This window comes from Rhinopithecus roxellana, chromosome 9 (genome assembly GCF_007565055.1).
Source record: "Rhinopithecus roxellana isolate Shanxi Qingling chromosome 9, ASM756505v1, whole genome shotgun sequence".
Lineage (NCBI taxonomy): Eukaryota > Metazoa > Chordata > Mammalia > Primates > Cercopithecidae > Rhinopithecus > Rhinopithecus roxellana.
In genome coordinates this window covers 116738422-117301806 of record NC_044557.1, presented here as the reverse complement: position 1 = coordinate 117301806, position 563385 = coordinate 116738422, and the positions used below count along the sequence as shown (strand labels likewise).

At 39.6% G+C, this 563385-nt stretch overlaps 2 protein-coding genes, 1 long non-coding RNA gene and 1 pseudogene across 18 annotated transcripts; 2 read left to right on the top strand and 2 right to left on the bottom strand.

Moving 5' to 3' along the window:
* Positions 1-22419: 22419 nt before the first annotated feature.
* Positions 22420-26301, bottom strand: LOC115899682. The gene is made up of 3 exons (XR_004059305.1): positions 24595-26301; positions 23335-23483; positions 22420-23167 (listed from the first exon to the last, which is right to left on the bottom strand). It is a non-coding gene; the product is annotated as an uncharacterized LOC115899682 (long non-coding RNA).
* Positions 26302-26372: 71 nt separating this feature from the next.
* Positions 26373-110069, top strand: UBE2W (ubiquitin conjugating enzyme E2 W). Of its 3 annotated transcripts, XM_030937280.1 has the most exons (7): positions 26414-26475; positions 35272-35304; positions 64311-64402; positions 69529-69631; positions 84399-84554; positions 89388-89463; positions 96069-99575. In XM_030937280.1, the coding sequence occupies exons 1-7, from the start codon at positions 26461-26463 to the stop codon at positions 96080-96082; spliced, it is 489 nt and encodes a 162-aa protein (XP_030793140.1). In that variant the 5' UTR covers positions 26414-26460; the 3' UTR covers positions 96083-99575. The 3 variants fall into 3 exon arrangements, with proteins under 3 accessions (XP_010364291.1, XP_010364290.2, XP_030793140.1); XM_010365989.2 differs by lacking the exon at positions 35272-35304 and having other exon boundaries at positions 26373-26475; XM_010365988.2 differs by lacking the exons at positions 35272-35304; positions 96069-99575 and adding an exon at positions 109649-110069 and having other exon boundaries at positions 26380-26475.
* A 33448-nt stretch (positions 110070-143517) lies between these two features.
* STAU2 (staufen double-stranded RNA binding protein 2) lies at positions 143518-492508 on the top strand. 14 transcript variants are annotated; one of them, XM_030937273.1, is made up of 16 exons: positions 144067-144221; positions 150532-150644; positions 152058-152123; positions 181784-181914; positions 203145-203304; positions 222249-222384; positions 278634-278793; positions 280348-280455; positions 282915-283127; positions 292546-292683; positions 300966-301097; positions 321669-321729; positions 359235-359542; positions 384014-384127; positions 490168-490256; positions 491411-492508. In XM_030937273.1, the coding sequence occupies exons 4-16, from the start codon at positions 181801-181803 to the stop codon at positions 491502-491504; spliced, it is 1827 nt and encodes a 608-aa protein (XP_030793133.1). In that variant the 5' UTR covers positions 144067-144221; positions 150532-150644; positions 152058-152123; positions 181784-181800; the 3' UTR covers positions 491505-492508. The 14 variants fall into 14 exon arrangements, with proteins under 14 accessions (XP_030793130.1, XP_030793126.1, XP_030793133.1 ...); XM_030937267.1 differs by lacking the exons at positions 490168-490256; positions 491411-492508 and adding exons at positions 156203-156258; positions 426425-426861 and having other exon boundaries at positions 144119-144221; XM_030937266.1 differs by lacking the exons at positions 144067-144221; positions 490168-490256; positions 491411-492508 and adding exons at positions 143526-143619; positions 426425-426861.
* On the bottom strand, positions 244018-276461 carry LOC104664492 (annotated as a pseudogene).
* Positions 492509-563385: the final 70877 nt, after the last annotated feature.

Genomic DNA, 563385 nt, shown 5'->3' with positions numbered 1-563385 from the left:
GGAAACTCAATATTAAGCTGTTAAGATGACTATTATCAGTTCTTAAAATCTGCAGAGCGTGGTTCCAAATCACTCACTCCCTTTGGAAGCAGACATGGCATTTATCCTTTGCTTGCTTGCTGGTTGTACCTACTTTTCATTAGACCTGCATATTAGAATTGCCCAATGCTGCCAGAGTGAGTAATTGTAATTCTGCTTTCAGGTAAAGATAGCCTATATTAACACTGTTGAGTGATTCAAAAACATTATCAACAAATAGTATTCACTCACTTTATTTCCTGGTCTTAGTTTCTGAAGATGTTCACCAGTTTTCTATGTACAGTAAGACACCATGCTAAAATGCTTTTGTTCAGTTCTGTATATTTGAAAATAGCAAATTCAGTTCTCTGATGGTTACCTGCAGTGGCACCCTGTATGAAAAATGAAGAAAAATAAAATAAAGGATATGTCTCTCATTTTGTAGAGATGCTAAATAATTAAGCTTGTTTGATGTATTAAATGTATAGAAAGTCATTATTACTGTCAAATAATAAGTCATACTAGGTTTTTTTCTGTTACATTTATGGGTATATTATTGATATAAATTTTCTAGAGTAATATAGAATTCTTAAAAATCTAGTATATTATCAGTCATGATTTTGGTTATTAGATTGTATGTCTCAAAAATAAATACATTTACTTGTCAATTGCTGATTATAATAAATGTTCATCAGATTTTAAACATGGCTAATTTGTCTCTATCATCCAGGGTTTTCATTTTTCTCTAGTGGCATCTAATCAGATTCATGGAAAAGATTCTAACAAGTACTCCTAAAACAAGTTTCTAATAACTTTAAGATCAATAGACTAAAAGTTTTCCAAAACTCTGATAAATTCAAAAAACTGCTAATTAAGATCAAAGGAAACAAAAATTAATTTCATGAAATTGAATAACTGATGAAGATGTTTTTATGACTTTTATTTTAAAACTTGATTTTTTACTTAAATGTTTTGTTTTCCAGATTTAAAGAAATTTTCTCTTAAGCTATCTATAGTTTACAGCAATTTGGTAAAGTATACTTTTGTGAACAAAGGTGGAAGCATGTGCTTTTCCTCCCTACTTGATCGCTCCAAAATTCAGAAGTTATTTGTGAATTTTCTTATAGCAATATGGTTATTTGCATAAGTTCAGTAAAAATCTGTTCTCTCTTTATAACAGGATACAATTGGAAACATGGGTTATATTACCAATGCCTTGAATAAAATATAGTATTTGAAAGCGTGAATAGAACACCTGGTTTCAAGAGTTCTCAGTCTTACAGTGATGTGAGTAAACTCTTATCACTTCCTGGCAGGCCCAGGAACCTTCACGCTGTAGGAAAATCTAAAGTCTTCCTTGGTTTTGGCTTCCTAGCCCCAAGAAGTTTTTAAATCTGACATTTCTATTGATCAATGTAGAGAGAAACTATTTCTAAAAGAAAAACTATAATACACCTGTTATTAGATTGTAGCCCTGTGCATTGTTTTTGAGTTCTTATTATCCACCTATAGCCAGGATTAGATTCTAAATTCTTCTGCATCCCTCCAATCCAACTTTCCTCCATGAGAATACTAAAAACAGGGCCAAGTGTAATAGTTCATGCCTGTAATCCCAGCACTTTGTGAGGCCAAGGTGGGTGGATCACTTGAAGTCAGGAGTTCAAGACCAGCCTGGCCAACATGGTGAAACCCGATCTTGACCTAAAAAAAAAAAAAAAAAGAACAATTAGCAGGGTAGCAGAGCATGGTAGTGTGTGCCTGTAATTCCAACGGCGACTTGGGAAGCTAAGGCAGAAGAATCGCTTGAGCCCAGAAGGCAGAGGTTTCAGTGAGCCGAGATTGCGCCACTGCTCCAGCCTGGGAGACAAAGCGACACTCTGTCTCAGAAAAAAGAAAAGAAAAAAAAAAGTAAAGAAAATACTAAAAATGGGAACCGTTTTGTTCCTGAAGCCCTATAATTCAAAACTAGATGAATTTTAAAGAATAAGTCTTATGCTTGATATATGGACCACATAAAAATCACACCACACTGCTCAATGCCATCATCAGAGATATTCATACTGCAAACCAGGACATTTTCATGCTATAGACAGCTTTTCTCAAGAGGTCAGAACAACACTCCATATCATGAGACTCTTTCCTTTTTTAGACAGGGTCTCATTTTGTGGCCCAGGCTGGAGTGCTGTCGTGTGGTGTGATCTTGACTCACTGCAACCTCTGATTGTCAGGCTCAGGTGATCCTCCCACCTCAGCTTACCCAGTAGCTGAGACTACAGGTGTACACCACCATGCCCTGCTAATTTTTCTATTTTTAGTAGAGATGGGGTTTCTCCATGTTGCCCAGGCTGGTCTTGAACTCCTGGGCTCAAGCGATCCACCCACCTTGGCCTCAAAAAATGCTGGGATTATAGGTGTGAGCCAGTGCGCCCGGCCCATGAGACTCTTAATGCTTACCTTTCCACTTGACAGGATAACAGTCGTTTGATTCACTCAATTGTCATTCACTAGGATTGTCATAACACTATTAGTTTTACTTTATATTTTACCTTTTAAAATTTGTATCTGTTATCTGTTAAACTTTTGAAGAAGTACAACTCCTAACAGAATAATTCTGGTCCTGAACTTTGAGATTATAGCAAAAACTACAGAACAGACAAAATTGGATTTAACAATAAACGCCAGGTACACTTAGCCTGACAGCCACTCTATTCAAACCTCCCTTGTTGCTCAAATGTGCCTTCAAAGGTTTTGACACCGACTCCTAGTCACCAATCACTTCTTCAACATGGGACCAGACCAGCAACCTGGGGCAGGTCCATCCTGGCACCAAGGGACAATCAAAACCTACCTACAGGAAGATTGCTCAGCGATGCTTTTGGAGAAAGATCTTTCTCAAAGGGGGGAATGTAAAAGTGCTCAGAATTAAAATAGAGTCACTTATATTGAAACAAAACAAAGACCTGACAAATAGAGCCAGGGAAGACCATGAAGGGAGGGTTCTCATGTACATATGCCTAACTATTACAGGCAGTGGCTCACACCTGTAATCCCAGCTTTGGGAGGCTGAGGCAGGTGGATCACAAGCTCAGGAGATTGAGACCATCCTGCCTAGCATGGTGAAACCTCGTCTCTACTAAAAATACAAAAAAATTAGCCGGACTTGGTGGCAGGCACCTGTAGTCCCAGCTACTCAGGAGGCTGAGGCAGGAGAATGGCGTGAACCCAGGAGGCGGAGCTTGCAGTGAGCCGAGATCGCAGCCACTGCACTCCAGCCTGGGTGACAGAGCGAGACTCCATCTCAAAAAAAAAAAAAAAAAGCCTAACTACAAGAATTACCACAAAAGATTGCTAAACCCACAACCATACACAAAGGCCAGTCACAACTTTACACAAAAATATACTTCTGTGAGGCTATCTGCCCAGCAACTGCCTAACCATTTGCAGGCATTACCCTGGTTATTGATTGGACTGGCATCACCCTTGTTATTGATTCTTGTAGCCAAGGATAATCATCTCAAAACTACTATGTAATCATCTTCTTCACTTTTCCTTTACACCTTTTCCCTATTTAGAAAACAAAAGGTGCAGCTTGCTGCCAGCACTCATTTAATTTTACATAAACACACTCATTGGGGCTGAAGCAAATCTGACTGATTTTCAATGTGAAAATAAAACATAAAAAGCATTCTTGGAGTTATTTCTAAACAGAACTAACTCAGAATCGTCTGAATCACCAGAATCATCTATTTAGGAAAAATCAGATTCACCAAATAACTCTTTGGTCAACAACTGTTTGAGAACAACTAACATCACGTAAAGGAATGCTGCGTTTTCTAGGATTTGATTTTCAGCCATCGAGAATTACTGTTGTGTAAATCGAACTACCACTGTTAAAAACAGAATGCTACAGATAGAATGATGTCTTTTGTTTTCAAAATCAATACATTGGAGTGATGCAAACATAATAATATTAATAAAAGCCAGATATTTTGTGGCAAAGTTATCTTGGGGTATGCTCCAGCTGCAAGCACTACTGGCAAGTATTCTCAGGCCAAATGGGAAAAGAATTTAAAAACCTTTGTGTTCCTTTACCTCCCTGAATACACATACAGTTTACTCTGGTACATGTATTCCCATTGCAATGCCTGATTCCAAAATAAACATTTTCTTTTTTTTTTTTTTTTTTTTTTTGAGACAGAGTTTTGCTCTTGTTGCCCAGGCTGGAATGGCACCATCTTGACTCACCGCAACCCCTGCCTCTCGGGTTCAAGCAATTGTCCTGCCTTGGCCTCCCAAGTAGCTGGGATTACAGGCATGCACCACCACGCCCAGGTAATTTTTGTATTTTTAGTAGAGATGGGGTTTCTCCGTGTTGGTCAGGCTGGTCTCGAACTCCCGACCTCAGGTGATCCACCTGCCTTGGCCTCCCAAAGGGCTGGGATTACAGGCATAAGCCACCGTGCCTGGCCACATTTTCTTTTAAAGAACTTCTCTCTATTATTTAGGTTGATAGCATTTACCATGAATGGAATTTGCAGGATTGAAAGTTGCTCTATGTGACTCAATGAGGGTTGAGTGAATGTGAAGGCCTAGGGTATTGCTATACTTTTTTTTTTTTAATTTTTGACACAGAGTCTTACTTTGTTGCCCAGGCTGGACTGCAGTGGTGTGATCTTGGCTTACTACCACCTCTACCTCCTGGTTTCAAGCGATTCTCCTGCCTCAGCCTCCCAAGTAGCTGGGATTACAGGCATGCACCACCATGCCTGGCTAATTTTTGTATTTTTAGTAGAGACAGGGTTTCGCCATGTTGGCCAGGCTGGTCTTGAACTCCTGACTGCAAGTGATCCGCCCACCTCAGCCTCCCAAAGTGCTTGGATTACAGGCATGAGCCACCGCACCCAGCCTGGCTGCTATACAATAGACATTTTATTTTATTTTATTTTATTTATTTCATTTCATTTCATTTCATTTTGAGAGAGAGTCTCACTCTGTCACCCAGGCTGGAGTGCAATGGCGTGATCTCGGCTCACTGCAACCTTTGCCTCCTGGGTTCATGCCATTCTCCTGCCTCAGCCTCCCTAGTAGCTGAGACTATAGGCGCCCACCATCATGCCTGGCTAATTTTTTGTATTTTTAGTAGAGATGGGGTTTCAGTGTGTTAGCCAGGATGGTCTCGATCTCCTGACCTCGTGATCTGCCCGCCTCGGCCTCCCAAAGTGCTGGGATTACAGACGTAAACCACCATGCCCGGCCTACTATACACTTTCATATGACAGCACAATAGATTTATTTATACTAGCATCACCACAAACATGAGTAATCCATTGAGATACAAAGTTACAATGGCTACAACATCACTAGATGGTAGGAATTTTTCAGCTTCATTATAATCTTATGGGACCATGATCATTCGTGCAGTTCATCATTAACCAAAACGTTGTTATGCAGCATGACTGTCTTTTTGTAATTGGCTTATTTCACTTAGCATAATGTCTTCAAAGTTTATCCATGTTGTAGGCATATGTCAGAATTTCCTTTCTTTTTAGGGCTAAATAATATTCCATTGTACGTGTACACCACATTTTCCTTGTCTATTCATCTGTTAATGAACACTTGGGTTGCTTCTACATTTTAGTTTTTGTGAATAATGCTGCTATGAATGTGAGCGTACAACTTATCTTTGAGACCTTGCTTTCAATAATTCTTTTTTTTTTTTCTTTTTTTTTGACACGGGGGTCTCACTTTGTCACCCAGGCTGGAGTGCAGTGATGCAATCTCTGCTCACTGCAACCTCCACCAGCCTGGGCTCAAGCAATCCTCCCACCTCAGCCTCCCGAGTAACTGGGACTACAAGGATGTGACAACATGTGCAGCTAAATTTTTGTATTTTTTGGTAGAGACAGGGTTTTGCCATTTTGCCCAGGCTGGTCTTGAACTCATGAGCTCAAGTAATCTACCCAATTTGGCTTCCCAAAGTGCTGGGATTACAGGCATGAGGCACTGCATCCGGCCTGAGACCCTGCTTTCAATTGGGTATATACCCAGAAGCCGAGTAGCTGCATCATATGGTAATTTTATGTATGTATACAAATATATATACATATATGTTTTTATGTATGTATATAAACATATATACATATATGTATGTATTTTAATATATATACACATATATATGTACGTATTTTTTTTTAATAGAGACAGGTTCTTGCTCTGTTACCCAGGCTAGAGTGCAGTGGCGAGATAATAGCTCACTGTAACCTTGCCTGCCAGGCTCATGTAATCTTCCGGCCTCAGCCTCCTGAGTAAGTAGTACTATATGTGCATGCTATCATACTCAGCTAAGTTTTTAAACTTTTTGTAGAGATGAGATCTCACTATGTTGGCCAGACTGGTCTTGATCTCTTTCCTTCAAGCGACTCTCCTGCCTCCACCTCACAAAATGCTGGGATTACAGCATGAGCTGCTGCATTTGGCCTATATTTTTAATTTATGGAAAAAACATCATATTGTTTTCCAAAGTTAACTAGTTATTTTTTGCATATGTGAAGGTATGAATAGTTGTATGTCGCTCTTCTATTCTTCTAGCTTACTAAATTACTTTATTCTGCTTTATCTTGAATTATCTCGGGTTGTTGGGGATGCCATTATATCATCTACACATAGAAAGTTTAAACTTTTTCTATTCAATTATTATGCAAAATTAGGCCAGGCGAGGTAACTCATGCCTGTAATCCCTGCATTTTGGGAGGCCGAGGCAGGCAGATCACGAGTTCAGGAGTTTGAGACCAGCCTGGTCAATGTGGTAAAACCCCATCTCTACTAAAAACACAAAAATTAGCCAGGCGTGGTGGCAGGCACCTGTAATCCCAGCTACTTAGGAGGCTGAGGCAGGAGAATCACTTGAACCCGGGAGGCAGAGGTTGCAGTAAGCTGAGATCGTGCCATTGCACTCCAGCCTGAGCGACAACAACGAAACTTCGTCTCAAAAAAAAAAAAAAATTCTTATCCAAAATTAAAACAGTTAGAATTGCCTTCTTGTCTGATTAAACTGGCTAATACCTCAAATACAATGTTAAGTAGTAATAGAGATGGGGGCATCTTGTGCCTGTTCCAGATCTTGGTGGGATTCCCTCTAGCATTTTTCCTATTTCCTTGGGTGCTAGTTTTATGACTAAGGGATATATAATTTGTTATGTTACTCTGGGATGTTTTCTGGTACCAACAACCAATTCTCCGATTCTCTGGGTACCAAGCAAATGTTCAACAACTCAATTTTGACAGTGACTATCCTGAGTTACTGCAGACACCACAGATTGAAGTCTCAGTCCCATGACACTGCCCCCACTTCTAATGCCAGTCACACGTCCCAGGCCTCCTGTCCTTCTGACCAACTGACTGTAAATCAGGGGGTCCTATGACCCCCCCTTTCATGTTTTCTTCTTCTTTTTTTCTTATTTTCAGAGACAGGGTCTTGCTTTGTTACCCAGGCTGGAGTGCATTGGCACGATCGTAGCTCACTGCAGCCTCAAACTCCTGAGCTCAAGCAATTCTCCAACTTCAGCCTTCCTAAGTGCTGGAATTACAGGCATAAGCCACCTCCCCTGGCCTCCCTTCATGTTTTATAATTTGCTATAAGGACTCACAGAATTCAGAACACATCTTAATTATGTTTACCAATTTATTACAAAGGATACAAATGAACAGCCAGATGCAAGGTCCGGAATGGTCCGAGAACAGGAGCCTTTGTCCTGTGGAGTTGGGGTGTGCCACCTTCCCAGAATACGGATGAAAATTTGGAAGTTCTCTGATCCCCATCGTTTAGGACTTTTTATGGAGGTTTTACCATGCAGCCATAATCAATTATTAACTCAATCTCCGGCTTCTCTCCTTTCCCTATAGGTTTGGGAGTAAAGGGGGGCTGAAAATTCCAGGATTCTAATCAAGGTGACATCTTTCTTTTTTTTTTTTTTTGAGACAGAGTCTCGCTCTGTTGACCAGGCTGGAGTGCAGTGATGCCATCTTGGCTCACTGCAACCTCCACCTCCCAGGTTCAACTGATTCTCCTGCCTCAGCCTCCCAAGTAGCTGGGATCACAGCCATGCACCACCACGTCCAGCTAATTTTTGTATTTTTAGTATAGACAGGGTTTCACCATGTTGGCCAGGATGGTCTCAATCTTCTGACCTCGTGATCTGCCCACCTCGGCCTCCCAAAGTGCTGGGATTACAGGCATGAGCCACTGTGCCCGGCCAAGGTGCCATCTTTCTAGCCTCCAACCTGAAGCTATCTAGGGGCCTGCTAAGAGTCACAATATCAGAACAAACGATGCTCCTATCACTCAGGAAATTAGGAGTTTTAGGAGCTCTGTGTCAGGAACTGAGGACAAAGATCAAATACATATTTCTTATTATGCCACAAATCTTTTATATATTTTTTTCTGTTCCATTCATGCTCTTTTTCTGCAGAAACCATCATCTATGCCTATATATTTAATAGCACTTTTATGACTTCCATATCTATCATATCTAATGTTCTTTTACTCTGTCTTTTCAAACTATATCCAGTCTATGTTGAAATTTCTCCTGTTGGCCAGGCACGGTGGCTCACGCCTGTAATGCCAGCATTTTGGGAGTCCGAGGTGGGTGAATCATTTGAGATAAGGAATTCGCAACCAGCCTGACCAACATGGTGAAAACCCGTTTCTACCAAAAATACAAAACATTAGCCGGGCGTGGCGGCGCCTGACTATAGTCCCAGCTACTTGGAAGGCTGAGGCAGGAGAATAGTTTGAACGCAGGAGGCGGAGGTTGCACTGAGCTGAGATCACACCACTGCCCTCCAGCCTGGGTGACAGAGTGAGACTCCATCTCAAAAAAAAAAAGAAAAAAAAGAAAAAAAAAAAAGAAATTTCTCCTGTTGTTTTAAAAACATATTTTTACAGTTAGTTCATTTGCGTCAGGATCCAAATGAGGTTAACATATTGCATTTGTTTAATATGTCTCTTAGGTATCTTTTAATCTATGACAGTTTCCCTCGATCTCCCTTTTATGCCATTTATTGAAGAAACTAAGTCATTTGTTCTGTAGAATTTCGTATAATCTGACTTTGGCTGTTTGCAGCCTCTTGATGTGGTTTTACAAGTTCCTCTATTTTGCACTCCACTCACTCTGTATTTCCTATAAACTGATCATGAGATACAGGTCTTGATTACATTCTTTTGGCAAGAGTGCTTAATCTGTTACTTCCTATCATACCACCTTCAGGAAGCACATAATATCTGGCTGTCCCACTTTTGCTGACATTAAAATTAATCAATAAATTTATGTGTGCCCGTGTGATTCATCCATTATTAGGCTCTTCCTCAACTTTTCATCTAATGGTTTTAATACAAATTGAAGATCAATGCCAGACTCCAGTATTTTACTAGGGTTTGCAATGTTATTATTCTTTAAATCTCTCATTGCTTTTATGTGCAATACATATTTATATTATGTATATATATTTCTATGTATATAGTTATGTGTTTCATTTTATCACAATCCTTACTTGTTTTGCTGCTCAAACCATCTTGTCTTCAGCCAGTAAGATCCCCCTTCAAGGCTGGCTTCTCTAATCCTTTTAAACTGTTATTTTTCATTTCATTTGACACAGCCAATTAAGTAAAAGGAAGCAACATTATGAAATTTAACATCTACCTCAATGATTCTCAATTTCCACTGGAGTAATCCTAAGTGTGAATTTCAGAGTCTGAAGAACACTCTGTTTTAAATAACTTACCAAACAGTAAAATTCTTGTTCTACGGAGATGTTCCATGTCTATCTTGTGGTTTTATAGATCTTTTATCATATCATAGGAGAATACGCCCCTCAGTCCTATGGTATTATAACATAAAAAGCTATTAGGAGTCTTCCTTCACCTCAAAACCAATATACATCACTCATACAGCCTTTCATCTTCAAACTCCTAGCATTTTGAAACACTTCTCTTTCTCCTGTAGTCTTTGACCTCTCAGACTCCCTTTAGCCAATGAAAATGCTCAAATCTCTTTCTAAAGTAAGCAAATAAAAAACAAAAGTGTTCCCTACTCTTGACTTTGCATTTATCTCATTTCCCACTTTAAAAAGGTTAGGCTTTTTTTTTTTTTTTTTTTTTTTTTTTTTTTGAGACAAAGTCTTGCTCAGTTGCCGGGGCTGGACAGCAGTGAGGTGCCCTGGTGCAAACCTAGCTCACTGCAGCCTTAAATGCCTGGGCTCAAGGGATCCTCCTAACTCAGCCTCTAAAGTAGCTAGGACTACAGGTACGCACCACCATGCCCAGCTAATTTTTTTATTTGTTGTACACAGAGATGAGGAGAGGGAGCTCTCCCTATGTTGCCCAGGCTAGTCTCAAACTCCTGGCCTCAAGCAATCCTCCCCTTCCAGCTTCTTTTTTTTTTTTTTTAACAGAGTCTTGCTCTGTTGCCCAGGCTGCAGTGCAGCGGCAAGATCTCGCTCACTGCAGCCCCCGCCTCCCAGGTTCAAGCGATTCTCCTGCCTCAGCCTCCCCCGTAGCTGGGATTTCTGGCTCTCACCAATATGCCCAGCTAATCTTTGTACTTTTTTAGTACAGACAGGGTTTCCCCATGTTGGCCAGGCTGGTCTCAAACTCCTGACCTCAAGTGATCCATCCACCTTGGCCTCCCACAGTGCTGGCATTACGGGCGTGAGCCACTGCACCTAGCCCCCGCCCTGCTTTTTAAACTGTTGAATTTTAGGTGTGAGCCACCGCAGCTGGCTTCGGTTAAGTTTCTTGATGTATCTATTTCTTCAGTTACCAGTTCACTCCACAACTCATTCCATAACAGAAAGTATGGTACTCATTACTGACTACTGACTCCTGAAGACCGTTTTTTTTTGGCTTCCAGGCACTCTCCTCGTCTTAAATGTTGATATTCCCCTAGCTTCTGACTTCAGCATCATGTTCTTCTCTTTCCTAATATGTCTTGGGGTGATCTCTTTATTTTTCTGGTTTAAATGTAATCATTTTACTGAATGTGCTGGACTCCATGTGGTGCTGTTGCCTGTTGTCCTTTCAAACCTGCTTGATGGGCTTTCTCTGCCCTGGATGAAATCTCAGAAAGTTGCCAGAACTGCTCTAGTCCCTCTGACACAAGAACAGCCTCTTATCAGACATGAAAACGTTCAAGCCATCTAATGTTATCACAATCAAAAACTTCCACTTAAATGAGAGTTTCTCCCCACCTTCTCTCAGCTTAGGGCCTGGAAACCTGTGGTGTAGAATTGTCTGCTGAATATACTGAATATATTCCTTGTAGTAGTGGACATCTGTAGTTTATGTTTCTCTGGCATCTCTTATCTCCTCCCATTTTATTTTAAGAAGCTTCTTCCTTATTAGATGTCTCATTACACGTGACCTGCAGCCACAATGCTGTAAGAGTCAGCCAAGACCTAACCAATCAGAGTAAGTACCTCACTTCCTTCATTACTGATGATTAGTTGAGAGATGGAGCTGATTAAAGCAACCAGATCTTTGTAGCTAGAACTGTCCCTGGGTTTGCTGAGCTGGTAGGAGGGATATGAGCCTGGAAACTGGGGGTTATTTTGTTCACCACAGAGACAGACAGAAAAAGTGGCCCTCCACTTCAGCTAAGCTTCTGTTCCCACAATTGCTTAAGACATTTATTTTCCCCTCCCTATTTGAATTCATTTGAGATAGCTTTTACAACTTACACTTGAAAAAGACCTAACTGAAACAGATGACCTATAGGAAACTTGAAAATCTCAAACATGTCCAAAAGGGAATTCTTTTTTCTTCCTCTTCTACTTTCATTGCCTCCATTTCTACCAACTCCTCTATTTTCAAACAAGAAATCTAGCACTCAACTCTTTCCTCCTCCTCATCCCCTACAAACAACAGATCTCTCAGTCCTGTCTGCTCTCCTTCCTGTCACTAGAGCCCTTCCCTTCCTTTCCATACATGTCCTAGTCCATCCTCACTTTCTCACTCCCTGGCAATAGCTTCCTTTCCTGATTTTTCTTTGCTGACTTTACCTGATCAAATCTGTTCATCCACCAGAACAATCATTCTAAAACACAAGTCTGGTTTACTGTTTTTGTTGTTGGTGGTGGTGGTTTGTTTTTTGAGACAGAGTCTTGTTCTGTCACCCAGGCTGGAATACAGTGGCACGATCTCGGCTCACTGCACCCTCCACTTCCCGGGTTCAAGTGATTCTCCTGCCTCAGCCTCCTGAGTAGCTGGGATTACAAGCATGCACCACCATGCCTGGCTAATTTTTGTATTTTTAGTAGAGACAGGGTTTCACCATGTTGGCCAGTCTGGTCTCAAACTCCTGACCTCAGGTGATCCACCCGCCTCAGCCTCTCAAAGTGCTGGGATTACAGGCGTGAGCCATCACACCCAACCTGGTTTACCACTTTCTATTTAGAAATACCTCGATGTGCCAAATGATCTCTAAGGTCAAGTCCAGCCCCCTCATTAGCCAACAGAACCTTCCATGAGGGGCACATATTCTGAGAATCACCTCGAGGCTGTGTCACAGGCTAAATATATAAATTCTTCCATGACCTGGTCTTACTTGCTTCTTTGGTCGCATCTTCCACCCTGTCTTTACAATTTCTGTTAGGCAATACCAATCTGTTTGTCATCGCTTGTAAACACCAATCACCTGGTTATGCTTCCTCTCCCCATTCCTTTCCTCTACCCCTTTGCACCTCTGCTAAGATGTCGGCTCTTCCAGACAGATGTCCTTAGCTCCCAGGTGGGGTCAAATGCTCCTACTGTTTGCTTCCATCATAGCCAGTAAGTAACTTTTCCCATATTCTGTTAAATCCTTTCTTAGATCCATCATCCTGAGTATAAGCAATGTGAGGGCAGGGACTATATCTTATTCATCTCTATATCTCTTGTGTCTGGCATTCAATATAGACTTATTGGACAAAATTACATTTTTCATAATTTTGTTGAACTGAAAATTCACCAGTTAGATATATTTGGGGGCATAGATATTCTTGGTAAAATGTAAAATCCATTTTACCTTAAGTTTAACTTAAGTTTCATAGTTCCAAATGAATAAACTTGATCAGTATTACTTTTTTTCTAAAACCTATTGATATGGGTCATTAAATGAAAGGATTCTGAAAGATAATATGTGCACTGGTTGGAGAATTCAATTTTTACAGTCCTAGAGTTAGAATTCCCAAGGTAGATCCTTTGTGTGGACATCATTACAATCAAAAGCAACATAAAAAAAAATACTAGAATTCCCAAGGTAGAATTTGTATTTTTCTATTCGTAAACTGGATGACTTTAGCAAATTATTTAGCCTCTCTAAGCCTGTTTCCTTATTTTTAAGAAGGAAATCATTGTATGTACTTCATAGTACTATTTTAAAGATAAAATACTTGGCTGGGACGGTGGCTCAGGCCTGTAATCCCAGCACTTTGGGAGGCCTAGGCAGGCTGATTGCTTGAGCTTAGGAAATTCGAGACCAGCCTGTGCAACACAGAGAAACCCTGTCTCTACCAAAACTACAAAAACTTAGCTGGGTGTGGTAGTACGCCCTGTAGTCCCAGCTACTTGGGAGGTTGAGGCAGGAAAATTGTTTGAACCCGGGAGGGAGAGGTGGAGGTTGCAGTGAGCAGAGATTGCACCACTGCACTCCAGCCTGGGTGACAGGGAGAGACTCCATCTCAAAAAAATAAAAAATAGGCTGGGGGTGGTGGCTCACGCCTGTAATCCCAGCACTTTGGGAAGCCGAGGCAGGTGGATTACCTGGGGTCAGGAGTCTGAGACCAGCCTGGCCAACATGGTGAAACCCCGTCTCTACTAAAAGTGCAAACAATTAGCCAGGTGTGGTGGTGGGCGCCTGTAATCCCAGCTACTCAGGAGGCTAAAGCAGGAGAATTGCTTGAACCTGGGAGGTGGAGGTTACAATGACCTGAGATCGTGCCACTGCACACCATCTTTTGCGACAGAGCAACACTCTGTCTCAAAAAAATTAATTAATTAATTAAGATAAAATAATTCAAGGGATAGGGTTTAGGACCTGCCACTCTGAAATATGACTGTAGGAGACCAGAATATGCCACCCTAAAATAGACTGTGGTTTTTTTTTTTTTTTTTTAAGCATATTGATTATTTCGGAGAACTGCAGACACAGAAGCTCTAAAAGGTTACCATTTGGTAAAGGAAATACAAAGTAAATTTTCATTTACAAACACATCTGTACCAGGAAGAGAGCAACTCTGAAACAACTTTTATCACATGAGAGACTTAGCTGTATAACAAGGCAACCTTTGTTCACATGTTTCCTCCTCTCACCCTCCCATAATTTGTCTCCATTCTCCCCACCAACCACCAGAAACCTCAGACCCTTTTTGTAGCTCAGCATTACATATAAGCTTCAATCATCTGGCCACTTCTTTAAGTCTCATTTTGGCAGGACTCCTGTGTGCAGGTGTGTAATTAAAATGGTTTTCTGACCAGGCGAGGTGGCTCATGCTTGTAATCACAGCACTTTGGGAGGCTGAGGCGGGCAGATCACCTGAGGTCAGGAGTTCGAGACCAGCCTGGTCAACATGGTGAAAACCCTGTCTCTACTAAAAATACAAAAATTAGCTGGGTGTGGTGGCAGACACCTGTAATCCCAGCTACTCAAGGGGCTGAGGCAGGAGAATCTCAGCTACTCAGGTGGCTGAGGCAGGAGAATCTCTTGAATCTGGGAGGTATAGGTTACAGTGAGCCCAGATCACACCATTGCACTCTACCCTAGGTGACAAGAGTGAAACTCCATCTCAATAAATAAATAAATATAAAATAAAATGGTTTTCTTTCTGTTAATCTGCCTTGTGTCCATTTAATTTGCAGACCAGCCAAAGAATCTGAACCCAGGAGGGTAAAAGGATGCACTTTTTTACACCTACACAAGAAATACAAAGGGTCTCTCACAGTGCTTATGTGGCATATATAAATATTCAATCCAAGTTTGCTTTTATCATTTTCATTAATAAAGGCGGGTCTGGGAAGATGACATATATAGGGAAGGTAGAAAAATCATGAGGCCACCTTTGCACACTGGTGGGTAAGGAGAGGCAACATTCCAACCTTAAATTTCTTTGTTTTGTTTTATTGTATTCTTTATTTATTTTTGAGACAGGGTCTCTTTCTGTCACCCAGGCTGGAGTAGGGTGGCACAATCTTGGCTCACTGCAACCTCCACCTTCTAGGCTGAAGCAATCCTCCCACTGCAGCCTTCTTGGTAGCTGGGACTACAGGCACACACCACCACACCTGGCTAATCATTGCATTTTTAGTAGAGACAAGGTTCTGCCATGTTGCCTAGGCTGGTCTCAAAGTCCGGAGCTCAAACGATCCTCCCATTTTGGCCTCCCAAAGTGCTGGGATCACAAGCATGAGCCACCACACCTAGTCTGTTTTATTGTTTTTAAAATTGGCAAATAATAATTGCACATATACGTGGAGTACGTAGTGATGTTTTAATGCATATACTGCATAGCGATCAGATCATAGGAATTAGCATATCCATCATCTCAAACATTTATCGTTTTTTGTGTTGAGAACATTTAATATCCTCCTCCTAGCTATCTGAAACTGTTAGCAGTGGAGAATCCATAAGGGTTTGCAGCAACCTCAATTCTTACCTCCTCAAAATAAAGAATTCAGTTGAGGAGCATAAGGTAGAGTGAGAGTCTGAGGCAAGTTTTATTTTATTTTTATTTCATTTTATATTTTGAGACAGTCTCACCTTGTCGCTCAGGCTGGAGTGCAGTGGCGTGATCTCGGCTCACTGCAGTCTCCACCTCCTGGGTTCAGGTGATTCTCATGTCTCAGCCTCCTGAGTAGCTGGAATTACAGGCACTGACCACCACACCTGGCTAATTTTTGTATTTTTAGTAGTGACGGGGTTTCACCATGTTGGTCAGGCTGGTCTCAAACTCTTGACCTCAAGTGATCCACCCGCCTCAGCCTCCCAAAGGGCTGGGATTAGAGGTGTGAGCTACCGTGCCTGGCCCTTCCTTCTATTTTTTTTTTTTTTTTTTTTTTTCTTTTGAGAGGCAAGTTTTAGACCAGGAGTGAAAGTTTGTTTAAAGGTTTTAGAGCAGGAACAAAAGGAAGTAAAGTACACTTGGAAGAGGACCAAGCAGGCCACTTGAGAGATTCAAGTGCATGGTCTGACCTTTGACTAGGGGTTTTTTACATTGACATTCTCTGGGAAGGTTGCATCCTTTCTCCCGATTCTTCCCTTGGGGTGGGCTATCCACATGTACTGCAGCCTGCCAGCACTTGGGAGGGGGCACAGGCACAGTATTTACTGAAATTGTGCACATGCTCCCTTGAGGCATTTTTGCCTTATCAGTCAAGTGTTCCCAGAAGAAAGTCGTATACCAGTTAAATACTCCCATTTTGCCCCTTAGTGTGCATGCTTGAGCCTACTTGCCCAACTCCTGAGATCTTATCAGGAAGCTACTGATCACCAGTTTCAGGAGGCTGCCTTTCCCTGGCTCTGGCTGCGACCAATTATTAGTTTAGAGAGACAGTTTAACAATGGCCTGACCATCACCTGATGGTTGCCTGACATTCCTGGTGGGGTTGGGGAGCCCTTTCCTGCCCTGCTCTTGTCTGACTACCCACTGTAACAAAACTATATAATATTGTTAACTATAGTCACCCTACAATGCTATAGAACACGAGAATGTATTCCTCCTATCCAACTGTAATTTTGTATCTTTTAGCAGATCCCTCCCTCCTTTCCTCCTACCCTTCCCAGCCTGTAGTATCCTCTGTTCTACTTTCTACTTCTGAAATCAATTTTTTTAGCTTCCACATATATATGAGTGAGAACATGCATTGTTTAACATTCTGTTCCTGGCTTATTTCACTTAACATAATGTCCTTCAGTTCTATCCATGTTGCCATGAATGACAGGATTTCATCCTTTTTTATGGCTGAATAGTATTCTGTGGCATATATGTACCATATTTTCTTTATCAAGTCGTCTGTTGTTGGACACCTAGCTTGATTCCCTATCTGGGCTCTGGTGAATAGTGCTGCAATAAACATGGGGGTGCAGATGTCTCTTTGCTGAAATGACTTCCTTTCTTTTGGATAAATTCCCAGTAGAGGGATTGCTGGATCATATGTTAGTTCTATTTTTGTTTTTTTGAGGGACTTCCATCCTGTTCTCCATAGTGGTTATATTAGTTTGTATTCCCACCAACAGTGTATAAAAGTTCCCCTTTCTCTGCATTTTTACTAGTGTTTGTTACTTTTTGTCTTTGATAGCCATTGTAACTGTGGTGAGTTGTTACTTCATTGTGGTTTTGATTTGCATTTCCCTGATGATTAATGATGCTGAGCATTTTTTAATATATGTGTTGGCCATTTCTTCTTTTGTGAAATGTTTGTTTAGATCATTTGCTCATTTAAAAAATCAGATTGTTTGGGGGTTTTTTGCTGTTGAGATGTTTCCATTTCTGCTGGGCATGGTAACTCACACCTATAATCCCAGCACTTTGGGAGGCTGAGACAGGAGAATTGCTTGTGTCAAGGAGTTGAAGATCAGCCTGGGCAACATAGTAAGACTCGTCTCTACCAAAAAAAAAAAAAAAAAAAAAAAAAAAAATTAGCCAGGTGCAGCAGTGTGCACCTGTAGTCTCAGCTACTCAAGAGGCTGAGGTGGGAGGATTGCTTGACCCTGGGAGGTTGGTGAGCCGTGATCGTGCCACCACACTCCAGCTTGGATGACAGAGTGAGACCCTGTCTCAAAAAATAAAATAAAATTAAGTTAAAAAATTTGTTTCTTATATATTCTAGATATTAATCCTCTGTCAATGATTAGTTTGCAAATATTTTCTTCCATTTTGTAGGTTGTCTTTTAACTCTGTTGATTGCTTTCTTTGCTGTGCAGAAGCTTTGTAGTTTATATTATCACATTTGTTTATTTTTGCTTTTGTTACCTGTGCTTTTGAGGTCTTATTCCCAGACCAATTTCTGGGAATTCCCAGACCTTTTCCCAGACCAATGTTCTGAAGCAGTTCCACTATGTCTTCTTCTAGTAGTTTTATGATATTGAATCTTACATTTTGGTCTTTGATCCATTTTGAGTTAATTTTATAGGGTAAAAGGTGGGGATCTAATTTCATAATTTCATTCATGTATTTTTTTTCTTTTTCTTTTTGAGACAGGCTCTCACTCTGTTGCCCAGGCTGGAGTGCAGCAGCACAGTCATGGCTCACTGCAGCCTCAACTTCCTGGGCCCAAGCCATCCTCCTACCTCAGCTTCTCAAGAAGCTGAGACCACAGACATGTGCCACCATGCCTGGGTGATTTTTTATTTTTGTGGTGACAGGGTCTCTCTGCGTTGCCCAGCCTGGTCTCAAACTCTTGGGCTCAACTGATCCTCCTGCCTCACCCTTTCAAAGTCCTCGGATTACAGGTGTGAGCCACTGTGCCCAGCCTAGTTTCACTTTTTTGCATGTGGATATCCAGTTTCCCCAGCACCATTTACTGAAGAGACTGGCCTTTCCTTGGTGAGTATTCTTGGCACCTTTGTCAATAATAAGTTGGTTGTAGGTATGTGGATTAATTTCTGGGTTCTCTATTCTGTTCTATTGGTCTGTGTGTCTGTTTTTATGCCAGTACCATGCTGTTTTCATTACTACAACTTTGTAGTATATTTTGAGGTCTGGTAGTATGGATACTTCTAGCTTTGTTCTTTTTGCTCAAGATTCCCTTGGTATTTGGGGTCTTTTGTGGTTCCATACAAATTTTAGAGCTTTTCCCCGTATTTCTGTGAAGAATGCCTGTTGGGATTTTGATAGGGATTGCACTGACACTGAAGATTGCTTTGAGTAGTATGGTCATTTCAATAATATTAATTCTTCTGATCCATGAGCATGGGATGTCTCTCAATTTGTTTGTATACTCTTCAGTTTCTTCTGTTTGTGTTTTGTAGTTTTCCCTGTAGAGGCCTCTCACTCATTGGTTAAATTTATTCCCAGGTATTTTATTTTATTTTTTGTAGCTACTATAAATGGGATTGCTTTCTTTTTTTTTTTTTTTTTTTTTTTGAGACGGAGTCTCGCTCTGTCGCCCGGGCTGGAGTGCAGTGGCCGGATCTCAGCTCACTGCAAGCTCCGCCTCCCGGGTTTACGCCATTCTCCTGCCTCAGCCTCCCGAGTAGCTGGGACTACAGGCTCCCGCCACCTCGCCCGGCTAGTTTTTTGTATTTTTTAGTAGAGACGGGGTTTCACTGTGTTAGCCAGGATGGTCTCGATCTCCTAACCTCGTGATCCACCCGTCTCGGCCTCCCAAAGTGCTGGGATTACAGGCTTGAGCCACCACGCCCGGCCGGGATTGCTTTCTTGACTTCCTTTTCAGCTAGTTGATTGTTCATGTATAGAAACACTACTGATTTTTGTATATTTATTTTGTGTCCTATAACTTTAATGTACCAGTTCTAAGAGTTTTTTGGTAGAGTCTTTAGGTTTTATTGATATATAAGATCATGTCATCTGCAAACAGGGACAATTTGACTTCCTCTTTTCCAGTTTGGATGCCTTTTATTTATTTCTCTTGCCTAACTGCTCTGGCTCTAACCTTGAAATTTTGTCTATAGCAAGCTCTCTGTTCAAAGTGTCTCAGTCCATTTGAGCTTTTATAACAAAATACCATCAACTAGGCAGCCTATAAACAACAGAAACTTATTTCTCACAGTTCTGGAGGTTGGGAAATCTAAGATCAAGGCACTGGAAGGTTCAGTGTCTAATGAGGGCTCACTTACTGGTTCATGGACAGCTGTCTTTCCTCTATGCCTCACACAGTGGGCATTATGAGGGTCTTTATGGGGTCTTTTTTTTTTTTTTTTTTTGAAATGGAGTTTCCCTCTTATTGCCCAGGCTGGAGTGCAGTGGCACCATTTCAGCTCACTGCAACCTCTGCCTCCTGGGTTCAAGCGATTTTTCTGCCTCAGCCTCCGGAGTAGCTGGGATTACAGGCACACACCACCACACCCGGCTAATTTTGTATTTTTAGTAGAGACGTGGTTTGTCCATGTTAGTCAGGCTGGTCTTGAACTCCTGACCTCAGGTGATCACCCACCTTGGCCTCTCAAAGTGCTGGGATTACAGGCGTGAGCCACCATGCCTGGCCTGCCCAGACTCTTCTATGTTCATAAGTGATATGAAATTTGAGAATATTGGCAGAGGTATTTCTCAGTCACTGTCATATACTCTATTCCTTATCTCCAGTCAACATTGCACCTGCTTACTGGACAGAGAGCACTGAGTAATGGGAAGGAAAATTAGATATCGCTTCTTGTCAATGTGGTGCTATGCAATTCACAAAGATCCTTCACATCCATGATCTTTTTTAGACCCCACCATAAACCATGTGTTGGAAATTTTGTTCTCACTTTACAAATATGGAAGCTAAAGTTTAAAGAAGTTAAATGACCAATTCATTTGGTGTGATATTTCCATCACATCAAAAAGAAAACAGTAAAATAGTTCTACAGTGGTGAGTAAATTGCTGTTGATCTCAGACTCCCAAAGAACCTCCTATCCATAGCCTCTCAACTACCCCTGAAACCTGGAATTCCCCATGATCTAACTAAAGATACCCAGCCCACTCAGCAGAGACTTTTCAGGACCCCACAGAGGTAATAAGAAGCCTTGTTCTGAATGGTTGGTACCTGCACCACACCTGTTGTTAAACAAGTTTAGTATCACTCCTGGGAAGGATCAAGATGAGCACTCAGCTCTTCTGGTTCCCAATCCAGGGTTTTTCACACAGCATCTTGATTTTCAGGAAGACCAGAAAACAAACAACTGAACAAGAAGAGAACAAGTGTTACAAAATTATGTCTCAAAAAAAAAAAAAAAAAAAAAAGAAAGAAAGAAAGAAAAAAAAGAAAAGAAAATTTTAGAAGGGCAAGATACTGAGCTGGTATCTATCTTCATCTCTTCATGAAAAGTTGTTTTTTTTTCCCCCTATAATCCGGCTTTTTTTGTTTGTTTTTTGTTTTGAGATGGAGTCTCACTCTGTCACCCAGGCTGGAGTGCAGTGGCACCATCTTTGCTCACTGCAACCTCTGCCTCCTGGGTTCAAGCCATTCTCCTGTCTCAGCCTCTCGAGTAGCTAGCATTACAAGTGCTCTCACCATGCTTGGCTAATTTTTTGTAATTTTAGTAGAGGTGGGGTTTCAGTGTGTTGCCCAGGCTGGTCTCGAACTCCTGACTTCAAGTGATCTGCCTGCCTCGGCCTCCCAAAGTGCTGGGATTACAGATGTGAGCCACCATGCCTGGCCTAAAATCCAGCTTCTGTACAAGGGAAAAGTGATTTTTTTTTTTTTTTTTGAGAAAGAGTCTCCCTCTGTCACTCAGACTGGAGTGCAGTGGCATGATCTTGGCTCACTGCAACCTCTGCCTCCCGGGTTCAAACTATCCTCCTGCCTTAGCCACCCAAGTAACTGGGATTACAGGGATGTGCCACCACGTCTGGCTAATTTTTGTATTTTTAGCAGAGACAGGGTTTCACCATGTTGGCCAGGCTGGTCTTGAACTCCTGACCTCAGGTGATCTGCCCCCCTCAGCCTCCCAAAGTGCTGGGATTACAGGTGTGAGCCACCAAGTCCTGCCTTATCTTGAGGTTTATATACCTCTGCTGCTGATCTGATGGATAAACTTTTTTTGGGGGATTGGGGGACAGGGCCTCACTCTCACCTAGGCTGGAGCATAGTAGCATGATCACAGTTCACTGCCGCCTTGACGACCTTGGCTCAAGTGATCCTCTCAGCTCAGCCTCCCAGGTAGTAGGCATGCGCCACCATGCCCAGCTAATTTTTTTGTAGAGATGGGGTCTCACTATATTGCCCAGGCTAGTCTCAAATTCCTGGGCACAAGTGATCCTCCTGCCTCACCATCCCAAAATGCTGGGATTATAGGCATGAGCCACCATGCCTGACCCTGATGGATGAACTTCTAAGGGTCCAGTAACTTCCTGAAATACAAATTTTCATGGGTATATGTATTTGTTTGTGGAGTGGGTCCATGGCTTTCATTTGATTTTTAATGAGATCCATGTCAAAAATAAAAAATAAAAAGAAACCACAGTCTTTTCAAGTAATGGCTTGCTATGAACATGTTTGGTAAGAGGTCTAGGTGAGAAATAAGCAGGGAATATCAAGGGCTGCCGACATGGATAAAAGAACTCTTGCTAGAGAAGGGTAAAAATGGGGGAATAAAGTAAAACTTTTCCTGGTAGACAATTTTCTTTGCAAACTATATAGGTATATAAATCAACTGTTTTTGACATGTAGAATAAGTTACACTCAAAATAAGTCACATGTACAAACCATTGTTATTTTGTTCATTTTCTTCGTCCTTTATTAGAAGACTTAAATGAAATGACTGGTTGGGATTTAAAATTATTTTTAAAAATACTCTTTTGCTTTATAGATATGCATTTGTTATCACTCTGAATTATGAATATAGAATTTTTGCTACTTTATGAAATCCCATCTATATTTTGACTGGATTGCATTAGCATTTTAAAATTGTTAACCAAACCCCCTACACTTCCCAGTATTTCTACATAAATTGCAATGAAGCCAAGTTCGTTCCTTAATATATTTACAAAAGTGATTTTTAAACTCAAAATGCTATGTAATTCCCATTGCATTTTATGTTAGACTTTTTAACATGGTATTTTAGACAAATCATGTACAATTTTGATTCTCTCTAATAGACGCACAGAATTTGAAATGTGGAAGAAACCATAAAGATTATGCAGTCTGACTTGCTCATTTTATTGATGAGGAAAGAAACCCAGAAAGATTAGAAGCCTTACCCAAGCTTGTTAATGACAGAGCTAAGATAAGAATACAAGCCTTGGATTCTTAGTTTGGTGTCTTTTCCAAAATCCAGTAACAAACTGTTGGTGACTGAACTGTCTCCATTTCTCTGCTGAGATCAGCCCCTAGGAGACTAAGAACAAACTACTAGGTGGAGGCATAGACTCCAGCAAGGACTTGTCAGCTCTGCCTTTTCATGCTTCAACAAACAAATGTTCACAGGACTGCTTCTGACTTTCCAGTTTAATAAATCACTAGAACAAAAGCATTCACCAATCACATTACATTATTCTTTGTAACATTTACCCAGTAGTCCCTTTGTAGGTCCTTTAATGTTACTATTTAGTTTCCCATATTCCCTTTTCTTTACTAGCAGAAAGTCCAGATGGTAATGTAGACCTGTCTCAGGCTCTCTCTTTACCTTGGAAGGGAAGATCTCAGGCACATGCACAGCTCAGGGATGTCCAGTTTTGTTTTGTTTTGTTTTTTTCTTCCAGGGAAGTGGAGATGCAGGTAGTTTGTGAGATGAGGGAGAATCTCCTCCTTGTAAACTGAGGTCATTTCTAATTGCTGTGGAAATGAAAAAGTGAACATCATTATCAAATCTAACAAAAATAACAATTCCTTAATATCTTCTAATATCTACTCTAATTTTCTCCAGGTGTCTCAAAAATATCTTTTTTACAGTTTGTTTGAATCTAGATCCAAACAATGTTAACATATGCATTTGCTCAATATATCTCTTACGTGGCCAAGCATGGCCTGTAATCCCAGCACTTTGGAAGGCCAAGGCAGGTGGATCACTTGAGGCCAGGAGTTCGAGACCAGACAAAACCCCGTCTCTACTAAAAATACAAATATATATATATATATTTGTATTTATATATATATATATATAAAATTACATATGATGTTATTGAGAAGATCCACTAAGGATATGGGAAACTTTATTATTGCTGAACTGTGAACTGTTTTCCAAAGTGATTGCACCAGTGTCACTCCTATAGAGTTTATGAGAGCTCCACTTCCTCTCTCACTTTTGGTATTGTCAGATTTTTTTTTTTTTTGAGACAACAGGGTCTTGCTCTGTCACCTACACTGGAGTGCACTGGCATTATGCTGTCAGACATTTTAACTTTTGCCTATCTGATAGTAATGATAGTAACGCTTGCTCTGTAGAGATATGAGCCTAGTCTTCAAACATTGCATAATAGTGTTTTAGATATGAACATTATATGCTCACTGGAGATAATTATATACTCCTCACACCATCTGTAAGTCACTATTTTGGCTCCTATGTCGTGATCTTTTTTATTAAATATTAACAAAAGAATGGCTGGGCGCAGTGGTTCACACCTGTAATCCCAGCACTTTGAGAGGCTAAGGCGGGTGGATTACGAGGTCAGGAGTTCAAGACCAGCCTGGCCAACATGGTGAAACCTCATCTCTACTAAAGATACAAAAAATTACAAAAAATCAGCTGGGCGTGGTGGTGTATACCTGTAATCCCACCTACTTGGGAGGCTGAGAGAGGAGAATCACTTGAACCTGGGAGGCGGAGGTTGCAGTGAGCCAAGATCGTGCCATTGCACTCCAGCCTGGGTGACAGAGTGAGACTCCGTCTCAAAAAAAAAAAAAAAAAAAAAAAGAAGACAGGTTATTATGTGCTATTTAGTATTACCTAGAAAGGATATTACTGGCATTGACCTTTCCCTCTTGTGAAGATACTTCTAACATATATGAAACCCAAGGGACCAGATACTGGTTCCACTGTGATGAGTGTCAGAATTCTTGTAACCTCTTTTTTCCTCATTAGTATCTGTCATGGCAGGTTGTTGGCTCTGACGATGTCATAATGCTTTGTTTGTAGGGTCATCCGACCCTACTTTTTCCATAGGAACAATCAGCTTTTAGGCAAAGTGAACCCTGGACAGTAAAACCTGATCTTCTGAGGTCATAGAAATAAAGACATCTCAAAGAAAATATACTGGAAACTTCTTTAAGTTTTCCTTTCACTGGGATACGTGGGTTTCCTCACTGTTGTAATGTTGATGACACAACAGGACTAACACCGGATATGCTTCTGGTTGATTCCGGTTTACCAAGAGCATCCAAACATCCCTCAAGGACACAGTCATTTTGCACAACAAAGGGAAACTCTGCTCATTTCTGGCATTAGGGTGGACATCTGAGAGAGGGGAGGGCATACCACCATATCTTCTTCTCTAGTGATGAGTAGTGTTTAATATTATGCCAGAGACTAAGTGGCGTATTTTAAAGATCTTTTTCCTTTTTGAACACATTTCAGATTAGAGAACTTCCAGAGAACGTAATCTATTTTAAGAGTGTGAAAGAGTGATATTCTACATTGCTTTTATATCTTAAAGAAATTGCTAAAAAGAAAGCCGAGTCAATAAAATGACAGATTTTAAGCTTTCATTCTGGTAACATAAAAGCCTTCTACTCATTGTGTCTGCCACCTTAATTTTTAAAGATAGAGCATGAGGTGCAAGCTTTTGGCTTCCATTTTCCTCTTATAAACCAATGACATCTTCAGTTCCAGAATAGCTTTTTAAAAACGTGACTTCTGATAAATGTTGGCAGAACTGGTGCATTCCTAAAATAAATTATGTATGCTCAGCTTTCCCTACCCAAGTTCATCCCTAAATGACCACAAAACTGCCCACCACGAAATAGGCTTAAGAGAAGTCTGGACATAATGGTCTAAGTGTATATAACACGACATTGGTATATTTAAAAAAATTCATGTCTAGGGTCAATTCTGATAATCAAATTTAGACTGCCGCAACAACCGTAACTATTGTTGATACATGCGAAGTTTAAAACTGAAGGGCTGGGGTAAGGGGCAGAAACTGCACACAACAAACTTCCAAATTTTCTCTCCCCTTTCAGGCAAGTTTCAGCTCCACAAATCTAAATACCCTGGCCTTTAAAATATCAGTGTCGTTTTGCTCTTAAATCCTCATCCCGTTGTACAAGGAAACCTATGTCTCTCTTCCCCAGATTAAGAATACAAGAAGCTTTCCAGGTCTACAAAGACCAGAAAGCAGCTGCGCGGGAAGTTTTATGGGGCCCCAAGGCTCTCAGAGTGGGCTTGACGGTATGGAAAACACATCCCAAGAGAAAAATCTGTGAATCGCACAGCTGTGGTTGGAAAAACAAAATGAAACAGACAAAAAACTGAGCTGATCCGGACGGCATCAGGATTACGCGGTACACAAGAAGAAAACAACCGTAGCCGGGTCAAAACTCCTCAGTAACGAGAGTAAAAGGAAACCCGACGCGGGAGCGGCTAGCCGAACTGAGACCGAAGGTACTCGGAGCGCCATTTACCGCGTCCTCGCCCCGCCCCCTAGCCCCTCCTCCCGTCCGCCCTGCGCGCCAGCCAATCCCCTCGCGCCATCCCCTTCCCATCGTAGGCCCCGCCTCCGCGCCCGGGATGTTGAGCCCCCGTGGCGTGACGCGAGCACGGCAGCTCCTCCCCCTGCGTCTCTGGCCTCGCCGGTCTTGCGGGGATGGTTCCATCATGGCGTCAATGCAGGTGAGAGGAGTTTGCTGCATCTGGGCGGGCCAGGGAGCCGCCGAGAGAGTGCCAGCGTTCGGGCGGGGGTGGCGTCCGCGATTCGGGGACACCCGGGCGGGTTCGGGATCGGCCTGGGTGGCTTGTTTTCCTTCAGCTCGGGGTGTCGGGGGAGGGGTAAGAGGCGGCGAGAGGCGTTGGGGGGTGCGGTATCCGTCGGTCGAAGCGGACACCAGCCGGCCGGGAAGTTGGGTGATAAAGGAGGCTTGAGGGAGAAAGGGGAAGTCTGGTGTTGGCAGCCTCAGAATCGGCTCCCTGCACACACACACACACGGCCGCTGCCAGTCTGCTGCCCGCCAGTCCTAGGGTTGCCTTTACCCCCGCTGTCCCTGGCCCGACGGAAACAGCTGCGCCCGCGGTTGTTGCCGGGGCAGGGGCGGCGAGGGGCTGAGTGTGGGGGAGCCGAGAAGGCGTCTCCGGAGAAAGCAGCTGGCTGCGGACGGCGCTTAGCGGCCTCTGCTCCGGCCTCCCACGCCGGGCCCCCCAGACTGCTTGGCCCCGTCTCTCTCTTCTTCCCTTTGACTCAATTCTGTGCCCGTGGGTATCTTCTCTTTCCATCAGCCTCGGCATTCTCGCGGACATTCCTTCAGCAGTCCAGTGTCTCCTTCCTCTCGAAGCTGCCCCAAGTCCACCGCTTGATGGGCGATCTCCCGAGAGCCAAGTCCTCAGCCCCCTTAAACCTTTCCGGATAGCTCGCCCTCTATTTTGTTTCCCCCTACAAGGCCCCACCCTTGCGGTCGCGATAAGGCTATACATCTCTTTGCCCTTATTCGCAGACCTTTAGTGGAACCTTAGTTTGGTAGGAGGCGTTTGTTAACCTGTGCCATATCCACCCGACTTAGCAAGGCGTGGTTTTCTGGCTTTCCAACTTAATTTACTCCTTTTTCTAGAATTCAGGGAGTTGTGGGTTTTTTGTTTTTTTGTTTTCAGGCAAAGATGGCAACCACAACTGTAGTTTTGTAGAGATTGGCTGCGTTATCTATAGCCTGCATTTAATTCATAGGTGAAGACTAGCGGTATCAAAGACATTGGAAGAGAAAGTAGAACACTCAATAGGAGTGTCAGCTGAATACTCTTTAGCGTTTTAATAATATCCCCTTGGGTAAAGAGACCACGTTTTCTTAGAAGTGTTTTTTGCTTTTGTTTCTGGAAGAAGCAAGTCTCTGTTCCTCCTCCATTTTTTTTTTCTTTTCTCTGCTAAAAGTGTTTTTCTTCCCTTTTCTGCAACTTCTTCCTCTTTTGTACAAATATATCTTTGCTTCACATTTACTCCTGTGCTTTTATGTTATTTCAACCTGTTTTCCTTACAATATTCTCTTTACCTTTGCTTCTCCCTCTGGACTTGCCTGCAGAACAGAAAAGTTTTATGTAACATTTCTAGTTGAAGAGATGTCACGAATGGTGCAGGGAAAAAAACAGGAACAATTTCAGGAAACATTATACTTTACACTAGTCTCCCCAGAGACGTTAGAGAAGTTTCGTCATTTGAGGCCAAAAAAAGGAACTGTGGAATGCTAGTTGAACAGTAGATGCAATAGGCTACATGACCACTTAAAGATTTTTATCTGTGTTAAGATTAAAACATTTTTTATGACAAGTTTAAGATTATTATCTGTATTAAGATTAAAACATTATTTGAGGGTAAAAATTAAGATTAAAATCCACAACACTTGTGATAATATTTGACAAGAGAACGTAGTGTGCCATCTGGTTAGATTTAGTATCTGGAAAAGGCAGATTTGTTTGTAAGAGAGAGGTTGGTAATGTTGAACTTTACATGGTGTCTTTTTTTTTTTTTTTTGAGACGGAGTTTCGCTCTTGTTGTCCAGGCTGGAGTGCAATGGGGCGATCTCGGCTCACTGCAGCCTCCGCCTCCCGGGTTCAAGTGATTCTCCTGCCTCAGCCTCCCGAGTGGCTGGGATTACAGGCATGCCCCCAGCTAATTTTGTATTTTTAGTAGAGACGGGGGTTTCTCCATGTTGGTCAGGCTGGACTTGAACTCCCGACCTCAGGTGATCTGCCCACTTCGGCCTCCCAAAGTGCTGGGATTACAGGTGTGAGCCACTGTGCCCGGCCTACATGATGTCTTATGCAATGGAAACAAATTCTTGATTGATAGTGCAATAGTGCATTTTTCTGTGCCCTAAGTATTACCTCAGACTGTCTTACCACTCTTTTAAGTTTTTCCTTCACCTTGTTCCATCTAAATCTTATCACTCTCTATTCTTCTGTGTTTTCTGGTTAGAGGAATGGAAAACAGATGCTTAACTCTTTTTATTAAAATAAAAAGTCTTTTCCTTTTGTTTGTATTTTAAAATATCTAGTGCAGATTTTCTGGTAGTATCTTTAAGAATATTTAAATATATATAAGTCAAGCTTTTTGAAAGACAGCCCTACTTTCTGTGTGGTTATTCTGTATCTTTGTTGTACAGAATTTATATCCTGACTATCTTAATGGCAACATCTGGCTCTTTTAAGACAACTAGATTATATATAAATCTTCAATCAAATTATCAAATTTGTTTATTCACTGAACCAGTTACCTTTTGGGGGCCCTCTGTGTGTCAGACACTTATCTAGGTGCCACGGTTATAGCAATGAACAAAAGTGAACAAGATTTTTGCCTTCATGGATTTAATAATAAATAGTCTGGTAAGAAGAGACAGATAATAACAACATATTTAAGTTAATTGTTTTTTGTTTTCTGTGTTGAGATGGAGTCTTGCTGTGTTGCCCATTCTGGAGTGTAGTGGTGCGATCACGGCTCACTGCAACCTCCGCTCCCAGGGTTCTAGCAATTCTCCTCCTCAGCCTCCTGAGTAGCTGGGCTTACGGGTACTGGCCACCACGACCAGGTAATTTTTTTGTGTTTTTCGTAGAGACTGGGTTTCGCTGTGTTGGCCAGGCTGGTCTTGAACTCCTGACCTCAGGTGATCCACTCGCTTCGGCCTCCCAAAGTGCTGGGATTACAAGTGTGAGCCACTGCACCTGGCCAAGTGTGTTATTATATTAGAAGGTGATAGTGCAGTGGAGAAAAAACATGGAAGGCTAGGAAATTGATCATTTGGGGATTTCGATTAGGAAGAAATAAACTGTAACATGGAATGACCATGTCCTTACTCAAGAAGCTTTTAGTAGATTTCTTTGTCTTACCCACACCAGGATGTTGCTGCTGCTGAAGGAGTTACTTAAGCTGTAAGAGGAACTGTATTTTTTTTAATGCCATATTATATACATGTAACATGGGATTTCATTACTTGATAAAAATTAAATAGTCTTTAGGATCAATGCAGTAAAACAAGTAAGACTTTGAATTTCTTATTGGAGAGTATGTATTTAAAGTTGAGCTAGTAACTGCTTTAATGTATTCTGTCAGTGCATCTCAACCATCTTTTAGGTTCTGTCCACATAGAAAGTAAGTTTCGAATAGTACACTAAAGTAGATGATGAAATTGGGAGGCTAGAAGCACCTGGCAGGCAGCTCCTCATGAAACTCCTGGGATGGGAGATCAATATCCTGGCACACCTGTAAATGCTGGAGACGCTCTGCTCCCTCAGATTGCTAGAGTTCTGCCATATACAATTCAAGATAATGGTTTTCAGACTTACGTGATCCCTTTGAGACATTCTTTACTTGTTTTCTTTTTTTCTTTTCCTTCCTATTTCTTCCTAGAAAAAAGTAATGTATCACTAAGTAAGATTACAGTTAAATTACATTTTAAGAAACCTTTTCTTTTTTGGAGACAGGGTCTCACTGTGTCACCCAGACTGGAGTGCAGTGGCACAGTCTTGGCATGCTGCAGTTTCAACCTCCCTGGGCTCAAGTGATCCTTCCATCTCAGCCTCCTGAGTAGCTGTGACTACGGGTTTTTGTATTTTGTAGAGACAGGTTTCACCATGTTGCCCAGGCTGGTCTGGAACTCCTGGGCTCAAGCAGTCACCTGCCTTGGCCTCCCCAAATCCTGGGATTACAGGTGTGAGCCAATGTGCCCAGCCTTAAGAAATCATTATTAAGAGAATGTTGTATTTGTGGTGATACCTAAAATTGACAGGAGTTAAACAGATCTACATTTAGTTTTGGTAATTCTAAAAAACTTTTTTTTTTTTTTTGAGACAGAGTCTCGCTCTGTCGCCCAGGCTGGAGTGCAGTGGCACAATCTCGGCTCACTGCAAGCGCCGCCTCCTGGATTCACCACATTCTCCTGCCTCAGCCTCCCAAGCAGCAGCTGAGACTACAGGCGCCCGCCTTTTTTGTATTTTTAGTAGAGACAGGGTTTCACTGTGTTCGCCAGGATGGTCTCGATCTGCTGACCTCGTGATCTACCATCTCGGCCTCCCAAAGTGCTAGGATTACAGGCGTGAGCCACCGTGCCCTAAAAATCTTAAAATATTACGTGGAAAGTTTCTTGTAGCAAATTTTTAGTTTTAGCATTTTAGGGACTCTGATTATTTGGTAGAAACTTTCATTTCCAAACTACAGAAGCATTATTTTGTTGAAGTGAATTTTTATGTGATTCTAAACATTTTTGAAAATGTAGCAGTATTGAGGTATTCTTTTCTCAGGTGAATCCTTAAATTGTATTTTTTTGTTGTTGTTAAATGCTTTTTTTTTAAAATTTTATAACCTTTTTTTCTTTCCTGTGGAGTAATGTTATGAAATACTTGACCTCCTGGATATAATTTCTGATTTTAGAATTTAACTGCTTCAGACTTCTCCTGAGTTAGCAATTTTAACGTATACCCTGTATACTTTTCTAATTTGACATTCTAGAATTTTTTTTTTTTTTGAGACAAAGTTTCGCTGTGTCGTCCATGCTGGAGTGCAGTGGCGCGATCTGGGCTCACTACAAGCTCCGCCTCCTGGGTTCATGCCATTCTCCTGCCTCAGCCTCCCGAGTAGTGGGACCACAGGTGCGCACCACCACCCCTGGCCGATTTTTGTGTGTGTGTATGTATTTTTTTTTTAATAGAAATGGAGTTTCACCGTGTTAGCCAGGATGGTCTCGATCTCCTGACCTCGTGATCTGCCTTTCTTGGCCTCCCAAAGTGCTGGGATTATAGGAGTGAGCCACCGTGCCCGGCCAGAATTGTTAATTTTAGATACAGCCTCCTGTTACGTTGTGTCTTAAGATCTTAGAAAGTCAGTGCATAGTAGTTGATGTTTGTCAACTCTAAAAACAGTGATATAATTGAAATGGTCAGTTGAATTACCCTTGTGAATTTTCTGCCTTTAACTTCCTCTCTTACCTAGCTGGGTCTTAGACTATTAACTGTCAATTTGGCGGGATGGAAGGAGGTTGAGATTTAATAACAGGAGATAAAGTATGAATGTGTGCTTATTTTCAGACTTAGAAATAATGCATTATTTTGGATTATTCACAACTTTTAAAATTTTTTCTCTCTGAAACAGGGTCTTACTCTGTCACCTAGGCTGGAGTGCAGTGACACGGTCTTGGCTTACTGGACCCTTGTCCTCCCAGGCTCAGGTGATCCTCCCACTTCAGACACCCAAGCAGCTGGGACTATAGACACGCCACCATGCCTGGCTAATTTTTGTATTTTTTGTAGAGATGGGTTTTTGCCCTGTTGCTCAAGTTGGCCTTGAACTCCGGGACTCAGCCATCTGTCCATCTTGGCCTCCTAAAGTGCTGGGATTATTACAGGATGAGCCGTTGCCCCCAGCCCACAGCTCTTTACTCAAATAATTGGTTATAGTGATTTAGAGAGATGGAATATGGACCCTTAAGACATTACTATTACAGAATTCATGTTGCCTTGACGATACCATATCTGTTTAATGATGTCATTATGAAAGGGTTACAACATAATGAAAAGTTAGAAAATGGGCTGGGCATGGTAGCTCAAGCCTGTAATCCCAGCACTTTGGGAGGCTTAGTTGGGTGGATCACCTGAGATCAAGAGATCGAGACCAGCCCGGCCAACATGGTGAAACCTAGTCTCTACTAAAAATACAAAAACAATTAGCCAGGCGTGGTAGAGCACATCTGTAATCCCAGCTATTTGGAGGCTGAGGCAGGAGAATCCCTTGAGCCCAGGAGGTGGAGACGCCTGGCAGTGAGCCGAGATCATGCCACTGCACTCCAGCATGGGTGACAAAGTGAGACTCTGGCTCAAAAAAAAAAAAAAGGAAAAAGGATTATCTTTGAACAGTAAAAATTTACCATCATAATTTTACTTAGTAGACAAGTATACACATGAGAACATCTTTTTAAAATCTGATATATAAAGTAACCTTGTATTGTAAACTCAGGAATATTTCTTCTTATTTTGTTAGCTATAAAAACTATAAATAGTTTAGTAAATGCTTAATTCTTGACTGAAAAGTTACATAATTACACCAATGATTTCTCTATGATGCCAAACTGTGTTCATTGCTTACATCTTCACAGCATCAACAGATTTCAGAGCTTAGTTTCTAATCCTAGCTTCACTACTCAGTTACTATGTAATTTTGAGTAAGTCACTTTCCAAATAAGTACGTACTTATCAGAAGTTACTGCTACATCTCTATTAGAATGAAATTAGGTTAGTTGACTTCCTCTTTTATAAAGAATGTGAAGATACTGTGAAGAACATTAAACTTATGGCAAACACATGCAGCAGGAAAATAAGCCACTTTTTTGGTGCATTATATAAATATGAATTTTAAATTATCCCTTTATAGGTACTGAAGCTTACTATCATAGAATTGCTTAATAGACTGACCTAAAATAGAATTAAACTAATGCAGAATTTGCTATTTAGGAATGCTTTTTGAAGTGTTAAGTAATGGACAAATATTTACTGCAGTCACTATGTGCACACTGAAGAGATAGAGGGAAAGTATTTTTTCCTGCCTTCATGAAGCAGGAAATCTAAAGCAGAAAGTAATGTCAGATTATCCTTGAAGGCTGGCCACCATGCCTGGCCTTCAAAGATAATCTTCATTATCAAGGAGAATTTTTAAGGTGGGGTGATCCCACCGTGGGACAAAAATTAGCTGGCTGTGGTGGCACATGCCTGTGGTCCCAGCTACTTGGGGAGCTGAGGTGGGAGGATCACCTGAGCTCAGGGAGTTCAAGGCTGCAGCGATCCAGGATTGTGCCACTGTACTCCAGCATGGGTGACAGAGCGAGACCCTGTCTCAAAAAATTTATATAAAAATAATAAGGTACCACTGCACTCCAGCCTGGGCGACAGAGTGAGACCCTGTCTCAAAAAATATATATAAAAATAAAATATAAAGTGGGATGATCTGGGATCTCTCTGAAAATATAGTTCTCCTTAGTATTTACCTAAATTGAGCATTTGTTAGATGAATTTTATTCCATCTTTATGTCATTGCTGTCTGCTTCATTATGAGTAGTATCTGCAAAATACTTGTTCATGTTTGTCAGGTATTAAAATGTCCTCATTTGAAAGCCTTTATTTGTGAATGTAGTTCTTGGATCACCAAGAAACAGTGCATGGTTTTGAGGTGTTTTATTCTAAGAAAAGACTCTACCTTCATTTAGCAGCTTTGGTAAAAGTTCATTAGAGATAACGCAGGCTCTATAATCAAAAGACCCAGATTCAAGTCCTGTTTCACTACTTTTTAAAAAGCTATATTGCACAAAAATCAGTATGGAGTGTAGTGGGTAAGACAAAAACAGATTAACAGATAGGTAAACATATAAAACTGTGTTTTTTATTTACCTTACCCAAACTTGTTTTCTATAGTATTTCCCATGTTCGTATATGGGCAATCTCATTCCATTTGCTCAGCCAGAAACCTTGGGTTCATTCTACCCTATAGTCAAACCATTAGCAAATCATTAGCAAATTTCCATCCGCTCTGCTTTCAAAATATATCCGGAATCAACTGTTTTTTTGAATTCCTGATGTAAATACAGTTGACATCCTCATTTCTTGCCTGGATTATATTAGCAGTGTCATACTGGTTTTGCTACTTCTGCCCTCATCTGTTTACTTATCCCTTTAGATTCCCAATATATTCTTTCAAAACAAAAGTCATGTCATTTCACTCATAATCCTACTATGGCTTCCCTCTCTTCCTCAGAATATAATCCAAATTTCATGTTACGGCCTAGGAGGCCTTAACCTCTCCCAGGTACTCCTGTCTCTGTAGCCTTATTGGCCTTCTTGCTACTCCTGCTTGTTATTTTCTCTATTTGGAATGCTCTTCTCGCACATCTGGATGGCTTCCTTTTTTTTTTTCTTTCTTTCTTTTCACTCAGAGCTTTGTTCAAATATCTTTTTTTATATATATATAAAGAGAGCCCTTTCTGACCACCCAATATAAAATAGCTCTCCCATCCTAGCACTAATAATTTCCTTTACCTTGATAAATTCTTCATACCTTTGGCTATTATTTATTAATTAGATTATTTACTATTTTCTTGGATGTAACCTAGTGCCTGACATGTAGAAGGGTTCAGTAAATGTTGAATAAATGAATAAGCACAGCTTTTGGAATCAGGTGACCATGGGTTTGAATTCTAGTTTTGTTGCTTAATAGCTGTGTAACCTCCCACCCCCCAAACATAAAATAGGGATGATAAATGGGTTATTTCATTTCCTAGATCTTTGGAATTAGTGAGTTATCTTTTAGTGCCCTACACTTCCCATTTTAAGCCAACTCTACTAGATGCTTTTTTTTTTTTTTTCTGATTTCTGGTCCTTGTACTAGCTATCAATGGAAAAAATAGATTTCCTTTATGAACATGTGTTACATGAGGTCTTTCTTTGTATTTTCAGACCACAGGAAGGAGGGTGGAAGTATGGTTTCCAGTAAGTGTGTGTTTTTTGCCAATCCTCTTCAAAACTTGAGAATTAGTCAAATAAAATTGTGAGCTTTTAACATCCTTTTAATGCACATTTTTTTCTTCTAATAGAAATATCCACATATCATAAAACTTACCCTTTTAAAGTGTACAATTCAGTGGTTTTTAATATATTTAGAACCATCACTGCTGTCTGCAGAACATTTTCATCACCCCAGAAAGAAACTCCTTATCCATTAGCAGTCACTCCCTATTTCCCCTTTTCCCAGTGTCTGGAAACCACTCATCTATCTTTCGTCTCTGGATTGGTCTATTCTGGGTATTTTGTGAGTGGAATTATATATAACCTTTTGTGCCTGGCTTCTTTCACTTAGCTGTTTGTTTGAGACAGGTGAGACAGGGTCTCATTTTGTCGCCCAGGCTGGAGTGCAGTGGCACCATAGGCTCACTGCAACCTCTGCCTCCTGGGTTCAAGCGATCCTCCTGCCTCAGCCTCCCTAGTAGCTGGTACTACAGGCATGCACCACCATACCTGGCTAATTTTTGTAGTCCCCGCCCGCCTCACCCCCGAGACAGAGTCTTGCTCTGTCTCCCAGACTGGAGTGCAGTGGCACTATCTCAGCTCACTGCGACCTCTGCCTCCCAGGTTTAAGCAATTCTTTTGCCTCAGCCTCCCGAGTAGCTGGGACTGCAGGCGTGAGCCACCATACCTGGCTATACTTTTTTTTGTATTTTTAGTAAGACGTGGTTTCACCGTGTTGGCCAATCTGGTCTCTAACTCCTGACCTCAAGAGATCCACCTGTCTCGGCCTCTTAAAATGCTGGGATTACAGGTGTGAGCCGTTGTGCACAGCTAATTTTTGTATTTTTATAGAGATAGGGTTTTACCATGTTGGCCAGGCTGGTCTTGAACTCCTAGACCTCATGATCTGCCTGCCTCAGCCTCCCAAAGTGCTGGGATTACAGGCGTGAGCCACTGTGCCCAGCTAATTTTTGTATTTTTGTAGAGACGGGGTTTCACCATGTTGGCCAGGCTGGTCTCGAACTCCTAGACCTCATGATCCACCTGCCTCGGCCTCCCAGAGTGCTGGGATTACAGGCGTGAGCCACTGCACTCGGCCTTAAAAAAATTTTTATATAGACAGTTTCACTGTGTTGCCCAGGCTGATTTTGAAACTTCCAGTCTCAGCAGCCCTTCTCCCTGGGCTTCCCAAAGTGTTGCAGTTACTGGCCTGAGCCACCATGCCCAGTTCATAATGTTTCTGAGGTTCATCCATGTTGTATCTTGTATGAATACTTCATTCCTTTGTGTAGCCAAGTAATGGCCCATTTTTTGGTTATACCACAGTTTATCCATTCACCAGTTATTTAAATATCAGATATTTGGGTTTCCTGTTTTCATTCATCAATGGATTAATTGACAGTTTGGATTGTTTCCCCTTTTTAGTTAGTATGAATAATGCTGTGAACATATATGTACAGGTTTTTATGTAGGCTTGTGTTTTAATTTGTTTTTGTTATATACCTTGCATGTAGGAGGACCTCAATAAATGTTGAACGAATGGTCATACAGTAACTCTGTGTTTAAACTTTCTAAGTCTGTAGAGAAAGAACAATGATTTTTCTCCTGTACTCGCCCACAACACTTGATTCTCTTTTTCTGACACCAGATATGTGGGGTTTTTTTTTTTTTCACACCAAGCAGTTTTTCAACACCAGCTCGGTGTTCTATAAATCATTTCTAGTACTAACCAGAGTTAAGCGTTCAGTCTCACAGGACTGGCCCCCGCTTTAGACACCAGTCACAAGTTGTGGGTTCCCAGGTTACCCACAACTTGTGTCCGACTTGGCTACAAATTGGAGGTTCCCACAACCCCCTTCTTGGGGTCATTAATTTGCTAGATCAGCTCACAGAAATCAGGGAAGACAGTATACTCACAATTGCCAATGTATTACAAAGGATATTGTAAAGGATACAATTGAACAGCCAGATGAAGCTATGCATGTGTGAGGTTTATAAGGGTCATGAACCCAGAAACCTTTGGCCCCATGGAGTATGTGGCTATGTTCTTACTCACCAATTCAAAAGCTCTCCAAACTCTCTTTTCGGGTTTTTATGAGGCTTCATTACTTATGCATGATTGATTAAATCATTGGCTATTGGTGTTTGATTCAACCCTGAGCCCCTCCCTTCTTCCCCAAAGCTTCGTGGGGTGAGGCTGAATGTTTCCACCCTCTAATCACATAGTTGGTTCCTTTGGCTGCCAGTCCCCATTCTGAGGCTCTCCAGGAGCCCCCAGCCATGAGTCATGGTATTAACATATAAAAAAGATTCCAAGGATTTTAGGAGCCAGATGAAGACCAAATACGTATTTCTTGTTGTAAATCACAATACCGCACTAAGGAATTGCCAGACTTTTCCACGGCAACTGCAGCATCATGCATTCGTGTGAGCAGGGTGCAAGAACTCCAATTTCTATGTTTGGCCAGTGTTTATTATGGTGGTTTTTTGATGATGGCATCCTAGTGTGAAGTGGCATCTCATTGTGGTTTTGGTTTGCATTTCACTAATGACTAATGATGTATTAAGTGTCTTTTCTTGTGCTTATTGGTATTTCGGTGGAGAAATATCTATTCAAATTTTTTGCCCATTAAAATTTTTTGTTGTTGTTGAGACGGAGCCTCACTCTGTCACTCACGCTGGAGTGGCTGTGGCATGATCTTGGCTCACTGAAACCTTCACCTCCCAGGTTCAAGCGATTCTCCTGCCTCAGCCTCCTGAGTAGCTGGGAATACCGGCATGTGCTACCATGCCCAGCTAATTTTTTTGTTTGTTTGTTATTTGAGACAGAGTCTCGCCCTGTCGCCAGACTGGAGTACAGTGGCGCGATCTCGGCTCACTGTAGCCTCTGCCTCCCGGATTCAAGTGATTCTCCTGCTTCAGCCTTCCGAGTAGCTGGGATTACAGGTGTGCGCCACCACGCCTGGCTAATTTTTGTAGTTTTAGTAGAGATGGGGTTTCACCGTGTTGGCCAGGATAGTCTCCATCTCTTGACCTCGTGATCTGTCCACCTCAGTCTTCCCAAGTGCCGGGATTGCAGGTGTGAGCCACTGCACCCGGCCCTAGTTTTTATATTTTAGTAGAGATGGAGTTTTGCCATGTTGGCCAGGCTGGTCTCAAACTCCTGGCCTCAAGTGATCTACCAGCCTCAGCCTCCCAATGTGCTGAGATTACAGGCATGAGCCACCGCACCTGGTCCTAAACAATTTGTCATTTTGTTGAATTGTAAGAATTCTTTATATATTTAGACTACATGTCCTTTATTAGACATTATTTATTACATTTGCAAAAATTTCCTCTTTTTTTTTTTTTGAGACGGAGTCTCGCTCTGTCACCAGGCTGGAATGCAGTGGCGTGATCTCAGCTCATTGCAACCTCTGCCTCCTGGGTTCAAGCGATTCTCCTGCCTCAGCCTCCTGAGTAGCTGGGACTACAGGTGCGTGCCACCACACCTAGCTAATTTTGTGTTTTTAGTAGAGATGAGGTTTCACCATATTGGCCAGTATGGTCTTGATTTCCTGACCTCATGGATCTGCCCACCTCGGCCTCCCAAAGTGCTGGAATTACAGGCATGAGCCACCGCACCCAGCCAATTTCCTTTTCTTCTGTGGGCCGTGTTTTCGTCATCTTGATAGTGTCATTTGAAGCACAAAAATTAATTTTGGCAAAATTTATGTTTTTTTCTTTGTGTATTTGTGTCATATCTACGAAATCATTGCCTAATCCAGGGGGTCATGGAGATTTGCATCTAAGTGTTTTTCTGAAAATATAATAATTCTAGCTTTTACATTTGGATCTTTGATACATTTTGAATTCATTTTTGCATATAATGTAGGGATTATTTAGTTTCATAGCATTAATATGGCAGCTTATTTTCCATTTGAAGTTGTATAGGACCAAGCTGAGAGTCCATCAGGTTTGATAGTATCAAGTTGGATTCAGGTTACTTCTCTGGGTGAGTGGAGAGCTATTTTTCACATAGGAATTTATATTGCAGTCCTACTACTAAAAAATGTGATTCTAGTATAAAATATTGCTGACTCTCTCTCTCTCTATATATATATATATGTATATATATACATATATACATATATACATATAATTTTTTGTTTTGTTTTGTTTTTTTGAGACTAAGTCTTGCTCTGTCACTAGGCTGGAGTGCAGTGGCGCAATCTTGGGTCACTGCAACCTCTGCCGGGTTCAAGCAGTTCTCCTGCCTCAGCCTCCTGAGTAGCTGGGACTATAGGCGTGCGCTGCCACACCTGGCTAATTTTTGTATATTTAATAGAGATGAGGTTTCACCATGTTGGCCAGGATGGTCTCGATCTCTTGACCTCATGATCTGCCTACCTCAGCCTTCCAAAGTTCTGGGATTACAGGCATGAACCACCGCTCCTGGCCTGCTGAGAATTTTTTTTTTTTTTTTTTTTTTGAGACAGAGTCTTGCTGTGTGGCCCAGGCTGGAGTGCAGTGGCCGGATCTCAGCTCACTGCAAGCTCCGCCTCCCGGGTTCATGCCATTCTCCTGCCTCAGCCTCCCCTGTAGCTGGGACCACAGATGCCCGCTGCCACGCCTGGCTAATTTTTTTTTTGTATTTTTAGTGGAGGCGGGGTTTCACCGTGTTAGCCAGGATGGTCTTGATCTCCTGACCTCGTGATCTGCCCGTCTCGGCCTCCCAAAGTGCTGGGATTACAGGCGTGAGTCACTGCGCCCGGCCTGCTGAGAATATTTTTATGTTCACCTATAAGCCTTTATTGTAATTAAAAGAGGCATGTCAACTTCAGTCTTTAGATTTAGAAAATCTTCAAGCCGGGGGCATCTCAGGTGTCATCTAGTCTAACCATCTTGCCTTTTCTTTAAATATTGCTGCATTTTATGATTAGAGATAGTTCATAAAATAAAATTTTAAAAATTTTAAAATCTTTTGTACTACATAAAAGGCACATATATTAAGGAAATCGAGCAATAGATTTTAAAAATATTGAGATCTGATAAAAGAAAACTTGTTATATTCTTAGGAAAACAATTTAAGGATTCCAGTGGAGAAAATTACCTTGCTGGGCATATTTTTGGTTTGTTTTGAGACAAAGTTTTACTCTCGCCCAGGCAGTAGTGCAGTCACGGCTCACTGCAGCCTTGACCTCCTGGACCCAAGCAATTCTCCCACCTTAGCCTGCTGAGTAATGCCACTACGCCTGGCTAATTTTTGTATTTTTGGTAGAGATGAGGTTTTGCCATGTTGCCTAGGCTGGTCTTGAACTCCTGGGCTCAAACAGTCCTCCTGCCTCAGCCTCCCAAAGTGCTGGGATTACAGACACAGAATTCATTTCTTTATAACAATTAGTTTAGGTTACCTTGATTTGTTTCTGTAGTCCAGCCTCATTATTCATGAATTCTATATTTGTGAATTCACGTCTTCGTAAAACTTATTTGTAACTCTAAAGTTGATACTTGCAGTGCCTTTTTTTTTTTTTTTTTTTTTTTTTTTTTTTGCCTTTGCACACTTAAAGAGCAGTGAAGAATTTGTCATTCTATGCACACATTCCCAGCTGAGGTCAAACAATACTACACTCAGCTCATATTCAGTTATTTTTGAGGTCTGTTTTGTGTCACATTGTTTAGCTTTTTTGTGCTTTTTGTTGGTGATTTCACTGTTTAACTTATGTGCTGTCTAGTGTTCCTGTGTATACATGAAGGCTGTGCTGTGCCTTTTGGAGAAAATTTGTTCAGGCATACATTATAGTGCTGTTGGCTGTAGGTTTGATATTAATCAACAATATATAGTAAATAAGAGGCTGGGCATGGTGGCTCATTCCTGTAATCCCGGCACTTTGGGAGGCTGAGGTAGGTGGATAACTTGTCGGGAGTTTGAGACCAGCTTCAACATGACAAAACCTCGTCTCTACTAAAAATACCCCCCACCACCACACCCCAAAAATTTGCTGGGCATGGTGGTGTGCACCTGTAATCCCAGCTACTCGGGAGGCTAAGGCAGGAGAATTGTTTGAACCTGGGAGGTGGAGGTTGGGTTGCAGTGAGCCAAGATCATGCCATTGCACTCCATCCTGGGCCATAGAGTGAGACTCTTTCTCAAAAAACAAAGTCTTTAGAGAAACACAAATTACTTTTGATTGGTTGAAGAAAATAATGTGACCAGAAGCTGGCAGGAATCTAACCCTATATTTCCTCTAACTGTGGATTCCATATTTACTAATTCAGTGTTTGCCACAACTTTGTAGAGAACTTAACGACTGTGAATAATGAGAATTGACTGTATTTTAATTTTTAAAAAGTTTTTTTAGAGACAGTCTCACTCTGTCACCCGGTGCAGTAGCATGATCTTATCTCTGCAACCTCTCAGATTCAAGTGATTCTTGTGCCTTAGCCTTCCAAGTAGCTGGGATTACAGTCATGCATCACCATGCCTGGCTAATTTTTGTATTTTTAGTGGAGACGAGGTTTTACCATGTTGGCCAGGCTGGTCTTGAACTCCTGACCTCAAGTGATCTGCCTGTCTCAGCCTCCCAAAGTGCAGGGATTACGGGTGTGAACCACTGTCCCCAGCTGTATTTTAAGTTTCAGTATACTTTTGATTTGAAAGTGTTGAAGTCCAGTTAAAACTAGTAAAAGGTAATGTTGTTACATCCAGGTTTCTTGTTTGATTCTGATTTAATTTTCTACTATAGATCATACCTTCCTCCTTTTTTTTTTTTTGAGTTAATCATGCAGTTCAAACCAGTGGTTTTCAGCTTTGATATCACATCAAAATCACCTGGGAAACTTTAAAAAAATACTATCCCCAGGTTATGATTTAATTGCTCTGGAGTGCATTCTGGGTATTGTAATTTTTCTTAGCTCTTCAGGTAATTTTTTTTTTTTTTTTTTTTTTTTTTTGAGATGATGTCTCTGTCACCCAGGCTGGAGTGCCCTGACATGATCTCAGCTCACTGCACCCTCCGCCTCTCAGGTTCAAGTGATTCTTTTGCCTCAGCCTCCCGAGTAGCTGGGATTACAGGCATCACAACCCCTGGCTATTTTTTGTATTTTTAATAGAGACGGGTTTCATCATGTTGGCCAGGCTAGTCTGAAATCCTGACCTCACATGATCTGCCCGTCTTGGCCTCCCGAAGTGCTAGGATTACAGGCGTGAGCCACTGCGCCTGGCCTTCAGGTAATTTTAATGTGCAGCCAAAGTTGTAGACTCATCTTCACTACAATGCAGGAATTTAGGTGTGCCAATTTTGTAAATTGGATAAGTTGTAATACATCTCCTTGTATCTGTTTTAGAGTTCAGGAGACATTTCAAAGTTTAATCCTCCTGAAAGATTTAAGAATCTAATTTAGGATTGGAAATATCTGTAGTTGTTTTGTTCCTACATAATTATAGTTCTGTCAAAGACCACCCGTTTCCTGTACATATCTGAGCACTTATTGACTGTCTTATCAACTTTAGTAAAATGTTTTGTTTGATAGCTGTTTTATACAACTAAGTATCTGTCATGAGAATTTTTTGTGGAGCAGTTTTAGTGAACTGAGTACATTAAGATGTGGTTATGGGGTGGTTCCATAGGCTCATTATGAGCTCAGTGATTCTTCTTTCATGCCAATGGAGTCCACCTAAACAAAATTTAAAAACATTTTATTATATCATGAATCGTTGGAGTTGAATATGCATAAAAATCTCATTTAAAACATAATCTGGGCTGGTCATGGTGGCTCACACCTGGGATCCCAGCACTTTGGGAGGCCAAGGTGGGAGGATTGCTTGGAGCCAGGAGTTGAGACCAACCTGGGCAATGGCAGGACTCCATCTCTACAAAAAGTAGTAACACAAGTAATCTTAGGGGCCTGTGTCAAACCATATCAGGGCCCTATATTTAAAAAAGAATAGTCCCTTCTAGGTACTTGGAATGATATTCTTGTTTTTAAGTCTTTTTGCCCTTCATTGGGGTCGTCATTATTGCTAGTCCTTGTATCTCCCATTCTATGACCTATGCTGAACTTATCAGTCCCCTAAAATTCCTGAGAATCAAATTGTTTATGACTCTGACCCCTGGGCTTATATCTCTCTTGTCCTTATGGATATTACTATATATGTGGAGATTCTGTCAGTATCCTTTACTTGCTAGGAATATTTATCAACTATTATTAGTGACTTTTTATGTTGAATTTCCATTTTATTTTTATTATTTTTTTAGAAATAGGACCTCACTCTGTTGCCCAGGATGGAATGCAGTGGTACAACTGTACCTTACTGTAACATTGAACTTCTAGGATCAAGGGATCCTTCTGCCTCAGTCTTCCAAGTAGCTAGGACTACAGGTACATGCCACCATGCTCAACTAATTTCTAAAATTTTTTGTAATGTTGCCCAAGTTGGTCTCAAACTCTGCCTCAAGTGATCCTCCTCCCTTGGCCTCCTAAGGTGCTGGGGTTACAGGCATGAGCCACCATGTCTAGCCTGAATTTCCATTTTGAATTCTGGGCAGTTTCCATAGCTCCCCATCTTGTTTTTTGTTTTTGTTTTATTGTTCTAGGTTTTTTGTTTGTTTTTAAAACTTACCTAGCAGGTAATTTAGTTAGCCCCCCCACTCTTTGAACTTTCTTCCTGAATTCAAATTTTAGTCAAAATCCTCTTTAGTTCTTTGTAACTCTATACTTTGACATCATAAATCCACCAACCTTAGACTCATCCTCACAGCTGTACATACTTTTTAGTACCTTGTGTGCCCCCATATCATGTTTTACCTCTTTCATAGGGTTTTTCACTTCTGCCTTGTAGCTATTGTAAAGACACTTTGTCTTTATTAGATTTTTAATGAGGGCAGTGCTTACTGGCAATAATCACTCAAATGTTTTCTGGGTTAATAAATACAAGAAAGATAAATAGTGCTGTTTTCAAAATAGGCCAGAAGTGATAGGAAAACGCAGTTGAGTATATTGCCTTCTTGCCTTATCTCTGATTCCATTGCTGTCTATCTTTTGCTTCTGCCTTGGCCCAGTTAGAGAAAGTCAAGAATTGGGTTGAATAGGAAAATTTATACAGCGTTTAAAAGTCAGGATAAGCTTCCTGTTAATGATGCACGTCTTTCAGCTCAGTTAATATTTGTTTGGTAATTTTTTCACTTTGCAGATAATGCTTCAATGAGAGTATCTTTTCTTCCCTCCCACCACTGCTCCCTGCTCCTGGTGGTAGATTTTTTTCTTAAGATTCCTGTATGTAACCCTTACTGACAGCAAGTAATTTTAGGTCTTGCTTCATTAAGATTATGTGATTGCTTTCTTTCCAAACTCAAATATGTTGTGTCTCTGTATACTTTTCCTCATTTCTGAAATTGTATTGTTTTTCCAAATGTTTTATTTATTTGTCTGGGAGTAGAACTGTGTGTGCTTAGGGAAGATGGGAGTATTTTGGTATAGGCAGCTTGTGTTTGATTCTTTTAGATGTTGCAGAGGACAGAACATCTGTTAATGTCTGTGAAATACAGATTGCATTTCTGAAACATAGTTACAGCTTTTGCATGCTAACAGAGCTTTACTTCAGATTCTTCTAATTTACAGTTAACCCTTGAACAACAGGAAGCCAACCACTGCTATTCGTAAAGTGCTCTGTCACCCAGGCTGGAGTGCAGTGGCATGATCTCAGCTCACTGCAGCCTCTACCTCCTGGGTTCAAGTGATTCTCCTGCTTCAGCTGGGATTACGGACTAGCGCCACTACGCCCAGCTGATTGTTGTATTTTTAGTAGAAATGAGGTTTTACCATGTTGGCCAGGCTGGTCTCAAACTCTGGGCTTCAAGTGATCCCCCTGCCTCAACCTCCCACAGTGCTGGCATTACAGGCTTGAGCCACCATTCCCAGCTAGTCACAAAAATCTTAATCCTTGTTATAGGCTGAGAAGAGGAAGAGGAGGGTTTGGTCTTGCTGTCTCAGGAGTGACAAAGGCAGAAGAAAATCCATGTATAAGTGGACATGTGCACTTCACACCTGTGTTGTTGAGGGTCAACTGTACTTGAAGAAATTGCTCAGTTTAGAAGACTCTCACCAAAAAGAAAACAAAAAAACCACCCCACACACACACACACACACACACACACACACACACACACGCACACCCCCTCCAATGATAGGGAAGATTGGTTCAGTCCTTGCAAGCCTTGCAAGTTTGTGATGAAAATGATACAAGTAACAGAAAGTTAAGACAGTTAATGGTGATGGCTTGGAAAGGATTACCCATGATCCTAAAAAGTAAAAATAGTGTTAAAAGGTACTAGCTGCTGCTGTTTTTCAGCACCTTTTCTAACGTTGACTTTTTTTTTTTGTATCTGCTTATGACTGAAGTCAGAGTTTTCTTTTAAAAATGTGTTACATTTTAAAATTATTTTAAATCTTCATGAACTGGCAACAGTTAATATACTGAATTTTTAAAAATTCAGCTACTGTAGTTTTCATAATTGAAAACGATTGAAAGTTAAACTGATAATTTCTTAAATTGGCAACATAGGATGCCAAAATTGATTTTATAAATCAGTATTTGTACTTTTCGTATTTCTTAATTCCTTCTTAGAATGAAACTTGTCATAAATACATTTTATGTTCTTTTTTTTTTTTTTTTCCTTGAGATGAAGTCTTGCTCTATCACCCAGGCGGTAGTGCAATGGCGCAATCTTGGCTCACTGCAGCCTCCGCCGCCGGGGTTCAAGCAATTCTCCTGCTCAGTCTCCCAAGTAGCTGGGACTACAGGCGTGTACCACCACACCTGGCTAATTTTTGTGTTTTTAGTAGAAACTGGGTCTCACCATGTTGGCCAGACTGCTCTCAAACTCCTGACCTCAGGTGATCCACCCATCTCGGCCTCCCAAAGTGCTGGGATTACAGGTGTGAGCCACCACGCCTTGCCTAACTTTTGGATTTTTAGTAGAGATGGTTCTCACCATGTTGGCCAGCCTGGTCTCGAACTCCTGACTTTGTGATCTGCCCATCTCGGCCTCCTAAAGTGCTGGGATTACAGGCGTGAGCCACTGTGCTCGGCCCAAAAGTTGTTTTTAAGAAGGCTTAGAAGATTGAACTTGCTCTTTATCAAAATACTGGTCTTACATACTTGCAGTCTTTTGTAATACATTATTATATTTTAGAACACATACATTGAAACTATTCTAGTGAAAAAAGTTGGTATTTTTATTTTGGTCAGTTCTCTGTATATGAGATACTTTGTTATCTACCTTAAGTGCCAGGGTTTAAACATTTTTGCTGTATTTTTCACCTTAGAAAATCTTCCTATAAGAATTAAATGTGATTTTTTTTTCTACTTGTTAATGACTCTGACCAGCATTATATAAGTTTCCACCTAGTATGTCAGGAGAAGGAATTGATAAAATCCCTAAAATCACAGTATAGTGTACCTGAGCATGCTAAAGAAGAAAACAAATCACTCTCTTCCTTGAATTAAAAAGTTGCCCAAACTGTCTTGTGTTATTATGTGTATATTCGGACTTGACAAAGTAACTATCCTGGAACCATAAAGTTAGTAGTTCATTTTAAGATTTTAGGCTGGGAATGGTGGCTCACGTCTATTATCCCAGCACTTTGGGAAGCCAAGGTGGGCAGATCACTTGAGGCCAGGAGTTTGAGACCAGTCTGGCCAACATGGCAAAACCGCCTTTCTACTAAAAATACAAAAATTAGCCAGGCGTGGTGGCATGTGCCAATAGTCCCAGCTACTTGGGAGGCTGAGGCACAAGAATGAATTGAACCCGGGAGGTGGAGACTGCAGTGAGCCAAGATCACAGCACTGTACTCCAGTCTGGGTGATAGAGCAAGACCCTGTCTCAAAAAAAAAAAATTATTCCTGCTGATGGAAATCTTCTGTGTAAATAGTGCTTAGAAATGCTTAAGTGTGGCCAGGTGCTGCAGTGGCTCATGCCTATAATCTCAGCATTTTGGGAGGCCAGGGTGGACAGATCACTTGAGGTCAGGAGTTCGACACCAGACCAACGAGACCCTGTCTCTACTAAAAATACAAAAATTAGCCAGGCCTGGTAGTGCCCACCTGTAATCCCAGCTACTGGGGAGGCTGAGGCAAGAGAATTGCTTGAACCTGTGAGGTGGAGATTGCGATGAGCTGAGATCATGCTACTGCACTCCAGCCTGGGCGACACAGCAAGGCTCCATCTCAAAAAAAAAAAAAAAAAAAAATGCATAAGTGTATATAATTTGTCTATGTTTAAGTGGGTAAAAGAGAGTGGGGAGGGGGGAATTGTTTATACCGAATAGCATTTCCTACAATGTGAAATTGAAAATTGGTAATAGGACAAGATACAAGGTAATGATGACATGAGTTTTAACCTATTTGTTATCAAAATGGTAATTTGTTTATTTGGTTGACTGAAACAGTTTGTACTAAAGCCAAATTTATTTTATTAGTTTTTTGGAACATTGTAAACCATTATAGTTGTTTAGGGATACGGATATATGGAAATAACACTAGCATTAGACGAAGATAATATAGAAAAGTACTAAAAACATAATGTGAATATAAACTATATATAAAACTATAGAAAAGTAATTACAGATGCATGATTGAATTAGGCTGAGCAGTATGTAAAAAGACTCCTAATATAGCTTTAACTTGTGAAAATGAGTAGAATAACCTAGGTTCTGGGATTTTTAAAAGGAACTTTATAAATCATTCAATAAGTAATGATTTAATTAATAATTAATTGATTTTTTTATTAACAAAAAAATAAGTCCAGAAGGTAACAAAACTTTCATACCTACACACTTACAGACCATATTATACAGCACTGTTCACAGTCAAGAAATGTGAACAGGGCTGGGTGAGGTGGCTCACGCCTGTAATCCTAGCACTTTGGGAGGCCAAGATGGAATTGCTTGAGGTCAGAAGTTTGAGACCAGCCTGGTCAACATAGTGAAACTCCATCTCTACCAAAAAATACAAAAAAATTTAGCTGGGTGTGGTGGCATGTGTCTGTAAGCCCAGCTGCTTGGGAGGCTGACGCAGGACTATTGCTTGAACCCGGGAGGTGGAGGTTGCAGTGAGCCAAGATTACGCCACTGCACTCTAGCATGGGTGACAGTGAGACCTTGTCTCAAAAAAAAAAAAAAAAGTAAATATGAAGATGAAGTATCAAATCATAACTGCATAAAATTTCATAATCACTTTCTGTTGCTATTGCTGTGAGCTCAGGTGTTGGGAATATCTGCTTAACATGCTGTATGACCCTCTGCATGAGCAGTTTGTCTCGCCTTTAAATTGCCTATTGCAGTAAAAAGTGATCTCTCACTATTCTAGTGTGTTTTTCATTGTGTTTTAGTGCAATACCGCAAACTTTGAATCAAACACCATGGAATCCATACAAAATGCCACTAGTGGTGCTGGAAGTACTCCAAAGAAGTAGAGAAAAGTCATGACATTACCATAAACAGTTGAACTGCTTGATATGTACTGTAGATTTGCAGTTGCGGTTGCCCACCATTTCAGATAGATGATTTCTCTTATAAACAGATGACATAAATTTATGGGATTGATAAATACAGCATAGTGCTGTAAATGTATCTCTTCCTTAATGATTTTCTTAACATTTTATTTTCTGTAGCTTACTTTATTGTAAGAACACACTATATAATATACACAACATGTTAATTGACTTTATGTAACTGACAAATAACGTAAGACTTCCGGTCAACAGGTTTATTAGTAGCTAAGTTTTGGGGGAGTCAGAAATTACATGTGGGTTTTCGACTGCTTGGGGCTTGGTTCCCCAACTCCCAAATTATTCAGCGGTTAACGGTATTTGTAATTCATACTTTTCAGAGAACTCTACTTGACAGAAGAAAACTATTCTCAGCGAATCTATGGTATCAATTGTATCCATCTGAGATGAGTTTATTAGAAAACTAGATTTTATGTTCACTGGAAAATATTGACCTCAGCAATAAAAATGGCAATGACAATGCAGTACATCTTTTCTAAAAAATACATTTATTAGAAGAATGTTCTAATAGTAATGCTCATTATATTACAAATCGCCAGATGTTTATTCCTTTGAGACTAAATCTGTTAGAAGGAAAGATTTAACCTAGGTATCTTTTTAATTCATAGAACTTAAAAGCTCTGGAAGCTACCTTTTGGTGTAGAGAGTTGAGCATCAATATTTATTCTAACAATATGATCTACTTAGCTATGTACCTGTTGTTTCCTTTTTTTTTTTTTTTTTTTTTTTTTACTCCTAAGCATTTGTATTGCCTCCCCTAATTTTATGGTATTCTTTAGTGTAAATTTTTAAGAATGGTGTTACTAAGTCATAGAATCAATATTTTCCTTTCTTTTTTGAGACAGGGTCTCATGCTGTCACCCATGCTGGAGTGCAGTGGCACAATCAGGGCTCGCTACAGCTTTGACCTTTCAGGCTGAAGCGATCCTCCCGGAGTCCTCAGCCTTCTGAGTAGCTGGGACTACAAGCGTGCACCACCATGCCCAGCTAATTTTTTATTTTTCGTAGAGATGGGGGTCTTAACTGTGTTGCCATAGATGGCCTTGAACTCCTAGACTCAAGCGATCTTCTCACCTTGGCCTCCCAAAATGCTGGGATTACAGGCATGACCCACCATGCCGGCTTTATTTACTTTATAAGAAAGTTGGTTACGGTAAACTGTTTTAGTATCATCTTTTATTGCTTTTTATTTCCCATTTTATTTTTTTCCTTATTGTCATCTGTCAATATTAATACTACTTTAATATGTTTATTTGGAACTTTAAGCTTGAAAATAGTTGTATCTGCCAGCCCATCTCATTGTATTCTTTCAGTAACAATCTGAGGTATTTAATTATGAAGATGCTAAGGTACACATTGTTACTTATCCAAAGTTGCATGTATTATACACTCCTACAAAATCAGAGATTAAGTTTCCAGTTAAATATATCTTGCTGGGCCAGGTGCAATGGTTCATACCTCTAATCCCAGTACATTTTGAGGCTGAGGCAGGAGGATCGCTTAAGGCCAGGAGTTAAATTCCAAACCTGGGCAGTATAGACCCTGTCTCTATAAAAAATAAACTAGCTGGGCATGGCGGCATACACCTGTAGCCCAGCTACTCGAGAGGCTGAGGCGGGAGCATTGCAGGGAGCTATGATTGTGCCACTATGTTCCATCCTGGGCAACTAAGACTTCGCCAAATAAATAGTCTAACCAACTATTTTATCTTTCTTGTCAGGCTGCTATACCTCAGTGCCTTAAACTGAGTAATTATAAACAACAGAAATTTAGTCTTCACAGTTCTGGAGGCTGGGAAGTCCAAGATCCAGGGTGCCAGCAGATTCAATAGTCCAGAATGACACCTTCTGACTGTGTCCTCACGTGGCAGCAAGGCAAATTAACTCTCTGTCTTCTTATAGGCACTAATCCCATTCACCAGTTTTCCACCCTCATGACCTAGTCACCTCCCCTCAAAGGCTCCAGTACCTTGGGAATTAGATTTCAGCATATGAATTTTGGAGGGATGTAAATGTTCAGACCATAGAATATCCCGTACAGCACCTAACTTACAGTCTTAAAGTTTGCATTTTGCTTACATTTTGAAGAAATACATGACATGACATACCCTAGTATACTAACACATAGTTTACATAGTTCTTTTGTGAGATTTGTAGTTCAATTTGTTGGTGAAACCAAACTTCCCACCTTTTGAAGGTGGCATTATCGGTCATTTTATTCAGCATATTTAATACTTTGTGCTAGACCCTGGCTATAGATTTTTCACCACATAACATGCTTTATGACATTTATGTAACTCTTAATTTATATATATACATATCAGAATCTTTGAAGGTAGCTTAGCCTGCCGAAACCTGGAAGGTAAAAAAATATGAATTGCATTTTTACAAGAAAAAAAAATTTATTCTTCCAAAGTAAAATAAAAACGGTTGGCTTAAATGAAACCATTAACTCTGTCAGGCTTAGTGCTAATTACTGCTTTTCATCTATGGCATGAAATGCAGGGATCAATGAGAGAAAGATACAGAACTGTATTTTATTTCATTCTGAGTCAAGGTTTTCAGAAAACAAATATTTCATCTGGAGTATTCATTTCCTGAATGCTAGACACATAACTTCTGAACTAGCTTGAGAAATTAAAATTTGATTCTGGGATTGTAAACTCTTCCCCTTGGAGCCAAGCAGGTTTAAGGTACATGTACATACACTGGATTCATGGTAGAGAGCATACCCACCCTAAAGAGGGCAGCTCTGTTTAAAGGGAATAGTCATTGTTCAGTTCTGGCTGGTTCTGTTGTTTTGTTCTGTCAATCTGAATGTTCACAGAAAACTTGAACTGGTCAGGTCCAAAACTAATCTTAATCTCAGCTGCCTCCAACCCTTCATAAACAGAGCAGCTACCTGTATTGCTCCTCTTTCCTCTCCCCTCCCTCTCCCTTCTTGTTTCTCCCCATCCCTCCTTTTTCCTTCCCCCTTCCTTTTTATCTTCCCCTTCCTCCACCTTTTCTTTCCTTTTTTTAAAAAAAAAAAAAAGACCAGGTCTTATTGTGTCGCCCAGGCTGGTCTTGAACTCCTGCCTCAGCCTCTCAAGTACTTGGGATTATAGGCCAAGAAGTCACCATGCCTGGCTTCTTCCTGTATTTCTTTTATAGTTAAGAACACTGTCATCGATCCAGACTAATACTCTGGGGTCAGCCTCATTTCTTCTCTTTCTCACTTTCCACATCCAGTTATCACCAAATCTAGTTCATTCTGCATCCTAATGAAGTCCTTTGATTCCTCTAGTTGTTCATTAGTAATGTCTCAACTCTAATTTTTTTTCTAGTAGTTTTCAGCCTGTCTTCAGTCTTACCTTCTGCAGTACATCTGCCACACTGTTGTCAGGATGATCATATTTTTATTTTTAAAAAAATTTTACACATGTTTAATGTTGAATATTAGAAAATATAGATTCCTGGAAAGAAAAATCACTGCCCCAAGGAGATCACTGGACGGTGAGATTAAGGGGTGATTTTAATTTTTAAAAATGTGTATTTTTTCCTGTATAGACGTAACACCTGTTGAAAACACAATCGCTTGTAAAGGCTCTAATTCTATACTCAGCATCTAGCTGATCTCTTCTTTCTGATATTTTACATGTCATTTATCACCACCTTTCTCTCACCTTTATCCTTCTCTTCATTATTTACATATGCAGAAGTTTCTCCTGAGAAACACCTGCCTCTGCCTCAGTTCTGCTACCACCCTGTTGCTTTCTTTCTCTTCACAAATGTAAGAGTGTCCAAAAAAGAAAAAAAGATAATGAAACATGCATACAGAAAAATTTAAAAATCATAGGTAAGGCTGGGCATGGTGTCTCACACCTGTAATTTCAGCACTTTGGGAGGCTGAGGTGGAAGGATTGCTTGAGCCCAGGAGTTGAAGACCAGCCTGCGCAACGTGGCGCAACCCTGTCTCTACAAAAATTAGCAGGGTTTGGTGGTACGTGCCTGTGTTTCCAGCTACTTGGGAGACTGAGGTGGGAAGATTACCTGAGCCCAGGAAGCAGAGGTTGCATTAAGCCGAGATTGCGCCACTGTACTCCAGCCTGGGCAACAGAGTGAGACCCTATCTTTAAAAAAGTTAAGTAAAAATATACAAATGAAAATCATAGGTGAATATTTTAAAGAACATTTATAAAATACTCACATTGCTTAAGGAATAAAAGTTGCCATTATCTTTGAAGCCCCTTCTGTGTCCTGCTTTTTTTTTTTTTTTTTAATGTCCTGCTGATTGTACCTCACTACTTCCACAGTAAATTGCAGTCTTGGATTTTATGTTTGTGATCCTTTATTTTTCCTTATAGATTTACTTTGAGCAATATATTTTGTTTGTTTTTAAACTTTAGATAAATGGACTCATACTGTTAGTAATTCTTTGTGACTTTTATCATTTCAAGATTAATCCATCTTTGTAGCAGTACATTTGTAAGGCTAAGTAAGTAGTATTTCATGGTATAAACTATCACACTTGATCAGTTTTACTCCTGACATGTTATGAACAGTCCTGCTTTAAATGTTGTAACACATTTTCATGGTTTTCTCTTAGGGTATTGACCTACAAGTGCAAGTGCTAGGTTATGGCATGTCTGTTCCATTTTACTAGATAATGCCGTACTGTTCCAAAGTAATTACATCAGTTTATGCTCTTACTGGTAGTACCTGAGTTCCAGGGATACCACATCCTCCCCAACACTTGACTTATTTTGGTGAAAGGTACTCCTTATATTTCTATTTTCTATTTCCTTAGCTAATAAGAATAATTGAGTATGATTGTATATGTTTTGGGGCCATTTGTGGCTCTTCTATTAAATGCCCATTCTTACCTTTTGACTGTTTTTCAATTTGGTTATCCTTTTGTTTGCTTTTTGGTCTGCTTGAGCTGTTACTGAGGTGTTAATAATGAAATCTTCTGTGAAGATAGTCTTGTAGATTTTCCTTTGCTTATCTGTTTTGAGTTTGTTATTAAGTGTATACAGGTTTTATGCTCATGGTGACTATATCATTATATAGTTATTCTCTATCTTTTATTATTTTTGACCTTAACATTTATTTCACTTGATACTAATATAACGATGCTAGCTTTGTTTCTTAAAACTTCTAGTATCTTTTTTTTATGCTTTGACTCAGAACCTTTCTGTGCTCTTAACATTTTAGTAATATCTTTTTAAAAATCTCGAATAGCTATACTTTTTAACCAATCTAATATTCTCTACTGTTTACTCAAGAACTTAGTCCAATTTTTAATGAGTAACTGATATAATAGGATTTATTTCTTTCCTTTTAAGTGCTTTTCATTTGTCATTTCTTCCTATGTCTGTGTCTTTCCTTGTTTTGAATTGTTTTCTTTTTCTGTGTTCTCATTCTATTTTTCCTACCTCTACTAGTTTGGAAGTTGCGCACAATTTTTTTTTTTTTTTTTTTTTTTTTGAGACGATGGAGTTTTGCTCTTGTTGCCCAAGCTGTAGTGCAATGGCGCGATCTCGGCTCACTACAATCTCCGCCTCCCAGGTTCAAGCGATTCTCCTGTCTCAGCCTCCCAAGTAGTTGAGATTACAGGCACCCGCCACTACGCCCAGCTGCTTTTTGTATTTTTAGTAGTCAGGGTTTCACCAAGTTGGCCAGGCTGGTCTCAAGCTCCTGACCTCAGGTGATCCACCTGCCTTGGCCTCCCAAAGTGCTGGGATTACATGCGTGAGCCACCGCTCCTGGCCTACAATTTTTTTTAGATGTTACTTTAGCTGTTTTTTTGCATTTATTTTACTGTTTTTTATTGAAAACGTTTTGTTATGAAAAATCTCAAGCGTGCAGAAAAGTAGAAACAATGTAACACCTCTGTAGCTTTTGTGTAGATTCAACAATTAACATTTTCCATATTTGCTTTTTCTTTGTTGTTTAATACACTTTTTTTTGCTTGTGTTGACAGCTTTATTGAGAAATAATTCACATAACATACTCATCCATTTAAAATGACTTAATATATTCGTGGAGTTGTGTAACTATCACCACAGTCAATTTTAGATCAGTTTGATAAATGTTTTTACTGAAATACAACAAACAGGAGTGTGCACAAATCTACATGTAAAGTTCATATATTCACAAAGTGAATACACCTTTGTAATCACCATACATAAAAAAATAGAATGGTAGCTCCACCTTGGAAGCCTCCCTTATGTCCATTCCTAAGCACTGCTTCCTCTCTCTCCTAAAGGTAATCACATCCTGATTTCTTTTTTGTTTTTCTTTTGAGACAGGATCTCACTTTGTCACCCCTGTTGGTGTGCAGTGGTGAGATGACGGCTCACGGCAGCCTCCAATTCCTAGGCTCAGGTGTTCCTCCCACCTTAGTCTCCTGTCTCCTGAGTAATTGAGACCATAGGCACACACCACCATACCTGGCTAATTTTTTTATTATTTGTAGAAACATGGTCTCCCTATGTTGCCCAGGCTAGTTTCAAACTCCTATATATTGTAAGTATTCACATATTTTAGTGCTGAGTACTAATGTGTTTGGTGGTGTGCTGCTTTATAAACGTTTTTTTAAAATCTAAAAAATTTTTAATTTTGAAACATATCTGCCTCAAGAGTTTTTTCTTTTTCTTTTTTTTTTGAGATGGAGTTTCGTTCTTGTTGCCCAGGTTGGAGTGCAGTGGTGCAATATTGGCTCACTGCAACCTCTGCTTCCCAGATTCAAATGATTCTCCTGCCTCCGCCTCCTGAGTAGCTGGGGCTACAGGCATGCGCCACCACACCTGGCTAATTTTGTGTTTTTAGTAGAGACGAGATTTCACCATGTTGGTCATGCTGGTCTCGAACTCCTGACCTCAGGTGATCCACCCACCTCAGCCTCACAAAGTGCTGGGATTATAGGTGTGAGCCACTGTGCCCAGCCAAGAGTTGTTTCATAAGGAACTGTGGGCCTGTATTGTTTTATTCAGTGTTTAGATGTACATACTTTTTTAAGTATCTGCCCACCATTGTTTCATCTCAGATCTGTCCCTTTGTATCATTTTCCAGAAGGAATTCAGGGTTTATTCTTTTGTTGGTTACTGTTGGTAGGAAACTGTTTTGTCTGCACATATCTTTATTTCATCCATTTTTAAAAAAACTTAGTTTTGTTTGGTATAGGAGTTTAAATTGGCGGTTAGTTTTACTTACATAAAATATATTTTTACTGATTTCTAGTGCTGACATCATTGTTCTTAAAATGGTAGCCTTATTTCTATAACTTTGTAGGTAATCTATCTTTTGTCTATGGCAATAGAATTAGCTCTTTTTAATTGGTGTTTTATGCTTTCACAGTGATGTTTAAGTTTAGATGTCTTCTATTTATGCTGCTTAGATTTAATTGGGCTTCATTAACCTGAAGGCTGATGTCTTTAACAATTCTGGGAGATTCTCAGGCATTATTATTATTGTTGTTGTTATTATATTTTTTGAGATGGAGTCTTGCTCTGTCGCCAGGCTGGAGTGCATTTGCGTGATCTTGACTCACTGCAACCTCCGCCTCCTGGGTTCAAGCGATTCCCCTGCCTCAGCCTCCAGAGTAGCTGGGACTACAGGCACGCACCACTACGCATTACTATTTAAGAAGCATTTATAGAAAATGTTGCTTTCTGTTCTCTAACTTGTTTTTTGTGTGTGGTTTTTTTTTTTTTTTTTTTTTTTGGTCTCTCTACCTTTCTTTCATGTTTTCATTATCTATTTCTCTGAGTTACATCCTGGATAATTTCTTCATACCATCTTCCTCAGTAGAAATTCTTTCTTCACCTGTGGTTAGTTTCTTTACCCATTGAGGTTTTCCTTTTTTCTTTTAAAGAGACAGGGTCTCTCTTTCTGTCACTCAGGCTGGAGTGCAGTCGCTAGATCATAGCTCACTATAACCTAAACTCCTGGGCTCAAGAAATCTTCCTGCCTCCGTTTCCTGAGTAGCTAGGACGACAGGCGTATACTACCACCATGCCTGGCTAATTTTTAATTTTTTTGTAGAGATGTGGTCTTGAGGTGTTGCCCAGGTTGGTATTATACACATGGTTGCAACTGATCTTCCTGCCTTGGCCTCCCAAAGTGTTTGGATTACAAGCGCAAGCCATTGTGCTGAGTCAAAAAACTTTTATTTAGATGTAATTTACATGCCATAAAATAGTCCCATTTCTACACTCAATAATTTTAATTTATTTACACTGTTGTGCAACCATACCCATAATTTAACTTTAGAAATCTTTATCATGCCCAAAAAGCAACCTTTGTGTCCATAAGTAGTCACTCTCCATCACCCCATTCTCCTTTCCCAGCCCCTGGCAACCACCAGCTTACCTTCCGTCTCTATAGATTTGTCTATTATGGAATTTTCATATCAGTGGAATCATACAATATGTGGTCTTTTGTGACTGGCTTCATTCAAAAACATAATGTTTTTGAGGTTCATTTGTGTTGTAAAATGCGTCAGTACTTCATTCTTTTTGAAGGTGAAATAATATTCCATTGCGTGGTTGTAACATTTTGTTCATCCATTCTTCAGTTAGCGGGCATTTGGGTTGTTTTTTGGCATTATGAATAATGCTGCTATGAATGTTTGTGTATATGTTTTTGTGTGAATGTGTTTTCGTCATCCATTGAGTAGTTTATTTTTTAATTATACAGAAAATACACTTCTACATTTTTGTAAAAGAGCCAAATAATATAAAGAAAGGTATGTAGTGCATACAGTATGTCTTCTTTCTCCACTGCCATTTCCAACTGTAAAATAATTGAGTGTGCTTTTCTTTGGTCTTTTGTATGCATTTATATATTTGTGTAATTACATCTCTTTTATTTTAAGATAAAATACATGTATTTTTGAGGCTTGCTTTTTCTTTATTTCAGTATGTTTTGGAGTTCTTTATTTTTTTGTCAGTACTCAGGTGCATGTCGTTCTTAGCGGTTGCATAGTCTTAGTTTGCTATGCCATAATTTGTGTAATTTACCTATTGACATATATTTCTAGATGTTGTTTTACAGCGAAGCTATTTTATATGTATCTTTCTGCCATTCTGAGTAGTGAAATTGTTGCCTCAAAGGATAGAACTTGGATTTTTCCAGGATTTATATTTGTATTTGTTTCTGCCAGTTACTTTGAGGCCACCACTTCCTGGACTACTTTTGATTAAATCCTTGCTTAATGTTCTCAGGTAGCAGGAATTCAGGCTATGAATCCATGTGGGTTGAGTTACGAAATTTCAGGGGAGAATTTTTTTCTTCCTTCACCCATTGCTAAGTTTAAAGTAGGCAAATATCATTGTTGTCTCTTTGCCCATTTTCTTGTTGACCTTTACATTGAGGGATCATAGTTTCAGGTAACTCCTCTGTTAGCATCTTCACTTTGGTTTAGTATTGGGTTTGTTTGAAATCTCCATGGCAAAATCCAGTCGTAATCCTTACATTTCAGAGTTCCTGCGTTCACTTTGTCTTTGTTTTCTCTGTAATTATCCACGGTATATACTGTGCCGTTGTGCTGGAAAAGAAAGTCTGGTTAGTCCTTGAAACATATTCTTCCTTGGCTTTCTGCATACCACAGTCCTGGTTTTTCTCCTCTCACCACTCTTCTTTTGGACACTACTGTACTCTGAAAGCATGGAGAAATTATTGGCACATTTGTCTCCTTTTGTGGGCTGCGGGCTTTTACTAGCAGAAATCATTAAGTCCTGACACTTTTTGCATTTCTGTCAGACTTTTGAAAAGTTTAGCTTAAACTAAGAATGAATACCTGTATTGCATTCTCTTTCCTGAAAGGGAAAACAGTTTCATTAAGTAACTGTTAGAAATGTCATCAGAATTCAGTAGGAGGGAAAATGCTTCCTTGCTCTGCATGAGTTTAGTTCTGTTTAAAAAAAAAAAAAGTAAAACTAATTTGTTGCCTCACATTTCCCTCTGAAAGGAGAAATGGCTGCTGTTAGAATTGTTTAATGTTGTTAGGGAAAAATAATATCTACTTATTAGTGCAATGCTATTAATATTAACGTGTATGGTATTCCTGTTTTTTCCATCGTGCTCTCCTGTTTTTAACCTTCCATCTTTAGTTGGTTGTTAGATGAAATTGGAGAAAATGTTCTTGGTCATTTTATATACAGTTGTATTAGCAACCATTATCATATATTCCCACATTTTTAATGTTTTTTCTTCACTTTGTATTTTTTCCTTCCCTGAATGTTTCTACCTTTTAGGATAGTTTCTCAGAGTGTCAAGTTGAGATAAAACTTTACAAAATGTGAGACCTATGTGCCTCCCCTATCCCCTTAATTTGCTTTATTTTTCTTCAAATTTTAATATATCATGTAGTACAGTGGACTTACTACAGGGGTTGAGGAGAAAATTTATGTAACATCAAAAGGATGCTCAAGAGATTAACATACCCACTTTTCCCTGTGTTGCACTGTCACCTGTCCAAGAATCACAGTGAAGGTTGCTTCACATCAAAGGTCAATCAGATGTTTGCATAGGACTGTGACCTTTGTAACAACATCACTTCAGCCTCTGACTGCTTTTTGCAACTAATCAGACTGATTGTGGGCCACCACTTCATTACTTGAAGTGAACACCAAGTTGCCAATGGGAAACCTCTAGGGGGTATTTGAATCCAAGAAGATTCTGTATCTGGGCACCCTTTACCATTATGTTCAGGAGACCAGGGATAATTATACCAATAAAGTGCTTTTTTAGTTTGCTTTTGTTTTCTTGTGTTTTGCTTGGTAGTTAAGCAGATTGATTCTCCTTTATGTTCTTGCTTCTACTAAGAAGGGTTATTCTTCTTGACTTAGTAAAGTTCTCAAGATCTGGAAGATTTCCGTAGCAGTGTTTCCCAAAATGTGGTCCTTGAAACAAGGCTTGAGACGATCTACACTCAAAGGATTCTATTATCTTTGGAAACCTCTTTTTTGTTGTTGGGAGTTTTTTGTTTACTTTATTTTATTGAGATGGAGTCTTGCTCTGTAGCCCAGGCTGCATGCATTCATGTGATCTAGGCTCACTGCAACCTCTGCCTCCCGGGTTCTAGCTATTCTTGTGCCTCAGCCTCCCGAGTAGCTGGGATTACAGGCGCATGCTACCACTCCTGGCTAATTTTTGTATTTGTGGTAGAGACGGGGTTTTGCCATGTTGCCCAGACTGGACTTGAACTCCTGACCTCAGGCATTATATGCTCATTGACCTCCCAAAGTGCTGGAATTACAGGCTTGAGCCACCGTGCCTGGCCTTGTTTAGTTTTATTAGAGACAAGTTCTTGCTGTGTTGTCCAGGCTGGACTCCAACTACTAGACTCAAACGATTCTCCTGCCTCAGCCCCTTGAGTAGCTGGGACTACAGGCATGCATCACTGTGCCCAGCTATTTTTGGAACCTCTTTATGTCATCTTCTTCCCTTTGGACAATCACTGTACAAGTTAGTATATGAAAAGTTTTGTTGAAGAAGCCAGTTCTTCTCTGTTTGACCCAGTTTTTTAAAAAAATGTATGTGATCACAGAACCCTCATTTGTATCAGTAGAAAATAATTAAAACCTTGTTTTAACATAGAAATTTGCTTAAATTTGTCTTTATTCAAAACAAATTAAGCAAATTTGAAGTCCATTACAGTGATGCACAACACAGTTTTCTATCTGTAGTGGTGTTGGACGGCTAAGCTTACTTTAAGTGTCATAAATTGAAGACCTAGAAACATTACTTACTGATAGTAATATTTCACCGTCCAGAAAAAAACAAACCAATTTTTAAGCAGAGAACTCTTAAGAAATGAACAGATATCCATATTCGTCTTCTTCACTTTGAGAAAAGACTTAACGCTGGGTGCAGTGGGTGGTGCCTGTTGTCCCAGCTACTTGGAAAGCTGCGGCAGGAGTTCTGGACTGTAGTGCGCTATGCCATTTGGGTGTCCGCATTGAGTTCAGCATCAATATGGTGACCTCCCAGGAGCAAGGGACCACCAGGTGTGTCTCAGGAGGACGGGTGAACGATCCAGGTCAGAAACAACAGGTCAGATCTCCCATGCCAATCAGTAGTGGGATTGTGCCTGTGTACTCCAGCCTGGGCAACATAGTGAGACCCTGTCTCTGAAGAAAAAAAAAAAGTCATATTAAGAATCTTTATAATCTTGCATGCAATTTTAATAACATTACTTGATTTTAAAATTTATGATCTTGCATGAAATTATAATATTTGGTTTTAAAATTCATAAATTAGGGACTACTGTGTTTTGTTTTTTTTGTTTTTGCCTTGTTGTACCCTGGAAAAGCATGTCCACTGATAACAGGGGAAGAAGTATACAATAAAAGCTGTACAAATAAGTATGCAAAATACATAGCCATTTTAGGATACCTAGTATGTAGGAAGAAAACCTTAACATATCTCAGATCATAATATGTTGTATTTTGATGTTCTACTATAAATGATGAAAACAATAACCTTGAAATATTAAACTATGTGCAGGTGATCCTATTTAAGAAAATGAATAGTAGATTATGTATTAAAATTACTTTAAAAAATTTTATAAGATCTTTTTAAAATTTTATTAATATTTTCTTTTTTCTTCTGATTTCATTATTATCACAAAGCATAAAATTTTTGAAAGGCTTTTTGTATAAAGGGTTACTTTTAGAGTTTCTCTGGAAAGCTTGTCTGTGAAATGACATTCTTTAAGGATTTTGGAGAACTATGGCTTTTTTTTTTTTTTTTTTTTTTTTTTGAGACACAGTCTCACTGTGTCACCCAGGCTGGAGTACAGTGGCGCAATCTCAACTCACTGCAACCTCTGCCTCCTGGGTTCAAGCGATTCTTCTGCCTCCACCTCCTGAGTAGCTGGGACTACAGGCATGCGCCACCACGCCCGGCCAATTTTTTTAGTATTTTTAGTAGAGACAGGGTTTCACCATGTCAGCCAGGCTGGTCTCAAACTCTTGACCTTGCGATCTGCCCACCTTGGCCTCCCAAAGTGCTGGGATTATAGTCATGAACCACCGCGCCCAGCCAAACTATGGCTTTTATAATTAGAAAGCAGCAAAGGAAGCACTGCTAAAACTTTTAAGCACTTTTAACTCAAGCTATTAAGACCTTACGCAAGTTGAGCATCCCCAATCTGAAATGTGAAATGCTCCGAAATCTGAAACATTTTGAGTAGCAATGTGACACTCAAAGGTAATGTTCATTGGAGCATTTCAGATTCTGGCTTTTTAGATTTGGGATGCTCAGCCAGTAAATCCGAAACAGTTCTGGTCACAAGCAGTTCAGATAATGGCTACTTGACCTATAACCTCAATACAGTAGCTATGACGTCTTGATGTTGTATAGGTAACTGCCTATTCTTCATAACTACTTTACAGCATCAGTGTTGAAATATTTTTTCCAGTGTGGAAGAAATCGGTTTGTTTTGTGAACCGAAACTTCAAAGCTTTTTTTTTTTTTTAAGTGTAAGATTAGCCATTATGCAAAACTTACTGGTCAAGCAGTTAATAAAATACACATATTCCATTGAAGAGTTTTGTACCTTTCAGTTTTTGTACATAACAAGGCAATTATAAACTCCGAAAGTTTCTTTGCTTCTTTTGATTATGATTTTTTATTCTATTTTTTGTTGTATTTTTGAGACAGAATCTCACTGTAACTTAGGCTGTAGTGCAGTGGTACAACTATAGTTTACTGCAGCCTTGGCCTCCTGGGCTCAAAAGATCCTCCTACCTTATCCTCTGAAGTAGCTGGGAGTACAGGTGCATGCCCCTACACCTGGCTAATTTTTTATTTTTTATTTTTTTGTAGAGAGAGGGTGTCACTATGTTACCCAGGCTGATCTCAAACTGCTGGGCTCAAGCAGTTTTCCCGCCTCTCCCTCCCAAAGTGCTGAGATTATATTCATGAGCCACCACATGTAGCCTACTTTCTTTCCTTCATAAATCTGCCGGTCTTTGGGAACTCACGTTAAAAAATTCTAAAAGCTTTTCTAGCTGTAGTTTGAGCATCAGACTGAACTTTCTCCTCTTTTGCAGTTTGCTTGTATTTTAAAAGCAAATCAGGACTGACACACTGGCTCACACCTGTAATCTTTTGAGAGGCCAGGGTGGAAGGATCACTTGAGGCCAGGAGTTTAAGACCAGCCTGTGCAACATAGTGAGACCCCGTCTCTACAAAAAAAAAAAAAAAAAAAAAAAATTTTTTAAATTAGCCAAGCATGGTGTTGCACACCTATAGTCCTAGCTACTCAGGAGACTCAGGCAAAAGGATGGCTGGAGCCCAGAAGTTCCAGGCTGCAGTAAGCTAGGATTGTGTCACTGCATGCCTGCCCGAGTGATAGAATGAGGCCCTGTCTCTTAAAAAATAAACAACAACAAACCTACTCAAACTTTAAGCAGCTACTGTAGCTGTTGTACTTGGTGAGATTGAAGATCCAGTCCTGGAGTTCCTGGAACATCAGAGGATGTGATTCTTCCAGAATCTTTTTGTTGAGCAAAGACTGCCTCTTTTTGACTTGTGACGAGGTCTTACTGGAAAGAAAGGTCATGTAGACCTCCTTTGCCTTTTCCTGCATCTGCTTATCTTGCATTAAAAAAAGAAATCTTTACATGCTAGCCAAAACAAAATATTTTCTTCATTGAATTTCTTTTTAAAAAATTTCCTAAATTTTGTCATGGCTTCTAGATCTTCCACCAGATTATCCAGGAAAGCCACCCATTTGGCTGTGCTCTTGAGGCGCTGGTGGCTGCTGCCAGAACTACTATTACTGTCATGGATGTGTTTACTGGTTTATAGGAAAGAATATTATAATGCATACAGATGAAGAGATGCATGAGGGAAGGGATGTGGAGCTTCCATGTCCTTTCCAGGTGTGCCACCCTCCAGGAAACTCCAAATATTCAGCAACCTGGAAGCTCTAGTGTTGAAATAGTTTGACAGTAGATTGTGAATTATAGGACAGGCTATTCAAATTTTGAGCAATATTTGTATAGAATATATAAGGGGCTAGTAAAGAGAAAGGTATGAACATTTGGAGGAAATGTAATTATTTCAGATTGTAGAAGGATATTATCAAGGATAACTAGAAGGATGTTATGTTGTTTTTTTAAAAGTACAGGCTGAGTGTGGTAGCTCACACCTGTAATCTCAGCACTTTGGGAAGCTGAGGTCGGGAGAATTGCTTGAGGCCAGGTGTTCAGTATCAGCCTGAGCAACAAAATGAGACCCCCATCTCTACCAAAAAAAATTAGCCAGGCATTGTGGTGTGTGCCTGTAATCTCAAGCTACTTGGGAGGCTGAGGTGGGAGGATTCCTTGAGCCCAGGAGTTTGAGAATGTGGTGAGCTGTGATCACACCACCGTACTCCAACCTGGTGACACACACCTAGTCTCAAAAAAAAGGACAAATTATTATTGATGTTCTTTTCTAGAAACGACTACAGAAAGAACTGTTGGCTTTGCAAAATGACCCACCTCCTGGGATGACCTTAAATGAAAAAAGTGTTCAAAATTCAATTACACAGTAAGTATTTAATGTTTAAAGTGCTCTTTCTTTCTTTTATTATCAATAATGTATGAATGTTCACCCACTTTTTAAAACTACAAAATTATTTTCACATTTCATTTTATTCTCTTTCACCAAGAGAGAAATACAGTAAACAGATCTTACTCTGTGCATTTATATATATAATCAATTTTGTTTTACAATGTTATAAACATTGTTGCATAATTTGTAAAGCTGTTTTTAGACTATATTTGGTACATTTTTTTAAAGTTTTGTTTAACTGAGTAGCACTGACTTTGTGATGTGATCCTCATCTATAATATTAAAGAACTGTTTGGTGTGAGGTTTTATCAAATTAAAAATATGTATCTATTTAGGCATATGAAGAGAGTAATAGTCAAGAGGTATCCCATGCCCTAAAAACATTAATTGCATCCTGTACAGAAGGGCAGCTAAGTGAAAGTGTGACTCTCAGCAGTCGTTTAATAATTTTGTTAGACAGTGGTAAATGTTCTGAAATCGTGGAGAAATCTAAAATAATTTATCCTCCACTTAGAAAAACCTCTAAAAAGAAAAGGAAAAGTAGCCAATAAGATAAAAATTGACTATAAACCAACTTGTAGGACAAATGAGCCAATTCATATATTTGGTGTAGTCTAGGTCCAGGGAGTAAAAATGACCAAAATTCATATAACTTACCCTTTCAGAAGGAACAGTTTTGGGTACCTTTGACTTTGGCATTTGTATCAGTACTTAAGACAGGGGTCAAAGCTTTAAGAACAAGAATATTACGAATGGATGTATAGACTCTTTTGGAAAAAAAAAAATGTAATACACTTCTTTAACTCTGCAACAATCACTTAAAAATACTGTTGAATTCTAAACTGATTTTTTGTATATATCATACATAGAAAATATAAAACTCTTGTTCTAAAGCAACCAAAAGTGGAGCATACATTTAGAGTGGCATTTGTTGCATATTGTTAAACAAATGAAACTGACTCTTTTTTCATCCCGATGCAGATTATATCCCATTTTAATCTTTTTCCTCTCTCCTTTTATTAATCTACCTCAGAGTATCCTATAACAACTGTCCCTGTAGTTCTCAGGGAAACTGATAATAATGAGATTACTTCTTCTTTCATCCTTTATTTTTTTGGGAGGATGGGGAAACCACATAACATAATAATTTATAAAAAGTTAAACGTTTTAAATTTTTACAAATAGAAATGCTTTAATAGATTACCAGGTAGTTATACCACAAATTATAACAGCCAAAGCAACAATACCTTTGTTGTAGAGTAAATCCTATCATATCAAGATACTGGTCAGGTAAGAATTTTTCTTTTAATTTATTGTAAATGAACCGTAAAATTTTTACCTTTGTGCCATCTTCTAGGCTATAAAAATAGTCTTATAAAGAATCAGATTGTTAAGAGTATATGAAATGTGGATATGGATGTGGAAGATCCATTAAGAGGATGATGATGAAAGCACATTAAGCAGCTTTCTGATGGGCACAAAAAGTAGAATGAAGAAGATCTGGTATTTGAGAGCACAACAGGGTGACTATAGTCAACAGTAATTTATTGTGCATTTTCAAATAGCTAAAAGTATAATTGGATTGTAACAGAAAGGATAACTGCTTGAGGTGATGGATACCTCATTTACCCAGGTGCAATTATTATGCATTGTGTGCTTGTATCAAAATATCTCATGTGCCCCATAGATATATACACCTACTTTGTACCCACAAAAAAATTTTTTTTTTAGTTTTCTGGAAGAAATTTGGTAGCATATATTGAGGCCTTAAAAAATATGAACACTATCCTGTTTGACCCACCACACACCATCCTAAGAAAGTAACGATCTAGAAAAAGACTTAGAACCAGCTATACTAATTTCAATATTACTAATTCTAGGGATAATTTGGGAATAGTGTAAATGTCAATAATATGGAAAAGGTTTGTCAAGGCAGTGCAGTGAAATAGCATCACTTGAATTATAGTCTATAGTCAGCATGTAAGGTAAAAATTTTGTATAGTTATAATTACCTTTGAAAAATCCTTTAAGAAGACCTTATTAGTATGTATCCTCTTTATTAATAAATCCACCAAAGCCAGTTTTTCCTCCAGAGTGGAATAGATGATTGTGTCTTTGATTAACAACCATGATGTGTGAAGAAATAAAAAAATTCTAATGCTTAAACATTAGAATTAGAGTACTAGGTACTCACAGGTGTTGAAGAACTGAGATTAATTGAGAGAACAACATGTGTAGTCTCATTGCATCCTTACTCTGGGGCATATGCTTGTGATTGGAATCATAAACCCTGATGGTTTAAATTGATGTAATTTAAGTGTGCACAAAATGCAGCTACTCGGCTGCCATTTTGTATAGGCTTTGATGGTATAGGAAACAGCAAAATTACTAGAATGAAATATACCTCCAAAAATTTTAACAGTGGTTGTCACTGGGTGATTTTTATTTCTACTTTTCTGAAGTTTCTACAATGAACATATCTTACTTTTTTAACTAATAAAATCTTATTAGGCCTGGCATGGTGGCTCATGTCTGTAATCTCATGCTTTGGGAGGCTGAGGTGGGGCGGGAGGATCCCTTGAGCCCAGGAGTTCAAGACGAGCTGGACAACATAGGGAGATCCCATCTCTAGTGAAAAAAAAATTTTTTTTAAGTTGGCTGGATGTGGTGGTATGTACCTGTGGTCCCAGTTACCTGGGAGTCTGAGGTGGGAGTCACTTGAGCCCAGGAAGTCAAGGCTGCAGTGAGCCCTGATTGCACCACAGTTCTCCAGCCTGGGTGACAGAGTGATACCTTGTCTCAAAAAAAAAGGGTTATTAGAAAGTACCATGCACAGGCCAGGGCGCAGCGGTTCACACCTGTAATTCCAACACTTTGGGAGGCTGAGGCAGGCAGATCACCTGAGTTCAAGAGTTCGAGACCAGCCTGAACAACATGGAGCACCACCCCCTATACTAAAAATACAAAAAATTAGCCGGGCATGGGTGGTGCATGCCTGTAATCCCAGCTACTTGGGAGGCTGAGGCAGGAGAATCACTTGAACCCAGGAGGTGGAGGTTGTGGTGAGCCGAGATTGTGCGATTGCAAACCAGCCTGGGCAATAAGAGCAAAACTCTGTACCAAAAAAAAAAAAAAAAAAAGAAAGTACCATGCACAGCGTTGAAAGTTATGCTGTCTTTGACCTCATGTAGTATCTGCATGTCGTGCAGATATTACGAGGATTGATGAGATACTTGGTTAGCTCTTTATTTTTAAAAGCTGTGCTTGTTTGTATAGGTCACATGTTCATTTATGTTGTGTGTCCTCAAATTGCCATATAAACAGAATGAAAGACCACCATTTTTCCTGGGAATATTACTCTGCCTAGTGGATGTGGGTGGAAAAACAAGAAAGGAATTTCGAAGATTAAGAAGGACCTAATATATAAAGAGATAGTTTTTTGTTTTGTATGCAGCTTTTGCATTGCATGTAATTTACCATGTATTGACTCTGAGTCAGGAATGTGCTAAGTTTTTTACTTATGTAGGGTCGTTTATCTCCAACAACACTATGAGGTGATTATCTTCTGTTTTATTATTGAGGTAGTTAAAACTGGAGAGATAACATAACTTCTCACACAACGAGTTAAGATTAACTATAACTGCCACTTCAGTATAACTTCAGTTATAACTGTCTGATTTCACTATAAAATGTTGTCTCTTGGGTCTGTGGTCGTATCTTTTATTACCATGTATGGTACTCAGCATGCATTCTTAAAATGAATAGCCATGCTCTTAAGAGTCTGTATACTGTAGCTGATTTATTTTAGAGTATAGGTACATTTATTAGTTTACATAATCCTAAGTTCATAGTATGCGTGGTAATGACTAGAATCCCAACACTGTGTTTTCTGTCTTCCTTTTGTTTTCTTGTATTTTAAGTACAAGAAACTTTAATACTTGAAAAGTTCAAGAGAATTGCCTAGGTGTACAATAATTATAAGTGACAGAGCTATAATTAGGAACACATTGTTAATGACTTCAATTCACTTTTGCTTCTAATGCTGCCCTGTTATCTTTGCTGTCATTATCCCTTATTCTTCCCCCCATCTTAAAGAAAATAACAAGAAATAGTGTATACACTATAAATAACAACACATTTATGTTTATGATTGTTATATATGAAAACAAAGTAGGCTTGCATAGATGCCATAGAAATGGGCTTCATTAAACAATTGAAACATAGTGAGAGATAAAGGAAAGGCAGTACAAAGCCTTGCTTAATCGTCAGAGCAAGTGGAATGATGTCAGTTTAGCTCCCTTTACCCTGTTAATCTTCTCTAGAATGTTGATGAGAAAAATAAATCTGACAGCTACGGTTCTCTGTAGTCATTGTCTATACATGTTTCTCCATGGCTTCCACCAGTTATAATCAGAAAGACAGTTGATTAGTTTGATGTTATGTATAGAATACTTAATATCAGCATTGTAGAAATGGTACTTTGAAAAAATAAGGTAATGTAAATCAATTAGGAAGAGCACAGGCTTGGGTGTCAGCGCACCTTAGTTTGAGATTTGTTTGTTCGTTTATTTTGAGACAGTCTTGCTCTGTAGCCCAGGCTGGAGTGCGGTGGCATGATCTTGACTCACTGCAACCTCTGTCTCCTGGGTTCAAGCGATTCTCCTGCCTCAGCCTCCTGAGTAGCTGGGATTACAGGTGCACACCACCACGCCCAGCTAATTTTTGTATTTTTAGTAGAGACCAGTTTCACCATGTTGGTCAGGCTGGTCTCAAACTCCTGACCTTGTGATCCACCTGCCTCAGCCTCCCAAAGTTCTGCAATTACAGGTGTGAGCCACTGCGCCTGGCCTTGGGTTTTTATTTTGTTTGCTTTTTTAGACCTATCTTTTGCTAGCTGTCTGACCTTGATCTGGTGGTTTCACCCCTGAGTGTCAGAGAAGGTCATGAGAATTAACAGTGAGAGAGTTATTGGGAGGCTGGCATGTGCTGTTACACATAAACAACTATTGTCCCAGTGCTTAGTGTATAGGAAGTACTTGGTGTCCTCTTTTCTCCTCCTTACCCCAGTATCTTAAGTTTTTAATTTGCCTTTTCTATTCTAGGTGGATTGTAGACATGGAAGGTGCACCAGGTACCTTATATGAAGGGGAAAAATTTCAACTTCTATTTAAATTTAGTAGTCGATATCCTTTTGACTCTCCTCAGGTAATTGCCTTGCTTTAAATTTTTTTTTTTTTTTTTTTTTTTTTGTATTTTTAGATAGCTAAATGCCAGAGATGTTTGACTCAGTAAAAACATATAAGTCATTTATATGTATGTAGATGGATTTGTTATTTCCTTATTCGTAATATAATCAAGATATGAACATTACACTTTATTGGGATTAGGGCTTTACTACATTTTGCGTCTAAAATTGTTTGTTTCTTATCCATAAATACTAGCAGAAAAGGGAATAGAAATCTAACCAGGCCTCTAGGCCCGGGGTCCCCAACCTCTATGCTGGACTGGTACTGGTCCCTGTCCTGTTAGGAGTCGGGCCACACAGGAGGTGAGCACCATTACTGCCTGAGCTCCGCCTCCTGTCAGATCAGCAGTGACATTAGATTCTCATAGGAGTACAAGCCTTATTGTGAACTGCACATGCGAGGGATCTAGATAGTACGCTCCTTATGAGAATCTAATGCTTGATGATCTGAGATGGAACACTTTCATCCCAAAACCATCATCCAACCCCCAACCCTATCTGTGGAAAAATTGTCTTCCGCCAAACCAGTCCCTTGTGCCAAAAAGATTGGGGACCACTGCTCTAAGCCATTGGAGAAGTTGGCATTTTGGAATAACTGGAGGCACCTCTCCTAGGTCAGATGATAGAATCACATGGTGAAGAGAAAAGTTCTCTGTTGGAAGGAGTACTTTGATTTTGCATTGACATGCTGTCTTTGCAGCCTTTTAGTACTGGAATGGCAGAGTACATCACCAGATGTTAAATTTCTAAACATCGGCCCAAAGTCTGTTTATTACAATTTGATGCCCAGTCAGTTTAGTTAATAACTTAATACTTAGACAAGGGTTAATGGTGGTAGAGGAATGTTTTTTGAGAGCTGTTTAACTATGGTAAATGATTAATCAGAGATTAGAGAAAGGAAGACTCTAGGATGACTTCCAGGTTTCTGGCTTGGTAATATAAGTAAATGAGTTACTATAATTACTTATTCTTCAGAGAATTATTGTAATAAAGCACTTCATTTTTAAAATTTGAGGCTTGTGAGATCCGTTGGCTAAAATGGTAAGATGTAATGCCAGCTCTCTCTAGTATTGCTAGCAAATGAGCTATTCTGTAAAATAGAACCAAATACCTGAAATATTTCCTAGATACTGAAAATTTAGCTTGTAGGTGCTGAAGTGTACTATTTGGGGGAAGATCTTATTTCATTGCCACTTTAAACAATATACCAAACACAGCTTAATCTTTTCTTAGTTATGTAAGAGAAGAGATAGAAGTCAGTTACTGTATCATGCTATAAGTAAAGAGGTAATTGTTTTAAAGCATAGATTTAAATGGATACTGACTCCTTAAGTTCTGAAATTTTCATGTGAGCAGAAAACTACCAAGACTTTTAGGACTTTTTTTTTTATCATTTTCATAAAAATTAAAGTGAAAGGGATTGTGCTATTGTGACCACCTCTAGATGTCTATAGTAAGCATTTGTAGACTGTAATAAAAAGTCAAAACAAATATTTTCTCTCCAGAAGATTGTCATCACTTTTGTTGTTTTCTGGCTGGTCAGCAGCATTTCTGACTATAAATGTGTGGAGACAACTGGATCTCAGTCTGTTTTCATCGATCAGCCTATTTGTCTACATTCATCTAAGTTCATTGATGGTATGGGAAGGAAGAATATTTCACACCAACTCAGAAGCTTTTGACTAGGGAGATATTGGGGGAGGGCTTACTCTGGGAACTTACCAATTTTTCACCAGAGGAAAATAGTATTTCTGTAAGCATGAAACCAAGTCAAAAACGTTTTCTCTAAACTCTTTCCTTAATATTGAATTCTAAATCAAATATCAAACTTAAACATTATGTTGAATTTCTTCTTTAATATTTCTGTAAGTTACAGCATTTGTTATAAATTCTCCCTATCATCCTACTTCAAATTCATTTTATCCTCCTTCCCTGGTTTTATTTCTGCCTGCTCCTCTAACATTGGTGTTATCCAGGTTCTTTATTCAGCACTGTGTTACTCTTCTCACTCTTCTTTCACCTTCAGTCACCTTAAGCAGCTAACTCAGATCTACAGCTCTGGGAACATCTCTTTTTTTAAGGCTTAATTTCATACCGTTGTTGAAATACTTGAGTACCTCCAGACATCTCAAATTTAACACAACTAAATTTGACCTTTCCAATAACGAAGCACATTTTGTTTTTCTTTATCCTGGGTTACTGTCCACCTATCTATCTTGTGTTCAGTTTTTCTCTTTTCCACACCCCTCCTTCCTACATTTGAAAAGTAGCCCACTCTTTTCTTAATGTCAGTGCTATAGTGTGGTTTTTTGTTTGTTTGTTTTTGTTTTGTTGTTTTTGAGACAGAGTCTCACTTTGTCACCCAGGTTGGAGTGCAGTGGTGCAGTCTTGGCTCACTGCAACCGCTGCCACCTGGGTTTAAGTGATCCTCCCATATCAGCTTCCCAAGCAGCTGGGAGTACAGGTGCATGCCACCACACCCAGCTAATTTTTATATTTTTTGTAGAGATGGGGTCTTGCCATGTTGCCCAGACTAGTCTCAAGCTCCTGGGCTCAAGTGATCAGCCCACCTCCTTGGCCTCCCAAAGTGCTGGGATTACATGTGTGAGCCACCATGCCTGGCCTAGTCCAGGTTTTTATCTTTTAATTGAACCATTACAGTAACTTTTAGTTCTTTGGATTCCTATGCATCCTTTCACGGTGCCATTAGATTTCTTTGAAGGCACAGTTATCTCTTTGGTTACATACCACACACATGCACATGCACACACACACAACACACACACAGACACACCCCACTCCACCCCCCCCCCCATATACACACACACAGTCTCACTCCACCATCCCCAGAATTCCCCACCTCCTCACAGTAAAACCTCTTAATGTTTATTTCCTATGGAATCTAGTTTTTAGCCTGGCATTCAAGTCCCTGTGTAGTCACATCCAAACTTGACTTTTTCTGCACCTGCATGCATTCTTTATGGTAATATTTCTATAGTACTTCATAATTTAACTTCCATTCTGATTTTGTCTTCTAACATCTTTTAATGAAGTGGTTAGGGGAGGTAGATTCATCCTCATTTTATATGTGAAGAAATTGAAACTTGTAGAAGTGAAGTGCCTTGTTCATGTTTTAATACCTAGTTTATAGAACAATCAAGACCCAAACCCAAGTCTTTCCTTTCCTCCTTTGCCATACTGCCAATTAGATGAGAGTACCAGTATGGGAAAAAATGCCTATTTATCTATGTAGTAATTTTCTCTCTGAAAGTGAAAGATTATATGTGGAATGAATGATACCTTTGAAAGCTCTAAGCCAGTTATTCTCACTCTTTTTGAAATATAAGGATTCCTTTTTTAATTTACTTTTTGGTGGGGTGGGTGGGGCAGAGACAGAGTCTCCCTCTGTTATCTGCCTGTGCTGTGGTGTAATCATAGCTCACTGCAGCCTCCAACTCCTGGACTCAAATGATCCTTCCACCTCAGCCTCCAGAGTAGCAGGGACACAGCCATGTGCCACCATGCCTAGCTTGGTTTTTTATTTTGTTTTTTTGTTTGTTTGTTTTTATTTTTTTGAGATAGAGTCTCTCTCTGTTGGCCAGGCTGGAGTGCAGTGGTGCTATCTCTGCTCACTGCAACCTCTGCTTCCTGGGCTTAAACCGTCCTCCCACCTCAGCCACTCCGAGTATCTGCAACTACAGGTATGCACCACCATGCCCGGCTAATTTTTTTTGTATTTTTGGTAGTAGAGACAAGGTTTCGCCATGTTGGTCCACCCGGTCTTGAACTCCTGTCCTCAAGTGATCCGCCCGCCTCGGCCTGTCAGAATACTGGTATCATAGGCACGCCCAGTGAGGATTCCTTTTTAATATCAGTTAATTCTGTAGCCCCTCACATGGCATAGAGGTTGTATATTCTAATATCCATTGATTGGGAAAATGGCAGCACTACTCTTAGGCCAGTAATAATTCAAAATTTTTTAAAAGGTATTTATACATAATCTATATAGTTTTAACATAATTATAAGGGGTCAAACATCAATGTTTGATGGGCTTATAGACTTCAAGATTTTTCCAATAACTGAAACTTTCCAGAGATCCACTGCGCTGGGAAAGTGGCTGGAACCAGTCCTCTAGGGCAGTAAAATTCCCCCAAAATTTTATTTGATGAAACTCTGTAGCATTAGCACTTGTTAGATAAATTAGTCTTTCATCTTTCTGACTGGGCATGGTACTCATGCCTGTAATCTAGGCACTTTGAAAGGCCAAGGCAGGTAGATCACTTCAGCCACCTGCTGTTTGAGACCAGCCTGGGCAACGTAGGGCAACCCCATCTCTAAAAAAAAGAAAGAAAGGGGCCGGGCGCGGTGGCTCAAGCCTGTAATCCCAGCACTTTGGGAGGCCGAGACGGGCGGATCACGAGGTCAGGAGATCGAGACCATCCTGGCTAACACGGTGAAACCCCGTCTCTACTAAAAAATACAAAAATCTAGCCAGGCGAGGTGGCGGCGCCTGTAGTCCCAGCTACTCGGGAGGCTGAGGCAGGAGAATGGCGTAAACCCGGGAGGCGGAGCTTGCAGTGAGCTGAGATCCGGCCACTGCACTCCAGCCCGGGCGACAGAGCGAGACTCCGTCTCAAAAAAAAAAAAAAAAAAGAAAGAAAGAAAGAAAGGGCCGGGCGTGGTGGCTCAAGCCTGTAATCCTAGCACTTTGGGAGGCTGAGACGGGCGGATCGTGAGGTCAGGAGATCGAGACCATCCTGGCTAACACGGTGAAACCCCGTCTCTACTAAAAACTACAAAAAACTAGCCGGGCGAGGTGGCGGCGCCTGTAGTCCCAGCTACCTGGCAGGCTGAGGCAGGAGAATGGTGTGAACCCAGGAGGCGGAGCTTGCAGTGAGCTGAGATCCGGCCACTGCACTCCAGCCTGGGTGACAGAGCGAGACTCCGTCTCAAAAAAAAAAGAAAGAAAGAAAGAAAAAGAAGTCTTTCATCTTTCCATGCAATGAGCAGTACTGAGTTTATCACTAGTTACAAAAGTAGAATTTGGAAAATACTTCTAGAATAGATCAATCTCATTGTGAAATTATTGCTTTTGTACCTTTAAATGAGATCGATAAGACTGTTACACATCATTATGGTTTGTTGTGTTTTTCCTCCTACCAGATATATTTTATGTCTCATGTTGTGTCCTGCCTTATAATGAAAAAATTATCTATCTCAAATATGTTTGGCTCAGTCATTTGCCTTAAAAGAAAGAATAACAACAAACAATTTGTCAGTTAATATGGAAACAGAGATGAGGCATCTTTTCATCACTGCTTGCCACTAATGTACATTTACTGTCAGCCATACACAAAGTATCTTTCTGTATACATATTCTGTTTTCTTATGCTAGGATACAGGTAAATGGTTGGTTAATTCAACATGTATTGGGCATGTATTGTGTATCAAGTACTGTTTCTTGAGAGAGGGGAGAGAGTACAGAGATTTAAAAGGCATTGGGCCTGCCTTTAAACAGTTTATAATCTGTTTAGTATTTGGATAGGTAAATACTCATTCCATATTTCTTGAGGATGTATCATGGGACAAACACTGTGCTGGATGCTGGTAATTCAATGAGGACCAAAACTGCAACAGCAGCAACAATCCTGCTTACATGGAGTTTGCGTTCTTGTGGGGAGAGACAGTAAGCAATGAGTAAAATACATATAGTATGGAAGATGGTGGGGAAAGAGTATAGAAGGGGAGACAAGGGTGGTGAAATACTGAACAGAGTCGTTGGGAAAGATTTCACTGAGCAGGTGACATTGGAGAAGAGATCTGAAAGATGTACAGGAGTAAACCATTTGAAAGAGTTGAGAGAAAGAACAGGTGAAGACAAAATGCAAAGGCTCTAAATCTGGAATATGCAGGACAGGTCCCTGGAGTGTTGTATAAACAGGAAGGGGAGTGTAAGGCCGAGGTCAGTGTATTAGGCCATTTTTGCACTGCCATAAAGAAATACCTGATGCTGGGTAATTTATAAAAAAAAGAGGTTAAATTGGTTCACATTTCTGCAGGCTGTACAAGAAGCATAGTGCCACCATCTGCTTCTGGTGATGGCCTCAAGACACTTACTGTCATGGCAGAAGGTGAAGAGGGAGCAGGTGTCTCACATGGCGAGAGTGGGAGCAAGAGTCAGTGGCAAGGTGCCACACATTTTCAAACAACCAGATCTCACGAGAACTCATTCACTGTTGAGGACATCATCAGGCCATTCATGAGAGCACCCACCCCGAGTGACCCAAACACCTCCCACCAGGCCCCACCTCCAACATTGGGGGTTACATTTCAACATGAGATTTGGAGGGGACAAATATCCAAACTGTATTAGTCAGAAAGATCATTTGGGCTGGCGGGGTCATCACGGATTGTATAGGACATTTATAGCCCATTGTAAGAATTTTGACTTTTAGTGAGATGGGGAAGCCTTTGGAAGGTTTTGAGCAGAGGAACGATGTAGTCCTATTTAAGGTTAAAAGGAACAGTCTGGCTGTTGTATGTCATATAAACTGTTCAGGGCATAAAGGTGCAAGGAGATCAGATAGGCCATTAAAGTAACCCAGGTGAGAGATGATGGTGACTTGCACCAGAAGGGTAGCAGTGGACGTTTTGGAAGGTGGTCATGTTTTGAACCTGTTTTAAAGGTTGAATCAACAGGATTTACTAATGGATTAATTTGGAGTATGACTGAAGGAGGAGTCAAGGAAGACTCCATGATTTTTGGCATATGCATCTGTACAGACAATTAACTGAAATGTGAATTGTATGCTTTGGGAGCAAAAGGGAAAGCAACCAATTTAGAATACTCTAAGGGGGCAAAGAAAAACTTATTTGAACTGGTAAAACTGGGTCTTAAAGGACAAAAAGAGTTTATGTGAAAAGTATAGGGCAAGGTGTGAAAGGACTTGGCCTCCTCACATTTGTGAGGATAGGCTCTTGTAGTTTTATGTGTCGATATATGGGGGATTACAGCAGGAGATGAGAGAGGAAGGTTATTTTGGGGCTCATCAAAAAGGATCTTACAGTGTGAAAGAAGCTTGACATTTCTATCATAGGTATTAAGAGGGATGGCCCATCTCCATCAAAACTCTAAAGTCCACAACTGGGCATGGTGGCTCATGCTTATAATCCCAGCACTTTGGGAGGCCAAGGCAGGTCACTTGAGGTCAGAAGTTGGACACCAGCCTGGTCAACATAGTGAAACCCATACTAAAAATGCAAAAATTAGCTGGGCATGGTGGTGTGCACCTGTAGTCCCAGCTATTCGATATCCTGAGGCAGGAGAACTGCTTGAACCTGGAAAGTGGAGGTTGCAGTGAGCCAAGATCGTGCCACTGCATTCCAGCCTGGCGACAGAGGGAGACTCCATTTCCAAACAAAACAAAAAAAATCTCTGAAGTCCTCAGGCTTAGTTTCTTGACTCTTACTACTTTTCGTTTCTACATCCAAGAGAAAGTTCTTCCATTCCTTTACATATCCAGTATTTGTACCCCTTTTCTCTGTTAAAGCATTCTATTTGAGTGAAACAAATCTGAAATACATCTGTATTACATTTATTTATTATTATTATTATTATTATTGAGATGGAGTCTCGCCCTGTCACCCAGGCTTCAGTGCAGTGGCACGATCTTGGCTTATCACAGCCTCTGCCTTCCAAATTCAAGCAATTCTGCCAGTAGCTGGGATTACAGGTGTGCGCCACCACGCCCAGCTAATTTTTTTTTTTTTTGTATCTTTAGTAGAAATGGAGTTTCACCGTGTTGGCCAGGCTGGTCTCGAACTCCTGACCTTGTAATCTGCCCACCTCAGCCTCCCAAAGTGCTGAGATTATAGGCGTGAGCCACCATGCCCGGCCACTTTTATTTATTTTTTATTGAGACAGAGTCTCACTCCATTGCCCAGGCTGGAGTGCAGTGGCGCGATCTTGGCTCACTGCAACCTCTGCCTCCCGGGTTCAAACATTTCTCCTGCCTCAGCCTCCAGAGTAGCTGGGATTACAGGTGCACACACGCCCAGCTCATTTTTGTGTTTTTAGTAGAGACGAGGTTTTGCCATGTTGGCCAGGCTGGTCTGGAACTCCTAACCTCAGGTGATCCACCCGCCTTGGCCTCCCAAAGTGCTGGGATGACAGGCATGAGCCACTGTGCCTGGCTTTATACTACCTTTAAATGTCCCAGTTGTACAGGGTTGTTATTTTTGAGATTTTTTTTTTTTTTTTTTTTTTTTGAGATGAAGTTTTGCTCTTGTTGCTCAGGCTGGAGTGCAATGGCGTGATCTCAGCTCACTGCAACCTTCGCCTCTCAGGTTCAAGCGATTCTCCTGCCTCAGTCTCCTGAGTCCTTGAGATCACAGGTGCCCACCACCATGCTCAGCTAATTTTTTTGTAGTTTTTAGTAAAGACAGGATTTCACCATTTTGGCCAGGCTGGTCCCAAACTCCTGACCTCAGGTTATCCACCCGCCTTGGCCTCGCAAACTGCTGGGATTACAGGCTTGAGACTCCACACCCGGCCTTGTTTTAGAGATTTTTAGCTAATTTTTGATGAAAACGTCTTCAGTATTTTAGAAATAGGGAAAATGTTTATTTTAGAGGGAAGAGAGGGAAGGGGACAGTGTCTCTTTGATTTGAAGCCATTTTGTTGCTAAGAGTGGTGCTGAAAGTACAGTTGTCTTGATTATAAAGCTTTAGAAGTACTGAGGCAAAAGAGTAATTGCCTTCCTCTTCATCCTCATTCCCCACTCCTATTCATGCCTCCTTACCACAGACCCTTTTCTGTTGCTCAAAACTCATTCATTGCAGAGATCCAGAACCTATCTTCATGATGTCCTCATCTTGTCTTTTTTTCCTGGACTGGTTTTCCATGGTTTTCATAGGGTGATGTTCAAGCTTTCCAAAGTCTTTGAATAACAATTTTTATTGCCTTAAATTGTCAAGCATCTTGGACACCTGACAAGAAGGTGAACAGTGAACCCTATTCACTGAAGCCTGGGGGGTCATGGAGAAGGAAGATAGAGGATTAGATTAGTAGGCTAAAAGAACGTAGAATATAAAGGGAAGAGAATGATTACCATCCAAGGCAATCCAAGTTTAGTTTCGTGTGTCCAATAATTTTGTGTTTGCACTATAGCTGCATGACGCTGGTTATTATAGAATATCAGGGAACACTTATGGATGCTTGCTGGTATATATGAGAGGACTAAAAAGAGAGAATTGAATTGAAAGCTATGCTGAGATTCCAATCTCCAGTCATTTTTGTCAAATACCATTTATGGTAGACTACCTATATGTTATGTATAAATATCTGATTTAGTTTCCATTACAACAGTAAACTGATTGCTTGTACTTTCAGTTTATGTAGTTACACATTAAGTACCATCGTCTGCATTAAGTACTATCTTATAATAATTGTAATCAGAGAACATATTTTCCTCATACTGTCCCTGGAAAAACCTTGGTGTCCATATCGTAAATTGGCTTTTATAATTATATTCTGTTTTTTACTGCTCATTTGTATATACTGTGTTTCGACCTAGCTTGACACCATATTAGGTGATTGACTTTCTAACTACCTCTCCACCTCTAGTCTGAACAGTAGGGTGCCTCCTTTGTGGTAAGATCTCAGTACCATAAGGTCTTTCAGTATTGGGCTTGATGTTTGAAAATTCTTGAATTTCATATTAGAAAGTTACCTGATATCCATCCTTTGTTTTGTTCTTAGCAATAATACAGAGATTTTTGGTAAACTGTATTTTCTGTAGAAGTGTACAGTTATTTTATATAGAAGTGTACAATTATAAGTCTACTTTCAATTATTGATTTTTATTAAGTCATTGTAAATATTGGTAACTATAATATTGAGCTATTTCTCCGACTACACCAAATTTGAGCGGGTTTTTTTTGTTGTTGTTGTTCAAGACAGGGTCTCACTGTTGCTCAGGCTGAAGTGCCATAGGCTATCATAACTCAACTGCAACCTCAGACTCCTGGCTCAAACAGTCCTCTCACCTTAGCCTCCTGAGTAGTTGGGACTACACAGTAGCATGCCACCACATGCGGCTAGTTACTATTTTTTTTTTTTTTAGGGATGGGATCTTGCTTTGTTGCCCAGGCTGGTCTTGAACTCCAGGGCTCAAGTGATCCTCCTACATTGACCTCCCAAAGTGCAGGATTACAGGTACGAGTCACCATCCCCAGCCCCTGTTCATTCTTATTTTTGATTTTTATCGCTATGGTGGCTTTCAGTTTAGATTTTAGTAGTTTTATGAAAGGCACTACATTCACAGTACCCAAAAGTTACCCAGAGATTGGCCTGCTTAAAATTTTAGGTTGGTTGTGGGATAAACATACTTATCTCCAAAATGATACATACCCTGAGCACATTTATTTCTCTCTTAGCTCTCACTTACTTTTGAATAAACCGTACTGCTCGGGAGAAGTTTGGAAATGTAGTAATAATTAAAAACTGCTTCTAGTCCAGGTGCAGTGGCTCACACCTGTAATCCCAGCACTCTGGGAGGCTGAGGTGGGCGGATCACGAGGTCATGAGTTTGAGACCAGTCTGGCCAACATATAGTGAAACCCCATCTCTACTAAAAATACAAAAAATTAGCCAGGCGTGGTGGTGTATGCCTGTAATCCCAGCTACTATGGAAGGCTGAGGCAGGAGAATCGTGTGAACCCAGGAGGCAGAGCTTGCAGTGAGCAGAGATGGTGCCATTGCACTCCAGCCTGGGCAACAGTGCGAGACTCCGTCTCAAAAAAAAGACTGTTTCTGATGCATTCAGAACTTCAAACTTGAGTCATATACGTTAGGTCTAAGATCCTTTTGTAAAACTGTATTTCCATCAGATAGTTCCTTAAAAATCTGTAATTCCATTTTACTTAGTGTAATTTATGCAGCGAGGAATGTCTGTGGTCTCCGTTGTTGGCTGTTCATATGACTGCTTTGAATAAATTCGCAAAGTTCCTATGATTTCAAATTTATTGTGTTCAGTTGTTTTGTCACATCAGTTCTAGTTAGTTTTTATCAGCTACTTGAGACTCCAAAAAGTTTTTTTTGAACTTTAGAAACAGTTTAATAATTTCTTGTTTGTAGAAACTACTTGACTGCATTAAAAAACTGAAATGTTCACTTTCTCCTTTGGCTTGTAGTGACTATTAAATAAATGAGGATGACTAACAATATGCATTCGAAGAAATTCTGCCTTGGTTACTCTCCCCATGCAGAGAACCAGATTAGCAAAGTTTACATTAAAACCATCTGTGGTGCCAGGTGCAGTTACTCATGCCTGTAACCCCAGCACTTTGGGAGGCTGAGCTGGGTGGATCACCTGAGTTCAGGAGTTCGAGACCAGCTTGATCAACGTGGTGAAACCCCATCTCTACTAAAAATACAAAAAATTAGCTGGGTGTGGTGGCAGGCACCTGTAATGCCAGCTACTGGAGAGGCTGAGGCAGGAGAATCACTTGAACCTGGGAGGTGGGGGTTGCAGTGAGCCAAGGTCGTACCATTGCACTCCAGCCTGGGCAACAAGAGCAAAACTCTGTCTGGGGGGAAAAAACAAAACAATCAAAAAGTCTGTGGAAACTGTGCTTATTTGTCCCTTGTATGAATGAACTATTGAAAAAAAATTTCCTTTTATTTCAGAAATTCACCTCTGGCATGTAAATTCACCCTTTCTATGTTTAGACAAACTTCTAAAATTCTGTATCTGGCAGGTTAGGTCCTAGGGGTTACCTATTATCTAATAGGTAATAGGTAATATGCAAATAATTAATTCCCCTGGTTTTGGTTGCTAAAAGTTTTAGGGTTGCTGCATTTGCCCTGCATGCAGTATGTTAAAAAGCCCCTGCTGTTTTATTTAAAGGTTATTGAGATCTGAATTATTTTTATCTCATTCCCCTTCTACGTTCACAGTTGTTTCTGTCTTCATTACTGGTTCTAACAGAATGTCTGCTGCATCTGCTGTAGGTGTTTTCTACGGCTACTCATCACTTTTCTTTCTCTTTTCTCCTGAGTTCCTTTTGGTTCATGCCTACTTACTGGCTCTCAGGCCAAGTGATTTAGTTTATAAACATTTCTCTTCAGCAAAAATACGACTTTCCTTGTGCACTGAATTGGCTGGGTGAAACATGGTGTGGTAGCCTTCGTGTTGCTATTTTCTTTAAAGGTTGGTGATTCAGTTTTGCCAAAGAAGATAATTTGACAGTTTTTAGTTTTTTGTTTTTTTGGCACTTTCAGATCACTATTCTTCTTGACTTCTTGATAGAGACCTTACTGGGAAAAATATCTTTTTTTTTTTTTTTTGAAGATGGAGTTTCGCTCTTATCACCCAGGCTGGAGTGCAATGGTGTGATTTCAGTTCACTGTCACCTCTGCCTCCCAGGTTCAAGGGATTCTCCTGCCTCAGCCTCCCAAATAGCTGGGATGACAAGCGCGTGCCACCACTCCCAGCTAGTTTTTTGTATTTTTTAGTAGAGACGGGGTTTCGCCATGTTGGCCAGGCTGGTCTCAAACTCCTGACCTCAGGTGATCCACCCACCTCGGCCTCCCAAAGTGCTGGGATTACAGGCATGAGCCACACCGAAAAATATCTTTAAAAAAAATAATCGTGGCCAAAGAAGAAACTCTTGGGTATTGCTTGTGTTTTAATGAAAATATCCTACTTATCAAATGGCTTTTTATGGCAAAATGAATACCCCAAGGCATATGTCCGTAAGATTTGTTAACTCCCATTCTGTACATCTACAACACATGGGAATATCAGATGCATATGATGTAATAAACTATAGTTCATATTTATTAAAAATAAAATTTCACTAAAAAACACTTGTGGACAGGCTCCAGTGTGGAACTATAAGACCATTTAAGCGTTGTTTTTTTTTTTTACAGAACAATTTTTTTTTAGCAAAAAGTAATTAAGAGGGTACTAGCACCGATAGATGTAATTGAGATAAATGGCATGCTTAGAGCATAGCCATTACAAAGTCAAAGTCCTTTCAGGGAGTCTTCTGCTGTTAGGTAGGGTAAGTGACTTGATTTCTCTTATTTTGAGACGTTACTTTTGTTTTTTAGCTTTTTTTTTAATTAGTGGGAATGGAGGGTTGATGTCCAGAATTTAAAGAAAAGAAATACATGCAAGTATGGAAAATCGTTCCTTTGGGGAAAAAAATGCTTTTTGCTGTCTTATCTAGTCTTAGTCAAGGAAATATGTCCCATAGGTTGATATATCTGAAACATTAGAAGACTCCTACTCATATGAAAGACTGCTTTATTAACATGTAAATCTTTGTAAAATTGTAACAAAATCAGATTCATAGCTAGATATTGAAAATATATATAAAACCTTAGCTTATGGTAATTTCCTATATAACATATTCCATATTAAACTATAGTATACCTTATTCTATTCATATTTACCTCACTGGTTCTTTTTTCTGCTCTATAAAGAGAAAAAAGGGTATGCCTAAAGCAATATTGTATATCTCTTATTGTTTCTGCTACAACTTAAGGTAAGATTTCTCCTTACTGATATTCTGCTGTACTTGGTATGAGGTGTTTTGCAGGGCTGAGAGAGATACTGTAAATCTGATTTAGGAAATATTGGTTTATATTTTTATTATATAAAAATCTCATTATACTTACTAAATCAGAATCTGTGAAAGTAGGACACTGGAATTTGTATTTTTAAGCAGATATTCCAGCTATGTGGTTTTTTTTTGTTTTGTTTTTTTGTTTTTTGTTTTTTTTTGGCAAGGTCAGGAATTAAGAATTACTGCTAACCTGCAGAATAAATACAGTACACAGTGTAAACATAAGACGTCTGCTTTCCTGAGCAACTTTGGACTATGCTTACAGATTCCTCAGGATACATGAATTTATTCTCCTGCCTATTTGCTTAGGTAAATAAGTTTAAGAAAAACTACTGTAAGATATTTGTTGAATTATTAGAGCAAAGGAATGAAATAATAGATTTATTACCATTCAAAACATCGCTGAGACAAGATAGAGAAAGGAAAAGTAGTGTTAGAAGAATTGAGTAAAAAGAAAAGGAGAGTAGAACTGCAGATTGGGAGACTTGGTCAACTTTTGTATTTTTCATCTAGGCACGTAGGTATTTACTGATTAACAGCTAGTAACTTGTGCCCATCATAATGGATGTGTAAGTTTAGACAAGGTGGAATGTATAACAATCATTTCCCTTTGCCACATGCACCTTAGAGCTAACATTGTTAACAGGTAGTAGTAGTAGGAGTGTTCCTACCACCTGTCATTCATATTTTCCCAAAATTGAATATTTTTGTTTGGAATTTTAACATACTTGATTTTTATATGCAGAGAGCAATGAAGAGAATCTGAAAAATCATTCTTATAAATGTAGTTGTCTTTCACTAGTGAAAAATACATAGTAGTTTAGAATTTTTAAGGATAATTTATCAAAAATAACCAAAATAAAAAATAATGTGGCTTCTTTTCCCTACTACGTGGTTATTCATTCAGTGAAACCAATACTTACTGAGTTAATGAGAGTAAACAAATAAGCAGTTGTTTATCATGTTCCTGGCACTGATTTTGGTGGGTTTTTGGTTTTTTTTTATAATCAATACTTGTTATACATGGAGAATATTTTAGTTTTTGGTAATAGAGAATATTTGAGTTTTAATGGAATTTTATTCTCTCTTAGGTCATGTTTACTGGTGAAAATATTCCTGTTCATCCTCATGTTTATAGCAATGGTCATATCTGTTTATCCATTCTAACAGAAGACTGGTCCCCAGCGCTCTCAGTCCAATCAGTTTGTCTTAGCATTATTAGCATGCTTTCCAGCTGCAAGGAAAAGGTAGGACTTTTCAGAATTATTCCAGATAATATCTCTTCTTTCAGTTTAAGTAGATAAACAATTTTAATACGTAATTCTTTTTATTTAGAGGAAGGACTTAATGCTTTTTATTTTAAAATTATGGGGAATTTCATGTTTAGTAATAAATTCAAAAGTTATTTTGATATCTTTCATTCCAAATAGAAGTTTTACATGTTGAATGGGGTAGAAGCCAGATTTACTGTTTTATATTTTTTTAAACAGGAAATGTACGGTATGTTCTTAAATCTGATTTTATTCCCAAAAGTGTGCACAGGGTAAACGTGTACAAGAAGTTCTTTTTGTAGATTTCACAATGGAAAGCCTCAGAAAAGTGCATCATAGCTTCCTTCTCCCTTCTGCCAGCTCCCACCCTATCAACCTGTTTCAGGAAATTTTTCAGGAACCAGAGCTTTCCTGTCCTAATGATTAGGTTGAAGGAGGAAGACTAGTTTACCAGTAGAATTTTCAGGACGTTTCTTCCTGTTCTCCTTTATTAATCCACAGATTCTATGTCTAATGGACATGGGGGGGGGGGGGGGAACAGAAAGAAAAAAATCACTTATTAAATTTAAAATGTAGGCTGGGCATGGTGGCTCAACACCTGTAATCCCAGCACTTTGGGAGGCCTAGGCGGGTGAATCACCTGCGGTCAGGAGTTCAAGACAAACGTGGCCAACATGGTGAAACTTTGTCTGTACTAAAAATATAAAAATTAACTGGGTGTGATGGTGTATGCCTGTAATCCCATCTCCTCAGGAGACTGAGGTAGGAGAATCGCCTGAACCCAAGAGGCGGAGATTGCAGTGAGCCAAGATCACCCCACTACACTCCAGCCTGGGCAACAGAGCGAGGCTCCATCTCAAAAAAATAATAATAAAATAAATTTTAAAAAAATATATGTAAGTTTAGGATACCCTTTAAATGTGTCTGAATCCTCTGTGCACTTCTCACCCTCTTGTCATTCCTGCTAAAGGGTTAGTATAGCATAACATTTATGTATTTCTACATTTTAAAACCCCTCTTAAATCCCCATGAGGGTTTCCTTTTGCATTCTGTTTTAAACAGCTAGGGCAGAGGTTAGGGAGCTCTTTGTGTTTTACAGTTTTCTTCCCTTTTCTCCAAGTTGAATTGAATGTCATTTTTAGTAAACTAGTATTTGGAGAACTTTTAAGATAATAGTTCATTTTTAAATGATAGGTTATTTAGAATCTGAAGCACTCTAAGCCACAGCATGTGAAATAATGGGTTAAATTGGTTTTTTTTTGTTTTTTTTGTTGTTGTTGTTTTTTGTTTGTTTGTTTGTTTTACTCATTTGTTGCTTATTGCTGTTACATTTTCTCCTCTTACCCAGCCCCAACACACAGACACGTTTTAAACTTTTATGTGTAGGGCAAAGCAGTTTGTGGGTACAAGGCCTTCTGTGTTCCTGTTACGCTTAAAGACTGTAGAAAGGTGAGATGGTAACGACAGGATTTAGTAAGAAAGTTATTAAGAGATGAATGTCAGTGATATCTGTACATAGTCTTGCATGTGCCTCATGACTAGATTTTTACATTTCAGTATAATGATTTATTATTAAAAACTAGAGAATGACTATATTCTGTATACTTCCTTCATCTTCCTCTAACCCTCACCATTCCCCTTACATTCTAGTTGTCTGCTACTAGTGTTTCTTGCATACTTAGTATAAGACTAATTATTCCATTTAAAGCAGTAATAAACTATATTTTTACTGTAATAGTTGTATAATATGTTTAATCAAGATGATAATCTGGAAATCAAGATTTCCATGAAATACAATAAAATTCAAAAAACATTTACTAGGTACCCAGTGTGTGCTACTTTTGCTGTGCTAAGTGGTAAGTTACAAAGATGAAGAGGAAAATTTGCTTTGGCATTGAGAGGATCTAGCTCCAAAGAAACCTTAAAAAGTGTTTTAGGCCAGGTGCAGTGGCTCATGCCTGTAATCCTAGCACTCTAGGAGGCCTAGAGGGGTGGAGCACTTGAGGCCAGGAATTTGAGACCAGCCTAGGCAAAATGGCTAAACCCTGTCTACCAAAAATAGAAAAATTAGCAGGGTGTGATGGCGCATGCCTGTAGTCCCAGCTACTTGGGAGGCTGATGCACAAGACTTGCTTAATCCCAGGAGGCTGAAGTTGCAGTAAGCTGATATCATGCCACTGCACTCCAAACTGGGTAACAGAGCAAGAATCTGTCTCAAAAAAAAAAAGAAAGAAAAAAGAAAAGTATTTTAAATACCTACCTACACGTTTTACTATTAAAACAGGTAAACTTTATGCTGTAGTGAACATGGTTCTATGGGCTTTACTTTGTTAATTCTACTACTATTAAAATATTTTACCTTAGGTGTTTGGAATTTTAGTCATAATTCTTTCATTCCATTTTCCTTTTAAACAATCAGGAGTGGTTCCATAAACTGAAGGTATTTAAATCCAGTATGCCATTAGATTGCAGTGGATTAAAGATAATTTCTGATACTGAGATCACAGGCCTTTCAGTAAATTTCACTTTATTCGCATGCCTTTATAATATACTTACATTGTTCAAACTTTTCAGTTTGTATTCCATTCCTAAAACAATTTTGTAAGACATCTTTTGTATAGTTTCTTTTCCAAGAACTGTATCTCCCTGATCACTTGTCAGGGAGATAAATGATTTAAGCAAATAGAAGTGAGTATTTCTTTTTTCTAAATATGTATTTTTTGAAGACTTTTCTGATGATTTTTGGGTTCTAATCAATACATACCTAAAATGAGTTTGTGAAATTATTTGCTCTAGTAATACCAATTCCATATGAACATAGATTTGACTTTGTAGAATTATCCCTTCCTTGAAGTACTCAGGCATCTAATTTTATAATATTCATTTTTGCATCTAATTTTGTAATATTCATTTTTTTAGGAATTTTCTCAAATTGTGTGCACAGATTAACTTGGAACACTTAAATACCTTAAATGTCTTGTGCTCTAATATTTCTTTTTGTTAAATAAAATTACTATTAATATTAACACATAAGAACATTATGAGGCTCAACTAGGCTAATAGTTACATATATGAGTTTTAGAAATGCCAAATGGACTAGCTGTTTTCCTTCTTGCTATCACAGAGTCCTACTCACCATTGCTTTCTGGTTAGACTTTCCTTAAATGATGTCATACCAAATTCACTTATTTTCATTAGCCTCAGGTAGCGGAAAGGATTCCCTTAATCTCTCATTTTCATTAGCTTAACTAAGCAGATTTAAGTCTGAAAATAAATTCTGTATATACACTATAAAATATTTAATGATAGGAAAATAATCAAGTTATTGGAGTGATTCTGAAAGGCATAAAGGAGACTTAAAGATAGCTATCATAGTGTCTATAAACTTTAATATAGCTTTAATATAAATTTGATGTTTCCAAGTCTTTGTAGAGGGTATACATTTTCTTTTCTCTAGTCAGTATCCAACAGATTTCAGGAAAAATGTCTTCCATAATGTATCTTCAGTGTTGTTGGCATCGCTTTATCTGAGGTAGCTCCCTTGCAGAGCTGCCATATATTTCTCATATTGTTCTAGTCAGGGCATATGTTCAGCAGAAAGGCCAATTACAGCAGAAATGCCAATATATATTTTTCCCATTTTTTCTCTTAAATACTGTTTAGAAACTGAATCTTCTGGTCTATCTTTGATGGTATCCTATTACAGTAAAAATATAGTTCTTTGTGGAGGTGTGTACGTTGTTATACTTCTCCAGACAAATCTAGTTTAGTAGACTTTTCTGTTTTTTTGATTTTGTTTTGGTTTGTTTTGAGATGGAGTCTGGTTCTGATGCCCAGGCTGGAGTGCAGTGACGCAATCTCGGCTCACTGCAAGCTCCGACTCCCGGGTGCACGCCATTCTCCTGCCTCAGCCTCCTGAGTTAGCTGGGACTACAAACGCCCACCACCACGCCCAGTTAATTTTTTTTTTTTTTTTGTATTTTTAGTAGAGACAGGGTTTCAGCGTGTTAGCCAGGATGGTCTCGATCTCCTGACCTAGTGATCTGCCCGCTTGGGCCTCCCAAAGTGCTGGGATTACAGGTGTGAGCCACTGCGCCTGGCCCTTTGTTTTGTTTTATTGTTTATTTATTTTTTGAGATGGAGTCTTACTCTGTCACCCAGGCTAGAGTGCAGTGGCACCATCTCGGCTCACTGTAACCTCCACCTTCTGGGTTCAAGCGATTGTCCTGCCCCAGCCTCCCAAGTACCTGAGATTACAGGTGCCCACCACCACTCCCGGCTATGTTTAAATTATGTGAATTTATGTTAAATTATGTGAATTTGCCTTTTCTCATCAGTCCTTCTTAATTCCCCTTATAATTAATTTAATTTTTTTGTTTGGTTGGTTGGTTTTCAGACAAGAGTCTCACTCTGTTGCCAGGCTGGAGTGCAATGGCACGATCTCGGCTCACTGCAACCTCTGCCTCCTGGGTTCGATCGATTCTCCTGCCTCAGCTTCCCAAGTAGCTGGGATTATAGGCATGCACCACCACGCCCAGCTAATTTTTTTGTATTTTTAGTAGAGACTGGGTTTCACCATGTTGGCCAGGCTGGAACCTAACACGGACCACACTCAAACACCCTTATTATTCCTTTTTTAAATTTAGGTGTTAAGCATACACATTTCCTGGAATATATTTATAGTTTTTATTCTTTTAGATATATGTTTTTTATGCATTCTGTTAATTTTGCTTAAGCTTTTATTAAAACTGTCACCCTCTTAGTTTTTCTGTTTTTCGACTTACCTATTTAAATTATTTTTTGTTTCAGAGACGACCACCAGATAATTCTTTTTATGTGCGAACATGTAACAAGAATCCAAAGAAAACAAAATGGTGGTATCATGGTAAGCAGTTTGAATTTGTAGTAACTTTTTAGCATTTTGATTTGAAGATTATATAAATTTGCTGTAAGACTTGGAGAAAAGAAGGGAAGCTATAATTGGTGTTATATTTATGTTATTTATGTAGTTTGGAGACACATAATCTCCAAGTAAGCCAAGAAGTACCAAAAAAATAGATTTTCAAACCAAATTAACCTTTCGCATAATGTAAAATAGTCTGAAGTTCATACAGTAATTTGTTTTTCCAATAAATCAGATTAAAGTTATCCCTTCCTCTTTCACCTCTCCCCTCAATGCAAATGAGCTATTTTTAAAAGGCACTGGATTCTTATGCTCCTGAATTATGACTGTTGTAGTCCAGTCCCCAATCCCGGGTACATAAAACTTTTTTTTTTCGTTTACAGATAATTCTGTTTAAAATATCCTTGGTTCATTGACTTGGCGATGGCCGTTCTTCTCTCTCAATAATTTTCTCCTCTTGCTTGAACACTGAATGTTTGAATCATTCCCCTCCACCATTCTCCCTTTAAGGAACAACTTTGTTTTGAAAGTGAGTTTCATAGCAATCAAGGAATGGAAATATTTGTTATACATTGAGATGGTAAAGCAATTGTTCTGTCATCCAACTAGGATGGCTACAGAGAATCATCTTTGAACTTTTCCTTCACTTTTTTCCTTCACTTAATGCATTTCAGCTGTGTAGCACATGCTGTCTTCTCCTATATATATATCAGAATAGCAGTCACAGTCAATGTGAATAATAGCTTGTCCTGGCATTATAGGTAAATTTGGGTAATCTTATCAAAGATAATCATACACTTATAAAAAGCATAACATTAATTTTTTTATTAGAACTTTCCACAAGTCAGCGTATCTTTTTCTGCTTAGCTCTAAGTGTTATACTGCTTAGTTCCAGTATAACACCTAGTTACCAAGACATACGGACTCTTGATGTTTCTTAGCATCATCTAATTTTCAAAGGATTACAGAACAGGCCAGTTTCCTTATGTGACTTTCAAGGCTAGGCAGAAAGTTCAGAAACTGAACAAAGGCTTACTAAGAATTGGATAAACACTTCTATAGAATTATAAACACTTAGCATTTCAGTTTCTAGAAACTAAGCGGAATTATATACCTCAGGTCTCAAGCTCCACAGTCCTCCTGTGTGGTGCTTCCCGACATACTTGGGTCAAGGTGAGTCGGTGTTTGCCAGATCTAAGCAAAGAGGCAAGAGAGGTTTGATTTAGATTAATGACTATATATATACTTCCTGGATACTGGATGCAGGATGAGTCACAGTTAATGAAAAACAACAAATCTGAAATTCACTTCATTTCCTGGTTTTATAAGAGGAGGACTCTGCTGACATGCTAAAGCTGAGCTGCCAGATACCAGTGTTAAAGTTCTTGAAAGAGACTTCTCTCAGCTTAAATTTGTGGTTTTCTACATTATTAGTTAGAATCCTTTAAGAATTAGGCCAGTCAGTTTATCCCACTACTATTGTCTTTGTATGCATCATAGCTTATATTTATTTCTTTGGAGGTTCTTACTTACCACACAGTGATTTATTACCATGTAAAAAGTCACCTCATTAGTGTTTAGAGGTCTTTGGATATATTAAATAAAAAGTTGTATTGATAGTGACTGCACATTTCTTTATTACTTACTTGAAGTTGACTATCAATGTGTTTTCCAAAATTCCTTTATGGTTTCTGTTCACTAAGAAATTGAAGTCATACCTGCTTTGAAATGCAAATTTATTCATTGCCATTGCCAGTTAAGGCAGTTGGGGAGTGGGAGGGGATTCTTATGCTTTGAATAATCAATTGAGCAGGGAGAATAGGGTTAAAAAAAAATAAAGAAACCTAACCAAAATAGGTATGCAAAATAGACAACTCACCTCAGCATATAGATGGGTTAAGGAATATTTTTTATGATTCAGGGCTAGAATCTTCCTTAGAAAACAGATCTGCTTACAGTTCCATGCGCAAATAAATGAATGATTGAGGCCTCAAAGTTCTATATCATAAAACAGACATGATCATTGTTCTTGGGAAGGATAGAAAGTATCTTTTGAACGTGTCTCTTTGTGAGACCATAAAAATAATTTCAGTGAGGTAGCCAACTAAAGTCCATTAGTTGTATGGTCCATTTGTTTTCTGAGGTCAGTATCAGGCATATACAACTTAATTTCATAAATGATTTGCTTTCCACAGAGGGGAGGACAGATTTGTGGCTGGCTGGAACCATTCTCCTTAAAGTGTTAGAAAATTGAATGGTTAGTTATAAACTATATGTTGAATATCCCTTATTTGAAATGGTTGGTGCCAGAAGTGTTTTGGATTTCTTTTTTTTTCCTCAAATATTTACATATACATAACGAGCTATCTTGGGGATGGGAGCCAAGTCTAAACATGAAATTTATGTATGTTTCACATATACCTTAAACACATAATCTGAGGGTAATTTTATACAAAACTGCATTTTTTTTTTTTTTTTTTTGAGACAGAATCTCTGTCACTTAGGCTGGAGTGCAGTGGTGCGATCATGGCTCACTGCAGCCTCAACTTCCCGGGCTCTGGTGATCCTCCCACCTCAGTGTCCCAAGTAGCTGGGGACTACAGGCAATGTACCACCATGCCTAGCTAATTTTTGTATATTTTGCAGGAGGTATAGGTGGGATTTCACTATGTTGCCCAGATTGGTCTCAAATTCCTGGACTCAAGCAATCTGCCTCAGCCTCCCAAAGTGCTGGGATGGCAGGCATGAGCCACCACACTGGACCTATACAGCATTTTAAATAATTTTTTGCATGAAACAAAGTTCTAACTCTGACCTGTCACATGAGGTCAGGTCTGGAATTTTCCACTTTTGGTGTCATTTTGATGCTTAAAAAGTTTCAGATTTTGGATTTAGGGATGTTCACCCCATGTAACTTAAGGCTCCTGTTGAAGGTTGGTTTCAGAGACCTAGGCTCATAGGAAATGAAATTGGCATAATGTTTAGATGGCATATCCAACAAAATGAGTCTGTAATTTGGGGGAGATGTAGAGGAATACTGGTTTTTAAAAACCATGGACTGCATTCTGATTCTGTTCAGGTGGAGCATTTCTATAGCAGTATAAAGACTACAAGAGGGCAGGAGCATAAAATTGTCTCAGACTAGTAGTATCAAACTCCTTTCTTCCTGCCTTATAGTAGCTGTCCATAGATTTACCTGTGTTGTGAACTTTTTTATTTGTACTACCTTTTGGAGTTACAAAACCATTTACTAAATTCCTGAGTCTAAACTTTTACTCTGTTTGTGCTTCTGTTTCCTGCTGATTAACAAGTCTGTTGTCTGCCTACTTTGAAATATTTCTTCAATTAGTTCATTAAAGGAAAATTTTAATTCCCTAAATTGTTGAGAGACAAAACTAAATATTTTTTCTTTCTTGGAGGTAGCATACACTTCATATCCACTGACCTATATTACTGTGTTCCTTTTTTTTCTAGTCTTCTGTCTCTGGGGATATACAAGGAGATGGGTTTCCATGATAGTTGGAAAACTATATGATAGTTTTTATTCTCAGGAGAAAACTAAATGACCTTCTTCTAATATAGTTCTCTCTCATTTACATTTCTCAGAAGCCCAGTGAAGTTAGCCATGGTAGGTGTCACCTCTTTTAAACTGGTAGTTTGTATGTTATATTTGAAAGTGTAATTTTAGTAAAGGCTTCTGAAGTTCCAGGAAAAATATAAATGGTTAATACTAGATTTTTCTTTAAGCCATTATCTTGTCATAAATACTCTAGCCAAGAGATTAAATACACCATTCTTTTACCACCTTTTGTTGGCCTGTATTTGTCTTGATCCAAAATGGGTTTACTCAGTTATTTATTTATTTATTTAGGTTGGGGGGTTAGTCTGTCCTGGTATCCAATAATACTTTCTTCTGGCTAGCAAACTATGTTCTTTCTACTAATGGATAAGTTTTTTGCTTCTCAGTTATGGCCTGCTATTTAGAAAAAGGACAGCCGTGACTTTGGCTCATACCTGTATCTATACTTAGAATTTGCTTATAAACTCTTGATTACATATAGCCATCATGGATTTGTAATCCTGCAAGTGCCTGTGGATCTAGCTGTTATAGATCGTTTGTTTCTTCAAAACTAGGTGGGTAGTATCATAACAGGGATTGAGATATGGAAAATAGCTTCACAAAGATACCGTAATCATTTTGGTAGCACATTCTACAGAAACCCACTATACTAAAATGAACAAGCTAATAAAGATGCATTTATGCTACCACCTGTCAAAGATGGTATGTGGAGATACAAGTTTATTGGTAGTTAACTAGATAACATTATGTTCAAATTGAATTTTATCTGTCACTTTTCTTATTGTATGCATTGTTATCTTGTATCACCTTAAAATTTATCCCCAGTAGTTTGACATATTAGGTAGAATTTAGTGCCATCTTTTAGCTTAGAGATTTGAGTATGATTAGTTTTAGTGTTAGTTTTAGGGACCAACCCTGTTGTTATACTCTATTGTAGAAGTGATGTTTTAAGGAACTTCTTCATATTCCTAAGTTTGTTTTATATCCATAACAAGTATATGTTCTCTGTTCCAAGTACCACAATAATTTAAAGAACATCCCCTTTTTTTTTTTTTTGGAGACGGTGTTGCCTAGGGATCACGGCTCACTGCAGCCTCAACCTCTTGAGACTCAAGCGATCCTCCCACCTCAGCCTCAGCCTCCCAAGTAGCTGGGACTACAGGCATGCACTACCATGCCAGGCTAATTTTTGTATTTTTTTAGAGGCAAGATTTTGCCATATTGCCTAGGCTGGTCTTGAACTCCTGGGCTCAAGCAGTTCATCCACCTCAGCCTCCCAAAATGCTGGAATTACAGGCGTGAGCCACTTTGCATTGCCAAGAAAATTGTGAGTGAACCTTACAGGATATAAACTACTTGTTTTCTTAAAGATACTATTCTTATTTATTTTAAGGCATCTAATTAATAAGGGATGATTTATTTTTAAACTCCATTCTGTTTGGAATACTCTGAGTTTACCCAGCTTAGAAGTCAGATTTTACTGGTTTTTAATTAGCAGTATATCAATTCTAACATGAGATAGTGTATTAATGTTTTGTGTTGCTCTAAAGAAATACCTGAGACTAATTTATAAGAAGAGAAGTTTATTTGGCTCATAGTTTGGCAGACTGTACAGAAGCATAGTGCCGGCATCTGCTTCTGGTGAGGCCTCAGGAAGCTTTTACTCATGGTAGAAGGTGAAGGGAGAGCAGGCAAGTCACATATGGCAAGAGAGGGAGCAAGAGACAGAGGAAGGAGGTCCTAGACTCTTTAACAGCCAGATCTCATGTGAACTAGTGACTGCAAGGAGGGCACCAAACCATTCCTGAGGGATCTGCCCCCATGACCCAAACACCTCCCCCATTAGGCCCCTCTCCAGCATGGGGGATCACTCATTTCAGCATGAGATTTGAAGGGGCAGATACCCAAACTGTATCAGACAGTTTGTAAAATATTTTGGCTAGGATTTCAGAATTTTTTCCGTGAGTGCTTTCACAACTCTTGGCCACCAGTCTTAGTTTCTTTATGTAGCTTCCTTCTGAAGAATAACATCCTCAGAATAAATGTTTCAGATATGTTTCGTGAAATTTTATAAAATAAATAATGAATTCTAAAGTTGTCTGTGTTACATACATATGTGTTGAAACTACCAGAAGTTATTATTAAATAATGACCCTATTTGCATATGTGTCTATACTTGCTGAAAGCTTATTTTCTTTCCTTTTTTTTTTTTTAAGACAGAGCCTCCCTCTGTCTCCCAGGCTGGAGTGCAGTGGCGCAGTCTTGGGTCACTGCAACCTCTGCCTCCCGGGTTCAAGCAATTCCCTTGCCTCAGCCTCCTGAGTAGCTGGGACCATTGGTGTGTACCACCATGCCCAGCTAATTTTCGTATTTTTAGTAGAGATAGAATTTCACCATGTTGGCCAGGCTGGTCTCAAACTCCTGACCTCAAGTGATCTGCCTGCTTTGGCCTCCCAAAGTGCTGGGATTACAGGTGTGAGCCACCATGTCCGGCCTGAAAGCTTATTTTCTAAAGGGAAATTAATCTTAACTGTTATTGATTTGGAGATTGTATCTCATTGGTAAAGAAAGGTTACTTCCTTCACAGTCTAAAGACAAATTGTGTATTATTCTGTGTTAAATAGCATGGCACTGTTGATCAGGAGTTTACCTCCTATCTCATTACAGTGTGAACTTGTTGCCCATAAAATAATTCTCTTAAGATTAATACATCCTGAATATGTACTAACATGTCATATCAGTTTATTATTTTAAATAGAATGTACTAATAACATATCATTTTAAGGTTTGTGTGAACTATTTTTCTGAAAGAATAAAACTTAATTTGTTTATCACTGTATAATTGAACACAGATTACACTTTGTATTCACAGGTTTGTGGGAGACAGATCAGACATGTAAACTGTGTACTTCTTGCTAATTGAAATTATTTCTACATTAAACAAACTTGTAGAATTTACTTACACATGCTTGACTTTTTAATTATCTTTTTTCTCCTTTTCTTAAAGATGATACTTGTTGATGCCACTGTTATCATCCTCCTAGCAGAAGATAGTCCTACTGAGAAAATGAGCACTTTGATCATTCAGTCTTTGAACTTTAACCTTTGACTGGAAGTGACCTATAGGCAATGAAGACTACTTCCTTTTACTGCATTTTTACTTGTGTGCATTCTGGGCGCATGTTGATCGCTGGTTCAGTCCAGGCAACTGACATGCTTTTATTAGTCATACAGTATTAATGCAGGTGTCAGGAAACGTCAAATATAATTCCATTTTTTATTTTTATTTTTTTAAGCTTTTGGAAAAGCTCCAGGTCCTTATGTAGTGCAATAACAATGACTTCCTTGGCGGTTTTGGTACGTTCATTGCCGGCAATGGACGTTGTAACAGGAAAAGTTTTCATTAACTCCTGCCACTCAATGATTAATGCATGATAGGGCCTATGAAATGAACTTGTCGGTTATAGTGGGAATATAAATAAAGTGAGGGATCCAACATTACTTTAAAAGTCACCCCAACTGTTTATATTTGGATTCTATGCACTGTGATCCTAAGGTTAACAGCATGAATTAACATGCGTCTTTAAAGGACTGTAATGAAAGATCATTGCGTATTTATTGAATTGTTTATATCTACTGTCAAGTTGTTTTGACATGGAAGATTTTCAAGTAACATTGGCAGAGAGGTACAGTATGTTATCCCTATGGTGAAAATAAATTCATTTGTTGTATATAGTTCCTCAATCTCTGAAGTAAAGGTATGAGTAATATAGGGTATGAATGGTTTAATAATGGTTTAATCAAGGCTTTATTTCGGAAGTAAGGAAAATGGCAGTGATGATTAAATTGCTGCAGTCCGTAATTTGGGCTTGTTATTTGTACATTAAAGATTTTTTCCAAGTAGGTTACACTCTGTTCACTTCCTGCTAGCCATCAGCATGAGCCCTACTGCCTAAACACTATTTCATTTATTTATGTTTGGAAAACCCGTAAACATTTTTGTTTGCAATCTTGTTTCTTTTATTATAAGTCAAGTTTGAATGTTACAGTACTTTTATTGAAAAACTTTTGTTAAGTTTTTTCTTGTAAATTTTCTTTACTTGTAAGTATCATCTTGTCCTTTAATCCTGTACCCTAAAATAAGAAATACATTTTTGACAGAGGCTTAATGTTTTAACAAAAGAGTGTGGACATTTTTATTTTAAAATTTAGGCAAAAATCACTATCAAATGGTTGCTTATTTGTCTCACACAGCCATATAGTTTTTCCTGGAGGGTTTTGTTTTGTTGTTGTTGAAAAGACTTTGCTTACAGTTAGATAAAATTTTCTACAGAAAAAAAATTGTTGAAAGGTCCAATTCTCAGTACCATGTGAGTTAATGATACTGCAACTAAGTTCTTTTTAAGAAGTGATTAATGTATTTTATAAATTACCTTTTCACATATGCAAACTCTGTTTCTACTACAGTGTTATTTTTACTAATGCCTTATTGTTGCACTCTTTTTGAAATATCCTACAGTGAATATATGAATCAATTTGGGCTTAAAACTAAAAGCCAGTTGGCTGAAAGGTTTGAAATATGTACCCCAGTAAAACCATTCAATCAATAATTGGTAAATATTTTAAAATTGTTTTTAATCTGTATAGATGACATTTTGTAGCTTTGTACATGTTGTTAATTAAGGGCATATAATTTTACACTCAAAGTATAATTGCTGAACTCAGGGGTGGGTAGACTTCAAAAATATGTCTGCTATAGAAATAACTTGAAAAAAAAAATTAAAACCATGGCCAGCCACCAAATTGTGGACACTGTTTATATACCGCTAGTTAACAATTACCACTTTTAAAAAATTATAAACATTTTTGTTTTGTCTTCACTAGATAAATATAAATTCTCACAGTGATCTCTGTCAGTTTTATTAGTTGACTTGTTTAACCAAGACAGAAAGTCTTTGAATTACTCATAGTTTTAAACTGCTTTTAATATGAAAATTGCAGCTGTAAATTATGTATTTTCATATTTTACATAACTGCTCTACACTACCGTTTGACTTGATCTTTTTCTGGGGGTTGGGGAGAAATCTCTCTCCATATTGCTGGTTCTCTTACTAAAATGCTTTTATAAAGAAATGACCGGTGACATTTATTCACCAAAGGAATTAATATACTGGGTCAAAGATTAACAATGCTATACTATAGAGTAATAGGTCATATATAGCCTCAATTGAGTTTTTTATAACAATATTTTAACATACCTCTCTCTCTACATATAAATACCATAAACTAAAATGAAACAGAGGAAAGTAGAGGAAAATGAAATAATTTCGGTACATCTTACAGTTTAAAGAGAAGAAAATAAGGTGAAATATCCTAAAATATAGGAGCACAAACAGTTAAAATTCATAATCAGGTTAACAACACTCTCTTGAAATTTAGGAATCATTGAAAACTCCTTGCACTTAAATTTAATTTATATGTTAGTTACATTATTAAAAGTCGTAAGACATTTATCTGAGTCATTGCTCTACAGAGCAATTAATGAATGGCTTGTAATCATAAAAAGAATATTTCTCTGTAATGCATTGTTGAAAGACAACCAGAATATCAAGAAAATGTATATAGGGATATGCTACTTGCCTCCTCCCTGCATTTCCTCGTGGGGCACTATTTGCTACATAGGCCTACAGAATTAGACTTTCATACTTAGAAGATAATGTACACTTTTCTTTTTTTATTTATTTATTTATTTATTTTTAGGCCATTCTTCTGGTTTGCCAAATTCTATTAAGACAGTGATACATTTGCTTCCTTATTTATGCATGCTTAGATCATGAACATGGTGCCCTTCCTTTTTTTTTTTTTGGTCAAGTAGGGATTAATGCCATAGGTTTTAAAGAGAAGGATTGTTTTCAGTTTTTAAGAGAATTTTTAAAAAATACATTTTATGGTTGTTCTCTTAAGGAATTAATATTCACTTCTGAAGCACTTACTTGTAATATATAATTTATCATGTTAGCAGGGAAATAAAGCATTTTTAATCCCCAAAAGAAAGTGCTGGAAATAGCTTCTATATAGTCAACAGTTCATCTGGAGAAAGATCTTAATCCTTGTTGTTTTGACTAGGAATATCAATATTTGGTATAAAGTAACTAGAATAGTTTACTACTTTTTCCCTTATGAAATTTTAAATATATGCAAATATATATATCATTAGATTCCTGTGGTGGATAATAATTTCTTCAGATTCTAAAACAGGTGTCTAGTGACTGCTTAATTGTTTCCAAGTTGCGTCAAAGATGAATTGGTAAATAATGGAAATGAGTAGTGATATGAAAATGGTTATGTAACTACATATTACTTGTTTCTGGTAATCAAGTCTTATTTTTTAAAAGCCTATTGTTTTTCAGAATTGAGATATTTAAACTTGTTATAACTTCTTCCTAAAAATAGAAGAGAAGAGGAGGTACTGTGTGTTCAAAAATTTTTTTAAATAAAGAATTCAGTGTCACTAGTTCTAAGCCTTTATGGTGACTGCTGCTTATATTTCTTGATCTCATGTTCATTAATTTTTTTGTACATATCTTAGCTGAATGCTTAAAATTTGCAGTTGTTTGTAATTGTGTATGTAAATTGCTTTTCAATAAGAACTGAAGCTTAATCATATTATTTTCTGAGAATTCATTATCAAAATCAGCTACTATACTGTTCTGTGTTGTAGTAATGCCCTTACTGCCTGTGCATGATTGAGGTCTGTGAAGAAGGTGTCTTTTAATCTGCACCAACTGGCCCCAATCCTCTTTGCAGTCTTTTTTAAATTTTTAAAAATCCGTCCTTTCTTTTTCTTCTTATTTTTCTGTCTCTTCCCACAGATGTCCAGTGTATCAGTCTTCTTCCACAGTTTCCTTTTCTAACTTCTAATTCTCTTTTTTTTCCTGAGGTTAGGGAATCTACAGAAGGAAGATTATTAAAATTATGCCATGAATTTTTGAAAAATTTAAAATGGCTCTCCTTCCTACAAATAAAATACATGTAATTTCTGATACTAATTTCAGTTTGTCAGTAGATGGCTAAATTTGTTGAATAATTGACTGCTTGGCAAATGAGCTGTTAGCTGTAATTAGTTCTTCAGTACTAATATTAAGGAAATTTTATTATTTTTGGATGAGGACTCTCCCAAAGCCAAATTATTGCCCAAGCAAATTATTTATTTTTCCATTTAAATTTCTAAGTCATTTTGAGATGTGGAATGATTATTATTTTTATTATTTATTTATTTATTTATTTATTTATTTTTGAGACGGAGTCTTGTTCTGTCACCTGGGCTTTAGTGCAGTGGCACAATCTGGCTCATTTCAACCTCCGCCTCCTGGGTCTAAGCAATTCTCCTGCCTCGGCCTCCTGAGTAGCTGGGATTACAGGCATGCGCTGCCACACCTAACTAATTTTTGTATTTTTAGTAGAGACAAGGTTTCACCATGTTGGCCAGGCTAGTGTCGAACTCCTGACTTCAAGCTGATCTGCCCACCTCAGCCTCCCAAAGTGTTGCGATTACAGGCATGACCCACTGCACCCAGCCTGGAATCCTTTTTTAAAAATAATTTGTGCGAGACTTGCTTTCTCAACATAAATTGTGTGGGGGTTGTTTTTGTTTTTTGAGACAGGTTCTTTCTCTGTTGCCCAGGCTGGAGTGTGCAGTGGAACAATCATTGCAGCCTTGACCTTCTTGGCTCAAGCAATCCTCCTGCCTCCCGAGTAGCTGAGTGAGTCTACAGGTGTGTGCCACCATGCCTGAATGGATATGTAGTTTTTTTTTTTTTTTTTCTGTTTTTTGTTTTTTGTTTAAGACACGAGGTCTCACCATGTTGCCCAGGCTGATCTTGAATTCCTGGGCTCAGGCATTCCTCCTGCCTCAGCCTCCCAAAGTGCTGGGATTACAGGTGCAAGCCACCATGCCTCATCTGTTTGCTGATTTAAGACAGGTTTATGTGCATTATTATCTTTAGAGGCACATAGAATCTAGACATATACTTGAAACTTGGCTCTCTATCCTGAAAGTTGAAGTTAGAGTTCTTTGATCCTGGTGAGATGTTAATTGTAATTTTAATTTTCACATGTTAATATTGTGACTTGTATTTTGTGGTGAGTCTCTAAAATGATTAAATGACTATTTTTTTTATGAAAAATTTTTTGTTAATAAAATATGAGAGTATTTTGAGTATGTGGAAGGAAAGCCTGAATAGAAGCTGATCTATCTTAACTTACCTCAATAACTCCAGTTTTAATATGGTGAGTGAGGAGTTGACTGGGAAAAGGAGAGATCCAGTTCTTGTTCTAGTCCTTGGCACATACACTCTCTGGGTTTTGAGAAAAGGATGGCCCTACCACAGTTCTAAGTTGTTTTCTCAAAGGCAAAAGCATGATTTTGAAATGACATCACTTGTCAGATTTTCTGATATGTGGATTGAATAATCCTGCATCTTTTGAAGCCTGAAACATACAATTTAAAGCCTGAAATCTACCATAACGAACTTGGTAAATTTTGTCAGATACCATGAAAATGCACCTCTTCATAATTAACCACAGATTGTTTATGTAAAGGCAAATTCGTGGTCAGGCTCAAGGTAAAATAATTATTTGAATGGATTATTGGGTTGATTAGTAGCCAAAAACTAAATGCATGTTCAGGTCAAAATGAATTTGTTCGTTTTAGTTGGTACCATTTTCCTTTTATTATTCAGAACTACAGATTGTGCATTTTATTAATAGGAATGAAAGCTCATGCTTGGAGATTTGAGTAGGGTGGATGTATATATTTTATAAATTCAAGTTGCAAAATATGTAAAGTCACTACTTTTTAAATAGAATATAAATGTTAAAACAGACAAATCTATGTTATATATTTTTTAATACATGTATCAGACTTGTTAGTTGAATGCAGATAACTTTGTGTGCTTTATGGAATTTCATAACTTTTAATAATAAAGCAGTTGTCACTGGATTTTTTTCTGTAAACTTGAATACTAAATGGGATAGATACCAGACCTTTTTGGTTTATGATGTAAAACTTTATTTGTACAGTAGTTTCTTTTCACAAAAGACTGAATTTTAAAGGATTATAGAAACAGGAACATGTCCATTTCCAAAATGAGTGCAACAGAATGAAGATAGTCACTCAAACCATCTATTTAACACATCACCTTTATGTAATATGTAGCTAGTTTTAGTGTTTATGTTTTAATAAGTCCCAATTAAAGACTGAGCGTTTTCAGAGAAGATGGAAATGGAGACCCAGGCACTTGTTTAGAGTTATCGTGAGTCCGATGTTTCTGAACTTCAAGTTGTACAATTAAGGACATACTGTAAGAACTTCTGGATGCTTTCTGGAGTATACAAACAGATCAACTAATGACTTAAATGAGTGACTCTTGAAGCTGCAAGAAGAGGAAGGAAATAACCACAAGAAGGGGCTATCTCAGCGTCTGTTATTTCTGACAGGAAGAATTAAATATACTCTGCTGGTAATTTCTAAGTGTTCTTTTCTACAGGGGATCTGCTTGCCTTAGGAGCACCTTAGTCCTCATTGAGGCAGCCACTCTGCCATAAAAACGATCATGTCTCAAACTGTTCCTGCCGTCCAACACAACTACGTTAGTAGATGGTTAGATAAATATATGAACCATCTTCTTTTGTACTTTGATGGTGCCCTTTTCCTTTATTATAATCCTTAAAGTAATTTCTACTTTCCATAGTGGGATTTGACTTTTCTCCACTACTTTAAGCTACTCTGGATAAGTGATTCTGTTTATGTCCTCCCTGTATTTCTTACTGATTTTCACACTAACATAACACATAACAAAATTAAACATAAGCTAAATTGAAGGATCAAGTGACACAGCTAAGAGTTTTGTGTACTTGGATAATAAAGCTCAAAGCCACAGTGGTTATCTGTCCTGTTGGGAGCCCCTTTCAATCAGTTTTTTAGTTGCCTGTGAGATTTATTTTTAATGTTTGCCTGCATGATGCAGAATACATAAGTGGGAATCCCTACACCCTTTACAGTTAAGTGGATTATGGAAATAATAAGGAAAGTTTATCCTAAGGTAGGAAGTATCTTCTCATGTGTGTACCTGGCCTTCAAGGACTTAATGTGGGTGAATATATATCATCAGACAAGATCCTAATATAGATGGCTGTATCCTGCAGATAGCCAATTCAACATTAAAATTTTATGTCTCCATACCCCAATGAAAACATTTTTTTATCCTGCTATAATTTAATGACATTCCTGTCCAACCTAGTTAACCAAGCAGTGATAGTAGTCCTCTCGTATTTTTCAGGTCCTGTTGAGTGTAACCTTAAAATGTCTCTGAGATTTCTACCTTCTCTCCAGTCTCATTACCATTAGGGCCTTTCACTACCTGGCCTTGGTGTCCCTAGGCTGCTCTTCAGCCATCCACAAACCTTGTTTCATAAGCAGTAGCAATGCAACGCTCCACTGTCCTCTGCTAATGTTCTTCCCTGTTCCTAGAATGTTCATGATGTGCGTTTCTACCTGAAAGGTCTAGTTCAAAGGTAGCTGAAAGGTTATCATCCATGTCCTTTCTTCTCTCCCTACCACTCATCTATCCTGAACTTTTTAACAGTAGGGACGGTGTTGCAATTGTGTTTGTGTCCCTAGCACATAGCACACGGTACCTAGTATACAGTACCTGTAGCACATAGGCATTTAATAAGTGTGTATTGAATTAACTTGGTTATACTTGTATTTTTATCCTAGCTTTCTCAAAGAAACTTAGGTGCTAGCTATTTTGAAACATAATCAAGAACCACCACCTGAGTAAAATGTTACAGCAGAACCCTGCTCTTTCTATCCCAGAGAGTTTGAGTAAATTACTTTTAAATAAATCATTAATCATTCTTCATTGGTTTTGGCTTCTTTTTTATAGGTGTTTCTCATATCTTTATCTCAGGCAAATTGCTTGTCACAAATTAATTGTTTTAAACTAAATACATCTCAGGAACCATAAAATCATAAAGGTAAACCTGATATAAGGTTAAAAACCAACATTAAGCAGATAATTATTGTGTACCTTTCATGTGCCAAGAAGGATGGCAGATAAAGTATATATCTTCAAAGGGCTTATGTAATAAGGGGGATAATAAATAGAAAAGCATATCTCAAAATGTTACAAGCCTTAAGAGGTGCAGATAGTTTCTGATTATCACAGAAACATGTCTGCCAAAAGTATTGTAACGCATAAAGATAGGCTAGGCACAGTGGGCGGGTGGATCACAAGGTCAGGAGCTTGAGACCAGCCTGGCCAACATGGTGAAACCCCGTCTCTACTAAAAATACAAAAATTAATGGTGTCTGTAATCCCAGCTACTTGGGAGACTACGGCAGGAGAATAGCTTGAATCCGGGAGGCAGAGGTTGCCGTGAACTAAGATCACGCCATTGCACTCCAGTCGGACAGCGAGACTCCATCTCCCAAAAAAAAAAAAAAAAAAAAAAAAGAGACACAAAGGGGACTCCAAAAGGGAGCGGGGGATGGGTGCCAGGGTTGGAAAAACTACCCACTGGGTACTGTGTTAGCTATTTGGGCAATGGGTTCAATAGAGCCCAAACCCCCAACATTAGGCAATAGATCTGTGTAACCAACCTGCACGTGTACCCTCTGAATTTGTTTTCTTTTTTTTTGAGACGGAGTCTGGCTCTGTCGCCCAGGCTGGAGTGCAGTGGCCGGATCTCAGCTCACTGCAAGCTCCGCCTCCCGGGTTTACGCCATTCTCCTGCCTCAGCCTCCCGAGTAGCTGGGTCTACAGGCGCCCGCCACCTCACCCGGCTAGTTTTTTGTATTTTTTTTTTTTTTTTTTTTTTTTTTTTTTTTTTTTTTTTTTTTTTTTTTTTTTTTTTGAGACGGAGTCTCGCTCTGTCGCCCAGGCTGGAGTGCAGTGGCCGGATCTCAGCTCACTGCAAGCTCCGCCTCCCGGGTTTTACGCCATTCTCCTGCCTCAGCCTCCCGAGTAGCTGGGACTACAGGCGCCCGCCACCTCGCCCGGCTAGTTTTTTGTATTTTTTAGTAGAGACGGGGTTTCACCATGTTAGCCAGGATGGTCTCGATCTCCTGACCTCGTGATCCGCCCGTCTCGGCCTCCCAAAGTGCTGGGATTACAGGCTTGAGCCACCGCGCCCGGCCAGTTTTTTGTATTTTTTAGTAGAGACGGGGTTTCACCATATTAGCCAGGATGGTCTCGATCTCCTGACCTCGTGACCCGCCCGTCTTGGCCTCCCAAAGTGCTGGGATTACAGGCTTGAGCCACCGCGCCCAGCCTGATGGGCCAGGCATGATGGCTTACACCTGTAATCCCAGCACTTTGGGAGGCCAAGGCAGGTGAGTCATTGAGGCCAGGAGGTCGAGACAAGCCTGGCCAACATGGAGAAACCCCATCTTTACTAAAAATACAAAAAAGCTGGGCATGGTGTCACACGCCTGTAATCCCACTGTTTGGGAGGCTAAGGCACAAGAATCACTTGAACCTGGGAGGCAGAAGTTTCAGTGAGCTGAGACCATGCACTGCACTCCAGCTTGGGTGATAGAGCGAGACTCCATCTCAAAAAAATAAAAATACTGTCATGATCTGAAAAATGTAAACTTTGTAGATGAGTTTCAGGAAAGAACAGAGTTCCCAAGTACAAAATGCTAGGACAGGAGAGGAAGTTGCATGAAGATCAGTACAAAGGACTGTGTGACTGATTGAGGGTGAGCAAGGTATTTGGGATGATATAGGTCCTTGTGAGTCAGGGTAAGACTGAAGTTATTTGGTCCTTCAGTTTCCGCTAGCTGAGAGATGAGCCCAGCAACTAAGAGTTGCTTTTGTCCTCCGGGAATTTATCAATTGGGAAGAAATCGTTATGAAACTAAGCCACTGTGTGGGCAGTATCACAAGGATAGTTGCCCAGGACATGCCTAAAACAAGGAGCCTGAACTACTACCCCAGCATCCCACCCACCAAGAAATAATTTAAAGCTAGACCCAATGGGTCTACTTCATAGTAAAGATCAGCTAAGTAAACCAGCCATGATTCAGATTTGCACCCACTCTAGGGTGGTTCAGGGAATGTCAAGCCTTGGACTTGGATTAAGGTGTGGTCCCTGACTGGCAGTGTCCTCAGGAGATGACATGCGGAAGCAAATGAAAATCCTCTCTGGAGGAAGATACTTTCTTCCTAGGACATAAAGTTATCACATTCTAGGAAATAAGACACCATGATTAACAACCAGCAGAAACAATATAAACAGAACTAGCAAGCATTAGAGGAGTTTGACATGATCTGATAGGGTTTGCTGCTCTGCCTGCCATAACTTGGGATCTTCTGAAGAATGAGAACCTATCTTGTTTGTCTTTATACTCATTTAAATATTGAATGCCTACTGAGTCTCAAGGAACTATGATCAGGCAGGGAAGGCAGACAGGTAATTGAAATACAGTTTGACACTTGGTGTCCTGGGGTAATCACAGAGTACTGGGTGAGCATCAAGGCAGGAAAAATCAACACAGGGAGTCCAAGAAAGAATTCAGGGAATGTGATGAAATGCAGGATGAGTATTTGCCAGGTAAAGCTGGGAGAGTGACGATGAGGGCATGTATAAGTACCCACTGCAAAGGTCCAGGTATGAGAAAGAACAGTGTGGTGGGAGCATTGAATTAGAATGATAAAAAACCATGTTATGGCCAGGTGAAGTGGCTCATGCCTGTAATCCCAACACTTTGGGAGGCCAAGGCAGGCGAATCACCTGAGGTCAGGAGTTTGAGACCAGCCTAGCCAACAGGGTGAAACTCGTCTCTACTAAAATACAAAAATTAGCCAGGCCAGTGGCACGTGCCTGTAATCCCAGCTACTCGGGAGGCTGAGGCAGGAGAATCGCTTGAACCAGGAGACAGAGGTTGCAGTGAGCTGAGATCGCACCACTGCACTCCAGCCTGGGCAACAGAGCAAGCCTCCATCTCAAAAACAAAAACCATGTTATAAAGTTTTGACTTAATATTGTGGGCAAAGGGACTGGTGGAATGAGATTTGCACTTTGGAAAAATTACCTTGGCCTTGGCTGTAGTCTGGAGAATGGATTGGAAGAGTCACAGAGCTGGGAATGTGGGGATGGGAGCAGAACCCAAGAGGCTTTTTCAGTAATCCACAAAAAGGATGATGGCTTGAATTGATTATAATATGAACTATTGGAATAAAGACAGACATAATGGAGCAGAATAGAGAGTCCAGAAATACGGCCAATTGGTTTTCAAAAAAAGATGCCAAGGCAATTCTGGGTGAAGCAACAGTCCATCCAACGAAAGGCATTAGAACATTCGGACAGCCATATGCAAAAAACAAAAATCTTACCTAACACTATATACAGAATTAGCCCAATATGAATCATAGACCTAAATTGAGAGCACAAACAATAAAACTTCAAAAAGGAGAAAATCTGAGGTCTTGGATTTGACAAAGATTTCTTAACTATGACACAAACTCTAAAAGAATGAGTTGGACTCATCAAAATGTAAAACGGGTTCTTCAAAAAACAAACTATAAAAACAAGACAATATCTTTGCAAATTATGTTGATATATCTGATAAAGGATCTATTTATAATTTTTTAAGAACTTAAAATTCAATAACAAAACCCAATGAAGTAATGGGCAATTTTGTTTTTTTACACGAACTGATATGTAACCAAAGAGAATGTAGGAATGGCAAACAAACACGTGGAACGCTGCTCAACACCCTTAGTCCTTAGCAAAATACAAATAAAAACAATGATAAAAACGATGAGATCCCACTACACACCAACTGCATTGACCATACCAAGTTTTGCCAAGGATGTGGAGCAATGGAAACTCTCCTACACTGCAGGTGGGAATTTAGAATTGTATAACCACTTTGGAAAATAATTTGGCAGTTTCTTTAAAAGTTATGCACATACCTACTATACAAATCAGCCATTTCACACCTAGCTATTTGCCCAAGAGAAAAGAAAGCATGTGTCCACAAAAGGCCTCGTACACTAATGTTTATATGAAACATAAAACATTTTATGTTTTATGTAATCTGCCCAAACTAGAAACATCCCAAATGCCCATCAATAGGTGAACAGATAAGCAACTCTCCATACAAGGGAATAATTCAGCAATAAAATAGGAACAAACTATTGATACATGTAATGAAGTTGATGAATCCTGATAAATCTTGGTATGCTGAGTGAATATAGCCAGGCCAAAAAGCATACATCCTGTATGGCTTTATTTACATAAAATTCTAGAAAACGCATCCTTAGTTACAGTGACAGAATTTGATAAATGTTTGCATAGGGAAATGGGACAGTGGGAAGGGGAGATTACAAACGGGAAGAAACAAACTTTTGGGAATGATACATATGTTCATTATTTTGATTGTCTTGGTTTCACAGATGTATATGTCAAATTCATCAAATTATACATTTTATTTGTAAATTATTGTACATTATACCTCAAAAAAAAATTGGTGGCTCATGCCTGTAATCCTAGCACTTTGGGAGGCCAAGGCAGGCAGATCACGAGGTCAAGAGATCGAGACCATCCTGGCCAACATGGTGAAACACCGTCTCTACTAAAAATACAAAAAAAATTAGCCTGGCCTAGTGGCACATGCCTGTAGTTCCAGCTACTCAGGAGGCTGAGGCAGAAGAATCACTTGAACCCAGGAGGGGGAGGTTGCAGTGAGCCAAGATCATGTCACTGCACTACAGCCTGGCAACAGAGCAAGAGTCTGTCTAAAAAAAAAAAAATTAGGAGGCTTTTAGTAATAAAGACAGGATGGTGATGGCTTGAAATAGGGTGTGAGAAAGTGGACAAATTCAGCCATAATCAAATTGCCCAAATTCACACACTTTAAATGTGATGGAGCTAGAATTTAAAACCTGAGTCTAGCCTGGGCAACATGTTGAAACTCCATGTCTGCAAAAATATAAAAATTAGCTAGGCATGGTGCTGTGCACCTGTGGTCCCAACTACTTGGGAGGCTGGGATGGGAAGATCACTGCACTCCAGCCTGGATGACAGAGCGAGACACTGTTTAAAAATTAAAAAAAAATAAAAAAAAAAAACCCAAACCTGAGTCTGACAAATTCCAAAATCCATGCTCAAAGTCAGTACATTTATACTTGAGATAACCACTATGTTTTGGGCTTGGACAAATGAGTTGAGGGTGATAGTTTTCACCAAAGAACAAAGTGAAGAAGCAGGTTTGGGAGAAAAGGAGGTGTGTTTACATTCTCCCATTGTACCAAGTATGGTAGTTTATACAGTCAATTAGTAAGTGGAGACGGGAGCTGAAGTTTTTAGGCAGCAATGGTAGTGAAATATTTAGTGTGATGATGTTAGTCAGTTTGTAGGTTAATTGCCCATTAACTAATCGCTGGAAAATAATTTAATACTTTTTTTTTTTGAAACCAAAAAGAGACTTGGGAGACGGAGGTTGCATTGTGCCACTGCACTCCAACCTGGAGGTAGAGTGACATCCTGTCTCAAAAAAATTAATTTTTTTTTCAGAACTGAAATCTGCCTTCATACTATCTATTACAGATTGAATTGTGTCCTCCAATAAGATGTGTTGAAGTCTTAACTCCCAGTACCTCAAATTGTGACCCTATTTGGAAACAGAGTCATTGCAGATGTCATTAGTTGAGGTGAGGTCATACCGAAGTAGAGTGTGGCCTTAATCCAATAGAATTGGTGTCCTAAGAATTGGAGAAGAGACTCACACACACAGTGGGAGAACACCATGTAGTCATGGAGTCATGTATCAACAAGCCGGCAAATGCCAGGGATTGCTGGGAACATCAGAGGCTGGAAGAAGCAGGGAAAGGTTCTTCCCTGGAGCTGTGGGAGAGACCATGATTCTGCTGATACCTTGATCATGGATTTCCAGCCTCCAGAAATGTGAAACAATAAATGTCTGGTTTCTTTTAAGCCATCCAGTTTCAACTACTTTGTTACAGCCGCCCTAACAAACACACACGCACTATCTCTTTTTTCTAGTTCTGTCTTCTGGAGACACGGAATAAGTCCTGGTTTCTTTTCCAGATATTTGCAGGTGTTTTGAGAACATATTTCAAGAACATATTTCATGACACAGTGAGGAAAACATCTCCTTTACTGGTTTTTAATGAGATACATTTTCAAATCCTTGCATTATGCTTTTGTAGGGTCAAATGATATTCTATAGATGTTTGCATTAGGAGAAAGTGTTTGCTGTTGAAAACAAGCTTGAAAAACATTTTTTTTCTTTTCTTTCTTTCTTTTTTTTTTTTTTTTTTTTTTTTTGAGATAGAGTTTTACTCTTGTCACCCAGGCTGGAGTGCAGTGGTGCCATCTTGGCTCACTGTATCCTCCGCCTCCCGGGTTCAAGCAATTCTCCTGCCTCAGCCTCCCAAGTAGCTGGGATTATAGGCACCCACCACCATGCCCAGCTGAGTTTTGTACTTTTAGTACAGACGAGATTTTGCCATGTTGGCCAGGCTGATCTCCAACTCCTGACCTCAGGTGATCCACCTGCCTCGGCTTCCCAAAGTGCTGGGATTACGGGCATAAGCCACTATGCCCGGCCTGCTTGGCTAATATTTTAATTTATTTGTAGAGGCAAGGATCTCACTGTGTTGCCCAGGCTTGAATTCACGTTTTTTGGCAGCCACATCACACAAGATTTTGATTGGTAAAAGCCACGTCTTTTGTGTTTGTTATATCTGTGTAAATAGTTTTATTTTTGTTTATTTGTTTTGGTCCCAAGTAAAGTATGTTAATTATTCCTATAAGATGTCATCTCACACCAGGCATGGAGGTCCATGCCTGTAGTTCCAGCTACTCGGGACGTTAAAGCCATGGGATAGCTTGAGGCCAGGAGTTTGAGGCCACTGTGTGCTATGATGGAGCCTGTGGATAGCCACTGCACTCCTGCCTGGCAACATAGCGAGATCTTGTCTACAATAAAAGGAAGCTTTCATCTCGTTTGGTTTTACCCTTCTATTGAGACTTTTTGTTTGTTGGTTTTGTTTTCTTTTTTTTTTTTTTCTGACCCTGTATCCAATAGTGTTTAGTTTTCTTATTCTGTCATGCAAACTATTAGCTCTTCGTCTTGCTCCCTCTTGATTAATATCGCATCTAAGCATTTGTTCTACATCTTTTCCGTGTTTTTTTGTTTGTTTGTTTGTTTGTTTGTTTTTTGAGACAGAGTCTCAATCTGTTGCCCAGGCTGGAGTGCAATGGCGCAATCTCAGCTCACTGCAAATTCTGTCTCCCGGGTTCAAGCGATTCTCCTGCCTCAGCCTCCCGAGTAGCTGGGACTACAGGCATGTGCCACCACGCCAGAATAATTTTGTATTTTTAGTAGAGATGGAGTTTCTCCATGTTGGTCAGGCTGGTCTTGAACTCCCAACCTCAGGTGATCCACCTGCCTCGCCCTCCCTGCCCTCCCAAAGTGCTGGGATTACAGGCGTGAGCCACTGCACCCAGCCGGGACAGGGTCTTGTGCTCTGTCACCCAGGCTGGAGTGCAGTGGCATGATCTTGGCTCACTGCAACCTCTGCCTCCTGGGTTCAAGTGATTCGCCTGCCTCAGCCTCCCAAGTAGCTGGGATTACAGGCATGCACCACGTCTGGTTAATTTTTGTATTTTTAGTAGAGACAGGGTTTTGCCATGTTGGCCAGGCAGGCCTCAAACTCCTGACCTTAGGTGATCCATCTGCCTTGCCTTTTCAGTGTTTAAAAGCAAAGTAAAGACATAAGCCTACAGCATACCATTTATTATCTCATTTAGTGTCTTCAGCTCAGCATATTATTTAAGCATTGTAACTACTATCACACATCATGCTACTATCACTCGAGTTATCTTTCTATAAGGTAGCCCCCCTTATTCACGGTTTTGATTCCCGTATTTTCAGTTGTCCACAGTCAAAAATAGGTCCAAAAATAGGTGAATACAATACAATAAAATATTTTGAGAGAGAGACCACATTCACATAACTTTTATTATAGTATATTGTTGTAATTGGCCTATTTTATTATTAGTGATGATTGTTCATCTCTTACTGTGCCTAATGTAGAAGTTAAACTTTACCATAGGTATGTCTATGTAGGAAAAAGCATAGTATATAAGGGATTTGGTACCATTGGCAGTTTCGGCAACTCACTGAGCATTTTGGAACGTATCCCCCGTGGATAAGAGGGAACTGCTATATAAGTTTATCAAAGAAAGGAGATACTGGTTGTTCTGGTGTGACTTGTTTTTGGTGAATTCAAGCAGGTTCCAAATAGTCATTCCTTTGGTTTCTATTTGAATTAGTGAATTCCACACGTATTATTTTCCATTTTCTGGTCTGTTGAAATATACACATTCTAGTCTAAGAGAAAAGTGTCTTGAGTGACTATGAGGCGGGTGCAGCAGCTGTGGGGACCTGCCGTGCCCTGCCTCCATGAAAGAACTTGCTGGAAAGCTGCAGGCAGTGTGGCAGCAGCTGTGGGATCTGCCTCAGTTTCAGAGCCATGGCCACACTTCTTCCACACAGCCCTCAGCCAATGACTGAGCATGGTGGGGGCCTGGCCATTTCTGCTCAGGATGGCACTTCTCTAACACGTAATCCTTGCTCTAAACCTCCACATTGGCTGGCAAGAACTTGTCAGAACTGCCTCCCAGTCCAAAGCTCTGTCTGTCCAAATTTGCCTCTTCTTTACCTTCCCAGGTTTCAGATCTGCATCATTGTTTGGTTTTCTCAGCCCAATCCTCTTCCTCTGTCTTTCACAAACTTACTCCCCTAACAAACCTCTTGCCCTCCTAACTCCAGTGTCTGCTTCCTGGAGGACCCAAATCAACACAGTTGGCACTGGGTGTGGTGCAAGAAGAAGGTACTAAATGGGACATTGAGACCTAATCACTTACTGTCTGTCAGACAGTGAGGACTCCATTCCAGATGGCATGTTTTTAATTACAAACTTCTATATCGAGCTGAGATGAAGCAACAGGGACTGGATTTAAAGAACTAAAAAGCCTGAAAGAACTAACAACTCAGATGAAATATATGAAACAATAGTTTTCAAAACATTGGCTAGCAAGCAAAAAAGGGCGTCAGTCACTGAAAGAAGGAAAACAGACGGAGTGAGCCCTACACCTGTCCTAGCTCCCTGCCTGGACAATGCTCCCGACTGCTGGAGCACAGGGAAGCAGGCATAGCCCAGCCATCCTCCTGACCTGGGGAGACAAAGCCGGAAGTCCAGGGAGGCTCAGGGTGACTGGAGTCCTCAGGTCGGAGTACTAAAGAGGAGAGGGCTTTGTAGAGAGAGGGCCCCAGGGATCTCAGAGGGCAGCCAGTGCGGCTTCAGCATGTGCGGGAGCTGTGAAGCTGGGGAAGGAACCACTGAAAATGAGCCATAGGCAGAGATCACACAAAGCTAGGAAGAGCTTGTGTTCCCTCCAGCCAGAGTGCAAAACCATGCAGTTCAAGGGGCATAAGGTGGAATATTCAGAAAGCATTGCCTATTATTGAGGAAAAATTAATCCTTAATGAATTATCTAAAAAATGTAAAAAGCAGTTTCAAGAGGATTACTCTTTCCACATAACTAGACTACATTGCAGAACAAAGCTCTAGAATATTTCTAACAAGTATTTTATGTATATAATATATAAATAATTATTATATATAATTATATATAAATTCATATATATGTGTGTGTATATATATATGAACTAGCACCCAACATTCCAGCTGATGTCACATTATCTACATTGGGATCCTTTTGTCCTAGAAGGGTGTTGTGGGTTGAACTGTGTGCCCCTCAGATTTGAAGTGAGATGCCTTCTCCATTAGTCCGTGTGGTCCCTGGCTATGCCCTTCAATTTTGTGTGTACCTAGTACCTCAGAATATGATCTTATTTGGAGATAAAGTCTTTACAGAGTTAGTCAAGTTATTATGAAGTCATTAGAACAGCATTAATGTAATGGGACTGGTATTCTTTCTTTTTTGGGGTGGGGGGGACAGGGTCTTGCTCTGTCACCCAGGCTGGAGTACAGTGGCACAATCTAGGCTCACTGCAGCCTTCGACTCCCGGGCTCCAGCAATCCTCCCACCTCAGCCTCACTGGTAGCTGAGACTACAGGTGCGCGTCACCATGCCTGGTTAATTTTTTTTGTAGAGATGGGGTTTTGCCATGTCACCCAGGCTGGTCTTGAACTCCTGGGCTCAAGTGATCCACCCACCTCAGGCTCTCAAAGTGCTGGGACTACAGGCATCAGCTACCATACCCAGCCTGGTGTTCTTACAAACAGAGAAATTTGGATACAGAGACACACACAAAGGGAAGAAGATGTGAAGATTCAGGAAGAATGTGAAGATAGTCTTCTATAAACCAAAGAGAGGCTTGGGACAGACCCTACCCTCTCAGTCTTCACAGGAAACCAACCCTGCCCGCACCTTGAACTTGGACTTCTAGCTTCCAGAGCTGTGAGAAAATAAATGTCTGTTGTTTAAGCCATCCAGTTTGTGGTACTTTATTATACAAACTAGTACAAACAACCCTAGTAAACTAGTACAAAGGGCATGCAATTAATTCTCACTGGAGTAACACGCTCTGTCACTCTCACTGGAATAACACTCTCTGGGTGTTGGTTTACCTTTTCTGCCTGCAAAGTCTATCAGCCAGCATCACTCTCTGGGGTCTTATGCAGTGCCTGATTCACAGGCATGGATCCCACACAACAGAGCATCTGACCAAGAGACCTACTTCACAGCACAACTCCAGAGGTCACATAGCCTATCACACAGCACCACCAAAGTAATCAGCCTGAAAGAACATTAGCACTGCTTACTGGAGGAACAGCTGACTTGTTGGTTTGGAAGCAACACTCTCCAAAGATGGGTGCCATCTTCCGAGATGCTGTATTTGCACTTGACTCACAGGCCTATTTATGGGGCGTCGTTTCTAAGAGGAAGACTATATGGGTCCTGGAACAATGGCCCCCATCCAAGGGGTTCCATTCTTGACAGGAAACACCGCAAGAGTCCCATTGAGGCTGAGTGTGGTGGCTCATGCCTGTAATCCCAGCACTTTGGGAGGCTGAGCCGGGTGGATCATTTGAGGTCAGGAGTTCAAGACCAGCCTGGCCAACATAGTGAAATCTCATCTGTACTAAATATACAAAAACAAAAAAAAGAGTAGCCGGGCTTGGTGGTACACGCTTGTCATCCCAGCTACTTGAGAAGCTGAGGCAGGAGAATTGCTTGAACCTGGGAGGCATAGGTTGCAGTGAGCCGAGATTGTGCCACTGCACTCCAGCCTGGGCAACAGTGCGAGACTCTGTCTCAAAAAAAAAAAAAAAAAAAAAAAAAGAGTCCCATTGAACTCTAAATTTTTGCTACTGTCTTAGTACTTGGATTCCTGTGTCCAGAAGCAGGCTGTAAAGAAGGTCATCTTGGTAGGCGCAACTGACCCTGATTTCCAGAACAGACCACTCAAGGCAATTTCTTATGGATTTAGACTAGAATACATTCTAGTTTTGCTTGAACATATTTTTTTCCCTAAGAAGTAATGTTAAAGACCTTTAGTGATAATTCCTAGCTGTGAACGTAGTTTCTAGAACAGAAAAGAATTTCTTGGAAAACATTGCCTTCTGTAGTACATAAGAAGAGTTGAGTGTCAATAATACATATAACTGAACAGGAGCAAAAATAACAATACTTCTGGAAATTTGACTTAAGTCATGGAAATTTACTTGATTTTGGGCTTGAAGTAAGCAATATGTCTTTCTGCTTTTATCCGCAGTTGCTTGCATGTTTCTTATTATAAATGTTTGTCTAATGATGAAACCAACAAAAGTTCTGAACCTTAAGTTCAAATATCAAATTCCCATTTATTCTCATTTCGGTGTTCCTAAAATTATACCTCTAGCTCAAATTTTTAGATGGCCAAAGTGTTTGCTTTATTCACAAAGTTGAAGAGAGCCTTCCAGGAGCTCAAAGCAAGGAGACAGTGTTTTACATCCCTGTCTCTTCAGGAAAAAAAATTATGACTTTGTTAAATAGAGCATTGCTGAGTGTTGGATCAATTCAACTCAATCTCTTTCCAGTGAGATTTGGAAGGAGGCCAGACTTCATACTTTAGGGGAATGAAACTCCCCCAGCTGATTCTGATCCAGACCCAGGTTTGAGAATGACTGTTTAACTCACTTCCAAGTTTCTTAGGATACAAGTAATATTTCTCTTTCCAACATCAATCCAGGAGGTCAGAAGACAAAAGTGATTTTCAGCTATAATTCAGCATAAGGAATGTCAATAGTTTTTGGGGAGAATACAGCAAGGGAATAACAGCACAGTTTATACATTTTAGTTTATTCTCTTGCATAAAGAGGGGAAGTAAGTTAAGCAACTAATGAAAAATTAAGGGGAAATATGATTTCTATTTAGAATAAAGATGGTATTTTACTGACAGAACTGTTTTGAGATCAGTGGCAAAATATTCCTAGTTTTCAAAAAGAAATTTCAGGTTACAGTACACTTAAAAAAAAAAAAATCAGACAGTCTCACTCTGCCACCTGAGTGCAGTAGCACGATCACACTCACCGCAGCCTCCACTTCCTGAGCTCTAGGAATACACATATTTGTAATGTTCCTAAACATCCACCTGTTTCTCCACATTTCAAGCGGGACCCACTTTGTATTAGGCCTATTGAGGGTTGCAAATAAAACTAATGTAAACTAAAAGAGAGTTGCTTGTTTATAAAACCAGAGAGTTTAGAGGTGGGATTGGCTTCAGAACAGCTGGAGGCAGGAGCTCAAAGAAGGTCACCAGGCTCTGGCTCCCACTCCCAGCTCTGCTTTGCTGTACTCTATAGACAGAGCCTCCAGAAATGGTGGCCAAGAGTGTCCCTGATAGCTCTATCTTCTCAGCCTAGCAACTCAGAAAACAAACATCTCTTTCCCAGCGTTTGTCTATCAACCTCAGAGAAGACACTGGTTGGTCTTCTTTGGAGCCTATGACTGTAGCCTCCCTCAGCCATCGCTGAGGCTGGGGAGATGGGGGCTTTCGCCAGGCCTGGGTCTTAGGGCTGTCTCTGTAGTGGTGGGAATGACAGCCCCATCAGGACCATGTGGAAATGGAGGAGAAGTTTCCCAACACAATGGCAAAGGGGTTGGGGAACTTTGATGAGAAGAGAACATTTATCTTTCCCTACTACTACAGGATTATTGACCAAGTGGAAGCTAATAGATCTAAATTTGTGTGTTTATTTATCTAAAGAATTCTAACCAGGCCAGGTATGGTGACTCATGCCTATAATCCTAGTACTTTGGGAGGCCGAGGCAGGAGGCTGGGTGTGGTGGCAAAAGCTACTACAGTAGCTTGGAGGCCCAGCTACTTAGGAGGCTGAGGTGGGAGGATTACTTGAGCCCAGAAGGTTGAGGCTGCAGTGAGCCATGATAGTACCACTGCACTCCAGCCTGGGCAACAAGTGAGACACTGTCTCAAAATAAATAAATAAATAAATAAATAAAATATTTAAATCAATGAGGTTGTTTTGAAAGTAAAATATCTGGGGAGTGGGGATGGAGGCAGTGGGGTTGTGGATAAGGCAGCCCCACCATCTAGACTGCAGTGGTTTATGCCTACACTTTCTCTACCATATATATACTTTTTTTTCACTATGGGACAATATATAAATATTTGCTAAGTGATACTTAAATGGTGAAGGAAAGCTAGTATTTTTCCTTTTACGTTTGTTGGTAAACATTCATATAGTATGTACGGTAAAGCCTATAGTGAAGCCTGCTCTCTAGCATTTCCTTAACAAACTCACTAGAAACTTCATTTTGTTATCAATTGTTTCTTTTTCTTTCTTTCTTTCTTTCTTTCTTTCTTTCTTTCTTTCTTTCTTTCTTTCTTTCTTTCTTTCTTTCTTTCTTTCTCTCTCTCTCTCTCTCTTTCTTTCTTTCTTTCCCTCTCCCTTCCTCCCTCCCTCCCTCCCTCCTTCCCTCCCCCTCTTCCTTCCTTCTTTCCTTCCTTCCTTCATTCCTTCCTTCCTTCCTTCCTTTTTTTTTTTTTGTTTTCTTTTGACAGAATCTCACTCTTACCCAGGCTGGAGTGCAGTGGCGTGATCTCTCACTGCAACCTCCACCTCCTGGGCTCAAGTGATCCTCCCATCTCAGCCTCCCAAGTAGCTGGGACTACAGGTGCCCGCTAGATGCTCAGCTAATTTTTTGTGTTTTTGGTAGAGACAGGGTTTCTCCATGTTGCCCAGGCTGGTCTCGAACTGTTGGGCTCAAATGATCCACCCACCTCGGTCTCCCACAGTGCTGGGATTACAGATGTGACCCACCGCGCCTGACCATCAATTGTATTTTTTTTTTTTTTTTTTTTTTTTGAGACAGAGTCTTGCTCTGTCACCCAGGAGTGCAATGGCTTGATCTCGGCTCACTGCAAACTCCGCCTCCCGGGTTCAAGCAATTCTTCTGCCTCAGCCTCCCGAGTAGCTGAGATTACAGGTGCCCACCACCTCACCTGGCTAATTTTTGTATTTTTAGTAGAGACGGGGTTTCACCATATTGGCCAGGATGGTCTCGATCTCTTGACCTCAAGTGATCCACCTGCCTCGGCTTCCCAAAGTGCTGGGAGTACAGGCATGAGCCACCGTGCCCAGTCCATTAATTGTACTTTCTATTGAGGAATGTTGGAAAGATGTTGATAATAGACATTGTAAGAGGTATTGATATGTTTCATAAAGAAACATACTGTATATTTTAGGGGGAAATCACATATGTTCGTGTAATATATAATTTAGAGGTAAATTATATGTATTAGTATAATACACACATAATATAATTCGCTTGAATTCTACTATTTAAAAGAATCGATGGATATCCAATGCACACAGCCCTAACTGTTATGGGATATATATTATATATTAAGTTACATAATGATTTAAGTTTCATTTAAATGGTGATTTGAAATTAAAGGTGATGTGACATAAAAGGTTCCTGTAACGTGTTAAAATATAAAACGAATTAAGAGCTTACAGCACATGGAAAGAATAACGTCACTTACAATGGATTAATTTTTATAACCTAAGAATTCAAAGACAAAGAGGTGAAAGCAACGTGTTAATGCAACACTTCAATAAAACCTACAAAGATGCTACTAAAGGCTAATTTAAATTTGAAAATGCACTAATTCAAGTGTATTTTCAAATTTTTGCTGTTCTATCATAAACCTTAGACAAGATAGATTAAATATAGTATACTAACTGAATCTTTTAAGTTATTAAATATATGCTAAATACTAGAGCTTCAATAAAATATAATGTAGAAAATAGGCTATACATTACTTGAGGACTATTTTGTCCTTTGTATCAATCCATGTTGTATAAGCAATTGAGGAAATGACAGGATTTGTGCTAAAGTTAGTAAACTAGAAATAACTTTCAAATGCTACTATGATGATTGAGATTATTTAAATTACACATTATTTCTTCATTCAACATGTTTTGTTTAAAATACTAGAAGGAGGCCAGGTGCAGTCACTCGTGCCTATAATCCCCACACTTTAGGAGGCCAAGGCTGGTGGATCACTTGAGGTCAGGAGTTCGAGACCAGCCTGGGCAACATGGTGAAACCTCATCTCTATTAAAAATACAAAAATTAGCTGGGCGTGGCAGTGGATGCCTGTAATCCCTGCTACTTGGGAGGCTGAGGCAGGAGAATTGCTTGAACCTGGGAAACAGAGGTTGCAGTGAGCCGAGATTGTGCCACTGCACTCTAGCCTGGGTGATACAGTGAGACCATGTCTCAAAAATATGTATATATACACACAGATTTTTCATATATATATATATATATGTATGTATTAAGGAAGTGATTCTGTACATATTAGGAAAGTCACAAAAATGTTGGCTCACTGCAGTGAACATTACAATGATCAGAAGACACTCCTAAAATTTGATTTTGAGATGCTGTGCTCAACTTTTAAAAAGGACAACTGGAAATAATAAACCTTTTATCAACAATATTTAGGAACCTTTGTTAATAAACCAAATGATTTGCAATTAATTAAAAAGAAAAAATAACAACCAGTTACCCAGCATAGATAAATAATAAATCACTAGCCTTAAAAATAATTTTTCCTCTGAAAAAAATTTTTTTCTTTTTTTTCTGTTTGAGACAGAGTCTTCCTCTGTTGCCCAGACTGGAGTGCAGTGGCACAATCACGGCTCACTGCAACCTCCACCTCCCAGGCTCAAGTGATCCTTTCACCTCAGCCTCCCAAATACCTGGGAGTACACATGCACTGCCACTATGCCCAGATATTATTTTTTTTTTTGAGACAGTGTCTTGTTTTGTCAGCCAGGCTGGAGTGCAGTGATACGAACATGGCTCTCTGCAGCCTTGATCTCCTAGGCTCAAGCAGTCCTCCTGCCTCAGCCCCCCAAGTAGCTTGGACTACAGGCATGCGCCACCATGCCAGGCCTTTCTCTCTCTCTCTTTTTTTTTGTAGAGATAGGGTCTCACTATGTTGTCCAGGCTGGTCTCCAACTCTTGAGCTCAATCGATCTGCCTGTCTCAGCTTCTCAAAGTGCTGGTATTACAAGTAGGAGTCACTGCACCTGGCCCCTCTGAAAATCTTAATAAAGCTTGTAATCTGTTACATGCACAGGAGCAAAATGCAATAAGTATAAGGACAATAAAAGCCACCAATAATTCCATTTCTCAGATATAATATCATAAACTTAATATAGAGAGGCAAGTTTATGTACAATTATATACATAAATTTAGTATTGGATTAAAATCAAGCACTAAAAAGCAGTGTGATTCAATATCACGTATCATCAGGGAATTCCAAATTCAAAACAACCACGAGATACCACTACACACCATTAGAATTAACTAAAATCCAGAGCACTGACGCCAAATGCTTGTGATGATGTGGAGCAACAAGAACCCCGTTGCTAGTGGCAATGGAAAATGGTACAGCCACGTTGGAAGACAGTTTGGCAGTTCCTTACAAAACTAAATCATACACTTGCTGTATGATCCAGCAATCTTGTTTTTAGGTGTTTACTCCAATGAGTTGAAAACTTTACATTTACCAAAAAAACCTGCACACAAATGTGCAGCTTTACTTAGAACTTGGAAGCAACCAGGGTGTCTGTCCTTCAGTAAGTGAGTGGATAAACCGTGGTACATCTAGACAAGGGAGTATTATTCAGCATTAAGAAGAAATGAGCTATCCAGCCATAAAAAGACACGGAGGAAACTTAAATGCATATTAATAAGCGAAATAATCCAATCTGAAAAGGCTACACTGTGTATGATTCCAAGTATATAATATTCTGGAAAAGGCAAAACTATGGAGACAATAAAAAAGATAAGTGGTTGTCAGGGGTTGGGATAGGGAAGAATGAATAGGCAGAGCACAGAGGCTTTTTCGGACAATGAAAATACTCTGCAAGATACTGCAATTGTGGTCACATGTCATTATACATTTCTCCAAACCCGTAGGATGTACACCACCAAGAGTGAACCCTAATATATACTATGGATGTTAAATATTGACAATGTGGGCCAGGCATGGTGGCTCCCTCCTGTAATCCCAGCACTTTGGGAGGCTGAGGCGGGCAGATCACTTGAGATCAGGAGTTTGAGACCAGCCTGGCCAACATGGGGAAACCCCATCTTTACCAAAAAATACAAAAATTAGCTGGGCATGGTGGTGTGCGCCTGTAGTCCCAGCTACTCGGGCGACTGAGGTGGGAGGATCACTTGAGCGAGACTCCATCTCAAAAAAAAAAAAAAATTATCTATCTATCTATCTATCTATCTATCTATCTATCTATCTATCTATCTATCATCTATCGAGAGAATGTGTATGGATGTTTGTTCATCGTTTGTAACAAGTGTACCACACTGATGGAAGATGTTCAGCTGGGAGAAGGGAGGAGGGGCATACGGGAAGTCTAATTTTTGTTCAAGTTTTCTGTAAACCTACAACTACTTAAAAAAATGAAGTCTATTGATTTTTGTTTTAAAAAGCAGTGCTATTATCTCTAAAACCCTTGAGAGTGTCCAGAGTTTAAAAAAAAAAAAAAAGGTAAAAAATTCTCTGCAGGCAGGCAGCAGTGGAGTGAGGGGCTCTCAGGTCAAGCTGCCAGGGTTCAGCTATTGGCCCTTTCCCTTTATGCCTGAGTGACTTTAGCCAAGTTACTTAACCTCTGCCCCTTGGATTTTGTTTTTAAATATTGAAAACAGATAGCAGATACTTCCTAGGGCTGTTATAACATGTACATGAGCAAACACATTAAAGCACTTATAGTAAATTGTCTATAAACGTTAGCCATTATTATTATTATTACCATTTTGAGACAGAGTCTTGATCTGTTGCCCAGGCTGGAGTGCAGTGACGCAATCTTGGCTCACCACAACTTCTGCCTCCCAGGTTCAAGTGATTCTCCTGCCTCAGCCTCCCGAGTAGCTCGGACTACAGGCACGCACCACCATGCCCAGCTAATTTTTGTATTTTTAGTAGAGACAGGGTTTCACTATGTTGGCCAGGCTGGTCTTGAACTCTTGACCTCGTGATCCGCCCACCTCGGCCTCCCAAAGTGCTGGCATTATAGGCTGAGCCACTGTGCCCGGCCAGCCATTATTAATTAAACCTGCTCTCCCCCACCCCAACTCTAATAAAGATTAATTAAAATTTTCCTCAATTTTATTCATTTTATGTTTTGTTTTAGTTTTCTGTTTTGTGATGTTTTTTGTTTTTGAGACAGAGTCTTGCTCTGTTGCCCAGGCTGGAGTGCAGTGATGTGATCTCGGCTCACTGTAGCCTCCATCTCCTGGGCCCAAGCAATTCTCATGCCTCAGCCTCCTGAGTAGCTGAACTACAGGAACACACCACCACACCTGACTGACTTATTTATTTATTTATTTATTTTTGAGAAGGAGTCTCACTCTGTTGCCCAGGCTGGATTACAGTGGTGCAGTCTCAGCTCACTGCAAGCTCCACCTCCTGGGTTCAAGCGATTCTCCTGCCTCAGCCTCCTGAGTAGCTGGGATTACAGGCACCCGCCACCACACCCGACAAATTTTTGTATTTTTAGTGGAGATGGTGTATTTTTAGTAGAGACAGTGTTTCTTGGCTTACAGTCGCATCACTCCAGTCTCTGCCTTTGTAGTCACATTGCTTCCTCCTCTTCTGTATGTCTTCTCTGTGTCTATCCCAAAATTTCCCCTCCTTTCTCTTATCCATGTGATTGCTTATAAAGTCTAACTGGATAATCTGGGATAAACTTCTCCTTTCAGGATTTGAGTCACATTTTTTGCCATATACGGTGATATTCACAGGTTCCAGGGATTAGAACACGGAGCTATCATTTTAGCAGCCACCATCTGTTCACTACACATAGCCTTTGAGGATTAAATAGCCTTCTGCAGTCTGGTCTAGGAGCCCAATACCCATTTAGAATATTTGTTTCCATGAGAAAATGAGATCAGAGTTCAAAATGCTATAGAACTTCTACAATGGATCATTTTCTTAATTAGAAAATATTTGAGGCCGGGCACAGTGGCTCACACCTGTAATCCCAGCATTTTGGGAGGCTGAGGCAGGCAGATCACCTGGGGTCAGGAGTTCGAGACCAGCCTGGGCAACATGGTGAAACCCTTCTCTACTAAAAATACAAAAATTAGCGGGCATGGTGGTGTGCGCCTGTAATCCCAGCTACTCAGGAGGCTGAGGCACGATAATCACTTGAACCCAGGAGGTAGAGGTTGCAGTGAGCTGAGATCATGCCACCACATTCCAGTCTGGGTGACAGAGCAAGACTCTTGTCTCCAAAATAATAATAATAATAATAATAATAATAATAATAATAATAATAATAATGATAATAATAATAATAATAATAAAAATGGAAACGTTTTATTGGTTTAAAAAAAATCTAATAGTAGTGGATGCCTGCTGAAGCAGATGTATATACTTGGCACACAGATTACACTTCTCAAGGCTCTTTGCCCATCTCTTCTCATTGTCTTTCTTTCTTTCTTTCTTTGTGACGGAGTCTTGCTCTGTCACCCAGGCTGGAGTGCAATGGTGCGATCTCGGCTCACTGCAACTTCTACCTCCCAGGTTCAAGCAATTCTCCTGCCTCAGCCTCCTGAGTAGCGGGGATTACAGGCATGCGCCACTATGCCCGACTAATTTTTGTATTTTTAGTAGAGACGAGGTTCCGCCATGTTGGCCATGCTGGTCTCCAACTCCTGACCTCCGGTGTTCCACCTACTTCAGCCTCCCGAAGTGCTGGGATTACAGGAGGGAGCCACCGAGCCCAGCCTTCATTGTCCACTTTCTTAGCTCCTATGGCATTTCTCTGATGATGGTGTCTAGACTAGCGCCACTACTTGGTCCCTGCCTTTTTCCCAGTCACTCTTTTTTCCTTTCATTGCTTTGGTTTCAAACCATCTGAAATTTACCCTCCTCCATTCTTCCCTGCCTCCTTGCTTTCTTTCCTTTTACTTCCCTCTCCTCCTTTTCTCTCTCTTCTCCTCTCCTCCCTCCTTCCTCTCCCTTCCCACCTTCCTCCAACGCATTCACTATATACATACTGACATATAGCCAGGCCCACTCTCTAATATGTGGGACAAAATACTCTCTAATGTTCTGGAACTTGCTTTTATTTCCCTTCCCTTCCTCCCTCACCTTTTCCTCTCTCCATCCTGTTTTTCTACATTCCTTCAAGTTCTTTGCTTACTTGATTGTCATCTGTTGTGGTTATTTTCCTGCCACCTAGGGCAGTTGGTGCTCAGTACATGTTTGTCCAATGAATGAACTATTGGTGAAAGTAAAAGGTGAAAGTTTCTCACTTTCTGTCCCTTTTCTCCCAGCTCCTAAGGGTAATGAAGGTATACAGTCTGGTGCGTCTCTTTTCAGGTATTTTTCTACACTTTTGCAATGTAAATATGTACACATAGCCTGGGCTCCCCCTCTAATGTATGGGATTGCATTCTATATACAGTGCTGTGGAACTTGTTTTTGTTTGTGTGTTTTCATTCAATAATGTAACAAGAACATTTTGCCAGGCCAATACCTCTGAATACATCTTCTTTTAAAATCTATGCACGTCAGACGCAATGGCTCACACCTATAATCCCAGCACTTTGGGAGGCCAAGGCAGGTGAATCACTTGAGGTCAAGAGTTCAAGACCAGGCTGACCAACATGGTGAAAACCCATCTCTACAAAAAAACCACAAAAATTGCTGGGTATGGTGGCACGTGCCTGTAATCCCAGCTACTCAGGAGGCTGAGGCAGGAGAATCACTTAAACCTGGGAGGCAGACATTGCAGTGAGCTGAGATGGAGCCACTGTACTCCAGCCTGGGTGACAGAGTGAGACTCAAACTCAGAAAACAAAACAAAAACAAACTAACAAACAAAAACTATGCTGAATTCCATAGTAAAGATGTATTATGACTTTTAACCATCTCTCATTGATGTCCATTTAGCTTGCACCCAGTTTTTGCCATTGTAAAATAATTGCAGCCCTTTCTATAAGTGAATGGTTTTTATTCAATGCTCTGATACAGAACTATTAGACAATTTTATTTTCCTTGCTATTTTTAAATTTTTGGTTCTAGTAGCCTCTTGCTTCTGAAACTATTTTAAGATTTATTCAATAATTGCAAGGATCTAATTCCACAGTTTCTAGAGCTGTGCTTTTCAAAGTTGGTCCATAGCTCTGTGCCATTATATGAACTTTTTTTTTTGAGATGGAGTTTCACTTTTGTTGCCCAGGCTGGAGTGCAGTGGCATGATCTCAGCTCACTGCAACCTCTGCTTCCCAGGTTCAACAGATTCTCCTGCCTCAGCCTCCTGAGTAGTTGGGATTACAGGTGCCCAGCACCACACCCGACTAATTTTTTACATATTTTTTAGTAGAGACAGGGTTTCATCATGTTGGCCAGGCTGGTCTCGAACTCCCGTCCCCAGGAGATCCACCCACATCGGCCTACCAAAGTGCTGGAATTACAGGTGTGAGTCACTGTACCTGGCCTATATGAACCATTTTTTAGCAATTTATAAAGACTGGGCACGGTGGTATGTGCTGTAGTCCCAGATGCTTAGGGGGCTGAGGTGGAAAGATCCTTTGAGTGCAAGAGTTCAAGACCAGCCTGGACAACATAACAAGACCCTGTCCCTAAAAAACAACAAACAGTTTATGAACAGATGAGTACAAAAATTAAGAATACATATTTAGAAACATTTTTAGCAATGTGTCAGAGTAATATTATACCTGTTTAAGCTAAGAATGAAAATTCAGCCTTGTTTGTATGTGTTTGTTTTTTTATTTCATTTTTCTGGTAATTCTTTTTTTTTTTTTTTTTTTTGAGACAGAGTTTCACTCTTGTCACCCAGGCTGGAGTGCAATGGTGTGATCTCAGCTCACTGCAACCTCCACCTCCCCGGTTTAAGTGATTCTCTAGTCTTAGCCTCCCGAGTACCTGGGATTACAGGCGTCTGCCACCATGCCCGGCTAAGTTTTGTATTTTAAGTAGAGACAAGGTTTCTCCGTGTGGCCAGGCTGGTCTGAAACTCCTGACCTCAGGTGATCTGCCCGCCTTGGCCTCCCAAAGTGGTGAGATTACATGTGTGAGCCACTGCACCTGACCTAGTAATTCATTTTTATTGTGTTTTATACAAGTATCAGTCCATGATTGAAAAAAAAAAGTACTTCAGTATAGTTAGTTTAAGACAAACTGTTCTCGGGTGCTTGCTAAGTACTTTATTTCTGATTTCACATTCAATCAGAATATTCCTGTCTTCATTTGGGAAGTGAGTATATTTTACAATTTAATACTTTCCTTTTCTTTGTTTTCAAGCATAAGCGTTTAACCAATTTTATAAGTAAAAAGCTCTTGGCTCAACCTAAGTTTTTCCCTGAATTTAGATTCTTCTTGGCTTAAATTTAACCAGTGCCACCTCTATTTCTGTGCTTCCTTTTCCCAATGCTTTCCTAGATCTTAAATTCAAGAAAATATTGTTCAGGCAGGAAAACAGATTCCAATACTATCCAAAAGTAAAAAGCCATTTTTTGGAAAGGAGTTACATAATTAACTAACATTGTTTTAATTTCAATACTGACTCCATTGAGGCTTGGGGAGACTTGTGATGGTGATTTTCAAAAGTAAGTTTTATTTTTATCAAAGTAATGTATGCATATAGCTTAAAATGTCAAACACAAGACATAAGAAAAAGCAGGAGTTATCAGCTCTATCTCTTCCTATGTGCCAACTGAGCTTTCCAGAGGCTACCACTTTCTCTCTCTCTCTTTTTTTTTTTTTTGAGACAGAGACTCACTTTGTTGCCCAGGCTGGAGTGCAGGGCGGGTTCAAGCAATTTTCCCACCCTCAGCCTCCAAGTAGCTGGAGCCACAGGCACGTGCCACCACGCCTGGCTAATGTTTGTATTTTTAGTAGAGAGGGAGTTTCACCATGTTGGCCAGGGTGGTGTCAAACTCCTGATTTTAAGTGATCTGCCCGCTGCGGCCTCCCAAAGTTTCAAGATTACAGGCGTGAGCCACCACACTGGTCCTTCTCACCTATTTTGGTTATGGCTACTGATACTTAGCTCCATGTATTTTAAAAATTGGGATACAATAATTCACATACCATACAATTCACCCTTTTGAAGTGTACAATGCAGTGTATTTCAGTATGTTGTGCAACCATCACCACAACCTAATTCCAGATCATTTCATCACCTTAGAAAGAAGCTTCCTAATTTGTTATGAAAGTAGTTTTTTTTAAAAAAGAAAAAGGCCAGGCGTCATGGCTCACGCCTGTAATCCCAGAACTTTGGAAGGCTGAGGCAGGTGGATTGCTTGAGGTCAGGAGTTTGAGGCCAGCCTGGGCAACATAGTGAAACCCTGTCTCTACTAAAAATCCAAAAATTAGGCGGATGCCGTGGCTCACACCTGTAATCCCAGAACTTTGGGAGGCTGAGGTGGGTGGATCACCTGAGGTCAGGAGTTTGAGGCCAGCCTGGGCAACATGATGACACCCCATCTCTGCTAAAAATACAAAAAACTAGCTGGGCATGGTGGCACATGCCTGTGATCCCAGCTACTCAGGAGACTGAGGTGGGAGAATCACATGAGCCCAGGAGATCAAGGCAGAGAGCTGAGATCACACCACTGCAGCCAGGGAGAAAGAGTGAGACCCTGTCTCAGAAAAAAAAAAAAAAAAAAAAGGAAGAAAAGAAAAAAGAAAAGAAACACTGCCCTAGGGCATTGTCCTTTTTGTGGTAGAAACAGGGCCTCAGGCTAGCGTATGCTTAGGCTGGAGAAAAGAGGAGCAGGGAGCAATTGAGGAGCAGGAACGTGTCTGTGTCCATTCCTCCGGTGAGTTTCCTTGTGTGGTCACACTTACCCTCAGTGAGCTGGCTGTGTGCTCCCAGCCTGACATCCTATCTACCCAGCTATAACTCAATCATCGTGGAAGACAGGAGAATGAATTTCCGTGGACAACGAGTAGCTGGAGAGGGTGAGGGAAGTTTTCGTGTGTGTGTCAGGTGGGTTCACCTCTACCGAGTCTGTCGTCGGTCTTTTACCTTTGCTGCCAGCTCTCTGCCTGGTGTTTGTGAGTCCTGGGCCTCTTTCCAGGGTCAGTTTCACCAGAAAATAAACCTCCTGTCTGCTTGGGAGGCTGAGACAAGAGAGTTGTTGAGATATTTGCTGCGGGGGTGGAAACTAATTTAACGGTTCCTTATACAGATTTTTCCCTCAGTTATGCTATAAGCCTGATGCCTTATCTCCTCTAAACACTATCTGGTGCCTCCGTTCCTGAGCTTTGCCGGGATTCTTCTTGTAAAGTCAGCTCATTTTGTATTGGTTAGTGAGGCTTCGGCTTTCCAGACTCATTAAGTTCGTTATCATTGCTCCATCACTTTGTTTCTTCTATTTGTTTTTGTGGGCATATGCCTTTTAAATTCTTCACTTCATCGTAATAAGATTTTGGAGGGAGGAGAGATAAATGGATGTGTTCAGTCTGCCATTTTAAGCCAGGAGTACCAATTTGAAAAAGTGATTTCCATATGCCTTTCAAATTTAGGAGAGAGGTTTATATATGGAAGAGGAGCTATCCAAGAAAAGAGAAAGGAAATGATTCATATTACACAGAAATGGCTACAGTACACATAGTATCATTAATTGCATTATTTTCAACTTAGCAAAACTCATTGAAATATGACTTTGAAAAGGACACATATTGAGTTTTGAACTAACATCCCTTTCATTTTCTCTCTCTCTTTTTTTTTTTTTTTGAGATGGAGTCTCACTGTGTCGCCCGGACTGGAGTACAGTGGCGCCATCTCTGCTCACTGCAACTTCTGCCTCCTGGGTTCAAGTGATTCTCCTACCTCAGCCTCCCAAGTAGCTGGGATTAAAGGTGCATGCCGCCATGCCTGGCTAATTTTTGCATTTTTGGGAGAGATGGGGTTTCACCATGTTGGCCAGGCTGGTCTCAAACTCCTGACCTCGAATGATCCACCCGCCTCAGCCTCCCAAAGTGCTGGGATTACAGGTGTGAGCCACCGCACCTGGCCTATTTTCTCTTGTAAGTAGGGGCTGGCAAACTTTTCTATAAGGAGCTATATAGGAAATATTTTTGTTTTGGTGGGGCCCTGGATTCTCTATTAGTACTCAATTCTACAGATTTATAAAACCAGCCATGGACAATGTATAAATGAAAGAACATAGGTATATTTCAAAAACCCTTTATTTACAAAAACAGGCAGCAGACCAGATTTGATTCACTGACCTCTGCTTTACTTTTATTTATTTATGTACTTATTTATTTATTTTTGTGACCTCTGCTTTTTTTTTTCAGACAGAGTCTTGCACTGTCACCCAGGCTGATGTGCAGTGGTGAGATCTCGGCTCACTGCAATCTCCACCTCCCGGGTTCAAGTGAGTCTCCTGCCTCAGCCTCCCGAGTAGCTGAGACTACAGGTGTGCACTACGACGCCTGGGTAATTTTTGTATTTTTAGTAGAGATGGGGTTTCACTATGTTGTCCAGGCTGGTCTAGAACTCCTGACCTTGTGATCCGCCCACCTTGGCCTCCCAAAGTGCTGGGATTATAGGCGTGAGCCACCACGCCCAGCTGGCCTCTACTTTAAAGCATTGAAATCTATGTTTGTAGACATTGTCATGTCTTCTACTTGTCTTGGCTGTTTATTTTCTAATGAAAGGTTGGTGATCACCTGCCTCCAGAGTTGGTGTTGTACATCTTGAATGGACCATCAATAGTCCAAGATGACATTTTAAAGCTAAGCATTAAGAAAGTAGAGCTACTAGAGAACAGAGAGAAAGCCTATAAAAGTCAATTGATGGTTAAAGATGGAGGCAAAATTAGCAATGTAATGATCTTTTTCATTTTACCAGAAATATTCCCATTCTTAGCTGAACATCAGAGACTTCTTTTCCACTACAGGTAGAGTCCTTCTGCTTGATCTCCAACTGTGCCTTTGGGTTTCCCAAAATGTGCTCCACTGACGTGCTTCCTGCCAAAAAGTTCCTATGGTCAAATGGGCCTGGGGTACAGAACAGGTCCTATCCCTTTCTTGCAAACTTCATTTATATTGGCAGAAGATTTTGAGAAGTTCTGCAATTTAAAAAAAAAAAAACTTCTTATTTTATTTTTATAAAGACAGGGTGTTACTGTCACACAGGCTGGAGTGCAGTGGCACACTGCAACCTCCAACTCCTGGGCCCAAGCAATCCTCCCACCTCAGCCTTCCAAGTAGAAGTGATTACAGGCATGCGCTACCATGCCCAGCTATTTTTTAAATTTTTTTTGTAGAGATGGGGTATTACTCTGTTGCTCAGGCTGATCTCTAACTCCTGGGCCTAAAGGATCCTCTCTCCTCAGCTTCCCAACATGTTGGGATTACAGGCATGAGCCACTGCACCAGGCCATGCTTCTTTAACTTTGTTGAATTCACAGCTTCTTGGACGTATTTAATTAAAGAATTCTTTACTGACATAACATCTATTAATGTCCAGTGTAATGACTCCAGGGAATTATGTAACATGACGTTCTGGATCAGTCCTGCTTATGATCTAGAATTTGGGAATCCATAGGTTAAAATTTTCCATGCTTAATATTGCTAGCCCTGTCTTTAGACTGGTTCTGGCTTTGTGTTCTGATTTTAGAGGATCCAAGGATAATTCTGACAGTATTCATTGACCCTGTCGCTAAAGGAAGTGCTGGGAAAATTGTGACCTGATAGGATCTAGTGACGAGTATTTTAATTCCTTCTGTTCTTGTAAGAAGGGGGAGACAGACACTAACTAGAAGTGGAAAAGTGGCACCAACATGGGAGTGAAACAGAAAAGACTAGACCATTTCTGTTTTCCTTTTTTGGAGACAGGGTCGCTCTATCATTCAGGCTGGAGTGCAGTGGCATGATCAGGGCTCACTGTAGCCTCAACTTCCCAGGCTCCAGCAATCCTCCTACCTCAGTCCCCAAAGTAGCTGGCACTACAGGCGTGCACCACCACACCAGGCTATTTTTTTTTCTTTTTAATTTTAGTAGAGATGAAGTCTTGCTATGTCGCCCAGGCTGGTCTCAAACTTCTGGGCTCAAGTGATCCTCCCTCCTTGGCCTCCCAAAGTGCTGGGATTATAAGCATGAGCCACTGTGTCCAGCCTCTAGACCATTTCTAAGGTAAGGGTATTGAGTAAGCTACCAACTAGCTTAAGGGAATTGACCGAGCTTGATAGCCCAAAGACAATATGCGTAGTGTTCTGCATTGTTTGTTCACAAAAGCCCCAGCAAACGGGCTCTCTCTTAGTAAATTTGGGCTGCTATAACAAAATACCTTAGACTGGTTGGACACAGTGGCTCATGCCTGTAATCCCAGCACTTTGAGAGGCTGTGGTGGGTAGATCACTTAAGCTCAAGAGTTTAAGACCAGCCTGGGCAACATGACAAGACCCTGTCTCAACTGAAAAAAAAAAAAAAAAAAAAAAAAAATTTAGCTGGGTGTGGTGGCATGCACCTGTGGTCCCAGCTATGCGGGAGGCTGAGGTGGGAGGATTGCTTGAGCCCAGGAGGTTGAGGCTGCATTGAGCTGTGTTCGTGCAACTGCACTCCAGTCTGGGCAACAGAGCAAGACTCTGTCTCAAAACAAAACAAAATACCTTAGACTGTGCATGTTCTGCTCACTCCTTTTCTCTAGGCACAAAGGTGAGGCTTACTCCACAACACTTGTGCTTAAATATCTGTGACTATCCAGAGAGGCACTTTAAAAAAAATTTTCACAAAGGCACCATATAGCATAGTGGTGATTCGGCCAGAGTGACTTTGGAAAAGTCAAGGGTATACTTCTTAGTGCAGTTCCAAGCAAATTAGGGAGCTAGGAGCAGAGGTCCCCAAAAGGTTAGAACAACTCTGAGGAGGTATCATAAACTCAATTCAAACTAAGTAAAGGTTGGTGGTTAAAGCTGGAGGGGAGGAGGAAAGGAAAAGAGTGGGTCAACATACAAGCCTTAAGGTAGCTGTGGTTTTATTGTTCATGGATGTCTGGAACAACACTTAAACAAAGATGTCCTTAGAGGAGAGGAAGAAGGCACTGGGTTCAGCCCTAGGCATAGAGGCCAGCAGGTCCTAGATAGGAGAAAGTTGTATATTAGATCTTAAAAAATGGTGTGTGTGTGATATACCTTTGTAACAGACCTGTATGTGTACCCCCGATTCTAAAATAAAAGTTGAAAAGGAAAAAAGAGAGGCTGGGCATGGTGGTTCATACCTGTAATCTCAGCATTTTGGGAGGCTGATGTGGGTGGATCACTAGGTCAGGAGTTCGAGACCAGCCTGGTCAACATAGTGAAACCCCATCTCTAATAAAAATAAAAAAATTAGCCAGGTGTGGTGGTGGGCACCTGTAATCCCTGCCACTCGGGAGGCAGGGGGAGGAGAACTGCTTGAACCTGGGAGGTGGAGGTTGCAGTGAGCCGAGATTGCACCACTGCACTCCAGCCTGGGTGACAGAGCAAGACTTTGTCTCGGGAAAAAAAAAAAAGGGAAAAAAACAAATGGTATGTGGGGTGTGTGTGTGTGTGTGTGTGTGTGTGTGTATGTATGTGTGTGTGTGTGTTGGAGAGCAGTCAACAGGATGGAGAAAGCAACAATTCCAGGAACTTGGATGAAGGGGCAGACAAGCAGATTGGCTACACACAGTGGCAGTGATACAGAGAGACTAGAGACAATATCTGAACATACCAGCAGGCCGCACTGCCACTGGCAGACATGTTTATTCAATGAGAAAATGAATGAAGGGCTCAGGCCTGCAGGTGATGCTGGGGTAGGGCTGAGAGAGGAAGGAACAAACCTTGCTCTGGGTACTGAGCACTCTGACACTACTAGCCTGACCCAACCTTGTCAGACAGCCTTCCGTTGGTCCCTCCCTAGGCCATTTCCCTACTGAGATCATGGCCCACTTTCAGCTGCAGCATGTCCCAGAAACAGGCCATGACTAAACTGTTACATATTGCATGTTACTGCCTGGGAGTTTCTTCCAGCTTCCAACTTACTCCTTCATCTCAGCTGCTACTGCAACTACTGACTGTTTCAACTTGCCTGAAGCATCCCCCCTTGACCTGGGAAGAAGAACAGACTAAAAAAGACTAGTAAGGCCTGTTCCACTTCAATCTGGTGTTTGTAATCTCTGTAGTGCAGGTGTGCATATCTGTCTTCAGCACAAGAAAGGTGTTAAATGAATTAAGCCAGCTGAGATGATTCATGCAGACATGTGTAGGTACCAATGGAAGGAAATTTTCTGTGTCACCTGTATATTAACACAGGAGCAATACAGTGAAAAGACACGGTGATATGTTTCAGAGAATGTGTGGAGGTATGTTTTGTTTTTGTTTTTTTGCTTTCTGTTTTTGTTTTTCAGACACAATTTCACTCTGTCACCCAGGCTAGTGTGCAATGGCATGATCTCCGCGCACTGCAACCTCTGCCTCCCAGATTCAAGCGATTCTTGTGCCTCAGCTTCCCGAGTAGCTGGGATTACAGGCGTCTGCTACCATGGGCAGCTAATTTTTGCGTTATTAGTGGAGATAGATTTTCACCATGTGGGCCAGGCTGATCACGAACTCCTGACCTCAAATGATCCGCCTGCCTTGGCCTCCCAAAGTGCTGGGATTACAGGAGAATGTGTGGAGTTTTAAATGTGATTCTAAGATCCTCTGATGTGCCTCCCATGGAAAGAAAGAATCAGGTACCCTCCCCTTGAATCTGGACTGTGTGATTTGACCAGTAGAATATGGCAGAATTCAAAGCATATTTGAATTCTGGGCCAGGCTTTAAGAAAGTGGTGACTTTTACTTCTTGTTTCTTGGAACCCAGCCACCATGCTGTGAGGTGTCCAAACTCAGGGTGTATTCCTTCCTCTCTAAGTCCTACCCCAGCATTATCTGCAGATACATAGAGAAGCCACATGTGGGTGTTCTGGTTGACAGCCCCAGCTGCTGTCCCAGTGGCAAACCATCATCAACTACAGATATGAGTAAGTCCTGGCCGGACGCAGTGGCTCACGCCTGTAATCCCAGCACTTTGGGAGGCCGAGGTGTGCGGATCACGAGGTCAGGAGATCGAGACCATATCCTGACCTGGCAAACACGGTGAAACCCTGTCTCTATTAAAAATACAAAAAATTAGCCAGGCGTGGTGGCAGGCGCCTGTAGTCCCAGCTACTCAGGAGGCTGAGGCAGGAGAATGGCGTGAACCCGGGAGGCGGAGCTTGCAGTGAGCCGAGATCGCGCCACTGCACTCCAGACTGGGCAACAGAGTGAGACTCCGTCTCGAAAAAAAAAAAAAAAAAAAAGATATGAGTAAGTCCTTACATGATTTGGGCTCCCAGCCTTTGAGGTGCCCTTAGCTGACACTGCATGGGGCAGAGACAAGATATTGAGTCCTGCCTGAACTGACAAAATTAAATTGTTGCTTGAAAAGCTGCTACATTTTGGAGTGCCTTATTAAACTGCAATATGTCTCAAATTCAGAATGCCATTGACAATTAGCCAAGAAAAGAAAAAAATGAGAAGCAACAATTCCGGGAACTTGGGATGAAGGGACAGAGAAATATTAATAGATTGGCCACACACAATGGCAGTGATACAGAGAAACGACAGAAAATTGTTCAGATGTTGTCTGTAGTTTCTCTGTATCACTGCCATTGTGTGTGGCCAATCTACTTGTCTGCCCCTTCATCCCCAGTTCCTGGAATTGTTCCTCTTCAATACAGGTATACATAGCCAAAATTTTTAGTTTTTTTCCTCCTTTATAAATGGCAAGAGAAAAAGAATGTTTTATGAAGTTTATAATGAAGTCTTTTGGAAAAGTTATTGGAAAGGAAAGATGAAGTGAAGCTAAGATGATGTCTGCCAAAACAGTCACGATTAAGAAGTGTTTAAATAAGTCATTGTACTTGTTTAAAAAGCAATACTTGCCATCTTTCCCTTCTCCCCTAGCCCCCTCCTCCTTCTCTTGTGTGCAGAGATGTCACAAATTTATTTCCATTGCAAGGACATTTAAATAATAATTAACAAGTTACACTTCTAGGTTTTGTTACATATACAATGTATTGTAAAGTTCAAAGAAAAGTATTAGATATCTAAGGTAAAGAGGGTGGAATAAAACCAGGTTCTAGACCTTTTCCCACTCCTAAAAACTAGTGAAATAAAATCTTATTTTCTCCGAAAGCCCATTAGACTGGGTAAAGCTAAGCTAATAGAGGATCTGGGTACAGTTTTCGAGATTAAATATGAACAAAATAAGAATAAAGTATGTTAAATTATGCCATTATTATAGCTAAATAAATAAATAAATGGAACACTGTATTCAAAAGATCAAGGAAGAACTCAAGTCAAAAGAAAAATACCTCATGGAACAGAAGACTATTTCTATGAAGGCTTTGCACTACAGAAAAATGTAACGTATTTTTCTGATAGGTTTTCTAATGGATGCCATTTTACTCATCCTGAGTCTGGGGAGTACAATACCCTCCATCCTCACATCTCCTAGATGGAGCAGCCACCCTGCTATCGATGCTCCTCTTATGTCTGAACCTATTTCCCAGCTCCACCAATTCCACAGTAGTGTAATCCCACATCGTGGTGTGTTGCAGTCTTTCAGGTGGGGGCAATTCTTGGGGGCTCTCCCCCTGTGGCTGCAGTTGGTTCACTTTTATATTGTTGGTGACCACTGGATGCACAGAGAGGATGAGAACCTCTCTGGGCTTGTCTCAGTCCTCACTCTCCTCCCCACTAGAGTTCTCCATGGGGTCCCAGGATGACTTAGTCATGAAAGTCCTGACTCATTGTTGTGGCAGCTGACGACTCTTCAAACAGGTTACCTGACAAGGACAAGCCAAGGTTTGTAGAATCTGTCTATTCTATTAAAAAACCTTCAACCTACAGATGATAAAACATAGATTGAGTTGAAAGGCAGACTGTAAGCTATCTTATCTTGCATTTTAATTAAGAATGAAATCACAACTTAAACAATGCCATTATAAATTTAAGGAAAAAATTAGAATCAAAATACTAGATAGACTGGCTGATGACCAAATTTCTGGCATGGTGGAAAATGTGAATATCTCCAAGAAAAAAAAAATTCAGAGACAAGATGATAGATATAGAGAAAAAAGAAAAGTCATTACAAGCATAATTGGGTCCCTATTATTTACTTATTTATTTTTTTGAGATAGGGCCTTACTCTGAGGCTGGAGCGCAGTGGCATAATCATGACTCACTGCAGCCTTCAACTCCTAGGCTCAAGAGATCCTCCCACCTCAGCCCGAGTAGCTGGAACTACAGGCGTGCACCATCATGCTTGGCAAATTTTTTCTTTTTATTTATTTTTGTTTTTGATTTAATTTAATTTTATTCTTTAGAGACAGAGTCTCACTCTATCACCCAGGCTGGAGTGCAGTGGTACCATCACAGCTCACTGCAGCCTTGACATCCCAGGCTCAAGGGATCTTCCAACCTCAGCCTCCTGAGTAGCTGGGACTGCAGGTGCATGCCACCATGCCCAGATAATTAAAAACTTTTTTTTTTTTTTTTTTGTAAAGACAGGGTCTCATTATGTTGACCAGGCTGGTTTTGAACTCCTGGTCTCAAGTGATCCTCCTGTCTTGGCCTCCCAAAGTGCTAGGATGACAGATATGAGCCACCACACCCGGTTCCTATTATTTGTATTCAAAAAAACTTATTGAACACCATGTACCATAAGACTTAAAAGAGGACAGGCAGTGTGGCTCACACGTGTAATTCTAGCACTTTGGGAGGTCAAGGCAGGAGGATCACTTGAGCTTGGGATTTCAAGACCAGTCTGGGCAACATAGTGAGACCTTGTCTCTACTAAAAATTTAAAAAATCAGCCAGGCGTGGTGGCACATGCCCATAGTCCCAGCTACTTGGGAGGTTGAGGAGGGAGGATCACTTGAGCCTAGGAGGTCAAGACTGCAGTGAGCCATGATTGTGCCACTGGACTCCAGTCTGGGGAATAGAGCAAGACCCCGTCTCAGGAGGTAAAAAAAGATTTAAAAAAGAATCTTTCCATACTTCATTAAGTATGTTTTTGTTTCCTTATTCTTTTTTTCTTATTAGTTGAGAGTTTTCTTTTTTAATTGATACATGGTATCTGTACATATATAAGGGGTATATGTAATATTTTGACACGTGCATACAATGTATAGTGATCAATCATGGTAATTGGGATATCCATTACCTCAGACATTTATCATTTCTTTGTGTTGAGAACATTTCAGATCTTCTCTGCTAGCAATTTAAAAATATATAATAAATTATTTTTAACTATAGCCACCCTACTGTGCTATTGAACACTAGAACTTATTCTTTCTATCTAACTGTATGTTTGTATCCATTAACCAATCCCTCTTCATTTCCCCCAGTCACCCTTCCCAGCCTCTGGTAACTGTCATTCTACTCTCTATCTCCATGAGATCAGCTTTTTTAGCTCCCACGTATGAGTGAGAACATGTGGTATCTGTCTTTCTGTGTCTGGCTTATTTCACTTAGCATAATATCCTTGATTCATATATTTTGTCTTAAGGGGTAGGATCTCTTTTTATAAGGCTGAAAAATGTTCCATTATACCCATTTATTTGTCTACTCATCCACGGATGGACACTTAGGTTGATTCACATCTTGGCTATTATGAATAGTGCTGCAATGAACATGGAAGTGCAGATATCTCTTCGCTATATATTTTCTTTTCTTTGGATAAATACACAGTGGTGGTTGCTGGGTTGTATGGCAGTTCTATTTTTAGTTGTTTGAGAAACTTCCATACAGTTTTTCATAATGGCTGTAGTAATTTACATTCCCACTATCAGTGCACAAGAGTTTCCTTTTCTCTGCATCCTGGCCAGCATTTATCTTTTGTTTTTTTTGATAACAGGCATTCTAACTGGGGTAAGATGATAGCTCATTGTGGTTTTGATTTGCATTTTCCCGATGATTAGTAATGTTGAGCATTTTTTCATATACCTGCTTGTTTCTTACACATAATTGATTACCTTTTTTTTCTTTTGAGACAGGTTCTCTCTCTGTTGCCCAGGCTGGAGTGCAGTGGTTTGATCACGGCTCACTGCTGCCTTGACCTCCAGGGCTCAAGTGGTCCTCCCACCTCAGCCTCCCAAGTAGCAGGGACTACAGAAACGTACCACTATACTCAGCTACTTTTTTATTTTTTGTAGAGACAGGATTTGGCCATGTTGCTCAAGCTGGTCTTGAACTCCTGGCCTCAATGAATCCTCCTGTCTCTGTCTCTCAAAATGCTGGGGTTACAGGCACAAGCCATGGCACCAGCCTATTTTGTAACATAATTTATTTCTACTGTTTTTTAGCAGTGTTTTAGGTGGCTAATACCCTAATAATTATTTTGACATTATTATGAAAACAAGTTGAGTTTCGAGCAATAATTTTATTAGTAAACACATAAATACATTGGGAATTAAAAAAAAAAAATTTTTTTGAGACACAGTCTTCCTCTGTCTCCCAGGCTGGGGTGCAGTGGAGCGATCTCGGCTTACTGCAACCTCTGCCTCACAGATTCAACTGATTCTCCTGCCTCAGCCTCCCAACTAGCTGAGACTACAGGTGCGTGCCACCACGCCCGGCTAATTTTTTTATATTTTTGGTAGAGACGGGGTTTCACCATGTTGGCCAGGATGGTCTCTATCTTTTGACCTCGTGACCTGCCTGCCTCGGCCTCCTAAAGTGCTGGGATTACAGGCGTGAGCCACTGTGCCCGGCCTCAGAATGGTATTCTAGTAAAGGTAAAATACAATGTTTGGAAGTGCTTATTTCATGCATTTGTTATTCATTCATTCCCCTGTAAGTTCCACGAGGACAAAGATTTTGCAGATTTTTTTCATTGCTATACATCTGTAGGCCAAGAATAGTATTTGGCACATAGTAGGTATTCAGTAAATATTGGTCAAATTTGCTAATCCCTTCATTTGACAAGCATTTAGTGAGCACTGTGCTAAGTCCCAGAGAAACAAAGAAGAGAAAGTCATTGTTGTTGCCTTCAAGGAGCTTAAGATATAGTAGAAGAAACACATAAAGAGTGTGTAGTGACAAAAATAAATTCAGGGCCATGCAGTGGCTCATTCCTGTAATGCCAGCACTTTGGGAGGCCGAGGAGGGCGGATCACTTGAGGCCAGGAGTTCAAGACCAGTCTGGGCAACATGTCAAAACAAACTGTATCTACTAAAAATACAAAAATTAGCCAGGTCTGCTGGCATATGCCTGTAATCCCAGCTACTCAGGAGGCTGAGGCACGAGAATCGCTTGCACCCTGCAGGCAGAGGTTGCAGTGAACCAAGATCGTACCGCTGCACTCTAGCCTGGGCGAGAGCAAGAACTCTGTCTCAAAAAAAAAAAAAAAAAAAAAAAAAAAAAAAAAAAAAAAAATTCAGATATCATCAATAAAGGAGGGTAACTTCTATGGTGGGTGCTGGGGGGCTAGATGAATTTACAGGAAAATAAATATCAGAAAAAGGGCATCATAATATAAGATACAACATAAGAAAGAAGAGGACATAGAAGGAAACTGGAGTTTGTGATTCTGGAATCTGTCCCATTCAAACTGCTCAAATCCAATAATGGTGAATTTGAAAGCATTATCTTTTTCCTGATGCTTGAACATTTCACTGCATGGTAACTGGTAAAAATGTGTTGATAAATCAGATGCTTTTTAAAAAAATTTTTAATTTTAAATTTATTTTTATTAAATGGAGGTGGGGTCTCACTTTGCTGCCCACGCTGGTTTCAAACCCCTGGCTTCAAGAGATCCTCCCACTTCAGCTTTTCAAAGTGCTGGGATTACAGGCATGAGCCACTGTGCCTGGCCTCAGTTGCTTTTAATCAGCTGCCTATTAATAGGTCTACTGTTCTTTATTTATTTATATTTTTTGATATAGGATCTTGCTTTGTTGCCCTGGCTGGAGTGCAGTAATGTGATCTCACTTCACTCCAACCTCTGCCTCCCAGGCTCAAGTGATCCTCCCACCTCAGCCTCCTGAGTAGCTGGGACTACAAGCACACACCACCATGCCCAGGTAGTTTTTCTAATTTTAGTAGAGATGGGGTTTTCACCATTTTGCCCAGGCTGGTCTCGAACTCCTGACTTCAGGTGGTAGGCCAGTCTCCCAAAGTGCTGGGATTATAGGTGTGAGCCACTGTACCCGGCTGGCCCACTGCTCTTTAAATATTCATTATTTTCAACTCCTATACAATTATTTTATTTTAAAGTAAATCCTAAAATGATTGTAGAGTGGTGTGTGGATTTCCATGTCACCCAGGTGATTTCATGTACTGATGCTATATAGCTTGAGCAACTGAAAGTGCTGATTCAAGTTAAAAAACAATTTCCTTTCTGATAATTGTGACTTAGAAAATTTCATTCTATTTGGGGTTTACCAATGATTGAAAATCAGTCATGAGGAACAGTTACAGGAGAGATAAAGTTTTCAATTAACTTTAATGATCCAAATCAAAGAGAATGAAATCTGACCACTTCAGAGTTATTTCCAAAAGTATAAACTCATCCATTTATACCAAAGGATTTACTGTCCACCTACTTGCTGTTGGATGCTGGGACTACAGATATGCATGAGACACAGAGCTTGCCCGTCAACAATGCAATGTTTGGTAGATACAGACAGGCTAGAAAACACAATTCTAACATACCTACAATATCAGAGAAGAGAGGTACAAGAGAAGAGCACTGGCCTGCTTAGAGGAGTGTTAGAGAATGCCTCTCAAGGAGGTGATTTCTTTTCTTTTCTTTCTTTTTCTTGAGATGGAGTCTTGCTCTGTTGCCCAGGCTAGAGTGCAGTGACATGATCTCAGCTCACTGCAACCTCCGCTTCCCGAGTTCAAGCAATTCTCCTGCCTCAGCCTCCCAAGTAGTTGGGATTACAGGTGCGTGCCACCACGCCCAGCTAATTTTTGTATTTTTAGTAGAGATGGGGGTTTCACCATGTTGGCCAGGCTGTTCTCGAACTCATGACCTTGTGGTCTGCCCGCTTTGGCCTTTCAAAGTGCTGAGGTTACAGGTGTGAGTCACCACACCCGGCCAAGAAGGTGATTTTTGAATGCCACGAAAGATTTTTTGTTCACCAGGCGAGAGAAGAGGTAGCCTGAAGGGAGAGAGAATAGCTTATGGAAAGACACAGAGGCAGGTGGCTTGATCCTTCGTATGGCTGGTGGGAAAGTAACGTATTCATTCAAAAGATTCAACAATTTCTGGTCCAACTTCTTTCCGTCAGTGATGGATGGGTGGGCCGCATATACAACAGTGCTCCCATAAGATTATACAGTTCTTTAAGCCGAGGGCAGTGGTTCACCCCTGTAATCCCAGCACTTTGGGAGGCCGAGGTGGGAGGATCACTTGAGGTCAGGAGTTTGAGCCCAGCCTGGCCAACATGGTCAAACCCCGTCTCTACTAAAAATACAAAAATTAGCTGGGCGTGGTGGCATGTGCCTGTAATCCCAGCTACAAGGGAGGCTGAGGCAGGAGAATCGCTTGAACCCGGGAGGTGGAGGTTGCAGTGAGCTGTGATTGCGCTACTGCATTCCAGCCTGGGTGACAGAGCTGAGACTCCGTCTCAAAAAAAGAAAAGAAAGAAAGAAAGAAAGAGATTATACAGTTCTTTTACTGTACGTTTTCTATGTTTAGATACAAATACCTTGTGTTGCAATTGCCTACAGTATTAGCACAGTAACACTCTACAGGTTTGTAGCCTAGGAGCAACAGCCATATACCATATAGCCAAAGCGAGTAGTTGGCTAGACTACCTAGGTTTGCGTAAGAGCACGCTATGATGTGCACAAAACAACAAAAATCGCTCAATGACACGTTCCTCAGAACATCTGCCTATGGCTAGGTAAGGCATGACTGTATTAGAATGCTGACTAGGTGCGTGAACCGCTAGAAGGAGCGCTGCAAATTTAGGAAGGATGCAACATGTTCAATCCGAGGGAACTGGTAGAGGTGAAAAGGAGGGAAAAAGGAGCATAGGAAAGAGTTCTGGGAGGAAAAATACAGCTGTAGCTAACATTGTACCAGGAGAGGTACTACATGCCCGGCCCTGTTTAAAGGGCTTCATATATATTGTCACATTTAAATACAAAATATCACATGTAGTCTCCTCTTGAGGTTCAGGATAAGTAACATGCCGGTAGTCTCCTCTCCAGTTAGTAAGCTGATATCCAGCCTTGGTTATCTGACTCTGGAGCCCTTGCTTTTAACCAGGACACATACTACCTTCCCAAGTGTAGACAGGAGATTGGTTTTAGATGATGACTGAAATCACCGGCCTGGGAGACATTTCTCAGAGAAGTGACACCGGGAAGAAACTCTAGGAATAACGTTGCAAATGAATAAGTTTGTGAAAGCACACTAATAGTTCTATTTAGAAATTTCTTTTATCGTCAGATTATTTTTGGTGCCCGTTACTAAACGAAGTGTTCAATTTCATCGAGCTTAACTGGGTTGAAGTTATCTAGACAAAAGTAATCCACATCAAAACCAGGACGAATCCAGATGTAATTTGTTTTCTGGCACTCCTGCTTCATAAATCTAGGATCTAGGGCATTGTTTTCAATGGTTCTCATTTTTGGCTCCAAGGATTCTTTTTCATGTGACTAATTTTTTCGGTGGAGGAGGAGGTCTGGCCACGCCGCGGGTCTTGGCGAGCAGGTGATTACGGATCCCTGGTGTTTGCTGGGCGAGACGGTAAAGCAACCTCCTTCTCGCCCCCTCCCCCGTCTGGAAAGGTGCAGGATCCGCTAAACCGTGTGTCGCACAGCGGCGGCCGGAGCAGACGCGGGATGGTCGCGCGTCCCCTGCACAGCACAGAGGGGCAGCCTGAGAGCCTGGGAAAGGTACGAGCGGGGAATCAGAGCACAGGGTGCGGACCAGAAAGAGCAGACGGTCAGTCGGGCGGGGAAGGAAGTTGCCGACTGCAGGTGTGGAAGGGGCTGCCCCAGGCCCACCCCTGGCAGACGAGGGGGCGGGGAGCCGCGCCGGGGACGAGGAGACTGCGGACTGGGCGCGCTCCTAGCGCAGTCGCTCGCCCGCTTGCCCAAGGCCCCCGGGAACGGCCCTCGCCCAGGGGCCCAACTCGCCGCCGCTAGCCCCGCAGAGCCTGCAGCTGGGGGGCCCGGCCGCCGCCAGGGGGCGGGAGCTGCGTCGCGAACAATGGCTGCGCTTGGTCGCGGGCCGGCGGGAGGCGGAGTGGAGATAGAGCCGCTGCCGGGCGCGCACGCCGGCCGGGCGTGCTGGGGCACGGGAGCGGCTGCGCAGGCGGGGGCGCGCGGCGCGAGCGCGGGAGGGCGCGGCGGGAGCGCCCGGGAGGCGGGCGGAGGCGGGCGGAGGCGGGGGGCGGGGAGCCAGAGGGGTGGAAGCCGGCGGCGGCCGAGCGGGGTCAGTTCTCTGTAGTGTTTGCCAATGTTGGAGCCGTCTGCAAAGTGTTCCCGGCAAGAAGGTAAATACCCTCATCGGGGGCGCCCGGGAGACCCCGACTTCCGCCCCGCCGGCGGAGGAGGCAGAGGGCGCTGGGGAGCCCTGCAGGTCCGCGGCACGGGGAACCCGGAGAAGAGCGGCCCCCTTCGCGGCCTCCTCTCCCCCGCGCCTTCCCTCCCACCTCGGGCTCTCTCAGGGCAGCAGGGGGGAGGGGAGACCGGCGGGGGAGGGAGGACCGGGAGGCGAAGGATTTGGGGTGGGGGGTGGGGGCGTGTGTGGCGGAGGGGGTGGGACGACACAGGTGTCCTGAGGGGAGGAGCCGGGAGGAAGGCGAGGAGGCCGGGCCAAGTCGGGGTGCTGAGGTGGGGGAGGCAGGAACGCGGCTGCGGGCGCGGGAGGCTGGGGTTCTAGGGGGCCGGGGTGGTAGCGGCCGGAAGAGGGGACGGCGAGTGCAGCCACGGTGTGGCTGCGAGGGAGAGGGAGCGCCTGGGGTAGGGCAGGGGAGGGCGGCCTGGGGAGGGTCTGCGGGGAATGGGCCTGGGGGCGCTGGAGGCGGAGCGGCGGGGCCGGGGCGAGCCGGAGGGTGGCGGCGGCGGCTATTTCTGTAGAATGGGCGAGTGGTAAAGACGTAACTTGCCGAAATGGGAGGGTAGGTGGGGCCGAGGGGACAAAATATATCCTATGACAGGCAAGTTCTGCTGTGGCTCTTACGAACTCCTACCGTGATGGCTCGGCTTAAAGGGGTAGTTGACGGTAGTGACCTTGCCAGGGTGAAGGGAGTTGGGCGAGGAGACAAAGCTCAGTTACGGAATCTGCTGTGTGAGAGCAGGAACTCCAGTCTCTCCGAGGGCGAGCCGGCGGCTGTGGCCTGGGGGCGGGGGTTGCTCCGCAGAGGCTATCGAGGAGCACGCCACGCTGGGATTCTTAGGGAGGGGTGGGGATAATGGCCGTGGGGTTCTGAAAGTCTTTGGACATGTGTGTAGAATTTTGCATTTGTGAATAATTTTCTTTGGTAAGGGTCCATATTTGCTGTGATGTCCCCCTTCCCCTATCCCCACTCCAAAGGGTTAAGAACTGCTTGAGCAGATAGAGAGGGATCATCAATTAGGGTAGACCTGGGAATTTACCAAAGGATTTTAAAGTGGGTGGATCCTGCAGAAAGAAAGGCTAGAGATGATCCTTTAAAGATATTTTACTGTCAACTGAAAACGTCTATTATTTAATGTTTGATTTCACAATTTTGGTGAACTTTCGCTGAGCATTACTTGGCTTCTGATGCATCCTGTGTTTCAGACCAGCATAGTGAATACCTGAAATCAAATTGGGATGGGCAGGCAGGGTGATAGTAACCTTGGAGGAGAAAAGATTTCAACATTTCTCCAGGATATTTCTTCCCCGTCCTTGCTTTCTTTAGATGATTCAAGTATACTGTTGTGAACTGAGCTGCGGTGGAAAAATCTTATTTAATAAAACTACCAAAACCAAGACTTATTCTCCATCTCTGTTTTGTAATATGACCAGGTTTTCATTGTTCAGTTTGTATTTTACTGCAAACAAGAGATATCACATATCACTTTAATTGTAGATTGCTGCTTTTTGCAGCAGGCCTGTATTAAATTTGCGAAGCAGTTATGCAAAACTATGTGGTGTGTTTGTGTTTTCCTGCTATGGTTTCAAGTCAGGTTACCATTGTCACATTTCATTATATGGTAGGCTAGTCTGAAATTTACTCCTAAGTGATAATTAGTTGGTAGGATATGGTACATACTTGCTCACAAATTACTGCATTTTTTCCCGTAAAAACCAGTATTTTGTATTTGTAAGAACGTTGCTGTATAATCCAAGTACGTATTGTTAATTTCAAATAGAATGCTGTGTAATTATTAAATTTTAACTTTATTTGGAAGTAAGTTTAAGCTTACAGAAAAATTGCAAGAATAAGAATAATACAAATAATATCTTTGTAACCTTTATTCAGATTCACCTGTTAACATTTTATGCATTTATTATTGCTCTCTATCACACACAAAATATTTTTCCCCTGGACCATTTAGGAGTAAGTTACATACATTGTGGTCCTTAACTCCTAAACACTTGAGCTTGGAAAACCATGTAAATTTTACATTTTAGCTTAACTTGGCTTGTCTGGAATGAAGTGCTAGGAAGAGTGGCTTGGTTTGCTTTTCAAGAAATAATGTGAATATAAAAAAATCCAAGATAGTCATCAAGCTTTAAATATACAAACAATCCAGAAATCGAGGCAGAGCGGTTTTCCTGTTTAGGTTCTAAAAGATACGGTACGTTTTTTTTTTTTTTCCCTTTGTGCCTACCCTTCTCTTTATTCCTATTATTATCTCCTTTTGTTTTGTACACGTTCGGTGCTGGGATCATTTATGTGTACAGATCATAAAGAGGGAAAACTCTAAACATTGGCCAGGCGCGGTGGCTCATGCCTGTAATCCCAGCACATTGGGAGGCCGAGGCAGGTGGATCAGGAGGTCAGGAGTTCGAGACCAGCCTGGCCAACATGGTGAAACCCCGTCTCTACTAAAAATACAAAAATTAGCCAGGTGTAGTGGTGTGCGCCTGTAATCCCAGCTACTCGGGAGGCTGAGGCAGGAGAATTGCTTGAATCCTGGAGGTGGAGGTTGCAATGAGCTGAGATCGTGCCTTTGCACTCCAGCCTGGGTGACAGACCGAGACTCAGTCTCAGGAAAAAAAAAAAAAAAAAATTTTTAAAAGAAGGCAGGTCGTCTATAATTTGGTGTATAGTGAAGACAAGGGGACTTTGGGCCAGAAAGAACTGGGTTGTAAACCTAGCAGCGTGACTGTAGGCAAATAACCCAACCTCTAGAAAAATGGAGATAATGCCCACATTCCAAGATGATGAGGATTAAATGAGTTGATGTAAAAATGGCAAAATGTGGCACCTAACTTATACAATTGTTGCCTGATAAATGTTAGTTTCCTTTTTTTCCCCTGGCCTGTGGTATTTAGAGTTTTCCACTAGAATAGTTTGTGAAGTAAGACTTCCATTTTCCTTACATAAAAGCAGTGTTTTTGGGTACCTACTTTAAAAAATCAAAATGAAAAACATTTTAAAAAACTATTTAAAGGATGCCATGTCTTTTTTAAAGTAAGAAGCATTGAATTGATAGTTTCATAGCAGTTTGTAGTTTAAGAATAGGGATAGTAAATTTTTTTTGCTTTTCATGTTGTCAAATAAGACATTTAAGTGAGAATTGCCTATCAACTGTAGGATGGGTGCTGATATAAAATTATACATATTTAATAACAGTGCCCTTTTATAAAGTAGTTTAATTATTGGTGATTAGATTTTTGTGCAGCTTTTAATTTCTCAGATGGGCAAGATAATTCATAATTAAAGTACGACTTACATCAGCAGTACATTGCAGTTACAGGTTGGACCATTCTTCATGAGCATCACGCCTTCCCCAGTTTGTAGTGCCCTCTCTCTATAAACTGTCCTGCCTGTTTTCATTTAGTAGTTTGGAATCTAGAATTGCCTGTCCTAATATGCCTGACCAGATAGGGCATTTCTGGGACACGAGGATACATTTCTCTAAAAGTACTTAGTTGTAATTGGAATCAACTGTAGCTGGAAACTTTTTTGATAGAGGAGGTGGATTTTTTTTTTAATTTTTTTTTTTTTTTGAGATGGAGTCTTCACTCTGTCACCCAGGCTGAAGTACAGTGGCGTGACCTCCGCTTACTGCAGCGTCCGCCTCCCGGGTTCAAGTGATTTGCCTGCCTCAGCCTCCCGAGTAGCTGGGACTACAGGTGCATGCCACCACGCCCAGCTAATTTTTGTATTTTTAGTAGAGACGGTTTTGCCATGTTGGCCAGGCTGGTCTCGAACTCCTGACTTCAGTGATCCATCTGCCTCAGCCTCCAAAAGTGCTAGGATTACAGGCGTGAACCACTGCACCCTGCACTGCTGAGGAAGTGGATTTTATGAAACCATAGGTAGTATAAAACTGCTCTGCATGTTATTGATATATCTTGATATTTTAGCAAATTGTTTAAAATATATGACAGTAGACTGGGCATATCTTTAAAGTAGAAACAGAGTCTTAAAGACACTGCGCCACTGTGAGCATTCTGAATTGTCCATGGTATAATTACAATTTTTAAATTGATGTAAGTCTGATATAACTGGTGTGATTAAAAAAGTATAATTTTCAGAATGTTAGCCAATGACAGAGTGCTGTTATAGACATATTAGTTTCATGTGTTTTAATTTATACAGCTCTTTATATTGTGAAGAAAAGGCATACAGAATATTTAAATCGTATGGTTAATTTTATGTTCATAAAGTTTTCTTTTTTGTTACTTCATGGAATATCTTTTCTATGTCAGAAGATTAGAACTTTCAGGCTGGGCGCCGTGGCTCACGCCTGTAATCTCGGCACTTTGAGAGGCCGAGGCGGATGGATCACCCGAGGCCAGGAGTTGGAGACCAGCCTGGCCAACATGGTGAAACCCCCCTCTCTACTAAAAATACAAAAACTAGCCAGGCATGGTGGTGTGTGCCTGTATCTCCAGCTACTGGAGAGGCTGAGGCAGAATTGCTTGAGCGTGAGAGGTGGAGGTTGCAGTGAGCTGAGATGGAGCTCTTGCACTCCAATCTGGGTGACAGGGCGAGACTCCGTCTCAAAAAAAGGATAAAAAAAGTTTAGAACTTTTTTTTTTTTTTTGAGACGGAGTCTCGCTCTGTCATCCAGGCTGGAGTGCAGTGGCCGGATCTCAGCTCACTGCAAGCTCCGCCTTCCGGGTTTACACCATTCCCCTGCCTCAGCCTCCGGAGTAGCTGGGACTACAGGTGCCCGCCACCTCGCCCGGCTAGTTTTTTTGTATTTTTTTTTTAGTAGAGATGGGGTTTCACCATGTTAGCCAGGATGGTCTCGATTTCCTGACCTCGTGATCTGCCCGTCTCGGCCTCCCAAAGTGCTGGGATTATAGGCGTGAGCCATTGCGCCCGGCCAGAACTTTCAAAAAGGTACCCCAATATCTTACTGTGCTTACGTCTTGGAATCAGCCACCAGTGTTACCAGTCTCTGATATTGAAGAAATACATAGAGATCTGTAGATAAGCGTTTGTAACTTTACAAGTTTATACTAATAAAGACAAAATGGAGTTTTTCAAAGTTGGTGAATGCTTAATAATGTTAAATTTTTTTTTTTTTTTGATACGAAGTCTTGTTCTGTTACTTGGGCTGGAGTGCAGTGGCATGATCTTGGCTCACTGCAACCTCGGCCTCCCGGGTTCAAGTGATTCTCCTGCCTCAGCCTCCCGAGTAGCTGGGATTACAGGTGTGTGTTACCATACCCAGCTAATTTTTGTATTTTTAGTAGAGACAGGGGTTCACCATGTTGGCCAGGCTGGTCTCGAACTCCTGCCCTCAGGTGATCCACCCGCCTCGGCCTCCCAGAGTGCTGAGATTACAAGCTGAGCCACTGCACCCGACCAGTAATGTTAAATTCTAGAAAGCAAGGGACACTAAATCACTGAGATGGTTTAGTGGTTATTTACACTTTACTTTTTAAATGAACTGTTTTCAGTTAAAAAAAGATGATTGGTTGTGTTTGTATTTTTAGTTATAGCTAGTGTATTTTTTTAATGAGATACTCCATTCTTATTGAAAGTGCGTGTATTTTAACACCGTATGACTAATGCTACACTTGTTAATAATCTCATTTTTTGAATTGAAAATGTAAATGTTTAAGTTTTATAATTTGCCACTTTGAAGTCCTAATGTTACTCATTTGCTCATGTTGAACAGGGATTTTATTTTGTTTTTTGCCTATCCAAATATTAATACCTAAAACACCATAGGAGTATTGAATTATAGAGTTGGACAGGATTGTCTTATTTATTGTTGCATAGCACATTGCACCAGAATTTAAGGACTGAAGACAGCAAACATTATCTTACAGTTTCTGTGGGTTAGAAATCTGGGTGCAGCTTAGCTGGATGCCTGTGGCTCATGAAAGAGGTGGTAGTCAAGCTGTCAGTTGGGGCTGCAGTCGCATCTGGAAACTTTCCTGGTGGAAGATGTTTCTGAACCCATTCATGTGGCTCTTGCAGGGTTCAGTTTCTTGGGGCTCTTGGACTGAAGAAATCAATTTTTACTGGCTGTTGGCCAGAGGCTTTTCTCAGTTCTTTGCCTTGTGGGCCTCTCCAAAGGGCACCACAGTTTAGCATCTGCTTCCCTCTGAGCAAATGAGTGAGAGAAGGTGACGCCCAATAATTTTTATAACCTAATCTTGGAAGTGGTATCTCATTATTTCTGCTATATTCTATTTGTTAGAGGCTGCCTACCGCAAGGACTTTAGCTTACTTTTTAAAGATTGAAGAAAAAAAAAGAAGAGAGAAAAAGAAGAACTCAAAGATACACAAAGTAATTTGACCAAGGCTCAGAAGGTAATCTCCTGAAGAACTTTGACTAAAACTCAAATTCACCAATACCCAGGCCTTGTGCTCTTTATACAGCATCCCATTCTCATAGGAAATGTGAAAGTAATTAGAAAGAAATAAAAATTGATGCAGATTGCAGATGCTGTGGACACATTGTAAGAAAAATATTAAAAGTTTTCAGAGTCATTTTGAATTGACTCTAGTTTGTCATCTTGAAAAAATGGTAACCAAATATGAGTGTGTGTTTGTGTATGTGTGTGTGTACTTACAAAACATTTGCTTCTAAGGGCAAGTTCAGTATTAAAATTTAACAACATAAAAGTTTCTCCACTAGTGATTAGATATAGGCCTTTTGCTGTGTATCACAATTGTATTGTTGCTTTCTAGATAATTTTTAGGGGAGAGGTCCGTACATAATTTATGTTTTATATGAACTTTTTTTCATTACAAGATCTCATGATTTATTTGTTTATAATTTGGACTTTCCTGCCCTTCATTGGCATCTGTTTTTAAATTAATTTTTTTTTCTTTTTTTTGAGATGGAGTCTTGCTCTATCACCTAGGCTGGAGTGCCATGGCATGATCTTGGCTCACTGCAACCTCTGCCTCCCGGGCTCAAGTGATTCTCTTGCCTCAACCTCCCTAGTAGCTGGGATTACAGGCGCTTGCCACCATGCCCGGCTAATTTTTGTAGTTTTAGTAGAGGCAGGGTTTTCACCATGTTGGCCAGGCTGGTCTCGAACTCCTGACCTCAAATGATCCACCCAACTTGGCCTCCCAAAATGCTGGGATTACTGTGCCCAGCCTGACATTTTATTATGCGTACTATTTTTATACTGATGATAACAGACAAAATGACAGAGAAAAGTAAAGTATTCAGCAAGATAATGGTACTATATGCTCTTTTCCATACCATCTAAGAGAATACTTGTGGTGTTGCATCTTCTTTAGGATTAATTTATCGTATAGAAAATGGGAACAAAGCTGTTTAAAACAGGACTGCAAAAAGAGAGTATATGTTAAATATTAACCTGAAACTCTCAGATTTATTTTTAACAGCTTCACTTTTGCTGGGATTGTCTTAGAAGTCTAGAAGCAGAAGAAGCTTTGTTCAAATCTGTACTGTCCAGTATGGTGGACACTAGTGATGTGCTTATTTAAGTTAACATGAAAGAAAATTAAACGTTTATTTTCTTCACTGCTCTAGCCACATTTCAAGTGCTCAGTAGCTGCATGTGGCTAATGACTACCAGATTGTACAGCACAAGTACAGAACATTTTTATCATCATAGAAAGTTCTACGGAGATCTGGATAAATTACATTTTAAGTTTGATTTTTATCAAGGGCGTGTGTTTAAAATACCAGTCATGGAGGTTGTCAACTAAGTTGAACTTTATTTCTTCATTTTCATTTTCCAGTTTTGGGAGCCGTGAGGGATACAGCAGTTTGGTCAATATTGTCTTAACATGCTTCAAATAAATCAGGTGAGTTTGTGTTAAGACATTTTTCATGCGTACATTGTGCTTTGGCTGTAAATTGTGGAACATTTTAACTCAGCTTTTCTTTTCTATACCTATAACCTGACTCATCACTTTTTAAAACAGTTACCTACTGTATAGTCATCATTGGAGGCTGTGTAGGGCAGGTTGTTTAAGGATTAGAATGATCTTCTAAAAGTTGATAACTTCTGGTTGTGCAAGGCAGAAGGTTTGTCTGTTCTTCTTGATGTCACATCCCTTTAGGACTTGTTAATGTGTTCAGAATGCTTATCATGATATAGCTTCAATAGGTGGCAGTTCTGTAGACTCAAAGCATTTTTAGTGACAAATCTTGTGAAGTAGTTGTATCTGTTTGAAAAAAAAAAGATTCACTTTCCAGGGCACTGGAAAACTCTAGAAGGAAGTGCTCTGATAAACTACAGCATTTAATACTTTAGACTCACTGAAAGAAGTGTTTTTCTTAGTTCTTGAGGTTTTCCCAAGAACTTTATACATTTAATTTTACCTTTCCCAGTTAAATAGAACATTGTATCATAACTATAGTGTTAGAAAATATTTTTGGCCAGGCTGGGTGGCTCACACCTGTAGTCCCAGCATTTTGGGAGGTGAGATGGGAGAATCTCTTGAGCACAGGAGTTCGAGCCAGACTGGGCAACATAGTGAGACCCTGTCTCTTAAAAAAAAAAAAATAGATAAAGAAACAAAGTAATTTTATTTCTTTTGATTGCAAATCAAGAGAGAAGTAATTAAACTTTTTTTTTTTTCCTGTGATTAAAAAAATAATCGGCTGGGCACAGTGGCTCACGCCTATAATCCCAGCACTTTGGGAGGCCGAGGCAGGCAGATCACTTGAGGACGGGAGTTTGAGACCAGCCTGGCCAACATGGAGAAACCCTACTAAAAACCCTCTACTGAAAAATACAAAATTAGCCAGGTGTGGTGGTGCATGCCTGTAATCCCAGCTACTCAGGAGGCTGAGGCAGGAGAATCACTTGAACCCACGAGGCGGAGGTTGTGGTGAGCCAAGATCGTGCCATTGCACTCCAGCCTGGGCAAAAAGAGTGAAATTCCATCTCAAAAAAAAAAAAAAGTAATCTTGGCCAGACGCAGTCACTCAGGCCTGTAATCCTAGCACTTTGAGAGGCCAAGGCAGGTAGATCACCTGAAGTCAGGAGATCAAGACCAGCCTGGCCAACATGGTGAAACCCTATCTCTACTAAAAATACAAAAAAATCAGCCGGTTGTGGTGGTGCATACCTGTAATCCCAGCTACTTGGGAGGCTGAGGCAGGAGAATTGCTTGAATCTAGGAGGCAGAGGTTGCAGTAAACTGAGGTCGCACCATTGCACTCTAGCCTGGGCGACAGGGCAAGACTCCGTTCCAAAAAAAATAAAGAAAGTAATCTTGACCCCCTGCCCTCTGATATATAGTCCTGCTCACCTTGCCTAAGAAATCTCTGGTTCCTGTGCATCCCATGCCACCTCTAAGCTAATGACTTCTAAGTTTATACCTGGCCTAGACCTCTTTTTCTAAGCTCCAGACTCATGTAGCATTTACCACCTTGATCTCTTGGATGTCTTTATACATCTTAGACTTAATGTGTGCCCAAGAAATAATCTCAATGCTTCAGTTATACTGGACTGTTTCAGTTCCTAGATTGGGTAAGGTTGTTCTGGCTGCAGGGATTTGCACAGATTTCCTCTGCCTGGACCTCTCTTCCCCTACCCTGGGTTTGGCTTGCTTGACTGCAGTCCTGCTATATGCTGTAATAGCACTTGCTCTTTAGTTTAATAACATGACATTTGCAGTTATAGTCAAATATGTAATTATTTGTTTTAACATCTGTCTCCCTTGTTAGTATGTTTCATGAAGACAGACAGTGACTTTTCTTGTTTACTGTTATGTCCCCAGGTCCTAGAATAAACAATGTAAATAGTTTTCATACATTTATTTGTTGGGTGTATGAACATATGAATGGTGCTAGAGTTGTCGCTAAAGCAAGGAGATATTTATTTTTCAACAATAAGCACGTAATTATGTCGTCAGTTTTGGTGTTATATGCTGCTGTGTTACACAAATGCAACTAACTCTCCCTCATGTAAAGTTGTTATTTGGTTTTCTAGAAACTTTCCTTGTGCAACAAAAATTAGTTTAATCAAAAACATTACTAATAATTTAAGGAAATCGTAGAGCTGTCCTGTACTTAGTGCTTCCTGTTTCCTCACAGCTGCTCTCAAATCCCAGTGGAAGCATTATGAGACCTTATTTGCAAACTGTTATAGGTGTGAAGTTGCCACTAAAATTATTTGGTTAGAGTTAAAATAATTTTTCATATTCTGCCACAGACATTTGGAAATTATCATTTTATGCCAGCCAACTTCATTGAAAATTATAGTTTATGGATTAGTCCTAATGAGGATTTACTAACTGGCTGTGTTGCAGGTCATGTTGAATCAGGCACTGCAAACAGTTCCTAGGCAATGCTCTACATGGCCACAAGCAATTCCCTGGATGTTGGCTAGAAATTGTACACAGTGCCTGGAGATATACATACTTAACTTGTACAGGTTGAGTATTCCTTATCCAAAATGCTTGGCACCGGAAGTGTTTCCAATTTCAAATTTTTTTAGATTTTGAAATTTTGCCTACCGGTTGAGCATCCCTAATCCAGAAATCCAAAATCCAGAATGCTCCAATGAGCATTTCCTTTGAGCATTATATTGGTACAAAAGAAGTTTGAAATCTTGGAGATTTTGGATTTCAGATTTTTGGATTTGGGATGCTCAACCTTAAGAGACGTGTATTCCTAGAATAATTTAAGAGACCCCTCCATCTTGTTACTGACTATAACTGTCATCCCCCAAACTGTTCAAGTCTGAGATAAAGATTCTCTTCAGCTAAACATAGAGTTGAATTCTTAAACTCATGAGTGATTTTTGAATCTTACTTTCTCGGCAACCACTTTCTCATAACAGTGAAGGTTCTCAAGGTAAATGTGTACAAGGGCCAGGTGTAGTGGCCCATGCCTGTAATCCCAGCACTTTGGGAGGCCGAAGTGGTAGGATTGCTTGAGACCAGGATTTCGAGATCAGCTTGGGCAGCATAGTAGGACTCTTATCTCTACAAAAAATAAAATAAGTTAGATATGGTGACACATGCCTGTAGTCTCAGCTACTTGGGAGGCTGGGGTGGAGGATCACTTGAGCCTGGGAGGTTGAAGCTGCAGTGAACTGTGATCATGCCACTGCACTCCAGTCTGGTTAACAGAATGAGACCCTAGGCATGCAAAGGGGACTTAAGTTGATTCTCAGTTTGAAACAGTTGAGATTTTTACTATGTGATTTTCAACATTGTCTCTAGGATTACTACTACATTTTTGTTTGGAAAGTCTTTTGTTTTCTGAAGACACCTGAATTAGATGCTTGCTATTTATTTATTTATTTATTTGATGGAGTCTCACTCTGTTGCCCAGACTGGAGTGCAGTGGCATGATCTCGCCTCACTGCAACCTCCGCCTTCCGGGTTCAGGCAATTCTCCTGCCTCAGCCACCTGAGTAGCTGGGATCACAAGCGCACGCCACCATGCCTGGCTAAGTTTTGTATTCTTAGTAGAGACGGGGTTTCACCATGTTGGTCACGCTGGTCTTGAACTCCTGACCTCGTGATCTGCCTACCTTGGCCTTTCAAAGTGCTGGGATTACAGGCGTAAGCCACTGCGCCCGGGCTACATAGTTTTTTATTTGTAACAGATTCTTCCATATGTGTTACTAAAACTAATTAAAAACTAGGCTATCGAATACTAGGTTATTTGTTATTAACTTTGCCTAACTTTAGTATTATCATGGAACATGAATGTTCCATGTTCTGTTAAGATAATAGCACTTTTCTGCCTTTAAATTGTGATCGTAGTTATTGTTTTTGCCTTTTAAGAATGTGTGTTATTATCCATCTGCAACTTATGCTTACTATAGAAAATTAGGTGTAATAAGCAAAAAAAAAAAAAAAAAAAAAAAAACCCAAAAAACAAACAAAAAAAGTCACAAAAAATTCCACTTCTTTTACAGAGATAATCACTGGTAACATTTTGGGGTGTATACTTCTAGATTTTTTTTCTATGCAGGTATGTTTTTATGTGAATATATGTTACTTTTTAAAAACTGGGTTTATACAATATGTAATGTTTTGAAGTGATTTAATAATAATTCTTAGTTTGGATGTACTAAAATTTAACAAAGCCCTTATTGTTGGACAGATTTTTGTGTTGTAGTTAGTGCCATAGTGAATTATTGTAATATACATCTGTTTGTCTAATTATTTTCTTAGAATTAATTATTAGAAATGGAAATACTAGTCAAAGATGTATGTGGATTTTAAAGATATTTGGTGTATAGCCCCCCAAAAGACAAAGTTATATCTGCCAGAAGTGTATCTACCTGTTTCCTTACTTCCTTGACAAAATTTCAGTCTTTGCCAATCTGTCTGACAAAAGGTGATATTTTACTTTGTGTTTCTGTAATATTTAAATAGTTCTTGTTCTTTCGTGTTTTGCCTTTTGTGAATTGCTTATATATGTCTACTGTCATCTATTTCTTTTTATTTGTAAATAACATTCTTTGGATTATGTCCCCTGATAATTTTCTGAGTTAGTATTTATAATCATTACTCTATACTTTTTACTCATTATTCAACAGATAACTAATAGGAGTATACTAGTTTCTGGGGTACCATAATGTGTATGAGTATGGTATATTTTGGTCCTTTCTCCCGGATCATTAATTATAGGTCCCCTGGGAAAAGGAACTCATTTTAACAGTAAGCTACAGCAAATGTAAATTACGAAGATACATGCTGTGAATAATATTTTTAAATGAGTAGCTGAAATAGGGCCAAGTTTTGGAGATTAGCTAGTGAGGTAGACTTGACAGGTCAGTGTGTCCTAAGGAATTGGAAAAGTCTATATTAGGCAGTTGTTGTATTGGGAGAGCCTAGCAACTGGGAATTTACAGGGATCAAAGTAGTCTGGTAGTTCTTTTTAGTGAGGTTTGGTAGTAGATGTTGGGAACATGGAAGCTAAGAAGAAGCTTTAAGGCCTAACTGAAGTGGAAGGGATGACGGCAGGACAAGACAGAATTTTTCTGTGTCAAAGGAGTAGGAGAACCCTGTAGGGCAAGAGGGAGCTAGGTGTTACAAAAAAAATAAAAAAAAGACAGTTTTTATTACACTGGATAGTGTGAGACCAGAGTATGATTACCAAGAAACAAAGTCTAGAGTTTAAAGAATAATGATGGCTATCTCAGAGGTTTGTTGTGAGGAGTAATTGAGATAACAAAGGCAAAATGCTTAGCATTGCTCCTGTTACTACTGCTATTAATTTGGCTATTAATATTGCTGTTGGCTATTGCTGCCTGACTCTGGAAATTGGTGGGAAAGGAGGGCAGATGGCAGACATTTAGGTAGATACTTGAGTAAAGTATTTGGGGGAATGAACCACTTTCTCAAGCCCACATTGGCTTCGAGGTCCTCCTGCTTCTTGCCACAAGCACCAGGAACTCTATTCTTTTCTCTTAAAAGTTGCTACTACTTAGTAGTAGTTACTTTTCTTTCCAAGACTGGGTGTGGGGATCTATAATCTGCTCATCTCTCTTGTAGCCATAGGATATAGCCTACAGTTAGGGGATAAGAAAAATAGTAAACATCAGGAGGTTAAAATGTGTAAGAAAGACTTCTACTTTCGCCTATGCTGGTATAATGGGAACTGGATTTGTTTTATGTGTAGCCAGCTTCCAAGATGGCCCCCAATGATCCCTGCATCCCGGTATTTACACCATGGTATAATCCCCAGACACATTATACATTGAGGTTTATCTGTGGAACCAATAGAGCATGATGGAAGTGATAGATCATTTCTTAGGATAGGTTATTTATTTATTTATTTTATTTTATTTTATTTTATTTTTTTTTTTTGAGACGGAGTCTCGCTCTGTCGAGACTCAGCTCACTGCAAGCTCCGCCTCCCGGGTTTACGCCATTCTCCTGCCTCAGCCTCCCAAGTGGCTGGGACTACAGGCGCCTGCCATCTCGCCTGGCTAGTTTTTTTGTATTTTTTTTAGTAGAGACGGGGTTTCACCGTGTTAGCCAGGATGGTCTCGATCTCCTGACCTCGTGATCCACCCGTCTCAGCCTCCCAAAGTGCTGGGATTACAGGCTTGAGCCACCGCGCCCGGCCTTATTTATTTTTTTGAGACAAAGCCTGGCTCTGTCTCCCAGGCTAGAGTGCAGAGGCACGATCTCGGCTCACTGCAACCTCCGCCTCCCGGGTTCACACCATTCTCCTGCCTTAGCCTCTCAAGTAGCTGGGACTACAGGCGCCCACCACCACGCCTGGCTAATTTTTTGTGTTTTTAGTAGAAACAGGGTTTCACCGTGTTCGCCAGGATGGTCTCGATCTCCTGACCTTGTGATCCGCCCGCCTCGGCCTCCCAAGGTGCTGGGATTACAGGCGTGAGCCACCGCGCCCGGCCAGGATAGGTTATTCATAAAACAAATATGACTCCGCCTCCTTCCCTTACTACCCCCAGCCTTGGATTACTCCCTCTGAGGTTAGCTGCCATGTTGTGAACGGCCTGATGGAGAGGCCCATGCTGTGAGAAACTGAGGCCTTCTGCCAACAGCCAACAAGGAACTGAGGCCTCTGGCCAACAGCATGTGAGTGAGCCTTCTTGGAAGCAGATGTCCCAGCTTTAGTCAGGCTTCCAGTCCTAAACATCTGTCCCGCTGACATCTTGACTGCAACCTCATGAGAGATCCTGAGCCAGAACTACCCATCTAAGCAGTTCCCTGACTGCCAACCCTCAGAAACTGTGTGAAAAAAAGAAATTTTTTATTTATTTTTATTTTTTTAGTTTTTTTGAGTTGGAGTCTTGGTCTGTCGCCCAGGCTAGAGTGTAGTGACATGATCTCAGCTCACTGCGACCTCTTGTCTCCCAGGTTCAAGCGATTCTCCTGCCTCAGCCTCCCGAGTAGCTGGGGCTACAGACGTGCACCACCACACCTGGCTAATTTTTGTATTTTTAGTAGAGATAGGGTTTCACCATGTTGGGCAGGCTGGTCTCAAACTCCTGACCTCAGGTGATCCTCCTGTCTCGGCCTCCCAAAGTGCTGGAATTACAGGTGTGAGTCACCGTGCCTGGCCAATGCTTGATTTTTAAAGCCACAAAATTGGAGGTAATTTGTTTTGTAGCAAAAATGTACTCATCCTCCTTAAATAACTTGAGAATTTATAAAATATATAAACAATAGCTTTTAAACATTGGTGACAGGCAGCACCAGACTGTGATCCCTGAGAGAATAGGAACAAATGAGGGTAAAGCCCTTCAATTGTAACAGCTTACTGCAGAGCCTAGAGGCAGTTTATTGGTTGCAGTGCAAGGTGTGGAGGAACCAAAACAGAGCCCAGCAGTCCTACTGAGATAAAAAGACAAAGATAAAAATTTGGGAAGATCAAGGTGGTTAGAATTGCAGGGCAGAGTACCAGAGAAAAAAGAGCTGTGGGGGTTGGGATTGGCATTGGGGAAGCATACACTAAAAAGCAAGAGAGCATGAACAAGTGAGCATGCATTTTGGAAATCTCCAGAGGGTTCTCCTGGAGTCTTTTGCTGAGTTCTGATTTCGTAGATGCTTGACAGGCCCTACCTGAGGCCAGAGAAAAATATAGCACTTCTGGAAAGCACTAAGAAAAACAATTTCCAGAGTTCACATAAGGCTTCAAATAGTCGTGTTCCTATTAAGCACAGTAAAGGATGTCGTAGAATACGTAGGGCACTGGGAAGAGTCCTCAGAGGGCTCCAAATGATTCCAAGTAACTTAATTGCACCGAAACACAGTTTAGAAGAATACAACAAAATTCAGAACCCAACAATGTAAAATTTAGTTTTTGTCATTCAGTCACAAAATGCTTGCTTCGACGTTAGCAATGGATAGAACATCTAGATAGAATATCACTAAGGAACTAGAGGACTTGAACAGCAGTATAAATTAGCTAGACCTAACAGACATACACAGAACATTCAGCAACAGCAAAATATATATTCTTCTTTTTGTTTGTTTGTTTTTATTTTTTTGGGAGATGGAGTCTCGCTCTGTTGCCCAGGCTAGAGTGCAATGTCTTCATCTTGGTTCACTGCAACCTGTGCCTCTGGGGTTCAGGTGATTCCCCTGCCTCAGCCTCCTGAGTAGCTAGGATTACAGGTGTCCACCACCACACTCGGCTATTATTGTATTTTTAGTAGAGACAGGGTTTTGCCGTCTTGGCCAGGCTGGTCTCAGACTCCTGATCTCAGGTGATCCACCTGCCTCGGCCTTCCAAAGTGCGGGGATTATAGGCGTGAGCCACTTGCACCCTGCCAAAATATGTATTCTTTTAAAGTGTACATGAAACATTCTCCAGGCTATATTAGACCACAAAACAAGTTTCAGTAAATTTAAAAAGATTGAAATCATGCTATGCATCTTCTCCAGTCACAGTGGAATGAAGTTAGTAATGATTAACAGAAGGAATACTGGAAAATTTACAAATATATGGAAATTTACGAATATATGAAAATTAGAGAATACTTAGAGGCAAATTAAAATGGAAACAATATATGTGATTTAAATGATGCAGTGAAAACAGTCCTGAGAGGGAAATTATTAGCAATAAACATCTACATAAAAGAATAAGAAATATCTCAAATAAATAACCTTACTTTACATCTTAAAGAAACCAGAAAATGCAAAGCTACCAGAAAAAAGGAAGTAAATAAAGATTAGAGTGGAGATAAATGAAATAGAGAATAGGAAAATAATATAGAGAATTAGTGAAACCAGAAGTTTGATTCTTTGAAAAGATCAATGAAACTGACAAACCTTTTGCTAGACTGACACAGAAAAAGTGCAGAGAGGTATAACTAAAACTAGACGTGAGTACGGGGACATTACTACTGACCTTAAAGAAACAAAAAGGATTAAAGAGAATACTATGAGCAATTTTATGCCATAGATTAGATAACCTACATGAAATGGACACATTTTTAGAAATTTAGAAATGTGAAATGGACACATTTTAGAAATATAAATTACTAAAACTGACTCAGAAGAAGAAATAGAAAATATAACAGACTTACAAGTGAACAGATTGAATTAGTTTAAAAACCTTCCAAACTAAGATTACTTGAGCCTAGGAGGTTGAGACTGCAGTGATCCATGATTATGCCATTGCACTCCAACCTGGGTGATAGAGTGAGACCCTATCTCAAAACAAAACAAAAACTCCCAATCAAAAGTCCAGTACCATATGGCTTCTCTGGTGGATTCTACCAAATATTTAAATATTTGAAGAGTATGAGAATCCTTCTCATACTCTTCCAAAAAATTGGAGAGGAGAGAATAAGAATACTTCCTAACTCACTCTTTGAGGCCGGTATTATTACCCTGATACCAAAGCCAAACAAAGACATAATGAGAAAATTACAGGCCAATATTCCTTATTAATACAGATGCAAAAATCTTCAACAAAATACTAGCAAACTGAATCTAGCAGCATATTTAAAGGAATATGCACCATGGCCAGGTGGGACTTATTCCCAGGAATGTAAGGGTGGTGTAGTACAACACATTAATAGATCGAAGGGGGGAAACCCCCACATGATTGTTTCAATTGATATGGAAGGCACTTGACAAAATTCAGCAGCTGTTCGTGATAGAAGTGCTCAAAATTAGGAATAGTAGGGAACTTTTTTTTTTTAACATTTCCTCAACATTCAGCATTTATGAAAAAACCCACAGCTAATATCCAACTCAATAGTAAAAGACTGAAATCTTTGCCCTTATGATCAGGAACAAGGCATGGATACCCATTCTCACCACAGTTATTCAAATTATAGTGGAAGTTACAGCCAGAACAGTGTGACAAGAAAAGGAAACAAAGACATACAGATTTGGAAGGAAATAAAACTGTCTCTATTTGCAGATGACATAGTCCTGTATATAGAAATCCCAAAGAATCCAGAAAAACCTCTGCTAAAGCTAATAAATAACTTGAGCAAAGTTGTAGGTACAATATAACACACACACACAAAATTTGTGTTTCTATATACCGGCAATGAACAGTCCAAAAAGAAATTTAAAAAGATTGCATTTATAGTAGCATCCAGAAGCCTAAAGGAGTCGACTTCCTTACGAAAGACTTGTGCACTGAAAACTACAAAACATGTTGAAATAAAGAAGACCTAAATAAGTGCAAAGACATTTTGTGTTCACGAATTGGAAGACTTTACATTGCCATTAGGATGGCAGTACTGTCCAAAGCAGTCTCCAAGTTCAATGCAATCTCTTATCAAAATTCCATTGGCCTTTTTTTTTTGCAAAAGTTGGAAAGCTGATCCTCATATTCATATGGAATTGCAACAGATCCAAATAGCCAAAACAGTCTTGAAAAAGAAGAATAAAGCCAGAGGACTTATATTTCTCAATTATGAAACTTACTGCAAAGCTACAATAATCAAAATAGTGTGGTACTGGCATAAGGATAGATGTAGAGACCGATAGAATAAAATTGAGAGTCCAGAATTAATATATCTGTAGGCAAGTGATTTTTAACAAACATGCCGAGATGATTCAGTGGGGAAAGAATACTCTCTTCAACAAATGGTTTGGGGGCCCCTGGAGATGCACATGCAAAACAATAAATTTGGACCCCTACTTCATGCCATGTATAAAAATTAACTTATAATGGACCAATGGCCAAATACAAGAATGAAAACTTAACAGCTCAACAACAACAAAAAGCTCACCTAAAAAATGGGCAAAGGACTTGGAATAGACAGTTACTCTAAGAAGATAAACACATCATTAATGCTCAACATCATTAGTGATCAAGGAGATGCAAACGAAAACCACAGTGAGATACCACTTCACACCTACTAGGATGGCCAGAATCAAAAGACCTGCAGTAACTAGTTTTGAGGATGATGTGGAGGAACTAGAGCCCTTATATGTTGCTGGTGGGAATGTTAAATGGTTCAGCCTCCGTGGGAAAAAAGTTTGACAGTTCCTCAAAGGAACACATAGACTTGTCATATGACTCAACAATTCCACTCATAGGTATATACCCTAAAGAATTGAAAGCAGGTACTCAAACAAATACATGACCACACATGTTCATAGCAGCACTATTTACACTAGCTAAATGGTGGAAACAACCCAAATGTCCATCAGTGTATGAATGAGTAAACAAATTGTAGTAGTCTACATTCCATAAAATATTGTCTAGCGATAAAGAAATGAAGTACAGATATGTGCTACGATGCAGATGGACCTAGAAAACATATTAAGTGAAAGAAGACACACAAATGGTCACATATTGTATGATTCCATTTATGTGAAATATTCACAATAGGTAATCTGTGAGACAGAATGCAGATTGTTGGCTTGCCAGGGCCTGGGGTTAAGGGTGAATGAGAAGCAACTGCCTAATAGATACTGAATTCCCTTTTGGGGTGATAACAGTGTTTTGGAACTAGGTATAGGTGGTAGTTGTACAACACCGTGAATGGATTAAGTACCACAGGAATGTTCGCTTTATTTTTTATTTATTTATTTTTTTGAGACAGAGTCTCCCTCTGTTGCTCAGTCTGGAGTGCAGTGGCGTGATCTCAGCTAACTGCAACCTCCACCTCCTGGGTTCAAGGGATTCTCCTGCCTCAGCCTCCCCAGTAGCTGGGATTACAGGCAGCTGCCGCCATGCCCAGCTAATTTTTGTATTTTTAGTAGAGACATTTCACCATGTTGGCCAGACTGGTCTTGAATTCCTGACCTCAAGTGATCCACCTGCCTCGGCCTCCCAAAGTGCTGGGATTACAGGAGTGAGTCACCGTGCCCAGCCGAATGTTCACTTTAAATGGATTAATTAGATTTTATGTCAATTTTACCTCAATAAAATATTAAAATGCTTACAAAGAAGAATGAAAATATGACCCATAGCCAGGATTTTAAAATTTCCTGAATAGAGACCCAGAAATGATAAAGATGATTGATTTAGCAGACAAAGATATAAAAAGAGTTGCTACCAATGTGCTCTAAATGTTTAAGAAGCGAGGGGAAAACAGAAAGATGATGTGGAAATACATAGAAGATATAAAAATAGAGATGAAGAATGCAATATCTGAAATAAAATATATATTGGATGGGATTAATAGCAGATAAGACACACATCAGTAGGCTTGAATAGGTAACAATAGTGACTATCCAAAATGAAGCACAGGGTGGAAGGACTAAAGAAAAAAACAGAGCATCAATGAGCTGTGGGAAATACCGAGTGGTTTAAGACATGTGTAATTAGAGTCCTAGTAGAAGGGAGGGGCAACAGAAAATATTATAAGAAATAATGACTTTTATTTATTTATTTTATTTCAACAGGTTTTTGGGAAACAGGTGGTATTTGGTTACATGAATAAGTTCTTTAGTGGTGATTTCTGAGACTTTGGTGCACCCATCAGCCAAGCAGTGTACACTGTACTCAATGTGTAGTCTTTTCTACCTCATACCACTTCCACCCTTTCCCCAAGTCCCCAAAGTCCACTGTATCATTCTTGCACCTTTACATCCTCACAAGCTTAGCTCCCACTTATGAGTGAGAACGTATGATGTTTGGTTTTCCATTCCAGAGTTACTTCAGTTAGAATAAGTCTCCAGTTCCATCCAGGTTGCTGCGAATGACATTAAGAAATAATGACTTTGAACCCCTGTTCTCTGTTTAGTGGAAACTATAAACCTGTAGATGATGGTAAGAAGTCAACCTAAAGTAGAAGGAATATTTAAAAAAAAAACAAACAAAGAAAACTGACCAAGCACATCGTAATCAAATAGCTGAAAATTGGTGGTATTGAAATAAACATTTTGTTGTTGTTGAGACAGGGTCTTGCTCTGTCTCCCAGGCTGGAGTGCAGTGGCATGATCATGGCTCACTGCAGCCTTGACCTCCCAGGCTGAAGCAGTCTTCCCACCTCAGCCTCTCAAGTAGCTGGGACTACAGACATGCACCACTATCCTCAGCTAATTTTTGTATATTTTGTTGAGAAGGGATTTTGCCATGTTGCTCAGGTTGGTCTCCCAACTCCTGGACTCAAGTGATTCACCTGCCTCGGCCTCCCAAAGTGCTGGGATTACAGGCGTGAGCCACCATGGTCGGTTAATTTTTGTATTTTTAGTAGAGATGGGGTTTCACCGTGTTGGCCAAGCTGGTCTTGAACTCCTGACCTCAAGTGATCCACCCACCTTGGCCTCCCAAAGTGTTGGGATTACAGCTGTGAGCCACCACACCTGGCCCATTTTTGACTTTTAAAAATATAATTGACTAAAACAGAAGTACTAACAATGCCTTGAGGGCTTATACATAGAAATTAATTGATGTAAGTAGCATAAAGAATGGGGTAAGGGGTAGGGAAGTACAGAATTTTTAGGTGCTTGTATCATACATGAAGTGGTATGATATTTGAAGGTAGGCTGTGTATGTTTTACAATTCCTATATGACAAAATTAGAATAGTAAGCCTATGTAGGATATAAAATGGATACTAAAAAATAATCAGTCTAAAAGAAGATAGATAAAGATGAAGAAAGGAACACATAACAGGACAAAAAATTAGCAAAACAGTAGATATAAATCTAGTAATATTGATAATTATAATAAATGTAAATGACTTAAATGCTCAATTTAAAAGGCAAAGATTGTCGGATTCTATAGAAAAGCAAGACTCAAATACGGATGCTCCTTGACTTATGGTGGTGTTAGGTCCTGATAAACCCATTGTAAGTTGAAAATGTTGAAAGTAAAAAATGTATTTCATACACGTAATTAACTGGGCATGGTGACTCATGCCTGTATCCCAGCACTTTGGGAGGCCAAGGCTGGCAGATCATTTGGACGTAGGAGTTCAAGACCAGCCTGGACAACATGGTGAAAACCTGTTTCTACAAAAAATACAAAAATAAGCTGGATGTGGTGGTGTGCACCTGTAGTCCTAGCTACTCGGGAGGCTGAGGTGGGAGGGTTGTTTGAGCCCAGGAGGTCAAGGCTGCAGTGAGTTATATGTCTTCATTGCATTCTAGTCTGGGTGACAGAGTGGGACCTTGTCTCAAAAAAATATATATACATATATATGTATGCACACACACACACACAACCTACTGAACATCATAGCTTAGCCAGGCCTACCTTAAATATGCTCAGAACACTTAAGTTAGCCTACAGTTGGGTAAAATCATCTAACATACAGCATATTTTATAATAAAGTGTTAAATATGTCATCATTTATTGAACGTGATACTGAAAGTGAAAAATAGAATGCTTGTATAGGTACTTCAGTATGGTTTCTACTGAGTGCATATCATTTTGTCACTATGGTAAAGTTGAATCATAAGGTGAACCATTGTAAGTCAGGGACGTATATTTACGATGTTTATAAGAAACTCATTTTAAATAGACACAGATAGATTAAATATACAAGGACAGATGGGGACTTTTTCATCTGGTCCATGTGGTGTAACAAGGATCGTGTTTACTGTCCTCTTGAAACAATCTTACCCCTCTTCTCCAAAAAAAAAAAAAACAAAATATGTAGAAACAATGATTAAGACATTCAGGTCAGTGAATCTTGAGAGAGAAGAAACAAACAAGGTGAGTCCTACAATTGCCCAGGCCTACTGCAGTGAGAGATTTTCCAGCATGTGACATAGAAAGTAGAAACTGAGTTGTGGAGCCTGGCAGACTCTGAGTTGAGAAGATGTTGCTGCTCTGGAGCGAACTAGTAAATTATAAAAACAAGACTTAAACAAACTATTTCCAAATTACTCAACTGTATCCCTGGACAAAGTCCGAAAAGATAGGAGTCATATAGCAAGGTAAAATTAACAGGGTATGTCATTCAGTGAAAGATCACCAAGTATGCAAAGAAGCATGAAATATGATCCATAATTATGAGAATCATCAATCAAAATTGACACAGAACTGACACAGATGATAGAATTAGCAGAGGGCATTAAAACATTATAACTGTATTCCATATGTTCAAAGAGTTAGAGATATAGAAGAGACAAAAAGACCCATATCAAACTTACAACGATGAAAACTACGACTGAGATGAAAAATACACGGTATGAGATTAATGGTAAATTAGACATTGCAGAAAAAATTACGAATGAACTTGAAGGCAGAACAATAGAAACCATCCAGAATGAAGCATAGAGAAAAAAGAAAAAAAAGTCAGTGAGCTGTGGGACACTCAAGCAGCCAAATAGATGAATAATTATAGTTCTCAAAGGAAGTAATACACAGAAGAATGTATTTTAAGAAATAATGGCCAAAAATGTTTTAGATTTAAGCCATAAACCTACAGATAAATTAAATGAGTTTTAAGTATAAGAAACATAAAACTACACCAAGGTATAGCAGGTCCTCAAATAATGTTACTTTTAACATCATTTTGTCATGATGTTGATGAGAGAAAAAGAATTGATTCCTGGCTGGAGCCACGACTGGTGTGATGTTTGCATGTTCTTCCCATGTCTGCATGGGTTTTCTCCGGGACTTCAGTTTCCTCCCACATTAGGTAGATGTGAGCATTAGGTTAATTGGCTTCTCTCGATTGCCAAAGATGTGCACATTAGGTTAATTGGCTTCTCTAGATTGTTCCAGTATGAGTGAATGAGTCGGTGTGTGTGTGTGTGTGCGTGCGCGTGCACTTTAGTATGGAATAGCATCCTCTCTCTAAGGCTGGTTTCTGCCTTGTGCCCTGAGCGGCTAGGATATGCTCTGACCACCTGTGACCCTGAACTAGAAAAATTGGGTAAATAATTATCTTAGTTGTTTTTGTTAATCTTTCTTAAGTGTATGTGTAGCTCACGTTTATTTCATTGTTTAATATTAGAAGCGTTTTGGTATTTATTTAGAAGTTTGGTGATGTTTTTGTAACTAGAAATACACTGTAGGAACTTAACCCTTGTTTATATCGATTGGACCATGGTAAAATTGGTTCTGTTCTACTTTGTTTCACTTGAAGCTGCAGCTTCCAAGAACCTATTGGCGATGTTAAATGAGGACTTACTGTACATTATAATCAAATTGTTGAAAGCAAATGATAAAGAGAAAATCTCAAAAGCAGTCAGAGAAAGAGGTATGGTCATTTTGTGTGTAGAGGAAGAAAGATAAAGATGATTATCTTAATAGATTTATCAGAAACGATATAAGCAAAAAAACTGGGGGAAGCATCTTTAAAGTACTGAAAGATGAAAAATGCCAATCCATAATTCTATATCTGACAAAAATATGTTTCTAAAGCAAAGATGAGTTAAAGATGTTTACAACACAGAAGCTGAAATAATTTATTGCTAACGTTTCCCCTCTGGAAGAAAATTTAAAAGCAATCCTTCAGACAGTAGGAAAATGATACCAGATGCAAATATGGAGTTACATGAAAGAAAGAACACTGGAAATGGTAACTACTTGGGTAAATACATAATTTTTTTTTTCTTATTAGTTAAATCTCCTTAAAAGATAACTGACTGTTTAAAGCAAAAAATATTAACAAGCTGTTGTGGGGTTTATAACTTACCTAAAAGTAAAATGCATGATAACAATAGCTAAAAGGCAGGGAGAGAGAAATGGAGGTATACTGTTATAAGATTCTTTTGCTCTGTGTGAGGTGATAATATCACTGGAAGGTAAACTGTGGTAAGTTAAAAATGTATACTATAAACTCTAGCCCCTAAAATAGCAAAATAGAGAGTTACAATAATAAGCCAATTAAAGAGAATTACAATAATAAGCTAATAAAAACGAGATAAAATGGAGTCACACAAAATAATTCAACAAAGGTCAAAAAAGAAGAAAAAAGGAACAAACACCAAATATATAATAAATATAAAAAATATAAATAGCAAGAGGATAGAATCAAACCTAACCATATGAATAATCAAACTAAATGTAAATCATGTAAACACTCCAATTTAAAGGCTGAATTTGTCAGATTGGATATAAAAGCAAGATCCAACTATATGCTTGCCTACAAGAAATAGTTTATAAACATAAATAGGTTAAAAGAATGGGAAAAGACATAATATGGTAACCTAGTCAAAAGCAACTTGGAGTGGCTATATTAATATCAAAGTATATTTCAGAGCAAGGAATATTTCCAGGGATAAAGGAGGTCATTTTCATTTATAATGGTAAAGAGGTCAGTTTAGAGGACATAATGATGTTACATGTTTATGCACCTAATAACAAAGCTTCAAAGCACATGAAACAAAAACTAATAGAAATGCAAGGAGAAATTGAGAAATCCAGTCATAATTGGAGATTTTAGTAACCCCTGTCAGTAATTGATATAAGTGGACAGAAAATCATCAAAGATATAGTAGACTTGGATAACTGTTAACCAACCTGACCTGATTGCATTTATAGAACACTCTACGTAAAAAGAGTAGAATACACATTTGTTCACAAGTTTATACAAAACATTTACAATGATAAACCATATTTTGGGCCATAGAGCACCTTTCTTTTTTTTTTTTTTTTGGAGGTGGGGTTTTGCTTTGTTCACACTGTAGTGTAGTGGTACCACTGTGGCTCGCTGCAGCCTTGACCTCCTGGGCTCAAACAGCCCTTCCATTTCAGCTCCCCAAGTATCTAGGACTATAGATGTGTGCCGCCACACCCAGCTAATATTCTTTTTTTTTTTTTTTTTTTTTGGTAGTATTGGGATCTTACTGTGTTTCCCAGACTGGTCTAGAACTCCTGGGTTCAGGTGATCCTCCTGCCTCTGCCTCCCAAACTCCTAGGATTACATGTGTGAGCCACGGTGCCTGGCCATGAAACAGTCTTAAATGAATTCAAAAGGATTCAAGTGATTAAAAAATTTTATCTGATTACAGTGGAATTAGGAATCATTAACAGAAAGATTCTTGGGAAATCTCCAAATATTTGGAAATTAAAAAGTACAAGTAATCTGTGATTTAAAAAGAAGGAAAAGTAAGTTAGAAAGTATTTTACACTAAATGACAACAGCAATACAACATTAGAAGATATTACTAAAACAGTATTTAGGGAGAAATTTATAGCACCAAATGTATATATTTTGAAAGAAGAATGAACTCAAATAACTCAAATGACTTCAGCTTCCATCTTAACAAGAGTAGAAAAAGAAGAGCAAATTAATCCCAAAGGAGGAAGAAGAAAATGGATAACGTGAATAGCTTATTTTTTTTTTTTTTCTTTCTGGGACAGGGTCTCACTTTCGCCCAGGCCTGGAGAGCAGTGGTCTGATGATAGCTTACTGTGGCCTTGACCTCAAGTGATCTTCCTACTTCAGCCTCCTAGCTGGGATATCAGGCACATGCTACCATGCCTGGCTAATTTTTTTATTTTTAATTTTTGTAGAGATAAGGTTTCACCATGTTGCACTGACTGGTCTCCAACTCCTGGGCTCAAGTGATCCTCTTGCCTTGGCCTGAAGTGGTAGGATTACAGACATGAGCTATCATGCCTGGCGCTGAGTAGCTTTTCATGTGTTAAAGAAATAAAAATTGTAGTAAAAGTCTACTTACAAAGAAAACTCTAGGTCCGGATAGTTTCACTGGTGAATTATACCAGTTAAGGAAAAAATAATATCAATTTTATATGCTTTTAAAAATACTGAAGTGGAAGGAATTTTTTACAAGGCTCATGATGCCAGCATTACTGGGATACCAGAATCAGACAAACACATTTTAAGGAAATTACAGACCAGTATGTTTCATAAATATAATTGCAAAAATCTAAACAAAGTTTCAACAGTTTATTAAAATCTAATTCAACAGTTTATTAAATCTAATTCAACAGTTTATTAAAAGGATAATATGTCGTGACGATGTAGGGTTTATCCCAGGAATGTGGGGTTGGTTTAATGTTCAAAAAAATCAGTAGTGTAATTCACTATATTAACGAACTAAAAAGCAAAAATCACATGATCATCTCCATAGATGCAGAAAAATCATTTGATAAAATCCAATATTCAGTATCTTAAAGACTCTCGCCAAACTAGGAGAGGAAGTGAACTTTCCCAGTCTGCTAATGTGCTTCTGTGAAAAACCTTATTAGCTGACGTTGTACTTACTGGTGAAAAACTGTACACTTTTTGTTTTTTTGAGACAGGAGTCTCGCTCTGTAGCCCAGGCTGGAGTGGCGCGATCTCGACTCACTGAAAGCCCCGCCTCCTGGGTTCACGCCATTCTTCTGCCTCAGCCTCCAGAGTAGCTGGGACTACAGGCACCCGCTACTATGCCCGGCTAATTTTTTTGTATTTTTTAGTAGAGATGGGGTTTCACCGGGTTAGCCAGGATGATCTCGATCTCCTGACCTCGTGATCCATCCGTCTTGGCCTTCCAAAGTACTGGGATTACAGGCGTGAGCCACCGCACCAGGCCAAAACTGGACACTTTTTTAAAAAAAGAAGATGGGATGTCCACTTTAACCAGTTCCATTTGACGTTGCCATGGAGGTTTTAGCCCATACCATCATGCAAGAGAAGGAAATACATGGTATTCAGATTGGAAATAAATGAATAAAACTGTCCTTATTCACAGATGACCTGATTGTCTATGTAGAAAATCTGGTGGAATCGTACAAGAACTAATGGATTAGTATAGCAGAGTTGCAGGATAGAAGAGCACTATGCAAAAACCAATTGTGTTTCTATACCTTAGCAGAGAATAGTCGTAAATGAAAATAAAAGAGTAGCATTTTCAAAAGCATCAAAAATATGAACTACTTAGGGATAAGTCTAACAAAATATGTTAAAGAAAATGAGAACTACAAAATACTGCTGCAAGAAATTAAAGGATACCTAAATAAGATACGGTTGATTCTCATTATTCATGGATACCTTACCTGAGAATTGACTTACTACTTTTTATTTGTAACCCCAAAACCAATACTTGCAGTGCTTTTGTGGTCATTCTCAGACACCCGCAGGGGCAAAACATTTTGAATTAACCAGTGCACACATACCCAGATGGGATCGAACAAGACAGTGCTCTGCTTTCTTATTTTAGTTTCATACTGTAAGCAAATAGCCCTTTCTTGGTTTATTTAGTACTGCATTTTTTGCATGTTTGTGCTTTTTGTTGGTTATTTTGATGTTTACAAAGATGGTTTTTTTGATGTTTAAAATGATGTTTAAAATGTAATGTTTAAGTGCCATATAGTGTTTCTAAGTACAAGGATGCTCTGATATGCCTTACGGAGAAAATATGTGTATTAGATAAGCTTTATTCGGGCAAGAGTTAAACAGTACTGTTGGACGTGAGTTCAATGTTAATGAATCAATAACATACGTTAGTAATACATATTAAACAAGAAGTCTTTAAACAGAAACACATAAAACATGACGTATGATCAGTTCAGAAAAATGTGACCAGAAGCTTTCAAGAACCTAATACTTTAGTTTTCCTGGGAGCATTGGTTCAATAATTGCTAATTCACATAACAGTCATTGAGATATTATTATCTCAATACTGAGAAGTGACTGTATGTCCTGTTCATGGGTTGGAAGACTCAACTTTGTTAAAATGTTGATTTTCACCAAATTACTCAATAGATTTAAGAAACATATTACAATCTTTGCAGGCTTTTTTATAGAAATGCACAAGGTGATTCTAAAATTAGTATGGAAATTTAAAGAACTTTAAACAACTGTGAAAAAGAACAGTGTGGGAGCCAATACTACCTAATTTCAAGAATTATAAAGCTGTAGTAAAAATAGTTTGGCATAAAAGTAGGTAAATAGGCGGGAGAATCGCTTGAACCCAGGAGGCGGAGGTTGCAGTGAACCGAGATTATGCCACTGCACTCCAGCCTGGGCGACAGAGTGAGACTCCGTCTCAAAAAAAAAAAAAAAAAAAAAAATCAGTGAAAACAGAATTGGTAGTCCAGAAATAAACTCAGATATATGTAGATAACTAATAATTTTGACAAAGGCATAAAGACAATGTAGTGGGAGAAACGTAGCCTTTTCCACAATGGGAAACAATTGGATATTGATATACGAAAAATGGATTCATACCTTGTACTGTGTATAAAAATAACTCAAAATGGCTTCTGAACTTAAATGTAAAACCTAAAATTATAATGTTCATGGAAAAAAACAGGAGAAAAACATTTTTAGACCTCAGGTAATAATTTCTTAGATATTTGCTAAAAGGACAAACTATAAAAATTGATAAATTAGACTTTATTAAAATTAAAATCTGCTCTTTAAAAGACACTGGCAAGAGAATAGAGAAGCCACAGTTTGGGAAAAAAAATTTTATTTTCTTCCTAGTGATTCCCCTTTATTATTTTCCAAGGTGACTGTCCATTTGCTCCAACATTGTTAGCAATTCATCTTTTTCCTACTACTTTTTTTTTTGGAGACAGAGTCATGCTCTGTTCCCTAGGCTGGAGTGCAGTGGCACCATCTCAGCTCACTGCAGCCCCTCACCTCTTGGGCTCAAGCGATTCTTGTGCCCCAGCTTCCTGAGTAGGTGGGATCACAGGCGCACACTACCATGCCCAGCTAATTTTTGTATTTTTAATAAGAGACGGGGTTTCACCATGTTGCCCAGACTGATTTTGAACTCCTGCCCTGAAATGATCCACCTGTCTCCGCCTCCCAAAGTGCTGGGATTACAAGCGTGAGCCACTGCGCCTGGCCTGGAAGAAAATCTTTACCAAGCATATGTCTAATCAATAACTTGTATGTAGGATGTATAAAGAACTCTTCAAATTCAGCAATAAGAAAAAAAAGACGTGGTAAATATTCAGACACTTCACCACAGGAGATACAGATGGCATATAAGCAAATGAAAAAAAGTTAATTAACAGTATTCGTTAGGGAGATGCAAATTAAAATCTGAGATATCCTTATACACATATTTAGAATGGCTGAAGTTAAGAAGACTGACCAAACTAAATACTGTTAAGGACACACTATGTCTTTGTCCTGTTGAAATCTCTAGATAGCTTCATTCGAAAAGTTGGAGATGGAGGCACAGCATGGCTTACTTTGAATCAGATCCTTGAGCATTATTTTTCTGTTTTTCAGGACAGTGGTGGTACTGTCAAGACTAGAAAGAACTTACTCTGGCCGGGCGTGGTGGCTCACGCCTGTAATTCCAGCACTTTGGGAGGCCGAGGCGGGTGGATCACCTGAGGTCGGGAGTTCGAGACCTGCCTGACCAACATGGAGAAACCCCCTCTCTACTAAAAATACAAAATATTAGCCAGGCGTGGTGGTGGGCGCCTGTAGTCCCAGCTACTCGGGAGGCTGAGGCAGGAGAATGGCTTGAACCCAGGAGGTGGAGCTTGCAGTGAGCCAAGATCGTGCCACTGCACTCCTGCCTGGGCTACAGAGCAAGACTCCGTCTAAAAAAAAAAAAATAAAATAAAAAAAAAATACCCGGGCATGGTGGCGCATGCCTGTAATCCTAGCTACTCAGGAGGCTGAGGCAGGAGGATCGCTTGAGCTTGGGAGGCGGAGCTTGCAGCGAGCCGAGATCACGCCGCACCACTGCACTTTAGCCTCGGCGACAGAGGGAGACTCTGTCTCAAAAAAAAAAAAAAAAAAAAAGATAAATATATGATCAGGCAGTAAGCTGCTGTAACTTTCGTCATTCACGTTTGCAGAGTTTTCCTATGTCGGTTCATAAGCACTGTACCTCTTTCTCTTTTCAAAGCTGCATAATTCATGTAGTTTATTTAATCAATTTTTGGTAAATATTAATATTTATCTTATTTATAGTTTTTGCTATTGTGGTCTAGTTTTCCAGATTATCATTGCAAACATCTTCCTGTAGTATGAATCCTCAGATTAATAATTGCTGTTTTAAAGATAGGTACAATTGAAACTAATCAGTGTTGCGCATCAAAAATTTTGTACTAATTTGTATTTGCACCAACAGAATTCACACACATTTTCCCCACATACTTGTTAATACTTAAATGATTATTTAAAAAAAAAAACTTTTATCAGTCTTAATAGGGGAAAATTATATATCATTGGAATTTGAATTTTTCTTTCTTTTTTTTTTTTTTTTAAGACAGTCTCACTCTGTTGCCCAGGCTGGAGTGTAGTGGTGCCATCTTGGTTCACTGCAACTTCCACCTCCCAGGTTCAAGCGATTCTGGTGCCTCAGCCTCCCAAGTAGCTGGGACTATAGGCATGCGCCACCATGCCTGGCTGATTTTTTTATTTTTAATAGAAACAGGGTTTTACCATGTTGGCCAGGCTCTTTAACATTCTTTTGAATAGGTATGTTTACTCAAGAAATTGTGTGAATTAATTGTGTGTATCTTTGTCCTTTTTTCCTATTGGCTTTAAAAAAATTGATTTATATTATCTTTTTATTTTATGAATGTTAACAATTGGTCTTCACTTTTTTTTTTTTTTTTTTGAGACGGAGTCTCGCTCTGTTGCCCAGGGTGGAGTGCAGTGGTGCGATCTTGGCTCACTGCAGCCACCAACCACTTCCCAGGTTCAAGTGATTCTCTCGCCTCAGCCTCCCGAGTAGCTGGGATTACAGGCATCCGCCATCATGCCTGGCTAATTTGTGTATTTTTGTAGAGACAGGGTTTCACCATGTTGGCCAGGCTGGTCTGGAACTCCTGACCTCAGGTGATCTGCCCGCCTTGACCTCCCAAAGTGCTGGGATTCCAGACATGAGCCACCACGCCCAGCCTTTGTTCACATATTGCAAGTATTTCTTCCCCAGCACATAGATTCTTTTTTAGTGTCATAGGTGGTATGGTTTTTTTAATAGAGGTTTTATATTTTTATGTTGTTAACTATCAGTTTTTGCCTTTATGGCTTCTAGGTTCCTTTTCATATCTAGGAAGGCCTTCTGTGTTACAGGAGTATGACAGATATTTAGCCAAGTTTCCTTTAGTTTTTGTGATATTTTTGTATTTTGCATTTTAATATTTCTGAAATTTATCTTTGTGTTTATGTGAGAGAGGAACTGAAATTTTTTCCTAATGGACAGACTGTTAAAAATGGAGCAGTTTGATGCCTGGGTAATTTCATCGATAATTTTGCTTGGACAGCCTTATGTTAGGGTCTAATTAGAAAACAGAAGGTTTGTTTTAGTTAATAGCTGTGGACATACCTGTCACATTGCTCCTAGAAGGCAAGAGCCCATGAACAGGGTCCTTTGCTCTTTTGACTTTTTTCTTTCTTATTTTACTTGGGAATTAGGATGAGTTCACTCCAATAGCAGAGAATAGACAAAGGGGAACCAGTAAGGAGACATAGAAACTGTGTTTAAGGCTGGGTGTGGTGGCTTATGCCTGTAGTCCCAGCACTTTGGGAGGCCGAGGTGGGCGGATCACCCAAGGTCAGGAGTTCGAGACCAGCCTGACCGACACAGAGAAACCCCGTCACTACTAAAAGTACAAAATTAGCCGGGCATGGTGGCACTTGCCTGTAATTCCAGCCTGCTCGGAAGGCTGAGGCAGGAGAATCACTTGAACCCAGGAGGCGGAGGTTGCGGTGAGCTGAGATCGCGCCGAGCTGAGATCGCGCCATTGCACTCCAGCCTGGGCAATAAGAGTGAAACTCTGTCTGAAAGAAAGAAAGAGAGAGAGAGAGAGGAGAGAGAGAGAGGGAGAGGTGAGAGAGAGAAAGGAAGGAAGGAAGGAAGGAAAGAAGGAGGGAGGGAGAGAGGGAGGGAGAGAGAGAGAGGAAGGAAAGAAGAAAGGAAGGAAAGGAGGGAGGGAGGAAGGGAGGAAGGAAGGAAGGAAGGAAGGAAGGAAAGAAAGAAAGAAAAATAAAAGAAACTGTGTTGAAGTCATTTCTGGGACCAAGGATGGAAAGGATTCCTCGGAATGATTTGCTTTGCGAAGTGAGGTAGTCTGTGACCTCACTAGCAATAGTTCTGGCTGGAATATAGCTACTACAAGAAATGTTTGCTACTTTAAGTTCTGGTTTAGGAAACTTTTAGTGTTCTAGTGAATTCCGGTCACATAGTTTTATTCTACTGTTCTTCCTCACGCGTTCTGTATTCTGCCAGTGGTCTGCTTGCATTTACCAGAAAGTTATGTGTTTTATGTGCTTTCTCCTGTGTCTATACTTCTTGAAAAACTTGGACTGTCTCTCATCTTCCCTTCTTACCTAAGTGAACTTTTGCTTTCCTTATCTAATCACTACCTCTTAAAATTTGCCTTTCCATACCGCCTTTGTCTAAGGAGTTTCTGTAACAGCCTTATTATAGTACTTATATTATGATTTATTGTGTTTGTCTATTGTCTGTGTCTGTTTCTTCTACAGACTGAACTCCTTTGGGTACAGATCATTTTGCCTGTTCATTGAAAACTGAGCTACATTATTTTGTAGCTTGTTCAATGACTTGAACACAGTTTCTGTGTTTGTTCACTGGTTCCTACACATACAAATGAACAGGCAGAATGAAGATTCACATTCCAGAGAGTCCAGGACATTTTGTGGAAACATGAAAATAGAGTGAATCTAAAAATAGAATATATTTATGTTTTTGTTGGCTGTGCAAATACTGTTATTATAAATATGTATTTTACCAGTGTTTCTTATCAAAGTTGTAAGTTACATCTAATCAAGTTTCATATCAGTGAAGGTACAATATTTCCTAGCACACATAAACCTTTAATATAATTTATATCATATTTGAGAATTTTTTAGTGGAAACAAGCTTATGGGTTTATAAGTCAGTGGAAAAAATAATAACAAATACATGCTTTTCACAGACTACTACAGAAATATATTTGTTTTTTGTTTTATTTTGTTTTGAGAGAGGATTTCACTCTGTCACCCAGGCTGGATTGCAGTCTGGAACTCCTGGGCTGAAGCAGTCCTTCTATCTCAGCCTTCTGAGTATCAAGAATTATAGGCATGTACCATGACATATGGCTAATATTTTTATTTTTTTGTAGAGATGAGGTCTCACTGTGTTGTCCAGGCTGTTCTCAAATCCCTGGCCTTAAGTGATTCTCCTGCCTCTGCCTCCCAAAGTAGCTGGGATTACAGATGTGAGGCACTACGCCCAGCCAAGAAGTTTATTTGTATGAATAAAATCAATTTATCCTAACAGAATATTTTAGCTAAGAATATTTTTACTTAGTTTTACAAACTCTTTTTTCATGACTTTCTATGTCACTGGTTTAATATTTGATGATAGTGTAATTGTTGTAACAAATGTTTAAATCAGAATAATTTTTAATCATTGTTAGCAGTGTTTGGTATCATCTTATTCAATCCATACAATTATCCAGTGAGATAAGAACAACTATTATCTCTATTTTACTCTGTGGAAAAGTGAGATTTAAGTACTTTCTCAAGGTCACACAGATATTAGTAAGTGACAGAGATATCCAAAACAGGCTCTTAACCATCATGTGGCAGTTGCTCTTTCAAAGTGGCAGAGTCTGAGATTGTGAATCCATTTTTATTAATTTTATTTACTTCTAAGTAGGTCTCTACTATTCCAGCCACCAAACTGACTTGAAGCCTATTTCAAAATATCTTCAGTGATAGCATCTATAGGTCTTTGAAAATGTCTGCCTATGTAACATTATATGCATTTCTAACTTTTTTGCACTGTTGACTTCTCTAAAAAAGATTTATATAGCTTATGTGTCTCAGATTTTATAGACCAGTTTGTTTTTATAGATGCTCTATCCAAATTTTTGTGTAATTTAAAAGTTATTGCTGTATTACTGAGCTCTGTCAAGTAGGAATGCTGTTAAGATTTCTCATTAAGTAAAGGAACAACTATTTGTTTTAATCTGTTTTAAAAATAAAACGTTACAACTATAACTAATTATTTCCTAATTTATCGACTTTAAACATTTTGATTTTAATTATGAAGCTTCATCAAAGTGGGATCTTGGACACTTCTCACACCAAAACTTCAGTCACCCATTAAAATGTGTTATTGGATTCATGTTAACTTTTATGAAGCAGGAAGTCAGAATTAATGGAATATAAGTTTTATACCGTGTTATTTGTTAACATTTTCGTTAAAAGGATTTAGATTAGGTTTTCATATCAAACAGGGTTTCATTATAAATGAACCATTTAAATCGCTTTTTAATATGTTTAGAACCTATGCTATTAGCAATTTTCATAGTATAAAACTTTCACGCTATGTTTGTATGCTTCTAATATTTTTTGCATTGTAGCAGATGAATATTCAGCATTATTGAATTTTGAAAATTACACAGTGGTAGTATAAATACTATTTGTGTTATGCAAAATTGGCAGATTTTTATCAGACTTTAATATTTTCTCATTTTTAACCAATTATTCTGCTTTTGCTCTTTGATATTAAATTGGCTGTGCTGTCGGTTGCACGTGAATTCATGCGATGGTGTGTAAAAGCCAAAACTGATTAGAGTCTCAGGTTACCTTTTATTTTCTTATATCGACTGACTTTCCAAATTGAACAGAATGTTTTATAAACTTTGTGTGATACACAATGGAATAGGTAAAATGCAGGTTTTCTCAAAACTGTCTTGACTTTTTTTTTGTACTTTTCCCAAAGGTAATAATTACTAGGTTTTTTTTGTTTTTGTTTTTGTTTTTGTTTTTTAGTTTGGAAACCACTTAAAATGGCTTAATTGTAGAATCTGCTGTCAGCTGTCTTGGCCCTACAATTCGTTGCTTAGAGTCTCTTTCTTTTTACTTATGTCTTACCAGGTGCTTATGTAGTTTTCATGTAAAATAGTTTCTTAATCATAATGATCACAATCAAGCCATTGTACAAATTATTGGGCCTGTTAAGAGTATTAGAAATGTAAAAGAATATTATTTTTAATATTAAATTTTGGCCTAGGAAGTTTGTAGATGAAGTTCCTAAAGCCAGCCATTTTCATTCATTTTAAGTATTCTCATTGTGAGTACAATTGAACTGTATTTATTGTGACTATAGTTTAAATGAGCAGGAAGGAATCCACTTGTATGTTTCATGCTTAGATTTTAAAATATTTTTTGGCTTTTTTTTATGGGAAGTGAAAGAAAAAAGTAAGTGTGTCTATAAATGAGAGAAAGGAAAAATATAGGATAAAATAATGTGGTATTAGAAAAATATTCTGAAGCTATAATAGTACCTTGTATTTGCGATATAGTTTAGAACCACATCATACATTTACAACTCTTAATCTCACAACTTTGGGACTTAAGCGGGTTAGATTTATTTCCCTTATTTTATGGAAAGAAAGCTTAGTGAGTTTAAGTAAAATCATTGAGACCTTTTTGGTTAGAGAGGACTTCCTAAACAAGACGTAAAAAGCACAGACCATAAAAGGAAAAGTTGAAAACTATAATACAAAAGAAAAACAAAACAAAAAAAACAAAGGATAGAAGCCTGTAGTTCCAGCTACTTGGGAGGCTGATTAGGGAGAATAGCTTGAGCCCGGGGTTTTAGTCCAGCCTGGGTAACGTAGTGAGACTCTGTCTCCGAACAAAAAAACCCCAAACAAACAAAAAATAGTAGTGGAGAAAAATATCCAAAGAACAATAATGGAATACTATTTGTCAAATATCAAATTATCAGAAATTAAAATACTTGATTATATTCCATGTTTTTGAGCTTGAGGAGAAATGGTAGGGGAAGGTAATTTGGTATAGTCATTTTGAGAGCTATTTGACAGCATGCTCTCTTTAAGAATGAAGAATTGGAAACAACCCAGTGTCTCAGTAGAGGAGTGATAAGAAAACTGGTGCAATATTGCAATAGAAATTCTATGGTAGTTAAAATTAATGTGCTAGATCTATATAAGTAAAAGTCTTGAGAACACAATGAAGAGTGAAGAAAGTAAACTGTGAGAATGTTTATTATAATACTATAATACCATTTATGTGAGTATAGAACCACATACATCAATAATCTATAAAAGATATAAGGAACTTAACAGGAATGGAATATCATCTTTTTTTTAATAGGAGTTAAACATGGAACATGGTTAATAAGCACTGGGTGTTAGCTACATGGGCACTTGTTAAATTATTCTTTTTACAACTTTGAAAATTTATTTTAAAAAACAGAAAGAAAGGGAAGTTAATTTGCTTAGAGTTACCGAAAAATTGTAGTTGGAAGAGCTAGTACTTAAACTTAGGACCTGATTCCCAAGTCTAGAGCTTTTTCTAACATGCTGCCTCATAATGAGAAGGAAAAAAATTGAGATGAAAGGATCAAGAAGGTAGACAAAATCTAGTTTCATAGTAATAAGAACCAGGAAACATGTGTTTCTAGTAAAGTTTTTGAGGGGAAAGTTTATAAGATAAATAAAAAATTATAAATTTACTTTAAAATCTTTAAGCATGCTGTTATATACATAGAACAACTTAGGTATTTAGGAAAAATTTTACCTTAATTTATCGTTTAAACTGTGATACCTATTTTTGTTGCATGTAATGGAAGACGTTAGGTAATTTGAATTTTTAAAATACAACATTCATGAAAATAATTTAAATATACAATCTGCCTTCAATCTAACAAAGTCAAAACTAGTTTTTCTTCCATTTTGTAAAGTCATTCTTCACAAAAACTTTATAGCCTTTTTATTTACAGCTTCTCTCCAAGATAAAATGGCAAACCCAAAAGAGAAAACTGCAATGTGTCTGGTAAATGAGTTAGCCCGTTTCAATAGAGTCCAACCCCAGTATAAACTTCTGAATGAAAGAGGGCCTGCTCATTCAAAGGTAAGGTTATGAAGAGAGGTGGTGAGACATACTTAATCAAACTAACAGATTTATCATCTCAGATTTTAATTGTGCTTTATTTTGGGGAGTGGGGGTTTGGCGGATGGCTTGAAGGCTTTTAGTTCTACATTAATAATATTTCAAAGTATGTAACTAAACTATTTTGTAGTTCACTATGGTTTACAAAGCTCTTTTAGATGTGGTACTTCATATAAATCTTAATAAAGCCACATGAGATATGGATTTTTGATTTCTATTTTGTAAATTAAACTCAGGCACAGGAAAGTTAAGTGACTTGCTTAATAGTTCACAAGTGCCAGTGCCAGTACTTGAATGTATTTTCTTTGGCTCTCAAGTATGGTGTGCTTTCCATTAAATCACAGCTGCTAAAGTAGAAATGGAGACAGAGTAAATATACCAACAGTTACCTAGTGAAATATTTTTTCCAATGTGATATTTAGTTCTAACATTAATCATTTATAAAAGTGGTATATACCACGGTTGTTATTATCTCTACATTCACTTATATTGTTTTGTTAGATGGAAAGCAATTTTTATTTATAGCTGTATGCATTTATGTTTGCATATATACATGTTACAAATCTACAACTAATGTATTTATGTTTGAGCTCTTCAGTTGCTTAAAATATCTTAGTTGTGCATAATTTCCTGTAGCACATTTAAATCTTGGCTATTGGAGATTATCATAATGATCATAAAATTTGTGTATAATGTGGCAGCATTTGTTCTCTAGGGGTTGATAAACTTCTTAAAGCAACTGGCTGTTGGGTTATTTGCATCCTAGCATCTCCTACAAACTAAGGAAAATAAGAGGAAACTACAGTTTATCAATTTTGTTTTCTATTAGTGGTTTTTATGAAGGATTTAGGGGCAACAATTTAATTTGTTCATATCTTTTATTCTTGCTTTAGCAGAAAAGATAGTTGTAGCCTTGGTCTACCTTTCTAGGTATATGTCCTAACTCTCTTTCTGACTCATTCTGCACTTAATCATGTTGAACTGTTTGCATTTCTCAGAATGCTTCATGTTCTTTTCAAATCTCTCTGCCTTTGCCTAAGTTGTATTGTCTTTCTGCCTTGAAGGTCCTTTTGCCCTTATTAATTGTTGAACACTCAGCTCCATGTTACATCTTCCACACGTTTGTGAAACCTCTGATCCCTCTACTGGGCCTCCAGCAGGACCTGTAGTTCTCTGTGGTAGCTGTTACTGTGTTGTAGTACAGTAATATATGTTGGTTATTAGTTTTGTGCTAGACTGAGCTTATTTATGGGTGTGTATTTTACTCTTCTACATTTCTTGGTCCCTGTAGTGTGTACTCTTTGCTCTTCATTGCCAGTTCCAGGTATTCTTCCTTGAGACAATTCCCCAGTTTTGAGTTTCGTGTTAGCAGACATGCCTCATGATGCATACATTGCCTCATGATAGTCACATCTGGGTGATTACATCACATTTCTTATGGCTCACTTTCACTCTCTTCAGCATTTCCCATTTTAATTTTTGGTGATTTCAACACCTAAACAGATGATTGTTCCAATATGTTGACCTTTCAGTTGCTTTAACGTCTCCAGTGATGTTGTTCTCTACTCTCCTTCAGCCACTCATGCCTATAATCACATTCTTGACTTTATCATTACCAATAACTGCATAATGTTAATTTCAGTCTTTCATCTTTCTGTAAACTTGCCTCCTAACTTTCTAGTTCATTCCCTCTAGTAATTTGACTTTCACAGTCCTTTCATACTGCAGATCCATTGATTCTGCCAGCTTTTTACTCTTCCTCACTTTCCCCAATCCTCACATAGCTCTTTAACCTGCTTAAATGTTGTGTGCCTTTTATGTAGGTACCCTCAGCTGACTTGCCCAGCTCCTCCATTGTGTCCTGGATCCCAACCCATTTCACCTCTTCAAGGCCATTTCTCCAGTTTTGCTTCTTCTGCCTTCTTCTCCCAAGAGTGAAGAGCTAGACTACTCTTAACAGTTAGTGACACCATCCCTATCCTCTGTATATGGTAAAGGAAGGCCAGGCTACCTGGGAAGTTTCTGGAGGACTCTTAGGAGGATTTGGATTTCCTTAAAATTCTTTAGGAATCCATTGTAATTTTTAGAAGGGTTTATGAACTGACCTTGTATCTATCTCCTTGTCTCACTGTTGGGGTTTTAAAGGCTAAACAGGTTTGTTGTGATGAAAGTAGACAACAGTGGGTCCCAGGATTCCCTTGGTTTTAAGGAGATTTGGAGATCCCTTTTGCCAACCTGTGCCTGTTGCTATAGGTGCTTTGGTGATAGACCACCCCTCTTAGCCTGTAGCTTGCTTATTTTGTAAAAGAGTACTAGAATAATTGGCATGTTCTTGAGTGAAACATGATATTTATGAGTTTACATAATAATATAGTTAATATTGATCCTAATTGGCTAAGTCTGGATCCTTTTTGTGAAAAGCAAAATCATTTTCATTCATGCATGTCTATCAGTGGCCTTTAGGTGAGACATAAAATGTATTTTAATGAAATTAATGATGATCTCTGGTAAGAAAAATTTAAACCTAGTTTTAACTCATTAATTTTCTTGGGGCGGGGCGTGGTGACTCATGCCTGTAATCCCAGAAATTTGGGAGGGCGAGGCGGGAGGATCACTTGAGGTCAGGAGTTTGAGAACAGCATGGCCAACATGGCAAAACACCGTCTTTGCTAAAAATACAAAAATTAGCCAGGGTGTGGTGGCATGTGCCTATAATCCCACCTACTTGGGAGGCTGAGGCAGGAGAATTGCTTGAACCTGGCAAGTGGAGGTTGCAGTGAGCCAAGATCATACCACTGCACTCCAGTTTGGGCTACAGAGTGAGACTCGGTCTCAAAAAAAATTTTTTTTTTTTTTTTGTTGGTACTTCATTTATATAGCAATTCACACACATACTACACATACGCTGACATATGTGGTAAGTGGTTCTCATCTTTGGCTGTTAATTGGAATCATTTTGGGAGCTTTAAAAAATACTTATGGCCGGGCGCGGTGGCTCAAGCCTGTAATCCCAGCACTTTGGGAGGCCGAGACGGGCGGATCACGAGGTCAGGAGATCGAGACCATCCTGGCTAACACGGTGAAACCCCGTCTCTACTAAAAATACAAAAAATCTAGCCGGGCGAGGTGGCGGGCGCCTGTAGTCCCAGCTACTCGGGAGGCTGAGGCAGGAGAATGGCGTAAACCCGGGAGGCGGAGCTTGCAGTGAGCTGAGATCCGGCCACTGCACTCCAGCCCGGGCGACAGAGCAAGACTCCGTCTCAAAAAAAAAAAAAAAAAAAAAAAAAAAAAAAAAAAAAAAAAAAAAAAAAATACTTATGCCTGAGTCTCATCCCCTTAATTTAATCAGTCTTGGGTGAAGCCCACATATCAGGAATTTTTTAAAGCTCTGAAATGAAAGTACAACCAGAGTTGGGAAACGCAGGACAGAGGTTAATGTCTTCAGTGTGGTATGGAATTATCTTCTCATATATCATGCTGACAGGTAGTGACCTATCTTACATTTATGTGCTTTCCTCTTTCCCCCATTGAGTATCACAGATTCTGAACAACTTTTAATATGTGACTATTAAAAAAATAATTATTTTAATCTTTGCCTTGCCTTCTTTTATTTTTCTGCTCAGTTTTTAATTGAACTCTGAAACAAGTTAGTATACCTTATAATAATGGGAGTTATTATAATATTGCTTTGTTTCCTAGGTACCTGTATACAGTTATTTTTTCTACAGATTATTGTTTTGGTTTGCTCAAATCTCAAAAGAAGGCTGTTTTAATTAGAATATGAGGAAGAGAGCCATGAATAACATACAATGGTATTTTCTTCTTTTCCATTATTTTCCTATTCTGATAATTTGTTGGTAGGCATGGCTAAGTTTCAAGTAAATTGCACTAGTGCTGATACTTTGAGATGGTTTACTTTGGAATGGGTATCACTGAGGGAGGTAGTGTCATTCACCGGCCCTGAAGCCAAATAGTCTTTAAAAAAAAATCTTTGTTAGAGTTGCCCAGCTTGATCTTTGCCCTTCATTGCCCAGCTTGTGTGACCTTGAACAACTAATTTAAAGTCTCAGTTTTCTTATCTGTAAATGGAGTAATATAATACTCATAAAGTGGTATAATGGAGTGACGATTTGTAAGTTCTTAAGCATTGTGTTGATGATGGAGGTACTCAAATAATTATATCATTGCTTATTAGTCATATATAGGACTAAAACAACCACTTAGTAAAAGGTCTGTTGAGTACTTACTATGTGACAGGCACTGTTCCTGCGCTGAAAATAAATAAGGTGCATATCATGCTGTTAGGAGCTTTGTCTCATAACATTCATTATGAAACCCACCAACATCTTAAGATCTTACTTTTGCCTGTAATCCCAGCACTTTGGGAGGCCAAGGTGGGCAGATTATAAGGTCAGGAGATCAAGATGATCCTGGTCAAAATGGTGAAACCCTGTCTCCACTAAAACTATAAAAATTAGCTGGCCATGGTGGCATGCGCCTTTAGTCCCAGCTACTTGGGAGACTGAGGCAGGAGAATTGCTTGAATGTGGGAGGTGGAAGTTGCCGTGAGCCGAGATCGCACCACTGCACTCCAGCCTGGTGACAGAGGGATACTCTATCTCAAACAAACAAACAAACAAACAAAAAACAAAAACAAAAAAATAATTTTAGTTTATTATGAAAAATTTGAAATAGACACCAATGTTAAACTTCAACATTATCAATATTTTGCCAAGATAAATTTATTTACCACCCCCTACCCACTTTTTTCAACTGAAGTTTTTTAAAGAATTATGTCTGTTCACTCATAAGTGCTTTGGTATGCATCTGTAACTGATAAGGACCTTTAAAAAAATTGCCCACTGCACCGTCATTATGAGTAGATTAATAAGCCCAAATATTATGTAATACATCATCTGTATCCATCTTTACTAGACTTAAAAATGTCTTTTTACATTTGCTTTATTCAAATAGGGTCCAAACAAGGATTGTGTATTACATTTGGTAGCTATGTCTCTTTGGACTCTTTTATTTATTAATACTAACACTCCCTTTATCCCCATCCCATCTTTCCTATGACATTGATTTGTTGCAGAAATAGAGTAATTTGTCCTATAAAATGTTCTACATCTTGAATTTGGCTGATTGTATGTAGGGATTGTTATATGAGGGGATTTCATCAATTGGATGCGTATCGAGCTAGAACAGAGATTTTGAGCTGTAGGATGTGCCTCTTGAATACATAATTTTCAGACACGATGAAATCATCATTTTCTTTTTTTTTTTTTTTTTTTTTTTTGAGACGGAGTCTAGCTCTGTCGCCCAGGCTGGAGTGCAGTGGCGCGATCTCGGCTCACTGCAAGCTCCGCCTCCCGGGTTTACGCCATTCTCCTGCCTCAGCCTCCCGAGTAGCTGGGACTACAGGCGCCCGCCTCCTCGCCCGGCTAGTTTTTTTTGTATTTTTTAGTAGAGACGGGGTTTCACCGTGTAGACCAGGATGGTCTCGATCTCCTGACCCTCGTGATCCACCCGTCTCGGCCTCCCACAGTGCTGGGATTACAGGCTTGAGCCACCGCGCCCGGCCCATCATTTTCTTTCTATGTACATTTGCAGTGGAAGTATAGGATAAGAGAGTAAGGATAGTGGAAGGGAAATGTAGTAAAGAGTCGTGAGAGAGAATATACTAAAAAGATGGGAGAACATTTTTTGAAGCAGTGCAAACTGATTTCTTTCATAATTTAACCCATGCCAAAAGTATTGTTTCTGCTTTATATCTATGTGGAAAAAAAAGAACAAACATTTCCAGTGTCCCACAGAATTTTTTTGTTCCTTGTTGTAATCATCTCTCTTTGTACCTGGGACCCCACACAGCTACTAGTCTGCTTTCTGTGACTATAGATTAGTTTGCAGTTTCTATTCTTTCTTTTTTTTTTTTTTTTGAGACGGAGTCTCGCTCTGTCGCCCAGACTGGAGTGCAGTGGCCGGATCTCAGCTCACTGCAAGCTCCACCTCCGGGGTTTACGCCATTCTCTTGCCTCAGCCTCCCGAGTAGCTGGGACTACAGGCGCCCGCCACCTCGCCCGGCTAGTTTTTTGTATTTTTTTTAGTAGAGACGGGGTTTCACCGTGTTAGCCAGGATGGTCTCGATCTCCTGACCTCGTGATCCGCCCGTCTCGGCCTCCCAAAGTGCTGGGATTACAGGCTTGAGCCACCGCGCCCGGCCTAGTTTGCAGTTTCTAAAACTATATAAATGTAATCATATAGTGGTATGTACTCCTACCAGACTATTTTCACTTAGCATAGTTATTTTGAGTTTGCTCATGTTTTTTGTGTGTCAGTATTTCTTCCTTTTTATTATTGAGTAGTAGTCCATTATGTGGATATAGCACACTTCGTTTTTTGGATATTCATCTGTTGATGCATATTTTGATTGTTTTTAGCTTTTAGCTATTATAATAAAGCTAATTTGAACATCTGTATACAAGTCTTCATATAGACATTGTATTAGTCCATTCTTGTGTTGCTATAAATACCTGAGACTGGCTAATTTATAAGAAAAGAGGTTTAGTTAGCTCATGGTTCTGCAGGCTCTACAGGAAGCATAGTAGCATCTGCTTTTGGGGGGGCCTCAGGATGCTTCCAATAATGGTGGAAATAAAAGGCATGTCATATGGTAAAAGCAGGAGCAATGTGGGGATTGGGTGGGGTGGGGGTCCCACACACTTTTATATGACCAGATCTCATGAGAACTCACTATTGTGAGGACAGTAGCAAGGGATGGCACTAAACCATTCATGAGAAATCCACCCCCATGATCCAGTCTCCAGACCCCACCTCCAACATTGGGGATTACAATCCAACATGAAATTTGGTGGGGACACAGACCCAAACCATATCAGACATATATTACCTTTTCTCTTTCTCTATTTTATTTTCTCTGTTTCTTTGGTAATAAGAGTGCCAGGAACATATTGCAGATGCATGTTTAACTTTTTAAGACATTGCCAGATTTTTTTTGCGAAGGTAGTTGTACCATTTTACATTCTCCTCAGCGGTGTATGAGCGTTCTAGTTTTTCTGCCCCCTTGCCTACAGGTTATATAGTCAGCCTTTGTAATTTTAGCCATTCTAATAGATATGTGGTGGTATCTCATTGTGGTTTCAGTTTGCACTTCCGTAGTGACTGATAATGTTGGCCATCTTTTTGTGCGTTTGTCATCAGTGTGTACCTTTAGTGAAGTGTCTCTTCAGATCTTTGCCCATTATTTTTTATTGGGTTGTTTGTTTTATTATTCAGTTTTGAGAGTTCTTTATTCTGTTGTTTGGTGCATATGTTTATAGTTGTTTTATCTTCTTGATGAATTGACCCTTTTATCAGTAATAATGTTCTTTGTCTCTTTTTTAATTAAAAATTATTTTTTAATTTTTGTGGGTACATAGTAGGTATATATATTTATGAGGTGTATATATTTATGTGGTACATGAGATATTTTGGTATCTCATGTATACAATGCATACAATGTATTTGGTACGTTGCATGTACCAAAATATCTATGTGAAAAAAAGACATAGATAAAAAAAAAGACAAACATTTCCATTGTCTCACAAAATTTTCTCATTCTTTGTTGTAATCATCTCTCTTTGTACCTGAGACCCCAGGCAGCTACTAATCTTTTTTTCACATAGATATTTCACATAGATTAGACATGCAGTGCATAACAATCACATAATGGAAATTGGGTATCCAAAGCCTCAAGCATTTATCCTTTGTGTTACAAACAATCTAATTATACTCTTTTCGTTATTTTAAAGTGTAAAATTAAATTATTATTGACTATCGTCCCCCTGTGTGCTGCTGTCAAATATTAGGTCTTATCCATTCTTTCTATTTTTTTTTGGTACCCATTAACCATCATCCCATCCCCTCATCCTCCCTGCTACTTTTCCCAGTCTCTAGTAACCATCCTTCTATTCTCTCTCTCTGTGAATTCAATTGTTTTGATTTTTAGAGCTCACAAATAAGTGAGAACATGCAATGTTTGTCTTTCTGTGCCTGGCTTATTTCACTTAACATAGTGACCTCCAGTTCTATTCATGTTATTGCAAATGACAGGATCTCATTCTTTTTTAATGGCTGAATAGTACTCCATTGTGTATAAATACCACTCTTTATCCATTCATCTGTTGATGGACATTTAGGTTGATTCCAAATCTTAGCTATTGTAAGCACTCCTAACAAACATGGGAGTGCAGATATCTCTTCAATATATGATTTCTTTTCTTTTGGGAATATACTCAGCAGTGGGATTGCTGGGTTGTATGGTAGTTCTATTTTCAGTTTTTTGAGGAACCTCCAAACTGTTCTCTATAATGGTTGTACTAATTTACATTCCTACTAACAACGTATGAGGGTACCCTTTTCTTCACATCCTTGCCAGCATTTATTATTGCCTGACTTTTGGAAAAAGCCATTTTAACTTAAGCAAGATGGTGTCTCAGTGTAGTTTTGTTTTGTATTTCTCTGATGATCAGTGATGTTGAGCATCTTTTCGTATACCTGTTTGCTGTTTAAATTGGATTAGATTTTTTTTTCCTGTAGAGTTATTTGAGCTTCTTATATATTCTGATTATTAATACCTTGTCAGATGGATAGTTTGCACATATTTCTCTCCCATTCTGTGGGTTGTTTCTTCACTTTGTTGACTGTTTCCTTTGCTGTGCAGAAGGTTTTTAACTTGATGTAATCCCATTTGTCCATTTTTGCCTGTGATTGTGGGGTGTTACTCAGGAAATGTTTACTCACTCCCGTGTCCTGAAGATTTTCCCCAATGTTTTCTTGTAATAGTTTCATAGTTTGCGGTCTTAGATTTAAGTCTTTAATCCATTTTGATTTGATTTTTTTGTATATGGCAGTAGATAGGGGTCTAGTTTCATTTTTCTGCATATGGATGTCCAGATTTCCCAGTACTATTTATTGAAGAGACTGTTTTTTCCCCAGTGTATGTTCTTGACACCATTGTCGAAAATGAGTTCATTGTAGGTGTGTGGATTTGTTTCTGGATTCTCTATTCTGTTTCGTCGGTCTGTGTGTCTGTTTTTATGCCAGTACCATTTTGTTTTGGTTTCTATAGCTCTGTAGTGTAATTTGAAGTCAGGTAATGTGGTCCCTCCAGTTATGTTCTTTTTGCTCGGGATAGCTTGGCTATTCTGGGTCTTTTGTGAATTCCATATAAATTTTAGGATTGTGTTTTCTATTTTTCTGAAGAGTGTCATTGATATTTTGATAGAGATTGCGTTGAGTCTATAGGTTGCTTTGATTCTTCCAATTTATTTTTTTGTGTTCTCTTCAGTTTCTTTCATCAGTGTTTTGTAATTTTTATTGTAGAGATTTTGCACTTCCTTGGTTGAGTTAATTCGTAGGTATTAAATTTTATTTAAGGCTATTATAAATGGGATTACTTTTTTGATTTCTTTTTCAGATTGTTCACTGTTGGCATATAGAAATGCTACTGATTTAGTATGTTTATTTTGTATCTTGCAACTTTACTAAATTTGTTTATTTTTCTAATAGTTTTTTGTTGGACTCTTTAGGTTTTTTTAAAATATAAGATCATATCATCTGCAAACAATGATAATTTTACTTCTTCTTTTCCAATTTGGATGCCCTTTCTTTCTTTCTCTTGTCTGATTGCTCTAGCTAGTACTTTCAGTATTATTTTGAATAACAGTGGTGAAAGTGGGCATCTTTGTTGTGTTACAGACCTAAGAGGAAAGGCTCATTATGATACTAGTTGTGGATCTGTCATATATGGCTTTTATTATGTTCAGGCATGTTCCTTTTATACCAGTTATTTGAGAGTTTTCATCACGAAGCGATGTTGAACTTTTATCAGATGCTTTTTTGGCATCAATTGAAATGTATGGTTTTTGTCCTTCATTTTGTTGATATAATTTGTCACATTGATTGGTTTCTTGCATCCCTGTGATAAATCCCACTTGGTAGTGATGAATGATCTTTTAAATGTATTGTTGGATTAGGTTTGCTAGTATTTTGTTGAGAGTTTTGGCATCAATATTCATCAGAGATATTGGTCTATAGGGTTTTTTTTTTTCTTTTTTTCTTTTTTTTTGATGTGTGTTTGGTTTTTGGTATCAGGGTAATACTGGCCTCATAGAATGAGTTTGGGAGCATTCTCTCCTCCTCTGTTTTTCGGAGTAGTTTGAGTAGGATTGGTATTAGTTCCACTTTAAATATTTGATAGAATTCAGCAGTGAAGCTATTGGGTCCCGGCCTTTTCTTTACTGGGAAAGTTTTCATTACTGCTTTGATCTCCTCACTTGTTACTGGTCTGCTCAGGTTTTGGATTTCTTCCTGGTTCAATCTTTGTAGGGTGTATGTGTCTAGGAATTTGTCTGTTTCTTCAAGATTTTTCAATTTTTTGGCATATAGTTGCTCATAGTAGTTGCTAATGATCCTTTGAATTTCTGTTGTATCAGTTGTAATGTCTCCTTTTTCATCTATGGTTTTATTTACTTGGGCCTTCTTTTTTTCTTAGTCTGGCTAAAGGTTTGTCAATTATGTTTATCTTCTCAAACACCAACTTTTTGTTTTATTGATCTTGTATCATTTTTTCATTTCAAATTTATTTCTGCTCTGATCTTTATTATTTCTTTTCTTCTACTAATTTTGAGCTTGGTTTGCTGTTATTTTTCTAGTTTTAACTTTAAGGTGCATTGTTAGATTGTTTGTTTGAAATTTTTCCAGTTTTTTTTTTTTTTTTTTTTTTTTTTTTTTTTTTTTTTTTTTTTGAGACGGAGTCTTGCTCTGCCGCCCAGGTTGGAGTGCAGTGGCCGGCTCTCAGCTCACTGCAAGCTCCGCCTCCCGGGTTCACGCCATTCTCCTGTCTCAGCCTCCCGAGTAGCTGGGACTACAGGCGCCCGCCTCGTCGCCCGGCTAGTTTTTTGTATTTTTTAGTAGAGACGGGGTTTCACCGTATTAGCCAGGATGGTCTCGATCTCCTGACCTCGTGATCCGCCCGTCTCGGCCTCCCAAAGTGCTGGGATTACAGGCTTGAGCCACCGCGCCCGGCCTTTTCCAGTTTTTTGATGTAGGTGCATATAGCTGTAAGCTTCCATCTGAATACTGCCTTTGCTGTATCCTGTAGGCTTTGGTTTATCATTTGTTTCAAGAAATTTTTCAATTCCCTTCTTAATTTCTTCATTGAAGTGGTCATTCAGGAGCATATTGTTTAATTCTCATGTGTTTGTGTAGTTTCCAAAATTCCTCTTGTTACTGATTCGTAGTTTTATTCCATTGCGGTCAGTGAAGATGCTCAATATTAATTCAGGTTTTCTTTCTTTCTCTCTTTCTTTCCTTCTTTCTTTCCTTCCTTCCTTCCTTCCTTCCTTCCTTCCTTCCTTCCTTCCTTCCTTCCTTCCTTCCTTCCTTCCTTCCTTCCTTCCTTTCTTTCTTTCTTTTTCTTTCTTTCTCTTTCTCTCTCTCTTTCTCTCTCTCTCTTTCTCCTTCCTTCCTTCCTTCCTTCCTTCCTTCCTTCCTTCCTTCCTTCCTTCCTTCCTTCCTTCCTCCCTTCCTCCCTTCCTCCCTTCTTCCCTTTCTTTCCTTTCTTTCCTTTTCCTTTCTTCCTTTCTTTCCTTTTCCTTTCTTCCTTTCTTTCCTTTTCCTTTCTTCCTTTCTTTCCTTCCTTTCTTTCTTTTCTGTGTTTTAAGACTTATTTTGTGACCTAACATGGTTTATCCTTGAGAATGATCTATGTGTTGAGGAGAAAAATGTGTATTCTGCAGTCTTTGGATGAAATGTGTAAATATTTATTAGATCCATTTTGTCTAGAGTGCAGAATAACTCTGATGTTTCTTTGTTGATTTTCTTTCTGGGAGTGCAGTGCTGAAAGTGGGGTGTTGAAGTCTCCAGCTGTTGTATTGGGGTCTGTCTTTCTCTTTTGCTCTAATAATATTTGCTTAATGTATCTGAGTGCTCCAGTGTTGGTTGTGTATATATTTACAATTGTTATATCCTCTTGCTGAATTGACCCCTTTATCATTATGTAATGACCTTTTTTTGTCTCTCCTTAGAGTTTTTGTCTTTAAATCTATACTCCTTTTTCTGATACGAGTATAGCTATGTCTGCTCTTTTTTTGTTTCCATTGCCATGGAATATGTTTTTCCATCCCTCTCTTTTCCGTCTATGTGTGTCTTCATAGGTGGGGTGTTTCTTGTAGGCAACAGATCATTTGGATCTTGTTTGTGCCTCCATTCAGCTACTCTTTGTCTTTTGACTGATGAGTTTAGTTCATTTACATTCAGTGTTATTATTGCTGAGTAGGAACTTTCTCCTGCCATTTTGTTACTTGTGTTCTGGTGGTTTTTGGTCTTTTCTTCCTTCTTTCCTTTCTTCCTGTGTTCTTTTTAGTGAAAGGATTTTCTGTGGTGGTATGCTTTAATTTATTGCTTTTTTTTTGTGTGTGTGTATCTGTTGTATGTTTTTTGATTCAACGTTACCATGAGGCTTACAGATGCTATCTTTTTAAAATTAAATTTTTTTATTTTTTTAAAATTTTATTATTATTTTTTTTGAGACAGAGTATTGCTCTGTCTCCCAGGCTGGAGTGCAGTGGCGTGATCTTGGCTCACCGCAATCTCTGCCTCCCAGGTTCAAGTGATTCTCATGCCTCAGCCTCCCGAGTAGCTGGGGTTACATGTGTGCTCCACTACGCCTGACTAATTTTTCTATTTTTAGTAGAGATGGGGTTTCGCTGTGATGGCAAGTCTGGTCTCAAACTCCTGGCCTCAAGCAATCCACCTGCCTCGGCCTCCCAAAGTACTGGGATTACAGGTGTGAGCCACTGCGCCGGTGCAAATACTATCTTATAACCCATTATTTTAAACTGATGACAGCTTAACACAATTGCATAAAGAAACTTGCAAAAAGAAAGTTAATAAAAACTCTACCCTTTAACTTTGTCCCTGCTGTCTGCTTTTTGACTTTTTGTTGTTTCCCTTTATGTCTTACTTCACTATTTCTTGAAAAGTTGTTGTAGCTGTTATTTTTGATTGATTCATTATTTCATCTTTCTACTTCAGTTAAGAGTACTTTATACACCACAGGTACAGTGTTATACTCTTTTGTATTTTTCTATATGCTTACCATTACCAGTGAGTTTTGTACCTTCAGATGATTTCTTCTTTCATTAATATCCTTTTCTTTCAGATTGAAAAATTCCCTTTAGCATTTCTTGTAGAACAAGTCTGGTGTTGATGAAATCCCTGGGATTTTGTTTGTCTGGGGAAGTCTTTATCTCCCCTTCATACTTAAAGGATATTTTCACTAGATATACTATTCTAGGTGAAAGTTTTTTTCCTTCAGCGCTTAAAATATGTCTTGCCACACTCTCCTAACCTTTAAGGTTTCCACTGAAAAGTCTGCTGCCAATTAGCTGGGTGTGGTGGTGCACACCTGTAATTCCAGCTACTCGGGAGGCTGAGGCAGGATAATTGCCTGAACCCGGGAGGTGGAGATTGTAGCGAGCCAAGATCCCAAGATCGTGTCACTGCACTCCAGCCTGGGTGACAGAGTGAGACTCTGTTTCAAAACAAAACAGAACAAACGAAAAAACCAAAGTCTGCTGCCAATTGTATTGGAGCTCCATTGTATGTTATTTATTTCTTTTGTCTGGCTGTTTTTAGGATCCTTTCTTTATCTTTGACCTTTGGGAATTTGATTCTTAAATGCTTTGAGGTAGTCTTCATTGGGTTAAATCTGCTTGGTGTTCTATAACCTTCTTGTATTTGAATGTTGTTATCATTCTGGTTTGGGAAATTCTCTGTTATTATCCCTTTGAATAAACCTTCTACTTTTACCTCTTTTTCTACCTTTTCTTTAAGGCCAGTAAATCTTAGATTTGCCCATTTAGGCTATTTTCTAGATGTTTTTGGTGTGCTTCATTGCTTTTTGTTTTCTTTTGTCTTTTCTAACTGTGTAATTTCAAATAGCCTGTCTTCAAGCTCACTAATTCTTTCTTCTTAATCAGTTCTGTTAAGAGACTTTGATGTAGTCCACATCATGTCAGTTGCATTTTAACAGTTGCATTTTAAGCTTGATTCTTTTTAGTTTTGATCTCTTTGTCAAATTTATCTGATAAAAATTCCGAATTCCCTTTCTGTGTTGTCTTGAATTTTTTTGAGTTTCCTCAAAACAGCTATTTTGAATTATCTGCCTGAAACGTCATATATCTCTCTTTTTCCAGGTTTGATCCCTTGTGCTTTATATTAGTTCGTTTGGTTAGGTCATGTTTTCCTGAATGGTGCTGATGGTTGTAGATACTGGTTGGTGTCTGGGCTTTAGACAGTTAGGTATTTACTGTAGTCTTCGGAGTCTGAGCTTGTTTATGCCTGTCCTTGGGAAGGCTTTCCAGGAATTTGAAGGGACTTGGGCCCCGATCCCAACAATGCTGTGGCTTTTGGAGACTTGTTAGAGGTACAGCCTTGGCAACCTTGGATAAGATCTGGAAGAATTCTCAGGATTACCAGGCAGAGATTGTTGCTCTTTTTCCTTACTTTCTCCCAAACAAGTGCTAAGTCACTTGGAATTGGGGGTGTGGTGATGCAGGCACCTCTGTGGTCATCATCCTGGGATTGCTGTGGGTTAGACCTGAAGCCAGCACAGCACTGGCCTTGCCCAAGGCCCTTCCCTTCAGGGTGGCGGGTTTTTCCCCGGGCTCCAGGTGTGTCCAGAGATGCTGTCTGAGAGCCAGGGATTGGAATCAAAAACCTTAGCAATTTACCTGATGTTTTCTTCTATTGTGGCTAAGCTGGCACTCAATCCATAATACAAAGGTTCTCCCACTCTTCCCTCCCCTTTCCACAGGCACAGGACCCTCTCCTTGTGGCCACCAACACCACCACTGGTCCATGGGCTCACCCTTCAGGGCAGTGGACTCCCTGAAGTAGATCTGGAAATGCTGTCCAGTGTAGATGTGGACTCGGGGACCCCAAGAGCCTGCTTTTTGCTCTTCCCCACTGTGGCTGAGCTGGTACCTAGGGCACAAGACAGTGATCCCTTTACTTTTTCCTCTACTTTTCTTAAACAGGAATCTTTCACCATAGCCACCACAGCTGGGAATGTGCTGGGTCACCCCTGAAACCAGCACATGTCAGAGCCCAGGACCCACTGCATACTCCCTGGGTATCAGTGGTGATTATTCAGGACCCATTGGTTCTTTGGTCAGCAGGTAATGAATCCTGCCAGGATTGAGTTCTTACCTTCAAGGCAGTGGGTTCCTTTCTGGCCCATGGTGTGTCTACAGATGGTGTCTTGGAGCTAGGACCTGGAATGGGGGCCTCACGGCTCTGCCTGGTGCCTTATCCTATGGTGGCTTAGCTGATATCCAAAATGCAAGATAAGGTTCTCTTTTTTCTTTCCTCTCCTTAAGCAGAAGGAAGTAGACACTTTTGCTGTTACAAGTTGCACTGCCTGGGGTTAGGGGAGGGATGGCATAAGCACTCCCTTAGCCATTCCAGCTGGTGTCTCCCTAGGTTGTGTGCCATCCTAGTTCACTGTAAGCCCAGCCTCACACTAGGAGTTGCCTAGAAGTATAGTCTCGTGTCCTAGACTGCCTTTCAAATTTATCTGGGACCCTGGAGCACTTCAGCCTGTGGTGGCAAGTCTTGCCAAGAAATTCAAGTTCCAACTGCTATGATGGGCAATTCCCCTCCGGTTCGTGCTGGTCCAGATCCTCCCTCCCTATGCAGGTGCTGGCTGAGCCCAGCATGTCTTCATTGTCTGCTGTGCCAGGGCAGCACTGAGTTTAATGTACTGTTTTCCAATGCTGTGCTCTCCTTTCTCAAAGTGTACAGATTTTCACTCCACACCACATAGCTGCTGCTGGGAGTGTGGGAGAGGGTTGGTGTTGGCAATTCAGGACTCTCCTACCCTCCTCAATGCCTCTTTTGGCAATATGAAGTTAAAGCCAGGTACTGTTACTGTCCACCTGATTTTTGTTTCTTGTAATGGTGCTTTTCTGTGTCCATAGTTGTTAAAATTTGGTGTTCCAGTGGGAGTGATGAATGGTATAGGCTTCTATTCCATCATCTTGCTCCACCCTCCTCTGTAATTTTACTCTACCCTGCTCTGTAATTTTACCCAGTGAACATACTTTGTGTGTGGTCTGAATTCTTTGTATTTATTGAGACTTATTTTATGGCCCAGAAAATGGTCTGTCTTGGTAAATGCTCTGTGAACAATAGAGAACAAGTGTATATTCTACTTTTCTTGGTTGGAGTATTCTAACAGTGTTGATCAGATTGTGTTAGCTGATGGTGTTGTTCAACTGTACTATATTCTTGGTGATTTTTTTTTTTTTTTGCTTGTATCAGTTTTTGATAAGGAGTATTAAATCTGACTTTAATTGTCAATTTTCTAGTTTAAGTTTTGTCAGTTTTTGCTTCGTTTATTTAAGCTGTGTTATTAGGTGCCTAAATGTTTAGGATAACAATGTCTTCTTAATTACTTTCTTTATTCATATGAAATGACCTTTGTTACCACTGGTAACAGTCTTTACTCTGGAATCCACTTAGTCTGATATATATAGCCATTCTAATTTCTCCTTGATTTATGTGAGTATATGTTTTTTGTCCTATTACTTTAAAACTGTATGTGCTTTTATATTTGAAGTACAGTTTTTTTTAGGTAGCATGTAGTTTGATTTTACATTTTATCTAGTTTGACAATCTCTGACTTTCAAATGGGGGCATTTACACCGTTTTGTCCTAATTTTCACAACTAACCATGTGTTCTTATTGGCCCCATTTCATTAAAGAGGTAAGAAACTGAAAGTTAGAAAGAATAATTGACTGCCCAGTGTTGTACATAGTAAATGGTCAAGCCGTGGCTTAAATTCATAAACAGTGTGTCTCCAGCATTCCGTCTTAAAACTACTAAACTTTTACTGTAGTAGGAATCTTAAGAGAGATTTTTAGAAAAGCTTAGGATTGCCATTGGAAATACTTAAATTTTACAGAAAGTACATGTTGATGGTGGCGAGAATGGTAGTTTTAATGGGAAAGTCTGATATTAAGGGAACTGCTTTAAGATAGTAGAAAGAAATTTTTTTTTCTATACTTTCAACACCGCACTTAAATTTTTTTTTTTTAATTAAAAAATTCGTTTTCGAGATAAGGTCTTGCTCTGTTGCCCAGGCTGGAGTACAGTTGTGCAGTCATAGCTCACTGCAGCGTTGATCTCCTGGGCTCAAGGGATCCCCCTACTTCAGCCTTCTCAGCAGCCAATACTACAGGTGCACACCACCATGCCTGGAGAATATTTTACATTTTTAGTAGGGCCAAGCTCTTTCTGTGTTACCCAGGCTGGTCTCGAACTTCTGAGCTCAAGTGATCCTCCCACCTTGGCCTCCCAAAGTGCTAGGATTCCAGGCATAAGCCACCACACCTGGCTGTAACACTTCATTTCTGACACTAAATATGTGGGGTTTCTTCCCACGCCAGCAAATTCTCCAATTGTCCCCATACACTGACTGGATGGTCCTACTGTTTAACTAAATTCTGACACTAACCTCCCATGGTTAGTGTAGACCCTGCAGGTTAAGGGCTCAGTCCCACAACACTGCTCTCACCTCACATGACAGTCACAAATCTGGGTCTTCTAAACTTGTGACCAACTGGCTGTAAACCGGGGGTTCCCAGCACCCTCTTCTCAGGTTCCATAATTTGTTATGACAGCTCGCAAGACTCAGGGGGATGCATACTTATATTTGCTAGTTTTGTTATAAAGAATATTCTAAAGTATATAGGTGAACAGCCAGATAAAGAATACATAGAAGGGCTGGGCGCAGTGGCTCACGCCTGTAATCCCAGCACTTTGGGAGGCTGAGGCAGGTGGATCACGAGGTCAAGAGTTCGAGACCAGTCTGGCCAACATGGTGAAACCCCATCTGTACTAAAAATACAAAAATTAGCCGGGCGTGGTGGCGTGTGCCTGTGATCCCAGCTACTTGGGGGGCTGAGGCAGGAGAATCGCTTGAACCTGGGAGGTGGAGGTTGCAGTGAGCCGAGATTGTGCCACTGCACTCCTCCAGCCTGGGTGACAGAGCAAGACTCTATCTCTGGGGAAAAAAAAAAAGAAAAAGTACATAGGATGAAGTGTGTGAGAAGGGAAATGGAGCTTCCAAGCCCTGTCTGGGTGTGCCACCCTGCAGCACCTCAGTGTATTCACCAGCCTGCAAGCTTTTTGAACCCTATCTTTTAGGGATATTTATGGAGGCTCCATCACATAGTCATGATCGATTATTAACTCAGTTTCCAGCCCCTCTTTCCTCCATGGCGGATAGGAATGGAGTGGGGCTAAAAATGAAGTTTCTAACCATGGTTTCGTTTTTCTGGTGACTAGCCCTCAGACTAGCTCTCTATCCAGGGGCCTACCAAGAGTTGGCTCATTAGAATACAAATTTCCTATCACCCGGGAAATTCCAAGGAATTTAAGAGCTCTGTGTTAGAAATTGGGATCAAAGACCAAATATTAGAACAAAAATGCTCCTAGCTCTCCTGTCCCTCGAGAAATTACAAGGTTTTGGGAGCTCTGTGTTAGGAACCAGGGCTACAGACCAAATACATATTTCTTATATGCCACAGCTGGTGTTGTGATAGTTTAGGGGAGAGGTACTGATATTCTCCACTAAGACATTGGTGCATGTATATATCTTAGTATAAAGAAAGGAGGCCAGGTCTGAAAAACATTTAAGTTGAATCAATAGTTGTTAATTGGAAACAGGAGAGCAGGGAAGACCTCTCAAAGGTGTCTGGCTCATGAGATTGGGAAAATGGTGACATCTGGATGATTAGGAGGCAGGAAAGATTAGAGACAGGAGCTAAATGAAGTATACTGAGTCTGAGTATATAGGAGCCTTAGACTAAGGAGGTGACAATAGAAATTACAAGGAGAGTTATGAGATGTTAAATAAGCCTTTGGAAGGCAAGGATAAAGGAAACTAATGAGGTTTGAACCTGAACTGTTGGGAGATAATGGATGAAACATTTTGAGGTATGAACTGATTTGGACCGGGTAGAGTGGAGGAGGCAATGTTTTGTTTGACCTTTTACCTCTTGAGTTTCTGGAAATACCAAGTAGACAATTAGATTTATGTGATTGTTGTTTAGCAGAGGTCAGATCTGGAGACATGCAGAGTAAATTTAATATGCTTTCCTGATGCAATCAGGAATCTCAAGGTCATTTATTTGGGTATTTCTGTTTTCAAGCATATGAGCTATATGTAAGATTATATATATTATATATATCATGTGAAACCTTCAAACTTTCTTATTTTTGGCAAAGTTCTTTGTTAAATACCAAAATTTGAAGGAAAACAAAGAGCTAGTCATTGAAAAATCATTGTGAAACCAGAGAGATATCAAAGATACATTTTAGATATATATTTTAAACTGAATTAGAATAAAAGAAAAATTAATCACTTTAAACAGGTATGTTTATGTTGTGAATTTCAAATGACAAATCCCAATTCTCTATTTTGAATAATTAAAAATCTACAAAAAAAAATGGAAAGGGGGTGTAATAGACACTCATGTATGTTTTAGATTCACTGATTGTTAATTTATTTGCCACATTTGCTACATTACTTTATTTCTGGCTCCCTCTATATTGACATACACTTTTTCCTTGAACAATTTGAAAGTAAATTTCAGCTACCATGACACTTCACTCTTAAATACTTACATATCTATCTTGTAAGACTAAAGGCGTTCTTCTTCATAACCACAGTACTATTAATCACACAAGAAATTTAATGCTGGCTAAACCTATTACTTAATATATAGTTCTTAGTCACATTTCCCCAATTGTCCTCTAAATGTCCTTTATAGCTTTTTTTCCCCTTCCCATTTCAGATATAATCAAGGATCATGAGTTATATTTATCATGTCTTTTCATGTCTCTTTAATGTCCTCCCTGCCTTTTTTTTTTTTTTTTTTTTTTTTAAACCTTTTATGACATTGACATTTTTGGAGCCTAGGCCATTTGTTTTATAGAATATCCTGTAATTTAGATCTCTCTGATTGTTTCCCTATGATTAGATTCAGATTAAACATTTTTGGCCAAGATTACTACATGGTTATTGATGTGTACTTCTCATTGGATCGTATCGGGGGTACATGATGTCAATTTGCATGATTATTGGTGATGCTGACTTAGTAAAGGTATCTGATCTCCTTTCTGCAATAATACATATTTTTTGTAATTAATAAGTAATTTTAAGTTAATCCCTAGTATTCCTAGAAAGTAATAAGCAGTCTGGAGTAAAACCAATTATGTGCATATCATGTAACTTGATTCTAAATTTTAAAGGTGAAGAATAGGTTTGGGGGCTCATATGGAAATAGAGTGAGAATGGAATGTAGGACATGTGAGAGGAAGGATGTGTGTGAGATGAGGATGCACAGGTAGAGCCTTTGTGCCATGCTAAAACAGGAACAGTTGAAGGGTTTTAACCTGCTGTTAATTGGGGTGATGAAATTGGATTTGCGTTTTAGAAAGATAGTTTTAGCAGTAGGAAGAATATTATGTCCAAGCTAAAGATGATGAAAGGCTGGATCCAGTTGGCAGAGAGAGAAAGATTTGAGAAATATTTATGATGTTAAAATGGACAGAATTTAGTGATTGGCTCAATGTTTGTTGTGGAGATTCAGAGTTTTTTGTAGTATAATATTTAATAGAATTGCCTGACTCATTGCCTAGATTGTGCTAAATGTAACATTCAAGGAATTAGATTTTATAAATTATAGACACATGGTCTTTTGGCTTCTTTTACAGTTTTCTCTTATTCTTTGTACTTATTCTACTTTTTTGAGGACCATTTGAAGGACATTAACATTGTGATTCCATTTAGAGGAAAGATTGCTTCTCGATTTATTCTACCCAAAATGTACACCTAGGTCTGCTACTAAGCTTTTGGATAGGATAGAACAGAATTTGGTACTCTCTTAAAATTTCTTCACTAGGTAGAGTAAGATTTTGTTGCATATGATCTGTGTGTAAGGTCACCTCTAGCTCTAAAATTCTGATTCTATGATGTTTATTTTTCTCTCAGATAGCCCATTTTATTTCTTGGAAAATTCTTAATGTTTTCTTTGTCCATTTATGTTTTTCTAAGATGTTCTCAGTGCAGCTGAGTCTTGGTGAGCAGACATGGGAATCCGAAGGCAGCAGTATAAAGAAGGCTCAACAGGCTGTTGCCAATAAAGCTTTGACTGAATCTACGCTTCCCAAACCGGTTCAGAAGCCACCCAAAAGTAATGTTAACAATAACCCAGGTATGGCATTGACTCCTTCTGTTATGTTGTGTGCTATGTGTTCTGCTCGTTGTATGTTTCATTTATAGCAGGCCAGTAACAGAGTGAGCAAGTATTAATAGTACACATATGCCCATGCCTATACACACACACAGGCGGTAGCATAAAAATAACTGAAGGAGGTTTGGTGTGTTGGCTCATGCTTGTAATCCCAGCACTTTGGGAGGCCGAGGTGGGTGGATCACGTGAGGTCACGAGTTCGAGACCAGCCTGGCCAACATGGTGAAACCCTGTCTCTACTAAAAATCTCAGGTGGTCTGCCCACCTCGGCCTCCCAAAGTGCTGGGATTATAGGTGTGAGTCACCGAGCTTGGCTCTTGATATTCAGTTTAGAACATTTATTTGACATTTATTAAGAAACCCACAAATTTGGCTGGGAGCAGTGGCTCATGCCTGTAATCCTAGCACTTTGGGAGGCCGAGGTTGGCGGATCACAAGGTGAGGATTCCGAGACCAGTCTGGCCAGCATGGTGAAACCCCGTCTCTACTAAAAATACAAAAATTAGCTGGGCATGGTGGTGTGCACCCGTAGTCCCTGCTACTCAGGAGGCTGAGGCAGGAGAATTGCTTGAACCTGGCAGGCGGGGGTTGGAGTGAGCCGAGATCGCACCACTAGGCTCCAGGCTGGGTGACAGAGCAAGACTCTGTCTCAGAAAAAAAGAAACCCCACCACAAACTCCCCAAACCACCTGCATGTAAAATACTGCTAAGTAAATGACTGTTCTCATTTTAAGCTCCTAAGAATAATTTTCAAGAGTTGTTCTCATTGTATACAATACCAACAACATTATATATATATATATTTTTTAAATTATTTCTATAGTTTTTGGGGAACAGGTGGTGTTTGGTTATATTGATAAATTCTTCAGTGATGATTTCTGAGATTTTGTTGCACCCATCACCCATGCAGTGTATGCTGCACCCAATGCATAGTCTTTTACTCCTCATCCCTCTCCCAACCTTCCCTCAGAGTCCCCAAAGTCCATTGTATCTTTTTTTTTTGAGATGGAGTCTCGCTCTGTCACCAGGCTGGAGCGTAGTTGTGCGATCTTGGCTCACTGCAGCCTCTGCCTCCTGGGTTCAAGCAATTCTTCTGCCTCAGCCTCCCAAGTAGCTGGGACTAAAGGCATGTGCTCCCATGCCTGGCTGATTTTTTTTATTTTTAGTAGAGACGGAGTTTCACTGTTTTAGCCAGGATGGTCTCAATCTCCTGACCTCATGATCCACACACCCCGGCCTCCCAAAGTGCTGGGATTACAGGCGTGAGCCACTATGCCGGGCCTAATTTTTTTCGTATTTTTAGTAGAGACGGGGTTTCACCATGTTAGCCAGGATGGTCTCGATCTCCTGACCTTGTGATCCACCCACTTCGGCCTCCCAAAATGTTGGGATTACAGGTGTGAGCCACCATGCCTGACCCACTGTATCATTCTCAGTGCCTTTGTGTCCTTATAGCTTACCTTCCATTTATAAGTGAGAACATACTACATTTGGTTTTCCATTCCTGAGTTACTTTACTTAGAATAATGGTCTCCAACTCCATCCAGGTGGCTGTAAATGCCATTATTTCATTCCTTTTTATGGCTGAGTAGTATTCTGTGGTATATATGTACACCACATTTTCTTTATCCGTTCATTGATTGGTGGGCATTTGGGCTGGTTTTATGTTTTTGCAATTGTGAATTGTGCTGCTATAAACATGTATATACAAGTGTCTTTTTCATATGACTTCTTTTCCTCGGGTGGATGCCCAGTAGTGGGATTGCTGAATCAAACGGTAGTTCTCCTTTTAGTTCTTTAAAGATAATCTCCTTACTGTTTTCCATAGTGGTTGTACTAGCTGACATTCCCACCAGCAGTATAAAAGTGTTCCTTTTCGGCCGGGCATGGTGGCTCACGCCTGTAATCCCAGCACTTTGGGAGGCCGAGGTGGGTGGATCACGAGGTCAGGAGATCGAGACCATCCTGCCTAACATGGTGAAACCCCGTCTCTACTAAAAATACAAAAATAATTAGCCGGGCATGGTGGCGGGCGCCTGTAGTCCCAGCAACTTGGGAGGCTGAGGCAGGAGAATGGCGTGAACCTGGGAGGCGGAGCTTGCAGTGAGCTGAGATCTGGCCACTGCGCTCCAGCCAGCGACAGAGCGAGACTCCCTCTCAAAAAAAGAAAAAAAAGTGTTTCTTTTCACCACATCCACACCAACATCCATTATTTTTTTATTTTTAAATTATGGCCATTCTTGTAGGAGTAAGGTGGTGTATTAGTCTGTTCTCACACTGCTATAAAGAACTTCCTGAGACTGAGTAATTTATAAAGGAAAGGAAGTTTAATTGACTCACAGTTCTGTATGGCTGGGGAGGCCTCAGGAAACTTACAGTCATGGTGAAAGGTGAAGGGGAGGCAGGCACCTTCTTCATAAGGTGGCAAGAAAGAAAGTGACTGAAGGAGGAACTTGCCAAACGTACAAAAAATCAGATCTCATGAGAACTCAGTCACTACCATGAGAACAGCAAGGGGGAAACCGCCCCCATGATTCAAATTCCCTCCACCTTGTCTCTCCCTTGACACATGGGAATTATGGGGATTGCAATTCAAGATGAGATTTGGTTGGGGACACAGCCAAACCATATCAGCTGGTTTTGCATTGTGGTTTTGATTTACATTTCCCTGATAATTTGTGATGTTGAACACTTTTTCATATGTTTGTTGGCCGTTTGTGTATTTTCTTTTGAGAACTGTCTATTCATATCCTTAGCTCACTTTTCGATGGCATTATTTTTTTCTTGCTGATTTGAGTTCCTTGTAGATTCTGGGTATTAGTCCTTTGTCAGATACATATTTTGTGAAGATTTTCTCCCACTCTATGGGTTGTGTGTTTACTCTGCTGATTATTTATTTTACTGTGCAGAAACTTTTTAGTTTAACTAAGTCCCATCTGTTTATCTTTGTTTTTGTTGCATTTGCTTTTGGGTTCTTGGTCATGAAGCTTTTGCCTAAGCCAGTGTCTAGAAGAGTTTTTCCAATGTTGTCTTCTAGAATTTTTATGGTTTCAGGTCTTAGAAAGTCTTTGATCCATCTTGAGTTGATTTTTGTATAAGGTGAGAAATGAGGATCCAGTTTCATTCTTCTCCATGTGACTTGCCAATTATCCCAGCACCATTTGTTGAAAATATAAAGTGGGGAAAGTGTCCTTTCCCCACTTTATATTTTTTGTTTGCTGTGATGAAAATCAGTTGGCTGTAAGTATTGGGCTTTATTTCTGAGTTCTCTATTCAGTGCCATTGGTCTATATGCCTATTTTTATAGCAGTATAGTGCTGTTTTGGAGACTATAGCCTTATAATATAGTATCAAGTCAGGTAATGTGATGCTTCCAGATTTGCTCATTATGCTTAGTCTTGCTTTGGTTATGTGGGCTCTTTTTTGGTTCCATATGAATTGTTTTTTCTAGTTTTGTTGTTTTTTCTAGTTCTGTGAAAAATGATGATGGTATTTCGATGGGAATTGAATAGAATTTGTAGATTGCTTTTGGCAGTATGGTATTTCCACAATATTGATTCTACCCATCCAAGAGTTGGGGATGTGTTTCTATTTGTTTGTATCCTCTGTGATTTCTTTCAGCGGTATTTTGTAGTTTTGTTGTAGCGTTCTTTCCACTTTCTTTGTTAGGTATATTCCTAAGTATTTTATTTTTTTTGGCAGCTATTGTGAAAGGGATTGAGTTCTTGATTTGATTCTCAGCTTGGTCACTTTTGGTGTATAGCGGAGCTACTGATTTGTGTACATTTATTTTGTATCTTGAAACTTTACTGAATTCATTTATCAGATCTAGGAGCTTTTTGGTTGAGTCTTTACGGTTTCCTAGGTATACAATCATATCATCAGTGAACAGCAACAGTTTGACTTCTTCTTTATCGATTTGGGTGCCCTTTATTTCTTTCTCTTGTCGATTGTTCCAGCTAGGACTTCCAGTACTGTGTTGAATAGAAGTGGTAAAATTGGGCATCCTTGTTTTGTTCCAGTTCTCAGGGGGAATGCTTTCAACTTGTCCCCTGTTCAGTATAATGTTGGCTGTGGATTTGTTATAGATGCTTTTATTACCTTAAGGTATGTCCCTTCTATGCCGATTCTGCTGAGGATTTTAATCATATAGGGATGCTGGATTTTGTCAAATGTTTTTTCTTTGTTGAGATGATCATGTGGTTTTTGTTTTTAATTCTGTTTATGTGGTGTATCACCTTTATTAACTTGTGGACATTAAACTATCCCTGCATCCCTGGTATGAAACCCACTTGTTCATGGTGAATTACCTTTTTTATATGCTATTGGATTCAGTTATCTTATATTTTGTTGAGGATTTTTGCATCTCTGTTCATCAGGGATATTGGTCTGTGGCTTTCTTTTTTTGTTACGTCCTTTCCTGTTTTTGGTATTAGGGTGATAATGACTTCATTGAATGATTTAGGGAGGATTTCTTCTTTCTCTGTCTTTTGGAATAGTGCCAATAAAATTAATACCATTTCTTTTTTGAAAGTCTGTTAGAATTCAGTTGTGAATCCGTCTGGTCCAAGGCTTTTTTTTATTGTTGCTGGCAGTTTTAAAATTACCATTTCAGTCTTGCTGTGGTCAGTTCAGAGTTTCTGTTTCTTCCTGGTTAATCTAGAAGAGTTGTATATTTCCAGGAATTTATCCAGCTCCTCTAGGTTTTCTAGTTTGTGTGTATAAAGGTGTTCATAGTAGCCTTGAATGATATTTTGTATTTCTGTGGTATCAGTTGTTATATCTCCTGTTTGTTTCTAATTGAGTTTATTTGGATCTTCTGTCTTCTTTTTTTGGTTAATCTTGCTAATGTTCTATCAATTTTGTTTATCTTTTCAAAGAACCAGCTTTTTGTTTTATTTATCTTTTGTATTTCTTTGTTTCAATTTCATTTAGTTCTGCTCTCATCTTTGTTATTTCTTTTCTTCTGCTGGGTTTGGTTTATTGTTTCTCTAGTTCTTGAGGTGTGACCTTAGATTGTCTTATTCGTGCTCTTTCAGACTTTTTCATGTAGGCGTTCAGTGCTGTAAACTTTGCTCTTAGCACCGCTTTTTCTGTGTCCCAGAGGTTTTGATAAACTGTGTCACGATTACCGTTCAGTTCAAATTTTTAAATTTCCATTTTGATTTCGTTGTTGACCCAACAATCATTCAGAAGCAGGTTATTTAATTTCCATGTATTTGCATGCTTTTGAGTGTTCCTTTTGCAGTTGATGTCCAATTTTATGCCACTGTGGTCTGAGAGGAGTACTTGATATAATTTTGATTTTCTTAAATATACTGTGACTTGTTTTGTGGCTTATCATGTGGTCTAACTTGGAATATGTTCCATGTGCTGATGAATAGATGGTGCATTCTGCAGTTGTTGGGTAGAATGTTCTGTATGTATCTGTTAAATCCATTTGTTGTAGGATATAGTTTAAGTCTGTTGTTTCTTTGTTGACTTTCTGTCTTGACGACCTGTCTGGTGCTGTCGGTGGAGTATTGAAGTCCCCCACTATTATTATGTTGCCCTCTGTCTCATTTATTAAGGTCTAGTAGTAATTGTTTTATAAATTGGGAGCTCCAGTGTTAGGTGCATTTATATTTAGGATTGTGATATTTTCCTGTTGGACTAGTCCTTTTATCATTATGTCATGTCCCTCTTTGTCTCTTTTAACTGCTGTTGCTTTAAAGTCTGTTTTATCTGATGTAAGAATAGCTACTCCTGCTGGCTTTTGGTGTCTGTTTGCATGAAATATCTCTTTCTACCCCTTTACCTTCAGTTTATGTGAGTCCTTATGTGTTAGGTGAGTGCCTTGAAAAAAGCAGATACTTGGTTGGTGGATTCTTATCCGTTCTGCCATTCTGTATCTTTTAAGTGGAGCATTTAGGCCATTTACATTCAACATTAGTATTGAGATGTGAGGTACTGTTTATTCTATTCATTGTGCTAGTTGTTGCCTGAATACCTTTTGTTTGTTTGTTTGTTTGTTTTTTCTCATTGTGTTATTGCTTTATAGACCCTGTGAGATTTGTGCTTTAAGGAGGTTCCATTTTGGTGTATTCTGAGGCTTTGTTTCAAGATTTAATAACTTCTTTAACAATTCTTGTAGTGCTGGCTTGGTAGTGGCAAATTCTCTCAGCGTTTGTTTGCCTGAAAAAGACTTTATCTTTCCTTCATGAATGAAGCTTAGTTTCACTGGATGTAAAATTCTTGACTGATAATTATTTTATTTAAGGAGGCTAAAGATAGGACCTCAGTCCCTTCTGACTTATAGATTTTATGCTGAGAAAGCTGCTATTTATTGGATAGGTTTTTCTTTATAGGTTAGCTGGTGCTTTTGCCTCACAGCTCTTAAGATTATTTCCTCTGACTTGAGTTTAGATAACCTGATTGACTGTGTGCCTAGGTGATGATCTTTTTGCGATGAATTCCTCGGGTGTTCCTTGACCTTCTTGTATTTGGATGTCTAGAGCTCTAGCAAGGCCAGGCAAGTTTTCCTCAATTATTCCCTCAAATAAGTTTTCCAAACTTTTAGATTTTTCTTCTTCTTCAGGAACACCAGTTATTCTTAGGTTTGGTCGTTTAACATAATCCTAAACTTCTTGGAGGCTTTGTTCATTTTTTTTAAAAATTATTTTTCCTGTGTCTGTGTCAGATTGGGTTAATTTGATTGGGCCTTGTCTTTGAGCTCTGAAGTTCTTTCTTCTGCTTGTTTAATTCTATTGGTGAAACTTTGCAGTATATTTTGCATGCCTCTAAGTTTGTCTTTCATTTTCAGAAGTTGTGACTGTTTTTTATTTATGGTTCTATTTCTCTGGAACTTTTTTTCATCCATATCTTGTATTATTTTAAAAATTTCTTTAAGTTACTTTTCACCTTTTTCTAGTGCCTCCTTGAGCTACTTAATAATCAACCTACCGAATTCTTTTTCTGGTAATTCAGATATTTATTCTTGGTTTCAGAGGCAAGATCTTGGACTCAGTGGCCGCTGTTCAGATTCTTTTATCCCACGGGGTGATCCCTTGATGTGGTTCTGTCCCCCTTCCCCTCTGAATGGGGCTTCCTGAGAGCTGGACTGCAGCGATGGTTATTTTTCTTCTGGGTCTAGGTACCCAGTGGAGCTATTGGACTCCAGGCTGGTATTGGGTAGTGTCTGCAGAAAAAGCATTTGCCCTAGGCTACAAGCCTTCCTGCTGAGAAAGCAAGCAGGGCTTTCAGGCCTTGCCCCTCCCTGCCTGCCATGGCTTCTGTTCTCATATCTGTACTTTCCATTGGCACCTTATTCCCCCCAACCCCGCCCAGATTCTGCCCAAGAAAATTTGCATTCGGTCAAAATTATTACAGCATTCAGCTAGAAGTCTTTCTCACTGTGGTACTTCCCCACTTCCACTGACTGCCCTCCCCAAAGACCCCTGTGAGATAAAAGTAAGAAAAAAAAATGGCTTCCCTGGGGACTGGAAGTGCCTACAGGGCTCTCTTACCACTGCTGCTTCTAGTTTTTTTGTTGGTTTTTTTTTTTTTTTTTTAGATGGAGTCTTGGTCTGTCGCCCAGGTTGGAGTGCAGTGGCGTTGATCTTGGCTCACTGCAGCCTCCGCCTCCTGGGCTCAAGCAATTCTCCTACCTCAGACTCCCAAGTAGCTGGGATTACAGGTGTGCACCACCATGCCCAGCTAATATATTTTTTTTTTTTTGTATTTTTAGTAGAGACAGGGTTTCACTATGTTTGGCCAGGCTTGTCTCAAACTCCTGGGCTCAAGCGATCCACTAACCTTGGCCTCCCAAAGTTTTGGGATTGCAGGCATGAGCCACCACACCTGACCTACTGCTTCTATTTTTATATTTCACTCGGCTCTCTAAATTTGTTTCAGCCCTAGGTAAGGTTAAATTCTTCTCCTGTGATCTGGATTTTTAGGTTCCCCAGTGAAGATGTGTGTTTGGAGGCAGACTTTCCCCCTCTCACACTTCGGGCACTCACAGTGTTTCATGGAGTAGTGGCTGTGCATTCTTTTGGTTTTCCTGGTATGTTCTTGTGGTGGTTCTTGGAGCAGAGTTTACATTGTGAGTCTCCACGTGCTGTTTTGTCCCCACGAGTGGGAGCTGCAAGTTAGTCCTGCCTGATACCCACCATTTTCTCCAGGTGACCTCAGTGAATCCATATGTCTCGCTATCTGTTGGGAAAGGCAAACCTGTATTTTGGACATAGTGTATTAATTGATAACATTAGGTTAATGGAATTCCTATAACTTTAGTACCTGCTATATATCCATTTTCTCATTCATTTGTTAACTGATTAATTCAAGTGGTTACCTTCTAGTCAATATTAATTTTGCCTTAGGCATTTTTGTTATGGAGGTTAGAAAAAAGATTTTGTGCCTGTCAACAATAACTCTAAAATCTATTTAATCATTGTCTACTTGCTTATATTCATAATCAAATCACATTGACACTTGTTTCACTCTCATGTGGTCTGTGCTAGGTTGGCATACTCTGTTCTTTCAAGGACTACTCTGCAGAATCCATGGCTTTCTGATTACAAGTCTCTTTGCTTCTGTTCAACTGATTGCCGTATTTATGAAGCTTAAATAAGCCAAAATATTACAATAGAAAAAAAAAAAACTTATTCTCTTCATTTTGAAGTTCCTAAAAGATTGTCTACATCTTTAATTTTTAAAAGCCTCTTTAGAATACTGGTTGATCATTAGTAGCATACCACCACCATGATTTATTTAACACTTGCTTTTTACATATCTAAGAGGTATACAACATTGTGCTTTTCAGTGAGGGTCTTACAATCTTACATATGAACACAGAACTGGATGGTAAAGATTAAGTGCCAAGTAGACAATAACAGCCATCAGTATTACAGGTAATGATAAACATGGACTGAAGTAGTTGAAGTAAGATACAGGTCTTGAACGAAAAGTAGGCAATTATAGAGGAGAAGAAAGAATATTATAGCCAGAGAGAATACTATGAGGAAGGGCTTTGAAGTAGGAATCTGGACAATGGATTTGGTAAAAAAAAAAAAAAAAAAAAAATTGTTATAGACGGTTTTTAGTTAGAGCAGGTAAATGACTAGTAGGAGGTAAGACTGGAGACGTAGTTAATGAATTGGGACAATTTGAATGCCAACTTTACGAGATTAAGTTTTATATGTAGTTGGGAGGAATTTATATTCATGAGTAGTGCATGATACATTTAAAGGAGTATTTTAGGAAGCTCAGTTTGACATGTAAAGGGAAGGTGGGAGATATTAAAAGCAAAGAAACCATTGCCATAGTTTATGGGTGAAGAAAGAAAGAGACTCATATACATTGAGTACTGTATGCCTCCCGCTCTGCAGGAGTGTTGAGAGTGGCATTTGGAATGGAACAGAACAAGCTGTCTAAGGCATATAATGTAAAGCAAGAGCAGTTTATTGTATGCTGAGCTCTGGGTCAAGTCCATATTTAGAGGATTATAGCAGGAAGTAAACCAGCAAGAGTCAAAGGAAGGAAACAGGAGAGTGTCTGAAAGGCCCCAGTGGAGATAAGAATTTCCATGGTTGAGTGTTGTAGTGAGCTGAGAGAATGAATAAATTATTTGGTGTAAACTTTTAAAATAAAGTATAATATTATATACAGACAAGGGCACATTACAATTATAGAGCTTGATGAATTTTTATGCTGTGAATACTTTACCACATGTTTTACTAGTGCTGTGGAAGCTTCCCTCATGCTCACTTCAATCGGTTAAACAACTCTGAAGGAAACCACTATTCTGATTTCTACCAAATTAGTTGTGCCTTCTTGTTGGAATCAGACAGTAGACTCTTGTGGTAACTCATTTTTCTCAATATTGTTTGTGACAGTCATCTATGTTGCATTTATTGGTACATTATTTCATTGCTATGTAGTATTCTATTGTGTAAGTATACCATAATTTACATATTCATTTTACTGTTATACATACTTGAATTGTTTCCAGTTTTGAGCTATTAGAAATGATACTACTTTGAACAGTATTCTTACATGCATACATTTCTCTTGGGAATATATCTAGGATTGGAGCTGTTGGGTCATAGATATGAATGTATTTGGTATTAATACATAATGTCAAAGAATGTCAGTTTACCTTCCCACCAGCAGTATGAGAGCTCTTCACATCCTCATCAGCATTGGATATCTCCAGCTTTCAAAATTTTAGCTATTATGCTGAGAAGTATAATAGTAATTCATTGTGTTTTTAATTTGCATTTCTCTAATAACGAATGCAGGTGAGCATCTTTTCATTTGCTTGTTGGCATTAGGCTAGCCTCTATTGTAAAGTGCTGCTTGGAATGTTTTTCCCACTTAAAAATCTGAATTGTCTGTTTTAAATTTTTTTCTACTTTTTATTGACTTGTAGGGTGCTTACATATTCTGGATTCATATCATTTGTCAGCTATGTATATTCCAAATATCTTTCTATACTCCTAAGGGTGCATTTTGGTGGATAGAAGTTCTTTTCAATGAGGCCAGGTGTGGTGGCTCACACCTGTAATCCCAGCACTTTGGGAGGCCAAGGTGGGTGGATCACTTGAGGTTAGGAGTTTGAGACCAGCCGGGCCAACATGGTGAAACCCCAACTTTACTAAAAATAGAAAAATTAGCCAGGCGTGATGCTGCGCACCTGTAATTCCAGCTACTCAGGAGACTGAGGCAGAAGAATCGCTTGAACCTGGGAGGCGGAGGTTGCAGTGAGCTGAGATTGAGCCACTGCACTCTAGCCTGGGCGACAGAGCAGAACTCCATCTCAAAAAAAAAAAAAAAAAAAGAAAATCTTGTTTAATGGAAGCTAATTTATTAATCTTTTCCTTTATGGTTAATGGTTTTTTGGTGTGCCATTTAATACACCTGTGTCTCCTACAAGTTTATGAAGATAACCTCATATTGGTTTTAGAAGCAGTATTTTTAGATCTTTACAGTTTAGATCTACAATCTGTCAGGAATTGAGTTTAATGTATGATGTGAGGTAGAGTTCAATATTTTTCTTCATTTTAAAAATATATGGACATTCGTTTAATCCATCACCATTTATTGAAAAGATAGTCCATTCCCCTCTGCAGTATTGTGGCACCTTTGTTGTAAATCTGGTGACTGTAACTCAGTACTGAGAAGTAATAGGTCTGTGGAGGAAAGATCCAGTCTTGACTCCACAGTGTATAGATGGGTCATAAAAAGAAGTTATATCCTAACAAGGAGTTAAGTTCATTTACAGCATGGTTGATCTGTTAGTAGTAGGGAATATATTACAGAACTGTTTTGCTTTCTCCCTTTTATTTTTTTTTAAACTATGGAAGTAATTTCAGATTTATATAAAATTTGTGGAAATAGTACATAGACTTCCCATGTATCCTTCACCCTTATTCCGCATTGATAGCATTTCTGAACCATCTGGGAATAAGTTGTAGACATGATGTCCCATTGCCCCTTAATATTTCAGTGTGTATTTCTTAAGGACACGTACACTGTTCTATCAGGAAGTTAACTTTGATCCATATTACCATTTAATCCACAGACTCCATTTCAGATTTCATCCGAGTCATCCCAAACCTAATCATCCCAAACCTTTACAGCTCCAGGATCTAATCAAAACCATGTGTTGGCCGGGCGCGGTGGCTCAAGCCTGTAATCCCAGCACTTTGGGAGGCCGAGACGGGCGGATCACAAGGTCAGGAGATCGAGACCATCCTCGCGACACAGTGAAACCCCGTCTCTACTAAAAATACAAAAATCTAGCCGGGCGAGGTGGCGGGCGCCTGTAGTCCCAGCTACTTGGGAGGCTGAGGCAGGAGAATGGCGGGAACCCAGGAGGCGGAGCTTGCAGTGAGCTGAGATCCGGCCACTGCACTCCAGCCTGGGAGACAGAGCAAGACTCCGCCTCAAAAAAAAAAAAAAAAAAAAAAAAACCATGTGTTACATGTACTTAACATTTCTCTTCATTCCACTTCAATCTGTAACAAACAGTTCCTCAGTCTTTCTTACCTTTTATGACCATAACATTTATGAAGAGTACAGAACCACAGAGTTTGTAGAATGCCCCTCAATTGAGTTTGTCTGGTGTTTCCTCATGATTTATGCATTTTAGCATGAATACCACAAAAATGACTTGGACTTACCTTAGTGCTTTGTATCAGGAGACACCTGAGATTGACTTGTCCCATCGGTGATGACTTTTGTCATGTGGTGAGGAGTAGGCCAGGCTTCTTTGCTGTAAAGTTAATTAATCTGTATGTTTTGTTATTGAATAGTAAGTGATAAGTATTTTCTGAGGAGACATTTTGTGCCTGTGTGTGTGTGTGTGTGTATATATATATGTATGTATAAATATTCTGCTCCTCATCAAGCTTTCTTTCGCCTTCCAGATTTAGCATCTGTTGATGATTCTTGTCTGAATCTGTTATGACCCTGAAGGTTGCCAAAGGGGGATTTTAAAAATTCCACTTTCTTTTTTATATTTGTTAATTGGCATTGTACCCAATTAACTTTTGTACTTTTGCTTTTCCCTCATCTTTTTGTTTGCTTATTTATATCACTCTAGCCTCTTGGATTCCTGTTCTACTTACAGGTTTATAATTTGTTGCTATTGTTATCTATTTTGTTGCTTAAATTATTCCAGGTTTGGCTGCTGGTACAGACCCTCCAATTGACTCTTTTGCCCTTTTGATATTTCTTCATCATGCTGTGGACATTTTTATTTTCGGGCATAATAAAGTGTTGCTAGGTCATCTTTTATTTTGCTTGCCCCAGCCTTGGAGCCAGCCATTTCTCCATGGAGCTCTGGTTTCTCAATTAATCACTGGTTTCTCAGTTAATCAATTTATTTATTCAACAAATATTTATTCAGTGACTGCTATTTTCCTGGAATTTTTTTTAACTTTCTACAGAGCTGTTCTAAGTGTTAGTAACATGTTCCTTTTTGAAAACTAGTTGTAGCATTTTGTTTTACACTCCACATATAGGAATCTGAAATTCTTACGCACATTTGTACTCCTTTTTTTTTTTTTTTTTCTGAGACGGAGTCTCGCTCTGTCGCCCAGGCTGGAGTGCAGTGGCCGGATCTCAGCTCACTGCAAGCTCCGCCTCCCAGGTTCACGCCATTCTCCTGCCTCAGCCTCCCGAGTAGCTGGGACTACAGGCGCCCGCCACCTCGCCCGGCTAGTTTTTTGTAGTTTTTAGTAGAGACGGGGTTTCACTGTGTTAGCCAGGATGGTCTCGATCTCCTGACCTCGTGATCCGCCCGTCTCGGCCTCCCAAAGTGCTGGGATTACAGGCTTGAGCCACTGCGCCCGGCCGCACATTTGTACTCCTAATTAGCCTTTTTGTATTTATCACTGGTAAATATAGAAATTTCCTTTAATATATCTAAGAACCACAAAAAAAATTGATGGTGTGTTTATAGTGTCAACACAATAGCCTTGGCCGGTAGAGGTGGCGCACCCTGTTATCCCAGCGCTTTGGGAGGTTGAGGCAGGAGGATCACTTGAGCCTAGGAGTTCAAGACCTGCCTGGGTGGCATAACAAGACCTTGTCTCAAAAAACAAACAAACAAACAAACCAAAAAACCCAAAACAAAATAACATTATAGCCGTATAATACACAAGACACCCTATGTGATGATTATCTTTATGAAGCCTGAATCCAACTCTCACACACTCAAAATAATAGTATTTAACGTTACTTGGAGGCATCTCATAGTTTGAAGTTACTCTGTAAATGTTTTCTATGAAAGCATTATTGTATATATAAAGTACTTATATTGTATATATAAAGTATGCACATGTGGGGGTGTCAGTCTAGTTCTGTGTGAAAGAGATGGAGATACTTTGCTTTAGGAGTTGGAAATCTTTCAGCATGGTTTTTGCTCTTCTGCTTCTCTTCTACTTTCCTTCACTAAGACCAGTTTGTAACATTTCTAAGAAAATGCACTTTAGTCTTCCTTTCTAATGAGGAATGTATATGAGGTTATTTATTTAAATGATATAAATACAACACTTTTATCTATTTTAAAATACAATTCATGGTATGAGTGGCAGACAGTACATCTCAACAGTGCATTCAAATCACCTCATTGGTGATTTTCATACATATTTCTTATTTTGCCTTCCTTAAATGATGAAATCTTTCAAGCTTTTCATTTTCTTATTTTTTCCCATTTGAATCTTATGCTATTTGTGACTGTGTGATTATTGCAAAGTAGAATTCAAAGTGACATAAATCTTGGACAACAGATTAGCATGTTAATTAAACTGAAATCTTTATGAAATCTAAAATTTTAACTTTTAAAGGCATAGACAGCTCTGGTGTTTAAAAAATACATTTGGAAAGCTGTTAGGCAGTTTCTAATAAAGTTAAACATAAACCTACTCTGTGACCCAGCATTTTTTTGTTGTTATTTTTTTTTTCCTCATCTAAAACTAAAAGACTTATTAAAGAATGTTCAAGGTAGCTTTATATATAATAGCTCCAAACTAGAAACAACCCAAATGTTCCATCAACACCAAAATACAAATCGTGGTATTTCATTCGGTAGAATACTATTTAGTGATTTTTTTTTTTTTGAGATGGAGTCTAGCTCTGTCGCCCAGGCTGGAGTGTAGTGGCGCAATCTTAGCTCACTGCAAGCTCCGCCTCCCAGGTTCACGCCGTTCTCCTGCCTCAGCCTCCCGAGTAGCTGGGACTGCAGGCACCCGCCACTACACCTGGCTAATTTTTTGTATTTTTTAGTAGAGTCAGGGTTTCACCGTGTTAGCCAGGATGGTCTCGATCTCCTGACCTCGTGATCCGCCCGCCTCGACTTCCCAAAGTGCTGGGATTACAGGCATGAGCCACCGCACCCGGCCTGTTTAGTGATTTAAAAAGCTTAAAATACTAATATATGCAAACAAAATTATGTTGAGTGAAAGAAGCAAGATGGAAAGTGGTGCATGTTTAGATGTGAAGAAGAGACAAACAAATCTATAATGCCTGAAGTCAGAATGGGTAACCTGGGAAGGTGGATATTGACTTGGAAAGAGGCTGAAGGCACCTTCTGGGTAATGGAAATGTTCATATCTTGATCTGACAGTAGTCATAAGTGTTTACATATGTACTAATTCATTGAGCTATATACTTAAGGTTTGTGCATTTTACTTAGCCTGGAGTAAAATTCTGTAAGAAAGAAAGAAAAAGAAAGAACAGAGAGTCTCTTTAGGCTTGACTTTGATTTGCCGTTAAGTGTGTATATTAAATTAGGGATTTGGACTAATTGGACTTAATATTCATTAGGTTAACTTTTCTTTGCTGTTCTTCTTTCCTCCTCCTCGGCTATCTTCTTTCTTGCTTTATTTTTCCCTTTTTCCTTTTCTTAACCTTGATTTTATTCCTGATATTATACTCTTCAGTGCTTTCACATTAATTCTTTAGAAATGAGATGAGCAATGTGTTGACTCTTGATGGGTTGCTTATAATCTGGATGCCAATTTTACATTTGTGTCAGTCTCTGCCTCCCCTTGGCTGGTACTTTATGCCACCCCAGTTTCTTTGGTGCAATAAGTGGACCCATTTTTGTATGTAATGAATGGGATCTTAAGTGTGTGGTACAAAGGCATGATTCAAATGAAATATTACAGAATTTACAATGAATTTCACTTCCTGTAAAAGCTTTATATTCATCTGCATGATTTGTTAGAACATATATACATATGTTTTACTAAATATGCTTTTGGTACTTAAAATATTTTGACATAATTTTACATTTTTAAAAAAATTATGGCATTTTTCGAGTTTTACACAAGTAAAGAGAATAAGATAGTGAATGTCCCTAGGACCCCTCACCAGCTTCAGCAATTATCAACTCACTGGGGCTGGCCAGTCTTGTTTCTCTTCTGTCTCTCCCTGGATTACTTTGAAGCAAATCTCAGATATATTACTTCATCTGTAAATGTATCTTTAAAGATACATACTGCATTTTAAGATAACTCTTAAAAAACTAATCCCAATATCAAGCAAACAAAACAGTAACTCCTTAATAATAAAAAATATCTAGAGTTCAGATTGACTCATTAAAATTAAAAAATTTTATGACTTTTAAATTTTGACTCATTAAATTAACTTTTATTTAAATAAAATAAATATTTTGACTATTGACTCATTAAAATTGAGTTTTATTCTTATTGACTCATTAAAATTAAAAAAAAATATGTTTTTAGAGACAGGTCTCGCTCAGTCACTCAGGCTAGAGTGCAGTGTTATGATCATAGTTCACTATAACCTCAAACTCCTAGTCTCAGGTGATCTCTTTGCCCCCTTCCCCCAATGCAGCCTCCCAAAGTGCTGGGATTATAGGCATGAGCCACCATGTCTGACCTCGCTTTTTTCATAATTCATTTACTTAAATAAAGATTAAAATGAGGATTATTTATTACATTTGGTTGATAACATCTGTTTAGTTTGTTTAGTATTTTTAAGATACAGAATCCTTTTTCATCTTTATTTTTCTACATCGATTATTTGTTTAAGAAACCAGGTCACTAGTCCTTTAAAATTTCTATGGTTTTGCTGATGGTATACTTGTGGTGGTGTACGGTCTATTTGCCTGTGCCCTGTATTTCTTGTAAACGGATAACCTAGAGGCTATATAGATTCAGATTTGAAGTTTTTGGTAATTGTTTTATAGGTAGTTTTGTCTACTTCCTATTGTACTACATCAGAAGGCATTTAATTTCTTGTTTTTATTTTGTGATTTTTAAGTAGATCAGTAGGTCCAGTTATCCTAGCCTGGTTCATCCATTATCATGTTTCCCATAAAGTTCCCTAGTTGGTCTAATGGTTGTAGAAGCCTGCCGATGCTCATTGCTGAGAAGATCCATTATTTTATCAGTAGTTGCCAGATGGGAGGGTCATTTCTTCTGCATTTATTAGCTGCAGTCCTTCTAGCTAACAGATGAAGAACATTTCCCTCATTATCTGTTTTCTCTGAGTTTGATTATTCTGTAAATTCAAGGTAAGTATTTAGTTCTTTCCCTTTATTTGTCAGTATCATGCTTGGGAAGCAGCCATTTCTTCAAGAATTGTTGTTTTTTTAAAAAAATTGGGAAATGATAATGATAAAGCAAACTGGATTCTGGCCATCCTCATTGTTTAATGGATTGGTTATGGCTTTTAGGCCTCTTAAGTGGATATTTAAGCTAGGAAATACCTAGTACTTTTTTTTTTTTTTTAAGAGAAAATACATCATGAATTCATTCTGATATTTTCAGTTAGGATTTAAGACTACAGGGTTTTATGTAATGTATTTGATTTTATATTTGTGTCTCTTTATACTAAAAATCTTTGTTTCTGACATTAATTCTTTAATCTGTTTTGTGTGTGTGTGTGTGTGTGTGTGTGTGTGTGTGTATGTATATATATAATAATTTTGTAATAGCAATTGCACTGAGACAGGGACACCAGTATTACTAACAGCATGAATACTGAAAACAGTTTATGATTTAATTGCAGGGTTTAAAAAAACTTTAGAATATGTGGTTATTTGACTGTATTTTAAAGTTATTTGAAATAACTATGTTTTGTATGATTAGGGCCACCAATCTGATTCACTATTAGCTTTTAATTGCTTCATTTTCTTTTTAGAGATTACGTTGTCTCCATTTCTATTTAATTTTGTTTGACTTAAGTAAAAGCATATTACTTGTTACTAACAATGTGATTACTGAAAACAGTTTAAGATTTTTTTTTCTCTTTAGGATCTCATGGCTATTTTACAGTGTTTAAAGTCTTTTGAAATAATTCTCTCTGTGGTTAAGTCACTGTAGATAGATGTAGTTTCAGTTTTCTTTTGATTTTAGAGATTGCTCCCCCACCCCTTTTGGATGAAATTTTGATTTCTATAATTATGCAAAAATATCCATGTTTTCCAAATAAAATCTATGAAACAGTGTACATTCAGAGACACACAGCTTCCATTCCTAAGTAATTTTTTTTTCTCTTTTAGTTTTGGGTTTATTCTTTAAAAAAAGTAAGCAAATACGTATTTATATTTTCATTTTCACCTTTCTTAGACAAAAGATAATGTAAAGCACACACTATTTGGTACCTTGCTTTTTTTCATTTAATATTATACCCTACACGGTTAAGGTATAACCTCTAAGGTACATTAAGTGAAATAAAGAAAAAAAAGCAAGGTTGTAGTAGTCTTTCTCCTTTATAGCTGTTCAGTGTTTTATGCTGTGGACGTTTATATAACTGTTGCTGCATTGATGGTTGTTTGGGTTGTTTTCAGTCTTTTGCTTTTATCGATAATGCTGCTTGTACGTGTCTTTAATATTTGCTAGGAATACATTCGATGACATTTTTCTTTCAGGAAGCATTGCTTATATTTACTCTGTTTTGTTGGTTATAGAAAAAATTCAAAAAGCTCTTTTCATTAGATAAGTCCAAGAACCACTGATGACTTTATTGCCAATGCTTAGTTATTTAATTACGAAAGTATAAATAAAAATATTCACAGATGATGTTTTTAATGATTCAATACATGCAAGCTTTCTGGGGTAAGTAATGGTGAAGTTCAGTACTTTAAAAAATAATATTCATGGTTAGCAATCTAAGAATCTTCTTTTTATTATGTTTTAATAGTAGTGATTGCACACTCAATTTTGTTGTCATTAATGTACAGAAAACATTGCAAAATCCCAAGATTTTATTAGAAGCAATATTCTTGGTTTTTTACTTTGTTTATGCAGTTTCTTAGAAAATCATACAGGTGGTCCATCCATTCTTACCTTCTTCCATGGTAATTAAGCATAGTATAAATATAACTTGCATGTTTTATTGTAAAGATATTTCACTTGTGTGCCTTTAATGTTTTTTTTTTTAAACAGGCAGTATAACTCCAACTGTGGAACTGAATGGGCTTGCTATGAAAAGGGGAGAGCCTGCCATCTACAGGCCATTAGATCCAAAGCCATTCCCAAATTATAGAGCTAATTACAACTTTCGGGGCATGTACAATCAGAGGTTTGTATGTCTTTTTTGGTTTTGTTCTTAATTATTATGCATGTTGTAAAAGTTTCTCAAACTCAAAAGAATATTTCATTGTAAATCTAATTGACCTTGGGCATTTTGCATGGAATTTAGATAAAGCAAGTTCACAAGGAATAACTTAAAAAAGTACCAGTTTTAAAAAAAAACCCAGTTTTCAGGAACTACTTTTTTTTTTTTTCCCCTACCCCTACAAACGTAAAAGATCTGAAGGAACTAGTTTTTATTGTGTCATGAGGGCCCTGTATTTGTTGCAGGGAAGACTAAGTCTTAAAGTCATTTCACAGTTTATAGTGTTGACTTCCCAGTTGACTTTCTCATTCATTTACCAGGCAGAGCTCAGTTTTTTTCTTGATTTGTCTAAATACATTAATGAACATGAATGTTTGTAATTTATAGGGAAAAAAGAAAAAATGTAAATAGTGTAATCCTAGAATTTGCTGCCTTTTATATTTTCATGTACTTTACATTCTTTTTTCTTTGCATTTAAATATATTTAACCAAGTAGAAGTTGTCCTTTATGTGCAATTTTTGTACTACTTTATGAAGGTGTGATAGACATACAGTAAAATGTACAAATCTTAAGTATACCTCTTGATGACTTTATTTTATTTATGTATATATGTATTTATACTTTATTTGATGACTTTTTACATACATATATCCTCATGTGATCACCACTCAGATCAAGATACAGAATGTTCCCATCACCTCTGAGAGTTTCCTCAGACCTCTTTGTCCTTGGCACACCCTTCTCCCAGAAATAATCACTCTTTTATTATCATCGACTAGTTTTTTGCCTGTTAATGAACTTTTTATAACTAGATTCATACAGTATTTATGTGCGTCTGGCTTCTTTTACCTTGTATAATGATTTTCTTGTTTTGGGATTCATCCATGTCGCTTATATCTGGGTTTTGCCCTTTTTTATTGCTGGATAGTGTACTTTGTATGGATATATCATAATTTGTGTATCTTGTATATATAATACAGTGCTCTCTTTTCACTTAATATATTGGCCATTTGTCAAATATTTAAGAATTTTTTTTCTTTTTTCTTTTTTTTTTTTTGAGATGGAGTCTCACTCTGTCACCCAGGCTGGAGTACAGTGATGTGATCTTGGCTCACTGCACCCTCCGCCTCCCTGGTTCAAGTGATTCTTGTGCGTCAGCCTTCCAAGCAGCTGGGATTACAGGCACATGCCACCATGCCTGGCTGATTTTTGTATTTTAGTAGATATGGGGTTTCACTATGTTGGCCACGCTGGTCTTGAACTTCTGACCTCAAGTGATCTGTCCACCTCGGGCTTCCAAAGTGCTGGGGTTACAGGCGTTAGCCCCTGTGCCTGGCATGAAATATTTTTGATGGCTACATAATGCTTCATATGGCTTCATAAGTTATATAAATGTATGCCTATTTTTTTATCTAGGTTGTTCATGCCCTGCCCCCCCCCCCCCGCCACTTTTTTTTTTTTTTTGTGAGAGGGAGTCTTGCTCTTTCGCCCAGGCTGGAGTGCAGTGGCGCAATCTTGGCTCACTGCAAGCTCCGCCTCCCGGGTTTACGCTATTCTCCTGCCTCAGCCTCCTGAGTAGCTGGGACTACAGGCACTGGCCACCAAGCCTGGCTAATTTTTTGTATTTTTAGTAGAGACGGGGTTTCACCGTGTTAACCAGGATGGTCTCGATCTCCTGACCTCATGATCTCCTACTTCGGCCTCCCAAAGTGTTGGGATTACAGGCGTGAGCCCCTGCGCCCGGCCTCATGCCCCCTTTTTTGTTAAGATAGCTGCAGTAAATAATCATTATGTAAATCTTTGTTCACGACACTGATTATTTCCTTCCTTATATTACTATAAGGGGAATATTCTTTAAAAAGAATAAAGCATTGCCCAATTGCACTAAAGTTTGTACTAATTTCTTACAGTATGTGAGGATGCTTATTCTACTCTGACAACACTGAGTTAAAAAGGTTTTTGTCTTCTTTGATAGTTAAAAAGTAGTTTTTGTTTGTTTGTTTTTTGAGATGAAGTCTCACTCTGTCACCCAGGCTGGAGTGCCACGGCACGGTCTCAGCTCACTGCAACCTCTGCCTCCTGGGTTCAAGTGATTTCTGGCTAATTTTTGTATTTTTAGTAGAAACGGGGTTTTACCATGTTAGCAAGGCTGATCTCAAACTCCTGACCTCAAGTAATCCGCCTCTCTTGGCCTCTCAAAGTGTTAGGATTGTAGGCATGAGTCACTGCACCTGGCCATCAAGTAGTAGTTTTTAAAATTCAATTTTATTGATTATTAGCGAGGCTGAACAGTTTTTTTTAGATGTTTGTTAGTTATTTATCCTTTTTGATTTGTCTATTTTAATTGCTAATTTTTATTCCATTGCCTCACCAGTTTTCAAATGTTTATGTATTGAGGATGTTAACCTTCAGTCTATTTTATTTGTTGTAATTTTCCTGCTTTAAAAAATTTGGCTTTTAATTGTGTATTTGTTTTTAATATCCTATAGTTTTAAAATTTTATGTGGTCTAATCTATTGTTTTTTCTTTATTTCTGTCACTTCTTTTATGCCTAAGAAATTCTTTCCTACATTTGATCAGATATTTGCTGATGCTTTTGTTATGATTTTGTGTATTTACTGATATGACGTAGGTATGTAGAGAAAATATTTATTGAGTCCATAAATAATCTGATACTTTTTGGTTTCTTGCTTGCTAGGGGAAAAATTAGCTTTAATTGTATCCGTTTAAAACTTAGTCCTACTCAATTGTAAATAGTTCCTTTAAATATTGTTTAGGTTATCTAAGAAGAATTTGCACACTGTATTAGACTTCTGCCCTTACCTTTTCCTCTCAGGTATGCCTGGGGGAGCTGTCTGTATGCTAGGAAGGAAGAGGCACCTATATACCTCACCTCTGTAGAGGCATCTTGTGTTGTCCTTTAGTTCCTCTCTTCTTTGTGGTCATGTCCTTTGTCCAACAGGCATGGAAACTTGGCAGTTGGTGGTGTCTGGTGCATTTTTTCTCCCTCAGGTAACGCTTCCAGAGTGTATCTACCATCTTCCCCTTGCTAACTGGCCTAAACCCTCAGCTTTTCTTGGCTTCCTTGGTATATTTCATTCTCTCCTGTAACATCGCTGCTTCTAATTGTGATGCATCCAATGGCAGGCTTCCCAGCCCTCAGCTCGGTGTCTACACCATACAGGAGGCACAAAGGACCACACATTTCTCTTGTAGTTGTTTTATTTTCTCTTTTTCTGTATAATATACCCATTGCCTTTATGTTTAGTCTGAGGTTCCCCAATGTAAATAAATAAAGCTAGTTGCCCACTTCAGCACAATAGATATCTTTAGTCACCTGAGTAAGGAACACTTCGGCTATTGTATACTTATTTTATTGCTAATGTACTCTAGTAAATAGATTTATGAGAGTATTACATCTTTATATTTGTTGTATTTTGATATCTATGGTCCTTTGTTGAATTTTGCTACAGTTCTGACTAGTGAATTTATTACTTTTAAATGGAAATAAACTACTTTTATTACTTCTAAATCTATTACTTTTAAAAAGTCTGGTGCTAAAGCAATGAAAAGTCAGACACTAATCCCTGTCCTTGTGGAGCTCATGTTCTTGTAGGGGAGGTAGTCAGTCAATAAGAAGTGGTTAGTCACTGAGAAGGTTGCTTTTGATAAAGACCTCAAAGGAAGAGAGAGAAAAAGCAGTGTGAATTTTGAGAGAGAGAGAGAGAGAGAAAGGGAAAGTATTCCAGGCTCAAGAAATAGCAAGTACAAAGCCCCTGCAGTAGGAGTATGCCTGGCATGGCCTCAAGAGGCTAGTGTGGCTTGATCAGAGTGAACCAAGGGAGAGAGGAGTTAGTATGTGAAATTAGACAGGGATCATGTGGTTTTGATTTTCTTTTTTTCTTTTCTAGATTTTCTGTTAAGAATGTTGGCATTTTTTCTTTGTTGGCAGTTTCTAGTTCCAAGATCTAATTCTTATGGTTGTCGTGAGGGGTACAGTAATTTTATTTATGACTTCTCCAAAGTCATAAATAACGGGCGTGCCTTGGGCCATTCCATGAATAGATAATGTGGACTTTCCCTTCAATTCTTTGGAGTGTCTTTATGATTTTCTGTAGATCACAAAAAAGGGTAAAAAGAATATCAGAAAGTACTAGTAAGCTACCAAGCCATGTTTCAACTGAAAAGCTCTTTCTGTTCACAAAAGTGCAGACCTAACCGTTACTCAGTAGGCTATTAAACCATGATTTCTCATATGACCTTAATTTATAGATGACAACACTTGATTGGATTACAGGGACTCTGGAGCCAAAGATCCAAGGAGATGCTCTTCTCCTTGTCAGAACCCAGATTAATAATTTGCTTCTTAAGGCAGGGAATGAAAGGTGAAGTCCAAGAAACAGGTATCATTTAGAGGGATTTTTGATTTTTTTTTTTTTTTTTTTTTTTTTTTTTTGAGACGGAGTCTCGCTCTGTCACCCAGGCTGGAGTGCAGTGGCCAGATCTCAGCTCACTGCAAGCTCCGCCTCCCGGGTTCACGCCATTCTCCTGCCTCAGCCTCCCGAGTAGCTGGGACTACAGGCGCCGCCACCTCGCCCAGCTAGTTTTTTGTATTTTTAGTAGAGACGGGGTTTCACCTGTTAGCCAGGATGGTCTCGATCTCCTGACCTCGTGATCCGCCCGTCTCGGCCTCCCAAAGTGCTGGGGATTACAGGCTTGAGCCACCGCGCCCGGCCTAGAGGGATTTTTGAAAAGGTTCTTTTATTTTCTACTTAAAGTAATATTAAGCAAAATCAGGTATTACCTATACTGTTTTTCCCCGTCTTCTTCACTGATGCAGTTTCTCCACTGGAACTCATTCAAAGGCCTAAGAAGAACTGAATTTTTCTTTTTTAATGATGAGTGGAGAAAAAAGCATTTATCCATGAGCAAACTCTGTAGATACAACTTGGATTCTGAAGTACCTGTCTCCTTTTATTATGCCCAAGATGTTTGACAATAATTACATCCGGTTATGTATTTTTCTTTATCATTTCAGGTACTTTTCAGTCACAGATATATTATAAAGCAGAAAACATATAAAAATTCATTTGACAAAGTACAAGGTAAAGTTTGGAGAACACTTTGTGCTTTTGTTCTCCCATCTTTCTTATAAAAATTATGTACAGTAGAGAAATAGAATGGCTGAAATTAGACAATTTTTCAATTTTGTATATTCATAGATGAAAAAAGTATTATTGCTTGGCAAATGACCAGAATGACAGACCAGCAGATCAAATGGCCCCTTGGTCTGCTGGTGCAGATTTCCAAAGGGCCACAACTCAAACTAGGTTATGTGAAAATGGGAATTTTTGACCTACGTAACTGGGATATCTCTTGGGGAGAGATTCAGGCATGGTTGGATGTAGGACTTTAGTGTTCTTCTTCCTCATTTTCTATTTCTCTCTTTCTAGCTCTTGCTTCTTTTTTTCTCTACTTTGTTTTCAAATAAGCTGATTCCCATTTGCTGTACTTCATACACTGTATAGTCTGTAGACTTGTACTGAAGAAGGTGCAGTTTTTGTTTTTTGGGTTTTTTTTGATAGTCATTAGAGAAGTCCCCCCAAATACTTTGGAGTAAACTGTCCATCCTGGAATTACTCATTCAAACTCGGTTGGGGGTAGGGAGATACTTTACTTTAGCCAAGCCTGGGTTATATGTCCAACCTGGAGAAACAGGTTAGCCCCATCCAAACTACTCTTCAGGGTACAATTATTTTATGGAGTGGTTCCTCAAAAGCAAATATTTTGAGAGAAAATTATTTCCATTACAGTCAGAACATTTGGTTCAGTTCCTAGTTCTGATGCTTTTAGTTAAGTGATCTTGCACAAGGCTCTGGACCTCCATTAATTTCCTCATTTGCAAAACAGAGATAGTAATAGCAAATGAAGGACTTTCGTGAGGTCATCTTCATTCAGCAGACATTTATTGCATGCCTACTCATTGCCACATGTTGTGTTTGAGTAGAGACTTTGAGGAAAGACAGGCAGTCTAATAGACTAAGTTTAGTAGAAGAGGAAAACAAAAGAAAGAATGATAGATGTGCCCTAATGGTGCTATGGAAGCATTAGGAAGGAACTAAGCACCCCACCCAGATTGGGGCACCAAAGAAGCCTTCCAGGAGGAATGAACTGAATCTTTAAGGTTAACTAGGATTTAGCCAGGTGAGGAGGGCAAGGAAAAGTAATATAGATTTTGGGAACAAAGGCTAGGAATCCTGAGAAGTTTAGTTCATTCATGGACTTACAAGCAGTTTGGTAAGTCTGGAATGAAAAGAGTGAAGTCTAGGCAGGGCCCCAATTTGAATGTCCTGAAGTGCCCATGCCACGTGGTTTGGATTTTATTCTGAAGGTGATTGGGAGCCATTGAAGAATTTTAAGCTGAGGGATGAAATAATTGGATATATGTTTTAGGAATATTGCTTTGGCAGTATGTGGAAAGTAGGTTGGACTGGTTGAAACTTGAAGGGATAAAGAATTACAAAGATGTTGTGGTAATTCAGGCATAATGTGATGCAGGCCTGGAGTGGTAAAGATGGAGAGGAAGGGACAGTGTCTATAGATATTTAGAAGGTAGACTTGATTGCATTTGGGGTATTAAGGATAACTTCAGATATTTGGATGACTAGTAATACTCTTCACCACAAGAGTAGTTGGGGCAGGTTTTTGGAAAGATGAAGAGTTTAATTTGCACTGTGTTGCATTTAAATTGCCTATGAAGTATTTAGGAGTCATTTTATCACTCTTTATGGCCACGATGAAGGGTAGCAAAGATTATCTTTGATTTTAAAGACTTGTTGGAAGTAGATGTGGCAAGAGGTAGTAGAACATCGAGAGCTTTCAGAATAGGTTTGTGTAATACATCTTAAGAAAATGGCAGTTTAGGATTCAACCCAAGTTTGAGTGACCCATCGGCTCTTTGTTCGTTGAAGATGTATCCTTTCTTCCCCAAAGGGTTTATTTATTTGTTAACACTCAGTTTGGAACAATTTTATGGTATACACCCTCATTAGATGTGTTCAGTATATTTTGTGTCAAGGTTACCTTTTGCTAGTGTATCCAGTTCTTGGTCCAATTTCTTATAGCTAGGTTGGTCAAGTTATTTTCTTTTAACATATGTTGAGTCATAGCAAATTAGACAAGAAGAAAATAATTTGGACTATTTTGCCTAAAAGTTACTTGTTTCTATGGCCAGAGTTAGACACTTACTTAAGGCTTCTTGGTTTTTCCTTGTACCTCTGTGAAATAAATCTGTGAGACATGGAAATAATTTTACAGATAGTGATTGTTATCAGTGGAAATTCGATAGGGCGAAAGAAACTTTTGAAGCATCCAAATGGACTTTATTGCGTTATGTTAATTATCAGTAAAATTAATAGCCAAGATTCTGATTTATGAAAACAGCTTGTATATTATATTTCAGTTTATGTTATATAGGCTGATGATTTGTTGCTAAGTATTGTGATGTTGGTGTGCTATTTAAAATTCTGAGATCGTTCAAACTTTGAATATAAGATTTTTCACTCATTTGTAATGCCCTCTTAAAAAGCATATTGGAAAGTAGAACAGTTGATGTTGAATATTCAGTTGTCCGCTTGTATCCCTGGGTTCTGTATCCATGGGCTCAGCATTCGTGGATCCAGCCAATTGTGGATTGAAAATATTCAGGAAAAAAAGGGTGGTTGCACCTGTATTGAACATGTACAGACTTTTTTTTTCTTGTTATTATATCCTAAGCAATGCAGTGTCACTACTATTTTCATAGCATTTACATTGTATTAGATATTATAAGTAATCTAGAGATGATTGAAAGTATATGGGAGGATGTGCATAGGTTATATGCACATACTACCACACCATTTTATATCAGGGACTTGAGCAACTGTGGATTTTGGTAGCTGTAGGGGGTAGGGATGAAGGTCCTGAAACCAGTTCCTCACAGAAACCTAGAGATGACTAGAGATGACTGTATTTGTACCAGCAGTGATATGAACAGTTACAAACCTACAGTTCTGGTTTCTGCCACCAGATGGTGCTTGTATACTGATCAAACAACATACAGACTGGATGAGCTCACTTTGGTTACTATTCCAAGGCCATTAAATTAGAGGTTAAACCATATGAAATTGCCAATATTTGACATTTCTTTGACCTACAAATATGTCAGTTTCATATGTTCAACCTAATAGGAAAAAGTCATACAAGTATACAACATTAAATTATCTTGGATAAATGAAGTAAGCATAAAGTGGTGAAAAACCCAATTTGTTTCAATAGATATAGAACTTTGCCTTTTGTATAGCACATCCCTTGGTTTGGGGAATATATTCTTTTCTCTTTTCTCATATGCTTTACACATGGAATGTGTGTCAGAACTCTTAAACTGATACTACTTCATGTAGATATCACTTTATAGATGTAGAACTGAAAGATAGGCAGCAAGATACTTTTTAAAATCCTTATATATTTTAAAATAGTGTTCAATTATTAACATTAATGTTAAATTAGGATCTTTTTATTTGGGAGAAATTAACCTAAACCCATAACAAAGACGCATTAAAAATAAATTGTCTTTTTAAAACTCTCATAAACCAGAGAAGAAAATTTGAACAAGTTACCAAAGCAAGGATGAAGAAGAGTGAACTTAAGATCAGTATCCCCCATGATCACAGATATAAAAATTATTATTATTATTATTTTGAGACAGTCTTGCTCTGTTGCCCAGGCTGGAGTATAGTGGCGTGATCTTGGCTTACTGCAACCTTTGCTTCCCGAGTTTGCGATTCTTGTGCCTCATCCTCCTGAGTAGCTGGGACTACAGGTGCGTGCCACCACACCTGGCTAATTTTTTGCATTTTTAGTAGAGGCAGGATTTCAGCATGTTGCTCAGGCTGGTCTTGACCTCCAGACCTCAAATGATCTGCCTGCCTCGTCCTCCCAAAGTGCTGGGATTACAGGCATGAGCCACCATGCCCAGCCAGATAAAAATTCTTAACAAAATATTAGCAAATTAAATTCAGCCAAATTTAAATAATATTATGATTAAATGAAGTTTATTCTAGGAAAGCAAGATGAGTTTAGTATTCAGTAATCAAAGTAATTAACCCAATTAATAGAATAAAGGAGAACAACCATATGAGTATCTCATTAGGTTCAGAAAAAGCATTTGACAGAAGTCAGTGCTCATTAATGATATAGACTAGCAAACTAGGAACAGAAGAGAACTTTCTTAATTTGATAAAGGGCTTCTTCAAACAACCGCTAGGTAACATTATGGTCTATAATGGAAGACTGAATACTTGTAAGATCAGGAACAAGGCGGTAATACACACTGTTATAACTTCTGTTCAACATTATACTTGAGGACTGGTATGGCTCATGCCTGTAATCCCAGCACTTTGGGAGGTCAAGGCGGGCAGATTACTTCAGCTCAGGAGTTTGAGACCAGCCTGGGCAACATCACCAAACCCCATCTCTGTTGGCGTGTGCCTGTAGTCCCAGCTACTTGGGAGGGTGAGGTGGGAGGATTGCCTGGGCCTGGGAGGTCAAGGCTTCAGTGAGCTGTGATCACCACTGCATTCCAGCCTTGGCAACACAGTGAGACCCCGCCTCAAAAAAACAACAAAGAACCCCACGTTATACTTGAGTACTATCAAGTGCAACAGTAAGAAGAAACAGATGGGGGAATATTGGAATCGGAGATATAAAACTGTCATCATAGACACCATGATTCTGTATGTAGAAAATATTAAATAGAAACTACTGAAAAGCTACTGAAAAAATGAGTTTAGTAAGGCCACAAGTTGCAAGGTTAGTATACAAAAATCAATGGTATTTCTGCTAAATAGTAATGAGCAGTTGGGGAATTAAATAGCATGAAAACATCATATTCAGAGATCAATTTAATAAAATAGGTACACAACCTGTATACTGAAGGCTATAAAATATTGCTTAAATTAAAGAAGACTATTATTTAAGATTTCAATCCTCCCAAAGTTAATGTGGAGATGCAATGCAATTGTAATCAAAATCATAGTAGGTTTTATTTTTTTCTTTGATAAAATTAAGGTAGTGCTGACATTTGGAGATGCAAAGGACCTGCAGTAGCCAAAACAATTTTGAAAAGAAAACAAAATTGGCTGGCCCACACCACCTGACTTAAAGATTTGCTATAAAGCCACAGTAATCAAGACAACAGAAAATTGACATAGGGACAGATATGTGGATCAGTGGGACAGAATAATACAGCAGTTGGCAAACTATAGCCCATGGGTCACATCTGGCTTGTCTGTTTTTGTATGACTTGCAAACTAAGTAATGTTTTTTACATTTGCAAATGGTTGGAAAAACATTAAAAGTAAGATGATATTTTATAACACATGACATTTAAATGAAATTGAAATTTTAGTGTGTGTCAGTAAAGTTTCACTGGAACACAGCCACAGTCACTTGCTTATGTATTGTATGTACTTGCTTATTTATAGTCTGCTTTTGTGTTACAACAGCAGAGTCAAATAGATGTGATAGATCATATGGCCTGCAAAGCCCAAAATATTTTATATCGGGCCCTTTACAGAAGTTTGCTGATCTCTGGAATATGGAAGCAAGAAATAGATCAGTCCACATATGGTCATTTAATTCTTTCAAAATTCCAGTGAAGGTGCTAATGGGGAAAGGATACTCTTTCCAACAAATAATAGTAAAATAATTGACCTTTCAGACAGAAAAAAAAAAAAAGAACCTGGGCCGGGCGCAGTGGCTCATGCCTGTAATCACAGCACTTTGGGAGGCCAAGGCAGGTGGATCACCTGAGGTTGGGAGTTCGAGACCAGCCTAACCAACATGGAGAAACCCTGTCTCTACTAAAAATACAAAATTAGCTTGGCATGGTGGTGTATGCCTGTAACCCCAGCTACTCGGGAGGCTGAGGCAGGAGAATTGCTTGAACCTGGGAGGCGGAGGTTGTGGTGAGCTGAGATTGCCCCATTGCACTCTAGCCTGGCAACAGGAGTGAAACTTCATCTCAAAAAAACAACAACAACAACAACAAAAAAAAAACCTGAACCTTGACTTCACATCGTAGACAAAAATAATTCAGAAATGGGCCTTAGACCTATATGTAAAAGTTAAAGTAAAATTTCCAGAAGAACATACTTTGCTACTTTGGAAATAGACAATTCTTAGAACACAAAAAGCATGGATCATGCAAAAATTGAGAAATTACATGTCATCAAAATTTAAACTTCTGGTACTTGAAAGACACTTTACAAAATGAAAAAGCAAGACATAGATTAGAAGGAAACGCTTGTAATACATGTATTTGAAAGAGGACTTCAGAATATATAAAGGAATACCTCCAACTCATTAATAAGACAAAACTGGACAATATTTTTGAATAGACAATAAAGAAGAGATAAGAATGGCTAATAAACACATGAAGAGATGCTCAAAGTGATTAGTCATCAGGGAAATGCAAATTAAAACCATAGCTAAAGTTTAAAAAGACCGACAACACCTAGTGTCATGGTGGGGCAACTGGAAGTCTCATACATTGCTGCTGGGGATATAAAATGGTACAGGCACCTTGTCAGAGTTTATTCTGTTCTTATGAAGTTAAGCATATAGTACTTATCTTACCACCCAGCAAATTCCATGTGGTATTTAAGATAAATGAAAATATGTGGCCATTCAAAGGCTTGTACATGAATGTTTGTAGCCCCAAATTGGAAACAACCCAAATATCTACCACTAGGTAAATGGTTACACTGTAACATAACAATTACTTGGAATACTATTCAGCAGGAAAACTTGTGATTCATCCAATGATATGCATGAATCTCAGAAACTATGCTGAGCAAAAGAAGACAGGACAGATACATAGTGTAGATACTGTAAGATTCTATTTTTGTGGAATTCTAGAATAGGCAAAACTAATCCATAGTGACAGAAAGACGTTCTTTGATTGCCTAGATTTGGGGGGTGGGAATTTCCTATACAAGGAAACTTTTGGGAGTGATAGAAATGTTCTGTATTTTCATTTTGGTGATTGTTAATATGAGTGTATGTCAAAATTCATCCAACTATGAGCCTAAAATAGGCACGTTTCATTAAATGTAAATTTTACCTCAATAACATTGATTTTAAAAATACATTTTGTAATCCTCCATTTTCTTTGAGGCTAAAAATATTTATAAGAAAGCGCCAGGTTTTTGCTTCTGAAGCATTTGGCCAGAAACATTGTAAATGTTTTTCTAGAGGCTAAAATGATATTTACCTTATAGGGTGTTTGAGGACAGAATGATAGGCTGGTTCAGTTGCTTAGCTTCTGCCTTTGTGCACTAATTGTTGTTATAATTGTTAGCCTTTATTGCATTTTAACTTGTTTCGTTACAAGTACAAACTCTGGAGTTGGAATCATAGCTGTGTGGATTTGAGCAGGTTATTCGACTTCTAATTCTCAGTTAACTCACCTGTAAGTTAGGAGAATAAATAATGCTTCCTTACAGTGTTGTTTTCAGGTTTTAATAAAGTAATTCAGTGACTATGCATGGCCCTTTACCTTACTTTACCGTAGTGTTTTGAGTTCCTTTAAATAATCTAAATATCAGTGTATTTGTACAATTGTTGTTATACTGTGTTGTTGTTACTGTGGGAACGTTGTTGTTCCTGTTGTTACTGTGGGAAACTTAAAAGAATTTACGTCTGCTTAATTAAAAAAATTAATAAAATCAGGCTGTGATTCTGTTATTATTTCTGGGTATATGCTTTATAGAAGGAATGGCTGATTCTCTATTACATATGAATATTTTTGGCCCGTGGTTAAAATTTAGTTGACCCTGGAATAATACTGCCACTGTAACCCAGAGAATCATTTCTCCCTTAGAAAACTGTGCATTTATATAAGGAGTCATTAAGTTAGGATTTAAACATGAGCTTTGGAAAATCTGTGGCCTTGTGTAATTATATGCAGCATTTTATACACATACCTCTTCTGCCTTGTCTAGCATGGTAGCCATTCATTTTATCTTTGGTCTTTCAGCTTTCTTAACGTTCATTCCCAAGGAATATCTAGTCTATTTTCTTGCCACAGAGTTAGTATTCAGATACTAATAACTTGGTAATACATTTACCATGATAGAACTTCAGGACTCCATGCTCCTTTGTTCTGCTTTTAGAGGCAGCCAGGCAGGCGCAGGGATCACCACTTAATTTTAGATTAGAGACTGTTTAAAATACCTGTGTGTTTGTTAAATACAATTTTTTTTCCCCAAGCCGGTGTCTTGCTGTGTCGCCCAGGCTGGAGTGCAATGACATGATCTCAGCTCACTGCAACTTTGCCTCCCAGGTTCAAGCGATTCTCCTGCCTCAGCCTCCTGAGTAGCTGGGATTACAGGCGCGCACCACTGTGCCCAGCTAATTTTTGTGTTTTTAGTAGAGACAGGGTTTCAACATGTTGGTCAGGCTGGTCTCGAACTCCTGACCTTGTGATCTGCCCACGTTGGCCTCCCAAAGTGCTGGGATTACAGGATATGTCACAAAAGGTTTAACATTTTTCATATCCCCTTTAAACAAAAACAAAAGCATAAGTCAACAGAGCCAATTCTTAATTTTAAAAGTGTTTTTACAACAAGGGGTCTATCTAGAATGGGTGAAATGAATAGTGTTCTCTATTCTTTTATTTGAGGCTAATTTTATTAATCTGTTGCTCAAGCTCTGAAAAACAAATACAATACTTGGTTTATTTTGTGTTTGAAGCAATGCTCTCTCACAAATACCTTTATTTTCTGTTCAGTTGAGCAAAATCTTGCTTAACAATGCTTATTGTGTTTAAAAAAAAATCTGGGTACAATGACAGTTTAAATTATGAAGCTCTTTTTTTCTTTTTTTGAGACAGAGTTTCGCTCTTGTTGCCCAGGGTGGAGTGCAGTGGCGCGATCTCAGCTCACTGCAACCTTCACCTCCCAGGTTCAAGCAATTCTCCTGCCTCAGCCTCTTGAGTAGCTGGGACAACAGGCATGCGCCACCATGCCAGGCTAATTTTGTATTTTTAGTAGAGACAGGTCTCTCCATGTCGGTCAGGCTGGTCTTGAACTCCCCACCTCAGGTGATCCACCTGCCTTGGCCTCCCAAAGTGCTGGTATTATGGGTGTGAGCCACTAAGCCTGGCCGTGAAGTTCTTTTTAATGTCATGTGACATATAAATACGTGGGCTTTCAGTATTCAGAATTCTGAAAGATTTATATAGGTTGCCAGTCATTGCTCTAAAAATTTTGAAACTTTTGAAGTTTTTTTTTCTGCTTTGTTTTGGAGGGTTCCTTTATGAATCAAAAAACAATGTTATCCACCAGCTGTTTCTCCTTAATACTCAATCACTTTTTATGCATTTTCTTCAAATACTGATTTTCAGTAAAGGTTTTGTGAAGTTTTAATGTCCATTGGATTTAGAAAGAATTTTAAGTATGGTTGGTTTTTTTTTCGTTGCTGTTTTTTTTTTTTTTTTTGAGATGGAGTTTCGCTCTGTCACCCAGGCTGGAGTACAGTGGCTTGATCTCAGCTCACTGCAACCTCCACCTCCTGAGTTCAAGCGATTCTTCTGCCTCAGCCTCTGGAGTAGCTGGGACTACAGGGACGTGCCACCATGCTCAGCTAATTTTTGTATTTTTAGTAGAGACAGGGTTTCACCATGTTGGCCAGGCTGGTCTTAAACTCCTGACCTCGTGACTCACCCGCCTTGGGCTCCCAAAGTGCTGGGATTACAGGCATGAGCCACCATGCCCAGCATAAGTATGGTTTTTAAAACAAATTTGCTTTGACTGTTAATGAGGGTTTATGTTACATGTTTATAGAAGTTTCTGCAATAACATAATTTCTTGGAAATGTAATATTGTGTCTAATAAATTCTGGGTATGATTTTGGGTGATCATCAAATAGGCCATGTTCCAAACTTTGTTTTTATGTTGGTTACTGGAAACTTAGAATGCATTTTCTCATAGAAACATTATGATAAATGGTGGTAAACTTCCCAAGATATTTTTTTTTTTTTTTGAGGCGGAGTCTCGCTCTGTCACCCGGACTGGAGTGCAGTGGCCGGATCTCAGCTCACTGCAAGCTCCGCCTCCCGGGTTTACGCCATTCTCCTGCCTCAGCCTCCAGAGTAGCTGGGACTACAGGCGCCCGCCACCTCGCCCGGCTAGTTTTTTGTATTTTTAGTAGAGACGGGGTTTCACCGTGTTAGCCAGGATGGTCTCGATCTCCTGACCTTGTGATCCGCCCGTCTCGGCCTCCCAAAGTGCTGGGATTACAGGCTTGAGCCACCGCGCCCGGCGATATTTTTTTTTTAAATTGAGATGGAGTCTTGCTCTGTCATCCAGGCTGGAGTGCAGTGGCATGATCTTCGCTCACTGCAACCTCCCCTACCTGAGTTCAAGAGATTCTCATGCCTCATCCTCCCAAGTGGCTGGGACTACAGGCATGGGCCACCACACCCGGCTAATTTTTATTTTTATTTAGTAGAGATGGGGTTTTACCATGTTGGTCAGGCTGGTCTCGAACTCCTGACCTCAGGTGATTTGCCCACCTCGGCCTCCAAAAGTGCTGGGAATGCAGGTGTGAGCCACTGTGCCCAGCCCCCCAAGATACTTCTTAAAACCCCATGTTACTGAGTGTGACTATTGTACCTTTTAAATAGTTTTTGTTTTTGTTTTGATATGGAGTCTTGCTCTGTCGCCAGGCTGGAGTGCAGTGGTGCAATCTTGCCTCACTGCAACCTCTGCCTCCTGGGTTCAAGCGATTCTTGTGCCTCAGCTTCTCGAGTAGCTGGGATTACAGGTGTGTGCCACCACGCCCAGCTAATTTTTGTACTTTTAGTAGAGACAAGGTTTCACCATTTTGGCCTGGCTGGTCTCGAACTCCTGACCTCAGGTGATCTGCCTGCCTCGGCCTCCCAAAGTGCTGGGATTACAGGCATGAACCACTGCACCCAGCCTCTGAATTCTTTTTAGCAAATAAAGTTGTCATTGACACCTAAACCTGGTAAAGACAGTACAGAAAAGGAAGTTTCAATCTAATACCAGTATAAATATAGAAGAAAAAAATGAGCAAATAAAATCTGATGTAAAATTAGTAATATTATATGCCTTCTAAAAATTTATGTTGAATTTAATTCATTTATTTGAATACTTTTATTACTATAACTATTGAAGGTTATGAATTCTCCTTTGACCATTGTTTTCCATTTGTACTATAGTTTCTACTATGTAGTATTTTCATTATTCTTTCAGTATTGTTTTTCCAGTTTGTATTTTCCCTTTCATGTACAAATTGTTTAATAAAGGTTTTATTTTTCAAGTAGAAGGGCCCTTTGCTTTTTAAAATTTTGTTATTAATTTCTAGTTTGTTGTATTTTGATTTGAGACTGTAATATCTCCACCTTGTGGCACCTCCTTATGCTTTCTTTGAGATCAAATGGAGGATCATGTGTACACACATATAAACATAACATCTTCTGTAAGATTTTGTTGCTTTGGTCTTTTATATGGTGTGTTTTTTTTTTTTTTGGTCTACTTGATCTGTCTTGTACTGAGAGTGGGGGGTTAAAATGTCTTAGTATTTATGTGCTTCTGTTTATATACCCTTGCATCTCCTGTAGTTTTTGGCTTCCGGTGGCTGCTGCGTTATTTGGTGCATAGGTATTTATAACTGTTATATATCACTGAAGAATTGTAGATTTGAGCATTAATACCTAGTGTTAGCCATTAATACCTTTTTGCTTGAATTCTGCTTTGTCTGATAATCAGCATAACAATCACTGCTTTCTGTTTTCATTAAGCTAGTATAACTTTTTAGCCCTTCTCTGTTTTTGGTGTCTGTTGTGTATAGTGTATATTTGGGCCTTGTTTTATGAGACAAGTTTAAAATCTTTTTTGTTTAAGCCTGAAATGTATTTGAGTTGAGAAATAAAGGCAGATTTTTTTTTTTTTGATAGTCTGATTTGGCATTTGGTTGACAGTGGGTGTTTACCAAAACTGTATGCTGCTCTACCGTTTGGGCAGAATATATTTGAAGTGTATGATAAGATGAAAGCATTTTATAAAACATGTTATTTTAGCAAAAGGATATTGAAATTAACAGTGTTTTGATGTTTTCTACCCTTTCGGAGTATATAAAATTAAACTGCTAAGGGAAACAATAGCAGATATAATTCATAATCATTTGATAAGTCATAGTAATACTGTTTTGGAATACTTCCCAGAAATGGAGAAACTGAATAATTGTAGCAAATGTGTAATGCATCCTTCATAAGTCAGGTAGTTTCTAGTTATTTGCTTTCAACAAATTGTAAAGGGACCTAACATCAGTTGCCACATCACTAAAAATATTCTGATGGTAGATCACAGTGTATGTTTTGGCATAGAAAAAATTGAGTGACCTTGTTATAACAAAACTCAGAGTGATTTAATTTTTAATGTGAATTACATTTCTTAGTGATTATACCTGAAATAAGTGAAATAAGAGTAGAATTGAGAACCTATCTCATTTTAGCAGTAAGAAATATTCTTTTTTAGATACATCAATATAAAGAAAAAAAGTCTATAAATGTCAGTGAGATTCATATCCATTAATATTTTACTTTTTGTTTGAAAATTACGTGGCCGGGCACAGTGACTCACGCCTGTAATCCCAGCACTTTGGGAAGCTGAGGCGGGTGGATCACGAGGTCAGGAGATTGAGACCATTCTGGCTAACATGGTGGTGAAACCTTGTCTCTACTAAAAATACAAAAAAAAATTAGCCGGGCATGGTGGTGGGCACCTGTAGTGCCAGCTACTTGGTAGGCTGAGGCAGGAGAATGGTGTGAACCCGGGAGTCGGAGCTTGCAGTGAGCTGAGATCCCGCCACTGCAATCCAGCCTGGATGACAAAGCAAGACTCTGTCTAAAAATAATAATAATAATAAAAAGGAATTAAAAAATTATGTATTAAAATTTATAATATTTGTTTCATTATCTGCTAATAATTGCAATAATTGCTCATTGCACAAAATATTTTTTAACTTACATGGAAATATGATCTATAATTGTAATTAATATGTCCATTTTTGTTTCATAGAATTATGGTAGAATGAGAAATAAAAGACTTCTAGTTATAAAATATGAAATTAGGATAAAATTATTTGGAGAAAGTGCAGTAAAATGTAAGTTAAACAAGATACAACTGGTGTAAAATTTCTGTTGTATTTAACAGAATTTATGTATTTTTTAAGTAGATAAGGATGGATGTCAGCTTGCTTTGATAGTTCAGTTTCTTTGGATACACTTAAAAGAGTGACATAATTTTATTTTAAGATGTAAATATTTACAGTAAATTAGAAACTACTTTTCTAATTTACTGTAATTTTCTAATTTTCTTTTGCAAGTACTTAATGAAATTTTTAAAATGTGAATCAAAACTTTAGCTATAAGAAGAAATATGCAAGAATATGTGTAATTTTCTAAATTTTTTTTTGTGGGGTATGAGCATTCAAATTTGAACACTATTGCCATAGATTTATTTGAAAAAGAAGCTAAATTAGATACGGCTATTGCAGAATGCAGACAAGGTGAACATTTTTATCCTGATTTACACATGCATAGGCAAATATGGTAGTTTAAGAAATGGCTTGATAATTAAAAGAGTTCTTTCTTTTTTTTTTTTGAGACAGTCTTGTTCTGTCACCTAGGCTGAAAGTACAGTTGCACGATCATGGCTCAGTGCAGTCATGACCTTCTGGGCTCAAGTGATCCTTCCACCTCAGCCTCTCTAGTAGTTGGGACACCGTGATGTCTGGCTAATTTTTTATTTTTTGTAGAGATGGGGTCTCACTGTGTTGCTCAGGCTGGTCTCAAACTCATGGGCTCAACCAATCCTCCTGGCTTGGCCTCCCAATGTGTTGGGATTACAGGGGGTCGGCCAGCGTGCCTGGACAGTTAAAAGGGTCTTGAGCTTGAACATAGCAGTCATAGTTAATTTTTTGAGCTCAGTTATACCAAAAATTAAAATCTTTTTTTTCTTTTCTAGTATATAATATAATCCTCCCATTTATAAAATAATAAAATTGTATTTATCACCTTACTAGTATGTATAGGTAAAAATATTTATCTTGAACCATTAGAGGGCAGCATGGTTTTATCTTTGGAATTAACTTTCACAACATGTAAATACTTTTGAGTCACAGGCTTAATATAAGCATGATTAAAATAAACTGTGAAATTTTAAGTTAAAATTAAAATATTTCATTTGGAATTTTTGTAATATAAAAAATGTGGTAGCAAGATAAAGTAAGTCCTCCTTTTCTTTTTTCCCTCCCCTTCCTTCTTCCTAACCACATTAGAACTTTTACGAAATTCAAAAGTTATACAACTTGATTCTAAACTTAATATTCACCTTGATTTTCAGATGAAGCGTTACCTAAGTCAGTGTTGTATAAGATGTTCCATGGTAAAAGGGATTTGAAGACAAATTTTGGAAATGCTGCATACTGTATCTCTCTTAAAAATTCCTAAAGGTGTCATGAAGAAAACTATTTACCTAAGCGGTTCCCAACCCTAACAGAACATCAGGCTTTCCTGGGCAGCTTTAAAAATTCTGATGCCCAGACTTTATCTCAACTAATTAAATCAGAATTTCTGATTGCAGAGCTTGAACCCTAGTGTTTTTTAAAACTTCCTCAGGTAGTTCTATGTCCAGTCATTTAAATACTGGTCCCCACAACCTAAAACACATTACCCTCTATTAACATCAAAGATTATGAGATAATTTAAATAGTCGTAGAACTTTTGAAAGAAGTAAAGAAGAAGGTAAGAATTACAGTTAACCACACTCCTTAGGGACAATTGTTCTGGACAGCTAGCTTCCTCACATTGCTGAGGATTCACTTTTTTTTGGAAACTAAAACTTTACTTAGTTCAGTAATTTTGGATACAAATAATTTCTAAAAGTTATGGCGTATATTTTTTATATCCTTAAATAGAAAATGCCACAATTCTTAGCATAAAGAATCCTTCCTGTTGACTCATTGTCAACCTTATAAACAATAAGTATTATCATAAGCCTCATGAGATATATACACGGTTTGTCCTTATACCAGATAATCCTAGACATCTGTTTCTAGAGTACTCAAATGTGCTTTTAGTTACTTTCCAAATCATTCTTGGCAGTCAGATTGTCGCCTTATTTCTTGTTTTTGTTAGTGCACCTTTGCATATTGCTTCCTCCTTTCTTTAATGCTTTTCAATTGCTATTATCTTGAAAACTGATACTATAGTTTGAATTTGGGGCAAAGTAAGAGTAGCAGGGCTTTAATTAAGCCCTAAGATGTCCCCTTAAGTGTGGAGTATATTGAGTTTTATCTAGTTGGTGGATTTTTTTACTTCAGAATTCATTTTTGTCTGTCATATATTTTGCTAAGAATCTGCCTTTTGAGTAGTATGAAGTGGCCAGATAGTTCAATACAGGTTTGGTGAATATCTATATATATGTATGTGTAAGTGTGTTACACATATATATTTAATGACATGAAGTACTTTGGTTGCTTTGGTTGTTTGGGATTGGACAGAAATAACAGCTTTTTTTTTTTTTTTTTTTGAGACGGAGTCTTGCTCTGTCACCCAGGCTGGAGTGCAATGGCGTGATCTCCGCTCACTGCAACTTCCACCTCCCGGGTTCAAGCGATTCTCCTGCTTCAGCCTTCCGAGTAGCTGGTATTACAGGCGCCTGCCAGCACACCCGCCAGCACGCCCGGCTAAGTTTTTTTTTTGTATTTTTAGTGGAGACGGGGTTTCACTGTGTTGGCCAGGCTGGTCTTGAACTCCTGACCTCGTGATCTGCCTGCCTTGGCCTCCCAAAGTGCTGGGATTACAAGCGTGAGCCACCGCGCCTGGCCAGAAATAACAGTTTTAATAAATTTCATGAAATCACTTCCTTGTCTGTTAAAGGAAACAGAAAGGGTTCATTTGTGCATGGTTTAGTCTTTCTTTTGAATGTGGAAGTTTTTCTTCTTTGTGTGTTTAAAAAAAATTAAAAAGTGAAACATTTTCCAAAATGAGAAGATTTGCTAGTAAGTAATGCATACGTCTATGAAATTATCTGCCTGAGTTTGATAATTTTATTTATATAATTTCTTTTTGTTTTCCCCCTTCCAATCCTTCATGGTTTTCTTTTTTACACACAAAGCTTACAACCTTTATTTTTCCAACTGGCAAACCAGTTTTTCCAACACTTTAAAAAAAAACAAATTATCCTTTTATCTTATGCTGAAAGCCCTACTCATAACAAGCCCACTTCTGCGTTTGACTCTGTACACTGACCCTTCATTTACTTCCCAAACCGACCCTTTTGGTAACTTTCGGTGAAGAGGTGGCTTTAATAAATATATTCTCCAGAAATCTTGAGAACCTTTGCTTGAGTCAGGATGAGAGGTGCCGCCACAGTGTAAACAGAACAGCCGAGTCCTCCGTGTAGGCGCCAGGTGCGATCTGCACAGACCACGTGTATGGGAGGCCTGGAGTCAGAGACATTTCCTCAAAATGCGTCCCCTGTCTCCAGCAGAGCACACCAGGCCCCAGGGTCCCGCGGACAGGGCTGGTCCCAGCGTATGCATGCCACTTCCTGGGCTTTGCAGGGTGATAGGCCAGAGGCTGCCCTCAGCAGGAAGCCCACTCAGAGGCCAGAGCCTCTTGTTCCGTTTGGCAGAGATCCCAGAAGGAGCCAGTGGGCAGCATCAGAACCTGGGGCCCAGGTAGTGGCGCCTAAGGGCACAGCAGCTGCAGGCCTTTGGCAAGGCTAGAAGACGGTGAGTGGAAAGCCGGGGGTATGTGGAGTGACCCCCAAGAAGGGGCTGTTCAGCTGGGAGTCCTGCATTTGCCGTTTGTATTTTATCTGGCGATTTTGAAACCAGGTTTTTATCTGGACCTCCGACAGCTGCATCTCCCTGGCCAGTCTCTTCCGCTCCATAGGGCCCAGGTACTGGTCTTGCCGGAAGACGCTCTCCAAGGCGCGGACCTGCTCCGTGGTGAAGACTGTGGGGACGCCGGGGAGCCCGCCAGGTGTTTGGCCCTTTACACGGCCACGGTCCTCTCCGGCGGAGGCAGGTTTGAGGACCTAACCTCTGTGATGCTGACGGCCTGAGGGGCCTCCTAGGAGCTGGATGCCTGACCCGGGCCAGGGAGGCTCCTCAGGGAGACGTCGGCAGGCCTGGGGGTGTGAGCAGCTGTTTTGGGAGAGCCAGTCCACAGAGCCAAAGTTAGAGGGCTGCTGCTGGCCACGAGGTGGGGAGGAGGAGGGACGTATGGCGGTCAGGTGGGCCCGAGGGAAGACCGGGCGGGGCTGGCCAGGGGCAGGATCCACTATTTATATCATTTCTACAAAGATGTTCTTTCATTGACTTGATGTTTTTGCTTGGCATTGCTTCTATTCTTTCGTTTAGAGTCCTTACGTATATATATTTTCTGTTCTTCTATTATTGCCCTTTATTTTTAGAGTCTCTTCTTGGGAACTGAAAAGGAAACTTTCTTTTGGAACTTTTGATTTCTAGGTGTAACAACTTCTGTTCACTGATTTGATGAAAAAAAGAAATAGGATTGCACAGTATTTTTCTTTAGAAGGAAAAAACCCGCCCTTTTTGTGAGTTGTAGATCAAAAGTCAACAGAGAAATGTTGGTTCCACATTAAAAATTTCCTAATACGTATTACTGTCTGATGTATAAGTAGCAAATATTCTACCTTTAATAGTGTTTAGTTAGAGATGGGGGTTATAATTTGTCAGGAATATTAAAGAGAACTTTCTTTCTTTGGTTTGATATAGATGAGTGACTTTTAAAACATTTTTGTCTCTGGCCTGTGCTAAGGAATTTTTAAAAATAATATGACCTGGTACATAAATACCTACATCCACACAGATATACATTTTAACAAATATCACTAAAACAAAAGATTTATGAAGCAGTAATACCCTTAACATCTGTATTATACTCTAATATTTTCTATTTTATTAAAAATTATAGTTGTGGGCTGGGTGCAGTGGCTCACGCCTGTAATCCCAACACTCTGGGAGGCCACAGCAGGTGGATCATGAGGTCAGGAGATCGAGACCATCCTGGCTAACATGGTAAAACCCCGTCTCTACTAAAAATACAAAAAATTAGCCGGGCGTGGTGCCAGGCGCCTGTAGTCCCAGCTGCTTGGGAGGCTGAGGCAGGAGAATGGCCAGAACCCGGGAGGCGGAGCTTGCAGTGAGCCGAGATCCTGCCACTGCACTCCAGCCTAGGCAACAGAGCAAGACTCCCTCTCAAAAAAAAAAAAATATATATATATAGTTGTGGTTTATTAAATTTATTATATGACCTGTTAATGGGTCGTAGTTTATACTTTAAAAAATATTTATCTAAATGACTTCCAAGGTTTCATCCAACAGAAGATTCTATGTTACCGTGACTCCATGCTCTCATAGAGAATCAAAGCTCATCATAGAGCAGCTGGGAGCATGTTAAATTAGAAATGATAATAGAAATTCTCCCAAGACATCTGGATATTCAGTTATCCCCAACATATCTAGAAGTCCAGTGTCACCAGTTACTTAAAAAGTATAAAATCTTTGAATAAAATCTGCGATTTACTTAATACTATTGTATCAGTGTTCAGTTTCCAGTTTTGACCAGTGTTACTCTGTTTTTGTCAGTTGCTAACATTAGGGAAACCTAGATGAAGGGTATATGGGAACTCTGTACTGTCTTTGCACTATATATATGTGTATATATATAGTAGAAGACATTTTAACTAATAAAAAGTATAGAGCATCTTTGAGTAGTATGCTCTCAAAGATATCTAAAACCTTCTCAAAGATATCTAAAGTGTTTTGTTTGAAACTTTTGTTGTGATATATTGATGATAATATCATACAAACTGCACTGTCCCTCACAGTACATTTTAATATGACTTTTATGAGTAAGAGAAGCTTAGTGAGCAGTATTACAGTTGAGTTTATTAATCCTATTTGATGGTTACTTGACAGTTCCTTTTAGGAGTTTAGAACTAGGAGAGGAAATAGCAGAATAAATTCTTCAAAGAAGATACCAAATTACAGAGTGGGGTTGGTATTATCTTTTTTATAATTTCTGTTGTGATGGAACAAATATAATGAGGAATAGGTGGGTATAGAAATAATTTCCAGAACATTGCAAAAGATCAGGGTCAGCAACCTGGAGCTGGTAATGGGTAGCAGTGTTAGTCAATTTAAATACAAATAGGATTCTTAAATGATAAGCAAGAATAATGATCTCTATGAAGTGATGAGACGCTGGAAAAATGCCACTTATTGGCTATCAAAAAAATATTTTCCACTGACTGAGTTAGAAACAAGAATATGGGATGTGCAGAATGTTTGGAAATCTCGGTCTGTGTTTTGCATCTCTGAACTATTACACCGTTGAACTAGTCTTTCTTGGCTTGATGCCTTTAGAAACTACATATTAGCTTCATCAAAAAACTCTTATTGGAGGCTGGCCTGGCAGCCCAGCACTTTGGGAGGCCAAGGTGATAGGATTGCTTGAGGCCAGGAGTTTGAGACCAGTCTGGGCAACATAACAAGACTTCGTCTCTAGAAAAAATTAAAAAATAAGTTGGACATGTGATGCAGGCCTGTAGTCCCAGCTACTCGGGAGGCTGAGGCAGGAGGATCTCCTGAGCCAAGAAGTTTGAGGCTGCAGTGAGCTATGATGGTACCACTGTACTCCAGCCTGTGTGATAGAGAGAGACTCTGTCTCTAAAAAACAAAAACAAGAAAACTCGCATTTGAAAAACAAAACACACCTGAAAGACTCCAAACCTAGCCCTTTTCAGAAAGTCAAGGTATAACCATTTACAGTAAAGAAAAAGGGTAATTTTAATGGCAGAGGTTAAAAGTTCAAAGAAAATTGCATGTTGAGTATTTTTTGTATACTTATCACCATGCTGACAGCAGTAAGGTGATTCAAGGGAAATACGTGAAATTGCTCCTGCCCATAGGAATGTGTGTTACCTTCAGGGAGATAAGATGGTAACAGTAAAAGTTATGTAGTCCAGTGTATGTAGAACACTGCCAGTTTCTGTATACACAGACATGGTAGTTCTCCAAAGTATATATATTTTATCCTTGTTTTAGTTATGAAGAAACAGAGACTCAAGTTTAATTTGCTCATGTCATTTATGTAGTAAGTTATAGAATTGGATTATAAATCTATTTCTGTAAAATTCTAAAACCCATTTTATGAAATAGTTTTGTTATTGGGTATTTTGGATACTGTGAAGTAAGATAATTGAAGCCTCACTTCAAAACGTATTTTTTTCTAGAATAAAGATCACCATGAAATAAAATCATTCAAGAAAATACTAGGAATGATAGTATATGTGGGATGTAAATTTTCAAGATACATATTCGGAAACTTCAGAATGTAGCTAATTACTATTGATTTAGTTGTTTCTGTCTTCCTTTAAAAAATGTTTTTATTTAGAAATAATTAGAGATTCACTGAAAGTTGTAAAAATGGCACACAGAAGCCCATGTACTCTGCACTCAGTCTCCCCCATTGGTTACATTTTACAGACTTATAGGACAATATTTCAAACCAGTATACTGACATTGGTAAATGTGTGTGTTGTAGTTCTGTTTCATTTTATCACGTGTAGATTCATGCAACCACTGCAGCAATCAAGATACAGAACTTGGCCGGGCATGGTGGCTGATGCCTATAATCTCAGCTCTTTGGGAGGCCCAGGTGGGACAGATAGCTTGGGGCCAGGAGTGTGAGACCAGCCTGGGCAACATAGTGAGATCCCATCTGTACAAAAATAAAAATAAATTAGCTAGGCATAGTGGTCCATGTGTGTTGTCCTGGCTACTTGGGAGGCTGAGGTGGGAGGGTTGCTTGATCCCAGGAATTTGAGGCTACAGTGAGCTATGATCACACCACTGCACTCCAGCCTGGGCAACAGAGGGAGACTGTCTCCAAAAAAAAAAAAAAAAATACAGAATTATTCTGTCACCACAAAGCTCTCCCTCATGTTGTCCCTTACTAGTCTTCCCTTCACCTCTGCTTCCCTACCATCTTTAGCCCTTGGCAACCATGTATCTGTTCTCCGTCTCTAATATTCAAGAATATTACATAAATGGAATCATAGTATGTGACTTTTTGAATACTATGTTTTTGAGTAGTGTTCTGTGTACCACAGTTTGTTGAACCCTTCACCTATTGAGGGATGTTTTGTTTTTCTTCAGTTTTTAGCTCTACAAATAAAGCTGCTATGAATATGTATGGATTTTGTATAGATGTAAATGTTTATTTCTTTGGGATAAATACACAGGAGTGTGATACCTGGGTTGTGTAGTAAATATATGTTTAGTATTCTAGGAAACTGCTACACTATTTTCCAGAGTTGCTGAGCTGTCTCGCATCCCAATCAGGAATGTATGAGAGATTCAGTTTCTCCTCATCCTCCCCAGCATTTGTGGTTGTCAATATTTTTATTTTGGTCGTTCTGATAGGTGTGTGATATATCATTATGGCTTTAATTGACATTTCCATAATGGTTAGGGATGTTAAATATCTTTTCATATGCGTAAGTGTGTGTGTGTGTGTGTGTATCTGTGTGTCTGTTTAGCTGTGTGTCTTTGGTGAAATGTCTCTCTTATGCACATTTTCTATAAAATTATTTTTTTTACTGTTGAGTTTTGAGAGTTTTGTATATATTTTAGATATGAATCCTTTGTTAGATATGTGGTTTGCAAATCTTTTCTCCCTTTTTATAGTTTGTCTTTTCATCCTCTTAACATAGTTTTTTTTTTTTTTTTTTTTTTTTTTTTTTTTTTTTTTTTTGAGACGGAGTCTTGCTCTGTCGCCCGGGCTGGAGTGCAGTGGCCGGATCTCAGCTCACTGCAAGCTCCGCCTCCCGGGTTTACGCCATTCTCCTGCCTCAGCCTCCGGAGTAGCTGGGACTACAGGCGCCCGCCACCTCGCCCAGCTAGTTTTTTGCATTTAGTAGAGACGGGGTTTCACCGTGTTAGCCAGGATGGTCTCGATCTCCTGACCTCGTGATCCGCCCGTCTCGGCCTCCCAAAGTGCTGGGATTACAGGCTTGAGCCACCGCGCCCGGCCAACATAGTTTTTCATAGAGCAGAAGTTTTTTATTTTGATGAAGTCCAGTTTATCAATTTTTTTTTTGTGAGTGTGCTTTGGGTGTCATGTCTGAATCTCCTCACCAAATCTAGATCCCCAAAGGTTTTTTCCTAGGTTTTCTTTTAAAAGTTTTATGGTTTACATTTAAATACACATTTTGAGTTAGCTTCTTTTTATTGGTGTCATGTTTAGGTCAAGGGTTTTTGTTTCGGTTTTTTGCCTATGGTTATCCATTTGTTCCAGCACCATTTGTTGGATAGCTGTCCTTCCTCCATTGAATTGCTTTTTTACCTTTGTATAAAGACAGTTGGCCACACTAGTGTGTGTCTGTTTCTGGGTTCTCTGTTATGTTCTGTTGAACTCTGTGTCTCTTCGCCAACTCCTCACAGTGTTGATTACTGAAGTTACATAATAAGTGTTAAAATAAAATAGAGTGGTTTCTTATACTTTATTCTTTTTCAAAATTGTGTGAATTACTCTGTGTTCTTTGCCTTTCCATGTAAATTTTAGAATAAATCTTTTCTTGTATTTTTACTTTCACATTCCATGTATTTATTGCTGGTATATAGACATACATTTCAATTTTTGTACTTTGATCTTGTGTCCTGTGAACTTGCTGAATTCACTTATTAGTTCTAGGTAATTAAAAAATACATTTCTTTCTGCACAGACAATTATTCCATCTTTAAATAGGGACATTTTTATTTCTTGGTTTCTGATCTGCTTGCCTTTCATTTTGATAAGGTTTGGATCTGTGTCCCCACACAAATCTTATGTTCAGTTGTACCAGTGTTAGAGGTTGGGTGGGGTGGGAGGTGTTTGGATTATGGGGATGGTTTCTCATGAATGGTTTAGCACCATCCCCTTGGTGCTGTTCTCGTGATAGTGAGTGAGTTATCGTGAGATCTGGTTGTTTAAAAGTGTAGCACCTCCCTCCTTTCTCTCTTCCTCCTGCTCTGGCCATGTAAGATGTGCCTACTTCCCCTTTGCCTTCTGCCATGATTGTACGTTTCCTGAGGCCTCCCAGAAGCAGAAGCCTCAGTGCTTCCTGTACAGCCTGCAAACCCATAAGCCAGTTAACTACCTGTTCTCAGGTATTTCTTTATAGCAATGTGAGAATGGGCTAATACATGTTTAATTTCTTACCTTACTGCACTGGCTAGATCTTCAAGCACTGTGTTTACAACACGGTTTACAACACAGTGCTTGAAGAGTAGTGGGAGTGGACATCATTGCCTCATTCTTGATCTTGGGTACAAAACATTCAGTCTTTCACCATTAAGTCTGATTTTAGGTGTAGATTTTTAGTAAATATTTTAAATCCAATTGGACATGTTCTTCCTAGTTTTTTTGAGAATTTTTATCATGAATGGGTGTTGAATTTTGTTAAATGTTTTGCTGCATCAATTAACTGATCATGTGCTTTCTCTTTTTTGACCTGTTAATGTGATAGATTACATTGACTGAATTTTAAATACTGAACCAATCTTGTATGCCTGTAATAAACAATACTTGGTCATGATCTAAGAGTCTTTATGTATGTTGCTAATATTCTATTAAGGCTTTTTGTCTCTATAGTCATGAAGGATATTTGTCTGTAGTTCCCCTCACCATAACCCCTTTGGCATTCTTTTCTGATTTTTTATATCAGGGTACTGTTGTATTCCATAAAAAGAGTTGGGAAGCATTCTCTCTTCTTCTGTTTTCTGGAAGAGATTGTATAGAGTTGACATTACATCTTTAAAAGTTTGGCAGAATTCTTCCTGAAAACACCCACATCTGGAAATTTTCTTTTTTTAGGAGTTTTAAATGTGTGAATTCAATTTATTGAATACCTATAGGGCTTTTCAAGTCATCTTCGTGTTGGATAAGTTGTGATAGCTGTGCTTTTTGAGGATTTGGCTTATTTTGTCTTAAGTTGTCAAATTTCTGTGTGTAGAATGGTTCTTAGTATTCCCTTATTCTTTTGATGTGTACAGGGTCTCTAGTGATAATCTGTGATTCTTTTCTGATATTGATGATTTGTGTCTTTTTTCTTTGTCAGTGTTGCTGGAAGTTTGTCAGTTCTATTATTCTTTTCAAAGAACCAAGATTTTGTGTAATTGCTTTTATCTATAGTTTTTTTTCTGTTTCCAGTTTTATTGATTTCTATTCTTAGATTTACTACCTTCTGCTTTCTTTAGATTTACTTTCCCCTTTCTTGTTCTTTGTTCTTGAGGTGTGGGCTTAGATTATTTATTTGAGACGTTTCTTCTTTTCTTCCTTTCTTTTACTCCCTTGCGCAGGCTGGAGTGCAGTGGCATAATCATAGTTCACTGCAGCCCCAAACTCATGGGCTCAAGTGATCCTCCTGCCTCAGCCTCCTGAGTGGCTAGGACTACGTAGCACACCTGGCTAATTCTGATCTATGTATTTAGTGTTACGAATTTTTCTTCTGCATCTCACAAATTGTAATATATTGTATTTTATTTTCGTTCAGTTTAAAAATTTCCTTGATAATTCATTGACCCCCGGATTATTTTAGAAGTGTAGTTTCCAAGTGTTTGGAGATTTTTCCTGTTGTCTTTGTTATTGATGTTTAGTCTGATTCCATCATGGTCAGTGAATACACTATGTATAATTTCACTACTCTTAAATTTGTCAGGTAAGTTTGGTAAAACATACTTTTCAAAATCTATTTCTAATTTTTCGTTTTGCCTTCTTAGTTCCTCACTTTCCTGCTTTCTAGGACAAGCCCATACAAACCTTTGGCTTACCAGAGGTACAGCTGTAGCATTTTAATGAGTGTATGTATTTATGCAAACTATATACTCTGCTTTCACTTCAGAATATGTTATGAGTTTCCATGTAACTAAGTGTACAACTATTTAATAAATTTACTTAGTATTCTACTATAGTAATACACCATAATTTATTGTCATTTTTGTTGTGGAGTTTGTTTCTAGTTACCATGAAGTAACAGACAGTAGCACTGACAACAAACATGGGGGCATTTTCAAACATGACAGTAGTTCCTAGTCTGTGTTCCCATCTTTTTTTAGAGTATAAAAGTACAGGTGTATGGGATGTTGATCTTGCTTGATGGGCTCACTGGACCTCCTGTTTTTGATATTTGTTATTGTTAGAGGCCATAAGCACCTCTTCCTCTATGGTGGCTACCTCTTAGTTCGAAGCTATTAATATTATTTGGGCTAACCCTCTGGGCACAGGTACCATTTTGTCTTAGATGGACATTGGGTATTTCAGAGGATATGCAGATTCAGTGTCCCACTTCACCTAGCCTCTGCCCCCATAGGAATGTGAACTCCTTGATTGGGACTCAGATGTAAGTGATTTCCTTCCTGTATGTGTGTAATATGTGAGTGGGTGGTAATACTTAACGGAGTACTGTATGTAGGGGATTAGGGTCTTTGCCATATTTGCTATATTCATTAAAGACTATAGCTACCTAGTGTGGAGGATGTTTAATGGGAATTTCATGTCTTTTCTAAATTTAGTGGGAGAACCTTTTAGGATTCTGGCTTTTCCCAGTGGATAGAGGTTACTGCCATTTACTGAGATGGGAAAGAATGGAGAAGAAACAGATTTGGAGTGCAGTTAAGGCTTCAGGGATAGACATGTCTGTAAGACATCCAAGAGGAGTTGTCAAATACATGTTTCATATAGGAGACTGGACTCAGGAGAGATCTAGATGAGAGAGATAACCATGGGAGTTGATTGCATAAAGCTTCTGCTGTTTCAGACCTCTATTACTTCTGTAACCCACCTACTGCTCCCTACTGTTCCAAGTCAGGTATACTCCTATTTTAGAGGTATTTTCTGTTCCCTCTCATTTGCTAAGGTCTAATATAACCTTTTCAGTCTTGCCTTTCATTTCACCCCAACCCACTTCACCCTACCCTACCCTGACATTCCCCAGGCTCCTGCTCTGCTTTTTTCTCTATGCTGACTAGTTTCATCTCTACTAGCTTTGTGTGGCTAAAGCAGATAAAATAAAGAGAAGCAGTGATAAAAGAGGTAAAAAGCAGGAGAGGGTAGGCAGAGACTAGATCCTCCAGGGCTATTTTACGAAATTTGGTCTTCATTTTCAGAAGAGTGGAAGATGAAAGTTTTTTGTTTTTTTTTTTTTTGGATGGAGTCTTGCTCTGTCACCAGGCTGGAGTGCAGTGGCGCGATCTCGGCTCACTGTGACCTCCGCCTCCTGGGTTCAAGAGATTTTCCTGCCTCAGCCTCCTGAGTAGCTGGGATTACAGGCATATGCCACCACGCCCAGCTAATTTTTGTATTTTTAGTAGAGATGGGGTTTCACCACGTTGGCCAGGATGGCCTTGATCTCCTGACCTCATGATCCGCCCACCTTGGCCTCCTAAAGTGCTGGAATTACAGGCGTGAGCCACCGCACCCGGCAAAGATGAAAGTTTTTTAGTGGAGGAGACCTGACCATGTTTGCATAGAGAAGCAGTATGGGAAAGGCAAGAGTGGTTATGGGTAGATCAAGTGGGAGATTATTGCAGTAAAATAGAAACAAAACCAGAACCGAAACACATTTAGTGAGTGATCCAGGCACTCTCCTAAGTGTTCAAGAAATTCGGATGGTTCCATCTCCCACTTAAAGAGTAAGTCTAGAAAGTTAGAGAAATTATTTCTACTTAAAGATAAGTGCTCTAGAAGAGGAAGTTCATAGTGGGAGTATAAAGGAGTACATTTGATCCAGAGGTTCCAGGTTTGTAAACCTGAACTTAATAGTTGAACAGCTTTCACAAAATTACTACTTAGAATTAGTCTCACAAAATTCTAAAATTTAGAAACCAAAGGGATGTTTATCTGATTTTGACTAGAGATTAGAAAATTTTCTAAAGTGTGTTTTAAGAAATTTTAGTTTTTTTGGATGTTAATAAGTATGACACACAAAAAGTAGTTAAGTTTGGACAATTCTAGATTAAACTAACAGTATTCTTTATTGCGGAATTTTTCAGAATTTATGATACGCTTAGGTACATTATAAATCTTCTAGAAATGTATATAATGTGTAGCATTTCTCAGACTCAGTTGGCCATAGATCCTGTTAAATTAATGAATGATCTGTGGATACAGGGCAAACTTTAGGAAATGCTGGCTGACATGATTTGCTCAAGATCTTAACAACTAGTTAAAGTTAAGCTATAATTAAAATACAGTTTCACAACCTTGTCCTTTGAGTTTTCTAAGACATTTCAGTATTACCATATGAAACAGTGTTAACTATGAAACTACCAGGATTCTTTTTTTTGCAGGGGTAGGGGGACAGGGGTCTCACTCTGTTGCCCAGGCTGGAGTGCAGTGACACCATTTTGGCTCACTGCAACCACCACCTCCTGGGGTCAAGCCATCCTCCCGTCTCAGCCTCCCGAGTAGCTCGTTGATATAGACCAGGTGGTCCAAGTGCTACTATGCCTGGATAATTTTTGTGTCTTTTTTAGAGATGAGGTTTCACCATCTCACCCAGTCTCCAAGATTTTTTTGGCCACATATTAATCCTATATTACTTTTGGAATTAATGAAATTCTAAATTTGGCATAGTGTAACTAATAACTTTGTATCACTCAGTGGGCAAGTATTATATAGAGTTAGTTTAAGTCTATGTGAAATTTATGACCTAGGAATGTGTAATGAAACAACACTTTTCTGTTTTTTTTTTTTTTATTGCTTCTTTTTTGTGGCTTTGAAATATTAAGAATACTTCATTTTAGCTTTCTTAGCTTTGATTCCGTCATTATTTTGGCAGATTATACTGTTTTAGAACTTACATATGGTAAAAATAATGGCATAGTAAAAATGCAACATTATTGATACTCAATTATTAGAAAGAATGTTTGGAAAGTATTCTAGTAACTACTTTTCGTGTATTTCTAGATGAGGCAGGGGGTTGGCAGTCTAGGGCCCACAGCTTTCTTTTTTTGTATGTCCCATGATCTAAGGTTGTATATTTAAAAATCATTGAAAAAAATTAGTAGAAGATTGTTTTGTGATGTGTAGAAATTATATGAAATTCAGATTTCAGTGTCCATAAAAATAAATTTTATTGGAGCACCACCACCTTCATTTGTTGATGTATATTGTCTATGACTGCTTTCTCAATACAACAGCAGTATTGAGAAGGTGTGACAGAAACCCTATGGCCTGCAAAGCCTAAAATATTTGCAGTTTGGCTGCTTTCAGAATGTTTGTGGGTTTCTTCTAGTCTATATTAAGGAATAATAGAGTTTATGGGATTATTTTATAAGTTTAGGTATATGAAATATAGGGAGCTATGTTTTATATACAACCAAATCTTTAAGTCAGTGTCTTCTAATAATTTCCACTTATTTGTCCCTGCTGGTTCTAGTCTCTTTTTTTTTTCTGGTAGAAGTTATATATTTTATTCTAATTTCATTTAATTTTCTTCTTTTTTCCTATTAATCAGTAAACACTATATGATGTTGTATATTATTATAGGAAGCTCTTGGGTTTGAGAAGTATCTTTGTAAAATAAAATTTGACTAATTTTATATTGTTTCTATACACTTGATTGATGGGGAACACTTTTATATTTGAAGTTGACTTTGATAGGCTAAGTTCTTTTCAAAAATAATTATTTCAAATGATCGTATTAGCAACAGAATGTTATTCTTACTGGATTTAGTTGGCCCAAGGAAGTCATAATTTAGTTTGTTCCTAACACAACTGGAGTAAATATTCTTGGAATACTTCACCTCTTTGATTTGAATGTTGTTACCAGTTTCTAAAATTTTAAGTATCTGTTTGTATTCTATTTGATAGCTCTCGTATTGGTTCTTAAGAGGGTTTGTTAAATTTTCGTTTCCAAATATTGAATAATTTTGCAGTTGAATTTTTTATTTTGCAAATTTTATGGTTTGGGAGAGGTAAAAATAATATCAAACCAGAGCAAGAATAATGGAATTATTGATGTCTTGTTCAAACATCTAAAACATGGAATTTTAAAGAAGAAGCTTTAAATATGTAGGAGCCTCTAAGATGCTAAACACGTCCTTTTCAGTGTAATTTTTGGTTTCAGTTGTAATACAGAAGTTTATTTTCAACCTGAGTGATCTGAGAAGGTTGTTGAGCATGAGGATACCAAGTATGGCTCATTAGCGCCTTACTAGTAGTACTATCTTTTTTTCTTAGGAAGGGTCAGCTAGGCTAGAATGTGTTGCCAGGCTTCCATGTCTTTCATTTTAGCATCTCACTCCTCCCCCAGATCTTTTAGTAATAAATTCTCCTTGTTAGCACAGATGAAACTAGTATCATGTCCTCCCTTCAAAGAGCATAGAAACAATTGTATACAATCTCCATGATTAAGGAATTTCTAGGTATTCACAAATTGTATTCTTTTTCCTTTGTTAGTGTAGGTACAAAGATAAATTGAATAAAATACACTATTAAAGAAAATTGTCAAGTGGATTTAGAAACTCAAAGGAACCAGTGAAATTAATGTATCATAGAAAAAATTTTCACTATTAAACTGTTAAATTGTTAAAACCAAGATACTACAATTTAAGTAATATCTGTTGAACTTTAACAAGAATTTGTGGGTTTTTCTTTTTTGTTTCAAAATAATGATTATGTTTCATATTAATCTTTAGCAACTAAAATATGTTGTAGTATCTTCTTATGGAATCATTTGTATGTTCAGCAAGCAATTTTTTATGTTTTCAGAAATGGTTGATATCATTTCATATTAACTATTTCTATCCCAACAGTGACTGGTATTGCTTACGCCATATTAAAAAACACTTATTTTTTTAAATCAATTTTTTACTAGTTGTACCAACTAAATCTAGTAAGAATATGACTCAGGTCATTTGAAATATTCTTTTTTTTTTAAAGAGTCCATCAGAGCAACTTCAAATATAATTGCAGTTTCACTGGCAGTCTAATAAAATTCCATCCACTAAAGTTCTAGACTTAATATTTTCCAATATATTCTTAAATTCAGTCACTGTCCCATGCTTACTTATTTTTAAAAACTCATTAGGTACCTCTGTTATTACTGTCCAAACTGAATGATATCAACTATTTCTGAAAACATAAAAAATTGCTTGTTGAACATACTAATGATTCCATAACAAGATGCCACAATATATTTTAATAGCTAAAGATTAATATGAAATGATATCATATGACCTGAGTCATATTCTTACTAGATTTAGTTGGTACAACTAGTAAAAAATTGATTTAAAAAAATAAGTGTTTTTTAATATGGTGTAAGCAATACCAGTCACTGTTGGGATAGAAATAGCTATTATTTGAAAAAGGGAGAAGAGTCAGTTTCCTACAGTCATATAGGTTTGTAAAATGCTGGATCAAGGAAAATTTAAATGTTTTCTTACGTAGAACTTCTCAGAGCCTTTATTTTTTGATTTTCGTGAGTATTTAATTTTTTGTATTTATTTTATACAGTATAAAATGTAATAAATTCAAATGTTAATGTAAATATTATGCCACCCCTGCATTCCAGTTACCCGATTTTGCCCCTGTCCCCTGTCAGTTTCATGTATTATCCTTTCAGGATATTCTCTGGATATGTATATGTATTTGCTTTAAGAAAGTATCATTCTGTAATAGTATTCTGAATCTGTTTTTTTTTTTTCCTTTGAAAAATACCTTGAACTGCATTCCGTGTCAGTATATAAGAAGCTGCATTATTTTTTCTAAGTTGATTATGAAAATTTTAGAAACCCTGCAGCCATATAGGTCTATTTAACTCCCAGCCCATATATAGTTGTCATTTGTATTACATCTATATAGATCATAACTTCCACAATGTTACCATTTTTTGCTTTAGTCTGTATCTTAAAGAAATTAAGAGAAAAAGGTCTTGAATTTATTTGCCCACATAGCTATCATTTCTCATGTTTTTGTTTCGTTTTGTTTTGTTTTTGTGTTTGTGTTTGTTTTTGTTTTTGTTTTCTCAGAAGATCCAGGTTTCTGTCTGGCTTTACTTTTCTTCAGCTTGAACATCCTTTAGTATTTCTTGTAGTGTAGGTCTTCTGGCAATGATTTCTCTGAATTTTTATTTACTGAAAACATCTTTATTTTGCCTTCATTTTTGAAGAATATTTTCATTGAATATAGAATTCGAAGTTGACAGCTTTCTTTTTGTTTTTCTTTTTTTTTACTTTCAGCACTTTTATAAAGACTTTAAAGATGTTGTTCCACTGTCTCTTAGCCTCAGACTTTTTCTCTTGAGAAGTCAGGCATCATTTGAATTGTTGTTCCCCGTAAATAATATGTCTTTTTAGATTTTAGCAGTTAAACTATAATATATCTTGTGTGGTTTTCTTTATATTAATCTAGTTCACTGAGCTTCTTGAATATGTAAATATGCCTTTTACCAAAGGAAATTTTTGGATCTTATGTCTTTTAATATTTTTCTGTTCCCCTCTTTTTCTCCTTTCCTTCTGTTAGACCATTATATTGTCTAACAGGTCCCTAAGGTTCAGTTCATTTTTTTAACTTCTTTTTTTCTCTCTAATAGTTAGGTTGTATAATTTCTGTTGATTAATCTTGATTCCTTGGTCATCTCCTTTCGGCTATTATGTCTATCCAGTGAATTTTAAATTTGAATATCATATTCTAGAATTTGTTTGGCTACTCTTTATAATTACTGTCTCTGCTGAAATTCTCCATACATTTATTCATTAAAAGCATATTTTTTTTGGTCTCTTTGAACATAGTATAACTTTGCTGCTAGTTCTTTTTTTTGTTTTTTGGATACAGAGTCTCCTCTGTCACCCAGGCTGGAGTGTAGTAGCATGATCTTGGCTCACTGTAACCTCTGCCTCCTGGATTCAAGTGATTCTCATGCCTCAGCCTCCTGAGTAGCTGGGATTACAGCTGTGTGCCACCACACTTGGCTAATTTTTATATTTTTAGTAGAGACAGGGTTTTGCCGTGTTGGTAAGGCTGGTCTTGAACTCATAGCCTCAAGTGATCCACCGACCCCAGCCTACCAAAGTGCTGGGATTACAGGCATGAGCCACCACACCCGGCCCCTTGCTGCTAATTCTAACATCTCCGTCATTTCAGGATAGTTTTCTACTGATAGTTTTTTTTCTCTTGGAAATGGATCATTTTTTCCTGTTTCATATGTTGAATAATTTTGGATTGTATTCTGGACATTGTAAAATTATATGTTGTAGAACCTAGATTCTGTTATGTTCCTCTGAAGTCAGTGTGTGTGTGTGTGTGTGTGTGTGTGTGTGTGTGTGTGTATTTTAGACAGGCCTCACTCTGTCACCCAGGCTGGAGTGCAGTGGTGCAATCTTGGCTCACTGCAACCTCCAACTCCCAGGCTCAGGTGATACCCTCACTTCCGCCTCCAGAGTAGCTAGGACTATAGGCACATGCTACCATGCCTAGCTAATTTTTTGCATCTGTGTAGATATGGGGTTTTGCTATGTTGCCCAGCCTGATCTCTAACTCCTGTGTTCAAACAGTCCTTCCACCTTGGCCTCCCAAAGTGTTGGGATTATAGGCGTGAGCCACTATGCCTGGCCAAAAAAATTTTTTAGGCAGGTAGTTAGTTGGCTGAAATCTCAACAAAACTTCTTTCTGTACTGGGTGACAGGCACCTCGAATTCTAATCTCTTAGCTAAGTTTCTTTGAATTGGTTCCAGGACTGTGTGTGTGGTTCAGGGGTCAGATAGAGATTCAAACAGTTTTATACGTAGAATATGAAGCTCCCTCTCTTTCCAGATTATTTATTTATTTAGACAAGAGTCTTGCTCTGTTGTCCAGGCTGGAGTGCAGGGGTACGATCTTGGCTCACGGCAACCTCTGCCTCCTGGGTTCAAGCGATTCTTCTGCCTCAGCCTCCCGAGTAGCTGGGATTACAGTTGCCAACCACCACGCCTGGATAATTTTTTTATTTTTAGTAGAGATGGAGTTTCACCATATTGGCCAGGCTGGTCTCAAACTCCTGACCTCATGATCTGCCTACCTTAGCCTCCAAAAGTGCTGGGATTACAGGCGTGAGCCACCGCGCTCGGCCTCAGATTTTTTATTTCTAATAATTCCTCCTTCATATTCCAGAAGCTGTGGAATATGAGCCCTTATCTCTGGGTCTTCAAACCAGTAAGACTGTTTTCTAGTGGCATTTTAGCTATTTCACATGGAATAGATGGGCCTGCCTTCAAATTCAAGCTATTAAAAGAAAAAAAAGGGAGAGAAATGTATCCTATGTTGCTCTTTTTTTCCAGATGTTAACTTGCCTCCAGTGTCCACCTGTTTCATTCACTTTTTGGTACGTTTAGATGATTTGTTTTTTACAGTTTGTTCAGAATTTATCGTTTCCTGCAGGAGAATCAGTTCAGTGAGAGTTTACTTGACCATACTGGAAATAGAGTTACTGCTTTATTTATTTAAGAACTGTTTAGTATCCCACTGTGTGATTTCTCTGTAATTTATTTAACTTCTTAGTCCTGTATTCATGGACATTTAGTTGTTTTGAATCTTCTGATGTTATCAGTGTTGCAGAATATATCTTTATACATACACATGGTGAGACATTCTTACGGGTACTTGGAGTACATCAACAGACATTTCTGTCCTCATGAAGTTTACATTCTAGTTGGGGGAGATAGAAAATAAAAAATAAATACAAGTACATTGTATAGTAGATTAGAAAGTGAAAAGTGCTTATATAGGAAGAGTAGGGCCTGATTTGAGTTAAGGAATGGGAATCACAATTTGAATTAGAGAAGTCTTACTGAGAGGTGAGATTTGAATGAAGACTTCTAAGAAGGTGAGAGAGTGAGCCTTGAGGATGTCTGGGGGAGAAGCAGGAGATCAGCCATTGTAAAGGCCCTAAAGTGGAGGCTTGTATGGTGAGTTTGAGGAGCAGAAAGGAAGCCAATGTGTCTAGAGAAGAGTAAGTGAAGTCGTGAGTGGTGTAAGAAGAAGCCAAAGATATGACTGGGAGCCAGATTTATGTAAGGCCTTGTAGGCCACTGTAAAGATTCTGGCTACTACTCTGAATGAAATGCAAAACCAATGTAGGTTTTTTTTTATTTTTTATTTTTTTGAGATGGTGTCTTGCTCTGTCACCAAGCTGGAGTGCAGTGGCACGATCTCGGCTTACTATATCTTCTTCCTCCGGGTTCAAACGATTCTCCTGTCTCAGCCTCCTGAGTAGCTGGGATTACAGGCGTGTGCCACCACACCAGCTAACTTTTGTATTTTTAGTGCAGACAGGGTTTCACCATGTTGGCCAGGATGGTCTCAATCTTTTGACCTCGTGATCCGTCCACCCCAGCCAGTGTAGGTTTTGAGCAACATAGTGATGTGATCTGACTTTAATTTTTGAAAGAGCCATTTTGCTGATTAAGAGAGCAGTTGGGAGGTTATTACAGTAATCTAGACTAGAGATGAGGCTGTTTTGAATGTTTTGGAGTTTTCTACCAGTATAATTAGGTGAAGAATGATACCTCTTTGGCATTTATTTTGCATTTCTTTAATTATGAATGAGGTCAAACATCTTCTCATATGCATAAAGTCATTTATATCTCCTTTTCTGTGGTCTGTAAGTGTATATAACCTGTGCTATTTTTTGTGTTGATTCAGTGGGCTTTTTCTTTTTTCTGAGGTGGAGTCTTGCTCTGTCACTCAGGCTGGAATGCAGTGGCATGATCTCGGCTCGCTGCAGCTTCTGCCTCTTGGGTTCAAGCAGTTCTGCCTCAGCCTGCTGAGTAGCTGGGATTACAGGCACCCACCACCACACCTGGCTAATTTTTGTATTTTTAGTAGAGATGGGGTTTTACTATGTTGTCCAGACTGGTCTTGAACTCCTGGCCTCAGGTGATCCAGCCGCCTCAGCCTCCCAAAGTGTTGGGATTGCCGACATGGGCCACCGTGACTGGCCTCAGTGGTCTTTTTCTTACTGACTTGTGCTCAGTATTTTTTAAAGCTCCTCATGCACTTCCAGTATATAGGCAAAGATGAAACCACTGATCTAGCCCATCCTCATCATGTACCTGCCTCAAGGTCAGATCATACCCAGTGTTAAGAGGTACTTGGAGTCTGCAGTCACAAAGTGCATTCACTCCCAGCACTTCCCTGTCCGGTCTCACATGCATCCTTTCACTTTGAACTTGTCCGTCTCCTAGTCCTGATTGCTTTATTCCCACAGAGCTGAGAACCTGGCCCTTGCTGGTCCTATCTCTCCCTTGCAATCATTCACTTTTACGTTGAGAGGAATATAGTAATGTAGTATTGTGGTTAGGGGGGCTGTAGAGCCACTCTACCTTCATTTGAAACCTGGCTCCACCTAGGCCAAGCAACCTATCTTCTCTGTTTTTCAGTTTCTTCAACTGTAAAATGGAAATGATAACAATATGTATTTGCCTTATCAGGCTATTGTGAGGATTAGATGAGTTACTGCATGCTCAGTGCCAGCATATAGTAAACCAGTTAGTAATTGTTAGCTATAACCTATCCTTCATTTAACAAATATGTAGTGGACTCCTTTTAAGTGCTGGGTATCATGCTAGATACCATACCCTAGGGTGTCAGTGAATATGACTCCCTTTTTCCCTGTGTATGAGCAGAAATCATCCCTTTTGTAGCCTTAGAACACTATTCCTGGAATAGCATACGTATCATTTACTCAACTTTTTCCTTTGTTGAGGAATTATGAGGTCTAATACAGGGTTCTTAAGCATTTGCAGGGGAATCTGGCCTTTCTAAATTTGAGAAGTAACAGGATATACTTATTTTGATTATATTAGAATTATATTTTGATAAAACAAGAGTCAAGTGACAACTAAGATTATAAGTTTAGCTCTTCATCTGTTTGATTTTATCATGAGTTCACCAGCTCTGAAGTGTTCAGTTTCTGGCCAGAATTTCTTATACATAACTGAGGTGATTTTAGCTTCCTGAGAGATCACCATGGTCATACTCTTGTCAGTCTTGATCACTGTCCTGCTTTGGAGTTCTCAGAGTCTTACAAGCTCAGATTGTATTGCAGGTTTCTAAGTCTCATAAGAAGTGTCATCCTCTGCAAATAAGATTATATGGTCTTATTTGCAAACTTTTTTTTGTTCTCTTGAGTGAATTTTTCAGGATAACAGAGAACAACAAGTAAAATTTGCTTAAGATGCATTCTTTCTTTACTCCCATGTGGGTCTCAGATTTTCAGAATTCTCCATGTTGTTTTCTCAAATACTTAAGGAACCTTATATACACTGGGTTTGAATGACTTATTGGTTTGCTTGACATCCTGTCTTTGTAAGAATATGTGGCAGGCTTTCTCCAAATCAATAAAGGCAGCAAGACTTTTTTTTTTTTTTTGAGACGGAGTCTTGCTCTGTCCCCCAGGCTGGAGTGCAGTGGCCGGATCTCAGCTCACTGCAAGCTCCGCCTCCTGGGTTCACGCCATTCTCCTGCCTCAGCCTCCCGAGTAGCTGGGACTACAGGCGCCCGCCACCTCGCCCGGCTAATTTTTTGTATTTTTTAGTAGAGACGGGGTTTCACCAGGTTAGCCAGGATGGTCTCGATCTCCTGACCTCGTGATCCGCCCGTCTCGGCCTCCCAAAGTGCTGGGATTACAGGCTTGAGCCACCGTGCTCGGCCGACTTTTTTTTTTTTTAAGGTACTGAACTTAATAGTTGTTTACATATTCATTTTAAAATGGAAATAAAACTATCTTATATTCTGATCTTTTCTAAATCCAAATCAGTTCTTTATGTTGGCTTTCAATAGTCTGTATTTCTAATGCAATATAATACAATATTCTTAATATTATACCTACTATCAGCAAGTATTTTTTGCCCTTGTTCTCTTGCTCATGTTCGTGTGCTGTCTCTCTCTCCCTTTCTCCCTCTGTCTTCCTCCCTCCCTCTCCTCCCCGCCTTCTTGCCTCCCCCTTATCCCTCCTCTCTCTCATTAAGATAAAAATGAGCAACTTCGGCTCTTTGGCTGTTCTCTTTTGTGGGTGGATAAGATGTAGGATCATAGGCCGTAATGTTTGGACTATATATTTAATCATCTCAGGTATTATTCTCATGATGGCTTACTGCTTTTTTCAGTTTGAGTTTCCTGGGAGCTTATTATTCATTAATTTCCCAGGCTTTTTCTTGGCTTCAGTTACAAGGACCTTGACCAACTTGCTTTATTTCCTTACAATTTGTTGACATTCTCATGTTCTCTGGTCAAGATGCACTTCTTTAAAGATAAATGAGTTACTAGACTCCTGTACTGTAATTGACTGACAGGTCACAGAACAGACTATATAGAACAGAATCCCAAACATGTAAATAAACGACCTTTAAGACATAAGAAAAAGAGAATTTTTAAAAATTGTAGTAATGTTATTATTTTATGTTAAATTCTTCCAGAGATTTACTTAGTTGGTTTCTACTGGTTTTTATAATAGCTGAATTTATCAGCTTATCTTCTGCACACTGCTTGGTGTTTTGAACTGCATTGGCATTCTTTTTTTATTCCTCTTTTTTTTTTTTTTTTTTTTTTTTTAGAGATGTGGTCTCACTCTGTTGCCCAGGCTAGTGTGTAGTGGTAATCAACCACAAGGGTACATTTGATGCTGAGCTCACTGTACCCTTGAATTCCTGGACTCAAGTAGTGCTCCTGCCTTTGCTCCTGAGTAGCTGGGGCTACAAGGGCATACCAACATGCCCAGATAATTTTTTACGTTTTTTGTAGAGACAGTCTTGCTGTTTAGGCCAGGCTGGTCTCAAACTCCTGGCCTCAAGTGATCCTCCGGTTTTGGCCTCCTAAAGTGCTGGGATTATAGGTGTGTGCCACTCTGCTTGGCCTAGATTGGCATTCTTGAGTGACCAAAACGTCAGGTCTCCTAGACAGGCATGAAGTGGTGTTCTTCTGGGTATGTTACAAGCACTGATGGGAAACTGGGGGTGCCACTGACCATATGAAATGAAAGTCTAGAGATTCTGCCAGCATAACCACAGACGTTTCCTGGACCTCCCCCAGGAGCTGGTGGCTAAGGGTATTATTTACAGGGAATAACCAAAAAAAAGCCTGAGAGATGCTGAATCTCCATGGAAACATTGTAGAATATCAAAGAAGGCTGATGGATTAATTGCCAAAAGGGGAAGAGGGCAACAACTATGATTTCCTGGGGCTACTATGTTCTGACACAGCATGTACCTTGCATAGGGTGACACAGCCAGTGAAGGGCTGAGCTGGCCCTCCAGCCCAGGAGTAATATGTCATCAAAGTTTGTGCTTTTTCTGCTATGCTACACTAACTCATGTAAACATCCACTCTTTGGGAATAGTAGGATGTCATGATGACTGACTTATTTCAGAATATCTTCAAAAACTATTTTATCCACAGAAAAGAATGTCTTTGGCCACACTTTGTATTTAGTGTGACTAAAGTACGTGTATCCATATTGTGAACAGGAATAAACCATCATAACCCGAGGCCAAAACTGTTAGCCTTTCAAAGCTCTAAGTATTACTTCAGCCTCCTTTCTATGTGTGGTAGTCAGACTGGTTATCAGTATTGTCTCTTTACCAATATCGTCTCCCTTGTTTGTTGCTGTGTTTTACTTCAGGGTACGTGGCAAAGATAAAGAGGATTCGATAGTTCTCAGCTTAGTGTGCATCCTGGAATAAGAGCCACAGTTCACACTGACTAACTGATGTAAAAGCATACCTTGAGTATCTGCAGCAGTGCAGGAAAAGGAGAGCGTAGGTAATTAAAATCCACATAGTACATTCCCCAGAGGATTTGTGCAGGAAAAAATTTACAAATTAATTTAAAATGACTGAAAATTATGAATTGTTTAACAATCCAAAGTACTTTAAAAGTGGAAGAGTTTTCTAAAAGTTCCAAGTACTGTAGTATTTTAGCAAATGTTGCTTTTTTTACACTTTTGATATTAAATAGTATGAAAGGATCCAGGTAGTTGAGCAAAGTTCTTTTTCCTATTTCTCTGAAAAGCATCTCTATAAAACATAAAAATAAAAATAAAAAAATTAACCAGGTGTGGTGGTGCACACCTGTGGTCCCTTTTACTTGGGGAGGATTTCTTGAGCCTTGGAAGTTGAGGCTGCAGTGAGGCATAATCGCACCACTACACTTCAGCCTGGGTGACAGAGGGAGACCCTGCCTCAAAAACGAAAAGTGGGCTTAGAGTCAGACAGTGGTATTGGCTCCAGATAATCTGTATAATTCCAGTAAATCATCTGGTTTGGATTGTAATGAACCCCCTAAAGTGTATTACTCATAGCCGAAGAAATTTCTAAGATGGTTAAATGATTACTGTCAATAATCTGAGACTGCTTGCATTGCCTAAAATCTTACAGGATATCTCCATGTGGCAGTTCCAGCTAATAAATTATATTTCTACTTTCAGTTTCTATGAAGCTACTTTAAAACCCTGCAATTGTTTTTTTAAACATATGTGTCCTTCTGATGATTGTGAAACTATGAAACAAAATGATTTTCTTTTAGATTCTTATCACAGGTGAGAAGATAAAGTGTTGTATAAAATAATGTATTAAATGTACCTATTCCTTGGCATATATGTTTAGATTTTTAATTATAATTTTTATGATGTGTTGGAGCCAGCATTTTCCTATAGAAATATAACTCAAGATTTAATATTGGGCAACAGTGGGAAAATGGGATTTAGTATGAAAATATTTGCTTTATGTAAACCTTTTTATGAATGCACCTAATGTATAAAGTGAAGTCAAGCTGTAAAAACAATTAGCTGGAAAAATGCCAAGTAAATTTTTTATGTTCCAGTGAGTATCTATTAACTACACATTACTGTTATCATTAAACTGTATGCAAATGTATGACTAAATTCATTTAGATTTGAGTAAAAGAGACAGAATACTAGAAGTATGCAGTAAGTATAATTAGTTTGCATCTACAAACCAAGCACATTAATCTTTCTGCAATACCGCTGATGTAATGTCTCCATGTTACTTTTGGGAGTATGTGAAGTGGGCAAACATCCAAAGTTGATAGTTAATTCTGATCAGCAAAAGCACTGGAGTAGATGCCTGGACTGGACATTGTAATAAAGCAAACAGTTTCTAAACTTCTTGGAAGATTTTAGTGCTAACATAATCGTCCATTTGAATCTTTTATTATAGACATTATAAAATTAATTTATCTAAAAGGAGTGTAAACCCTCTTTTAAAAAATCCAGTATGTTTGTATCTTTTATACTTTCATGCTTTTTATACTTTTAACAAACTTTTCAAAAACATATGCTTGTGGACTTAAAATAATGGAGAGACAGAAGTTTTGTAAGTATTTTCTAGAGCTCGTCTCATGAATCCTTTTGGTGCTGGGAAGGACTTGAGGGATTTTCTATACCAGTTGTTTTCAAAGTGCCTTCTCAGAGAACCTTTAACCAAAGATAATATCTGCTGCTGGAATTAAATAATAAGAATATTCTTACAACTCATAGAAATAATAAGCCATATTTTCCATAAGTTTTTTAGTACTTAAGATTCTGCTTAGATTACTAGCATGCAGTATTTAGTAAATATATATCGAAAAGTTAAAAGTGGCTGGGCACAGTGGCTCGTGCCTATAACCTCAGCACTTTGGGAGCCTGAGTTGGGAGGACTGCTTTAGCCTAGGAATTCAAGAGCAGCCTAGGCCACAGTGCCTGTCTCTACAGAAAAAAAAAATTAGCCAGGCATGATGACACACGCTTGTGGTCCCAGCTACTGAAGAGACTGAGATGGGAGGATTGCTTGAGCCCAGCAGGTTGAGACCGCAGTTAACCATAATCATGTACTGCACTCCAGCCTGGGTGACAGAACGAGACCCTGTTTAAAAAAAAAAAAAAAAAAAACTTATATTTTTAAAAAAATTGTATGTTTTTGAATTACAAAGTGTATGTGTGTACATATATATCTATTTGAAAATTGTCCATCAGTACATAGATATGCTATATTTCATGAAAAGGGTAATAATTTTCAACTGGTTTGTCACTTAAATAAAGTTGAAAGTTGCTACAGACAAAATTGTTTTTGTTACTCATGGCTCTTACAGAACATAAGGCTTCTTGTCCAAAGTCTTTATAGATCTAGTAGCTGGAACTTAAATCCAGTAGATCTTATTCTAAACCTAAAAGTATTTTCCTCTGTCCACACTGTCAGTGTTTTTTGTTTTGTTTTGTTTTTTTTGTTGTTACAAGGTTTAATGAGTATATACTAGCTGTGTTCCCATTCAAGTAAGAAATAAGAATATTCTTTATCAGCTGCTATTTAGTATTCTTTTGGAAGTTTGGGTCAACAAAATTAGTAAAATAAATTGTGGAAAGAAATAGGAAAAAAATTCTGGAAATAATAGGAAAATCCTAATTTTTTCTTATGAAACAGTGAGAGAATTAACTAAAATCCCATTAAAGACAGGAAGAGCACTCTCTAAGGCAGATGAGTACAAAGTTGACATTCAGGAATCAGAAGCCTTCGTATTCGCAAACAGGGAAGAAGGCCCCTGTGAGGAGGCCCTTCTCAATCTGCAGCATGTGTAAAAACCACCTAGGCTGTTAGGCAATGTGCGCATTCCTGGACTCCATCCTGAATCCCTTTGGACAGCCCTGAATCTGCTTTTTAGCAAGTGTTTCTAGACCCCATTAGGAGGTCGATGTTTTCTATGTGGGAGCACACTTGAGAAATACTACTCCAAGGAACCCCCTACCCCCACCTCCCGCCACGTTCCTGCAGCATCACTCCGCATTTCTCCTGGTTTCCACAGTGCTAGCCATTTACCTCTCAGACAGGCCTGCTGCAGCACCCAGAGGAACACAGTGGCAGCACACTGGAAGAAAAGGCCCCCAGGTCGCCTTGCAAGGGACCCATCTTCACAGTTACAAAGTGGGAACACTTCCAGCACTGCTTTGCTTTTCAGCCACCATAGGGGAGGCACACCTTACTGCTTCTGCCACACACTGTCTGACCACCCACATCTAGTGGGAGGGCAGGAAATAGGGTGGTATCCTTTAGCACCTGAAGACTTTGAGCAGAACCTCCAGGCTGGGTGCACCCTTTTGTCACCTGCCAGATTCAGTGTGGCTGCTTTTCACTAGAGTTGATCACCTATTTCTCACCAGTCCTATGGCCACCTAATTGCTGTGTGTTCTACTACCTCCCAGTTGGAATGAGCGGCAATGCTTGGCAAAACTGTAACTGGTTAATTCCAGCTCCTCTGACTCGGCTGGAGTAGGAAGCTACAGAAAAACATCTATGCTGACTAGTCCAGCTTGATATAATAACCACAGTCCTTAAGTGAAATTGTAGCACTGCCTGCAATCCTATATTTTCTTGGGCAGTTCAGTCTCCTAATTTTAGAGATGACTTTTCCTGCTCTATGGAATGGCTTGCCAGCTACTCTCTTCTTGCCTCTCTTCTGGTAAAAACAACAAGATCCTTTTAAATCATGTCTGATTGTGCCACTTTCCTGCTTGAAACTTTCCAGTGGCTTCCGTCATGTGGAATTAAGTTCTGATTTGCTGCCAGGTGACTTCTCAGACCTAGTTTCCTACTGATCATTCCTTGACTCAGGGCTTGTCAGGTAGAAGGAACCCTTGCTCTTTCTCAAAAATTGACCAACCAACATGTTATTTCTGCAGGGCCTTTGCACTTGCAGTCTTACTTGCTTAGAGCACTTTTTCTTTCTGGCATTTCCATGCCTAGAATTCTCACTTTATTCAAATCTGTGTTCAAATGTCACCTCCTAAAGGAGCCCCTGTTACTCTTTTTCCATACTGTGCTTTATTTTTCTTCCTAGATCATCTCATTTGTTGATATGTATATGTGTGTGTATGTGTGTACTTACTTGATTGATAGTTTCCTGAGGGCAGTCCTCCATCTCTAGAAACTAAAACTCCATCCAAGCATGAAGTAGGCCTTTAATAAGTTTATGTTGAATTATTAATGTAATTCACATACTCCCCTGGCAATTAGATAAGAGTAGGAAGACCAGGTCAGTAACATCCTAGAGTGTAAAAGGGGAGGTCTTTTTACACTTCCCTTTACAAAATTTGGTAGGCTGGTTTGTGGGAGTCTGTCAAGAATGTGAATGAGAGTAAGTGAGATCACCTACAAAAACTGTCTTGTTGGTGAGAAACAAAATAGAACCCCAGGGAGTATCAACATTTTTTTAAAAAATGATTTTTATTGAAATAAAATTTATGTAACACAAGATTAACTATCGTAAAGTATACAATTCATTGTGCATTTAGTACATTCACAGTGTTGTACAGCCATCACCGTGCTCTAATTTCAAAACATTTCTATCACTTCTAAAAGAAGCCCCATACCTATTAACAGTTACTCCCCAAACTCTGTCCTCCCAGCTCCTGGCAACCACTAATCTACTTTCTGTCTCTATGGGATTGCCTATTCTGGATATTTTGTCTAAATGGAATCATAGAGTATATACCCTTTTGTATTCTATCTTCTTTCACTTAGCATAATGTAAGTTCATTCATGTTGTAGCATGTAATTATACTTCATTCCTTTGTATGACTGTAAAACACTCCGTTGTGGGGACATACCACATTTTATTTATTCATCAGGAACTTCGGGTTATTTCCACTTTCTATTAGGAATAATGCTACTGTAAACATTTACATACAAGTTTTTGTTTGAACCCCAGTTTTCATTTCTCTTGGGTATATATCTAGAAGTGAAACTGCTGGGTCAAGTGGTAATTCTGTGTTTAATTTTTTGATGAACTAGTAAACTATTTCCTATAGCAACTGCACCATTTTACATTCCCACCAGAATGTATGAGGGTTCCAATTTGCCATGTCTTTATGACTTTTTTAAAAAAAGCTATAGCCATCCTGGTGGGTATGCAAAGTAGTGTCTTATTGTGGTTTGGATTTGTATTTCCCTAATAAGAACATTTAAACGTGGGCTCCAGATGGTTGGGTTAAAAGGAGACAAAGAATGAGCAGAGAGGAAATAGGACTTTGCAGTCAACTTGGTCTTCCAGACTTAACAGTGTCCCCAGCATTGCCTTTGGCAACTGATATTTGGCACCTGACTTTTAGCGTACAGAGATCTTCAGAATCTACCAGATCTCATACATCTAGAGAGACTTAAGTTGCTTTGATATTCCAAATCCAGCATGACTTCTTCAGAGTTTATAGTTAGTACTTCTGCAGTTTATAGTGTTCATCTATCCGGTTCATTCAGAGGCAGCATGGTGTAGCAGTTATGAGCATGGGCTCTGGAGTGAGACTGCCTGAGCTCAAATGCGGGCTCAAGTCGGGTGGCCGTGGGAAGGTTAGTGAATGTCTCTATTCTTCAGTTTCCTCATCTGTAAAATGAAGTTGGGTTGTGAGGATTGAGTGAGATTAGTATCTAAATGCTTGGAATAGCGCCTGGCACATAGTAAGTAAGTGCTTTGTATGTTTTTGCCCTAATTATGATAATGGTGATGTGATAATGATTTATCTATATATCCATTTAGAGAAGGGGCAAGAATAGGTTTATGTTGGTTCCAAGTATGTGATTGAGGGTGGTGATTGTGTGTTTACAATAATGGGGCTCTTTGATAACATGCTGTGCTTTGCATAGTCCTGATTATGGCACTACTGTCAGTGATACAGTACAAGTTACTTATTCTCTTGGTTTGTGTTCTGTATTCCATAAGTCATTCTACTAATTTGTCAAATTTAATTTTGAACACAGATTTACCTTTAGACAGGGACTAGACTTCCTTCAATTAAGTGTTTTTTTTCCATTTTTATTCTAGTGTTCCATATTATTTTTTAAAACTTGAAATTATGAGAGGAAAGAACATCATTTATAATGCTATCATTTCAAAACACCCTATCCTAGCTTTTAGTGCATGTCTTTCTATATTTTCCTTTAGGCATTTAAAATATACTTACAGTAATTCTACAAATAAAATAGAATATCCGTATACCTCTTTTAAAGCATATTTTCAGCTGACCTGTGAATCTTTTCTAACCAGTCCTAATATTTGAAATTCCTCAAGAATTAACAGTTAGATCTCATAAAAGATATATTTTTCAAAATTTGTAGATATGAATAGAGAAATAACTGTCTCCTATCTAGATATTTTATATACATACAAATTTGAAAATGTGCCAGGGACTATTTTATAGCTCTATGATAAAAACCTGCTGTTTTTCTATAGCAAGAAAAAGAATGCTTAGCAGTGCCAAAAAGTGTACAAAGAATCAAAATAATTGACATGTCATTTGAATTCTTAGTTTTGGCCTTTAGGGTTCTTTAAACATAAATTCTACAAATATTTTGCAGATAAGTAAACTGAGATAGAAAGGTTAAGTGACATTTCTGTTTCCAGTCAATGTTAGAAATAAACACAGAAATCCAAAGCCTCTCCTTATTAGATCAGAAGATAGCATTTTCATATATTTTAAGATGTAAGTCTGTAGAGGAGATATGAATGTTTAAGCTGTGTCGAGATTTATGAATAATGCTATCAAATAGAATGAGGTAATTATTTTTCAATTTGTAAAAATCCTAATGTTATTTGGGATATGTCTTTCTCACCTTGTAAAAATGATGCTTAGGAAAGTGGAGATGTTGGAGAATAAAACAGTCACAGAATGATAGGGAAGACATACGGGATTTTAGTTGTTTAGAAAGATAATACAAAATGAGCCCATAAAGAAGGCATTAAATGAAGTAACTTTAGGGAGGATGGCAAGGACATGTGGTATAAAAAGTTGCTACAACTAACAGTCAAATATAAGTGAATGTAAAATCTTTCCTTTACTCAGGAAAACTATAAGGAATGTCAAGTATTAAATCAAAGGAACCAGTATACATTCTTTCTTTACTGTTGTATTGACTTGTGGTATCTTGAAGATAGGCAGAATCTCAAGACTTGTTTGGGATCTAAAGGAAAGGAAGATTCTATTTTATTTTAATTTATTTTATTTACGATTTTATTTATTTTTTGCAAGACTTCCAGCAGATAAAAGGCAAGGAGACATGGAGATAAAAAGGCCTTGCAAGCAGCGCTTGTCAGATTTAGGCTGTTAAGTAATGTGGCACACAATGCTCATCATTTTGATGTTTTACTTCGATTTTACATCATGCACTTGTGTCTCTTTGATCTGGCATGCTGCGGAAACACAGTGTTTCGTCATGGTTGTCTGTTTGTTTCAGCAGCCATTGACTCAATAAAACATCGCTGAAGTCTATTAGTGGGCCTTAGTTTAGATCCCTTGCATTAGTTTCTCTGGCCTTCCATGAAGATAGACAATTTAGTAAACAAAAATGAACAAAAATGGAAGAAGATAAAGCAGATTTTTAGGAAATTCCATATGGAGTTTCCTGGACTCTGCAATTAGGCAGACTTAAATTTGACTCCCGGCAACTCTTTGGAGACATTTGTTACCTCTTAAGGTGACCTTGGGGACATCTCCTGCCTTACCAGGCTGTAGTGAGGATTAAATGAAAAAGAGATATGAAAGACCTAACCATTGTGCAGTAAGCAATGTGTGTGGTCTCTTTCTTGAATGGACTTTGAAGCAATTGCCAAGTCACATAGGCCACATTGTGTGATGTGATGATAATCTTGGACCTTTATCGTGCAGAGAGTCAGCAGGGCAGCTTAAAATTATGGTTCCCTCCTCAGAAACTCTGATGCAGCAGATCAGGCTTGGATCAAAGGAATCTTCATTTTTAACAAGCATGGAAAATAATTCTGATGAAAGTAGGATCTTTCAAATCCCAAGACTTTTTTGGGATTTAAAAGAAATTCAACCATTTGACCCTGAAACTTAAATAACTTGGATGGGTGAGTTTTCTTGGTTCATTTTTTAACAGTAATCATTATGGGGATCTAAACATTGTCCACAAAATTCTACTTGAGAAAAATTATTCAAGAATAGCTATATCTGCTTAGGTAAATATACTAATTTGTAAAAATATGTACATCACTTATTATAAGTACTTTGTTAGTCTGATCTCATGTTACTATGAAGAAATACCCGAGACTGAACTGAGTGATTTATAAAGAAAAGAGATTTAATTGACTCACAGTTCTGCATGGCTGGGGAGGCCTCAGGAAACTTACAATCATGGCGGAAGGCACCTCTTCACAGGGCAGCAGGAGAGGAAATGAGTGCCAGCAGGGGAAATGCCAGACGCTTATGAAACCGTCAGATCTTGTGAGAACTCACTTCCTATCATGAGAATACCATGGGGTAAACCACCTCCATGATTCACTTACCTCCAACCAGGTACTTCCCACGACACATGGAGATTACAATTCGGATTACAATTCAAGATGACATTTTGAGTGGGGAGACAACCAAACCATATCAAATACCTTACCAAAGTGAGCTTAATACGTGAAATAAGTGAAAGTAGAAGGAAATCCATTAAAAGGAACGTATCAATCTTTATAGTTAATAAATTTTGGGTATTACTTTACCAAAGGAAATAAGTATTTTGAGACCAGACCTATCACACAAAAACCATTCTGCATCATCTCCCCTGTAATTCAATCTGGATGCAATTAATGAGAGTGCCCTGGCTAATCTTGATTGTCATGATGGTATGAGGAGATGTGATATATAAGGTATTCAAACCATGTGGGGTATATTATTAAGAATCATTGTTAAGTAAGAGGATAAAGTGAAACAGAATGAAATAAGTCAGGCATCCAGTTTCGGTATTTCCTGTTGTTAGTGCTAGAATTTTTACGTTTTATGTTAAAAATGCAACATACTTAATTTTTCCTCTGATACTTACCCAATGTAATTTATATATACATATATATCCACATGCATGCACATACACATACATTGAGCCATATTTGATGACCAAAAAGGGAGAGGCCCCAAGGGCTCTTTGGTGTGCAATTAATATTTTGGCCAGAAAATCAGCAGATTGTTTCAGTATGGTTATGTGTTATGACATCATATTCCAGTAAAGTTATAATGAACAGAAATTTTGTTTGTCTCTGTGGCAAACCAAAATGAGTTTTGTAATTGTCAGCAGGCCTTAGTGATTATAGTGGCGCCCACTCCCTCTACTGTAGTTAAAGGTCTGTTAGCATTTCAGTTGTGGACCTTCTATTTTCAGAAGTTTATAATTAATTGTAAACATTTGCTCTATGGTGAAAGTTTGCCATATAAGATCTCAGTTCAGGAGTAAATTTCTGTTGTCAAATTGTCTGTTTTAAAGTTTTATAGTAGCACCAGTTAAAAATAAAGTTCTGTGGAGGTGGGAAAACTGAATTTTGTGAAATACAAAGTGAAAATGACCAGCGTTATTCATATTAGTCTGTCAGATTTCTGCATTAAAGGGATTAAAATAAGTTTCTGCATTAAAGGGATTAAAATAAAATAGATGATAGGAAATTGTGCACTCCAGTACACAATATTTAGTTATTGTAACCAAAAAGCAAATAATATTGTAGTTTTTAATGCTTTTTAATCTTTGTTTATAAAAACACATTTGAAATGCTTTATCTTAAATTAATAGAAAACTGTAGTTCAAGAAAATTGATTTTAAGTTAAGCGTTTAAAACAGCAACTTTTTCTTTTTTTCATACTCTGAATTCCTCTCCTTCATTTGACACTGTTAATTACTGCTGTCCCTGACATTGTGTTGTAATTTTTTTTCTAACTTTGACCCTTTTTCATCTCTTTCACTGCTGTCTATTGTTTCCTTTGAGCTTTGATCATAGGCATTAATCAGTTCCTAGCCTTAGGCTCTTTTTTGATTCCTTTACACTTACCCTTTCCAGGTGCTTATCCACTTGCATGGTTTCAATTATTGCCTCACAAATCTGCATCTTCAGTACCAATCAGCATTTCTAGTTCTTCACCTTCAGTAAACCTTCATTGATTAGTCCCATCTGCCTGGTGAATTCTTACATGATGGGCTCTTTCCAGTTTATCTCAGGTTGAACATAGAGCATCACTACTTGGATGTGCAGTAATTATCTAAAATATAGTAGGACCTCAATTGGACTTCTTTTTGCTTGGAAGCAAACATTTTTAAGGACTGGAGTGATTTTTAACTAATTTTTTTCAGCATTGCAATTGTAAATCCACCATTCCATCAAAATCGATTCTGTTTATTTTGCTAAGTTGCTCAATTCAGTGGTCATATTTCTCAGTCATCATTTTACTTGACCTGTTAGTAGCATTAGATACAATTAATCCCTCCCTTCTCCTTGATAGACTTTTTTTTCCCATTTGGCTTTCAGGAAGGACATCGTGCTTGCTTGCCTTTTCTCCTATCATACCCTCCCACAGAGTTCTCATTGTTTTATGCCTTTAAATACTGCCTATATATTGATGATTCCCAAATTTTATCTCTACCTTGGACCTCTTTGCTGAAGTCCAGACTAATAAATTGAGTTGTTCACTTGACATCTATACTTGGGTGTCTAATAGGTCTAATAATCGAACATCTCCAAAACAGAGCTGTTGAAATCCACCCCCAGCAAACCCATTTCTTTTTTCAGTCTTCACTGTCTCAATAGATGGGTACTTCGTTTTCCAGTTGTTTAGTTCCAAAACCATGATGTCATCCCTGACTCCCCTCTCATATTCCATAGCCAGTCTTTGGGTAAACCCGTCATCTCTATTTCCAAAATTCATCTAGAAACAATGACTTCTCGTTACTTCCATTGCTACACCCTAGTTCAGGCCACTGTCACTTTTCCCCTGGATTATCCCAGTAGCCTATTAGATATCGTTGCTTCCAGCATTGTTCCCCTACAGTGTGTCCTCAAAATAATAATCAGATGGTTATTTCAAGAGATAAATCCGATTATGTCACTTCTCTGTGCAAAACCTTCCAGTGGCTGGTCATTTCACTTGGGGTAAAAGATGCTTACAGCAATTTGTAGGGAAGGCCCTGTGGAATCTTGCCACCTCTACTCGTCTAGCTTTTCCTCTCTCCCTAAACTTTTGCCAGAGAGGCCTCCTCCGAGTTACTTGAACATGCATGGCACACTCCTGCCTCGCTGCCCTTGCTGCTGGTATACTCTCTGCTTCAGATGCACTGTTCCAGATATCTGCATGGCTTGTTCCCTAACTTATTTCAGGTCTTTACACAATTGATATTTTCTCAATGGAACGTCTCTTGGCCACCCTATCTAAAAACTACCTCCCTGACACTTCTGAACCCTTTCCTCTTTACTTTTTCTTACATCTGTCTCTGGCATACTAGGTATTCTACATATTTTTCTTATTGTTTATCTTTGCTACTCTAAGTGTTGTTGTTCATTGTCACAGTCCCCTGTCATATAGAAGACACTCCATAAATAATTGTTGAATTAATGGATTTTATCACGTATCTTAATTTTTTCTCCTTAATTGCTTTTGGTTTTTTTTGTTTCTTCTTACAGCCTCTATTATCTTTTCATATCTGCATTATTGCAGCTTTTTAGTCACATGTCATTAGCCTCATTACCTCAGTCACCATAAAATGTATGAATATAACACTTCCTGCTTAAGAATTGGCCTAAACTCCTATTCCTTTGCTGAATCTGCTCTCCTTATTACTTTGCATTGTACTCAGTCCATTTCTCTGCTCCTGTATTTCTAATAATAATTATCTTCTGCAAAAAGCACAGTAATCTACATGTTGTTGCCTGAACAGTCTTGCCTGACCCAGCCTCTGTTGCAGCTTCACCAGACTGTTCACTTACTTCTGTCAAAATCTAACCAAAAACTTCTCACCAGGAAGTCTCCTGTGATATAATTAAATAATTTTTACTGTATTATTTTATGTTTAATGTTGTATTCTATATATGTTTTTCATGGAGATCAGTATAAGCTATTATCTATAGATGTATTGACTCACATTTTATCGAAGTATATTTTTGAGGTTAAAATTTTATTGAGTATAGCACATTATATAATTGGTATCATTTTAAACAAAATAAATCTTATGAATGATTGTAGAGTGGTTTTATTAAGCTAACTTTAATGTTTTTATTTTCTTATTTTAGGTATCATTGCCCAGTGCCTAAGATCTTTTATGTTCAGCTCACTGTAGGAAATAATGAATTTTTTGGGGAAGGAAAGACTCGACAAGCTGCTAGACACAATGCTGCAATGAAAGCCCTCCAAGCATTGCAGAATGAACCTATTCCAGAAAGATCGCCTCAGGTGTGGTGCTGGTGCATGTGACAGTCTCTTCTTTCTACTTTCCCAGTGAAACAAATCAGTGCATTTTATAATTAAAATAAATAAACTGTTCTGTTAGGAAGAATACTAGAGTGAAGACCTGCTAAGATTTACGTCTCAGACTGTCTACTATACTTGCTTCATGTGTTCCTGCAGGATGACTATACCTTTCAGAACTTTGATTCTTCCTTTGAGTTCGCTTCCCAGGCAACTGGGGATTTGGGGATGTATATGAGGATGAGAAATAACATTGATTTGGCTTATATTTCATACTATGTTTATTGAATATAGATTACATTGTGTGAATATAGAATCAAGGATTTAAAGTGGAAGAGATTTTTTAGATTTTTTCAGTCCTCCTTTGTTTTACAAATAAGGACATTGAGTCTGTTCTTGAGTAATCTCACTCATTCTCCTGGCTTCAGCTACTTTCTTGACTGACTTCAAAATAGTATCTGTAGCTCAGGCATGTCCTATACATAGCATAGTGAGCTTCCTTTTTTTTTTTTTTTTTTTTTGAAATGGAGCGTCGCTCTGTTGCTCAGGCTGGAATGTGGAATGCAGTGGCGGGATCTCGGCTCACTGCAACCTCTGCCTCCCAGGTTCAAGCGATTCTCCTGCCTCAGCCTCCTGAGTAACAGGGACTATAGGCGCATACCACCACGCCTGGCTAATTTTTTGTATTTTTAGTAGAGATGGGATTTCACTGTGTTGGACAGGATGTTCTCGATCTCCTGACCTTGTGATCCACCCTCCTCGGCCTCCCAAAGTGCTGGGATTACAGGTGTGAGCCATCGCGCTCGGCAGCATAGTGAGCTTCTTACTTACCCTACAGTTCAAACTCTACAGTTTTCCTTTCCCCAAACCAATTGTTTCTTTCTCCTTTGATATTTATCTTAATGGCAGACTTGGGTGTTTTTCTGCTTGTACTCTTTCATGAGAGCTCCTGTCTATTTCTTGATCTGTTTTCCCATGAGATCATACACTTCTTGACAGCAGGAATACTGTCTCTTTCTCTCTAATAGTTACAGTGGGTTCAGCATATATGAGGCCTTCCAGAAGTATGTGTTAAATAAGTGAATAAGATAAACCGAGGCCTGTGCCAGACATAGATCTCCAACTAGGATGCTCCCGGTTTGCATCCTGCACTCTTTCTGTAACTTCATCCTCATAGATCACATTGGAACACCAGTGGTGGGGGAATTCCTGGGTGTTGGGGGTTGGGTGGGTAGAGAACTTTAAAACAAGAGAGCCAGGTCTAGGGATGTAGGCTAAACTCAAATTAGTGTATGGTTGAGTAAAAGATTTCCAGTCTGCATTAAATGCTTTTCCTTCAAGGAAAACAAACTAAAAACCAAGTAACAGAAAGCCTGGCAGCAAAGCTCTTGACTGCTGTGGTTACAGGACAATGCAGCAGATACAGTCTATAGTTTGTTGTTTCTTCTTGTAATTTGAATAGGCCATCTTGACTGTAGAATAAAAGTAAAGTTTGTTATAATGTCACGATTCAGTGTTATCCTATTTTTTGTGATTTAGAATGGTGAATCAGGAAAGGATATGGATGATGACAAAGATGCAAATAAGTCTGAGATCAGCTTAGTGTTTGAAATTGCTCTGAAGCGAAATATGCCTGTCAGTTTTGAGGTATGTACTCGGTAGAGATCTTCCCATTTTTTCCCTTGCTCTGGTTATTTTAAACAAACAGACAAACAAACAAATAAAACTAACTGGTATACTAGTATCCTGCAAGAGTTAATGTGCTTCTGTACGTTCAAACCCGGTATAACAAAATGATCTAAGCCCTGGTGAAAATAGAAATCATGATGATAACACAGATTCCTTCTGATTTTTTTATTTTCTGTATTAAGCCTTTTGTATACATGATATTTCAATTTTTATAAAAGTTATTTTCTGGGTGTAGATAATTTGTGGTATCCTATAGGATTTGGTATTTTAAATAGGATTAAATTAAATTTATTCAAGTTAAGATTTAGTGAGGATTAAATTAAATTTATTCAAGTTAAGATTTAGTGACACATATGTTAATATCCAATTTTTTTTCAATTGTGTGGAGGCCAAAATATGTTTAACTTTAACCTCGACTAACAAAATCACCAAGAAGTAAGATGTAATGAAGCAACTCTTGACTTTACAGCTAGATAAATATATCGCAAATATATTCATAAAATTGTGTGAAATTTCAAAAAAGAAAACTTAAAAAAATAATTGTCATAATACTTCCCTTATTAAGAGGTCACTAATTTTACAACTTATGTCTGGAAAGTAGGCAAGAACCAGGAAATAAGCTGAAAGAGTTGTGGATAATCTTCCCTCACATTGTATGACATTCACCTACTAGAAAGCTCCCACTTCTTACTCATTGGCAGGATCATTTGAGTTGGACTGAGAAACTGTTAGCTTTCTCTTGGACACATTCTGACAAGTTGCATTATCTCAGTTGTCAGTCCACAGCATGTTAAAAGCAGCAAAATGAGGAAGTCAGGGAGAGAATGTACTTGAGAGCCTATTGGTCCAGCAAGAAATGATACGGAAAATTTGGAAAACTTGTGCTTATACTAAAAAATTATTGGGATTTTTTTTAAACGCTACAGTGAATAGGAACAGACAGTTTTATTATTCTTAGATGTTCTTGGGAACATCAATATATTATGGTATAGGATATCTGATGTTTATAATGATGATCTAATGTGAACAATTAAAGGTTAAATATTTAGTATTCTCTATTAAGTCAGTAATATCTATCTATCTATCTATCTATCTATCTATCTATCTATCTATCTATCTATTTAAATTGAGAAGAATGTCCATCAAAGTGTTTAAACAGTTTTGGTGTTTCAACTAGTAAACCTAAATTACTTGGAAAGTATGCTTATGATAAATTCCTTATCCCTAATAATGTCACCTTATTGATATATTGCGGTGCTTTCATTCCTTTTCCTAATTAGTATCCAATATTAGAAGACAGAATTTCAGTGTAATGTTAAATAGTAAACTACTTAAATAGGGCATCTTCTATAGGTCAGAATTTTGAAGGAGACTAAAGTTTTGAGTCCTCAGGATTTGGAAGACGTATTTCCTCCAAAAGCTGGCATAGTGTAAAAGTGAGAGCAGATTAAACAAGGTTTAGTAACATTACATTCATAGTTGACAGATCCATAACTCATTGTTCTAGAAAGCTAGGATTTTTTTTGGCATACCTACTTACCTTTTTAAAATCATGCGACAAGAATAAATTTCCCTTTCTATAAAACAGCCTTTGACATCTCTATCAAAAACAGCTTACTTTTCATCCATCAACTGTTTTTGAGAGGCTTCCACAGGCATGGTGCTTTGTGGTTTATAGAACTACACGTTTCTCCAGTAATTTACTCATACATAGGAGAAAGTTAGATATATGTAATTATATACAAATTATCATTCTAGATGGCCTATCAAATATGGTATCTAATCTAATGGTATTTTTTTTTTTTTTTTTTTTGAGACGGAGTCTGGCTCTGTCGCCCAGGCTGGAGTGCAGTGGCGCGATCTCGGCTCACTGCAAGCTCCGCCTCTTGGGTTTACGCCATTCTCCTGCCTCAGCCTCCCGAGTAGCTGGGACTACAGGCGCCCGCCATCTCGCCCGGCTAATTTTTTGTGTTTTTTAGTAGAGACGGGGTTTCACCGTGTTAGCCAGGATGGTCTCGATCTCCTGACCTCGTGATCCACCCGTCTCGGCCTCCCAAAGTGCTGGGATTACAGGCTTGAGCCACCGCGCCCGACCTCTAATGGTATTTTTGATGTTCTTAAATTTGTGCTCCATAAGACATGGAGAAACTGTAATTAGAATTATCTGTTTTAAACTAATAAAAAATCATTTTGACTGTGAATCAAATGTGTTTATTTAGATTTCTTTTGTTTCAGCTGTATTAAGCATCAAGTATCATAAATAGTTCCAATAAAATACCTTCATAATAGCTTTCTTAAAGAAATACTATAATTTTGGCATAATACTAATTTTGGTGTTGATATGAATATTAAGTCATACTATAAGAATACATCTTAAGTGCCTATCCATTATTTAATATTTTACTTGTATTTAATAGGTTGTTAAAGAAAGTGGACCACCACATATGAAAAGCTTTGTTACTCGAGTGTCAGTAGGAGAGTTCTCTGCAGAAGGAGAAGGAAATAGCAAAAAACTCTCCAAGAAGCGCGCTGCGACCACCGTCTTACAGGAGCTTAAAAAACTTCCACCTCTTCCTGTGGTGGAAAAGCCAAAACTATTTTTTAAAAAACGCCCTAAAACAATAGTAAAGGTAAGTTTGTGTTTGTGAACATCAGTCAGTTTTACTAAGTAAATATTATAGTAGCTATAGATAAGCATTTTTCTATAAGTCAGGTCCCTGAACTTACAGATTGTATACAGTCCTGAAATCAGGGCAGGGCATGTGACTATAAATTAATGACAGTTCTGTTTTGCTTTTTAAATACTTGTGCACCTGAATTTGTTCATCAAATAATCATAATCTTAGGTATTTATATATTTTTTTTGTTGTTTAAAAAGTGCTTCCCCATTCATGTCACCTTTACTATAACTCCTCATGACTGTGTAAGGTAGATGATGTTAGCCCTCATTTTACAAATAAGATTTTACAAAACATGTTCAAAGAGTTTGCCCATTTTTATTCAGCAGTCATGTCGAACCACCTGAACTGCTGTCTAATCCAGTGTTCTTTCTGCACACAAAGCTGTTACATAGTAACTTCTTAGGATATCATGAAATGGTAACAGGATACATACAAAAAAACATATGACTAATACTAACACTGATAGCTGCAGCAGCTGGAAATCATAAAGCACTCCATGTGCCAGACTTTGTCCCAACACTTTGCATGCTTTAATCACATTTAATCCACATAGTAACCTTATGAAGTAGATGGTCTTATTTTGTTGCCATTCATTCAGATGTGTATACCTTGAGAAAGAAGAATATAGAGCATACAGCTTTTCAAGATGTTGTGACTCTTTTATTGGGTCAGAATTTATTTACGTTAGTAAGAGAAAAAAGGTAAATATGAGAGGAATGAGATGAATCAGCATTTAGTAGAGGACAGTGCCCGTGAATGCTTGACATGTATGACATGTCTGGAGCTAGAGTTTTGTGTTTCCAGAGAAAGCCTTAAATTGCCAGCATTTCAGTTGCTGGCTCAGCCTCACTGATTTAGCAGCCTTCTTCTGATTAGGCTGTACTAATGAAGGATTACAGATAAATATATTTAATCTCAATGGATTTCTTTTGTTTTGATTGCACAGTGGCACAATTTAGGTATTTTTACAGGTTTTATACCTTTGTACCTTTGTTTTATTTAAAAATACATACATACATATATACAAAAATAACTACTTAAATACTTGTTTTTAATGAATGCTGACATTACTTCACTTAGAAGATGTAGTAGGTAATGCATTCCATGAACTGGAATTACATGTTATATGTAAGATAGACTAAAAATAAATGCAAATAGCTCTACTTATCATGAGTCATAGTGGTTCCAAAGAGGACTGGCACTTTCATTCATATGCTCCTCCTACACAGTCAGGAGTAGAATATAGCTATTAAGAGAATGACCTTTGCAGTCAGTTTTGAGTATGAATCCCTGTGGCCTGAGCAAGTTACCTAACTTTAAAAATATTTCTTCATTTATGAAGTGGGAATAGTAATTGACCTTGCTGTATGGGATTGTTAGAAGTATTAACTGAAACAATGCACAAAATGCATTAGTAATTATTAATTACTAATTATTAATTATTAACAATTAATTATTAATTGTTATTAATGATAATGCAAATACTGTAATAAATAGCACATATTAACTATTGGTATTTTGTATCTAATACTGCCTATTCACATTTTATGTTTATGTGAATGTGTCCATGAACTGTTTTCTTAAATCTATTAATATATAAAATTTATGGCTTTTCTAAGATGGAAGAACAGCATTTTATGTTGGAATGGTGGCACAAAACTTGTCACATAACTTCTGTGTAATCTATTTAACTAAGTTTTATCTTGATAAATTAAGAATAATAAACCAGGCTGGGCGCAGTGGCTCACGCCTGTAATCCCAGCACTTTGGGAGGCTGAGGTGGGTGGATCATTGGAGGCCGGGAGTTCGAGACCAGCATGGCTATCATGGCAAAACTTGGTCTCTACTAAAAATACAAAAATTAGCCAGGTGTGGTGGCAAGCGTCAATCCCAGCTATAGCTCAGGAGGCTGAGGCATGAGAATCACTTGAACCTAGGAGGCAGAGGTTAAGGTGAGCCAAGATCACTGCCTCTGCACTCCAGCCTGGGTGACAGAATGAGATTCCATCTCAAAATGATAATAATAATAAATTGTTAGGCTAGAAAAGATCTGTACATTTCTATAGTAGGATATAAATCTAACTCTTGTTTTAACTATAGCTATTAAAAGCAAGATTATTATTTAAATGTTATTCGCCAGAGGTGGGATACAGGAGAAACATTTTGAATTCTCAATTACTTGCTACTGCTTCCAGTATATGAGCAGTATTATCCCAGAACTTCCCTCCGATGCATCATTCAGATCTCAGCATAAAGTTGACTTTTTTAGGGACTCCTCTGGTCCTCTCCTACTCCCAGACTAGGTTAGCCTCCTGCATTTTTCCTCATATACATCACACTTGGAGTTACTTTTGCCATGTCTGTCTTATGTTAAAATAAAGCTTGTAGATGCTTTGTGAAATGTAAGATCATTTTGAGAGAACAATGTGTATAATGAGTTGGAATCTAGATAATTTTATGTTCATACCTTATAATATGTCAGCTGGAATAGTATCCTGATTTTCAGCGTTTTCCTCACTTCCTTGTATGGCTTATACATTGAGGGTCTATAGTTTCTTACACTCAATGGAAGCAGAGAAAATATCTGATCATTTGCCTTGGTTTTATTTAAAGGAATAAAACAATCACATTGTCTCATTTGATCCTCTTAATCACTCTGTGATCCAGCATTCATTTCCATCTTACAGATTAGTCCCTTTATATTTAAGAAACCTATCCAGGATTCTGTAGCAGAGTCAGCTTTCTGATCCAGTTGTCACATCTGACTGCAGTGCCCATTTGATACTGGTGAATTGTGAACTTTTGGATTTTCAGATTCACTGTATAGGGTTATCCTGTTAACATGTAAAACTGCCTTGATAATGTCTTTGTGTTTACATTCTGTTTTTAAATGTAGTTCTCCTCTATAAGACGAGACTTCAAAGAGGGCTTTCTAATCAAATCAAATGTTCTGGACACAGTTATTACAGCACTGTCTTTATTGGTATATAGAATGATGATTTAAGATTTGCTGTCCAAGGAATAACTTAATTGTCAAAGGTGCTGGTAGTTCATTTCAGTCAGAGTGAGAAACCAAGTAATCCCCTCCCCCACCCCACCCCCTTTTTTTTTTGATACAGGGTCTCACTCTGTCTCCCAAGCTGGAGTGTAGTGGCACCATGATCTCGTCTGGCTGCAATCTCTGCCTCCTGGGTTCAAACGATTCTCCCATGTCAGACTCCAGAGTAGCTGGGACTAGGCATATGCCACCATACCTAGCTAATTTTGGTATTTTTTGGTGGAGATGGGGTTTTACTATGTTGGCCAGGCTGGTCTTGAACTCCTGACCTAAAGTGATCTGCTTGCCTTGGCCACCCAGAGTTTTTTTTTTTTTTTCTTTGAAATGGGGTCTCACCCCTGTTGCCCAGTATGGAGTGCAATGGTAGGATCTCAGCTCACTGCAGCCTTGATTTTCTGGTCTCGGGTGATCCTCCCACCTTAGCCTCCCAAGTAGCTGTGACTACAGGCACAACACCATCATGCGCAGCTAATTTTTTGTATTTTTTTGTAGAGACAGGGTTTTGCCATGTTGTGCAGGCAGTTTGCAAACTCCTGGGTTCAAGTGATCTGCCTACCTCGGCCTCCCAAAGTGCTGTGATTACAGGCGTGAACCACTGCACCCGGCCCCAAGCAATTCTTAATGTACAAAGAACTCCATCATTATCTAAATTGGATTTATGTATCTGATTCTTTTCATTGCAATCTATATCAACAATAATTTCCTTGGAACTCAGAGACATTCTTTGAGTCAAATTAAACAGAAATAAAGACAGTATACCACTGGAAACACATTCCTATTTATTTAACATCTTCATGAACTGGGCATACTCCTTCTAGCACTAGACTCAGAGCTTCTCTTTATCTTTTCATTGGAATCTCAATCTTAGACTTAGGAATTATTATGTGGATTTGTCTTTTCTCATCAGTCCTTCTTGATTCCCCTTATAATTAATTTAATTTAATTTTTTTTTTTAAATTGAAACGGGGTCTTGCTCTGTTGCCAGGCTGGAGTGTAATGGCACGATCTCGGCTCACTGCAACTTCCGCCTCCTGGGTTCCATTGATTCTCCTGCCTCAACCTCCCGAGTAGCTGGGATTACAGGCACATAACCACGCTCAGCTAATTTTTTTGTATTTTTAGTAGAGACAGTGTTTAACCATGTTGGCCAGGCTGGTCTTGATCTCCTGACCTCGTGTTCCACCCCCCTCGGCCTCCCAAGGTGCTGGGATTACAGGCATGAACCATCACACCCGGCCCTGTATTTAATTTTTATTTTTCAGGATATAAGTAGAAGTTGAAACCAGTATTTTATCAAAAGCTAAAAGTTTATTTTGCTCTTTCCTTTCCCTTCATCTAACCATTGCAGCAGTGAAGTTCTCAGTCTTTTTCCTCCTCTTTCCTTTCCCTAAGCTGTTCTTCTACTTCTAGGTGTTGACTTTCATCTTTAAATATGTGATTCCCGAATACCATATGCTCTGCACTGCCTATTAGACATCTCCACTTACTATTTCACGGGTGCCTCAAATTTGGGCCCAAATTCATCATGTTCTCTTCTAAACCTCTTTCTCCTGCAGCGTTCTTTATCTCAGTGACTGGCACTAACATCCAGCTGCTGAAACTGCTGGGGGTCATTTTTAACTTCTTTTTTTTTTGAAGATGGAGTTTTGGTCTTGTTGCCCAGGCTGGTGTGCAATGGCGCTATCTCGGCTCACTGCAACCTCGGCCTCCTGGGTTCAAGCGATTCTCATGTCTCAGCTGAGATTACTGGTGCCCGCCACCACGCCCGGCTAATTTTTGTATTTTTAGTAGAGACGGGGTTTCACCATGTTGGCCAGGCTGGTCTTGAACTCCTGACCTTGTGATCCACGCACCTTGGCCTCCCAAAGTGCTGGGATTACAGGAATGAGCCACTACACCCGGCGTTTAACTTCTCTCTTACCCCTTATGTCCAATCACTTATTAAGTCCTATTTAGTCTGTCACCTAATATTTCTTTTTTTTCTTTTTTTTTTTTTTATGAGATGAGTCTCGCTCTGTCGCCCAAACTGGAGTGCAGTGGCGTGATCTCGGCCTCCTGGGTTCAAGTGATTCTCCTGCCTTCCTCACCCTCCTGAGTAGCTGGGATTACAGGCATGGGCCACCACGCCTGGCTAATTTTTGTATTTTTAGGAGAGACGGGATTTCACCATGTTGGTCAGGCTGGTCTCGAACTCCTGACGCTGTGATCCGCCCCGCCTTGGCCTCTCAAAGTGCTGGGATTACAGGAGTGAGCCACTGTGCTTGGCCTCGTCACCTAATATTTTTTAAGTTGGTTCCTTTCTTTCCATCCCTTCTACCACTCTTTGGTCCAACTCACAGTCATCTCTTAACCTGAACTACTACAGTTAAGGTTTTAACTGACTACAAGTACTCTTGACACCAAATGATCGTTTAAAAAGTATGATATTTTAGAGGCACTTGTCTAATCATATCATACCTCTGCTTAAAATCTTTTAGTAATTTTCTTACTCTTTGGATAAAGTCCAAAATCCTAAACTTAGTTTGAAAGACCATGAGAGATCTGCCTGGAGGCTGTACCTGGAGCACCATACTAGAAATTGTCTGGACGAAATGGCAGCAATCATCTGGAAGAGCTAAGACTGCACAGTGGCTTTTACATAAGTTTAGTGTAACATGTAATCTGTAACAGAGTGATTATCCATGTCTCTACCGATAGTAGAGACAAGAATAAATTTTCATAGGTGGAAGTAAAGTTTTGACCATATAATAGATGCAAACTTATTTCTAGGAAAAATACATGAAGAAAGTTCATATGCAGAAAGACCATTTGGTTTCCAAGAATTTTTGCTTTTATGTTATAATACATGCAAAAAGCTGTGTATAAACTTGTGTATAAGTAAAAGCATACTAAGTGTGAGAAAGACCTACTGCCCAACTTGAGTATAAAACATTTCTCAATAAGCTTTGAAGCTCTCTGTGTGCTCCTCTTCCATCACGTCCTCATGCAATCTTCCCTAGGCAACCTCTATCATTAGTTTGTATGACCATTTCCTACCTTACAGTTCTACTGTGTTTGTTTTTCTAAAAAATGTTATTTGTTAATTCCTTTAAACAACTTTATTGAGGTATAATTGACATAGAATGAGTTGTACATGTTTAAAGTGCACTGTTTGTTTTCATATTTGTTTGCATGTGTACAACCATGACCATAGTCAAGATAATGAACCTATCCATTCCTCCCAGAATTTTCCTCATGTTCCTTTGTAATCTTCTACCTTCATTTGCTAAGAAACCACTCTTTTTTTGGCTGGCTTCTTTAACCCAGCATAATTATTTTGAGATTCGTCCTTATTATTGCATGCATGAATTGGTGGTTCTGTTTTTTTGCAGGTAATATTTCATTGAATTGATATACCACCACTTGTTTATCCATTCGCCTGTCAGTGGATATTTGATATTTGGGCTGTTTCTAATTTTTGGTCGTTACTCATAAAGCAGCTATGAACGTTTGTGTATATATCTTAAGAGCATATGCTTTCATTTCTCTTGGGTAAATCCTTCAAAGTGGAATGGCTTGGTCATTTAGTAGGTATATAGTCAACTTTAGTTTTTCAAAGTTGTAGCAGCTGTGCTCTTTTAAATTCTCATCAGCAGTGTGTGAGAATTCCAGTTGTTTCACATCCTTGCTAACACCTAGCATAGTCAGTTCTTAAAATTTCAGATGTTCACATACATGGGTATTGATACCTCATTTTGGTTTTAATTTATATTCCCTCTGTGGCAGATGATACTGAGAATTTTTTATGTGTTTACTGTCACATGAGGCCTGATGAAGTGTTTATTTAAATTTTTTACCAGCTTAACAAATTTTAATTGCTTATTTCAAATAATAATAAATTTATTATTGAATTTTTAGAGGTCTTTATACACTCTGGATACAGGTGCTTTATCACATATGTAGTTTGCAGATATTTTCTTCAAGCCTGTGACTTGTCTTTTTCAAAGAGCAGAAGTTATTGATTTTGAAGATTTATTATATTTAATTTATGTTATTATTTATATTTTTGTTTTGTTTTATTATTATTAGTTTTTTACATGGAACTTGATTTTGGTGTTATATCTAAGAATTGTTACCTAACCAAGTTACAAAAATTTTTCTTCTGGAAGTCTTATAGTTTTAGAAATTACATTTGCATCTGTGAGACATTTTGAGTTAATTATTTTTATAAATGGTATGAGGTTTGGCTTGAAGATTTTTTTTTCCTTTTTCTTTTTACATATGAATAGCCAATTGTCCCAACATTATTGGCTGAAAAGACTACCCCGCTGAATTCTTTTTGTACCTTTTTTGAAAATCATGTGACCGTGTGTGTGTTTGTGTATCTGTGTCTGGGCACGTATTCTGTTTCATTGGTCCCTTTGTCTGTCTTTATACCAATACTACATACACTGTCTTGAATGCCATAGTTTTATAATCTTGAAATTAGGTAGTCTGAGTCTTTTTTTTTCCCCCCAAAGTTTTGGTTCTTTGTCCTTTGCATTTCCATATGAATTTTAGCGTCAGTTTACACATTAAATTTTAAAAAGCCAACTGGGGGCCAGGTGCGTACTCATGCCTGTAATCTGAGCACTTTGGGAGGCCGAGGTGGAAGGATCACTTGAGGTCACGAGTTTGAGACCAGCCTGGCCAACATGGTGAAACCCTGTCTCTACTAAAAATACAAAGATTAACCAGCCTTGGTGGCATGCACCTGTAGTCCCAGCTACTTGGGAGGCTGAGGCAGGAGAATCGCTTGAACCTAGGAGACCGAGGTTGCCATGAGCTGAGATCACGCCACTGCACTCCAGCCTGGGCAACAGTGAGACTCCGTTTCAAAAAAAAAAAAAAAAGGAAAAAAGTCTACTGGGATTTTGAGGAGAATTGACATCTTATTGTTGAGTCTTCTGATCTGTGAACATGATATATTGACTATTTAGATCTTAATTTCAGCAGTATTTTGTAGTTTTAGTGGGCTTTACATAAAATATACTATATATATTATTCTGTGCTTGCTTTTTTTACTTACTATTCTTTCTGAAATTCATTCATCTTGATGCATGTAGCAATAATTAATTCATTTTCACTGTTATATACCATTTCATTATATGAACATGCTGTGATTTATCTGTTCTTTTGTTGATGAATATTTGTGCAGTTTTTTTTTCTATTTCAAATAATTCATCTGTGGATATTCCTGTATATATGTGTGCATGGGTTACGGTTTTCTAGGGTATATATGTGCCTAGGAATAGGCTAGTTGGGGTAGGATGTACCATCTCAGGCTTTACTAGACATTGCCAGGTTGTTTTCCGATTTATAGTACTCCCAGTGTTTTATAAGAGTTTGTGTTACTCCCCATTCTCACCAGTTGGGGCTGTTAGACTTCTTAATTTTTGCTAATTTGGTGGGTGTGAAATAGTATCTTACTGAAGTTTTTAATATGTATTTTCTGTGTCCTAGAGGTTATCATTTCATATGTTGAGTTTTTCCTTATGTGACGTATTTATTTATCTCTTTTGCCCATTTCCGTTTTGTATTCTCTTTTTCTTAATACTTTTTAGGAGTCTTAAAAAATATATTTTGGATACTGGTTATGTCTTTTTAAAGTTATGTGTGTTGTGGCTGGGTGCTGTGGCTCACACCTGTAATCCCAGCACTTTCGGAGGCCAAGGCTGGTGGGATCACCTGAGCTCAGGAGTTCAAGACCAGCCTGGCCAACATGATGAAACCCCATCTCTACTAAAAATATAAAAATTAGCCGGGCATGGTGGTGCGCACCTGTAGTCCCAGCTATTTGGGAGGCTGAGGCACGAGAATCGCTTGAACCTGGGAGGCGGAGGTTGTGGTGAGCTGAAATTGCACCACTGTACTCCATCCTGGGCAACAGAGTGAAACTCTGTCTCAAAAAAAATAAATAAATAAAATAAAATAAAATAATACGTGTTGCAAATATCTCTTCCCAGTTCATGGTTGGTCTTCTTATGTTCTTTTTGATGTTTCTTGATGAACAGAAGTTGTGAAGCACCTCTGGTATACTGAAGAGTTTGCCCAATTTAAAAAGCGTAGTTGACCCAGCTTGCAATTAATACCTCTAAGCTCCACGTCCCATAGAAGCCTTGGTTACAGGTCTATTTTATGATTTTCCTTTATAAATATTCATAAATGACTCATTTTTCTAGTCACAGTTTTGGGGTGTGGGGGTGGAGGGAAGAAGCACCGTTTTTTTTAAGGATTCAATAACAAGTTTCACAAGCATATTTTAAAACTTTTTCTTAAATTAATTTTTAGGCTGGACCAGAATATGGCCAAGGGATGAACCCTATTAGCCGCCTGGCGCAAATTCAACAGGCCAAAAAGGAAAAGGAGCCAGATTATGTTTTGCTTTCAGAAAGAGGAATGCCTCGACGTCGAGAATTTGTGATGCAGGTATTTCTAACCTTTTAAAACTACTGAAAAGATTTAGAAATCCCCAGGATGGAATAGACATATGGGTGAAAGGCAAACTAGGACTTAATAGCAGAAAGTAAAACTGTTTCCAGTTAAAGCATTCATTCTATCCAGGCTCACCTACTAACTTGGGGGAAACATTCACGTGTCAAGGACATGTTACAACAGACAACCTAAGTTTTCAAGGGACTCTGAGTTCATACAGGTTATTTACCATGGAGTTTATCATTTAATGTGTATCTCTTAACTTTTTATATTACATTTTGTAGCCGGAGTCTATTAACTACTGGGAATTGGAGACACATGGAATTAGAAACACAATTTAGAAGGTTAGATGTGGTAGATGGATCAGGGTCAAAATCCTGAGCTTGTGGGGTGTCAGGAAAGTTAGAAAAAGAGAGCAAGCAGGCTAGCTAACCATCTACTAGTGGGGGCTGAGGCACTCAGAATTGCTGAGATCTGACTGCTGCATTGTGTAGCCAAGAAAATCGAGGAATGGCTGCTAGTGTATTGGCAGATGGGCTAGAAATGAGGTAGAATGCCTAAAATGCTCTCCTTTTCAACCCCTACCTATTCATCTTCATTTGCCAGCTCAAACTCCAGTCTTAAGAAATTTTTCTTTTACTTTTTTATTACAATTTCAAACATATCCAAAAGTGGGGAGAGAATAGTAATGGACCATTAATATGCCCATCACTCAAACATCACAGTTACTAAGATTTTTGCCTCACTTGATTCAGCTATTAATTTTTCTCTTCTTCCTCTCTTTCTTCCTTTCTCTCTTCTTTTCCTGAAGTATTTCAAAGATAATTTCTAACTACATTTCATTTCAGCGTTACATATTCAGTGTATATTTCTAAGAAATATGAAAGCTTTTCTTACATTAGACATGATTCTTTAGAATCATCTAATACCCAGTCTATATTTAAATTATTATTTTCCCCAAGCTGTTTTTAATGTTTTGTTTTATTTTTGGTGGGGCAGCAGGGTCTTGTTCTGTCAGCCAGGCTGGAGTACAGTGGCATGATCATGTCTCACTGCAGCCTTGATTTCCTGGGCTCAAGAGATCCTCCCTTTTCAGCTTCCTGAGTAGGTTAGGATTACAGGCATACACCACCATGACCAGCTGATTAAATGTTGTTGTTTTATTGTTGCTGTTTATAGAGACAGGGTTTTACTATGTAGCCCAGGCTAGTGTTGAACTCCTGGCTTCAAGTGATCCTCCTGCTTCAGCCTCTCAAAGTGATAGGATTACAGGCGTGAGCCACTGTGCTTAGTCCCAAACTGTTTTTTAAATAATTGGTTAGTCAAAGAGACTTTTTAGTTAAATCCAAGGATCTCACATTTTATGTAACTTAGATAAAATCAAAAACATTAAGTGCTAACCATGTGGCAGACATTTTGGCACTCAAATACAGTATCTCATATTGACTAACTTTCAGTGTACAGCTAAGTTGTGCCTTCCCTCCCAATTTATAATCTCCATATTTCTTTATCTTTCAGTACTCAATACAGTGGTTCATAAATAGTAGGACCTTAATAAACATTTGATAAGATATTTGCTGCCTGCCTTCCTGCCTGTATGGCTTTTGTTGGAGACGTAAACTTATAATGTAGTCATAGATAAGTCACTCCTGGGAACCCAGATATCCAAAAAGAGGGGAATTCTCTGGTTAGCAATCACATTATTGTCAAGAAGTTATTAGGATCCAGCACATGATTGTTTTGTTATTTTCACTGGTAAAATATGTTCACTATTTTTTTCCTTAACGTTCTTAGCTTTGAAGAATTCTGGAACATAGACTTTGAATGCCAAAGCTTGAAGAAAAAAGTCTCTTGAATTTTAGACATGTATTGGGAATATAAACTGGCTTTGGCTTTATTAAACAAATCCTTTTCTACAGAGTGTATTGAGTACCCCTTTTGAAAGAGGAATTTAGCATATCTTAGGCCAGCTTCCATTTTATGGGTATTCATAAACATTCTAGTCAAATGGGGACATTTGGCTGTGCTTTTAAATGTTTTCGCACTGAATTCATACTGTTTTTTCCCCTTCTGGAAGCCCCAGTGGATTCATTACAGTATTGCAGCAATTTTATCAAAGTAACGGCTTTTGTATAAACTACTTAGGCAATGTTATCATTTGTTATAATTGAATATGGAAGCAAAATATCTAGAGATGAGATGCTCATTTTTATCTATTACCAAAGAAAAAGTCTATATATTTTAAAATGGATACAGTTACTTATGTTGATTACTACATAAAGAAAACCTCCGATGACATTATTTGGGTATTTTATTCCAAAGCAGATTTCTTAAAGCTTTTCATTTTTTTGGTGAGGAGTATTTTAATCTTTCAAACAGAAAATAATGATAACTAAACCAAGTTGCATATCAGCACACTGTGTTATTATGTGATACTAATGTTTCAGCCTGTGATTAAGATCACCAGGTTGTTAAAAAATAAATAAAAATTAAGTTTTTGGTAAATTCTATTTCAGAACTTTTCAGTTTCTTAGGTTTTTGAGGATTTGATTCATGTGAATGAGCTGTTAAATTTAAAGACAAAGATTTGGCAGTCTTTACTACATGGTAAAATAATTGAGCTTCTTTACAGATAGAAATTCACATTTAAATGTAGAGATTATATTTACAATAGTTATAAAATTTGTGACCTCTCAAGGAAGATGACTTGTGAAATTTATATATTTACTTAACTTTTATAATAAAGTGATGTTTTGAGTGACCGTTGTGTTTATTAGCAGAGAATGAAAGTCCTTGGGCAATGTGGTCTTTCTCTGTTAACAAATTACTCTGGGATAACTGCTTACAAACTATTCAACCATGGGATTATTAAAATTTGCGTGAGGCAAGGGCTGGGTGAATGGGTAAATGAATCTGGGAAGCACTTGTTTTAGAATAAGTTAGTCCTGAAGGTATCAGAATAGGCCAGATGGAAATCTAGCAGATAGAGAGAGAAGGTGAATACAGGGATGGGAACAGCATTACAGCTGACAAGTCCAAGACCAGGCCTCAGAGCAGTAGAGGAAGCTTCTGACATAACTGACCAAATCTTTTCACTAACAAGGATTCCAGCAACAACATAGGGACTGATGAAGCTGGGGGAACAAACCAAGCATTGGAAAAGATAACAGGTAACAGAGGTAACTCTAGCCAGGGGTTTGAGTAGATTATCCTTAGGGCCTGCCATGTTGAGGCAGACACTGTTATGGCAGGTGGTGTGTATTCATCTAGCTGTAAGTACCTGGTCTGACTATACTAGATTTGTGCTTCTCAGTGTGAAGTTCAAAGACTACTTCTGATTTGTCACAATATGGTGGTTTCCAGTTTCAGAAGAAAAGGCAATGAAATATTTAAAAAATATTTCACAGGTTTAAACTATACAATTTGTGATAGTTGTTACAGAAATTCTGTAAGGAATATACTTTCAGTGTTTCATGTGCTATATGAACTGTCATTTAGTTTGTCTTTACTGAAACTCTGTTAAAAGAGAGTACAGCTCCTTTTTTATATCATTTGCACATTGTTTATGTTTAAGTTTGTGTTTCGTTACCATTTTGTTGTATATTCTCCCAGTTCCTTAAAATTGGGTGGTTCACTTAAACTTAAAAGTAGTGTTGGAAATAATAACACAAATAAAAACTGTAAATAAGGAGGTAAGAATAAATGATGAACAGTACTCAAGTGTGGATACCAAATGGGAATTTGTATGTTCTGGGACAGATGAAATAGCCAATATTATGATTTTACACAAGAGACAAAAAAGAAAAGTATGGTTAGGAGTATCACGCTATATAGCTGAAAACTGAATTTTGTTGTCATTGTGAAATGTATTAAAGTGGCATGAAGCTATTATTGAAACTTTCTGATTTTTTTAAACAAAATGATAACTGATAAAACAATTCAACTTTTCAGATATGGATTGCCCATTCACTTTTCTGGCACATTTTTGTGCTAGTTTTTTAGAAAACTGATATATGGGAACCTCCTATATATTCTGGATGCGAGCCCTTTGTAGTTATATGGCATTTTAAATACCTTCCCTTGTGTTGTGACTTTCCTTTCTAAATAGTGCTTTTAGAAGAACAAGAGTAATTTTTAATGCAGTCAAATTTAAATTTTTCCTCATATTAACTTTATAATAAGTCTAGATATCCAGACAATTAAGTGTCCCCCACCTTGTTCTTCCTCAAAAGGATTTTGGCTGTTCTTAGCACTTCGCATTTCCATGTAAATTTTGGAATCATCTTGTTCAAGTATTATAAAAAGATGTAAGGAATTTTGATTGAGTTTTCATTGAGTTCAATTAATTGAGTTTAGGTCAATTTGAAGAGAACTGACGATATTACGTTAGTATTGTCTTCAATCCATGAACATGGCATTTTGCTCTATTTATTAGGTGTTTCTTAAAGTTTCTGAATAAGGCTTTGTTTTCTATGTAGAAGATTTGCACATCCTAGGTATTTGATTTTCATTTAATGTTAATGGTATCTTTTTAATATTTTTCGTCTTCTACTTGAATGTTGATGGAATGTAGAAATGCAGTTCTCTTTTTCATGCTGAGCTTGTTACAATCTAATTGATTCTTGTAATTCATCTGTGCAGTTTCTTAGCTTCTTTATATATGAAATCACATCTATAAATAATGAGTTCTTTTCCCTCCTGATTCTTTTTTTACTTTTTCTTGCCTTATTTCTCTGTCTAGGATTTGTGTAAACTTTTAAACAGTAGTAATAATAGGGAACATCCTTGTCTCATTTCTTTTTTTTTTTTTCCAGGTAATTATAAACACCCTTTAATACTATTAAAGGAAAACTTAATTCCAATCATTGAGATTTATTAAAAATCTTTAATTTTTTATTTTTTATTTTTTATTTATTTATTTTTATTATACTTTAAGTTCTAGGGTACATGTGCATAACGTGCAGGTTTGTTACATATGTATATTTGTGCCATGTTGGTGTGCTGCACCCATCAATTCGTCAGCACCCATCAATTCATCATTTATATCATGTATAACTCCCCGATGCAATCCCTCCCCCCTCCTCCCTCCCCATGATATGCCCCAGTATGTGATGTTCCCCTTCCCGAGTCCAAGTGATCTCATTGTTCAGTTCCCACCTATGAGTGAGAACATGCGGTGTTTGGTTTTCTCTTCTTGTGATAGTTTGCTAAGAATGATGGTTTCCAGCTGCATCATTTCTAATTTGTTTCTTTCAACATTAAGTACAGTGTTTCCTGAGGTTTGCTGTGGGTGTTTTGTAAAATGCCCTTTATCATATTAAAAAAGTTTTCTTCTTTTCCTAGTTTGCTAATAGTTTTCATTATGAATGAATGTCAATTTCTAGTTTGAATTTCAAATGTTAAACCAAACTTGCATTCCTGCAATAAACCTAACTTTGTCATGAATCTTTTTCTTTTTGTATATTGCTTTATTCATTATATTGTTTAAAACTTTTACATCTATGTTCATGAGTGAAACTGTTTAAATTTTCTTTCTTATACTGTTCTTGTTGGGATTTGGAATCAAAATGGTAGCTCATAAAATAATTGGGGACTGATTTCTCATTTTCTGTTTTATGGATGAATTTGGATGAAAAGAATAGCGCAATTCTTCCTTAAATATTGAGTAGAACTTTATGGACAAGATCTCCAGAGTTTTCTTTTTGCAAAGATTTTTTATTATGGTTTTTATTTCATTAGTAGTTTTAGTCGTATTCTTTAGGCTCATTCTGTGGCAATTTGGTAATTTGTATTGTCTAGGAATTTTTCCATTGTATCTAAATATGTTTTTAAAATTTAGGATAAAATTGTTCTCAGTATTCCTTTTTTTTTTTTTCTTTCTTTTTTTTTTTTGTGAGACAGAGTCTCACTCTGTTGCTCAGGCTGGAGTGCAGTGGCATGATCTTGGCTCACTGCAACCTCTTTCTCCTGGGTCCAGGCAATTCTCCTGCATCAGCCTTCCAAGTAACTGGGATTACAGGCACCTGCCATCATGCCCAGCTAATTTTTGTATTTTTAGTATAAGACAGGGTTTCACCATGTTGGCCAACCTGGCCTTGAACTCCTGACCTCAAGTAATCCACCTGCCTTGGCCTCCCAAAGTGCCGAGATTACGGGTAGTGAGCTACTCTGCCTGGCCACAGTAATCCTTATTATTTTGTAATGCTACAGAAGCGATGGTAATCTCCCTTTTTAATTATTTCATTTATTTTTGCCTTCTCCTCTTCTTTTCTTTTTTAAAAATACCCATCTCAGAGAAGAACTCATATTTTTTTCTTGACCACTCTTACTTTTGGTTTATCATTTTATTAGTCTTATTAGGGAATCAACTTTTGGTTTTTCTAACTTTATTGTACTTTGTTTTGTATTTCCTTTTTGCTTTTTATTCTGGTTTCTCTGGGTTTGTTTTGCTGATATGTTTGTGACTTCTTGAGGTGAATGTTTAGCTCATTACTTTGTTCCTCTCCTGTAAGCTGTTACGGCTATGCATTTTCTTCTAGACCCTCCTTTTGCTGTGTCCTTCAAGTTTTGGTATATTTCCGTGGATTATTTAAAATATTTTCTAGTTTTCACTGGAATTTCTTCTTTTGCCCATAGGTAATTTGGAATTACATTGTTTATAAAATTTTTAATTTTTAATTTTAATTTTTTTAGAGGTGTGGTCTTGCTCTGTTGCTCAGGGTGCAGTGCAGTGGTATGATCACAGTTCACTGCAGCCCTGAACTCCTGGGCTCAAGCAATCTTCCCACCTCAGCCTCCCAAGTAGCTGGGACTACAGCCATCTTGCCTAGCTAATTAAATTTTTCTTTTTGTAAAGATGGGGTCTCACTACATTGCCCAGGTTGATCTCAAACTCCTGGCCTCAAACAATCCTCCTAGTGTTGGGATTATAGGTATAAGCCACCACACCTGACCAGAATTACATTGTTTAATTTCCAAAGTTGTGATTAACTATTTAACTACTTCTTCAATCACTTACTGAGACCATTGTGTAAAAAGAAATTCAACTATAGTTGTGTATTTTCTATTTCTTCTTGTAATTCTATTCTTTTTTGCTATCTACTTTACTTTTTATAGTTGTATGGTTGATGTGTATTTAAGTACATGTATAAATTGCTCACAGAAGATAACTGTAGAATAGCTCTAATGATAAAAATCTTTTTTTATTGAGCAATTATGATGGATTAAATACTGTGGTTTACACACATTATCTTGTTTACCTTTCGAAGCAACACTGTACCGAAGTTGGTATTACCCCTGCTTTACTGATGAAAAGCCTGAGGCTTAGAGATATTAAATAATTTGTACCAGTTCATACAGCTAGGAAATAATAGAGTTGAGTTTCATATCCCAATCTGACTTGGAAGCCTTTGCTTTTTTTTGTTGTTGTTTTGTTTTGTTTTTGTTTTTGTTTTTTTAAAGACGGAGTATCGCTCTGTGGCCCCAGGCTGGAATGCAGTGGTGCAATTGTGGCTCACTGCAACCTCCACTTACCAGGTTCAAGCGATTCTCCTGCCTCAGCCTCCCGAGTAGCTGGGACTACAGGTGTGTGCCATCACACCCGGCTAATTTTTGTAATTTTAGTAGAGACAGGGTTTCACCATATTGGCCAGGCTGATCTCGAACTCCTGACCTTGTGATCCGCCTGCCTTGGCCTCCCAAAGGGGAATTACAGGTGTGAGCCACTGCGCCCAGCCAGAAGCCTTTGTTTTTAATCATAATGTTGTAGCAACACTTGTGTATTAATTCTCTTCAGGAACTATTTAATGTAAATCTTTGTAAACTTGAATGTTTACATAAATGTTGCAATTTGAACATTATTTTAAATGGCACCAATATGAATTTCAGCCTTTTCAGTCTATCAGTTGAAATATAAGAATGCTAAAATGTAGTCATAACCAACACAAATGCTGTTAAAATGTAAATTTTATTTTTCTGCTTATATAAATATAAATTTAGTGTTTAAAAAAACAAATAGCATATAAATGTATATGGAAGTAAAAATTCTATAAAATTCTACCATCATGAGATAATCCTCCATTGATATTTTAAGGACCATTTTTTTCATATTTTTTTTCATGTACATATAAGATTACATAAATGTTATCTTAGTTGCCATTTTTATTTTGGACTGAACTCTATATTTTCAAATGCTAGAGAGTAGAATTGCTTTATGATGTAAGGCCTTCCTGTTTACCAAAACATTTATCATTAATTTATTCCTTTAATCTTACCAGGTGAAGGTAGGCAATGAAGTTGCTACAGGAACAGGACCTAATAAAAAGATAGCCAAAAAAAATGCTGCAGAAGCAATGCTGTTACAGCTTGGTTATAAAGCATCCACTAATCTTCAGGATCAACTTGAGAAGGTAAGAGTTAAGTTTACATCTCTGTATCCTATCTGTCATAGTATCAAAGTCATTAATAAATTTTGATCCTAAGTAGTATTAAAGTAGATGTAAATTTTAACTTTTCTGAGGCAATACAAAGATAGATGATCCAACCACAAAATAACATATACTTACGGAGTAAGATGAGATATTAATGAGTATTTGTAATCTTACAATTAGAAAATACAAAAAGTTTGTCATATGGTTGTACATATATTATGTAATACCAATGTAACATTTTTAACTTGTTGATTGGTTGTTTTTGCCGTATAGACACAGTCTTAATTTGTGTCTTTTGAGAACACAGGTTGTTAGCCTTTAATTTTGGAATACAGCTGAAAACACTGGAAATAAAGATTCTGACTTATCCCTTTAGGGCAGGAGCTATATTGGACAGACACTCTATAAACTAATTTTTCTATTTACTTTAAATTTAAAGGTGAACTCATAGGGTGTTTATTTTCTGCCAAGACCTGTGTTCATGGTTCCCTATTTTTTCTGCAGCAGTTAATGACATCATTAACACCTACATCTGTTACAAGGGAAGCAGAGAACCCTGAATTCAGAACTTGGCATATAACTTGGCAGAAATTGGCTTATTTCCATTTTGTATTAAGTATCATTTTGTTATCTGTGGATTTGTAGACATTATTTCTATCAAACATTTTATTTATGTGAACACTCAAAAAACAGGCTTACTAATTACTTTTATCAAAAGTAATATGCTTTAGACCAGCATCTTCTCACACAAGAATTCTGTTTCAAAGATATTTTTAGTTTCTACAGGAACACATTTTAAAAGTTTAGAGTTAGAAACAAAAATATATAGAGACACTTTGATGTACTTTTTTGTTTTCTAGGCAATTCTTTTGAATGATTTTAAAAAATCTTTGTGTGGTATTGCTAGAGATTTCAATTCTGTTTTTATAACCTGGCTAGTCAACACTTTTTCTTCTTTTAAAAGTATTTGTAACATGAAACCTAACATGTGTTCCAGTTTCTGTAGTCCTTACATTGTATATTTGTTATTTTAACTTAACACATTTATATTGACTTAAAACTGGTGAGCGATCTATAAAAATATGTCAAAATAAATCTCCTCACAGACATGTATTTGTAAATTAAATGAAAGTAGAACAAAAAACCAGCATTAATTAATTAATTTCATTAATTTGAAAAACATTTTTTGCATAACCATTGTGTAATTCAGGTTCTCCAAAGAAACAGAACCATCACTGTGTGTGTGTGTGTGTGTGTGTGTGTGTGTGTGTGTGTGTGTATGTGTGTATCTGTCTGTGTATATATATTAAGGAATTGGCCCATGTGATTGTGGAGGCTTTACTAGTGTAAAATCTGATGGGACAGGCTGACAGGATGGAGAATCAGGAAAATTCCTACTTGCCCTGGGAGGTCAGCTTTTTGTTCTGTTCAGGCCTTCAGCTGATTAGATGAGGACTACCCACATTGTGGAGCGTGATCTGCTTAGTTCACCACTTTAAAAGTAAATCTTACCCAAAAACACTCTTGCAGAAACACCCAGAATAATGTTTGACCAAGTATCTGGGCACTGTGGCCCAGACAAGTTGACATACAAAATTAATCATCACACTCACTAAATGCCAGACACTTAAAAATGACTGATTTTAATAAGATGACTGAAACTTGGTCTCTGCACTCAAGGAGGTGATCTTTCTTTAAGTGCAGGGAGTGAGGAATTTTAACCATATAACAAAACTATAGTATCCCAGAACCTAGAGAGCATGAGGATGAACTTGGGAAGTCAGGAAAAGAAGCTGAGGTCACTGTTATTATGCAAAGTAGAAAGTTTGAAGAAATGCGCATTTAAGATTTGAACATGAATGTGAATTGATCTGGTTTGCATTCTTCAAAAGATACCTCTGTTAAGTAATGTGGAGCATGGATTTGAGCAGAGTGAAACCAGACAGCAATGCCAGTCAGGAGGCAGCCAGAGTTGTTTAGGTAAGAGATATTGAGGGTCTGAACTGAGACAGTGAAGGTAGAGAGGAAGAAAGGAAAGACTCCAGAGATATTTCAGAAATGTAATGGGTAAGATTTGAATAGCAGATAAGATGCATTCAAGATACAGGAAAAAAGAGGAGGAAAGACCACCTGCAAAAAGGAATAGAGAATGACTACTAGGTCAGATGCTGCAGAGAGATCAAATAAGAGAAGGACTGAATATATTGATTTATCAGTAAGATGACTTTTGATGAGTGTGGCAAAAGCAATTTTTAAAACCAGCTAAAACAGGATTTTTTTGTTTGTTTTTTTGAGACAGAATCTAGCTCTGTCATCCAGGCTGGAGTGTAGTGGTGCGATCTTGGCTCACTGCAACCTCCACCTCCCAGGTTCAAGCGATTCTCTCTCCTCAGCCTCCCGAGTAGCTGGTATTACAGGTGTGTACCACCATACCTGGCTGATTTTTTGTATTTTTAGTAAAGAAGTGGTTTCACCATGTTGGCCGGGCTGGTCTTGCTCTACTGACCTCAAATGATCTGCCTGCCTTGGCTTCCCAAAGTGCTGGGATTACAGGCGTGAGCCACTGCACCTGGTTGGTATTTCTTAATTATTTGGTAGAAGTTACCAGTGAGGGCTTTTGGGCTTAGAATTTTCTCTGTGGAAAGGTTTTTTTTTTTTTTTTTTTTTTTATTATACTTTAAGTTCTAGGGTACATATGCATAACGTGCAGGTTTGTTACATATGTATACTTATGCCATGTTGGTGTGCTGCACCCATCAACTCGTCAGCACCCACCAATTCATCATTTATATCATGTATAACTCCCCAATGCAATCCCTCCCTCCTCCCCCCTCCCCCCCCATGATAGGCCCCAGTGCGTGATGTTCCCCTTCCCGAGTCCAAGTGATCTCATTGTTCAGTTCCCACCTATGAGTGAGAACATGCGGTGTTTGGTTTTCTCTTCTTGTGATAGTTTGCTAAGAATGATGGTTTCCAGCTGCATCCATGTCCCTACAAAGGACGCAAACTCATCCTTTTTGATGGCTGCATAGTATTCCATGGTGTATATGTGCCACATTTTCTTAATCCAGTCTGTCACAGATGGACATTTGGGTTGATTCCAAGTCTTTGCTATTGTGAATAGTGCCGCAATAAACATACGTGTACATGTGTCTTTGTAGTAGAATAATTTATAGTCCTTTGGGTATATACCCAGTAGTGGGATGGCTGGGTCATATGGTACATCTAGTTCTAGATCCTTGAGGAATTGCCATACTGTTTTCCATAATGGTTGAACTAGTTTACAATCCCACCAACAGTGTAAAAGTGTTCCTATTTCTCCACATCCTCTCCAACACCTGTTGTTTCCTGACTTCTTAATGATTGCCATTCTAACTGGTGTGAGATGGTATCTCATTGTGGTTTTGATTTGCATTTCTCTGATGGCCAGTGATGATGAGCATTTTTTCATGTGTCTGTTGGCTGTATGAATATCTTCTTTTGAGAAATGTCTGTTCATATCCTTTCCCCACTTTTTGATGGGGTTGTTTGTTTTTTTCTCGTATATTTGTTTGAGTTCTTTGTAGATTCTGGATATTAGCCCTTTGTCAGATGAGTAGGTTGCAAAAATTTTCTCCCATTCTGTAGGTTGCCTGTTCACTCTGATGGTAGTTTCTTTTGCTGTGCAAAAGCTCTTTAGTTTAATTAGATCCCATTTGTCAATTATTGCTTTTGCTGCCGTTGCTTTTGGTGTTTTAGACATGAAGTCCTTGCCCATGCCTATGTCCTGAATGGTACTACCTAGATTTTCTTCTAGGGTTTTTATGGTATTAGGTCTAACATTTAAGTCTCTAATCCATCTTGAATTAATCTTCGTATAAGGGGTAAGGAAAGGATCCAGTTTCAGCTTTCTACTTATGGCTAGCCAATTTTCCCAGCACCATTTATTAAATAGGGAATCCTTTCCCCATTTCTTGTTTCTCTCAGGTTTGTCAAAGATCAGATGGCTGTAGATGTGCGGTATTATTTCTGAGGACTCTATTCTGTTCCATTGGTCTATAGCTCTGTTTTGGTACCAGTACCATGCTGTTTTGGTTACTGTAGCCTTGTAGTATAGTTTGAAGTCAGGTAGCGTGACGCCTCCAGCTTTGTCCTTTTGACTTAGGATTGTCTTGGCAATGCGGGCTCTTTTTTGGTTCCATATGAACTTTAAAGCAGTTTTTTCCAATTCTGTGAAGAAACTCATTGGTAGCTTGATGGGGATGGCATTGAATCTATAAATAACCTTGGGGAGTATGGCCATTTTCATGATGGAACGTACCTCAAAATAATAAGAGCTATTTATGACAAACCCACAGCTAATATCATACTGAATGGGCAAAAACTGGAAAAATTCCCTTTGATAACTGGCACAAGACAGGGATGCCCTCTCTCACCACTCCTATTCAACATAGTGTTGGAAGTTCTGGCTAGGGCAATCAGGCAAGAGAAAGAAATAAAGGGTATCCAGTTAGGAAAAGAAGAAGTCAAATTGTCCCTGTTTGCAGATGACATGATTGTATATTTAGAAAACCCCATCGTCTCAGCCCAAAATCTCCTTAAGCTGATAAGCAACTTCAGCAAAGTCTCAGGATACAAAATGAATGTGCAAAAATCACAAGCATTCTTATACACCAGCAACAGACAAGCAGAGAGCCAAATCAGGAATGAACTTCCATTCACAATTGCTTCAAAGAGAATAAAATACCTAGGAATCCAGCTTACAAGGGATGTAAAGGACCTCTTCAAGGAGAACTACAAACCACTGCTCAGTGAAATCAAAGAGGACACAAACAAATGGAAGAACATACCATGCTTGTGGAAAGGTTTTTTAACTACAAACTCAGATTTTAAAAATAAATAGGGTTACTTAGGTTACCTACTTCTGCTTGATTGAACTTTGGTAGTTTTTGTCTTTCAAAGAATTAGTTTATTTCTTCTAAGTTGTTGAATTTACTGGTATAAAATTGTTTGTAACGTTCCTTTTTTCTTTTAATCGTGGGAGAATCTGTAACATTCCCTTACTCTTTTAGTAGTGGCAGAATCTGTAATGATATTCACTTTCATTTCTGATATTGATTATTTCTTTTCTCTTTTTCTTCTGTTCAGTTTAGCTAGGGGTTTTATAAAATTTTAAATCTTTTCAAACAATTAGGTTTTAGTTGCATTGATTTTTCTCTTTTTCTATTTTCAGTTTTTTTTATTTCTGCTGTTTATTTTATCCTTCACTGTATTTTGTTTTTATTTTTTTGTTCATTTCTAATTTTGTAAGGTGGAAGTTTAGGCTATATATCTGAGAACTTTCCTTTTTCTAATATAAGCATTTAATGCTGTGAATTTTTCTTTAAGCACTGATTTAGCTCTGTCCTACACATTTTGACAAGTTGGGTTTTTCTTCTTTTTGTTTTTTTAACATCTGGGATACACGCTGTATGGGTTTTTACTTTCATTCAACTCAAAATATGGTCTGATTTCCCTCTTGATTTCTTCTTTCAGGCCCTATATCTGTTATGATTGCTTGTTTTGTTCAGTGTTAAAGTCTCCAACTATAAGTTTGGATTTTCCTACTTCTGCTTCTTTCAGTTTTATTAGTTTTTGTTTTATGCATTTTGAAACTTTGTTATTATATATATGTACAATTAGTGTTACGTCTTTTTGATGACTTGACCACTTTTATTGGATATTTCTTTTTATTCCTTGTTCTGAAATCTGTTTTGTTTGATATTAATATAGCTACTCCAGTTTTATTTTGACTGGTGTTTGCATGGGATATTTTTTCCCTGTGTTTTACTTTTAGCCTATCTTTAAATTGGTTTCTTTTAGAAAGCATATAATTGGGTCTTGTTCTTTAAAATTTAATTTGACAAACTTTGCCCTTTAGTTATGGTGATTAGACCATTTGTACTTACTGAAGTTATTGAGTTGTTGTATTTAAACACACCATTTTATTAGTTGCCTTTTTTTTTTCCATTTACTCTGTTTACTTTTTTTCTTCTTTGACCTCTGTTGTGGTCACATATGTTACTTTTCTAAGTTTCTCTGACCTCCTATTGTGGCTATACATTTTAGTTTTCTATATTTTTTAAACCCTACAACTCATTGTTACTAATTTTGCTTCATAAATAGTTATTGTCTTAAGTGATTAAAATCAACAGAAAATGCCTTTTATATTTACTCTCATTTTGATTATTCTCAATATCCTTCATTTATTTGTGTAGATTCAAATTTCTTTCTGGTATTATACCCCTTCCTTGCTTGAAGGACTTCCTTTAATATTACTTATTTTAGCAGATCTGTAGGCAGTGCATTCTCAGCTTTTGTTTGTCAAAAAGTCTTTATTTCACTTTCTTTTTTTTCTTTATAGGTTTTATTATACACAAAATGCGGGGGGTGGGGCGGGGGACTCAGACCTTCTTGGCAGCTGCTTTCTTCATGGCAGTCAGGATACTGCCTCAGCTCCTCTTGCTTCCTGTTGGTGCATATGTGTGTTTTCATTCTTTTCTTAATGAACTTGAGGGCCCACTTGTCCTTGGAGACTTTGAGCAGCTTCATGGCATGCCACTTCTACAGGGGAAGCCACACACCTCCCAGATGATGTCTTACACAAGCTTTGTGTGCTTGATGAGGTGTCCAGGGTGGCAGCCCTGCCTCAGCTTGCTTATATTCTTGTTCACCGTGGGCCCTGGTTGAGGCCTGTGGCCATATGGTAATGCAGAACTATGGCTGCTGCTCTTCAGTGACTGCTGTAGCAGAAAATTTCACTTTTTTTTTTTCTTTTTTAAGCCTCCAATGAATCACCTTCATTTTTGAAAGTTGTTTTTTTTCTGAATATAGGATTCTGGGTTTCTTGTTTCTTTTAGTACTTTAAAGATCTTGCTCCATTGTCTCGATAGGCATAATTTTCAGTGTAAAGTCTATTGTAATTCTTACTTGTTCTTGTTGATGTATTTTTTTTTCCTTTCTCAGCCTTCAATATATTTCTTTTCTTTATTTTCCAGCAGTTTGGCTGTGATGTATCTAAATTTGATTTTTTTTTTGTTTCTTCCTTTCTTTCTTCTCTGCCTCTGTACTCTTTCCCCACCCTTCTTCCTCCCTTCTATTTTTCTTCCTTCTCCTTTTCCTCCACCTTTTCTTCTTTTCCTTCTTATCCTCTTCCTTCCTTCTTCTCATTTTTTCTCCTCCTCCCCCTACTTCCTTCTCCTCTTTCTTTTTTTTTAAATTTTATTTTGTATTATACTTTAAGTTCTCGTGTACAGGTGCACAACGTGCAGGTTTGTTACATATGTATACATGTGCCATGTTGGTGTGCTGCACCCATTAACTCATCATTTACATTAGGTATATCCCCTAATGCTATCCTTCCCTTCTCCCCCCTCCCCACAATAGGACCCGGTGTATGATGTTCCCCTTCCTGTGTCCAAGTGATCTCATTGTTCAATTCCCACCTCTGAGTGAGAACATGCGGTATTTGGTTTTCTGCTCTTGCGATAGTTTGCAGAGAATGACGGTTTCCAGCTGCATCCATGTCCCTACAAAGGACACGAACTTATCCTTTTTTATGGCTGCATAGTATTCCATGGTGTATATGTGCCATCTTTTCTTAATCCAGTCTGTCACTGATGGACATTTGGGTTGATTCCAAGTCTTTGCTATTGTGAATAGTGCCGCAATAAACATACGTGTGCATGTGTCTTTATAGCAGCATGACTTATAATCTTTTGGGTATATACCCAGTAATGGGATGGCTGGGTCAAATGGTATTTCTAGTTTTGGATCTTTGAGAAATCGACACACTGTTTTCCACAATGGTTGAACTAGTTTACAGTTCCACCAACAGTGTAAAAGTGTTCCTATTTCTTCACATCCTCTCCAGCACCTGTTGTTTCCTGATTTTTTAATGATTGCCATTCTAACTGGTGTGAGATGGTATCTCATTGTGGTTTTGATTTGCATTAGATGGCCAGTGATGATGAGCATTTTTTCATGTGTCTTTTGGCTGTATGAATGTCTTCTTTTGAGAAGTGTCTGTTCATTCATATCCTTTGTCCACTTTTTGATGGGGTTGTTTGTTTTTTTCTTGTCAATTGGATTGAGTTCTTTATAGGTTCTGGATATTAGCCCTTTGTCAGATGAGTAGATTGCAAAAATTTTCTCCCATTCTGTAGGTTGCCTGTTCACTCTGATGGTAGTTTCTTTTGCTGTGCAGAAGCTCTTTAGTTTAATTAGATCCCATTTGTCAATTTTGGGTTTTGTTGCCATTGCTTTTGGTGTTTTAGACATGAAGTCCTTGCCCATGCCTATGTCCTGATGGTACTACCTAGGTTTTCTTCTAGGGTTTTTATGGTTTTAGGTCTAACATTTAAGCCTCTAATCCATCTTGAATTAATTTTCGTATAAGGAGTAAGGAAAGGATCCAGTTTCAGCTTTCTACTTATGGCTAGCCAATTTTCCCAGTACCATTTATTAAATAGGGAATCCTTTCCCCATTTCTTGTTTCTCTCAGGTTTGTCAAAGATCAGATGGCTGTAGATGTGCGGTATTATTTCTGACGGCTCTGTTCTGTTCCATTGGTCTACATCTCTGTTTTAGTACCAGTACCATGCTGTTTTGGTTACTGTAGCCTTGTAGTATAGTTTGAAGTCAGGTAGCGTGATGCCCCCAGCTTTGTTCTTTTGGCTTAGGATTGTCTTGGCAATGCGGGCTCTTTTTTGGTTCCATATGAACTTTAAAGCAGTTTTTTCCAATGCTGTGAAGAAAGTCATTGGTAGCTTGATGGGGATGGCATTGAATCTATAAATAACCTTGGGCAGTATGGCCATTTTCACAATATTGATTCTTCCTATCCATGAGCATGGTATGTTCTTCCATTTGTTTGTGTCCTCTTTGATTTCACTGAGCAGTGGTTTGTAGTTCTCCTTGAAGAGGTCCTTTACATCCCTTGTAAGTTGGATTCCTAGGTATTTTATTCTCTTTGAAGCAATTGTGAATGGAAGTTCATTCATGATTTGGCTCTCTGTTTGTCTGTTACTGGTGTATAAGAATGCTTGTGATTTTTGCACATTCATTTTGTATCCTGAGACTTTGCTGAAGTTTCTTATCAGCTTAAGGAGATTTTGGGCTGAGACAGTGGGGTTTTCTAAATATACAATCATGTCATCTGCAAACAGGGACATTTTGACTTCTTTTCCTAACTGAATACCCTTTATTTCTTTCTTTTGCCTGATTGCCCTAGCCAGAACTTCCAACACTCTGTTGAATAGGAGTGGTGAGAGAGGGCATCCCTGTCTTGTGCCAGTTTTAAAAAGGAATGCTTCCAGTTTTTGCCCATTCAATATGATATTGGCTGTGGGTTGTCATAAATAGCTCTTATTATTTTGAGATACGTTCCATTCATACCGAATTTATTAAGAGTTTTTAGCATGATGAGCTGTTGAATTTTGTCAAAAGCCTTTTCTGCATCTATTGAGATAATCATGTGGTTTTTGTCTTTGGTTCTGTTTATATGCTGGATTACGTTTATTGATTTGCGAATGTTGAACCAGCCTTGCATCCCAGGGATGAAGCCCACTTGACCATGGTGGATAAGCTTTTTGATGTGCTGCTGGATTCGGTTTGCCAGTATTTTATTGAGGATTTTTGCATCGATGTTCATCAGGGATATTGGTCTAAATTCTCTTTTTTTGTTGTATCTTTGTCAGGCTTTAGTATCAGGATGATGTTGGCCTCATAAAATGAGTTAGGGAGGATTCCCTCTTTTTCTGTTGATTGGAGTAGTTTCAGAAGGAATGGTATCAACTCCTCCTTGTACCTCTAGTAGAATTCGGCTGTGAATCCATCTGGTCCTGGACTTTTTTTGGTTGGTAGGCTATTAATTATTGCCTCAATTTCAGAGCCTGCTATTGGTCTATTCAGGGATTCAACTTCTTCCTGGTTTAGTCTTGGGAGAGTGTAAGTGTCCAGGAAATTATCCATTTCTTCTAGATTTTCTTGTTTATTTGCGTAGAGGTGTCTATAGTATTCTCTGATGGTAGTTTGTATTTCTGTGGGGTCCGTGGTGATATCCCCTTTATCATTTTTTATTGCGTCTATTTGTTTCTTCTCTCTTTTATTCTTTATTAGTCTTGCTAACGGTCTATCAATTTTGTTGATCTTTTCAAAAAAACAGCTCCTGGATTCATTGCTTTTTTGGAGGGTTTTTGTGTCTCTATCTCCTTCAGTTCTGCTCTAATCTTAGTTATTTCTTGCCTTCTGCTAGCTTTTGACTGTGTTTGCTTTTGCTTCTCTAATTCTTTTAATTGTGATGTTAGGGTGTCAATTTTACATCTTTCCTGCTTTCTTTTGTGGGCATTTAGTGCTATAAATTTCCCTCTACACACTGCTTTAAATGTGTCCCAGAGATTCTGGTATTTTGTATCTTTGTTCTTATTGGTTTCAAAGAACATCTTTATTTCTGCTTTCATTTTGTTATGTACCCAGTAGTCATTCAGGAGCAGGTTGTTCAGTTTCCATGTAGTTGAGCGGTTTTGATTGAGTTTCTTAGTCCTGAGTTCTACTTTGATTGCACTGTGGTCTGAGAGACAGTTTGTTATAATTTCTGTTCTTTTGCATTTGCTGAGGAGTGCATTACTTCCAACTATGTGGTCAATTTTGGAATAAGTGCGATGTAGTGCTGAGAAGAATGTATATTCTGTTGATTTGGGGTGGAGAGTTCTGTAGATGTCTATTAGGTCCGTTTGGTGCAGAGATGAGTTCAATTCCTGGATATCCTTGTTAACTTTCTGTCTCGTTGATATGTCTAATGTTGACAGTGGGGTGTTAAAGTCTCATTATTATTGTATGGGAGTCTAAGTCTCTTTGTAAGTCTCTAAGGACTTGCTTTATGAATCTGGGTGCTCCTGTATTGGGTGCATATATATTTAGGATCGTTAGCTCTTACTGATGAATTGATCCCTTTACCATTATGTAATGGCCTTCTTTGTCTCTTTTGATCTTTGATGGTTTGCAGTCTGTTTTTATCAGAGACTAGGATTGCAACCACTGCTTTTTTTGGTTCTGCATTTGCTTGGTAGATCTTCCTCCATCCCTTTATTTTGAGCCCATGTGCGTCTCTGCATGTGAGATGGGTCTCCTGAATACAGCAAACTGATGCGTTTTGGCTCTTTATCAAATTTGCCAGTCTGTGTCTTTTAATTGGAGCATTTAGTCCATTTACATTTAAGGCTAATATTGTTATGTGTGAACTTGATCCTGTCATTATGATATTAGCTGGTTATTTTGCTCATTAGTTGATGCAGTTTCTTCCTAGCATCGATGGACTTTACATTTTTACATGTTTTTGCCATGGCTGGTACCGGTTGTTCCTTTCCATGTTTAGTGCTTCCTTCAGGAGCTCTTGTAGGGCAGGCCTGGTGGTGACAAATCTCTAAGCACTTGCTTATCTGTAAAGGATTTTATTTCTCCTTCACTTATGAAACTTAGTTTGGCTGGATATGAAATTCTGGGTTTAAAATTCTTTTCTTTAAGAATGTTGAATATTGGCCTCCATTCTCTTCTGGCTTGGAGAGTTTCTGCTGAGAGATCTGCTGTCAGTCTGGTGGGCTTCCATTTTTGGGTAACCCGACCTTTCTCTCTTGCTTCCCTTAACTTTTTTTCCTTCATTTCAACTTTGGTGAATCTGACAATTATGTGTCTTGGAGTTCCTTTTCTCGAGGAGTGTCTTTGTGGCGTTCTCTGTATTTCCTGAATTTGAATGTTGGCCTGCCTTACTAGGTTGGGGAAATTCTCCTGGATGATATCCTGCAGTGTTTTCCAACTTGGTTCCATTTTCCCCATCACTTTCAGGCACACCAATCAGACGCAGATTTGGTCTTTTCACATAATCCCATATTTCTTGGAGGCTTTGTTCATTTCTTTTTACTCTTTTTTTCTCTACACTTCTCTTCTTGCTTCATTTCATTCATTTGATCTTCAGTCGCTGATACTCTTTCTTCCAGTTGATCGAGTCGGTTACTGAAGCTTGTGCATTTGTCATGTAGTTCTCGTGTTACGGTTTTCATCTCTGTCAGTTCTATTAAGGACTTCTCTACATTGGTTATTCTAGTTAGCCATTCTTCAAATCTTTTTTTCAAGATTTTTAGTTTCTTTGCGCTGGTTACGTAGTTCCTCCTTTAACTCTGAGAAGTTTGATCAACTGATGCCTTCTTCTCTCAACTCATGAAAGTCATTCTCTGTCCAACTTTGTTCCGTTGCTGGCGATGAGCTGCATTCCTTTTGAGGGGGAGATGCACTCTGATTTTTTGAATTTCCAGCTTTTCTGCACTGCTTTTTTCCCATCTTTGTGGTTTTATCTGCCTTTGGTCTTTGATGATGGTGATGTACTCGTGGGATTTTGGTGTGGGTGTCCTTTCTCTTTGTTAGTTTTCCTTATAACACTCAGGACCCTCAGCCGCAGGTCTGTTGGAGTTTGCTTGAGGTCCACTCCAGACCCTGTTTGCCTGGGTATCAGCAGTGGAGGCTGCAGAAGATAGAATATTGCTGAACAGCGAGTGTTGCTGTCTGATTCTTGCTCTGGAAGCTTAATCTCATGGGTGTACCCAGCCGTGTGAGGTGTGAGGTGTCAGTCTGCACCTAGTGGGGGATATCTTCCAGTTAGGCTACTCAGGGGTCAGGGACCCACTTGAGCAGGCAGTCTGTCTGTTCTTAGATCTCAGCCTCCGTGCTGGGAAATCCACTGCTCTCTTCAAAGCTGTCAGACAGGGACATTTACCTCTGTGGAGGTTTAGCTATGCCCTGTCCCCAGAGGTGGAGTCTATAGAGGCAGGCAGGCCTCCTTGAGCTGTGGTGGGCTCCACCCAATTCGAGCTTCCTGGCGGCTTTGTTTACCTACTTAAGCCTCAGCAATGGCAGGCGTCCCTCCCCCAGCCTTGCTGCCACCTTGCAGTTAGATCTCAGACTGCTGTGCTAGCAATGAGGGAGTCTCTGTGGGCGTGGTACCCTTTGGGCCAGGTGGGGGATATAATCTCCTGGTGTGTCGTTTGCTAAGACCCTTGGTAAAGTGCAGTATTAGTGTGGGAGTTACTCAGTTTTCCAGGTGTTGTGTTCTCAATTTCCTTTGGCCAGGAAAAGGAATTCCCTTCCCCCTTGCGCCTCCCAAGTGAGGTGATGCCTCGCCCTGCTTCAGCTCTTGGTGGTCGGGCAGCACCCGTGGACCAGTGCCAACTGTCCGACATACCCTAGTGAGATGAACCCGGTACCTCAGTTGAAAATGCAAAAATCACCTGTCTTCTGTGTCGCTCACACTGAGAGCTGGAGGCTGGAGCTGTTCCTATTTGGCCATCTTGGGCGCGGTCTCTCCTCTTCCTTCTATCTCCTGTTTATTCCTTCTCCTCCTCCTCCTTCACTATTGTTCTTCTCTCTTCTTCCCCCTTCCTTCTCCTTTTTCTTCCTCCTCCCTCCTCCTTCATCTTCCCTTCTCCTTTTCCTTGTCTTCTTTATCCTCCTCCTCTTCCTCTTCCTCCTCCTGCTCCTCCTCCTTCCTTATCCTCATCCTCCTTATCCTTATAGGGTTCTCTGAGCATTTTGGATCTGTGATTTGATGTCTTTCAGTTATTTTGACAAGTTCTTAGCTATTATCTTTTAAAATATATTTTATTCCTTGTTTTCTCTCTCTTTTCCTTGGAGTTTCTAGTTATACGTTCATTAGACCATTGGTATTGTCTTATAGTTCTAGGATTTTTTTGTTTCTTTTTTCCCCACTCTTTTTTCTTTGTTAAACAGTTTGAGTAATTTCTATTGATTTATCTGCAAGTTCAACAATATTTCTTCAGCTGTGTGCAGTCTGAATTAATGCATTATTAATAATGACATCAGTGTTTTGATCTCTAATATTTTTCCTTAAGATTTCCTTTTTTGTTGTTCTGTGGTTTCTATTTTTGTGCCGAAATTCCCCATATGTTCATGTATGTTGTCTGCTTTTTCCAGTAGGTCTTTCAACCTATGAATCATAGGTGTTGTAAAATACCTTTCTGAAAGGTCTAGCATCAGGGTCATCCCTGGGCCTTGTTTTGTTGACTTTCTTATGTTTTGGCAGTGGTTTATTTCTTCTTACAGTTTTGGGTATTTCATAAGTTTTGAATGAGTGTTGGGCCTTGTGACAGAAAAATAGTAGAGGCTGAGTCAAATAGTGTTTGTTGAGAAGTCAGCATTTGTCTCTCTCTCAGACTTTTTGGATGGAGGGTTGCATCAGTCTAGTTATTTACTGAATTCATTTTGGGTTTTGTTATTGCCATAGTCACTGTTAACTGCAAATTCCTTCAGTAGTCATATTCTGTTTTCTGTGCTTTGTGTAATGTGAGGTTTTGAGAGGGTTTTTTCATAGTTTCTCTGCTCTGCCCTCAGGTTTAGAGGTTTCTTCTTTGCTGTGTCATGGCATGGGGGTTATCTCTCTTTGGGCTCTGTAGTAGACTGCTGTTATTTATTATTTAATCCTGGGATTGTGGTGGGTGTCATAGTTCTTGATTTTTTTGTATAGCTTCATTTTCTGGCAGACTCTGTGAGCCTGGGTCTTAGAGGTGGATCTTTCTGTTTTTGCTCTCTTCTCTGTGGTAACCAAACTTTGTCTTGGATTTGTGGGCACTTTGGGCATGAGAGAGTTTCCTGTACATTTCCCAGCATTTGCAGACCTCTGCTTTATACTGCTGTGGTGTCTTACTCTCAAGTAGATTTTCTATCTTTTTTTTTCCCCCCAGGAGCATATAGCTTTTCTTTTAATCCTTCTTCAGAAGCAGTGAAGCTTTACTGAGCTCTTAGGACCAGAGAATTTCCTGCCTTTGCCCCAAAGGCATATAGGATTTGTTTCAACCCTTTCTCCAATGGCTTAAATTTTTTGTTTTGTGTTGGGCAATGGCCTAGAGAAGTGGCAAGGTTCTGTGCTTGTCCCTCAGTGCAGCCACTAACTAGCTACATTCCTGCACCAAGTTGGGGGTCTCTCTGGTCTGCAGCTGTACCCCCAGTTGTCTTCCTGAGAATCCAGGGCAGGACAATGGAAAAGAGCTGCTGCCTGGAGCTCCCAGTTTTTCTAAACTATCATGCTAGCTCATACTCAGGCTTTAAAAATTTAACATTTCATCTAGTTTCTTCTTATTTGCTTTCATGGCAGTCATCTCTGCTATCCCTGCCCTGCCAAAGCTGTAACATTTTTGTGAGTCCTATCTCTCCCAGAAGGATTTATTACTCTCTAGAATTCATTTTGCTTGTTTACCTTATAATCTCAGGTCTCTAAAGGGTTCAAGAAAAGTTGCAATTGTTTTTTTCAGATTGGTTCTTTGTCACTGTTATGTTTCTAGATTCTAAGGAAAAATGGAATACTCTCTTCACCTCTTTTTTATATGCCATTCTTGCATCTTGATTTTCTTCATTCAGATATCTTAAGAATTTTTCTTAATATCTTGGAGTTTGTTGTAAGTCAAGACATGACTATTCTTTTTCGTATTTGATCATTATATTCATCAAAGTAGTACTCATACTCAAAGTAATACATATATAAAAAGGCAGAATTTATACAAGATTAATAGTGTAAAAACTCAAGGTTTATAATTTAAAACACCAAAATATCCTGTTCTCCTTCCTTGCCGCTGGGCATTTCTGCTTCCCCTTTGCCAGAGGCAACCACTTTACCACCTGTTGTAACTATTTATTTTATTATTTACCACTATCGGTAGTTTGTGCTATCTCTTGGTTTCTCATGTTTAAATATTATGAGAAGTAATATAAAAGTGAAAATATTAAATGTACTTTCTACTATGGAAAATGAGGATTTAACTCTGGTATATACTCCACACATACACTTTTCTACATCTTTCTATCCCCAAAGTCTTTACCACTGAAGCAGATCATGCAGTTTTTTTCGTTCCTTTTCCCAACCTCCACCCTACCCAACCCTTAGAGCTCTTTATCTTCTTCTTGTATTGCAGATTGATGGAGAGGCCTGCTTCAGAGCTGGTGTTTAAGTTCTTCTCTTCACCATTAACCTGAAATTTCTTTGGCCTCTGTCCTTTGTTGAGTTGACTGTTTTTTGGACAGTTTCCCTTGTTCTTGGTTTACTTTCTTGTTTTGATAGAGTTCATACTTTAGGACCTTGTGAAGGATACATGGGAAGTAAACGTTTTTTTGAGATCTTGTAGTCTGAAATTTCTTTATATTTCCCACACACGTAATAGTTTTTTTCTAAGATGTAATTCTAAATTGGAGGTAAATTTTCACAGAGTTGGGAAGGCATCACACCCTTGTCTTGTACATCCCACCATTACTGTTAAAATTTCAACACCTGACTCTTCAGCCTGTATATGAAACTTTTACCCTTCTCCTCCCTCTCAATGCTTTTCTGACTTTTTATTTTCTCAGGGGTTCTGAGATATGTGTATTTTTTATGTGTATTTGATAAATTATGTTGAACATTTGAGTTTTAATCTAGAAATTCATATACTTTGGAACTGAGAAATTTCTTATATTATTTCTTTAATAATTTCTCTCCTTTTATTTTTGCTGTTATTTATCTCTGGGATGCTGTTAATCTTATGGATGGTCTTGTGATTTTTCTTTTCTCCCTCCATTTCTGTTTTTGTTGTTGTTCTGTTTTCTAGGAAGAGTTCCTCAAGTTTGTTTTCCAGTCCCTCTCTGAAATTTTCACTTCAGCTATTATATTTTTGATTTCCCAGAGTTCTTCCTCATTCTCAGAATATTCCTTTTTATGGCTTCCTATTCTTGTTTAATGGGTGTAGTATTTCTGTTATGTGCCTGAGGAATTTTTGTTGTTGTTGTTGCATTTTTTTCCTTCTGTTCTCCTCATTATCTTTTTGTTCCTTGTGGGTTGGAACCCTGGATGTGTCTTCTGAGGGGGAAATGAGAAAAGAGGCTCGGAATCTTATTTTTCAGTATGAAACCTTGGAACTCCTTCTCCTTATTTGCAGGGTAACACACGGATTTCACCCTCAACTATGCCTGGTATCCAGCGCCTCTCTGTTTTAGCCTCTTCCAACAGGAAACCCTTATTAGGAAGGAGTGGGCACCTGGCTGCTTGGGGTCGAAGAGGTGATAGGGAGATTTCATAATACCTTGAAAAGACTTCCAGACAGTCTTTCTGTTTCAGCCCCTTCCAGGATTTATCTTTAAAGTACCAGGTGTACTCCTAATTCTGGAGGCTTTCTAGGATTCTGGGTGACACATCACCTTACTGTTAGCTCTTTGTTGGCTTCTTCCTCTGCAGGTTAGGTTTCAGTCACTCACATCTGCTAAGCTAACTACAACTTGTTCATCTGCTTTCCAATTTTCAGACTTTGACTTACCTCCTGCTGTTGTCTCCTATATTAATTTGCTATAAAGAACTGCTAGAGATTGGGTAATTTATAAACGAAGAGGTTTAATTGACTCACAGTTCTGTGGGGCTGGCTGGGGAGGCCTCAGGAAACTTACAATTGTGCCAAAAGGCACCTCTTCACAGGGCAGCAGGAGAGAGAAATGAGTGCCAAGTAAAAGGGGAAGCCCCTTATAAAGCCATCAGAACTTGTCAGACTCATTCACCACCAAGAGAGTAACATGAGGGAACCACCCACTTGATTCAGTTATCTCTACCTGGTCCCACCCTTGATATGTGGGGATTATTACAATTCAAGGTGAGATTTGGGTGGGGACACAGAGCCAAACCATATCATCTCCTTTTCTATTTCTCGTTTGTGTCTGAGGGGTACAATAGAAGAAATACAGAAAGTAAGGATCAGGAGATGAACTGTACTTTATGCCTGCTGGGTTTCTCCTTTCCAAGAGAGAAATTCTTGTAGTAATTACTGTGACCTCATCTCTCCTGACCTCTTTCCCTTACTCTTCAAACAATGATCTTTAACAGAAAGAAATTTTGAAATTAAGCATAGCTCTCAGGTGAAAATCAAATGTTACCTACTGGATAAATTGTATAATATATATATTTTTTGAGATGGAGTTTCACTGTTGTTGCCCAGGCTGGTGTACAATGGCATGATCTCAGCTCACTGCAACCTCCACCTCCCGGGTTCAAGCAATTCTCCTGCCTCAGCCTCCCGAGTAGCTGGGATTAAAGGCATGTGCCAACATGCCTGGCTAATTTTGTAGTTTTAGTAGAGACAGGGGTTCTTCATGTTGGTCAGGCTGGTCTCGAACTCCCGACCTCAGGTGAGCCGCTTTCCTCGGCTTCCCAAAGTGCTGGGATTACAGGCTTGAGTTACCATGTCCAGCCAGTTGTACAGTATTAAGGTAACATAAACAATGTAAGGATAGAAGAAATTAGTTTAGTCGAATAAAACAGATTTTATTAATTCCACTAATTAAAAATGAAAAACTTGTTTGGAAGACTAGAATCCTGTGTCTAATTGTAGAACTGCTCCAGGATTCTTGAAACATAATTACTTCTCTGAGAACCTAAATAGTTGTCAGCACTTTGATAAATACAGGCTATGTTTTGGAGGTATGAATAAAATTAAAAGTAAGGTAGGAATGTAAAAGAAAAATTGAACATGCTTTGTTTCTTTCTGTTCACCAGGTTTTCATGTGAATAATGACTTTAGCTGCTTTTCAAAATCTTTTAAATTTCTTTCATCCCTTGGAACTGTCTAGTTCTGTTTTCTCTCATTTGTTTTTGCAGTAGTCCTTTCCATCCGGGCCATACCTTTAGAGCATTCTTCTTAATAGTTCCAAACTCTGTTCTTCATCTCACTGTTTTTCTTTTCATTCTTAGATAGCACAGTTTTACTTAATCTGTAACTTTTTTGTTCATTCCTTCCTTTAGCTCTTTTTTCTCTCCTGATAATGATAGTACAAAGGTAGCATGATTACTCTCCTCTAGTTAAAAGACATAGTTTGACATCCTGGCACTTGCGCATATTATCTGTGTGACCTCACAGTAATTACAGGAACTCTAACCCTAGTTTGCTTGTCTGTAAAACTGAATGTTAATATCACTTATCTTACCAAATTTTTGTGAGAATAGAAAATGAGATAATCCATATTTATACAAAACACTTAGCACGTTAGCAACCACACTTTTAAATCTTAAGTGTTAGCTTTTAGCTATTACTACTATCAGTCTATTTTATTACATAGTAATTTCTCTCTTGTGAAGGATGCCTGTGTTAACATTTTGCAGTCAAAGGTTATAGCAGCAATCTCTCAGGTTGGTAAATGTGGTTGAAGACAGGAATTTGTGTTTTAAAGAGATAAACGAGCTAATTAGAGAAAGAGATGCTCCCTAGTTCATATGAAGCTCCTGGTTGTTTCTAACATACTGTCAACTTACTCTTCAGGATTCTTTATTTTCGGTTTTGCTTCTGCTGTCTGCCACTATATCTTTCCTTGTCACCCTAAGACATATAATTAAAAAGGAATGAATTCAATAAGAACAACTTTTTTAAAAAAATGAACATGGGTAAACTATTTGCAGCAATTGTATTTTGTGTTTGTATCTAGGCTTAATTATCTATTTTACCTTTGACCGTTAACATAAATATAAAATGCTGATCATCATAAGAGATAAGTTACCAGCTGTACAGAAAGATAATATAACTAAAGTCACTTATTAATTTGATTTGAATACTTAGTACTACAAAGCATATATATTTCAGAATGCATTTTATACCAAACACTAAGCATTTGGCAAAAGTCAGAGTATTACATGTTTTGCTTAAAGTTAGGACTTAGTTTTCAATTTTTTTGTATATGTCATTGGCAGTATTTGGTGACCCTTACCGTAGGACTTTTCTAGGTAGACATAGTAACATTTTTGTTCATAGAAATGTTTGATTGTTAGATTGTTAATTTGACCTCAGGAATCATACAAAAGCTCTTTTGGACACTTAAGCATTTGTGGCGATGATTATTTACTATTTTAATAAGATTTACTTTTTGGCCAGGTGTGATGGCTCACGCTTGTAATCCCAGCACTTTGGGAGGCCAAGGCGGGCGAATCATTTGAGGTCAGGAGTTTGAGACCAGCCTGGCCAACATGGTGAAACCCCATCTCTACTAAAAATACAAAAATTAGCCGGGCATTGTGGCAGGCACTTCTAATCCCAGCTACTCAGGAGGCTGAGGCAGGAGAATCCTTGAACCTGGGAGGCAGAGGTTGCAATGAGCCGAGACCAAGCCATTGCACTCCAGCCTGGACGACAGAATGAGATTCTGTCTCAAAAAAAAAAGATTTGTTTTTTCATCACCTAGCTAGAGCTTATGTTCTATATAATACATATATTGAATATTGGCTTTATTTATGCCTTGAATTATAAATTTACATGATTAGACAAAAGCAGAAGGACATAAGAAGTAGATTTAGGTGCAGAAGAGGAATGATATCTTTCATGTTAGTTTCTTTTGTAGCCGTCGTCCCAGGGTCAGAGATAGAATATGCAGAATAACCATGTGAGAGGACTTTGCCTTTGCTTAATTGATTAGTCACCTTTTTTTCCTCCTTTTTGAATAAGCCTGTTTCTCTGATTTGATTTAATCTTTCAGACAGGGGAAAACAAAGGATGGAGTGGTCCAAAGCCTGGGTTTCCTGAACCAACAAATAATAGTAAGTTCTCATTTTTATGTTATCTGCACTTGGTGTTCATCAGTGGCTCAGTGACTAGCTGTCACTGGGATTGGTTGGGTCTATCTAGATCTGAGAGACTGTGTTAAGTATTGTGGAGGGTACAAAAGAGTCCTGGTGTTTGCTTTCCTGGAACTGACAGAATAGCTAGAAAACTGAGACATAGATACACTTAACACTTAAACCATTGCAAACAGAGTGCCATTTAATGATCACATGCCTTTTTAAAGTTGCCATTTTTACTGAAACAACATTATAAAAAATATAGAAATATAAAAAATAATACAAAAATAATTTTCATAAGAAAAATAAGTAATTATCTGTAAGCTGATTATGCTATCAAATCAACTTTCAAAGTTCCCAATTATTTTTGTATGCACCCAAATTTATATATAATTATGATACGCATAAAATTTTATTGTGTTTTCACTTAACATTGCCTAAGCATTTTTTGTGTTTTGCTGAGTCATTAAAAGTTTAATATTTTATTAAAGTCACTAAGTGAAATGTCAGAAATGTAAGAATAAAATTGGTTAATTTTGTTCCACTTACAGTATTGTCAAACACTTAAAAAACAATTTCAGTTTACAGATTTTTTTCAAATGTATGTGATCAAGATATTTTGCATTAGACATTTAGACATTTTTCCTTAATTCTCTCCCTCACTTCTTGAAAAGCATCTATTTCACTGAAGTGACCATTTTACTGTAAATCAGTGAATCAAAACATTTGGCTAGTGAAAACACCCAGTCTATCCCATTTCCACCCTATCTGTCTTCTTTATAACCTCTGGACCCTGAAAAAGCTTAAATCTGTGAATTATTGTAATCCATGGTTTTAATCTTTGATATTAGAGGCTCATCTGTTGATGTATAATGAAATTAGTAACAAATTCTTATCAAAATATGCTCATAAGAATTGAATTCTTGGATTATCAAAACTAGCCTCTTGAAAAGAATATTTCAGTGAGGTAATGGCATTTTGGGGTTGCTTTCTGGGAATAATTTAAATTAATGTGCTTCGAAGCCCTTGGCCTATATAAATAGTGGTGATAAATATGATGGCCTTAGCACATAGCCGAAGGAAAAAATGGAATCAGTTCAGGGTTCCTAGAGTTTGTGTTCAGTTCATTTGATGTTTGAATATATTGGTTTATAATGATTTGGTGACGGAATGTAATCAACATGAAATTGATTGCAGTTTTATGTAAAGTACTTAGCACAGTACCTGTTTCCTAGTAAGCACTTAATGAATGTTGATTTCCTTCCATGCCTCCTCCCTCTTTTCTTTTATAGAAATGATACTATTCTTTGTAGGCTTGCCAGAAATTCCATTCTTATACTTTTGTCTGTCAGATGTTTTGTGCATACATATGGTGACCAAGAATATATAGCTTATTATTGAGTAATTACATTTTGGCACTGAATATGTTTTCAAAGAATATAAACATTATGTATTTCAATTAGTTATTAACTTGACAATTTTAACATGAAATCTCTTTATAGATAACCTGCAAGCTCCATCATTAAACAGTGATGTTTTGGCCCCTAGTTTTATGTGTTTTTTTTTTTTTTAACTTGCTAAGGGATACATCTCATGGGATGACAAGTGGGAGATACTTCTTTCCTGTGCAGATATGGGAAGGATTATCACAAAGAGGCCAGTTTAAGTGATCAGAAATATGTAAGAATGCATAACGGGTTTGCTTGAGACATAAAGTTAGAAGTGAGAAAACTATTTGAAGCCAGCTTAAAACTTAACCGGACGGTTAATGCTTTAGGAATTCCTGGTCTACAATGGTTCAGATTAAGCCTTTGAAATAAAAATGTTCTGTTATCCCTTCCCAGCTGTAAGGAGATGAGGAAGCTGCTCTAAGAGTTCTTCGAATGAACACTGGATTGTCCCTTCCTCAGGTTACCATAGAGGATAAGGGCAGCCCAGCTCTGAAAAGTAGCTGTTTCATTCCCCAAGGGTTAGTTCTCACAAGTGAAACCTGAGTCCCCTTAAATGGCACTTAAATACAACGTTAGGAAGAAGTTGGGCTGTGCTTAGGAATTGATCATTCAGATGATGGACCAGTTAGCTGAAAATTAATTCAAATTCATATATTATGGTAATATTTAGGTTAACTTCTTAATCAGTTTCTTAAGTTTGAAATTGTATTCTAAATGATTTCTGTCCTGTGAAGAATACCAGAGTTAGCATTTTGCAGGCAAAGGTTAGAACATGGCACATGTGGGGGAAGACAGGAATTTGAGATTGCCAGTGCTGGCAGCCTCACTGACATACTGTCTGACCTTGAACAACTCAATTTACATCTTATTATTCAATTTCCTCTGTGAAGAGTTATGCATACTAATTTATAATGTTGAGAATCTTTAATTATGTAACATTTATAAAATGATTAACCATCCTTGAATAACACCTGAAAAGGTAACATATTACTTTGTGAAAAACACTATCATCATGAAATGGCAAGCTCACTGTGGTTTTTTGTTTGTTTGTGTTGTTAAACTCTACATTGCTTCAAAATTGTAGTTTTAAAGATCAAATTTTTAGCCACCCATTATTTGGATAAATAATACGAAATTAGCTTGGAACCATAATGTACAAAAATGAAAAGAAGGGAATGCAGAATTGGAAAGGGGAAAGAAGGAATTTTAATCTGGCATAGCTAGCACCTAACTATAAGTAGACAAAAAACATTAATGTACATGTGCATTTAATTTTTGAAGTGGAAGATATTTTTTAAAAGACTACAGTCATAGGAAACTGCTAACAATTACAAGTAGAAAATAGTTTAAATGGTTTTGCAAGTGATTGTGATTACATAGCCTGGTTTCTCAATTTATTTTCCTTGCTTGATTGCCTGCAGATTTAAAATATGGACCTAATTTTTGGGTGCTGCTCAGGCTTTCTTCATTGCACTGAAATGCAGCAGAAGGTAGACTATTCTAAGTGTGTTTTTGTCCTTTGAATCACTGTAATAGTTATGTTGAAGTATAGGGACACATAACTCTGTAATGTGAGGTTTATGTTAAGTTTAGCATGGGGCAGTTTTGTGCTTGGTATACACATAAAAAACTAGATTTTTACAGATGAATGACTAACTTTTAAAAAAAAAATCATGAATTTTAAAGATCTACTGACGGCTCTTGGAAAACTTTGTAAAATATTTAGATACAGTTCAGCTGATAATATCTCTTTTTGTATTCACATTCCATGTTTCTTATTAATACAGGCTTTTACTTAAAAGCAGGTTCATAGTTTCTTAAAGGTGAACTGTAGCTTAATTCAAGATTGGACTAAGCTCAAAGGTATTCACTGGTATGTGCCGAATCCACCCACTAAAAGATTATCCGGAGCATTTTTCACATAAATATTTTTCCGTTAACCTTTTAAAAAGTTTTATTTAGCCCCTGTGAAATATGCTGGCACTTCTAAGTTCATTAGAGATGACCAAAGACTTGTGGGATGGGATAGCATTCTTATTGACCTCTTTAGGATCTTAGTTGACTCACCAAGATTTTTGTCACTTTTGTTTCGTATGCCTGTATTATTAAACACTGAACGTCCTGAAACCAGGAGGCTACCCTGTCCCAGTGATATGACATTGGGTAGATTGCCTACTGGTTTCCTGAATGCTGTGTACTATATTTAGAACCTCTAGTGTTTATTATTTTTTTGTTGGGGCTGGGGAGTGGGGGATAGAAGGGTGGTGTATAAGTGTTGGACTTTTAAGGTAATAGATTGATATATACTTTCTTTAATAGTTTTTTGAGAGCATTCCCTGAACAAATTCCCTTTGGGGTTCCCATAGTAGAAACCACTTTGTAGTGAGACAAAACAGTTGAAGCCAATTGGATGTAAATATAAAGCCGAGTGATCCAACTTAATTATTTATTTCGACATAAATAATGTATTAGAAATGTAAGAATGTAGCCAGCTTTTAGTGGTCTTATTTAGAAGGATTGGTGGGTTACTTGTACTGGGCATCCCAGTCCCTGAATACCTGATTGCTTTCAAACAAAGGTCCCGTAAATAGAGGCCTATCTGAAGCAATTGGGAGCAATGGGAACATACACATTCTCATTGCTGTCCATTTGAGACTGCAGATAGAATTGCTCCTTCTCCCCTGAACACAGGAGGAAAGATCCAAGTATTTCAGAATGATATCATCCTTCTTTTACATTGATGGCTGTGTTTTAGACCTACCTGAGTGGTGAGAAGCTATAGTCTTTAAAAAATTACATTGACAAGAATTCTCCTTTCTTGCCTACTGAATCTAGGAAGGAAGATTAGAGGTAGTGTTAAGCTTGCCTCTGTTTTAGTCATACCAGTTGAGTCTGTCTTTAAAGGTCCATTGATTTAAAGGAAAAATAATCTGAAATTAGAAAGTAAGTTTTTAATCAGATTAGCACAGATAACATGTCTTTCTGAAATATTCTCAGGAAAGATTTAATGAATTTAAATTGTTATGATTTTTTAAACTTGCTTGACTCATTTTTACACATAAAAAGATATCAGATACTTTTTTTTTAAATGAGCATTTTTAGGATGCATTTTTTCATTGCAACATGATAGTGTTTTTAAGCATAAGAACAAAGAATGAAACCATAAAGTAAAAAAGATGGATTTATATACATAAATGCTAAAAACAAGTTCAAGGAGCAGCATAAGAAAATAAAAAGGCAAATGACAGCATAAATTGCAGCATAGCAACAAATAGAATATATGCAAAGAACATATAAAAGTCAATTTTTTTTAAAAAGGCAAACATCCCAATAGCCAGAGGTCTTAAGAAGACAATTAAAAAGAGCAGATAAGAAATCATGAAAAAGTGTTTAGCAATCAGGAAAATGCAGATTAAAGATAAGTGTTATGAAATTTCTGATCCACGCAAATTGTCAGGGATTTAAAAATGATACTTCCAACTGTTGGGGAAACAGACTGTCACATGCCGCTGACAGGAGTCTGACTTATTGCCATTCTGAAGGGAATTAGCCATGAGTATACAGAGTGTAGGCCCATTTCTTTCTTTTTTTTTTTGAGATGGAGTCTCGCTCTGTCGCCCAGGCTGGAGTGCAGTGGCACCATCTCAGTTCACTGCAAGCTCTGCCTCCCGGGTTCGTGCCATTCTCCTGCCTCAGCCTCCCCAGTAGCTGCGACTACAGGTGCCCTCCACCACACCAGGCTAATTTTTTGTGTTTTTAGTAGAGATAGGATTTCATTGTGTTAGCCAGGATGGTCTCAATCTCCTGACCTCATGATCCACCCACCTTGGCCTCCCAAAGTGTTGGGATTACAGGCATCAGCCACCACACCTAGCGATAAATTTTATGTTTTAACAGCTAGGGAAGCAGAATTATCTGTATACTGAAGTCTTGAGGAAACTTTTCTGAACATAAGAAGAAACATAGTTTTCCAGAGTCTGAATGAAATTTCAGTTTCCAAAATGCATGCTGGAATTTAGAATATGTACTGTGTATTCTAAGAGGTATATGGGGATCAAAATGTGTTTAAAATTAGTATTTTCAAAATTAGGAGCAGACCGTAATGATAACAGATAAACATCTTGCAGAAATTCAAAGTCGAAGTATTAAGAACTAGTTAATTGCTTTTCTCTGTTAGCAAAGAAACTGTACAATAAACAAGGAGAAAACAAAGGTAATGCTCCTAATTACTCATTCAGTTTGTCTAGAAAGATGGAGTTTTATAAAATCTTAAAGTGTATTACAATTTGTGAAGAAACATTAACTGCTATTATTTTTAAAGAAAAATAGGCAATGTTTGATGCATAACGTATTTAACACTTATATAAGTTATGAAGCAAGATAATAAACACCCATGAACCCACCGCCCAATTTAAGAACTAGACATTACTATACCTTCATCTTCGTTTTCCTCTTTCATATCCCCCATTGGCTATGCTTCCCCTAGCAGAAGTAACCACTATCTCTGGATTTTATGTGTAGTCGCCCCACCCTTTATTCCTCATAATTTCATCAAATAAATTTGAGTCCTTATCAGTATTTATTTAATTTTGCTTTTTTTTTTTTAAACTTTAGAAAAATAGCATCATATGGTGTATTGTCCTCTGGAATTCTGCGCCCCCCTCACCCCCGTCCCCTCTATTTAAGATTGCAATTTATTATTATTTTATTTTGTTACATAAAGTATTTCATCCACTATGTGAATATCCTGTAATGATTTATCTGTTCGTCTGTTGGTCCACAGTTGGAATATTTTCAGGATTTTGTGATTATAAACAATATTATGAACATTTTTGAACATTTCTAGTGGTGCACATGTATAAGAGTTTCTGGGAATGGAATATGATATATGTAAGTTCAAATTTACAAGAAATACCAGTTGTTTCATAGTGGGAGAGCCCTTCAAAGTATCTAATTTCCCATGCTGTAACAAGTAGAAATCTTTTATCCTTTTTTACTTTCAATTTCTTTTTTGATAATGAATTTAGTTGAAGTTTAGTTCAAATTCCACTATTTCATTAATTTTATTTTTCGTTTTCTATTTTTACTTGGGTTTTGAATGGGGAAAAACTAAAAATGCAAAAAGCTTTCCGTATTTTTTGTCCTCATTAGTGCAGTGGCCACACTGACCCTCAAGTAAGTAACTTAACGATTTTTTGTGTGTGTGTGTATTGTCTCAGAATTTATATATATAATGTATATACATTTTATACACACATATATATACACACACACACAAATTCGAATATATATTATTCAGTCCCCTAGCCTTTTGGACATGTTGTTCTACCCTTTTTATTTATTTATTTATTTATTTATTTATTTATTTATTTTGTGTGTGTGTGTTTCAAACAAACTTTATTAATTCAAAAACAGCAGTAGCCAAATCTCACAGGCCATGTCTTGCTAATACCTGCTGTAGAAGCTCAGTTCCTCATTTACTAAGTACCACCTAAAGTAAGGAAAGTAGTCCTCTTGCTTTCTATTTCTAATTGCAATCATTACTCCTCCACTGTCATATAAAACCACTTTATTTGAGGCTTGTATCATCCAAGCTGTGATACCATCTATTCTTCTTTAATATAATGACCTCCTGGTTATCCCAGGAGAATAAAAGACATTGACAAATGTTTGTGACATGATTATGTTTGGGAAAAGATTCTCCTCTTGGATCTTAACATACTTAGATCTGGAATCATTTTTGGTAATTTGACGAGTCAGCCCTTTCGATAATTCGTTATGCATCAGCGTGCCTTTCTCAACTCCAGTGTCCCTTCATTCCACTCCATGTTGAACTCATACCCATGGCTACACTGTACTTACGAAATTTCAGCCAACATTCTATTCTATTACTGTGATGTCTTATCCTTCTTTTTCTCTCGCTCCCTTCTTCTCAGCTGCTTTTTAGACTCATTTGTGATTCCTACTACATTTTCTTAAGTCTCCCTGCCCTTCGTGCTTTTACTCCCTTCCGGACTCAAGCCTCAGACTCTATGGATTACTTTTGTCATTCATGTATTACTCTTTGTTTTTCTATCCTAGTCATCTTGCAAATCTACATTACTGTTTTTATACCTAGCCTTTGAGCTGTTCCAAAAAAGACCACACAGACACGCAGAATCAGCAGCACTGTAGGTCCATGGGGTCCCTATCTAGTTATCTCTAGTTAGCTTCCTATCTATTCCCTTAGATACTCTCCCAAATTTTCACCTTTCCTCAAACTTCAGATTTTCACTACTCCCTTCATTTCTCACAATTAGTTTTGCTTTTCCTTTCTACTTTATCTTTGAAATTCAAGACATTTCTCTCTACCTACCAATATTAACTAACCTATGTTTTCCTTTTAGTTCAGTGAAGGATTTATAATCTGTTCAAGAATAATTACCCTCTCCATTTTGGAACTCATTCCTTCTCATCAGTATCTTTAAACTCTTCCCCTTTTCTTTTTTTTCTTTTTTTTATTTTTTATTTTTTATTTTTTTAATTATACTTTAAGTTCTAGGGTACATGTGCATAACGTGCAGGTTTGTTACGTGTGTATACTTGTGCCATGTTGGTCTGCTGCACCTGTCAACTTGTCAGCACCCATCAATTCATCATTTATATCAGGTATAACTACCAATGCAATCCCTCCCCCCTCCCCCGTCCCCATGATAGGCCCCAGTGCGTGATGTTCCCCTTCACGAGTCCAAGTGATCTCATTGTTCAGTTCCCACCTATGAGTGAGAACATGCGGTGTTTGGTTTTCTGTTCTTGTGATAGTTTGCTAAGAATGATGGTTTCCAGCTGCATCCATGTCCCTACAAATGATGCAAACTCATCCTTTTTTATGGCTGCATAGTATTCCGTGGTGTATATGTGCTACATTTTCTTAATCCAGTCTGTCACAGATGGACATTTGGGTTGATTCCAAGTCTTTGCTATTGTGAATAGTGCCGAAATAAACATACGTGTGCATGTGTCTTTATAGCAGCATGATTTATAATCCTTTGGGTATATACCCAGTAGTGGAATGGCTGGATCATATGATACATCTAGTTCTAGATCCTTGAGGAATTGCCATACTGTTTTTCATAATGGTTGAACTAGTTTACAATGCCACCAACAGTGTAAAAGTGTTCCTATTTCTCCACATCCTCTCCAACACCTGTTGTTTCCTGACTTCTTAATGATTGCCATTCTAACTGGTGTGAGATGGTATCTCATTGTGGTTTTGATTTGCATTTCTCTGATGGCAAGTGATGATGAGCATTTTTTCATGTGTCTGTTGGCTGTATGAATGTCTTCTTTTGAGAAATGTCTGTTCATATCCTTTGCCCACTTTCTGATGGGATTGTTTGTTTTTTTCTTGGATATTTGTTTGAGTTCTTTGTAGATTCTGGATATTAGCCCTTTGTCAGATGAGTAGATTGCAAAAATTTTCTCCCATTCTGTAGGTTGCCTGTTCACTCTGATGGTAGTTTCTTTTGCTGTGCAGAAGCTCTTTAGTTTAATGAGATCCCATTTGTCAATTTTGGCTTTTGCTGCCGTTGCTTTTGGTGTTTTAGACATGAAGTCCTTGCCCATGCCTATGTCCTGAATGGTACTACCTAGGTTTTCTTCTAGGGTTTTTATGGTATTAGGTCTAACATTTAAGTCTCTAATCCATCTTGAATTAATCTTCGTATAAGAAGTAAGGAAAGGATCCAGTTTCAGCTTTCTACTTATGGCTAGCCAATTTTCCCAGCGCCATTTATTAAATAGGGAATCCTTTCCCCATTTCTTGTTTCTCTCAGGTTTGTCAAAGATCAGATGGTTGTAGATGTGTGGTACTATTTCTGAGGACTCTGTTCTGTTCCATTGGTCTATATCTCTGTTTTGGTACCAGTACCATGCTGTTTTGGTTACTGTAGCCTTGTAGTATAGTTTGAAGTCAGGTAGTGTGACGCCTCCAGCTTTGTCCTTTTGACTTAGGATTGTCTTGGCAATGCGGGCTCTTTTTTGGTTCCATATGAACTTTAAAGCAGTTTTTTCCAATTCTGTGAAGAAAGTCATTGGTAGCTTGATGGGGATGGCATTGAATCTATAAATAACCTTGGGCAGTATGGCCATTTTCACAATATTGATTCTTCCTATCCATGAGCATGGTATGTTCTTCCATTTGTTTGTATCCTCTTTTATTTCACTGAGCAGTGGTTTGTAGTTCTCCTTGAAGAGGTCCTTTACATCCCTTGTAAGTTGGATTCCTAGGTATTTTATTCTCTTTGAAGCAATTGTGAATGGAAGTTCATTCATGATTTGGCTCTCTGTTTGTCTGTTACTGGTGTATAAGAATGCTTGTGATTTTTGCACATTCATTTTGTATCCTGAGACTTTGCTGAAGTTTCTTATCAGCTTAAGGAGATTTTGGGCTGAGACAATGGGGTTTTCTAAATATACAATCATGTCATCTGCAAACAGGGACAATTTGACTTCTTCTTTTCCTAATTGAATACCCTTTATTTCTTTCTCTTGCCTGATTGCCCTAGCCAGAACTTCCAACACTCTGTTGAATAGGAGTGGTGAGAGAGGGCATCCCTGTCTTGTGCCAGTTTTCAAAGGGAATTTTTCCAGTTTTTGCCCATTCAGTATGATATTAGCTGTGGGTTTGTCATAAATAGCTCTTATTACTTTGAGGTACGTTCCATCCATACCGAATTTATTGAGCGTTTTTAGCATGAAGGGCTGTTGAATTTTGTCAAAAGCCTTTTCTGCATCTATTGAGATAATCATGTGGTTCTTGTCTTTGGTTTTGTTTATATGCTGGATTACGTTTATTGATTTGTGAATGTTGAACCAGCCTTGCATCCCAGGGATGAAGCCCACTTGATCATGGTGGATAAACTTTTTGATGTGCTGCTGAATCCGGTTTGCCAGTATTTTATTGAGGATTTTTGCATCGATGTTCATCAGGGATATTGGTCTAAAATTCTCTTTTTTTGTTGTGTCTCTGCCAGGCTTTGGTATCAGGATGATGTTGGCCTCATAAAATGAGTTAGGGAGGATTCCCTCTTTTTCTATTGATTGGAATAGTTTCCGAAGGAATGGTACCAGCTCCTCCTTGTACCTCTGGTAGAATTCAGCTGTGAATCCATCTGGTCCTGGACATTTTTTGGTGGGTAGGCTGTTAATTATTGCCTCAATTTCAGAGCCTGCTGTTGGTCTATTCAGGGTTTCAACTTCTTCCTGGTTTAGTCTTGGAAGAGTGTAAGTGTCCAGGAAATTATCCATTTCTTCTAGATTTTCTAGTTGATTTGCATAGAGGTATTTATAGTATTCTCTGATGGTAGTTTGTATTTCTGTGGGGTCGGTGGTGATATCCCCTTTATCATTTTTTGTTGCGTCTATTTGATTCCTCTCTCTTTTCTTCTTTATTAGTCTTTCTAGCGGTCTGTCAATTTTCTTGATCTTTTCAAAAAACCAACTCCTGGATTCATTGATTTTTTGGAGGGTTTTTTGTGTCTCTATCTCCTTCAGTTCTGCTCTGATCTTAGTTATTTCTTGCCTTCTGCTAGCTTTTGAATGTGTTTGCTCTTGCCTCTCTAGTTCTTTTAATTGTGATGTTAGAGTGTCAATTTTAGATCTTTCCTGCTTTCTCTTGTGGGCATTTAGTGCTATAAATTTCCCTCTACACACTGCTTTAAATGTGTCCCAGAGATTCTGGTATGTTGTGTCTTTGTTCTCATTGGTTTCAAAGAACATCTTTATTTCTGCCTTCATTTTGTTATGTACCCAGTAGTCATTCAGGAGCAGGTTGTTCAGTTTCCATGTGGTTGAGTGGTTTTGAGTGAGTTTCTTAATCCTGAGTTCTACTTTGATTGCACTGTGGTCTGAGAGACAGTTTGTTATAATTTCTGTTCTTTTGCATTTGCTGAGGAGTGCTTTACTTCCAACTATGTGGTCAATTTTGGAATAAGTGTGATGTGGTGCTGAGAAGAATGTATATTCTGTTGATTTGGGGTGGAGAGTTCTGTAGATGTCTATTAGGTCTGTTTGATGCAGAGCTGAGTCCAAGTCCTGGATATCCTTGTTAACTTTCTATCTCGTTCATCGGTCTAATGTGTACAGTGGGGTGTTAAAGTCTCCCATTATTATTGTGTGGGAGTCTGAGTCTCTTTGTAGGTCTCTAAGGGATTGCTTTATGAATCTGGGTGCTCCTGTATTGGATGCACATATATTTAGGATAGTTAGCTCGTCTTGTTGAATTGATCCCTTTACCTTTATGTATTGGCCTTCTTTGTCTCTTTTGATCTTTGTTGGTTTAAGTCTGTTTTATCAGAGACTAGGATTGCAACCCCTGCTTTTTTTTTTTTTTTTTTTTTCCATTTGCTTGGTAGATCTTCCTCCATCCTTTTGTTTTGGGCTTATGTGTGTCTCTGTATGTGAGATGGGTCTCCTGAATACAGCACAATGATGGGTCTTCACTCTTTATCCAATTTGCCAGTCTGTGTCTTTGAATTGGAGCATTTAGTCCATTTACATTTAAGGTTAATATTGTTTTGTGTGAATTTGATCCTCTCATTATGATGTTAGCTGGTTATTTTGCTCATTAGTTGATACAGTTTCTTCTAGTATTGATGGTCTTTACAATTTGGCATGTTTTTGCCATGGCTGGTACCAGTTGTTCCTTTCTGTGTTTAGTGCTTCCTTCAGGAGCTCTTGTAAGGCAGGCCTGTTGGTGACAAAGTCTCTCAGCATTTGTTTGTAAAGGATTTTATTTCTCCTTCACTTATGAAGCCTAGTTTGGCTGGATATGAAATTCTGGGTTGAAAATTATTTTCTTTAAGAATGCTGAATATTGGCCTCCACTCTCTTCTGGGTTGGAGAATTTCTGCCGAGAGATCTACTGTCAGTCTGGTGGGCTTCCATTTCTGGGTAACCCGACCTTTCTCTCTGGCTGCCCTTTACATTTTTTCCTTCATTTCAACTTTGGTGAATCTGACAATTATGTGTCTTAGAGTTCCTCTTCTCAAGGAGTATCTTTGGGGTGTTCTCTGTATTTCCTGAATTTGAATGTTGGCCTGTCTTGCTAGGTTAGGGAAGTTCTCCTGGATAATATCCTGCAGAGTGTTTTCCAACTTGGTTCCATTCTCCCTGTTACTTTCAGGTACACCAATCAGACGTAGATTTTGTCTTTTCTCATAGTCCCATATTTCTTGGAGGCTTTGTTCATTTCTTTTTACTCTTTTTTCTCTAAACTTCTCTTCTCACTTCATTTCATTCATTTGATCTTCAATCACTGATACCCTTTCTTCCACTTGATCAAATCAGCTACTGAAACTCATGCATGTATCACATAGTTCTTGTGCCATGGTTTCCAGCTCCATCAAATCATTTAAGGTGTTCTCTACAGTGTTCATTCTAGTTAGCCATTCGTCTAATGTTTTTTCAAGGTTTTTAGCTTCTTTGCGATGAGTTCGAACATTCTCCTTTACCTCGGAGAAGTTTGTTGTTACTGATCATCTGAAGCTGCCTTCTGTCAGCTCGTCAAAGTCATTCTCTGTCCAGCTTTGTTCCATTGCTGGCCAGGAGCTGCATTCCTTTGGAGGAGAAGAGACGTTCTGATTTTTAGAATTTTCAGCTTTTCTGCTCTGGTTTCTCCCCATCTTTGGTTTTATCTACCTTTGGTCTTTGATCATGGTGACGTACAGGTGGAGTTTTGGTGTGGATGTCCTTTCTGTTTGTTAGTTTTCCTTCCAACAGTCAGGACCCTCAGCTGCAGGTTTTTGGAGTTTGCTGGAGGTCTACTCCAGACCCTGTTTGCCTTGGTATCACCAGCAGAGTCAGCAGAATAGCAAATATTGCAGAAGTGTTGCTGCCTGATCCTTCCTCTGGAACCTTCGTCTCAGGGGGCACCCGGATGTATGAGGTGTCAGTCGGCCCTTACTGGGAGGTATTTCCCAGTTAGGCTCCTCAAGGGTCAGGGATCCACTTGAGGAGGCAGTCTGTCCATTCTCAGATCTCAAACTCTGTGCTGGGAGAACCAGTACTCTCTTTAAAGCTATCAGATGGGGACGTTTAAGTCTGCAGAAGTTTCTGCTGCCTTTTGTTTAGCTGTGCCCTGCCCCAAGAGGTGGAGTCTACAGAGGCAGGCTGGCCTCCTTGAGCTGCAGTGGGCTCCGCCCAGGTCAAACTTCCTGGCTGCTTTGTTTTTTTTCAAGCCTCAGCAGTGGCAAACGCTCCTCCCCCAGCCTCACTGCCACCTTGCAGTTTGATCTCAGACTGCTCTGCTAGCAGTGAGCGAGGCTCCGTGGGCATGGGACCCTCCGAGCCAGGCACAGGATATAATCTCCTAGTGAGCCGTTTGCTAAGACTTGGAAAAGCGCAGTATTAGGGTGGGAGTGTCCTGATTTTCCAGGTACCGTCTGTCACAGTTTCCCTTTGCTAGGAAAGGGAATTCCCTGACCCCTTGTGCTTCCTGGGTGAGATGATGCACCGCCCTCCTCCGTGGGCTGTACCCACTGTCTGACAAGCCCCAGTGAGATGAATCCGGTACCTCAGTTGGAAATGCAGAAATCACCTGTCTTCCGCATCACTTACGCTGGAAGCTGCAGACTGGAGCTGTTCCTATTTGGCCATCTTGGAACCTCCAATCAAAACATTTCTTTTAAATTATCTTCTGGAACTTTTTATAGTTTCATTTTTTGAAATGTTGAAGTCTTGATCCGTCTGTTATTTATACTGAAGGTATGGACCCAACTTTATTCCCCACTGCATTGAGACTTCACTCTTACCATATACTAAGATTAGGAACTTGGCATTATTCCAGACTTTCTATTCTCCTCTGTTCATCTAACTATTATGTGCCAGTTTTAATCGTTGTCTTTTTTTTTTTTTTTTGAGACAGGGTCTCGCGCTGTTTGCAAATTTTTGTCAGTTGTGCAGTGGCGTGATCATAGCTCATTGCAGACTTGAACTCCTGGGCTCAAGGGATCCTCTTGCCTCAACCCTTCAAGTATCTAATTCTACAGGCACATGCCACCACACCCAGCTTTTTTTCTCCCCCACCCCCGCTAGAGACAAAGTCTTGCGGAGTTGCTCAGGCTTGTCTCAAACTCCTGGCCTCAAGTCATCCTGCCTTGGCTTCCCAAAGTGTTAAGATTATAGGCGTGAGCCACTGCACCCAGCTTAATCATTGAGTGTTTCTTGTGTTTTAACATGAGTCAGTTTAAAGCAATGTGTGTTTAAACAAATGTGAATAAAAATGTACTTGGTCTATAATCTTCTTACCATACTACATGGAGTACAAGTAATTGAAAAGACAAAAATCTCCTTGCTTGGCAACAGAAATAAGAGGTGTCAGAGTAGTCAGAGCATCAATTATGAAGCACTAAAAGAAGCAACAGGGAACTAACTATATGGTTGAAAACTATTAAGGTTCAGGAAGGCAGTGTGGATAGTTTCCCTAAAACTTATTTGTGTAATGTTAATGCATCATTCATTCTTCCATTTGTTTAGAAAGTATTTATTCACTATGTTGTACCCTTTTTGATATTATTGATGATTTCAGTAGTTTTTAAAGATGAAATTGCTTCTTGAAAGACGAGTCCATATATAAGATAAACACCACCATCCCACCCAACTCCCCACTCCCCCCAACCCAGCAAATAAGAAAAGATGGGATGCCTGTAATCCCAGCACTTCGGGGGCTGAAGTGGGCAGATTACTTGAGGTCAGGAGTTTGAGATCAGCCTGGCCAACACGGTGAAACTCCATCTCTACTAAAAATACGAAAATTTACCAGGCATGGTGTGGCACATGCCTGTAATTCCAACTACTCAGGAGGCCAAGGCAGGAGAATTGCTTGAACCTGGGAGGTGGAGGTTGCAGTGAGCACAAATTGTACCACTGCAGCCTGGGCCACAGAGTGAGTGAGACTTCATTTAAAAAAACAAAAAATAAAAAATAAGAGACAAGTGTTATTTGAAAAAAATATCAATTTTTTAAATCTTTGTTTTTTGTGGTTTTCTTTTGAGATGGAATTTTGCTCTTATTGCCCAGGCTGGAGTGCAATGGTGCAATCTTGGCTCACCACAACCTCCGCCTCACGGGTTCAAGTGATTCTCCTGCCTCAGCCTCCCGAGTAGCTGAGATTACAGGCATGTGCCACCACGCCTGGCTAATTTTGTGTTTTTAGTAGAGATGGGGTTTCTCCATGTTGGTCAGGCTAGTCTCGAACTCCTGACCTGAGGTGATCTGCCCGCCTCGGCCTCTCAAAGTGCTGGGATTACAGGCCTTTTTTTTAAATCTTAAAAAGCAAAGCATATAGCACAGTATCTGGCATTGTTGGTGCTCAGTATTTGAGCAAATGAAAGATTACATTTTCACTTCTTTCCCCCACTGTATTAATGATCTTTTGAGTAGTTTATAACATATAACAATTAGAATGCTAGGAATTTATGTATCATCCAGAACTGAGATACTCAGCGTGGTATTGTTGGACTCAATATAATAATGGTGAATAATTAGTATTTCAGCAACCTAATGGAAATAATACAGTTACTCTTAGTAGATTGCTTTGCTTTGGGTTAGAATTTTATTTGAATTCAGACCTCAAGATATTCTGAATCTCAGGTTGGCAGTCTTGGAAAAATGATTTATGATTACTTAATAAATGCAGTCTGTCTGAAAGACAGATCCTTTAAGCATGGTATGCATAGAAGAAAAACAACATAAGGAGTCCTAAGTGTGAAAAGGTTGGAGAATGTCCAGCCTCATGTTTTATATACAGGAAAATTGAGACTCAGTTGTTTTTATAATAGGTCTAAAGACACTCTTAGTTAAAGGTAGTGAAGACTTAAACTCATGTCTTCTGACTCCAGGGTCTCTACAGTTGCCACTAGACAGCACCTTTATTTCCAGATATATCATTTGCTAGTAATTAAAGGAAAAAAAGAGAATAGTGTTTTTAAGAAATTCCACTAAAATTAAGTATGCATTATTTTGAAAGAATGTTTTATATGTCATGTACCAGGATTTTTTATAAAACATTTAAGATGTTTTATTACATGGAAAATGTTCAAATTATTGTTTCAGATACCAGATTGATATTTGGGTGGATCATGTAAAAGCACTAAATGGCTGAGAAGCTGTGAAATGTTTGTTTTAACTATTATTACATCAGTGACACAGCCATCTACATTACTTGATTTTTCTTAAGATATAAAAACTTTAGTAATAGTCAAATTTAAAAAACACTCAACAGGCTTTTTGGGTGATGTTATTCAAGTGTGTTCTTTTATTCCAAGCTTTCTGGTTCGTGTTAAGAAGATTCATAGATTATTAGAGCCGAAAGAGATTTTCAAGTTCCTTAAGACTAATTCATTTTACAGTTGAAGAAAACATGATAAGGAGAATATCTGCTGCCTCAACTCAAACCCAGTTAGCTGGGCTCTAGTCTGCTGCATTTACCAATGTACTATTGTTGTTTTTACTTTATTACATTTTGTGTTAATACAGAACATTAGACTTCTTTTTTTGCTTTACCATTAAAAAACATTAATAAGTTCTTACTTAATATCATTGATAGGTTCTTGGAAACCACTACTTTAAGTGAAATGACATATAACGAATCAGTTTTACCATAGGTTGATTGATATAAACAAGAGTTAAGTTCTTTTTTTTTTTCTGAGACGGAGTCTCGCTGTGTCGCCCAGGCTGGAGTGCAGTGGCCAGATCTCAGCTCACGGCAAGCTCCGCCTCCCGGGTTCCCGCCATTCTCCTGCCTCAGCCTCCCGAGTAGCTGGGACTACAGATGCCCGCCATCTCGCCCAGCTAGTTTTTTGTATTTTTTAGTAGAGACGGGGTTTCACCGTGTAGACCAGGATGGTCTCGATCTTCTGACCTCGTGATCCACCCATCTCAGCCTCTCAAAGTGCTGGGATTACAGGCTTGAGCCACCGCGCCCGGCCAAGAGTTAAGTTCTTATAACATATTTGTGATTAGAGAAATATCACCAAACTTCTCAATAAAGACCCAAATTGCAGTATTAAACAGTGAAATAAATAATGAGCTTACATATACAATTAAGAAAGTTTAATAAAAACAAGATAATTGTTTACTCAATGTGAGTGATGGCAGTCATAGTGGTGGTGGGTTAAATCGAAGAATAAATGTTTGCAAAGTGAAAGTTGTAAGGAGTACTTCCTACCACCACACAATTCAAAAACAAACAATAACAAATATGGTGGGCTCACTGAACACTTGCGTACTGTGTTGTTTATTGTTGTGCATTTGTATGATGTATTCATCTGTTCTCACAGTGCTATAAAGACATACCTGAGACTGAGTAATTTATAAAGAAAAGAGGTTTAATTGGCTAATGGTTCTGCAGGCTGTTCAGGATTTTGCTTCTGGGAAGGCCTCAGGAAGCTTACAATTGTGGGAGATGGCAAAAGGGAAGCAAGCACATATTCACATGGCCAGCAGGAGAGAGAGAACGAGCAAGAGGCGCTACACACTTTCAAACAGGCAGATATTGTGAAAACTCTATCAGGAGAACAGCAAGGGGGAAGTCCGCCCCCATGATTCAATCACCTCCCACCAGGCCCCTCCTCCAACACTGGGAATTCCAATTCCACATGAGATTTGAGTACAGACACAGAGCCAAACCCTATTATATGATTATCATGCATTTTACAGATTTTGATTTTACATTAATTTATATTCATTCAGTCATTCATTTTCTAACCCACTTGTTACAGTTCAGGATTGAGGTTGGTCAGAGCCTATTCTAGCAGCTTAGGGAGCAGAGGCAAGAACCAACTCTGGACAGGTGCCATTCCATACCAGGACATGTGTGCATGCGTGCATGCATGCGCACGCACACACACACACATACACACTCACACACACACACGACACTCATACTGGGACAACTTAGACCTGCCAGTGAACCTAATGTGCATATCTTTTAAATGTGGGATGAAACTGGAGGATCTGGAGAAAACTTATCCAGATATGGGCAGAACATGAGAACTCCACATAAGACAGTGGCCCCAGGTGGGATTTGATTTTTTTCTTATCAATATTATAACAAAATGATGTTGAACAAAACAACATTATTTGAGGACCCACTGAGTATATTTTCTTTTTTTTAACTTTCTTTTTTTAAGTTCAGGGGTACACGTGCAGGTTTGTTATATAGGTAAACTGTGTCATGGGGGCTTGTTATACAGATTATTTCATCAGCCAGGTATGAAGCCTAGTACCTGTTAGTTATTTTTCCTGATCCTCTACCTCTTTTCACCCTCCACCCTCTACCCTTTGATAGGCTCCAGTGTGTGTTGTTCCCCTCTATGTGTTCATGTGTTCTCATAATTTAGCTCCTATTTATAAGTGAGAACAGGCAGTATTTGATTTTCTGTTCCTGTGTTAGTTTGCTAAGGGTAATGGCCTCCAGCTCCATCCATGTCCCTGCAAAGGATATGATCTCATTCTTTTTTATGGCTGCATAGTATTCCATGCTGTATGGTACCACATTTTCAACAAATGGTGCTGGGAAAACTAAATATCCAAGCTATTCAAAATACACTGGCTCTGTCAGCACTCCAAGTGAAGCAAGACAAAAATTAGTCTTTTGGGAAGCCCTTCGAAACCTAAAATGTTGGATGCACATTCTACTCATCTTTACCCCAAGGGAGAAGTTGTGATCTGGAATGCTGTCTCCTGGCACTAAGTTATGCTGACTTAGGGGGCTGGTGTGGGTAAAGTGAAATTGTTCTTAAAATGTTTCAGTGTGGCCGTTCTTGGCTTTGTGCACCTCTGGGGTACTGCAACTTCTTAACTGGATTCTGGAATTCTCAAAAAGGTATTTTGGTCTCTATGTCATTGTTAAATCAATGTATGAGTGAGGAATAAGGGCTGGGACTTCCTGTTCTACCCTCTTGTTGGTGTCACCCAAGACTTCTTTTTTATTAAACTTTTTATTTTGATGGCCAGGCATGGTAGCTCACACCTGTAATCCCAATGCTTTGGGAGGTTGAAGTGAGAGGCCAGGAGCTTAAGACCAGCCTGGGCAACATAGCAAGATCCTGTCTCTACGATAAATTAAAATATAATTAATAAAAATTTTAATTTGAGAAAATTGTAGATGCACATGCAGTTGTAAAAATACAAAGAGATGCTGTGGACACTTTGCCTTGTTTATCTCTGGTAACATCTTGCAGAACTGTAGTACAATATCACAACTAAGGTATTAATATAAATATGATACAGAATAGTCCTGTCACCATAACAGTCCCTCATGTTGCGCTGTTATAGCCATACCATCTCCCCCACCCCCAACCCTGGATTGAGTGGAAATTCTGGTCCCCATATGGTCTCCACTGACACCATAGTGAGGTGACATTGTTCCCACTAGTTCTGATTCTCCTTTATTCTCTCCTGACACCACTCCAGCATGGAGGGGAGGGGGGTAGGTAGGGGTAGAAGTTTAGTGTCCCTACATGATCTCCACTGACACTACTCAGTTTTTTCTGACACTACCACATCAGGGAAGTTGGGGAGACTTGTTACAGCTTTGCAAGGGTGAAAGTCCTTCTCTGCCTTTGATACATAGATAAAAGTGGGAGAACAGGTTTTTTTGTGTGTATTTGGCTGGACTAAGGTGTGTTTTGTCTAAATTTTCTTCCTTGCTAGGCTGCTTCTTTCCTGGTTCTAAAAAGTGAATTTGTTATTTTTACAAGAAAATTTAAAAATTGGATAAGTACTTAATATATATATTTTTTTATTTAAAAAATATAGTTTTTGAGATGGGGTTTTGCTGTGTTGCCCAGGCTGGTCTTAAACTCCTGAGCTCAAGCAGCCCTTGCTGCCTTAGCTTTCCAAAGTGCCGATTGTAGGTGTGAGCCACTGCACCCCGCCCAGTACAGTTTATACAATTCCAGTTAGTTGTGTTTATTAACAGTATTGTGGAATCTTCCATAAGTTTCTGAATAATATATAGACTAATTTGTAGTAAATTGTTAAATCATAATTAGATCATATAAGGAGAATCGTAAGAAAGTGTTTTGTGGGTTGAGTTGTTTCATCCTAAGGCTGTACTTAAGTTTTTCTTTATGCGAACCTAATATTTGAAGTTACTTTCTTCCCACAAACAGAATTGTGAAAATGGCCAAGTGCATTATTTTTACATTTTTCCCAGTGGGTGGTTTTACAATGAGAAAATCTCAATCAGTCTGTCTCTCTCTTTCTGTCATTTTTAAAGAGACAGTGTGTCCAAGCTGGAGTGCAGAGATGCCATTACAGTTCACTGCAGCCTTGAACTCCTCTGCTCAAGGGATCCTCCTGCCTCAGCCTCCTGAGTAGTTGGGACTACAGGTGCATGCCACCATGCCCAGCTAAAGTTTTAATTTTTTGTGGAGACAGCTCCTTACTGTATAGCTCAGGCTGGTTTTAAACTTGTGGCCTCAAGTGATCCTCCTGCCTTGGCCTCCCAAAGTGTTGGGATCACAGGTGTGAGCCACTGCACTGGCCTCCATCTTTCCTTTTACTATGAGAGGAGAGACTGAGGTTCATTAAGCCTAGAAAATAGGTCTGAAATGAAGAAATGAAGTTCAATATCTTGACAGTTTCTTGTCTCTATCATGGTGTTAGAATGTTTCAAGAATCCTAATGCCCAGAACTTCTTAAATGTATAGATATAAGAACAGTAGTTCTTTGTTTGTTATTTGTTTTACTACTGAAAGGTAGTATATGTGCTGACTGTAGCCAGATGCCTGGATACTGGCCCCAACACCTGCCACTTGGTGGCTGTGACTTTAAGCCAGTCATATTACCTGTGTTTCAGGGCCTTTAAGTGTAAAATGGGGATATTCATAGTCCCTACTTCTTGGGGGTCATTGTGAGGATTACTAAACTAACATATGCAAAGCATTTGGAACAAGCAATAGGAATCCTGGCAGAGGAGTGTTGTGGTGCAGTGTTTGGAAGCTGTTGCGGTAGACATTTCAGTATGTGTTTCTTCCTGCTGAGAGATCAGGTCACTTGTGTCATATGTCAGACTTGTTTAATCCAATTTTTGGTGTTTTTCTGTCTTAGGGAAATCATAACTAATGGAGTTTTTCTGAGAAGAAACAACCAAGAGTGATCTTTATTTTACGAGCAACATTTTAACCCCACTTAAATAAACTAAAAATTGAAGATGACTCATTATCCTCACAAGCTGCTCTCAAACATCATTTTCACAGCAACCTTTTTGTCTTACTTAGTAGAAGTAGTCACAGTGTGTCTTTATTGAAAAGCTGAGCCTTGAAAAGAATTTCTACTAAATAAGCCAACTAAGTGAAATCTTCCTTATTATTAAGATGAGTGGTGAATGTGCTTCTGGGGAGTTCCTGAACTCCCCAATCACTTCCATGCACCATATTGACTCTGAGCCATATACAATGTGCACCGCCCTTGTTGTGAAGTCAACCTATTTCAAACTATTTAGGGACCCTTGTATCACTATTAATAACGCCTGCCAGACTGTTCTTTGATTTGCATGACTCATTTTGGGCTCCAGAATCTTCTTGTTAAATAAAATTTCTGGCAAAAGTGTAAATTACTACATTTGTGTAAGGTTTAAAAAAAAAAAGATGAATGATGAATTTATTCACCATAACCAGGTTCATATTCTTTGTTATCACATGCTTTTCATTTTCCTGTTTTAAAGAAAAAATAGCAGCCAGTCCTGAATTTGAAAACTCACTCACACTTTTATTTGACTAAGTTACAAGCTTTCCAAAGGCATTTCCCAGTTCATCATAAATTGATCTTTAAAACATTTTTGAAGAACCTTTATTGCTGTTGTTTCTGTTCATTTTTAGTGTTTTGAGGAATATGTATTATTTACTATTTTGTATTCCTCCTCCTTCCTCTCGGAGGTGTGCTGGATGCTGTGTCATGACCTGGGATTCTGCCTTTTTGGGGGCAAGACTGGACTAAGTGCATTTTCCCTTTGGTACTGTGTTCACCAAAAGGCAAACATCTTCCTGAAAAGTTCTTTGTCAGTAATTTTATTAATAAACATTCACCAAATTAAGAACCCTTCACGGCCGGGCGCAGTAGCTCAAGCCTGTAATCCTAGCACTTTGGGAGGCCGAGACGGGCGGATCACGAGGTCAGGAGATCGAGACCATCCTGGGTAACACGGTGAAACCCCGTCTCTACTAAAAACTACAAAAAACTAGCCGGGCGAGGTGGCGGGCGCCTGTAGTCCCAGCTACTCGGGAGGCTGAGGCAGGAGAATGGCCTAAACCCGGGAGGCGGAGCTTGTAGCAAATGTAGCAAAAAAAAAAAAAAAAAAAAAAAAAAAAAAAAAAAAAAGATCAATAAAATGCACAAATTAACAAAATCAGTGCTTCTGTTCAACTTTAAGGGTAAGAGCAAGGTTAATTTCACCACTCTTCAGGTTATGCTTTTTGAGCACATTAAAATGCATCATTTTGGCCGGGTGTGGTGACTCTTGCCTGTAATCCCAACACTTTGGGAGGCCGAGGCGGGCGGATCATGAGGTCAGGAGATTGAGAACATCCTGGCTAACACGGTGAAACCTCGTCTCTACTAAAAATGTAAAAAACTGGCTGGGCGTGGTGGCGGGTGCCTGTAGTCCCAGCTACTCGGGAGGCTGAGGCAGGAGAATAGCATGAACCTGGGAGGCGGAGCTTGCAGTGAGCCGAGATCGTGCCACTGCACTCCAGCCTGGGCAACAGAGCGAGACTCTGTCTCAAAAAAAAAAAAAAAATTCTGTTTAGTAATGACTGTTTTTTTAGTGTCTCTTTTGTTTCCAAGATGATTCTGAAACTGATCTTAAGAAGAAACCTCTAACAAATTATTTACCTTTTTTTTATTGTTTTCATTGTTTTGCTCTTAGCCAACATTTTCTCTTTTTAGTTGTCCACAAGAGTTTATTTTAAATTTTGCATTGTTGATTTTTGACTTTATAAGTACTGTATATTTGGCTTGAAAATTAGGCAGAACTAAGGGTCTGAGGGTCTCAGCTGGAAGACCAGATTGGCAGTGAGCTGTATGTAAAAGAAGAGGTGGAGTCACATACAAATACTACGTGTTCCATTTGATCCCAACAACAGGGCAGCAGGAAGGGGGACTTCTGTAGCTCACATCAGTCTAGTAGCTAAAGATCATGCCAAGGATGCATTCCACCTGTCCCTGACCTTCAGGGACATGACCATGGTGGTCCAGTAGGCTCCCTTGGGTCACATGTACTCTTACCTGATACGTGGCCTCAGGCTACCCTGGGAGAGAACAAGGTCCCGACTATGAGGCCCACGCTGCCATCAGGATCATCCTTGCTTTCATGTAGCTAAAAGTCAACCACCTAGAGCCTTGGGAGCCAGGGCCTGTGCATTAGGCAAAGGCTGTGAGCAAAGCTGTCAAGGAGCAGGCATTGCCAGTGCCAGCCCTGCTTATCCTCAGGGCTATATGTAGGACTGGTGCTACCGCCCGTCCTTCCCACTTTGGTGTCCCCAGCACTACCCTGTTCCGGGATCTCTATATTGAGGGAGAGGCCCAGAGCAGCGTAAAACGGTGCTTTCAAAAAAAACTTTTAAAAGTGTAATAATGATAGGCTCACAAGAAGTTGTAAGAATGGTACAAAGAGGTTGCATGTACCCGTCACTCAACTTCTTCCAGTGGCGATGTCATATATAACTATAGTACGTTTTCAAAACCAGGAAATTGTCATAATACAATGAACTAGACTGCAGACCTTACTTGGAGCCTCCCAGTTCTCATATAAATGATTTTTAAAAATCACTAAAGATGGATAATCATGCTGTTGTTCATTTCTCACATTAACAGTTTTGAACCAGAAGCCCCTGCTTCTAGTTCTTAAGAATTTTTAATTATAATTTTTTATTGTGAAAACCTCACTGTAGCAAAGTGAGCTTGAGTATTATTGGATAGTTGGGTATTTATAAACAAATTTATAGTCTAACATTATTGAGGCATAAATTCAAGCTGGCAATGGAAACAAAGATTTTTTTTTCAAAGCTTTGCTGTGAAAAATGAAAAGAAATTATTTTATTGTGAAATAGCTATGCCTATTCCAAGGACTTTGAGAGAAACTGGGAGTTCCAGTGGAGTGGCATTAATCATTTGGATCAGTGGCATTATCTTTCTTGCTGCATTGGCTTACCATGTTTTAATACCTCTGATACCACTTGCTACTCATAAACATTTATCTTCTTCAGCATCTCTGAAAGAGTTATGACATCAGTGATCATTGAAAGGCAAGGTTCTCGAGTTCGCTTATAAAACCTTTTAAGAGTTCTCTAATTCAGAACTCCCTCTTCAACTCTTCCGTAATAACTGGAGCTCCATAAAGATGCTCCAGGAAGATTTGTATGCCAGAGGATTCACATACCCATCTGAAAGAAGCACAGATCTACTGAGCAAAAACATGTCAAGTGGGCATTTCTTATAAGATATCACAGTCCCTGGCAACTTCAGACCTTTAAAATCATGTATAAACTCCATATACTTCAGTGAGATTTTGGTGAGCTTATCTCTGGAACATCTAGGGACATCATGATGACCCATCATGACATGGGTCATCCTTGGAGCCAATCTGGGCAAACCCCCGGCATTTACTTACTGGATTAAGCCTTAGGGGTTTGGAGCTGGTAGGATGTTGCATTTAGTTTCCTACCTGTTCTTTTAGGAGGCTATTTAATGTAATGGTTAAGTATTCAAACTCAAGAGTCAGACTGCCTGGAGTCAAATTCTAGCATTGCTGCTTATTATCCGTATGACCTTGGTAGAGTTTCATATCTTCTTCATGCTTCAGTATTTTTCATCTGTAAGGAAAGTAATCATGCCCATTTCATATGGTTGTTATGGGAATTAAATGAGAAGTAAGGTACTAGAACAGTGCCCATATTGTATCTGCATTGTAGCTGTGTACTGTGGTTATAGACTGTACCAAGATGGGAGCATCAAAGGGAAAATCAGGTACAAAAGATAGATCATGGCAGAATGGGTTCAGGACCTCTCCAGATAAAGGGTGAATGAATATAATGGATGTTACAAGCCTGAGTGAGGGAGGTGTAATAGTTGAAGTCCATGAGCAAAATTGAGGTCAGAGAAGGCACAGACCTAAAGTAGTTACATGAGAAAAAGTTTATCCCGAGCAGTAACTGAACAAAAATAAATTAACAATGAATTATTGTAGAGTGGCCGTGATTATTTAGAGTAACTGAAACCCGTCATGGGAGAAGTGTGGGAAAACAGTCACATCCTACTAATAGAAGTATGAATTGGGGTAGGTTTTTTTTTTTTTTTTTTTTTTTTTTTTTTTTTTTTTTTATTATACTTTAAGTTCTAGGGTACATGTGCATAACGTGCAGGTTTGTTACATATGTATACTTATGCCATGTTGGTGTGCTGCACCCATCAACTCGTCAGCACCCATCAATTCATCATTTATATCATGTATAACTCCCCAATGCAATCCCTCCCTCCTCCCCCCTCCCCATGATAGACCCCAGTGTGTGATGTTCCCCTTCCCGAGTCCAAGTGATCTCATTGTTCAGTTCCCACCTATGAGTGAGAACATGCGGTGTTTGGTTTTCTCTTCTTGTGATAGTTTGCTAAGAATGATGGTTTCCAGCTGCATCCATGTCCCTACAAAGGACGCAAACTCATCCTTTTTTATGGCTGCATAGTATTCCATGGTGTATATGTGCCACATTTTCTTAATCCAGTCTGTCACAGATGGACATTTGGGTTGATTCCAAGTCTTTGCTATTGTGAATAGTGCCGCAATAAACATACGTGTGCATGTGTCTTTGTAGTAGACTAATTTATAATCCTTTGGGTATATACCCAGTAGTGGGATGGCTGGGTCATATGGTACATCTAGTTCTAGATCCTTGAGGAATTGCCATACTGTTTTCCATAATGGTTGAACTAGTTTACAATCCCACCAACAGTGTAAAAGTGTTCCTATTTCTCCACATCCTCTCCAACACCTGTTGTTTCCTGACTTCTTAATGATTGCCATTCTAACTGGTGTGAGATGGTATCTCATTGTGGTTTTGATTTGCATTTCTCTGATGGCCAGTGATGATGAGCATTTTTTCATGTGTCTGTTGGCTGTATGAATATCTTCTTTTGAGAAATGTCTGTTCATATCCTTTCCCCACTTTTTGATGGGGTTGTTTGTTTTTTTCTCGTATATTTGTTTGAGTTCTTTGTAGATTCTGGATATTAGCCCTTTGTCAGATGAGTAGGTTGCAAAAATTTTCTCCCATTCTGTAGGTTGCCTGTTCACTCTGATGGTAGTTTCTTTTGCTGTGCAAAAGCTCTTTAGTTTAATTAGATCCCATTTGTCAATTTTGGCTTTTGCTGCCGTTGCTTTTGGTGTTTTAGACATGAAGTCCTTGCCCATGCCTATGTCCTGAATGGTACTACCTAGATTTTCTTCTAGGGTTTTTATGGTATTAGGTCTAACATTTAAGTCTCTAATCCATCTTGAATTAATCTTCGTATAAGGGGTAAGGAAAGGATCCAGTTTCAGCTTTCTACTTATGGCTAGCCAATTTTCCCAGCACCATTTATTAAATAGGGAATCCTTTCCCCATTTCTTGTTTCTCTCAGGTTTGTCAAAGATCAGATGGCTGTAGATGTGTGGTATTATTTCTGAGGACTCTGTTCTGTTCCATTGGTCTATATCTCTGTTTTGGTACCAGTACCATGCTGTTTTGGTTACTGTAGCCTTGTAGTATAGTTTGAAGTCAGGTAGCGTGACGCCTCCAGCTTTGTCCTTTTGACTTAGGATTGTCTTGGCAATGCGGGCTCTTTTTTGGTTCCATATGAACTTTAAAGCAGTTTTTTCCAATTCTGTGAAGAAAGTCATTGGTAGCTTGATGGGGATGGCATTGAATCTATAAATAACCTTGGGGAGTATGGCCATTTTCACGATATTGATTCTTCCTATCCATGAGCATGGTATGTTCTTCCATTTGTTTGTGTCCTCTTTGATTTCACTGAGCAGTGGTTTGTAGTTCTCCTTGAAGAGGTCCTTTACATCCCTTGTAAGCTGGATTCCTAGGTATTTTATTCTCTTTGAGGCAATTGTGAATGGAAGTTCATTCCTGATTTGGCTCTCTGCTTGTCTGTTGCTGGTGTATAAGAATGCTTGTGATTTTTGCACATTAATTTTGTATCCTGAGACTTTGCTGAAGTTGCTTATCAGCTTAAGGAGATTTTGGGCTGAGACGATGGGGTTTTCTAAATATACAATCATGTCATCTGCAAACAGGGACAATTTGACTTCTTCTTTTCCTAACTGGATACCCTTGATTTCTTTCTCTTGCCTGATTGCCCTAGCCAGAACTTCCAACACTATGTTGAATAGGAGTGGTGAGAGAGGGCATCCCTGTCTTGTGCCAGTTTTCAAAGGGAATTTTTCCAGTTTTTGCCCATTCAGTATGATATTAGCTGTGGGTTTGTCATAAATAGCTCTTATTATTTTGAGGTACGTTCCATCAATACCGAATTTATTGAGCGTTTTTAGCATGAAGGGCTGTTGAATTTTGTCAAAAGCCTTTTCTGCATCTATTGAGACAATCATGTGGTTCTTGTCTTTGGTTCTGTTTATATGCTGGATTACGTTTATTGATTTGCGAATGTTGAACCAGCCTTGCATCCCAGGGATGAAGCCCACTTGATCATGGTGGATAAGCTTTTTGATGTGCTGCTGAATCCGGTTTGCCAGTATTTTATTGAGGATTTTTGCATCAATGTTCATCAGGGATATTGGTCTAAAATTCTCTTTTTTTGTTGTGTCTCTGCCAGGCTTTGGTATGAGGATGATGTTGGCCTCATAAAATGAGTTAGGGAGGATTCCCTCTTTTTCTATTGATTGGAATAGTTTCAGAAGGAATGGTACCAGCTCCTCCTTGTACCTCTGGTAGAATTCAGCTGTGAATCCATCTGGTCCTGGACTTTTTTTGGTGGGTAGGCTATTAATTGTTGCCTCAATTTCAGAGCCTGCTATTGGTCTATTCAGGGATTCAACTTCTTCCTGGTTTAGCCTTGGGAGAGTGTAAGTGTCCAGGAAATTATCCATTTCTTCTAGATTTTCTAGTTGATTTGCGTAGAGGCGTTTATAGTATTCTCTGATGGTAGTTTGTATTTCTGTGGGGTCAGTGGTGATATCCCCTTTATCATTTTTTATTGCATCTATTTGATTCCTCTCTCTTTTTTTCTTTATTAGCCTTGCTAGCGGTCTGTCAATTTTGTTGATCTTTTCAAAAAACCAACTCCTGGATTCATTGATTTTTTGGAGGGTTTTTTGTGTCTCTATCTCCTTCAGTTCTGCTCTGATCTTAGTTATTTCTTGCCTTCTGCTAGCTTTTGAATGTGATTGCTCTTGCCTCTCTAGTTCTTTTAATTGTGATGTTAGAGTGTCAATTTTAGATCTTTCCTGCTTTCTCTTGTGGGCATTTAGTGCTATAAATTTCCCTCTACACACTGCTTTAAATGTGTCCCAGAGATTCTGGTATGTTGTATCTTTGTTCTCATTGGTTTCAAAGAACATCTTTATTTCCGCTTTCATTTCGTTATGTACCCAGTAGTCATTCAGGAGCAGGTTGTTCAGTTTCCATGTAGTTGAGCGGTTTTGATTGAGTTTCTTAGTCCTGAGTTCTAGTTTGATTGCACTGTGGTCTGAGAGACAGTTTGTTATAATTTCTGTTCTTTTACATTTGCTGAGGAGTACTTTACTTCCAATTATGTGGTCAATTTTGGAATAAGTGCGATGTGGTGCTGAGAAGAATGTATATTCTGTTGATTTGGGGTGGAGAGTTCTATAGATGTCTATTAGGTCCGCTTGGTGCAGAGATGAGTTCAATTCCTGGATATCCTTGTTAACTTTCTGTCTCGTTGATCTGTCTAATGTTGACAGCGGAGTGTTGAAGTCTCCCATTATTATTGTATGGGAGTCTAAGTCTCTTTGTAAGTCTCTAAGGACTTGCTTTATGAATCTGGGTGCTCCTGTATTGGGTGCATATATATTTAGGAGAGTTAGCTCTTCCTGTTGAATTGATCCCTTTACCATTATGTAATGGCCTTCTTTGTCTCTTTTGATCTTTGATGGTTTAAAGTCTGTTTTATCAGAGACTAGGATTGCAACCCCTGCTTTTTTTTGTTCTCCATTTGCTTGGTAGATCTTCCTCCATCCCTTTATTTTGAGCCTATGTATGTCTCTGCATGTGAGATGGGTCTCCTGAATACAGCAGACTGATGGGTCTTGACTCTTTATCCAGTTTGCCAGTCTGTGTCTTTTAATTGGAGCATTTAGTCCATTAACATTTAAGGTTAATATTGTTATGTGTGAACTTGATCCTGCCATTATGATATTAACTGGTTATTTTGCTCGTTAGTTGATGCAGTTTCTTCCTAGCCTCGATGGTCTTTACATTTTGCCAAGTTTTTGCGATGGCTGGTACCGGTTGTTCCTTTCCATGTTTAGGGCTTCCTTCAGGGTCTCTTGTAAGGCAGGCCTGGTGGTGACAAAATCTCTAAGCATTTGCTTATCTGTAAAGGATTTTATTTCTCCTTCACTTATGAAACTTAGTTTGGCTGGATATGAAATTCTGGGTTTAAAATTCTTTTCTTTAAGAACGTTGAATATTGGCCCCCACTCTCTTCTGGCTTGTAGAGTTTCTGCCGAGAGATCTGCTGTTAGTCTGATGGGCTTCCCTTTGTGGGTGACCCGACCTTTCTCTCTGGCTGCCCTTAAGATTTTTTCCTTCATTTCAACTTTGGTGAATCTGGCAATTATGTGTCTTGGAGTTGCTCTTCTGGAGGAGTATCTTTGTGGCGTTCTCTGTATTTCCTGAATTTGAATGTTGGCCTGCCCTACTAGGTTGGGGAAGTTCTCCTGGATGATATCCTGAAGAGTGTTTTCCAACTTGGTTCCATTTTCCCCCTCACTTTCAGGCACCCCAATCAGACGTAGATTTGGTCTTTTTACGTAATCCCATACTTCTTGCAGGCTTTGCTCATTTCTTTTTCTTCTTTTTTCTTTTGGTTTCTCTTCTCGCTTCATTTCATTCATTTGATCTTCAATCGCTGATACTCTTTCTTCCAGTTGATCGAGTCGGTTACTGAAGCTTGTGCATTTGTCACGTATTTCTCGTGTCATGGTTTTCATCTCTGTCATTTCGTTTATGATCTTCTCTGCATTAATGAGTCTAGCTGTCAATTCTTCCACTCTTTTTTCAAGATTTTTAGTTTCTTTGCGCTGGGTACGTAATTCCTCCTTTAGCTCTGATAAGTTTGATGGACTGAAGCCTTCTTCTCTCCTCTCGTCCAAGTCATTCTCTGACCAGCTTTGATCCGTTGCTGGTGATGGGCTGCGCTCCTTTGCAGGGGGAGATGCGCTCTTATTTTTTGAATTTCCAGCTTTTCTGCCCTGCTTCTTCCCCATCTTTGTGGTTTTATCTGTCTCTGGTCTTTGATGGTGGTGACGAACTGATGGGGTTTTGGTATAGGTGTCCTTCCTGTTTGATAGTTTTCCTTCTGACAGTCAGAAGGACTCTCTGTTGGTCTGTTGGAGATTGCTTAAGGTCCACTCCAGACCCTGTTTGCCTGGGTATCAGCAGCAGAGGTTGCCGAAGATAGAATATTGCTGAACAGCGAGTGTACCTGTCTGATTCTTCCTTTGGAAGTGTCCTCTCAGGGGTGTACTCCACCCTGTGAGGTGTGGGGTGTCAGACTGCCCCTAGTGGGGGATTTCTCCCAGCTAGGCTACTCAGGGGTCAGGGACACACCTGAGCAGGCAGTCTGTCCGTTCTCAGATCTCAACCTCCGCGTTGGGAGATCCGCGGCTCTCCCCAAAGCTGTCAGACAGAGTCGTTCGCGTCTGCACCGGCTCCCGCTACTTCCCCTGTTGGTCTTCAGCTGTGCGCTGTCCCCAGAGGTGGAGACTACAGAGACAGGCAGGCTTCCTTGAGCTGCTGTGAGCTCCACCCAGTTCGAGCTTCCCAGCGGCTTTGTTTACCTACTTAAGCCTCAGCAATGGCGGGCGCCCCTCCCCCAGCCTCGCTGCTGCCTTGCGGATAGATCGCGGCAGACTGCTGTGTTAGCAGTGAGGGAGGCTTCGTGGGCGTGGGACCCTCCCGGCCAGGTGTGGGATATATTCTCCTGGAATGCCTGTATGCTTACAGCGCAGTATTGGGGTGGGAGTTACCCGATTTTCCAGGTGTTGTGTGTCTCAGTTCCCCTGGCTAGGAAAACGGATCCCCTTCCCCCTTGCGCTTCCAGGTGAGGCGATGCCTCGCCCTGCTTCAGCTCTCGCTGGTCAGGCTGCAGCAGCTGACCAGCACCGATTGTCCGGCACTCCCTAGTGAGATGACCCCAGTACCTCAGTTGAAAATGCAGAAATCACCGGTCTTCTGTGTCGCTCGCGCTGGGAGTTGGAGACTGGAGTTGTTCCTATTCGGCCATCTTTGGGGTAGGTTTTTGGGAGACACTTAATTGGCAAAATAAATTTAAGGTCCTTAAATATGCATACCCTAAATTACTCTTTGATTCTACTTGTAGATCTTTATACTATTGTAAAGCAACTTAAATTTACAACAGGAAGATCCTAAGTGAATTATGACCCATCCAAATACTGTTACTGATGTTCAAGTTAAAAGTCATTCAGTTCTTGACCACATAAATCTATGTCTTTATGCTATTTCTATGACCAGTCTGTTAGTTGAACTCTGTAGAAAGTAATCTTCTCTATATGTGAAGAAAAGTCGACTCAGGCTTTACTGTAGAATAAGAGAGCCTGAACTCCACGTTCTTATGCTGTGAGGTAATGCCTCTCTAGACTGTGGAGAGCATTTTTGTTGCTTTATAATATTGCTATTGGCAAACCCATTAGTCCTGTATAATAACAATACTGAAGTAATGCTGTTAAGTTTCTTGATTTTTTAAAATTGAGTATAGAAGTTAGAGTTGTAACATTTAAGTTATTCTTTAAAATGTATATAATGTTTATGCAGATAGTAAAAAACAAAAATCAGTAATATGACACTCCATTTAGCAAATTGGCAATGTTTTTTTTACAACTTTATTGAGGTATAATTGAAGGATGATAAACTGTACATAATGTCTACAGTTTAATCAGTCTTGACATTTTCATCTCCCCAAAAGATTTCTCATGCCCTTTTGCAATCTATCACTCCCACCAACTCTACTCCCCAGACAATCACTGACCTGCTTTCTGTTACTGTTGATAACTGGCAAATATATATATATTTTTTGAGGTGAAGTTGCCTGGGCTGGAGTGCAGTGGTGCGATCTTGGCTCACTGCAACCTCCGCCTCCTGGCTTCAAGCGATTCTCCAGCCTCAGCCTCCCAAGTAGCTGGGATTACAGGCGCCCGCCACTATGTCCAGCTAATTTTTTGCATTTTTAGTAGAGACGGGGTTTCACCATGTTGGCCAGGCTGGTCTCAAACTCCTGACCTTGTGACTCGCCAGCTTTGGCCTCCCAAAGTGCTGGGATTACAGGCATGAACCACAGTGCCCTGCCTTAAGATTTTTTAATAGTAATTCCCCATGCCAAAATAGGAAACAAGGTGCTTTCATGTGTCTCTGTGGGAGTCTGATATTGGTACAACTTCTTTGGAGGGCAATTTGTTAGTGTCAAAAACCCTAAAATATCCTTTCAACTAGCAATTCCACTTCTAACTTGAGGAAATAAATTTTCATGTGAATAAGAATTGAGTTATAAGAATGTTCATCACTATGTTTATAATTGCAAAAGACTGGAGATAAATTAGATGTCCGATGATATGGAATTGTTTAAAGAAACAGTTCCCTGTAATCCCAGCACTTTGGGAGGTAGAGGCAGGCAGATCACGAGGTCAGGAGATCAAGACCATCCTGGCTAACACAGTGAAACCCTGTCTCTACTAAAAATACAAAAAATTAGCTGGGCATGGTTGCAGGCGCCTGTAGTACCAGCTACTCAGGAGGCTGAGGCAGGAGAATGGCCTGAACCTGGGAGGCGCACTCTAGCCTGGGCGACAGAGGGAGACTCTGTCTCAAAAAAAAAAAAAAAGCAAACCAGAAACAGTTCATATAATGAAATTTTATACTTTTAGTATTAGCAGTAGAAATATATTGTTTTATAAACAATGACAGGATCATATGGTATTCCTATGTATTTAAGTTGTTTTTTCAAGTAAACGACAGCTAAAAAGTGCATAGATAAAACAGGATTAAAAACATGTCTTTAAAGCAAAATGTTGAAAGTGATGTCCTCTGGCTGATGAGATTTATCTTAATTTTTTCCAGTGCATAATGTTTTCTTGTAAAAAAATATTGAAATTTTTTCCTGATTATAAAAAAACTAACACATGTTAATGTACAGAATTTGAAAGCTAACATAAAGGAATAAAGAAAATACATAAAATACGATTGATATACAGTCATCCCTTGATATCCATGAAGAATTGGTTTCAGGACACCTTATAGATACCCAAATCCACAGATGCTCAAGTTCCTGATAGAAAATGACATCATATTTGCATATAACCTATGTACGTATTCCAGTATACTTTAAATCTTCTCTAGAGTATACAACATCAAATATGATGTAAATGCTATGTAAATAGTTACTATATTAGTTTTTGAATTTGTATTGTTTTTTATTGTTGCATTGTTATTTTTTATTGTGTGTGGGGTTTTCTGTTTTTGTTGTTGCTTCTCTTTGCAAATATTTTCTATCCACAGTTGGTTGAATCCAGGGATATGGGACTTATGCATGCAGAGGGCTGTCTGTATTATTTTAAGCTATTTAAAGATTTTTTAAAAATACTTACAAAACTCTTTTATACTTAATGGCATCAGGATAAAGTTCCCTGTACCTTGGCCCCTGTGTGCCCCCACCTGCATTTGCAATTCTGACTCTCTGTATGCTCTTGTGATAAGGCATGGCCCGAGGTTTCCTAGAACACAAACTCTCCAGGTCCCTGCCCTTGCTCCTGGTGGCCATCTTTTATCAGTCCTCTTCCTCCTTGGCTGTATTCTCCTCATCCTTTGAAATTCACTGTCATCATCATCTCCAGCAAGCCTTCCCTGAGCTTTTAGCACTTCTCCTTTCCCATTCCCACTGCTCTCTCCACCCATCTCTAGTGAGACCCCTATCACATTGTGTTATCCATTTTCATTCCTCCCCTGATAGACTGAGCATGACTTGAGGTCTGGACAGTATTGGTTGGTAGGATGCCTGAAACTTAACTAGCACAGTAGCAGTTGGAGCTTAACTAAGAGGGTATGTGCATGTGTGTAATTGAATGATAGAAATAAAGATGTGTTGGGATCAGACAGCCTGGAGTATTAGATATATCTGTGTGACTGGAGCATGGGATCTTCATGAAATATTTAGTAGACAAAGATAGAGAGATAAGTAGGAGACAGATTATTAAGGGCTTCCTAGGTTATCCTAAGGAGTTTGGGTTCTATAGTGTAACTGATAAACTGGTGAAAGACCTTTAAGTAAGAGAATGTTCTAGCCTTGGCAAAATGGTAGAATAGGAGGCCCTGGAACACAGCAATTCAATAATAATTGATAGACAGATTTTCTTTGTGAGAAATCCAGAAACCAGTTAAGAGGTTCCTGTATGCCAGGTGAGCATGAAACCAGCCAGATCTTAATTAGCAGGGAAATTCAAGATACCCTCATGCCATAATCCCTACCCACAGTGCAGTGCCATATAATCAAGACAACTACCCCCCACCCGCAGCTTCTTTCTGCCTGGAAGGGGAAAGATGTATACTATGCATCCAATGCCTTAGCTTTTCTGGGGCTACCCAGAAGACTGGCTTCTGTCTGGCAAGTCTCAGAGTGCTGACAGGACATGGCATATTTTAGCAACCCCAGGGCCAATGAAGACAGAGATGGCTGGTGGTGGTGGTCACCATCCTCTGCTCAGCCAAGCACAAAGCTAATAGTTGAAAAGCTCCAGCTTTCAACTTTTTCCTGGAGAGTCAAAGAGGTATGCCATGTATCCAATGACCCAACTTATCTGGGAGTTGCCTGAAGAATTGGCTTCAGTCTTGCTTGTCTCAGAGCTCTGATGGGACTGAGACAAGCAAGGGACTGATGCTTGGGGACTGCCAAAAACAAAGAAGGTGGATTACACTAGCATAAAAGTTTGAGAGGCCTCCAGAATCTCTGTCCAGGCTGATTGGTTAGGATCTTCTCCAGTATGAGGCCAGTTTATGAATCCTAGGGGGAAGTGGTTGTCTTATGTAATGTGCAGACACAAATACAGAGAATCACGGAAAAGTGAAGAAACAGGAAAATGTTTTCTAAATAAAGGAATGAGATAAATCTCAAGAAACTGACCCTAGTGAAATGGAGATACGTAATTTACCTGACAGAGAATTCAAAGTAATCCTTATAAACATTCCCACTGATGTCTGGTGAACAATGCATGAAAAAAAGTGAGAATTTCAACAAAAAGAGAACTTTTAAAAGTACCAAGCAGAAAGCATGGAGCTAAAAAATACAATAAATTGAAAAACTTACCAGAGGGATTCAATAGCGGACAATGTCAAGCAGAAGAAAAGATCATCAATCTCAAAGACAGGTCACTGGAAATGACTCAGTCAGAGGAGAGTTGGGCTAGCCTCCAGCATTTCCCAAAGGGTTAGCTGTTTTATTCATGCTATGTTAAACGCTTAGACATAAAGTAAACTTGCGAATCCTGGGTTAAACCAAGTTGAATAGATTTTTGTTCTTTGAGGTTTCTGATTCTTCACTATGCTAATGTGTATTTTTAATTTCACAAAAGGCATTTGTATTATGTAATTTGCATTATTTTCAATTTTTATTTATCATGGAACCATTTTCTTTGGGGACTGTGTTATAGAACACATTTTGGGAAATGGACACTGAGAATACTAGCAGCAGAGAAACACTGAAAGCTTGAATCAGAAGGTTAGCATCAGGAGAGGAAGGGGCAAGAACAGGGAATTAAGTTTTGTCTCTCAGAGCACATCTCTATGAGTGGTGACTTACCAATAATTTTAAAAGATAATATCATTTGAGAATTATTGATACCTGATCAAAAGACATTAGAATAAGCAGTTTGAAATGTGGTTTGAAACTTCTCTGAGACAAATGATAGTCAAAGGAAAGTGCTTCTCTGGTATGGTTTGAGCTCCATCAGCTGATGACACAGCCCTCACTCCTCTTGATGGACAGAGGACAGAACCTGTCCATGGCCTGGCTTGAATTAATGTACTGGATAATCCCTGCAGTGGTCAAATTCTTGAGATGTTTGAGCAACATGATAACTACTTGCTTGTGAGTAAATCAGAGATGGTTGCCAGGAGTCTAGGTTGGGTCACGAGCAGCCACATGGTGGTATGAGCAAAGCAAGTTAGAGACAGTGCTAGTTTTGAGATGACACCCATTTGCTTTTTTATGTGTTTGTGAGTTAGAGTTGTCTATGGGACATCCTTGTGGAGGTGAGAGGACCACTGGGCTGTTGAATACATGCATTTGTACCTCCAAAGAAATTTGGTCTGATTAAGCCTTTATTTTACCTGATGTGCCTCAATTGCTCTATGTGTTGGGGTTTCATGCCTCTTTTATGAGATATAAAATATTAAAATGCAGGGTGAAGACACTGCACATTCCCAATTTTCTCCCCCAGTGTACTTTCACACATCAGTTTCCCTTGTCCCTTTATAGCTTCCCTACTACACACAGGTCCCATTGAAACCACTTTTTTTGGATGTTTTAAACTTCTAATTTTAGGAAAATTGAAACAAGACATTATTCACCTTTTAATAGAAACTACAGTTGCCTCTACAGTATGACAAAGATACTTGATTGCCAGGATTTCTCATTTCTTTGTAACTACACCAAGTAAAGCCATTGAGTTAATACTATAACATGTTTTTATTTTAATTATTTTAAGTGTAATAACAGTGTTCTTCATTTTATTTATAGCTCCAAAAGGAATTCTTCATTTGTCTCCTGATGTTTATCAAGAGATGGAAGCCAGCCGCCACAAAGTAATCTCTGGCACTACTCTAGGCTATTTGTCACCCAAAGATATGAACCAACCTTCAAGCTCTTTCTTCAGTATATCTCCCACATCGAATAGTTCAGCTACAATTGCCAGGGAACTCCTTATGAACGGAACATCTTCTACAGCTGAAGCCATAGGTTTAAAAGGAAGTTCTCCTACTCCCCCTTGTTCTCCAGTACAACCTTCAAAACAACTGGAATATTTAGCAAGGATTCAAGGCTTTCAGGTATGAATTAAAAGCAAAAACAAAAAACAGAACAATTCATTAGCCTCAGATCCTTCATCTCTATCCATCACAAGGCTCATTCTTGCCTGCTAGTATGGCCTACATGCCACTTACATTTTAAGTTATTTAGGAACACAAAGGACAGACAAAAAAAGAGCCGTATGCACATGCCTCATTTTCTCTTATTTTTGATCTGTCTAGTAATTCTTTTGCTGCCTGTCTCTTTTCCATTTTCCTTCTTCTTTTTCTTTTTCTTTTTTAAGCATTTTTCATACTCTTCACTGTCTTCCACTTGATCTTGATTAGGTGTGTCTATCTCTTCACTCTGTCTTCCACAAACAAAAATTCTGCCTTCAGACATTTGGTGTTAGTATTTCACACTCAGTTCTCCCTTTTTTACATAAGGATTGAATTTCTTTTTATGATGATTTTACCTTTATTGTAGTTTTGAATTTTGCATTCTGTTGCTAGTATTGATTCAGGTACACCATTAAGATACAACATTCTAGAAGTCTGTTACCTTAGGAGTTAATTAAACATGATATTTGAAGAATAATGAAATGCTTTATAGTTGTTTGAGGCATAACAATGTGTATTTGTTTTACTGGATCATGTTTTGAACTGACTAGGAAGGGTAGCATCTGCCTCAGATGCTACCAACAATTCTGTTTCACTGGGTAGTCTAAAACTAGCTTGTAGTTTAACTTAACTTGTGTATGTGAATTTAGGGATGGAAACTTGTTTTCCCTTATTTATTCTTTGTTTCCTTTTGGAAAAAACCCCACAAAAATCAGCACTCCTTTATGGATACATCGGAACTTTTAAAAGAATTGTTAACTCTAGGAAAGGGAAATGTCTGTCTTGATTTCTTAGTTGCCTTGAAAATCATGTACTGAACTGTAACCGCTAACTTGACTGGATGAACTACAGTTTGCTTGTGTGTAGAGAGAGTATTGCTTTCTCAGATTTCACTGTTTTCATCTCCTTTTCCATCTTAGTCTTTATTCCTTAAGACCAAAAACTGTAATATCCTTTAGAAATGCTCTAGAAGATCTGTATTGTGTAGAATGATCATGTATTTATAAAAATTTTACAAGTCTAGATTATAAAATGAAAAAGAAGGTCATGTGTTTTGGGGAGTATTTTGCATGTTTGGATTTTTTTTTTCCCTTCACTGAACCCTTCTGATTCTTTCAAACTATTGCCAGGTAGTTGTTAGTGTTTTTAATTGGACTCTTAATATGAACTTAAAGAAGCTGTTACCAGTTATTGGCTCTGTCATCTGAAATTTTAACCACTTAATTTAAAGTTATAATTTTAGAATTTGTTTTTGTTGTTTTACCTTAAGAAACACAATAAATCACTGTTAAAAAAGATCTCGATTTATATAAAGTACTGGAAAAAAGCTAAGTAATTTTTAGTTCTGTCTATAATCTGCACAGGATGAATTAGAAATAAATTGTGATGAAAAGAAATTCACTGCTTATTTATGAATCTAGTCATTTAGAAATGTCTGAGAGTAACACTGCATTCTTATAGAAACAAAGCACAAATTGCATTCAAGCTCTGAATTGATTTTTTGCGTGGAGCTATTGTTACAGTAGATGTAATTTTGCTACCGGAACATCTTAATTTTTTAAATTTGTTTTTATTTCTAAGCTCTTGGCAACGACAGTAATTATAATTGTAACATATCTTCACTGTAGTCAACACGTAGAGTCTGCTTCCCTCATTATTGCATTGCTTAAGCCTTTTTAAAAAGCTTATGCTGACAAAATATACTCGTTTTTATGGACACGTTATACGTTTCCAAATCTGTGTATTGTGATTTTTACATACTAATGAATATAAACAGGTGATTTTAAAATATTACTGTGCTTCTTTGGTTGAATGAGCTGGTATTGATGTAAAATACTGTGTCACTGATGGACCACTACCTGCAGCTAAGCAGTGAGCAGAATCTCTGGGAAATGGCTTAGTCCGGCCACATGCATAGCCCTTCTTCATAATGTTGCAGCAGAAGGTTCTTTGTGGTTACCCTCTCAGGTATATTTACCTGGTAGAAAAACATGTAGATTAATCCCAGCACTTTGGGAGGCCGAGACGGGCGGATCACGAGGTCAGGAGATCAAGACCATCCTGGCTCACACGGTGAAACCCCGTCTCTACTAAAAATACAAAAAACTAGCCGGGCGACCTGGCGGGCGCCTGTAGTCCCAGCTACTCGGGAGGCTGAGGCAGGAGAATGGCGTGAACCCGGGAGGCGGAGCTTGCAGTGAGCTGAGATCCGGCCACTGCACTCCAGCCTGGGCGACAGAGCGAGACTCCGTCTCAAAAAAAAAAAAAAAAAAGAAAAACATGTAGATTGTTTCTGTTACTTAAATGTTTTAATTGGACTGCAGTTTAGAAATTATAGGACCAGCTTGTTACAGATTATGTGCTATTCTGTTACTTTTATTTCGGAAACTTAAACACAATAAATTCTTTTTCTGTGTTTCTAGGTTAGAACTTTTTTATTTTATTGCAAACGGAACAGATACTATTGCTTATTGAATATTGTGTAAACCCTTCTTTGGCTTTCCTTGCCCATCCCAATTTGATTTAAACCTACTAGAGTCATTGTATGTGACAGCTATATTGTATTACAAAGTAAAAATATGTGAGTGTATTGAAAACAAAGTTGTTTTAACTTTTAATTTTGTTTCATCACCCAGTCTTTAATTTGAATTTATACATTACGGAAAGCTACTTTGATCAACTGTAGGTATCCAAGCTCAAATTCTTTTAAACCTACAAAATAGGTAAAATTATTATACAATTAAAGTTATTAATAAAACTGACTTAAGAGAGCAGAATGTGACTCAACACTTGCACATTCTCAGCAGTTCTTTTATTCTTGTTTGGTCTCACCTAAAGTTTTTATCGTATTTTAGAATCGAACCTTTTGGATCTCTGTCAGAAATGAATGTTTATTTCTTTCAAGTATTATCAAGTATTAATACATTTTGTTTATATTCTTTTAAATGTTTTTATTCAATAGTTCTGTGAACTTCAGACTTTGTTGTTCAGGCTAATCGTATGCTTCTGTAACTTCACATTTTATAAGAACTCATTCAAAATTGTAGTCCTACATAGTGTTTCAGGGTTCCTTGTTGTGTACTCTTTTATTACAATGGCAAAATGTTTCAAAATCATTCAGCTTTTTAAAGAAACTTACTATGAAAAAGACACTCTTGAAATGCTGTGCATTTGAACTGAAGTGAAATAATTTGTTTCATGTCGTACTTTGCATTATTCTACATTTTCACATCTTTAATATGCTTTTCTATGCTAATTATATTAGATGTAAGTGGTTTCTTTGTTTAAACTAGTCATTAAAAATTAGGTTGAAAATGAAAGTGGATTATTTTAGTAAATCATCCCTTCTAGATGGATTTCATTTCAGTTTGCTATTCTGTGCCTCTTCTGTGAGCATCATCCACTGAAACAGTGTTGTTTGTGAAACCTTCCAAGTATAGTAAAACAAACTAGGTTTTTTTTCCCTCACATAAATAATATAAAGAAACACTTAGTTGGTGTTTTAGTTAAACTATAATTAGTTTATTGTCCAAAATCAAGGAGTGTTTTATGGAGGGGCCTCTCATTATTGTATTATAATCATGCCGTTTCCAGCAAGATGAGACTGTCAGTTAAATTAAAATTTTCCTTTTCAAATATAATTCACGCTTAATACATTTCAACTGATATGCCTCCTTTTGTGGAGTTCAATATGATAATAGCAGGTTTTTGTAGCCACAGGCTTCTTTTAAGTACTTATTTTTTAACAATATGACTTTAGTGTAGATTACATTGGGATGGGGCTGGTGGAAGTCGGGGGTAGTGACTGGTCTCCCTGAGAATCTGAGAATCAACCTTTCTCCTATTTATTCTTATCTCTCCTATACCTCATGTTTTCCAATCCATATAGTTATCATCAAGGTGGCTATTTGCAGCAGCTTTTTTTTTTTTTTTTTTAGAATAAAGTATTCATTTTTGTTAAGAGATCAATACAAGTACAACTTTGTAAATTTCTCTTAGGATAATATGGAGAAAGAAATAATGCATGTACATACACACCCACACTTAGGAATATAGTTGTCTCTTGGTATCTACAGGAAGGATTGGTTCTAGGACCCCCAAAGATACCAAAGTTCATGGACAGTCAAGTCCCTTATATAAAATGTTGTAGTATTTACATATAACCTATACACATCCTCCCTTATACTTTAAATCATGTCTAGACACCTTATAATACCTAATATAATGTAAATGCTATATAAATAATTGTTATACTGTATTGCTTTTTTGTGTTATTTTTAAATTCTTTTTTAATATTTTTGATATTTGGATGCATAGCCCATGGATATGGAGGGCCCAACTGTGTGTTTTCCCTCATTTTTAATTTGTCATTGAAACATAACTTACTGTGTTGCCTCTAAGACCAAATGTTCATGTAGGCTATTAAACAAATGTATAAAAGCGTAAGAAATTACTTAGACTACAATGAGCAAAACACATTTGTGGATTTGGTCAGCAGATACTGTTCTGATTTGCCATTAAAATCTTAAAAATTCTTAGAAAGCTCTCTTGAATTTGACCTCTACTACCTTCCAAGGACCCTGGAGAGATCTAAGTATGTGTTAGAAGTCTCCTGAAGGCTTGGTCTTCCTTTAGTGACATTAACACTCAGGTTTGTTCTTCCAGTGGGCAGCCCCAGTTTATGCAAACCGACCTGTTTTGTCTGGAGTCTTTAGACTTTGATATGCAGGCCAAAGTCCAAGGGATATGCAAACATAACACACACCTGAACTTTCATAAAAACCAGCAGAATTGTAGATCAACTCATTTTACTGAAAATTTAAACCCTGTAAAAAAAAAAAAACACTACATTTGAAGAAGGAAATCCTGGTGCATATAAAAATCACAATGAGTAACAGTAATACAGGTAAGAATCAAGCAGGCCTTGAGCAAAACAGTCCATTATTACTGCATAAACTATATGGGTCTAACCACCCGCCCTATATCGCTGTGATACTCCTTTTAAGCCTTTATGCACCAGTGCATACGTAGTAAGACACAAAATATAAGTAATATACAAACACAGTAAGAGCTGTTCCAACCAAAGAAACTTCAATGTAGATCTGAAATGAGCCATCACGATGGAGAAAAAGATGATTATCATTTCATATCCTTCCCAAGTAGAACTATCTGATAACCTTTTCTGTTTTTATCAGAAGAGATTTCAACTCAACATGAAAATTCTACTACTTGGAATTATTTGAAAAATCAAGTATTTGAAGGAAGAAATTATTTTTCATATAAAGATGTATTACATTTCCTTTTGCTAGAAAAGATTGGCAATGATGTGATTTTTCATTTAATGACATATAATTAATTATAGTACTCTTCAGGTGGATGGCAGCTATGTACCTACACTCATTCCAAGTCATGTTGAAGTGACTCCAGCATTTCCCTTTCTCCAGAATCCAGCTATATTTAAGGAGATTTTTTATTTTCCCACAAATGACAGTGGCTGAAATTTCATGTGTATTGTTCTTTTCTCACCCAAGGCAATTCTTAAGAAAGAACAGTATGTGAAATGCTGCATGTAAAAGATTTTGTATACTCAAAAAAATTGCTCTGACATAACAGGGGCCTGCATTTAGGGGATATATGGATCAACTAGGGAGGAAACTGACAGTTATTGATGGACTTGCATCAGATAGTGAAGTAGGCATTACATATATTATTTCAGAATACCTGGTATGTTTTTGCCTACAAATCTTTATTTTATGTTGAAAAAAGCTATTGTGTAATGTTTGAAGACCATTCCCTGTAAGTAGGACTAATGTGTGGTGGTGGCCCATAGTCTTCTGGATATTGGTTTGTTTTTGTCATAGATTTCATTAATAAATTTATTTCTGCCCTCAACTATATATACAACTGAGTAAGTCATTTAAGAATTCTGACTCCTTGACTGGGCTTGGTGGCTCATGCCTGTAATCCCAGTGTACTTTGGGAGGCCAAGGCAGGCAGATCACTTGAGGTCAGGAGTTTGAGACCAACCTGGCCAACACGGTGAAACTCTGTCTCTACCAAAAAAAAAAAAAGGCATGGTGGCAGGCGCCTGTAATCCGAGCTACCGGGAGACAGTGCTTGAACCAGGGAGGTGGAGGAGAAGCAGGAGAAGTGCTTGAACCAGGGAGGTGGAGGTACAGAGCCAAGACCCCGCCATTGCACTCCAGCCTGGATGACAGAGCAAGACCCTGTTTCAAAAAAATAAATAAATAGGGCTGGGTGTGGTGGCTTACACCTGTAATCCCAGCACTTTGGGAGGCCAAGGCGGGTGGATCACGAGGTCAGGAGATCGAAACCATCCTGGCTAACACAGTGAAACCCCGTCTCTACTAAAAATACAAAAAATTAGCCAGGCGTGATGGCGGGCGCCTGTAGTCCCAGCTACTCGGGAGGCTGAGGCAGCAGAATGGCGTGAACCCAGGAGGTGGAGCTTGCAGTGAGCCAAGATTGCACCACTGCACTCCAGCCTGGGTGGCAGTTCGAGACTCCATCTCAAAAAATATATATAATAATAATAAATAAATAAAAATTAAAAGAATTCTGACTCTTTTGAGATGGAAGGGACTTTAGATTTTATTCTAATATAAAATTTTATATATAAACACATTTGGGAGTACATATGTAAAACATCATATTAGTAATGTAGTTTACTTGTTTTTACTTGATTTTAAACCCTGACAGATTTTAGGTTCTAGAAAGTTCTGCCATCTTAACATAGTCACATCAAAAAGCAGATTTAACTATCAGAGAAAACATATTTGAAAAACTTCCAAATTTTTTTTTTATCTGTAGCATTATCTCTCTTTTTTTTTTAAAGCATAAGAAAAGTACAGGCTGGATGAGATGGCTCACACCTGTAGTACAACCTGGGCAACAGACAGAGCAAGAGTGTGTCCCAAAATAAAGTCTAGAATCAAGTCCTAAAATGGAACACTTGAACCATTGCTGGAAAACAGTGCTAGGTTTACAGTTTGAAAAACTCTTACTAAGGGAAAGATAGGTGGTAGATAGTATATTGTGACAAGGTTTTCATAATTTCAGCATGTATATGAAGAATTAGATGGATATGAAGTTAATCTGCCCGTGGAATGCCATCCCATTGAACACTGGAATTGATTCAGCTGAAGCACAGGACATGGAACATTTGTTTACTCACACTGGGCAGTAGTACTCACTAAGGGCCTACAAATGCTGGGTAGCATGCTAAACATTGAACACGGGGAGTTATGGTCAAGTTGAAGACTGACAGGCAAATAAAATTAATATGCAGAAGAAGATAACCCATGGCCACAAATTAATCCTATCTCCTGGGATCAGTGCTCAAACATTACACAATGGTCTGATAAAAATAATTAAATGTTTGTAGCATAGTGCAAGAAATTATGTATGTAATAATTTCTACCCCACATAATAAATGACATAGTAAGTATAACCTGATAACTGTTAACTCGAAGTGTGGTTAGTGATGTCAAGAATTGTGAGTGGAGATGAACAGTTCTGACTGAAGGAATTAGGGAAGAGTTCATAGCAGAGGGAATATTTGAAATATGTTTTAAAGAATACTTCAAATTTTAAGGTGGATAAGAAAAGGAATTATAGGCAGAAGCATCAAAGCACTGAAGACATAAAAGGGCATGGTGTTTTAGAAAATAATTTAAAGTGGAAGCGGCTAGTGAGGAGGCTGAAAAAAAAATGTGTGTGTATTGTTGGGAGTTCGAGTTTTTTTTAGCTATTAGACAAATACCACTGACTTATCTTTAGAAGAGATTTGACATGATTGGTTAACAGAAAGATAATTCTGTCAGCAGTGTAAAAGATGAACTAGACAAGAAAGAGACAGACTTGATAATAGACCAATTAACCTGGTTTTTAATGAATCCAGGAAAGAAAGAGTAAAGATTGAGTTAAGACAAAGCTGTTGGGCGTGGAGGAGTGGATCTAGGGTGTAGTTGTCTAAGGTTCAATTGAGAAAATTAAATGATCTCTTGTGCTGACTTCAGAGAGGATGCTTTCACTAGCCTGGTTAGGGTGGAAGCTAGATTTACATAAGTTGAAAAGTAAGTAGAGACCATTTGAGGAGTAAGTGAGATAGTTTGAGTGTGAGATGTTTTAGGCAAAGTTTTATTTTTAGTATGGATGAGATGAGTAAACTTAGAGGAACTTAACGTGTTCCATTTTAAACGTGGAATTTGAGTTGCTTGTGGGATATTCACATGGATTTGTCCAGTAGGCAGTTGAAATCGGTCTGGTGATCAGTAAGAGAACATAGTACACACAGATTTGAGAGTCGTCAGTGTATAGATATAACTGAAGCCACAGAAACAGATAATATTGCTCAGGAGAATGGATAAAGGCCTACAAGAGATTCCAGATGCATACTAACATGTAAGGGATTAATTTATTAATGAATTCAAACAGTATATATTGAGCACCTGCTGTGGACCAGGTATGCAACTTGGCACTGAGTATGTAGCATGAAAGTGATAGCCAGGGTTTCTGCCCTCAATGAACTCATCAGAGTGGTAGTGTGGAAGAGGGAAGGGTTTGGTATAGGTGCAAGGGCAGATAAACACATCTGAACACGTATAAAATAAATTCAAATGGTGTTAAGCTCCTAATGTAACAGTTGCTTGGAAATTAGTTAATTGTGAGGTTAATTATGATTATGCAAAATATGAACCATGACTTAGTGTCTTCAGTTGTGTCAGAGATAACTACAGTTAAGTGTTTTAATCAACCTTATTGATGTGTAATTTACATGCGATAAAACACACCCATATTGTACAGTTTGATGAGTTTTGAAAAATGTATACAGTCATGAAAATATATACTACCACCATAATCAAGATGGGACTCTTTATTGCAAAAGATTTGCCTCCACCTCTTTGCCGCCAATTTTCCTCACCTCCAGACAACCACATAATCCTTTATGGCACTAAAAATTAGTTTTGCCTTTTCACTAATTTCATATAGGTGGAATTATATAGTATTCACAGTTTTGTGTCTAGCATCTTTCACTCAGTATATTTTGAAATTCATGCATGTTCCATGTTGCTAAGAATTAGTTTATTATATGTATATATACCACAAATTGTTTCAGTTTACCTGTTGATGGACATTTGGGTTGTTTTCACTTTGGAGCCATTATGAATAAAGCTGTTCATGAACATTCATTTACAAGATTTTGTGCAGACATGTTTCCAGTTCTCTTGGGAAAATACCTTAGAGTGAATTGCTGGATCACATGGTAAGTGTACATACAATGTTATAAGAAACTTTCAGATTCTGTTTTAATGTGTTACATACATTACATTCCTACCAGCAACGTATGAGGGTTGTACACATTAATATGGTCAAGCTTATTTTATTGAGAGTATAATGGTATCTCATTGATATTTTAGTTTGTATTTCACTGATGACAAATGATATGAGCTTCATTTCATGTGCTTATTGGTCATTTGTATATCTTTGCCAAGTATCCACATCTTTTACTCAGTTTCTAATTGGGATTTTCCCCCATAATTATTGATTTACAAGAGTTCTTTATATCCTGGCCACAAGTCATTTGCATTACAAATATTATCTTCCTCCCTATGACTTGTCTTTTTGTTATCTTAATGTGATCCTTTGAAAAACAGAGGTTTTTCAATTTCAATGAAGTAAAATTTTCAATTTTCCCCCTTAAGGTTTATGCCTTGTTGGTCTCATCTGAGGAATCTTTTGACTAACCCCTAAGATCACAAAGATTTTTTATCTTAACTTTTCTTATGGACATTTAATGCTTTTAGCTTTTATGTTTAATGCTAAGACCCACTTAAAGTTAATTTTTAATGTATGGTATGGGGTAAGAGTTGAAATTTATTTTTTTCTCATAGGACAGCCAGTTGTGACAGGACCATGTATGTCATGTGTTGTGTTTTGTCTAGGCTTAAGCAAGGAATCTCTCCTCTTAATACTTAAAGCATTAAGATATTTTGTATATCTTTGTTTTTCACTGCTTTGATTATGGTACATGTAGGAGTGTTTTTAATCTAGTTTGGGATTCATGTAACTTCTTAGAGCTGTAAAATAATGGTGTGTTTTTTATTAACCATTTTTGGAATGTTTTGGACCACTATTTTTTCCAAAAAAGTTTTCTACCTTTTCTCCTTTCCTTTTAAAACTCCAGTTGCACATGTGTTAAATCTCCTGTTATTTTCCCACAGGCCTCAGAGGCTCCATTTATTTTTCTTTAGTGTTTTGGATTATGTAATTTCTATTGATCTACCTTCAAGTTTTGGATTCTTAGATTCTTCCCTCCATCCTCTCCAGTTTGCTCTTGAGCCCCTATAATACATTTTTCATTTTGTTGTGAAAAATTTCACAACAAATCTGACATTTCCATTCAGTTGTTTTTTATAGTTCCTTTTCTCTGTTGAGATTCTGTATTTGTATAGATACTGAGATTATATTTTCCTTTAATTCTTTGAACATCTATATCATACCTGCTTTGAAGTTTTTTGTCAACTAAATCCAACAGCTGGACCCGTTAGGAGTCAATTTCTGTTGACTGCCTTATTCATGAGTGTGGTTTACCTTTTTCCTGATTTTTGCATGTCTTTAGTTTCTGTTTGAAAAATGGACATTGTGGATAACGTGTTGCAACTCTGGATCATCATTTCTTCCCCAGATTAATACTTTTATTTTGGTTTTGGTTTTTGGTTAAGTTGCTTAAGCTAAAACTGCAAGCCTCATCTTCCCCATGGTGGTATCCCTCAGCCAATATCCTCTAGTCAGTATTTCTACCTTATAACTGCAGCATTTTCTCTTATGGTCTCCTCTGTGCCTGCATCATATAGTGAAAGCCAATTTTTTGGTCTGAGTTTATGCTCATATTTTGGGGCCCACTTTCTTTGCCTTTTTTACATTCTGGCATTTCCTCCTCTAAATTTCTAGCTGATCTGCCAGCCACACAGCCACTGATATTACAGGCCTATAAAGCTTTAGCATTCAATCATTTGAGCTGCATTCAAATTAGGGACTGCACTCTATTCAAAAAGTAGCAGACTTTCAAATCTCAACCAGTTCTCACTGGTTTCTGCCTACTTTTACATTGGGCCTTCCAAGATCTCCCTTGTGCATGTGAAGTTTAGCAGTCAGCTGGAATTTGGGTAAAAGATTCAGATTTAAAGTTGTGCCACTTCTGCAGCTTTCTCCTAGGATTTCTTCCCAAAATATCTAGTTCATTTGCCAGCCCTAAACTCTTTCTCTGCGTCCTCCAGTGGGTAAGACTGCAGTTTTCCCCCAGTAGAACTATAAGAAGCACAAGATGAAAACAAAACCAAAAAGTCATAAACTCATAATTCTTACTGCATACATTTTGATCTTTCAAGGGAAATCTCTGCCCTAGTATCTGCCTGATTTTGGTAACATTCTGGTGTCTTCAAATTTTTTTTATTTTGTCTATACTTTGATATCTGCAAAATACTTCGTCTTGTGAATTCATTCTCCTGTTGTCAGAAGCTGGAATTCTACCAATTCTTTTAAAATATTCATTGAATTGACTAATTAATTACTAACTGGTAAACTTGACATCTGTTCAAATAAAATAATTCAAAATATGGGAAAATCTCTAAATGTAAGATATTCATTACATAATTGATTATATAAAAACACATTGGATTGAACAAAAGAAATTTATTCTCTCACAGTTGTGGCGGCCAGAAGTCTGAAATCAAAGTGTCAGCAGGGTTGGTTCCTTCTAGAGGCTCTGAGAAAGAATCTGTTCTGTGCCTCTTTTCTAGCTTTTTGTGGCTGCTGGCAATTCTTGGTTTTCCTTGGCTTGTAGATTCATTATTCCAGTTTCTGCCTCCATCTTCACTTGGCCTTCTCCTTTGTGTATGTGTATTCTTCTTTGCTGTCTCTTATAAGGGTACTTGTTATTAGATTTGGAGTCTACCCGAAATTCAGAATGATCTATTCCCAGATCTTTAATTACATCTGCAAAGACTTTATTTTCAAAAAAGGTCACATTCAAAGGTACTAGGGCTACACACTTGGACATATCTTTTAGGGTACACTGTTCATCTCACTGTATATCTCTTTTTTCCTTTATTTATTATTTTAATAAAATTTGGGAAAATTTTGGCCATTTTTCCCCCCAAATGATTTGTCTCCTTTTTTCTCTCTTTTTCCTTCTGGAACTTCATTTACATGCATTTTAGATATTGTCCCACAGATTCCTTGAGGCGTTATTCATTTTTTTCCTCTTAGTTTCAGATTGTACAATTTTTTTCTTTTCTTTTTTTTTTTTTTTCAGTGGAATCTCACTCTGTCGCCCAGGGCTGGAGTGCAGTGGTGCAGTCTCAGCCCACTGCAGCCTCTGCCTTCCAGGTTCAAGCAATTATCCTGCCTCAACCTCCTGAGTAGCTGGGACTACAGACACTCACCACAACGCCTGGCTAATTTTTGTATTTTTAGTAGAGATGGAGTTTCACCATATTGGTCAGGCTGGTCTCAAACTCCTCACCTCAAGAGATCCACCTGCCTTGGCCTCCCAAAGTGCTGGGATTAGAAGCATGAGCCACCACACCTGGCCCAGATTGTACAATTTCTAATGACCTATACGTTCAGTTGACTCCTGTCTCCTTAATCCAGTAAATTTTTTTTTTTTACTTTGTGTAATTATACTTTTCATTTCTAGAATTTCTATATGGTCCTTTTCATTAGTTTCTGTTTCTCTGCAGAGATTTTCTATCCATTCATTCATTGCAGATATATTTTCCTTTACATGCTCAAATATAGTTAGCATAGGTACATTAAACACCGTTTTTATCCCCCCCAATTTCAACATCAGAGATGTATTGAGTTTGGTGTCTATTGATTGTCTTTTCTGCTGAGTATAAATCACCTTTTTCTGTTTATTCTATGTCAAGTAATGTTGGATTGCATCCTGACATTTGTGAATGATACATTATAGAGACTTTGGATTCTGTTTCCAGTCCTCTGAATAGTTTTGAGTTTTATTTTCTGAAGCACTTAATCTGGCTGGACTCAAATCCAAACTTCTTTCTTCTTGGACTTTCTTTTCTCTTAGTTTCTGGGGCAGTAGTCTCTCCTGACTGTCCATCAAATTCTGTGTCAAATGCTGCACAGAAAAACCTAATAGAGTTGGTATTTATGTGGTTACTGTTCCCTCTTAGGGTGGCTTTAGTGCAAACTTTTTGCAATGAAGTGAATGATAGAGGAGAAGGTTGAGGTAGTGGTAGAAATGGTTTCCTAGAGTAAAAATAGGACTATCTAAAAAAGAATCTATCGTAGGTAGTGGTATTTGCTACCAATTTGGATTTGTAGTTGAAGCCCCAACTTATTTCTTCTTATCTTTTGCAAGTCAAGTAGCATGTATTGATGTTTCTTGGTTTAAGTTTCTTGGTCCCCATTACGGTGATTCTCATGCACAGGCCTATGTTACTATTTTTTTCCCCTAAAACTCTGACTTGAGAAAGCTTTTACTCCTCTTTTTCATGAAGCTTTCAATATTACAAGTTTCCAGGCCTTTATACTAGAAATGTTTTCTGTACCCTTTTTTCCTCTCCGAATCAGAGGTAGACAGTACTACATTGCCCCACTGACTTTGTTTTTCTAATTAAGAGAAAATTTAGTACCCCCAGATTCCCTTCTTTCATTGTTTGAAGACTCTTTAAATATAAAATTCTGGCATGTAAAGAAAAACTTAAGTTTATTTTCTATTCTTAATAGGCTCTTGGCTACCTAGCACTAATGATTTTATTTCATATTGTAAATGGCCCTTAAAAAGGGATTTTAAACTTTCAGAAAAGTAAAAAAATAGTACTGACTTTATTGTTACGGGTTATATTACCATAGCATAATTATCACTACCCGGAAATTTAAACGATATAATACTCTTATCTAATGTACAGATTTTATTCAAACTTTGCCAGTTTTTCTACTAATGTCCTTTTTCTGGTCCAGAATCCAGTCTAGGATCCACATTGCATTTAGTCGTCACGTCTCTCAAGTCTCTTCCAATCAAGTATCAGTTCTTCAGTCGTTCATAATCTTAACCGTTTTGAAGAAAATCGATTCCTTGTTTTGTAAATGTTCTTGAATTTGAGTTTTCCTGCTGTTTTCAAATGATTAGATTGAGGTTGTGCATTTTTGGTGAGACTATCTCAGAAGCTATACTGTGCCTATCTCAGTGCTCTTTATGTGACTATAGTGTGTTTCCTCTACATGCTTTTAGAACCACATTAGACAGTGCTATAGTGTTTGCTTCAAATGTCAAATAAATTTAGAAACTTCAAAAAGAGAAGGGAAGCCTGTTGTGTTTACCAATATTCATACTCTTTTTCGTGTTTGTTCTTCCTGCTTTTATAATTTCCTTTCTGTTTATTAACTTAATTTTAGCCATTGTTTCAGGGTAGGTATGCTGGTGACAGACTTTCCTTGTATTTGAGAATGTTTTGGGTTTTCCTTTCTTCCTCAAGGATATTTTTTCTGGATATAAAAGTCTGGGCTGACACTTCTTTCAGCACTTGGAAAACGTTAATGCCTGTTCCTTCTGGCATCCATGGTTTCTGTTGAGAAACTACTGTCATTCTTTTACTTCTGTAGGTCAGGAGTTGTTTCTCTCTCACTTCTTTCAAGATTTTTCTTAGCCTTTAATTTTCAGAAGCTTGATTGTGTGTTGATTTGTTTGTTTTTATCCTGTTGGGGCTTACCCAGCTTCTTAAAGGTGTAGGTTTATCTTTTACCAAAACTGGGTAATTTTTAAGCCATTATTTTTTTGAATTTGTTTCAGTCCCACTTATCTCTTCTCCTTCTGGGACCCTGATGACACAAGTTATTAGATTGTTTTGATCTCACAGACCCTTGAAGCACTATTTGTTTTTTTCTGTCTGTTTTTCTCTGTTTTTCAGATTGGGGAGCTTATATTTTTCTATCTTCAAGTTCAGTGATACTTTCTTCTGTTCTTTCCATTTTGCTATGAAGCCCATCTACTAAGTTACCTTGTATTTCTTTTGTGAGACTATTTTTAAAAATCTGTTTCAAGAGTGTGTGTGTAATTGCTTATTGAAACATTGTTATGATGGCTACTTTAAAATACTTGTCAGATAAGTCTATCATCTGTGACATCTTGTTGGCATCTGATGATTGCCTTTTCTCATTCAAGTTGAGATTATTCTGGTTCTTGGTATAAGGGTGATTTTCTACTGAATTTTGGACATTTTGAGTACTGTGTTCCTAAAATTTCTGTTTCAGTAAGTCTCCTCTGACATTGTACCAGTTAGGGAATAGGGGTGCTGCCTTTTTTCTGGAAGTTCACATTTTCCACCTAGCCTCTGTTGACATCTTCTTGGGAGGAGGCATATTGTTATAGCTGGGTGGTGGTAAAAGTCCTGACCATCCACCATGCCTGTACTGACACCGCCCTGGCAAGGAGGAGTAGGATGCCCCATCATCACCAGGTACAGGTGACTGTCCGGGGATCCAACAGGGATGAAAATTCTGACTCCCCATTTGGCCTTCTCTGTCACAACTTTAGCAAGGAAATTGGGTCACCTCATTACAGTCTGATGAGGGGGAAAGTGTAGACTTCCAAATTGACTTTTGCTGTTAGGGATGGAGGTGGATCTGCCATTTTTTCTGTGGTGGTTGCCTGGAGTAGGGCAGTTATTGCCTAAAAGATTTATATCTTGTTATATTAGTCTTGTTATGACTGTCCTTTGGTTAGAAAGAGCAGACTTTCTTAGGGCTGTTTTTTCCTGCCTATACCCATTGGCATTCTTAAGTTGCTGGCTTTTCTAGTACCCAGCCCAGGATATGTAAAGCAAAAAGAAAACTCAGAAATTCACCACTGTATTATTCCTTGGGTCCCAAAGACCCTAGTCAGCCTTCCACCTTCTCTCCACATTTCACAATCCCCTTATGCTGATTTTATGTATAACGTCCAGAGCTTTTTGTAGTTAAGCAGGAAAAATCAGGAAAAGTTAATCTATTTCATCTTGTCTGGATGTGGAAATAATAAATGGTCTGTCATAAATGTAACTGTGTTTTCAATTCAAATATATATTATACATTTTGAAAATCTGTAATTCTTGAGTAAAAAGCACCATGTTAAAATATTTTTGTAAAAAAAATTAAATGCCATTATGAATTAAGCCAGTATATAATAAGATTTGTAAGGTCTTGTGTTTGATATCTATTTTTTGAAGTGATATTCAATACAATAGAATTCTAATACATTAGAAATAGTAGAGTTTGCCTCATAAAGAGAAGAGTTTGTATTGGTTTGATGGTATACTGACTACCTGTGTAACGATAATTTTCCTTTAATGTTGAACAGGATTTTTCTTATTAAAAGGTTAATTCTTTACAAAGCCCTCTACCATTTAATGTGGCTTCTTTTACATACGTAAATGAATGTATATGGGTATGTCAAAACATGAGTGCACACTGCAAAAGAGGGAAGTTCCTTTTCTGGTAGACATGAAACTGTTAAAAAATCACTTAGTGTTTTCTTTTGATGGAAATGTAAAACTAAAATAATTGTGTATATGTGTGTAAGTGTAATTTATGTTCTAATTAGCTGTCTCCCTAGACCTTCACTGGCATAGTTAATGGAAGCTATTTTAGCAAAGAGCAGGCCGGGTGCGGTGGCTCACGCCTGTAATCCCAGCACTTTGGGAGGCCGAGGCAGGCAGATCACAAGGTCAGGAGATTGAGACCATCCTGGCTAACACAGTGAAACCCCATCTTTACTAAAAATACAAAAAAATTAGCCAGGCGTGCGCCTGTAGTCCCAGCTACTCAGGAGGCTGAGGCAGGAGAGTGGCGTGAACCCAGGAGGCGGAGCTTGCAGTGAGCTGAGATCGCCCCACTGCGCTCCAGCCTGGACAACAGAGCCAGACTCCATCTCAAAACAAACAAACAAAAAAAAAACAAAAAGCACAGAGCAAATGTTTAGGATTTTTGTCATGTACATGCTTGTCACTTATTTAAGAATGTTATTATCCCCCTAAACAATGCTGACATCACATCTGTTGCATTTGTTAGATAATTTTTATCCGTGGCTTACACAAAAAAATAAATTTTTATACTTTACTGCCAGATTTTGATTATCAAATATAAGCATGTAATTTTCAAAGCTTATCTAAAACATAGGATTTTTAAAAGAGAGAAAAGATAATTCCAAGTTGTGTCTCAGTCTGTAATACGATTTCATTCATTTATTTATCCTTGTCCTTTTAGAGGCATTAATGTGACAAGCATATTGCATTTAGAGTGAAACAGATTATGCATCAACTAAAACACTGATACACGACCAAGCATGTTAAATGTATGTTCACATTTTTGTTACAAAGAAGTGGATATAGTGTTTGTTAGTTATGGAAAGGATTGGGAAAAAAACTGAAGAGACAGTAACAGATATTATTCTCATTAGTATTACTCTCAATAATTATATATCATCATTTATGTTATTACATTATGAGTGGATGTGTTATAATAAGACTATGATATTTATTAATGCTAATCATGAGCTAGCTACAGTTCTATATACTTTTCGTGGATAAGTTAATTTTGTTTACTTATACATTAATTAGTTATAAATAGAACTAACAATGTAGATTTGTACTGTTGACTAGAGTTAACTCAAATAAATATAATAATTTACATGTCATTAAGTGATCTAAAAAAGTAGTAAAGAACGTTTTGAAACCAACTTAATCTACTTATTTAGTTCAATATTTATGAAAGAAAGCTGCTTTGCGCCTTGCTAAGAACATGCTATTTTGTCTTAGTAAAGATTTAGGTCCTTTGTACAACTGGGGTGCAGATGCTGCAAGAATCAAGCATGTTTTGAGTCTCCTAAGATTTAGTGTTAAACTGTCACTCTTCAGCTCTTTGCTGCCTGTACTCTTCTGTGCAAGGCCTCTGTGCAGTACCTACAGTGGAATTGCTACCTACTACTGTGAAGTCAACTCCACAATTAATGAATCTGAGGTGTACTCATCAAATATATGTTTTCTTAGCACAGTGATTGTGCTGTGTATCACATACCTTAATGATCTAACAAGGAACTTTCTTTAAACATAGGTCTTTTTTATACCCTCCTCATTTTTGTTCCATAGGGGGTGGCCATTAAAAACATCTGACAGACAAGCAGTTAACCCAGTTCCCTGCTGAGATTAGTAAAATATTTAGTAGTCATGCAACATCAAGACCCTTTAGCTCTGCAGGAAATAGTTTGACTCAACTTCTTTTCAGAGCTGGGGGTAGGAAATTTAAATTTTTATTTGGATGATCCCTCATATTTTCAAAACAGCATGAAAAAAATTCACACACCTAGCGTTTTACGTAATTTAAAACCATTCATTCATTCATTCATTCATTCATTCATTCATTCATTCATTCAAATAGAAACAGGGTCTCCTCTCTCTCTGTTGCCCATGCTGGTCTCAAACTCCTGGCCTCAAGCAGTTGTCGTACCTTGACCTCGTAAAGTGCTGGGATTACAGGTGTGAACCACAGTGCCTTGTCTGTTTCTTAAATTCTATGAATATTTGAAGTGATTCTATGAATACTTCCTGATTTTCTCTTCAGAAAAAGAAAGTCTTTAGACTGGCAAAGTCAATATCAGAATCCTAAAGTATAATATCTCCTCTGGGTTTAGAAGATTACATATCAAACTAGGAAATTTAGTATACCATCTCAAGTATAGTGTCTCATCTGGGTTTATGAGATTACAAATCAAACTAGGCAACTTACCTTAAAAATTATAGATTTGCAAATTTCAAAGAAAGCCATCTTATTTAATTGATATATTGAAATTTACAACTCACCTTTCAGTGGAATAGTTTTTGTAAATTCATGAGAAAGAAACAAAGTATCAATTTATAGTAGCTGATGGTGTTATAAATCCAGAAGAAGCTCTACACCATTATAAAAATCAAGATTGGTTGCTCACATTTTAGAGTACCAAAGGCAGCAAAATGATATAATTTATAAATAATAAATCTTAAACTGTTGATAAACTAAACTCTGAAGTATTTTTAAAGAGGTCTATTCTAAGCCAATGAGTGACCATAGCCCAAGGAACAGTCTCAAGAGGTCCTGAGAAAGTGTGCCCGAGGCACTGTAGTTACATTTTAGGGAGACAGGAATTGTAGGTAAAATCAAATCAATACATGGAAGGTGCATATTGGTTCAACCTAAGGAGGCAGGATATCTTGAAGCTGTGGAAGGGGCTGGGTGGAGAGTGAAGGAGGTGGGTGGCTTACAGGTCACATAGGTAGATTCAAAGATTTTCTGATTGGCAATTGGTTGAAAGTGTTAAGCTTTGTCTAAAGACTCAAAGTCAGTTTAGAAATAAATGCTTAAGATAAAGGGAATGGTTGTGGAGGTCAAGGTTCTTGTTATGTAGATGAAGCCTCATAGGTAACAGCCTTCAGAGAGAATAGATGGTAAATGTCTCTTTTCAGACCTTAAAGTTGTCAGACTCTCATTTTTAAAATTTTTTATATTTTTGAGACAGGGTCTCGCTCTGTCACCCAGGCTGGAGTACGGTGGCACAGTTATGGATCACTGCAGCCTCAAACTCCTGGGCACACCACCCCTGGCTGATTTTTTTTGTAGAGATGGGGTCTCCCTGTGTTGCCCAGGTTGGTCTGAAACTCCTGGGCTCAAGGGATCCTCCGCTGTTGGCCTTCGAAAGCACCGGGATTACAGGTGTGAGCCACCGTGCTCAGCCCAGACTCTCATTTCATCTCTTAGACCCAGGAAAGACCTAAAAAGGGGGAGGCTTGGCCACATTAATGGAGTTTCTCTACAGGCGCAAGTTCCTCCCACAAGAAACTGCTTTGCAGGGCCATTTCAAGGTATGTCATATAAATATATATTGGGGTAAAATATTTTAATTTCCTTCAGGGCCTGCTATCTGTCATATGATGCTATACCAGAGTCAGGTTGGAACTTAGAATCATATTGCCACAAATAACATGTTTCATCAGTCTTATGGTCTCTATTTCAATGTTAATGTTGGTTAGTTATGCCTAAAATGACTGCGCATATCCAACCTCCCTTTCTGTCATGGCTGGGAATTCAGTTTTTCAGGTTTCTCTGAGGTCCCCTTTGACTCAGAGGGGGTCTATTAAGTTGGTTGCAGGGGCCTTAGGATTTTATTATTGGTTTACAAAACACAGAGTGATGACTCTTTGTAATTTTCTATAGTTACCTTTATTCACTTTTCTTTCATAAAAATCAAGGTCCTATGACATTGTGCATTGGAATTTTTAGGGCCACGTTTGTAGAAACGCACTGCTTTGTTCTAGCAGAAAGAGTTTACCCAGTCAGTTCTGACGATTTGTGTGTTACAGACACAATGAATGGAATTTTGTTGCCCTAATTATTTTAATACAGTGTTCTAAGATTCCTGGTTCCTGCAGATGCTTTGAATCATAAGAGGCATTTTGAGACTTAGAAGAGTGAATTTCAAAATGTCATTCACGTATTTTTTTAAATTCACAGTTTCATGAACACTGATATTTTTATTTCCAGGAAGAAAATATATACCTGAAGAAAGCCATATTTAACTTGTCTTTATGAGTCATTGGTTGAGTATGTAAAATATGACTTTTTCCTAAGGCCTTTTATCAGCATATTATTAGGTTTAATTTGAAATTGGGTCCTCAAGCAAGAGTTTCATGTTTTTTCCTACATATTTTTATCTGGTTTACTGAGCAGTCTCAATGCAGTAGGGATGTAACACAGAATGATTTTCTATTTCTCCAGTCACCCCCTTCCTCTGTGCTCTGCCACATCTCCCATTCATGTTCCTTTGTGATATCTTTGGCAAATTCCATAGTTTTCTGGCTAGCTTTTAGTTTTTAAAAATCTAATGTATCAGTGTCAAACTCCAAGATCATATCCTTCCATTGCAAGCCATTCATTTTGGCTACAGAGACTTAGAGGAGGGAGAGTGTACACTGATCTCTTTCACTCCTCCTGTCACTCCAGCATCTGTATTTGTGGTTGGTGGGGTGGGAGCTTAACCTGGCTCGGAGACATCTTCCTGCACACTTTACCTCTGTTACTGCTCTGGAGGATTGGAGGGTGACTAGGGTAGAGGAAGCTGCTACTCATCCTGGTTTCATCCACTCCTGGTGGCCTCCATTGTGCTTTTCCGTGTACATCATGTCCATGTCTCTTGAGTCAGTGGCCTCCTCTGGCCCTGAGGGAAAGCCACATTTCCTTTGGGCTTTACCAGTGGTCTGTACTCTGCCCCTATGTTGGTGAGTGTTACTTTGGCTGGCCTGAGTAGCCCCTTGGCTTCTGCTGGGATTCTCTCATGCTGTTCAAGGGCCATGGAGGTAGGAAGTGATCATATCTTCCTTTATCTTTTTGTTTTTTCAGGTACACTACCTACCTAGGACTCCTTCAGTAAGCTCTCAGATACCTCCAAGCCCAATTTCTATATTTTCATATGCTTCTAAACTGCCAGAGACATACAGCAAACTTGGTCAAATTTTCTATTCAAAAGGGGCCTACAGTTTTGGTTCTCAGCAAGCCTCCCACCAGGGAGTGAAATGTCAGCCTCCCCTTCATGCAGGTATTCCCACTCTCTATCAGCTATTCTCTTAGAGCTACCCACTCACTGGAAATACTGTATTTCTCATCAGGCTGACAATCCAGATGATTCCCTCCTGATGCACCCCCCCATCCTTTGTTCCTTTGTGTGTTCTTTGTGATTGGATCAGTCGTATTGACTTTTACAAGGCGGGTTGGGGGAAAGCCTAGCCCTAAATATTGGCAGCTCTCTAGAGCTTCTTTTGGTTTTGGCCATGGGTCTTGGTGTCAATTCTGGGCCAATAGGAAAAAATCTCACGAGATTAGGTTATTTTGTGAGTGATAAAAAGCCCAGTGGCTTAAGCAATACAGCGATTATTTTTTTTGTCACTTAAAGGTCCATAAGCTTGCAGGCTACAGCTGGCATGATGGTTCTGTTCCATGAAGTCCTCATGGACCCAGGTCCCTTCCAACTCACTACTCTCATCTAGGTTTTAGCCTTTGTCCTCATGGTCAAGATGATAATACCTATATTCCAAACAGCAGGTTGGCAAAACGGATAAAAAAGAGCAAAAGGCATGCACTTGAAACCTCTTTTAAAAGTTTTCAGGAAGCTGCCGCATAATTCCTTCTTTTACAGTCTACTTAGTTATATCGCCAATTGCAAGGGAGCCTGGAAAATATGGTCTTTATTCTTTGCTTCCAAGTGCCTGGCTAAGAATTACTATGGAAGAATTTTGGAAGACAACTAGCAATCTCTGTCACATCATTGGGTGCTGTGACATCTTTGGAGCTGTGTGCTAACTTGCACCTTTACATTTATCTTCCATATATGAGTTATATATGTAAACACACTCATATTGAATGTCTGTAGGACACAGTGTTTTATTAGATACTTGCAGGCTTCACAGTGAATTGTATACAGTTGGGAGAAAAGTTATATCTCTCAATAATGGTATCTGAGTCACTGATGGAAACAAAGTTTAAAGTTTACTTTTTTGACTGCAGTTGTCCTATTTTTGTCCTAATTTTTCATTTCTCTAGGAGAAAGAATAGAGCTGCAGTAAGTCAGCTGACATAGAAGTGTGTTTACTGTCACTGTATATTTAGGAGATTGTCATGTCTTTCATACAGACTTTCAGTTGGTGTTGAAAGGGTAATTATATTTTATTAAATTTTAAAAGAATATGTTTTATAATAGCACTATATCAGACATAATAGTTTAACCATACCATAAATGATTGTGAACTGTTGCTATTATAGTGTCAGCATTTATTGGCTTTTACATAAACCTGTTACGTGATAAGTTTCATTTTTCCCCTTCATACCTAGTTGCTGCATAGTAAACAACACTTCCACATTCTTGAACTCGTATACATTGACTGAGCTTTTAATTTGCTCAGGAAGTGTAGGATGGTGAATTAGAACGGTTGTCAAACCTTTTCCCCCAAGGTTAACTTGGTAAAAATATTTTTTATAACAAAATCTTTATAGTACTTTGGGAATAAGGCTTTTATGTTGACTTGATTTGAGCTCTAAACTACTTTTATAGATTCCCAGGAGGAAGTTTCCCTACCTCCAGGAAAAATGATGGCCGTTCTTAACAACCCTAGTGGTTTAAAAAACTTGAATTATTAAGCCATTAGACTGGGCTCATATTGTAATTTTCAGTCAGATCCATATTATACATGATAAAATAAATGTAGGCCGTATTCTACAATAAAAATATATGGACATTATGCAGCAATTAGAATAAAACCCAAGACAAGGAAATAACTCAGGTATAGAATAAAAACTAAGACAAGGAACTAACTCAGGTATGTGTTTTAATTTTCTTCCTCACAAATTCAAGATTTTCACTTAAGTCTTTATCCTAAATCTATACACATTTAACAAATTGAGCAAGTTATAGCTAATAAAACCAATTTTCTCTCTAATAAGTAGGAAGCCCATTTTATTCTATAGGCATATTTTCATTAATTTTATTACAAAAGCGATGCTCTTTTTACTTTATTAGCTTACAATTTTAAAAACCTGGAAGTTTTTGACAGTAGATAAATGGAAGGATGGAAATTTTCTTAATGGGAAGATGGACTCAAACTCTTCCCCCTTCCCCATGTACCCTACCTCTGATGTGGAGTGTCTTACATGTGGCTTTAATAAAGGTTAGTTGTATTTAACTAAATGAAAGATAATATTGTGACCACTTTATTTTGGTCTGCACGTTACAAATCATTTCAGTTTAATTCAGTTTGATTGTAATGTCACAATTTCAAACAGAACATGATATAGTGATATATATTCAACAGTGGTTTTGTAGGGACTATACTGTAGAAATAGAAGAGTGTCAATACCAATTATGTGGCAGTCATATACACATGCAGTCAAAGAGGAGAGAAAATTCAGGTTGACAAAGTTACATTAGAATCAGATGAACTTTGACTTCAGCTTATGCTTGAGCCCTTTATGGATCATGTATTATAAAAAGCTGGACTTGAAAGGTAGGTGTAGCATTTAGTTGTGAATTTTTCTACTAGCTATAATGTAAAAGCACTTTGCTTTTAAACTTTCTTAAACTCCCTTAAATCCTCAAAAAGACTTAAGATGGGATTAATAGATTCAATTCAAATCCTAGATATTAGAGGGGTTCAGTAAGGTTTTAGATATTTAAAGTGTGTTCTGTGTAAATTACTTGAATTTTCCTGAAATCTAGACCCTTTGCAAAAGGACCTATTGCATCTTGTCCCCTCTGAAAATGGTGTTCAGTGGATTGCGTGTGTTCTGTTATAGGTTCACTACTGTGATAGACAAAGTGGCAAAGAGTGTGTGACCTGTCTGACATTAGCCCCTGTGCAGATGACTTTCCATGCTATTGGAAGCTCCATTGAAGCCAGCCATGATCAGGTATAATATGCCACTGCCATTTTGCTATGTTATGGCCCAGCTTGGAAATGCAAGGCCATCAAAATGGAAGCTATGTGCACACACGCAGCTTTGCTTTCCTTAATACGTTATCCGCTAGCATCATCTGCTAGACTTGAAAAATCAAAATTGACTGTGTTGGGAAATTGATATCATAGGAGATTTAAATTATTTTAGACTTCTTGTTTGCAGTTCATTATTATTTTAAATATAGAATTATTTTATAAGAAAGAAATAGTTGTCCCACGGGTTATTTTTATCTTTAATAGTTACATATGAGAGGAAGGGTCAGCCAAACAATATAAGTAACAGTGGAGTCTCACTGTAATACACTCATTTGGTTCTGTTAAACAGAGTGTTATGTTATAGAATTATAGAATGTACAGTGATACGTCACTTAATGACAAGGATATGTTGTGAGAAATGCATCATGGGGTGATTTTGTTGTTGTGCAAGCATGACAGAATGGACTTACACAAACCTAAATACTAGAGCCTACCACACACCTAGGCTATGTGGTAGAGCCTCCTGCTCCCAGGCTGCAAACGTGTACAGCTTGTTACTGTGTTGAATACCATAGGTAATTGTAATGCAATGGTATCTGTATATTTAAACATAGAAAGGGTACAGTAAAAATATGGTATTGTAACCTTCTGAGAGCACAATTATATTTGTGGTCTGTTATTGACCAAAACATCATCATGCAGCACATGACTGTACATAGAACAACTGTGTAAACTTTCAGAGTCATCAACGTAGTCCCATAACTTGGGATATTATTGAAATGAAGTTCCAGTGTTATTTTTACTTTTGAAGGTTTATTTCTGAAATAAAGCTAAAAATCTGAAAAGCGTATTGTTTCTTAATAAACAAATTCCTTTTATTGTTTAGATAGCAGCTTGAGAATACATCCTGTTTACAAAAGAATACATATTTTTCATTAAAATAATCACTTTAGACTAAACTAATGTTCTAAATCATAGGATTTCTGGCTTGGAGTCAGAGTAAATAGACATACATAGTTTGCTGTATGACTAACCAGTTATGCTTTCTAAATTAACCATTCATGTACAGAACAACTATAATCCCGCTTTATATCCATTTTTCAGTAAATTTGAGGACTTCTAATAGTCTTACCTAACTAATCTTCTTTTCTTCTATCTCAGTAGTACCTCTTGCTTGGAAAGAATAAATAGGCTATCTTCTCAGACTCATGATTTATCATTGTCCAACTCCAACAAGATCTTGGAAAACATTCTTAAGGGCACACCTTTCTAGTTCACAATGTCTCTGACATTGTTTGTTTCCAGTCATTATTCATTCATTGGTGGGAAGTATTGTGATATTTAGGGAAGATCAAATAATTGATGGTCAGAAAATCGGAGTTTTAGGAATGAACCATAGTCTAGGTTTGCTGCAGCTACCTGGATGGATTCTGTTACTTCCTTGCAACTCTGTTTCCTGGTTATGTTAAATGAAGGAGTTGGGTTAGATGACTTACAAGATCCATTCCAGTGCTGTTACGATTCTATAGCTGATCTTCCTGGTCCAGGTTGAATGAGCCCAACCAAAAATAAACAATTGTAGCATATTAATATGGAAAGCAGCTTAGAGACCACTCCAGTGCCTCTGAGGGTTTTACTTTGACATACGCCCTAGCTGTAGAAGAGAGTGCAGTAGGAACCTGAGGGGCATGGCCTAAATTAGCTTACAGAAGAGTATTACATTTCCTTGTATAAACTATAAATTGTATGCTAGGTGCTAAGGATACATGAGGAGAATGTCAGACATAGTTCTTGCTCTCATGGAGCTTACAGTGTAGCAACTTCACCTTTTTGAATACTGGGCAAGTACAGTGTAATTAACTTTATATCTATCTATGTATCCACTCATGGTAGAGGTAAATGTCAAAAGCAGCATGGGATACCTGTCTTGGAAAGGTCTCTTCTAAGACTGAGCAAAGAAATGAAAGAGCGCATCAGTAACCCATACCTCTGAAAAGAGCAACCCACTGTTGACAGAGGTGGCATGTTGCTGTAACACTGGAGTGAGAGTGCAGACTGGGATCAAATGCAGTTTTGCCTTGAACTAGCTTTGGGACCTTGTTTCTTCACCTCTTGGGGATTTGGCTTCTTCATATATAAGATAATGAGGCTAGTTCAGGCTTGTGCCAAGTTCCTATGCCAAGGTACTCTAAGTTCAGGGCTAATGTTCACCCATATGACACCTTTACAAATTAGAAAAATAGTACCTCTTCCTCAAGGCATTTTACTGCCATCTGACAGAAAATATTTGTAATAAATCCACAATAACTGCAATGTGAATGCACCCCATTGAGGTGTGCAGTGTACACCTGCACGACTGTACATAGACTCACTACATCTAACTGAATGTCAGTTGCACTCAGTGATAAATTAAGATATTTTTATATTAAAGCAAATACAACTATTTTATAGACGACAAATTTGCATGAAATTTTAAGATAGAAACTTTCAGGAAATGTATTGATGATGGTCAAATTGGTAGATGAATAAATGACTGAAATAAATGACGGACAGGAATAATCATCCTGTACATCAAACACTATTGTAGTGGCCTAGGAGGTGGAAAGTAGGTGGTGTGATCACTGCTCCTCTCTTGTTCTTGGATAATTGGGCTCCCTGGAGAAAGGAGACACAAAGTAAACCCCCACTTCATGCCCTCTGGCTTTTCTGCATTATGTTGCCATTACCCTCTCCCCAACCTGAGGGTCTAAGGAAAATGTACTCCTTCACCATAGCAGCATCAACTTGATCTCATAAGGTGGAAAACTTGGACCACTAAATGCTTTTTCACCCATTAATTTGTAAATGCTAGTAAACAGGGAAACATTTTAAAGCAAGAAAAATCATAATCATTTTTTTAAAAGTTTCTAATCATAATCCATTTGGCCCAATGCAGTTGACCAAACAGAATTGGTATTCTGAGAAAAAAAGTATATGTGACATTTGGAAGTGGTCCTTCTTAGGAAACTCAGGTTGTTCTTACCTGTGTGGAAAACGAAGGCAAGAAATGGAAGAACTCTCTAGACTTGAACCTTTATAGCTTATCTTCTTATTGTTTAGAAATGTAACTGTAGGAGCTTCGTGAAGTGGAAATTGAATATATTACCTTGTGCATTCATTTGCTGTATTAAAGGGTAACAGGACAGAGACTGTTAAGTGAAATTTCTCTATCAGAAGTTGATATGGATATGCAAAATGATCAGGGGAAAGATTCAATACCATCTATATGCTGATGATGTCCAAATTTATAGAACACTTTGTTCCCTGCCTCCCCCTGCCATGCGTGCTCCTACCTCTTCTGTCCTTTCCTCTGTCCCAGTGAATGTTACCATCATTACCTTGTTGCTCAGACCATCCTTGGAGTTTTCCTTGAACCCCTAGTCCCCCTCACATGCTACATATTGTCCCAGTATCTCTTCCTCTAAATTATGTCTCTGACTTGACCGCTTTTCACCACCTCCAATTTTACCATTCTAGCTTAAGTCACTATCATTTTTAACCCCGATGACTGCAGTAGCCTCTAAACTAGCCTCATTTTTTCTACCTTTGTTCCACTGTGGTCTCTCTTTCACATATTATTTTGAGACATAGTCTTGCTGTGTCACCCAGGCTGGAGTGCAGTGGCACAATCACAACTTATTGTAGCCTCCGTCTCCTGGGCTCAGGCAATCCTCCCACCTCAGCCTCCCAAAGTGCTGGGATTATAGGTGTGAAAAATTAATCTGATTACATTACTCAGCTACACAAAACCTTCCAATGGCTTCCCATCACACCTCCTATTAAATGCAAAAAATTTTTCTATGACATGCAAACTCCTATATGATTTGGCCCCCTCCACTTCTCTACATTCAATTCCTACCACTTTCCTGTTCATCAGTTCTGTCCCAGTCTCCCTGACCTTGTTGTCAGTTACATGATGGTTGGTGAAAGAAACCACTCCAAAGGCTACATACTATAGATTCCATTTATATGACCTTCTGGAAAAATCAAAACTATAGAGATAGAAAACAGATGAGTGGTTGCAGGGGCTGGGGGTATGGAGGGGAATTAACTACAAAGTATCATGAGGGAATTTTTGGAGGTGATGGAAATGTGTTACATCTTGATTGTGGTGGTAGAAACATGACAGTATGCATTTGTCAAACTCACAGAACTACACTCTAAAAAGGGTAAATTTTACTGTATATAGATAATACTTGATTAAACCTAATGTTAAAAAAAAAAAAAAACAGCCAGATTCATTGCTTTATCACCTACTCATGCAGTCTTGAGTCCGAGGAAATGTGAAGGATGCCATCCTTTTGCCTCTCCTGTGCTCTCTTGGTGTGTTGGCTCCACCTTGGAATGAACTAAATTTAACCCATAGCCTGGTTTAGAGCTTCTCCAACTGCCAGTGATTAGTTAAGGCCTGCTTCAGACTCTTTTTTTTTGAGATGAAGTCTCGCTTTGTCGCCCAGGCTAGAGTGCAGTGACGTGGTCTTGGCTCACTGCATCCTCCGCTTCCTGGGTTCAAGTGATTCTCCTGCCTCAGCCTGCTGAGTAGCTGGGATTACAGGTGCATGCCACCACGCCCAGCTAATTTTTGTATTTTTAGTAGAGAAGGGGTTTCACCATGTTGGGCAGGCTGGTCTCGGACACCTGACCTCATGATCCACCCACCTCAGCCCCTCAAAGTGCTGGGATTACAGGCGTGAGCCACCGCACCCGGCCCAGACATCTTAAAGTAATTATCAGTCTTCAAAAAGTGGTCTAAGCCCACTCCTGTCTGACTTTAGGGGAGACGTCTGTAGGCCATAGTTTCCTGTCCTGGAACCCTGAATTCTCATCCAGACAGTGGGCATTCAGGCTGGGTTTGCTTGGAGGTCCCCGTGGTGTCTTGGAGAGAATGTTTTGACATTTGTTTACCTTATTCACAACAAATATGATATTAGAAATTCACACTCAAATTAGTTTAATTGTCCAGAATAAAAACATAGCTTAAATTTTCAGATACAGATTTCTCAGCAAACATGAGCTAACTGTGATCAACTGTGTATAGGAATACTCCTTTAGACACTAGCGCATACAAAGGTCACTGATTTACAGTCTTAGTCCTTGCTAAGCCAATTGTCTTATGAAATTTCGAACTTGTCATTTATTTTTTAAGATTGAGCTGGTGAGGGTTTTGCTCAATATTTTTCAGTATATCCTATTTGGAGGTTGGTTGTATTGGTTAGTGTATGTTATTAAAAGGGACATTCTTAGTAATAGTTCAAGAGGGTTTTGTAATCTCCTAGCTTGATGTAACTCACCAAGTATTATTCTTGACTCTGTCGTGACACCCTTTCTACATGTTTCCTCATCACTTTTGGATGTTACTATCTTTTCCTGTCTCCTTTAATTACATTAGTCACCTTCTAGTTACAGCCCCAAAGTCATAAACTTCCTTCCCTGTCGTCGTTTTCTTTTTATTCATCTTCATTCTGATTGCATTGTCAATATCACCAAATCTCACAAAGATTGGGTAAGTAGATGTAGCTTAGTAAAAACACTCTAGCTTCTAATTTCTAGTTGATAGTTTTATTGCTGCCTACCTTATTGTGTTGAGGTTAGATCTTGAACTTACTTGCTTTATATAAATGAAAGAATGAATTAGTAAATCAACCACCTAACCAACCATTAACTAGTCAATGAAGTTTAACATATGTATATTAGTATTTACTGTCATCTGACTTCTAGTCAATAAAAGCAAGATTACCACATAGAGTAAATGACTGCATATTTCATACATTACAAATGCTCTTCAACCCATCTAAATTGAAAATACTATAAGTAGAAAATGCATTTAGTGCACCTAACCTACTGAACATCATCGTTTAGCCTAGCCTACCTCATTAGTTGTTTTTCCGCATTATCAAGTGGCTGACTGGAAGCTGCAGTTTGCTGCTGCCACCCAGAATCTCAAGAGAGTACAGTGTGCATATTACTAACCCAGGAAAAGTTCAAAATTGGAAATACAGTTCCTTCTGAATGTGTATCACCATTTTAAAGTCAAAAAATCATAAGTTGAATCATTGTAAGTTGGGAACCATTTGTATTTGGAATAAAAATCCAATTCTACAAGGGAAAATAAGCAAGAACCATATGCTAGCTATTGTGCTAGGCTCTCCATACATTGTTTTGCTTAATTCTCAGAATAATGAGGTATAAACTCTAGCAGTTGTATATTTGCTAAATCACCTTTAAGGGTTTATGTCCAGATTAGTAAAATTAAGCTGAATTGTTTCGAATGTGTATGCTTTGACTAGGATTCTAGTCAGGCCTCTTGATGAAAGGACATTTATGAAGTGTAACAATTTACAAATCTAATGGGTATTCTATTTTTGATTAAGTTCTGCTTGTAGTTTATTCTCTGATTAATTAAAAGTCTCCTCGCCTGAGTAATTAGGCTGTAATGTCTTACGCCTAATGGTATTTTAGAACTAAGAAAACGAAAGCTTTCCCACGTGTTACCCCAACATATATTATCACGACAATAATATATTGATTATAGACTATGTACAGAATTTTTGCAGTACGAGATGGTCTTAAGTGATAGTATCTGTATTCCCTTGCCCTTGAGGTAATTATGGTCTAATGGAGCGTATCAGCCAGGATGCTTTTGGCTACAAGTAACAGGAAACCTGACTCATACTGGCTTAAATAATAACGAACCTCATTATCTCACATAACAGGAAGTTCAAAGGAAGGGTGAGCTCCAGGGTTTGTGATAAAGCAGCTCAATGATGTCAGCAAGTTCTCAGGTTATTCCCATTTCTTAGCTCTGCCATCCTCCACTACATCCTCTGACTCAGAAAGATGACCACAGGAGTTCTCTGTGTTGTGTGCAGTGTAACCACATCCAGAAGGAGAGAGCTGATCTTCTTGTGTCCTGGGCAAAGACATCTGTACTAGGAACCCCTCCAGCTATCTTTCCCTCAATTTATAAGCCTGGGTTGGGTTGGTCATGTGCCCATTTCTACACCAGTTGCTGGCAGGAGAAGTAACCGCTTCTGGTTTAAATGCTTGGGGTGAAGTAGTTGTTGAGGAATCAACCACAAGGACTACTACAAAAGGGATCAAGTGTCACATACGTAATTTTAAATTTTCTAGTAGCTGCATTTTAAAAAGTCCAAAGAAGGCCGGGCACGGTGGCTCAAGCCTGTAATCCCAGCACTTTGGGAGGCCAAGATGGGCGGATCACGAGGTCAGGAGATCGAGACCATCCTGGCTGACACGGTGAAACCTCGTCTCTACTAAAAAAATACAAAAACTAGCAGGGCGAGGTGGCGGGCACCTGTAGTCCCAGCTACTCGGGAGGCTGAGGCAGGAGAATGGCGTAAATCCGGGAGGCGGAGCTTGCAGTGAGCTGAGATCCGGCCACTGCACTCCAGCCCGGGCGACAGAGCGAGACTCCGCCTCAAAAAAAAAAAAAAAAAAAAAGTCCAAAGAAACAGTTTAAATTAATTGTGGTGATATGTTTTATTTAACCCAATATATCTGAAATATCATCTCAACATATAATCGATAACTTTTAAGATTATTGAGATACTATTCTTTCATACTTGAAATCTGGTATGTATTTTATACTTCTAATACATCTGATTTAAAATTATTACATTTCAGGTGCTCGGTAGCCACATGGGTGTTGGATGCACAAGTCTATAGGATGAAATCTCAAGAGATTGTGATTTGGTTCTTTGCCTGTGTCTCCAATCTCATCTTTTACCATTCACCCTGTACTTAACTTATACCCACGCTTTATGCTCTAGCAGTCCTGAGTTACCACATTTCATGCTCTTGTTATCTGTACCTTTGCGTGTGTGTTCCCTCTGCCTGGCCCATTCTCTCCTTGCTCACAGGGGAATTTTAATTGTTCTGTCAGATTCAACCAAGATGTCACTCCAGTCAATAGGCCTTCCCAAAACAAAGAGAGAGTTAAACCTATGCTTCCTTTGTGCTCTGTCTGTACGTTGTACATTATCCATTGTTACGCTTATCAGACTGTCTCCCAAGATCTCTTCATGTTGATCTACCCCACTGGGCAGTGATCTCCTTGAGATCCAGGGCAGAGTCTTACTTACCTCAGTATTCTCAGTGTTTCTGCTCTTGCACTTAAGAGGTACTTGATATATGCTTATAGGATGGGAGTAATTGAATTTCTAAGAAAATTAGAATGACTTAGATTTGGTAGAATTCGTTTAAAATTAGTGAGAGAAATAGAATGTATGGCCTAGTAAGCTTTTTCCAGTGGTGGCCCTATAAGGACATTTTTTTGTGAAAGAATCCCAGAGCTTGATTTTGGTGTATTCATGTACTCTAAATACATGTAATTGGCCTTAGGAATCCATCATATATCTCCATTAGTTCTTTTCTCTGTTTATAACTTTTCATTGTTCTAACCTATTATGCATATGAGTACATTTTTCATGGTGTCCTAAATTACTTTCTTCAAGTACCAGGGTCAGCCTCCTTATTCTAGCAATGTAGTGTACAAGTCACTATTCACCGAATAATGTCATTCATGACTGCATTCCTCAGAATCTAAAGAGACATCATAGGTTTGAGCAAGAATTTACCAAGACAAAGTTTTTTATTAATATGAAAGACATACTTAAGTGACATTGCATTATAAGAGATTCCATGTCATCATCCTAGGGGTCACTGCAGTGGGTCCTGGCATTCTTTGTTTGAGATAGATTCAGTGCAGGTTTTGAACTTCAGCGGCTTTGCTTGCTGTGTACGTCAGCAGTGCTGAGTGCTGTGGGGTGTGGAAAGATTGGGTCTAATCACTGCCGCTGGCAACTTCCAGGAGGTCCTGGAGCTGCCAAAATTCAAAATATAACTTGATTTTTGTTTACTTTTTATGAATTAGAGTGCTAAGACAGATATGTGACAAAGGAACATCAACTTTAATGTTTGCTTTGGTAAAGTGCTTTCGTATTTGTTGATTTTTTTTTTATTTCAAAATGTGTCCTCCTTCCGAAACTTGTCCCTTGATTTTAGAACTAAAATGTCTTCTGCCAACATTTAACTTTATTATATACAATTTTCCTTTTACACAAATTGTATTTTATAGTTAAGGAATTTAATCATATCTTCAAAAAAAATTACAGCAGGAAAAGTCACCAGGAGCTTCTCACCACAGGATAGATATTATTCTATCTAAATAATAGACTAAAAATAGATAGACTCTGGATGAAAACAAGAGTCAGTAAACTATGGGCTGTGAGTCAGATTCAGCCCACGACCTGAACTAAGAATGGCTTTTACATTTTGAAATGACTGAAAAATATCACAAGAAAAATAATATTTCGTGACATGTGAAAATTATACAGAATTTGAATTTTAGTGCCTCTAAATACAGCTTTACTGGGACACAACCACAACCATTATTTTGGTATTGCCTATGGCCACTTTCACACTGTGACGACAGATATGAGTAGTTACGACAGAGACCTTATTGCCTGCAAGTCCTAAAATATTTACTATCTCTTTTTACAGGAAAAGTTTGCCAGTTCAATCCTAGGATTAGAAGGAAGAAGCCTTAAGCATTCACCTTCTGAATTTTGTATCAAATATTGCCTTAAACGTGGTTATTCAGAGTCTATTCTCTTTTGGAAAGAAGCCAGTTTTCTGGAAATAATGCCCATTTTATAGCACAATTAGATTTGACTGTGAATTTTGAATTTATTTACTCAACAGTGGAAACCAATTTTATTTTCTGAAGGAATAATAAATAAGTCTGTCTTCATCAGTATTTATCAGAGCGTTAAAAGAATGTTTGCCTATGGCAAAGGTTACTTTTCTCTCCTTGCTGAAATTCCATTTAGAAACACTTCTGAGCTGAACTTTTTTTTAAGTAATGAAGAATATTCTGCTATTTCCATAGTGATCTTTCACTTTCTTCATTTCAGATGTATAAGCAGTTACCAGAACCAACAGTGAGTTATAGGGAAGCTAGTGGGAAGACTGAATATTGTGTATTGTATAACTGACTTATAATTTCATATATGCTTAGAACAGCATGACCACATTTCTGAGAGGTTGCATATATCCAATGATATTGTGCACACAAGTGACTTATTAATTTGAGCTATAAAATAATTTTGGACTAGAGTCAAAACCCACGAACTTACTGCTTTCCGTCTTCCACTTTTTTTTTTTTCCTGAAATGATGAATAACAGCTATTTTAATCGGCAAAAAGTGTGACATTTTAGAATTAAAAAAACCTAACTTTTCACACTAAAAAAGACTAAAAATGTGGTTATTTAATCTGTGCCTCAGTTTATCTGTAGCTTGGTATTCCATAACAGGTTATCTCTGGAGATAATTTTATGTTAATGATCTCATAGGAGACAAAGTATAAATAGAACCCAAAGTGTTTTCTAGATTTTCTAGTAAGTTTTGTTCAGTTTTGGACCTGTGTATATGCTCCTTATCAGTAGTTCCTTCATTTTAATTTTATTTATTTATTTATTTATTTATTTATTTATTTATTTATTTAAGACCACCCTGGGCAACTCATTCTGTTGCCCAGGGTGGAGTGCAAGTGGCACAGTCATAGCTCACTATAACCTCAAACTCCTGAGCACAAGCAATCCTGCCACTTCAGCCTCCTGAGTTGCTGGGACTACAGGCACTCGCCAGCACACCTAGTAAGCTCATTTCTTTTCTTTTTTTTTTTCCTTTTCTTAGTTACCCAGTCTGGTCTTGAGCTCCTGTGCTCAATTGATCCTTCCACCTCAAGCGCCCAAAGTGATGAGATTACAGGCATGAGCCATCATGCCTGCCCAGTTTCTTCATTTTAAATTCAGTATTCTAATTCTTAGTGTCCCCTCTAAATTAAAAATATTGAGGTAGGAATTTACTATTCCTATTATTCTGTATGCCTCTATGTTTGATATTGATTTGAAGATCTTTGGGGAAATATTCTAAAAACCTTTCTGTTAACAGTTCACTACTAATGAATCAAACCAGATACATTATTAAACCAATAAATACCATATGTATATAATTGGCTAAATAGATGTGAAAGTTATAGTGGAAAACTGTTGCCTATATAGACTTTTTTAAAGTGACGATCAATGGAATATAGTTCCCTAGGCCACGGATTTGAGAGCGTTATTGGCCACTGGAGGTCACTTTTACAACCTAAAGAGTATTACCTTCCTCATAAACTTAAATTATGGTGTTGTGTATGATTTATTACACTATTTAAAACTGAAAAGCGGTAACCTTCTCTCCCTTAGCAATACACCTTCAATTAAGTCATGCCTCTCCCCATGTCCAAAATTCCTTTTTAGACAAATCAGTTACTGGTTATTTTTCAAGGTTTTCAGTATTATTCTTTCATTGCTAATAGTTATTTGGCCTGCTCTCTTTGTTTCTACGTTGGCACTGAATGCCTTTTTAGATTACATATTTTTTTAAATACCCTTTAGTTAATTGGCTTCTCTTTTGCATCCTCTGATGGAAGAAGTTGGAAGGTATTTTTAAACCCCCAAATATTTAACATATGTGAAGTTAAATTTTAAGGGCAAAGTAGTGATAAAAAAAAGTCTTCTGTTACCCTTCACAGATGAAACAGTGATAATGCTACCAGCAAACCTAGGTCAGGGTTTCTACTGTTTGGTAAGAAGAGTCATTGCTCTAGGTCAGGCGTGGTGGCTTGTGCCTGTAACCCCAGCACTTTGGGAGGCCAAGGCGGGCAGATTGCTTGAGCCCAGTAGTTCGCAGCTAACCTGGGCAACATGGCAAAACCCCATCTCTACAGAAAATACCAAAAAAATTTGTTGGGCGTGGTGGTGTGTATGTACAGTCACAGCTACTCAGGAGGCTGAGGTGGGAGGATCCCTTGAGCCTGGGAGTTTGAGGCTTCAATGAGTCATGATCACATCACTGCACTCCAACCTGGGTGACAGAGCGAGACCCTGTTTCCAAAAAAAAAGAAGTCAGTGCCCTATCAAGACCCACACTTAAATGTCTTACTCTAAAAGACAGATATGCTGAAGACCTGGAAGGTAGAGATTGCAGTGAGCCACCGTTGCATTCCAGCCTGGGCGACAGAGTGAGACCCTGTCTCAAAAAAAAAAAAAAAAAAGAAATTTTTTCAGCACAGGGAGAAGGTTGCCTTGAGGTCAGAGTCTCCTTATCCATGCATTTCTGCTTCCTAGACAACTGTTTGCTGGGATTCTCACCTATAATTTCCTTACTATCTGTTTGACTTGTTCCACCTACTTAATTTGAACTCTGACTTCTGGTTACTTACGTAGGGTCTCCACTGTTGGTTTGTCTTGCCTATGGTACTTTTGTACTCTATGATCTTGCACTGTTTAACTGATCCTTGACTCTGGCTTCTGACTATTCTTGTCTGCACTTTACATTTCAGGGACTTATTCTCATATTTCTCTCCAAATCCAAAACTGCTGAAGGTTGACAGAATTCCACTTTATAGATATTCTATAGCCATTATGAAATCCAGAGAGTATCAGTCTACTTGCTGGTAGAACCGACATTCAGGCTGTCCCCTGATACTGCTGTGCCAATTGTTAAAATGTTTAAATACTTCCATTCCGCATGGCAAATAGCTGCTATCTCATTCTTCACCCCCTGCCATCATGGCCTCATGTCAGGGACCTCTGGGACTTCCCCATGGTCTAGGAACTAATAGGTTGTTATTTGGCCCAGCAGTTTTCAGAACTCTGTTTTCTTGTCCAGTTTTGTTTTCAGTTTTCATGGCACACTATTAAATATTTTTAATACTACTGCTGCTTTCAGAAGTATATGTAAGAGTTAAGGTCTTCAGGAAAAAAAAAATCCAAAATTGTTCATTTTCAAAGATTTTTTAGAATTTTCGTTGAGGATCAAGAAACATTTTATTCACTCAACAGTCATGTTTTAACCACCAGCTGCATGTCCACCACTGTACTAGATGCTAAGAAGTATCTTCTATTTTGTAAATAAAGAAAGTCCTAAATTGAATATAATTAAAAGCTAGAGACAAGGATTATATAAGAAATCTCTGTAACTTGTACTCAGTTTTGCTGTGAATCTAAAACTGTTCTAAAAAATAAATCCTTAAAAAGGAAAAAAAATGTTAGAGAAGAAATAAAACATATACAGAAAACAATTGAGGACCAATTGCAAACCAATATGATTTTGTGCCAGAAATGTTTTAAAAATCTACATATTGAATCTACATATACACACTGAAGAGCTATGGGGTATAGGAATGATCAAAAACAGAAGAATTAATCTGATTAAGCCTCTTTTAGGAGTTAATGGACCAAAAATTGAAAGGCAGATTATAAGGACATTCCACATAGGGGAAACAGCATGAGAAAAGGTAGAAAAATGGAAGTTGACAAAGAATATGTGGGGATAGAAAAATTCAACTTGGTGGGAGCTCCAGACATAAATGATTGTACATGAGATCAAGGCAGGTGAATACATTCTTGAAAGGTAGGCTGAGCAGTATGAAATTTATGTTCTTTGCAACAAAGAACCATTCTTCATTCAGGAACAAGGGATGTGATTATGCTGGTGTCTGTAAGATCAATCTAGCAGCCAGATGCAGAACTGAGTGTGATGAGGAGGAAGGCTTCTATCATAGGAATTTAGGAATGGATACTGATCACCTTGATGGGTGTGACTCTGAAAATGGCAAGGAAAGCAGCATCTCTCCCAAAGAGATATTGCAGAGAAAAAATCAGCAGGCCTTGATGACCAGCTGAGTATGAAAGAGTGAAAAAAAGCTCTTGATAGTTCTAAAGGTAGACTATCCAAAGAACAGAGTGAGAGCTGAACAAATTCCCTTTCCAAAAAACAATAGAGCTAGACAAAATTGTCAAAAACAGCAACTTTAGGACTCTGGAAATTGATAAAAGACACTCAACAAATTGAGAAGCATTTATTCATAGACAAACTATAGTGCTCCAAGTAAGTTAATTACGATTTTGTGGTGTTTCTGCCTGGGGGTGCTCCCATCCCCCATCTGCAGACTCAGCACAATAGTTCTACAAGGGTAAAGAAGGCCATGAAAACCATCAGCTTCACTGATGGAGTGCCCTTCCTTGATATGAAATGGAACGTGAAAGCCCTGTGCCCACCAACGTTATGAGTAACAGTAGACATCTTGGTAAGAAACAAAGGCTAGCTAGCTACTCAGTGAGCCTGAGGTTACATTCTTAGTTGGGGCCAACAGTATATCAGCAGACTAGCCAGAAATTTATCAGGGAGATTTGGGAAAATGGCACAGTGATAGGGAGCCTTGATAAACTCACTGAAACACTTCAAACACAAGCAGGAGATATTAGAGAGGACTCAAGCTACCTATACACCCTGGATGACTGTGAAATCTGCACATATGCAGAGAAGATGCAAAAAGGCCTGGCAGAAAGTAAATGCCAGGGCAGACTTGAAAACTGCCAGAGTTTGTAATGGGCTCCCCCAGCCCAACCACAGACCCATGGGCACAGGATAAAAGCTTTACTCGCTTGGGGTATTTGAGCATAACCACTGACTAATTACTGGCTGACCACTAAGCTGTGTAGACATGGGAGTGACCCCTAAGAAATGAGGCTTAAAAATAAAAACAAAAATAAGTTTTAAAAAATTAAATAGAGAGACAAACAGCCATGCACTCTGAAGGAGATGGATTCCACAGATTTAGTTTAGGCAAGTTAATAAAACCACAGCAAGAACAACAATCCTGAGGGAAGAACATAAAAATCCAGAGTTAGTACAATATTGTACCTAAAATTCAAGCTTAAAAAATTACAAGGTATTTAAATAAAGAAAAGGGTGACCAATACTTAGGGGGAAAAAGCAGTGAGTGGAAGTGGAAACTGAGTGTTTCTGAGTGGGCTCAGATGTACTATGCAGACAGATACTTCAAAGCAGCTAAAATATATTTGAGGAATTAAAGAAAACCAGGATTACAGGAAAGTATAACAACAGTGGCTCAACAAATAAAGAATCTCAGGATAAATTATTTAAAAAGTCAAATGGAAATTCTGGAGTTGAAAAGTACAATAACCAAAATGAAAAATTATCACTAGAGTAACTCAATAACAGATTCAAGATGGCAGAAGAACCCACACCCATGGACTTCAGAATAGATCAGCAGGTAGTTTTGGAAGGAAGAAGCAAAATGTTCTTTATTTCCAGATGATGTGATCCTGTATGTAGAAAATCCTGAGAAATACCCACCCCCCACACACATACACACACACACTCTATTAGAACTAATAAACAAGTTCAGTTACAGGATATAATTTACAGATGAATATACAAAAATTTGTTGTATTTGTATATACTGGGAAAAAAAATCCAAAAATGAAATTAAGACCATTTCATTCACAATAGCATCAAAAAAAATAAAATACTTAAGAATCAGTTTAAACACAGAGGTGCAGGACTTGCACATGGAAAACTATAAAACATTGCTAAAAGAAATTAAAGATCTAAAACAAATGAGAAGTATTCAATGTTCATGGATTAGATGAACCTTTAGTGTTAAGTTGGCACTTTCTCTTAAATTGACCTATAGATTTAATACAATCCCTATCAAAATCCCAGCAGGCTTTTGGGGATAGAAATTGACAAGCTGATCCTAAAGTGTATATGGAAATGCAAAGAGACCAGAATCGCTAAAACAGTTTTGAAAAGGAAGAACACAATTGAAACATTTATACTACTGAATTTTAAGTTTTACTGTGAAACTACAGTACTCTACTTAGCGGCATTAAGGATAGACATGTAGATCAATGAAACAGAATTGAGAGTCCAGAAATGAACTTTTATATTTTTTTGATCAATTTTCAATAAAAGTGCCAAGGAAATTTAATCAGGAAAGAATAATATTTTCAACAGAGGGTACTGGGAAAATAAAATATTCATATGAAAAAGATGAATTTGGAGCCTTACCTCATACCATGTGCAAAAATTAACTCAAAATAGGTAATAGACTTAAATGTAAAACCGAAAACTGTAAAACTTCTCAAAGAACCATAGGAGAAATGTTCATGATCTTGGGTTAGGCGAAGAGTTCTTAGATACGACACCAAAATCATGGTCCATAAAAGAAGAAATTGCTAAATCGGACTTTACCAAAATTTAAAACTTTTGTACATTAACAACATTATTAAGAAAATGAAAATTGAGAGCCACCTCATGGTGGGGCACCAGCTGCCACCCACACGGGAGGGTTGGAAAAGTGGGGGACGTGGTTGTGGGCAAAGACAAGTGCAGGGAGCAGCAGTTCCTCTTGCTGTCTCTGTCCCACATCCGGTCATCATGAAGAGCTCCCCCACGGTGTTGTGCGTCAACCTGGAGGTGCTCCTGGTCAAGGCCACACAATTCTTTGTTAAGTCTCTAACCACCTATTCCTATAGTCATGGCAGTGGAAAAAAGAAAGCACTAACAGTAAATTAGCAAATACAGCAGAGGAATCAGAAATTTTTCAGTTTCTTGAAGGTATATTATTGCCAAAGAAGGTTTTCACTAGTAAATACCTGAAAGTTCTTAAAGAGGAAAGGAGGGAAGATGAAGATGAGGAGGAGGGGTAGAATGACTATGACGGTGAAAGTGATGATGATGAGGGTGAACACTAAACCAAAAGAGAAGTGCTTTATCACCCTGGTGTGGACACTTCTGGATTAGCTCCATTGCTTAGAAGTAAGCACAACACTGCATATTTAGTTTCCTCACTTTTTCAGATGTCCAGTAGGTTGTTTCCCTTCAAGGATGAGATAGAGTATCTCATGCACCGACACCATAAGTAGCCAAAGAGGAAAGAACCCAGAGAGCAGCCTCTCTTTGATGAGTCCACACTGCATTTAGTGGTCACCAAGAACATTGCCCACCCAGGCAGGCACTGCCAGTTGACCTGCTGCAGCTCCAAACTGCAAGGCAGGGATGATTCTAATTAGCTATTAAATTTACAAATAGATTTGAAGAGCTTCTAAATATCAGTTGTGTAAATCCATTGATATGGCTTGGCACTAAAACCTCATCTTTAATTGTAGTTCCTATAATCCCCACATGTTGTGGGAGGGACCAAGTGGAGATAACCGAATCATGGGGACAGTTTCCCCCATCCTGTTCTCATGATGTGAGTGAGTTCTCAGGAGATCTAATGGATTTATTAGGGGCTTCCCCCTTCACTGGGCACTCATTCTTCTCCTTGGTGCTGCTATGTGAAGAAGCATGTGTTTGTTTCCTCTTCCGCCATGGTTGTAAGTTTCCTGAGGCCTCCCCAATCATGCTGAACTGTGAGCCAGTTAAACCTGTTTCCTTTATAAATTACCCAGTCTCGGGTGTGTCTTTATTAGCAGCGTGAGAACGGACTAATACATCCATACATCCACATATGTATATTTTGAAATTAGTTCTTGTAAACAACTATATTTAGTTTTAGCTAAATATATAGTTTATAGGTAGTGTGTTACATTTAAATTGTACTATTTGTACAAAGTTGACTATTTTTCCAGTTATTATTTTTTTTTACTGTAAGGAAATATACTTTCCAGCTGGGCATGGTGGCTTACACCTGTAATCCCAGCACTTTGGGAGGCTGAGGTGGGCGGATCACCTGAGGTTGGAAGTTCGAGACCAGCCTGACCAACCTGGAGAAACCCCATCTCTATTTTAAAAAATACAAAATTAGCCGGGCGTGGTGGCGCATGCCTGTAATCCCAGCTATTCGGGAGGCTGCGGCAGGAGAATCGCTTGAACCCGGGAGGCGGAGGTTGCCATGAGCCGAGATCATGCCATTGCTCTCCAGTCTGGGCAACAAGAGCGAAACTCTGTCTCAAAAAAAAAAAAAAAAAAAAAGAAAAAGAAATCTACTTTCCTATTAAAGACTTACGCATATGTTTACACCAAAATGCTGTATGGAACTAGTTGTAGAGCCCTCTATTGTTCTAATGCTTTGCTTACTACCTGAGAATCTTGTGAAATTTTAAAAATAAGCATTTCTAACAGTTTTATTCCAAGAGAAAAATTCCAAGTCAAATTATCAACTCAAATACAAAAAAGAAATTTCCTCTGCATAAGCATATTTTTCTTAATTTTTTTTACCCGTTGTATATTGAAGATATCTCTCATCTTACTGTTCTTTAATTCCCCAGTAATTGTTTTTACTATCTACCAGAGAAAACCATAAACCCTATTTTTTTTTTTCACATAAGGAAAATGTTTGGCTCCTGTCTTTTCAGTATCTTTCTCTTAAAAAACGAAAGTTATGATTTACACTCAGTAATCACCCTTTTTAATATCCAGTCTGTGAATTTTGACAAATGCATAGTTATATAATCAATACATAAAACAGTTGCATCACCCAAAGTATTTCTCTCTACCCCCTCGCAGTTACTCTCTTCGCCACCCCTGGCAGCCACTGGTGTTTTCTGACCCTCTGCTTTTAAAAATTTTAAATAAAATATTTAAAAATAAACACCACAGATTAGAGAAAAATATTTACAAATTATATATTTGATTAATGAATTGTATTTAGTTTATATAAAGAACTCCTATATCTCAATAATTAGAAGACAACCCAATTAAAATGAATAGATGATATGAATAGACAGTTCACCCAAGGAAAATATACAGGTGGCTAATAAGTACCTGAGAAGATGCTGAATGTCATTAGCCATCAGGGAAATGCAAAGTGAAATCACAATAACATACCATTTCATACCCCACTAAGATGACTGTACTCAAAGAGACTATAATAAATGTTGGTGATGATATGGAGAAACTTTATTGGAAAACAGTTTGGCAGTTTCTTTAAAAAGTTAAACGTAAATTTACCACATGATCCAGCAATTTCACTCGAAGTATCTACCTAAGAAAAATAAACATATGTTTACAGGAAGACTTGTATATAAATAATAGTAGCAGCATTATTCATAGTAGTCAAAAACTGGAAACAATTCAAATGTCCACCAACTGGTTAATGGGTAACCAAAATGTCATTTATCCATATAATGGAATATTATTCAGCAATGAAAAGGAACTACTGCACTATTTTGAACTACATCTATATTACAACATGGATGAACTTCAAAAACATGCTATATGAAACATAGACATGAGACCACATATTGTATGATTACATATATATGAAATTTCCAGAAAAGGTAAATTACAGGCATAGCTCGTTTTATTGTGCTTTGTAGGCAGTGCATTGTTTACCAGTTGAAGGTTTGTGACAACCCTGTGTCGAGCATCTGTTGGCACCATTTTTCCAACAACATGTGCTCACTTCATGTCTCTGTGTCATGTTTTGGTAATTCTTGAACTATTTCATACTTTTTTATGATTATTGTATCTGTTATGGTGATCTGTGATCAGTGATCTTTGATGTTACTATTGTAATTGTTTTAGGGTGCCACGAATCATGCCCATATAAGATGGTGAACTTTATAAATATTTTATGTGTTCTCACTGCTCCACTGACCACCCATTCCCCCATCTCTCTCCCTCTCCTCAGGCCTCCCTATTCCCTGAGACACAACAATATTGAAATGAGACCAATTAATAACCCTACAACAGCCTATAAGTGTTCAACTGAAAGAGTTTCATATTGCTTGCTTTAAATCAACAGCTAGAAATGATTAAGCTTAGTGAGGAAGGCATGTCATAAGCTGAGAGAGGCCAAAAGCTAGGCCTCTTGCACCAAATAGCCAAGTTGTGGGTGCAGAAGAAAAGCTCTTGAAGGAAATTAAAAGTGCTACTCCAGTGAATACACAAATGATAAGAAAGCAAAACAGCCTTATGGCTGATGTGGAGAAAGTTCAAATGGTCTGGACAGAAGATCAAACCAGCCACAGCATTCTCTTAAGCCAAAGCCTAGTCCAGAGCAAGACCCAAACTCTCTTCAATTCCATGAAGACTGAGGGAGGCGAAAAATCTGCAGAAGAGAAGAAAGAAGCTAGCAGAAATTGGTTCATGAGGTTTAAGAAAAGAAGCCATCTCCATAACATAAATAAGTGTAAGGTGAAGCAGCAAATGCTGATGTAGAAGCTGCAGCAAGTTATCCAGAAGATCTAGCTAAGATCATTGAAGAAGGTAGTTACACTAAACAGGTTTTCAGTGGAGGCAAAACAACCTTCTATTGGAAGAAGATGCCATCTGGGATTTTCATAGCTAGAAAGGAGAAGTCAATGCTTGAATTCAAAGCTTCAAAGGACAGACTGACTCTCGTTAGGGGTGAATGAACCTGATGACTTCAAGTTGAAACCAGTGCTCATTTCCCATCCTGAAAATCCTACGGCCTTTAAGAATTAAGCTAAATCTGCCCCTCCTGTGCTCGAGAAATGGAACAGCAAAGCCTGAATGACAGCTCATCTGTTTACAGCACGATTTGCTGGGTATTTTAAGCCCACTGTTGAGACCATATGCTCAGAAAAAAGGGCTTCTTTCAAAAGATGTCTGCTCATTGACAGTATACCTGGTCATGCAAGAGCCATGATGAATATGTACAAGGAGATGAATGTTGTTTTCATGCCTGCTAATACAGCATTCATTCTGCAGCCCATGGGTAAAGGAGTAATTTTGACTTTCAAGTCTTATTTAAGAAATGCATTTTGTGGCCAGGCGTGGTGGCTCATGCCTGTAATCCCAGCACTTTGGGAGGCCATGGTGGGCGGATCACGAGGTCAGGAGATCGAGACCATCCTGGCTAACACAGTGAAACCCCATCTCTACTAAAAATACAAAAAATTAGCTGGGCGTGGTGGCATGTGCCTGTAGTCCCAGCTACTCAGGAGGCTGAGGCAGGAGAATGGCATGAACCCAGGAGGCGGAGCTTGCAGTGAGCTGAGATCGCACCACTGCACTCCAGCCTGGGCGACACAGCAAGACTCTGTGTCAAAAAAAAAAAAAAAAAAAAAAAAAGTGCATTTTGTAACACTATGGCTTCCATAGATAGTGATTCCTCTGATGGATCTACACAAAGTAAATTGGAAGCCTTCTGGAAAGGATGCACCATTCTGTATGCCATTAAGATACATTTGTGGTTCATGGGAAGAGGTCAACATATCAATGTTAGCAGGGATTTGGAAAAGGTTGATTCCAACCCCCATGGGTGACTGAAGGGGCTCAAGGCTTCAGTGGGGGAAGTAACTACTGATGTGGTAGAAATAGTAAGAGAAGCAGAATTAAAAATGGAACCTGAAGATAGCGCTGAATTGCTGCAATCTCATGAAACTTGAACTTCTTATGGATAAGCAAAGCAAGTAGTTTCTTCAAGTAGTTTCTTCATACGGAATCTACTCCTGGTGAAGATACCATGAATGTGTTGAAATGGCAAAAAGGATTTAGAATAGTACACAAACTGAGTTTATAAAACAGCAGCAGGGTTTCAGAGGATAGATTCTGATTTTTAAAGACATTTCTACTGTGGGTAAAATATTATCATTGCGTACTATAGAGAAATTTTTTGTGAAAGAAAGAGTTAGTCCATGCAGCAAATTTTATGGTTGTCTTATTTTAATAACTTAACCATAGCCACCCCAGTCTTCAGCAACCACTACCCTGATCAGTCAGCAGCCAACCACACTGATGCAAGACCCTCCACCAGTGAAGAGATTACAACTCTGAAGACTCAGATGATTGTTAGCATTTATTTTCCGATAAACTTTTTAAAATTAAAGTATGTACTTTTTTTAGACATAATGCTATTGCACACTTAATAGACTTCAGTCTAGGTAAACATAACTTTTATATGCACTGGGAAACAAAAGTTGTGTGATTTGCTTTGTGCAAATATTCACTCTATTGCAGTGGTCTGGAACCTCACCTGTAAAGTCTCTGAGGCAAGCCTGTATCTTCAGAAACAGAAAGCAGATCAGTGGCTGCCTTGGACTAGGAATAGGAGCAAGGGCTCACTGCAGACGTACACAGGGGAACTTTTGTGGTGATGGAAATGTTCTCGGACTAGATTATGGTGACATTTGCCCAAGTTTCTAAATTTACTAAAACTACTCACAATGGAACATGTGTTAGCCCATTCTTGCATTGCTATAAAGAAATATCTGAGGCTGAGTAATTTATAAAGAAAAGAGGTTTCATTGGCTCATAGTTCTGCAGGCTGTACAGCAAGGGTGGCACCAACATCTGCTTGGCTTCTGATGAGGCCTTAGAAAGGTTACAATTGTGGTGGAAGGCTAAGTGGGAGCAGGCATGTCACATTGCGGGCATGGAAACGAGAGAGAGGGAGGAGGTGCCAGATACTTATAAACAACCAGATCTCATGTGATGAGTGAGAACTCACCTACCACCAGGGGGATGGTGCTACACCGTTCATGAAGTATCTGCTCCCATGATCTAGTTACCTCCTGCCAGGCCTCACTTCCAACACTGGGGATTACATTTCAACATGAGATTTGGAGGGGACAAACATCCAAACCGTATCAGAAGAACCTTATGGTATGTCAGTTACACTGTAATAAAGCAGTTAAGAAGTAGCTTTCTGCAAAAGAAACTACCATCAGAGTGAACAGGCAACCTACAGAATGGGAGAAAATTTTTGCAACCTACTCATCTGACAAAGGGCTAATATCCAGAATCTACAAAGAACTCAAACAAATATACGAGAAAAAAACAAACAACCCCATCAAAAAGTGGGGAAAGGATATGAACAGACATTTCTCAAAGGAAGATATTCATACAGCCAACAGACACATGAAAAAATGCTCATCATCACTCGCCATCAGAGAAATGCAAATCAAAACCACAATGAGATACCATCTCACACCAGTTAGAATGGCAATCATTAAGAAGTCAGGAAACAACAGGTGTTGGAGAGGATGTGGAGAAATAGGAACACTTTTACACTGTTGGTGGGATTGTAAACTAGTTCAACCATTATGGAAAACAGTATGGCAATTCCTCAAGGATCTAGAACTAGATGTACCATATGACCCAGCCATCCCACTACTGGGTATATACCCAAAGGATTATAAATTATTCTACTACAAAGACACATGTACACGTATGTTTATTGCGGCACTATTCACAATAGCAAAGACTTGGAATCAACCCAAATGTCCATCTGTGACAGACTGGATTAAGAAAATGTGGCACATATACACCATGGAATACTATGCAGCCATCAAAAAGGATGAGTTTGCGTCCTTTGTAGGGACATGGATGCAGCTGGAAACCATCATTCTTAGCAAACTATCACAAGAACAGAAAACCAAACACCGCATGTTCTCACTCATAGGTGGGAACTGAACAATGAGATCACATGGACTCGGGAAGGGGAACATCACGCACTGGGGCCTATCATGGGGAGGGGGGAGGAGGGAGTGATTGCATTGGGGAGTTATACATGATATAAATGATGAATTGATGGGTGCTGACGAGTTGATGGGTGCAGCACACCAACATGGCATAAGTATACATATGTAACAAACCTGCACGTTATGCACATGTACCCTAGAACTTAAAAGTATAATAAAAATAATAATAATAATAATAATAAAAAAAAAGAAGTAGCTTTCTAAGCTTCCATTATAAGGTCATTCATGATCATGGAAATTTTCATAAGCAATAATTTATTTGGGTCAGAAACTTCAAGAAATTCAGCAGACTCTTCATAGGAACTAGGGGTTTTTATAATTTGAAGAAAGAGTGGAAAAACATGTCACCATGCATTTTTAGGCCCAAACCTTCCATGTCTCAGGGGTTCCTCTTGGACTCAAGCCTCAGAACTTGAACTGTGGTACTCTGTCCAACCTCTCTTACTTCTTATTTCCAATATTTTAGCTTTAACTTTGTGACCTGCCTCAAATGTCCCATGTTCCTGACCTCAATTCCTGTTCACTATTATTGCTCCACCCTCTTGATCACTGTGTTTTCTCTGCCCAGCGCAGTAAACTGATCCTGACTTCTGATTGTTCCTTTTGCTTAACTGTTTTATTAATTTTTACTTGCTTAAAAAAATCTCTTTTGCCATTTTTAGCCCTGGGCTGCACTCTAGCTCTGATTAAGCCTGCCACACCGGCTCAAAAGGAAAGCCCATTTTTTTATCCTTTTGGAGAATGATGACTTAGGTTTTTGCCATATTAAATGTCTTCCAGAGATGATTCGGTAGATAACTGAAGACTGAAGATTGTAGCCACAGTGAGAAATTAGGGATAAAGATATAGATTTGGTCCCCACCTAAGTAGAAAGAACAACGATGAGCCAAAAGATAGATCTTGTGAGATACTACAAAGTCACGGGATAGAAAATAACTGGAAACCAGGAAAAGGCCTTTTTTTTTTTTTTTTTTTTGGAATAGTTACAAATTATAGATGTGTACAAAAAGGTTTTATTTTTACCTTGAATTTGAATGCTAACTGCTTGAAAGAAAACCAATAGCCATAGAATAAACCAATTTGGAGAAATTATTAAGATTATTTTAAAATATATATAAAATCCTCACTAGGAGAAACAAGTTTGTTTTTGTTTTTGTTTTTGCTTTTTTTCAAATAAGCTGATCATTAGGTCTTAAAGGAGATAACCTTATTTATACAAAACATAAAACCTGACTCTGAAACTGCCTCCCCCACTAGGTGGCAAAAGTAAGCTGCCAGAGAGAGACCTAACAGCTAGGCTCCCACACCCCTGTGTTGTCTCTCCTTCCTAAGTGGTGTGTCCCCAAAACTGTCATTTTGAAATATTCAAATACTCTATACATTTGAAATGTATAGTCTCTGTAGTCCCTAAAGTCTGTAAAATAAAGGAAGGAAAAATGAATCTACAACTTGTGTTGATTTTTGATAGCAATATGAATATTTTGTGACAACTTAGTATTTCTTTCACATGAAACACTTAAGAAAAAATGACTGTGGTCATCAATAATTTTGTCTCAGGAGTCCTTGGGAAATGCCAAGTATTGAAGAACCCGGTGCCAAATTATCAGTTCCATTTTGAGTAAGCTATTGTATCTAGTAGTAGCTGGTAGGAAGCTATTAGAAGTCATTTTTAAGCTAATATCACTGTAGGTTGCTTCACCCTCTGGGCTTTCATGAACACGAAAAGTTTCTGGAGGTCCTACTGACTATATGGGTCTTGGGATATGCGTAAAAAAGACCTGAGACAAAATAGCGTTTTCAAAGTGTGCTATTCAAAGGTTTTCTTTATTAAGGTCACCAAATAATGATCCACTTTCATTTTAATATTGACATCAGTAGCAATTTCCCTCTTCTTTCTTTTTATATGTATTTTACTTTGTCCTTTTGTCTCCAGATATCTTTGATGGGCAGCAGACTATTGCTTTCATTCTAATAGAAACTGACTCCCTCCCTAAGGTTGGTCAGGCCCCTGGGACTGTCAAAGAGAAATAGAGTTTCCCTGGAGGTGGTGTCCTACAAAGCCAGAAACAGTATGAAATTTAGGGGAACATTTCTCAATCTCAGCCAAGAGACAAATTTTCACTTTCTTCCCCTGAAGTACATGCTCAGATATTAACATTGCATCGCTTGTTTAATTATGTAATATTCTAATTTTACAGTTGGTCTTAACCAAAAGGCCAAGAAGCGATTAATATTCTAATTGTAAAAAGCAGCTAGTCATTCATTTATCCATTCAACAAAATCGACAAACATTTATTTAGTATCCCTATGTGCCCAAAACAAAACAAAATAATACAAAATACTGTTGGATTTTAAACAAGAGTCAAGGCATTTGACTGTTTAGTTCTTGTTTTAGATGAGTAATTTTCAAATAGTAATTCACTGTTTAGGTCAATTCCATGAAAAGAAACCCTATTTTATTAATTCTTCCATTCCAGGCTTCTCCATGTATGTAGATGATAGAACTCCCAACAGAGAATCACGTATCATCCCAGGAAATGAGCTCTGCTGTTACTTTAAACCTCATTGATTTTGAGGTTTTAAAATTTGACCACTTCAATAGGGTAGTAAAAAAATATGTTCAGCATACCTTCATTATAAAGCACTTTGATGTACTATGTATTCATTTGTGTTTTATGCCAAATGGTGTCTCCTATGTACACTGTGCTATGCAGTGTGTCTTTTCCACTGCTATGAGGGAACCTGTCGTTCAGACCTTTTGCTTAGCTCCCAACATCAGTCTTGTTATGGACTTCTACTGTCTCATTTTATGAATTAGGCTGATCTCTCTTCTTACCTCCAATCAAATTTATAACTTAAGAGATTAATCATTTCTATTGTTTGCTTTTGAAAGGCGATTGCAGGCATAAACAGTTTTTTCCACTGGTTTCTACAGTGATTGTTCAAATAAGAATAAATCCAAAATACAAAATTATGATAACATAAAAGTTAATCATTCAATAAACCTTTATTGAATGTCTGCCTCATGTAAGCCAGTGTAACAATATGTGCCCATGTGGATTTTAAAGTGTGTATAAAAACTGGATGCTGTCCCTAAAAATCATTGTAATTAGAAGAAAATCTGTAATGTAAACAACACCACCACCACCTAACTGGCCTATGAGATATATAAGCAAAATGCTTAAGGAATTTTAGAGATGGGGCAGAAGTGATTTCCACAAAGAGAATTTTATGCAGAAGGTGACCTTTGAAGGATGAACCAGGGCTCCCTCTAGGCAATAGTAAAAAAAGGCATTTAGTAAAATGCATTTGGGCCTTTTACTAGCTAGAGCTAGTATGGGCCCAGACACTGAGTGGGGAGGCACAAGGTCATTTATTTGACAGACCTTTTGGTTGAGGTATAGGGTTGATCTTTGGATATTAGTGGGAACGAGGGTTAGAATGTGAGGTACAGGTCAGAGAGTGAAGCATCTTGGACACTAGGATGACGAATTTGAATTCTATCCAGTGGGTCAGGGGAAGTCAAGAAAATTTGCAAGCATTATGGCTAATGCACTGGTATAGGACACATACAACAGTTATATGAAGTAAGAAATAAGTTAACAAATTCATTTGAGGAATTTTTTTTTCTGGTGCTTCTGCAATTCTGTAGAATAGGTATCATAATATTGCTCTATTGGTAACATTATAAATGGTTCAAATCAATAATTTTTTATTTAATTGGGAACATACATCCTAAAATACAATGTAATAAAGGACAATCCTACTGTAACTTCTTGGGTGCTAATTCTGTCCAATTATTAGCCATAAAAAAATCCAATTTTAAGAAAATGTTTTCCACAAATTAGGTAATTTGGATTCTGGGTTTTTTGAATATCAGCAGAAGGAGCCCTGAGAAGCATCTCCTGTGTCCTACCTCTGCACACACTCCTACCCCTAAGTGGCCAACAGAAATGGAAACTCCTGCTTTCTTTTTCCTCTCTGGAATAATAGGTACTTTCTCAGGATTAGCTGCTCCTGGAGAAGAAGCAATAGATAATTGAAAACATCTTCATTTACATTTATATTTTGGTTGAATTTGTGAGCCAAAACAGCAATTGACAAATGTCTTGGCCAAGGAATAATTATTGTATTAAACTTGCTTTTGGAAATACTTGTTGAATTTTATACTTTTTTTCCCCCCCCATTAAGGCCAAAATTGTGAATTCTCTGATTGGTAAAGGAGAACGAAGGCAAAGAGAAGTTTAAGATTATTTCCCCAGAAAAACATGTTAACATCATAGTAGAATATGCTCAGGAAACTCTGACCTAAGCTTTTACCTTTAGAGGTTTAGAGTCTGGGAAATGTTTTACTTACACATACTGGGGAAGATTTATAGAGAAATGAAATGTACTAGTATACTTTCATAGATAAGGCATCTGGAGTGTGTGTATATAGGGTGTATAACATAATAGCAACAAATGTAATAGATATTTAAAATTTTAAGATGTTGTTTATAAATACACAATTCTAAAATAGATCATAATTTGCCATTAATATCTGTTTTCTTTGTATAGAGATGTATTTCCATCTAAAAGCCTAATGTTACTCAAGATAAATTTTGAAGGCCTAAAGTACATAGTTCTCTTTTTCTTATTAAATCACATTTTAATGAGGGTTCAGTACTTTTATTTAGTAAATATTCAACTGGGAGGGTTTCTGCAGTTTTTTTTTATTTTTTTAGTAGGAAAGTTTGCACAAAAGAAGTATTTTCTTATTACCAAATTAGTTACTTTGAAGTATCTGGCAGATTACATCAGTCTCTTATTTGAACTGGTACTGCAGAAGACATCTATTGTACATCATTAGTGATGCATTAAATTGGTTATTTATGTTTTAAAATCTAAGCATAGTAGAATCTTTTGTGTTTGCCTTCGAAGACTGCTGTTATAATAAAACATTTTGAAATGAGTTAAGTTGTCTTTTTGGTTTAGTTAATGCATCATTGGAGAACTTAAAGATTTTAGCCTCTAACCACTCATCTCCTTGTTTAGCAGAATGTGAGAAAACTGTGCAAATTTCTTTATATTTTAAGGTAAAAATATCATTACTTATTATTTGTATAATCACTTTAATATTCAGAGGTAAAATAATAAAACAGGAGACACTGATCATATAATTAGTCTCAAGTTTAGTTTTCTAGACATTTGAACAGAGTAAGATTAAAATATACTGTGTAATTTTATCACGGTCATATAACACTGGTCTCTTCTTATTGCCACTAAGATCATATGGTTATTTTTATAATTGAAAATATAACTAGCAGAAATCACATTTTCAAGCTTCTATTTTTTTTTAAGTGTACAAATGATGAAAAACAGGGCCAACAATATTTTTTTAACTAATCACTGGCAGAAACAAGCATATTTTGTTAGAGGTTTCCCACAAAATACTGTGTAACTCAATACTAGGGATAATTTAACTACAGTGAGCCCTCAACATCTGTGGATTCAAATAACCAGTGATCAAAAATAATTGGAAAAAAAATTCACAAAGTTTCAAAAAGCAAAACTTGAATTTGCCACGTGCCAAGTAATGTGTTGAATCCACACCAATGAAGTGGTATGTAGGCATTGTTTTTGGTATTATAAGTAATCTAGAGGTAATTTAAAGTATACGGAAGATGTGCATAGATCATATGCAAATACCATGCCATTTTATATAAAGGACTTGAGCATCTGTGGATTTGGGTATCCATGTGGGTTCCTGGAACCAATGCTCCATTGCTTCTGAGAGACTGCTATGTAGGAATAGTTCAAACTTTTTGCTTGTTTAGTGACTAAATATATACTGGACCATAATAGCTTGACAGATAGACTGGCAAAGAATGGGTCTTATGCTTTTTTGAATCCCATATGGTACTAGACACATATATGTTATTTAATAAGAACTCTCAGTGATGGCCTCACCTCTTAATTCCCTGAAAAAGTATAAGATAAATAAAATAAAAGCATGGAGCCCCAGCTTCAGCTCAATCCATGAGAGTGCCAGTCTCTTGACTATCACTGCTTGTCTTTGACAGAGGTATTTCACTTCTGATTACAGTTATTCCATACTCCCATGGTCTAGAGCCCATATGCAAGGATATCTTCTGTGACTTGTTTTCTCAGTAGCTGCTATCTATCTTTATCTTCTTCTCCAATGACACCTTTCCCGCAACTTACAAATGTCTCCCTAATTCTAACAAAGTGTTCCATCTCCACCATTTTGTCCTTTTTGAGTTATTATTTTCTTCCTTTCCTCAATTGCCAACCTTTTTCTAGTTTCTCACCTCTTATTCACTGGTAGACAATACAGTGAATACAGGATGGTTATTATCCCAGTCACCATTGCAACTGCCCCGGCCACAGTCACCCTTGTCCTACTGATTGCCAAATACAAAGGCCTATACTCAGACTTCCTACTTGCCCTTTCTGCAGGATTGCCTCCCTCCTTTGTGAAGCCTTCTTTTGCCATGACTGACTTATCTCTTCCTTTGGCTCTTTGTTTTCTTCTGGCCCCTTAAATGTTATTGTGCCCAAGGCTTTATCCCTGGTATCTTGGGTCTATTTTGGTCCTATCCACTTCCAAGTATTGCACTACTGGTCACATTTTGATGCCCTCTCAACCTCCATATTTAGCCATGACACCCTGTATCAGTCAGGGTTCTCCAGAGTAACAACTAACAGGACATATATGTATTGAGAGAGTAGGTGGGGGGAGAGATTGATTTATTTTAAATAATTGTTGCACATGATTGTGAGGGCTGGCAAGTCCAAAATCTATAGTGCAGGTAAACTGGGCTGGAAACAGGCAGAGTTAATGCAGCAGTCTTGAGTTGAAGGTAGACCAGCAGGATGGAACTCAGGCATGATTTCTGTGTTGTAGTCTTAAGGCAGAATTCTTTCTTCTCTGGGAATCCTCAGTTTTTGCTCCTGAGGTCTTCCACTGGTTGGATAAGGTCCACCCACATTATGGAGGTAATCTGCTTTATTTGATCAGCTGATTATATATGTTCATCACATCTGCAAAATATCTTCACGGGAACATCTAAACTAGTGTTGGACACAAGCAACTGGGCACCACAGCACAGCCAAGTTAACACATATAATTAACCCTCACATTCCCTTAGCTGCTCAGTGTTTATGTCTCATGGGGTAGTAGAAAAACATATGGGTACAGCTTTGACACTTGGTTCATATACTCACTTGCTGGGTTGCCTTGGGCAAGTTTCTTAATCCCCCCAAATAGCAATTCCCTTGTTTACAAAATAAGAACTATAATTATTAGTCTATGTGTTTGTCTTTATGATTTTCTTTTTATGTCAGCGCCATGCCTATCATCGTGCCAGTTACACAAATACTTGATGAATAAATGAAGTGCTTAATGATGAAAGCAGGAAAGATACTTGAGTTTTTATGTCACCCCAAGGGAAAGTTAGATTTGGACTTCAGAACCAGGATAAAAGTTTTGACTCACAAAATTTTCTAGCAAAAAAAAAAAGTAAACATTCATACCCTACTAAATGTATAGTCCCATTTATTTACCTATGGAATCAATGCAGGCCACAGTGTATACACACATGTAGACTGTACTGTGTACATGTGTTCGCCATTCATTCAACAAACACCAAATGTCTCCTAAATGCCAGGCAGTGTGCTAGGCATGGGCCATACTATGTTTAGAGTTCCCTTGCCTTTGCCTTTATTACTTTTTTCACTGGTCTCTGATATATAATTGATAATTTCCTGGAGGAATTATAGGTGACTACAGCATAGCAATAATGTTTACCTTTTTTCCCCAGAAATAAGGTAGTATTATGTGGCAGGCTGACTCTGCTAAATGTTCCTTAAATAATATAAATCGGCTGGGCGCGGTGGCTCAAGCCTGTAATCCCAGCACTTTGGGAGGCCGAGGCGGGCGGATCACGAGATCAGGAGATCAAGACCATCCTGGCTAACACGGTGAAACCCCGTCTCTACTAAAAATACAAAAAATTAGCCGGGCGTGGTGGCGGGCGCCTGTAGTCCCAGCTACTCAGGAGGCTGAGGCAGGAGAATGGCGTGAACCCGGGAAGCGGAGCTTGCAGTGAGTCAAGATCGTGCCACTGCACTCCAGCCTGGGCGACAGTACCAGGCTCCGGCTCAAAAATAATAATAATAATAATATAAATCATGTAGAAAGTTACCTTCAACTGACATGATTTTTATCTTACTGGCAAACTTACAAACATAATGTGTCCTGTGTAGAGATTAAGAGATCAGTATATTATGTTGCCACCTGTAAATATGTTTTATCATTACCAGCTTTCACTGTATATTTGTTAAAACAAAATTTAGAGATTTACAGAAACACCTTTTGTATTTTGACAAAGCATGTGAGATGTTTTATTCACTTCTTTTTAAGAAATAATTCTGTTACAGTAATTATACTGATACAGAAACACTTGAGTGTGTTATTACTAGTCTGTTACAAATTTGAGGGGGAAAGAAAAGGGTCAAAAGACTATAGTAACATTAAAGAGAACATTTATATAATTTCTGTAAAGTTTGGTATAAAAACTGATAAGCTAGTTGAAATTATGTATGATTTTACCTGGAGATAAATAACTTGCAGAGGTTCTATTGCAAGTGTAATTGCTAACTTGAAAAGTTGTCCTGTGATGTAAGTAGGTTCTACTTCAGTCTTTATTACCGAGGGATACTTCATAGCTAATAGTTTATACAGTTTTCTCAATTAGAACCTGAGTATCAGCTTTTATATCACTGGTTTTAATGAACATGGCCTTTCCCAATAATAAGTTGCCAAGAATTTTAATGATATTTATTACTGAATATTGATTTGCTTACACAAATGTGGTTCACTAAAATAAAGCCCTTTAATAATCTTCATAATTTAGACTACATGAAACAAAGCAGAAATTAAATAAGCTTTACTGCTATAGCAGTAATTTTGGATGTTTATTCATTTTAAAACCAGTTTTGCAATTCTTATGATTACATAAAGATCTAAAGCTTCAGATTAAAGCCAAATCTGCATCATAGAATATGAAATGGGGACTTGGCAATTATTTAATAGACTTAAGCCAATTTAATAGATGAAGTAATCCACTTTCTGTGAGGTTGAGTTCAGAAGATAATTGCCAGTTCTTTGCTTCTTAATGATTGTTCAATGTTAGAAAAAAATCATCCAGAATTTTAAACTGCCAGATAAGAATTAATGAACCTTTCCTGATGAAAGTAGATGTTCCATGGAAGCATTTGATCTATGATTTTCATATAGTCGTGCTGAATTTGATGCTAATTTTATTAATATATTATTTTCCACAATAAAGTAATAAAAATTATAAAACTGAAAGGACTATTAGCAACTGTCTAGGTCTGTGTTGTCTAATACGTTAAGCATTAGCCACATGTGGCTATTGAGCATTTGAAATTTGGCTCATCCAAATTGGGATGTGTGCTTTAAGCATAAAATGCACACTGAATTTGAAAGGCAGCACCAAAAACAAAAGAATGTAAATGATCTCATTAATAAGTTTTTATTGATTAAAAGTTGAAATGGTAATATATTGGGTATACTGTGTTGGTTAAATAAAAAATATTATTAAAATTAATTTCATCTGTTTCTTTTTACTTTTTAGATGTGGCTATAAGAATTATATATGTAGCCTGCATTATATTTCTGTTGGACTGTGCTGGTCTAGATCAACACTTTTATGTCAAAAATGAGGAAACTGAAGCCCAAAGAAGTAAAGGGATTGATCTAAACATATACAACTTATAAATGGCAGAGCTGATACTCAGACCCAGGCTTTGTGATACCTGATACAGTTCTTTCCATTGTAGCACACTTCCCTTCAGTTGTGGCAGTTACAACACAAAGACACATACACATTCCAGTGCATATGCATCTAAGTAAGCATTGGTTCCTCCAAAGTGGTCATCTTCGCATCTTGGGAGGCTGTGTATGCTTATTTTAGTAATACATTTAGGTTTCCACTTTCAGAAACATCTTGGAATTTTCTGAACTTTCTTTTGATAGCAAATTTGTGTATTTTTGAGGTGACTTTGATTTTTAGAAATAACTACAAGTTATGTGGAGGTGTCTGCTAAGTAATACTGTGTGTGAAACAAAATGTGTTCATAAAAGAGCAGCTTTGTATGTGTACAGATATGTGTGGGGGGAGACAAAAGAGAACATACAAACTTGAAGTGGACAGTCTTGTGAGAGAGAGTTCCAAAATGGAATTCTACAACTGTATGAATCAATTGTTGCTTCCCTAGATGAATATCATACAACAATACTCGTTTATATACATAATCTTTTAGAGAGAGAGAGAGAGATTTTTTTTGAGACAGAGTCTCGCTCTGTCGCCCAGGCTGGAGTGCAGTGGCGCGATCCCAGCTCACTGCAAGCTCCGCCTGCCGGGTTTACACCATTCTCCTGCCTCAGCCTCCCGAGTAGCTGGGACTACAGGCGCCCGCCACCTCGCCCGGCTAGTTTTTTGTATTTTTTAGTAGAGACGGGGTTTCACCGTGTTAGCCAGGATGGTCTCGATCTCCTGACCTCGTGATGTGCCCGTCTCGGCCTCCCAAAGTGCTGGGATTACAGGCTTGAGCCACCGCACCCGGCTAGATATATTAATCGTTGTTTTATAGTCACATTTTTCATTAGATAAATCCGATAAATAGTGTTAACTATACATATATATATATATAGCTTTATGAATCATTCCTTACAGTAGTTTATGATTTAAGTAAGAGACCGTGTAGTTAAATGTGGACAAATTAACTAACAAAAAGTTTAAGTTTTTATTGACATTGTGTTTGAACACTGGAAGATTCTATGATATTATATTAGCAGATAAAGTGCTAAATAAAGAATTAAGTCATTTAGTAAAGTAACTGATATGTTTTTAAAACTAACTTGTTAGAAGAAAAATGTAAATGCTTAAGATAAACTTCCTTTAACATTGACTATTTCCTATTAACCATTAAAAAATCCTCAGTTCCAATTAAATGGCAGAATACTACTTTATTTGATATATGATGCTAAGTGTTTGTATACCTGAGAGGAAAATGCATACTGTCACAGCCTGCAAAATGAAGAAATCCTTCTGAGGTCTATTATATAGTATAACATTAAATATACTTAATATTATAAATACTCAGTATCTATCAATTATTGAATAGCATAAGCATATTTCCTTATATGTCACCAAATTTTATATTTTGGAGAGACCAACTCACTTCTAATTTGAATATATCAGTTTCCTTGCATGATATTTTTGCATTACACCCAACCATCCCAGAATGTGATACAAGGTAGATTTATTGTTTCCATTGAAAATGAAAAGAAATCATACACAACAAATAAGAATTTAAAACTCCCACCTTTATCAGCAGAATCCATTGATTTATAAATGGATTACAGTTTAAGTCTTTAATATGAATGTATGATAAAAGAAGCCAGAGAATATGTGCTTAATTACACATGACCTTCTGGGCTTTGCAGTATCTTACGGTTCATCTCCGTTTTAATGGCTCAGCACAATTGGAAGGATTTTGCTTTTCCTTCCGCATGCATGTAAATCAGTAATCTACAAAATTTTAAATGTTATTTGTTAACAAAACTTCCGTTAAAATTTAAGTTAATATTTCATAAAAGTTTTGGGATTTCTAATTACAGTACAAGTAGCTTACAATTTATTGTTGTCGCAGATCATTTTTAAAAGAGTCTTTGAGCCATGTTTTAGATTTTTAATAGAAGGTGGTACAAACACTACTGTACTTTCATATTGTCTAAAAATGGGGAAAACTTTGATATTCAGATCAACTGATCAGGCAGAACCAGTTTTATTTTATATCTTCTTTCGACATTTGCCGTAGATGAACTTGAAAATTATTGAATTATTCTATGTTTTAGGAGAAGTTAAACTTCATTGAGTACAAAAATAAACACATGTCTATTAATAGAGGTTAAAATGTCAGTTTGGAAAAATGATATTTTGAAAAATTAAGCATGCTGTTTGTAAGTCACTTGTAATCATGCATGCACACACATGCCGAGAGAATAAGAGAGACAGAATTTTATAGTGAATACCCACATACCTACCACCTTAATTGTATAATTAATATTTTGCTATATTTGTTCACCTCATCCCTCTATTTAAGTGGGTCTCTATTAACCCATCTCATTTTTGAATTGGATTTCAAAGAAAGAGGCAGACATCTGTATACTCCCTCCACCCGGAGTACTTTAGCATGGGTGTCCTTAAACATGAGTTTAGTATTTGCTTATGGTTCCTTTTTTCTTTTAAGATAAACAACAAAGTGTACAAATCTTAAGTGTACCACTTGACACATTCTGATCGTATGCTTGTGCAACTCAAACCCCTATCAAGATATAAAACGATAAGTTCCTTCACGTCCCTTTTCAGTAAATCTCAGCCCACACGACCCTCAAAGCCAATTGTTGTTCAAACCCTTAGATAAATGAACTGTAATGCGCCTTTTACTCAGTAAAGTGTTTTTGAGATTCAGCCCTGTTGTGTGTATCCATAATTTGTTTCTTTCTTTGCTAAATAGTATTTCATTTGCATAAATGCAGTTTGTTTGTTCATTTTCCTTTTGATAGACACCTGAACTCTTTCCATTTTTTAACTATCATGGATACAGCTGCTGTGAGCATTCTTGTATAAGGCTTTTGTGGACGTGTTTTTTTTCTCTTGTATTAATCCCTAGAGGTGGAATTGCTGGGTCATAGGGTAGGTGTGTGTTTTGTATAAGAGACCATTTGACACTCCCACCAACGATGTATGCAACTTCCAGTTGCTGCACATCCTTGCCAACATTTGCTACTGACATTTTAATTTTAGCCATACTGGTGGCTGTGTAATGGTATCTCATTAGGGTTTTAAATTGTTACTCCCTAAGGACTTATAATTGAGTACTTTTTCTTGTGTTTATTGGTTACTTATGTTTCTTTGTGAAGAGTCTATTCAAATTTTTCTCCATTTTAAATTAGGTTGTTTGTCTTTTCATTATTAAGTTATAGTTCTTTATATATCTTATCCAGAGCCTTGTCATATGTTTTGCAAATGTTTTCTCTTAGTCTGTGGCTTCCTTATTCATTTTCTTATCAATGTGTTTTCATGAGGAGAATTTTTAAATTTTGATGCAGTTCAATTTATCAGTTTTTATTTTATGATTGTATATCTTTAAGAAACTTTTTTTCTATTCTCAATTTGTGAAGATTTTCTCCTTTGTTTTCATCTAAAAGCTTTATATTTTCAGCTTTTACATTCAGGTCTAAGGTAGACCTCAAGTTAAATTTTGTGTGTGATGTTAGGAAGAAGTTGAGGTTTTTTTCCACATGGATATTCAGTTACTCTGACATAATATGGATTTCCTTGGCATTTTCTTGAAAATCAAATGACCAAATAAGTGTAGGTCTGTTTCTGGACTCTCTATTCTGCTCCATTGATCCATTTGCTGTTACTACTGTAGCTTTATATTAAGTGAGTAGTGATTTTTAATAGCTGCATGTATGCTAGTATGTATATATACCTTTATTTTACCACCAATTTAATTTCCAGCTTTGTACTACCATAAAAAATACCGCCATGATAATCTCTGCACATATATCTTTCCTCACTTGTTGAATTATCTCATCAGCATTCTATAGGTAGGAATGTTGGGTCAAAGGATGAGTACATTTTTCATTTTGATGTGTAAATCCAATCTGTCTTTTATACTCCCATCAACCTTTGTATTAGAGTACCTGTTTCCTCATACCATATGAAGAATTAAACTTCTAAAAGATGAATTTTAAAACAAGAATTAGTGAACTTGGGTCCTAAGAGGTGTGTGTGTGTGTGTGTGTGTGTGTGTGTGTGTGTGTGTGTGTTGATGTCATTGGCATTTGCTTTTCTTCCTAATTTTTAACTCTGAATCATGTAGAAAGTATTTTCAAGACAGTACTTATCTAGGAAGCATCTTGTCAATTGGAGGTCATTTATTAAACCTCCGATTCCATTTTAGCATTGGCTGGTAATGACTGTGCATTGATGGAAGCAGTAGGAGAGGTTGACTAAGGTAATGAGTACTGCTGTGATTGTGGAGTCACCTCTGAGAACTTTCACTGAACTCTGTACTTAGGCTTTCCAAAACAACTAAAAAATTCTTGAACAATAGAAAACAGTCTGAGCTCATTTAATGCATACCTGGTAATTTTCTGACATAATAGTAGCTTGTATGGCATAGTTTACAATGCCAATCTGAGTCAGTAACAAAGAAATGCTTTATTGTTTTTGTACTCTACATTTACACTAAACTCCTAAATGTTGAAAGTAGAAATAACATCTTGGTACTGGGCCTTTTTTCACCCCAGCCCCCACCTCTACTTCTTGGTGGTGTGGGGAAGGAATTTTCCATTAACTCTCTCTCTTCCTCTGTGACCAGCTTAAAGGAAAATAATCAAAACATGCCAAATCAGAAAAACACTGAACCATGAGATCTTACTCAGTTTAATGGTTTCTTCTCTTGCATATTTTTACATTGCTCAAAGAAGGCTACTTATTTATTTCTTAAGGATAAGTATAGTGAACTAATTTTGAACCGAGGAGTCAGAAAATGGAAGTTCTAGTCTGAACACATGAACAAGTAAATATTTGGTAAATCACTTAAAGCTCTGTAGGCCTTAGTTTCCTCATCTGTGAAGTGATGGGTTTGATCTTTGTTATCTTCAAGGTTCTTCACTGTCCTATAATTATTTGATTGAATCTGTTCCAGGTTTCTAACTTAGGATAAAAGTGTGTTTGAAAATTAAGATTTTAAGTGTAACTTAGCTAATTTTTTTAGTTAAAAAAAGCAAAAGTACACATTTAAGAAATGTATCTAAACCCTTTAAACAACTATTTCCCCATCCCTGCATGCTGTGCCTTCCTTAATAATCCCAGAGCAAAGTCTAGGATGACTTTTTTGTATGTGTGCACAAGTACACACAGAAATGTTAGGGGAAATAGACTGTGTGCCTATTTAAGTCACCTGTTGAGAAAATAGGCAACTATTGACAAGTCTGATTCATGGCTGAGTGACTGCTCTGCTAGCCTTCACATGATCCCCACAGAGCAAAATCTTTGACCGCCTGCTAAACGAGGTCTGTTTGAAGTTTCTTTTTAACATTTCCAAAACGTTAATTCAGCAGGATGTCTCCTCTGGGGTTCTCCATGTCACCAAATCAGCAGCTGTTGAAATCCATTCACTTCAGCATGAAATGTTTTCATAAGTGCTTTTTTTATTTGTGACAACAGCAAAGTAAATATAAGACTAAAATTCTACCTCATTCAACATTTACATGTGTTAAAACTGCTTCTGACTGTAGTTTACATTCATGGTGTTTATTTCCAGGCATTAATACTAATAGACAGTTTTACTGCAGAGGATTTGAGATCAGCCTTGCCTGTAAAATATACTATACCATGAATTTCTTTTCAGAATACTTTATTTAACCATTCATACTTTGAATATGTAAGAACTTATGACTTTAAAGCAGAAGTGTATGTTTCTTATGAAGCTCTAATTTTTGTGATTTTTGTGCCAGTTTAAGATACGTTTAAATCTCCAGATGAACTATTTGTTAATTTTGCATGGCATTATTTGTCAATTCTTTAAGAAATTTCCTACATTAGAAGGAAAAATATTGAGCTTCCAGGGAAATAATTTAACAGGATAGAGTAATGTAGAATTCTTGAGGTAAGGAACTGAGGACCAGCAAAATCTGTTGGTAAAGATAAGGCACAGCAATGTCTACATATCATATTGAATTGTTTGAATAGAGCTATACTCCTTAGAGCTGGAATCTTTTATTCCTTATAAGTAGAGGCCATGTATATTTGATTGCAGAGTTAAAACATGAGAACTGCTAGGTTTTCTCAACATGAATTGAGCTAAGTCCCTTTTAATGTTTATTCAGGTTTTAAAAGACTTAAGTGTAGTTTTATAAGTTCATTAACTTGCCTCATTCTTTGAGATGCATTTCACCTTCATATTATCAAATTTCATTACATGCAAAGAATTATCAGATCAACCCATTATACAGCCTAGCAGCATGAAGTCTTTTTCCATCTACAGGGAGAACATTGTGTAAATCAGGCTCTCGGGTTTCAGTGGGAGGCAGAGGGTTGCGCGGTGTCCATTTGTCAAGTTGATGGCACCGCAGTGAGGTTACATTAGCTTGTCTTTGAACAGAAGTGAAATCTTATGCGAAGCTCCCCTTGCTGTCATTTACACTAACATCCATCCTCTTAAACCAAGGCCTCTGAGAAAAACAAAGTGATGGCACAATATAATCAGTCACTCAAGTTGTCTGTCATCTGTTTTCTTAAGGAAATGACTTTTAAGTTACTGGAGCAGAGAACTGTAGCAAATTAACAAAGGTTGTAGTAGTAAAAGTAGGTGGAATTTTTTTAAACTGCAGATGTCTTTCTGAGAAGATTTTATATGCAGAATGCCAAAAAGGATTTCCCCCCCTCTCTTTCATAATGAATCTCATGAAAAGTATTACTTCCTGAACAATAGACCTACTGCTGTTAACAACTGGAGTCTTTCTTGCTTAATGTGAGTACATATTAATGCTCCTAAGAAACTTTTTGCAGAACTGAGTCTATAAAACTCTCAGCCTCAGTAGGTCCTCTGACAATTAGCTCACCACCTTTGAATTCAGAGCTATCTGAGTTTCAGTTATGTAACGGCAAATTTTGCATATAGTAGTAAGCTGCTTTAGAGCAAATGGTACTTTAAGTATAAATGATTGCAACTTCATTACTTAATATTACACGTAGACAATTCCTTTAAAACCCTAACTGCATTGCCAGTGATGGTCAATCTAAGTCTGGTGATCAAATTTACAGGTTTTATTTCCCTAAGCCTGTTTTATGGGCTGAAACACTCAGGTCATTTTCACCCTGTCTCATTCATCATGAAGTAGTTAAACTCAGATTGTTAAACCAGGAGAGATTAGCTGACAGACAACGGTACATTAGATTAAGATCTCCATCAGTTGTACTTAACTATTTATTCATCCCATTTGTGTGTCATTTATAGCAAACTATGTTTTTTTAATGGAATTTAAAAGAAGCAGGAAGAGCATTTTTAAATGAGGGAAAATAAGCTTATTGCCTTATAGTCTCTTTTCAGTAATGCAATTAATATTTTTTTCATTGTCATTTGCTGTCTCAGTAACTAATATTGAAGGCCTCTTGAAAAGGAAATAATGGATCATTGTGCTTGCATATAAAGGAAGTCACCATTTTGTTTGCTTTGTAGACATTTTTCTTTAGTTACATTGTTGTTCGTTTTTAAAAATTAATAAATTTGAAAAAAAATGCCTTCTGCTGAAAGTACTGCTAACAGCAGCACATCCAATCTTTTCTTTAAAACTATTCTAGAAAATCCCTTAAGAATTGATAGAAAAAAATGGACATAGACTTTTTAGTATGTGGGAAAGACAAAGTTAGGTTATTCAGAAAAGAAATAAACGAGTACTTATTTTAATTAGAGTGAAATGTATTTTACAAAACGCCACTGTCGTTCATTCCTCTGCCCCGCAATGAGCTATGAAGCATTGTATTATAAAGAAGCTTTGTTGTTTTCTTCTCTTTTGAAACTTACTAGAACATTTGGAGTTGGTGAACTTGTGAGGACCCAGGAGATCAATCTTGATTAGTTTATTTTCCTTAGTGATGATTTTGATAGCCTGGTATAGCTTTTTTTTTTTTTTTTTTTTTTTAAGGATTCCTTATTTCCTCTGTTGAGGGATGAAATATTGTTAAAAGCAACTCATAAACGAAACAGTGAAAAACAGTTTAAGTAACTGAATCTTTCATTGTCAATGAGGAGACCTCAGATGTAAAAGACCGATCTTTAATTGCCCTTTTCCTCATATTTCTTCCCAGGGTAACCTCAAGGTGATTTTTAAAGTTATAGCTTAATTGGGTGGTCATTTTGCCTTTGCTTTGGAGCGATTTATTACAGCTTTATTTCCTTTACTACAGCTTTATTTCCTTGAACCAGCAAGACATAAATGCTGAGATCTGTCTGATCAAAAGCTATTTTATGGTGAATTTGGTCTTCTAAATAGAAAACTTGAACCCATTTTTATATTTGAACATTCACAACTGGAATATACACATAGTGTCAAAAGCACTGTAAAAATTCAGAAAATAATATATTGTTTTCTGATTTTAGTCTTATCATTTTATTTGGAATTTGAAATTGTGTTTAAAAGTTAAGGTAATTTAAAAATTCCTACTTTGTAAAAGAGTACAATTATATTACCCCTTTGTGTTTTCAAGAGACAAAAAGTATTTATGGTAAATTTTTTATTCATTCACACATACATTCCCTAACATTTATTGAGTGCAAACTGTATGCCACTAAACAAACTGATTGGCCTAACTTAAATATTTGAGCCACACAAAATGTTTTTTGCTCATGATAAATGGATTTTTTCCCAAAGAATATATGTAAGAAAATTTGTATTTCGAATCACTGATTCTTCCAAATATTTTATCTCAATCAGCTAACATAGGTTGTGATATCCTAATTTTTATATTATAGTTTGTACCTAATGAAAATTTATTGTTGGTTTTTGGAATTTAACCTCTCCTTTCTTGGATCCCAAATTTTGGTTTTCTTTTGTGGTATGAGTGGTTAATCTGTATTAAGCTAATTTGTCCTGGGATTATTTGAACCATTGTTCCACATTGATAATAATGCCACAATATTGCCTTGTACAGATATATGTAAAGCTCTTAAGATGTGCCAAGATGCCTTATGTGGGCTATTTATAAGAAAAGTGTTCCTTTTCAAATTGCAGAGTGCAGCAGGATCAGGCAAGACGTGGACATTAAACAAACAAACCAGAAGATCTCCTATCACCCTCTTTATCAAATGGAAGGCCACTTCTGTGTATTTATGTGAGAAAGGAGAAAGAAGTAAATTCTTCATCCATAATCATTGCAATGTTTGGGAGCCTCCTCTATTATTACAGAAAATTCACAAGTCACCTCTTCACTTTCTTATTAATGTCCAATGGCTATTAGAGGTTTTCAGTGGGAGAGAAAGACCAAGTTCCCTCTCTTCCATACCAGTCAAGACACACATTTGCCAACCTCCACTCCTACCACCCACCAGAGTTAATTACAGGCACTGAGTTCCAGAGTCCTTCCTAGAGGTAATTCTGGAGAATCCTTTCAAAAGAAGTTCTTTGCACCATTTTCCTAACTGACCCACAGATAGCACCGGCAGTCTGATAGACAAGTGTTCTTAGGCCATGATTTCATGAAAATGCTTTCGTGCTTGGATGATGTCACGTGAGTTTATTGCCTTTACCACTTCCAGCCATCTCAAGAGTTCAATGGCCAGTGAGAAAGGGAAATTTTGAAATATTAGATATAGCTTTCTGTTGCCATTATAAAAAGATTTGCTTGTATTTCCAGCTTGAAATAACCCTGTTAAAAACAGATATGAGGTGGGACACAGTGGCTCGTACCTGTAATGCCAGTGCCTTGGGAGGCTGAGGTAGGTGGATCACTTGAGCCCAGGAGTTCACAACAACCTGGGCAATATAGCCAGACTATCTCCACAAAAAAAAAAAATCATCCAGGTGTGGTGGCACACGCCTGTAGTCCCAGCTCCAGTGAGCCATAATATGCCACTGCACTCCAGTCTTGGTGACAGAGAAACACCCTGTCTCAAAAAAAAAAAGAAATATATATATTTATTTATATATATATAATGGATATTTTTCAGGAAAAAGAGAAAGGATTTTCCAAAATTAGCTGTCATGTTTGATAAAGTAGCTGTTCTACTTTTTATACTAATAGCTAGTTGATAATATGCAAACCCAGTCTCAAATACAAGTTTGTGACATCATCTTCTTGCATAAAAATTTGTTAATGTTTCTCTAGTTATATGACATTTTGAGTAACCTGGAAAGGAAGTAATGTGAAGGGAAGAGACTCTGCTGGATTATTCAAGTGTTCATTTATTTGAAATAAATTACACAGGAACTTATTTTCACTAAGAGATATACTAATAGCAAAATTAAAGTTTTTATATTTACCTTTAATGAATCAATTTAGTTACTTGTTTATTTACTAATTTATTCAACAAAAAGTGGAGTGTTTACTAATGGCAGGCCCTGGGATTCAGTAGTGAGAAAACATGACTCTTGTGTTCACTGAGTTGACACAATCAATAAGAGGAAGGGTATTCTATTATGTACTTAATTGGCATAGTTACAGGTTAGTTACTTATAGAAAGAGGTCTGGCCTCTATGTTTTTCCCTCTGTCTAGATTCCTTAAGAGAAGAAGCCAAGACCCTGAAGAGTATACTGTCAGCCTCTTCCTGTACTGCACCCCACACAGTCCTTGGCTTTGGCCAAATTACCTAATTTTCCTTGAGCTTTCCTGACTATTTCATTCTGCCTCTCCTTGTTTTGGACAGCTTTCTCCCTACTTTTGCCTGTCATAGTTTTGTGTGTGTGTGTGTTTATTTTTTTGTTTTTTTATTTTTTTTGAGATAGGGTCCCATTCTGTTGTCCAGGCTGGAGTGCAGGGGCACTATTATAGCTCCCTATAGCCTCAAACTCCTGCTCTCCTGCTCTCAAGCAGTCCTGCTGCCTCAGCCTCCCAAGTAACTGGGACTATAGGCTTGTGCTCATGCCCGGCTAATATTTTTATTTTTTGTAGATGAGGGTCTTGCTGTGTTGCTCAGGCTGGCCACAAGCAATCCAGTCACCTGGACCTTCCAAAGTGCTGGGATTACAGACCTGAGCTACCAAGCTTGCCATTATATTGGTTCTTGAAATCCAATTGCAGTGGCCACCTTTATGCAGAAGCATGTATTTTAATTCTCTAGCAGGTTCAGATCTCTCCCTTCCCTGGTCCTACTTGTACTTTGCACTTTTCTCACGAGGCTACTTGGTAATTGGATTGTGAACTTCCTGGGGACAGAGCACCAACTTTTACATTCACAGAATTGTGCCTGTCCTAGAAAGAATCAATGCTTATGTGTTACATGAATAATAATTTTAGAACAAATAATTTAGCTACTCTGGAAGCTGAGGTGGGAGGATTGCTTGATCCCAGGAGTTCAAGGATGCAGTGAGCTATGATTGCGCCACTGCACTCCAGCCTGGGTGATAGAGCGAGATTCTGTCTCAAAAAAAAAAAAAAAAAGTAAGGATGTAGTTCTCAGGATAACAAAGCAACATTTTAAACAGTAGCTGTAATACCAGTTGCTGGGGTTGAGGAATGCATCATAGAATCCAAACAACCGGGCTGTTCTGGGTTCTTTGCCTGTGAAATTAGAATGTGTCTACCTGAATTTGGTCTTGGAAGAAGGATCAAGTGTAATTATGATGTAAAATTATCAACTAATTAATAAGGTATGGAAAAGGTAAATACTTTAAAGTGACTTCTCTTCTGTCATGGCCCCAGTTGTCAATCCTTATTTTATTAGAGAAACCTCCGTAAGTAATTTGAACCAACCTCTGGTGTGCCCACGTCTGAGTTTGTGATTGCCATGGAGTGCTGAGTGATTGATTTATCAGGGTCTTACAGACAGTGAGCTAGTAGCAGAACTGGGAATCACAGGATGGTCATTTCTTCTAGTGAAAAGCAGGAGCCGTATACGGGAAAATGGGACCCTTTTATATAACTTGTGTATTGGTAAGCAAGACTGATATCCACCTTACGAACTAAGATATTTTTGTTGTACTTTTAAATATACTTTTATTGTAAGAGATGAATCTGATAGAACATTATTTAACCCTCACTATATTGTAAATCGTGTCATAGAAAGCCATTCATTAGCCAGGTGCTACTCTGCAAGATTTCCAGGGCTTCATTTCTATTCCAGAAAGAATGTTTTAAAGACTAAGAATTTCCAAATCCACCAAGCTGACCTCTATTCCAGTATGTAGTCACTTGCAATAGAAATAATATATTCAGAAGTAACCTTTGTCTTTTAACATTTCAAGGATGTTATGTTAACTTGAACTAGATTCCAATCCTCTGTAGCAATTCTAGAAGCAGCCTCAGAACAATGTCTTCTTCCATACTGCCATACTCATAAATATCAAATTTTTTACATTGTTTTTATATCATATCATTATGTTGGCTTCTAAAATCTTATCACTTATTGGCAATATCCAAAGGGACCTACTGATAGGAACACAGGGACTTGATGACCTCATAGTCATTGTCATCCCTGTGTTTGTATGAAATGTAGCTTTTTAAATTGTTGTTGACACTATAAGTGAACACTAATTGCATCTTAATGTGAGACTAACTCTGGATATGACTGTATTTTTCTTTGCCTCATGAAAATGCTCCCTTCCTGATGCTGTGGCTGAAACAAAATCCTTAGCATTTAAAAGAAAAGAACTAGCAAGAGCAGTGACTCTGTAAACACCACTTCAGTCAAAGTCTGATACCAAATATAGCACTATGTTAGATGCATGTGGGCATGGCCTCAGCAAGTCCCACACAGTTAATCTCCAAGTCCTGCATATCAATCACACCTCCTTCACATACCTGGCCTGGAGCCTTAATGGAATTCCTGCTCATTATTTCAGTGATAGCTTACTTCCTTTGTTTTTCCTATTGGCTTCTCTTTGTGCCAACTTTTTCAAGGAGCATTTTCTTACCTAAGCAACATTGTGATGTTGTAATATATGCTGACAGTTCATTTATAAAGTCCTTCTTGTTCCAAATGTTTCTATGTTCAATTACTGAAATTTAATCATCAGAAGAGATTGAATTCTCTCTAGATCATGCAGCTTTGCTTAAATGTTAAGGTAATAGTACATTACTGAAATATAAGATTTCAAAGGTTTAAAAATTCAATATCAAGAAAATTCATTAAACTTTGAACTGATCACCTTTGAAATCATAGATAAGAGCTATATAAATGGTCACATATAAATCACATATTTTAAGGGAAGTTAATTTAAAATTACAACAAACCAAGTCAATGATTGCTCACGACTGCCTAGACAATTTGTGAGGTTCCCCCCCTCCCGATTTCTTTAAGTTCTTGTGGACATGCTTTTTGGTTTTATTTTACAGCTTCTTTTCTCCTTAATGTTATGTTGTTAAAATTCCTTCAGTCCAAGTGATTCTTTTTAATCTTTTATCAGCATGTTGAAAGCACTTTTTCTGTAACTCCATTTTTATGCTACTAGACACCAGAGGAAAAAGTCCAACAACTCCATCCTCCAGAGTCTGCTACAGGCTTGCACATTCTTTGCTCACCACTGATTACTCTGTGTATGGGGCTTTTTAAAAATTTCTTGTGTAAGGTACAAAGCAAATATTAAATATTATTTTTGGTTCTGATACAAGGAAATTATAAGAGATATGGGAGCTCTGTTTACCATTCTTTGTAGAGAAAACCACCAATTAAATCATCTCGGTTGGTTAAATAGCATCTATACTTTAACACCTGAACCTTGGTATAAGTACACAGTAGCTGGTCCTAATTTCTCAACATGATCCTGCAAATGAAGTTGTGAAGTCTTATTTTTGAGTGTTTTCAATCAATTAACAAACTATAACTATAATCCCCAGTTATTGCTACATGTTAAAATATCTATGTCACAATTAGTGATTCTTAATTTCTGACTGTGAAAATGAATTTCTTAATAGTATACATAGCTTGTAACCCAAATAAAAGACTTCTGTTAAAAATAAAACTTAAATACATTTTAACGCATATAAGTGGTATATGTGAAATGCAGGGCAGAATACTGAGATCACTTTTGTTACTGTCTCCTAAAAGAGCTTCTTTGGCATAGACTGCTCATATGAGAGTGTGTGTTTGCAAGTAGTCAGTTTGCAAAGTGCCAAGGCAAAGGATTTCTTCTCCTTCCTTTGGATTCCTTTCATACCTAGAGATACCTGAAAATAAACCAATTTGTTCATATGTGCAAATGTCTATTAAATTTTTCAACTAAAAAAAAGAGTTTTTTTTTTTTTTAGATCATAAATCTTTCTGTTTTCTTTATTCTTTATTTTTTTTGAAGTTGTAGCCAGTAGTTATGGTGGCCCTGTGGGAATTCTCCAGGAGTTGGAGTCAGGGAGTTTATCTGCAAATTCACCAAGAGACTCCTGGCAATGTGACCACAGGCCAGTTGCTCTACCTGTCTATAATGAGGCGTGTAACACCTACCCAGCAGGGTTAAAGTGGGGATTAGGTGAGATAATAGGTGTGAAGCACCAAGTGTGGCCCCACACCTGGGAGGCGCTCAAACAGTATAAGCCAGCAGCAGCCAAAAGAATCTCTCCAGGTATAAAAGTGAATTCAAATAAAAGGAAAAAGGACACTACCTCTGGGATAGCATTCAAAAGACTGTATACACACAGACTAACTTCACGGTAGGGAAACTGGACTCAGAAAATGGCCCACCTACTGCACTAGACCTCAAGGAAAACAAAAGCGCTGCCCTATAGAGTTGTTTTAAGAGGAGGGAATTTTTGAGTCATACTCAACTCTGATTCATCACCAAAACTCACTGGTTACATGTAGTGAAAATTCATTATTATGTTTCCACAAGCAGTATTTCCTGCCTTTAAGAATCACAGCTGAAAATTCAAAGCAACGAATATTTCCCCATATTTTTGAAATACAATTCTATTTAAAACATTTTAGTTCTTTGCATAGTTGTTATTAGTATATAACTAACATACAACAATTTAGCCTTTGGTTGGAGCAACATTATATAAATGTGGGGTTGCAGAAAGCCCGTTCTAGCTAGAGAATGCTTTAGTTTGGTTCACCCTCAAAAAAGGTGTTTTTTGGTTTGGTTTTGGTTTTGGGTTTTTTTTTTTTTTTTGGCTTATTTTGATCCAAATACCTCTAGGATCAGAAGCTAGAAGGGACCCTAGCCAGTGGCTCTCAAACTTTGGCATGTATCAGAATTCCTAGGTGCAATTTGACTTCACAGAGAACCTGAGGCAGATGAGGCAGGCCCCTGCTGTCTCTTTTTGCTCGTCCCTCCATCTATAATGGCAATATTGCGCTTTCCTTAGACTCTGGCTTTGCGCTGGCTGTGCAGGGTTCCAAAACTAAAACCCCAAGTGTTTTCTAGGTGGTAAAAATCTGTGTGGTGAAGTTATAAAGAAAAGTAAAGGAATGATTAATACAAAAAGCAAGACAGTGATTCCCACTCAGAGGGAGAGAGTGAAAGGCAATTGGACAGGATTCTAAGGGCTTCCAAGGTACTGATAATGTTCTGTTTCTTAACCTGGCAGGTGGGTACATGAATACTTGTGTGTGATATGTGTGAGTTTGAAATAAAACAGCATATATGTATTCTTTTATATGTATTGTACTTTTTATGACAAGAATTTTTAAATATTTACATTATTTAAATGATGTCAGAGTGAATGTGGCAGCAAGTATGGCACACTGCTAAGTTTAAGCTAGCTTGATTTGTTAGTATCACATTGAACTTCTTCCTTCTTTAAGTGTGTACTTTAGTATGCTTCATTCTTTGTTGGAAGTGACTGCTTCATTTTCTTCACGTGTAAGTCAGATTGCGCTGCCTCCCTTTACCATCCTACCCTTCTAGTTTGGTTCCCACAGATTTTGTGTTTATTTGATAGCAAAGGCTTCTTAAAAGAAGCAAACTGATTACATTTGAGTTTGCAATTACAATCTCTCATAGGCATTACCTGTGACCAGCTGCAAATGATTTTCACTTATCTCTTGGATATAACCATCCCGTGGCTATATATTAATTCGACATGTCCACTTTCGGGGGATTTTAAGTCATCCATTGGACCCTCCTTTCTCCATGTGTTTTCTGCACGTTGTGTTTCCAAATGCTAATAGTCTCATGTTCACAGCAAAATCCCTCTTTGTGTTGTCACCAAACCTAGAACATCTTAATATGTCTGTACTTACCACACCTCTCTTGAAAGTTACTTATCTCTGTCTGTCATGAGGTTGCAAGCTTCTTGAGAGCAAAGCTCATAACTTATTCCTTTATCTCTTCATTGCAAGCTCACATTTATTATACATTGGATAAATAGCAAATCTTGTATTTCAGGCAGAGAGAACAACATGAACAGAACCATAGAGGCCTAAGGAAGACATGTCCAGGGAATGGGACTATTCCAACATAGCCAGGGCATTGAGGATATTGGGGTGGAAAGGGTACTGGGATAGAAAACTGGAGAATTGGGTGGGGGTAGATTATGTTAGTCTGTGACTGCCACTGTTAGAAATCTGCACTCTATTCTGCAGACAGTGGTGAACAATGGAAGACTTAAGTAAGACATAAGATTTTGGTTCTGTGTTTTAGAAAACAAACTTTGCTAGCATCTTTGTGTTGGACAACACCAAGGAGGGAGATTGGAGACAGGGAAACTAGTAGGAAGACGGGAGCAGTAGAAGGAAAGATGCATCTGACAGTATGGGATGCTTTTTTTGTTTCTTTTTCCTGAAGCCATTCATTTTAATATGTCTATATTCCTGAAGATATTTTGAGAGATACAATGGATATGAAACTTTGGAAACTTTGAATTAGGATATTTTATTTCAAAATGCACAGTAAAGTGTTCTTTTTAGGTCTACACACACACACACACACACACACACACACACACACGTATATTGTATTTAAGTATATCTTTGTTGGAAGATATCCTGCTCAAAGTTTTGATAGTTGTCATTAATTAAAAATTTGATAATTCTTAAGACTAGTTTTTTTAAGTACTTGTTTATTCATTTTTTTCTGCTGTATTATCATTTTTATTTTTATGTCAAACATTCATTTTCATACAGCCTAACATGTAGCACAAGTTTTAAAGCTTTCCCTCATTGTGAGAGTGTGTGTGTGTGTGTGTGTGTGTGTGTGTGTGTGTGTGTGTGTGCGTGTTAGTCAAAGGAGATATGGCAGAATAGGGAGAAAGCAGGAAGAGAGAAGGGATTTGAATGAACAGGCAGAGGAATCCCAGTCTCATGCTGTGAAGGGAGGGTTCCTTGGGAAGGTTCTATTCTGGTCCTCAGTTTAACTTTCTGAGAGATGGTTTTGTGAGTTGACCCAGAAATAATCAGTATCTAAAATTCAGACAAATTATTTTAAAAAATTAAGAAACAGTAGGGGAAATTTGAACACTGATGTTTGATGGTATTAAGGAATTACTAACTTTTTAAAGGGATGACAATGATGTCGTTTTATGAGTCCTTTTCTTTGGAGATTAATACTAACACATTTTGCCAATGAAATGATGTAGTGGTTAGAATTTGCTTTAAATTGATCCAGGGGTTGGGGGAGTGGGCAAAGGTATAGATGAAACAAGATTGGCCATGAATTGATAATTGTTGACTCTGGAGCATGGGTTCATGGAGGTTCATTATACTTTTCTCTTTACATTTTGATATGTAATACTTTTTTTAATAAGAAAGAAACAAGGTTCAGGCAACTGATTCAGCTACCCAAACTCATAGATATTTGATTAATAATTTAAAATATAGCCATCCATCAGTTTCAACTGTCTATCTAATCTATTTATCCGTCTACCCACCTGTCTATAGGCTTTGGCTTATTTCAGAAAAATATTTAAAGTGATTTTTTTACAATTCTTAATGATTTTTGGGGGGTGAAGGAATTGAGAAAACGGCTTAAAAATAGGATAGGTGAAATATGCAAAATGCATATATTGAGTTTCTGTACATTTACTAGAGATGCATCATGAATTTGCTCATTAACTTCTTGGCAGCCCTTGTAAAACAAAAAACATAAACCATTTTCTGAATCAGAGCATCATTTTCTAACTCTAGCTATCAAGTGATTTGAAATATACTCATGTAAATAGTTTGCATTGCTGCATCTTGAGACCTAATGACAAGGTATAAAAAAGTGGAGGGGAAAAAAAACTATTTTTAGAGCATCTACTATGCATCAGGTATTATGCTAGATCAGACTTGTCCAACCTGCTGCCCATGGGCCACATGCAGCCCAGGACAGCTTTGAATACAGCCCAAAACAAATTCAACTTTCTTAAAACATTTTCAGATTTTTTTTTTTTTTTAGTTCATCAGTTAGTGTTAGTGTATTTTATGTGTGGCCCAAGATAATTCTTAATTCTTACAATGTGCCCCAGGGAAGCCAAAAGATTGGACAGCCCTGTATGTGCTCATATACTTTATCTTTAATCTTTACAACCCTTACCTGTTAATAATAATTCTTTGCATTTGCTTTAGAAGACATCTTTATAAAAACTTGTCCCCAAATTGTGGGCACTTGCAAATCCCTTCTGTACTTACTGAATGTTCTTACTACAAAAAAAAAAAAAAAAAAAAAAAAAAACAAAAAAACAAAATATATATATGTATATTTCTAACATATTTCTAGCATTAGTATCACACTTTAGTGCATCAGACAATAGACACTTGATCATGATTGGTTTGTAGAGGAGTATAATGAATTTGTTTCTATAAAGTTATCACAATTGTACTTATTCTCCATGTTTTCAACTTTTTATCCCAACATGTCCCAACCTAATAATCTTCTTCTGTCCCTAAAACTACTTTTGCTCTGGCATTCCTTGCTTGCCACAAAGAAGGACAGCAAGACCCACCCAACTGCCTAATGCAGAAACCTAGACAGTCCAGGTTGCATTTTGGACACCTTCCTCACCTAAATCTTGTCCTCCTCAGTGTATCCCTCCTGGTATCCCTCTGTAGAACTTCTGTCCATCTTTACTGGCCCTGCCCTCAGTTAGCATTGTCCTCTTTAGCCTGACTGTGGCAACTGTTCTTCCTGTACTCAGGCCTGCTGCCCTCCAGTATTTTCTGCCCAGCAGCCAAACAGATTTTCTGAAGCACAAGGCTGTTCATATCATTCCTCTGCTTAAATCCTTTCAAAGAAGTGACCTTCAAACTTTCTGGACTGTGACTCACCATAAAAAATAAATTTAACATCATGACCCAATACTCACATCAATATATATATATATATAAACAAGTTTTATGTTTTCTGTCTTTTCCTGTCCTATTCTATTTTGATCTCTTTTGTTGAAAAAGTAGTGCTGGTTGGACCCCATGAAACTTATTTCAGAGCTAACTAATAGATGAGATCCTATGGTGTGTAAAGCATTGCTTTTTAGAATTCTTGCTGTCCAAAGGATCAAAACCAACCTCTGTAACAAGAGTGATGGGTCTGTCCATGCTCTGCCACCTGCTCATCTCTGTAGCCCCAACTCTTCCCCTCCCCTCTGATGGCTCCACTCTCCTGAACCTCTTAATGTCCCTGAGTGGCACTACTCTTCCACTCCACCCCCACCTTCCCGGTTAATTCTTCCAGTTCTTCAATGTCACAGGAAGTGTTACCCTGCTGTTATATATACAAAGCACTTATCATATACCAGCCACTATGCCAAACCCTTCACGTGGATTATCTCATTTGAGCTCCAGTTGCCAGAGTAGGTGCTTAGTAATACTTGTTCAATGAATTAACTTCATATTATGCCCCTGCAGTTGTTGTTTAGAACTGGGATGGTATACATGTAATATTCTCCCTATGCTGACATTTCTATGGTACTTAGAAGCCACTTCTTAGTCTGGCTGCTCTCACGAGCATTTGTCCCCATGTGTCCACTTGGCCTTTGGCCAGCAGGTTGTCTGTGGGTACAAATGCCATGAAAGATGTAACCATTTCCTCAGATTTGAGAGGAAAGTACAATCTACACCCACCAGTGATCTGAGGGCCTTAGGATGAGAATGCCGTAAGATACTAATGTCTGCTTCAATATTTTATGTTGTTAATTCATTTTCATCAAGGGTTGTTTTTAAAGCCTAGTTTAATCTTGCATTTCCTATTATTAGAAGCGTACTGAATCAGACCATAAATGTTATACAGCCATGATCAAGGAAACATATATTTTTAATCTGATAAGGGTCATAATACAAAGTCATAGTACATTACCCATAATACAGAAAGTAAGTCAGTTGAAAAATAATGAATTTCTTTTGTTCTATAGCAGGTGAGTTAGAGCAATCCAGATTCTTGGAAACAGAATGGACATGGGTAAATACAGTATCAATTTCAGGTGACTGTTACCATTTACAAATAGAAATGACCCACAGCAAGTAAATAGTCCTTAAAAGAGCTTCGTAAGATAAAAATAATCCAAATGTTCTCGAGGCAAGAACTTCTAGAATAACACCAGATTCATCTCAGCTAAATGTCCTCAGAGGTGTGTGGAAGGGCCTGATAAATTCTATTCTGGCTGGTCTGAGGTCGTTCGTGCTCCTCTGACAAGGTATGTTCTTGAATAAGAAAATAAAGGTGCCCATATAGCTCCCATTGGTAACAAGAATTTCCAATATAAGAGTATTCCATTTTTTTCAAGATACTGTTAACGTATTAATTTCTAAACTTGTGTTAGCTAATTTCTAAAAATCAGTAATTACTCAGAGCCACATAAATTATTGTCCCTGCTCTTTAGAAAATATGAATATCACAATGAAGTAAACATTTAGTGTTGTTACATTGTCAATTTTATATCATCTCTTTTAGTTGTTCATAATTCTGTGAATCAACAATAACATGGAAGCCAGAAAGCTAGAATGAAAAGTAAATTGGTTTAGCAGTTAGGGAACCTGAATTCTAGTCCATATTCTGCTTTGGCATATTTGTATGGCCATACGCGCATATCATTTAACCTCTTTGGGTATCAGATTCCTGATCCACAAAATGAGGGAGTTAAAATCATAGCATGATTGTTTCCAAAGGGACCTTCTAAATTAGTATTAAATGAGACCCTGATCACATATCAGTAAGAAAATCCTTTGTTGACTTAAATAAATTCAATAGACCATTTTTATAGATTTCTTTCATACAGGAGATGTGAAATCTCTAAGGTTTTTAAGACATCTCAAAAATGGAACAAAATCCATATTACTAAAATAGCATCCACTGAATTTATAGATCTATTTACTGACTCCATGATTTACAGTAAGAGTAAAATACTCATTCATATGTTCCGGGCCTCAGCTGCAAAGCCTTGAAGCAAATCAAGCTTCTGTGCCTCAGCTGCATCCTGATCTGTGGGAACAGGAGGTTTGAGAACAGATGGCCTCAGAGTACACGTCAAAGCAAGCCTAACCGGATCCTGCCAACTTAGAAGGCCGCTCCATTTTTTTAAAAAAACTTCTCACTGAAATACAATATATGGCAGAAAAGTGTACATCAGTGTACATTTATTTTCATAAACTGAACACACCTGTGTAATCAGTATCCTGCTCAGGAGACATGCTAGCCTCCCAGAAGCCCCCACCCCATGATCCCCTTCCAGTCACACCCCGTCCCCAAAGGTCACCACTGTTCTATCTCCCAACAACATAATTTAGTGGTGTTTGTTTTTATACTTTGCATAAGTGAAATCTTACTGTAAATACTCTGCGGTGACTCAATATTGAATCTGTTTTCTGTTTCTTTCACTCAATATTGTATCTGTTTATAGTCACAGGTTATTCTTCTCATGCCTGTATAATATTCAGTTATGTGACTCTCTCATAATTTATGTATCTTTTCTAGATTTTAGCTATGTTGAATAATATTGTGATATACACTCTGTTATTTTTATCTTTTGGTGAACATGTGTACCCAATTCTATTGAGGAGACTGGCCCATTTTTTAAATGTTGCCTTTTCTGCTACTTTGGCATATAGGCTACTTGTCTGTTGGAAGATTAAAGAAAAATTAGCTGTATAAATATCAGAAGGCAGGGATAAACTTAAATTCAAACCAGCCTACTTTTTTTTCTTCTCCCCCTAAAGACACACCCATTAGGATGAACAGAATACACCTCCTCTACCTGAGGAGTGATGGAACAAAGCCTGGAGACACCCAACCATGAACAATGCTCAGAGGTAGAAAGTGGTGGGCTTTGGTTTTGCTTTTCTTTGTTAATAGAGCAGCAGATTGTGAGTAGAAAGTGTTGAAGGTCTTTCCATTCTTTAGGTAAGATAAAGTTTCAGATGCACTGAGACTTTTTCTAGCACTCTTTCCTTACATATCGCAATAAGTCAACAGTAATTGCATGAAGTAACCCATCCCCCAAACTTGATCACTCAACTTTTATTTGCATTTTATAAGATGAAATATCCCTTTTATTACCCCAGAATATTCAGTTCCAATGCATGTTGGCAGACATTTCAAGAAGAAAATGCCTGCAGACTCCAGGGACTTGATAAAGGCCTAACCATTTTCAGATATTCCTCTTCAAGCTTCCCAGGTTTTGTGGTTTTTTAAATTTATTTTATTTTATTTTTTATTTTTTTTAACCATTTAGACCACATACCACAGCAAATTATTAAAGGATGTGTAGTTCAAAAACCACTCTTGCAGACGATATTTCATTGGTTGGTCTTAGCAACTCCCTGAGGTGGGCAAAAAGGTTATGTGGATCACAGAGTATATGAAAACATGACATTCTCATCTGCAAAGCGCCACCCACTTGGAACTTATTCTTCTATGGATTATTTATTATTTTCTAGCTGGAAATTTCCAACCTTCTTCCATCTCCTTTTTTATCACAATGTTCCTCTTCACTCCTCCCGTTTTCTGCCTGACATCCTTGGCATGAGCGTGAGGTGAGTCTAAGTGTTCTAATACTCAAGCACCTTCAGATCCACCATTTCATTTTATTTTTTAGCTAGTGAGCACTTAATCCTTGTGATGGTGCTATATTAGGAGGTGTTAGACTAGGCAGTGGCTTGTCATGTGGCATCACTGGCAAATCCAAGCCTCTGGCCGTTTCTGTCTTCCAGGCCAATGTTCAGATCACAAGACAACACTAAGCTGAGGGCTTCCCGGGGAAGAAGGTGCCAGTCCTCACACAGCCCTCTGGCTTCATCGCATATCCATATATCTGAGGTCTGCAAAAATGCCCAGTGTGCACATTGCTTGGACTTGAGGCGTGTGGATTTTTGTCCCATGTTCAGGCCATGTGACTAAGACCACATAAACTTGGATAGGATGATTCTTTTTCAAAACCGTATTGCACAGCCATTCTGCTATGGATATTCTATCATTCGATTTACCTATACATTTTTTCCACAGAAATATTGTTGGATCTGGGATGCTCAAAGAGTCTTAGGCATATTTTCCCCAGTATACAGCTCTAAGTATTTCAGAGGTCACATATTCTCATTTAGACTGTACCATGCAGAACAGCACTGATGAAAGTCGCCGCTGCCCATCTGAAGTTGCGTCAGCCTGAGTCTCAGGCTTTCTTACTGTCCTCGTTGACTGCTCAGCCTGCCAGCACATAAATGCTGTAATTCACTAGTATGTGAAGAGTGACAGTTTTATATAAGCACTTCTTCCTCCATGCTGGCATGCACCTTGGCTATTGTGTGGAGTATTACATTTTTTTCTGAAATAACTTAAAACTGGGAAAAGATTCTGTGGTATATGGTTTCATTTCTTAAATTTGCTGCTGAGTCACTTCCCCTTCATAACTGAGCTAGTTTTCACCAATACCTTTAATTACATCAGTTCTTTTTAAATAAAGCTCATTTTCATTGACTTGCTCTCACTTAATGAATTCTTCTTGGTGAAACAGGAGCTTACTGGCACAACATATAAAACGACCCCTTAATACAGCCAAAGGTGGGTTGTCTTTCTCTGTCTCCTTTATCTATTAGCAGTGTATGTTTTTTGCTTTTTTAATGCTGAACCAAATCCACTGCAACTTTTATGTCTCTATTATATGAGTCAGCCTTACTTTATGAAACAGAATTCTTTAAAGTTTGTATATATGCAAAAAAAAATTCTTTGCCATGTTGAACGTTATTTTAAATGGCACTTAAGCCTTGAAGAAAATTCTTTTGTAAAGCTGGTAATTATTTTATATTTTAAGTAATTATTCCTTCATTTATCAATTTTTTTATTGATAGTTTTCTAATAGCACACACTTACAGTTAAATACCCAGGAGAAAAAAATAATATATTTTACTGAAAAATAAGCAAAGCAAAGGCATTTTTTGTAACTTTGGCCTGGTTTATGTGGGGCCAACTTTTCATTTACCCTTAATATATCCTCCCCCAGTTCTGTTCTCTCTACACCCACTCCCCTCCCTCAGTAACCATGTATAATTCACAGTTATATCTCCATGCTCATCATTAGGCCATTAGCGGCACTATTTTGATTGTGTGTTACCCAACTGTATAGCTTTTCATGAAGCCTTATTTTAAACGTAATGTCATCTCTTCTTAGCACATCAGTTTTTCTTCTCATGTTTTGACAGATTTGTCCCTCTCCACCCAATTCTAGTACACTATCGCCCTGTCCTATCACACCACACACTAATGAAAGGCAAATCCATTCTGCATTCCTTTCCTGCACCTCCACTCCTGGGTTTTGTTAACAGGGTTAGCATTTAGTTCAGACAATGTAGGTATGTAATATCTGACAAATTTCAAGTGATCTGAAAGTCCCTCTTCCACTGGTTCTGTCATACAATGAACTATTTAAATGCAAGTATTATAAGAGAGTGTTAACCTGCCTACATCTTAATGTGAATTTCTCTCTTCTTCTTCTCCTTCGTTTTTTTTTTTTTTTTCTTTTTTTGATAGAGTCTCGCCCTTGTTGCCAAGGTGGGAGTGCAGTGGCACGATCTCAGCTCACTACAACCTCCACCTCCTGGGCTCAAACGATTCTCCTGCCTCAGCCTCCCAAGTAGCTAGGATTACAGGCACCTGCCGTCATGCCCAGCTAATTTTGTATTTTTAGTAGAGATGGGGTTTCACCATCTTGGCCAGGCTGGTCTCAAACTCCTGACCTCAGGTGATTTACCCACCTCAGCCTCCCAAAGTGTTGGGATTACAGGTGTGAGCCACCATACCCAGCCTTTTTTTTTTTTAAATTACAGAAGCAGGAATCAAGAATTAGGATCTGAGGTCAAGCACAGTAGTTCACACCTGTAATCCCGGCACTTTGGGAGGCCTAGGTAGGCAGATTGCTTGAGTCCGGGAGTTTAAGACCAGCCTGGGCAACATAGTAAAACGCTGTCTTTACTAAAAAACATAAAAATTTAAAAAAATAAATATTAATGTGTGCCTGTAGTCCTGGCTACCTGGAAGGCCGAGGCTGGAGGATTGCTTGAGCCTGGGAGGCCGAGGCTGGAGGATTGCTTGAGCCTGGGAGGTCAAGGCTGCAGTGAGCCCTGATTGTGCCATGGCACTCCAGCCTGGGCAACAGAGTGAGACTCTGTCTCAAAAAAAAAAAGAGAGAGAGAATTAGAATCTGAGAAAATGAAATATAAGACAGTTGAGTTATTGTGGGAAAGAAAGAAAAAAAACCTTAGAAAATCAAGTTCACTATAAAGTAGCATTAGGGAGTACTGATTTAGAGGAACTAAAAACCATTAGTATTTGGGAAGGGGAGTGGAGGTTAAAGAGAAGACATAAAAAGCAAATGGTAATATCAGATGATGGAAAAGGGAGACCCTAAAAAGTAACTCAATCTCTACTCAGTTTTGCAGGAAACATGCCTATGTGTTATTTTTCCTAGAAACTAGTGGTGGCACTGCTTCAGTAATTTCTTACTGGGCTCTTCACGCCACTATCTCTATTTTTTTTTTTTTTTTTTTTTAATTTTTTTAGAGGCAGGATCTCACTCTGCTGCCCAGGCTAGAGTGCAGTGGTGCAATCATAGCTCATTGCAGCCACAAGCTTCTGGACTCAGGCAGTCCTCCCACTTCAGTCTCCAGTGTAACTGGGACTACAGGCACACACCACCATACCCAGCTAATTTCAAAACAAAAAATCTTTTTTGTAGAGACAGGATCTCGCTGTGTTGCCCAGGCTGGTCTTGAACTCCTGGCCTCAGCATTCCTCCCATCTAGGCCTCCCAAACTGTTGGGATTACAGGTGAGAGCCGCTGCACCCAGCCTCTACTACTTTTAATTTACTATTTAATTAGATTCACCTTCCCCAGCCTACTGCTTTGCTTTATTAGTCTCATAATCCCTTCTGTGCAGATACACGTGTGCTGTTGCTACCCTGTATTGGGTATTGTAGCCTATGTTGACTAATCCAAAGCTTTTACTAATTCTCTTCTGCCTTAAATTCTTCCCTTTATAGAGGTCAAACCAAGGGAAAAGCAAAACTGGGGATCTTTTTCCCAGACTCCCTTGCAGTCAGGGATAGCCACACGACTGAAGCCTTCCCAAGGAGACATGAAGACACATCTGCCTAGAAGCCTCTGAGAAAGCTGGCCAACAACCTCATCCAACCCTGAATGTAGTCATTTGAAAAACAAATCTGAATTCACTAGTGTGAAGAAGAGTTGATCCTCACCACATCCCTACAAAAGCATCACCTTTACCCACTGTTTAAAAAGAAACTAAGGTTCAGAGAAGCTGAGTCACTTGCCCAAGTCACAGAGCCTGTACATTTTGAGAGACCTAAATCCAGGGCTTTTGCTTCAGATGGATCAATCAGGCCCCTCCCACTGCTTGTGCTGCCTTTTGTTTACCCTTATATAAAACAAAAATATATCTGCACATTTAAAAGCCACATCAATTAGAAACTCACTCATAAATCTGCTTAGTGGTTTCCCATATTTCCTGGGTCACAGTGTTGTTTGTGAAACAGCCTCGCTCTAATTCGAGGTTTAATCTGATTCTCCCCAGGTGCCCTCTGTCTGGATTTTTTTTTGTGCGTTCTTATCCAGTAGCAGCCACTTGTTAATCTGCTTTTCAGCCTTGTTTTCCTTACCCACATTCTTTTTCTTTCTTGAATTGACTGTGGATAGAATCCACGCAGCAGCATTAACCCCCAGCCTGTCTTCTTTAGAGACAATAAGAAGTGGTTGTGATTCAGTGACCTCTCTTTTGCTGAATAGACCTCCTACCACATCTGTCCCCTGTCTCCTTACCCAGTCCTTCTGCTCAGTCTCTGTCCAGACACACTTTCCAAACGGACACAGGAGAAACAGGTACATGTTTTTCTAATAGCAGATCTGTTTAACCTGGAGGATAGAGCAGACATGGCTTCTTGTCTGGCTCTACCATCATTTAAATTTGGAGGCAAGTTATTGGTGCTCTCTGCCCCTTTCTTTTCCTACCTGTAAAAGGGAACAAACGATATCTTTCCCACCCCACCTTAGAGGGACAGTGTGAGAAGAACTCATCAATTATTAACTCAACTAATATTTAGTGGCTATCTACCATGGAACAGGCAGAGCTCTTGAAGTTGGAGAATCAAAGATTAGAAAGTGAGACTTCTGCCCTGAGTCCACTGGCAGAGATAGACTTGTAAATGGAAGATGTCAATCTATGGGAAGTGCTGAAAGAGGTGTGTGCATATTCTATAGGAGCTCAACAGTTCAGAAAACCTTCCTGAAGAGTTTATGTCTAAGGCCTTGAAAGACAAACGAGAAAAGGAGAGGAAGGCCATTTCAGGCATGGGAGACTGCACCGACAGGCCATGGTGGGCGCAATGGACGGTGGGCCTGGTGGTATAGACCAGAGCCAGGCCAAGACTGGGTGGCTCCTGAGAGCTGGGGCGATGCCACAACCATCTGTGTATCCCTGGCATCTAGCAAAATGCCCAGCACCCAGAGAGGTGCTCAATAATGGTTTATTAAATGGTGAGTCAGTGGAGGGCTTACAAGAAGTCACATAAATATCCATAGCACAAATTAGAAATTGGTGAGGGCTGTAAGGGAGATGTAGATAAAACGTTCCGGGATTCCAGTGGAGGCTCACATGAGGTGGGAGAGTGAGAGAGTGGGAAAGGCTGGGGCGACTCCACGGGAAGAAGCCTTTGAAACAGGCCTTTGAGGAAGGATGGTGAGATTTATCAGAGTGGCTTCTCCGTTCCCCCTCTTCTATGTCACATTCTTCCATTCGCCAACCTCTTGACACTGGTTTAAGTTTACCTCCACCCCCTTTTTCTTCCTGGCTTCCTTCCTGGATTATTTCTTTCATCCTGCCTAGAAACCTTCATCCTCTCTAATAAGCCAGAGGGGAGAAAGGCGTTGCTCAAGCCCTTTCACCTCTCCTCCAGAGGAATTTTATTACAAAGACCAGGGATTATTTTTTTAAAGACACAGAACTCCAGTTTCTAGCCACATTAAAAATGAATAGAACCTGAAAATAATAAAGATGAGTGGGTAACTCCATGAGTCTAAAACCCAGAAAACCAGTTCTAAGATTGAACCATGGTATTTTGGCTTAAAGGAATGTAATGTGTGGGCTGCCATTTACATTTGTGAGATCTACAAGTGTGCTATCCTAAAATGCAAGAATGTATTGCTTGTGTTCGATGAATTAGTCAAGAGTTTAAGATGAGAGCATCTGGGCATGACCCTACATCAGCATACACTGCCTTTGAAAACAGGGCTGAGCCAACATGGCAAAACCCCGTCTCTACTAAAAATACAAAAATTAGCTGGGCGTGGTGGCGGGCACCTGTAATCCCAGCTACTCAGGAGGCTGAGACAGGAGAAACGCTTGAACCCAGGAGGCAGAGGTTGCAGTGAGCTGAGATCGCACCACTGCACTCCAGCCTGGGCAACAGAGCAAGACTCATCTCAAAATAAGTAAATAAATAAATGAAAACAGGGGTGAGAAATAGGCTGCAATAGAATGAAAGACAACAAGGGAAGAGGACACCAAGTCCTGTATGGTCTAATTAAGCAATGCACATGCACACACCAGTGATCACACACAGTTACAAGAATTCCAGCCAAGCAAGCCAGTGATGGAGGCACAGAATGATTGGTGTTTAGCATCAGTCACAACAAACTCAGAACGGTCACACCTGGGGAAAGTTAGGAGCAGAAAGAGGTTAAAAACACTCTTGTAAAAGCATAGAGGGAAGTTAATCATCCCAAACAAAAAATTATATGCAGCCACCCAAGCCTAGTTAGAAAGAGATAATTAGTTTGAAGACATAATTAAGAAATACAGTAATACATGAGGCATTCTAATACCTCTACTAACAAAGAAAATGAGTATAACATATTTTGTAGTCAAAAACTTTCGTATTAAATATAGAAATTAAGGATGATGGGATATTCTAGGATATTGTAAAGGAACTGTGGTAAAAAAATGCTGTTAAATGCTTACTACGATATTATTGCATGTGCTAGAAAACACAAAATAGGCATCCAAAAGAAATGGAAATGACTCTTGAGCACTGAAGATGATATGCCAGCGCTATTCGGCCACACTGCCTCCGGGGCCGGGAAATTGAGGGGCCCAGCTCAGCTGTCAGTGTGGGCCGGGGTGGGCTCATTTCTCTTTCACCTGACTTCTCTCCTTTGCATTTTTCTGCTCTTTGATGTGTAAGACTGTCTAAAAACTCAAACCAAAATAAGTATTTTCTCAGCAAGAGTACAGAACATTATGTTGCTGTTTATTCTTATATGTTTTTTGGTTTCATACATAAATGATGCTGAGTAAATGGTGGCATCCTCTATTGGGCAATGACCTCATTTTAGCTGTATCTTCTTAATATGATATCACAAAACAAATCCATGCTTCTAAAATTGCTTACAAGGAGTAGATCTTTAATCATTCTGAAAGAGATCGTTTTTATTTGCAGGTTGGTGATATAACTTCATGTAACCTCCCAACTTCCTTTCTGTTAAGCATGTTATTACCAGCTATATTCAATTTGGATTCCTTTTTTAATCTTTCCTTTGATTATTCTGTTTCCCTTTTTTTTACACTCTGTTTTTGAAAGTTTCCTTGCATTTCCTGAAACCCTTGGAGTGTTTCAAGAGAAACATTGAGCTATTAAGGCTACAGTGTGTGTGTGTGTATGTGTGTGTGCACACGTGCACATGCGCATCTCTGTGTGTGTGTATTTAAATCCAATGCTGCCTGCGAACAAATGTTGCATTGTATATTATATGGAGCTGCCTCCTTTGCTTCTCGAACAGAGCACCTGGTGTTACTGGTTTCAAAGAATATTTCAAGATTGGCAGTTGGAGTCTCTTCATAGAAGTGTAACAGCGCTTCTCAGAAAGCTTGAAAATTGATATTCAAAGTGAAGGAGAATAGAGAATAGGTGTCACCCCCTAAAAGAACAGTAAGCAGCCGCAAGGACCTTCATTCATTTTTGTCTCAAAACAAAACAAAAAACAAAAAAACAGAGATGATTCTGAGGGAAAATGGAGACTTCTGAGAACCAATTTTCTAGCTTGACATGAGCTTAGAAGATTGGGGAGCCTCTCAAAACTGGGTTCTGCTTGACCTATCTGCCAACCTGTTTCTTAGGAGCTGTGTGTAAAAAGACAAATCCAAAACAAACCAAACAAAAAACAGGGCCCTTTACTTCAGGCAATATCCTGGAAAAACTCATTCAAAAGCTAGAAATTGCTAGATTATCAGGCACATTGTAAACTGTTGTCTCAAAATCCAAATTTTTTACTAAAAGGAAAAAATAGGTGTACTAAAGATGTTTCCTAATACATCTGGCCTTCAGTGAGAAGAATTATGACGTATTAACACCCCTTTGAAGTCTTTTGTAGCCACCAACCCCGCTTCCTTCTCAGTACACACAAGGTGAGCAAATCTGTGTGGAAGGTGAAAATGAAAGATCCCTCAAAGTCAGTTCCAGGAGACATAAGATACTGTCCTTATCTCGTCCTGCATCCCATAGCTCATGAATATTCCTCGTGGTTGCTCACTGAGCAGAAATCATTTTACAAAAATGAAATTTATTCATTCCAGATATAGGATAAACCAGGACCAGAGGAAATTACCTGTTTGAAAGCCTCCTTCCCAAATGAAGTAGATATACCTTGATTTTTTTTCTGAACATTCTTCTCATAAAAGTAAGGGTCCAAATGTTGGAGTGCACATCAGTCAGTAAACCTGTAGCAAAGAGCATCAGACTAAGGCCTTGAGCACTTAGAAAGACTTAGCAACCTGAACTGTAACATTAGTAACATCAGCTTCCATAATCATTACGGTAATGTATTTTTCTGTAGTCTTTCTTATGAAGCAATATCCTTTATGAACAAGTACTCAGAAATTCATACAGAAACCATATTTACTCTTCAGAACTGGCACACAGGAAATGAAGTAGATATGGGGAATACAATTTTTCTGGACAACATTGTTATAAAAGCTGTTTTTAATTTGTATTTCACCAGTTCGAGGCAGGTCAAAGAAAATAAAAATAGACCAGTAAAAGTCCAGCACATGCCCGTTGCCATGCACAAGGTCTATGGCCATTTTCATTCCCAAAGACCAGCATATTGCGTTGAAGGTACAAAGTCAGATAAAACTGGAAAGTGTTCATCTTGTCACTCTCTAGTAAGCATCATAACTACTAAATAATTTGTCCATGATCACACAGCCAGGGGTCAAACCCAAGTCTACCAGATTCTGCTTCTCCACTGTGCCTCAGGAAGTGCCAGTGGGGAGGTGGGCAGGCAGGCATCCTGGAAGGAAGCAAAAGGGGCTTTCCCATTGCCTCTTCACATGACTGCCTTCAAAGTCATTATTCTGCAAAAACATGTTCAGAGAAAGTTTCTTCACCATCATTGGCTACACCCTCTGGAATCCCATAGTCTTTGTTGTGTATACCCTAAAGGCACTCAAAGAAGTTGTCTTTTTTTTAATACCAGGTATCATAAAGACATTAAATTTGACTAAAGACACATATTTTGGCATATCACAATATAGTCAAGGCTTGAAGTGTGTAGATGCAGCAGGAATAAGGAAAATCTTTTACATATTTTTTTAGGTTTATAATGTTTTATTGGCCATGTGCGGTGGTTCGCACCTGTAATCCCAGCGCCTTGGGAGGCCTGGCAGGAGGATCGCTTGAGCCCAGGAGTTCAAGACCATGCTGGGCAACATAGGGATACCCTTTCTCTATAAAAAAAAAAAAATACAAAAATTAGCTGGGCATGGTAGTGTGTGTCTGTGGTCCCAGCCACCTGGAGGGCTGAGGTGGGAGAACTGCTTGAGTCCAGGAGGCGGAGGTTGCAGTGGGCCATGATCATGCCACTAAAATCCACTGAGTCCAGGAGGCGGAGGTTGCGGTGGGCCGTGACCATGCCACTAAAATCCACTGAGTCCAGGAGGCGGAGGCTGCGGTGGGCCGTGACCATGCCACTAAAATCCACTGAGTCCAGGAGGCGGAGGCTGCGGTGGGCCGTGACCATGCCACTAAAATCCACTGAGTCCAGGAGGCGGAGGCTGCGGTGGGCCGTGACCATGCCACTAAAATCCACTGAGTCCAGGAGGCGGAGGCTGTGGTGGGCCGTGACCATGCCACTAAAATCCACTGAGTCCAGGAGGCGGAGGCTGCGGTGGGCCGTGACCATGCCACTAAAATCCACTGAGTCCAGGAGGCGGAGGCTGCGGTGGGCCGTGATCATGCCACTAAAATCCAGCCTGGGTGACAGAGCGAGACCCTGTCAAAAAAATAAAATAGGCCAGGCATGGTGGCTCACACAGCACTTTGGGAGGCCGAGGCAGGTGGATCTTCTGAGGTCAGGAGTTCGAGACCAGCCTGGCCAACATGCCAACATGGGAAAACCCTGTCTCTACTTAAAAAAAAAAAATACAAAAATTAGCTGGGTGTGGTGGCAGGCACCTGTAATTCCAGCTACTCAGGAAGCTGAGGCAGGAGAATTGCTTGAACCCAGGAGGCAGAGGTTGCAGTGATCCGAGATCACCCCACTGCAGTCCATCCCAGGCGACAAGAGCAAAACTCTGCCTCAAGACTAAATTAATTAATTAATTAATTAAGTGAAAAAAATTTTTACTAGTAGATATGAACAAAAAATCGTTATATATGGAGGGTGATAAGAGAAAAGATGGAGAGACGGGGTGATGTGGCAGGCGTGGCTTAGGTAATCGAAGCAGACGAAGCAGGAAGATTGGATTGACAAAGGGGAAGAGCCCGGGCAGAGCTTCTGGGAACCAGAGAGCTGGGGCCCTGGGTGTGGCCACATGGCTGGGCAGAGTCCCAAGTGCAGAGTTCTTGGGGACTGTCCAGTTCCATCCCTGCAGGCTCTGAGTTTGAGTTCCCCTACATTCCACAGATTGGTGAAAGCCCGTGGTTGCGTTCCTGCCCAGCTTCTGCTTCTCCCCACCTCATTCTCTCCCTCCTACACAGTCTCCATCCTCCTCCTACGTGCTGCTGTGCTTGTGCTTATGCTCTCTGTTGGCCTCTTTGCTGCCACCAGCATGACATGATGCAAGTGGTATCCTCTCCTTAGCATGTTCATTTAATGCATAGAAGAAATGGTGTGGAACTTCCAAAGTCACCTCATATTTGCCATGTTACTTATGACTCTACAAGGTTTGTGATGGTCTTTCAAAGCACAGAGGATGGCTTCCACTACTTATCCAATAAAGCATAGCTCAGGTATCATTTCCTGTATTACTCCTCTGAGCCCCATCTTCCACCTACCCACTTACTAAGGCTGGAATAATTATTACTCCTTTGAAACTAGCCCTTACTAGGAAATACTGAGATGGCCTGTAGTGTTTTCCTTCCCGCTTAGCTCATGAGCTGTTTGTGATCTGTCGTGTATATCTGTGTAATAGCGAGAGCTACTATGTCCTGCACATCTCCTGTGTGCCAAGCACTCTGCTAAATACTTTGTGTGCATTGTCTCATTTGAGGATAGTCATTGAAGAAACTGAGACTTAGAGGGGTAAAGTAACTTCCCCTATATCTCCTAGCCAGGTTTCAGGCCAGGTTGGTCTGGCTCTACAGCCTGTATCACCACCCACTACCCAATACATGCTAAAGAACTTGGCACACAGTTACCTAGTGAATGTTGGTTGAAGTCAAATGAAAGAAGGAAAATAGTTGTGGAGAGAGGAGAGGAGCAGGCACACCTCAGAAACAGAAGCTCAGAGCTACAGTTCAGGCTCTCAGTCTTAAGCTGGTTCTTGTGTCAATGGCTAAACCATTGGAATGAATTGCTCTCAGAAGTGTATGAGAAATCTGAAGGATGTGACCAACCTACCATAAGATAATGTTAGGAATGTTAGGACAGCCTTAGAGTTCCTTGTGACTTTGGTTTGAAGAATATAAAAATAAAGCTGTGTATAGTGTCTGGCACTAAAAAATTACGGCTGTCATTCCAGAAGCAACTGATAACGTCTCTGTTGTCACCAAAATGGAGACCTCCAAAGCAACTAGAGAATGCACAAGACAGCTTGAGTCTAGAAGACCATGGATCTAAGAGTACTCAGAGCCTTAGCAGAGAACAAGTCATCCCTGCCGCTTAGGCATTTTCCTCAAAAGCCCAATGTAATTATTATTTAGCCGTCCTTTACCTCTGTTGGGTACTCACATCAATTTCCAGGAAAGGTGAAAAGGAGTTTTTAAGCTAGGTATCATCAAATGTGTTTAAACTTGTTCAAAACTTCTCTCATCCCCTGTAGTAATTCACCATACATGTTTAACAAGAATTAAGAGCCCCCAAGTATTGAATCAGTAATTTGTGCTGTCTGTCAAATAATCTCTCTCTTCTAACCTGGAACAGACGACCTTGCCCAAACCACTTTAATCAAAACAACAACAACAATGCCCTCCCGCCCCCATTTTCTTCTAATTTTTGTTTGATTAAATATAGAGACCACAGCTACTCTGTAGCATCAAAGAGGCTAGGAGGAATGTTTTGCCAGACACATAACTTGTCAGGTACCTCAGGCTGAGACCCTGGGAATCGTAAGAAGATACAGATACATAACTTGAATTGCGTCTGAGCTTGGGTTGGCGGCCGCTGCTGAGTAGAGGGAGAGGATGAAGTGAGATCTGCTGACCTATATGAATGGTCTAATAGAAGGGGAATGATCCAATTAAGCACTGCCCTAGATTCCTCCTGCAGCATTCCTCTGATCTCCATTGTGTATTCACGGCTGGGGCTGGGGACGCAGGAGGCCCCAAGAGTCAAAGGAGCCGTGCCCGATAGGAGTTGCTCCTTCCAGAGACAGTGGCTGCATTGAGCAGATTAAGATGCTGAACCAAGGACAAGTATTCCTGAAATATGTTTTGAAAATTCCTGTTGAATGCATATATTCAGCAGCATGCCAGGGCCCTTAGTAACAGCCTGTTGGGTGTTGTGACAACAGCGTGGGTGTGATGACAGCAGCATGTGTGGGATGTGACGATATGTGGAGGCGGAGCTGCGTGAGCTTGAGGTTGGGTTTTGATTTCAGTGGGAGCTCTGCACATGGTAGGACTGCTGGTTGAGGTCTTCACGGAAGGGATCGTCTCAACGAGAGGCGACTTCACACAGGAGGCCCCACTTGCTGACAGGGTGAAGGGTAAAAGCGCAGCTCCAGAAACCAGAGTGCTTCGCAACCATGTAAAGTTCCCCTTTTTAAAAGTTCGGACGTTCAAGATGGCTCTCAGAATGTATTTAGGGGTTTCTGATTTCTATATGGAAAATGTATTCTCAAAGGCTATTTCTATAGACTGGAAAAGTATAGCTTTTTCGGTGCAAATCTAATAATAAAGCCTATCCGAAATAGTTCATGTTATCTGTATTCACTAGGAATTTATTCTTCATGTTAGAAGAGGAGCTTGGTTTTTTGGCTTCTCTTCTGTGACTATACACTCTCAAAGTAACAGCGTCCTTTAAATGTTATTATTCTGTTTCAAATTACGTCTCTGCGTTTACCTTAGTAATATAAAAACCTTGGCAGGTTAACACTAAAACAGCAGCCGTTAGTTGTTAAAGAAAAATGAATATAGGAAAGTTCTTTTTGAAAAAAAAAGCCTTAAGATGAAAATGTGATTACTTTCACGAAAGTAGGCTTCCATTCAATGAAATAATTTTGTCAAGTTATTTAGTCATTGTAAGGAGTTGGAGTGATTTAAATGTTTTATAATGCACTGTTGTTTTCCACGAAACTCTAGTGTGGCCCTGTTCCCTGGCCCCAGAAATGTAAGAACTTCTTGGCAAATACCCTAACTAGGATCGAATGGGGCAATGTATAATTAATGTCAAGTGTTACTGTCCTCCAGTGCCACCCACTGACCAGCATCAACTTCTTCCTGTTCTTTCTGTATTCAGAGCTTGGTTTACACCACTTTGGTTCCAAATATATCTGGATAAAATGTTGATTTCCCCTTTGGAGAATATACATGACAAGAATCAGATTCATGTAACGAGAGGTAACTTTCTCATATCTTCGAATGGGTTCAGAATAAGCCAACGTTTAAAAAAAAAAAAATAAGCCAACGTTTTTTGCAGTTAGAGATAATATTCCAGTTAGTGAATATTTTTTTAAAGAAGCTTCTATACTGTGGCTACTTTGGGGGTATTTTTGTTGTTGTTCTCAGTTTTTTAGCTTTCTCCTTGAGCCTCGCTTGACAAGTATTGGGAGAGAATGTCTGGCAACTGTTACTGAAACCTCAGGCTTTTTCTCTTTCTTATTTCTGTAAACTTAGTAGACAGGATTAAGCCCAAAGAACTGATAAAGTAAAAAGGTGTTTGTACATTAAATGAAAGAAGGAATGAGAGTACGATTCCTGGATTTCTTAGAATAATACTGAACACGGATCAAAGTGGAAACCATGAGATTCAAATCCATTATCATGAAGCTGAATTGTCTAATGAGGAAAACCATAATGGTGAAAACCAAAATTCCAAGTCAATCCTAGGACCAATTTTATTTTATGGAAGTAAAGCTGAGAATTTTAATGAATTCGTTCTTCCTGTGAGGTTCCTGGGTAGGAAATTTTAAAAGTCAAATTTAGGAATGAAATTTAAGGGTAGATCTCAATGGGAGTGATATTCAGCAGGTTGGTGTTAGTGTGCCTTAGTATGCCCATATAGGTTGTTAAAATATTGAAATACTTCCATGTTGCCAATATCTGCTATTGGTAAGTAGCTATGGCCTTAAGTCCTCAGTATCCTCCACCAACCCCATGCCTAGGTCCCTCTCTTGAGACCCCGTTCACCTCCACAAGACCCAGCTACTCAAGGGGTCACACCCAGTGCAACAAGGGAGTATCTCAGGCTCTGCCCCAGCCCAGGGTGGCAATTAGTTCTGCTCGGTTGGTGCCCATGCACTCCCTGCCTGTTAGGTACTTTGCATATCATGCCTATCCTAATGAAAATTATGTGAATAAAAACAGCTAAAATGAGGATACTTCAATGGAAAGGAAAGTCAGACAAATACAAATATTACACCAAAGAAAAAACTAAGAATGGTATTTAAAACCCAGATTTAAATAAATTCTGAGCAAAGCCTTAGCATCACAGGGATGTGGGAGATGTTTTTTTCCTCCCCCATCTTTTTATTTTGGCGGCATATTTTTTTTGTACCAAATCTCTTAGGCTGGAAAGTATAAAATGAAATTCCCTTATGACATCACCACCAATGGAAATATGAGAGGGCGCCTAAGCCTAAGTGGTTCATTTGAGATGAAGATTCAAGTACGCATGTAAGAGCGTGGAGGCCACACAGCCCCTGGCAGCAGACATGTTGGCCCTTCTCCGAATGGGGTCCTTGGGAGGGCTGCAGCCTCCAAGGACCTGGGGTTGGACGCCAACCTACAGCCTATTGGATTGTTGATTGTCATTTAGATAGTAACATCTGAAAGGAGGTGGTTTTTGGTTGTTGAAATTTCTTTCTGTATATTTCTGAGCCGAGGTAGATCTCTTTAGTATTCTTGCCATTTTCCATTGGAAAACAGATATCTGACTGCACCGTCATCGTTTCTATCCCTTTCAGTGTCCTTGATGAGCTAGAAAAGGCCAGAGGATTATGAAAAAAATCTTAATTCATGGATATAATATGTCCTGAGGAAAACTCAACTTCAAACAATTACCAGTGCAAATTAAAGATGTCAGGGCTAAAAGAATGTTTGAGTAGCAATATATTTGTTGTATCAGAGAATCAAAGATTTGGGAACATTAAGAGACCTTGGTTTCATTTGGTAAAAGTTGTTACTCGGTACACTGTGTGTGATTCACTACTCAATAAAATGTTGTGCACAACTCCTGGAATTTGAATCTAGCAGCCCCTGTACTGTTTCCATTTTTAAATAGATGCCCAAATGTGTTTGCATATACATTTTTCCATACTTGAAAAATATGTCATCATAGAGAAAATATCAGTGGCTCTAAACATAGAGAATGTTATTAGCCCCAGTAACCCACAAAGGAACGGTAGGAAGAGAATAATTATCTGGTAAGACAGAATGCAATAGAAACTGCCCAAGACCTCCGAATATGGGCCCTATGCTCATTCCTGCCCCCACAGCAGGACTGTTCTGCCCCCTCCCTTCCTGCCATGAGGAGCACCTGCTCCCTCTGCCTCCCACTTAGCAAACTCTTCCTCTTTCATGTCCACATTTCCATTTTCTTTACTTCTTCCTTGAAGCAAGGACTATATTGTACACTTAGGAGGTGTTCAAAAGATACCTGACTGAATGAATGATTGATAACTCTGGGCAGATTTCAGTTATTCTTTCTCCATGTAATGCAAGATGAGAGGTTCCATTTCTTACACTGGATTAATTTAGGCTCACCTATTTTAAAGCGGCCCTATTTAAAGTCTTCTATATCATCAACTGGGACCTGTTTTAAATAGACCACACTGTATATTTTAGATTGCCCTTTTGTGCCTAATCTCATGTGGCACATTTATTTATGCCCTGTTTGGCTTTTGGTTTTTAACTGAACAATGCTCCACAACAAGATAGAAACACATGCTGTTCACAGATCTGAAGATTTTAAGGGTATTTGTCTTGCTGCTGAGCCTGAGTCTGCCCACTGGAGAGCATGTCCCATCGTCATTCATTTGTGCCAGTACATGGGTCCTTTCTGACATAGGCCTAGACATTTAACCCATCTTCTTAAACTCTAGAAATAGCCAGTGAACTTTGATTTGGATGACACACTCAGACACTAAGCCTCAGCTTCTCATCCATCCATCCGTCCATCCGTCCATCCATCCGTCCATCCATCCGTCCATCCATCCATCCATCTCATATGTATTGAACATCTACTATGTTTTAGGTTCTGTGTTGGGGCTAAAGAGATATGTGCATCACGCCCCTTGGTCATGGCCAGGTGGTATACAGAGACATGTTGTAGTCTCACATATCGGTGTGATTAAAAAAAAAAAAAAAAAAAAAAAAAAAAAAAAAAACTGTAACATTTATGGGCAAAGCATTCTGGAAGTGCAAAGGACAGACACAAAATTTGGGGAGCACTTTAGGGGAGGAAATGACGGTGGTTTTTCAGCTGAAGGTAAGAGGGTAGGGCCTTTTAAGGATAGGGAATAACCTCAGCAGAGGCACAGAGCACCCCTGGGCCTGTCTCTGGGGGTTGTGAACATACCTCGCACCCCTGGTTTGGGCTGCTCTGGCCTGCCCTGAGCTGAGGCTGCCCCAGAGCCCAATGGGGACAGGTCCCACATTCTCTCTAGGTCAAGGGAGGTCTGCTGTCAGTGTCTGCTGCAGCAACAGTGAGCCTCCTAAACACGATGGCCTTTGACTCCCAACCTGTACTCCTGGCTCCCAAACCCTCCGCCCTGGCCACACAGCCCCTGAAAGAGTAGTAGTTTGACCAGAGACCAAGTAAGTTGCTAAGTTCCCCAAATCAACCTCATAACCTCTCCTTCCTGAGCCTTTGCAAGTATAAACTTCCCTACCATTAGATAGCTGAGTATCAGAGCCAGCGCAAACAGAGCAGGCAGTAGGCTTTGTGACCTACACCTTTGTATGAGGAGATGGGATCCAGATGGCCCTTCTGCCTGCACCAAGGCATGTTTGTGGTAAGCTTGCACATGGTAGAATTCTAGGGTCATGCCGCAAACACTGAGTAGGATGAACTGGCTAAATGTTTCCATCTCCAGTTGAAGCTGAATCCTATCTCTAAGCATGAGCTGGGCTTGGACTCCAAGGTCCTGCCTAAACCACCTCTCTCCTAGTAGTGGGAGGACCACTCGACGGCTCCGCAGCCATCACTTCCCAGATCTGCATAGGCTGCAGCTCTCACTGGACAACCATTGTCCTGTGGAGGGGCACAGTCCCACTGTGGCTTTACTATAAAGTCATTTAAAGCCATGATCTGTGTGTGTTAATATATGTCTACAGACCATACATATTAATCGCTGCTTAAAAGAATGCCCTCATTAGTCTTTTCCTTGCCTAATACTCTTATTCTTCTCTCTTTAAAAATAAGAAAATGTAAAATGCCATTCAACTGGAAGATGTCATCATGGTCTGTTGTTGCTATTTCTGTGTTGAAGAAGAGAGTGGATAGATAAATGATTGGCATGTCCTGTTGGGACAGAGTGACCTAGGACCCCATTCCATCGATTCCTAATCTTCACTGCCCTTGTCTGTTGCCACCTCTGATTCAGGGACTGAGAAAACATCCCTCCATACAGATACACAGATCACAAAAAGAAGTCTCTCAAATTCAGTTTTATGGTAATATTATCAAGAAGCAAAAGTAACTACGTGAGTTGAAGGTAGGCCCACTTAACATTGGAAAAATTGGGTTATAGCTGCAAATGAAATCAGCAATCAGATAATCCAAGAAGAAATATAATTCTTCAGGGTTCCACAAATTTTAAATTTGTCCAGTTGGTATCATTTCACAGTTACTGTTTAATATTTTGGCCTGTGTAGCAAAACACAGTTTTATGTATGTGTGGCATTTTAAAAACTAACAAACTAAAGTGCAGAATTCGTGACTGCTAGATTGGGGAACAGAATTCCTTTTTTACAGCTTGCTCTATTGAGAAATAATTTTATTAACCTCCATATTCATTAAAGATAACTGATTTTTAAATAGTCTAATATTCTGAGGGATTTTTTTTTGTGAAAAATGTATTTAGAATTAGGTGATCTTGAGTAAAAGGAACACACATTTAGTAAAAGTGCACATTTGTTTCCTGGCTACACAGACATGCATCCGAGTGACAGCCTGAAGCTCAGCCCTCTGGAGTGGAGTGGCTGCTGGAGCAAGTTGTCACTTCAGAGAACTGGCATCCTCACAGAGAGTGGGCTACACTGACCCACACCCAGGAATTTGCTTTCTTAAAACAAAACAGATACATGCCTGATCAGTAGCTTTGTATCTTTTTCTAAAAAAAGATATTATTTGTGTTGCCAGAGTTTAATTTCTTGTTGGTATAAAAATGAAAACAAAAATCTACCTATCCTAAGAAAGTAATTGCCTCTTAAATTTTTTTTTCTCCTTCTCAGTTCTAAAAAGAGATATCTATTTTCAAACTGGTTTAGCTACTCAGGCTTCAAAGCACCTAAGCAGTTGTGCCAATTTTCACCAGTTTGGTTTGGGTAGGTAACAAGGTCCCCCTTGATTTTTCCCAGACAGCTCTTAGAATCTAGAGTGTGTTTGCCAAGTATATTTGCACATTCGGTGTCCGTATAGAGTGTAAATGATAGGAATACTGAGCAAAGAAATGGGAAGATGTGCTTATGTAGTCGTTGTTTGTAACATCAAATGATAGCTTTTACATTCTTACTCAAATTCACGTGTTTGGGATTAATAATTGCCAGTTAATGAATATACAGCATAATATTTTATATGCTACTACAAGTGAATTTTGCTTCTACGGAAATGTGTTTTCCCTTGAACAATAATTGCCAATCTCTTTTTAAAAAATCACAGGTGTTTCTTTTGCTTGTTTCTTTGTTTCTTTTTACTCTTCTGCTTTGTAATCACATTTTAGAGGTGAAATCTAGATATTTTTGGTTAAGAAACCTGCAGCTGCAAGTCTTATCTTTGAGAATTATTCCTGCTCTTTCAATGTCTCCTTGAAGACACCGAGTCAGAGTCATTTACTAGCCACAAATACAAAATGCATTAGGTTTTAACAGCAGATCTAAATTAAAAACTCAGTAACGTGGAACAAATGGACCCCTAGTTCATTTCCAAACTAAAACCCTAGTTACATTTTATTGTTTCTAAACCTTTCTTACTGCAAACCATCAATCCACTGACTTCCTTCTGGCTCGTTGGAGCTTTGAACTGTACCTTTACGGTGCTATAAATTAGCATGTCACTGAGATACACTGTCATTTGCATTAATTTCTTTAGAGTCGAGGTTGTCTGTCTTTGAAGACATCTTTACAATACTTAGAATTCGCTCAGAAAAGCAATGCCCAACTAAAAGATGTAGAACATAAATTTAAAAAATATGTTTTGGCTTTTATCTCAGGATGGAAACTAAAAATGGTCAAAGTTACGTGTGCAGTTCTGTGATCCAGAACTCACATTCTACTACTTCAGTGTTACTGCTTAAGGCACAGACGTTTAGTGAAGGAAGGAGAGGGAAGAGCACAGCCCTGCTCTCACCCACCTTAAGACAAGGAGCCATTTTAAAGATATTGTTACAGGGGGAAATGGCCAGGGTCATAAAATTGTCAATGAAATGCACTATCAGGCTTTCCGTGGGATGCATGGCAGGAAAAGCAAAAGGTCTCAGCCAAGGGGGACAGGGCCCCTCCAGCACTGGGTGGGCTGGGCCCAGGCAAGGTTTGCGAGAGTGGCCTTGACCAGGTGCTGCAAATGGCCCCTGTGAGCCTCCTCAGAGCAAGTGTGCAGCAGAGCCCCTCTGTCCTCTATCACAGAGCTGGGTGTCATGATAGGGAGAGAGAGGGGTAAGAGAAGAGGCAGTGGATAATTAGAGGGAGCCTCTTGAGAGAAAAAAGAAAACCGTCAGTTCCTCCCCTGGGAATCTGAAACACTAGAAAGCGAGCCCCTGGATGCATCGGGAGCTATCTGTCCAGGGTGGCACCTGTCTGAGGGACTGTGTCTGCCCTGGTCCTGGCTCAGCCCTGCACTCAGCTCCTTGCTCTGCCTTGCTCCGCCTTGCTCCATGCTGCATCCTGCAGAAGCTGATCCTTCTGTGGAATTTGTTTTCCAACCTTCAAAAACAAAATTACTTGGGAGGGTAAAAGAAAACCAAAGCCTTCAGTCCTTGGGCGGCATGCCACCAAACTCCTTTAACTCCAGCTTTGGGTTATTGTGTCCCTTTGAAATAGACACGGTTTGGGTTGAACCTGCACTTCCTAGCATCTGCAGAAGAGAAGGAAGAATATACTATTTTTAAAAGGAACATTCTGGAAAGTGTACAAAACCTGATCATTAAAAAAATAAAAGCCAAGCCCTCAGCTGCACAAACAGCCCTTGTTCTCCTCCAGCAAGGTCTGTCAGGAGTGCCCACCTTCCTTGCCCTGAGAAGAGCAATTAAGGAGACCAGGAAGCATCGCTGAGTTGGTCTGCTCTCTCTAAAGCCTTTTCAATCACCTCCTTTGATCTAGTTGCGGGGCGAGGGCGGCGGAGTGGGGGGGAGGAATGAGGGGGTAGCCCAGCCTGCTTCATGCCTCAGCCGTATTTGTAGGCACTGTGTTAGAGAAACGCTTTCTCTCTCTTAACATATTTTTTTGAATCTGAGTGTACACATCTGTCTTTATACCCAGCCGCTTTTCTGGCTCCAAACAAGTTCTCTGTGAGTTTCCCCAACTGAGCTCAGTGGGATCTCTGTCAGCTGCAAGATTTATGTCATCTTGTCCAGTCCTGAGAACTGTTCCTTCAGCTTTTCACATCTGGATCTAATTGGAAAGACATTAAGTGCACTGGAAAAGCATATTTTAGGGCAGTTCTTTATAGACACCCCTATTAAAGAAGCTGACGGCTGTAGGTTCAAGTGGGATGAGCCAAGACAACATCTCAAAAAGTAGAAAGCACAAAATTATGAAAGAGCTGCTGGAAATGAGAAGGCCCTATTCAAGGATTACATTTATAGGGTTCCTTTGGGAGAGAAATGTGGCATGATGCCTGCCAACTACAGGCTTTGCCAGCAGCGTGTGGGATCAGCACACGGATAACTGGGTCCTTCGGTGTTTGTGAGGACTGATTCTTCCTGGGCCTGGTCTCCACATCCTCAGGTGCTGGCATTAGGGTGTGTATACACAAACATCCTAAAAGAGCAGGAGGGTGGCTGGTAACTACAAATGCCGTCACCTTCTTGCCTCACTGTCTCCTTTAGGGCAACCACACCCTGAGATGTCTTGATATATAACAATAGAAGCATCTAATCAGCTTGGAGCAAAAACAGCACACACACTTGTGTGACTTTAGCAAAATCCCTCATTCCCTAGACTTCTCCTGGTTTTGCACACATTGTTAGGTTTCAAATAAACACACCCAAGATTGAAGGCAGAGGGTCGTTGAGATAATCAGCATTATACAGGTTTTCAGACTTGTGACTTGTGTTCAGAAGGATGATGAAAATCAAAGAATATTTGTCATCAGAAGAATACCGATACTTTGCTTTTCTTTACCTGTATTATATTTTGAAGCCCTGAACTTTCCAGTTGCTCCAGAGCAGTTGAACTTCTTTGAAGTCCTAGCCCCCAAATATCTTATTACTAGAGGATAAAATGAGTCTTTAGTTTCCTTTCCTTGGACTCCACCTCATCTCATCCGCGGCTTTGGTTAAACAGGGATTCTTAACCTTTTTTGAGCCATGGACTCTTTGGCAATCGGGTGAAACCTATGGACCTCTTCAGAGAAGAATATTTTTAAACTACATAAGATAAAAATGCGTGCAATTTCCCTAAGTTATGTCGACATACAACTATCACAATATTTTGAAAATAAGTTTTTGCTATAGTCATAAATGTGTTTAAGACATTGGCTAAAAAGATCTCCAGTTGGTTTAATAACTTCTAATATACATCCAATATTTCCAATATTGTGCCTAAAGAAGTTTCTGTTACTTATTAATATGTTGTTTTAAATGTCTAAATTCATAGAGGCCCCAATCCATGCACCCAAAGTTACCCACCCTGGGTTGGTTTGAAGGCCATTTGGCTGTCCACTGATCCCTTGCCTCTGCCAGCCGGGTATATCCTGCTGCCCTTGTCTAGGACTGCATCTTGGAAGGTATCTGGCCCTCCCTGTAGCCCTGTGGGGAAGCTGCTGCTCCCTTCTGAGTCTGCAGAAGGCGCCTAACGGGCTGGGTCCAGATAGGGACCCTCGAGAGCTCCTCCTGCCAGAGGCAGGAGTAGTAAGGGGGCTCCCTGGGAAAGACCTCGCTCCGACTCGCCCCCACCCTAAACCCTCCTGGGCCTCAGGAGTCCAGAGAGCCAACCAGCAAAAGTGGTTGTAACAAGGAGGGGGTAGGCTGGTGTAGGAGCTTAGTCAAGAGGGAGCTTAGTCTGTCCTGCAGGCCTCTTGCATGTGGTCCCACTGCCCACCCAGCCACAGGGCAGACAGGCCTTTCAAAAACAAATCTGAGCTCGCTGCTGCGCTGGTTCCAGTTGGTGCCTGGGAGAGTCTGTGCCCCTCGAAATGACACAAAAGCCTTGTTATGGGCTGGATTGTGCCCCCACCTCTGTAATTCATCCGTTGAAGCCTTAACCCCCAGTACCTCAGAATGTGGCTGTATTTGGAGATAAAATCTTTGAAAGAGGTAAAGTGGCGATGAGATCATAAGAATGGGCCCCAATCCAATCTGACTGGCTTCCTCAGAAGAGGGGATCAGGACACAGAGCAGCCAGGTGTGCTGTCCGGAAGGCAGGCCCTGGGAGGACGCAGCCAGAAGGCCGCCACCTGCAGGCCAAGGAGGGACCCATCCTGATGCTTGCTCTTGGACTTCCGGCCTCCAGATCCCGGAAAGCACCGGCTGTTGTTGATTCAGTGGCGGTCTGTGGGATGGTGCTGCGGTGGCCCCAGCAGATGCTTGCTGCCTAACTCGCCTGGCCCCCGCCTGTTACCCGGCCTGGCCCTGTCCCCACACATTGCTCCTGCGCCGGGGGCCGGCTCCAGCTCATCCTTGAGGAAAACCCGGGCTGCCCCTAGTCCAGGAAGTCTTCCCAGCCCCGGCCAGGCTGCAGGCCCCTCCTCAGAGCACCAGCTGTCCGCGCGCACGTGGCGGTGAGAATATTCCCGCGCTCCGCACTGGCTCCCAGCGCCCACGGCGGGGACCGCTGTCCACCTGTGTTCCCACAGTGCAGGCACGCGGCGTCCCAAAAGGGCGGGGTGAACACACCCCGAACCATCCCTCTGCTGGATTGTCCTTGCTCTGTCCACCAACTCTGATTTCGGAAACAGATAACCCGGGTTCAAGGCCAGGTGGGTCATCTCCCAGCCCTGTGACATGGATGAATCGCATGACCTCACTGAGACCCCAGTTTCTGAGCAACTGTGAGCTCAGGACCAGGTCAGTGTCTCTCAACCCTTTTAAGACTTGTGTCTCCTAGCCGAGCGCGGTGGCTAACGCCTGTAATCCTAGCACTTTGGGAGGCCGAGGCAGGTTGATTGATTGCCTGAGCCCAGGAGTTCTAGAACAGCCTGGGCAACACAGTGGAACCCCGTCTGTACTAAAATACAAAAAATTAGCTGGGTGTGGCGGCGTGCGCCTGTAGTCCCAGCTACTCGGAAGGCTGAGGCAGAGAATTGCTTGCACCCGCGAGGCGGAGGTTGCAGTGAGCCAAGATGGCATCACTGCACTTTAGCCTGGGACAGAGCGAGACTCTGTCTCAAAAAAAAAAAAAAAAAAAAAAAGACTTGTGTCTCCTTTTAGCAAACGTCAAATCCTATATCCTTCTTTCCCAAAATGATCCCTGACCCATGAATTCCTTTAAGCCAATATGCTTATGCCAACATTTGCTTTCTCTAGTTTAACACTCATGGGTGCCTGCAGCTGGGAGGGAGAGGAAGCAGTTTAGGCAGGCCCATTTTAGGATTTTGCCTGGGGTCCTCCTTGGGAGGGTCCAGTCACTGTGCACCCGGGTTAGTCCAGTGTAAAGTCAAACTAGAATTGTTTTGGGAATGGGTCAGTGGTGGAAACGAGGAAGTGAAATTGGAAGATGTTGGCTAAAAATCCCATGGTTGGATGCCCTAGCCAGTGTGTGTGCTCATGGGAATGTCCCGGTGTGGCTTAAAGGGAAGACCAGCCCTGCTGTCGCTTTCCAGAGGGGTTAAGGTAGATCCTCTCATGTTAGATTATCTCACTTCATTTCCTGATAAAGATGAAGTGTCCCCTAGCCACCCAGAGGCGGGAGGAGAAGGAAAACTACTGCTAACTTTCTGTCAGCCTGGCCTCCCCACCAGTGCAGGTGGGAGGCGCCCTGGTTCTTCTAGGGGGTCCACCTCGTGGTCAGCGAGGATCCTTTGGGTCCCTTCCCTTCCAGGCCCTGGGGATGCAGCTGCCCTCCTGTTCTCTTTAAAGCTGCTTTTGCCCACAACTTGTTACAAATTTTTAAGAAAGCAATTTGACATTATCTATCATAATCCTATATTTGTCTTATAGATGTAGTATTTACACAAAATGTTTGTAAAGGAATATCCATTGCAGCATTTTTGGTAAGAACTGGACACAATCTAAATGTTTATTATTATGGGACTGATTAAATCAATTATGGCATAGCCGTACAATGCAATGCCATGCAGCTATTAAAAAGAATGAGATAGAGCTGTTTATGGTATCTTGAAAAGATGTCCAAGATGTGTTATTATTATGTGGAAAAAAAAAAGTTGCAGAAGAATTAGCATAGTGATTCCATTTAAGGAAAAAAAACAGAAGTCCATATATGTGTATATAAGAAGGTAACAGGCTGGTTGCGGTGGCTGACACCTGTAATCCCAGCACTTTGGGAGGCCAAGGCAGGCTGATCACGAGGTCAAGAGTTCGAGACCAGCCTGGCCAGTATGGTGAAACCCTGTCTCTACTAAAAATACAAAAATTAGCCGAACGTGGTGGTGCACGCCTGTATGTAGTCTCAGTTACTTGGGAAGCTGAGGCAGAAGAATTGCTTGAACCCAGGAGGCAGAGGTTGCAGTGAGCCGAGATCTTGTTGCTGCGCTCCAGCCTGGGTGACAGAGCGAGACTCTGTCTCAAAAAAAAAGAATATAACAAATAAGATGCACACCACACCTGACTGTTCATAGTAGTTATTCTGTCACATGAGATTGGAATTGATTGAAGGGTGAGACAATATGGGGGACTTTCCTTTAACATTTAGATATGCTTAAACATTTTACAATGAGATTATTAAATTTAAAATTAAAAATAGGCACAATGGCTCATGCCTGTAATCTCAGCACTTTGGGAGGCCAAGACAGGAGGATCACTTGAGGCAAGGAGTTTGAGACCAACCTGGGCAACACAGTAAGACCCTGTCTAAAAAAAAATTAAATTAAAAATGTAAAATACTGTTTTTCCAAAAGCACAGTTCTAATTTTGTTCTTGTCTTACCTTGCATTTAGATATAATTAGACATTCACAGAATGTAGTAGAAATAGTACAGAGAGGTCCCACATACTAATATTACAGAGAGGTCCCACGTACTCTGCAGACAGTCTGTTCCAGTGGTTACATCTCACTGACCTGTAGGACAATACCCAAATCCAGAGATCCATATTAGTAGAACACATGTGTTGCAGTTCTGTTCCATTTTATCACGTGTGTAAGATTCGTGCAACCACTGCAGCGATCGAGATACAAAACTCTTCTGTCACCATGAGGCTCTCCCTCATGCTATCTATTCTCCCTTCACCCCTACTTCCCCACCATCCCCAACCCTGGCAACCATGAATCTGTTCTCCATCTCTATGCTTTTATCATTATTAAAATGTTACATAAATGGAATCATAATAGTGTGACTCCTTGAGATGGACTTTTGTTCACTCAGCTTCATGTCCCTGTGGTCCATCCAAGTTATATCAATAGTTTGTTCCTTTTCATGGCTGAGTAGTATTCTATGGTATGGATGCACCACAATTTGTAACCCATGTTTAGGGATATTTTGGTTGTTTCTAGTTTTGTGTACAAGTTTTTGTATGGATATAAATTTTCGTTTCTTTGGAATAAATGCCCAGGAGTATGATAGCTAGGTTGTATGGTAAATGTATGTTTAGTTTTTTATGAAACTGCCACACTATTTTTCCAGAGTGGGCTGAGCCAGTTTACAGTCCCATCAGAAGTGGCTGAGGATCCAGTTCCCCCGACTCTTCTCTAGCATATGGTGGTGTCACAATTTTTTATGTCAGCTGTTTTAACAGGTATATATAACATGGTCTTAATAACTAGTGATATTGAGCATCTTTTCATGTTCGCCATCCGTAAATCCGGTGAAATGTCTGTGTCCTTTGCCCATTCTCTAAATGGATATTTTGCTTCCACTGTTGAGTTTTGAGAGTTCTTTATGTATTCCAGATACTGGTCCTCTGTCAGATATGTGGTCTGCGAATATTTCCTCCCTGTTGTAGTTTGTCATTTTCCCCCTCTTATCGAGTCTTTCACAGAGCATAAGTTGTAATTTGATGAGGTCCAATGTATCCATTTTTCTTTGACGGTAATTGTGTTTTAAAAAATAAAGCTTAAAATTTTTGTTTTTTGTTTTGTAATTTTGCACGTTTTTGTTTTGTAATTTTGTTTTGGGGGTTTTGTTTTGTGTTGTATGGTTTTGGTTTTGTTTTGGTTTGTACTTTTGTATTAAAAAAATGAATAAGGGACTGTTGCCACCATCTCTTCCTTAGGATTCATCTTCCCCCAGCCTGACTGCAAAGTGGAGTGCAGCCCTGAGGAAACCCCTTCCTCTGTTGTCCCTGAATATTCACACGGGGGCTGTTCCTGTTTTAAGTGAAACAAAATGGAAACAGAATAAGATTCTGGATTTGTCTAAAGTTCTATAGTCCTGCTCACTCACCTGTAACTTCTGACTTCCTTCTCGGCTGATAAGGATGTCTGGTTCAAGTTTGGCTCTCTTTTTATTCTTGAGATTGGGCTTCACTAGAAACCCTCCACCCTATTCTTTGTCTTCCAGGAATGCAGCCTCCCCGTTTAGGCGCTCCTTCTAGAGGTGAAGAGTGTGAGGACGCCTTCCTCTGAAGGCTCCTCCTAGCTTGAAGACACAATGAGAGTTAACAAAGGATGGGTCCCTTGCCCACTGTTAGCATGTGGTCCCTGTGTCCTCTGAAAGTGTCTTCACAGGGAGGCCATCTTGAGGAGGGGAGAAAAATGCAAGTATTTCTTGGCAATATTAAAACACAGAACACCAGTCTTAACATCGCCAGGTCACCATGCTGGGCTTTGTGAGCCAGGCAGCCACATCCACTAACTACAAATGGAGCATCAACTCCATGCCAGTGTTAGTGTTAAAGATACCGAGATACATAAGACCTAACTCCATCCTGTTCTAGGAACTTACAATTTACCGTGGGGGGATAGAACAGAGATTCCTCAGCAAGTGAGTACAATGCCATGGTACCACTTGCAGTAGAAACTAATTACTCACACCTGCTTCCTCAGAATTCTCAGCTCACAGTTACACTACTCAGCCTCTCATGGAGTTAGGTGTGGTCGTGTCACTGGGTTCTGGTCAATGGAATATGAGGGCTTTCTTTCTTATTTATTTATTTGATGGAGTTTTGCTCTTGTTGTTGCCCAGGCTGGAGTGCAATGGTGCGATCTCGACTCACTACAATCTCCAACTCCTGGATTCAAGCGATTCTCCTGCCTCTGCCTCCGGAGTAACTGGGATTACAGGTGCACTGCCACACCCAGCTAGTTTCGTATTTTTAGTAGAGACGGGGTTTCTCCATGTTGGTCAGGCTGGTCTCGAACTCCCGACCTCAGGTGATCTGCCTGCCTCAGCCTCCCAAAGTGCTGGGATTATAGACATGAGCCGCAGTGCCTAGCCATCACTCTTCATTCATAATATCCTCCTATGCACTACCTTCCATTTTATTTTCTCTTCCATTGGCTAAAAGGAGAGGAACATAATGCTAGTCTAGAGGAGAGCAGAGTCATAAGATGGAAGGAGTCTGGGTCCCTGACTGACTAGGGTCTCCTGCCCAGGAACACCTACTTGGGCTTTCCATAAACATTGAGATTCTGGAGTGTTTGTTTAGCAGTTAACTTACTTTAATCAGTATCCAGGTCACAGAAATCACAAGTCACTACATTTTTTTTTTTTTTTTAAGAGACAGGGTGTCACTCTGTCACCTAGGCTAGAGTACAGTGGAGCAATCTCAGCTCACTGCAGCCATAAACTCCTGGGCTCAAACAATCCTCCCACCTTAGCCTCCCGAGTAGCTAGGACTACAGGCACATGCCACCACACCCAGCTAGTTTTTATTTTTTAAAGGCAGAATCTTACTATGTTGCCCAGCCTGGTCTCAAACTCCTGGCCTCAAGCAATCCTCCGGTCTCGGCCTCCCAAAACATTGAGATTATAGGTGTGAAATGCTGCACCCAGCCTCTGCTGTCTTTCAAATCTGAAAAGGCTTTATTGAGAAGGTGCCTGATTTCCCTTGGGGCTCATCCCACATTACATCTAGACACTATGAGTACTACTTACATTTACAAATTAGGATATTGCCTTGTTGCTTTCTGTGCGTATATTCATTCATTCATTTTCCTCCTTTGAAATGTCATTTTACCCTTACTTGGCTAATAATACTAGCTATACAAAGCACTCAGTTGCATGCTGCCAAATTCCAAATAGCTTATTGCTTTTAGAAACCACCTCCCCCTCTGACTTTCAGCAAATTCTTCTAGCCTTTTGATAACTTAATTCATATCCTTTCCACATATTTATCCAAAGAGGCAGCTTTTTAATTCTGGCACAGTCACCCTTTTTTTTCCTCCTGGGCTTTGATACAACCAGATGCTAGAGGAAAAACATTTGCAATATGCCTACAATCTATTTCAATATATAATTTTATCCAATTGAATGTCAGGCATTTCTAAAGAATGTTGTTGGTTGATTTAACGTCCCTTGCCCAAGTTGAGGTTTTGATTTGAAATTGCATATTGGAATGCTTTGTGTTACATTTTGCCCCAAATTTATAAATCTATCATGGATTCTCCCTTCTATCTTGCTTCCTTAATAGACGAACTATCAAGAATGAAGTTTAGCATGATATCTTGAGAAAGCAAAAGAAGAAAATCTTATGCTTTTGAAAGGGAATGTGCCCTCAGGCAAAAGTTTTAAAAAATTCTCTGTCTTGTAATACATGTTAGGAAATGCCATTTGTCATGCATGCAGCTTAAGATGGATTAGGATTCCATCACTGATCATGGAATAAATTCTTATACTTTTAATCTTACAAGTTCATTTGCGCCAAGCAATTAGAAAAAAACTGTGTTTGGATATAGTAGAATGTGTCGACCCTCTTAAGAGTACTAGCAGTTTCTAGAAACAATTTAGCAGAATTTTTTCCAAAAGTATTTGGCAGGCCTCATACCCCCATGAGTATACTAAATTTCTTCTCATTTAGGGGTGGAGGTAGGTAAGGGGGACCACTTGTGACCATATTATTCAAACACAGTAAATCTCTTTGTATGGTTACATTGTCTTAATGAGGATGTTTTGCAGAAATCAGAATGCTAGCTTTTTCTTTGAAATGGTTATTTAAGTATAGACTTTAAACATTACTTTTAAATGGGGTTTAATGGAGTTTCTAAAAATTGCCAAACCAAGTGTGGTATTGTTGGTGATATACTTTCCTTTCAGTTGTAACTAAAAGAAGATATCATTTACTTCTTGAACTTTACAGTGACTTTGCATTTGTGTTTGTTTAAAAAAAAAAACTTTCTAGAAAAAAAATTAAAGTTTGTCCCAATAAAGTTTCTTCCAAAGTTGTGATAATATAATTGACATAAAACAAGTTTAAAACACATTAGAGACACATAATACTTAACTTACTTCACTTGAAAGACCAACGTTCAGCAGCTACTTCCTCCAGATGGATTGGTCTGTAAACATCAAGTGAATCATTAGTTCTGGGTTTCAATAAACAGGGGAAATAATCTGCTCCCTAATTTCCATAGAAAACTTCTGAGAATTAGTGAAACTGTATGTAAGAGGTGGCTATGTATTCTTCCACATGGGTACTGTTTCTAACCACTCATTCATTCTTTTAGTCATTCAGCCAATAAGTGTCTAGGGAGGGTCTACAATTCTAGATTTTGAGGATTCAGCAATGAATAAAGCAGACAATGTCTGCCTTCATGAAACTTACTCTCTTTTTCTTTTCTTTTCTTTTCTTTTTTTTTTTTTTTTTTTTTTTGAGACTCTCTTTATTTTTTTTTTATTTTTTATTTTTTGAGTTTCCCTTTGTTGACCAGGCTGGTCTCGATCTCCCAACCTCAGGTGATCCGCCTGCCTCGGCCTCCCAAAGTGCTGGGATTACAGGCGTGAGCCACCGCACCTGGCCAGAATTTACTTGCTAATGGAAGATGCAGATACTAAACAAGTAAATGTTTAAATATATAATATAATTTTAGGCATCAATAAAATTTTAATGAAATCTTGCTAAAAGTGAGGCAGTGTGAGGAGCTACGAGAATATAAGGGTAGGAGTGGGGTGGTTTGACTCCTTTAGATCCAGGGGTCACAAGGAGGGGACATTGGAGAAGATACCTGGATGAAGCGAGTGAGCCATGTGAACTGGGAGGGGTGTCTCCAGTCTAAGGAAAAGCACAGGAAAGTCCTTGAGACTGGAGTTAACTCAGGTAGTTCTAAAAAGAGCCAAGAGGCTGATGTGCTGGAGATCTGGGGGCTGGGAGCACGAGGTAGGTAATGAGCCTGGAGTTGTAAATGGGGTAGGATCATGTAGGGCTTTGGGGCTGTAGTCAGGAGTCTGGGTTTTGTTCTAAGAGAAATGAGAAGCCCCTGGAGGATCTGAATAGGGTAGTGACTGGTTCTTACTTACATTTCAAAAAAATCACTCTGGATGTTTGCAAAGGGTTGCTTTGAGTGAGCAGGGATGGACACAGGGGTGCAAGTTGGGAAGGTACAGCTTGTGTCTCCGGGAGAGACTGACAGTGGCTTGGGCTAGAACCACAGCAGAGCAGGTGGTGAGAAGTAGGCTCTGAGTACATTTCAAAAAAGAACCAACAGAACTTGCTAATGGGTTTGATGTGGGAAATGAGAGAAAATGGAAGCAAGTGAGGCTGATTGCTAGGGTTTTTGCCTGAGCAACTGGTGGAACAGAGACACCATTTCCTCAGGGAAGAGTGGTTTGGGGGTGGTAATCAAGTTTCATTTCGGGCAGGTTTGAAATGCTTATTAGACATCTAAGTGGAGAAATCCACTAGGCAGTTCAACATGTGAATTCTGGCCGGGCACGGTGACTCAAGCCTGTAATCCCAGCACTTAGGGAGGCCAAGACAGGCGGATCACGAGGTCAGGAGATCGAGACCATCCTGGCTAACATGGTGAAACCCCGTCTCTACTAAAAATACAAAAAGAAACTAGCCAGGCGAGGTGGCGGGCGCCTGTAGTCCTGGCTACTCGGGAGGCTGAGGCAGAAGAATGGCATAAACCCGGGAGACGGAGCTTGGAGTGAGCTGAGATCCAGCCACTGCACTCCAGGCTGGATGACAGAGCAAGACTCCGTCTCAAAAAACAAAAACAAAAAAAACAAAAAAACATGTGAATTCTAGGGCAGGAGGTCAGGCTAAAGATATGGATTTAGAGCTATCAGTATTTATAAGGGATTTAAGCCATTGGCCTCAGTGAAATCATCTAGGGAGAAAATTTTGATGGAGAAGATAAGAGGTCCAAGGATGGGCTTGAAAAGTCAGGAAGAAGGAAAAGCCAGCTGCAGAGGAGACTAAGAGCTGAAGTAGGAGGAAAAGCAAGATGACAGCGGTTTCCAGAAGCCAAGCAAAACCTAGTCTTCCCATATTAAGAAAAAAAATGGAAGCAGCTGATTAACACCCTTTCAGGTCCTGCACCCTGAGCTTCGCTCTTAAGAGGCTCCTGGACTTGGCCAGGCTGTTGTTGTATCTTGAGCACTCAGGTGACACATTCTGTCACTGGACTGAGGTGGGATGATATAGGTAGTTCAGAATTCAGCTCCAGAACCAGGCTGCCTGAGTCCAAATTCCAGATCTATCAGGAGCAAGTCATGTGGCCTTGTACAAATGACTTCCTCTACGTCTCCGTCTCCTCGTCTTTAACTGTGAATGAGAGTCAAACCAACTTGTGGTTACTGTGAAGGTTAAGTGAGTTAGGAGATGGCAAGTCCTTAGAATGAATGTTTCATCAGCAGAAGATGCTTTCCTATTTACTAATTGAGATTTGTACTTGCTCAAGGTCATATAACTGGTAAGAGTTGGAGCTGCTCATTGAGCCCAAGTTTGTTCAGCTGCCAATCTCAGCCTCTTTCCCACCCCTGTCACTGCAGCCTCCGCCTCCCAGGTTCAAGCAATTCTCCTGCCTCAAGCTCTTGAGTAGCTGGGATTACAGGCATTCACCGCCATGTGAGGCTAATTTTTGTATTTTTCAGTAGGGACGGGGTTTCACCATGTTGGCCAGGCTGGTCTCCAACTCCTCACCTCAAGTGATCTGCCCGCCTCAGCCTCCCAAAGTGCTGGGATTACAGGCGGAGCCACTACGCCTGGTCAAATCTCAGTCTCTTAACCAGCTTGCTGTCCTGCCTCCATACAAGATTCAGGGAGCTGGAGATGGTGCTTGACTTTTGCATGCAATGGGGGTGCTGGAGCAGCTCCTGCCAGCTCACGGTGCCAGCTGTGCACACGCCTTCCCAGCTGCGCATCAGCCAGGGTGGAGGTGTCAACAGATGCTACACTTAGGGATTTTCCCCCCACCAAGAGTCAGTTGTTAAATATTTACCACACAATACTGTCCATGGAGAACCCCCCAGGAAGTCCAGACACATCCATCAGTTCATCCCCATGGTAGGATGGTTTTGCTGATGCAATCTTCTAAACAGAGACATTGAGGAACCAGGTATAGAGGCTTTCTCACATGACCAGTGGTGAAGCTCAGGTCCAAACGTGTCCTCCTTACAGTGGGAAGGAAGACAGCTTTTACCAGCAAACCAAGCTCCCCGCACATTAGGTAGTTCTAAACGCCCCCTCTCCAATAGCCCTTCTCACGTTGCAAGTTTGCTGGTGCTGTTGACCTGTGTGGCTTTGTCTCCCTGAGCCGGACTAACTCTGAGTATCAGGGAGCCTGAAAGATGAGAGGCCTACACAGCTACCGCCTCCCATCTGACATTTGGCCCAAGGCAGTCGGCGTCACCCAGTCTTAACATCTAGCTGCCCTCGCTGGGCACAAGGTTCCTTCCTGTTTTGAGCCCGAATCCATTTGCCTGCAGCTTCCACTCCTTGGGTTTGGCCCAGCCTTCCCCAGAATAAGGCACTGCCCTTTACTACACCACGGCTTTGAAACTGCCGGGGACACTCACCGCGCCCTCGATTCCCACTCGGCCCGGTGGCTGCAGCCAATCTGAATGGCTTCGTGCCCCAGCTTCCTGTGGCTCACCCCAAATGCTGCCTCTCTGAGACACCTCCATTTCCTCCAGGGCGACTTGAGCACTACCTCTTGGTGTCATTGCTGTATGTCCTTTCCTCACAGTTGTCTGGTTCCACTGCCATTGCTGTCCTGCCTGTCTCCCTGCTGGGACGCATGCCATGGAAAGGTGGTGACTGTCTGTTGGTGCCCAGCGTGGTGCCTGGTTCTCCATGAGTATTTGTTGAATGCGTGGCCATACCCCAGTGGTGAGTCAGACAGGCCAGGCCCGTCCTTCAAGGAAATAATGACAGACTGAGACCAGTGCTATGAGGGAAATAAGCACAGTCCTGTGATTTGTTGGGGGGCACACTCCAGACAGAGCGGTCAGGGGAGGCCTCCCCAGAGCTGAGACCTGGAGCTGACGAGCAGCCCGTGGAGAAGAGATGGCCGGAGGGACCAGCCAGCGGGAATCCCTGAGGCAGGAAGGAGCTTGTCCCAGCAGACGGGACAGAAGAGCCCAGCACAGAGCAGAGGAGTGAAGGGGTCATGGTGCGGGGGCCCTCGGAAGAGGTGTGATCGCCTTCCAAGGGCAGGGGAGGCTGCTGAAGGGTGTAGGTGGGAGGCGGCCCGATCCTGCTGTGAAGAGGCCGCTGCAGCAGGAGGGCAAGCTCTTCTCTTCTTGCCTGACTGGCCTGTCGGGAGTGGGCAGAGGCAACTAAGGGCCCCCTGGCACCTAGGCCTCTCTTCTCAGGCCCAGCCTCCCCTCCCCAGGCATCTCAGCCAGACCCTCACCTTTCCCTGGGCCCAACACCAACCTTACACCTCAGTGTGACTTTCAGTCCCCCTTTAAAAGATGTATATTCATTTTTCCATGGCTGTGGTGACAAATTGCCACAAATGTGGTGGTTTAAACTAACACCAATGTGTGATCTTGCAGTTCTGGAGGTTAGAAGTCTCCCATGGGCTCACTGGAGCTACTGAGGTGTCCCCAGGGCTGAGTTCCTTTCTGGAGGCTCTAGGGGAGAAGCCATCTCCTTGCCTTTCCAGCTTCTAGTGGCCATCGCATTCCTGGGTTCCTGGCCCCTTCCTCCATGTTCAGAGCCAGTGATGACCCATCCCTCACACCCTTCTCCGATCATCATATCTTTATCTCTGCCTTGAGCTGGGAAAGGTTCTTTAATTTTAAGCACTTGTGTGATTAGATTGGGCCCACCTGGGGAATCCTGGCTACTTATCCCATCTCCAAGTCCTTAACCTGATGCTATCTGCAAAGTCCCCTTGCCAGATAAAGTAACATATCACAGGTGACATGGATTAGGACATGGGCATCTTTGGGGGCCATTATCCTGCACACCACAGGACTCCTGGATCTTAAAGGATCAATCAAATACAGTGTGTGAATTGTCAGGATGTAGATTCAAAAACTGACTTTAAAGGACGTTGTCGAAACTATCAAGGAAATGTTCACATAGGTATTTAGATGATATAAAGGATTTAGAATTAATATTGTTAAGTGTATTAATGGCATGTATCTTTACCTGATATTTGATTTGGAATATTACAAGAAAAACATGGAGTGAGACACCTGAAACAAGATTGGCAAAATAGGCCGGGCACGGTGGCTCACACCTGTAATCCCAGCACTTTGGGAGGCCAAGGTGGGTGGACCACCTGAGGTCAGGAGTTTGAGACCAGCCCGGCCAACATGGTGAAAACCTGTCTCTACTGAAAATACAAAAATCAGCTGGGTGTGGTGGTACATGCCTGTAATCCCAGCTACTCGGGAGGCAGAAGCAGGAGAATCGCTTGAACCCAGGAGGTGGAGGTTGCAGTGAGCCGAGATTGCGCCACTGCACTCCAGCCTGGGCGACAGAGTGAGACTCTGTCTCAAAATAAATAAATAAATAAATAAATAAATAAATAAATAAATAAATAAAAGATTCGCAAAATACTGATAATTCATCTGGGTGATGAATGAGGGAGCTTCAGTGTATTATTATCCTTTGTACTTTTGCAAAGATTTAGAACTTTTATTTTTAAAAGTTGAAAAATATAAATAGATAAATATATGTGTAAAATCAGTTGTAAGAGGTTAAGGAGACACATGTGGAACAGAGCTAAGGTCTGTTCTGGCTCCGTCTTTGCTGTCATCCCACCACTAGGATGGCCACCATATGTCCCAGGAAAAACATCAGGCTCACTGCATCCCTCACCCACTGAGAGAACCTGCCTTTACCATCTTTTATGCTGGGGCCTCTATTTCAATGAAACCAATATTCAGAATTAAACAGAACTTCAAAGGTTATCTTGTTTGACCATCACCCCCTCTCCCCAGCCCTCCCACATGCAATCCAGGAATATGCTAAGTGCAGCAAAAGTGATGAAATAACCGTAATGTAAGGTTTTATCAATTGCTTACTCAAACCAAAATGAAATTCCTAAGTAGAGCTGTCTGTGCCCATGTTCAGCAGGAATGCTTCACATTTTTGTTGGAGTTGAATATCAAAGAACCAAGACATCTCAAAGGGACCTTCCCAGCGGTGAGGGGTGAGGGGTGGAGGCAGAACTCAGCCATGATTGCCCTGCAGAGCCAGGCTCCTCTCAGGCGAGAGGTGCTCCGCTCGGGTCCCTTGGGTTCAGGATGTGCCACGACCACGGTCTTAGGCAAAACCCCAATTGTGGAGTCCTCCCAGATAAGGTTTCCCAGGCATCTCCTTGGCAGACCCCAGACTGGCCTGAAGAGGGCAAAACACTTGTTTCAGACCTCAAAGATGATGAATGAATGAGATCTCAAATGACTGACATCTCAGAAAGACAGTAACTATTTTCCATATTCCTTGGAGGTAAATTCTGGGGCAGGAACATTTCTCTCAGACAGATAGATACAACCCAGTCCTGCTTCCTGGGACTTTTTATCCCCTTGCATTTTGGCCGCAGAGCCCAAGGGTGGGGTGGAGGGGTGTGTTAGAGGCGGGGAGAAAATGGAGCACTACCTGCCGAGAGGAACGCCAACCAGGGCAAGATGCTGGCTCTGAGAACAGAGAGAACAGAATAAGGCCCCTGTCTGCAAGCACCTGTCTTCCTGGGGGGAACTTCAGATAGAAGTGGATGGGTCATCAGCTGAGGAGTATTTTTTGAGGATGTTCTATAGACACACTGTGGAGATTTCAAAGAGGGAAGGGGCCCCACCAGCCAAGGATTTCCCAGCTACCTGGGAGACAAGATGCAAACACATCAAAGGCGACTCACAGTTTAGAGAGGCAAATGGCAAGCACTGTTAGGAACCCAGAGGGAGACAGGCGGGAAATTAGGGACGTCCACCTGGAGAAGCAGAAGAGACTGCAGGGGCAAAGGTGTGGAGACAGTGGGCAGACCAACCTCAGCAGGGCAGAATGTCCGGGGGGAGCATCTCCACACCAGCTGGCCAGGGAGCTTGTGGATAACGCTGACATCTGCCAGGTGTTCCTGAGGCTAGGGACTGGTCTCCTGGGTTGGGGTTCACACTCTGGGAAATGGACTGGCACTCAATGAGGTTGCGAGGTAGAATGGGGCCAGCCAATGGGGGCCTTGAATGCTGGGCCAAAGATATGGAATGTGATTCCAGGGGTGGGAGTTATTAATGGCTTTTGATTGAGAGAGTGGCTTCATGATAGGGTTCTCTTAGGAAGACCAGTGAGACAGCAATGGGCTGAAGGAATGAGGAAAAATACAAAGGAAATTGAACTTAAATTAACATGGAGTGAGAAAGGGAGTGTAAAGAATTTCATGACTGGATGTTGGACTCAAGAGAGAAAGATGTGTAACGAAAGGCCTCATTTATTAAACACCACTATGGTCAAGGCATTCACCTCTCAAATAATCCGGTGCATTCATGTAGTCTTCAGCTTACACATGATGAAAAAGAGGCTCAGAGAGATAAAATGACTTGCATGAGGACACACAGCTGGTCTGCAGTAAAGCTGGAGTTTTAATCCAGGTCTAACAGAGTCCATATGGGAAGCCCTCTCCCTTCCTTGTTCAGGTGACAGGGAGACTGTATTCGTTTTCTCTTGCTGCCTTAACAAATTGCCACAGACCTAGAGGATTAAAACAACACAAATATGTGATCTTGGAGTTCTGTAGGCCAGAAGTCAGACAGGCGTTTCACTGGGCTAAAATCAGGAGTCAGCAGTGCCTTTTTGGAGATTCTGCGGGAGAATCCACCTCCTTCCCTTTTTCAGCTTCTAGAGGCCACTGACATTCTTTGTGTTGAGTCAAGGAATGTGAGTAGCCTCCAGAAGCTGAAAGCCCCCCTCCTCCATCTTCAAAATGAGCAACATTGCCTTTCTTGGACCCTTCATCCCTAGCCACATCTTTGTCTCTGACCACAGTCAGGAAATGTTCTCTGATTTTAAGCACTTGTGTCATTGCAGCGGACCCCAGGAGAACCCAAGGCTAACCTTTCCACGTCAACATTTGTACCTTCATCTGATGCGCAGAGTCCCTTTTGCCATGGGAAGTAACATTTTCACAGGCTCTGAGGATTAGGACATGGGCATCTTGGGGGCTACGATTCTGCCCGCCACACAGAGTGAGCCTGCCGTGTGGACACGTGCCTCAGCAGCAGGTGGTGTGCCCATAGCTCTGTTTCAGTAAGCCCTGTGACAAAGGGGACTCAAGAGAGAATAAAAAATAATTAAATAGGCCAGGCATAGTGGCTCACACCTGTAATCCCAACACTTTGGGCAGCTGGGGCGGATGGATCGCTTGAGCCCAGGAGTTCGAGACCAGCCTGGCCAACATGGTAAAACCATGTCTCTACTAAAAACACAAAAATTACCCAGGCATAGTGATGCACACCTGTAATCCCAGATACTCGGGAGGCTGAGGCACAAAAATCACTTGAACCCAGGAAGCGTAGATTGCAGTGAGCTGATATCATGCCACTGCACTCCAGCCTGGGCAACAGAGCCAGATTCTGTTAAAAAAAAAAAAAAAAAAAAAAAAAGGCCGGGTGCAGTGGCTTACGCCTTTAATCCCAGCACTTTGGGAGGCCGAGGTGGACAGATCACAAGGTTAGGAGATCGAGACCATTCTGGCCAACATGGTGAAACCCTGTCTCTACTGAAAATACAAAAACTTAGCTGGGCATAGTGGTGCACGCCTGTAGTCCCAGCTACTCAGAAGGCTGAGGCAGAAGAATCATTTGAACCCAGGAGGCAGAGGTTCCAGTGAGCCGAGATTGCACCACTACACTCCAGTCTGACAACAGAGCAAGACTCCGTCCCTCACCCAAAAGAAAAGAAAAACAATTAAATAAAGGACAAAACCCAGAAATTTGAAAAGGAATAACATGAGGAAAACAGCCTGGTTAGAGGAAGGTCTAGTAGCGAGGACAATGCACTCAACGTTTGTTCTAAGCACAGAACACAATCTGTGCAGTTACTCCTGCTGTCACTTCCACTCTGCATTGTTGTCAAAGCTAGCAGCTACGCCATCACCCTTCTAAGAGCCTGACTACAGATGTAAAGGTGGTGGCTAGGTCTGTGATTTAAGTGCTCAATTTTAAATGAATTCCCCAAATTCTAGAGTTAAAACACCTGTTCTTCATCTTAGGCAACTGTCTAAAATCGGTGTTTCTCTCCGACCACCTACTCCTCTATTTTTTTTACGAGTAACCATCACCTTAGCAGGCAGACACTCCTTTGTTCCGAGGGTAAGCCATTTTAGAAAGTACCAATTTTATGGACATTAGCTGAACTGATAGGATTGTGGAAGCATGAATAAAAAGTGCAGGCTATAATGAAATTATTAGAAAACAGGCCAGCAACTGGGTTAATTCAAGCTCAATATAATCCTTTTTTAATTTAAAAGTCATATCATTGATTCATCTGAAATGTAATAGACTGAAGAGCCTATCGTAATGTGTTAAGTTTAGAAATATACAAATCTCTTTTTGGTTTCTCTTATTTCATATAAAAAGAGACATGGTATTTAATTACAGATCTTTCAAAGAAAGAAAAGGATAACTTAGAAACATTAATATCACATACTTTGGGCAATAAACTTTCAAGCTTATTGAAGAACCTTTTGATTTTTCAGTTATTTTGATGATTTAATGTAAGATTCAGTATCAGAGATTGTTGGGATGAGAAATTAGGAAAATGCTCAACTGCAGGTGAAGACATTTACATTTGATACCTATCATTTCCTTGTGAAAGGACATAGATTTAATTAACTGCACCTATGACTACTGTGTGCATTCTGAGGTGAATCTAGCAGTTAGATCAGCTCCCAGGAGTTCAACATGAACAAGTTTTCCGGGAGAAAAGGCAAAACAAACCCAACTTTGAACACTTCAGAAATGAAGGCCACATTTAGACTTGTTTGGTTACCATCGACTTTAATGGGAACTACTTGTCTATTTCTGGGAACCAGAAGATGACCTCAGTGGGGAAAGACTGAAATGGAAACAGAGAAAATAAAAAGATCCATTGGGCATGAATGCTCAGAGACTCCACAAAGAACTACGTGTCACAAGGGGATAAGTCCATATTTTGCTAATGAAGACTACCTTTATCTCTCAGAGAATGGCCAAATGCTGCTACGTTGTCGTTACAAACTGTTTAATCCTGAAGAAGGAAGCAGGGCTGGTTTCAACACTATTTGCAAATTGCTAATTGACAAGAGGAATGTTAGAAATTACAGAAATGACTGGACTCACCTCCATTCTGTGAGTACACACGCACACACACGTGCACGTGCACGCGCAAATCCACGCCAACAAATAGGCATGAAAAGTATCTTATTGGCATCAAGTTTCTGGCATTGCTATAACTACGTACAAAACAAGCGATACATGAAATGGTAGCGACATCTGTTCTAAAACCTGTGGGGCTTTACTCACAAAACAGTTGTAAAACCTTTGGGGGACAAAAATATTTCTTGTATCTATGCAGATGCTTTCCTCTAAGGGACAGACACACACATACACACAGACACGCACACACAGTCACACGCAAATGAATGTGTTGACCTGAAAAGACAGGAATAAGGAAAGTAAATGTCATCCACTTCTCTAAAATGCTTCTTTAATTTTTCTTCTTCAAACGAAGCTAAATTTATTGCTTTAGATGTGCCTTTTATTTCTTTTTTTTAAATTCCAGAACATATTAATTGTCATAAAGCTGAATTTAAGATTCCAGTTAGTAGGCTGTGGTAACATACAAGTAGATGCTAAATGTGTTTGTTTTGATTTGCTAGGAAAACATCTTCTGACCTTGGAAATGAAATCCTTTAGTTGTCCGTTTGTTTATGGCCAAAGACTTATGGAGCGTTCTGGATACTTATGTTAGTGTATCTTTGAAATTCTCTAATCCGTGGTGTGTGGGAAGTTACACAGCTTGGATTTGAGCATCACTCAGGATGTTCCTCATTAAGGAACCCAGATTTGCCTCCTTCCCACAACTCCCCAATATTAGTTTACACTTATTACACAGCAAATTGTCCATGCTGAAAGTGAACTGCAGATGGTAGGATTTATTTATTTATTTATTTATTTATTTATTTATTTATTTATTTTTGAGACGGAGTCTGGCTCTGTCGCCCAGGCTGGAGTGCGGTGGCCGGATCTCAGCTCACTGCAAGCTCTACCTCCCAGGTTTAGGCCATTCTCCTGCCTCCGCTTCCCAAGTAGCTGGGACTACAGGCGCCCGCCTCGTCGCCTGGCTAGCTTTTTGTATTCCTTAGTAGAGACGGGGTTTCACCGTATTAGCCAGGATGGTCTCGATCTCCTGACCTTTTGATCCGCCTGTCTCGGCCTCCCAAAGTGCTGGGATTACAGGCTTGAGCCACCGCGCCCGGCCGATGGTAGGATTTAAACACCTCGTTATCAATTTACCCTCTCAGTAAACAAAGTTTAGAGCTTGCTTCTTTTTTTTTTTTTTATTTTTATTTAAGTTCTAGGGTACATGTGCATAACGTGCAGGTTTGTTACATATGTACACTTGTGCCATGTTGGTAGAGCTTGCTTCTTAATCAAGCTTCAAGTATGTTTTCCAAAAGAAAGTTATTTGATATTTTGCTCACTCCAAAATGTCTTTTAATATTATGTAGCATATTTATAATGTTTTGAATTTTTAAAGCAACTGGCCTCTAGCAAGTTAACAATTTATTCTATTAGAGTAGTTTTAGCATGAGGATACTGTTGATTTTCCCATCTTAGGTTTGGAGGTATGCAGTAAAACATTTTTGTGGACTGTTAAATTTTAGTGTTTGTTCACAAAGCCACTGCATTATATGTTCTTTGAAATCATCGATCTGATAGCAAAAGTTCATTCTGCTTGCCGACTTCAGTATATACTTGGGTCTTGCTAAAGGTAGTGTGGCTCTTACAGGTATTGGCATGATCCTATTGTGGATGTTTTCCTGTGGAAAGAGAAGCAAACTCATCTCTTTCCATAGCATTCTTTAATCTGTAAAGTGTTGCTTCTGGGAAAATAAGGGGTGATGAAGTGTGGGAGGAGAGCCCTGATTCCTTGAGCTCATGTTGAGCAGGGAGGCAGCCGCTCTGAGGGTTCTGTCCATACCTGTGAGAGGGGTACCTGGTCGGCAGGCCCTGCCCACTCTGTTTTCCTGAACATACTGAGCTTGTTGCTGTCTGTACATCACAGTTACCCTTCACCCTTGATTTTTGTTCGCTTCACCTTTGCAATACCAGTGGCTCTTCTCACTGCAGCATCCTACATGCCACAAGCTCAGCAAAACCCTGGGGCTTCTCCCCCCTGCCAGAAGCCACAGGAAAGTAAGAAACGACAAAGAATTTTCAGAGAAATGGAGGAGGGAACAAGACACTCAGAATGTAAAGAAATGGAGAATCCAGTAGTCTTGTCTGTGGCCATTGGGTAACAAAACCCAAGTGACAAAATAATTACTCTAGTCATTTAGTTTTAGCCAAAATTGCAAGTGTTACAGAAGTGCTAAGTGAAGCTTCGGAAGTCAGCCCAGGGCTGGGAGCGGACTGCCGACGGCAAACTGCGTGCTCCCGGCAAAACAATCCACCCCTTTTCTAGAAAATGGAGATAACTTTATGAGCTTACCTCAAGTAATTATTTGTGAGAAACAATCGAATGAGTATGGAAGAGGTAATGAGTGATTTTGAAATATTAATATTGAAAGAAGCTCTGCTGAAATCGGGTATGTTGAATGTGAGCGGTTTTAAATTTGGTGGAGATAAAGAGACATGAGCCACGCCTGTGATCCCAGCACTATGAAAGGCCAAGGTGGGAAGATTGCTTGAGTTTGGGAGTTTGAGACCAGCCTGGTGACATGGCAGGACTTTGTCTCTACTAAAAATAAAAATAAAAAAAAATTAGCCACGTATGGTGGTGCCTGCCTGTAGTCCCAGCTACTTGAGAGGCTGAAGTGGGAGAATTGCTTGAGCTTGGGAGGTGTAGGCTGCAGCAAGCCGTGATTGTACCACTGTACTCCAGCCTGAGCAACAGAGTGAGACTCTGTCTCAAAAAAGGAAAAAAAAAAAAAAGAGACCTGAGCAAGAGTATAGGTTGGTTTCAAATCTCTGCTCTGCCACTTACTAGCTGTGTGACCTTAAGTAGGTTACTGAATCCTCTGAGCCTCTGTTTCCTTATGGGTAGGACCTATCTCACGAGGGCTGTGATAATAACTCAGGTCACGGCAGGTAAAGGGCCAGACCCATGACAATGGCGGGATGATGTTCATCAAATGGTAGCTATTACTGTTTACATAGGTTAAGATAAATCGGTCACCACTGCCTCTTATAAATTGAAAAGAAATCCCTCTCATACTTATAAGCTATTGTATTCACGGTTATCAGTGAGATGTGGGTTGAGTTATCTGATCAGGTAGATAAGGGACTGCCCCTTGGAAGCCTTTAAGCATACCTGTGGAGGAGAGCAGCCACGCAAGAATTCTGAAAATCCGTTCGTGGCATCAGGTGAGAGAGCACACCGCCATTGCAGACTCTAGGACATTCTTGGAGGGATGACGATCGTTTTGACAGCACACGGGGGACCTGCCTGGCATGTTGATAAGATCATCCAGGAGATTTTGCAAGAGCTAAAACACCGAAGCTGCTCCCTGAGACCTGACCTTTGTCTCAAATATGCAGCTCTCTTCAGATGGAAGAGATCAGGTGCCGTGGGTCCTGGACTGGGCGAAGCAGGTCATTTGGTTCTGGTATTCAGGCCACACTAAGAACCAAGTATTCCCAACGTACCTAGTGAAAACAGGCTACACGTAGCCTAAAAACGATGTCTTGAAAGATTTTTTTTTAATTGTTTTTAGTTGTTGTTTTGCCCTTGCTAGGAATAAAACAGGACTGAGAAGCCCCAGAGCTCTTAGGAACCCCATTGAGCAGTATCGCATTGCCAAGTTCCATTTCCTGGCTCTCAGTAGCCCTCTGTGATAGTGCTTTTGGGACCCAGCACTGCTACATCTGGGTATTTACCTAAAAAGTTTGAAATCTGTATGTCAAGAGATACCTGCACCCTCATATTTATTGCAACAATATTCACAATAGCAAAGATGTGGAATCAACCTAAATGTCCATTAAAGGATGAGTGGATAAAGAAAATGTGGTAGATAGACACAATGGAATACTAGTCAGCTTTTAAAAAGGAAGAAATTATGTCATCTGCAGCAACATGGATAGAACTGGAGAACATTATGCTAAGTGAAATATGCCAAACATAGACAAATACCACATGTTCTCACTTATATGTGGGATATAAAACAATTGAACTCAAAGAAGCAGAGAGTACAGTGGTGGGTACAGAGGCTGGGGGGAGGTGGAATGGGAAGATGGTAGTCAAAGGGTACAAAGTCTCAGATAAAAAGGATTAAGTTTGATTTTTTTTGGACATCTGCACAATGTGGTGAATATAGCTAATAGTTGAGTACTGTACATTTCGATATTGCTCTGAGAGTATATTTCAAATGTTCTCATCACAGAAAATGTTAAATAATTTATCATTATGTTACAAAAAATAATAAAATTTCAAATGTAATTGTCCACTTTGGAAAAAATTCAGAAATTTCAGAATTTATGCCAATAATTCACATTTTAATGAATCAGAAGAAAAAATAGCTGGTCATTTGTTCAAACTGTTGAATATACAAAGAACTCCAAGTTCATGTGCCCAGTCCATGAAATTGGGAATACCTGGAAAAAGGTCTGGCGTGGATTGGTCCTTGGATCCTACAAGTGAGTGAGCCTGGCCTTTAGTGCCCCACGCGCATGTGTGAGGTGGGACAGCAGGCCCCGGTTGATGGACATAGCCCGTGGGCACATGCACTGCCCTCAGCATAGCTGCCTCAGCACTTCAGGACTTAAAAGGACCTCAGAGTCACTGAATCAAAGCTCCATGAGAGTCAAATTCCTCTGTGAATTCCTTTCTTGCAGGGAGGGTGGGGAAAACTGTCCAAACCTCAGTCTTTTGACGGTGAGTTTAATTTTTGAAAACAGCAAAACTTCAGACAAAGCCAACTCTAGTGAAGAAGGTCAACAACCAGGATGTTTAAATAAGGTGGGGTCAAAAGATGACAAAACTGGTTTGCTTCTCTGACCCACAAAATGGTTCTGAGAGGTAGTTCCAGAAGCACCTAGAGTAACACCCTCCTCCCACTGCTGCTGCCGGCACAACCTCTCCAAGGGGGAATGGAGAGCTCATATTAACATCTTTAAGGCTGGGCGCAGTGGCTCACACCTGTAATCCCAGCACTTTGGGAGGCTGAGGCAGGCAGATCACCTCAGGTCAGGAGTTTGAGACCAGCCTGACCAACATGGAGAAACCCTGTCTCTACTAAAAACACAAAAGTAACCTGGCATGGCAGTGCATGCCTGTAATACCAGCTACTCGGGAGGCTGAGGCAGGAGAATCGCTTGAACCCAGGAGACGGAGGTTGCAGTGAGCCAAGATCACACCATTGCACTCCAGCCTGGGCAACAAGAGTGAAACTCCGTCTAAAAAAAAAAATAAAATCTTTAAAAATGGGCATCATCTTTGGCTCAGAAATGCAATTTTAGGAATTTATCATAAGGAAAGTATTGAGATGATACACAAAGATTGAACTAATAGGAAGTTTGGTGCAGTGTTGGTCACAGCTTAAAAATTTGAACTGGTCTAAATGTCCAACAGTAGGACTGGCTAAACCTACAAGGGCATATAAAGTCGACAGGATACTGTGCAGTCATGAGAAATGATGCTACCAAAATGTTTCTGTTGATACAGAAAACTGCACACATTCAATGAAAAGACCACACAACAGATGAGTGGACAAAAAGCCATGAGATATGTACACAATGGAATACTACTCAGCCATAAAAAAGAATGAAATCCTGTCATTTATGGCCATGTGGATGGAACTGGGCAAACATTAAGTGAAATGAGCAGGGCACAGGAAGTTAAACACCACTTGTTCTTGCTCATTTGTGGAAGCTAAAAAAGTTTATCTTATAGAAGTAAAAAGTAGAGCAGAGGATATTAGAGGCTAGGAAGGGTAGGGGAAAGAGAGGGATAGGGAGAAATTTATTAAAGGATACAAAATTATAGCTAGATATGAGGAATAAGTTCTAGTGCTCTATACCACTGTAGAATGACTATAATTAACAATAATATGTTATATAGTTTCAAACAGCTAGAAGGAGAATATTGTATGAACTCAACAAAAAGGAATGATAAATGTTTGAGATGATGGATGTACTAATTACCTTGATCTGATCACTATGCATTATGTGTATTGTAACATTGTTACATACCCCATGAATATGTACAATTATTATTTATCAATGAAAAAAAAAAAAAGCAGGTTACCTACAGTGTTAAGATATGATCCAGGCTAAAGTTTGTAGATCATAACTTGATCTACATGGGGAGAGGATAGAAAGTGATATGGAGGCTGGAGGCAGAGGCTCATGCCTGTAATCCCAATACTTTGGGAGGCTGAGGCGGGTGGGTCACTTGAGGCCAGGAGTTCAAGACCAGCCTGCAACCCTGTCTCTACTAAAAGCACAAACATGAGCTGGGCGTGGTGGCTCGTGCCTGTAATCCCAGGTACTCGGGAGGCTGAGGTACAAGAATTGCTTGAACCCAGGAGGTGGAGGTTGCAGTGAGTCAAGATCACAGCACTGCACTCCAGCCTGGGTGATAGAGTGAGACTCCATCTCAAAAAAAAAGGGGGGGGGAAAAAAAGCAAGTGATATGGAAAGACATGCGCCAAATTGTGAATGGTGAGCAGGATTGTGGATATTTTTTACATTCTTTTAGCTTGTCTATATATTCTGACTTTTCTGTAACAAAAATCTATTTTTATAACAAAAAATAATACAGGGAAATGGGGGGGGAGGGGAGAGAGAAAGAAAGATTTTGCTATCCTTAAAGAGAAACTATGAGGTTCCTGCATAGTTTGCTGGAGCTGCTGTAGTAAAGTGCTACAAATTGAGTGGCTTCAGCAATAGAAGTGTATTGTCTCACAGTTCTGGGGACTAGACGTTCAAGAGCAAGGTGCTGGCAGGGCTGGTTCCTTCTGAAGGCTGTGAGGGAGAATCTGTTCCTGGCCCCTCTCCTCACTTCGGGTGCTTTGCTGGCAATCTTTGGTGTTCCTTGGCTGCTGCGGCATCACTCCAGCCCCTGCCATCATCTTCACGTGGCATTCTCCCTGTGTAGGTCTGTGTTCCAGTTTTCTTTTTTTATAAGGATACCAGTTATATTGGATCAGGGACCTACCCTACTCCAGTATGACCTCATCTTAACGAATTACCTCTGTACTAACCTTATTTTTAATTAAGGCCACATTCTGAGATATTAGGGGTTAGGACTTCAACATATGAATTTGGGGGAAGAGCACAATTCTACCTGTAACAGTACCCAGGGAGATGGCCACATGGCTCCTACCCCACTGAAGTTAACGCCTACCTCCCACCACAACCCACCTGGCTGTTGTCCAGCATGAGCATGGGCCAGGATCAGGAGCTATGGGGTGGCATCACTGACCTTCTCCCTATAGTGCTCCAGGTCCAAAGAGATTATGATGATTACTGAGACTTGAGCACCACATCCTCCCTGCTTTGGGATGCCCGGGCCATGGCTGCAGATCTGTGTGGGCACTCACATTAGCACCTCTGATCTAGGAAGCCCGGTTTAAAGATTCGAAAGGAAGGAGTAATCTAAAGAAAAAGAAAGGATACATGCCAACTTTTGCTTGGATATAGGAGTTGTGATTAAAAACCAACAACAGAAAAACAAGAGAGAAGAAAGAAAAAAGTATTATGAATATTACACATTAAATCCCACACATGGATGTTTATAGCAGTTTTATTCATAACTGCCAAAAACTGGAAACAATCAAGATGTCCTTCAATAAGTGAATGGGCAAACAAATGGTGGTACGTCCATGCGATGGGACATTATTCAGCAGTAAAAAGAAAGGAGCTATGAAGCTTATTTATGAAAAGCCATATCATTCACAAAAAGACAGAGGGGCCAGGTGCAGTGGCTCACGCCTGTATCCCAGCACTATGGGAGGCTGAGGTGGGTGGAACACCTGAGGTTAGGAGTTCGAGACCAACATGGCCAACATGGCATGGCCAACATGGTGAAGCCCCATCTCTACTAAAAATACAAAAATTAAAAAACTAAAGAAAAACTAAATATACAGAAATTAGCTGGGCGTGGTGGCACACGCCTGTAATCCCAGCTACTCGGGAGGCTGAGGCAGTAGAATCGCTTGAACCCAGTAGGCAGAGGTTGCAGTGAGCCCAGATTGTGCCACTGCACTCCAGCCTGGGTGACAGAGCAAGACTCAGTCGCAAAAGAAAAAAAAAAAAAAACATAGAGGAGCTTCAAATATACACTGCTACGTGAAAAAGCCAATCTGAAAAGGTGACATATTGTCTGATCCCAACTACTATGTGGCAAAACTGTAGTGATGGTAAAAAGATTGCTGGTTGCCAGGGGATGGGGGGAGGTGAATAGGTGGGGCACAGAGGATTTTTAGGGCTGTGGAACTATGTTGTATAATACTCAAATGGTGGAGACATGCCATTAGACATTTGTTGAAACCCATAGAATGTACCACACAGAGTGAACCCTAATGTAAACCGTGGACTTCAGTTAATGATAAGCTATCAATATTTGTTCATCAGCTATAACAAATGTACCACACCAATGCAAGATGTTAATTATTGGGGAAACTGTATTTAGGGGAGGGAAGAATATGGGAACTCTTTGTACTACCTGCCCAAGTTTTCTGTAAACCTCACAAGACTATTAACTAAAAAAAATCACAACTCCAAAATATATTCTGAATAAAGAAATTTAAAGGAAATCATACACTTAGCTACCCTAAAGGAGCTCTTGGCAGATAAAAGTTTGGGACACCGCCAAGAACTAGCTTGTTTTCAAAGGCAGCTGAGAAGACACAGATGCCCCAAGTGTGACCCAGCGGGATGCCCCAGGATGAAAACAACCCTGCCTGCTCACACCCATCTCAGACTCAACAGAGCCCTTCCAATCTCGCTCAGCAGTGTCGGGCTTGGGGGAGGGGAGGTAGACCCAAATTCTTACTCAAAGAAATAACAGTTTGGAACATCCACAAGAGTGTCAACAAGTTATGTAGATCTTATCAGCATGGCATTTTTGGTGCCTCCCAGCTATCCAGCAAGGCTCCACCAGCCTGTTCACACCCTGCGGCTTCCCACGCACCCGAGCCTATCAACACCTCGGAGGCTCTGCCCAGCAGGCCTGCCTCCCCAGGGCATGACCAGCCCAAACTTTCCTTCCTCATCCTCTCAGGATCCCATCGTACCATCCATCCCCTCGGTCTGCACAAGAACCTGCTGTCCATTCCTCTGCTGACATTCTGTACCTTGATTGAGGCTACATGTCTATAAATTTAAACAATACCTTTATGCTCACTTTGGAAAGAATACTCAAGGTGGAAACTTTGGATGTCACACCCGAGGGAAGAGAATGTGTCGTTTCAGTATCGTGAGAAATTATGCAATGTCACCATGGAAGTATTTTAAGCTTATACGAGGTGTTTCCATGTTTGCAGATAAAACATGACGATTTTGCAAAACTGTGGAGAAGGGATGAGGCAGGAGACTGAAAGCCCTTCTAGTTCCGGTTATGTACATATGCTGCTGCCTGATCATGCAGACTTTCTAGTGTACTTTTGTTAAACAATGCCAAAAAAATTTATTTAGACTAATGAAAATGAGAGTCTTCCTATCTCAGCTTTCTTTCACAGTTACTTGTTCATTACACTAAAGTCAGTGAATGGTTCTCTGTGTTTGTTTTCGTTTTTAGGCAGCCTTAAGTGCCTTGAAACAATTTTCTGAACAAGGACTGGATCCAATCGATGGAGCAATGAATATTGAAAAAGGTTCTCTTGAAAAGTGAGTAAATCCCATCAGTATTCTCACACTTTTAATTGTAACTGTACAAAAGATAAGGCATAGATAATAATGTTTTAAAAAGTCAAGACAATAGTATCTACATCTTACACAATTATTAGTAGTATAATTAAATGTAAAGAAATGAAAACCAGTATGTATGGCCATACACATCTCCTGTAATATTTCTGTGAAAGTTTTAACCTACTAATTGATCATTGATTTTGCATTTCTTTGCCTTTGTTGGAAATATTTGTGTATTGTCCTGACTGTAGAGACTTGTAAAACTTACAAAAGATTGTTTTTCACTTCATACTGTAGAGCATTGTCTGGCTAAGCCATTTTCAGAGGTAAAAGTTTTTACTCACATTCCTGCTAAGTTGTGGGCAAAGCGGAGGGAAAAGAAAAAGAAGTTGAGAGGAGGCGCCCCTCCCCTTGGCTGTGTTTGGTTTTTCGTATTGTTTTCTATGAAACACCAGCACACGTTGCCACAAAAGTGTGACTCCCAAGGGCTACAAAGGCAAAAATGCAGCTATCATAATTATTTCTGAAATCCAGCTCGTAGCTTTGTTTTAATGAGATGTGAACAGAAGGTCTCATCAAAGAGACTGAATTTGGGGTCTCTCCAGAGACTCAATTTATACTGAAAAAAAAAAAAAAAAAAAGGAAAGGTTTATATTTATACAGTAGAATTCAAACTCTTTCCAAGCAATAATAATAGCAGGTAGGATCTCAGAACACATGCAGGAGATAACATTTTTAGGTTTAAAAGAAAATAAAAATAGTCAACCGAGGAAGTAAAAACCAGACACACTGATCCTACAGTTAAATGAGCATTACAAAAAAAAAAAATTAATAAGAAAAAACAGCATTTGGTCATTAATATCTAGAAGGTGAGAGCGTGAGAAGAAAACATTTGGTAAACAGACGTGGCATTTTAAGTTGTCTATAGATCGGCAACCATTTATAAGTTAATTTAATCAAAAACATTTCCACATGATCTCATCAGTAGACTATCTGAACATAAATATTGTTGTTTCACTTTAAAATGTCACTTTTGTGGTGACCTTTGAATCCTCTGTGCCATCTGCTAATAAACATGTCTGAAGATGTGCAACCCCAGGCCTTCAGCTCTTGTTAATGTATTAATCTTTCAGACAAGCCAAGCATCTGAGAGAGAAAGCGGACAATAACCAGGCACCCCCGGGCTCCATCGCTCAGGACTGCAAGAAATCAAACTCGGCCGTCTAGCAGCTCCCAGAACCTGCGGCTGCCACCGCATCCTTATAAACCTGTCAGCACGCATGAGGGTGTCTGTGTTCAGGGAAATGAATGACTAATACCATTATTTGAGTCTTATGTGAAGACAACACTATTCTAACACAAGAGATAATATACGTGGTACTGTTTATTCAACTGGGGAAAAATAAAACTTTGAGCATTTCCCTTGGAACTTGAGATCAGATCATAACTCATTTGCCCAGAGGCAGCAGAAATCTGATCCTGCTACTGGAGCTTAAAATAACAAGTAAAGAAAAGTGTTAGAAACAAAGCTAAAATTTTAACATGGTTAATAATAGAGAAGTTGGGTTTGGTTCTGTTGTTATGATTGTTTTGTCGTGGTGCTTGTGTTCAGTTATATTCTCTCTCTCTCTCATTTTAAATAATGCTTGACAATTCAAAAATGAACCAATGATGTGCTGTGGAATGTGATGGTTGTCTTCATATAGAGTCACATGGTTTCTCTTTTTATGCAGATATTTATAATCTTCATCCTATATCAGTAGGAATAACTATAAGGTGCACTACAAAAAAGATGTATGCAAACAAATATGTTTTAAATCAGGTCAGATATTTGATGAAAAATACGAACTAATGTTAGGAGCAAGTAGTTTCAACATACTCCAGGAACTGAGAAACAAAACAAAGCAATTGTGGGTTTTGAGCTCCATGTACTCTTAGCAAGTAAGGGGGCGTCTTGCCCCATATATCATTTTCCCGGATTCCACTCCCTGTTGTGGGAATCGCGCCCACCCCCATCCGTGTGTTGTAGCCACTCACGGTTTGCATCAAGAGTGTTTTTTGTAACTGCCTCTGGACTTGGGACAGTGAGTAGGATCAAAAATAAATAATGTACATGGCGGGGAAGGGAAAAACCTGTTGGAGTTGCTTCCAGCCAGCCACGCTCCGGGCCAGCATGTTGGAATCCAGCGTGGAGCAAATGCAGTAAAAATGTGGTTGGTTTCTGTGTGAAACGCTGCTGTTGTTCTTTCGTTCTCTCACGCTCATCTTTTAAATATCACCTCCGTGAAACCCATCCGAAAGGCCACCACCCGGCCTAGTCACCCTGCCCAGCAGTGGGATTAGAGAACGGATAGGCTGTACCTGCGAAACTGCAGAGCCGCCTCCTGGGTGACTCGGGCCGGTTCCTGGCCAACGTCATCGCATTGTTCAGGCTTTCTCCTTATTGATTTGCAAACGTTGTGCAATGAGAAAACACTATATGATCTAACTGCTCGACTCAACATGACAATAGGAATATAATTATGTAAGATTTCACAAGCAAAACCACCACAAATCATGATCTGGCTGACTCACACGCGACTGGAGAATAAACAAACAGCAACATAAGGAAATAACTCTAGGGTTGTTTTTAATGATTCCCATGTGGGGAAGTCCGTCAGTATTGGGAGGGCTGGGTGCCCTTTGAGGAAATAGGTTATGTTACATAAACCTGAGTCCTTGCGAAAAAAGCAGCACATTTGTAAAGTTGGAGCTCACAGAGGTAAACTGGATGGAAACACAGTCCTGCTGCCTGACACCAGGGCTCAGAGGGCCCTAAATCATTCCCTTTGAAGGGCATAGGCCTTTCCTTCTGCTAGGCCTTCGCCACCTGAGGTTTAGACCCTCAGATGGGGCAAGGGACTGCTTCAGGCAGGATCATTGAAGTGGATCTTCAGTTTACCCAATGCAATAAGCATAGGCTCCCTCCGGTAGCCAACATCGAGCTACACCAAGGCTGTCAGGTCTGTAGGAGAGCGATGAGCTCCGGGAACAAACACAGCTAATCAGTTCTCACGACCCAAGTACCTAAAGGACTTAACTCTTGAGCTGTCTGACACAGCTTATCCTTAGATAAGTCATCCTTAGAGCCAATATATCCATGAATACAGCCATGGTGATGGGGGCGAGGGAATGGAAATTTGCATAGGAGCTCAAGCTTAGTAATAGCTTATTTATTCAAAATCCCATCCTCTCTACCTGCTCACAGAGCCCAGGAAGGCCTTCGGGTATTTTCTCCTGCACAGCAGCACTTCCTGGGAACCGCCTGGGTTTTCTTTGGGTTGAATTACCAATGCAGATGATGGGTGGCCTGCAGTTGTTGGCAGGGACCCGCTGCAACGCTCGGTTCCAAAGAGCAATGTTATATATCATTAGAGGGGAAACCATTAAGTAGATTTATTGAAAGTATGTTTCTTCAGCACAAGGAGATATTTTTGATGAAAAATGGAACTCATTATTCTCTAAAGGACACAGATTGACTTATCTCGTTTATCAATTACAGTGTCTGCTTTCAGCTTTTCTCAATCAAAGCAATGGGCTTTGTAGTCGCTTTCCAGAGCTGAGGCCAATGTGTTTTATGAAAAAGGTTTATTTTTACATTTTAATTGGAAATATAATATTGCACTTTGGAACTCTGACCATCCTTTCCAGGACAACTTGCCAGAGATCAATGGTGAGACATCACCCGTCAGGCTGTGACAGACATCCCTCCCCTTTCCCGGGGTGACCCCTCTGATAAGCTGTCCCAGCATTCTTCTCCCCAGAAAACATGCTTAATAGTGATTCTTTTTGACAGCTTCAACCAATTTCCTGTACCATAAAATAAAAATAGCTTAATGTAAAACTTACCTTATTATACAGAGGTTTTCAGGGCTCCTAGTGACTTTGGAAACGTGGTCCAGACCAACTGACTGGTACTTAAATCTTGCTGCAGGTGTGTTATCACTGCAATTGCCTAAAGTTTGTTTTGTACCTTTTAATTTCCAAAGGCTACCTCTTACCACTATGACCAAGAATGATAGAGAACCTAACACTTTTGTACACAGAGCTGACAAGCTGTTAATTGCATAATCCTGTGTGAATTTATCTTTGAGCTGCCCATAGCCTGACCCACCGTGATATAGGCACCAGATCAATGTAGAAATCATACATTGAATAAATGGACGAATGGATGATTTATCACTCAACACCCATTGAAGAAATAAATGTTAAATCTTGCTGTTTCTTTACATGACACAGAGGCAGGCACCCATGACAATGGTGTTGCTGTTGGTCAGATATTATATTTGCAATCCAAGAGGAACCATGACATTTTTAAATCAAGAACATGGCAAGTCCAAAAAGCTCTCACTTCAGAGGACTTTGGACCCATGGAACCATCCTTCCCTCGTATTCCCATTTCTGTATTTATATTCCGTCCATCAGCTGACAGATTTCATTCTAATCCCAGATACATTCCAGTTTCCACAGTCACATGTGCATAGCTTCATGAGGAGGGACTTTGTAATATCTGGGTCAAAACAGAGACTGCCTTAGGCCTGATCAAACCCAACTGTCTATTTCTGGCAGACACTACCCAAGTTCCATCTCACCTTGCCAAGACTTGTTTAAAAGTTACCATGTTGAGGAAGCTTTTTTTTTTTTTTTTTCTTTTTTTGAGACGGAGTCTCGCTCTGTCACCCAGGCTCACTGCAAGCTCCGCCTCCCGGGTTCACGCCATTCTCCTGTCTCAGCCTCCCGAGTAGCTGGGACTACAGGCGCCGCCACGTCGCCCGGCTAGTTTTTTGTAGTTTTTAGTAGAGACGGGGTTTCACCATTTTAGCCAGGATGGTCTCGATCTCCTGACCTCGTGATCCGCCCGTCTCGGCCTCCCAAAGTGCTGGGATTACAGGCTTGAGCCACCGCGCCCGGCCGGAAGCTTTCTTCTTATGTCCCAACCTCTTAACAGAAGTTAAGAGTTTCCTTGACTGTATCCCCAGCACACTCTGATGTGTGCTGGAAATTCAGAAAACAAACAAACAAAACAACTTCACTGTAAGGAAGCCACGCTAGCACCTGGGAAAGACAGACAGATAAGGAGATGAACCTGGATAACTGAGCCATCTGTACTCAGAGTCACTGTGCCATAGTCATTGTTCACCTCCTTGGCTCTTTGGGTCAGTCACATTCATTCCCTCATTCACTCTACCATGCTTTGGGCACCATGCTATTTATTCTGGTGACACTATCAAATAAGCCATTTCTGCTTTCATGGAAATTATACTCAAGTGGTAATCTCTCACTGCCATCCACAGTCCAAATATCCACGGACCGCCCCCCCCCCACACACATATACATATATTAGGTTTAAAGCTCTTTAAGCTCACCAACACTCAGAAGACCAGTAAACCTAATTTATTCCTCACCATATCTCCTGACCCAGGAACAATGCCCACCTTAATTCAGTAAGTACTCAATAAATGTTGTTGAATAGATGAATGACCCCAAAAACTCTGCCTGATAGATCTGCCCATCTAACTGCATCAATGTTGACCTGCATGCATGGACAGAGAAATCTGGCCTCCTGGGCAGAGCCTCCTGCCTGGGTGAAAGCTTCTAGTTCTAGTTCTGTTAGTGTGTAGCCTTGCTGATGTCATTTAGCATCTTCAAGTTTCAGCTTTTCAAGCAAAAGTTGGAGATAAGAATATGCAAGACTACATGGACTCTTTTTAAAAGTGCACAAGTTGTGAATGTAAATACAATACTTCAATCAAAGTGAATGAGTATTAGGGAAAGAGTAATGGTCTAGGAGTCAAGTCTAGGGGCCTGGTTCGGACACAGATGTGACCTTGGCAAGGGATGTGGCCTTCCTGGGCCTCAGTTTCCACATGTGTTAAATGACGGCCCCTAAAAGCACCGCAGCTCTAGACCAATCTTCCTGTTAGTAATTCTGTTAGTACCTCTATAGTGGTATGCTTATATTTAAATTTTGTCTCTAATACATGTGATTTTTAATCAAATACCTGGAAGGAAAATATCACTCTTATATCAATCAAGATTCTTTTGATTGCAAGTTATAAAAACCTATTCAAACCAGCAAGGGGAAATTTATTATAAAGCCAGAGGGATGCTTCACAGAACCTACGGGCAAAAATGTAGAAAGGAACTGGGGCCAGGAAGTGGAAGGCTGTGGGCAAACATGGAAGTTCTCTCTCAGTTCCGCATGCCCTCTACCTCTACCTCTACCTCTACCTCTACCTCTACCTCTACCTCTACCTCTACCTCTACCTCTACCTCTACCTCTACCTCTACCTCTACCTCTCCATCTCCCTCTCCCTCTCCCTCTCTGTCTCTCTGTAAACTAGCCCTGCTTCTCAAGTACACACATAGGGGAACACAGTTACCAATAGAACGCAAGTTTGCAGCCACCTGAAGAAACACCAAATGTCCCTCTTGATTTCATTCCCATTGTCTTAGGAAGGAGCCACTGACTGACCCATCTTGAACCAGGCATTCACTCCAGCCCACATTGCACAAATATGGCTGCCCCAAGCTTACCCTTATGGGGCATGGTGGGGTCATCATCAGAGAAGAGATAATCACTGTTTTGGGAGACAACCCAATAAATATCTGCCTCAGCTACTTCCCACGGTTTTCAGAGGGCAAAGCTCATTATAACCACGTGCTAATTCTTATTTTCAACATTAACAGTGAAGCTTAAGTAACTGAGTTACTTCTCCCAAATATCATAGATTGCTCTCAGGTGTGCGAAGCCTGTAGTATTTTGTCTGGTTTTGTTTAATCCTTTCAGTCTTTAGTTTCAAGGGTCTGATGAACCACAGAACTATCCTGAATGAGTCATAAAATTACCTAGAATAAGAACTGAGATTTTTCCAGAGATCTCAAATTAGTGTATTTTTAAAAAGCCTCATTTCCTCAGGCGCACAGGGATAATGAGAAGCATAGGCAGTGGAGTGTTTGTTCGTCCTCAGTGATGTCTGCAGACCCAAAGACCAAAGGCCACTTCCCTGCTTTGTAGACTGAGTGGATTTTAACTGTAAGGGACTTTCTGATTCTTACAACTGAGGTTGGGAGAAACAGAGGCAAATTTGGTCTAATTCTCTTTCAAATTTCACTCATAAGTTTTCAGAAGAGCCCAAAGAAGAAGGGAGACTTGGTTATTTGAGGTGAGGGAAGGAGGCAGATGATAGAAAGAATCAGAAATTTGGATTGAAAACTGAAATGGATGAGGAAGCCAAGATCCACTGGAGCCAGGCACGGTGGCTTACGCCTCTAATCCCAACACTTTGGGAGACTGAAGCAGATGGATCACCTGAGGTCAGGAGTTCGAGCCCAGCCTGACCAACATGGTGAAACCTCGTCTCTACTAAAAATACAAAAATTAGCCCAGTGTGGTGGCACATGCCTGTAATTCCAGCTACTCCAGAGGCTGAGGCAGGAGAATTGCTTGAACCTGGGAGGTGGAGGTTGCAGTGAGCCAAGATCACACCATCGCGCTCCCACCTGGGCAACAAGAGTAAAACTCCGTCTCAGAAAAAAAAAAAAAAAGTACTGGAGAAGAACGAGGAAAAAGGAAGCTCTGGATAAGGGGTCTGTGATGGGAGCAGACTAAGTGTTCCCTACAGGTAAGTCTTTAAAGTCTTTAAATGCCTTCTCCTTAGCTCAGGAATGAGCAGTCAAAATCTTCCATTTCCTCTTGAGCCTGCCACAAAATCTCCTACATGGGTAGTAATTTTCCAGAGTGGTGTTTGGCCACTAGTCCTTCCTAATTTTCTGAGTACAGGGGAGGGAACTAGATCCCGCTTCACCAACTCAAGGTAATTAGTAAACTTCCATCTTTGGCAAAGACCAGGCCTGGATATGAAGTCTGAGGAGAATCCAGCCAATGGGTCATCTCTGACATCAGGGAAAGTCAGCACCTTTAAATTTTTTTTTTTTTTTTTTTTTTTTTTGGTCTGGAACTAGAGTTGCTTCCACAGGCATCACAACATAATGTGCAACAGCTGTGTGCCTTCAGCTCCACTGCAGCTACTCCCTCTGTGTTAGGAAGAGAAGAGATGACTAGCCTGGCTAGTCTGGCTAAGCATATCTTGCCATCTAGTTTCCAAACTTAACCAAATTCTAATCTATCAGTGAGTCAGCAAATACAGATTGAGTCTCCATCCTTGAGTTAGTCACCGTGAGGAACTAAATGAAGCCTGAAGTAAGGTCTCTACCCTCAAAGGCTTCCGGTTCAACTGGGAGATGAAATAGGAACCAGATATGGAGAGAAAATGCAAGAAGCTAGAAATAGATGCACTCCAATAGGAATTGATTTCAGCATCTCCTGCTTCTCATAAACCTCATGGGGACACTTGGTTCAATCACCCAGGCTTTCATATAGAAAAGAGTGTCCCGGCCAGACATGGTGACACATGCCTGTAATCCCAACACTTTGGGAGACCAAGGTGGGGATGATTGAGCCCAGGAGTTCAAGACCAGCCTGGGCCACATGGAGAAACCCCGTCTCTGCAAAAAATACAAAAATTATCCAGACATGGTGGTGCACACCTGTAGGCCCAGCTACTTGAGAGGCTAAGGTGGGAGGACTGCTTGAGCCCAGGAGATGGAGGTTGCAATGAGCTGAGATCGCACCACTGCACTCCAGCTTCCATGACAGAGTGAGACCTTGTCTAAAAAATAGTAATAGAATGTCTACCAAGACTCCTGCTTTTTCTAATCTGTGACCTGGGCTGACCAACCTAATACAACGAAAGTGCTATAGGAATCCAGTTCGCAGGTTTTCTTTTTCTGGAGTAAATACCTGTGACAGTTGAGGTTTTATGAGCCAACATCCCCCCTACAACACCACTTTCACCACCAACAACCTTTCCAACTACTGATGCATAGTCCTTATTCACCTTGTACTACAAAAGCAGTGTTGGGTATGGTTAAGAGTTGGATTCCAGAATCAGACTGCCTAGATTCAGCTCCTGGCTTTCCCTCTAACTCACTCTATGTGTTTAGTAAGTTACCTTCACTTCTCCAAGCCTCGCTCCCTTCAGCTCTAAAATGAGGATAGCAGTGTTGTTACATTGACTCAGTAGGTTAATTTTATGAGTTAATATATCTAAAGTGTTTTGAACTGTATGTGGCACAGGTAAGTACTCAATAAACATAAGTTATGATTGACCAAAAGCCAATCAATGAATCAGTCAATAATTATTGATCAACGATTGTGTGCTAGAACGAGGTGCTAAGAAGAGAAAGGGGCAGAGATGAATAAGGCACAGCTGCTTTGCGTCATGGAATTTTGGTTTCTTAAAGACAATCTTAAAACACGCATACAAGTAATGGCCAGGTACAGTGGCTAACACCTGTAATCCCAGCACTTTAGGAGGCCGAAGTGATTGGATTACCTGAGGTCAGGAGTTCAAGACCAGCATGGCCAACAATGTGAAACCCTGTCTCGACTAAAAATACAAAAAGTTAACTAGGCATGGTGGCAGGTGCCTGTAATCCCAGCTGCTCGGGAGGCTGAGGCAGGAGAATCGCTTGAACCCAGGAAGTGGAGGTTGCAGTGAGCCAAGATCACACCATTGCACTCCACCCTGGGTGATAAGAGCAAAACTCCCTCTCAATAATAATAATATTAATAATAACCACACATACAAGCAAGTATTACCCCAAACTGAATTATTTCAGGCCCAGAATAGGGAGCAACTGCAGGAGAGTCCTGTGAGCCACCCAGACCCTAGGATCATCTTTGAGATGACTTCTCCATACCTGTGACCCCAAGTCCCTCTTGAGCCTGGTTTGATGAGAAAGATGCATGAGTCAGATACTATTTCGGAAAAAGGGATTACACATTCCCCACACACCTCCTGCTGCACCTCCTGACCTAGGCTCCCAGGGGAGCCAGGGGAAGCTGGGAAAGAAGGCTATCAATGACCTAGGAAGGTACACACAGCCCCAGAGTCAGAGAAACCAAAGCTGGTGAGGTGGTTCTGAAATATCAGGCCCAAGCAGGGCTTGTTGTCTGTTGGTATGTTTCTTAGAGGTAAAGAGAAGGAACTGTAAATAGCCCATCCCTCCTGGCCAGTATGGGAAACACACTCTTTGTAACTCTATCTGGTTACAAACAGTGCCATTGCATTGTTCCTTGGTGCATTGATAAAAGAAGATTAGAGACCCAGGAAGCACTGCAGTGATAAAATATCATTTCCAAAGAGTTTGAGCTAATAAGGGTCTGAATGAGGGCATTAGTAGCAGAGAAGGAGGACAGAGAGAGTTGGAAGCACAAAGAAGGCAGAGTCAATAGGCTCTGATCACCAAATGGCTGTGGGGGTATAGATGGGAATGTCCCCCAGGCTGGCTCCAGGGCCCTGGCATGGGGACCTGGCTGAGTGGCAATGGCAATCATGGAGACAGGAAATTCAGGGAAGAGCACGTTGGCAAGGAGTTCAGGTCTGGACTTGTTGAGTCTGACGTGCCTGTGAGACATCCCAAGAAAGATTTTCACTGGTAACTGAGGATGTAGAATCAAACATTGAGAGAGGCACCGTGGCTCACACCTATAATCCCAGCACTTTGGGAAGCCAAGGCAAGAGGATGGCTTGAGGCTAAGAGTTCAAGACAGGCCTGGGCAACATGGCAAAACCCCATCTCTCCAAAAAAATACAAAAATTAGCTGGGTGTGGTGGTGGGCACCTGTAGTTCCAGCTGGGGGGCAGGAGAATTGCTTGAGCCTGGGAGGTTGAGACTGCAGTGAGTTGTGATGGTGCCACCACACTCCCGCCTAGGTGACACAGCGAGACCCTGTCTCAAAACAAACAAACAAACAGACAAACCCTCCAGAAAACACAAAACAATATGGAAGGAGACATCTAAGTTGAAGAGAAGGTGCCCCTGGGTGGTAATGAGTGACATGAGAATTAACAGCTTTCCCCCTTGGAACAAGAAAAGAGCAAAAGGCCAAGGGCAAAGCCTTGGGAAGCATCTGTGTAATGTTCAAGGGGTAGGCAGAAGAGAGGAGCTCATGAAGGAATCGGAGTACTGAGAAAAGGCCAGCCATGGGGATGGGGTGGACAGGAGCACCGATTGCCACAATGAGGAGGTAAGTGAGCGAGCAAGATGGAAGGGAGCCCATCAGGACTGGCACCAGCAGGTCATGGGTGACTTTGACAGGAGGAGGAGGATGCAAGGAAGGGAGCCTGACTCTCTTTTGGGGTGCTAGACAGCTCCTCCAGCTAAGTTCTAAGCCCACTTGTACAGGTTCTAGCTATACCAGTATACCAGATATAAGGACTAGCAATTGGCAAAGCTTTTCTAGAGGACAACTTGGCAGTGTGCATCCAAATATTGAGTGAAGAAACGATGCTGCTATCAGCGATCTCTGCCCACTAGCTACCCAGCACTGGCACCTATTTGGTGCCAGAGTCAGTGCCCACAGGAACTTGAAAACAAGTGACTCTCCTTCAGAGAGTGACCTGTGATTGGGGAGTGTGGTGACTGCCCTTGGAGATGGCAACGGCTGCTGCCCAGCCCGCAGGTGCTGCCCCACGCAGGTGTCCTGAGGGCGAGGCTTCTTCCCACCTTGACAATGAGCTGTCCTTTGCTCTGGTGGCTGTGGTCTTAGCTCCGCCTGTTTTGATTCACCTTCTGAGGACAGTGCTTCTACTTCAAGGGAAGAGCCATGAGCGGAGTATTGGTTTATTTTATTTTGAGACAGGGTCTCACTCTATTGCCCAGGTTGGAGTGCAGTGGGGTGATCACAGCTCACTGCATCACTGCAGCCTTAACTTCCCAGGCTCAAGCGATCCTTCGTCTCTAGCCTCCAAAGTAGCTGGGACTACAGGTGTGCACCACCATGCCCAGCTAGTTTTTGATCTTTTGTAGAGACTGGGTTTCGCCATGTTGCCCAGACTGGGAATACTGGTTTTAAACTCCATGGAAAGTCAGCCTGGCTTCGGGACCCTTGGCAAGGGCTGTGTAGGTTGAGAGGATGGGTTTGTGTCGGCACAGACTAGCATACATTGTCTTCTCTGGAAAAGCTACACTTTAGATTATGGGGGCTGGGTTAAAGGTGGCTGTAAATTGTCAATCCTTCACTAAGAAGTGGAGTTTATTTCCCTCCTCTTGAAGCTGGGCTGGCCCCAGACTTGCTAAATCAGTAGGACCCAGTAGAAGTGGCACTGTGCCCATCTCAGGACCTGCCTTCTGAGTCCAGCCTCCTGCCTCCTCCCTCTTTGCGCCACTCCCTCTTTTGACTCTCACTCTTGGAACCCAGTCACCATGAGAAGCCTAAGGCACATGAAGAGGCCACACATAGGTACTGTGGTCAGCAGCCTCGGCTCAGCTCCAAACTCACCGCCAGGATCCACTGCCAGTCAAGTGAGCAGTCACCTGGGATGTGCCAACCCAGTAAAGCCTCACATGACCTCAGCCCCAGCCGACATCACACAGGGCAGAAATGTCCCCCCAACAGAGCCCAGTCAGCACCCAGCCTTTTGAGAAATAATACAAGAGTTGCTGGTTTGGGTCACTAAGTGGGGGGATAGTTTGTAGATAACCAGAACCGTTTTAATTTGTATTTTCCATACACGCTGTTTCCCAATTGCTGGAGTAAACTGACAAAAGCAAACTTTACCCATTAGCATCCATCTGTGTGGCACACAATCCTGCCCACGCTCTCTTTCAAGTAGCTCAAGAGGGCTGCCGTTCCTTTGGCCTCTCTGTCTCCTTGTTGTAGGAACACCCAGTGCAGTGAATGTCACAGGTGTGGGGTGGAGGCCCAGAAGGACTGGGAAAAGCCACCTGGAGAAGAGAGGGCCTCCTATAAATGGGTTAGCGGAGCCACTGGGGGCGGGGCCGCTTTTATACAGGCTGAATGCAGTAGTCGTTTTGTGTTTCCGTCAGTCTCCGTAGGAGAGAGCCCAATGCCAAGACTAGGTGGGCCCAGATGACTATGTTCCCATTCTTTCTTGCACTGAGGGTAATTTTAGTGACATGATATGACTTGATCCCAGTAACTGTGGGGTTGTGGCTTTATTCGACACCATGGAATTGAGTCTCTACAGCCTCTGGAGCCCTGTGAACCCTTCAGCCCTGTGGCCTGCTCCAAACCCCTCAAAATTTCAGCCCTGAGCTCCTCCAAGGTGGGACCAGGACTTGTTTTGGCTCCTGGACCTTGTGTGGCAAGTTAGGAAGGAATGACAAAAGGCTGACGGGCCTTCCTTTTTGTCTCATGGGAGCCCAGAGAAAATGCCAGTTCACCAGGAGAGTGGGGTCCTGAGGACCAGGGCTTTGAGCTTTAAACAAGTGACTTGGAAAGTTCTGGTTCAACCACCCTGACCAAAATTCCACTTTTCTTGCTGGGTTTTGATAATGGTTAATACACATGCTTAGTCTCTTCAACTAAAGTGAATTCATTTACAACAGACAAAATTTGTTTCAAGCTCACGCTACTGCCATAACTCTTCGCACTTCAGACTTACAGGAATTTCTAGCAAGAGGGTTGTGTTGTTTTTATAATGTCTAAAACATAAATGATAGCAGGAGGAAGACCCTATTCCTAGGAAAAGATAAAATCAAACAAGGTGGTCTGTGGTGAGTTATCCCGTGTGGTATTAATTTCACATCCAGGTTTGGATGATCTCATAAATTGTTCTTTTGATTAGTAATCTCACCCCAGCCTGCAAGACTGAATTATTTCCCTGTACTTCAGACCCCCTGTCTAGTCTGTAATGCAGAACACATTGTGTGTCTTGGCTGGCATGAGTGGGAGAGGACAGATGCCCACAATTGTCTGAGAGCTGTAGGCACTGAGCTCAGCTTTGCATCCTCGAGGGACAATTGGTGATGTTGTTAATGGTACATTGTCACAATATCAGGTGTGTGTGTGGTGGGGGTAGAGGATGGGAGAGAGCTCCTAGAACACTTTGTACTTTATCTATGTTTAGACTATGACATCCGCTTCAGACTATTTGGCCCAATACCCGTGGAACGATGGGATTCCCCAAACTTCTACGATACCTCAAATGTGGCTTAGGAGAGGGATCACTCAGAGCTCCAATCTGCACTGGCTTCTGAGATTGCTGCCTGAGGAGCAACACTCACATATTTGGAGGACAAAAGTGGCTTCCTTAGCGGCAAGAATCTCAGATCCTTTAAGTCTAGTGGAGAGGAACAAGCATACAAGAGAATGACCTTCCAGAAATAAAACCTACATAGATGAATTGTCTCCTTTTCACCCTGCAGGACTCAACAAATCACCCTCCAAAGCTGTGTCATCTTTCTTCTAGGTGGAAGAGGGGACACATTCTCCTAACCCAGCACAGAGTGAAGGCCTCCAAAGGGCTGCCATGACCTGATCTCCTACCCACAGGTTAGAGTCAGGCTCACTGGGTGTAGATCATTTGCTTCCTCTGAAATCTGCAAATAAAATAGCCATGTAAGATCTATTGCCTCATCAAAGACTGTGGAAATGGATCCAGAAACCATCTTTGCAGCCGAAACTATGGCCCTGACTCTTCTCCAGTGACCACCAGCGCATCCTCCAGGGCCCAGGGCCCGAGTTACTGCCAGCCTGGCTGGAGAAGGGTCGTGGCTGTGCCTCACTCAGCCACCCTCGCTGGGTGGCGAGGTGGCTCTGGATTTGGGGTGGTAGCTGTCAGCACATGCCTCTGAGAATTCTTCTCTTAACCAACGCTTTAGAAAGCCCAAGTTTTATTTGGAGAAAAGTGCTTTTTAGGATTGCTGCTGTTTACAGGGTGACAAAACCATTCCAGTTTGCCCAAGACTGAAGGGTTTCCTGGGATATGGGACTTTTAGTGCTGAAACCACAAACACCAAGCAAACTGGGACAGTCGACTCGATAGGAGCAGGCGAGAGGAAATTGCAAAGGCGCTACAATTCCATACAAGCTGCCCTCTAGCTGTGGGCCGTCTGGCCACCCCAGGAAATTTAGGCAATTATTCCCCGCACTCGCCATCATGATGAAATCTGAGATTTGGACCCAGGGAACCTATCTGAGTTATTTTGGTGAGCTTTGTCTTCTAAATAGAATAAATGGTGTGTGAAGGCCTGCAGGAACCTCGGTTATTCACATGGCGGTCCTCCATTTCTTCTTTGAGGGTGCACCTCCTCAAGACGGCCCACTTTCTACAACTTGGCAAATCACATCAGAAGGCCACTTTGGAGCCTTGCCAACCCAAGTGTGTTGTAAGATCGCAAGAGCTGGTCAACAGATTTTCTCCTGCCCGAGACCATCTAAGTGTCTTTATAAGATTCTGAGTCAGAGACCCAGCTAGGCTTAGTCGCTGGTAGTTTCTTTGCTAAGTCTGGAAAAGATATACAGACTTTAAGGAGTGGAGACATTTGTTTTTGCCCAGAGATGATTTGTCCTACCAGGAAATAATGCAAAAATCCTCAAGCACAATCTCTCTTGTCACGTAGAAGCCTCAAGACAATCCCAGCCAATTTGGAGCATGTTGTTCTGTGGCCCAGGCTGCTGAGTATAGAACATGAGCATCAGAGATGTTCTCACTTAACTACTGTGGCCAAAATCCTGCCTTCCAGTCTTCAGAACTATAGGCAGCACAGAGCAGAGAGCAGGGCATGAAGTCCCAAAAGTAACCACTTCATCCCAGGACAAGAGACTCCCAGCTCTATGCAGTTCTTGTGAAGCTTAACCACTTAACTGAAAAACTAAAAAGTAAAACCAAGATGTCACTGGAGCAGTGTTGGAATGACAGATGCATTTTTCTGCAACTGGAAATTCTAAGAAACTTAAACATTTCATGGCTGTGTCTGGATGTTTTGAGTATTGTTTTGAAGGCTAAAAGGATTGATAATCCCATTTACTGTGCCCTGCAAGGGAAGAAGAAGAGTCTTTCAAAACCTGAAACTCCTTGTCCTGAAATTCAAAGATCTGTGCCCTGAACATCCTGCAGCCTGATTTTAGGCTACTCCACTCCCAAGGCCCTTCTAGGCCAGGTCAGTTGTCTTTGGGACATGCCTGGCCCTGTCCTGCCCCCAGGTTTTCCTCGCCTCCCTAGCGTAGCATGACTCTCCTCCCCCTGTCCAATTCTCATCCCCCTTTCCAGGTGCAACTTAAGTACTGCTTCCTGCAAGAAGCCCTCCTGGAGGCTGGGACCTCTCCCTGCTCAGAACATGAGGCTCAGCAGGGCATCCTCATTCATTCTCTCTTTAGCAGATGAAGAGCCCCACGTCCCAGGTGTTGTCATTTAAGTAATCACATGTGCTCATCAGTCCCCCTTACTAGACTGCAAGCTCCTTGAGGCCAAGTGCTTTGTCTTTCGTTTGCTGGAAATATCCAACCAGGTCTGGCCCACAGAAGTAACTGAGTTGTGAGTGCTGATATCATTTGATCAAACAGAAACCCCCATCACAGCCAGGTGACACGTGCATCTACTGACTCTGTGACGCAGCAATTCCACACCTAAGTATTTACCCAAGAGAAATGAACACCAAAATGCCTAATAGCTTTATTCACAATAGCCAACAACTGGAAACAGTCCACATGCCCATAGATAGGAAAACAGAGAAACATACAAAGGAATACTTGTCAATAAACAGGAGCAACTTACGGATACACAAGATACCATGGACGAGTTTCAAGCGCGTTACACTGTGTGAAGCCTTGCACGAGATGGTGTATGCTGCATGATTTCATTTATATGAAGTTTTGAAGTCATCAAAACTCATTATGGTGAAAAATAGAACAGTGCTTGCTTCTTGGGGGATGGGGTGGGGACAGTGAGTGGGAAAGGGGTATTCGGGAACTCCCTGAGATGATGGTAATGCTCTGTATATCAACAAGAGTTTGGGTTTCCCAGTTGTATGCATTTGTTAAGTCTTAGCAACTATCCGCTTAAGGTTTGTGCATTCCGTTGGAGGCAAATTTTATTTCAAAAAGAAATCACTAACAAATATTGAATATTAGTAACATGTATGGCGAAGGGTACTGATGTCTGCAATTTGCTTTGAAATGCATCAGAAAGAAAATTTAACTGATGGATGGAGAGAGGGATGGATGGATAGATAAGTGATGGAGGAATCATAATAAAATGAAGCAAACAAAACAAAGTCACTGTGCTGGCCACCTCCTACCCCAAACTACTGCACTTACCTTAAGGGCTGCCACTGTGGGGGAAGGGGAAGCTGGAAGGATGAACATTTCCTCTGACAAGGATGTGGAGGAGGAGGTGGTGTCCTTGAGGGCAAGCAGATTTCTAAGGGACCAGGAAGGGGATAGGTGAGGTGGGAACCATGAGTTTTGCTGTTGATGAAAAGGATCAAGTCAGGAGTCAAGTTTGAGCTTCAGTGGAGGCCACAGTGGGGAAGGGGTGCACTGGGGGCCTGGCTGGAGGCAGCATGGCTTTTGATCAGCCATTATCTGAGGGGCTGCCTGGTCCTGGGCACATACCAGGGATGAAGGAATGTTGATCGAATGACAGGCTGGCCGAGCTCGCCCCATCACCGAGTCTACAGCCCTTGAAGCTCATAGTCAAATTCATGGTTCAAAGAACTGTCCTTTCTTAGGAAACACTGATAATCTGAAGCACATCTAACCTCATTCCTCCTTTGATAGGGTAACTGAGCTGGTAGATCAGAAGAGAAATTCAGTCCATCTGGATTTCAGCAGAAGTTCCAAACTGGCCGCCCTTGGGCTGAATGCAGCCCACAGATGTGTTGTGTATTTTGTTTGGCCTCCCAAGGTTTTTTTTTTTTTTTTTTTTTTTAAGTTTAGTTTAGTTGGCAAGATTTTAAGATCACATAAAAATCCAGATCTGGCAACCGTGGGCCTACCTGGCACAGTTGGCAGGAATGAGGGCAGCAGCCCCCTGGGAGCCTGAGCCTCACTCACTCCTGCCTCCCCACCATGGGCATGGGCACCGCACCCTTGCATGTCATGTCACTTGGTGACAAGATGGAGAAATCAAGAGTGGTTGATAAAAATACTAAGCTAACCTCAATGCAATAAATATTGACTGAGCAGTGTTTTGTTTTAGGGACAGGATGGAGAACAAAGTTTCTCGGTTCCTTGTCTAAAGGAACTTCGATTCTGGAGTGGTAGACGGTCCGAAAAAGAAAGAAAGAAAAAGAAACGAAAGAAAAAAAGATTACAAACTGTGATCATTGTTATAAAGGAAAGGGACAGGGTAGAAGAGGAGATGCGACGGAGTGTAATGTAGGTGGGGAGTGCCTGCCTGCCTTTGCTAAGGTGGTGGGAAGTGTTTGTGGGCCAGCATTTTTCAGCTGAGTCCTGAAGGATGCAGAGATTTGGAGAAAAGTGCTGGGGTGGAGGAAAGGCCTTGGGTGGGGCTGCACTTGGGTTCTTTGAGAAGCTGGGTGAAGCCCTGTGTCAAGGGCATTGCAGTGAGAGTGAATCAAGACATGGGTGTGGAGGTGGGCTGTGGGTGGGAGCTATAAACCAGGTGAGGGGTTTAGATTTTATTCTGTGTAAATTGGAAAGCACTGTCAGTTTTGGGGCAAGGGAGAGACATACTAGCTCTGTGTCTCATAAAACTGCTGTTGTTGTCAGTAGGCAATGTAGGGAAGAGTGGCCAGAAGTCTCATTGATAGGCCATTGCAGGATACAGGTGAGAAGCGATGGTGGCTCAGATGGTGGAGGAGGAGACAAATAGATACAAGTGCACTTTAAGGAAGCTGATTTAGTTGGATGCACGAGAAGGAAGCCCTGGGGATGCTATCAGTGGCTGCATTGGATACACATTTGTGTAGGAATTTAGACAAAGATTGCTCAGGATAAGGCAGCACAACCTCAGCTTCTTTCAAAATGCAAGGTAATTTTTGGTAGCAGGATGTAACCTAAGCAGTTCATTGCAAACAGAAAATGCCGAAAATTCATGCGTATTTTGCATTTTATTCCATAATGTATCTGTATTCAATCTGATTTTTTAAAAGTATAAATCTTATAGCATCAATAAATAAACAAGAAAAAGACCCAGATATTCCTCTCAGTGTCACTGGTTAATACTCTGTCAGTGGTTTTTAACCTTGACTGTGCACTGAAATCACTGGAAGAGCTTCAGAAAAAGCTAATGCCTGGGCCCCTCTCCCAGAGGTTCTGATTTCATTGTCCTGAGCTGTGACCTGGGCATCTGGATTTTTTAAACTTTTATTTTAACTTAAAGCATACATGTGCAGGTTTGTTACATAGGTAAACTTGCATCATGGGGTTTGTTGTGCAAATTATTTTGTCACCCAGGTATTAAGCCTAGTACCCATTAGTTATTTTTCCTGATCTTCTCCCTCCTCCCACCCCTAATAGGCCACAGTGTGAGTTGCTTCCCTCTGTGTATCCATGTATTCTCAGTATTTAGCTCCCACTTATAAGTGAGAACATGTATTTGGTTTTCTGTTCCTCCATTCATGTTGCTGCAAAGGACATGATCTTTTTTTTTTTTTTATGGCTGCATAGTATTCCATGGTGTATATATAACAAATATTCTTTATTCAGTCTACCACTGATAGGCATTTAGGTTGATTCCATGTCTTCGCTATTGTGGATAATTTGCTGCAATGAACATACACAATGCATATGTCTTTATGATAAAATGATTTATATTCCTTTGGGTATATACCCAGTAGTGGGATTGCTATTTTAGCTGGATTGCTGGGTCGAATGGTATTTCGGTCTTTAAGGAATTGCCACACCGTCTTCCACAATAGTTGAAGTAATTTACACTCCCACCAACAGTGTATGAGCATTCCTTTTTCTCCACAATTGGCATCTGTTATTTTTTGATTTTTTAATAGTAACCATCCTGACTGTTGTGAGATGGTATCTCATTGTGGTTTTGATTTGCATTTCTCTAATGATCAGTGATGTTGAGCTTTTTTTTCATATGATTATTGGCTGCACATATGTCTTCTTTTGGAAAATAGCTGAATATATGTTTATGTCCTTTGCCCCCCCCCCCCTTTTTTTTTTCTTTTGTGACACGGAGTCTCGCTCTGTTGCTTAGGCTGAAGTACAGTGGCATGATCTCGGCTCACTGCAACCTCTGCCTCCAGAGTTCAAGCAATTCTCATGCCTCAGCCCCCTGAGTAACTGGGACTATAGTCACCCAACACCATGCCTGGCTAATTTGTTGTTGTTGTTGTTGTTGTTTGTATTTTTTAGAAGAGATGGGGTTTCATCATGTTGACCAGGCTGATCTTCAACTCCTAAGCTCAAGTGATCTGCCCACCTCAGCCTCCCAAGTGCTGGGATTACAGGCATGAGCCACCGTGCCTGACCCCTTTGCCCACTTTTTAATAGGTTGTTTGGTTTTCTTTTCTTGTAAATTTAAGTTCCTTATAGATGCTGGATATTAGACCTTTGTCAGATGCAAAGTTTGCAAATATTTTCTCCCATTCTGTAAGTTGTCTGTTTACTCTGTCTAGTTTCTTTTACTGCACAGAAGCTCTTTAGTTTAATTAGATCTCATTTGTCAATTTTTGCTTTTGTATCAATTGCTTTTGGCATCTTTGTCATGAAATCATTGCTTGTTCCTGTGTTCTGAATGGTATTGTCTAGCTTGTCTTCCAGGAGTTGTATAGTTTTGGGTTTTACGTTTAAGTCTTTAATCCACCTTGAGTTGATTTTTGTATATGGTGTAAGGAAGGGGTCCAGTTTCAATCTTCTGCATCTGGCTAGCCAGTTATCCCAGCACCATTTATTAAATAGGGAGTCCATTACACATTGTTTGTTTTTGTCAGATTTGTCAAAGATTGTATAGTTGTAGGTGTGCAGCCTTATTCCTGGGTTCTCTATTCTGTTCCATTGGTCCACATGTCTGTTTCTGTACTGGTATCATGCTGTTTTGGTTACCATAGCCCTACAGTATAGTTTGAAGTTGGGTAACACGATGTCTCCAGCCTTGTTCATTTTACTTAGGATTGCCTTGGCTGTTTAGGGTCTTTTTTCGTTCCATATACATTTTAAAATAGTTTTTTCTAGTTCTGTGAAGAATGTCTTTGGTAGGTTAATGGGAATAGCATTGAATCTATAAATTGCTTTGAGTGGTATGGCCATTTTCACAATATTGATTCTTCCTATTTATGAGCATGGAATATTTTTCCATTTGTTTGTGTTATCTCTGATTTCTTTGCACAGTGTTTTGTTAGTTCTCCTTATAGAGATCTTTCACTTCTCTGGTTAGCTGTATTCCTAGGTATTTTATTTTTTGGTAGATTTTTAAAGCTCTCTTGTAGCTGTAACGTGCAGCCATGGTGAAGAACCACTCACTAGGGCAGAGATTCTCAAAGAAGCGTAACTTCCTCCGGCCCTACCCCAGACTTACTGAATCCAAAATTCAGGGAGCGCAGCCCCCAAGCTACAGTTTAACAAGCCCTCCAGGTGATTCTGATGCCTGCTGAGGTTGGAGAGCCGCTGCTCTTGACTCTGTGCTTCTCAGCTTGAGAAGCTCAGACATATAGTATTTCATCTGATCCTCAAAGGGAAAGGCAGAGTGACTGGTATTGTCACGGGATTGTCCTTTCCATCTATCAGATGGTAGATGAAGCAGAGAGAAATTCAGTGATTCACCAGTCAGTGGCAGATTAGGGACCCAAACCCAGGTCTTCTGAAGGCTGAGGTGAGGACAGTCACTCACAACTACCCTCACCCGCCATGCTACTTCTCGCTTTTGTCAGCTAACAGGTCTGATACAGGGGGCTCCCTGTCAAGGGGTAAACGGAGTCCTGGGCACTGCAGAATGGGGTAGAGGTTAGCAAAGTGGTTTGGTAAAAGGGCCAGATAGTAAATAGCTCTGTGGGTCACAGGGTCTCTCAAAATTCCTCAACTATGCCATTACAGCAAGAATGTAGCCATAGGCAATGCATGCATGAGTGCAGCTGTGTGCCAATAAAACTTTATTTACAGAAGTAGTGGAGGAGCAGATTTAGGTGTGGGACTAGGGTTCTGCTCTGGAGTAAGGTCGGCCTAGGTCACAGGTCTGGGCCAGGCCTCCATTGAGTGCCACCCTTTCTCAACATGCAGGTGGTTGTGTGGAGAGCCCAGGCCCTGCTGTGTAGTTGCCCAAGGCTAGAAGTGGTGATGGCTGAAGTTCAGCTACAGGAGATGGAAATGGCTTTGTGGCTTCCCCTCTTTACCAAAACATTGGGAGATGAGGCTGGTGAGCTACAAGGCCTGGGCAGGTCATGTAGGTGGTGAGAACGGCCAGACCATTCTCTGCTAGTCCTGCAGAGGCAATGAGTGAGCCAGTGAGTTTGATGTCCAAACCCCATGGCCCATTCATCTGGAAATTATCTTCATGGAAAATTCTGGAACATTATAAAGCCACTGAATGCAGACTGATTGAGATGAATAGTGAGAAGGAACCAGGAGGGGCGCCAGAGGGTGGGCTCTTGGCCTGGTAAAACACGCTCTGTTTCAAACCCACAGAATAATTGTAGGAGTCAGGATCCTGTGCACTTAATCCTGTGATTTCTAAGAAATGCAGCGCAGCTTCACAGAGACAGGGCAGTCCCACAAGGAGTGACCAATCAAAACATTGTGGAATTTTTTTATTTGAAAAAAATTATCTTAAAAATATTTGTTTATATATAGATATACATATATATCACATGTATTTACTTTATACAGATTACTTATATAATGAAAATCTGTGGCCCCATCACCCAAAGAACTAGGACATTGCCAATAAGGCATACACGTGATGCTCTTTCCCCATCCAGGAGCCCCAGGTCTTCTCCACGGAGGTCATTGTTATCCGAAATTTGGGAGTGTATCACTGCTTTGCATGTGTAAAATCATTTGATCCAGCAATCCTACTACTGGGTATCTACCCAGAGGAAAATAAGTCATTACACAAAAAAGATACTTGCACACGCATTTTTATAGCAGCACAATTTGCAATTGTGAAAATATGGAACCAACTCAAATGCCCATCAATCAATGAGTGGATAAAAAAACTGTGGTATATACATATATATATATATATATATGCATACATACACACACACACACAGTGGAAGCATATGGCTTACTTTTGCTTGTTCTTGAATTTTATAAAATGATATCGTACTATTTTATGTAGTCTTCTGATTCTTTTTTCTTCGCTTATTATTTTAACCTCCACATTGAATGTAATTGTTGCACATTTATATTCACTTATGGGTATCCCATTCCATCAGTATATCCACTTTTTTGTCAGTGTGCATATGCGCAAAGAATAGAATTGCTGATTAGTAGGACCTGCAGATGTGCAAATTCTCAAACAATTACAGATAGTTTTCAAAAATGTTTGGACTTACTTTTACACACCTATCGGTAATGTATAAAGAGCTCCCCCACTCGGCTAGGCACAGTGGCTCACGCCTATAATCGCAGCGCTTGAGGAGGCTGAGCGGGGTGGACCGCTTGAGCCCAGGAGTTTGAGACCAGCCTGGCCAGCATGGTGAAACCCTATCTGTACAAAAAAAAAAATACAAAAATTAGCCAGGTGTAGTGGCACGTGCCTGTAGCCCCAGCTACTCAGGAGGCTGAAGAGGGAGGATTGTTTGAGCCCTGGAGGTTGAGAGTGTAGTGAGCTGTGATGGCATGACATCACTCCAGCCTGAGTGGCAGAGCAAGATGCTGTCTCAAAAAAGAAAAAAATTCCCCATTACCCCACATCCTCTCTGACACCAGGTGTGTGTGTGCATGTATATATACATGAAAGTTACAGGTATGGATGTAGGAATGTTTCTATATGTATTATTATAAAACATTTCAGTCATATAAAAAAGTAGAGCAAATGAAATATTGAACCCCATATATACCTGTCACCCACCTTCAGTAATGATCCAATCATGACCAATCTTTTTCACCAATACTCCCAATTCCCTCCCCACTGAACTATGTTGAAGCACATCCCAGATGTCATATCATTTCATTTACAAATATTTCAGAATGTATTTCTTAAAAATAAGGACATCTAGAATATAACCAAAGTATAATTATCATACCAAAAGTAACAATAATTCCTTATATTGTTAAATATCTAGTCAGTGTTCAAATTTCCTCAATTATTCATACATATTTTACAATTTTATTGTTTGAATCAAGATTCAAATAAGGTCTATACCTTCTATTTGGGGTTTGGTTTCTGTGTTAGTTAAAATTTCTACGTTCTCTCTTTCTGTCTCTCCCTTATAATTTATGTACTGAACGACTAGGGGAAGTGGCTCATGCTTGTAATTCTAGCACTTTGGGAGGCCGAGGCAGCCGGATCACTTAAGGTTAGGAGTTTGAGACCAGCCTGGCCAACATGGTGAAAACCCGCATCTACTAAAAATACAAAAATTAGCCAAGTGTGGTGTAGTCCCAGTTACTTGGGAGGCTGAGGCAGGAGAATCGCTTGAACCTGGAGGTTGCAGTGAGTCAAGATTGCTCCATTGCACTCCACCCTGGGCGACAAAGCAAGACTCTGTCTCAAAATAATGATAATAATAATCGTTATTTATTTGTTGAAGAAATCAAATGTGGGAAAACTTTTAGCTATTGATTCAGTTCCTAGACTGGCTTTAGGGGTCTGCACAGTTTCTAATTTTTCTTGGGTCATTATTTTTGGTTTCCTATTAATTTGGCCATTTATCCTGGCTTTGATTTATTTCCATATGTTCACAATATTTTCTGATTATGTTTTTAATTTTCTGTTCCATCTAGTATATCCCCTTTTCATTTCTGACATCTTTTCTGCTTGCTTTTTCTTCTTGACAAATGATACCTCTTGACAAGTGACAAGAAGTTTGTCACTGTCTTAGTCTGTTCAGGCTGCTGTAAAAAATACCATAAGCTCATAAACAACAGAAATTCATTACTCCCAATACCATTACCATGGGGGCTGGGATTTCAACATCCGAGTGCAGACTGGGGAGGGGTGGACAAACATTCAGAACACAGCAGTCACTTTAGCTTCTTGATCTTCTCTACTCTAGGTTTGCTTTGTATTTATTTTTACCTTTGTCATCCTTCTATTTTATTTAGATTTCTTTCGTTCTTTTTCCCACCTCTTAAGTTAGACACTTAACTTCCAGCTTTTCTGGTTTTCTTTTCAAGTTTCCACATGCAGCACTGATTTTTTGTTGTTGTTGTTTTCGGCTAAGGTTTTTCTTTTTCTGGTATGGGGATCACGCAATGTTGCCCAGGCTGGTCTCTAACTCCTGGGCTCAAGCAGTCATTCCACCTCGACCTGCCAAAGTGCTGAGATTACAGGCACAAACCACCATGTCTGGCTGATTCTGCTTTGCTAATACAAATATTTAAGGCCTGAATATCTCTCTAAGTAGAGCTTTGACCGCATCCCACAAGATCTGCCATGTACTATTTTTACTCATTTGTTTAGATCTAAAAGTATTTTTCTCTTCATTATTTATATTTTTCTTATTGATTTCTAACTAATTGCAATGAGGAAAAAGAAACAGAAATTCTTTGACATTTATTGAGACTTCCATTACATGATCCATTTGTGCAAAAATGGATACTTGCACACGCATGTTTATAGCAGCACAATTTGCAATTGCAAAAATATGGAACCAATTCAAATGCCCATCAATCAATGAGTGGATAAAGAAACTGTGGTATATATATATATTCTTCAGAGGAATCTGTGTTCCCTAATTGGCATAGTGTCCTATATGTGTCAGTTAGAACATCATTATTTCAGTTGCTCCTATTTTTTATATACTTATAGTCTGCTTGACCTATCAATAATTGAGAAATATGTTGAAATCTGCCACTGTCAAGACTAACATAAATTTCTTACAGCTCTATCAGTTTTTGCTTTATATATTTTGAAACTCTATGTGTTTAGAATTGCTATGTCTTCTTGTTGAACTGAGTCATTGTTATCATATGCACTTTTTTTTGTTTGTTTTATGACAGTCTTGCTCTGTCTTCCAGGCTGGAGTGCAGTGGCGCCATCTCAGCTCACTGCAACCTCCACCTCCCAACCAGTGATTCTCCTGCCTCAACCTCCTGAACAGCTGGGACTAAAGGCGCCCCCCATCATGCCCAACTAATTTTTGTTTTTTAGTAGAGATGGGGCTTCACTGTGTTGGCCAGGCTGGTCTCAAACTCTTGATCTCAGGTGATCTGGCCAGCTCACCTTTCCCAAGTGCTGAGATTACAGGCATGAGTCGTTGTACCCGTCTTCATATACACTTTAAAATGATTTTTGTCCTGATACTATTGTTTTCTGATATTAATATGGCTATGCCAGCTTTCCTTTGGTTAGCATCTACCTCATGTATGTTTTTCCATTCATTTCCTTTGAAATTTTCTTTTATTTTAGGTGCATCTCTTGTGAACAACATACAGCTGAATTCTTTTAAATTCAATCTGACAATCTCTATTTTTGTAAGTGATGAATGTAATTCATTTCCAGTTACTTTGGTTGGCAGTACATTTGGATTCATTTCTCCATCTTGCTTTTTAAATGTCTATAATTCCCGGGGTTTCTATACTTCCTTGTTCTGTTTTATTGAACGTGATATATTTTTTTGTTTAATTAGGTATTTTGGTTCTTTCTCTTTTTCCCCCCTACTTTTGTTCTTTCTACTAGTTTGGAATTTATATTTTCCTTTGCTATTTTAGTGGTTTCTCTTGGAATATCACAATGCCCATCTATCTTAACAAAGTCTAAAGTTAAACTGTATTTTACCCTCCCAAATGTATGCAACCATCTTAGAATGTTTTTCCCTCGATCATCCCTTCCCAATTTATTTGTGGTCCAGGGTCTTAATCTGTCCTTTTATTAACCATACAAATGTGACATGGCATGACCATTTTTTATTATCATTTTTACACATATATTTTCTGTTTTTTCTTTTCCAGTATTACATCTCAAACTCCTTATGGGTAAACCTTCCTTCTTGCGAAGCACAGTCCTTTAGAGTTAGATATTTCTTATTAAATGTCCCGTGCAGTCCACTCTCTTGGGAAAGATAGTTTTGCTGGGTACTCAAATGTAGATTTTAAGTTATTTTCTCTCAAACCTTAAAAAATACCAAGGCCAGGTGCGGTTCACACCTCTAATCACAGTACTTTAGGAGGCTGAGGTGGGTGAATTGCTTGAGCCCAGGAGTTCCAGACCAGCCTGGGCAACATGGTGAAGCCCCATCTCTACATAATATATATATATATGTGTGTATGTGTATGTGTGTGTGTGTGTGTGTGTGTGTGTGTGTGTGTATTAGCCAGGTGTGGTAGCATGCACCTGTGGCCCCAGATACTCAGGAGGCTGAGGTGGGAAGATGCCTTGAGCCCAGGAGGTGGAGACTGCAGTGATCACACCACTGCACTCCAGCCTGGGCAACAGAGTGAGACCCTGTCTCTTAAAAACATTAATTAATTCATTTAAACACTTGTTGCTCTTATCTGCTGTTATTCTAAATGTCATTCCTTTGTAGATAATCTCTCTTTTTTTTTTTTCCCCCTCTGGCTGCTGTTGGTATCTCCTACTTTTCTTTGGTATTCTTGTTTCATTATTGTGAATAAGCATGTGTTTCTTGTTCTTTTCTCAAATTTTATTTGGAAAATGATTAAATCTAAAGAAAACTTGAATATTAATACAATAAACATCTATTTGTCCTTCATTTATATTCACATCAAATTTTGCTGCATTTGTTTTATCTCTTCTCTTATTGTTTATGAGTCATTTGAAAATAAGTTGTAGAATCATGAGACTGCATCCCTAAGAACTTCAGCAGACATCTAGAAAGTCAGACTTTCTCTTACGTAACCTACTACTACAAAAATGACCAATTCCATCTAATTTAGAGCTCTAATTCATATTTCCATAAATGTCCCCAAATTTCCTTGAATAAGTTTTTGTTTCGGATCCAGGATTTACTCAAAGATCATTTGTATTTGGTTGTTACATCTCTTTAATCTATTTTTATTTATTTATTTATATTTTTTTATACAGAGTCTCAGTCTGTCACCCAGGCTGGAGTGCAGTGGCATGATCTCAGCTCATTGCAACCTCTGCCACCTGGGTTCAAGCAATTCTCCTGCCTCAGCCTCCTGAGTAGCTGCGATTTTGGGCACCTGCCACCGCGCCTGAACGATCTTTGTATTTTTAGTAGAGACGGGGTTTCACCATCTTGGCCAGGCTGGTCTTGAACTCCTGACCTCGTGGTCCACCCACCTCAGCCTCCCAAAGTGCTGGGATTACAGGCATGAGCCACTGCGCCCGGCCAATCTATTTAATTTTTTAAGTTTTCTTACTTAATTTACATACCATAAAGTTCACCCATTGCAAGAGTACAGTTTGGTGCATGTAAATATTTGCAGTTGTGCAACTACACATTTTCACTACCCCTAAAAGTCCCCTCATGACCTGCTCTAGCCAATATGTACTCTCACTCCCAGCCCCAGGCAACCACTGATCTCCATGAATTTGCCTTTTCTAGAAATTTCATACAAATGCAATACACAGTCTTTTGTATCTGGCTTTTAAAAAAAAATCGAATCTAGTGGTTTTAAGGTCCACCCATGTTGTTTCATGCCTCAATAGTGCATTTGTTTTTATTGCTATTATTCCATTGTATAAATATATCAGATGTCATTTATCTATTCACCTGTTGATGAACATTTGGGTTGTTTCTAGTTTTGGGTTATGATTAATGATTAATGATGCTGGTTATACAAGTCTATGTGGACAACTTTTTCATAGTAAAATTGCTTGGTTATATAGTTAAGTATATGTTATTTTTAAAAATTGTCAAACTGTTTTCCAAAGTGGCTGTTTAATTCTATAATCCCATCAGCAATATATGAAAATTCCAGTTTCTTCACATACTCACCGACACTTGATAGCATTAATTTTTAAAATTATAGACATCACAGTGGCTGTGTACTAGTATCTCATTGTGGTTTTGATTTGCATATCCATAATGGCTAATCAAAGTCAGCATCTTTTCCTGTACTTACTGGTCGCTTATATACCTTTCTGGTGAATGTCTACTTAACTGCTTTGACTATTTGAAAATCAGGTTGTTTTCTTACTACTGAAGTTTTTCTTTCACTTTTTGAAAATTTTGGTAAAATATTTATAATATAAAAGTCACAATTGGCCAGGCACAGTAGCTCATGCCTATGATTCCAGCACTTGGGGAAGCTGAGGCAGGAGGATCACTTGAGCCCAGGCATTCGAGACCAGCCTGGGCAACATTAGCCTGGCTAATTTTTATTTATTTATTTTTTTGTAGAAATGGGGTCCCACTATGTTGTGCAAGCTGTTCTTGAACTCCTGGGCTCAAGTGATCCTCGTGCCTCAGCCTCCCCAAGTGCTGGGATCACAGGGATAAACCACTGTGCCCAGCCTGTTCTTGCATTTTTAATCCAGTCTGACAATCTTTCTTTGCTCTGCATTCTGTGTAATTTCTTCCAACACAGCTTTCATTTCACAAATTCTCTCTTCAGGTGTGTCTAGTCTGATATTTAACTCTTCCATTAGACTTTATATTTAAAATTTTATATTTTTAATTTTTAGAAGTTATATATTTATTTCAAAATCTGTCTTGTCCTGATATCAATTATTACTTATCTTTGTGATTGCAGTCTTTATTTTAAAAAACATTTTGTACATATTTCCCCATTCCAATATTTTTAGTCCCTGTGGTCCAAAAATCTGTTGTTTATAGTTTCTGTTTACTCCCCTGAGAGTGGTTTATCTTCTCACGTGCTTACTGGTTTTTGATCGTGAGCTCATTGTTCTTATTCTCTGGGAATCCAGCAGGTCTAAACTGAGCAATATTTCTTCAAGAAAGAATTTTGCTTCATGAAGAGAAAGATCAGAATGAGGAGGCTGAGGGGACTGAAACAGTGCTGACATTGTCATTTTGACCCAAAGCTTCTGGCACCAGCACCATCAGCAAAGCCTGGGTTCCTAGTGCTCAGGTTCAAGTCCTGCTTCTACCAGGCACCATGGTACCTAAAGAGTCTCAGCTCAGCACTGAAATTCAAGGTTCAGCTTTCCCACATAGCTTCAGGCCCAAAACTCAGGAATCTACACTCAGGGCAATCTACCATTACCATGTGCCTACTCTTCTGGTCCCAGCTCCTAGCATCCATAGCTTGAGCTAGGGGAGATAGGGCCTGGGAAGCCTCACTTACTTCTTGAGAGCAACAATGCTCAAAGGGTATGTCTAATGCAGAATGTAGTTGCCCTGCAGTAGAAGGGGCTCAAGGGACTCCTAGTTAGCCACAGAATTATAAAAGGAAGGTATAGGATCTTAAATGGGGAATGTGACAAAGTATGTGCCATACTCAAGGTCATGTAGCCAGTTGGCAGCAGAGCTGGGAATAGAACCTGAACTCGAAAGTTCAGGCTTTACTGGCAGTGCTAGTGCCAGGGCCGACTTGGGACAAAATGATGATGGCAGCATTGTTGCCACTCCCTCAGCCTTCCCATTCTGTGACTGTTCTCTTCATGGATCCACTCAGGCTATTCAGGTCCTTGGGACCTCTCTCTATTTCTTCCCAATTCTCCATTTCCAAGTGTGGCAGGCCATCTGTGCTTCCAAAATGGCCTGCACATACATGGCAAAAACTATCGTCCCACAAAAACCCCTGAAACTTGAGTTCTTGTATTTGAAGAGTAACCAAAGACTTAGGCTAAAGAATGAAAGTAAATGGTAGAATATTGGCCCTCAGGAGGCTGATGGAGGCTACTTCTCTCTTTTCTTTTTTTTTCTTTTGAGACGGAGTGTCACTCTTGTTGCCCAGGCTGGAGTGAAATGGCACAATCTCAGCTCACCGCAACCTCCGCCTCCCAGGTTCAAGCGATTCTCCTGCCTCAGCCTCCCGAGTAGCTGGGATTACAGGCATGTATCACCACACCCAGGTAATTTTGTATTTTTTAGTATGGACGGGGTTTCTCCATGTTGGTCAGGCTGGTCTTGAACTCCTGACCTCAGGTGATCTGCCTGCCTCGGCCTCCCAAAGTGCTGGGATTACAGGCATGAGCCACCATGCCCGGCCTTCTTTACCTCATTGTTTTTCCCAGTCCCTAGAGTATAAATCTACATAGGAAGTACCTGCTTCACTTATGCATAACATCAAGGCAGGCCTTTGTCTATTAGACTTTAATCTTCTCAAAGCTAAGCCCCTTCTTTGAAGATTTCTACCACTACAATTGATAACTTCCTTTTAGTAATAACTGATATCAATATATAATTTAAGAGTTTACAAAGCACTGTCACAAACCTGATCACATTTGATTCTTACAACAAATCTATAAAGTTGCATTCTGAGCCCCATTTAACCAATGGAAAACTGAGACTTACCCCAAGTCATGGAGTACTCTTGAGAAGTATCAAAAGCAAGTATAGAAAGGATATTGATTAGGCTATGAAGAAAGTAACTTTTAAGGGAGAAGAGCCCCAAATTTTCCTAGAGGATACTTGTTTCTTGAGGTAGGCAGAGAATGATTAGAGTAAGAAAACCCATAGTTGTAAAAGGGAGAATCTTAGAGATGGGACACCCTAGGGACTCAACATTCATGTTCCAAGGCAAATTTGTAGCCCTTATCATACGTGTAAGAGGAGAGAATGTATAGGAATAAGATCATATAGCTAAAGATTACAGAAATGAAAACAACCATCGTAATTACCCCTGTGGCTACATAGACCTTGTCTTAGGCTGTTTGGACTCCTGTAACAAAACACCACAAACTGGGTGGCTTGTAAACAACAGAAATGTATTTCTCAGAGTTTTGGAGGCTGGAAGTCTGAGATCAGAGTGTCAGCACCACTGGGTTCTGGCGGGGGCTGTCTCCTGGCTTGCAGATTGCCAGCTCCTAACTATGTCCTCGCATGGTGGAAGGGGCAAGGGATCTTTCTGGGGTCTCTCCCCACCCTTTTTTTTTTTCTTTTTTTGAGACAGAGTCTTTCTCTGTCACCCAGGCTGGGGTGCAGTGGCGCAATCTTGGCTCACTGCAACCTCTGCCTCCTGGGTTCAAGCAATCTCCTGCCTCAGCCTCCTGAGTAGCAGGGATTACAGGTGCATGCCACTATACCTGGCTGGTCTTTGTATTTTTAGCAGAGATAGGGTTTCACCATGTTGGTCAGGCTGATCTCAAACTCCTGACCTCAAGCAATCCACCGACCTCGGCCTCCCAAAGTGCTGGGATTACAGGTGTGAGCCACTGCACCCAGCCCATGGGGTCTCTTTTATAAGGGCACTGGTCCCAATCATGAGGGCTCCACCCCCATGACTTAATCACCCCCAAAGGCCCCACCTCCTAATACCCTCTCCTTGAGGGAGTAGAATTTCACCTTGTGCATTTTTGGGGAGTAATATGGTCTGAATGTGCTCCCCAAAATTTGTATGTTGAAACTTAATGGCCAATGTGAGAGCATGAAGTGGGGCCTTTAGGGGGTAATGATGGGGTGAGGGCAAAGCCCTCATGGATAGGATTAGGATTAGAGCCCTTGTCAAAGGCCTTGAGTGAGTGGGTTTACTCTCTTTTGCTCTTCTGTCACGGGAGGACACAGCGTTTGTACCTATTTGTCCTTTCCATCCCTTTTGCTGTACGAAATTCTGTCCTCTTTGCCAATGATGGTTCAGGACCCACACACAAACCAATTCTGTCTCATAAGACGTAAGAGGATCTGCTAGGAGGCTTCTGAGGAAATCACCCGTCTCCTCTAAGAAAACCGAGGACATGGCACCGTGTTCCTTCCTATGCACATTGTCTTATCTGGATCCACTACTGGGAATAGCCACATCAGCAGCATGGGGATGAAGCCAAGAAACAGAAAGAACCTCATGCCTGTAATTCCAGTACTTTGGGAGGCCGAGGCTGGCAGATCACCTGAGGTCAGGAGTTCAAGACCAGCCTGACCAACATGGAGAAACCCCGTCCATACTAAAAAATACAAAATTACCCGGGTGTGGTGACACATGCCTATAATCCCAGCTACTCAGGAGGCTGAGGCAGGAGAATCACTTGAACCTGGGAGGCGGAGGTTGCGGTGAGCTGAGATTGTGCCATTTCACTCCAGCCTGGGCAACAAGAGCGAAACACCATCTCAAAAACAAACAAACAAAAAACAAACCCTGAGTCCAGCCCTACCCAGCGTTCCTCTTTTGTAAGATAGTAAATTTTCTAACTGTTGAAGCCAGTTTAAGTCAGAGTTTGATGAACCTCAGACAAAAGCACCCTTAAACAATAGGAAAGATTATCCAATCATAGATTGTTATTGCTGGAAAGGAACTCGAGATAATTCAGTTTAAAGCTCTTTCATTTTGCAGTGAGGAAATTGGGGCCCAGAAAAGTTGAGTGACATCTATACAGTGAAAAACAGAACCAGAACTGATGCCAGGCTTAAGGCTTCTGGTTATCACTCTTTCTCTGAAACGTGACCATCCATAATTTCATGGTCAAGGGAAGCGGTAACCAGAGAATACATGTGTTTTGAACACATTTACCTAAAACTGCATCACAGATGCATGGGACAGCTTTTGCTTTTGCTTTTGCTTTTCTAACAAGTGTTGCCCCATCTTTCTTCTTCTATCTTCCTCCCTCCTAGAAAGAAGACCTGATGCCTGGGAGTGCCATAGCCACTTTGCATCTGTGGGCAAAAAGCCAGCTCACTAAAAATGGCACAGTGATAAGATAGGAGCCTAGGAGTCTCCTTCCCAGCTCCAGAATAGCTAGTCTGGGAAACACAGATTCCCATTTGCTCAAGCTGGGTTGTATAAAAGTTGAAGTCAAAAGCGTTTTTATTTTTGAGATGGACTGTCACTCTGTCACCCAGGCTGGAGTGCAGTGGTGTGATCTCATCTCACTGCAACCTCTGCCTCCCGGGTTCAAGCGATTCTCCTGCTTCAGCCTCCAGAGTAGCTGGGATTACAGGTGCACGCCACCACACCTGGCTAATTTTTGTATTTTTAGTAGAGGCAAAGTTTTGCCATGTTGACCAGGCTGGTCTCAAACTCCTGGCCTCAGGTGACCCACCCACCTCAGCCTCCCAAAGTGCTGGGATTACAGGCATGAGCCACCATGCTCAGCCCAAAAGCATTCTTAATGGATACTTTTTGAACCATTTCTTTCATGCTATACACTTTCCCTGGTGAACTGTGTCTGACTGCAACAACCAGAACTCAGCTAGACATTTTGCTGTTTTAAGATTCTATGCATTTACTGCATTTTTGCTGTTTTAAGATTCTATGCATTTACAATGCATTTACTGTTCTTAAATATACCTGGCTCCATTTTTTTTGCTTTTTATTTTGAACACATTTCAAACCTACACAAAAGTTGCAAAAATAGTATGATAAACTCCTGGGTACCTTTCATCTAGATTCACCAATTGTCAGTTAATGGTTTGCTGCATCTCCCTCTCATCTTCTCTACATACATGAAAACAATTTTCTGAACCTTTTGAAAGTCAGTTACAGATACCATGAACTTTAACCCCAAAATATTTCCATATGTATCCCTTAGAAACAAGGATAGTCTGTTACATAACCACTATACAATTATGAAACTCAGGAATTTAACATTGATACAGCACTATCATCTAAAGCATGGGTCATATGTACATTTCAGTAATTGTCTCAATGCTGTTTTACAGGAATACTTTTTTGTCTTGACGAGAATCCAACCCGGGTTGACACCTTGCATTTTAGTCATCCTATCTCTTTAACCTGGGATGGTTCCTCAGACTTTCTTTGTCTTTTATGAAATTGGCATTTAAAGAAAGAGAACAGACCTGTTGTTTAGTAGAATTTACCTGAACCTGGTTTATCCGGTAGTTTCCTTGTGATGAGATTTAGGTTACACAGTTTCGGCAGGAACAGGACATTGGTGATGTGTCCCTCTCAGTGCACCCCACAGAGGGGCATGTCAGCCATTACTGGTGGAGTAAATTTGATCACTTGATTACAGGGGAGACCATCTCTGGTTCATTCTTATGGCTATCATGGAAACAGAGAATCATCTTTCTTATATAATCCATGGGCTGCATGGAGTCATTCCCATGGTTTCCTGGATAGACTTTGAATTGCAGGGGCCTTTGGTAAGGGATGGGTTCAGGATGTATTTTGAAAGCTGCATTTGGAATAAGTGGAGATCGCTCCCTCAGAGATTTAATTAGCCAGTTGCCAGATATTCTAGAAGCCAATGGGAAGGTATGAATAAGGACACAGGACATCTGCTTTTCCTTAAGGAGAGCGGAGCTTCCTCAAGTATCTCCCCTCTACACCTGACGAAGTCAAACAGTCCTGTTCCCATGGAATCCTTAACCAATGTAGCCCTGATCTGTGATTTATATAAAAAGTAGCTGTTCCTTAATTTTCCCCACAATGGCTTCATTCTTACCTTATGAACCTGCTTTGTCAGTGTTCCCTTTGATTTATGGAAGATTTCAAACTCCCCAAATAACTATCCTTTTTCTTTTCATTAAAGTTAATCCCCACAAAGACACTTTCATCCACTGATTAGTCATGCCCCAGTGAGCCTTGCTAACCAGAGGCTAAGTTATTGATGTGTTAAAGATGTAATCTCTAAGTCTTGGGACCACTGAAGAAACCCCAACATGTTATTTGACAGTCAGAATCTCACAATGTATTGCGTCCTTTGAGCAGCCTTGGTCGCACGCGTTCCCTGGGGCCTATAAATCTCTCTGGCCCGACTGCCCATGGGGGCTGAGTTATTGTGGGGCTGAGTTTAGGCTGCCAACACATTGCCCTGCACCCCAGGACATTGTGGTGCCTTCTCCAGACTCTAGTTTCCATTCCCAGTAACGCACATTCAGCAGCAAATCTATTACACCACAAGCAGCAGCTCATTGTTTCACGCCCTGCCCATAGCCTTCCTCATAAATTCACACCAACCCACAAGTAAACAGGACTGTAATTTGGGAGTGCTATCGGCTGCCAATGGCACTAACCCTTCCTCCTTCCCGTTGATTTCAAGCGATGTGTAAGCTTGGCTCTGCCACTATTGAGTCTTATTAGATGATGATAAGGCCCCACGTGCACAGAGGAGCAGCCTGTGGAAATGTTTCATAGGCCCTCTCCAACCAATTTTACATTTGTGGATTAAAAAGAAGAAAAGAAAAGAAAAGAAAATCCCAGACCTTTTTACATATGTGAGTTTCAGTTTGGTTCACCTAAAGCCAATGTTTTTCATAAACGGCAAGACCATTCATGGGGCAGCATAGTGCCTGCATTATAAGATGTTTAGGGTTTAGCATCTTCAACGCTCACAGTAAGCAGCAGGAGTGACCTCCCTCAGTCATTGTGACAATCTCAAATGCCTACAATTTTTTTTTTTTTTCCTAAAAGCATGTTTAACCATCCCCCGGGAAGGAAGCACTCCCCACTTCTCCTCCATACCAGTTAAGAACCACAGGCTTAAACAAAAGAAATCAGAGCAGAAGGAGGGTACCAACTTCCTAATATTTGGGAAAGAACCATCCCAGGAAAACATATTCTTGATCATGGTGTTTTACTCTAGTTTTTTTGCTTTGTTTTGTTTTTTTGTTTTTTTCCAAATAACACCCATTTACTAGCACACTGTTCCACAGGTCAGAAGGCCAGTTGGGCTCCCCTGGATATCACAAGGCTGAAATTGAGATGTCAGCTGGGCTTATCTCAAGGTTCAGGGAGAGAATTGCTTTCAGGCTCATTCAGGCTGTTGGCAGCGTTCAGCTCCTTGTGGTTGCAGGACTGGAGTTTCTTTTTTCTTGCTGGCCGTCAGCCAGGACCTTCTGTCAGCTGCGAAAGGCCATTCACATTCTTTCTTACGTGCCCACTCCATCTTCACATGAACAATGCATTGAATCCTGCTCTCACTTGGAATCTCTTGACCTTTCTCTTGTGTCCCCCGCTGGGGAAAACTCTTGCTGAGCTTAACGGCTGGTCTAAGCTCTCCAGATGAGCCACTGATCATGAGATTGAATGTTGAGGCAATGTCAAATCACAATACAATTTTCTAATGGGTTACTCTCAGTTAATGTACCCAGCTCAAGGAGGACTAGTTTATTTTCTTAAATACAAAGTATTTTTTACTAAGCGTTTCAATTACACGAGATAGATGAATACATTCTTCTAAAAACTCAGAGCACTGCACATACCTCCTTCAAGCACCTTGCCACAATCTTACCGCCCTCCTCCTCTCTCCAGGAGAAACCATGGTCATGACCTGGTGGGTATACAGCCAGACCACTTTCGCCACTTTGCATGCATTTATATGCACCCCAGAAAATGCATAGTATTGTTTCACGTGGGCATCTTTGTATAAATGATTACCACACTGTATACATAATTTGAAAGTTGTTTTTATCACCTACTAATATGTTTTGAGGGTTATCTATGTTAATCCCTAAAGATCTGATTAATTTCTCTTAATGTACTGTGTATTGTCTTATTTAGACATTTGCCCTCATGATATACATTTACAATTTTCATGTTAACAAGCAATGCTGCATTGACAGGCTTGAATGTGCCTCCTTGTGCTTGGGTCTCTTTAAAGAAGATGCCTAGAAGTGTAATTGCTGGGCAGTGGCGTAGAAACTCTAGTTATAACAGATACAGTTAAATTGCTGCCCCCAAAGAACAGAGTATACTAACCTACAATTGAAACATTTCAATTGAAGATTTCTCTTTGCCCACATTTTCACCAGCACTAGATAATATCAGATTTAAATGTTGCCAGTCCCATAGGTGTGAACTAGCATCTCATTGTTTTATTTCCATTTCCCTGTTTGCTGAGGAGACTGAGTAACTTATATCTCTATTGGTCATTTCCATTTCCATTTTAAAACTGTGTATATTCTTTGACCATTTTTAAATTTGATGGTCTCTTTCGTGTTAATTTACATTCCCATTTTTTTCCTAGTCCTTTGTTACATAAAATGTAAAAAAAAAAATTCTCACCAAGTTTCAAATATTTTTTTTTTTTTCTGAGACAGAGTCTTGCTCTGTCACCCAGGCTGAAGTGCAGTGGCGTGGTCTTGGTTCACTGCAACCTCTGCCTTCCAGGCTCAATTGATCCTCCCAACTCAGCCAGCCAAGTAGCTGGGACTACAGGCACACGTCACCATGCCCAGCTAATTTGTGTATTTTTTGTAGAGATAGGGTTTCTCATGTGGCCCAAGATGATCTTGAACTGCTGGGCTCAAGTGATTGCCTGCCTCAGCCTCTTAAAGTGGTAGGATTACAGGTGTGAGTCACTGGGCCAGGTCATGTTGCTAAAATTTTAACATTTTTTATGATACCTTTTGTTGGAGAGAAGACTTAATTTTGATGTAGTCAAAAATCATTTTTTTCTCTATAGTTTGCATTTTGGGGGCCTTAGATTAGTAAGCCTCCCCCAATATTACTAATATTACTTCCAGAGTATTACTAAGATCATAATGATAATTTCTACATTTTCTAATAATTTTTTCTCCTAATAATAATTTTAATGTTTTATTTTTTATACTTAGGTCTTAAGCCATCTGAAGTGTGTGTGTGTGTGTGTGTGTGTGTGAGATGCAAGATGATTTTCATTTCTTTCACACTGCTAGTCAATTGTCCCAGCGTCATTTATTGAATAATCTGCTCTTTCCCCACTGATTTGAAACACCAGCTCTACCATGCACCAAAGTCCCATGTCTACACTCCTGACCTATGTTTTTTATTTGTTCCTGTGCCAATCCCATGCTGTTTTAATTACCTTAGCTTTGTAATGTGTCTCGATCTCTCATGTAGTAAATCTTTACTCTACATCCCTTTGGGACAATTATCTTGGTTATTCTTAAACATTTACTCTTCTTTGTGAATTTTACAATTGGTTTGTCAAGGCTATGAAAAGCTATGTTGAGATTTTGATTAAAAGTATGTTAAACTTACAGATAAATTTGGGAAACATCATACAGATATTTTCAAAGACTTGCAAAAATGAGACAATAAAATGTAAGGGCAAAGATGTGGAATTTCAGTCAAGAGTTTTTGAATGCCTACTATGTGCCCAACATTATTCTAGTCAAAACCTATCAAAAGAAAGTCAAACACAGTTTCTAACTTTAGGGAATCTGCATTCTAGTGGGGCAGGCAAAAGAGAGACAATTAAACCAACACGTAAACAAGACATTGCTGATTGTCATAAATGCTACAAGGGAAGACAACTGAGGCTGCTGAGAGACTGAGCACTTCCGAACAGCCTCTCCAGGAGTCCAGTTGGAGCCAAGACCCAGAGAATGAAGAGCAAGGGAGAGTGTTTCAGACAGAGGTCCGAGGGTCAGAGGCTTGAGGTGGAGAAGACACGGCCTTGAGGAACCCACAGAAGCCAATGTGGAGCCAAGGGCCAGATCGTTAGGGGATCATAGGCCACAGTATGGAATTCAAATTACATTTTATTTGCAGTGAGAAGCCAGGAAGGGATGAGAAAAAGGAGGACTCAAAGATGGGAGCAGGCTCTTAACAGTAACAAATGTGGAAGTGGATGTCTTCTAGAACTATCATTTACTGTGTTATTTAAACAAATATTATTTACTGTTTTTCCTGTTGCTACTTTCTCCTTTCTTTTCAATCTTGATCTTTTGTAGGAAAGTAATCCCAGGTTATCAAGGGATTTTTCGATGGCATTTCTTGAAGTAACCTGGCAAATCAACCCAGTTCTCTTCATTATTTTACTGCTTGGTAGCAGCTGTGCAGTGCTGTTTAGCTAAGGTGGAAAAGAAATCGAGTATCTGAGTAATATTTCTTTTTTCTTCCTCTTGGCTGGGAAATAAACTCAGACTTTAATGTGATGAAAGTGGAGTTTGTGCTGAAACTTAGTGGGACCATCACCAGCTTGGGGGACATTTCATCTCCTTTCTAAAGTGCTTGTCCCCATGCTGCTGTGGGGGACACCGAGGAGTAGACCTTGATGGCAGAACTTTCCCTTGCTCCGAGGCTCATCCCCTACTCCAGCTTTGAAGGTATCAATGATGGGGAATAAATCACCAATGGATGTAGTCTATTTTATTTAGCTTATAAAAAGCCTCAGCGAGGCTCCACAACAACTAGTAATAAAAACATTTGGTTACCGTAGATGCGATTAAGTGTAATGTTTTGTTATGGATCAGAAACTGACTTAGAAACAGGAAGCAAAGAGTACAGGCAAACTCTGGGCAGAAACACACCAACACCAGAATCCTCCATTACCTGTACTCAGCAGTGGCCTTTTAAAAATTGCTTTTGTAAAGCATACAAAGCACGCGGATCTTCAAGTTTACAAAAGGCGGTGTTAAGAACTCTAGAGTTTGACAGATCTGTCCTTGAGCAAGTAATTTAACCAATAAGCCTCATATTTCTGGTCTGTAAAATGGAAATGATTGTTCCTTTTCATTAGGGTGATGAGGATGAATGAGATAACACATTTTCTCTCAGTGCCTAGGGTTCCTTTGCTACAGCTTTTAGTCTTATTTCTGAAAGTAAATACGAAGCTATTAGGGACAAAGTAGAGAAGACCTCAATGAAGCTGTACGTTAAGCGTGAAGAATATATGGAACATGTGTCCCCAAACATACTTACCATCCTCACTCAACTCTGGGCTTCTTCCTGCAAAACCATGTATCTCATCTGCTGTTGTCACCTTCCTCCCGCGGGCTGAGCTGGAAAGCCAGGGCCCATCCTCAGGAGCTCAGCTCCCTTCCCACCCCCACCGCATCCCGCCCACTCCTCTAATCTTGTCTCTAAATACTGGTCACTTTTTCTCCCTGCCTTCCAGCCCTTGCTTTAGACTGGAGGTTAGCAAACTCTTTCTGGAAAGTGTCAGGTAATTATTTCTTGCTTTGCCAACCTTACACTCTGTTGTAACTACAGTAGTTTCCCCTTCTCCATGGTTTTACTTTCTGCGATTAACTGGCCTCAATCCAAAAATAGGTGAGTATAGTACGATAAAATATTTTATCACAGTATATTGCTATAATTATTCTATTTTATTATTGTTGTTGTTCATCTCTTACTGTGCCTAATTTATAAGTTAAACTTTATCACAGGTATATACGTATAGGAAAAAACATAGTATATATCTAGCCTTGATTTCAGGCATGCACTGGGGGTCTTGGAACATATCTCCCTTGTATAGTGGGGGACTACTGGATGCCACCCTGTGATTCTAGTACAAAAGCAGTCATAGACAATTACAGTATATAAAAGAATGGATGTGGTTGTGTGTACCGATAAAACTTTATTTACAAAAGCAGATAGCTGGCAGGGTTTCACCCTCCAGGGTATAGTTTTCTGGCACCTGATTTAGACTCCTAAACTCTTTCTCTGGGATTAAGACCCTCAGGGCTCCCTGTAGGCCTGATCTAATTTTGTCACTCCCACTTTAAAAACCTTTCAATGGCTTCCCGTTATTGTTGCAAAATGTGGACTTGGATCATATCATTAGTCATTAGAATCACTTGAGCTGCTTTATATATGTATTTATTTTCTATTTTGAGACAGGGTCTCACTCTGTCTCTGAGGCTGGAGTGCAGAGGTGTGATCATGGCTCACTGCAGTCTTGAAATCCCGGCCTGAAATTGATCCTCCCGCCTCAGCCTCCCAAGTTGCGAGGACTACAGGAACACAATACCACGCCCAGCTCATTTTTTGTAGAGATGGGATCTCACCGTGTTGCCCGGGCTGGTCTTCAACTCCTGGCTTCAAGTGATCTTCCTGCCTCAGCCTCCCAAAGCGTCAGGATTACCAGTGGAACCACTGTGCCTGGCCCTGAGCTGTTTGTTAAAATGCAGAGTTCCAGGCCCCTCTTCAGAGCCACTAAAACAGCATCTCTCAGGGGCAGGCAGTGGGGCTGGATTTAAACGAGCCTCCCAGAGAATTCTAATTCGGTGTTTCTCAAAGTGGGGTCCGTGGGCCCCTGAGGGGTCCCCCATATGCTTTTGGGGGGTTTGTGATGCAGTAAGGAATAATGGAGTATGTTGGGATGAGAGGAGACCCTCACAGGGAGGTGATGGCCGAGCAACGTCCTGGAGGGGGTGAGGAAGCCATCCTGAGCTGTCCCTGGGAGAGTGTTCCAGCAGGAATAGCAAGTTTAAAGCCTCTGAGGCTGGTGTGTCTGGCAGAAAGCCACTGTGGCTGGCTTGCTGGAGGGAAGAGGGGAGAAAAACAGAGCAGTGAGAGAGGAGGAGATGAGGCCTGAGAGAAAAAGAGCCAGGCAGGTGGAGCAGGACCTTGGAGGCCATTGAAGCAGGGCCTTGGAGGCCATCTGAGTAAAAGGCCATTGGCTTTTACTCAGAACAAGATGGGAGCCACGGGAAAGTTTGAGGAGATGGAACTATGCAAGCTATTCCAAGAATGTAATCAACTCTTCCTCCTTCCTCGCACACTTCTTTCCTTCCTCATTGAGGATGATTCTTCCTCCTCCTATTGGCTGTAAGTTACTTGAGGACACAGGTTCTGTCGTATCCACCTTTATCCCAGTATCTAGCAATGCCTAGGGCCACACAGCCAACAATGACAAATGCAAGAATGCCGCTGTGTTCCTCTGACATGATTCTCATTGGAGCTGGTAAGAACTGCTTGGGAAAAATGCAGTGCAGACTTCCTCAAATACATATTTTACACATTTCTTTTTCCTTTTTTTTAGACGGACTCTCACTCTGTCACCCAGGCTGGAGTGCAGTGGCACGATATCCACTCACTGCAACCTCTGCCTCCCAGGTTCAAGCTATTCTCCTGCCTCAGCCTCCTGAGTAGCTGGGATTACAGGTGCACGCCACTGCACCCAGTTAATTTTTGTTTTTTTAGTAGAGACAGGGTTTCGCTGTGTTGACCAGGCTGGTCTCGAACTCCTGAACTCAGGTGCCTACCTCAGCCTCCCAAAGTGCTGGGATTACAGGTGCGAGCCACTGTGTCTGGCCTATGAGTTTATTTTTCTGTTAGTAATTTAATGTGTGATATACAGTTGAAAAATGCAGGAGTTAAGGGCACTAGTCTCCACTTCCCGCACAGTCAAAAATATGTGTATAACTTTGTACTCCCCCAAAACTTAACTACTCAGGACCTACTGTTGACCAGAAGCCTTCCCCATTTGTAAACAGCTGATTAACACAAATTTTATATGTTACATGTATTATATACTGTATTCTCACAATAAAATAAGCTGGAGAAAAATGTTACTGAGAAAGTCATGAGGAAGAAAAAAAATACATTCAGTATTCTTAAGTGGAAGTGGATCATCATAAAGGTTCTTCATCCTCATCCTCTTTATACTAAGCGAGCTGAGAAGGAGGAGGGGTTGACTTTGCTGTCTCGGGGTGCAGAGGCGGCAGAAAACCTGAGTATTTAAGTAGACTTATGCCGTTCAAACCCATGTTGTTCAAGGGTCAATTGTATTGTCTTTTAAAAAAAAAATTCCATCAACAAAAGCACATCACAGAGAGCCAGAAATCAACATGCTTTTCCTTTGCAATCATAAATAAATCAGAGTAAAAAATTAGTATTTTCTGGATGCATTTCTGTGACATTAGAAAAGCAAATCCTCTTCTCTGTATTGGGCCATCAGGGAGTTTCACAATCTCTTTTCCGCTCTTCTCAGAATGTAGCTGGCGTCCTGTGTTGCTTTGTCCCCTGCCCCTTCATGAGGATCTTTCTGGTCAGCGTTACCCTCAGGGCCATGCCGGCCCGACACCCTAAGGCCAGAGCTTGGGCACTGCAGGATTCGGTTTCCTCTTTTCGTTCTAGTTCAACTTTCTCTTCCCCTAGTTGACACCCATGGCCTCCCTGGCTACCCCCATTGCTGGAGGCCTTGGGAGCTGAAACACACCTGCCTGTGAGAGGACCCCGATCCTCCTTCCCTTTATTTCCAAAAAGGGGATCAGGGAAGCAGCAGTGCCCACACACCTTTCCCCACCTCCAAGAGTCTTAATCCTAATGGAGGAGAGTTTAAGGAAGTGGAATGCCACTGCTCAGAGAGATGGGTATTTTAGTCACCACTTATTTGTGTGTGTGCATTTTTTTAAGTGCACAAGTGTGGCCCATACAATGCTTTAGTTCTTCTCAGGGGCTGTCTTTTAATTCTTATTTATAATAAAAGTTGAATGGCAGGCTGGACATTGTGGCTTATGCCTGTAATCCCAGCAATTTGGGAGGCCGAGGTGGGTGGATCACTTGAGGTCAGGAGTTTGAGACCAGGCTGGCCAACATGGCAAAACCCCATCTCTACTAAAAAAAAAAAAAAAAAAAAAAAAAAAAAAAAAAAATTTAGCCAGTTATGGTGGTGCATGCCTGTAATTGCAGCTACTCAGGAGGTTGAGGCCTAAGAATCCCTTGAACCAGGGAAGCAGAGGCTGCAGTGAGCCCAGAATGTACCGCGCTTCAGCCTGGGTGACAGAGCGAGACTCTGTCAAAAAAAAAAAAAAAAATTGAATGGATTCTCTTGCCCTGTGTCTAAGAAGTCATTTTTAAATGCTTTGAGATTGCAGTTTTCTGCTAAGAGTTTTCTCGGTGCAGGAGGGATCCATAGCTCTTTACCTCTAGACAGGAAGCTCTGCACTGTGCCTTTAGCTCCATAAGGCAGCAATGTCCCCATTTTTCTTTCTGTGGTGTGTCTAGCACTAGCACCATGCCCATCATGTGGACGGCATGCTCAGTTAATATTTGTTAGATGAATGAGTGTGACACATTTCATAATTTAAAAAATTAACATCTGCCCTCCCCAACACTTCCTTCTACCCCAAAACCCTTGCTACACCCCACTTAGGCAGTCACAGAATGGAGCTGATTGTCTTGGGAATCGAGTGACTGGGAAGGAAGAACTTTTGAGGAAACTCAGGGCAGAAACCATTGATTAGGACAAGTATTGTTCTAATCAGAAGTAGATGTCCTGCAGAGAAGTGAGAAGCCAGGAGAGCATGGATGAGTCCTCTGCCCTCTCTCTCATATCATTCCTACAAGGCTCATCCCAGGTGAACAGATGACAAGAGAAACCCCAGGTGTGTCTCAGGAACCTGAGAGAGATAAGAGCTGAGCCCCAGCCTCTGGTTAAGCCCAGGAGGAGGTGGAACCAAGACACCAGTGCAGACATGGCTGTGCAGGCCTCACCTGGGAGCCATAGGATGTTCCCCATGAGCCTGAGGGTAGCATAAATGGTGGATAGCCTGCTCTATGGGCCCAGCTGCAGAACATCCCTCAGGCTGGATGTGGCACCCTAAGAGCACAAGGAACTGACAGTCACTTGGAGGCCTTGAGGTTGGGAAAGTGGGTGGATACAGCTGTGACCAGCCATAGAAGCCCAGAATGTTTCAGCGAGTCCTTCACAGAGGTTAGATCACATCTAGGACCAGGCCTCCATCTCCAGCTCCCCTTCCCAGCTGTAGTGCAATGGAAGCCTCTCCAGCTCTTAGATCCAACCTGGGGAGATGGAAGGAAAACTCTAGATTGACTGCAAGTAAGTTTCTCCTACACCGAGGGAGCCTTGCTAGAAACTCAGATCAGTTATAAGAAAATACATGTATTTTCTTTCATAACAGAGTATATGGGAAACGAATCATGCTCACTACTAATGAATGAACAAATGAGTCGCGGGAAGACTGTGTATGACAGATGTTCACCTTTCCTTTCATCCCTTTTCACCTTATTCTCATAAGCCACAAATGCAGAACTGAATTCAGAAGATCTACTGGATGACACCTGTTTCGTTATTGGTAACAATGGACCCAGCACTGCCAAACTCTGTACAGAGATGCGTGGATTGGTCTCTGTCCTCAAAAATCTGCATGCAGCCTGAGTGGACAGGACTAACATGCTGAAACAAGTAGAGGATGACAGAGGTGCTACAGACTTGACTACTGCTCTGCATAGGTCAGAAGTTGTATTAGTTTGTTCTCACACTGCTAATAAAGACATACCGAGACTGGGTAATTTATAAAGGAAAGAGGTTTATTGGACTCACATTTCCACATGGCTGAGGAGGCCTCACAATCATGGCAGAAGGTGAATGAGGAACAAAGTGATGTCTTACATGGTGGTAGGCAAGAGAGCGTGTGCAGGGGAACTCTCGTTTATAAAACCATCAGATCTCACGAGACTTATTCACTCTCAAGAGAACAGCAAGGGAAAGACCCACCTCCGTGATTCAATTGCCTCCCACTGGGTGTAATCCCACCACATGTGGGAATTATGGGAGCTACAATTCAAGATGAGATTTGGGTGGGGACACAGCCAAACCGTATCAGAGGTGCAGAGAAAAGTGGGACCTACATGGACTGGAGGGGGAAAAGAAGAAAAGGCAATTATCTTGTGATTGCAGGGTTTAGGCAGCAGCATGGCTCAGTTTGGGGATATAATACCTCGAATTAGATCAATTGGTCTTACCCTTGCACCTACTTATTTAAACAAACTTGGTATGTGCCAGGCATTCTTCTAAGCCCTTTACAAATAATATTTTGTTCAATCCTTAAAACAACCTGTGAGGTAGACTATTATTATACATGCTTTTAAAATTGTGGTAAAATATACGTCACATACAATTTACCATTTTAACTATTTTTAGCTTTATTATTCAGTGGCATTGAACTCATTCAGTGTTGTGTGACTATCATCACTACCCATTTCCAGTCTTTTTTACCATCTCAAACAGAAACTTCACATTTATTAAACAATAACTGCCCATTTCTCCTCCCCCTAGACCCTGGCAACCACCATTGTACTTTCTGTCTCTATGAATTTGCCTATTCTAGGTACCTCACATAAATGGAATCATATTTGTCCTTTTGTGACTGGTTTATTTCACTTAGCATGAAGGTTCATCCATGTTGTAGCATGTATCAGAACTTCATACCTTTTTTTCCTTCAGAGTAAAGGAGGGAAAAATAATTTGATTCCTTTTTTAGACTGAGTAATATACATATATATGTATGTGTGCATATATATGATATATGTATATATACACATTTTATTTATCCAGTTCATCTATTGATGGGCATTTGGATTGCTTCCACCTTTTGGCTATTGTGAATGAATGCTGCTACTAGCATGAGTCTTCAGATAGTTTGAGTGCTTGCTTTGGGTTCTTTTGGGTATTTACCCAGAAGTGGGATTGCTAGATCATATGGTAATTCTATGTTTAAATTTTTAAGGACTTGTTATGCTGTTTTCTACAGTGGGAACAACATTTTACATTCCCATCAGCAAAGCACAAGGGCTCTGCTTTCTCCACATCCTCACCAATACCTGTTATTTTCCACCATTTTTTTTCAACTTTGATTTTAGTTTTGGGAGTACACATGCAGGTTTGTTACATGAGTATACTGCATGACACCAAGGTTTGCGATACTAATGATCCTGTCACCCAGGTAGTGAGCGTAGTGTCCAAAAGATAGTTTTTCAACTTCATTTCTCTCCCTTCCTCCTCCCTCTATTAGTCCCCAGTGTCTATTGTTCCCATCTTTATATCCACTTGTACTCAGTGTTTAGTTCCCACTTGTAAGTGAGGACATGGGATATTTGGTTTTCTGTTCCTGTGTCAATTTGCTTAGGATAATGGTCTCCAGCTGCATCCATGTTGCAGCAAAAGACATCATTTCTTTCTTTCTTATGACTGTGTAGTATTTCATGGTGTTTTTATACCTCAGTTTCTTTCTCCAGTTCACCACTGATGGGCATCTAAGTTGACTCCATGTCTTTGCTATCGTTTTCCACCATTTTGATGATGGCCATCCTAATGGGTGAGATGTGTTATCTCATTGTGGTTTTGATTTTCATTTCCTTAATGACTAGTGATGTTGAGCATATTTTCCTGTGTTTATTCACTAGGCTAGAGTGCAGTGGCACAATCATAGCTCATTCAAGCCTCGAACTCCTAGATTCAAGAGACCTTCCTGCTTCACACGGCCTCCCAAGTAGCTAGGACTATAAGTGCATGCCACCACACCTGGCTGTTCATTTTTATTTTTAGAAACAGCACCCTGCTATGTTGCCTAGTTTGGTCTTAAACACCTGGTCTCAAGCAGTTTTCCTGCCTCTGCCTCCCAAAATGTTGGGATTATAGGCATGAGCCACTGCACCTGGCCTCTGTCCATTTTGAGTTGGGTTATTTGTGGTTTTGTTGTTGAGTTAAAGGAGTTTGTTATATATTCTGAATATTAATCCCTTATCAGATACATGATTTGCAAATATTTTCTCCCATTTTATGGGTTGTCTTTTCACTCAAGAGTGTCTTTTGATGTACAATTTTTAATTTTGATTTATCAATTTTTTCTTTTCTTGCCTATGCTTTTGGTATTATTATCCCCATTTTTCAGATAGAAAAATTTGGCCCACAGAAGTTAAGTCTCTTGTACAAGACCATACTGCCCTTGGGCGATGGGCCTGGAGTTGTGACCCCAGCACTTTGCTGCAGATCCAATGAGAGTGGCCACTCTGCAGCTGCCTTCCTGTTGCTGAGCGTGGGACAGCACCTGACACAAAGCAGGCATTCAATACATATTTATGGAAATAATGTAGAGAGCTGCTCCATGACTATTTCCAGTTTTCTATGCTTTGCCTGAGCAAATTTTAACCTGTGTTGCGCTTGTTACTCGTATGTAAAGTGGAAACTACCTAATACTCTCACTGCAGACAGAGGAGATATTAATAGCTCATCAATCGACTATCAACCATGCACACTGTAAGGCATTATTTGTCAGGGATGGCATTGAGAAATAAAATGTGCTCTTTGAACCCAAATATTTACTGGTTGGGAGAATAAGATTCATGAAATAAAGGAAGAAAGTAATAGAAAAATTAGTATAAAAGCCAAATGAGGCTGACTATCATTGCAGGAGGAAAAGAGTGTGGGGAGAGATGATGGGAGAGGAGGATCTGCAAATACGAGTAGTGTGTTAGTATGCTCTCCTGCTGCTAATAAAGACATACCTGAGACTGGGTAATTTATAAAGGAAAGAGGTTTAATTGACTTACAGTTCAGCATGGCTAGGGAGGCCTCAGGAAACCTACAATCATGGCAGAACGGAAAGCAAACGTGTCCTTCTTCACATGGCGGCAGTGAGGAGAAATGTAGAGCAAAGTGGGGGAAAAGCCCTTTATAAAACCATCAGGTCTCATGAGAACTCACTCACTATCACAAGAGCGGCAAGGAGTTAACTGCCTTCATGATTCAATTACCCCTCACTGGGTCCCTTCTGTGACACATGGGGTTATGGGAACTACAATTCAAGATGAGATTTGGGTGAGGACACAGCCAAACCATATCATTCTTCCCCTGGCCACTCCGAAATCTCATGTCCTCACATCTTTAAACATAATCATACCCTTCCAACAGTCCTCCAAAGTCTTAACTCATTCCAGCATTAATCCAAAAGTCCAAGTCCACAGTCTCATCTGAGACATGGGAAATTCCTTCCGCCTATGAGCCTGTAAAATCAAAAGCAAGTTAGCCGGGCGCGGTGGCTCAAGCCTGTAATCCCAGCACTTTGGGAGGCTGAGACGGGCGGATCACGAGGTCAGGAGATCGAGACCATCCTGGCTAACACGGTGAAACCCCGTCTCTACTAAAAATACAAAAAACTAGCCAGGCGAGGTGGCGGGCGCCTGTAGTCCCAGCTACTCAGGAGGCTGAGGCAGGAGAATGGCATAAATCTGGGAGGCGGAGCTTGCAGTGAGCTGAGATCCGGCCACTGCACTCCAGCCCGGGCGACAGAGCAAGACTCCGTCTCAACAAAAAAAAAAAAAAAAAAAAAAAAAAAAAAAAAAAAAAATCAAAAGCAAGTTAGTTATTACTGGATAGAATGGGAGTACAGGCATTGTGTAAATACACATATTCCAAATAGGAGTAATTGGCCAAAATAAAGGGGCTGCAGGCTCCATGCAAGTCCAAAATCCAAATGGCGCAGTCATTAAACCTTAAAATTCCAAGGTGATCTCCTTTGACTCCATGTCTCATATCCAGATCATGCTGATGCAAGAGGTGGGCTCCTACAGCCTTGGGCGAGTAGGACAGAAATGAGAGAGGAAGAGAGATAAAGTAGGGATGGTATGGTGGGAGAAAGGAATTGGATGAATAAAGAGCTGGAAGCAGAAATAAGCATGATATGTCTCAGTTATAGTGAATTATCAATATGAATGGCTGGACTGGAAGACTGAGTCAAGATGTACTCATTAGACTACAGACCTGGGCCAGCCAAATTGCGACAGTTCTGTACGCCAAGCTAAGGGTTCTGGACTCAGCATGTAAGCAGGACCCATTACCTAATTCACAGGGTCCAGTGAAAAATGAAAACATAAGCCCCTTTGTTCAAAAATGATTAAGAATTTCAAGACAGTGCAGCAGAGATCGAACCAAACGCAGAGCCCTCCTGGGCATGGGACCCTGTGCAACTGCCCAGGTCCTACACCCATGAAGCCCACCTTGTGTGCAAGCCTTGTGTTAAGAATGCATTGAAAGATTTTGAGCAGGAAAATGCTGGATTGGAGTTGTTTATTAGATGGATCAGCTGTCGGGGGCTGCATGGATGGATGGGGATAGAAAGTGGAAGAGGGACACCTGATAGGAAATCACTGGACTTGTCAAGGTTCGTGGTTGTTGTAGGAATGGAAAGAAAGGTCACATGTGATGTGATAGGATAGATCCCTGTGCATTTGGGCTGGGAGGGGAAGAGCGCAGGCCTCCATGAGATCACCATAAGTTGAGCCTGGATCTTGGAGAAAGCTGTTATCATTGAGAGAAAGAGGAAGTGTGGAAAGGGGGAGCCAGTTTTGGGAGGCTGGTGCAGAGTAACCAGCCTTAGTCATGCTGAATGGGAGATAAGGGTAGGGCCTCCAAGAAGAAATGTCCAGCTGGCAGCTGAAGATGAGGAAGAAAATCCTGGCTTGGAAATGTAGCTTTGAAAGATAATGGGGTTGTGTAACTGTTGAAGTTGTGAGTCCGTATGCCATTTCTTAGGAATTAGGTGGATAGATAAGCAGAGTGCTAAAAAACAGATGAGGACTTTAAAATAATATTTTCTACCACCACTTCAAGGAATTGGGCAATTTGCTGTGATGTTGGATCTAGCAGCCTGGAAGGTTTTTCCAGTTGCGATTTCCACAAGGTGGTTGTGCAGAATAACAAATCTGTTTTCATCTGTCAGTGTTAAAACATGGTTTTTAAAATAAACGCAGGATTATTGCTAAAAACTTATCAGCATTGACTGTCAGAGGCTCTCCTGGAAGGTTCCCAACCCCCCTCTTCTCCCTTTTCTTCACTTTTTAATGATCCATTTATTTTTCAGGCAATTCTTTCAGGAATTTGAAAGTTTAAGCAAGGGTTACATGGAGAACTAACAGGAAATGTCTCATCTTTCCAAGTTTATTGTTGAGAGTGGCCAGATGTCATTTGTTTGTGAGTGGGAAATGGGAAGTTAGATCACAGAACGTGAAATTTAAAACTCCATGTTTTTTTAAATAACGGGGAGTGCAATGGAGAAACACGGGGAAGCCACTTTTGACTCCTCTGACTATGTTAGCAGTGTAGGGGGCAGTGCTCGTGAGAAAGATGTTAATATGAGAACATGTTTCACTGTCTGCAAGCCTTGCTCGCTTCGAGGTCTGTGTGCAAACAGCTGGTCTCCGCCTGGCCAAGCCAGGGTGTTTGCGAGCTCTCTGTGGATCTGCTGTAATTATAAACCCCACGAAGGGCCAGGAATGGAGGCCAGAATGCTTATTGGTCACCGTGCCCCAGAATAAAGAATCAGAAAGTAACTTATAAAGAGTCCTGCAGTATTTAGCGCTAATAAAAGCGATTATATTGATTTTTTAAAATTATATTTTCAGCCTCTGTGGTTTAAACTCTGGGTTAAACACTTCCCAACTGCTCGGGCTGGCTCAGCTCTAACCCCTGGTCTCTAATTGCTCACTAACTGTCCCGGAAATACCCTCTTCGTGGCTTGCTGTTGCTGTAGTGGGCTTTGGCAGGCTTCCGCTGGCCAGGTGTTGTCCCCAGCAGTCGCCATGGCAGCAATATATAACAAAGACTCTGAGGGGCTTGGAATTGACAGGCCGGAGGTGGGGCCCGAGTTCCTGTCTCCAACCCACGATTTGCTGATCCATCTGTCTTCCTCAGAGAGAGAGGGCGGATAGTGCAGGACTGTGCTTCCTTGGAAGACGGCAGGCTCCAGGCCAGACAAACGAACATAAACTTGAAATTGGGCCAAATATGGGACATTTAGTTGAATGGGAGGATACAGAGCAAAGGGATCCAAGAGCAGCCCCAAGGTTCAGAGCTTCTTGGCTGGTTTTGCAAAGGAAAAGGAAAAGTCTCCACCTACCTGCTGGACTTTCTTCTTCTTTTTTAAAAAAAAAAAATTATTTATTTATTTATTTATTTATTTATTTATTTATTTATTTATTTATAAGTTTTACAGAGACAGGGTCTCCTTTGTTGCCCAGGCTGGTCTCAAACTCCTAGCTTCAAGCAAAGCTTGGCCTCCCAAAATGCTGGGATTACAGGTGTGGGACACTGCGCCTGGCCCCGGCTGGACTTTGAAGGGCACAGGAAGGATTTCTCTTCAACCCTTACCTCTCTCTTCCACTCAAAGTTATTTAGCAGGTTTTTCTTTCCTGGGCCCTGTCTAAGATCCTGAAATCTCACATTAGTCTCTTCTTGGGGTTAAATCATTAAAGTTCCATTTATACAAATACTAAGCCGGTGCAGCCAGCCCATTGACCAGCCTTGTCCGCCATACTGGCTACTTGGTCATCTACTGTCACAGTGCCCTGGGATGGGAAACACAGCTAACAAGCTTTTTACAATTGTGGTAAACTATATATAACATAAAAATGACAATTTTAACCATTTCAAATGTACAATTTAGTCTCATTACGTACAGTTGCTGTCTTGTGCAACCATCACCACCATCAGTTTCCAGAACTTTTTCATCATCCCAAACAAAAACTCCATACCATTAAACAATAACTCCCCATCCCTCACTCCCCCTCCCCTGGTAACCTCTATTTTACTTTCTGTCTCTATGAATTTACCTATTCTAGGTATCAACCGTATAGGTGAAGAGCTGAGGCTCAGGGAAGGAACTTGCCGAGGTCATGAAGCTATAAGACACAGCCTGGGATGTCTGCCTGCAGAGCTCACACTGACTCTAAAGCCACTGATCCATAGCTTCAGCAAGGGGGTCTTTCTAGCAAGGCTCCCCCAGGGTGAGAGTAATGGTGGGGATTCAGCCAACCCTTTATGTTGACATTGTGCATTCCTGCAATTTATCTAATTTGCTCTTCTTCATAATATTCCCATCTGACAGATGAGCAAGAGGTGAAGTGACCCTTCCAACCGCACAGCTCAGAGTCATTCGTTTTTTTTTTTTGAGATGGAGTCTCTCTCTGTCGCCCGGGCTGGAGTGCAGTGGCCGGATCTCAGCTCACGGCAAGCTCCGCCTCCCGGGTTTACGCCATTCTCCTGCCTCAGCCTCCCGAGTAGCTGGGCAGAGTCATTCTTGAAGCTTCAACTGCAGGGCCATTGTTTTCCTGTTCCCCACGCTCCAAGGCCTCTCCTCTCTCCTTGGCCCAACTCTCTGACCATGATGCAGGTACTTGGCAAATTTAAATGGGAAGGACTGCCTTTAAAAACAAATGAACCCCTTTCGAATTAACATCTTCTGTTGAATGCCATATGAAGAAAAATCTAGGGGTTTGTACTGGTTTCCTGAGGCTGCCAGTAACAAATTGCCACAAACTAGCTGGTTTACAACAACAGAAATCTGTTCTCACAGTTCTGAAGGCCAGACATTCAAAATCAGGATGGCACTTGCTTGAAGGATCTAGGGGAGAATTCCTCCTTGCTTTTTCCAGCTTCTGGTGGCTCGTGGCAATACCTTGACTTGTAGACATATCCCTCCAGTCTCTACTTATGCCTTCGTATCACCTTCTCCTCTCTTATGAGAACACTTGTCATTGGATTTAGGACCCACTCTAATCTAAGATGATCTCACATGTAGTTTAATTACATTTATAAAGTATACTTTTCAACAAGGTCACTTCTATGGTTTGAATGCCCCCTCCAAAACTTAATGTTGAAACTTAATCCCCAATCTGGCAGTATTGAGAGGTGGGGTCGTAAGAGGTGGTTGGATTGTGAAGGCTCCGTCCTCATGAATGGATTAGTTCCATTCATGGATTAATGAATTAATAGGCTCATGGATTGGTGGGTTACCATGGGAGGGGAACTGGTGGCTTTACAAGAGGAGGAAGAGAGACCTGGGCTAGTACATTAAGATTCTCAGCCCCTTTGCCATGTGATGACCTGTGCCATCTGGGGACACTGCAGAGTCCCCACCAGAAAGAAGGTTCTCACCAGCCTTGGCCCCTCAACATTGGACTTAGCCTCCATAACTGTAAGAAATAAACTCCTTTTCTTCATAAATTACCCAGTTTCAGCTATGCTGTTATAAACAGCAGAAAACAGACTAGGACAGTCACATTCACAGGTTCTGGGCAGGATGTATCTTTTGGGGACCAGTCACCCCCAGGCTTCATGGTGAATGACTGACTAGAAGCAGTGCCCTCCAAGTTGGTCCTTTTGAACGCATCAATGACAGTGGACAAAAACATTGGCCGCTGATTGAACTTCAGATCTGTCTTGAACAGGGAGCCACTGGTACCTGTGTGGGAACCAGCACCATCACCCGGCATCCCAGCCAGACCCACCACTGCAAATGTTCCTACATTTTGCTATTGCATAGAATTTCCCTTTGGGGGTTATAAATGTACCTGTAGCAGGACGAGCCGCAGACAAAACTCCTCAGACACCGGATTAAAGAAGGAAGAGGTTTTTTATTCGGCCGGGAGCGTCGGCAGACTCGTGTCTTAAGAGCCGAGCTCCCCCAGAAAGAAATATTTGGCCTTTTTAAAGGCTTACAACTTTAAGGGGTCCATGGGAAAGGGTCGTGATAAATCGAGCAAGCGTGGGAAACGTGACTGGGGGCTACATGTATCAGCTAACAGAACAGAAAGTGTTACAATGCTTTTTTTCATACAGTGTCTGGAATTTACAGATAACACAAGTAGTTTAGGCCAGGGGTTGATGTTATTATTATTACTTTGTTTCTCTCTCTCTTTTCTCCTGTCTTTGAACTAGGCAAGGTGGGGGGAGGAGGGCAGCAGGAGTAGTAGTGGTCTCCTCCCTTATACCTTCTTGCTTAGTTTTTTACTAGAAAAAAAGAGAAAAGCAAAACAGCAAAGCAAAGCTCAAACCCCACCAAGCTGCATCACAAGTCTGTATATAATGTTCTCCTGTTGCTCAAGGAAACACCCCCACAAAGGAGTTTTATTGAATGTTTTGAACTGTGCCTCAGTGTAGAGGACGTATAATGGGTTGGAACATCTGATCATTTCTTTTTGGAAAAGAAACTGGGTCCTGGTCTGGAACATACCCTTTGATTTTGTGCCACATGGACATAGTGATGTAAAGCCTGAGATCCCCAGCTTCCCAGGAAGATGCTGCATTGATGGATTCTGGTTCCACTCTGGCCAAGAGACCTTACCCACTAACTCCTTGCCATATGAATTGCTTTCTAAGTTACAATTCTCCTTTTCTCTTGCCTTTCTAGCCCATTTCATACCGAATTTAAAGAAGCTTACAGTGGACCTTTTTTTGGTACCAAAGATCTTTCCCTAGCAGGCTGCCTCATTTCTCATCATTCTGTCTGGCTCAGGGTCCACGCTCTCCTTGAATCTTTCCCTCCTCACTTCTGGCCTCACAACTCAGGCCCTGCTCTAAAGTCCCAAAGGATACATTGCTGCCCGCCTCCCCAGCATGTGGCATCCCCCTCACCAGTGAGGCCAATTTCTTGCCTCCCTGTATTCGCCTTCTATGTCCAGGACCAACATAATTGTATGTGGCATAGTCAGAGCTGTTTGAGTGACACTGGAAGCCCCTAGTATTCCTGGGTTACCCCCTGACCCCCACCAGATAGGCAGCAGACAGTTTCTCAATTCAATAGCTTCATAAATTTAATTCATTTAAAAATAGTTTTATTTTTATTGATTTTTATTTATCCTGAAAAATGGTTTTGAAAGTTCCTAGCTTTGCTTCTTTTAAATGGCCTATTGCTCATTTTATTAGTCAGACCTCATCCTTGCTATAAAAAAGAAAGGGAAGCATCGAATCCTGAGATCTGACCATTTTTGTCTGTGACTAATTCATTTTAACAGAGAATCAGTGTGATAGGAACCACTAGTCATGCATTGCTTCTGCATGGCTCGCTCCTGCTAGGAAATGAAGCAGGATTCTCCAACACCGGGGTGCTGGGGGCAGCCCCCCACAGCTTCGTCATCGTTGAGTGCATGGCTGTACAGTCAGGGGTAGAGAATGGCTTCTTCACCCTCTTCAGAGGTCCCTGCCAGGATCCCACACAGAGCCAACCGAGTCAAGCACTGCTCACTTGCTTTTACAAGTGTTTAATCCTCCCAGCAGGCCTGTGTATACAGTTCTATTATTATCTCCAGTTTAAAATGAGAAAGCCGGGGTCCCGAGAGGTTAAAGTCTCAGAAGTGGACCCCAGCTACCTGGCCTCAGAGTCTGTGCATTTGACCACTGTGCCCCCTGCTGTGTCACAGGCCCCCTAAGGCAAGAGGGGCACCAGCCACCAGGCCACACTGCAGCCTCAGGGAAGAGAGTAGACATTTGAATCATATTCATTAGGTACAATGCAATGTGGAAAGTAAATCCAGCATATTGCAGTTAGTGTGACAAGAATCCCATAGGTTAGGATGAAGGCACTATTTATTTAGTTAGTTAGTTAGTGATGTTATTTATGTTATGTCATTCAGTTAGTTAGTTAGTTAGTTAGTTATGTTTTGAGAAAGAGTTTCTCTCTGTCGCCCAGGCTGGAGTGCAGTGGTGTGATCTTGGCTCACTGCAACCTCTGCTTCCCAGGTTGAAGCAATTCACCTACCTCAGCCTCCCAAGTAGCTGGGATTACAGGTGCCTGCCACCACACCCAGCTCATTTTTGTATTTTTAGTAGAGACGGTGTTTCATCCTGTTGACCAGGCTGGTCTCAAACTCCTGATCTCCGGTGATCCACACACCTTGGCCTCCCAAAGTACTGGGATTATAGATGTGAGCCACCATGCCCAGCACTATTTTTTTTTTAACTTTTAATTTTTCCTTTCTTTCCATTTTCAGGTTAAGGTCACACGAAGGCACTGTTTTTATCACTATTTTACTCATGAGGAATTGACAGTTCCTTGACTGGATTCACCTAGGGTCATTTGTGGATAAAGGGAGGAGTCAAGATTGGAACCCAGCCTAGTTCTTCCATCCCTAAGCCCAGGCTTTCTGGTTCCCAGGAGCACGCCTTCCCACAAGTGCTGAGGCAGTGCCTGCTGGGTCTGCTTTGATCATGTGGAGAAAACTCGCTTCCCCCAAGACCTCTTTTGCACCTGCCTGCCCTTTAGTCTGAAGTCCCCCAAAGCCCCACTTCTGTTGGCCTCCGCCACTGCAGGTGCCCCTGCTGGGTGGGTTCACTGTTTATTCCCACACCTGACCTGGATGGAGTGGGTGCTCCTTACCTTGTTCCTGGTAAGGAGGTTTCCCCCAGAAAATCCCAGTTAAAATGCAAATGTGTTGCCTGGCAGAGACTCCTGGAGTTTGTGCATTGGTTCCTTCTCAGAGAGCAGAATTCTGAGGCTTGAGACTTGATAGGACTGAAGGACACAGTATGGGGAGCTGCAGGGAGGACAACGGGCCTTGGGGAGTTCAAGTGCGGGATGGAGGACCCCAACCACCATGGAAGAGGGAAGAGGAAGCAGTGCCGCTGTCAGGGAGAGACAGAGATAGAATGGGCACTATCCTCTCCAGCAGCACCCTGGGGTGTCCGGCCCTCAGGACACAGTGAGCCTGGACGCCTCATAGACGAGGAGCGAGGCCCACTGGCAGAGTCCAAGGCTGGATTCTCCCCAGTCCTGGAAAAAGGCAAAAGGAGCAGGTTTCCCCGAGAGGGCCCTGGGAGCAAGCTTAGCTACCCACTGCTCCTCTGCTACTCAGGCAAGTGTCCCCCTGCCCCTTATAGGAGAGCAAGTCGGGAAAGGATCCATCTCTCACCCCACCCACCCCAAGTTCATCGAGCAGCTCTGCGCCCCCTCTGGAGGCAGGGTGTCTCTCAGACCCTTCCCCAGGCCATACATACAGATGCACTGTACGTGGTGATGGAATCACACTGTACAGAGCATTCCCTGCCTCACCTTTCCCATTTACATCTATCGGACCTGGCACTGTCAATGACAGCGGTGTGCTGTCATCTTTTGAAAATAGCTGCGTTATATTTCATCACATCACATCGCGTCATATAAGCCAGTTGCCCACTCATGAATTACAGACTCGTTTCCAACCTTTTGCTGCTGCAAATACTGCCACAACTGGCATTTGGGTACCAGTTTCTTGTGTACATGGAGCAATTTGTTTTCTAAAGACATGCCATGGACCACTGAGCTTGCTGATCACGGCCTGTCCTTAGGAAAGGAGAGAACAGAAATAAGTTTTCCTGGGCAAAGGGGCTCAGCTTTGGAAACTCAGCTTCAAGCTGCCCTCCAAGCCATGCCAAGGGAGCGGGTGAATCATTTCACCCAGATTTCTGAGCCAACCTCAGTGAGAATGACCATGAGCGAGAATCTCACACCAGCCAGGCCAGCCTCTCACCTCTTGTTCCGGGGAACAGAGGCAAACCTGCATCATTTTCTGTAATGCCAGAGGAAATCCCCAGATAAGGCAGACACCCTGATGCCTCACAGAAGGCACTCCCACGGAGATATAAACGGATGAATGCTTTCTTCATCACAGTTCACAGTTCTCAATGGCCCTCCAGGGCTGCCAAAAAACCTCTCTTAGCTCACTGCCACTTCTGCCACAGCCAGACACAGCACTTCCTAGAAAATCGTCATTCCATTTACTGTTTATTCTTGGGGTGGATTACTGTTTCCCATAAACTCTCACAGCGTTAAAGGTAGAGTTTCAGTAAATCTCATCAGATGTCCACATGAAGGGGAAAAGATGTCCTTTAGTTTTAATGTGCCAGAGAAAAGGAAACCATGACACTATTTTTAAGTTAGTGACAAAAGCCAGCAATGGACAATTCTAGCTAGGGGACCCAGTGCTGCTTTACAGTTGCTATCCCTACCTCTCTAAAAGGCCAGGGCACTACCTGGCATGTAAAGATATCAGGAGGACTGTTCCTTCATTACACATTGGAGTACCTGAATTCTCATATTTGTCATTGACAGATTGCATTTTAGTCAAATCTGTAAATCACTCACAAGAAGCTCATTATTTTTAATGACTTTTTTGTTAACATATTTTTATCCTAATCAATATTTGAAATAATGAGCTTAGTGTGATAGTTTTATTTTTTTTCTAATGCCCATATCAAAATGTCATATGTTACATAGCACCTAGAATGCTCTGGAGCCTGGAGCAGCGGCACACTGCTAAATGCTGGACCGTATTGGATCCCAGATTCCAGCCTTCTAGCAGGGTGCCTCCAGAGGCTAACACACGTAGACTACCTTTCAGACATGGAGATACTGTCATCTGTGTTTGCATTTATATGCATTTAATGTGCCACAGATTCAGAAAATGGGGGTTAGGAGAGGTGGAGAAATTACCTACTTTTCAAAAGGCAGAGGTGCTTAATGGAAACCCCATAGGCTTTGGAATCAAGTCCAGGTACACATCTTAGTGACATTAGACAAGGTGCCTCACTTGTAGAGGGGGCATATTAAAAGCCACTTTATAAAGTGGAACAAAGATTAAATGAGATAATAGACACAAAGTGCCTGATTGAGGAAAGGTATTCACAGCCCATGGCAGCCAGCATGACCTTCAGTGCAAGTCTGGATGTGCCGACAGATCCAAGTCTTCGAGACATTCATACCTGATCCAAGGCTGGGTCTTGCCTCTGTCACTTGCCATCCATGTGATCTGGGGGAATGACTTAACCACTAGGGATTCTCAACTTCAACTGTACCATAGGGCTAACAATGTCTATCCACAGGACTTCTGAAAGGACCACACAAAACACACAGGGAAGCATCCCAAGCATGCAGTAGGCCCACCATTAATGTAACTGAGCTTTGAGCTGTGTGCATCTTGGTATGATTAGTAGGCATCTGGGTTCCTTCTATACTAGTCCTTATACACTAGGAAACTGGGTTCCTTCTTTCCTTGCCTTCTGGGAATAGGGGGCAAAGCGAGGAGTTGTGAAAACATTTCTGGCTGATGGTCCCAGGGGACTGTGGCATTGATATGAAATGTCTATTCTAGATTCAGGATCACAGCAGTGGAGGATGGTGGGCATTTGTGGGGTCTCTTATGATGATCTAAGTTTAAGTGTAGTCAGATTCATTGTGGGTAGGAGTAGGGGAGACAAAGAACACTCAGGAAAACCAGGAAGGGTATCAGGCATCCACCCCACCTGGCTCTATTTTCCTTAACAGTCACCACGTGGTGTGGGGTCCTGCCCTTCCTGTCAGATCCAGGCGTGGTGGTGGTGGACAGGGTGGGGAATGGGAGGACTGCACCCAGGCTGAGCTCCTACAGCTCCCACACAGTCGGCCACCCTTAGAAGATGCGCTCAGATGTGGTGCTGAGAAAACAACTCTGCTTCCTGCAGAGACTTCAAAAACCCACGCCCTGTCTACTGCTGCACATTTTTGCAGCTGAAGGAGAAACTGCTGGAAATAGGAGTTTCCCTGATGTTATCACGATGATGTCGACTGTGTTCTTCTGGAGACATCGGGGAGTTGGCTCAGGAAGGGCTGGGTGGGAAGTGATGCAGCTTTGGACAAAGGCTCTGGGCTCTTCACAAAGGGAGGTAAGGCGGGGCCTCCGGGTTCCAAGTTGGCTAAACTTTCACCTCCCCTCGGTGGCAATAGTTCTAGTCCTAAGAGTAAAGGGAGAGGAGAGCAGAGATTTAGAGAAAGAGGTGAGCATGCAAGACCCTCTTCAACCTTGCTGTCTTCCTTCACCCTACCCATCTTCTTCCAAAATGGTGACATCTTTGCCCTATTGATCATCTTGGTGTTTCTAATTCCCTTTCTTTAGATCTTTTTGTATCATTCAGAGATGCCCGGAGCAGTAAAATGAGCAATGAGTCCTTTGGAGAAATAGCTGATTCCTGCTGGGATAGGAAATGTCCAAGATGAGCTTTATACACGTGATTTTGCCAGAAAGCAGGAAAGCTCTTAAAAACTGGTACAGGAGTCAGCTGGAGAGTCCTACTGGCCAAAGATGGGTTCATTTTTAACATCTCAAAAGAATCATGACTGCAGTATATGGAAAGGTAGTAAATATAGAAATCCATGAGCCCATGATGATAAAAAGAGACCCCTCATTGATCACCACTAGAGGTTGTTTGGGTATCAACTCATTTCTCTGAAAATTGACAGAGAACAAGTATTGATCCCACCTTTCCTCTGTGAACTATATTTCAGAGTAACCAAAGAGTCAGCAAAGTAAAGGTCATTTTTATGTAAGAATTTCCCCTAATAAATGCAGAAGGAATAACAAAATTAGAAAATCATGAGTTTGCAGTCCCTAATGAAATAATGAATTTAGAAATGATCATCAGTTGATACTGATGGCGTGGTGGCAGGTGCCTGTAATCCCAGCTACTCGGGAGGCTGAGACAGGAGAATCACCTGAACCTAGGATGCAGAAGCTGCAGTGAGCTGAGATCATGCCACTGCACTCCAGCCTGGGTAACAGAGTGAGACTCTGCCTCGAAAAAAAAAAAAAAAAAAAAAAGCACTATTACATATTATTTAACATGCTTGGCCAAGGTTCAAATCCTGCTTTTGGTGCTTACCTATCTGTGCATTTATATTATTATTTATTTATTTATTTAGAGACAGAGTCTTGCTCTGTTGCCCAGGCTGGAGTGCAGTGGCAGTGTGATTTTGGCTCACTGCCACCTCCACCTCCCAGGTTCAAGTGATTCTCCTGCCTCAGCCTTCCGAATAGTTGGAACTACAGGCACCTGCCATCATGCTCAGCTAATTTTTGTATTTTCAGTAAAGACTGTGTTTCGGCATGTTGGCCAGGCTGGTCTCAAACTCCTGATCTCAGGTGATTTGCCCGCCTCAGCCTCCCAAAGTGCTGAGATTACAGGTGTGAGCCACCATGCCTGTCTGACAGAGAACTTTAAAGCAGGAACTACACAGCAACACCCATATGAAGTATTCATTGCACATAAAAACTTTAAAATAGAATCTATTGAAGCCCCTAGATCTGCCCTATCCAATTCGGTAGCCACAGGTGGCCTTTGAACACTTGAGATGTGGCTATTCTGAACTGAGATGTGCTTTAAGTGCACAATACATACCTGATTTTGAAGAATATAAAAGAAAAAGAATATAAAATATCTCATCTATAATTTTTTATATTAATCACACTTTGAAATGATAATATTTTGGCTATTTTACATTAAATGAGTTATTAAAATAATTTCATCTTTTTTAACTTTTAAAACATAATGTTTAAAATTAAATATGTGGTTCAAATTATATTTCCATTGGACAGCACTGCTCTAAATATAACTTCACAGTTTATAGAAAATACTGGTGGTAATGGAACTAGTTAGCACCAAAAGGAAATAAATCCAGAATGTGGTGCAATTCCACCAGATAAATGATTCACTTCCTACAGCAAATAAATGATATTAGAACAAATCGGGAAGAGGGGTGGCCTTAGATTAAAATAGATATAACAACTAAATGCAATATTTGAATCTTGTTTGCTTCCTGAACAACTAGTTATAAAAAGACAGTTTTGAAACAACCCAGGAAATTTGAACATTGAGACTGGGTATTAGATCATCTTAAAGGCTTATTGTTTATTTTGTTAGAGGTAATAACAGTATTACGGCTATGTTTTTAAAGATGTGCTTATCTGTTAGGAGTACACAGCCAAGTATTTGTGGGTGAAATCATGTGTCCTCTGGGATTTGCTTTAAAATGTTCAGGGTAAGAAGGTGTGGTGTTGGGTAAAACCAGGCTGACGAGATGTTGATTAATACTGAAACAAGGTGATGAGGCTATGGGAGTTCATTATATTTTTCTTTCTACTTTTTACACGTTGAAAATTTCTAAAACTTAATTACAAACATATAATGCATATCTATATTTATGCTATATAATGCCATATTTATTAATAAAAGTATGTATTTTATATAATAAGTTAGAATGAATTTTGATGCCGCCAAAGCTATTTTTATTTTTAACAACCAGCAAAGGTACAAGCATGATTGGTTTGTCCGGCAAAGAGTCATGAGCGCTTAGAAGGCAGAGTCCAAAGGGACTGGGAAAGAGGCTGAAAAGACCAGTGCTCCACTCTGGCCCTGCAGCAGCAGGTCGTACCTGTTTCCCATGAGGCACACAGGCCGACCAAGGCCAGTTCAAACACACAGGATTCCTGAGGATGGAGAGGGTTGGCAGGGCCCCTGACCATCTAAAGGCCTGAGACACACTTGCAAGTCTGCCTAGGCAGGCCAGCTCGATGCCTGGATGGGCCTCACGGGTGGGCACTGGGTTCCAGGGCTTGGCTTGTTCATGGTGTACCTGGAGGTGACTAGGCCTGACATTCACGTGAGAGGATGAATAATCCCAATTTCTGTTTGCTAATTTACTGTGAACTGTAACCGCCAAGGATCAGATATCCATGGACAGCATGTTGTGGAGAACATGCTGTGGGTGGGGGAAGAACCTAGAAAGTGGAGGCGGCTGGGATCATCGGGCTATGATAATTCCCAGTACATCTCTCCCCACCAGAGAGAAAACTGCCCTAGTGACGGCACAGGACTTTCTTTTTGGTAGTAAGAGGGTGTGGCTAAAAATGAAGTCCTGATTTTGAAGACTATAAAATATCTCATTTAAATTTTGTACATTAATCACATTTGGAAATGATAATAGTGTGTCTCTAATTTTATCTGTTGTGGGAGACTGTGACTGACCACTGAACGCTCCTCCTCCCTCCAGACCTTTAATCAAGTTACCCTTGAGGCAGTCCCTTTCTTTAGAGTAATTCTTCATTTTTATTCTGTGTTAAGAATCAACTCTCAGAGGGCAAAACTATTCTTCTAGTCCCAAGTTCTGATGGTGTCTTAGTCCCATTATGCTGTTTTTAAAAAATACCACAGATTGGGTAATTTCTAAACAATAAACATTGATTTCTCATGGTTCTGGAGGCTGGAAAGTGCAAGGCCAAGGTGCCAGAAGGTTTGGTGTCTGGTGAAGGCTGCTCTTTGTTTCCAAGATGGCACCTTGTTCACTGTGTCCTTACAAGGAAGAAGGTTAAAGGCCAAAAAGCAGCAGATGCAGTGTGAAGCCTCTTTATAAGGCATTAATGCCATTCATGAGGGCAGAGCCCTCAACCCCATCACCGGAAGGCCCTACCGCCTGATACTGCTGTGCTGGGGATTAAGTTTCAACATGAATTTTGGAGTGGGCACAAATGTTCAAACCATAGCAGATGGGATCCCTCATGTTACACCCTCAGGGTGTAGAGAGGGGACTAAAGGTGAACTGTATCTGGTTCATGATTTCCGCAGCATAATCGTCACGAATATGGGTCCTGGAGTTGCACAAGTGGGGACTGTTTACTTCTACCTCATCTGTTGACTAATTGTGTGATCTTGAGCAAATATCCCCTCGAAGCCTTGGGTTCTTAAAAGTATATGCCCTTGACATGATTGCAAAACACCAATCACACAGAGCATCCACTACTGCACCTGGCACCTAGTGGCTACTTAATAAATGAGAGTACTAGCTGTTGTGTTATTATTATGGGTACAACTTAGAGATGGTCCTGCCTAAATAGGTTTTGCTCATAGAGGCTAAACTATATGCCAAACCCAGGAAGCATAGAACTGCACACCCCACATGTAGATCTAAAGCATTTCTTAAAAGAATTAAAAATGGGACCAGGGCCAGGCATGGTAGCTCATGCCTGTAATCCCAGCATTTTGGGAGGCCAAGGCAGGCAGATCACTTGAGGTCAGGAGTTCAAGACCAGCCTGACCAATATGGCGAAACCCCATCTGTACTAAAAATACAAAAATTAGCTGGGCATGGTGGTGCACGCCTGTAGTCCCGGCTACTTAGGAGGCTGAGGTAGGAGAATCGCTTGAACTGAGGAGGCAGAGGTTGCAGCGAGTTGGGATTATGTCACTGCACTCTAGCCTGGGCGATAGAGCAGGACTCCATCTTAAAAAAAAAAAAAGAGAGAGAAAGAAAAGAAAATAAAAAGGGACCAGACTGTGGAATATAGGCAAATCTGATAAACAAGGTGTATTTTACATACCCACTCCACTTGTTTCTCTGCAATTTCATGGGGCTGCAGGGGTGTGGAAATGGAAGTTGCCTTTGACCTGACCCATGGCAGTCACTCATGACACAGGGAGTTAGCCTGTATTCCACAGGATTCACTCCTCTTCTTTTTCCCCAGCAACTTGTATTCGTATAAGTCCTAAGATCCTCCCCATATAGCTGCCACCTTTCTTAGTGGTCTCCGGGGAAGGATGGTATTTGATGACTGATAAGGCTCAGTGAGTTACCACCCAAGAGATGTTTGCTTTCGAGCTTAGCATAAGGCCTCAGTTAGCTCGAAAAAACAAACCTATAAGGATTCCTGTCAGTATCCCCAAGTGCCTAGCACCTAGTAGGTGCTCAAGAAATACTTATTAAGTGATAAATGGAGGGGATTTCAAGCCCTGTTGTGAATTCCTGAGGGGCATCCTTAGGCCTGGGGACTTTCCTGGGACCATTCCAATCACCCCACAGAGGGTGCTTTCCTGTTGCAGTTATTCAGAAGGCCCGCCCTGAGCAAGGGCTCCAAACCAGGACTTCCTTCAGGGTTGAGGCCGACTCTAGTGGCAGCTTTAGGAGCTTCCTCGCCTCACGGTGCTTTAACGCTATTAAAGCTCTGCTTTGGAGGACTGGGGTCCCAGGGGGAGTGAGAGAAAGCTCACTACTTAAGTCATTTATGCTTTGGCTGCCCAGGCTTGAAAAAATGCCCTTGGGACTGATCCTGAAGTGCGGGAGAATAAGTTAAATGGCTTAATAGATCCTGGCAGCTTCAGAAAGGACTAATGGCTCAGCATTAATTGGGTACATAGAGTGCAGATGAATCTCTGAAAAGGTATTTTAGATTTGCCTGTTCGGCTCTCACTGGCTTCAAAGCATCACATCAGTCGACTCCCAAATGATGCTGATTATTAAAGAAATATGAATACTGGATATTTGCATCGACCTTCATATTCCTGGTGTCCTTGTTTGTCCCCTGAGCAACAAACTGAATACCACTACGTGGTGGGGATTGTGCAGGGGGCTAGAGATAGATGAAGTTCCTGTCCCTGTCCCACATGCCTTTATTCTGGAAGGCGGAGGTTGGGAATTTGAAAACAATGAGACGCCTGCTGGGTTGGAGGTTGGTCCCAGGAAGACACAGAGGAAGGAGGAGGCCGGGACTCCACCTGGGTGGTAGGTGGCAGTGGAGGCTTCCTGGGTGGGTGGGGACTGGAGCATATGCCAGGCCTCCAAGGCAGGCAAACAAAGGTTCTGGCTGAGGGAGCAGCATGTGACTCACGCAGGGGTTGGATGGGGAGCACACATGAGCTGGAGGGAGGAGGAGGGGGCTGGGCGAGGTAGGCAGGAGTCAGATAACGAAGAGCCAATGGGTTCTCAGGGGAGCACCTGCCTGCACTGTGATGTGACGGTGAGTCACCGCAGGACTGGAACACAGACATGACATGTACGGCTTTGGGCTGTGAAAAAGACACCACTGAGAGTGCAGAAAACACCTGTGAGAGAGGCTGGCATCCAGGGTGGGAAACCTCTTTTGAGGGTGTGAACCAGGGTGTGAAGCAACATTTGAATTCTTGCTGCTCTCTCCTGGAGCAGTGGGATATTGGCCAGCTCACTTAACCTCCCTGAGCTCCTTCCTCAAGGTGAGGAGAAAATGAGAAGATGTCTAAAAGAGAGTATCTCAGGCACTTTGATTGTAAGTGATACAGAGAAAACCATCTTTTTTATTTTTTATTTTTTGAGACGGAGTCTTGCTCTGTCCCCCAGGTTGGATTGCAGGGGTACCATCTTGGTTCACTGCAACCTCCACCTCCTGGGTTCAAGTGATTCTCCTGCCTCAGCCTCCTGAGTAGCTGGGACCACAGGTGTACCACCACCACCCCCAGCTAATTTTTGTATTTTTAGTAGAGATGGGGTTTCTCCATGCTAGCCAGGCTGGTCTCAAACTCCTGAACTCAAGTGATCTGCCTGCCTCGGCCTCTCAAAGTGCTGGGATTACAGGTGTGAGCCACTGTGCCTGGCCCAGAAAATCATCTTGAACCAGCTCAGTCAAAAGGAAGAATTCCGGGGTAATCTCCTGTTGCCCTGGAAGAGGCAGGAGTATGGCGGCCCTCAGGGTGGCAGGAATAGCTGCTGCGGGAGGCTCTCTCTCCATCCTTCCCACTCCTGCTGCCCTCTGAGCACTGGTGCCATATTCCTCTGTGGAAACATGACCAGCTACTGTTCACACGCCTCAGATCACAGTTTCAGCACTTTCTGTAGTCTCTTTCTGTAGTTTCCACTGGCCAAATCCTGGAAAGAACTTTGATTGGGCATATTGGGACTGGGTACTCTTCCATTGACTAGTCAGTTTGGACACTGGGCAAAATATCATGACTGACTCAACTCAAGCCTGTGGCCTCACTTTAGTCAATTAAATATGACTGGGGAGCAACAGCTTAGAAACTGTGATGGCTGCCTTTGAGAACACAGGATTGTAGTGTGGGAAAGAGTATTTCCTAAACACATGGGTGCTAGGGGGTTGCTACGGACTGAATGTTTAGACCACTAAATTTGATACATTGAAGCCCTAAATCCCAAAGTGTGGTGTTAGGAGTTGGTGCCTTTGGGTGGTAATTAGGGTTCGATGGGATCTTGGCTGGTATCCTCAAAATGGGATTTGTGCCTTTTTAAGAAGAGGAAGACAGATTTCCTCACAGGCACCAATGAAAGGTCATAAAAGAACACAGTGAAAATTCATCCATAAGCCAGAAAGAGGATCTTCCAAGAACCAAATCTGCCAGTACCTTGATCTTGGACCTCCCAGCTCCAGAATTGGGAAATGGACATCTGTTGTTTAAGCCACCCAGTCTATGGTATTTTTATAGTAGCTCAAACTAAGATGGGGTGCAATCCCAGAAAATGAGAGATGCTGGGCAGATAAAACTGGATTAGTATTACAAAACACTTTGTAGATGTAAAACATTATACAAATATTAGGTATTGAAGATATTGTTCTCTCTTTGACAATGGTACTTCTTTGGATTCATCTCTCTAGTTTCAGGGTGTAGAATAGTTACCTGCACATAGTAGGGACTTTTGTAACTGAGTTAGTGAATGCCACAGATTCAATTAGTGAATAGTCAGTGGACAGCATAACAGGCAGAGGAATCCAACTTTATTAGAGATTAGGTTCTAAAGTCCACACAGGCTGGGCGCAGTGGCTCACGTCTGTAATCCCAACACATTGGGAGGCTGAGGCAGGAGGACTGCTTGAGCTGAGGAGTTCAAGATCAGCCTGAGGAACATAGCAAGACCTTGTATCTATTAAAAAATCATTTGAAAATTATTTACAAATTAGCTGAGTATGGTGGTATACACCTGGAAAGTTCCAGCTGCTTGAGAGTCTGAGGCAGGAGGACTGCTTGAGCCGAGGAGGTCAAGGCTGCAGTGAGCCATTATAGTGCCACTGCCCTCCAGCCTGGGCAACAGAGCAAGACCCTGTCTCAAGAGAATAAATAAATAAGATGTGTGAATCACATGTAATCAACATAACCCTTGAAAACTCCGTAGGGAGGTGCCATACTGAAAAACACATACCATCACTCAGTAAGTTTGATAGAATCATTTTTTCCTCCAAGTTGGAAAACATTGCTGTTTCCTGTGGTCAAACACCAGAGGAAGCAGTTGGCTTTTATTTAAGCGTGATGTTTTATAAGAAAATACATTAACAGCTGAATCTCATTTAGCATGGGGAGATGCTCAGGAGGAAACAGCAGATTTACTTCTCCCATCTCAGGCTCTCTCTGGACTGGGCTCATTGAGTCAAATGGCAGGTGGGCTTGCTTGCATACAGTTTCATGTTCTCTTGTTTACTTATTTGTACAGTGTGTGGTGTTCATCCTCTAGAATGTGCATACAGTGAGTTAGGAGGCCTGTGTGTCCTGGTCACTACAGACTCTCCAATGCCTATCGTGGTGCCTGGCGTGTAGTAGGCCCTCAATAACTATGTATCAAAGGAATGATCTCACTGCACAAGGCACCACACTTGGCACTAAAGAGGTGGGATGAGATCTGTGAAACTAGCCTTTCCTCAGGACATGGCCAGCCTAATAATAAGGGAGGTAAAATATGAAATGCCTGAAGAGACGTGCAATGATGATAGCACCCAGCTGAAAGTGTCAGTAAATAACAGAAGAAAAAGTTCTGGTGGACTCTCAGATAAAGTAGGACCTACCTCTAGGGACTGTCCTGACTTTTGCTCGAACTCTCTCCTGTTTGCTTCTCCATTCATCCAGAGAGGTTTTTGCTTTTCTGTAGCCTGGGCCACACTCAAGTCCAAGTGTTTACTTCAAATATGTACTGGTGCCTGGAGCTAGCTGCTTTGCAACCCATTTGCTCAGGGATGTGCCTGAGTGAGGAGGCATGACAATTAGGTCTGGACTTAGTGACCCCTTGGGGAAAGGGTCTTTTTTTTTTTTTTTGAGACGGAGTCTCGCTCTGTCGCCCAGGCTGGAGTGCAGTGGCCGGATCTCGGATCACTGCAAGCTCCGCCTCCCGGGTTCACGCCATTCTCCTGCCTCAGACTCCCGAGCAGCTGGGACTACAGGCGCCCACCACCACGCCCGGCTGGGGAAAGGGTCTTACATTCCTCCTCCCCACTGCCCATCTACCACTGCTTTGTGGAGTAGGACTTCATTCAGGCTGTCCCAGCTCTCACCTGAGTGCCCTAATTCCAGAGCAGAGCTACTGGGGACAGTCACCACCTTTGTCCTCATGAACCTGCCCATCTGAGGAGTAGTTTCTTCCTCTTCCACTCTTGCAAACAAGACAGAAAAAAAGGCCACCTGCCCTGTGTGACCTGCTCTGGTCTGGGAAGAGTTTCTCTGCTAATGGCTTTAGACTCGTGTCCTGATGGGGACCACGTACCTGGAATCTCAGGCCATGGCCAAAGTGGACAGATATTTAGTGCATGAAAAGAGGCAGCTAACTCATTCATCTGACTGCCAGGTTATGGAGAGTTCACATGGAATATAAAATTTATTTTGTTTTACTGAGGAAAAGTGAAAGCATGCATGCATAACCACTATATGCAGCAGACATTCCTCCAGACTTTTGAAAATTCTTTATGTATTTATCAGTATACATGCATCTTAGTCCATTTTGGTTGCTATAACAAAACTACTATGGCTTATAAACAACTGAAATTTATTTCTCACAGTTCTGGAAGCTGGAAAGCCCAAGATCAAGATGTTAATAAATTCACTGTCTGGTGAGGGTCTTGCTTCCACACAGACTGTTGTAACCTCACATGGCAGAAAAGGCAAAAAATCTCTCTGGCGTCACTTTTATAACGGCACTAATCCCATTCATGAGGGTTCCACCCATATGACCTAATCACCTTCCAAGGCCCCACATCCTCATAGCATCACATTGGGGGTTAGGATTTCAACATATGAATTTTGAGAGTATGCAAACATTCAGCCTATAACAACATACAAATACAAGAATGGGATTATATGATAATTTTGTAACCTGATTTTTTTCACTTTTTGTATATCATAAACATCTTTCAATGTCAAAAATACAGAATTGTCACATTATTTTTTATGTCTACATAATATTCTATTGGATGGGTGTATCATAATTTATTTAATAGCACCCTATCATTAACCATTTAGTTGTTTACCATTTATTATTATTATTATTATTATAGGCAATGCTGTAATAAAATCTTGTACATACAAGCATACATTTCTTTGACAATTTTCTTTTCTTTTCTTTTTAAGACAGGGTCTCACTCTGTTGCCTAGTCTGAAGTGCAGTGGCATAATCATAGCTCACTGCAGCCTTGAACTTTTGGGCTCAAGTGATTCTTCTGCCTTAACTTCCAGAGTAGCTGCAAGTACAGGTGCATGCCACTATATATGGCTAATTATTTTTATTTTTTGTAGAGACAGGGGTCATCCTATGTTGCCCAGGCTCATCTTAAAGTCCTGGCTTCAAGTGATCCTCCCAAAGTGTTAGGATTACAGTGCCAGGACTTGATAACTTCCTTAAGAGAATTTCCTGGAAGATTATCGGATTGAAGGGTATGCACATTTTAATATTGGATCAATTTACATTTTTTTAAATTCACTTTTTAAAAAAAGAGATGGGGGGGTCTCTCTATTTTGCCCAGGCTGGTCTTGAACTCTATTTTGCCCAGGCTGGTCTCGAACTCCTGGGCTCAAACAATTTTCCCATCTCAGCCTCCCAAGTAGCTGGAACTACAGGTGCATGCCACTGGGCCCAGCTATAATCTACATGTTGCTAGCGATGGACAGGAGAACCACCAATGGGGTACACACATTCTTTTTTGTCTTTAGTACTCTTAGCTCTTGTATCTTTTTCTAAGTGTCATTTTTGACTTAAGTTTTTTCATATGTTTAAGGTCCCTAAATTTCTTTTTTGGGTATTGCCTATTTGTGGATGACATCTTTTATTTTTTTTTTATTTATTTATTTTTTTTTTTTTGAGACGGAGTCTCGCTCTGTCACCCAGGCTGGAGTGCTATGGCCGGATCTCAGCTCACTGCAAGCTCCGCCTCCCGGGTTCACGCCATTCTCCTGTCTCAGCCTCCCGGGTAGCTGGGACTACAGGCGCCGCCACGTCGCCCGGCTAGTTTTTTGTATTTTTTAGTAGAGACGGGGTTTCACCGTGTTAGCCAGGATGGTCTCGATCTCCTGACCTCGTGATCCACCCGTCTCGGCCTCCCAAAGTGCTGGGATTACAGGCTTGAGCCACCGCGCCCGGCCGACATCTTTTAATGTAAAACAAAATGACTTGAATTTATGAGGTCAGACTGTTTGAGGCATGTCGGTTTTATTCATTTCCACTTTCTCTTTTCTGTTTTTTCTCACTTTCACTTTCTGAACATGACCTGTGTCATTTTCCCTCCGTTGCACCTATTCAGCCTGGTCTTGGGCCCCTGGCTTGTCCCTGCCATAGCTCAAGGCCAGGATGATCCTCCCCTCTATACCCCCAATTGCCTCAGACACTCCTCAGGATAGGATTTGATTCATATTTCAACCTTATAAACACTGGCCGAGAACCTCAATGAGCCATTGAGGCTGAATACTGAAGTGGTTAAAAATGAATAAAACAGCTGGGTATGGTGGCTCATGCCTATAATCCCAGCACTTTGGGAAGCTGAGGCAGGCAGACAATTTGAGCCTAGGAGTTCAAGACAAGCCTAGGTGACATGGCAAAACCTCGTCTCTCCAAATAAACAAAAAAATTAGCTGTGCATGGTGGCGGCACGTGCTGTAGTCCTAGTTACTCCGGAGGCTGAGGCGGGAGAATCACTTAAACCCAGGAGGCAGAGGTTAGAGTGAGCCGAGATTGTGCCACTGCACTCCAGCCTGGGTGACAGAGTGAGACCTCATCTAAAAAAATAAAATAAAATAAAACACAGTCGTTCTCAGGAGCTGAGCATCTGGTAGGAGATTCAGACATGCCCGTCATCACCAATGCTCTCAGATGCCCTCTAATAGAAGTGAGATGGGAATGGAGGAGGAGATAGGAATTTCAACTCTTGGATCTCAGATGATTTCTTTTTTTAAAAAATAGAGATGGCTGAGTACGGTGGCTCACGCCTGTAATCCCAATACTTTTGGGAGGTTGGGGTGGGCAGATCACAAGGTCAGGAGATTGAGACCATCCTGACCAACATGGTAAAACCCCATTTCTACTAAAATACAAAAAATTAGCCGAGCGTGGTGACACGCGCCTGTAGTCCCAGCTACTTGGGAGGCTG

What these genes read in the sequence shown, in the direction of transcription:
- STAU2 (XM_030937266.1), top strand. Translation starts at nt 181,801, where the DNA reads ATGGCAAACCCAAAAGAGAAAACTGCAATGTGTCTGGTAAATGAGTTA. An exon ending in GAGGGCCTGCTCATTCAAAG is followed by an intron (nt 181,915 to 203,144) that starts GTAAGGTTATGA and finishes TGTTTTTCTAAG; the next exon opens with ATGTTCTCAGTGCAGCTGAG. An exon ending in TTGAAGCCAGCCATGATCAG is followed by an intron (nt 384,128 to 426,424) that starts GTATAATATGCC and finishes TTCAAATTGCAG; the next exon opens with AGTGCAGCAGGATCAGGCAA.
- UBE2W (XM_010365989.2), top strand. Translation starts at nt 26,374, where the DNA reads ATGTTGAGCCCCCGTGGCGTGACGCGAGCACGGCAGCTCCTCCCCCTG. An exon ending in ATCCTTTTGACTCTCCTCAG is followed by an intron (nt 69,632 to 84,398) that starts GTAATTGCCTTG and finishes ATTCTCTCTTAG; the next exon opens with GTCATGTTTACTGGTGAAAA. An exon ending in TTTCCAGCTGCAAGGAAAAG is followed by an intron (nt 84,555 to 89,387) that starts GTAGGACTTTTC and finishes TTTTTGTTTCAG; the next exon opens with AGACGACCACCAGATAATTC.